General features: G+C 39.4%; 4 protein-coding genes across 6 annotated transcripts; 2 read left to right on the top strand and 2 right to left on the bottom strand.

Annotated features, from left to right (window-relative positions):
• The first annotated feature begins 13,914 nt into the window (after window positions 1-13,914).
• LOC131400723 (holocytochrome c-type synthase) lies at window positions 13,915-27,651 on the top strand. 3 transcript variants are annotated; one of them, XM_058535431.1, is made up of 8 exons: window positions 13,915-14,053; window positions 14,614-14,757; window positions 17,453-17,604; window positions 19,941-20,089; window positions 21,278-21,397; window positions 24,042-24,128; window positions 24,751-24,904; window positions 26,566-27,651. In XM_058535431.1, the coding sequence occupies exons 2-8, from the start codon at window positions 14,646-14,648 to the stop codon at window positions 26,581-26,583; spliced, it is 792 nt and encodes a 263-aa protein (XP_058391414.1). In that variant the 5' UTR covers window positions 13,915-14,053; window positions 14,614-14,645; the 3' UTR covers window positions 26,584-27,651. The 3 variants fall into 3 exon arrangements, with proteins under 3 accessions (XP_058391414.1, XP_058391413.1, XP_058391412.1); XM_058535430.1 differs by lacking the exon at window positions 26,566-27,651 and having other exon boundaries at window positions 13,916-14,111; window positions 24,751-26,290; XM_058535429.1 differs by lacking the exon at window positions 26,566-27,651 and having other exon boundaries at window positions 13,916-14,053; window positions 24,751-26,290.
• Window positions 27,652-38,893: 11,242 nt separating this feature from the next.
• ARHGAP6 (Rho GTPase activating protein 6) lies at window positions 38,894-288,360 on the bottom strand. Its single transcript, XM_058535432.1, has 13 exons — window positions 288,172-288,360; window positions 124,235-124,394; window positions 102,480-102,551; window positions 95,182-95,438; window positions 93,006-93,201; window positions 89,061-89,116; window positions 86,382-86,532; window positions 85,195-85,343; window positions 78,451-78,630; window positions 58,206-58,303; window positions 46,160-46,428; window positions 43,163-43,243; window positions 38,894-41,048 (listed from the first exon to the last, which is right to left on the bottom strand). The coding sequence occupies exons 1-13, from the start codon at window positions 288,214-288,216 to the stop codon at window positions 40,351-40,353; spliced, it is 2,412 nt and encodes an 803-aa protein (XP_058391415.1). The 5' UTR covers window positions 288,217-288,360; the 3' UTR covers window positions 38,894-40,350.
• On the top strand, window positions 165,775-169,911 carry AMELX (amelogenin X-linked). The gene is made up of 5 exons (XM_058535156.1): window positions 165,775-165,828; window positions 167,739-167,786; window positions 169,050-169,091; window positions 169,155-169,199; window positions 169,471-169,911. The coding sequence occupies exons 1-5, from the start codon at window positions 165,775-165,777 to the stop codon at window positions 169,909-169,911; spliced, it is 630 nt and encodes a 209-aa protein (XP_058391139.1).
• A 172,321-nt stretch (window positions 288,361-460,681) lies between the features above and the next one.
• LOC131400727 (rho GTPase-activating protein 6-like) lies at window positions 460,682-507,475 on the bottom strand. Its single transcript, XM_058535434.1, has 2 exons — window positions 505,732-507,475; window positions 460,682-462,573 (listed from the first exon to the last, which is right to left on the bottom strand). Exons 1-2 carry the CDS (start codon window positions 506,308-506,310, stop codon window positions 462,538-462,540), a joined length of 615 nt encoding a protein of 204 aa, XP_058391417.1. The 5' UTR covers window positions 506,311-507,475; the 3' UTR covers window positions 460,682-462,537.
• Between the last annotated feature and the right edge of the window lie 69,241 nt (window positions 507,476-576,716).

Below are 576,716 nucleotides of genomic sequence, written 5' to 3' on the forward strand. Positions count from 1 at the left end.
TCCCACATAAAGTGGAGGAAGATCAGCATGGATGTTAGCTCAGGGTCAGTCTTCCTCAGCAAAAGGAGAAGGATTGGCATGGATGTTAGCTCAGGGCTGATCTTCCTCACACACACAAAAAAAGTCTCCAGACATTGCCAAATGCCTCCTGGATGGGGATAGCAAAATCCTCCCCCTCAGTTGAGAATCACTGCTATAGAGGGAAGCAAGGTCCTGCCTGCCTCCTATCAAACCTTATATATGATGGATTCCCAAACAGAGAAAGAGGCTGGGCATCACCTTGTCGGCATTCATCAGAGCACAGCCTTCAGTTTTCAGAATTGGCTCCATAGCAGGCCTGTCAGTGCCCACCCAGCCCCACTTGGCAGGTATCAAGGAGAGTCCAGTCTTAAATAAGTTCAGCTATAAATTGGAGAAACTTTTTCAAAGAGTGATGTTCTGTGTACATCTGGAGACATGGAACTAGGGTTCAGATAAGTCGGGAGTGATCCACAATAAAAGATAGTTATCTAAAATCAGTGAATTAAAATTAATTCATTTTTTAAAGGTTTATATGAAGAGATCCTGGACTCTCATAAAAAAAAACCCACAAAAGCTTGGGACTTACTGATTAGCAATAATATATACTCTGAAGTTATTACTATGGTATTGAAAATGCTAAACAGAATGATAACCTCTAGTAATCTAATTTTACTGGCAACAAATCCCTTTGAAGAAACGTAGCATTTATTTCAAAGAGTGAGAGGCAGCCCTCGCCCTTGATACAGACATGATATAGACATGGTCCCTCTAAGTACAGATGTGGTGAGTCCTGGTGAATCCTAGCAGGCCCCGTGGAACACTGAGCTATGAGGGAGCCCCTTGGCTGTGTCTTAGGAACTTGCTTTCATGTGTTCAGGCCATAGCAAAGACTGCGATGTTCATGGGAGCCAAGTGAAGGTCCCCAGGCACAACTGGAGAGTGGTGAAGAGAAAATTGAGAAAAACAAATTCTCAAATAACTCTTCTTTTCAAAACCCATCTATGGCTTCACATTTCACTTAGATTAAAATGCAAACTCCTCCCCGTGGCCAAGGAGGCCCAGTGCAATCCAGCCCCCACATCCAGTCCTACCCTTCTGCCCCACACTCACTCTTCTGTGCCCCTCACCCACTCTGTGTGGGCCACACTGGCCTCCCCTGTTCATTCCAATTGTGGAACGCCTTCCTTTGCTGTTCCCATTGTCTGGACCATGTTCTGATCTTTATGTTCTGGGTCCTTCTCATCATACAGGTCTCAGCTAAAATGTCACCTCCTTAGAGAGGTCTTTCTGACGACCACATCTGAGGCAGGATCCAGAGCTCTCAATCTGTGCTGTGCACACGGATCTCCTGTTACAATACAGACTTGGACTCAGTGGTTGGGGAGTGAGGTTGGGGCTGCCATTCAGCATTTCTAGCTCCCAGGAGATGCAAACCTGCTGCCTTTGAGTAGCAGCACACCCTTCAATCTCTGTCACACCACCTGTTTCATTTTCTTCATGGTGTTTCTCATACTTTGAAATTATTTACCTGTTTGTGTATTGGATTGGTCATTGATTGGTTGATCTATTTGTTTACTAGAAGGGAAATTCCATAGGAACAGGGACTTTGCCCAGCGTATTAACCTTTGTATTCCCAGCACTTAACACAGGAAAGACCTGGCAAATCACAGATGCTCCATAAGTACTGCTGAATGAATGATGTAGTCCAAGATTCATTGACTCCTTTATCCCTTCAGTGCCTGCTTACTGACTGCTTCAATGACTGCTCATTTGTAAGTCAGGAACTAGACTGTAAGTAATAGAGCAGTGCTAGCTACTCAAATGCCATTCAGGAACTGCTAGTTACTGGTCCAAGATGAGATAACAAGGTTGTATGGAATATAAATCTGCCGTCCCTAAGCACGATTTTTTTTGAGATGACATGTTTTTCACAGCAACATATTCTTGACAGAGGAAGCAATGCCTTGCTTTCCTTCTGGTCCAAGTTCCTCATCTCATGGTAGACTGCTTAACAGTCTGTGAACTGGGCCCCACTGGGGTGACACATTTTGAGTAGCACTAATATAGGGGGTAGACAGCTTAATAAGATATATTTCTAACTTCAAATAGGGAGGTAAGAGAAATATACTTTTAAATAAATAATTACAATTTTTTTGGTCAAGTGCTATAATAGAGTATTGTGTGAGAGACAAGGAATTAGCCCCTTGTGCTCCCCTTTAGCTATGCCCTCCCAGGCTACCTGCACTCCATTATAACCATGAACTTTCCCACTCTTGCCCTGCTGGAGCCATTCCTCTGCCACCTCCATCACATCCCTGCACTTTTCCATGCCCATGACCCTCCCTACATGGCCATGCCCCTCCTCTCTGCCTAGCCATACACCACTCATCTGGCTCACGCTCCTCTTGGCCTACCCTTGCTTTCCTCCTTGGCCACACCTGTACCCCACGCAAAGCTAGCTGTGCTTTGCCGCTGAGACCCTACCTTCTGTGTCACATCCTCATTCGCAGGTCATATCCTCTTCCCACACTCTGGCTATGCCCCTCCTGAATGGGATGCAATCTTTGTGCTCCCTTCACCTAGGGGCCTGGTCCTGGGAAACCTTGGAGATGCGGGATGGGCCCCAGGTCTTTGAAGAAATTGTGAAAGGGATCTAAGAAATTTTGAGAGAGAACAGAGAATAGTAGAAGAGATGGGGAATTGTGGGGGAGATGAGAGAATTATGGGAGAGAAGGGAGAATTGTGGGAGAGACAGGGAATTGTGAAAGAGAATGGAGTATTCTAAGAGAAATGAGAAGTGTGATAGAGTAGGGAACTGGAAGAGAGACTAGGGGATTGTGAAAGAGAACATAATATTGTAAGAAAGTGGAAAATTGTGAGAAAGCAGAGAATTGTGAGTGAGAATAAAAAATTATGGGAGAGACAGTAAATTATGGGAAAGAAAGGAAATCATAGGAGATACAGGGAATTATGGGAGAAACAAGAGAATTATTGGATAGATGGGGAATTGTGGGAAAGAAGGAGAATTATGGAAGAAACAGAAAATTGTGGGAGAATCAGAGAATTGTGGGAAAGAATAGAGAACTGTGGGTGTGATGGAGAATTGTGGGAGAAAATAAAGAATTGTAAGAGACATGGAAAATTGTGAGAAAGAATATAGAATTATGGAAGTGACAGGAAATTGTGAGGGTAAAATAAAGAATTGTGGGAGACATGGGGAATTCTGGGAAAGAACAGAAAATAGTAGGAGAAACAAGGAATTGTGGACAAGAAAAAGAATTGTAGGTGAGATAGAGGATTCTGCAGAAATAAATAATTGTGGGAGACAAGGAAAATTGTAGGAAAGAACAGAGAATTATAGAAGACACAGGGAATAGTGGGAGAGAACAAAGAATCGTGGGGATGAGAGAGGATTGTGTGAGAAACAGAAAATTGTGAAAGATCAAGTATTGTGAGAGAATGAAAATTTATGAGAGAAAATGGGGAATTGGGAAGAAAAAAGAATTATAAGAGAAACAGGGAATTATTGGAACTAAGAAAAAATTGTGAGAGAGATGGAAAACTGTGGGAGAAAAGAGAATTATGGGAAAAAACAGAGAGTTGTGGGAGAGTTGGAGAATTCTGGGACAGAATAGAGAATTTTGGGAAAAAAAACTGAATTGTGGAAGACAAGGGGAATTCTTGGAAGGAAAAAAGAATTGTGTGAGATTAGGAATTAAGGGAAAATCAGGGAAATGTAGAAGAGATGGAGAATTGTGGGAGAGAATAGAGAATTGTGGGGAAAAAACAGAATTGTGGGAGATAAAGGGAATTCTGGGAGTGACAGGGGAATTGTGAGAGGCACTGGAAAATTGTAGGAGAAAGGAGAATTGTGATGGGGAAAAAATGGAATTGTGGGAGAGATGGAGAATTGTGGGAGAGAATATGGAATTGTGGGAAAAACAGAATTGTGGGAGAGAATGGAGAATTGTGGGGGAAAACAGGAATTGTGGGAGACAAGGGGAATTCTGGGAAAGAACAAAGAATTGTGGTAGAGATTAGGAATTATGGGGAAAACAGAGAATTGTGGGAGAGAGAAAGAATTGTGGGAGAGAATAGAGAATTGTGGGAAAAACAGAGAATTATGGGAAAGACAGAGAACTGTGGGAGAGAATAGAGAATTGTGGGCCCAAACAGGGAATTCTGGGAGAGATGGAGAATTTTGGGAAAGAATAGAGAATTGTAGGACAGATGGAGAATTGTAGGAGAGAACAGATAATTGTGGGAGAGATTAGGAATTATGGGGAAAAACCAGAGAATTGTAGGAGACATGGAGAATTGTGGGAGAGAATAGAGAACTATGGGTAAAAAACAGAACTGTGGGAGGCTAGGGGAATTCTGTGAGTGACAATGGAACTGTGGGAGGCACTGGAAAACTGTAAGAGAAAGGAAAATTGTGAGAGGAAAATAACAACAGAATTGTGGGTGAGATCAAGAACTGTGGGAGAGAATAGAGAATTGTGAGGATAAAACAGAGAACTGTGAGAGAGAACAGAGAATTGTGGAAAAGAACAGAGAATTGTGAGAGAGACCAGGAATTATGGGAAAAAACTGGGGGTTGTGGGAAAAATAGAGAATTGTGGGAGACATGGAGAACTGTGGGAGAGAATAGAGAATTGTGGGGGAAAATTGTGAGAGAGAATAGAGAATTGTGGGAAAAAAACAGAATTGTGGGAGACAAGGGGAATTCTGAAAAAGGACAAAGACTTGTGGTAGTGATTAGGAATTACTGGTAAAACAGGGAATTGTGGGAGAGATGGAGAGTAGCTGGAGAGAAGAGAGAATTGTGGGAAAAAAAACAGGGAATTGTGGGAGAGAGGGAGAATTTGGGGAAAGAACAGAGAATTGTGGGAGAGAACAGATAGTTGTGGGAAAGATTAGGAATTATGGGGGGAAAACAGAGAATTATAGGAGAGATGGAGAATTGTGGGAGAGAATAGAGAACTGTGGGGCAAAAACCTGAATTATGGGAGGCAAAGGGAATTCCAGGAAGGAACAAAGAATTGTGATAGAGATTAGGAATTATTGGGAAAACAGGGAATTGTGGGAGAGATGGAGAATTGTGGGAGAAAATAGAAAATTGTGGGAAAAAACAGAATTGCAGCAGAGATGGAGAATTGTGGGGAAAAAACAGGGAATTCTGAGAGAGATAAGAATTATGGGATAAAAGGAAAATATGAGAGAGATGGAGAATTGTGGGTGAAAACAGAAAATCGTGGGAAAAAATAGAATTGTGGGAGAGATGGAGAATGGTTGGAGAGAATAGAGAATTGCTGGTAAAAACAGGGAATTGTTGGAGAGATGGAGATTGTGGGAGAAAATAGAGAATTGTGGGAGAGATTAGGAATTATGGGAAAAAACAGGGAATTGTAGGCGAGATGGAGAATTGTGGGAGAGAATAGAGAACTGTGGGTAAAAACAGGGAATGTGGGAGAGCAGGAGAATTGTGGGAGAGACTAGAGAAATGTGGGGAAAAAAAGAATTGTGAGAGGCAAGGGGAATTCTGGAAGTGACAGGGGAATTGCGGGAGGCATTGGAAAATTGTAGAAGAAAGGAGAATTGTTAGAGAGAAAACGGATTTGTGGGAGAGATGGAGAATTGTGGGAAATATTAGAAATTATGGGAAAAAAACAAAGAATTGTAGGAGAGTTGGAGAATCATGGAAGAGAAGAGAGAATTGTGGGAGAGATTAGGAATTATGGGAAAAAAAACAGGGAATTGTAGGGGAGATGGAGAATTGTGGGAGAGAATAGAGAATTGTGGGGGAAAAACCCCAAATTGCACGAGGTAAAGGGAATTCTGGGAGTCACAGGGGAATTGTGGGAGGCACTAGAAAATTGTAGGACAAAAGAGGATTGTGAGAGGAAAAAAGTAGGGATTTGCGGAGAGATGGAGAAGTATGTGAGAGAATAGAGAATTGTGGGGAAAAAACAGAATTGTAGGAGACAAGGGGAATTCTGGGAAAGAACAAAGATTTGTGGGAGACATTAGGAATTATGGGAAAAACATGTAAATGTGGGAGAGGGAGAATTGTGGGAGAAAATTGTGGGAATAAACAATTGTGGGAGAGATAGTGAATAGTGGGAGAGAACAGAGAACTGTGGGGAAAAAACAGAATAATAAGAGACAAGAGAATTGTGGGAAGCAACAAAGAATTGTGGGAGAGATTAGGAATTATGGGGAAAACGGAATTGTGGGAGAGATAAAGAATTTTGGGAGAGAAAAGAGAATTGTGGGAAAAAACAGGGAATTGCAGGAGACGGAGAATTGTGGAAGAGAACAGAGAACTGTGGGGAAAAACAGGGAATGTGAGAGAGAACAGAGAATTGTGCGAAAAATGGAATTCTGGGAGAGATGGAGAATTGTGGGAGAGAATAGAGAATTATGCAAAAACATGGTATCTGGAAGAGAATAGAGAACTGTGGGAGAGAATAGAGAATTGTGGGAAAAACAGAGAATGTGGGAGAGAATAGAGAATTGAGGGAAAAGCAGGGAATGTGGGAGAGAATAGAGAACTGTGGGAAAAACAGAGAATGTGGGAGAGAATAGAGGATTGTGGGGAAAACATGGAATTGTGGGAGAGATGGAGAATTGTGGGAGAGAAGAGAGAATTCTGGGAAAAAAACAGGAAATGTGGGGCCAGCCCGGTGGCACAAGCAGTTGGGTGCACACGTTCCACTGTGGCGGCCCGGGGTTCGCCGGTTCGGATCCCGGGCACGCACCGACGCACCACTTGTCAAGCCATGCTGTGGCGGCGTCCCATATAAAGTGGAGGAAGATGTGCATGGATGTTGGCCCAGGGCCAGTCTTCCTCAGCAAAAACAGAGGAGGATTGGCAGATGTGGGCTCAGGGCTGATCTTCCTCACACACACACACACACAAAAACAACAGGGAATGTGGTAGACAATAGAGAACTATGGGAAAAAAAACGGAATTGTGGGAGGCAAGGGGAATTCTGGGCATGACAGGAATTGTGGGAGGTACTGGAAAATTGTAGGAGAAAGGAGAATTGTGACAGGAAAAAAACCAGGGGTTTGTGGGAGAGATGAAGAATTGTGGGAGAGAATAGAGAACTGTGGGAAAGAACAAAGAATTGTGCATGAGAGAGGGAACTGTGGGAAAGAACAAAGAATTGTGGGAGAAATCAGAGAATTATGGGAGAGATTAGGAATTATGGGAAAAAACAGGGAATTGTGGGGAAAAAGAGAATTGCAGGAGAGATGGAGAATTATGGGAGAGAACAGAGAATTGTGGGGAAAAAACAGAATTGTGGGAGACAAGGGGAATTATGGGAGGGAACAAAGAATTGTGGGAGAGATTAAGAATTATGGGGAAAACAGGGAATTGTGGGAGACATGGAGAACTGTGGGAGAGAATAGAGAATTGTGGGGAAAACAGAATTATGGGAGACAAAGGCAATTCTGGTAAAGAATAAGACATGTGGGAGACATGGAAAATTGTGGGGAAAAGCAGAATTGTCAGAGACAAGGGGAATTCTGGGAAAAAAGCTGGAGAATTGTGAGAAAAACAGAGAATTGTGTGTGAGACAAGGAATTATGTGAAAGAACAGGGAATTGTGGGAGCGACAGAAAAAATAGAGGATTGTGAGAGAGAACAGAGAATCATGGGAAAGAAGAGAGTATTACTGGGGAGGAGAGAATTGTGGGAGATAATAGGGTTTTGTGCAAGAGAATTAAGAATTGTGAGAAAGACAGGGAACTATGGGAGAAAAAGAGAATTGTCGGAGGCATGTGGGATTGTGGGAGTGAATAAAGAATTGTGAGAAAAACAGAATTGTGGGAGAGATGGAGAATTGTGGGTGAAAAACAGAGAATTGGGGGAGAGATGGAGAATTGTGGGAGAGAATAGAGAATTGTGGGAGAGAAAAGAGAATTGTGGGAGAGATTGAGAATTGTGGGAGTGAATAGAGCATTGTGGGGAGAAAACAGAATTGTGGGAGACAGAGAATTCTGGGAAAGAACAGAGAATTGTTGGAGAGAAGGAGAATTGTGGGAGAGAAGAGAGAATTGTGGGAAAGAACAGAATCTTGTGTGAGACAGGGAATTGTGGGAAATCAGTTTCATTTCTATACACTAATAACAAGCTATCAGTAAGAGAAAGTAAGAAAACAATCCCATTTACAATTGCATGAAAAAGAATAAAATACCTATGAATAAATTTAACCAAGGAGGTCAAAGATCTATGCACTAAACTATAAAACATTGGTGAAAGAAATTGAAGAAGACACAAATATATGGAAAGATATCCCATGCTCATGGATTGGAAGAATTAATTTTGTTAAAATTTCCATACTACTTAAAGTGATATACAGATTCAATGTAATCTCTATCAAAATTCCAGTGGCATTTTTCACAGAAATAGAAAAAATAATCCTAAAATTTGAACGGAACCACTAAGCAAAGTGGTCTCGAGAAAAAAGAACAAAATAGAGAGCCCAGAAATAAACCCATGTATATATGGTCAATTAATTTATGACAAAGGAGCCAAGAATATAGAATGAGGAAAGGATAGTCTCTTCAATAAGTAGAGTTGGAAAAATTGGACAGCCACATGCAAAAGAATGAAACTGGGCCACTATCTTATACCATACACAAAAACTAACTCAAAATGAATTAAAGACTTGAATGTAAGACCTGAAACCATAAAACTCCTAGAAGAATACATAGGCGGTAAGCTCCTTGACTTAGGTCTTGGAGATGAACTTTTGGATTTGACAACAAAAGCAAAGGCAACAAAAGCAAAAATAAACAAGTGGGACTACATCAGACTAAAAAGCTTCCGCACAGCAAAGGAAACCATCAAGAAAAAGGCAGAGGAACTAAATAAAATTTTCTCTAAAGAAGACATATGGGGCTGGCCCGGTGGTGCAAGTGGTTAAGGTGGCACAAGTGGTTAACTGCGCACACTCCGCTGAGGTGGCCCGGGGTTCACCGGTTCGGATCCCTGGCATGCACCGATGCACCGCTTGTTAAGCCATGCTGTGGCAGCATCCCATATAAAGTAGAGGAAGATGGGCATGGATGTTAGCCCAGGGCCAGTCTTCCTCAGCAAAAAAAAAATAATAAAAAAAGAACAGGATTGGCAGATTTTAGCTCAGGGCCGATCTTCCCCATAAAAAAAAAAGAAGAAGACATACGGATGGCCAACAGGTACATGAAAAGGTACTCAACATCACTAACCATCAGTGAAATGCAAATCAACCCAAATGAGATATCACTGCACACCTGTTAGAATAGCTATTACCAAAAAGATAAGAAATAACAAGTGTTGGTGAGGATGTGGAGAAAAGTGAACCCTTGTGCACTGTTGGTGGGAAGTAAATTGGTGCAGCCACTATGGAAAACAGTATGGAGTTTCCTCAAAAAATTAGAAATAGAACTACCATATGACCCAGAAATTCCACTTCTGGGTATTTATCTGAAAGAAATGAAAACACTAACTCAAAAAGATATATGCACCCCCATGTTCACTGCAGCATTATTTACAATAGCCAAGAGCAAACTAAGTGTCCATCAATGGAGGAATGGATAAAGAAAATGTGGCATATATACAATGGAATATTATTCAGCCATAAAAAAGAAGGAAATCCTGCCATTTGCCACAACATGGATGGAACATGAGGACTTTTTGATAAGCAAAATAAGTCAGACAGAGAAAGACAAATACCGTGTGATCTCACTTACATGTAGAATCTTAAAAAAAAAAAAGATCTCAGAAAACAGATTGTTGGTGGTTGCCAGAAGCAGGTTGGGGGGCAGTGAAATGGATAAAGGTGGTCAAAACGTACAAATTTCGAGTTATAAAATCAATAAGTCCTAGGGATATAAGGCACAGCAAGCTGACTACAGTTAATAATACTGTATTATATATTTGAAAGTTGCTAAGAGAGTAGATCTTAAAAGTTCTGATCACGAGAAAAAAAAATTGTAACTATGTGTGGTGATGGATGTTAACTAGACTTATTGTGGTGACCACTTCCCAACATATACATATATGGAATCACTATGTTGTACACTTGAAACTTATATAATGTTATATGTCAATTATATCTGAATTAAAAAAAACAATTAAAACAACCCCCCGCCAAAATTGTGGGAAAGACAAGGAATCATGGGAGAAACAGAACTGTGGGAAAGAACAGAGAATTGTGAGACAGGGAATTGCGGAAGAGAATAAAGAATTGTGGGAGACATGGGGAATTCTGGGAAAGAACAGAGAATTGTGGGAAAAAACAGAATTGCAGGAGAGACAGAGAATTATGGGAGAGGCAGGGAATTATGCGAAAGAACAGAGAATTGTGGGAGAGAGGGAATTGTGGGAGAAACTGGGGAATTGTGAAGGAGAGTGGCATATTACAAGAGAACAGAAAATTTTGAGAGAAAATGGAGAACAGTGGGAGAGATGGGGAATTATAGGAGAAACAAAGAATTATGGGAAAGAAAGGAGAATTGTGCAAGAGACAGGGAATTGTGGGAGCTCTGAGAAATACAAAAGTAGCACTTTCGTAAACATAAGCAACTGTAGGTTTTGGAAAGGAGACGCATTTTACCAGGACCAGTCACAAATTCAGTTTGTAACTCCAAAAGAGCTTCATTTTTCCTCTCTGCTAAACCCTTTGGTCTGACAGCAGCAGTTCATATCACATTACCAGGGACTGGCAAACCCACATGCCTTGTATCTGCACATGTATACACACATGCACATACACACACATACACACTCACACAAACACACACATGCATATACATGCATACACACATACATACAAATACATACACACATGTCTTGGAAATTTCAAATATGATAGCAGAAATAAACCTAATAAAATGGTTGGGAAATTTTTAAAATTTCCTAAAAAATAAAACAAAATGAAAAAGTGATAGAAAATAAGAGAAAAATATAAGAAAATTAGCGTGCCAGTCTAGGAATCCAACATATGAGTAACAGAAGTTCCTTAAAAGAGAGAATGAAGAAGAAGGGAGGGGAGCACCTTATCAAGAAAATTAATAAAACAAGAAAATATCCCCCACGTGAAGGATATGGGTTTCCAGAATGAATGGTCCCATCAAGTGCCAAGCCAATGAAAGCAAAGTGGTGTATATCAAGGCACATCTTTTCAGGCCACTGGAAGAAAGAGAAGATGTTAAAAATATTTAGGAAGAAAAAAAAAGAAATGGCATTTGACTTCTCAACAGTAACAATGAAAACTAGAAGACAATGAAGCAACTGCTTAACAATTCTGAGAGAAATGTTTCTAAACCTAGAATTTTATATCCAAACTACCAATCAAGTGGGTGGGTAAAATACAGACATTTTCTGATTTTCAAGATCTCAAAAACTGATGTGCTCCAAAAACAATGCAAAGAAGAATACATGGTACCCAGGAACCAGAGACCCAGCACAGGACAGGAAAGGCTAAAAGGAAGCCCCAGGAAGACAACAGGCAGAAGTCATTTCCAAACAGTCTAGAATTGGGTGGTGGCAGAGGTGCTTATCTAAGAGTGACATCTCCAGGGGAAAAAAATGAAACATATAGAGTAGTTGATATCTTTGAATGAATTGAGAGATTTACAACGCTGACAGGAAATTTAGGAATAATCATTAAAAACTAGATAGATAAAGGGAAAAAAGGCAAGTATTAAACTCTAGTGAAAAAGTTGTACAGGAAACAAATTCATCATCAGTCATTACAAATATGTTCATAGTCATAATAATGTAAATACTAAACCATGATTTATCCAAAATTGTATATAACTATTGGCATAGGGGAGGGATGTGTGTGTTTGTGTGTGCGTGTTTGTGTTAGCATGTTGCTTGGAATGTGGAGTGACAAACTAGAAGAAACAGTTAAAGAGCAGTAAATCTTTGCCCTCAGAGAGTGGACATAGGGGTGAAGGTTTCCCACCACAATCTTCTAACCCACCTACACCTCTTCTTTTAACACTCTGCTTCAGTAGCTTCTTCTCTAGAAAGTATTCTTGTTACTTACTCTTTCCTTTCTATCCACTTCCTGCACATCACCCTCACAATAGTCACTTCTTATTTTTGCCCAGAAATCGTTCGCCCATACATATATTGAGTTGTTTGCATGCCTGTCTCTCCCATTACCAAAAGTTCTTGCCCTTTCTTGTGCCATATGCCCCTTTGCAGTCTGGTGAAGTCTATGAATATCTTCTCAGATTAATATTTTTACATGCATACAAAAGAAACCAATTGTTTTGAAATATAGTTATCAACATATTAAAAATGTTTTGATTGTTAAATGCCGGGTTCCCCAGGAAATATACACTGATGTAATATCGTTTTTTTTTTAATGCTGTCTTGATCCAGTTTTGAGGCCCTGGCTAGAGGTGGGTCAGTTCCTTTTCTTGAGCAGCTGAGTTTACACCACCCAACCACCTTCCTTATTGGGCTTTTATACTCTGAGCCACTATACACCTGCCCTAATTGCCCTAGAGCCAAGTATCAGACAACTGGGGACAGCCCCTTTGCTCCAGAGCCTGCTAAAATTATTCAAATTAGCCAATCTTAAACATGCTTACCCTGCCTCACCCATTCCTTCCTATGGAAGCCATAACAAAGGCTCTTGCCCACAGTTTCCCCCCTCTCTCTGCCTCGTGACTGACCTTAGTGCTTCCTTGTGCGGTGCCCCATGGTGTGACATGTACTCCCTCTCTTGGGATCTGTGAATATAATATATTATCTTTTCCATGGCAGTTTTTTCCTGATCTGTTGGCCTTATCAAACCTAAACAATAATTAAACTTATTAAAACCGCTGAGACTCCAAGATTTGTGCATAGGCGTGCCCTCATGAACAGCTGTGAGAGAGTGATGGAAGAAGGACTGGGCAAAGCGAGACGTTGAACCGTGATGCAGTCACAATGAAAGCCTCAGCTGATCCTGCGAGCAGCTCTGAAGCTGGGAAGAAGGCCCTTCTGAGTTGTCCCCCTTGAGGCTAGGGGCCTGGGCTTTTGTACCCTTGCAGAGAGCACTCATGGTCTGCAGCCCTTCCCCAGCGAGAGAATGTGATTTTGCCTGAGGCAGTTCTTTTAGGCAGAGCGCAATTCCTGGAGAGAGCCTCAGCCCAGAGCTGTCAGCTGTCAACACTCCCAGCACCCTGGAGAGGGACTGCTCCGTCCTGAAGGGGCATCTGGGCATACTTCACAGATCCACTACAGCGATATAGAAAGACTATGCTTCTTATTACCACTTTAAGTAACAAGATAAAATTATCTTAATTTCAAAGTAGTGATGAATAGGATTTTGAGACAGAAACAACAATCATATGTGACATAATTTCTCTGTGATTTCTATTAGTGCCACATATAACAAACACTACTAAGATTTGTTGCCTTCATTCGTAATGGAAGAAAATACGAAATTTCTGTTAGAAGCAAGTGAAAAAAGACCTTCAAGTCCACACACTCAGTTAAGAAGGTCTTGGGAGCCGGAACCTTGTTTTGTTCCGAGTTGGCCACGGTTCTGGACACCTACTGGTGTTTCTTGAGTCATTACTACAATTAAAACTGACAGAATACAATTTTCAAGATAGAAATTTTAAAACTAACTCCTCCAAAGCAACCCCTCTGGGGCTTAAAGCATTTCCAGTCGAGAGCCTCACTTCGGGGGAAGTCTCCCGCCCCGCCTAAACTCTCCCAGCCCGCTCTGGCCCAGAGGGGCGGGGCCAGAGAGCGGCCCTCGTGCTTATAGGTCGAGGCGGGAGAGGGCGGGGCCCACTCCTTCGTGTTGACGGAAGCCTTTCCTCTTCAGCCTGCGCCCAGCCGCCCGCGCGCCCGGAAGTCCCGCCTTCGGAAGAGGAAGTAGCGGCGCGTGTGAACGCCGGTGGTGACCGCGGCGATAGCGGTGACCGAGCGGGGGGAAGGTGGCGGCGGCGGTTAGCTGCCGCTTCGGGCCGAGTTGACTGTTAGAGGCGGGACCGGCCGCCCGGAGCAGCCCGGGGCAGGAGTCAGGTGCGGAGGGGCGGGCTGGCTGAGGTCGGCGGCGTCTGGGATCCCAGGGCTGGAGCAGGTGGGACACGCGGGGACCTTGTGAGGAAGACTCTGTCCGCGCCCTGCCCTCTTCCGTCTTTTCCTTCCTTCCTCGATTCCCTTTTCTGCACTGCACTCTTCCCAGACTTCCAGCCCCCCGCTAAGCCCTGGGGCCAGGGGTCTAGTCTGGACTCAGTGGGCCTCCCCTCTCCCATCCAGATCACCACCTGGAACCCCCTGCCCCCCCGGCCTACAACTTCTCGCTGTAACATGGTTTCTCAGGGACCTCCTCACCTCACCCCCCAAATCCACACACTCTTAGAAAGGTGCACCCAAAGAGTGGTGTAGATTTCACACTAGTGTTTCCCAAAGAGGTAATATATTAAAGCTAACCCTCCCAGTGGATACCCTACTGGGTGGATTTTCTTAAGGATGACAAGGAGGAAGAACAAGGGTTGGCCAGATTAAGAATAGCAAGGGAGTAGTCAGATCCCAGTCTTCAGCATTAATCTGTCTCTTTGCTTTGGCATGTGTGAATTTAGAATTGTCTGGATTCAGCTCTGGGATTCCAATCATGGGTTTGTCTGCCTCTACCCCTGCTGTTGCGGTTCAGACCTCAAATGCTTCAGATCATCAGACAGCATCTCCACCTTCAGGATGTCCAATGCATGAAGGGAAAATGAAAGGTAATCAACCTTTTGTCTAGAAAATAAAAACAAAAGAGAGGTCTCAAAAGGATTTTAAGGAAGAGGCAGTATAGCATGCTAGTGAGGCTCCTAGGCCTGGGAGTGAGGCAACCTGGGTTTGGTCCTTATGTTGCTACTTACAAGATATGTGACTGTAGACAAGTTACTTCTCTAAGTCCTTACCCATCATATGTAAGATGAGGATATAATAATATTATTTCATAGGGTTATTGTGACGATTAATTGAGATAATGCATGAGAGTGTAGTGATTGCTCCATACATCAGCTCTCATCTCCCAAAGTTTGCCTGTGTCTACGTCAGTGGTTCTCAACCTGGGGTGCGATCCCCCTCTCCCCAGGGGACATTTGGCAATGTCTGGAGACATTTGTGCTTGTCACAACTGAGAGGAGAGGGTGCATGTAGTGAGTAGAAGGCAGGAGTTCTGCTAACCATCCTACAGTGCAGAGTGCAGCCCATAAACAAAGAATCATCTGGCCCCAAATGTCAAGAGTGCCCAGGTTGAGAAATCGTGGTCTAGATCTAACTGTATTTATCAAGACCACTTTACTCCTAGGTCCATTGCAGTTCTCATCTATGTAAAAATAAGTCATCACCTGATGGACTTGCTGTTCGTTCTTTAGGTGCAAAGGTGAGAATGGGAAAGCTGTTTTTCATTTTTAATTTGTCCATATCTGCTTTACATAGTTTATATGGCCTGAATCAGCCTGATATGTGACTTCTTGTTTCAAGATGTGAGAGGAGGAACCAACGCAGCATGCTTACTGAGTGCTAATGCTTCCTTGCGTTGTAGTAGTTCTTCCCCTTGGTCGGTCAGCAGGGATTTACTCGCTGCCCACTCTGTGCCAAGCACTGGTAGGTTTTGTTTTCGCACTGAGAGAACAGTAATGTATAAAACAGACAAAAATCCTTTGCCTAGGGAGTTTACATTCTCATCCTCGTTATCCTGTGTGGTAGGTTTTCTCATTATTTTATAAAGAAACTTACAAGTCACACAGCTCGTAAGTGGCAAAGCCAGCAAAAACTGTGACCTTGGACAAGGACAGATCTGGTGCTCTTCCAGGATTTCTCTGTACAGGAAGAATTGAGACAGATTCAGAGGAAGCAGGTGTGCTCCTGCTCTGAGGGGCCCCGGGGAGATACAGAGCCCTGTCTATGGTTTGATTTCATTTACTGTGTGTCCAGAAGAGCTGTCAGTCAGATTTATTTGCCTTAAAGAACATGGATATTTGTAGGAGTTTGAAGGGGCTAGTGGTTATGTAATATGAAAAATGTAAACAGTATTTTCTTTCTAACACCCAGCTGGGATCAGTGACCCAGAAAAGACTGGCACTTTGAATGGTAGAGAGGAGAGGAGGTATAGCAAGTCTCCCTTCACCACCAAAGCGGACAGCGGGTCCTAGGGAATGAGGGTCTGGAAGGAGAAGCAGAAGAAGGGAAATGAAAGTGGACTTGTCTTTTTCACATAGGGCATCCAACATTCAGTGTATTCCCGGTGTTACTGCTGCTGCCTGAGATGAGGCTTCCATTACACAAGCAGCTGTCTTCCTGGGCCGTAGCTCTCCTAACACCTGCCCCCTCTCCTAAGTCTTAGACCAGCTTCTCAGTCCCCACATTTGCTTCCATCAGCATCCTGGATCCTTGGGCACTGACTGCCCTTCTTGCTGCTGCTCTCATAGTTTCAGGCCTTCCCTTCTAAGTGGCATCTGGATCCTACATGGATTGTGCAACATTTTCTTTTCTTTTTTTGTGAGGAAGATTAGCCCTGAGCTAACATCCGATGCCAATCTTCTTCTTCTTGCTGGGGAAGATTGGCCCTGGGCTAACATCCATGCCCATCTTCCTCTACTTTATATGGGATGCCACCACAGCATCACTTGATAAGCGGTGCGTCGGTGCACGCCCAGGATCCGAACCTGCGAACCCTGGGCCACGAAAGCGGAGTACGCGAACTTAACCCCTGCGCCACTGGGCCAGGCCCGGAACATTTTCTTTAATGTCTGCCTTTTCTTGTTAAACTCTTGCTGTCTACTGATGGGGAAGAGAACCTTAGCCAAGTGCTAGTTTTCTGTACTTTGTTTTAGTCCTGGAGCAAAGCACAAGCAGAGTGGCGCTCTGACTTTACTCCAGTAGCCTTTTGGAAAGCTCCTCTGCTCATTTTCATCTCCCATCCCCAGTACCTGAAAGTAGCCTTCAGTAACGAGAGCCTGACTTCCTGTGCCCTAGTTGGGGATGGGGCTTGTCTAGAACTTGGGGAGAGAAAGTCAGGGAGACCAGGTGAAGTGTGGCCCGGCCCCACTTAGGTTCCTCGTAACAGCTCACAGCTTGAGTCTAGGCAGGTACCTTCTAGCCTTTTATTAAAACCATGGCATGGACAGTATGTTCTCTTGCAAATGTCGAGTGTTTTTGGTTTATTTTTGCTAGGGGCATGACACAATAAGAGAATAGGCACCTGTTTCTCTTTCAAAGGGAAAGTAAATGTATAGAATCTTCTCTTGGTCTTTAGGATATTAGAATGTTAGCTAGCTTAGCTCTTGGCAGCTTTAGACAGTAGAAACCTGGCTTTGCCTGTGGTGGTAATCACTGGTCAGAAATTCAGCTCTTTAGGGCCCTGACTGAGAGAACCAGATGTCCTGCCTTTGTGGTGTCACTGTTTTTATGCTTGATTTATTTCAGGCTGTCCAGTGAGTGCAGAGCCATCTGACCCAAGCCGTGAGAGTAAAACTAACTCTGTGCCTGCCCACCAAGATCGCGCCTACGAGTACGTCCGGTGTCCCATCACCGGTGCCGTGGCTGAGAATAAGGAGAACCTAGATCCTTCTAATCTGGTAATCTGCGCTCGGCCCCTCTTCTTGGAACTTTTTATGCGGAGATGCTTTTACGGCTTCACAAGACAGACTACAGACTGCTAGTATTGATTCTTCTGTCCTCTTAAGAAGTCTGATATTCCATCTACAGTGAAAATCTAGAATGCGTTACTAAGTGTAGTTTCAGAGAGCGCCTGAGAAGGAAAGTGGTGATCACGAAGTGCTCCAGACCAGGTTGACCGGGAAGCAGCCAGGCCAAAGGGATATTTCCTCTTGGGATAGTGACTAGGTGGTAGGCGGGAGATTCCATTAGGAGTGCCGCTAGAGTGAGTAAAGGTGTTTCTGGTCTTGGGAAACCTCGTAGGCACACTGCAAGATTGAGGTGCTTCTTCAGGCACAGCTGGGTGCCAGCCTGCACGTGAGTCACTGGGGTGGTGCGGCATCACAGGGCAGCCAGCAATGGAATGCCATCAAGAAAGCACAGACAAGACAAGCGTGGCTTCACTGTATTTGTGATAGTCAGCCAACGTAGGGAATTGAGTTTTGCTGTTTGGAATCACACTTGAATGGAGGGACAGACTCAGGCCTGGACTTGAGAAGGCCACCGGGTTATCAAAAGTATCTAGAAAGCTTGGCAAACCAGGCAACATTTGAGGGAACTAGACATATTTAGTCTGGAAAAGAAAGGGTGTGTGAGCTGTATATATATAAGAATATATATTTTAACATATATATAACAAAACCATAGACTGGGTGGCTTGTAAACAACAGACGTTTATTTCTAACACTTCTGGAGGCTGGGAAATCCAAGATCAAGGTGCTGGCAGGTTCAGTGAATTTAGGGCAGACATAAACATTCAGTCTATGGCATTCAGTACAGATGCTGTCAAGCTATAAGGAAATTGCTGTGTTGAGGAAGAAAGTGGATGAGGTCAGGGTTTCTCGGCCTCAGCACTATTGGTATCTGGGGCTGGATGATTCCTTGTTGTGGGGCTGTGCTGTGCACTGTGGGATGTTGAGCAGCATCCCTGGTCTCCACCCACTGGATGCCAGGGGCACCCTCTTTTCTCAGTCGTGACAACCAAAAATGTCTCCAGACATTTCTGAAAGGCCCGTGGTACACTATTGGTCTAGATCATCCCACCCTAGTGCTCCTACACTCTTTTGGAGTCCTACACTCTTACCCCATGGGATTGTTACGGGTAGTGAGAATATTAATAACAGCAAACTTTTCTTTTGCTCACATCTGTAGCCCTCGTGCTAAGCACATGTTCTCTCTTGTAATCCTCATAACAACTCTATGCAGCCAGCAGTGTTAGTGTCCCCATTTTAGAGCTGAAGATAGAGAGAGAGGAGGCAGTTTGCCCCACATCACTGAGCTAGGAAGTGGCAGAGCCCAAACTGAATCCCCATCCGTCTGCTACCTGTGTTCGTAAACACACGGTGCTGATAATGCAGGTGAAATGCTTGATACGGTGTCTAGCACACCTGGCTCTTCTGGATGCCGTCATTCTAACCAGGGGCCATGTTGTGACTGAGACTTAATGTGCATCTTCTAGAAAAGCCTTCATACTTTCAACACAAGAAGAAGTTCTAAGCCAGTGCTTCTCAGCCTGGGGTGATTTTGCCCCTGGGGGGACATTGGTTGTCATAGCTGGGCAGGAGGGGTGCTAGTGGGTGGAGGCCAGGGATGTTGCTAAATATCTTACAATGCTCAGAAGAGACCCCCATAACTAAAAGTTGTCCTGCCCCAAATGTCAGTAGTGCCAAGGGCAAGAAACCCTGATCCAGGCTAAGTGTCTGCATAATGGTATTGCTGCCCCTTGTGTCTGGGAGAAAGGATTCTTCTCCTCCTTCTAGTCTGCCACTGTGGGCACGTCCATACTCATCTATAACGGATTCAGCCCAAAGGCTGAAAGCATAAGCAAGATCTTAAAAGTAAAGAATATTTAAAAAGTAAGTGTTGGTGTACGTATATTTTATGAGACTTTTCCTTAGAAGAGTGAACAGTCATTTTTGAAAAGCCCATCATAGAAAGGTTTTTAGAAATGCCTGCAAATCATGATGTTAGTTTTTATTTCTTAATCCTTGAGGAGAAAGAGATCGAAAATTTAACCACAGCATGTATCTACCATTTATGAGAACTTAAACTGTTGGAAAAACAACTTCAGTACTCTGACTCTTCAAAACAGCCAAATTATGTGAGAAGTCTGAAATTTTGATGTCATTGGTTTAATTAGGGAACCTGTGCCTTATGCGTGATATGTTGCTTTCTAGGAAGTGGTTAATTGTATTGCTTGGTTCTACTTTTTATCAGATTTCCAACATTTAAAAAAAGTTCTGCTTATTTTATTTAGATGCCACCACCTAATCAGACACCAGCCCCTGATCAGCCATTTCCACTATCTACTGTGAGAGAGGAGTCGTCCATTCCAAGAGCAGATTCAGAGAAAAAGTGGGTTTATCCTTCTGAACAGATGTTCTGGAATGCGATGTTAAGGAAAGGGTAAGTGAGTGAGCATGTTACTGAGAATATAAATATGCTTGTCAAATTCATCTAAGAATTGAATGTTAAAGATGTTTTTATCCCCCAAATGTACAGTAAGTTTTTATAAGTTAATTAGTTTATAAAACTGATTTTTCAGGCTTATCAGAATATAAGTGCAAGGCCAGTATATTAGTCAGGATTCTCCAGAGAAACAAAACTAACAGGTTATGTATGTCTTTACATAAAGAAATTTGTTATAAGGAATTGGCTCACATGATTATGGTGGCTGAGAAGTCTCATGATCCATAGTCAGCAAGCTGGAGACGCAGGAGAGCTGACATGTAGTTCTCGTCTGAAAGCCAGCAGGCTGGAGACCCAGGAAGAGCTGATGTTTTGGTTCGAGTCCAAAGGCAGGAAACAAACCAATGGCCCAGCTCAAAGGCAGTCTAGCAGAGAAGTTCTCTCTTGCAGGAGGCTCAGCCTTTTTGTTCTGTTCAGGCCTTCAGCGTGTTAGATGAGGCCTACCCACATTAGGGAGGGCATTCTGCTTTACTCAGTCTACCCATTTAAATGTTAATCTTATCCAAAACACCCTCACAGACACACCCAGAATAATGCTTAACCAAATGCCTGGGCACCCCATGGCTCACTCAAGTTGACACACAAAATTAACCCATTATAGCCAGTAGTAGTTAAAAAAAAAAAAAGAAACACTATTATATAAAAAGAAAAAGTTAAGGAATCATTAATCAGTGGTACTAACTGAAAAAATATCACCTTAAAAGTAGTTGGTTCCTGGGCCAGCGGTTGAGTGTGCACGCTCCGCTACTGGCGGCCTGGGTTCAGGTCCCGGACGCGCACCGACGCACCGCTTCTCCGGCCATGCTGAGGCCGCGTCCCACATACAGCAACTAGAAGGATGTGCAACTATGACATACAACTATCTACTGGGGCTTTGGGGAAGGAGAAAAAGGAGGAGGATTGGCAGTAGATGTTAGCTCAGAGCTGGTCTTCCTCAGCAAAAAGAGGAGGATTAGCATGGATGTTAGCTCAGGGCTGATCGCCCTCACAAAAAAAAAAAAAATAGATGGTTCCTTGATATTTGTGTAAGTCTGTTTTTTGGCGACTCACTGAAATGAATACATAGATTAACTTTATGGCATCATCAGTAATATTTGTCAAATTTTATGCAATGTTCTTTCCTAGGTGGAAGTGGAAGGAAGAGGATATTAGTCAGAAAGATATGTATAACATCATTAGAATTCACAATCAGAATAATGAGCAGGCTTGGAAGGAGATTTTGAAGTGGGAAGCCCTTCATGCTGCGTAAGTATGTTTGGGATCTTAAAAAACATCCTTCCATCACCTTTCTTATTTCATATCTACTTTCTAGTGTTTTGACATTTTATTCAAACAATGTACTATTCTAATAAACCATTTGAGGTAGCAGGCCTGTTCCAGTGACCATTGTGTGACAGACCGCCCCCACTTAGCGGTGTACAACAGCAACCGTTTAATTATGCTCATGGGTTCGGTGGGTCCCGAGTGCAGAAAGGATAGAGCAAGGATAGCTTATCTCCACTCCCCAATGTCTGGGGCCTCAGCCATACTCAGTAGTCAGGAATGGCTTGACAGCCATGGGCTGAAATCCTCTGAAGGCTGGATCATTTACTTGTCTGGCAATTGGTGCTGGCTGTCAGCCAGGACATCTACCCACAGCTTCTAAATGTGGCTGCTTTGGCTTCCTCCCACCATGGTGGCCAGATTCCCAGATTTAGAGTTTGAAAAAGCTCCAGGGAAGCTGCATCTCCTCTGATGACCTAGCCTTGGAAGTCCCATAGTGTTATAAGTCTGCTCAGATTCAAGTGGAGGGGCCATAGACCCCACCTCTCAACGGGAGGAGTGCCACAGTCCATTGAAGGCACAGCACATGGGATGGGAGATACTAAAATGCCCTCTGCCCCAAGGGAGCTGGGGAAAAACAGTTCTGTTCGCTCAACAGCATTTATTGATTCCCCATTAGGGCTAAACTTGGCACATGGGCCTTTTTCTCAGGGAGAACAGGTAAATGCAGTCTTGTGTTTGTTAGTGTTGATGGGCCATCAGTCTGTTCAGAGCAGTGGTCCCCACACTTGAGCTGCATCAGCATCACCTGGAGGGTTTGTTAAAACACCGAGTGCTGGGCCCCACCCCTGGGGTTTCTGATTCAGTAGGTCTGGGGTGAGGCCCAGATATGGCATTTCTAGAACAGTGCTGATGCTGCTGGTTTGAAGCCTCCACTTTGAGAAGGGTAGGGGGCGGGGCATGTCTGCACAAAGAGCCAGATTGTATTATCATTGGTGGCTTACATTTTAAATTCATGGCAGAGTGTGATTGATTAATTTCTTTTTTTTTTTTGTGAGGAAGACTAGCCCAGAGCTAACATCCGATGCCAGTCCTCCTCTTTTTGCTGAGGAAGATTGGCCATGGGCTAATATCTGTGCCCATCTTCCTCTACTTTATATGGGACGCCGCCACAGCATGGCTTGACAAGCGGTGCATTGGTGCACGCCTGGAATCCGAACTGGCGAACCCCAGGCCGCTGAAGCAGAGCACACGCACTTAACCTCTGCGCCACTGGGCTGGCACCTGATTGATTTATTTCTTGACTAAAATCCACCTAATGATGTTTTAAGGTGTTCTGTTTGTTTTAATATGTAGACTCTGAAGTTCATTAGTCACTCCCTGGGTGTCACTGGCTGGGCACCAGGCCTGGGATGGGTGCATGTGTGGGGCAAATGACGCTGCAACCATGTTTCCCCTCTCAGTAACCCATAACTGGCAGCAGTCATCCTCCTGGTTTGCTAATGAGGGGACCCACAAGCATCTGCAGTGACTTATGCTGCAAGTGTGCTATAAAGCCACCTGCTAATTACTTGTAGCGTGATTATGGAGCAGAGAAGAGAGAAAAGGAAATTTCAGTTGGTTGGTTTCAACTCCCTTCTAGTCATTTTCCAGAGTTCCATCAAAATTAAGTCGGTCTTTTAAAGACACATGCTATGGCCTCCAGGAGAAAGTCTGCTTGGGTTGAGTTTACTTCTTTGCCTGTGACCCTCTTAAGAAGAGATGCTAATGAGCAGTTCCCAAGGGGAGAAGTAAAGCAACTCAGATAGTCCTCCCATACGGGTCCATTACCCTTGGGTTGTTTAGAGAGACCCATCAAGGCTGAAGCCTGTCTTACCAATGAGAGCAGCTGCCAAGATAGGTGGCCTCCTGTATGTACCACCTCCCCCTCCATCGGGGACACAGCTGTGTTCCTCATGTGTAGGCCGACTAAGCTTCACAAGTGCAGGGCTCAGAGGGTCTTGTGTGTGATGCTGCTGGACCCCCAGTGCCAGGAAGCCGGCTGGCTGGCACCTGGGAAGTCCTCACCAAGGGTCTGCGGAGAGAGGAAGTGGATTTTCTAGCCAGGACCTTGCCACCTGTCAGCTTGTGTGTCGTTACTTTAAGAGCTGGTCCAACACTAATTACATTAGTTTCTAGGGATTCATCCAGCATTTTTCTTTAGAAAGGCTGTTCATTGGTTTCAAATGAAAGAAGAGTATAGGATTTTCTTATATTCATTTGAAAAATCGTAGCTGCTGTATGCAAAAGAAGCATGGTACCCAATACTTCACATTTCTTTTTTTCCTGGGAATTTGCCTGTCTCCTCGCACCCAGTAGAAAGGCCCTATTTCCTGACTCCTGCAAAGAGCAGTGCAGATATTCAGAAGGAAGGGGGAGGAGTGGAATGTACCTGATCCAGAAATAAAGAACAGCAGTTTTAATGAATAAGGATATTTCTTGGAATGTTTTCGAAGTTGCCTTTCTCTGTAAATATGATATTATGTAAAATGCATACAGAAAATGTATATTGTTGAGAAACTGCAAATCATATTTTTCAAAGGAAAGAAAATATTTTAATGGAGTTTTCTCATTTGGGGATTTCTAGGGAGTGTCCTTGTGGTCCCTCACTGATCCGATTCGGAGGTAAAGCAAAAGAGTATTCACCGAGGGCAAAAATTCGCTCCTGGATGGGGTGAGTGTCGGGGCAGAAATGTCCTTTTACATTTCTCAGGTCAGGGTCTGCTTTCTCTTGGCACCGAAACCAAACAGTCTAAGAACTGCAGTGCCGTCTTCCAGAACTAATCAGTGTTCACCTTTAGATTCCTTCCTCTCCCTGAAGTTGGCCTGTCGGTGGGCAGATTTATTAGGTTCCATGGGTTGCATCCTAGCTAATTAGCATGGGATTGAATTGAGTTGTCTCTGTGTTCTTGGATCTGTCCTCTTATTTCTCCCGTGATTGATCTCTTTGGTCTGTGCACTTAGCCTTCCTCCTCTGTCTTCCAGCATGGTCCGATTCTTAACTCACACCTGGATTTCCACAGTATCTCAGCCCACCTCCCTGGCCTGGGTCCCTCTCCTGTTCCCTTGTTCCTTTGTAGACAGACAAGCTATCTCATCTGATTTGGGCTCATCACGGTTCTTCACCACCTTCCTCCAGCTCTGGAGATGAATTTTCAGTCTCACCTCCCCAGTTCAATGTTTGACTCTGAGAGCAGGCATTTCCATGCGCTGCTTCTCCAACTTTCTCACTGCTGAAACCAGAGATGAACACACCGCAAACGTTTTTAACACTCACTAGCATGTTTTCATTCCAGGTATGAGTTGCCTTTTGACAGGCATGATTGGATCGTCAACCGTTGCGGGACAGAAGTCAGATATGTTATCGACTACTACGATGGCGGTGAAGTTAACCGGGACTACCAGTTCACCATTCTGGACGTCCGGCCCGCTTTGGATTCACTTTCAGCGGTATGGGACAGAATGAAGGTTGCCTGGTGGCGCTGGACTTCATAATTACTGCTTTGTTGGAGATGGGAAAATATAAACTATTTTTTTTCTGAGTGATGCATTAAACTGTTTTCCCCAAACTGAATTGCACTCATGATGTAATGGGAACATCAAGTGGGTAATGACACCGTATACTTCACTTAGCGAAGGATCCCATGCACCATGTTCTTTTGAATTCCGTTTTTACCTTGCAGTTTATAGCACATCATTTTAATTTTCCTTCCTACTTAGCCCAAGTGGGCAGCAGTCCCTTAGTTTTTTCTTTAACTGCAGTATTGCCTGTGGATTTAATCTAGAAAAGTCTGAACGACCTCTGAAAAAGAACTTTTCTTACAATGTGAAGAGAGCTGCTTTTTTCTTACTGTTTTCTCATGAATACTTGAGATGTAGACCTGAAAGCCCACGTGATGCTCAGGAGCTTTTACCTGGCCAAACATTTTAACTAAAACTGTTCATTACAAATAAGTAGTTATGCTTTTTAAAAAGTTACCCACATTTCATTGTCCCTGCGATATAGTAGTGACCCCTGAAGAAGAGGCGCAGGTATACACTGGACATGCACTCAGCAAAACTAAGGCATGTCTTGGCTCTCCAAATTCTCATTTAGACGAATTTTTCAGACTGGACCTTGTTATAGAATAGTTTCAACTCCCCCATGATTTGATGATGCTCGTGCATTGGAATATATGTTTTAACTTTTAAAATATTATTTTAATTCCCATTGTTCTCTTATGTAACTCTGCTCCCAATAAGCAGGTCTCATTGTCCCTGGTGTTTGACAGGTTATCTCACCTTTGAGTCCCATTCCTTCTCCTGCCTGAAGCCTTTCCTGCAGTCAGCCTAATCTGAAGGTCTGGCTCAAGTCACGGTGCTAGGGACCGTCTCTCTCTAAAACATGATTATATTTTGTTGAGTGTTAGAATTCACAAGAAGAGTATTTTTCCCAGTGTAGAATGTTTGCATCCACTCACTGCCTCAGTGCAGATTTTTTTTTAAGGGGGCTCTAGGTTTGCCATTGAAATTCTTTTCAATCCATAAACTGGTTGTTTTACTTACAGCAGCATGTTACAAATGACTGTTGGTTTTTTTTTTTTTTTTAAGCATTGATAATATTAACACCTTTAATTTATCCTGAATACTATAGTGTTAAGTTAGTAGATGGAATTGGCAGTCTGGAGTGATTAATCTGGTATGCATTTCTTTGTTGTGTCATTTTAGTTTTGAACTGAACTATCTGAACTGTTGTTCAGTTTTGTGTGGCATTTTAAAAATTCAGTAACCTTAAACTCGTCTACCTTTCAAAATATTTGTATATTTTAAAATAAAATAAAGCTGATGGTGAATAGGTTTTGAAAATCTAAGAGTAACTTTATATTTAACAATCGTTTCTTCAGACTAATCTTTACAGAAGTAATGCTATCCTCTCCCAGTTAACAGTGGCCATTTTCTCATCTGTTAATCACATATTTTTAAACTACTGAGGGAAATAATTACTGTTGGCATTTTTTTGTCCTAAGTGCTCTTGAATAAGTGTAGAAGGATAAGATATTATTATGAGAAACAAAGTGTTGTAACTGGAAACTGAAAATTAAGCCATAGGCAGAGATTCACCCCTTCTATAGAGCTGTACTATTTCTTGAGAAAAACAACCTCTGAAGTAAACTGTCAAGCGAACCTGATGACAAGATCACCCTTCCACCACTCCTGGACAAGACTAGCCTACTGGATATCAGAGATGTTTTGTGTCTGGATTATACTTGATCATATACAGGGATCAATACTTCTCTGCTCTTATAGGAGATTTCATTTATAAATTGAAATTCACTTTGGATATTCTCTGGGGTCTTACACTAAGCCTTTTGTCTATGGAAATAGCACTGTTCAGAATCAGAAGAAACTACTGTACATTAGGCTAAGTATTAGCAAACAAAATGGGAGTTCCAACTGAGATTGTATATTAAAATATAGTATGCCTAGTAGTTCCTTAGCTAACATCTATTCATTAAATGTTTATGTACACTCTGCATCATACTTGGAATACAGAAATGGAAAAGGTGTAGCCTCTACTTGCAGGTACTTGCAGTCTGATGGAGGACAGTCTATAAATGAAATGGTAAGTTCTAGAATTCCAGTTTAAAGACAGCCTAGTGGTAGTCTAGGGGGTGTAAGTTCACTTAAGTATTTTTGAATATATGTTGAGTATATAGTTACCAACTTCTTTACTGAGTCACCAATATGGTTTACCCTCTACCAGAGTAATTCCTCCCTAGCTAAAGTGGAGCAATGCCCATTTCATGCCTTACCTCTGCGGTGACTATGAGACTTGGATCATTTATGTCTCCATGGGCTTGAGGCCCTGTGTGGTGATCAAGAATGCATGTCCTCGAAAAGATATCTGCACTCCCGTGTTCATTGCAGCATCATTTACAGTAGCCAAGACATGGAGACAACCCAGGTGTTCACTGACAGATGAATGGATAAAGAGAATGTGCTGTCTATACACAATGGAATATTATTCAGCTGTAAAAAACAAATCTTACCATTTTCAACAACATGGATGGACCTTGAGGGCATTATGCTAAGTGAAATAAGTTAGAGAAAGACAAATACCACATGATCTCACTTATATGTGGACTCTAAAAACAAAAAACCAAGGTCATAGATACAGACAACAGATTGGTAGTTGCCCGGGGGGTGGGGGGGGGAGAGCAAATGCGTGAAGGGGGTCAAAAGGTACAAATCTCCAGTTATAAAACAAGGAAGACACAGGGATGTAATGTACAGCATGGTGACTATAGTTAATAATACTGTATTACGTATGTGAAAGTCGCTAAGAGTAGATCTTAGAAGTTATCACAAGAAAGAAAAAAAATTTTGTAACTTTAAGGTAATGGATGTTAACTAGATTTACTGTGGTGATCATTTCACAATATATACATTGAATCATTACATTGTACACCTGAAACTAATATAATGTTGTATGTCAATTATACCTCAATAAAAAAAAAAAAAACGTATCCCGGAGGCAGATGGCTGATTAGAATAGTGGCTCACCACTTGCTGTGTGATTAATATCTCTGGGCCTCAGCTTTCTCGGTCATAAAAAGAATAATAGAACCAATTGTTTTAGTCTGTTTGGGCTGCTATTACAAAATACCATCGATTGGGTGGCTTATAAACAACAGACATTTATTTCTCCCAGTTCTGGATGCTGGGAAGTCCAAGGTCAAGGTGCAGGCAGATTCGGTGCCTGGTGAGGGCCTGCTTCCTGGTTCACAGATGGCCATCTCCTGGCGTCCTCACATGACGGAAGGGCGAGGGAGCTCTCTGGAGTCCCTTTTATAAGGGCATTAACCCCATTCAGGAGGGCTCCACCCTCACGACCTAATCACCTCCCCAAAGGCCCACCTGGTAATACTATCACCTTGGGAGTTACATTTCAGCCTATGAATTTGGGGGGACACCGACATTCAGACCATAGCTCTGACCTACCAGAGTTGTTTTGAGGGTACTATAAGATGACACCTGAAAGCACTTAGAGCCCGCAGGGAGGAGATGCTCAATGAGTGTCAGCCATCACCTCTTCATCAACAAGGAAAGGGAGATTCGAGGGCAAGGATGGGAATAAAAGAAGTACTGGGACTTAATACACAGCCTACCATGCTCTGACCTCCTCCTCCCGAGAGGACTCTGTCTAGAGGGGGAAGAGCAGGGTCTGCTCCTGATTTGGGTTAATTGTAAGGATTGGCAGGCACTTGGGTGGTTGCTCTAAGCAGGGTCATGTTATCTAAACTCACTAAAGAGAAAAGGTAGCAGTCTTTGACCTTTTAAAAAATTAACATGGCATGGTGACGTTTGGTTTACTTAATATGCAAGTCCCACTTGACAAAAATAAAGATTATAATTAGGCACTTGTGCTTCCTAATCTAAAATGTGGCTCATTGTGTCCTCAAGATCACAAAGGTATCCTCCTTCATAAAAACTTAATATGTATCCAGATTCAAAATGGCTATTACAAGGTTATGTTTACTGCAAATCAAAGAGCACCAAAAATTATTTCAAAAGTGATGTATTCCTCCTAACTTAAGGTGAAATTTTCAAAATTGCATAATTTCTTAGACATACAGTGTATTAAAGCAAAGTATATCAGTTATCCATTCCCCTCCCATAACAGAAATAATACATTTGTTACTGTGGTGGAGGTGAAGCCACCGTACCTTCAATAAAATTCCACGCCACTTGTGTAAGTGGTAATGCGTCTACTTCATGCTTGTGTACTCTAGTCCCTTGTTTTGAAGAGTAAGCCGACAGCACTTTCTACTAGGTATTTAACATCACACAGCAAGTATTCTAATGTTTTTGTGGAATCGTTCCAGGTGCTGGAGCGAACGTTCAAGTTTCTAAGGCGAGTTTCTTCCTGGGGAGCCTATATCTACTTGGGGGATGAGGCATGGACACATGGGTGCTATCTTACATTTATAATTAGCTTTTATTTAATGCTTTAACATACAAGGTCATGTATGATGGGGGCCACAGAAACGATAAATATTGAGTGGTGTAATGTAGGAATTGCGAGAAGAGGGAAGACTTCACAGTAACGGTTGAGTGGAGTCCTGAAGGATGATAAAAGGTTATTATTTTGGAGCTCTGTGCAGAATCATCATTTAAACACTTTGCTATTCCTTCTACATTTAGAATGAGTTAAGTGGCTAGTTCCTGTGGCCCTTCAAATGGCTGAGTATGAAATGTTATCAGGATGCTTTGGCTGCAAGTAACAGAATCCCTTCTGGGACTTACCGCCACAACTGCAAGGCTGGGTCTGCACCTGGCCAATTCCACCTCTCTGGACATGGTTTCCTTCCATGCTCAATTTCAGCTTCATTCTAATTAGGGCTGATTCCTTTCATCATCATCAGATGGCTCCTAGTTGCTGTCTGAGATTGACGATCCTTGTTTACAGCCAGTAGATATGAGGCGGGGTGGGAGGGGGCAAGTCTCCCACAACCATGGAAAAGAAGGCTTCTCTTCAATCTAATTGGGCCAATTTAACACTAGGCCTGTGTGCAGCTGCTCCGCCCCTTTACATTCCCAGGAGAGTGCTTCATGTTTAGATTAACCCAGACGAATCATTTGCAGTAAACTGCAGTGCCCACTAGAGGAGTATTTCACTATTAATTTAAAAATCCCATCCTTGGTCGTCATTTCGTTTAGGTATTTTTCCTTCATTTGAGCCCCTTTCTTAGGCCAGGGTTTGAAATCTGGAGATGGCGGCTAATGTAAGGGCAGGAGGCAGGACTGGAGTCTTCACTTCTGCGCTGATTCTCTGCATTAGCTAGGGGATTTTGGACAATCACTTTAGGGCTGTAAGCCTCACTTTCCTCAGATTATTTCAAAGGTTCCTTTCAGACCAGAATTCTAGGTCTTATGTGGCCTATTCCTCTCATGTCCAGATGGACTGGGTCATGCTATGTTTTAGGCTGAGAATTTTTAATCTAAGGGAAAATAATGTGGTTTAAAAGTGTACTCCAAACTAGCTTTTACATAAAGAACATCAGTAGATGCACTCAAAAGACCTACACTTCAGCTAATTCCTAGTTAACCAGTGCTTTCCGTTCCTTCCATAAAATGTGTTGGCTTAGAAACAACCCAAATGTCCATCAACTGATGAATGGATAAACAAATTGTAGTATATCCATACGATGGAATATTATTCAGTCATAAAAAGGAATGAAGTACTAACACATGCTACAACATAGATGAGTCTTGAAAACATTACGCTAAGTGAAAGAAGCCAAACACAAAGGGCCACGTATTGTATGATTCCATTTATAACAATGTCCGTAATAGGCAAATCTATTGAGGCAAAAAGTAGATCAGTGGTTGCCACTGCTGGGGTGAGGGGGGAATGGGGTGTGACTGCTAATGGGTGTTGGGGTTTCTTTCAGGGGTGATGAAAATGTTCTAAAATTGATGGTTGCACAACTCTATGACTATACTAGCAACCACTGAATGGTACACTTGAAATAAATGAATTGTATGGTATGTAACTATAGCTCAATAAAGCTATTTAAAAAAAAATGTGCTGGCTGATCCCTACAGCTAACAGATCCCCACTCTGCTCCTATTAATTGAGTAGTCAGTTTACCAAGAGCCATAACTTTTATTTTAATTAAGCAAAACAAAAGACAATGCAATGTAAATTCATAAACATAAATGCCAAGTCTATACATACTAATGAATAAGAAGGCTGTAAAAGAGAATCACTAAAATATTACCATGAACCTGGAAAAGGTTGGGAAAATCTTATAAAAATCCAGAATAATTCTTTGTTCGCTGCTTTGCAATGGATTCTTAAATTTGCTGTAAAGAAACTGGAAGAGGAATGGTAGATGATGGCTATGGATGAGGTCAACGTAAGAAGGATGAAGTGGCCCTGCTGACCCTCCTGTACCCAGAGAAAGAAACAGCCTTGGCTCCATGTTGAAAGACTAGCAAACGATGTATGTTTATGTGCTTTCAGTGAAAATGTAACACCTAACCAAATTATGATTTCCTGTTTCATCTGACTTAAAAAAAAAAATGATTCCACATTGTTTAGGCAAAGTAGTGCATTAGAGCAGCACTTTTCCCCCTCCACCTCTCTTTTTCGTGCTTTCTCTAGCTTGATGCTTCTCAAATTTTTGTGTAGATCAGAATCCCCTGGAGGATTGTTGGGTCCCACCCCCCACCCCCAGAGTTCCTGGTTCAGTAGGCTCATGGGGCAGGAATTTGCATTCCTCTCGGGAGCTCCCTGGAGATGCTGTTGCTGCTGCTCCAGGGACTGTGATTTGAGCTTCACTTTCCTCTCTCATCCTTTAAATCCTTTGTACTTCTACCTGCCCCCATCTCTGCGGTGCATTTACAATCGCCACATATTTACATAGCCATGAGTCAAATCCAAGTAGGAAATGTGAAAGCGAATCAAATGTAAATGCCACGTTTCCAATTTTGCTTATTCCCGTTTCTTCCCTAAAGTCCTCCTGCTCCCCTCAGTTCTGAATGTTGCATAATCTCACTTTTGTTTTGTTTTTAATAATGAAAACCTTTCCTTTGAAAGTTCATCTTCTCACATGACTTCTGTAGGTGATGACAATGGGGTGAAGACAATGGCTCCCCAACTGGGTCACAGAAAACCTCCCTTAATTCTGTGTCTTCTACATGAATCGTGGTCTCAAAAGGAAAATGCTTTCATGGGGGCCACTCACTTGAGCTGCAGAGGTGTTCTGGGTTGTCTCTGCTGCTTGAGCTTTGCTCGCCATATTAGTCTGCTAGGGCATAACAAAGTGCCACAAACTGAGTGGTTTAAACAATAGAAATTGATTCCTCTACAGTTCTGGAAGCTACAAGTAAGATCAAAGTGTAGAGCCATGCCCTAGGGAAGGTGCTAAAGGCGCTAGGGAAGAATCTGCTCCAGGCCTCTCTCCTAGCTTCTGGTAGTTCCTTGGCTCGTGGGAGCAGAACTCCACTCTTCACATGGTGATTTCCCTGGATGCATGTCTGTCTCTGAATCCAAATTTCCCTTTTCATTAGGACACCAGTCATACTGGATTAGGGCCCACCCTAGTGACCTCATTTTGACTTGATCATTTGCAAAGACCCTATTTCCAAATAAGCTCACATTCACAGGTACTGGGGGTTAGGACTTGAACATCTTTTTAGCGGACACGATTCAACCCATAACATTCACATTTGCAGAATGGTCGTGAAAAGCCTCACCTAGGGCCAAGCCAGCTAGTCCCTCTGGCATCTGAGCTCTGTCACTGCTGATTGCTCCACTGTTTTTGTTTGCACACTTTGCTCAGCAGTGACGTTGCAAACCACCACTGGCTTGGTCTCTAGCAAGTCTTTGCCCTCCTGCCAAACTCAGATGTGCTCATGGCCGCAATGGCATCGTCTCCTCCACAGATGGGAGAGCAACTGACGGACGCCTCTTGGTGGGAGGTGAGAGGGAGGGCAAGACACCGTGCTCATCCCCTGCAAAGCATCAGGAAGGAAAAAGAGCCAGGTAGCTCATTTGCCCTCATGCCCCTCTTGTGACTGACTTTCTCAAGCAGATCCTGGACCCAGACGCTTGATCTTGGACCAAGTAAAATGATAGAACTTTAAGAAGGCTCTGAACACTGACTTGCCATGTTTCTTTCCTGTAGGAAGAAGCATGTTTCTAATTCCTTCTCTAATTCATTTTACCCTTGTAGAGACCCACTCGGAACCCCAGAGTTGGCCTAAAGACTATTTTAAGCTGAAGACATTTGAGATTCAACAGATGCCAAAAAAAAAAAAAAAAAAAAAAAAAAAGCCTTCTCAGAGCTTCCCTTATCTGACTAAAAGCAACTTCTGGGAAATGAAGCTACCATAAATCCCCTCTCTGGGGGAGTTTTATGGTCCTGAAGGAGAGGGAAAAACCACTCATACCTGTAGACAAACATTATCACAAACTTTCTTATCTCCCGTCTCTTCTCCTAAAAACCCATTTGTCTTTCTTAAATAAACCTATTTGTTTTTCTCATAGAAGCTGTTTCTCCCCCCTCCCTTTTCTCCACTAAGGTAGAATTATAAACCTTTAACTTCAACCCTTTAGGAAGCCAGCTACTTCTTTTGTTGGCTCCCGTTATGCATATGAAATACATCCTTTTCTCCTATTAAGCTGTCTTTTGTCAGTTTAACTCACAGGGCTCAGGTAATAAACTTAAGAGGGTAGGAGGAAAGTTTTTTCCTCCCCTACACCCTCTAAGCAAATGCAGGCATCTTGTTTGTATGGAAACAAGAAATAGCTTTGCCCCACTAGTGGACAACGGAATCTTCCGTCCTCCTTTCCATTCATTTGCCCAATATTACATTTTAATCTTGGAACTAGGCAAGAGGACAAACACGTTAAAAGGTAACACCAGAGAAGTGGTGACTTGGAAGTAAGAAGACTAAAAATATGGCAGAAATAGAAATACAGAAAGGAAGAAGAAGAGTATGGGAAGAAAGTGGATGGATGGGTGGGTAGATGGGTGGATAAAGGGAGGGAAGGAGGGATTCATCTATTCATTCATTTCTTCAACAATTTACAGATTGCCTACCATGTACCAGCCACTGGGATGTTTGCTGCATTTGTGTGTGGCACTTGGCAGCATCTGCTGCCATTCTCACAGTGCAGGACATAGGAATGACCATTTTATTAGCTGAGGGGTCTTCAAAGGCAGATCTGGACTTGTCTTTATAACCCTGGAGCCCAGCACTGGAGCCCCTGCCAGATATTCATTGGATAGATGATTGGATGAACCCATCAACCAATCTGCTGATCTAATGGAGTCAGCACAATGGCTGTTGTGGCTGTTTGAAGCAAGGGACAATCTGAAGACAATGCCAGACTATAATTAAGCGCAAGTAATCATAATTAATTGCTATGTAAATGATATAATTATTAATTATATTTCACTTAGGAAAGTTCAATTACTAAATCATGCCCATTTTCCCCCATGTTTTGCTATCCAAAACTCCCCAGAAATCAAACTTACTTTGGGCCTTTATTAATTTTAGCTTCCACTTCTCTTACTTCAATGGGAAGTAGGCAGGGGGCCTGGGGCCCTCAAGCGCTCCCGTGCAGCTGCGGTCATCACGGAGCCAGGAGCTCCTCCCCTGGGGAAGACTCAGCTGAGCACCCCTTTCCTTCATGAGAGAGACCCAGGGCTCCAAGAAGCACAGAGCTTTGTTCACTCTGCTCCAAATTATCCAGATGGCAGGTTGGCACAGTTGGATGGCCTGCCACCAAATCCTGGTTCTGCCACCTTGTAGCTGTACGACCTTGGGCTACTCATTTGTTGTCCCTCTGAGTCATTTGTGCCCTCTGGAAAATGAGGATAGGCATGGTTCTTGTCTACTGCTTGGAGGGGTTAAATGAGTTAATGAGTAAAACACTTAGCCTGGAGCAGATGTTGTTAATAAATGTAAGTTAATAATAGTATCTGCACTTTGCAGCAGAGCATCCCAATTTGTTTTTTCTAAAATGATCTCACATGGAACACCAATTACATTGCCAGTTGTTGAGTATTTATTGTACGGCTGACGCTACTCCAGGTACTTTCTTATTTAACTCTCAGAACAATCCTGGGAGTTAGATGTTATTATGTCCCGACTACTCTGAGAAAATGAAGAGTCAGTGAGTTAAACTAACTGGCCTGAGGTCCTCCAGCTAATGAACGATAAAGCCAGGAGTCAAACCCTGTTCTCTCAGACCTGGAAGCCCAGACTTTGAAATGTCATTGTTTTTTTCAATCATTAGGTATTTATTGAGTACCAACCAGGGAGCATGGAGATACACATTTATCTTCCAGTTTTACTATTAAAGTTTCACTCTTAAGAATGGAAAGGGAACGCATCACAAGTCACCCACCCTCTCTGTCCCCTGCAGTACAGAGCTGGGCGATGCATCTTTGTGGGGCATGGCTGGTTAGGAGACAGGGTCTCTGTGCTTGCCATCAGCTTCTCCTCAGACTGTCTCACCCTTTCTTTAAAAACGTTTTTATTTGGAAAATATACCCCATCTCTACATTTGCTAGTAGGTTGGCGGACTTGTATTTTTTCTCCACTGCATGGTAAACTGCTTGATCATATTTATATGCATACATTCAGCTAACATTTATCGAATGCCAATTTTACGCTGGGTCTTTGCCCAGTCCTGAGGACATAGTCCCTGCCTTTGGGGACACAGTGGGAGTGACCTCGAGATAAAACATACAGTAGTACCCATAATGCACAGCTATGCTTGCTAACATGGCCACGTGTGCCAAGTGCCTGAATAAGTTTTGATTCAGTGTGTTTGTGGGAGGGGAAGACTCAAGCTAATTTTACAAGAAAAATAGCATTCGACTGAATAGGAAAAGCAGGAAAGAGCATTCAAGCCCCTTGGAACAGAAGTGTGAAAGTATGTCGTGTATGTGGGAATGGGGAGTTTTCTGTATGGGGCCAGAGCGTGGGGTACCGTGTTAGGGAGAGAAGAGAGGTAGAAGGTAGACTGAGACTGGATTGTGGATTTTGATGTTATCATAAAGGAGTATGGACTTTGTCCTCTAGGCCAGAGGAAGAGGAAGGCATCAGCAGTTTTTAAGCAGGGATGTGACAAGTCCCTGCATAATGTGACAAGATGCGTGTTCCTGAACTATAAGTGGTGGTGGTGTGGAGGAGTGGGGAAGAAGGAGATGGAAGGCTGCTGCAGTGGCCCAAGACGGAGAGGGTAAGGGCCTGAACTAAGTCGGTTGAGGGTGGACACACAGGGGACACGTGTGAGAGTCAACAGACTGGGATCCCTGGGAGGCTGTGGGTGAGCCACCCTGGAGGAAGAGGTGGGTGGGGGCTGGAGACAACGGGGCTCCACATAGGAGTCGAGGCATACAGTTGGTCCTCCAGGGCTGCTGAGACACTGTGGGTCATTCAGTGACAATGTCAAACAGGCCATTGGGGACCAAATGGGAAATCAAGGCTGGAGATTAGGGCCAGACTAAGCAAATAGATGCTCATTTCAATTGGAATGTCAGATAAACAACAAATCCCTTTTTAATATAATGATGTCCTGTGCAATACCTGGGACAAGTAATCTTTTTTTAGCATATCTCAGATATTGCACAGGACATACTTATACTCAAACATGATCAGTCGTTTATCTGACAATTGAACTGAGTGTCCTGTATCTTACCTGGTGACCCTACTTGAGAGGTGCCAAGGTAGAGTGCTCAGTATCCCTGTCCCGCCTCTCCCCTCACTGCCAGCTAACAGCATGGCTTGTGCCCCAGGACATGCGGCTTTTACTACTAAACTTGGGATGTCCCAGGCAAACTGGGACAAGTTGGTCAGTCTAGGCTGCACAGATGTTGACTGAATTGAATTTAGAGACTCTTCTGACCCTTCTGTGACCTTCTGGGGGCCTTCAGTTGGGGCTGGTGCTGCATGCACCTTGGTGAATTGCAGGCCACGCCAGGAAAGGGGTCCACACTCCAGACACCACCATCTGCGGTTCAACATCTCCACGATGCCATCCACCACCTTGATTGTTCTGGAGAATTCCAACCTTTATTGGAACTTTCCTTTGGTTTGTATTTTTTTCTCTTAAAGAACATTTGCTGCTGATTTAGCTCTGTTTTAAAATTCTGTCCAGTCTAGATGTCCTGTTTTAATCTCTGTGTGACTTTTCTTGAGTCATTTCCTTTCTTCTCAGTTCAGTAGTTCACCTCCTGGAGTTTGCTTATCAGACAACATACACCACAGGCCCGGACTTTGTTCTGACATCTCCTTATATTTAATCCCAATGCTGTTTCTCTGCCAAGCAGATGTGTATTAAAATGTGCATAAGAAAATAAGCGAGCTGGGCTTATTTAGAAATTTCCTAAATTTGCACAAACTCCATTGGTATGAGATTTTTTTTCTATAAAAAACCACAACAAACGTATGTTAATAGCTACTTAGATGGATCAAGACAAATTCATATTTGGCCATTTCTGCCATCATCGTTCTGGCCCCATTGCCAGAGACACAGAAACAATGATTGAGTATTCATGGATGTGGAGACATCTGCAGCACATGGTACCTTTTTTCTTGCTTGTAGGAACCCTTTGCTCACAGGAACGAGTGACTTGAACAGCCTGTTAAATGGTTTTGTCCAACTTAAAAGAGTTTGAGTTTTATTTTTTTCTTGTCAGGTATTCTATCATTTACAAGGTGTTAGAAATGACTTCAATTTCCACTCAGGTCTTTGGGTGTCGTGTGTGTGTTTTAAAACAGCTTATTTTCAATGTGATAAAGGCATTTAAGAAACAAGCTTTCACTCACTAAGCTAAAGATATGGCTACCAAGCTTAAACCATACAAAGAGAAAGGGAGAGTGAATATTGTTTATTACATACACATACGTGTGTGCGCGCACACACACACACACACACACACACATGATTTAATTATTTAAAAAATATTCTGAGGGGCTGGCCTGGTGGTATAGTGGTTAAGTTCATGTGCTCTGCTTCGGTGGCCCTGGGTTCGCAGGTTCAGATCCCTGGCGCAGACCTATGCACTGTTTACCAAGCCATGCTGTGGCGGCGTCCCATATAAAGTAGAGGAAGATGGGCACAGATGTTAGCCCAGGGCCAATCTTCCTTGGCAAAAAGAGGAGGATTGGCAACAGATGTTAGCTCAGGACTGATCTTCCTCACAAAAAAAAAAATATTCTGAGCCCTGTTTTCTGGACTGGCTATTCTAGATCTGACTATTAAAGGATGGACATACTTTTCATTATCTTTTGTGACACACACATCAACCTCAGGGCCATTCGGTCTGGAAGTTTTAAAAAAATAGAACTGTTACAGCAAGAACCTGGCGGGAAGGGGGTCCCATATATCAGGCAGTGCAGTCCAGAAAGGAGGGAAAGAACTGGCCAGACCTGGGTCAAATTCAAAGCCAAGAAAACACAGGGTCAGCAGGAGTAGGAAGAGAGCAGGTGGCATGGAAAAGCAACCTGCGATCCACAATCAAGTAGTATTTGCTCTGGGTCTTGTTGACAACTTGTGGCTGCGTGTGGGCAGCCAGGAAGATCTGGAGGCCTGCAGGCAAATCCTTCCTGAGTCCCAGCCAGTGGCTGAAGTGCTGGACCCAGTGTCAGAGCCTGAAGATACCCCAATCATTCCCCCAAGAAGAAACATCAGACACTAATTCTAGACTTTATTATTTCAGCCCTGAAGCAAATTAAGCATCTAAGGCCTATAGGCCAGATGTAACTTACAGGGATTGTGTTGGGCAACACCTGTCCAGCAAGTTGGAACCTGAGTTCCGTCCTGTAGAAAACCACTTCTTCATCGACGACTGAGTTTCAATTGAGTGACAGTCTTCACTTGCAACAAATAATTATTGTAAATTTCTAAATGCATCAGTGTCACTAGGGTTATGTCCCCAAGCCATCTGATACTTTTTCCTAGCTCTTTAGCTATGCATGTACAGTATTGCCATTATTTATTACACCTGGACTTGTGGATCATGAAGTGTATGTCTGGAATTGGGTGTGAGTTCATTCATTAGATTTAATGCCAGGGAACAATGCCTTTGCTTAATTTTTTATTCATCATGGCACAAGATAGAACTTTAAGAAACACCACTGAAAATGTCATCGCCAACATGAAAATTAAGAGTAGCATGTTTTATAAAAAAATTCTTTTTCTATAATACACATTCCCTTATGAAGTGAAAAAAATCTCATAAAATACTGAAGCGAATTGCCACCTGCTGGTCAAAAATGGTTTTGCAGTTGTTGAAAAACTACTGAAGTACGGTAGGAGCATCTTACAATACACAAAAAATTACCAAAGAAGACATTTCCTCACCCTTTGGCATGATGTAAATACAAAGCTGTGGCTTTTTTCCAAATATGATTTACTTTACAAAGAATTGTGTATAATTTGGTTAATACTGATTATGGGGCAAAAGGAAAAACCATGTTCTGTAATTTGAATACTCTATTTAGATTTTTAAACACTTTATAGTTGGATTCCAGTTTGTAGTTTTGAAAAATACATAGAAATTATACATTATAAATATATATTATATATGGTCTATATAAAATTGAATTTGACCTAAAATGGGAAGGACAACTTCTTAATTATTCTTTCTTTTTTAGGCACGGCCTTTCTCTTGTTCGATTAACTGAATCCTTTCTAAACAGATTCTAAAAATATATTCCATAATGTATCAAATTTAATATTTTCCTTAAAACACATTCAATATGAAAAAGCATTCAGTGACTATATTTTTTTGTATCCCACTACTATATAAAAATATGGCTTCTCATATTCTGTTTTATTTTGTTTTGTTAGTGTTTTTCTTAGGCATTGAAGGAAGGGCTGTCCCCAGTTAAAAAGCTATGGCAAAAAGCACAGAAACCCGCTTGTGCATATTCTAGAACATTCTATAGAATCTCATTGCTTAGTATAAGTGAAGTGATTAAAAAAATTGTTCCTTCTGTTTTCTGTGAATATATCATATATGATTATCATACATAATCTGTTACAGAATACACAATAGTCAAAACTGAAGACATATAAATACAATTAAGCTATACCAAAGCAAGAGTTTTATCTTATACAGAGCCAATGTGAGTACTTTTTAGATCGGATATTGCCATCCGTTTATGTTTTTTTTTTTCTAAGGCTGGCTACACAATAGAACATTATAAATGGCAAAGGTACTAGTTAGTGCTCTATATTTTTAAGTGAACTGAGTTTCTCTTGTGTTATTTTTTAAAAGTGTAAAATAAAAAATAAGTAAGTGTCCAATTGTTCAACAACAACTTTTTTCCCTACTGAGTGGAAGAAGGCTGTTTGGGATGTGAGGGCTCGAGCTCGGGTGGGCTCATACCAGTGTTTCCGGGAGGGCATCGGGGTTGTCGGTCGATAAGAGCTCCCAGATTTGCCACCGCTCTCTCTGCCAGTCGAGCCAGTTGGGTTCACCCAAGGTCTTACTGTTTTGATCGCTGGTGGGACTGGAGTAGGCGCTGCTCAGTTTTTGCTGGGCGGCCTGATGTTCTTGCTCGGCTATTTGGCTTCCCTCTTCCAAAGCTGTTCCAGAGCCTTCTTCTGGCCTCTGAGGCCTCCACAATGGTGGCTCTGTGGGCTGGTGAGCCGATGCTAAAGCTTGCTTCCCTGGACCAGGATAAGGAGGAGGAGGCCTCTTGTCATGCCTCGCACTCTCTCGAGGTCTCTGGTGCAAAGGCTTGGCTCGGCTCTGAGGCCAGGCCACATCCAGCTGGCTCTCGGTGAGGTCTTCGGCACTGCTCAGAGTCAAATACTGCTCTGACCTTGGCGTGGCCAGCTTGGCTCTCCTGCTGCCACCCTGGATGTGGGGCGTGCTGCAGACGCGGGACACAGGAGGGTGGGCCCTGTGCTCCACGATGGTGGCTGTGGTCTGAGTCCTCCGAATGACCTGTGTACCACTGTCCAGTTCTGTGGGGCTCCCTTGCCACCGAGGCCGATCTGGGGACAGGTTCCCTTGAGAAAGGGAGCATGGTCCCGGTCGTAGGGAGCTGCTTTCAAAAATGTCTCCATAGGAACCTGGGAGCCAGAGAGAAGGGCAAGAAATGGAATTAGTTTGTAGAATCCCTGTTGATGTCTTGTTATTTCCTTCCCACTGCCAACTTCAAAAATTGAAAAGACACAGGATATTCTCAGCTGCCGCTGCCTAAAGAAAAAAACTCCTTACTAAAAGAAATGACAAACACTTTTTGATTATTGGCACAATTCACATAGCAGCTCCAAATACAGATGCCTAGACTCTGATAGGTTAGCTGTCAAACTAGATTAAATAGTCCTTGTCACTAATTTCTGTCTCAGGAAAGGCCCCTTCTACATGGCTATAAAAACTTTCCTGAATCTAGAAGGTGAAGGAAGCATTCCCTTCTTGTCCAGTACAGTTTACAATCCAGAGGAGATACAAATTATAATGTTTCATGTTTATACCATGTCAATAAAAGCTGTAGGAATAAATGAATTGACTCTAAAATGGCCCATTTGATGGCAGAAGATAATGAAGACAGCAGTCACTGTGTATATTCTACCACCACCATTGTGCAAAGGACTGGCTCGTGGTTCACCAAATCTTCCCCTTCCCTTTCTGGATGACACTTCCCTGCCTCCCTTCAGTTAGGAGAGCCACATCAATGAGGTCCGGGCAATGAATGTGGAGAGATGTGATGTGAGCCATTTCTAGGCCTGGTCTGACAAAAACAAATGCATCCCTAGTCTTCTTTGCTCTCTCCCTTTGCTCAACCTCCAGCCTGAGAGGGAGAAACCCTGGAAGACTCCGAGTGCTCTGAGGATGGGGGAGCCCCCACCTAGATGGAACCTGGGCCTCTGAATGACCATGTGAAACAGAGCGCTCTCACCCTTCCTTACCCTGCACGATCCGCAGGGGATTGTGATGTGAGGGAGAAATCAACCTGTGATAGGTTAAGCTGCTGACTTTGAGGGGGTGTTTGTTACAGCAGTTAGCCTTCCCTAACTGATACAACTTTCTTCAGGAAAGTGAAGGGAGAGTGAAACAGTGCATTTCATAAGCAAATGAAGAGTTCTTGGGGTCTATCTCCCCAGACTGCTACTTTCCTATGGGTCTGCCCTGTCCTCTCACTTCTTAAAAAGTAGGCAGGGAAAGAGAATAAGATCATTTTGGAGGGGGGATGTGAGCATTTACATAGAGACAGATCAGACTTGAAACAGCAGAAGGAAAATGGAGCAGAACATCTTGGAATAGTTTATCCTTGGGAGAAAAGGCAGTAAAGCATTTCATAGGATACAATGAGACGTGGTTAGATAATGGATCAGTACTGAAGTCAGCTGGATTAGAGGCCATTAATTAAAAATGCGCTGATGCACCATGCTTTAAAAAATAATATGGGAGGTATTACAAAACAATGAGAAAGGGACTATATATATGTGTGTGTATATATATATATATATATATATATACACACACACACACACATACACACACACATATATATATATACATATACATCTGGAACAATGAAACAAAATAATTTACATACTTCATGCTATATATCAACATATATTCCAGATGGATTAAAGAATTAAGGGTTTAAACAATGAAATACTATGGAAGAGAAAAGCGTTATAGATGACTGAATATCTGATACTTAAGTAAAGATTAATTTTGTGAAAGAATTCAGAAAAAGAGATAGTGATAGACTTAATTACATAAAACAAAAAATAAAAACTTCAGATGTCCAAAGCGGGGCAAAATGCAAGGGATAATATCAGCGGCAAACAATATGGACAAAGGGTTGACATCTTTACTATAGAAAGAGTTTATAAGAATCAATTTAAAACATTAGCATGCATAAATAGCCAATGACATAAACGATAATTCAATGGGTGAAATTCAGCTAATTAATAGAAAAACTGAAAAATAATGGTGAGAAAGAAATGCAAATGAAAATAATAAATACAACTTTGTTTTTTAAATTAGCAAAAATGCAAACCCAGTGATTTGCAGGACCAATGAGATAAAGCAACATGGACAGTACAGTGAAATGCTGTATTTTCCAGTAATATTTGACAAGCATGCAACATGATGATAGCAAGGCAAAAATTAAAGTAAATTAGTTTAAAAAGTAAATGCAATAAACAGTGTTTTAAAAATAATACTTTACCTGTCATTCCTGGGTCTTTGGGTCCACTTTTTAATGTTGAATGCCAAGTTCCCCAGATATTGAAAGGCTCCTCTGACATATCTAGGAAAGAGGGTACAAAAAGGTAGGTAACTCACAATAAATATTGAAGGGCAAGAATCAATAAAGAAATATTTTATAACATCTCTTCTATGCAAAGTACTATATTTCAGACTATGGTGAATACAAGACAGACTATGATGCAGAGCTGCCGTTCAGGAGACTTATTCCATTTGGGATTTGCAAAAAGGCTCTTTCTATATCTGGTTGTGGTAGACAGAATAAGCGCCCTCCAAAGATGTCTATGTCATAATCCCCAGAACCTGTTAAGATGTTACATTCAAAAGGGACTTTGCAGAGGTGATTAAGTTATTGATTTTGAGATGAGGAGACTGAGTGGGCCTGAGGTAACCATAAGGATCCTTATAAGAGGGAGTCAGGAGAGAAGATGCTACATTGCTAGCTTTGAAGATGGACGAAGGAGTCATGAGCCAAAGAATGCGGGCAGCCTCTAGAAGCTGGACAAGGCAAGGAAACAGACTATTTCCTAGAGTCTCCAGAAGGGAACGCAGCCCTGTGGACCCATTTTAGACTTCTGACATCCAGAACCGTAAGATAATAAATTTGCGAGTTGTTTTAAACCACTAAGTTTGCGGTCATTTGTTATAGCAGTGATAGGAAACGAATACAATGGTTATGGGTGACGACAGCCCTTCTAGGCTCCAAGGACATTAACATAGAGCGAGAGGAGCACTAGTTATAGTTTCTGTACTATCCTCAGGAATACTCGGCTATTGACATCAGCAGATTCATTCCTGCATGTATTCATTCATACATCCCCTTAGTCTATCTGTAAATATTTACAAGGTAAGCATTTTCACCATCTCATTTAATCCTCCTTATAATCCTGTGATGTGATTATAATGCCTATTTCTAGAAGCAAATGTCTACTGGGTGCTTCCCTGTGCTCAGCAGTTTCTATGCATTCTCTCATTGAATCCCAAGGAGATGCACCTGAGTCCATACAGATGCGGCAAGTAGTGAAAACAGCAGGTAAGAAATGCCACAGGGTTACGTAGCAAATATTATCGAGCACTTACATGCCAAGTCCTGGGTTAAGGACTTTACACGGATTAGCTAACTAAACCCTATGAATTAATACTGCTATCTTCCTTAGTTTTCACAGGAGGAGGAAATGGGGCTCTGAAAATTTCAATCACTTGCTTAATATCCTGCAGGTCCAAAGCGGCAGAGCAGGTTATCAACTCTAAATCTAGCGTTCTTGTCATTGGATTCTAACAGTTTGCTTCTAGTTCCTTCAGGGTTAGTTCCAGGGAGAAAGTTACAGGTTAGACACGGTTGCTCAACCTTGGTACTACTGACTTTTGGGGCTGGATCATTCTCTCTGGTGAGGCTGTTCTGTGCACTGTGGGGTGTTGAGCAGCGTCCCTGGTGTCCACCCACTAGATGCCAGTAGCACCCCTCTCAAGTTGTGACAACCAAAAATGCCTCTAGACATTGTCACACGTCCCCTGAGGGGCAAAATTAAGACCCACAGTGTTAAAGTTTGCTAAGATATTGAAGGGATGGAAAGAAATAATGTGTGCCTTAGTCTATCTGCTAATAAATGAAAGCTACTATGTGTCTTAGCCTACCTGCTAAAAACTGGGAAGCAAAGACACTGACCCTGGGAGGAGAGAATTAAGCTTTCCTGCTGTGAACTTGTCTAATAATATCTCTTTGAATCTGTATTTAGAAATCCAAATACGCCATGCCTTTCATAATAGCAAAATTGTCTTCAGATTGCTTTTTTGTTGTTGTTGCAGAGAATATTAAATATAGAAAATTTGTCACTAATTTAAAAGAGAAAAAATTAGAGATCATTTATATATATATCAGAAAGGGAATAGTTAAAAATCTATGATATATCAATTTAATGGGAATATATCATGGCCATGAAAAACGTTAGCAAAATGAAAAATGCTTAATGATATGATTTTAAGTAAAATAAGCTTAGTCCAAAAGTAGCTATACTATGAAAACAAATATATAAAATTATGTATGCATATGGACAAGGACTAGGAAAAATCAAATTTCACATTTTAAAAATAAATTTTATGCCTGGTGGGAACATAGATTACTGTTTTCATTGTAAATTTTTAAAGTTATTTTTTGACACGAATATTTGTAAAATAAAAATAAAGAGACATGATTTAAAAACACCAAAAAAAAGAGAGAGCCTTTTTATAGCAGCTCTTTGGATTAAATTATAAATTGAAGATAAAATAGCAAGAATTTGTACTATGTCTTCCAATTATTACTTAGTGTCTTGCTAAGTCCTGGCTCTGAGGAATTACTCTGTGGAGGGAAAGAACAGAACAAAACATTGGGTGGTCAAATAAATTTGGGAAAAACTGAAAATCACACCCTCATTCCTATTGTAGAAATTCATGGTGCCCATTAGCACTTCAAAGAGTTGGAGAAATTGTACAGTAGAGAAACCATTAGCTTGGTTAACCCAGCATTTCCGAAGTGTATTTGACCACGAAGCCCTTATTTTGCCTAAAAATCTTAATCTCCCATGGAGGCCTCTTTGGAACATGATATCTCATGTAGATTCAGCTTATTAAGTAACAGCAATAATTGGGAGACTAGCAAATGTGCACCCAAATTCACTGACCAGGATACATAAAATTCCTCAGATGCTGGAGGGAAAAGAGTCAGCTGGGAGTACCAGTGGCTTTCTGAGCATGAGAGTGTTTCCTAGACGCCTGGCTCTGCAGGGACCCTCCAAGACAATAACTGGGCTCACCACACCTTCCTCTTCCTAGAGTAGGTGTTTAGCAGGTACTCCGCAAATGTTCAACGAATTACAGAAACATAAAACAAGGAAGGGATGGAGCGAAGGTCCAAAGCGCCTACTCCGTGCCACACTCAATCAGAGTCACTGATTTGGCCAGCGCTGGCCAGGCGCCTTACCTTTCCCAAGCCTTGGTCCAGGAGAACTCTCCCTTGACTTTGACGATGGCAAGCGGCCCACCAGCACATACTGCTCTGGCCCTTTGTAAACCTTCTCCGAGCCCCCCGAGGCCGCTTCCTCTTGCATAGCCAGCAGGGAGCGCTCAGACAGCACTGGGGAGTTGTTGTCATAAGGGGAGAGGTCTCCACTGGAGGCCTTGTTGGAGTCTGTGGATGAGTGCCTTCCTCCCACGGAAAAGGAAACTTCCGACCGCAGCATGTCAGGGCTTCTGGTACAAGGAGACAATTACAGGTGCGTGAGTGTGTTAATAATTAGTGACCAGATTCAAACAACACAACCGTTACACAAATGACAGGAGGAGAATGCCTGGACACAGAGGCTGAAACAAAAAGACCTTTTGAGCAATGTTCCAAGACTTCTACATCAACAAGGTGAAAGCGTTTCCATGAAAGACCAGCAGAGGGCAGCAAAACCCAACAGATGTTACAGGCAATGTCAAGGCGAAGGGAGGGAGGGAAGATGCAACCGAGATGGATCCCTGTATTTTCCAATGTGCTTCGCTGAAATGCCTGTTGATTTAATCCCTGTTTCCATCTTAAAATTAAAGTCTCATGCTCACTCTCTGTTAAGTAAGGAAAAACTAGTAGATAACCCTTTAACTTTCCTCAATATCCTGAATTAAAAATAATTCAGATAAAACTATGATTGAAATTTTACATGAAGTTCATTATGGCTTTATGAACAACTTTTCTTCTCCCGCCCAAATACTTAGTGTAAGTAAATCTATCTTTCCTGTGACAACGACGACGACGATGATGATGATGATGCTACTGGTGGGAATAATTGTTTCATGTAGAAAATGCCTGAAAAGATAAATATATGACCATCACTAGAGTCCATTGTATTTAAATACACCTAAAATGGTTCTACAAGGCACTAGTGCTTTTACAAATTGATATAAAACATACTAATTAGCACATCCATTACGTTTTACATGTGCATGAATTGTCACAGCAACAGAAATAACAGCGAAAAAATGAGTGGAACAGGAAAACGAGACAGTCAGGAACATGAAAGCAGTGTTCGAAGTCTTACCTGGGAACATCTGTATTTTCTACCTTCCTCAAAACAGTGGCCCTGACAACATCTTAAAGGGAAATGATGACAGATTGATTAAAATTTCCAGAACCTGGGGGCCGGCCCCGTGGCTTAGCGGTTAAGTGCGTGCGCTCCGCTACGGGCAGCCCGGGTTCGGATGCCGGGTGCGCACCAATGCACCGCTTGTCCGGCCATGCTGAGGCCGCGTCCCACATACAGCAACCACAAGGATGTGCAACTATGACATACAACTATCTACTGGGGCCGTGGGGAGAAAAAGGGGAAAAAAAGGAGGAGGATTGGCAATAGATGTTAGCTCAGAGCCAGTCTTCCTCAGCGAAAAGAGGAGGATTGGCACGGATGTTAGCTCAGGGCTGATCTTCCTCACAAAAAACCATACAAAACAAAACAAAAGTTCCAGAACCTGCTTCTGTTGCCCCCTACTTCACTTCTCTTTGCTTTCTTTTGGTTTAATTTTTCAAAACAAATCCTTTGTGACCTTAAAGAAGATAAACACACGCCTGAGCGATCCTTTCTTAACCAAATGGTTTTGTGCATGCAACACCGACGAATTGCGCTCTCAGGGGATCCAGCTCTGTCTGGGGTTTCCAGCAGGGGTCAGTGTCCGCGTGGAAAAGCAGCTCAGCGTCTGTGACATGCCTCCTTGTCACTGAGGCAGCCAGGGGCTCCAGCACTGTTTGCTGAAGGAATTTCTTACCCACATGGAATAAATAAGTCCTTTCCTTGCCTTCTCTTTAAACCGATGACAGATAATCTTATGGGAAAGAGTCAGAGGACAACCACGAGGATGATTTTCCAGAAACTTTAGGCCTCCAATGAATGAAGGAAAAATAAAAGGAACTTACGACTTCGACTGGAAAGTGGAGAAAAAACTATTTAATCTCCGTATCTAACTAAAGGTGGAAAAGTCTCACTAATTCTAGTGAAGGGAACATAAAACAAAACAAATGGACAGACGTCTGTCTTCACGGGTTTGACTCTGGTTGAGGAAACTTTACTACGAAAAGGAGAAAAATGGAATATGTAGAACTGGTAGCTACACTGAGCTCAGGTCAGAATCAGGGTTCTATGTTGTGACCAGGGCTAGAAAGTATGTTGCTGGGCTAATCTCAATTGTTTTCTCTGTTTAGTTGACATTTTTCCCAGTCATTAATGAAAATGCCTTATGTTTGCTTAGCAAGAATAAGTCATGGTGTTATGCCAGTAATAGTGGGTACATAAAGCCTTATTTTATGGACGTTTTAAAGAAAGTCAAGTCAGTTCATTAGCCAAAACAAAATAACTATCAGGGCTACGAATGCTTTTCTGCCCCCTCCCATTGGGAGGAAAGTTTTGGAAAGGTTGTATTTTAGCTCATGGAGACTCCAATTGTTCTGTCTCATGTCTTGTTCATCTGTCTTAAAAAACACATAGAAGAGAATACATTCAACAAAATATTATAAGTTGTAGATTCAGCCAACAGTTACGTGCACAAAGAAAGATACCCTATGGAAGAAATTTCTCTTAAGTCTCAGTACTAGGGAAATTTGGGTTTCTACCACGGAAGTAGGTTGTTTTCACTCCACGGAACCATGCATCACATAATAAATAATGTATCTCTCTTTGCAATGACTTCTAAAACGCTCCAAGGAATTGGGGCTCCATTCAAGTTGGTGTATCAGAGCTTGTGGTATGCCTTTGTGTGTTTCACACCCCAACTTCATCTTATCTTATCACTCTTTCCATTGTTTTCCTTTCTGTAGTCTCTCAAATTATTTACTACAATATGGTTCCACTTTACATATTCTTGCAAGCTGCTTCAATAAATTGCTTTTAGACTGATGTACAGATAGGGAAATTACACCCACATTAATTGTTGGGTGTATTGAAAAGGCAGTGTGCTTTGTGAGAACATTTAGCTTGGTTAAAACAAAACAAAGTAAAACAAAGAACAATAATAACAATAGCATATGTACCCGAAGCTGCCACATGGTTTTTCCCTCTATTTTCATGGCTATGATTGGATCTGACCAAGTAGAAGTGAGACAGGAGGAGGCGGAGGGCCATTGTCCCTTTCTTGTTCTTTGGGCTGACTCTGCAAAGTCTCACTCAGTGGTACTGACACGGCAGCATCCACATCACCTGGGAACTTGTTGGAAATGCAAATTCTGAAGCTCCATTCTAGACCTACTGACAGGACTGGCTATAACATGCAGGGCCCAGAGCAGAATGAACATGTGGCACCCGAAGTTAAAAAATTATTAAGAACTTCAAGATAGTGCGAGCAGATCATTAAGCCAAACACAGGATTTTTCTGAGTGTGGGGTCCTGTGTGACTGCACAAGCTGCAGCCTGTGAAGCTGGCTTTGCCAGCTAATTGAAAGGAAATCTCTGGACGTGGGGCTAACAAACTGTGTTTTAAAAAGCCCTCCAGGTAATTTTGATGCATAGGGAATTTTGAGAACCTCCGATACCAAGCCCACTTTCCCTCCCCCAATCCATAGATGTGATAGTGGGCCAAGGATCTGCTGAGTCAAATCAGGAGGGAAAGCACAGATAGTGGCCCAAACCTCAGCACTAGCAGGCAGTGGGGGGTAAAGGTGGTGGCCTTGACCTTGATGTGGCCGAGGCCACAGCTGAGTGAAGGAGGGAGAGTGTGCCCATCCCAGCCAGCTCCAGCCAGCAGGATACAGACAACTGAATTCAGTCTGGTTACAGATCAGAACATGTTAAGGTGAGAGAGGGGCAGGAGAGGCCAACCTGTCTTTCTCTGCTCTTCTGGTTCATTCTCCTAAGTCAAGCCACCAAAGTGACCACAGCTGGGGCCCCAATCAGGGGAGACACTGGGGGAGGTGGCTAAAGCTAACTCCTGGAGGTAGAGGTGGATGAGGTGTCTCACAGTTGACATAGGCCATGAACCTCCTCAGGGTGCCTGGGGTCACAGCCAGGGACATGGCAGATGGGGCTGTGCAATGACACGCGTTGCCTTCTTTTCCCAGCCACCCAGCATATCTTGGTGATGGAAGGGGATACAGCTTGACTACACACGGCAAGCAGCTTGTGAGATACACTTATGTGAAATAACCCCTCGGCCTGTGAGAAGAATAAAAATTGATGTTTATACAGAGTTCATTATGTGGCAGGCACTGTGCTAAGCTACTGCTAACAACTTTCCTTGTTCCTGATCACAGTCTAGAGATGAGTGAAAGAAACGAGGAGACGACTGAATAACATGTCTTTCTAACAGTAGAGGCAGCAGGGGTTAAGACCCTTCTAAAACTTATTTGATAAATAGTATTCAAAGTTATTGAAAATCAATAGTAAAACGGTATATTTTATATTTAGAGTTGATGGCCCTTTAAATGTTTAAAGTATTTCCTATCTATCATTTTATTTTCTCAGCAGAGGTCAGTAAGGTGTTGGCCAAATTTGCCTAAGAACCCATGTCCAAGAATTGTCTTTCCATAAGAGCCCACCACTAATAAACATAACAAAATTATTTTATTCACTCCTCAGGACTCTCACTACAACATTGGGAGTTCAGAGTTTTAAAAAATTTAGTGTCATTCCATTGCTTTATCATTAAATCTATTGGAAGCAAATCCAGAACCCTCACTTGGGTATCTCTGAAAAATGAGACAAGCGGTTACCAATGTCATCTCTGAGATTTGTCTCTGAGATGATTCAAATCTATAAAGACAATTTTAAGTTCAGTGCTCCAAGTAAAGGTAATAAATTTATGTATATAAATTCATATATTTATGTATATAAAATATTCATTCTAACCAGTGATTCACTAGACGAGAAATAGTTTAAAAGCACAATAGGGGACTCTCTCTCTCTGTCTTGGAATTTAATGGATTGAGGTTGGGAATATTGGGTGGATAGGTAGCCAGTTGACATGGGTTTGCCTCCATGAATGGAAGGTTTCCCTGTGAGACTTGAAAACGCCAGGACCATCCACAGCATGCATGGCCAGTTTCAGCTAACCAAATAAGCATGAGATGGACATGGAGAGCGAATCACTTTCTCACCCTTAGCTGGTCCCTCCAGGTCAGGGTGTAAACACGCTGGCAGGGTACTGTGGGCAGGCCTGCACTGCAGCCGGAAACACAGAACTTGTTCTGTGGATAAATGGAAAACTCCGGTTCAATCACCGGATGTGGCCAGCCCAGCCTCTCGCTGAGCTACTCCAGTGAGAAACATCCTTGGAGATTTCAAACTTGCGTTGGCTTCATCCTTGTTCAATTGGCTCAATTGTTCAACTGATAAACCTCAGTCTGTTGGAACTCAAAGCACATAACCATCTCAGATGATATTAATTGATCTGGGAAAAGAATCCACTGCCACAGCAGATCTGTATTTATGGAGGATTTTCACATTAATCATGCTCAGTTCTGCCAAGCATCCATTATGAAGAATCCTAGGAAGAAAGGCACCTCACTCCAAAGAGACACAGACATGGATCCAAACTCCCCACCAGGTGATGAATCCAGCACCCTGGACATTAGAACTTGTCCAGGGCTTTTGTGAAATTTTTCTCCTCATTTTTAGCTCTTATTAATTCCCTCCTAATAGCCCTGGCATATGGAGGCATATGACAGATGAAGAGAAAACAATGTTAACTTTATTAATTTTATTTACAGTATGCATGATAAAACACCTTCAAATGAACATTTTGCAAGTTTATAAATAAGTTGTGAATCACAGTAAAGATGTTGGAAGAAAGAGGTGATGTGATAAATTCTCCCTCCATCTTGAATTGCCTTTCCATAGAAGGCACAGTTACACTTTTTGGAATTTTTCATTATGGAATTCTCTATTCCACATACGTTTTTCCTAAAATCGTCTGGCTGAAAAGGCTTTCTTGAATGGAGCGTGTGTGTCTTTGTGTGTGCATGTGTGTGAGGTTAATGCTTGATAACTTCAAAGGAACTGGGACAGAATGACAGCTGAGGCCACCAGCTACGGCCAGTCAATTGGATTCCTTCCTGTTACGCTATACTGGTAAAGTGGGATTTCTTGTCTCTGAAAATTTCCTGAGAACTTTTCTGATTTTACAAATCCTAATAAAAGGAAAACAGAAATTATAGTTCATCTTGTAACACTTCATGGTTTTGTGGAAGAAGACATTTTTTATGACAATCTTTGAAAGATTAAAATAAATTACATGATAATTTGTGATTAGAAGAAATTCTCTACAGGATTTAAATGTGATGCTTTTAAATTATAAGAAGGCTAAATGCTCCAGCATCATGAAGGAGGAAGACCTTATTCAACAGGAAAGCAATTACTTTCCAGTTCTGAAATTTTACCTTTGAGACGACTATGGGTCTTCATCCATGATCCTCATTGGCTGGCCATCAGTTTTGCTATTTTGGGGGGCAATTTCAGTAAAAACTTTGTGAAGGCCATTAGCAGAATTAAATACAATGAAATTTAAAAGTGTATGCCTATGGATTTGGTTTATCCATATCGGCCTTCTTCCCAAATGCAGTTAAATTTGTTGTATACTGATTTTGTTCCCAGAATATAGTAGGGAAAAATGCTCTACTTAGCCTTGTATGCTGTATAGGTATACCATATAGGTATGCGTGGTTTTATGTAATTTTTTAATGGTTCGTTTTTTCCCCAGAACGTTAAAGCAGTTGAAAAATTGAAGAGTAGGTGCATTAGAACTTACAACATTATATTAAGTTTAAATGCTTTATTTATGCCCAAACAGAATTTTATTATTATTTTAGTTCAGGTTAACTCAATTAAAAATTATTTACGACTGTCACTTGGTCCAGAGAAATTGTCAAACATAGCAATTCTCTCGGTTGAAAATGAGATAAACAAAGAAGCACATTTTCAAAATGTTATTGATGAGTTTGCTTCCATTTAAGCCAGGGGCACATATTTTCCCTTTTGTTTCAGTCTCTAGTATGGCTTGGCGCGGCATTAGTCTTTTAAAAGATTTTTGACGTTCTGTTCATCACAGATTTTTGGCGTAAATTTTGATTTATAAAAATATTACATTTCAATATTGTTCATTTTGATGACGGAGCTTTTTTTAAAATTTTGCACCTAGATGAGCACCTCATTCTCCTTGCCCTAGCCCCAGCCCCGCTATGACACCTCTGTACCTTGTCATCTTGATTAACCTTCCATTCTCATCCCCTATTTCCTTACACCCCTAAATCAAAGGAGGGGGATCTATCTTAAGTATCTCTGAAGAAAAGCATATAATTCTAATAAATATAGCAGACAAGCAATTAAAAACCTCGAAGTCTTGCATTGTTACTAATGTCTCTTCTAATCTCCCTTTGGCATTCCATTTTGGTTGAAGCCAAAAATGTAAGTAGACAAGCCCAGGAAAAAATAATGAACCCTCCTTTCACTCCCCTAATTCCATTGTTGCATAAAGAAGAGAAAAACTCAAACCAAAACATCAAATTCCCAAATATCACTAAATGTTTGATCTTTCAAAACAGAAATTATAATAAATATGTTCCTATTCTTGGTTCTACACTCTTCTGAAAATTTACTTTTCCACTCCAAATAAAATCTTTTGCAGTTTCCACGTGGAGGGCAGAAATCAAAAGCTTTATTTAGATATGTGAACTGACGGTAAAGAACAGAAGCTTCAGGAAAAAACCCAAAGGGTCAGAAGAGAATAATGAGGGAGATCATGCGTCACCGCACTGAAGGTATTCATTTTAGAAGCTACTGATGCTTCCCACTCTGTCGTCTTCCTGCTAATCCTTTGAATTCTTACCTTTTATAGCCTAACTCTCAACCTTTTAGCTGAGTTTTCACTCAATAAAGTCTTCAAAACAAGAATTCTGTCCATTCCCATTGTGCCACAGCTCGTCCAGGCCCTCTCCCTCATTCTCTGCAAACATGCAATCACCTCCAGTCCCTCCCCAAATCTGCCTGGCCTAGTGCGAGCAGGCTGTGTTCCCACTTCAGTGCCTTTTCACTCTCACCCCTCTCTCTGTTCCAGAACCAACATCGTCATCCTGATGCCAATTAGATCAGGCACGTACAGGTGGGCTTTGCCTTTAGACACTGGCACAACTCAACATGAATGGGTTCTCTCTTGTGCCATATTGCCTTCATAGATTGCTATCTCGTGGATAGCAAGATAGAATCTGGTGATGCCCAAGTCTTTGGTAAGTAGTTGTAAATAAACAAAATGGTGAAATTCGAAGTAATGTGACAATAATCATTAACACTTATTAAAAACCAGATACTATTCTAATAACACAACAACTCTATAAAGTAGGTGCTACTTTTTATCTTTAGTTTACAGATGAGAAAACTGAGACAGAGAGAGATGAATTTATTTACCAAAGACCACACAGCTACTAGCAGTGGAACCGGAAGTTGAACTCAGATGATCTAGCTCTGGATTTGAGGCTCGTAACCAGCACATTATGCTATACAGGTGTGTGCTATTGATGGATAACTGACATACCAATGTAGCCAGCACCATCTGGCATTTGGGGTACCGTAATTTGTCACCTCTTTAATCTATCATTAATGTAATCTATCATCACTGTAATTCATTGCCACTACTTCCTGATTTAAGCACCACCCCTAGCCTGCCATTTAAGGGCTTATCCTCTCTGTGCTGGTCAGCCTCTTTTTTGTGTCCACAGCTAGCCAACATATTTACTGTTATTTACAGGCCCTGGTTCAAGCTCCCCAAACATCCAAGCCTGGTGACACCTCTCCAGTCTTCAAGTTCACTGCAAATCCTTGCTCTTCTTAGAAGCCATCCCTGAGACTACATGCAAGTCACATCTCTTTCACTTCTCCAAATCCCAAGTGGATTTATGGTTTGGAGTATTGGTTCCCTTCCTTTGTCAACACAAAAAGCCCTTTTTAATGTCAAAAATCACCTACCTAGAATCTCCATGTGATAGTAAATATGTAGTATCTAATGTGGAGGATCTAAGCCAGAGGTTCTTACCCTTGGCTGCTCAGTGGAATCTCATGGGGGAGCTTTTAAAATCCCAATGTCCAGACGGTACCCTAGAACAATTGAATCAGAATTTCTAGGGATGGCATCCAGACATAGTGGTTCTTCAAGCTCCCTAGGTGATTAGAATGGGCAGGCAAGTCTGACAAGCAATGGCCCAGCACATATCATTTTGCACTCTGTGACATACTTAATAACATGCCTCCTATTGTTTTTACCCTTGCAGGCTTCCTTCAACAAGTCTACAAGCTGTTAAAGTCAAAAATATGCCTTGAATAACACTGCAATGAATAACAACAATAAACAAACACATAGGGACAGAGATTGGATTGGTGGTTACCAGAGGGGAAGGGGGGAGGGAGGAGGGTGAAAGGGATAATTCGGTACATGTGTGTGGTGATGGGTTGTAATTAGTATTTTGGTGGTGAACATGATGTAATCTATGCAGAAATAGAAGTACAATGATGTACACCTGAAATTTTTACAATGTTATAAACCAATGTTACTGCAATAAACAAAAAATTAAAAAAAAATATGCCTTTATATTTTAAGCTTTCACTACTCAGTGCGCATCATGGACCAGCAGCATCACAGCATCATTCGGGAGCTTGTTAGAAATGTGGATTCTCAGACTTCCTCTCCCAGACCTACTGATTCAGAAAGAGCATTTTAACAAGATTTCCTGGTAATCCATATGCACAGTATAGTTTGAGAAGCGCACATTTAAGGCATGGAGAGACTACCTACAGCTTGAGAGGTAGGATTCTCAAGCCTCAAAAGGCCATTAAAACTAAATATTTATTTATGTAAGTATTTTTCTTCAGGACATCATTATCATTCTTCTGGGCTGATCCTTGGCCTGTACCTAAAGGAAAAAAAACAAACATTCCCATCTCCTCCTTACTAAGAAAATCTTCTCCAAATGTATTCTATTTGATAATGCTGATAGTCTCTGACATCCACAGAGCTCCTGTGAGCTCCCCTCCCTTTCCTTGAAGCCCTGACACTCACCTAAGGTCTTGGTCTAGGGTCAGCTTGCCTAGACCTTACAGTTCTTATTCTTATAGGGATAGGGAACAGAAGAGGCTTGACAACTGTACTTCTTGGGATGGGCTTAATATGCCTGCTTCCTCCTTTTCCTAAGAGTAGAGAAAGGAAGGCTCACTTCTTGGTATTTACATGCAAAGATCGTACTTGAAAACCACATAAAAATAACTTCCACCAACCATTCTTCAAAGTACAATATTTATATATTTAAAAATGCCCTATAAAAGCAGAAATTCAGTAACTCAAAATCAGTGGTTTTTTAGGTGTGTGTTTTCTAGCTCTCCCACAGAGTACCCATGAAATGTTGTAAATGCAGTTTAATGAGGGATTCACAAATAGACATGCAGCCATGTCTGTTTTCTTGCGCAGAGGAGAGAAATATGTGAGTTTCTTAAAATTCTGGTTATACAAGATCTACTGTGAAAAAAAGCCATTTGTTAGTTTAAATTAGAACTTACACCTTGATGACAGTTAGAAATCTAGGAAAAATTTAAGCGAGCCTAATTCTCTAATATGAAAAGCAAAACTGTGAAATGTCAGCCCATTTACACAATTTGAATATATTTTTATTCACTCGTGGCTCTTGGGGCTTGAATCCGGGCAGAACAACTTACTTGAACCAGAATTGGGCCTCATAACTATTGGCACAGAGATGGATTTTAAAAAGTGCATTTGAAAGGATGATCTAATTAAAAAATCTTCCCTGCTCTGCAAGAAATAGAGTGAAGCTGAATTTAGCAGTGCTGTTAATGCAATGACCCAGGAAAGAAGGGGTCTGAACAATGCAAAATTTCTTTTCACCAAATTTCTCTGAAGAATATAATTTTTTAATGTCTAAAATAGTTTTAAATGAAAATTAATACATCAAATTCAACATCAGTATAAAGGAACAATTTAACCGGTGTCAGTGTTTCTAAAATACCATTGAATAAGACATACCACTATTTTATATACGACTAAGAGAAAATGCTATGAATTAAATTAGGACATGCCATTGATTATGAGATTAATCTTAATTTCAGAGATGATAAAACATGGGGTAAAATGTGCCTTAGAATTGTTGAAATTCAGTAGATTAAATGCACAACATAAGTGATACTTTCATGAGAGGATAACAACTTTTCCTGTCACAAATTTAAGGTCTGGGGTCATGGTGGCAACATCGCTCCTGGTTAATGATGCACTATTATTCCCTTAACTGGCTTTGCCAAATGCTCAGCAGCGCCATACACTCTGCCTCTGCAGCAAATGGTTGAGATTAATCATAAAATCTGACTAACGCAAGAATTCATTGCTCCTCCCTTGGGGGCAAAAATGGTGGCAAACCATAGCCTACAGCATAGCTTGCATTTTACTCATTACAAACATGGGTGCATGTGGAGACCAGGGTGCATTTTTATCAAAAGGATGCTAGCTACAAAGAGTGGGAGAATCAAGAGGGTGCACACCTCTATTTTCAAATGGGCACCTAGGCCTTGGCTGAGGTCTGTCTTGTGGTTTGTTAATGTGTTGCTCGCGCTGGTAAATTACACACATACAATGCATCCAGGCACAGCCTTAGCGGCCCCTAGTAAAGTTATGAAGATTCTAGAGCGAGAATCACTGATAGGCATCATGATCAGTCCCTTGAGCTTCTTCTCAGTGATTTAGTGCTTTTTTCCCCCAGTAAACACAGTCAAAAAGACATCAAGGGGCTATAAAAAGACAAAAATAAAACAGAAAAATCCCCTAAAGCAGTTTCTAATTCAATAAGTGGATTGGTAAGACGGAAGTATTTTCTGGTTAAGTGGACGGATCAGATTTGCCAGAAAGTTGCGAAAATTCCACTTCAAGTCACCCTGCATGGAGTTATATAAACCTTTGTAATTATTTAGAAATGGAAATAGAAATCCCCAGGGTGGCCCTAGCGGATGGAACAACCGGGTACTCACGATGATTGGGAGGCCTTTCTTCTGAGTAAATAGTCCACCACGTCTGGATCAGTCTCCAACAGGCTGATCAGCACTTCATTCTGGAGATCCGGGGGAACCTAGAGGGGCCAAATGGTGAGGCGTAAATAAAAACCATTCCAGAAAGAGGCAAACCAAGGTCATTGGCAACTTTACAATAGCATAAAGTAGAGCCTTAAACGTCATAAGAGAAGAGAGTGATTCGTTGGTTAAAACCAAACCTACACTAACCCATACAGCCAGTGTAATTCTTAGGGCAAATTGGATGATTACCAAATAGTCATATTCAATTCAAATTGTCACTCCTCTTAGGACTGGAGATACAGCCTGATCACTTGGATACCTCTGTTGTTCAGACAAGATTTTTCTTGGCTTTGAACAAGCAAAATATCGTGGTTAAGAGGAATGGTGTTCATAATTTATTGTCCAAACAGGGACACTTTCTAGAGTTCATATTTATAATTATGCCAAGGCAACAGGCATAAATTATGGCTGTCTTGGGCAGTTCTGGAACATATGATCAGTTTATTAAGAGGACAGGCCCTTGAGCCAGACTACTTGTGCTTGGGTCCTGGTTCCAATTACCAGCTATGGGTCTCAGTTTCATCATCTGTTAAATGGAGATAATAATAGTACTCACCACAAAGTGTTGCTGTGGTGATTAAATGACTTGTTATATATTGAGAACTCAGAACAGTACTTGGTAGATAGTAAATACTCAAAAAAAAAGTGCTGACTACTACATTTGCACATGTCATTTTATCTTTCAGTGCCTGCCTTCACTCCTTTCTTGCATCCTGGTCCATCAACAATTAAAAGTTTCTCGCTTATAATTTGACGAGGCATTTACTAGAGTTCTATAGATGAGCATCATGTTTCTCTAAGCCTAATCCACAATGCATTAGAAGATGATCTTACAATCCTAAATCACTCATGTGGAAATGTTCAATGAGAAAAGACTGAACTCAGCACCAACGGTTTTCTACTCTGTAGGTGTTGGTAGCTCAACCAAAGGAAATTCAAACTACTGAGAGAATAAATTTTCAGTCTGACTCTCTCACACGTGGGCTCAGAGACAAGACTCTTAAAAACTGCTGGGACAAGTTTTTTGAGAATAAGTGGTTGGTGGAAGAATTTGCCTCCTGCCTCTTGCAGAACTTAATTCTTCTTGAGCTCTGAGAAGCTGGAAACAATTTTATTAATAAAAACAGGGATGAGAAAGCAATGAAATGCTTTCCTTCTCTCGTAAATCTGTTCCTCCTACTTCATCCTGAATCTTCATTAATGACGTTGCCAAACCCTAGTCACACAAACTCAAGATCTGGGTTGCATTCAAGCTTCTTTGTGTCCTTTCCTCTCCCTGTTCAGAGCCAGGAGGTCTACTTGATTTCATCTCCGTGATGCCTGTTATTTCTTTCCTTTATCTTCCATTCCCATTGCAATGATTCAAGTTCGAGCCCTCAGTACCCCTCTGTAGTGGTCATCTGGTGGCCATTACCAGCTCCATTTCCCTCTTATAACAGTCATATCCCAAGTTCCCTCTGGAGAACCAACTACTCCCCAACTCAGCTCAAGGGTGAAGTGTAACCTAGTTTAAGCCAATGATCATTCCATTGCCAGACTACCATGGTTGCCTGAGCAATGGGCGTATGACTCCATTAGAGGCAATGAAAAGCTGTGAGAAGTTCCCTGAGACTCCTGAGAGAGAGGATACAGGGCCTGTAGCCATATGGGACCTGAGGATTGTGCTGACACTTGAAGAAACAATACCAGGAAATGGAGAGAAAGAAAGAGTCTCTTGACATCATTTGAGTCCTAGGTAAAGCTGTGCCTGAAGCCATCCAGTATTTGCTTTTGGATTGTTCAGCTATGTGATTCCTCAAATTCCTTAAGCTAGTTTGAAGTTTTGGTGGAAAAGAAAGGTACATCCTTGATGGGTCTTTGATGCAACAGTTTGCTAACTTGTGTACTATCTATTTCCTTCAACATGTGCATCAAATTTCTTCTCTGCCTGGTTGTCAGAATGCTCTGATCAAGATACTCGCTTGCTCAAAACCCTTTTTTGTCCCTATAGCTGAAGCCCTCCACTTGCTTTGCTGGCCTCAATCTGTATTTCCCACTTTCTCCTTACACACCTTCCACTTCAGCACCACTGCACTTCTCACTCTGGCCTTTTCCCACCTCATTCCTTTAATTCATTACATAAATATTTGGTGAATGCTGACTGAGCGCCAGGCACTGGATGCTGGGATTCATCTACAAACCAAACAAACAAGAATCCTTGTCTCCTTGAAGCTGACAGTGAATATGGCAAGACTGGCATTAACCAAATAAAGAAAACCTAGCATGGATCACATGGAGAAAAACAAAGCAAAGAAGCGTGATGGAGAATGCTGGGGGGTGGGAGTGTGATTTAAATAGGATAATCAGGTCACAGAGAAACTGATATTTTAGCAGAGAACTGAAGTTGATAAAGGAATTGGAGAAAATCATTCCCAGTAGAAGGAAGAAAAAGTCAATAAGATCTTAAGTCAGAAGCAGCAAGGAGGCCAGTGAGGTTGGGACGGAGTGAGGGGAAGGAGGCGAGTGGTAGGAAGTGGGTCAGGTAGCCAAGGCCAGATGTTGTGGAGTCTTATGGGTCACAATAAGGACTTCTGCTCTCAATCTAAGTGGGTGGGGAGCCACTGGAGGTTTTGAGCAGAGGATTAACATGAATTGTCATCACTCTGGCTGCTGAGTTGACAGCAGATTCCAGGGAAGCAAGGGGTGAAACAGGGAGTGCAGATAGGGGCTGCCGATATATCCAGAAGAGAGATGATGGAGTGCTGTAGGAGGATGGTGAGCTGACGGGAAATATTTGGATCCCGGAGACAGTGAAGGTAGCGATGATAGCATTAGCTAATTTGTTAGATGAAGGGAGAAAGAGAGAGGGAGAGGGAGTAGGAGAGGGAGAATACAAAAGAATGACTGCAATGTTTGGGGCCTAGACACCTGGAAGGATGGGGTTGCCGTTGACTGGTATAGAGAAGCTGCAGGAGGAGGAGGCTGGGGATCAAGATTAGGGGTATGGCTTTGATATGATAAGGGTGAGAGAGGCCTGTGAGACATGCAAATAAAGGAGAGATCTAGTAGGTGATTGGGAATAAGGACCTGGGGTTCGGGGGGAGGCTCGGGCTGGACACAGAAATTTGGAAGACACATGTAGATGACATTTAAAGCTCTTTTTTTTTGGTGAGGAAGATCAGCCCTGAGCTAACATCTGATGCCAATCTTCCTTTTTTTGTTGAGGAAGATTAGCCCTGAGCTAACATCCGTGCCCGTCTTCCTCCACTTTATATGGGAAGCCGCCACAGCATGGCTCGGCAAGCGGTGCATTGGACCGCGTCTGGGATCCGAACCAGTGAACCCTGGGCCGCCACAGCTCTGTGACCAAATGTGATGGCCTGAGAATGAGAATGGAAGAAGAGAAGTGGCGGGACTTTTAGGTCAAGGCTGACAGATTCTGTTCTCTTACTTTATTGAATAAATTAAACAAATAAAAAGACTGCTAATTTTTACTGTGATTTTTTCAAACAATGTGACCCAACAGATATGCACTGTTATATCAGTTTGTGAAAAAGTAATACCTAAAGGGTGAAAATGAGAAGAGAAAGAACTCATTTTTATAAAATGAACAGCAAAGCAAAAAATAATATAGGCCAAAAAATGTATATCCTGAACTTTTAAAAAAAGAAACTTCCATGAGCAAATTAGAAAAAATATTTATATTTTCATCCAGTTAGTTTAATTTAAAATTTTCTATGCTTAGACATGTAATAAAAAATTTTGCTCCAAGCACCAATCCATTCCCACTGAAGAATAAACAACTAGAGTGCATGTCCTTCAGAGTGGTATAAGCATCACAATATTAATTCTTTGAGAGTATATGGCGTGTCTAATGATAAATTATTAACTTGGATACATTATTAGAATAGGTTACAGAAAGTATCATTATTTAAAAAAGAACTTTCCATAACATTTTGTTAAACTATTCTGCAATTCAGAGTTTTTACTCATTCAACTAGGCTTGATTCCCAACCACTTATAATTATTGAGGTTTATTTTATGTAGCACATGTGACTTTCACTGGGTAACAAATGCAAATAGAAAGGGTCAATACTATAAATCTATCTATAGTTTCTTTTTAAAAGACCCATGATCCCATTTTGGCTTGGAGACGCTATTTACAAATAGGTAAAAAGATATAGTTAAAAAACGTGGATCTGTGCATTGCAGGAAGGGTAGATAATATTTTCCTATGTATTATGTAAGACTATAGTGTACACTGACTATCTGTACACAATCTGTTATTTTAATTAATTTATTTATATCCCTTCTTGTTACAAAATGATTTAAAGCAGCTTCAAAAATTCATATGATAAACCCACGTTTGTTTGTTTTTTAATAAAAGAATGGTTCAGAAAATTGGGGCCAGTGGGAAAATGAGGGTAGAGAACTTGAAATGATGCCTGGAACTGACTTTTAATATTCATACATCATCATCCAGTGCTCTTTTCCCAATAATTCCTCTAATCTTTATCTATATTTGCACATTTCATTTCCTATTATTTAACAAAAATTTAAAACTACTGGTTCAGTTCAATTGGATGAGCATTCATTTTCTATTAATTTAGATACTTAATAGAGAAACAAAAGTCAAGGGAATGAGGTGATAGAAAACAGGAGCTTACAGTAAGTAAGAAATATCCATCAGACCATTCCCATATGCATTCCTTTTCAGGAATTAGGATGCTGTCAAAAGAATATCTGACTAAGAGCTGATAGCTCCTGAGGTCCAATTTTGGCTCTGCTGCTTATAATTACAGTCACGTGTGCTTAATGACGGGAACACTTTCTGAGAAGTGTGTTTTTAGGTGATTTTGTCATGCGAACACCATAGAGTGTACTTAGACAAACCTAGATAGTACATAGCCTACTACACACCTAGGCTGTATGGTACTAATCTTATGGGACCAACGTTGTACATGTGTACCGTCGTATATGCAGTCCATCATTGACGAAAATGTCGTTATGTGGTGCATGACTGTAATGTAAACTCGGACATATCAACCATCTTCTTCAGGGTTCTGTTCCTGCATCTGAAAATCCAGGCATATCCTCTCTGTCCCATTTTCCTTTACGGAAGTGTTAAGGGGATCAAAAGGGCTAACAGATTTGAAAGTACCTTACCAACTGCAAAGGGGTTTAGAACAAAAGATTTTATTAGAAATAGACAAAAAAATTAATATATTAAATACTTAAAAAATAAAAGCAGGTAACATGGAGATGGCCAACATTTGTTTCGCAATTTTTTTCTTGACTAACAGTCATCCATCTCTGCCTCTTATCCTGTATTCTTGCAGAGAAGCATCACTCTCTTCTCTTTTGCTTAATTCTTTTGGTGGGGAACTAAGTGATGGGATTTGCTCTCGATATGCTTCTGCTCCTGACCTCCCCCTGAATTTCTAGAGTTGCAGTTTGTGACCTCTCAGCACCTCAACTGCAATGGTCTTGAAGCCAGACTCTGTGTAGCTTCTCCCTTCTGGTTCCTTCTCTTCTGCCAGACCTCAAGTCTTTGGGTTGGTTGCATCACTGAAAGGTAAATTTCCTGAAGGCAGGAATTATCTGACTTGTCTACTCAGAACTGATACAGGCTTCTCAGGTTGCAGTTCTCTGTCAGCTAGCCTCCTTTGCAGCTAGGGCAAAATCATGTGTGCTAATCCTGGCCAAGGTACCCCAAGGGGGTTCTTGTAGGAGCTTCTGGAAAAGGTTCTTCTCCATGTTAAGAAGAGATGCACAAGAGGAAACATCTCCCTTCATCACTGGATGTGATGATGGCTGCAAGAGATGCTGGAAATGACTGCAGTATCTGCAGCTGAAGATGGCAGAGCAGAGAGAGCAAAAGTATGAGTGAGCTGCTAAAACTGTGCCCCCCTAGGCTTCTTATTATGTGAGATAAGAAATCCTGATGTTAGTAGCCACCTGAAATTGATTTTTCTCCTCCTTGCAGTCAAATGCTTCCTAAATTATGCCTCTTTTCCTCCTCTTTGCCTCTCTACTCTTTTCTCTCCTGAAACTCCTCGCTGCACATCCATCACCCTTCACCCACTTACTCACTCAGTATTGTCCTCTTCCACAACACAAGCTAGGTGGTGTTTTCTACCCAATGGATGCTCAATAAATGTTGTTGGAATGGCTACAAATAATAATCAAAAATAACCCAAGATTATTGCTCTTCATGGTGTACACTGGTTCTGTTACCTTTGTCTAGATGCTTCTCTCTGCTTATAAGTAGTACCAATGTCACGCTCTAGCAAAATCTCCTTGTCATTAATTTCTATAGTTGGAAAATAAATTTCCTTTCCCAACTGAGGATCATCAAAAATTTTCTAACAGGTTCTTAAACTATTGTTCCTGTCAATAAAAAACTCTAAAAATGAAAAATATGACTCAATAATCAACAATTTTTTTCTTTTTTCTTCTGGGATTTTGTATATAGCAAAATGGAAACTAAGGAGCAGGATCATGAAAAGCACATTACTCTTTCAAATCAATAAATTCTGCACGTTTGAATGAAGAAACAAAACACAGACCAAAAGGCTTCTTCGCTTACAATTTATTGTTTCACATTAAAATCTCCACTGGGTTTTAGTCAACTATTTAGTAACTTTAGATATTTTCTAAAGGTACCATTTATGGTTGTGTTTATCTAGAGACTCAACTCCTTAGATTTTCATGCGTTCCTTCAAAGCATAATGCTATTTCAAAAATCAAAAGAACTTTGGACTCTCCTGCTTCAGAGAAAAAATGTAAACACTGCACATATGAAGGAATAAAACTGTCACAATTAAAATCCATGCTATCAAATTAAAAATGAAACCATGAATGATTGCCTAGGGTGGAACTGCTATGATGTACTTTATTCCATAAACCACAGAAAGGGAAAAAATGATTCGAGTTTTCTCCATTTACTAAGTCACTATAACAAACCATTAAGGGCATCTCTAAGAGCCATTCCCAGGATCCAGCCCTACTGTACTTGCCACTGGGTGCTCCACACCAATCCACCACTTTGCACTGGACCAAGAAGGATGCTTTGGCATTTAAAAGTCTACTATTCCATAGCAAAAGTAAATAGCACTGGAAGTCATGATGACATTTTTTTAGTTAACAAATACACTGAAAGAAATCACTTTGGTTGTTTATGGGAGAAAAAGCTCAAACATGGGCAGGCCCAGCCTAGAACTTTTGTGTGGCTCTGTTGTGGAGGATGGCTTAATATTATATAAGGGGGTCTGGGTGCATTGGAGGGTCAGAATGCACTAAATTCAACAAATTTTTCTCAAGTGCCTGATACATGCCAGGCAGTGTTTTTGGCAACTGGGGCACATTAATGAACAAATCAGTCGAAGAGCCCAGGACTCATGGAGCTGTGTTGGGGAGGACTCAAGGGAGGAAGATGAAGAAGAATTAGCAGTCTTTGCTCCATGGCAATAGGTTAAAGGAAGTGGAAACAGCTCAGATGTAATACGCTTCTGCTCCCCGCCACCTGCGTGTGCTGCCAACAGTACATGCATTCTGACATTGAAGACAGGGACAACGTGGGCAGGCTCCAACAGGAACACCTACTGGCTCTTGCAGCCATCTGCTGGCCTGAACATCAAGTGGGTCAGTGTTATGATTAGTCCAGAGGGATTAATACTGTTGAAAGTCTCCTTTGCTCTCCATTTCCAAACTGGCTAAAATATTCTCTTTCTTCCCCCGCAAATGGACTCCATATCTGAGACGCCACATTAAAACACCTTGTCTTGGGTGTGGGGAGGAATCATGCTATAGAAGTAATTCAATTAGTTGCTGCAACACTTGGGCAAATGATATTGGCTTAGTCCTCATGAAATGGTGGTGAAATGTAGATAAGCCAATGATGTACGTGATGACTAGCCCAACTCCTGGCACATAAAACAGTGGTTATTTAAAAAACAGTGGTTATTTAAAAAACAGTGGTTATATAAAAACGGTAATGGAAATCATATATGATTATCTGGAAACGTTGGTAGGGGGTGGTTTCTTGTTTGATGACCTGGATTACTGCTTGACTCCTTTTGATTTGGCATGCAAAAGAAGTTTTAAGCAAATGCAATATGCGCTGGGGGATGAAGAGAACACAGAGCAAAGCTTGGCTTCCGAGCTTGGAATCCTCATCTCAGCCTCTGACCCTTGCTCCCAGTAGTTCTCATTTGAAATTTCCCACGTGCGCTGTGCTGGTCCCCAGCTCAGGCTGACGAACCAGCGGGGTGGGAACGCCAGTGCGTTCCCACGTCTCCATTGCACTCCGGACCTTTCATCAGCCTACGAGGGTGGTGCCTTCTCTTCTTTCTCTCTCTCCAAAAAAGAAGCCCTAGTAGCAATCATATAGTATCAGCCCTTAGAATGAGCTGACAGTTTTCTCCACTGTGCTCTGAAGCTCTTATTAATTCCAAGAGCAACGATGAGTTTTCTCTGGGATTCCCAACATCAATTACAGAAGCAACAGCTTTCAGAATAATTAATGTGTAAATGATTTAGTTGGTGAATGCTTTCTGCCTTATAATGATACCAGTGACCATTTCTAGATATGATCCTCCTTTTTTATTTCCAGTGTTCTTGGAGAGTATCATTTTATGTTACCCAGTTTTTAAATTGTTGTTGATATCAGAAATGGAGGGTCATGATTTAAAGGTAAGGGAATATAAGGGGTATGGGCACTAAACCAAAAACAAACAACAAAAATAAATTTTTTTCTAGCAATATATTGTTGCTGTATTTATTCAACAAATAATTATTGAGCACTCATTTTCTGTAAAGTACTTTTTGTAAAGGTGCTGTGGATGTCAGTGAACAAAACAAACGAAAATCCTTGGCTTCATTAAGTTTGCATTCTATTAGGTGTCAATAAGCATGATAAATAAGTAAATTATATAGTGAGTTAAAAGGGGATAAAGTGCTATAGAAAAAAGAAAAAGTGCAGAGTAAGGAACTAGGAGTATATATGTGCGGGAGCAGGTCACACTGTTACACAGAGTGGTCAGGGTGGGCTTCGTTGCAAAGGCGACGCTTGAAAGTGCTTTGATAGGGCAGACATCTTATCAGTTTAATATAATAAAACTGATGAGTTTATTAGCAGTGATCTTTTTTTTTGAGTGCCTAGTATATGTCAATTCTTTCCCCAAGTACCTTAAAATGTCATTTCTAATTCTCAAAATAATCCTATAAAGTAGGTAACTTCATGTCATTTTTTTACAACAGGAAAATGAAGGCTTAGGGAAGTTAAATATGGGGCCAAGACCACAGAACAAGTATACACCGCTGAACAGAGATTTGAATTCTGGTAGCTCATTCCAAAGCTCATGGTCTTTTCACCATCTTGGCTGTTTCCCAAGATGTGGTTTCCCAAAGTGTGGTTAGGAAACTACCAGAATGCCCTGGAGGTGTTCATTAGAAAGTGCAGATTCCTGGGCCCCATCCCAGTGCTACTCAATCTGATTCTCTGGAGTACGGCCCAGGAATCTGAATGTCTGACGAGTTTCCTTGCTACTCTGCTGCACACTCAAGTTTGAGAACCACTATTACAATTTGCTGCCTTGGCCTTTCCATAGAGTGATCATGATGGCTGTTATCATGACCTGTTTCCAGCTCTAGGATTTCCAACCTAGTGCCCGAAAAGCAAACACCTGGTGCAAAAGATGGTCCTAGCCAGACTCTTGAACTGTGTGTCAGCCTCTGAATCTAGGCACTTCTTATTATGGGACAAAGCTAGGTTCCTTTCTGTCCTTTCCCATTAACTCAGATACTAGCCACTTGGGAAAGGCAGTCTCAACATCAGGAAATGAAGGACATTATTAACATGCAGAATAAACTTTCGCTCCCTGCCAGGCCTCTGTGGGCTTTTATATTCCTTCCATCCAGGTTTTGTGGAACTGCTGCCTCTAGGGTGCATTCTGCCTTCAAGGACAAACTCACAGCCACCTTTTCTAACAAGTCTTCCTTTCTAACACCGATGGGAAGCAATGCCTCCCTTTCTGAGCTCATAAACCCTTCCAAGGACTGTGAAACTGCACAATTGCTAACTACCTTTCCCCATCAGGTCCTGTCTCGCTTCATTCTTCCTTGTTTGGAATTATTGTACTAATTCTGAAAGCTTCTTAAAAATACAAAACAAAACAGCTATATACATGATTCAATTTTTGCCCACCCACACAGACCAGCTTTGCCAACCAGCCACCAGCTTTGCTATAACCAACTAGATTCTAAAATACCAAATATGCCAAGAGAATCTACAAAGTGATGAGATTAATTTTTCTCTGTGCCTTATGGAAATAAAAGTGGTGAAGTCAGTGCTAGACATAGAACCACACAGAGTTTAGAACTAGAAGGATCTTGGTTATCACCCGTTCTAACCTAGTCCTTTGATAACTAAACAAATAGAAATCTAAGAAAGTGAAGTCACACAGCTAATGTGTAGCAAAGATAGGACTATAACAAAGTTTTCTGATTCCTCACTGTCCTTTTTCTCAATCTATAACTCCTATAATCTGTCCAAGGAGATCAAGAATGCCTACGTTAATGGTTAACTTACTCTAAGAAAGTATCCTTAATTCCAACATGCCTAAAGCTTTTCACATGTATAAGGAGTAAAGATTAGTAATATGGAAATCATATGTCACAGAACTACAACTGAGTCGTCCATTGATTCAACCAATATTTCTTGTGTTTTGACCATGTGTCAGGCACAGGGGTATTGCAGTAAAGAAAGTAGATGGAAATGGACAAAAATTCATCCTGTCAAGGAGCTTACATTCTAGTGGGGAAACACAACAAACAAGAGAAATTAGTAAAACCCTGTATTAATAGTGGTGAGTGTCAAGGAGAAAAAGCAGGGAAAAGGAATAGGTAGTGGGGCTGTGTGTGTGGTGGTGGTGATAGGGGGTGGATTCTAGACAAGGTGGCCAGGAAAGGCCTCGTTGACAAGTAAAGACCACAGGCAGAGAACACAAATATGAGCTACTGCCCAAGAGAATCTAGACATCGATCTCTACAGAGAATGGCAAACAAAGATCAGATTTGGAAAATGTCGGAAAAGGTGGAAAACTGATGTTCTTCTGCTGTTTCTAGTAGTCCAGGTGGCCGGAAATGGGAAGGAGAGCAATGGCACAATTAAGATGATGACAACTGTACTTTCAAGGGGGCCAGGATGAGTTTTGTTAGTATCTGAGGTGAAAAGAAATGCCTGATGGTTTCTGGTTTCACATGAAGAACTTTGCTTAGAATACAGGATTTAGAGAGCAGAATTAAGATTGACGAGAGGTATTATTGTGTTAAAAAAAAACTCCAGAGAGCATGAATTAATGCCAAGACTACTTGGCAAGATGATATGTGACTTAAAACTTGATAAAAATGCTGAAAAGTTCAGACATTTGATTCATCCAAATATGTAATTAATTACAAGGATTTTGGCCAAAGTGTGAAATTTATGTAGAGTCAATGACTCCACATTTTTTGAGAGCTTACTGTGTGCAACACAGGGACAGTGCTTCAGAGACTCAAAGAGGAGCAAGACACTGTTCTATCTCAGTGAACTTTCCACTGTGGTAAACTCATTTTCTCTTCCTCCTGGGCATCCAGCAAGAACACATTTCCCAGCCTCCCTTGCAGCTAAGTATGGCTTGTGGCTGAGCTCTGGCCAATGGGATTTGAGTGGACATGATGGATGTCCCTTCTAGGTTTGGCCCATAAAATCCTAGAGGACTGCAGAGTCTCAAGATGCAAGGAGCTGGGGTCCCTAAATCACCACCTTGAAGGCTGTTTGCCAAACATCTGGTTAAACTTTATGTCAGCAAGATATTTACGTCTGTTATGCTGAAATACTGATATTTGAGCCAGCTCGTGTTGTCCAACCAATATAATTATTAATTAACATTTGCATAGAATTTTACAGTTTGAAGAATGCTTTCACATATCAAATGATTCTGGGAACCACCCTGGGAAATAGGTCATATTTTTATTTTTCCCATTTTACAGAAGCTGAAATTGATGCTTATGGAGTATTGAATTACTTGGTCGTGATCACATAGGTAAGACACAGAGGGCAAAGATTCTAAACTACTGGCTCTCAAATTTACAAAAAATAATTGGTGTAAGACAAGTATGGAAATAAATCTAATGCAAGGCATTTGATAAAGGTAGATAAAATATTAAGCAGATTCAAAAGAAGGAACTAGCACACTTAGTTGAAGAAGCCACAAAAGGCTCTAGTGGAATAGGTAAGATTTATGGTGAGTGTTTGCTAACTGACAAGAGAAATGGGAGCATAAACATGGAGAAAGTTCCTGCAAATTCTGACATGCAATATAAGTAGTGAACAGAAATAGAAGAAAGTTGGCATTTGTTCTAATGTTTCAAGGGAAGTTGGAGCAAGCAATGCAGTTTTCTGAAGGAAAACAGGAACTGGTAATTCAATACAAATCAAAAAAATGTTTATTGAGTGTGTGCCAGATGGAGGGCCTTCCAAAAGTGTACAGAGGATACAGAGAGGAGATAACAAGGGCACCGCCCATGTTTTAAATGCGTTTATAATCTACTAGGGGAAATAGTCATAAATGACTGCAACACAATGTTGAGTAAGATAAACATCAATGAGAACAGTAATGGGGTTCAAGGGACAAGAGAAGTGACATGGGAAAGTGACATGAGAAGGACACGGGAAAGATAGGTGAAGCTTCCTGGAGAAGGTAAAATGTCAAGGTTGACTTTGGAGGAGGTGTCATTGCTGAGGATGGTTGTGAATACATGAATTCACGAGGACCACATATAATTCCAAAAAGAAGGGTTTTATCAATATTTTGAGAAGGACACTGCTATATGAACAACTAAATGACTCCAAAATGTGACCATTGTTTAGGGAACAACAAAATGAAATTTATAATTTGGATATGTTTGTTTAAATATGGAATCACAGGGAGAGATGTCAAGATGGTGGCGTAAGCAGACTCTGAACTCACCTCCTCCCACAGACACAGCCAATTTACAACTACTCGTGGAAAAATTACCCCTGAGACAGAACTTAAAACTTGATAAGAAGAACTCCTGCAACAACAGACAATCCTAACTGAGGTGGAAGAGGCAGAAACTCCCTTCTGGAGAGAAAAAACGCCGCCTTCACAAGCCACAGCGCCTCACGGCCGCCCAGGAGCAGCCCAAAGGTATGCAGCCCTCCCTGGAGGCGCGGGGCTCTGAGCCGGGGAGCACCCCCGCTGTGGGCATTTTGTGCACCCAGCACAATCGAGACAAGTGGCATAATATCTGACTTTGCCTGCTACTAAAACATTGGGGAGTACCCCCAGAAAAGCTGGTTCACAAAGATATTAAAACCAGCTCTTAAAGGGCCCAGACGCAAACTGACCCGTTTCAGAAAGCAACCTAAAAATCACCAGAAAGAAAGGTGCACAGTGCTGTGGTGAAAAGAGACTCACCTAATAGGCCCTGAGTGCATCTCAGTGAGAGGTGAAACCTCTCCAGGGACTGGGACATTGGCGGTGGCCATTGTTGTGGCCTGGTGTGGGTGTGCTGACATAGACGCCATTGGAGTTCTCCCTGAGGACTGCTAGCCCAGGGTCTGCCCCACCCGCAAGAGCACCGGTTTAATCCAGCTCAGCCAGGGCAGGCAGCCCACCCTAGAGACTGGCCCCACCCAACAACAAGCCCTCAGGCAACTTGTGGGCCTGCATAGATTGGTGACTGGATTCTCTGCAGCCTGGCAACTGAGCCCACTTCAGTGGGGCAGGGCCTGCACAAGGAGCGGGTGGAGAGTGTGGGGTGGTGGTGGAGTGTGTGGGCCTCTCGCCGTGGAGAGATTGGGTCCGCTTCGGGAGGTCGGGGCGCGCACATGGGGCAGGACTGTGTTGACTATGTGTGTGGACCTGTGGGCGGCAGGGCTTGTCAGCTGCAGAAGACTTGTGCTTCTCAAAGACACACATAGGGGGTTTGCCCCACCTTCCAAAGCTTGAAACAATTGGGGGCTCCAGTGCCTGAGGCCAGCCCCACCTAGCTGCAATCCTCAGAGAGCTGACAAGAGACCTAAAGGCTGGAGGCTTATAGCAATTGTAAGCCCCTGAGCCTAACAACCTGCCACGCTGGGGGCCTACTCACTTAAAAGAAATACTGCAGCACAAATGTGGTATTAGAACTTGCAGCCAATTGTGCTGGGGCTCCCCACACCTGATAAAAAGACTGAAGGGCCCACAACAACTACAAGCAGCTGAGCATTACAACAGCTGGCCAGGAGCATAACTCGGCCTCCCTGGCCGCCTACAGGGAGAGCAAACAGGCCACAACAGAAGGACACATGTAGCCCACATAGGGGTCATCCCTGGAACATTGAGAACGGAGGGAAGCACACTGCACGCCTCCTAATGAATCACTCAAATAAGGTCACCTATCCAAGAGCAGGAGACGTAGCTGACCTACCTAATACGTAGTCACAAGCACAGGGAAAGAGGCAAAACGGGCAGGCAAAGGAATACATTCCAAGTAAGGGAATAGGACAAAACCCCAGAAAAGGAACTAAGTGAAACAGAAATGAGCAACCTACCCGACAGAGAGTTCAAACAAAGAGCGTTAAGGATGCTCACTTATCTGGGGAGAAGAATAGATGAACTCAGTGAGAATGTCAACAAAGAAATGGAAGATATAAAAAAGAACCAATCAGAAATGAAGAATACAATACTGGAAATGAAAAAGTCACTAGAGGGACTCAAAAGCAGAGTAGAGGATACAGAAGAACGGATCTGTGATCTGGAGGAAAGACTAGAAGAAATTACCCAAGCTGAACAGGTAAAAGAGAAAAGAATTAAAAAGAATGAGGACAGTCTAAGGGACCTCTGGGACAACATCAAGCACACTAACATCCATGTTATAGGTGTCCCGGAAGGAGAAGAGCGAGACAAAGGGGCAGAGAATCTATTGTAAGAAATAATAGATGAAAACTTCCCTAATCTAAGGAAGGAAGCAGACATCCAGGTACAGGAAGCACAGAGAGCCCCAAACAAGATAAACCCAAAGAGGCCCACACCAAGACACATCATAATCAAAATGTCCAGAATTAAAGATAAATAGAGAATCCTAAAAGCCGCAAGAGAAAGTCAAGTTACATACAAAGGAAACCCCATAAGGCTATCAGCTGACTTCTCAGCAGAAATCTTACCGGCTAGAAGAGAGTGGCATGATATGTTTAAAGTGCTAAAAGGAAAAATCTTACAGCCAAGAATACTCTACCCAGCAAGGTTATCATTCAAAATGGAAGGAGAGATCAAAAATTTCCCAGGCAAGCAAAAATTGAAGGAGTTTGTCACCAAGAAACCAGTGCTACAAGAAATGTTAAAGGGACTGATTTAAGCGGAAAAGAGAAGACCACTAATAAGAAAAATTATCTATTTCCATGGTAAGAGGGTAATGGATAGAAATGCAGAAAAAAGGGGTTAGATATGGTATCAAAAACATAAAAGGAGGGAGGAGAGGAGTTAAAGAGTAGAGCTTTCAGACAGAGGTCAAACTAAAGGGATCATCAATTCTGTATAGAAGAAGAGAGGAACAGAGAAGGACCACTAAAACACTGAGAAAAAAAAAAGTTAAAAAATGGCAGTAAGTACATACTTATCAATAGCTACTTTAAATGTCAATGGACTAAATGCTCCAATTAAAAGGCATAGGGTGGCTGATTGGATAAAAAAACAAGACCCATATATATGCTGCATACAAGAGACACACTTCAGACCTAAAGCCACTCACAAACTGAAAGTGAAGGGATGGAAAAAGATACTCCACGCAAATGGCAAGGAAAAGAAAGCTGGGGTAGCAGTACTCATATCACACAAAATAGACTTTAAAACAAAAACTGTAAAAAGAGACAAAGAAGGGCATTACATAATGATGAAGGGAACAATCCAACAAGAGGTTATAACACTTGTAAATATCTACGCCCCCAATGTAGGTGCACCTAAATATATAAAGCAATTATTAACAGACATAAAAACAGAAATAGACAGTAACACAATAATAGTAGGGGACTTTAACACTCCACTTACACCAATGGATAGATCATCCAAACAGAAGATCAATAAGGAAACATTGGCCTTAAACGACGCACTAGAACAGATGGACCTAGTAGATATATACAGAGCATTCAATACAAAAACCGAAGAATACACGTTCTTTTCAAATGCACATGGAACATTCTCCAGAATTGATCACATATTAGGCCACAAAACAAGTCTCCATAAATTTAAGAAGATTGAAATAATACCAAGTATCTTTTCTGACCACAACGTTATGAAACTAGAAATAAACTATAGGAAGAAAATCAGAAAAGCCACAAATACGCAGAGATTAAACAAAATGCTACTGAACAACGAGTGGTTCAACGAAGAAATCAAAAAATACCTGGAGACAAATGCAAATGAAAATACGACATGCCAGAATTTATTGGATACAGCAAAAGCGGTTCTAAGAGGGAAGTTTATAGCAATACACGCCTATCTCAACAAACAAGAAAAATCTCAAATAAACAATCTAATAATGCACCTAAAGGTACTGGAAAAAGAAGAACAAACAAAGCCCAAAATCAGCAGAAGAAGGGAAATAATAAAAATCAGAGCAGAAATAAATGAAATAGAGACCAAAAAAAAACCAATAGAAAAAATTAATAAAACCAAGAGCTGGTTCTTTGAAAAGATAAACAAAATTGACAAACCTTTAGCTAGACTCACCAAGAAAAAAAGAGAGAAGGCACGAATAAGTAAAATCAGAAATGAAAGAGGAGAAGTTACAACAGACACCTCAGAAATACAAAAGATTATAAGAGAATACTATGAAAAGCTATATGCCAACTAATTCGACAATCTGGAAGAAATGGATAAATTCTGAGAATCATACAACCTTCCAAAACTGGATCAAGAAGAAGTAGAGAATTTGAATAGACCAATCACCAGTAAGGAGATCGAATCAGTAATCAAAACCCTCCCCAAAAATAAAAGTCCAGGACCAGATGGCTTCCCTGGTGAATTCTACCACACATTCAAAGAAGACTTAATACCTATCCTTCTCACACTCTTACAAAAAATTGAGGAGGGTGGGAAGCTCCCTAACTCATTCTATGAAGCCGACATTACCCTGATACCAAAACCAGACAAGGACAACACAAAAAAAGAAAATTACAGGCCAATATCACTGATGAATATCAATGCAAAAATCCTCAACAAAATACTAGCAAATCGCGTACAACAATACGTTAAAAAGATTATACACCATGATCAAGTGGGATTTATTCCAGGTATGCAGGGATGGTTTAACATTCGCAAATCAACCAACATAATACACCACATTAATAAAATGAAGAATAAAAATCACATGATCATCTCAATAGATGCAGAGAAAGCATTTGACAAGATACAGCATCCATTTATGATAAAAACTCTGAATAAAATGGGTATAGAAGGAAAGTACCTCAACATAATAAAGGCCATATATGAGAAACCCACAGCTAATATCATCCTCAATGGTGAAAAACTGAAACCTATCCCTCTAAGAACAGGAACCAGACAAGGATGCCCACTCGCACCACTCCTATTTAACATAGTACTGGAAGTCCTAGCCAGAGCAATCAGGCAAGAAAAAGAAATAAAAGGGATCCAAATTGGAAAGGAAGAAGTGAAACTGTCACTATTTGCAGATGACATGATTTTATATATAGAAAACCCTAAAGAATCCACCAGAAAACTTTTAGAAGTAATAAACGAATATGGTAAAGTTGCAGGATACAAAATCAACATACAAAACTCAGTTGCCTTTCTATACACTAACAAGGAAGTAGCAGAAAGAGAAATTAAGAATACCATCCCATTTACAATTGCAACAAAAAGAATAAAATACCTAGGAATAAACTTAACCAAAGAGGTGAAAGAGCTGTACACGGAAAACTATAAAACATCGCTGAAAGAAATTGAATAAGACACAAAGAAATGGAAAGATATTCCGTGCTCTTGGATTGGAAGAATTAACATAGTTAAGATGTCCATACTTCCTAAAGCAATCTATAGATTCAATGCAATCCCTATCAAAGTTCCAACAACATTTTTCACAGAAATAGAACAAAGTATCCTAAAATTTATATGGAACAACAAAAGACCCCGAATAGCTAAAGGAATCCTGAGAAAAAAGAACAAAGCTGGAGGTATCACACTCCCTGATTTCAAAATATACTACAAAGCTATAGTAACCAAAACATCATGGTACTGGCACAAAAACAGACACACAGATCAAGGGAATAGAATCGAAAGCCCAGAAATAAACCCACACATCTATGGACAGCTAATCTTTGACAAAGGAGCCAAGAACATACAATGGAGAAAAGAAAGTCTCTTCAACAAATGGTGTTGGGAAAACTGGATAGCCACATTCAAAAAAATGAAAGTGGACCCTTACCTTACACCATACACAAAAATTAACTCCAAATGGATTAAAGACTTGAATGTAAGACCTGAAACTATGAAACTTCTAGAAGAAAACATAGGCAGTATGCTCTTTGACATTGGTCTTAGCAACATATTTTCAAGCACCATGTCTGACCGGGCAAGAGAAACAATAGAGAAAATAAACAAATGGGGCTACATCAAACTAAAAAGCTTCTGCACAGCAAAGGAAACCATCAACAAAATGAAAAGACAATCTAACAATTGGGAGAAGATATTTGCAAACCATACATCTGATAAGGGCTTAATCTCCAAAGTATATAAGGAACTCATTCATCTCAACAACAAAAAAAACTAACAACCCGATTAAAAAATGGGCAAAAGACCTGAACAGACATTTCTCCAAAGAAGATATACAGATGGCCAACAGACACGTGAAAAGATGGTCAAAATCATTAACTATCAGGGAAATGCAAATCAAAACTACAATGAGATATCACCTCACGCCCATCAGAATGGCTATAATTAACAAGACAGGAAGCAACATGTGTTGGAGAGGATGTGGAGAGAAGGGAACTCTCATACACTGCTGGTGGGAGTGCAAACTGGTGCAGCCACTATGGAAAACAGTATGGAGATTCCTCAAAAAATAAAGGATAGAACTACCATATGATTCAGCTATTCCACTGCTGGGTATTTATCCAAAGAACTTGAAAACACCAATGCGTAAAGATACAAGCACCCCTGTGTTCATTGCAGCGTTATTCACAATAGCCAAGACTTGGAAGCAACCTAAGTGCCCATCAAGGGACGAATGGATAAAGAAGCCGTGGTATATATACACAATGGAATACTACTCAGCCATAAGAAACGATGAAATCCAGCCATTTGTGACAACATGGATGGACATTGAAGGTAGTATGCAAAGTGAAATAAGTCAGAGGGAGAAGGTCAAATACCGTATGATTTCCTTCATTAAGTAGTAGATAATAACAACAATAAACAAACACATAGAGATAGAGATTAGATTGATGGTTACCAGAGGGGAAGGGGGGAGGGAGGAGGGCGAAAGGGATAATTAGGCACATGTGTGTGGTGATGGGTTGTAAATAGTATTTGGGTGGTGAACATGATGTAATCTATGCAGAAATAGAAGTATAATGATGTACACCTGAAATTTATACAATGTTATAAACCAATGTTACTGCAATAAACAAAAAACTTAAAACAAAACAAAATAAATATGGAATCCAAAACTTATAGTGATATCACAGGTATGTAAATTTCTATTCCTATTGAAACCGCCTGGCTTCCAATGAGTTCAGTCAACGACCAGCACTGTAGACCAGAAGGCGCTGTGCGTGAGTTTCATTATGCCACCAAGAACAATCCATAGGCAGTTTACTGAGATGTTCTGTCAAAAAAGGGCCACCCGGTGGCGCAAGTGGTTAAGTGCGCACGCTCCGCTGCAGCGGCTCAGGGTTCGCCGGTTCGGATCGCGGGCGGGCACCGACGCACCGTTTGGCAAGCCATGCTGTGGCGGCATCCCATATAAAGTGGAGGAAGATGGGCATGGATGTTAGCCCAGGGCCTGTCTTCCTCAGCAAAAAAATGAGGAGGATTGGCAGATGCTAGCACAGGGCCAACCCTCCTCACAAAAAAAAAAAAATAAAATAAGGGCCACCTACCATGAACAGGGCTTCATAATTTTCAATCATTTTCTGCACCACAGCGATGATGGCTGTGCTCTCCTCAGCCCTGGCCGAACTCTGGACTGAGAATTCTTTGTCTGACGACTTCTGCTTGTGCAGCAGGTTGGGTCCAAATATGGTGGCCAAGTTTAGCGATGTCATTTTGTTCCCAGTGACCTACAGGAGCAGAGAATACAAGGATTGTTGTTACTTTTGCTTTTCAAAATGGTGGGTGGTTCAATAATCAATGGAACCTTTTTCCTTTCCTTGTTTTTTTTGAAAGGACTACATCGTCTCTGGCAGAACCCATGAGGAGCACCATCATTTTTCTTTTACTTCATTTCTTGGATTGAAGTTCATAGCTCAGTGGTCATGTCAATAGCATACGGAGTAAAATTTTACAACTCTAAGTTATTTATTGTGAAACTGGTACTATACAAAATTTCTATCCTGTTTGCTCTTAAAAAATATTGATGTCCATCCATCTATTCATTCATCCACCCATCCATCCATCTATCCCTTCATCCATCAATCTATTATCTCTCCATTAATTCATCCACTCAGCACCTATCATAGGCTAGGCATTTTTCATGGATTCTAATTATTTAAAAAATTTTCCAACAATGATCATAACAGAGTCCTTATTTTAAAGGGTTCACATTCTAGAGGGCAAATAAACTTATCAATTACAAGTAGTGAGTACAAAGTATGAAGCTATCAACTCCAGAGGACCCAAGGACACTCCAAAGAGGTGGCAACATTTACACAAAACCTTGAAGGAAGAATAGAGTTTGTATGCTGAAAAGCAGAGGAGCTGGGATGGGGGCAATTTCACAGTGGTGAGAACACCATACGCAAAGACAGAAACATGTAAAATACATCAAGGCACCCTGGGAAACTCAGTGTGGCAGAGGGTTCTGTAGGAAAGGCAGACAAGGGCCGGGCGACAGTCATTGCCACATGTTCCCCTGTGGGGCAAAATTGCCTCTGGTTGAGAACCACTGGTGTAGGCGAATTTTTATTTCTCATGTTGATATTAATTGAAAATCTAGGAACTTCTGGCTAAGTATGGGAACTGTGGCTGCTTGGTGGGGATCCTTTGCATGTGAAAATCTGCACAGCCTTTGGAGGCACCTGGGTGTGCAGCATAGAATTCAAGAGTCCTGATTCACAGCTGACACAAAGCCTCCTGTGTCCCACTCTTGTCCCGTGGAGCCCTGAGCCCTGAGCTGGTGGCTACCCCGCCCTGCAATCCCAGCATGGCACATCAGGGGCGTTATTTTTAGAAGGTGAGCTGTTTTCAGCTTTGCTGCCAAGTGAAATGATTTCATGTGGTGAACACTGGGAATTTTCAAGAAAGTGCCCTTTATGAACAACTGTTTAATTCTTTGTTTTATTTCATCGATATAAAACTTGACAAGTTTTCATTTCTCTTCCTGGAAATTCATGGTTAAGGATAAAATCAAATATGTACCATTTTCAAATTTATCCCTTTAGAACTCAGAGGCATTTGGAGTGCTTCCCCTTCCCCTCTTAAAGTAATATTAGGGTTTTCTCTTTTTTTAAACATTAACAAATAGAAGATTTTGTTTTCCTTTAAAAGAATGTTTAGTACAAGGACTCTTTCCCCTCTCTCCTTCTCCTGTTGCTATTCTGGGAATGCAATACAATCTGTCTGTAAAATTGCACACAGATTCCAGCTGCAGACCACGCTGCTATGGTTTGTTAACGCTTTTTTTGTTTTTGTTTGACTGTTTTTTAAATTGGAAAGGAGACTTGTGCGCAGAAGCTTCCACCCTCGCTCCTGTGTTTCAGCATATATATAGCTATGTCTAGGTAATCTAATGTGCACCTGGGGCTGGTTCATTATTTAATTATTAGCCAGTCAATTCGAGGAAAATTTTTATCTTGACTAAATAAGCATCCTACATCATTTATAAACCTAGCATGCATAGCTCACATTTATTAAAGGTTTAGCATGTACAGTCTCTGGGGTGGGGGCTTTCCAAAGGCTGTTTCAATTCTTTCTCACTATAAGCTCACGAAGCAGCTGCTGCTGTTGTCCTTTTTCACAGACAGGGAAGTGATGCCCAGAGCCCCTCCCACCGTTCACTCCTGCGTGGCAGACTCTGTCACAGCATGGGGAAATGGGGAAACTAGCTTCAAAGCCAGGTCAGGACCAGGGTGCGGAGAACAAGGCACTGGTCCTGCTACAGTTCCAAAGCTAACCTTCCATTTTCTAGAGGCATGTACCTCCTAAAAGATCAGGAATCCCGGCTCTACGTTGGTGGTTTGTAACTTCTTTTTTGCCTCATAGACTGTTTGAAGAACTAAAAGCCTACTATGGACGCCCTCACCAAAAAGTGTATATTCACAACACATTTTCCATGCAATGCCAGAGGGTTCTTGGAAAACCTGAAAAACCACTGCTCAAGAGGTTTCAATTATGTTCCTGCAATATTCTTTCTAGAAGAAATGAAATCTTTCTTACATTTGGGAATTTCTCTTTTCCCCTAAGGAGCAAAGCAAATAGCAAACTAAATGAAATGGAATAAAACAAAACAAACACAAGATAGCAAAACAACACAATCCGATAAAATACCACTATTTTTTCCCAAGAAAAGCACTGATTGACTAGTCAACAATTTTTCTCACGCCCTTCTTTTAGACATCTTTAAGATCCCATTAGTTAGTGATGTGTTGAATTTTGAGTACTTGTTAGAAAGGAAATATTATGTTCATTTTATAGAGGAGGAAGCTCAGAACTCTTCCCACCCCAACTCTGTTTTCCTTCCTCTTCCTCTATTTTATAAAACAAGGTCATGTAGCAAGGTGCTGGCAGAGCCTGTGTGAGCCTCCAAGCTTTTGGATGCTCTGGTTCAGTTTTCTTCCATGTTGCAATCCATAACAACTACCCAACAAACAATAACACATCTAACACCAACTAACAAATAGGTAAGAGAAAAAGTTGAAAACTGCTTTGTTTCTCACCATATTTTACAAATTGATTTTTGCCTCACTCTCGTCTGCTCATCTGTGTTCTCTACCTGCTCACAACAAACCAACTAGAAAAATAATAAACAAAGAACCTAGCTCTCATTTCTTTCCCACCACTCTTAACTTCTACCAGGAGGGTTTTGTTTTTTTGTTTTTCTGTTTTTAGCTAACTCCCATTCCTATGCCATGCTTATGTGGCCCGTTTACTCAATCCCTACACACCCTTTATTCAATTCCTACACACTCTGATGTGTAGTTTAAATTCAGTCTCCTCCATGAAGCCATCCCTAACTTTTCTGGCCCATGTTCAGCACTTCTTCTCTGAAGTTCTGCAGTGGGTCCTCACCTCTTCCAATTCCTAGATGCCACAGCATCCCAGAAACAGTAATTAGAAAATTCCTGAACAATGCTCATTGGTTTAGAGGAACTTGGGGTAAGTGCTCAGGACATATGTGATTCAAATACCAAGGCCATTCTTACATGGGAACGTTTATAATGTGAATTGCTATTTTCCGTATTGTTTTTCATGCAAAAGCTTCCTAACTTACTCTCTCCTTGTCTCTAACCAATCTACAACATGGATTATATCACTTTAGTGGAATCCTTCCAAAGATTCAGGACTTAAAAGAATTAACCACCTACCCCCTTGCAAAGACATTCAGTACTCTATGAGCATAGCCCAGTTTCCCCTCATACCCTACCAGTACTTCCTCATTCCATAGCCTTTATTCCAATCCAGGGTGGTGTGTGGGCTACTTGCTTTCCTGTAACTTCTAACCATTTCACAGAAGCAACGCTTTCCTCATATTTCCCCTGCTGCTTTAATTTTTGGTTACTAGTCATTCATTTTTATTCAAGGTTTAGGTTAAGAGTATCTAGAAACCCTTGCGATCTCTTGTTTTCCTGTACAACTTTGCTGTTACCAGGGTATTTTCACATTCCTTATAGTAAACTAGTCTTGTCAACCACTATGCAGTGCCAGATGAAGAACATTTATTCCAAAAGTTCAGATAAGGAAACTCAGGGTTAGGAAGGTTAATAGAATTCTCCAATAGATTTCTCATGGTCAGCGAGAGCACTACCAAGTGCTCTCAATCAGGGGTGATTTTGCCCCCATCCCCAATCCCCCACAGGATACTTGGCAAAGTCTAGAGAAACTTTTGATTATCACAACTGGGGTGAGGGGGACCTGCTACTAGCATCAAGTGAGTAGAGGTCAGGGATGCTTCTAAGCGTCCCACAACGCACAGGGCAGCCCCCATAACAAAGAATTACCTGGTCCCAAATGTCAATTGTATAGAGGCTGGGAAACCCTGAGCTAGACCCCCAGTTCAGGTTTTTTTCTACTTCTTATTCTATCAAAACTGTTTCTGTTCTTAGTAAGTTGGACTGGTTTGGGTTTGAGGCACAGCTAGGACTTTACTAGTCACAGGACCGACCCAACCACTACCCAATATGCCAACTTTGTGTGAATTTAAAAAGGATCCCATTCCTTAAGATATTTTACTGACATCTGCTGGGATATTGTCCTAATAACTCTGCAAATCTACAATGACTATGGGGTACACAGCGCCTCTCCCAGAGTTATGAAATGCACAAATGTGCAACTTGCACAACCACAAGTGGATGCTCCCCGTGGGACACTGGGCAAGTTACTTAACCCCTCTAGCCCTTAGTTTCCACCTCTGAAACATGGGGGCAATGATATCTCTCTTGTGTAAAGAAAGATTAACTATAATATATAAAGCCCCTAGCACACAGCCAGCACATGGTAGGAGACACACACATGGTAGCTAGTATTTCAGCATGCTAACCTTCATTTGTACCTATTCAAGAATAGTTTCTTCTCTTTGGCATAGGCAGTGGAGTCCTGTTTGGCATTCGGATGGAAAGAGTATCTGACAATTATTCTAAAAAAGCAAGAGTGAGTTAGTTCAGTTGGACTTTTCGTTTTCCTCAATGCTTTCTTTTCTTTTTTTTTGAGGAAGATTGGCCTTACGCTAACATCTGTTGCCAATCTTCCTTTTTTTTCTCCCCACAGCCCAGGCACATTGTTGTACATCATAGTTGCAGAGTTGTAGCTCTTCTATATGGGACATCACCTCAGCATGGTTTTGATGAGCGGTGAGTATGTCCGCGCCCAGGATCCGAACCGGCGAACCCTGGGCCGCAGAAGCGGAACGTGCAAACCTAAAGGCTATGCCACTGGGCTGGCCCCTTCCTCAATGCTTTCTTAATCACCTAAAACCTGACTTTTCCCTTCTCACATAGTACTTAAGAAATGTCAGAGAAGCAACTGACATACCTAGGAACACAGAGGGCTCTGCCTTTACCCAATGATTAGGCAGATGATTCTACAGCTTCTGTTATATCTATAGTTGATAAAGGATGACACCCAGATGGGTAATATAACTACTTAACAATTATGAGAATTATAGCACATCTATTGAAGAGCTGTGTCTGCTGAAATAAGGTGTCAGTGCCATATTATGAAACCTGAAACCAGCAGAGGTTTCACTAATTATAACTACTGTGAAGATAAATGGCTAATGCAGGAAAGTTCCATTCTCATACCAATAGAGGGGATGAGGATAAGAAATGTAGAACTGCCTTTCTGGACTAAAATGAAAAAAATTATATATGACCATGACTTTTGGGAAAGAAATTTGACAAACACAGAATTGAATCCATAACACAGCTGAGTTCTGCTTAACAAGGATTTAAAAGACAAGTTTCTGTGGTTAAGTAAGTTTGAAATGCCTTTGGCCCCTTCTTGTTGATTTACAATGCATGTTAGCATATTATAGGGTCTGAGATCTCCTGGAGAATCCAAGGTCAAGGAGAAGTATGACTGCATGGTATCATAAAGGGAAACAGTCTCTTGTTAAGGTGAAGATTAAATAGGTTGCTTGCTAAAAGGTCACCTAAAATTGAGGCCAGCGTCACCTTTGTCCAAGGGTGAAACTGAAACACACCTTGAAGTATATGAGTGTGACCGAAGAGAACCAGAGCCCAAGACCTTAGATGGGGGGTTCACACTAGGGCCTGAGTGGGGACCAGGTCCTATAAAAACATCCCAAAAGGGTCCATGGGACTGTGCAGAACCTGTCTTCAGCAGTCGACATCATGTGGCAATGGTCAGCAGATCAGACCTTCTAGTTCCCTCTACACCTGGTTTGGAAGCAGCACTGACTCTCCATTGCATTGAGCCAGTCCCTATTTTGGGCGGAGGGTTTAAAGAGAGAAAGGATCTCTCAAAAGGAAGATACTAGATTTCTAGCTACAGGGAACATGGGAGCTCCGGGGAGAAACTGGAAGAATAGAGAGGTGACATCATGTTCAGGCTCCAAGTTAAAGAAGCAGGTCAAATTAATCACAAGGACAGCAATCTCCCCCATCTCTATCACTCCATTTTTTCATGATTGTAAGCTTCTCTGTAGCTCGCTGTTTGTCTTCTTCGCACAAATGGAAATTCAAAGTCTCGAGTAAAGCATCATCATGGAAAATGACAGCCTCATTTGGAAGTATTCTTGAAACACGGGAGGTTAATGGCCTATGTGCACTTAGGAACTGTCCCTCCAGAGAAAACCCTGCATCAGTTCTTCTTCCTACATAGACAGAGAGGTTGGGAAAGGGGAGGTGTCATTTCCTCCAGGGGAAATGTTTAACCAAATTGATGGCTTGCCCTTTGAAAACAGGAGGAAAGAAGAGTCACAGCTTCTATGGCTGCAGAGGAGTGCCTACCTCTTGTCCATCTTTGCTGATGTTGTCATCGGCGTGCCTGGCCACGATGGAGAGGAACTGTAGCAGGCGGTGGAGCGTGTCGCAGTTGCAGGGAGGTAGAAGGTAGATGAGGAGCTGCAAGGTGCCCAGCTGTTCCTCTGGCTCCAACACTAAGCAAGGCAAAAAGGGGCACTCTGTGTAAGTAAAAGAGAAAACTCACACCATTCAGCCTCGGAGGAGAGGCCCCTCTCAGCTGTCTTCAGAAAGGGATCATCAAGGGAAGTCACATTTCATTCCTTCACCCACTCTCTCATTGGTTTAGCAATTTAGCAGCAGGTTCTCTGAAGGATATAAAGATAAACTAGACCTGGGGAAATGTGGCAGCTAGAGAAAGCATTATAATCCAGGCTAGAAAGGTAACTTAATTCCCCTTCCTTTCTTCTCCCTCCTTGCCCTGGTGTAACTTGTCACGTACTTTATGGATTGCAGTCTTTCATTGTTGGTAAATATTTACTCACAATGACTGAGAATTGGTGAACATTCTAAAATTTGAGTTTATGACAGATTTGAGGCCCTTTTCTGTTGAGTAATACATAAGGGATAGACTTTTTTTTGGCAATAACCAAGACACAGCACAATGACAATGCCTTCTCTCTCTTTTGTGATCCTGTTTTAATTGTAGCATTGGAGGAAGAAATATATGGAGGTGGATACAGCTCTGCCCTATTCCTCCCCACCTCACCCTCTTTTTGTCTGCCATGGGATCTGAAGCAGCCACACTGAAAGTCCCGGCAACGGGCTATGCCGTCCTGCTTCCCTGAAATGTTGCCTGCCTCCTTTGCACTCTGGGCTCCTGTGGCTACCTCCTTCCTCACACCAGAAATGCAAACTCATTTTTAGGCACAGACTCAATGTGAACTCTTGCTGTTACTCCAAAGCATCAATTTATAGCACTTTCTACTGTCCTACGGTCATTTGAAAGCATCCCAAATTCTTCTTGGCTACTTCCATTTGTTTTATTGCAACTTCCTTCTTGCTAATTCTCCCAAGGGTAAATCTCAGAAAATTCCACAAATAGCTTACTTATTAGAGACCAATAAATAAGGACAAAAAAAGTTATCAGGAAATGCATGCACAAGGTTCTGATGAGTGAGTTGGACATCCCAGTAATCCAGGGACACTTTCCTTCAAATGGCCGTATTACTCACAGAGAGTATTGATGAAAGCTGTGTACAGCTCCCTGGTGAGAAGGGGGTCTGGCATGTCCCTCAGGAACTCTTTCAACAAGGCAGCCACATCATGAACACTGTGCTCTTCCTCCAGAGAGACATCAACTCCACGGTCAAATTCCTCACGTAACTGGAAAAATAAAGATTCAAGTGGCAGTCAGGTAACACCATACCTTAACACTTAGTGCCCAGCAAAAGAAGTGCTGTGACACGCAGCATCTGGTATTAAATTTGCACAGACCCCAAGAAGGAGAAGCAAACAACATGTCACCTTGATCTACACAGTCTATGCAACCCAGCCATGAATATGTACATATATATATATGAAATGTGTTATTAAATAAAAGTATCTGTGGGTTTACCACTAATGATACAAGCAGAAGGGCTCAATAATGACATCCAAAAGGTTGGGAGGAAGATCTAAGGGGTTAGGTCAACTGTAAATGTGGGCGGGAGGAATTAATCTATTATACAGCAGTTTTGCAAGTCAGCAATCCTACCATGTTGGAATTTTGACATTTTACAGAAATACTCGACAAGAAAGCAAAGAGATTTTTCCACAAACAATGAAATCAAAAAACCCTGATAAACCATTTGTGACTAAAGCTTCAAAGATGACAATAAGTAAATAAAATCTGCCTTAGATTTATCAAAGTAGCCTTATGAACAATTCCCAGCAAGATTCTCTGCCTTAATAGTTATACTGAGTCTATTAGCATTTATAACAGCATGAAAACACAATAGCAAGAAGGGAGTCATAACTCTACACCCTTCTTTCATCTTTGACAGCTTAACTTCTCTTATATGTTGTTCTCTGCTGTAAAAATAATTATGAGTTCATGAATCTACTCTATGCAATAAACTTCGATAAGAGTTCATTTGTTCAATCATTCATTCATTCAACAAAGATGTACTGCACACTTCCTGTGTACCAGGCCTTGTTATAGGCCATCGAAGTACGGTGGTGAATAAACAGGAAAGTCCTTACTCTCCCCCAGCTCTCAGGCTGATAGAGAGACAGGTGATAAACTGGTAATCCCACAAATGATTAATTAGCTCTTAATATCATGACAATCGTTCTGAAGAAAAAGTGTTGGGTGCTAATAGATGAAATAACAAGATAAAATGGTGAGTGAGAGCTTATTTCATACTGGAAATCTAAGTCTAAATAATCACTGATTATATTGTTATTGGATAATCCTTAAATAAATCTCCATGCAAAGATATTCCCTTTGGTGGATCCAGATACAACCAAGGAATAATTTCTGACACTCGCCACCTCTCTACCTGATGAGAATGCCCATTACTCTCCTGAATTAATTGCTCATTGATTCCAGGCAACTCGTCATTAGCGTGCATCAGGCAGCCAGAACGAAGAAGGCTTCTGTCAGCACCACTTCTACTTGTGATCATTCAAATACACCATGTTTCTTTTCTGAGCACACACACATGCAGAAAGAATGGATTGTGGAAAGAGCTTGGTATAAGTTGTGTGACCTTGAATTTAACATTGATCTTGAATTTAACACTGGTTAAATTGTGTGATCTTGAATTAAGTTTCTTAATCTGTCTCAGCCTCAAATGAAGTGGGTGAAAGCTGGTGGGTGGATTCAATGAGATAATGTTTGTGAAAATATTCTGCAATTCTGCACAGGTGAGAGGCCTAAGAAATGTTACTATGCTATCTTCCTTCCTGAAAGTTCTGTTGTGAAATGTTGAATGTTGTTCAATAGTCTCTTGTGTGACTATTTTATTAAAAATAAAAACCAACCAACCAAACAAACAGAAAACATACTTCTTCTGAAAGCCCCTTTTATCTTGACAAAAAAGATATATGAGAAGGCATTTATTTCAGTTAGTTTCAATAATGTGAACAAATATCATTTCTTCAGCTTCATCCAACTAAAAATTATTTTCCTTTGGCTTCACTTTTGAGTTGCTGAGTTCCTTACTTCTTTCTGTTGGAACCAACAGAGGGAAAATAACATTTTAATTTTCTTTTAGCCAACAAATAAATTCTTTTCTCAAAGGATGGTTTGCCTTTTATGAAGCCATCACAAACACGGATACCCGCCTGGTCATAGGAACCTATTCCTGAAGGTCTAATATCAAACTTCTGTTGCAAGAATGTGGCACAGTGCTGAAGGAAACCAAGGGGTACAGTCCCTACGTGAAAAATGAATTGAGGATCAATGGTTCTCTGGACACTTAATGAGAATTATTTATTTTTGAGAAAGTAAAGCTATAAGCATAGCACCTTTTATGAAGAGAATGTTAATGGCATTATTCATATTGCATTTTAGTAAAAATGGATGCTATACAATTGTTTTCTATTTATTATCACTTACTGAATAGGTACTTCCTGAATCCCCTGCTTTTACAGTTTCAATAAGGTATTTATAAATGAGTTTTGTTTGGCTGTACGTGCCATGGACACATCCAGACGTTTTGCTTTCAAGTGTTTGATTCTAACTCTATCACAACCTTTCTGAGCTTCTGAGTTGTTGCCTTTTACCTCTTGGGGCTCATTTATACTATAATTGGTGGGAGGGTACAGAAAGATATTCAGAAATGAATTTGCATGAGCTTGAACTTTGCACAAGGTAATTCAACTGAAAGTCAAGTGAAATGTACAATATAATCTCACTTTTCACTTACTTGTCTCACTCTCTTTTTTGAGCTTCCAACTCGGAATATCCCCACTGTCTGGAGGCCTGCAAATAAGTAAACAAAATCAACAGTCCTGTTTTATGGCTTGAAACTCTGTATAAAATCAAAATAGAAATACAATAGAATGCCAGCACTGTGCTGCAACATGCAGAGCAATAGTAACGACAGCGTGCACTAATGCTTATTTAGCCCACACTATATTCTCCAGCTACCCAAAGGTCAGCCCTATAAGCACCAGGATCATTTTATGTTAAACATTTCTGATGAAAAATTTTTCATGTGGTATTATGTATTTCCACACCTTCTCCGTATGAAAAAGATAGTGTAACATTTTCTTCATTATTCAGAATAATTACTTAAACATGAATTTTATATGAATTTTTAGCTCTTTATCGATTTTATTATTAGGTAATATTGATAATAAATGAATGAATTATTTTATTGTTATAGTACATAACTGATTATCACTTTTATATAGGAAATATATATCTTTTTGCATATTTATTTTATGGTCTCACGACATTATGTATTAAGTATAAGACTTTTTTAGTTGATTTTCCAGGGTTGGTTTTATAGTTAGAAAAGATACCACCCATAAATAAACATCCAATTTATCAGCTCTGTATTTTACAAATGTTGTCCTGAATTTCCAGAATAATCTGAGAGATCCAAGCTGATTTGCGTAAGCACATATTGGTGCTTTACTCTTGGGTGGGATTTTGCTTTGCATCTATTTTCAAAAGACTTCTGTACTCTCCTTGTTGCTGCTATCAATTTGCCTCATAACTGAGTCCACCCCCAGCCTAATTTATTGCTTCTTCCTCTCTGGGAACTTGAAAACAGGATAACCAAACTATTTAGAATAAAATCCAGAACTATATTTCTTCATCTGCAAAATGAGCATAATAAGTATCCACCTCAATAGTTATGAATGATTCAATTTACTAATGCATATAAAATACTTAGAATCATATCTGGCATCTACTATTATGCAGAGAGAAACAGCCCTGACTGAACTGAATGGATCTTCTTTGCGCAAAATAGAAAAATTTAACATAATGGTAGGTCTTAGCAATTTTAATTTTGGTTGCATTTATTTTCTTATTTTCCGATGGTTTCCGAATAGTTGAAATTTCTACATAAGTGAGATATCACATAAGGGCATATTCTACACTATTCATTTGGCTGAATTCCTCTAGACTGTTCAGAAATGCCCATTTCTATGACATTATTTCTTCAATTATAGTACTTTTCCACTCGGTAAAAATGACTATGATTTAAAAAATAACTAGTTAGTGACTGATTGCTGTAATTCTTATGTATCTCAATTGATTATAATCTCTTTTATGTTTTTAAAATATTTATTTATTTATTTTTAGGTAGAGCAAATGACAGCCTTCAGACAGCCAATGCTGTTCTCTGACATAAGCCTTACAGTGATTTTCCTTAAAAAAAAGGTACAGTCCAGGCATTCAGTAACCTTGACTTAAGACAGTCACTGATAAAAACAGATGTACACCAAAAAAGACATAGATCTGGCAAAGAAACATGACTTTGCTGTGTCTTGTCCCAGAAATCGACATGATCACCTTTCTCTCCCTTTCATCAGAAACTGAGATGGCAACTAGATCTGGGGCGCCTGAATCTCAGGCTTAGGGAATTCGAGTAATGAGGGCAGGCATAATAAGCAGGAGGCCCCACTTTAACATCAGCCTAAATCCCAGAAATATAATCGAGTCTGACTCTTTGTTATATTGTCTTTTTTTTTTTTTTTGAAATGTGTGCTTCTGGGAAATTAAGGATGCTTAAGGAATTTTGACCTAATAGTAAAGAAAGCATTTGGGTGAAATATAAGTAGGGAAAGGTAGTGTACCAGATTGTAGATGGAGTCAAGATAATTGTCCAAGACCAATTCTGGAGAGAATGAAAAGCTCTCTGACAGATGTTTATAAGGCTAAAGTGAATCACTCCCTGCTACCCATTTCAAAAACCGGCAGATAAAATCTTGTGCAAGATTCGTTTTTGAAGTTTGCTCCTTTTTCATTGGTTTAAAGTGACCAAGATTAATATCTGTCTTAATTTGAACATGTCTCTTATTTTTCAAGAGCCATTTGGTCTAAACACCATGGAAAACCAGAACAGAATCAGGGCCTTGAAAGATCACCTGGTCATCATCTTTCCTTTAGGCCCTAAACTGCATTTTAACTATTCCGAAAAGAAAGTGAACTGCACTGTTTTTTAGTAAGCACAAAGGAAATGCTATTTTACACATTGTAATTCATGAAAATTTATTTTCAAAAAGAAAATAGAAAGAAAAACCAAGTTTTCTTTTTTGTTCACAAAAACAGTTACTCAACCCGGCACTGGAATTTTGCGTGATTGGAGTAGAATTTTATCATTTAGAATTCTTTAAAATGCTTACAGTTCACTCTCTACATTCTTTATAGGAAAAAATTATAATTATAAAAGTATGTGTCTTTTTTTCTACCTCATAGTGATATTTAGGCTGAATTTACATATTCACAGTACTGAACTCTAGTTACTAAGCTATTTTTAAAAATAATTCTGTTCAAGTAATACTTAGTGAACGTCTATGTTGTGTTGATCATGGTACTAAGTGTTGGAAATTCAAAATGACTAACACACTTTCCTTGACCTCCAGTTTACTTTCTAAGGAGGAGAGGCAGATAAATAAACACACACACACATATTAAAATTTTGTATAAACAAACTTTCAATACATATTAATTTTATTAAGTCATCCAAATGCTGTCTAGTGACATCCATATATAATTAATTGATTAAGAGATTTAGATATTTCCTTAATAATTTTTCTATGAAGTCTCACTTTTATTAGAAAGAAATAGATGAGAATTTTAACAGTAGTTATGTCTACACGATAGCCTCAGAATTTTCTTTGCTTGTCTGTTTCTTTTTTTTCTTTATTACAACGAGCATATTATTTTTATAGTAAAGAAGCAATTAATAAACTTTTCTAATGCCCATCAAATACATGCTAACATTACAGCAAACAAATTCAGATTATGGAAATGGCAGTTTGATGTGCCAAAAGTCTAAATTTCAGAAAAATTTTAAAAAACTGTACATCATTTTTAAGTCAACATGTTAACTGGAACTGAGTTGCCAAAAGAATCATCATGAAGAAATTTTAAGTGGATGTCTTTCCACAAAAATGCAGGTAGCAATATAAAAACCTGTTGTCAAAAACTACGTATTTTCGATTCACTTAAGGAATGGTTTTCAAATCTTTTTTTAAAAGAAGTTGGACTATTATTTTTTAAAGGAAGCCTTGTGAGTAACCTCAATGTATAAAAAAGATAAAAGTGGCCCTGCTCAAGGGGCCGGCCTGGTGGAATAGCGGTTAAGTTTGTGCGTTCTACTTCGGCAGCCTGGGGTTCCCTGGTTCCGATCCTGGGTGTGGACCTACTCACTGCTCATCAAGCCATGCTGAGGCAGTGTCCCACATAGAAGAACCAGAAGGACCTACAACTAGGATGCACAACTATATACTAGAGCTTTGGGGGGGGGGAAGAAAAAGACAAAGATTGGCCACAGATGTTAGCACAGGGCCCATCTTCTTCTTCAAAAAAAAATGGCTCTGCTCTGTTTGAAGGGGGTCCTGGGGACAGACCCAGCCTGACAGATCTTGCCATCGCCTAAATCATTTGGCCTCCAGGGTGCCTTCTGAGGACTCTCAGGGGCTGGGCAGTCTGAATACCATCAAGTTGATTACCCCCCACCCCCCAGGAATCTGTTAAGCAAACACCCATACCTGTAAACTTTCTTCACAAAGGAAATTTTGGCCCAGACCCTGATCAATGAACACAGAATTGAAATTGGTTGCTTAAATGAATGAGGATTGAATAAATAAAAGTCTTTAGTACTTACTCACTGTCAGTCAAGTCTGCTTACCATGTTTTTCTAGATGTTGACAGCAGCTGTCCACCAGTCTGGGGACTTGTCTGTAAATAGGATTCAGACTGAGTTTCTTATCTCTGGCTTTTTCTTTTTTATTTTGAGCCTCGGCAGGCAAGGAGAGTTGTAAAGCTTCCAGCAGTCGAGACTGATTGTCATCAAGATCTGTGATAGAATCCACTGACATTGCACCCTGCAAATTACACACAGCCATCAGCCAAGTGTGCAAGGGAGAAAATAAAAACAGCTTCCCCCACATGCTAGCCAATAAATACTTTTGCCCATGAATATTTATGACACTTGAAATAATACTGCTTGATTTAATTGTGCTGTTTATATATTAAAAGAAAAGAAACCACTTTTTGTAAAAGTAAGGAAACCTCCACAACATAGGGTAAGGTAATGGCAATTACAATTTCAACAAGAGACAACATTTTCCAAATGGAAGACAAGAGATGGCAAACGTATCATTAAAATATTTTGACCCAACCACTTCATTTCTTGAAACAAGAAAAAATCACATACTCAATGAATGAGGTAAAGTCAGAGAAGTCTTGTGAATAAAAAAAACCTCAACTATGACTCTAAGAAGTAGATGTTTAAAGTAGGAGGATTCCATAAAACAGTCTTAATTTGCTTTCCTCCAGAAGTGGCACAAAGCACTTTACTAGGGAAGTGGTCCCAGGAGACACTTGTAGAGTGGGGAAATGAGAAAGGGAAGTGAAGGCAGCCAATTAAGGGAGCATCACCAACCCCATGAGCACCAGGCACAGCTGGAGCCCAATTGCCCTGGGACCTCTGGGAGCCAATGTAGATCATGCACCCCAGAGGTATCCCTGCTAAGGAGCGAGGCAGCTGGGGTATTTATACCGCAAGTCTCAAGAGTCATTGATTAAGGGCAGCTTCTGGTAGGGGCAGGGAGGTGACATTAATGTCTTGGTACTTGCAGCCTGTCATCTGCATGGGTGGGTGCCTCTGGCCATTAGAGAAAACAAAGAGACGAAGTGCTGACAGGTGGAAGGAGGGCTGGCATGCTAGGAATGGTAAAGGCTGAGGGGAAGGGAGCAGGGCATCAACCACGTCTGTATAGCTACCTATCCTTTGATGAAGCGTAGAGGAAGAAGTTGGCTGCTGGTGTCCTAGCAAGGCCTGGACAGAGGAGAGGGCATTTGGGAGGCCCATTGCCAGGGCTCTAGACTTCCAGAAAGCTCAAATGTGGAGTTTTGGTTTTATTGCCATATAGGTTTATACACACAGTCTGAGAGACAATGACGGGATTGGAAGAACAATTCCATCACGCAAATTCAAATATTCCATAATGTTGTCACTTCTTCATTTTTAAACATAGCTGAAGCCTTGAAAAACAGCAGTGGCTCAGGTACCCTTCTATCTTGGAGAGGTCCTGAATGCTGGAGGCTGATTGAGAAATGTGGATTTTAAGTGGGAAGTGTCTGCGGTTTTAACTAGGGCAGTAGTCAACGGCTGGAGGTGGCAAAGATTTAGGGCCTCCAGGTGAGAGGAAAAGGAGAGATTTCCCAGTGACCTGGGAAATTTTAGACATGCTTATCAACTGACTCAGCCAATTGCCAATCAATTTCCGTGAAAACTCAGCTTTCCTGGATTGAAATGTGAAATTTGAAACATCAAATAATAGGTACCATATTGTTACAGTATTGATTTGAAAGGGGATATATACAGGTTTCTATGGTTATGTTTGAGAAAAAAATTCTATTGATAAGAAAAAAATCTCATTGTTTATAAGATTGGCAGCAAATTCACTAGGCCAGGCATGGTTTTCAGACTGAAGACGAGAGATTAACAAAAGTACCTGGCCTTGCCTCAAGCCTCACAGTCTCATGCGAAAGTCTAGTAATATAACAGAAGATTACACTAGAGCAGGATCAATGGTGATGTTGTAGAATGTTCAGGATATCACGGGGCACATGGGTATCCAAGGAGGGGCACGCAACAGCTTTGAGAGAAGTCAGGGGAAGGCTTCCAGGGTGTGCCAGGTGCCACATGGCCAGTGCAAATTCCCCGTGAATGAAGCTGTTGACAGATACCTGGACACAAAATACATTTCCAGTTTTCACAGAGCAAAGACTCACAGAATAACCTTATAACTCTTCAGTTGCCCTAGCATTGGTTTCAGAGAAAATACTGGCCAACTCACCCTCCTCCTGGCCCGAGGAGCTGGTTCCGGGGTGTTTGGCGATGTTGACTCATTTGGTGTTTCCGAGGTGGAGCTGAGAGATGAGTTACTGCTTGAGAGTTCTTTATTTTGTCTTTTATTTCCAAATGGGAGGAGGGAAGCCACAAAATCGGACGCGTCCTTCTGCTCATCCCTCTGTGAGTCTTGCTTGAGTTTATAGGCCCGGTCATTTGCAATGACTTGGGATAAGGGCATTCCAAATGCCTGCGGGATGAATTCTGGAATCGAAAAACAAACATTCACTGAAGGACTGGACCAGTGAAGACTCTCACTCATGTTTCAGATTTAAGGGCAGACATATTCAAATGACTGCCTGCTGAAGAATTGACTGATCAATCAAAATACAGAGATGAATTTGTGTGTTTATCAGAGTGGTCCAAGTTTCTATTTCAATAAAGAAAGCTAATATGTATAAAGAACACAGGTTTTAGAAACCTAGGCCTTTAGTTTTTCTCCATATATCTCAAGTATGTTTTAAAGGAAATAACTTTATAGAGAAATGGGACATTTTTGATAAAACATACGTAATACTTTATCCTCATGGGTACACAGTTTTACAAACTGTTAGTTTTTGATTATACGTCTCAAGAGGCCCTGAAGCTTACAAGGTATGAGAAGACTCTGAATTATCCATTCATTTGACACGCACTTATTGAACACTTACTACCTGCCGTGTCAAGCTACGCAATTGGGAGTACAAAGCTTAAAAAAGGCCTAGTCCTTGCTCTTGAAGGGTTCAGAGTGTTGGGTGGGGTGGGGGAGTGGAGAGTCAGATATATAAATAATTATAATAATGTCTATCACGTACTATAATAGAGAGATGCATGAAGTGAAGATTGAAACTTAGGTAAGTGGATATACTTTGAGGTTCGCAGTAAAAGAGCCAGCATATGAAATGATAACCTGAGAGGCAGAGGACAGCTTGGGAAGAAGTTTGCTCTTTTTCCTTTGTGTTTCTTGTCCTCACATGCTGCCTCCAGTTGCGAGGTTGGGGCTGTCACTCTCATGTTCTATACTCAAGCCATTCTGCTGGCCACATGCAGAAGTGGAGTCTCACCAGGAAATATCCAGTGAAGCGCCCAGGATACAATTTGTTAAATCCTCTAGTAAGGACAAGTTTGGGGAAGGAGCATAATGCAGAAACATACGGCATTTTTTTTTTTGTGAGGAAGATCAGCCCTGAGCTAACATCCATGCTAATCCTCCTCTTTTTTGCTGAGGAAGACCAGCTCTGAGTTAACATCTATTGCCAATCCTCCTCCTTTTTTTTTCCCCCAAAGCCCCAGTAGATAGTTGCATGTCATAGTTGCACATCCTTCTAGTTGCTGTATGTGGGACGCGGCCTCAGCATGGCCGGAGAAGCGGTGCGTCAGTGCGCGCCCAGGATCCGGACTCGGGCCGCCAGTAGCGGAGCGTGCGCACTTAGCTGCTAAGCCACGGGGCCGGCCCAAATCTACGGCTTTATTTGGAGATGTACATACAGTTGCTTTCTGAATCTCTGTAGTAAATCTATTTGTATACACATACAATGTAAGCATGCTGATCTTTAGGGCCAGGAATTTTATTGGCAAATATTTTAGATTCATGTTGAAAAGCATTAATAATTAAATTAAATGCATTATTTCTTTTAGACTCAAAATTAGGTCTCCTAGCAGCAGAAAACTGGAGTCCAGCCTCTTACTTGTTTTTATAACCCCTGTGAATAAAATCAGAATTATCAAAGGAAAAAAATTCTAAGGTTGTTTGTTCTTTGAAAGAAAAAGCTAACGTTAAATCAGGTGGAAAGAGGCTTTAAAAGGTTTTCCTACCTGATCCATGGCAACATTTTTAACATCACTAGGCTAATGGCCAAGTCTACATTAAAAGCGGAAATGGCGGTTGAAAAGTCTGCACCTCAGGTTCTATCAAAACACGCAATTCGTTTTGAAGTGAAAAATAAAATCTTCAGAATTTTGGGATTTTCAGAGGATGCTTATCATTCTCTATCAACAAACTAGGTGGCATAGGATATTGCAAAAAAATAATTTAGGCATTTGTTTTGAGTGATCAATGTGGACAGTGTAGAAAGGTCCAGTACTCACTACTGACAAAAGGCCATTTCCACTACTAGCAGAATTAGAAACCAAAGGGGACACCACAAGACCATCTGCCGTGTACCTCAGGATTTCTTGTGTGAATAAGCTCTGTCTTGCCTACAGGAAAAATCAAATAGTCTTGCTTCAAAAATGTTGAGGAAAGTCTAGAAACATGTGGATGGCAAGGCTGAGAGCTACACAGAATATACCAAAACTCTTGGGGTATAATAGCAAAAAAGACATTGATAAATGTATCAAGGGACACGTGTCTGCTCATGTAGGCATACGCATAGCAGGGATCTAATATGAGATGGGGACTACAGATTCCTCTCCTTGCTGGCTTTCCATATAAGGAAAACCAACCAGACTCATTTAGATTTCTAATATCCTGGAAAAAAAGGAAGAAAAATGGCGTCCTTTGGACTCTATCATTTTTAATATCTAGAAGTCTATCACTCTACTTGTAAATTGGAATAATTGACTACAAATTAAACAGGTGGAATACATAAAATCATTCTCCTGAAATTTTTATTTCTCTTTTATTTCCATTCAATAGATGTAGCCCCCTATAATAGATTTTTATTTCTCTCTAATAGGCTTTCTTTCCTGGCTGAGTTTATTTATTCTTTCAGTAGTAGATTTTTGATGTAGTCTCTTTAGTTTCTTGTTGCTTTCTCTTGAGGACTCTCACAAGCTTCAGAAAGGAGACTCCTCTATGCTCTAAACTTTTATTGCAGTGTCTAGTCTCTGTAAAATTCTAGGCAGGATTCCTCGAATATTATTCCTTCCCAACATATGGTTATTGTGAAATTGAGGACTCATCACAAGTCTATTGAGCAAAACACTCTTTTATGTGTAAATAAAGTGTTGGGCTCATATGCTTATCTGTGGGTTCAAAGCTCTTTTTCTAGGGAAAAAGGAACCTAGAGACTCTTTGTGTTGATAGTGGCTAATAAAGTTGATAATAGGCTTTTAAAACCATAAGGACATTACCCAACACTCACTTGTTCTGGGGCCAGGAACAGTGTGTATCTATCACGTTTTAATCTAGAGTATGTGCTCACTAGGAAGATTGGTTTCCCTGCTGTCCTCATTCGTAACGACTGCCTACTCTCCCTACCTATGAACTGTGGGTTCGGGAGGTGGGACACCATCCTCTTTGCCCCCTACTGCAACTTCCAGGTCTTCACCCTCGCATAGTGTGGCAGAAACCTGCTACAACAAGGTGCCCATTGTCTCCTGCTCGTTGTTGTCTTCTATTGTTGTTGACTTTGACTTACAGTCAGACGCCCAGTCTACCACCATCCTGGGTGACTTGGATATCTACCTAAATGACCCATCCGATTCTCTGTCCTCACATCTTCTCCTCTCCTCTTCTCTTACTTTTTCCTGCATGCCACCTTTCTCACCCACTCCCTCGGTCCCATTTTGGACTTTGTCCTCACCAGAAGTGATTCCACCTCTGGAATCAGGCTTCCTCCCTCCACTCTCATCTTACCCCTACCCCAAGTTCATGTTTTACACTGCAGTGTGGCAATCTGTTTAAAGACACCATTAAGTCGCCCCCTCCTTAATACACATTGATGGTGTTTCAATGCTCTTAGCATGAGAACCAAAAGTTGTGCTGTGGCCCACACAGTCCTGTGTGAGCTAGCTCCTCTCTACTCTTCCCTGGAATCACACTCCCCCTGCTTCTCTCTTCTCCAGTAATAGCACTCAATGACAGCATCCAATACATTTTCTTTGAAAATTTCTATGCAGTGATAACAGATACTTGATTTTTCTACTGCTATTTAATATAAAGATCCAAAAATAAAGTTGTATCAACTATTCCTATATAGTGCTACTTCACAACTCACATACAGTAGCACACTTAGAAAGTGAGGAACAATAAAACATGGCATAATATGATTTCAGTATAAAGAAAGGTGCCAGACCTGAACTATCTCCAGATTTTCTGTCGATAAATACATGGTATTTGTAGTCTGAAAATATCCTGGGGGGAGAGGACCTATCTCAGAGTTATGCCACAGTAAAAGCTATTCCCCTTGTACTCTGATTAAGAACCACATTAACTGGAACAAAGTAGTTATTTTTAAACCTTTTCTCTCAAAAGTGATTTCTTTTTGACACAAGAAAGAAATTTTCTGAAGTTCTGAAAGTTTAAAAAATACTATTTGGTTGCCAAGTAATTTAACTAAGAGAAATTAAGGACTTGGAACTATTCTGTATGAAGATATGTTTTCTGAACTAGCATCAATCTTGAATTAGTTTCCATATGGAAATCAAAAGTCATATGGGCACTGCTTAAGTGTCAGGAGGGACACAGGAGTGTCACATAATCTGCTGTATATTATGTCAAGGCAATTAAATACAATACAGGACATGATTCATTCTGATTGAATCAATTAATATAGTGGCATATCAAACATTTAATGAATCATTCTTTATTGGGAGAGCAATATGATTCTAAAAAGCTGCTTCTGTTTATTTTTAGATGACCTAACCCAAGAGGTCATTTAGAGTTTCCTGTTTTCTTTCTTTTACTCTTGGATTCAAATGATTATCATTTTTCACATGTGCAGCTATTATGAACCCAAATGCTAATATTCCACTGGAAGGAAATAATGTGAACTAGTTACAACTGTGTGAGACCTGCACGCTGCCCCTCACACCCTGGTTCCCAGAACATCCATGCAATGGATGTGCTGACATGGACAGGACTTTATGTTCAGAAAAGATGCCATATAATTAAGCTTCACTTAAGCCTAGGACATCTTCTTTTTAAACATCAAAGCTACTTTAAAAAAAAACAAACTTTTTGTCGTGAAGCCTGATATTTCTGTCCTTAGTTGGATGGGCAATGTGAATTTTCTTTGGAACCACCAGGACCCGCCTTCCTTTCCCAGCCAGATGCCCGTGCAGCCTTATAGAACACTGTCAAGTTTTCACTGAGCCTATGTAATATAGAAATATGATTTGGTCTGAAAAATGTATAATGGGGGCCGGCCGTGGCTTAGCGGTTAAGTGCGCGCACTCCACTGCTGGCGGCCCGGGTTCGGATCCCGGGCGCGCACAGATGCACCGCTTCTCCGGCCTCGGCCGCGTCCCACATACAGCAACTAGAAGGATGTGCAGCTATGATATACAACTATCTACTGGGGCTTTGGGGGGAAAAATAAATAAATAAAAATCTTTAAAAAAATGTATAATGGCCCAGTGCATATTGGTCGATTCCTTCCTCTGGCCCTTCCTTCCCTGCTCATTCACATTCTTGCTTTCTGCTGTTTTGTAATATAAACAAGCACACATACATCTCCTTCCATTGAGGGAACTCAAATATCTCCTGTAAAAGTGCTCTTTCTTCTTATTCTAGGCCGAATGGACACTTCTGAAGAATCATCTAAAGTTTACATGATGAGTATTCAAATCCCAGTATCAATATAATCATTCTAGAATAAACCAACTTTAAAAGATAACTTATTACCAATATCAGTCTGAGTGATCCCTTTAATGCGCTCTATAAACACCGAGAATTACTTTAATCTAGTGAGGTAAAGGTGCTCTATGGCAGGAATAGAATGAGCAAAAATTCTAGTTTAAAAGAGCTACCCCGGCTACTAATACTCATTAAAAAAAAGGGCAAGATCATATGAACCATTTAAATAAAATGCAATTTATCAGACAAGGAATAGGTTGCTGGAGAAGAGTTAACACCTTTGTTTGCCTTCACTATTCCAGCAGCAGATTCTGCTGTGATAGGACATGACCTGGTGAATATACTGGTTAATACAGACTGGAGCTCTCATCTTCAAGGTTGTACAATAGTAGCTTATAAAATTTACTCATGCCCAGCACTGCTGCAGAGCAATGGAATCAGATTTCTGGGGTGGGGGCCTGGGCATTGGTTTTTAAAGGTTCCACAAACGATTTTATTGTACAGTTAGGAGTAGGGATCATTGATATTTTCACCTCCTTTTCTCCAGTTTGAGGTAAACATTTGAAATGTTTGGAGATATTTTGGTTGTGGGCGGTGCTATTGGCATCTAGTGGTAGAGGCCAGGGATGTTGTTAAACATTTCACACAATGTACAGGACAGCCTCCACAACAGAGAATAATCCAGGCTAAAATGCCATAGTTCCAAGGTTGAGAAATCATGCTCTAAGGGAGTAAAACATTGGTTTTCCATTCTTTAGAATTCTTTATTTCCTTTTAGTCCAAAGAACCAAATGTCATGACCCTTTAGGCACAATTGAAGATACAGGTGTAGAGTCTGGGATCTGTGGTGTGGACTAGGTCTTGTCCAATACTGATCACAATGCATTTACTTTTATACCTTCAGTTTCATTGCCTTCCATTACTTTTCAAGCAGAAATTCAATCATTATACAAAAGACCTCCCAGGTGAGACATATAGCTCTCCTCACTCAACACTCATTCACTATGTCACATAAAATGAAAATACACTCATATGACCACGCCATTCAACAGTAATTTCATATGGGACCATAGAAACAAGACACAAAAAGTTGCACTGTGCTAATGGGGCCCAGGTGCCCATTATGCGGACTCAATGAATATTAGTTAAAAATGATCACAAATACCTCTGAAAGAGTGGCTAAAGTGTCAGTTCCCTAAATAGACATAGAAGGGGACACAAAACAGTATGAAGAGTGTCAACAATTCCTAAAACATATAGGGCAAAAATAAGCATGCTCTGATCTAACGTAAAAATGCTGAGAGTGGCCCATTTTCAGTAATCCATGAGGATGAGACTGTTTCTTTCCAGTAGTCATGGTAGGCGAATCCAAACTCTTTCTCATTCAACTAGCTCTGCCTAACTAGCTGGATTTGCCACACAGCTGGTTAGTATTAGCGATACTACCCATGGCTACTCAACCCAAGTTCTCCTTATGCATTGCTGATTGGCCAGCATCATAATTGGAACCATAAACTTGGCCAAAGTCACACTTTTCTCAAACCAATTGAATTCATCAATTCAGTGCAGGGCCACACAAACCCAAAAGAGTAGACCAAAACAGTCCTTAATGACATTCCATCATAGAAATGCAGTTTACGTAATAGAGTCGAACCGTGTCAATCTATGCAATTCAAAAACCCCAACAAATTCAACCATTATGCTCCATGGAAGATGCATTCGCTCTAGTTCATTCGGTTTTTTACCTCTGTCTTTGTTTTTCTCCTTCCCTAGTGAATCCAGTTTCTTTCTCAAAGATTTCTTTCTCTTTTGTCCATCTGTAAATATTAAAAGAATGAAAAGTTGTAAAAACAAGCACACAAGTGATATTTTACATTATCAATAACTACATTTGAGCAAAATCATGACTTCTCACTTACTTCACTCATAATTTGGCATTTTACACAGAGTAATGGCTCTGAAAACACATGAAAATCCCTGTCTTGGATTGCACACACAACCAGAATCTTGGTGTACACTGTTAAATTTTGTTTCAGTCATGGAAAGTACAGAAAACTTACCTCTTTTGGAAGTAGTTTAGTTTTGACACATATGTATGTTTGCTTTTACTATTATGTGAGTCTCTTCCTATTCTACATGTTTATGCAAACCAATGTCCATCTTGAATCAAATCTCCATGAGAAGAGAGTTAACAATACATATGGCTGTGATGTTCATGAGCTAGCAGAGTGTAACTGGACAAGGAAATGAATTTGGGGGTCCACAGAACTCAGATCTAATTATTGCTGCACCATTTACTAACTGTGTGACTTTGGACAAGTCTCAGTGTCCTCATCTATAAAATGGGAATTTCATGGGGTGGTTGTGAGAATTAAATAAAATGATGTATATAAAGTGCTTAATGGGGAGTCTGACACAAGTCCATAAATTCAGACCTATTTTCTTTTGGGGAGTTGCATAGTATTCCATAGTATAGCTATACCATAATTTAATTAACCATGTCCTTATTGATGGACACTTGGGTTGTTTCTAATTTTTCACTGTAATAAGTAAGGCATATATCCTTTTAACATCTTGTACTTGCAACAAATGTACCTAATACGTCTGGTTAACTCAACAAATAATAAAGATACCATTCATATCAATAGGCAGCTGCAATTGAATTGCTGGGATATCTTCATAAAATATTGGCAGTCATTGTTGCAAGAATGGGTTTCAGGATTATGCAGCTGTCAACTTAACATGCAGGAGGTGCAAATCAGGAATTCACACTGTGATCAAATAGGGGAACTGCAGCCCATGACACAAGGAAACTTATGTGTAAAAGGGGGATTAAGAATTGTTTTTTTTATAGGATACACTAAAAAGTGTAGTAAAGAAAGAGACTCAGACCAATAAAATTTAAAAGCAAGACTGATATCAGGAAAAAACAGACTAAGCATTCTTAAACAGAAATGAGCATTCCTGGGATCCTCAAGGGGTTGCAGATGTTCCCAACTCCTCCTCTCTGAATTTTTGGAGGCAAAAGAAATCACAATATAATGAACAGGCACATTCAATCCCTGCTCCCTTTCAAAAAGCAAAGAAATATTTCAAAAATTATTCTCCTCTTATAAAATGGAAATAGTTCATAAGAGTCTTCACTCTTGGGGCCGGCTCGGTGGCACAAGCGGTTAAGTGCGCGCACTCCGCTGTGGCGGCCTGGGGTTCGCCAGTTCGGATCCCGGGCGCGCACGACGCACCGCTTGTCAAGCCATGCAGTGGCGGCATCCCATATAAAGTGGAGGAAGATGGGCATGGATGTTAGCCCAGGGCCAGTCTTCCTCAGCAAAAAAAAAAGAGGAGGATTGGCAGATGTTAGCTCAGGGCCGATCTTCCTCACAAAACAAAAAAAAAAGAGTCTTCACTTGCAGTCATGAGATTTGTATAAGGGAAAATTATGTGAATCAGTTGTAAGGTGGCAAAGAGCCATCAATCTATTTCATCGTGTGTATGCTCTTATCTTCAGTGTCTAAAAGACAACCTAACTATAGGGCCTACCGTGACTTATTATATACATACAGACAATAAACATACTAACTGTACAAGATTCTAATCTGTTCTCCAAATAGGACTGACAGGTCTTTTACTTTGTAACACTTTTGTTCATCATTAGTTCATATCACCAAATATATTTGACTGTAACAAGAGTATATTTCTTTAAAAAATCCTATAATTCCTGCATTTTAAATAGTTAACCTAGAAGAGTAACTAAACCATATATTAAAGCATAAGCGATTTATTTTTCATAACTAATGGGGTGATCCTAAAATTCAAACAAGTTGTCAAAGAACCAGAATGCATATTGGATAGCGGATATTTTCTTAAGATAGAATGATTATTTTAAACTTCTTTTTAATTAGGGGATGTATCAAATATGCATATGTGTATAAATATAAATGTATAGCTTAAATAATAATGAGGAGACCAGCTCCTACATAACCAGCAGCCAAGTTCAGATGCAGACTATTGCTAGTACCCAAGGAGCCCGTGTATGCCTCGCTCCCCCTCACCCCAGGTAATCACTGGTCTGACTTGTACAATAATCAATTATCTGCTTTTCTTCATAGTTTTACCATCTATGTATGCATTTATAAAGAATATAGGTTTGTTTTTCCTGCTTTTGAATTCACATAAATGGAGTCACACTGTAGGTATTCTTTCTTGCCTCATTTACTTCATTCATTAACACCTCCTAAAATTTATCCTGTTGAGGCAGGTAGTTGTAGGTCACTCATTTTGATTTCTCTACAGTGTTTTCTTGAATGAATATACCACAGTTAATTTATCCATTGAACTGTTAATGGAAATTTGAATTGCTTCTAGTTTGGGACTATTAGGAACAATGTTTTTGAAAAATTTTGCTCGTGTCTTCTTACGTACATGTATCAGGATTTCTCTAAGACAGCGGTTCTGAAAGTGTGCTTCTAGGAGCAGTAGCATCATTATTGCCTGGGAACTTGTTAGACACGCAAATTCCATCGCAGATGTACTGAATCAGGAACTCTGGGGTGGGGCCCAGCAGTGTGTGTTTTAATAAGCCCTCCAGGGGATTCTGGCTCACACTAGAGTCTGAGCCCCACTGTTCTAGGGCATATATGTAGAAGCTGCACAGCCGGGTCAGCATGGATGCAATCTTAGGCTTTAGTAGGTAATATTGAACTGTTTTCCAAGTAGTTTTGCTAATTTATGTTCCCACCGGTATGAGAGTTTACAGAGTCCCAGAAGAATAATATGTACTTCAAACTCCAAAACTCCAAACAATATCTTGAAGCAACCTTATAGGAAAAAATGTGATCTTTGTAAATACTGGCCTACAAAAACACGCTTAGCTATTTACAACAAATATTATCTTTTTCACTTAATTAGACAGAGGTGAATGTTATTAATAGGCAACTGGACGAAAAGATGGATGATATGCAATAATGTGACATGATGCGTTGTTTTAGCATGCCATTTTCTCATTTAAAATCCTCAGGAAAATGACCAGAACTGCACAGTGAAACTGCTCACTCTTTCTCCTCTCTCTTGCACTCAATCAGTGGTTTGCGGATTGAGTCTTCAGTTTTTGAAGAGTGTCTTTTGTTCCCATAGAGCACAGAAAGTCTGCTCAAGAGACTGCTATATTATGCACTTACAACCACACAGAACAGTTTATGTTCAACCAGTTCTTTGGATGGCAATAAGTGTGATAAAGACCATTCCATCTTTTAAAAAAATTTAAGCTTCCTAACTAACAATACTGCACAGAAATATTTTTATAGTGCAAATGGTGATAAGCACATGCTTACTAACTTCTCCCAGAGTGTGCACTGTCTTACAGACAACAGTGACCTGTAGAGAGAATTTGGGTCCCATATCCTGATCAAAGCCATCTTGGAACAAACACTTGGGGAGAGGACTCCATGTGTCCTCCTTTTACCTCATTAATATGCCAGTAGGAGACCATGACCCACATGGGAGACCCCACAGACATACATGACACAATAGCACATGGCAAGCCTTCATAGCCTAGTGATCCAAAAGCAAGGGAATCATGAGTATGGAGTGTGAGGCCAATACCAAACAAGGTCTTCAGGAGGGTTGAGAACAAGAAAACATGAGATTGCTCCTTTAGGACATGCTTTTCACGGATTCATTGCTGTCAGGTGATGTTCCATTTTAAGGCCTGTTTCTCTAGCTAGACTAGAAGCTTTCTGAGGGCAGAAGCATGTCTCCTAGGCTTTCGTCTCCCTCCAAGTGAATAACAGAGGGTGGGGCATGTCATGAGGACTTGTCAGCACTGTCCGTGGCCAGAAGTCAGATGGAGGTTTTGGGTTGGTTCTGACAGAACCCAGAACCAATGAAGTACACAACTCCTAATTTGAAGGTGATCAGATTCAGAGAATGCAGGTTATAAAACAGTATTTTCCGTATTAAATTGATTCTAGAGATAATAATATAAATATCATCCAAGGAAAGACTCATTTTTGGTGATAGATGAAAGAGTAAGGGCTACTTTTTGGGAATGGATATTGCCTGAAAGGGGGCATGAAGGAGCTCCCGGGGTGCTGGAATGTTGCTCTGGTTGGTGGTTACGTGATATATACATATTAAAAATCCATTGAGTTATACTTGTGCACATTCATATTTATGAACATTACTATTTATATGTCATTCCTCAATGAAAATAACAAAAGACTTCATCATTTTTACAGAATGACACCAACATACAAATTACATTAGCTGAATGGGGCTGAAAACTCAGCCAGAAAGTCCTGCATAAGAAAGTTCCTGCATGTTTAACTTTTCCAAATATCTGAATACCTATGATCTCACCCGACCACTACGACTCCCCTGTGACACAGGCAGACAGCAGGAATAAATAGCTAGTGTTTATTGAGCATGTACTATAAGCTAAGAGCTTAGTATCCATGACCTTGTTACATCCTCACAGCGGCTCCCTGAAGCCCACACTATTATTTTTTCCTATTTTACAGATGCGGAAACTGAGGTTAGGAGACGTTAAGTAACTTGTTCAAGGGCAGAAGTTGGGAATCCGTAAATTCAGAACTTGCACCCAGGACTACCCAATGTCAAAGCCAGCGCTCTTAACCTCTACCTGTGCTGCAGTGCGGAAAATATAGCACCTATTTGAGAGATGTGACATTAAAGGCCATGTATATGGACTAACACGCCCAAGGTAATACAGCGTTAGAGAGGAAAGAGAAAGAGAAACTAACAATTTTTAAGCTCTAAGTATTCATCAGGATTGTCATGAGTCATTTTTGTATATATGATATTATCTAATACACATCAACATACAATCCACTGAGGTAGCTTTTTGATTTACTCATCCACAGTTGAGGGAACTGAAAACCAGAGAACTAAAGCAAACTGTCCAAAAAAATCACAGGACTGGTAGGTGGTGGAGCTGGGATTCAAACCCAAATTTCAGCTCTTTCCAAAAACACGGCTCTGTCTTGAGAGGGGTGGCTAGGAGCAGAACCCAGATCTCTGTGACGAGAAGCTGAAAATCCTTTCTTTAAGGTAGCTTTGCCTCTGCATCACGAGAGATGGCTCTGGAGGTGTTCATTTGTGAGGGTCGTTTAGACTCTGTCCACCCAGAAGCCTGGGTGATGGACAAGAAGACACTAAGGCTCATGCCTTAGAAAGGCAGTCACAGAGAATGGGTGTAGACAGCTTAAATTCATAGGTACACCTGGATATGGGACAGGGCATCAACATTTAACCCTTTAAATCCATTCCCTTGCAGAGGTCCGTAAAGATTACATTACTGGAAAGGAAAAGAAATCGCCTGTGCTGAGATATGAAACGAAGACAAATAGAAGTTACCAAATGTAACCCTGGTGACAAAACTCCCTGGTGATACTGCTACAGACACAGGCAAAGAACTCAACCAGTGGGTGCAAAACAACCATATCCGGCCCCTGCTATGTGGGTGGTGTTTAACTCACAGTGATTTCTAAAAACTTCAGTTCTAATGCAAAATCTTGGTAAGCTCACATACATACCTGCATTTCTAACCTCTGGAGAAAGTAGAAGAGCTGGCAGCACTGGGTCCCACATTCCTCACGCTCGCCCCAGGCCAGCACAGACGCCTCACCCGGGGGTACTGCACACCTGGCAAGCCTTGGAGTTTGCAACTCCATCTTAGCCTAAAAGGAAGGTACTAGCTTGTTTCAAATCTTCAAAAAATTCCTGCTGAGAAAAGTTTGAAGGAATGCTTTTTGGCACCAGCTTCTCTGCTTTTCCCAACCACAGCTGCCTCACTATTTACTTGGACCAGAAAAATAGACTTTCAAAGAACGCAAACCAAAGGAATTCATAGGCAGTGAGGGCAACTCAGTTAAAAAGCAAAGCAAAAGTGAAATAAAAGACACTTGGGTGGCAGAATGGGAAGTGGTCCTTTAGAAACCACATATAATCTATGCCAGGGTTTTGCAGCCTCGGCACTAGTGACATTTGGGACCTGATAACTGTTGTGAGGAACTGACCTGTACACGGTAGGATATTTAGCAGCATCCCTGGTCTCAATTTACTAGATGCCAGAGCACCCACCCATTCCCTGTTGTGACAACCAATAATGTCTTTGGACATCGCCACATGTCCCGCAGGGGCAAAACCACTCTGGTTGAAAACCGCCGATCTATGCATAACTCCACCTAGAGGGCAGCTATGGGCTCAAACCATGTGACACCCATTCACATTTTCCCACTTGTCACAATGCTAAATTTATACCCAATCTCAGTTTCTGTTTTAAACGGAACAATATAAAAATGTTTACAAACTGTTGAGCCTTTATATATCAGGTTGAATTTTGGGCACAGTAACATTTTCCTTCAATTTATAAAGAAATGTGAGTCTGCCTATACCTATCTTTCTACCAAATTCCTAACTATAGGTAGGGGAATAAAGCAAGTTCCTTGAGTAAATAGCCTTCTATTTCTTCGTATAAAGTTGTTTTTTTTTCTCCTTTAGAGGGGCCAGATCAGGTGTGGAACAGCGTCTGATGATGAAGAGTTGTATGAATAAATGTATGAATGGAGTGTGTTTAGCATTCAGGAAAGACTCAGGGGACACCGTAGTTCTTTTTTTTTTTTTTAGAGGACTAAACATGGTGGATGAAGAGACTTACTGGTCATCCTTCCATTGGCCAGAGAAAGGATTCAGGAGGAAATTATAGGAAGACAGTTTCGTTAGCAAATGGAACTGTTCAGCAATGGAATGAGTGGCCTCAAAAAAAAAAAGCACCATTCACTGTGGCTTCCATCTTGGTTGCTCTCTCTGCCATGCATCCCTCACTCTGGAGGAAGCCATGTCATGAGAAACCCTACGCAAAGAGCTATGTGGTGAGGAACTGGAGTCTTCAGCCAGCAGCCATGTGAGTGAGCCTGGACACTGATCCTCTAGCTCCAATCAAGCCTTCAGATGACTTCAGCCCCTGCCGAGCTTGATGGAAACCACATGAACCAGAACATGAACCAGAACAACCAGGCTAAGATATTCCCAGAAACTGTGTGAGATAAGAAATGTTTGTGATTTCAAAAAAAGAAAACAAGTGTTGCCTAGATAAATGCATGTGGTATTCTGGGTGGGACCCTGGAACAGAAAAAAGATATTAGTGGGGAAACTGGTGTAATCTGAACAAAGTCTGTAGTTTGATTGATAGTAATGTACCATTGTTGGTTTCTTAGTTGTGATAAGTATACCAAGGTTATATAAGATGCTATCATTAGGGGAAACTAGGTGAGGGGCATAAGGCAACTCTGTATTATCTTTACAACATGTTTGTAAATCTAAAATTATTCCAAAATAAAAAAAATTATTTTTCAAAAAGCCCTTTCGCCCAGGCACTGGATGTATTCAAGCGAAGGCTGAAAACTCATTTGTTAAGCATGTGAGAAAGTGGAGACTTGCAGTGCTCACTGGAGTACTTCTGAAACACACAGACTTGGGAGCTCAACTCTATGGCAAGAAGGTGACTCACAAGCCAGAGTTTCTGACCTGGTTTAAACCATTGAAATAATCTTCCTATTCACATCTCCCTGATCTGAAAGAAAACATGTGTCTAGGCCAATATAAAGCATCCATTATGTCTGCCATTCTGGTGTAGCATGTTTTCTGGAAAGGGAGTGGACAGATGAAAGACTTGACCAGATTTATTTTTATGGCCCTGGTGATGTTTTCATAGGTGGCTGATTAGATTGTCTTAAGATACCTCTTATTTCTTGGGTTCTCTAAATCCCTTTTCTGCTTAAGTTATCCAGACTTGGTACTTATCATTTGCATCCAAGAACACTGATAAGTACAGAAATCTGCTTATTTTTCAAGTTCCTATGCCTATCCTGATAAAACAAAATGTTTTTTTTTATTGAGATCACATTGGTTTATAACATTGTGTAAATTTCATCTGTACATATTTCAATTTCTGTACAGACTGCATCGTGTTCACCATCAAAAGTCTAGTTTCCATCCGTCACCATACATATGTGCCCCTTTACCCCTTTTGCCCTCCCTCTACTCACTTCCCCTCTGGTAAACACCAGTCTGTTCTCTGTATCTAAGTGTGTGCTTGTTTGTTTATCTTCTACATATGAGTCAAGTCATATGGTGATTGTCTTTCTCTGACTTATTTCGCTTAGCACAATTCCCTCAAGGTCCGTTCATGTTAAATTATATATATGAATGTGGATTAGATGAGATATATTCTGTGGATGTTTTTTAAAAATAATTACTAAAACTATATTTTATCCTTTACTACAACTAAAATCCATCCTCTAGTCTCATCTGCTTCTCCTTTTTGAGGGCTCTCAAGCTACAGACCTCCCAAAAATAAGGCAAGAAAGAGACTAAACCAGATATTTTATTTCCAGTTTGGAACAGGAGGTTTGTCAAAGAAGTAATAATGTTATTAATGGCCCTGGCACTTGAGGGCCATTAATTGTGCCCTTGCTCCATGTCTAGTGTTTTGCAATGATTAAAGTTAATTTGGCCTGGTAAGTCACCGTTGGAAAACATATAGGGACTGATGAGAGCTGGGCAACCAAAACCCCAGTCAAAATCATATCCCAGGAAAGGTCGGGATGGATACTGGAGCTAGTTACTGCCATCACCATCCTCAGTGGAATGAATTCAAAATTGTTCCTGCTACTTTGAGTTGCTTACTCCATATTCAAAGTTCAACCCAAGAAATGGAAGGGAGAGCAGCCCTGACAGAAAAGGGGGAAGTAGTTACTATGAAAATGGCCACCTCTGCTTTGTGGCAGCAAGCCCAGGACAGGGGAACCAATGGGACCAGTGCAATAGCCTGATCTAAGAGTTGAACCAGGATTAACCCCAGAGATTTAGGAGAAGAACCAAAGCAGGGATCTCTTCTCCATTCTAAAACAAGTATTCTCTATCCAGGGATGCTGTGCCACAGACCGTGATGAATCTCCTTGGCTTGGGAATATTATTTACACTATAATAGTTATCTGTTTAAATGGTATCTTCCTCCTAGAATGTGGGCTCATCTCCCATACATTGATCTACTCATTGCTCCATCCATCCCTCCATCCAACATTGATTAAGCACATGTTGTAGATGAGACAGAGGTAGGTGTTATGAACCCAGATGAATGGACATTATTTTGACCTTTTAGAAACTCAGAGTTTAGTGCTAAAGACAGATACATGGAATTCATTAAAGCAAAATGAAGAAAGGCTTCAATGGAGACATTTATGAGGTGGTAGGTCAGAAGCAAGAAGGCCATCCCCAACTCTGTTTGGGAAGGCCAATGTTTGAGTTCAGTCTTAAAGGATGAAGTTACCCTTACTTTCCTCAGGGGCCTTTGAATCTTGGTGGGGGTTTCCCCCAGTAAATCTCATGGTGACTGCTTAGTCTAGGATATCTTTTCTTATCCTAAGCCTCTTAGTGTTTTATTCCTAGTTATCCAACCCTTTATCAAGCAAGCATTCTATTGGTGAAAAAAGATGAGAAAATTGCAAATTGCAAGGAGTGGATTGATAGTTTCCTTAGTGAGAACTAGGGCTCAAGAGAGGGACAAATAAGAATTCTGGAAGAAAAGAACCTACATGGAAAAAGTGAAAAACAATGTATTCAAGCCCAAATTGGCTCTACCATTCAGTCAACTTTGGATCTCACTACTATATATATATTTTTTCATGTTATTCTCAATAAATCTTCCATGCGACAGACTGTTGGTTATTTAATCAAATATATAGGTTAGAATTTCCATTTATATATCACCTTATCCTCAGCAATTCTTCCACAAATTTAATCTAACCTTGATTAAAATAGAAGGCAGGTAGAAGCAGGGTGATTGAGTCATTTTTCTCGGTGTAAATCCCAATGAATTAAACATCATTTCTTTATCCTGCTAGCACCTTGTGATTTTTCAAAATGTTTCCAAAGTGTCTGTTTCTTGGGGAAGGAAATATTTATGATATTCTTAAGCAATACAGATGCGTCTCCTTAGAACTGAGGCTCCTCAAAGTACTTGTGAAATGTACTAATCCCCACAGTTTACGTGTTGAAGTGGTGGTGAAATTATCAAAGCTGTGGTCAGAAAATAAGAACATTCTGTGAGTCTCTCACTGTTGTAAAGGAGTCAGCTCTTGGAGGTCATCATGATTCCAGCTAAATTAAACACTAAGAAACCTTTTGCATTTTATGTAAATTATTTTGGCAAGGTAATTAGTTCTGAATTTTTTCCTCAAGAGGAAAAAAAAAAAAAACCTTGTAGATTCTTGAACCTCAAAGCAAGTGTTTTTCTATTACAGAAAATCATTGAGATATTTGATTTGTTGAGCATGTCTTGTTATTCTATCAAAACGTGAGGTAGGGAAGCTGATTGCATGGCTTGGATGCCATGGGTTTAAAAGCTCAACTATGGTTTTTCCTTAACCAGGCGTTCTTTGTAATCACTGCTTGCTGTAATAACTGGTCATGATCAAATTATGCCCTAGAAGGATCTTTTACTTGCTGTCGCTTTTTCCACATTCAAGTGCTATGAATAATAATAATTAAAAAAAAGTTACAAGCTCATGTTCCAAAGGGGCAGCCCTGCTGTTATCTTTTCCTAAGCTAGGAGCTAGTCTGTCCTTCCAGGTTTCTGAATTTGCATCTCTTACCCCACATTCCTTAAATCGAAAACAATATTTTTAACTTAGTCTAAGCAGGCATTGTATTTGCAGAGACAAAAATCTCCAAATATCAGAGCAAGAAAAATGGCTTTTGGCAAGTCATTTCCTTAAGCTATATTTCTTCCCTGGAGCATAAAGGAAAGAAAGCAGGAGAACAAAAAGACAGAAATCACTTATCCCAAAGAAATGCCCTGATTGTTAACTCCAGGAAATTGAACTCCAAATTATGAGTTTCATCACTACTCGTTTTAAAGCCACAGCTTGTGGTTCAAGTTGAAAAGGTAGAGTCAGACAAGGGTGTCTACACATGGTGTGCTTTTTGACCTGTGTAAGGGGCTAATGCTATCTACTCTCTTTTGACAGATATTGTTTTATAATGAACAAGTAAGAAGGGAATCAAATATCTTTAAATCATAGACTGTAAGCCTTGGGAACACCTCAAAATTTCTGCCGGTTGCTCCCATTAAAACAGCTGTCACAGATTCAGTAACTGAACAGAAGATGCAATTAGATGAAAACTATTAGGCTCATCATGCTTTCCTTTTCCATTCTTGTTTTTTTGATTATTCTTTGAGCGATTTGAAACAATTCTTATAATATAGAAATACTATATAAATAAATGTGCTATGATTGAATTTTTGATCCATTCCATTCAATTTCTCAAATATTTCCCAAGCAGCAGGTATATGAAAGCACTGTGCTAGACACTAAAGTAAATAAATATAAGAATAGTTTCTTCCCTGTTGCTTGTTTGCAGTGACAGAAGATGACTCTGCTATTATGTACACCAAGAGTTTCTAATCGAAATCCATCTTTATCCTATCACACCCTCTCCCAATTTTTTCTTTCCCTATTTTGTTAGGTGCTCACTCTCCATGTGGTCATGCATCCTGGGATGAATCCTCACCCCAGGCTCAGGAAAGGAATCTTAGGTCAGGCCAGTTCTGGTGATTACTTTCTGCTTGCCAGTACTGATTTGGACACTGGCAGGTGTTGCAATTCTAGGGATTGAGAAGGGAGGGAAGTATACTAGCAGGAAGCAGGGAAAATACTTCTTTATTATTAAAAAGATACTTGCTGAAAAGTCACTGCTCGTTTCTGCCTCTTCATGCTGCCATAGAAGCAGTGATGCTGGTGGCTGCTGCAGTCATTTTGTGACAACGAGGGAAGCCAGCCAAAGAACAAAGAGACCCACTGATTATGGCATAGAAGAAAGATGGAAGGCCACTGAATTAATGAGTCCTGGAACTAGCTTATCTGTGGGCCCCTTGTGAAGTAATATAATCAATTTCTGTATTATTTAGGCCACTTTTGGTTTGGTTTCCATAATTTGCAGCCAAAGAATCTTAACAGTGGATAATCCAAAACTTTGTTGTGGGATGTGTTTTTCTACTTATATTTGCACCAGCTGTGTCATGTAATGCCAGGTATCCCTAAGAAAGACATCCCTAGAGATTCTGAATTTGCGCATGTTGGGTGGGATCTAAGATAAGGAGGGTAAGAAGAGGGAGATCAGAATACAAAAACTATAAATCTGTAAATAAGTAATGTCCTCAAAGATAAATATTGCTAAATTCTCAGTTACCAAACCAGATAGTAATAATAAAGCTTATAATCAACCCAAAGTGGAGATTGACTTATTATTAACATCACATTTAATGCATAACTTACATTCCCGTAAACTGCATGGTGGCGTCAGTTGTTTAAGTAACTCATAAAAATATTAATGTTTCTTTCTAGTTTAGTGCCACCAAGGGAATTTATTACCCACTTTGAAAAAATATTTGGTCACACATAATATAAACACTAAAATATATGAGAGTAGCGAAGGTCTGATCATTAAAAAACACTCAATTATTGTGAAATAAAACTAAGATAGTTAAGAAATTGAAAGGAATAAGATGGTATAGTTGATCAACTGCATGGATAATAACTATAAATTACTATATCAAATTAATGTTAATTTCTCAAATCAGAGGCCAGCAAGCTTTTTCTATAAAGGTTCAGATAGTAAATATTTTCAGCTCTGTAGGCCATATGGTCTCTGTCAAAACCACTCCACTCTGCTGTTGTAGCACTAAAGCAACCTTAGACAATACAGAAATAAATGAGTGTGGTTGTGTTTTAATAAAACTTTATTTAAAGAAAACAGGCAGTGGGCTGAATTTGGCATTCGGGCTGTAGTTTGACCACTCCTATCTTATGTGAAGACCTCTTAAACTTCTTTTCCAAAGCTTTCCATTTGTAAAAATTTTATAAACACCCACTAATTGAATTTTTAAATAATCTTGAGGGATTGATTTCAAATTATCTAGAAAGCCAGATTGGTTTTAAAAAAAACCACTTGGTATTTAATTCCAATTAATACTTATTTGCCCTTGTTTCACCTAGGGGGAAACAAAGAAAAAAGCAAAAAGGGAAGCTTCTATTCGTATTTCAAGGTTGGGACATTCTTTGTAATTATCAAGTTTACTTTTGGGCCATGATCCCAACAGACAGAATAGTTTGAAATCTTTGAAAGGTGCCAGAATTTTTCAGAAACTGCAGTGACAAAAGTTTTGTTCAAGATGCCAAAGCCTTGTGCAATAATAGTTGCTGCTCCAACAAAGATATATAAATACGTGTAAATGTGACCAGTAGGGACAAGACCTTGGATAGAAAACTGTATTGTCTGAGAACATAAAGAAAGCCATTTGTGAATACAAAGGCACAAAGTATATGGCTTAAAAAACCACATACTATCGTACTGGCCTGCCTGCTCAGCACCAGAACGGAATCATACAGCGGCACACACTTGAGAACTTGACATGGTAGAAGCCCTCGGGAAGAGAGGAGATCATCTGAGAAGAAAATTACAAAAGACCCTGCAGGGAAACCTCTGTTCTTCCTGGCTTTTACTGGAATAGGTAGATGAGGCAGTTTCTTTCTACAAGGGTCACCAAAGGTAATGTGGATAGATGATATCCACTGCTCTGTCTTTTAATATAATTAATGTATTTGTGTTTTCTCTATCGACTGACTAGGAACTCCTTGAGGATATGGACTACTTTTGACATGATATTGTGGGCTCCATTAGAGGCTTCTACCTCTTTAGAACCTAAAGCCCCGCATATCTACCTCCTCCAGGCTCTACGCCCAGCTTGGTATTAAGAGAGAGAGCAGTGAAGCAGCACAGGAAGCCCCCTGGGTGGCACTAAACAGTTGGGCTCTAGATAGAGAATGCTGAGGCCAAGGGTCTAGCCTAGGTTCATTTCTGTGGTCCTACAGAAAAAATGCCCCATCCACCTTACCAAGGCCCTAAGAGGCATAGCAAAGAACAACTTAACTCAAAGTTTTCCATACTGACATTTTTGTTCTTTTCTTCTTGATTGCCTTTTCTCCATTTCACCTGTCTTCCAAGACTGAGTTATTCAAACTGTGGGTCATAACCTATTAATGAATCATGAAAATTTAATGGGTCATGACAAATGTATTTTAAAAATGATATAGAATCAAATAGAAGATGATAGGAGAGAAGGTTATAGAGAATATCAAAGTATATCTCTGATAAAGATAAGGACCATTTGGCTCATGTGTTTCCTGGGCTGAGATGCAAAATGTATTTCTCACTGTGGATGGGGGACAAAAAATTTGAAACCTACTGCTCTAAGACAAATAAACTTAAATCTGTGATGCATTCTCAGAATAGGCTGCAAACAAAATGGATTTCTTCTTTTATATGAAATAGTATTGTAAATGGCTTTGATAATGACATCAGTAGGTAACAGGGGCCTCAGGAGTTTTGTTTTGTTTTTGTTTTTTTTCCAACAAAGGAGTAGATTCTGTGGTTGAAGATTACTCTGGTGGTTTTAGGTGTAGTGGGCAGAATGGGAGAGAAGCCCTGAATTGAGGAAAGCAAGTGAGTGTCTATGGTTATAGTTACGGTGAGACGTGATGATGGAGTGACCTAGGATTGAGGGCAGATACAAGACAAAGTGATATGGTGATGATGATGATGATGCTGATGCTGATGATGATAATGATGATGATGGTGATGGATAACTTTTATTGAGAGTATAAAATGTCAGGAGATGTTTTAAGCTCATCATGGTTATTACTTCAATTAAACCGCACATCAACCTTATGAGACCATTAATCAAAGTTGGAAACTGGGCATAGGATGAAGCAGTAGAGAAGCATTGATGTTGTTCCAAAATCATTACTGGGGATACTGAGGAAAAAAAGAGAAAGGTGATTGATGCTCTTTAGAGAGATAGGGAAGAGTGAAGGAAGGAACTTAATTTTAAAGGCGAATATGCATGTATGCACACACACATTCATTCACTTCTCAAAGATTTGCTGAGAGTCAGTGGAGTATTGGGCAGTATACCTGGTGTTCCAGATTCACAAACAAATAAGAAATAGCCTTACCCCATGCGAAATCAGGATCCTTTGGGAAGATCACAGAAAAGGTAATTGTGGACACATAGAAGATACAACCAGCTCTGCAGCGCACACAATGGAGACGTTTGTTGAGGGCCTCTAAGCCCAGTGGTCATGCACTATTCTTTGATCACCCTGTTTGGTGGTGTTTGCTTCCTATCAGCATTTCCACCCACAGTGGAATTTGTGGATTTTATCCCAGGTTTCAACTTCATTTTTACTTACACAAAAGGCTTCGACAAACAGTTTGAGCACATCACCTGTTTGACTGGCCACTGCCAGCAAGAATAACATAGAAATAGGAAAGTTATATTTTATGTTCCGGGTTGTTACCTAAACACCCAAGCTCAATTTCCTTGCCTACCAGGTTGTCCTTATTTTTGAAATCAACATTTAAATCACAAACCAAAGATAGCTGCAGTGTTAGCCTACCAAGAATATCATTTTCTTGATTTCCTTGAATTGTTTACTTGGGTTTTACATTGCCTGAGGGACAATGGCGAGGGACCACTTCATAAGGAAGCCATATAATTGAGCGATTTTGAGGTGTCAGGGTACTCTTTTATTAGACTATTGTCCACATTTCCTTAAACCATCAGCTATTCCTCATTCCATGATACTGTTTTCAAAATACATAAGCAAAGCCTTTCTCAATTGTGATATCAGAAATTAACTGAAGAGAAAAAAAAGAGCACTAAAGAAAACATGAATATGAATTTCTCTCTTGTGGAACCATTTGGCTTTAAATGCTTAGTGTACAGTAATGGAGTTAAGCCATATTGCCTACACTAACCTGCTTTACTGATTGTGGCAGAAATCAGTCACTTTCCTTCATTTTACCTTAGACCAGAGGTCAGCAAATTTTTCCTATAAAGGGCCAGATAGTAAACATTTGAGGCTCCGTGAGACATACAGGCTGTCACAATTACTCAACTCTGCCACTGTCACGTGAAAACAGCCATAGAAAATATGTAAATAAATGAACTTGGCTGTGTCCCAACAAGACTTTATTTACAAAAACAGATGGTGAGCTGGGTTTGGCCAGCGGGCCAGTTCTCTAACCTCTGCCTTCAACTATTTGTATTAAAATGCTATCAAAATAATATTAATTGAGCCTAACACACTACCTGATATATAAATATACTCTGTTGATGTGTTTTGAATAAATGAAAAGTTCATGCAGGCCATTAAGTGTTGTTTAATTTCTCGACCATGCTCTCCGCATTTGTTTCCTGGTTCTGCTGTTAAGGATTGGGCCATTTACAGACTAGAAAATTTGATCCAAGAGCCTATGCCAAGAGCAGCCTTGGACCAGGCAGAAACATTCCATGGTTGCCCCATGAAGCAATCTCAGGCTCACAGGGAAAATTCTACTGATAAATATGGTCTCTTCCACCGAAAGTTCTCCTGATTTCTACCACTAAAGATTTCTCTAGGCTCTCTATAGCATCTTTTCAAAATAGCTTAAGTTTAGAAGGACATTGAGGGTATTATGCAAAGTGAAATAAGTCAGAGGGAGAAGATCAAATACCGTAGGATCTCACTCATTAAGTAGTAGATAATAACAACAACAAACAAACACATAGAGACAGAGATTGGATTGGTGGTTACCAGAGGGGATGGGGGGAGGGAGGAGGGAGTAAGGGATAATTCGGCACATGTGTGTGGTGGTGGGTTGTAATTAGTATTTGGGTGGTGAACATGATGTAATCTATGCAGAAATAGAAGTATAATGATATACACCTGAAATTTATACAATGTTATAAACCAATGTTACTGCAACAAACAAAAAAAAGGGGTAAGAAATTCAGGTTATCAGTCATCTTATAACATTTATGTAAATCTTATTAATTTTTAGTTTGTGTGTCTCCTGGCTGAATGGATATAGAGGGGGGATGCAAGAAGCCACACAGATGATTCTTTTCTTTTTTAATGTAATGAAATGTGTCACTTTCTTTCTTTATGTTTTCTGGGTAGTGCCTTCCCCAATGTAAAAATATATAAATATACAGTTATTTTGTTTTGGTGCATTTATACTTTCATTTTTTTATCTTCAAACCTTTCTTCCATATCAATTTATTCTGATGTAAGAAGGTCAGAATCCAGCTTTTTCTCCTCAATGATTGTCTCATTGTTACAAATACAATCATAATCCATCATTTCCTCCCTGACAAGAAATGTAATATTTATCATGTCACAAGTTCTCATATTTATTTTAGTTCATATCTGAACTCTACTGTCTCCCACTGATCTGCCTATTGTGAAGCAGTACAATCCTCTTTTAATTGCTTTAGTTTTATGATATTTTAATACACGGATAGGGATAATTTCCATGCGACCTCTTTTTCAGATTTTCCCCTGCCTACTCTCACATAATTATTTGCCCAGATGATGTTTAGATCATTTTAGTGATATTACAAAAAACAAATTCTGTTGGTATGTTTTTTGGAATTACATTCAGTTTACAGATCATTATGTCTTTTGTATTTATTCCTAACTTCCCTTCTTATCCAATTTAGATTCCATTGTCTGGGATTATAATCATTCCCTTGGATACTGTATTAGTATATTAGGAATACAATACAATACAATACAATAGTTTCCTATTGCTGTTGTAACAAATGACCATAAACTTAGTGGCTTAAACAACTCAAATTTATTATCTGACATTTCTGGAGGTCAGAAGTCTGAAATGGGTCTCACTGAGCTAAAATCAAGGTGTCAGCAGGGTTGCATTCCTTTCTAGAGGCTACAGCAGAATCTGCTTCCTTGCCTTTTCCAGCTTCTAGAGGCTGCCTGCATTCCTTGGCTCGTGGCCCCTTCCTCTATCTTCAAAGCCTGCAACACTACATCTCTCTGACCATTCCTCCATAGTCATAGCTCTCTCTGACTACAGCTGGGAAAGTTTCTCTGCTTTTAAGTACCCATGTGATTAGTTTGGGCTCTCCCAGATAATCCAGGATAATCTCACTATCTCAAGGACCTTAATTGATCACATCTGCAAAGTTCCTTTTGCCATGTAACATATTCACAAGTTCCAGGGACTAGGAGACAGCCATCTTTGCCGGGGGAGGGGGTATTATTCTGCCTACCACAGATGTATTCTCAACTGCCATGTCTCTCTCTACCTTCATTGAACTCAACTAGAAAATCTTAACTCCAGTGAGAGGAGATTTGGATTAACCAGGGCTGGGGAATTTAAAGTGCAAAATGGTGTGTTTTGCTGCCACGATGTTTATTTCGCAACTTAAATTCCCAGCTACTAACCTCAAATGAACTCTTTCGGCTGCCCTGCAATCCTGCAACAATCCTTGTCTATCAGCTCCCCTTTCTTCCACTCCTCTCCTCTCTCCTCAAACCTCCAGGACCTCCTTCCCATCTTTGCTCCTAGCAGATGCAATTGTTTCCTATTTTGCTGAGGGTGGAGAGGCAATCCGGAGTGCAATTCCACATGCTCTCCCACCATCTTCTAAATTGCCTGCATCTGTACCCATATAAGCCATGTCCACCTATTACTACAGTTCAAGAGTTCATGCTCTTGACTTGTGCTCTGGGGCCCACTCCTGCAGTCTGCTCTAGAAAATTGCCCCAATAATTTCCCAACCCCCCGATCCTCAATTCTTCCCACTCTATGGTGAATCCCAGCAGCTGATGAATATGTTATACCCTTCATCTGAGTCCTGAAGGCACCAGTTTCACAGAGGGAGAGGGTTCATAAATAAATCCCGACAATCATCCTAAAGTGACAAAGAACAGAAATGTGAGCTTGAGTATGTTTCCATTTTTTTATATCCACTATCTCATTATGTTTGGTATCATTTCTTTAGGTTCTAGGCCTTGGCCACTATATTTTTTTTCCCGAGTAAATTATTCATACAAACAGGGTGAATCTGACCCTGTTTAGAACCTCCACTTGGGGGTTTGTATGGAACCAAGTGACCACCCTCAGACCAAGGCTGCCACCATAGCACTCAGCACTGGCCATGCATTTGAAGGATCTCAGTAAATATTCGATGTCTATAATCATCTGCTGAAAACAATAGTTTCAGAACTCTTGGGTGATGCCTGTTTTTTTCCACCCAACCACACAATTCCTTCTCTCTTCCATAAGTAAAAAACTTATTGGTAAATCATTAGTTCCCATTTTGATAGAAAATATCAAAATAACTCCCTGTAGCCCAAATGTCTTTGAACATTTTGATAGAGCAAATCTTTCCCTGAATGTGCTAGGAGCCACATGGTCTCAGAAATAAGCAATAGAGACAGAGCTTCTAGCAGACAGGTTTTATAAAATTGTCTGTTTGGTAAAGGTTACTTATTTAGTGGACTCTTTAAAAAGCAGGAACAAAGAGAAACATCAAATTAACTGGATTTAAAAACAAAGCTACAAAGAATATTTGTTCCTTGTTATCTTATCTGATGTACATTCAATCCAGGTTTCACATAACTTTTTAGAGTCATCATTCCCTTCACTACAAATTGGGTTTGCCAACAACATTTCTCCTTTTTTTAGAAACTGAAAGAACATCTGTGCTTGTGAAAGAGAGACAGGACTCTCGGGCCCCACCTGGCCCACCTTGTGAGTTAACAGGGAGAGGAGAGCAGGCCTCATCTCCTCTCTACAACCAAACCAAGACAAGGTGAGACAGGACAAGTCTGTCCTAGAGAGAAGCAGCAACTGGCCTGACACTGATTAGTACTCATTTTTCACCAGTTGCCAAAGGGATTTTCTTCTTACTTGAGCTGAGAGTCTCTATGTGTTAGGTTCACATGAAAACGTAGAACGGGGTAAGGATTTCCTCCTGGGAGGAGCTGGCTCTGGTTGTGGCGGCAAGCAGTGTGTGACGAGGAAGCCAAAGTAGCAAGGCGTATGTTAGTGAAATGTGCCTGTCCCGTCAGCCCTTTGTCTTTATCTACCTCTCTCTTCTCCTGAACTCTTTCATGGCCTCCAGTGGAGCACCATATTCCAGCTTTAAAAAAAAGAGTGGCCCTAAGAGTCACCATCCAATGAAAAACTCTGCGTGGTCAGTGTTTTTGTGCTACTCTTTCTAGTCAACAAAACTGAGTCTCCTATCGCGGAGACGAACTGCCCAAGATCACATGTGGCGGGAGTGATGGGACAAGTCCTCAAATCCTGGTCTTCAGACTCCCAAGCCAGTGCCCTTTCCATTAGCCACAGCTGAGCCATGAATACAGCACTGCCAGCACTGTTGTCGACCGAATGTGAGTACATGTTCGAGTGCATATCAAGGTTGTTCAGCTTCTGCACTTGGGGCCTGACAATGCTTGTGGTGGGGACTGTCCTGTGTATTGTACGATGTTTACCAGCAACCCTGGCTTCCACTCACTAGATGGCAGTTGCATCCTTCCCCCAAGCTGTGACAACCAGAAGTGTAGCCAGACATTGCCAGATTTGACCTGGGGATGGAGGGCAAAACCATCCCTGGTTGAGAACCACATATCTATGTGTATACGTGTATATATATGATATGAATTATTTTATGAATAAATATTCATGAAGCATCCTCTCAACCCCCTAATAAAAGCCAACAAAGCGGAAGTTCTGCAGACACTAAAATCCTCCGAGGCAATCTTCTAGCTTTGAGATGCCTGCTCTCCCTCTCCTGCTTTCCTTCAAGTTTCAGGTACACCAGCCAAGGTCGCTTTTTATGGCGGGTTTACTCTATTTGTATAACTTCATAGCTTTTCATTCCATCTCAAATTACCTTTCTACTACACACTAACACAAATTATAAAGCGTCCTTATAGAAGACAGTAAACATTCAGAAACAGACTTTTACAGATTAAAGGATTTCAAATACATGCTTCTCCTCTTTACCAGAATCAGGATCTGTGTTTGTAAAAACATCAGACAACCAGGTCCGCACTGGTTCCAGTGTCATAGTGGTGACCCCAACATAGACTCGCCAGGTGAAAGACAAGATAAAAATGAGTTAACATTGGTATAATCCCTGAGTCTGGGTTTACATAAAGTCAAATGACAAGTTTAACACATTGTTAAAACATTCTTTTCAACAGGTTATTTTGAAATCATGTTGAGATAGACAGTTTTTCTTCTACGCTTTAAATTGATCTTTCTGAAACTTTTTAAATTGGTTGTTTTGAACATGTAGACTATTGAGATATACACGGCTTTCCTTTTTAATGCCCCAAGTTGATCTTGCCTTTAAATAAACATATTAGTTGACATGTCAGTTGTCCCGCCTGAACATGTCTTTCAAAATGGACACTAATGCCAGCCAACGACCAAGAAGCTCTAGTTTCCTTCCTGTGTTAATGTTAGGTGTGAGATGAGTTTGCAGCTTGCTGCTTTGGGCAGAGCAGATGTTGGACTTGGAGGTTGCCTGATGGAATAGCAAACAGGGCCTTACCTTTGGGAATGGTGATCTGACAGCTCAGGTCACAGTCCTGCTGCAACTGATAAAAAGCCACTTCCTGCAGCCGGGCTCGCTCCAGCTCTGAGAGACTCTGGATGGGGACAGACCTCAGCCGCACGCTGCGGCCCGACATGCTGTTCCAGGTGAAATCACCCTGCAGACCAAGGGAAAAACATCAAGAGTCACACAGTTCATCTACGTCTCACAAACCTCTTCCTCTCTCTTATTTATAAAGTCAAACAAATTTCATCTTTATGTTCCCAAATTGGCTCTTAATCCTTAAAATCAAATCCACTCTTAGTTAACCATGGATTTTTCTCAGTCAGTTGCAAACATCAATATTTCGAGTATCTGCTGGGTCACCTGATCCCACATAACGATGCACACGTAGGGCAAAGAGCAGTATGTGGAGAGATGCTTCAAGGGTCCTACTTCCTTTCTTTTATGGGAACACATGGGAACTTTTTGGTTTTGTATCTCAGTAGCAGGAAAAACTGCTGCTAATTGCCATCATGCACACTAGATATAGGAGGGTGAACATGTATTGATAGCCTACTGTATACCAGCTGTGCCAAGGGCTTTTAAGTTATTCCCTCCAACAACCTTATGAAGTGGTTACCATTTTTGACCCAGTCTTATATAATATTTAATAATATAATAACATTATATAATAATATAATCTAGTATATTTATAATATATAACAATATATTATTATATAGTATATACTCATGATACATTATATTAATATTATAGTAAAGTATAATATATGTAAATATAATATAATATAGATGAAATTGAGGCTTAGGGAAGTTAGGTAATTTTCCTCAAATCATAAAACTTACAAGATTTGGAACCAACCAGGACTCAAGGTAAAAAACTTATGCCCTTACACTCTATGCTAAATTATAGTAACTGAGTTTCTATTTACAGCACTCTAATGGGCTTTTTTGATCACAATAAGCACAGAGATATGATTAATAAGAACTAGATATATTTATAGAGACATCTGATGCTAAAATATTCCACATCAAAGAATCGAAGCAAAGAGTCCCACAATCCTGAGTTCATTTGCGTGCATGCATACACACTTCTAACGTCCACTGAGCCTGAATGGCTCTACCTTCGATGCAGACAGTGAGAAAGTGATGGACTACGAAACAACACGTCACAATCCTCTGAAACTCAATGTCCCCTTACTGAGGAGGACTTCCTGTGAATCACAGATATCAGCCAGGGCACAACAGCTTTGAAAAGGTACCTACGGTTTCCTCAACAATTAAGAAATGTTCCAGGAGGAAGGAACAGTGCTGGCTCCCACAGGCACTGCCAAAGATTTGTTGTGGGTGTATGGAACACTTAAGGAATTCCATAAGACTTCACCATTCTCATCACTAACTTTAAAGAATAGAGGTAGAAAGATTGGCCCCAGCAACTATTAAGACACCTTTGTTCCCTACTGGTAGCAAATCCCTGCCTAGAAGGTTCATTCCAAAGAGTGAATGGCACTATGTTAATTCTTTGATATTTTTCCTCTTTATCTGGGATTCCACTTATTCATTCATTCATTCATTCATTTAACAAATGAAGATATTATAGTCTAGTACGGGCAGAAAATGAACAAGGTAAGTAAAGGGTACAGTGTGTTAAATAACGATAACTTCTAGGGAGGGAAAAAAAGAGGGGAGGGTCTGGCAATGTGAATAAAGGACGAGGATTTACACCTTTAGGTACAGAGGCAGGAAAGACCCCACAGAGAAGGCCACATTTGAGCAGGATTTAAGGGAAGTGAGGGCTTTCTCTTTGTCTGTCTTCACACGCATGAATTTGCATCCTGCAGATAGTGGTGAAGACTAACAGGAGCCCAGGAGGGGCTCAGGGAGCGTGATATGGGAATGGGTCTGGGCAGGGGAGTGAGTGAGCAAATCTAAGCAAAGTGGGCAGGCTGCAAGTCACATTTGGTGAACTGAAGAAAATTCTTCCAGGTCTAGCATATTTTGAATTTTTTTCTTTCTTTCTTTTTTTGGTATAACTGGACTAAGCACAAGTTTAGACAGTTAGGAGTTGGGGACTCAGGCCTTGGGTGTACCCATCACTCACACCCTTTAAGCTTAGGGTACCGCAAGGTACTATATCAGTGAATTGCTTTTTTTCCCCCCAAATGGAAAGTTTCAGATGACTTGGTGACTTTTAAATATGATGTGTAGGCATCTGAGGGAGCCAACTGTAATTTGAAGTGTCAAAATGGAATTGCATACCTAGTCTTCAAAAGCATTTAAAAATGTGACCTCCAATGGGCTCAATTATCTATAGCAGGGGTTGGCTATCTTTTTCTGTAAAAGGCCAGATAGTAAATATTTCAGGCTTTACGGGCCATGTGGTTTCTGTCAAAACTACTCAAATCTGCCTTTGTGGTGTGAAAGCAGCCATAGACAATTCGTAAATGAATGAATGTGGCTGCGTTCCAATAAAACTTCATTTACAAAAACAGGTGGAAGGCTGGATTTGGCCAGTGGGTAGTTTGCCAACCTCTGAGCTATAGCCTATAACTGAAATAAATCAATCCCTAGAAGATACATTTTATTTTTATTTACTATGTCCTCCTGGTTAATTAATTCAAACAAAATTTAATGAGCACCTATTACATACTAAGAATAGTACTAGGCTTGGGATTACTAAAATGACAACACGGTCCTTGTCCTTAAGGAGTTAAACTTTGGTAGGAAGAACACATGCAATCCATCAAATACAGAGATCGTGATACTAGAAGTAAATACCAAATGCAATGGGGTGCCTAGGAGAAAAGGCTTTGACATCTGTCTAGGGGATGAAGGAAAGCTTTTTATAAAAGGCAGTGTTTCAATGGAGACTTGAAAGTTGAATAAGAGGGGTAAGGATTTGCCCAATAGAAATGGAACATTGGAAAAAGCAGTGGGTGCCAAAGCAAACGAATTTGAGCGAACAGGCTTGTTTTGGTAAATTACAAGACTGGAAGGAGGGAAATAGCAGGAGGCAAAGCCATGCAGAAGTCAGGGCCAGATCCTGGAGGCTTTCTCTGCAGGCATTGCAAAGTAGATTGGATTTTACTCAGTAGGTGACAGCCAGCCATTAAGGAGTCTTGAGTAACAGAGGAACATGATCAGATTTGCATATGGAAAAGATGACCGGAAACAAATTTCTAAAGGAATTGAGGGAGGTAGCAGCCAAAGATGTAGAGATCAGAAAAGATGCTGGGCTGGGTATGATGCTGATTCAAATTTGAACAGACAGGGAGACACTTAGAATCACATAGATACCTGGTGACAAACTGGATGCAGTGGGGGGTGGGAAGGAGTAATCTAGGAGGACTCTTATGTTTCCAGCTTGGGCAACTGGGAGGATGGTACACTAATCACCAAGACGAGGAATAGCAGAAGGGAATTAGGTTTGGTGGGGGAAGAAAGAAGATGTTCAAGTTTTGACATTTTGAAAGTGATATTTTATCTTTAAAAGATAAATAAATAAAACACATTCCCAAATCTGGCAAAATAGAACCTGGCCAGTTTACATCTTTCTTGAGCCTTCATTTTCTTTTCCCAACTAAAACAGTTCCAATGCAATCAAGTAATACATAGTTTTTGAAATTGTTCACAAATGACTACACTTAGCATAATAAAAAGCGAAGTATGATGCTTTAAATTTCTCTTAGTTCATTGTATATCATGGCTTGTGATTCTTACCTTCTTAGATTTTTTAACTTCTTTGGTAAATTTGGAATTATTAGCCAAAAGAGAGAAAAAGCTTGGTTTATTTGTAATGACTTGAATTTATGGAGTTCTTTTCTCCTAAGACTTTAGTTCTTGTAGCTGCTGATGGCCCAATAGAAAGCTACAGCTGAAGCCCAAAAAGAGAAGAGATTGTGGCGTTTTCTTAAAAGCAGGGCAGCTGCATTGGTCAGGCCTTGGAATAGTCATTTCAAAAAGGAGGTAATATTGGTTTCAGAGCCAATTGTTTCTTAAACCCATCCTTAGCACGTGGCCGAAAAAGAATTTTCCTAGGAAAGAAGATTATCAAATAATAAACAAAGAGGGACTTCAAAGGTATCTCCAAAGGTAGCTATTATCAAGTGGGAAGCATCTTTAATAATAACAATATCATTCAGTTACATTTTTGATTATGGGTAATGGACCAAGTTGTTTCATAATCCATCTTTTTACCACAATTTGAATAATGGAAGCCTAAAGAGTTCATACGGACCCGGAAAAGTCTGTATGGGCTACTCTAGTTCATCAGCCGCCTATCACCTCCACTCCTCCACCCTCCACCATCTCATTGTCTTTTTCTACCTGCCAATCAGCAGTAATGAATACATCAAATAATCTGCATCTCCTCTATGTCCCAATTCTCTCATTGCTCTCAATCTATATTTCCACCAGTGTGAATTTTAATATGATCTTTTTGGATTAAGTACCTGCACTTTCAACAGGTTTTTTAAAGTTGGAAATATATTAGGTCCATCAGCGGGAAATTATAAAATTAACACAATTAACACATAGGCTAAAACCCTGTTCATTCATAATATCTTGAGGTAAAGTCAGGAGGTATAAGTGACTACTCTAAATGACATATAACAGTGTTCTCCATTTTTATTTTTACTCTTAATTCAATATAGACATTTGGAGAATCGAGACGTCTAATTTCAGAGCCAAGCACACATAGAGTCAAGCAAATGTCACAACATAATGGCTGGGAAACACTGCAAACATTACGTCTTAAAACTACTGTTGTGTTGCTTTTAAGACGTGATAATTTAGTGTTGGCTAACAATTAGTTACTTGGTGGAATCCATCCACCTTCCTCATTTCAATCCACATCATTTTTTAAAATTAATTTGTTTCAAGAGCCGTTCCTCAAAACATTCACCCAATGTCAATCGAAATTATCACAAGGTTTGAATCAGAGTGTTAGCAATTAGGTACCTAGAAGTCTAAAATAAGCCTGTTTCTCTCCTGCCTCATCGCCTCTCTGTTTGGGTTACCGCATCTAAGGATGGAGTCCCCAGATGTGGCTCCCATGAGAACTACACGGACCAGTGTTGGGGAAGTCACTAAGCAAATCCCTGAAGTTTCCACATCTCCTCAGTTGCCTCTTCCTAAAGTTCCCAGGGGTCGTATTGTTTATGTGCTTAAAATACATAACATGTGCCTTTATATTATGAAAATTGTCAAGTATATGCAAAGAAAGATATTAGACTAATGAACCTCCAGAGGTTCTGATTCAATTGTCTGGCATGCAGTAGGGCATCCATATTTTTTGGTTTCCTGATTGATTATCCCATGCAGCCAGGATTGAGAACCACTGAGCCTAAGAGTTGATCAGATTCACGTTTGAGTTTGCACCCCATCATTCAGTTTGGTTATAGTAAGTCTGCTGTTCCCAAAAATCCAAGAAATTCTCTACCACCAAAGAAAGATGCAAATCCAACACAAGAAACAAGGGGCTATTTCTATGATAGTCGTAATGGTGATGACGTTACTTTTTGAAACAAAACGTGAGCTTTGAGATACCCAGGAGTAAGCATGTCCTGCTTTCTTTTATTGAACAAATGTAGTGATGCCATAATCCTTATTCATTCACTCAACAACAACAAAAAATGACTTGAACCTGACACTCAGAATCTAAAGCCTATATTCTTAGCCACTACAATATCTTGGCTGGTAGTTACAAGCTTTAGAGATGCCCTTGAGCCTGCATTTTGTTCTGCGGAGGTAAAGAGAATTACAGTGTGGAGTTACTGGATAGAAGGTGTGTTAGATGGAATAATACCTCCTGCCCCAAAGACAGCCATGTCCTAATCTCCAGAACCTGTGAATATGTTACCTTACCTGGCAAAAGGAACTTTGTAGATGTGATTAAGTTAAGGGATCCTGAGATGCAGAGATTATTCTGCATCATCCAGATGAGTCCAACCTAATCACAAGAGTCCTTACAAGAGGGAGGAGGGGTGGCAGAGTCAGATAAGGAAATGTGACAACAGAAGCAGAGATCAGAGAGAGAGAGAGATTTGAAGATGCTAGGCTGCTAGCTTTAAAGATGGAAGGAGCCATGAGCCAAGAAATGCAGGCAGCTTCTAAAAGCTGGAAAAGGCAGGGCACAGATTCTCCCCCAGAGGCTCTAGAAGGAATGCAGCCTTTGATTTTAGCCCAATGAGACCCATGTCAGACTTCTGACCTCCAGAACTCTAAGATATTAAATTCGTGATGTTTTGAGTTTGTGGTAATTTGTTGCATCAGTAGGAAACTAATACGGAAGGAGTAGGAGGGAGCATTAGAAGAGGAGCGTGGTGGACTGAAAGGGATTGAATTCAGATGAAGGTATGCTCCCAGACACTTAAAAAAGTAGGTCTTGACCTCCCATGAGATTCTTATTTCCCTACTTCCCAGTGCTAACGTGCTGCTTCATACTACAGGTACCACTACCATGATTTGAGCTGGAGAGGTTCCAAGATTAAATTCTGAAAGCACTTTTCTCACAAAATAGAATTATAGAAAGTTATATATGGTAAATATTTTAGGTTCGTGGGTCATACGATCTCTGTCGCAACTACTCAGCTCTGCCAATGCAGCACAAAAGCAGCCATAAACCATATACAAACAAAAATTCCAATAAAACTTTACTCGTGGACACTAAAATTCAAATCTCATATAATTTTCATGTCACAAAATATTATTCTTGTTTTGATTTTTTTCCAACCATTTAAAAATGTAAAAACCATTCTTAGCTTGCAGGTCATAAAAAAACAGGCAGGAGTATGAGTGTCATGGGTTATGACACCCATCAGCCTCTTACAAGCAGGAAGACATGAACACAAAAGTCAATGTTGCCCTGTGACCCTCATGACATGGGCCACAAAGCAATAAACAAGCATCCAGAAGAGCGCCAAAGCCCACCAGCACAGTCCAGAATGTGTTTCTGGCTGTTCCTCAACTCTCAAATGCACATTCAAGGCCAGCATTTTTCTTTGGTGACTGTTTATATCATAAATGAATGACTCACTTTAGGGATCTCTGGATCCAGTCTCTTGAGTGGTTGTCATAGGATATTTTTTTTTAAGATTCAAGGTGGATGATTTCAAATTTGTTTCAATTTCATAAATGTAAGTGAAGTTGAAACTGACCCAATGGTTCTGGATAGACTAAAGGCCTTGACAGTTGTAAAAATATCGTTTTCTTCCGAGGTGCTATGGGACAGCACTAATAAAGGGTAACAATATGTTACAAAAGGATATAGCACAGCAGTTCTTGGGGGTGATTTTGCCCCCTCAGAGGACATTTGGCAACGTCTGGAAACATTTTTGGCTGTCATGACTCTGGGGGAGGGTTTGCTACTGGTATCCAGTGGGTAGAGGTCAGGGATCTGCTCAACATCCTACAATACACAAGACAGCCCCCACAATAAAGAACTATCTGGCCGAAAATGTCCATAGTGCAGAAGTTTAGAAACTCTGGCATAGCACAAGTTAGGTCTGCTCTTAGGCTCAACTTACATAGAATTTCCATAAAATTATGGTGCTAGGAGATATTAACAATCATTTATGAGTTTTTTTTATCATCAAAGGCATACGCTATACGTTCTTACGTATATTATGAATTATTATGTATATTACATATGTATTATTCTGTATATTATGTAAATAAACAGAATCATAGAAGTTATTTAAAACTAGCACTAAAAAGCACAAACAACACATACCAATTCAAAAGAGGCAAACAAGAAAAAAGTCTCAATACAACACAATCTTGACTAACTGGAGTACAACTCACCAAAAGCATCAACTAAAGAGATTCCCTTCCCACCAGAAGTATACGACTCCACATTTAGAAAAAAGAAGCAAAGGACAAATTGAAAAACCAACAATCTAATATCTGTGATTTATTCAGAAAGGTCATTCTTTTGAGCTAAATTGTATCTTTACAAACAGATTTGATTTTCCCATGAAATAAAATTGATTAAAATAATTTTGGTTTTGGTCTCTACCACATTGTTTTCTTATGTCCTTGAGACTAGTCTCTAATTGCAGCATATCCTTAACCTCATCCAACTGGAAACTTCCCAAGGCCAAGGGAGTCAGCAAGGAGTGATGCAGGGCTGCTCAAAATATGGCCTGCAGACCCAGGGCAGTGGAATTACCTGGGCAGATGGTTCTTGTTAAACATGTAGGCTTCCGGGCTCTAAGGCAGGTTTAGAGAATTAGGGTCATAAGGAGTGGGGCCCAAGCACCTTCATCATAAACCAGCATCCCCAGATGATTCTTATTTTTGCACGATACAGGTTGAGACCCACTGGTATGGTGGTGAAGACTTGGGTTCAAATCGATTAAGCTCTTTGGCAAGATGGAGAACATCTCTGAGCCTCAGTTTCCTCATCAATAAGATGGAGCAAAGAATAAGACTTCACTCTCAGGTTTGTAGTGATCATAGGAGACAATGCAAGTGAATTTCTTGCAGAGTACTTATTAGCTCCCAGTTAGCCCTGAATACATGATAATTAAAGTTATAATTAATATTAACCATCATTACTCTAAATTCACATCCCCCTTTTAAACCTGGTAGTTTTAGTGATACCAAAAACTCTTAAGAAATGTGTGTGGAATAAGTGGTTCCGCTATGTGTAAGATGCCTTTTCTAGTTGTTTACAAGCCAGTCAGCTGGACTGCGGTTCCATATGGGTAAGAAGCAGAAGAAAAGACCGGATTAGTAAGTTAAGGCCTGAAAAATAGCATGCCATTTAGATAAACTGTGCCAGGGGCTGAATTTATTTTAACTGTCTTCTACTGTGGCCAGCTGTCATTATTATTAATAATTAGTACAGCCAAGGTTCCCAGATAATCATAATGTGTTGCTGAAGCATGGCATAAGTTTAAATACCCGGCTCACAACCAACATTTCTGAAAAGGGCTGCCCAGTTCTTTGTAACTCCAAAATAAACACATCACCAATGACAAGGAACTCCCTTCTTCATGAGCTTCCAGGCAAAGCCGAGGGTATTTGCGTAGTTGTCACACCCCTGTTTGGACTCTTAAAAGAGGTTATTCCTTTATGAACACAACAGGATAACATTTGCTAATTCTTCTTTTGATTCTTCAGCCACTCCTCCCTCAACAGATCTTTAAGATTTAACACTTCTACTACATTGTACATAATTTTTATGTTTCATTTATCGATTCTTGTCTGGTTTTTTTAATCAGGAAGTTTAGAAAATTCTGAACAGTTGGTGGGTATGGTCATCTATTTTTACCTTTTGCCTTGGTATATTAGCTGTTAATTGTTACACGAGGAGTGTCAAAATATGTCACAATAGTAAGATGGAAAAGCGTGCCTCACTCATTCAACAAATACTTAATGAGCACCTTCTCTAGGCCAGGCACTCTTCTAGGTCCTGGGGATTCACCTGTGAACAAAACAAAAAGCCCAGACTTCATGGAGCTTCCAGGCTAGTGGAGGAAACTGATAAGGAGCAAACATAATAAATGAGTAAATTACATAGCAAGTTACAAGGTGATAAGCCCTAGAGAAAAAGAGAAGGTAGAGCAGGGTGAGGGGAATCAGGAGTGCCGGGAGGGTTTCAGGACAATCTTACTGAGAACATGATATCTGAGCCAACCCTTATGGAGGTGAGGTAATGAGCCAGGCAGATTTCAAGAGATGAGCATCCCAAGGCAGAGATGAGTTGACACAAGGGCAGCTTGGGGTAGTGGCTAAAAGCAAGGGCTGGCAAGCTAGGCTGCCTTGGCTTGAGTCCCAGTTCTGCCACTCTCCAGCTATGTGGCTTTTAGCAAGCTCTTTTCCCTCCCGATGCTGTGCTTTCCTAATCTATGAAATGGGGATGACGACCAGACAGAGTTTGGCAAACTACTGCCCATGAGCCAAATCTTGCCTGAAGATTGTTTTTGTAAACAAAATTTTGTTGGAACACAGCCAGACTCATTCATTTAGGTGTCGTCTATGGCTGCCTTCATGCTACAACGACAGAGTTGAGTAGTTTTAACAGAGACTGTGTGGCCTGCAAAGCTGAATATATTTACTATCTGGCCCTTTACAGCAAAGTTTGCTGACCCCTGGAATAGACTAAAAGTAAAGGCACTTCTATGATTAGGATTTGTCCTTGGGATTAACATTTTCCTCCTCTCCTAAGATTTTGTTTCTCTGGGCAACATCCCAAAGAACCCGTAAAGAGCATGGTACAAGTTAGGAATATTGGAAAGTATGTAAAAGCTAGGGTGAAATAAAAATGGTTATCTGCAAATGGCCTGTTCATCTGGATTATTGACAAACCAAAGAAGTAGAAATGAACATTGTCAAACCCAGTGGTGTGCTAACACCATTCAAAAAAACAAACGTCACTCACATTTTGTTTCCAGTGGAAAGAACCTTTCCAATGGCTGGCATAGAGGGGATACAGCCACACATTAGAAGTCCCCAAAGGCAAAACATTAGAACAGAAGGCCAATTTCATTTCTGTGTATCCCTAGCTCAATTGTGGACTTGTCTACGAGCCACCAATTTAATTCTGAGTTTTAAGCAAAACAGCCTGCACGGATCTCAGGGGTGTGGAAAACGGAAAACACTTGCAAGAATTAGAAACTTCTCAATGACAGGGCCAGCAGCTGATGGTTTTGCTTGCCTTTCTATAATTAAATTTGGTTCACTCAAATTAGAACGACAGACCTCCAGAGATGGGTTGATTGGACCTTGAAGATACTGCTAAAATTTATAGATGGTCCACTCTCTGCTGGTTACTGTCCTAAGCCCTTTATTTATATTAACTCATTTAATTCTTACAACAACTCTAAGGACTATGTAACCATTAATTTCCTTATATTTCAGATGAGGAAACCTAGGCATGGGTCTTAAGTAACTTGTCAAGATCACACACCTACTAAGCTGCAGGCTCCGGAATCTAGACCCATAACCACTATATATATTTCACCACTTCTCAAGATAAATCAGTCCAAACCCCTACCTTTGCAGAGGAGCAAATCAAGGTCCAAAGAAGTTAGGTAACTCCTGCGGTAGCAGAGTGGAATCTGGGACGTAAGGGTCACATTTTGCCTCTCTCTTTCTACCACCAAGTCTTTTCATTATGAGACACACCCTTATAATAAGGTGAGCCAAACAGTGTTTAAAAATCCAGAAGCTTAAGGCTTTCCTCTTTTGTAAAACAGAGCACATGAGATTTATTATTAGTTTTATCTAATATCCGAGTTATTCTCCAAAGCCCATATTTATCATAGCCACAAGCAACCAAAATGTTGCACCGAGTTCACGACGTCCAGAGGGGAAGAACAGCCACTGTACTCCTTCAGACGTCACAATGTCCTGTGTCGAATCTTTTGCAGAAATTAACCCAATTATGCTGTTGCATTTCAGCACAGCACACTCCTTCCTGCTCCAGTTTGCTCATTTCAAGCTGCTCCAATATTATCAATCAATCTAAAAATAATGTTCTCATAAATCTCTATTGGCATAGACAGTATTTAGCTGTCACACATCTCAGGCACTGATCAATCCACTTTTCTTCCCAAATCACAAGATCGATGCGGAAGAATCACAACATTTTATCACAATAATCTTCTGGAAAAGAAGTATAAGTATAGATATTTATATCGCTTACCCATGAGTTATATGCGGCCACGTCTTTGCTGTCCTCTCTAATTTAACTGAACTAAGCTTGGAGTAGGAACTTGAGTCTGTTTAAAAAATTTTTTTTGTTTGGTGAAAAATTCATCCTGAAACGGCAGATTACATCGAGCGTCTGAGAAATGGCCCAGCTGGCATAGCTGTGACTCCCACGATACCTCGTGTTGCCAGAGACCTCCGCTACCGTGAATCTTGGGACCAAAAAAATGCAATCTTTTCATCGGATCATTGACAAGTTCCTGTCCCTTCAGAACGGAGGCAGGCTGTGTCACTGAGTGAGTGTGTGAGTGTGTGTATGTGTGTGTGTGTGTGAAAGAGAGAGTGTTGAGGGGGAGGGATAAAAAGAATGCAGAGAAATTGAAACTGGATTTCCTGCTTTTTATTTTAATCAGACTATTTTGAAGAGATATTCTGGAGCTAGGAAAGGGTTCCTCTAAAAAAAAAAATCCCCTTTTCCACAGGGATCTACAAATGGTAATTGGATTGTAACTATGCAAACTGTCCTTATTAGGAATCAACCAAAGAATGTTGGAAGCCTCGGGTAAAACCCCTGAGAGCACGATAAAGCACATAGGGTGCTTTCTTTGTTTAGGACAAATTCTCAATTCTTAAATTATATTTTAAAACCACTGACTTCTTTACTTTTCCAACACTAGTAAAAAGCATGAAAAAAAGGTTTCATTCTCTTTTATACTGAAGCACAACACATGCTCTGAATTTTATGCTCTTTGTGGAACAATAGTCCTTGAGAAGTTGTTCATTTCCTGCACAGAGGGTGTGGAGGTCAGAGTGGATGTAACCATGTGGCCATGTTTAAGAGGGTGCAGGTGGGGGTGGGGGATGGAGGGAGAGAGATCCAGGAAGAGCAGAGAGAAAAGGGAAGATTAAAAACATATCCCGATCACTAATTACCTTGATATCCACGTATTCCACGTGGCACTGAACCAAAAACAGCTCAAAACGACATCTTTGTTTTCCAGTCGATATGAAGTTATAGTTCTCTCGTGGTCTCAAGTGAATTCCAACAAAAGAATCACTGTGATTATAACTGACAAACTGAGAAATGATTTCATGGAAGATCTTACTGACTCAAAATTCAGGGACTCGGTACATTTTTTACTAGGATTCTGTGAGGTTAATCATCACTTGATGTAAGCCACACACAGCTTCTGTTGCCGCTGGTATTTATTTAGCAAGAGGAAGGAATTTAAAAACAATAAAAAGTCAGATGGTTTTCTTTACTAGAACAATTACACTTAAAGAGAAATTCAGAGGAAAAATCTACCTGTTACTGCGTATACCTCCACCTCCACTACCCCAAAAATTCAGATATTGAAAATACTCATCAATTGTTCCAGCAGATAGTCAATATGGTTCCTGTAATCTGGATACTCATTAATGGAATTTAGACCCTCACTTAAAGTTATTTAATATAATATTTTACATGAAATTGATAAGTATGCAATTTGTTATTGTTAGCCAAATATCTTTTAGTTTATGAATAGATGAAAGCAACATGTAGTTCTCATTGAGTGCTTACTAAGTGTCAGATGTTGTTCTAAGCATTCTATGGGCATTGATTCATTTAACTGCTAAAAGAATTCTAAAAAGTAGGTTACATTATTATCCTCATATTACAGATGAGGAAACAGAAGCTCAGAGCAGTTAAGTAACTTGCCCAAAGATTCACAGCTTGTAAGTAACGCAGCTGTGATCCCAACCACTATGAGGCTTACAGATTACTGGAAGACAAAGCCACAGTCCACAGTGAGCACTAGTCAGAGCCATGTCTTACGTGTCCAAGGAGAAATAGACATAGTGATTTAACATGAACAGTTACCTAAGACTGGAGTGGCCTGTTAATTAATTATTTACACTGTCAGGTCAATGAATATTTCATAAGAAGGTGACTATTTCTTTAAGTGAATAATCTCAAATAATCTCAAGAGACAATGTCTTGTGAAATTCCTAGTTTGTTTTAAGAGTGAAACCAAGTCAGTCTTCAAGAGGAAATGCAGAAATAATGGCGAAGTTGTGTATCTTTGGAATTCTTTGGAAAAATGCATTCAAGCCAGAAAAACAAAGGGTGGAGATAAAGACCCTTCTTTAAGATTTAAATATCATCTCTTTAAGTGGAACCAATAAGAGGCCAAAAGTCACCCAAACAGCCTTAGAAATAAATATCAGGAAGCAATTAATAGGTCCAATCTGTGGAAGAGTTTTGCTAACCAGAAAATATGCTGTGAACATGACAGTCATCTTTTACCCATTTAACTCTTCATTAGCCAAGGATACCAAGCAACAATTTACAGCCTCAGAATCTATGCCATTAAGCATTCACTCTACCTTCTTCTTGGCTCTTATTCTGGATTATTTCTGTCTATACCATTGGGGACATTCTGCACATTCAGAGCAAAAATATTATAGAACCATCTGTCAAACTTTTGGGGTGAATGCATTTCTGATTCAGCACTCTTTTGCTTAAAACCCTTTGATTTCTCCTCTTTAGCTCTCAAAGTCCAAATTCCTTAGCATGGCATCCATTGTCATGTGTGTTGATTTAAACAGAATAAAATCAAATAAGTCACTCATTATGGCTAAGATGACATGTGAAGTCTCTGCAGAGCAGCTCATTTATTCATATATGGGCAGATTCACTGCTCACCCTAGGAATGGATTTCGGAACAAGATTATCTAAAAGATACAGGGATGGATGCTGAAGTAATGTTACCTCCAACTGGAGAACTCAATCCCAAATCAGATATTTACAAATCAGCAGGAAATAAAGCAAGCCTTAAGGATAGATGAATATCATATTTAGGAGATGGAAAACTCTATACTGAAAATTCTTAGGCAAAACAGAATAGGCAACAATGACAAAAAATACCAAAGTGAATTCCTTTCCACTTTCTCATTTCAATGCTACATTGACAACATTTTGTTACATCAATTGCACCTAACATTTTGCAGAAGTCTCCTTTCAATGAGATTCTTCTCCCTGATTTCAAAATGAACTACAAAGCTATAGTAACCAAAACAGCATGGCACAGGCACAAAAAAAAGACACACAGATCAATGGAACAGAATCGAGAACCCAGAAATAAACCCACACATCTATGGACAGCTAATTTGTGACAAGGGAGCCAAGAACATACAATGGAGAAAGGAAAGTCTCTTCAATAAATGGTGTTGGGAAAACTGGACAGCCACATGCAAAAGAATGAAAGTAGACCATTATCTTACACCATACACAAAAATTAACTAAAAATGAATTAAAGATTTGAATGTAAGACCTGAAACCATGAAACTTCTAGAAGAAAACATAGGCAGTACACTCTTCGACATTAGTCTTAGCAGCATATTTTCAAGCACCGTGTCTGACTGAGCAAGGGAAACAATAGAAAAAATAAACAACTGGGACTACATCAAACTAAAATGTTTCTGCACAGCAAAGGAAACCATCAACAAAACGAAAAGACAACCTAACAGTTGGGAGAAGATATTTGCAAACCATATATCTGATAAGGGGTTAATATCCAAAAAATATGAAGAACTTTTACACCTCAACAACAAAAAAATGAACAACCCAATTAAAAAATGGGCAAAAGATCTGAACAGACATTTCTCCAAAGGAGATGAGATATGCAGATGGCCAACAGGCACATGAAAAGATGTTCAACATCATTAACTATCAGGGAAACGCAAATCGAAACTACAATGAGATATCACCTCACTCCTGTCAGAATGGCTATAATTAACAAGACAGGAAACAACAAGTGTTGGAGAGGATGTGGAGAGAAGGGAACTCTCATACACTGCTGGTGAGAGTGCAAACTGTTGCAGCCACTATGGAAAACAGTATGGAGATTCTTCAAAAAATTAGGAATAGAACTACCACACGATCCAGCTTATTCCACTGCTGGGTATTTATACAAAGAACATGAAAACACGAATGGGTAAAGATACATGCACCCCTATGTTCATTGCAGCATTATTCACAATAGCCAAGACTTGGAAGCAACCTAGGTGTCCATCAAGGGACGAATAGATAAAGATGTGGTATATATACACAATGGAATACTACTCAGCCATAAGAAACGATGAAGTCCAGCCATTTGTGACAACATGGACCTTGATGGTATTATGCTAAGCGAAATAAGTCAGAGGGAGAAAGTCTCATACCATATGATCTCACTCATAAGTAGAAGATAAAAACAACAACAAACAATCACATAGAGACAGAGATTGGATTAGTGGTTACCAGAGGGGAAGGGGGAAGGGAGGAGGGCGAAAGGGATAATTTGGCACATGCGTGTGGTGATGGATTGTCTTTGGGTGGTGAACATGATGTAATCTACACAGAAATTGAAATATAATGATGTACCCCTTAAATTTATATAATGTTATAAACCAATGTTACTGCAATAAAAAAAGAAAACGAGATTCTTCTCTAATAGGAAAGGAAAATAACTTCCTAAAAATGACATTAGACTTAATAAACTTATTACCTTAATGAATTTTGAGTATCACCAAATATATAAACATCAATCACCTGTAATCCATCCCCAAAATGTGAGCTGTTGACTATAAGCCTCAGTTTCAGTTTATGATAATTTATCTTATTAAACTCTTTCAATAGGTAGTTCAAAATCAGCATGAATAATCATACTACTTCAACCTAAGTGGGGAAAGGCAATTTATACATTTTCAATCGAAGGCTGGTAGTTAACTCATATAAACCTTTACTTGTAGTGCAAATGAGCAGGCAAGCTCTTTTAAACAAAAACGTATGCATCTACATTACTAGACTGCAGAAAAAGTCTAGCTTTAATAACATCCTGGGAATATCTGCTTCAAAAGCGAAATTAGTTCAGATGCAAGAGGTGATAAATTTTGGAACAAATTCTATAATGACCAGCAGTTCTCTAACCTGGTTGCACATTCGAGTCACTTGATGTATACCTCAATTTTAAAAGAAGGAAAAAGAAAAAAAGAGAATTACTTGGTGCAGTTTTCAAAAATACTCATGCCCACGCCCTCCTCCAGACCAGCGAGGTCTGCTAGACCTTTCGATGATGATAGAAATTTTTGTTACCTGTACTGTCTGACATGGTGGCCACCAGCCACCCATCGCTAATGAGCACTTCATATATGGCTAGTGAAACAGAATCATTGACTTTTTAATTTTATAGTCACAGTGGCTAGTGGCTGCTGTATTGGACAGGACAGGTATAGATAAAATCAGTTAGACTCTTTAGGGTTGGGGCTCAGGCACTGGTAGGTTTACAAAGCTCTCCAGAGGATTCTAATGTGCAATCCAGGATGAGAACCATTGTAATGGCCTGGCATTAAAGAAACCATCAGGTGTGGCAAATTCCTTGCCCTTTTTTCATAAGGTATTACTTTTCTCCAAATTCCACTAAGCATTTGCCATACATGCACCTTTGCCTCTTTTCCTCCTGCCTCCACTCCTCCTTTCTTGCACCCCTCCACACTCCCATGCGATAGGTGTGCTATCTATATATTCCTTCGTTCACTGACTGCCAGATTTCTCCGACATCAAGGGCAGATTCATATCCTCTTCCCTTCTCTTTCACTGGCAGCAGAAATAAAACCTAATAATGCTACTGATTAAGACTTAAATCCCCAAACTTGTGCACTCATAATTTAAAATTGTTTTTCACTTGTGCAGGCTTGATCCAGATGCCACTTTCTACGATTTCTGCCATGGATGTGATGGGGCATATTTCTAATGGTAGCACAGTTCAGCAGCTAGGGTCTTTGGGACAGTGTAATAAGCAGGTCTCATCTGCTCATTTGCAGCTGTTTCCTTCAAATTGGATGTGATGTTACAGCACAGTGGTTGCAGGGAGGGCTCTGTGGTTCTACCGACTGGCTTTGAATTCCAGCTCAGTCCACAACTAGCCATGTGAGTATCTAACCATTCTAGGCTTCAATTACCTGCTCTGTAAAGTGGAGATAAAAATAGTCCTGTGGGGAGGATGGAGCAATGCATGTAATACGCATGATGAATGAGACACATGCTACACACACACTCTCCTAGACCCAGATTTTGATTTCCCCCTACACACACACACACAGTTTTGTGGTGAGTAAACCAAATAGCAGGGCAAACTTTTCAGGAGGAAGTCATGGAATTCATAAAAGTGTGTTTCAAGCACATGATCAATTAACGTGGTAATACGAAGGCCACTTGGAAAATGGTTACAGGGAAAATTAAATAATATGCTAATGTGATTTTTTAAAAATATTGAACTTATTTATTTTAATGAGTCTTCATTTTTATTGACTTCCATACCACCAGTTGACATTAATATGACAGTCAAGTATGCGCCAATAAAGGCGGATAAACATCACTTTATTTGTAAAAATGGTAAGATTCAGAATTCCAGAGTTCAGTGATAGTGATATGAAGAGCCCACCGCACAATTTTCAGGCACATTATCACTTTGTCAACCTTTTAGTAATCTCAACTGTTGTAGCCTAACAACATGTTCCAATGTTGTTTTCACTCACAGGCACTATTGATTTATGTTCACGTTTTCTACACTGAGTTTTGCTGCCTTCTTCTTTGTTAAATATCTGTCTATGGGTAGAAAAATTTTTAATGTAAGAAAATATAAAATTATAACCCATTAGCATCATGAGAGTTTGTAGTCAACACAAATGTTCATGGTAAGGATTGCGCCTCAGTGACTCACAGCACAGATAAGATAAGCTGGGAGCTATGCTCCACCCTAGGGGATTTAGATATGTGAGGAATAGCTAACATTTCTTGGGGATGTAAATATGTACTCATTATTATTCCTAGCCCTAATTATGTACTCTCTGCTTTAATCATTAAGTAATTTTATGAGGTAAGGTCTACTAATATGTACCCATTTCACAGATGAAGAAACAAGCAGCTGGAAGTTAAGTTGCTTGTCCAAGGAAACAGATTGCAAGTGACAGAGCTGGGCTTCAAACCCCAGAGTTTGAGGTCTTAACCACTACCCTTACACTACCTCCCTGGGAGTTCCATACCTTTCTCTCAAGGTATGGCAAGGTATGATTCAAGAAAGTCCATCAGAATGATTGTAAGTGTGAGGTAGCTCTAGGCTCACCTCAAATCCCCTCTCCTAGTTTTCCTACAAAGTAAAATTCTGAAGTTTGTAAATGATCTATTATCAATAATAAATTACTTCTAACACATCGATTGAGGCATGACTTGACCTTAAGGTGGCAACTGTTGATCTAGAGCAGGAGTGGACAAACTACAGCCCAGCCACATCTAGTCACTACCCCCAACCTGTTTTTGTAAACTAGAGCCCAGCCAGGCTCATTCATTTCCATCTTGTCCAGGGCTGCATCCTGATACAACGGCAGGGTTGAGTGGTTGCAATAGAGATGTATGAGTCGCAACTCCTATAATGTTTACGATCTGGCCCTTCACAGAAAAAGTTTGCTGATTCCATTCTGGATCCACTGAAAAGAAATCACCAGACATCTAGCACAGGAAATGACTCAGTTTCATGGAGTGTTTCACTATTTCAAATAGCAAAGGAACCACATCTTTTTACAACTATCATTATTACAACATGCATGTATTTTTGAGTAGATGGATCTATAGAGATCACTCAATAGCTTATTTTCCTTTATGTTTCTTTTAAAGACCCAAATGACCTAGACAATTGAGATGTGTAGAGAATCAATTGTGATGTCTCATTGAGGAAGGGAAGAAGAGGACTGGGAATGTTTAAATGTCAGTTATTTTCCCAGAAAACTCTACTTCATACAATAACTCCCTCCTATGTAACCATCACACTTACTTTCCCATCCCTCACATTTCAGCTATTTTCTTGACTCTTATTTAATCGTTGAAAATCTATTTGATTCTCTCCATTTGTGCCTTTCCTCCCTGGCTAGACTGTATATTCTGGAAGGATAGACACAGCACTTAGAAGAAATAGCACTTGCATTTTGTGCTTTTGCCTATTTGTTGGTTGAAAGAAAGCTTTTGGGAAAGTAAACTTCTGCATCTACACAGAAAACCATTTGTGTCTATTAGCATGGCAACAACACGACCAGTGGGTAATATTTATATTTAGGACATTTGTTCTAAAGTAGCTAAAATCACTTCCAGTAAAAATGAAAAATTCTCACTTCCTGGCTTTTACTATCAAGTGTCAAAACATGTAAAAGGGGCAATTGAACAGAGAGAAACGAATTTGCGGAATGACACAAAATGCCAGGTATGACATAAAAACAAACCATCTGCACTTACAGGCACAGATCTGATTTTTTAGTTGCCATTTTTCAGACTTTTTTTTTTTCCAGAAATGTTTCCTCCTCAATATACTACTTTTAAAATGATAAATTAAAAAGCGTTTCACAGAGCTGGCTAAATACTTTTGCTTTGATATAAGGAAAATAATGCTTCCTTTGAGCAATAAAACAGAAACTGAAGTTTTTAAAAATAAATTATAGTAAAATATTACAGGGGCTTGGAGAGTTATAACTAATGGGTGCATTTTTTAATAAACTATTTTTTTAGAGCAGTTGCAGTTTCACAGGAAACTTGGGTAGAGGGTACAGAGATCTCCCATATACCCCCTGCTCCCACTCATGCATAGCCTCTCCCATTATCAACATCCTCCATCAGAGTGGTACATTTGTTATAATTGATAAATCTACGTTGACACATCATAATCACCGTAAGTCCATAGTTTACATTAGGGTTCATACTTGGTGTTGTATGTTCTGCTGGTCTGGACACATGTTAGTGACATGTATTCACAATTATAGTATCATACAGAGTAGTTTCATCGCCCTAAAAATGATCTGTGCTCCACGTATTCATCCCTCTCTCCTCCCTAACCCCTGGCAACCACTGATCTTTTTATTGTCTCCATAGTTTTGCTTTTTCCAGAACGTCATGTAATTGGAATCATACAGTACATACAGTGGACACAGCCTTTTCAGACTGGATTCTTTTCACTTAGTAATATGCATTTAAGTGTCCTCCATGTCTTTTCACAGCTTGATAGCTAATTTCTTTTTAGCACTGAATAATATTCTATTGTCTGGATGTACCACAGTTTGTTTACCCATTCACCTACTGAAGGACATCTTCGTTGCTTCCAAGTTTTGGTAATTATGAATAAACACCCATGTGTAGGTTTTTGTGTGGACATAAAGGAGTTTTCAACTCCTTTGGGTAAATACCAAGCAATGTGATTGTTGGATCATGTGGTAAGAGTATATTTAGTCTTGTAGAAACTGCCTTCCAAAGTGGATGTGCCATTTTGCATTCTCACCAGTAATGTATAAGAGTTCCTGTTGCTCCACATCCTCACCAGCACTTGGTGTCGTCAGTGTTCTGGATTTGGGCCATTGGCCTCTTATTGTTTTCATTTGCATTTCCCTGATCACATATTATGTGGAGCATCTTTTCATGTGCTTATTTGCCATCTGTGTATCTTCCTTAGTGAGGTGTCTGTTAAAGTATTTGGCCCATATTTTATCAGGTTGTTTGTTTTCTTATTGTTGAGTTTTAAGAGTTCTTTGTACATTTTGTACAACAGTCCTTTATCACATATGTCTTTTGCAAATACTTTCTCTCAGTCCGTGACTTGTCTTCTCATTCTCTTGACATTGTCTTTCACTGAGCATATGTTTTTAATTTTAATGAAGTCCAGCTTATCAATTATTTCTTTCACGGCTCACGCCTTTGGTGTTGTATCTAGAAAGTCATCACCATACCCAAGGTCATCTGGGTTTTCTCCTGTGTTATCTTCTAGAGTTTTATAGTTTTGCATATCACATTTAGGTATGTGATCCATGTTGATTTAATTTTTGTGAAGGGTGTAAAGTCTATGTCTAGCTTCATTTTATTTTTGTATGTGGATGGATGTCCAGTTGTTCCAGCACCATTTGTTGAAAAGAATATCTTTGTTCCATTGTATTGCCTTTGCTCCTTTGTCAAAGATCAGTTGATTATATTTACATGGGTCTATTTCTGAGCTCTCTATTCTGTTCCATTGATCCATTTGTCTATTCTCTTACCAATACCACGCTGTCTTGATGACTGTCATTTTATACTAAGTCTTGAAGTCTGGTAGTGTCAATCCTCTAACTTTATTCTTCTCCTTCAATATTGTGTTGACTATTCTAGGTCTTTTGCCTCCTCATACAAACTTTAGAATCAGTTTGCTGATATACACACAATAACTTGCTGGAATTTTGATTGAGATTGCCTTGAATCTGTAGGTCTAGTTGAGAAGAACTGACAACTCGACAATACTGAGTCTTCCTCTCCATGAGCATGGGCTATCTCTCCATTTATTTAGTTCTTCTTTGTTTTTATTCACCAGAGTTTTGTAGTTTTCCTCATATATATGTTTTACATATTTTGTAAGATTTATACCTAAGTATTTCATTTTTGGGGGGTGCTAATGTAAATGCTATTGTGTTTTTAATTTCAAATTCTACTTGTTTATTGTTAATTTCAATTCCTCCGGTATATAGGAAAGTGATTGACTTTTGTATATTAACCTTGTATCGTACAACCTTGCTATAATCACTTATTATCTCCAGGAGGTTTTTTTGTCGATTATTTCAGATTTTCTACATAGACAATCACATCATCTGTGAACCTGGTAGAGATCCAGGAGGTAAAACTCACAAACGTGTGGGGGCCTCCTGATGACTGGGTCTCCCTGGAGATTTTAACTTTCCGAGTTGTCCACACTGAGCTTCCAGCAATTCATCAATTACAGTTCAGGTTTCCCTACCCTAGCACTGGCTCCCTTGGAGACTGCTGCTCTGATAAGTTGTGATTTGTTGTGATTCTCTGTATTTGGCTGTTGGTCTCTCCAATTTTTGGAGGCAGCAGTTTGCCCTGTGACCTAACTTCTCTTATGGATCTAAGAGGAGTTGTTGAGTTTTTAGTTTGTTCAGACTTGTACTAACTTGTTAGGTGGAGTGGTGACTTCCAAGCTTCTTACATGCCGGCTTGGATACCCAAAATTCGGATGCAATTTTTTTTTTAGATAAAATTTACATACCATAAACTTTACCATTTTAAAGTGTATGATTCAGTGGTTTTTTTGGTTAGTCACAAATATATGCAACAATTACCATTATCTAATTCCAGAATACTTCCATCACCCCAAAAAGAAACTGTATATCCACTAGCAGTCACTCTCCATTCCCCTCTCACCCCAGGCCCTGACCATCACTAATCTACTCTATGTTTCTATGGATTTGCTTATGTTTGACTTTTAGTATAAGTGGAATTATACAATATGTGGCCTTTTGTTTCCAGTTTCTTTCTCTTAACATGTTTTCGGGGTTCATCCATGTTGTAGCATGCATCGGTACTTCATTCCATTTTATGGCCGAATAATATTCATTGTATAGATACACTAAATTTTGCTTAACCATTCATCACTTTATGAACATTTGGGTTGTTTCTACTTTTTGGCCATTATGAATAAAGCTGCTGGGAATATTCATGTACAAGTTTTCATGTGGACATATTTTTTCAATTCTCTTGGGTATCTCCCTAGGAGTGGAATTGCTGAATCATATGATAACTCTATAAATAGCCAAACAAAAACAACAACAAAAACTTAAACAACATGAGTCCAAACACCAAGATTTAAAAATATTTTTTTAGTGCAAAACTCATTTTCCACCTCATTCCTTTCATGTGAAATAAAATATCAACAACTATGAGCAAAACCATACAGTGTTTCCACTTTTCCTAGATTGGCCATTGGAGCTTTTACCAAGCAGTGAGAAGGAACACAACCCTTCAGTTTCTTTTCTTTTCACAAGCTGATGATCATGAGTGGCTTAAAAAATTTAAAAGTTTGTAGTGTTCATTTTTTTTAGAAATTGAGCCAGGTAATGATTATACCAAAAAAGAGCAAATAAACTCTTTTAATACCTTTATATTAATATTTTAATTCCAAAGAGTAACTGTTGATATTCAGCCTGGCACTTTTACGTGTTAAAATAAAGTACCGTTCAGAACCTAGTTCTTTTCAAGGAGATATTCTTGTCTGTATCAGGAGAGAAGCTAAAAATAAAATGCTGCACAGAACAGTTCAATAGCCTTGTTTTAATTAGTCTTGTGTTCTTTGGTTTTATTGCTCTTTAAGTGAGAACAAGCTAGAAGAACTTAATACCTCTTGCAAGATAGTCATTCCATACTGCAAGAGTTGATAGGGTCAGGAGCAAATAAACAAGAAAGATAATCACCTGAGCTTCTTTCTGGCTCTACAGAACACTACCTCACTTCCTCCAGTGTTGAGACATGGAGAAACCACTGGGAAAGATAGTGTGGTTGGCAGAATAATGGGCCCCCAAAGATGTTCATACTCTAATCCCTTGAACCTGGAAATACATTGGTTTGCATGGCAAAAGAAATTTTTCTGATGTAATTAAGTTAACGATTTTGAGATGAGGAGAGTCTCCTAGATTATCCAGGTGGGCCCAATGTAAACATGGGTCCTTAAAATAGGAGAACCTTTTCCAGCAAAGTTCAGAGTGAGAGGGTGATGTGACTACAGAAAAGTGGTCAGAGAGTTGCAACATTTCTAGCTTTAAAGATGGAGATAGGGTGCCATGAGCCAAGGAATGTGGCTGGCTTCCAAAAGCTAGAAAAGGCAAAGAAACAGATTGTCCCCTAGAGCCTCCAGAAGGAATGCAGCCCTGTTGACACCTTGATTTTAGTCCAGTGATACCTGTGTCAGATTTCTAATCTACAGAGCTGTAAAATAATAAGTGTGTATTGTTTTAAGCCACTAAGTTTGTGGTAATTTGTCACAGCGGTGATAGAAAATGAATACAGAAGGAATCAGGAAATTTCTATGCCTACAAAGGACTCATAAATTACTAATGCAGGATTTCCCAAACTTTTCTATGATCAAATAAGTTTGAGAAAGTTATACATCTTAGACCCATCTTAAAGAATCACAATAAAAAATAACTAAGGAAAAATTGAGAAGTCCTGCAGAGGGAAAATTGTAACTCACAGTACTTTCTAAAAGACATTTTCTATAATCTCACCTGCTTTTCTTTTTTCTTTTTGAAAACATCTCTTCACATCCCTCAAATTCCTTAGAACATAGTTGGGAAATGCTGAACTAATTCCACCTGCTCAGTTGAGAACCTGAGACCCAAAGAGAAGAAGTGACTCACCAAGATGGCACTTTGGCAATACAAAGACACAATCCTGGCCTCACACTCCTCATCTGGAACCCTGTCCAGGATGCCACTCTGTCCCACTGACAAGAAGACACTGTTTCCTGGCACCTGAGTTTACCTAAGTTAGACCTCTGGTGGGAGAAGAGGATATCAGGCAAGAATCAACCCAAGAAAGCTCATAACAGATAAAATTCTCTACTCAATAATAACAAAAACAATATGGCTGCTTTAGTACTGAACATATTTTATCATTTAAAATAAAAGTGTTCAACAAACTATTGAAAATTTACTAATTTCATATTAACAAACACAATAGAATATTTCCCTATAGTGATTTAGCATGTTCCTGAAAACACCTAATTCTGCTGCCAAAGTCCATTTTCCACAAACTCTGGTTTCCATAAATGCTAATTTGAGAAGGAACAGAGATACAACCAAATGCTGTTGTGTTCCTTCCTAGCACTTAAAGAATGCTTTTTCCACATTTCCAACTGCCTGTTCCAAGAGCTGTGAACCCACTGTCCTTTGATGCTTCTCAGATACACATTATCCACATCCTTTTCCAGAAAGTGAATACTTTTTTTCACCACCTCAGCTTTTAAATAATAATAATGAATAAAAATATTATGACTAATAAAGCTAACAACTTTGGATACTTATTTTGTGCCAAAGACTGTGCTGCATGCTTCACATGAGGAATCTCATTTAATCTTTACAACAACTGATTAAGGTAAGTATTACTATTAACATCTGTATTTTACAGATGAGCCAACTGAGGCACAGAGAGTTTAGCCACTTTGCTCAAGGTCACACAACAAGAAGTGGGGGAGCCAGAATCTTAACATACTCTGATTTAGAGCCAGGGTCTTCTGTAAGCAGTAGCCCAGTGATCCTCAATTAGGGGTGACTCTACTTCCTCGAGGACATTTCGCAGTGCCCGGAGGCATTTTTGGTTGTCACAACTGAGGGGTGGAGTGCTACTGGCATCTAGTGGGTAGAGACCAGGGATGCTGCTAAACATCCCACAGTGCACAGGACAGCCTCCACAACAAAGAATGATCCTGCCCTAAATGTCAAGAGCTCCAAAGTTAGGAAACACTGCCCTGGCCTAATGCCTCCCAGTGACAGAGCATTTGATACGTGATTCACTTTTCCAGCTTAGAAACATCTATCTCCACCTGGGAAATGAGGTTATCTCAACACGGGGTGGAGGGCACTTAGAGCCATGAGGTCCATCGTATCCTCTCGTAGCATCAATTTACTCCATAGTTTCAGCTGGCAGTTTCACACTAACCTGGGACACTAGGTCATTTTAATTTTTGTCCTTCAGTGGACACATGAGAGAGGCACTAGCCCACTAGGGAGTATCTGAAAAGGGCCAGAAAGAAGATTTTGGTTTTCATTAGCCTTACCTTGTACTCCAGAAGACACAACATCAGCATCTGTATCACAGATAATGGCAAGAGCAAAGCGATGCAGCCACAATGGGTTGCTAGGGGGGCAGGGTGAGCTTAAAAGTCAAAATATTTTTGGAGAACAGTTCTGTCATATATACTCAAAATGTAATTGTGGATACCATTTGACCCAGCAATTCTATTTCTAAGAATTCATTTTATAGAAATATTTACAAAATGTGCAAGATAAATTCACAAAACATATTCACTTCAACACCATCTCCGATAGCAAAAAAAACGTCAACAATAAAAACAATAGAAATGTATGCATATATTCACGAAAAGATGTGTGCTGGAATGTTCATAGCAACATTATTTGCAACTGCCTAAAACTGTAAACTACCCAAACGTCCATCAAAGTAGAGTGGATAAATTGTGGTACATTCACACAATGGAATACTACGTAGCAATGAGAATGAGTAAACAAACTCCAACACCTACAACAATATGGATGAATCCCATAGACATCACATTAAGCAAAAGAAGTCTGACACAAAAGAGAATATAATGTATGAAACCACTAATGCAAAGTATAAAAATAGGCAAAACCAATCTGTGCTATGAAAAGACAAATTAGGAGTTACTCTTGGGGAGAAGTGACTGGAAGGGAGTCCAAGGGGACCTCTGGGATGCTGGTCATGTTGTTTCTTCATCTGGTCTGTTCACTCTGGAAACTCATTAAGTTGTAAGCTTATGATATGTGCACTTTTCTACATTATATATATATATAAATTTTCAAGATTATATATATGATACATATTCTACTTTATATACACACATATATAAATAATATATATATACACATCAACAACCTAAGTGTCCATCAGTGGGTGACTGGAATAAACTATGGGATGGGATATCTACTCAATGGAATTCTGAGCAGCCATTAAGAAAAATGAAGTGGATCTCTCTGTATAAACTTGGAAAGATGTCCACTATATGTAAAGTTAAACAAGGAAGTTGCAGAAGAGCATGATAATATGTCTATTATAATTTTTACAGGAAATATATGTTAGTGTAAGCACAGAAAGAGCAGAAATTATATTCTCAAATGGTTAATAGTAGCTATCACTTGAGGATAGGATTCTCAGGGACTTTGACATTCTGCCTAACGCATTTCTATGTTGTTTGAATTTATTTACAAACACGCATCATGTTTGTAATCAGAAAAAAAGACATATATAAAATTAAGATGGACAAAACGTGCCTTAGGTTTGAGATCGTTATTATTTCCTCATTCACGAAGATGAGGGCTTTTACGGAGGAAATGATGATGGAATAAGCCTAGTGTCTTGCCTGCAGGGTTACTAATTGAACCCAGTGGTAGAGGTCATGTTGGTTTGTTGCTGGCAATCTTAACAATTGATTCAAATTAGCACTTGCTTGCTGGGCTACTCCACATTCAAATCTAGTTGTGGTATGGCCACCGCAAACAGGATTCTTGGCCACACATAGAATATGTCTACAAAACGGCAAAACAACTGGATTTGTTTGATTAAATGAACAAAACCATATATTCAGAGGAAGGAAAAATCAAAACAGCTACACCCAAAGTAACCCACTCAGATGGGTGGTTCATGAAATGCACCCATTCATTGAATCAACATTTTAGCAGCCTCATGCAGACTCTGTGAGAGATTCAGTTTGAAATGAAATACCCGTGGATAAACCAAGAGACTGTGAAAAACACTTTTTTGCCCATCATCAGTAAACGTTTTCTGAGGGCTCACTGTGGGTCTGCCATCATGCCAAAACTCTGTGGGTCCGATACTACTATTTCATAATCAATTGCAAATGTCATTGTGTTGAGTGTTCTTAATTCCACCCATGGCACTGAATGGAAATTCACTTAAAAGAAAAAAGACCCACTGATTTGAGAAAAGTTGATAAAACTACAACTTTTCATATACAGTAATGGTCTAAGAGACCTATATAACAATTAATTCATAAGGTGGAATAGATTGTGTCCCATGGATCTCAACCCTGGCTGCACATTATATTCAACTGAAACAGAATTTCTGGAGGTGACACCTGGCCATTGATATTTTTAAAAGCTCGCCAGGTGATTCAAAAATACAATAAGAGTTGGAACCATTGCTCAGACCAATTAAATCAGAAGCTAGGTGGAATGGGACCCAGACATGAGTATTATTTAAGTGCTACACAAGTGGTTCTAAAGTATAGTTTGCACTGAGACTAATTTCTTCTAAATTTATATTATAAAAGAAGTCAGAGGTGGCCCTTCAAGAAGCCTTTTGTAAAGAGACCCAGTATTACTTGGTCTCAGCTTGCACAGTTTTGCTAAAAAAAATGATCACAAGGTGATATTCTACCATGTTATGGTTTCAGATATTTCAGCTAATATATATATATATATGTGTGTGTGTATATAAGCTCCTAGTTTGTTAAGTGCTCACTGTGGTTAAACACTGCTTCACGTGCTTGATTTAGATCATTTCATTTGATCCCCACAACAATTCTGTAAAGAACTGAGTTGGAACAGGTCTTTACAGATGAACCACCACACAGATAGTTTTTTTCCAGAAATTTTGCCCTCACCCGATTTTATAGTTGATCTCTTAGACCTAGCCTCCTCCAGATGCTCTATCCATTCTGTGTTCTAACTGACAGAATGGGAGAATAACTTCAGCGAAAAACCTTATAAATATACACACTTAAAATCTTGAAAACATCTTTGGAACATGTCTTTTTTAATAAATTTAAGTCAGCATGAGTTTAAGGCACTCAGTAATATCTCTGATATAAACAAAAGCTAAAAGCAACATTCTGTAATTACTATGGTCCATGAGAAATAAGAAAATTTATGTTTTGTATTTACAGAGAAGCCACTATGTAATGGCAACCTACTTGTAAACACAATCCGAGTTTCCTAACTTTAGTCTGATAGCACTGCCATACACAGGGTATCAAGTCCTAGACGGTCAAGGTTACATACAGTAAGGCAGTTTGAGAAAACACTTCCTTAAAATTGAGAGCAGGAAACATGCCAGTTATTACCTCAATAATTTTAAGATTCCCACTCTGAGCAGGGCAGATCTTGAGAACTAGAATGGACCATAGACACGATTTCCTTCAGCCTATTCGTTTATAAATGGGTTACCAGGGAGAAGGAGGGCCTCCTCCACTCACGCATTTCTGAACAGAAAAGAGGTCACGCTTATAAACTGACTTTCTGAAATTTACGCATTTCTAAAGCCCACGTGCTTCCTCTCTTTCTCCCATTCCCTAGACAAGTTAGATTAGTAGGATATGATTAAACTGTGATTGCCCACTTGTTTTCGTTAGCCACGGTATAAATCAAATCTCATGCTTCTTTTTGCTGCTCAAGGGGTGTTTATAGTCTGTAGAATAATTTTAAAGCTGAGTTAAGCAAAACTCTTTGAGAACCATTAATACACTTTTACAGTTGTAGCAGAGAACATGCCAAATCCAAATTTACATACTTTTTGAATTATTGGCACCATGGTTCCAATCCTTTATAATGAAGGTAAAGATCACTGGAATAGACCATTTTATTTTTTAAATAACAATTTCAATCTTTTTTAAATAATCTGGAAAATGGGTGCTTTTTCCCCCACAGACGCTTTTTGAACAATAATTTCACCTAAATAACTATTGTGCTTCTTTCGCCTATTCGTCTCTTCACTATTTTCTATAAGGAATCACAGAATTTTAGAACTCAGGGTTCAACATTTGGACCTTCAGGGACCCTGAAACAGTGGTCTTTCCACAACAGCAGCCTGGGTCCAGGCACCCACCCTACTTCCTACACCTCCACACTTAGCTCAATTCTTAGGTAACTGTAGATCTGTGGTTCTCAACTGGGAGTAATTTCGTCCCTCCTTCCCTTCAGGGAACATGTGGCCACATCTGGAGACATTTTTGGTTATCACAACTCAGGGAGGAGGTGCTACTGGTATCTAGAGGGTAGAGGCCAGGGATGCAGCTAAACATCCTACAGTGCACAGGGCAGCCCCCACGACACATAATTATCCAGCCCAAAATGCCAAGAGTGCTAAGGTGAAGTCCTGCTGTAGAGGTTTTCAGAGATCCATTTTCCAACCACATATTGTATGATTCCATTTATATGGACATGTCCAGAACAGGAAAATCCATAGAGACAGAAAGTAGAAAGCTTCCTGATGAACTCTTGTTTGAAACCCAAGAAAGGAAGGACGGTGAGAGCAAATGCTCAGTGCTTCACCACTGCCAATTGTACATGACTCACGTTCCTTGCCCTGGAATTCAGGGTCTCTCTCTTCCCACCAGCCGTCTGCATTGCGATTTTTCTATCTAAAACCTCCGCTCCTGCCTAGCTGGTCTCCTTATGCGCACCCAAACATGCTCTGCATTTTCCCATTTCTGTTTTTCCAATGACAAAGCCCTATGATGGAACTGTCTCTATGTCTATCCAAATCCTTTGCATCTCCAAAGCACGGACATCACTCCACCTTTTCCCAAAGCCTCTGATTCATGATGAATGACAGCAGTTATTTTAGGTAAGGAATTCTACATTTAATTGCTAAGAGCACGGAAGCACTACAAGATGTCACCTCTTGGATCTCATCTCGTACTACACCCTTGACCTCATACCACACCAGCAGCACTGGCTTCCTACCAGTTCTCCAACATACCGAGCCACCTTCATGTTGGTGCCTTTGTGCTGACCCTTACCCTAAAGATGCTCAGGTGAATGCCTCATCTCCTTCAAGGGTTTGTTTAAAATTGACCACTCTGTTGAAACTTGCAACTCAGCACTTCTAATCCCTCCTAGCCAGCTCTACTCTTTCCTTTTCCTTAGCCCTTCTCACCTTCTAACATATTTGTTTATTATTCTATTGTTCATAGTTGCTCTCTGCGAGATTGTGAGCAGGGATCTTTGTCTTTTACTCACTGATGTAGTCCATGAACTTAGAACACGCCTAGCATGCGGAAGGTAATCAATAATTAATTAAACACGTAAAATGCTAGAACATTGGTTGACACTTAATAAATGTTAGCTTCATCATCATAGTCATCATCATCATCAACTGTATCATCATGGGGCAACTCTTGTGCTATTATTCCACACCGTTGCACTGTGTTTAACATTTCATGTTTCTGTATTTTATATAGTGTATAAAGACTGCAAGCTTCTTGAGGGTAGAGACCAATGACATGTACAAATTTTTGATATGTCTTTTTTTTAGATTGAGATATAATTCACATATCATAAAATTCGCCACTTTAAAGTATACAATTGAGTGGCTTTTAGCATAGTCACAAGGTTGTGCAACTATCATCACTACCTAATTCCAGAACATTTCCATCACTCCCCCCAAAACTCTGAACCCATTAGCAGTCACTACTCATTCCTCTCTCCCCTAGCCCCTGGCAACCATGAATCTACTTTCTGTCCCAATAGATTTGCCTATTCTGGGCATTTCCTAGAAATAGAATCATATAATATATGGTCTTTTGTGTTTGGCTTCACTCACTTAGCATAATGTTTTTAAGGTTCATCCATGTTGTAGCATGTGTCACTACTTCATTCTTTTTTATGGCTGAATGATATTGCACTGTATGGATATCATGCTCTATAGTTATACATGTCCTCTGCCTTGGATATTACAGATATTCAATAAATATTTTATCCTTATGAGTTAAAAATTCTGGAGATGTATGGAACACTATTGAGAATAGACTTAGCACATGACTATGATTCTTCTAAAATACTATGATGATGAAGATGATGCACTAGGTAAGATAAAAAAATGGAGATTTTATGATTCTAAAGCTATGTTAGCATTATACTGGGGAAATTGTCATCTACAGTTAGGACAAACTTGCACTTACACCACAGAATTCTGTGACAGGCTATTGCATCTGTTTAATTTCATTTCAAGTAAATATTCCCTATAATAAAATGTATGTGAGTAGAATTAAATTAACTTCTGGTCTTCCTCCTGATTTATTTAATTCCTCAGAATTATATCAGTTTCAGATCTAGTTAATACTTTAAGCATACATACCATTCATGATGTGATTTTTTTAATAGAGGTGTGGAAATAATTCTCAACTGCTATCACCGAATTTTATATAATTTAGGGATGTGATGAAGAGGATACTAGCTGGAAAGCTGCTCAGGGCTCTGTCCACGTTCAAGGGGCTGTTAGCTAAAACAATAACTGGAATGGATACCAGGAATGACAACACAGCCAGAATTGGTGACACTGCTGGTACATAGGTCCTACCACATATTTCTTTTTCCCTGTAGAGTTAGCAGATCATATGAAAACAGTATTCTGACATTTTACATTTATGTCTTTGTGGGCAGTTCCTTAAGAGATGAAGATGAAAGGTATGCTACTAAAGTGTAACAACATAAGACTTTTCTGTCCAAGAACAATAGAAGAAACTGCATAACAAATATGTGAGAATGATAATTTCCAACCTTTTGGGTGGTGAACTATTTCCTTTGTTTCTCTAAATTTGCTCTCTTTCCTCCTAGAGCAGTTACTAAAGTTGTCACTCTTAATATTGGAAATCATGTCTAAGAAGAGTCAAATGTACACTGAATGACATTACTAGCTTCCCTTACTGATGTTTCCCCATTTTCCAGGCGGTAAGGTAAGTGCACAAAAGAGTCAAGAACATTGGCTAAGATCAGGCAACATGAATCGGTGGCCCAACCACAATTCTGACCTAGGCTTCCTGCCAAAAACAAGTTCTCTCTGCCATAGCATATTGCTTTTGTTTTGAAACTACCAATCTGTGTATGTGTACGTCGGCCCCACTAGGAAAGTGCAACTTACTTTGGTGTATTTTGCCCAATAAGCAGAAATCAAAATGCTTGCTTTTACATTACTCTGTTATCTCCGTTAACACAGATGTAACATTTTCACTCTCGGCAGTTACCAGTTAATTATAACCCAAACAACACACTACCCATCTGCATATAATTTCCCTTATTGAAAATTGCTCCACCAGATATTTAGCAAGTGCTTACAGACCTTTCAAATTACAAGCTGTATGAACTCTTTCTGTGAATGCTTATATCATTAAAATATTTTCTAGTAGTGATCTAAAAGGAACCCTATCGCTTTAAAAAAATAGCACTTTTTTTTTTGCCTTTGATTTTATGTTCAGCCTTTTTTCTCCCCTGAGAAAGAACATTAAATAAACCCAGGGCCTATGGGAGATCTAGCATTACCACTTACTCACCACTCTTGCTGAACATGAATGAGAAATATTATGCCTCAAACTTCTTGTATCTCCCCTGCATTTGTTCCATTCATGGATTATTTAAAAGAAATAAGATGAAATTTTGGCTTCCCAGAGACTTTCAGGAATGAGACCTTTAGATAACTACTGTCAATATTTTGGTGAATATCTCCCCAAATGAAGAGAAAGGGAGAGGGAGGGAGGGAGGGAGGGAAGAGAAGAAGGAAGAGGAGGAGAATTATTTTAGAGAAAGCAGACTGTAAAAATCTATTTTTTCCACTTAACTATGTGCCACAAACATCTTTCTATGTCAACAAATACAGATTGAGACCCTCATTTTGAATGTTATATGTGCCATAGTCAATTTGAACCAGCTCCCTATTGGTAGACATTTTCTTTTAAATGTTAATTCATAAACAACTCTATCTACTTTATATGGTCCTTGGAAACAGCAGGGACTGGCTATAATTTAGTCTTTCCCTTATGACTCAATGTGTGCATATCAGTTAACGCACAATTACCGCACAAGTAGGAAGTACAGGCCTTCAGGCTGAAAGACTGAAGTGGTCCTATACACAATTAATATGCCCCTTCCTAACCCAGCCAAAGAACTATTAGAATACTCTAGATGGCCCGCTTTTACCATATCGCCCCCAAGGCCTTTTGGTGTCACTTCTCTCCCTCTCCTCACTCTTCACCCCTTTCTCACTCATCCACAAACACAGACAAAGGCACAGAGTGTGTTAGCTTCCTGAGAGTGAGAAGGATGATTTATTCTGATACCCACTCCAAGCCTTCTCTGCCACAACTCAAAGTGGAGAATTCTTCTAGTGGCTGTGAGCAGTTTGAGAACTGGACCACTGCCCTATTTGTCTTTGTACTCCAAGGACAATGACTGTGTTAGGCACATACTAAGTGCTCTGTAATGGCTGTTGAAGTCATATCACAATTTTGGCCTATGAGGGATAAATTCAGGGCCTGTGCTCCTAGGACCATCTCCCTTTACTGCATAGCTGTTTTATTTCCTATTGCTTCATTAATACGTTTCCTCTTTTTTTTTTCAAGACACTTGTGGCATGCTGAGCCTGTCACCACCTTTGATCACCACCTCGAATACCATCACAATGCATTTCCCTCTTCTCATATGTGCTTTTCCTCTTTCTGGTTCCTTATCTGTTACTGCTTTCCTTATGCTTCTTCTCCCAAGTCTACTCACTTATTAAATGTTGTTAGCCAGTAGAAGATCCCTCTTTTTATCCATAGATTCAAACAACCAGCCATAAAACATAGTTAATTCCAGCGTATTCTGGAATAGCTACTGATGGCTTGCAATCAATAAAGTATGTGAATGTGGGTGACAGAGGGTTTCTTTGTTGTTATTCTTTTCAAATTACTCCTTGGGCTGAAGTGATTCTAGAAGCCTAATAATAATAATAATAAAGTTTTATTACATTAAGCGAATAAACTAAGTCACAAATAAAAAATCAAGTATCTATCATAGTATATTTGCTTGTAGTATACTATGATTTAAACCAACAGGTCAGAGCCAAATGTAATAAGGATGTTAGGATAATGGATTATAAATCTTTTACAGCATCTCCCTTTTTTTAGGTCCTTATCAGAGGCCATTTTCACAGAAGTCCATAGGAGCAGTTAAAAGCAATGCTAAGTTCTCTGTCTTAGCTGTTTAAAAGGCCCATCTAAATCACTGGAGGATTTCTTTGTCTATGGAGAATCCACATAGATCAAGGGCATTTTTTATATTTTCATAATGTCATAGATAACTTCTCTACATTTTCATCAATTAATTGATTCATTTATCTAGCACCTACTTTGTAAAAGAGACTTTTCTAGGTACCAAAGAGCACCCAGGGAAGTATAAGACACAGTACCTGACTTCCAATGGTTGCAAAGGGACGTCTGTGTGTTTCTCAGAATCAATTAGTGGTGGTATACCTAAGTTCTGAAGAGGGTACAACTTCACTCCAGCAAAAAACCAGAATGATATTTTCTTATAAGTAAATGTCTACAGAAGAAACATTTAAAAGCTGACTTTAGCTCCAGTTACTTAAGAATGCTCACTCTTGAAATTATTCCAGAATATTGGACAATCCTGGACCTGCTTTAAAAGAAGATGCAAGAGCTGAGCTCCCATAGATGATAAGAAAGGCTTCTGGAACTTAAAACATCTGACAACCAAAAATCACCCATATGCCTCAACCAATGCTGAAAACCAGGAACTTAAGCAAAGGGGGAAAAACCCCAAACAAAACAAAACATCCTCCCAGCAGTCAAAAACCAATGCTACAAGACTGAAAATTTTTTTTTTGTGAGGAACATCAGCCCTGAGCTAACATCTGCCAATCCTTCTCTTTTTGCTGAGGAAGACTGGCCCTGGGATAACATCCGTGCCCATCTTCCTCCACTTTATATGGGACGCCGCCACAGCATGGCCTGACAAGCGGTGCGTCGGTGCGCACCCGGGATCCTAACCGGCGAACCCCGGGCCGCAGCGGGGGAACGTGCACACTTAACTGCTTGCGCCACTGGGTCCGCCCCCAAGACTGAAATTTTTGAGCTTTTCTCACAAGTGAGCCTCCCAGGCCTCCTCTGCTTAGATCATCCCCTTACTTTCAGTAGACACATATTCCTAACAAGCTTGGGCAAATGAGTGTCCAGCACACTGTAAATTAGAAGCAGCAAATTAGAAGGGAAGAAGTTGCTAGCATAAGCAACATGGGAAAAGTAAAATGTGATGGGCTACAAGTCAAGAAAAAGAATAAGTACTACAAAAAATGGGTAAAAGAACTTTTTTAAAGTGTAAAGCACCACACAAAAATTATATATATATAAATATATGTATAATTTGTTGTTGAGTGCCTACTCTCTGTCTGAGGCTGGGCATTGCAGGCAGTGAAGACACTTAAGACGTGCTTCTTCTCAGAGCTCACAACTGCTTCAGCTCTTGACTACCATGACCTCTCTTGATTAAAAGTATTCAAGTGGGATGAAACGAGGTGTGATGGAGGTGGGTCAGACTCTTCCTGCCTAGGTTTAACACATGCTTTCCTCATCTCTGACCAATGGCAGGCAGGAACCATCTGATTCTTGATTTGTCCCAAAAAGAGTAGACGACTTCCCAGCCTGAGGTCCTTCCACATGAATTGCATGTTTTGCAGCCTCCTTGATCCTACAGGCCTCAGGAGGGACTTAGAGCAGCGATTTCTGGACCAGAAGGTGCCCCAAATGTGCTATTTTTATGACCCTTTGTTGGACCCTCCTCCTTCCCACTAAGGAAGAATAGGAACCTATGATTCATAAGGAAGTTTATTCACTCATCGTTTTGGAGAAAAGCTTTTAGAAACAGTAATAAATTCATGCATGTATTTGTCCCCTATAGTGACACAATGGTCTCAGGTTCATAGATATTCAACATATATATTTGGAACAAATGCATAAGTGACTGAAGACACATCCTAGGGCCATACTGGTGCAGCTGTTCCACAGATATTGCCATAGGAGAAAATATTTTATGCTTATGATCCATTTTTAAAAAGTGATTTTTTTTAAAAAAGAGAAGAAAATATTTGACGTCAAAGAGCAAGAAAAACAAGAACACAAATACTTTGGAAATTTATAGCCTCTGCATAACAAAATAAATAGTTAATCTAGTAAATTCTGTTTTCTTTTATAAAGTCAACTTATTCATAAATGAAATAATTGCCTATAGGAAAAAATGTTCAATTGAAATTTTGTTTTTTTCCCCAAAAGATTGAGTAACTTTCAAACTACATATGTGGGACCTAAATTAGTGGAAGAGATTTCAAGCAGAGAGATCCATATTTTGATACCCTATGACTCAGGATATGCAGTGGGAGAAAATAAATAGAAAGAACCACATCGTTTCTCTTATATTGGTCATCGAAGCCTGAACAACTGTGTGTGGAGAATTAGCAATAACTAATCTAGTGGACCAGAGAAATTAATGCCACAATAAAGGAGCATTCTGTTGATCCTTGTGACCAAATATATGACTCTCTCATTCTTAAAAGGAGAGACAAAGTAATGAGATAAATTTTCTAAAACTACAAGACCACTAGTAGTTCACCAATGACTTAATCATTAGAGATTAACCACAATTTTGTAGGAAAAATATATCCTGAATCTTTTTTTTTTTTTTTGGTGAGGAAGATCAGCCCTGAGCTAACGTCCATGCCAATCCTCCTCTTTTTGCTGAGGAAGACCCGCCCTGAGCTAACATCTACTGCCAGTCCTCCTCCTTTTTTTTCCCCTTTTTCTCCCCAAAGCCCCAGTAGATAGTTGTATGTCATAGTTGCACATCCTTCTAGTTGCTGTATGTGGGACGCCGCCTCAGCATGGCCGGACAAGCGGTGCATCGGTGCGCGCCTGGGATCCGAACCCAGGCCGCCAGTAGCGGAGCACGCGCACTTAACTGCTAAGCCACGGGGCTGGCCCCCCTATCCTGAATCTTCTTAGGCACTCCAGTGTATATAATTAAATAAAATGGGGGAAAAGATTGAAAAAGAATATAATGTGGTCTACATTTTCCTTCCTCTCCCTCCTACTCTCCCTTACCACCTTGCTGCGCACATCCCCACCCACTCCTCCTCCAAGTAAGCTGATGCCAATTCTCCTAAAATCTATTTTGCAACTTCCTTAAAAGGGAATCCTTCTTGCTTCCGATATACAATTCATCAATAAATATATTCATAAATAAATTCAAACCCTGGACACAATTTGCTTTTAGAGGCATATTCTATGTTCACTTTCATTCCTACGTTTTGCCTGTTATAACCTTTCACTTTATTCTTTGCAATCTCTCTCTCTTTCTCTGACGGAAAGATGTACCTTTCTTCGTGATGGTTATTTATTTCCTACTGATTTATCCCAAAAGATCTTCTTAGAATCTTATTTATTATGATTTTTTAAATATTTACTGTATGCCAAGTAATGGGGTTGGAGAGGGTGATAAATAACTTTCCATTTCCTCCAGAGATGTCTCGTATTTAGTTTTCACACTAATCCTCTTAGGTAGGTTCAATTATTATCCCTATTTTACTGATGAGGAAACTGAGCCTTAGATAGGCTAAATATCTTGTCAATGGGCCCTCTACCCTTGGTGAAGCTGGGGTCAGGACCCATATAAGTCTAAGCTCTAACTCTTAATAATACTACATTGCCTTTCATGGATATTTTCTCCTTGAATTTAATTCAGCCAATGTGGAGCATCTATATAAAAATATATGTACATGTACAAACTTCAAAAGTATTACTTATGTAGTCAAAGAGATCCTGCTGTACCACCAATAGTATCTGGGTATGTATTCAGTATTTCCTTTATTGATCTAATATTGGTAGACAGCTCATCAGCTACCTCATCACTAGTTACAGATTCGATTTTTAATTGATTAGATTCTAGAATAAAAGAAAAACTCCATATGCTTTACTAAGGTAGAAGAGTAAAAGACTTATGCATTTAAACAGCTAGATCAGAGGTCTTCTTAGAGAAGGGCTTTGGTTGTTGTTATTTAGGCAAAAGAGAAGCTGCTGAGAACATGGGGACAATGCAACTAAAGGACAGTTAAGAGGCTCTGAAAAAGAAAGAGAGAGGAATTTGGATTTGCTTATAAGAGAAAGTAGGATTGGGCCAGAAGGATGTGGGCAAGGAAGGGCCATCATACCGAGAGAGGCTGAGTTGCAGTGTGGGGTGGGGGAGCCAGGGCAATATCCCCTGTGATACATATTTGTTTGCAAGGATCAACATACATTTCTACGTGTGCAGTCTGGTGTGTGATATGTTCCTTCCCCTGTCCTTCAGATCTTCAGCAAAAATTTTGCTACTTTGATAACCTTGAATTCACAGTTGCTTGGATGGCAGATGGGTTGCAGGATGGAACCAAAGAGAAGGAACTTTGTCCCCTCTTTTGATGGACACCAGAATGGTGATAAAGGAATAGCCACAGGGAACAGAGAAAATACCTACAATGGAAGTAGAAAATAGAGCAGTGGTGACCTTGAAATTATAATCCTTCAGAGAAATATTGGGAAGAGCTTTGGGGTTTTACCAGAATGGGGGTTTGAATCAATTTATCCTGATCAGAAAGGGCTGGGGAACCCTAGGGGATGTCTTGATTACACTAGAGAAACTCAACCATCTAACTTTTTTTTTTTTTTGTAAAGAACAATGTTATGTTTGCTAGAACCAGGGAACAGACAATGACATAGCTGCTTCTTAAAAGTAAATTTGAATATATCAGCATGGGCAGTCAACTTACTTGCTGACTTAAAAACAGCCTGATGAAATTTTTTGCCTGTTAAACCCATTATTGTCCTTAATGAAAGAGTCTATATGCACTAATCACAACATACAGCCTTATGTTTGATCACAGCTTCTAAAAATTCATGATACAGGGATTTTGAGTTATACTCAACACATTTTTCCTTGAGAAACCTGATTGGTTGTTCTTGATGCCATGAATGATATAAATTGAGCTCTTAGTTGGAAAAAATCTAAAGGATCAAGCATCCCTGAGTTTCAGACAGAAACTTACTCTGAATACATATATTCAAAGGTATGTGGATTTTATTCATAATTTGGTATCTTTTTAATTGTGCTTATTTCTCTGCATTTCATGTTCAAAGGATGCAAATGTATTCTGTATTTCTAATACTTTATGCTGTCAATATTGAGTTACTTCTTCAGTTTGTCCATAATTAAATTAGACTCTGACTGCTTAAATAAATTCCTTTACTTTCTAATGCAGCAGAGTATTCTTCTATATTTCTTTAAATTTTAGTTCCAGACTCCCAAAGCACTTTTCAGGGCCAATTTTAACAGCAAAATATTTATTGTAATTACTTATCAATTAAAATAAAATAATTCTTTCTCAGGCTGTGATCCACTGCTTTGAAAAACATTTTATTTAATTACATCAAATAGAACCATCAACTAAATGTTTTCTCTCATTAATCCAGCCTTTAAAAAAATAGATTTAGGAGGTAGAAAATGTCAGTGTACTTTTCATAGCCAGCATTACTACACATGATATTCACTTCCTATGCAAAATTTAAGGTCTTTCTTCTGATGGTTTTCAAAGTTAGTCAATAATTTGCACCACAAAGCAATGTGTGTATTTGAGGATGATATGTTTTGCTTCACGTCCCAAGGGTCTTATTTGTGGAATAATTATAGTGCAGTGTCAAATAAAAAGAAGATACCATTGACTAAATATAGATCTTTTAAGTAGAAGTCATTCAAAATTCATGGAATAATACCAAAATATTAGCACTGTCCTCTCCTTTCTGTTCAAGCACATCTTTTGCTCCACCTCTAGAGCTCAGAGATGTTACCTGAGGATCTTGCCTGAAGTTCTACCACTCAGAACACCTGGAACTAAACTCCACTCCTTCCTTACTCTATTTTGGCAAATTACTTAATGTCTTTTCTTAAATGGTTAGTCTTTGTTTTTAACAGTAGCAATGCCCAGGTGGACTGTACAAAAGAACATTTCTGTGCCTCCTGGTTCTAAAAGTATAAAACACTGTGCACCTTGATGATCTCCTCAACTTTTAGAGCCAACTCTGTTCTTTTATTCATGAATTATAAGCTGCGTTTAGCCTCTATGTGTCTACAGGCTGTACAGGTATAGGAAAATGGCATTCAAAAATCATGTAATGATGGATTATTCACGGCCCTACAACGTGTTCATCCGTCAACCTAAATGAAAAGCATCTTTATCACTATTGTGACTCCAGAAACAACAAAATGGGCTGAGAACTGGAAATCACATATGAATGAAGTAACCTCACAAAGAATGGTCCCACCCATTTTACTAGCAACAAACTAATGTGGATTATGTGGGTTTTATGGTGCATTAATTATGTCCATATTTGAGAATAGATACGAAAAGTGGATGTTGACTTATATTTTAGGGCCATCAAGAGATGGGGACCTGGATTTTGTTTGCCAGCCTCCTGGGAGCAGCCTTTGCTATGCCCGTGAGTATAAATCAATGTCCAATTTCACAAGCTTGGAAATAAAAATCTGCCCCATGGTTAGTAAACTTTAGTGTTTAAGACAGTACAAGATCAGATGTCTTCAAACATCTCTGTTTGAAGAGCTTGTTATAAAAAAATAGATTCTCAGATGCCTTCACCAAAGATTCTGATTCAGTACAGCTGGGATGGGGCCTAGGACTCTGCATTTTAACAAGCACCCCAGGAGATTCTGTTGAAACAATTAGCTTGTAAATATCATTGCCCATCTCTAGATGGAGCAAACTTTTAGAAGGAACCCTTGAAAGACCTCCAGAGAAAGTACTTAATCAGCCTTAGGCAAATACTACAAAAATGCCCGTTTTCTCTAAAACTCTATTTCTCACAAGTGTCCAAATCTCTTTCTGCCCTTCAAACTCCACTGCTGTTGCCCTTTAGAGGGTAAGATTTTTGTGTTATGAATTCCCTTCTTGAACAATCTCCTGTTATCACAGGCCTCATCCCTTTGGGTGCATCTGCTAAGCACATGACTTCCATGTGGTTGTCCAGAATTCTACCTATGCCCAATATCTGTGGATATATTTTACACTCAAATATACCAAGGACCAGGAAGTATGACCCATTCTCTCTAGACAGAGGTACCTAAGGTCAGAGAGCTTAGATCACATGCAGGCAAAGCAGGATCCATCTGCTTTACAGTGGCATAAGGAACAGTTGATACAACCAGAAGCCAGCAAAGCTTGCATACTTGCCTCCTCTCTTCCTCTCTCACCCACAAGACCAAGATTCTCTGCTCTGCCTTCCTAAAATCCTGCATTGTGGCAATCCCTAGTCCCCTAGGTCCCTGCATTACAAATTCAGCCCTTTCTCCACTCCTCAATTCAACACCCCTACTCTCTGAGGGCTTATATCAAGAAGGTATAGAAAAGGCAGTTACCTGACTAAAATAATTCACACTCAGATGACGGCAAATAAACTCTTTTATGAAAAATGAGCATTTAAAAAGAATAGAGCCTTAATTAGCTCGATATCTGAGGGAGATGTTTTGCATGATTCTCTCTCCTCCCTCTCCCCCCGCTCCAGGGCCAACCAGAATTCCACAATGTAGGCATCAGTCACTTGGCCTCCACTTTTGAAAGGACAGACGGTCCTGGTTTAGATAACTATCTGGGTTTTTTTTATTTTGAACTTTTCAATTTTTCTGCCGTAAAAACATTGACAGAATATCAAAAAGAATTGGCCTAAACTTCATAAATCAACTCTTTCATTTTCCACGGGATTACGTTTCCACTGCATCCATCTTGTTCTCACATTCATCAATAATTCACATGTAGTTGTTTGTTTCATTGTTGTTTTATTTACTTTGCATGACAATTATGAGGAGTCTCTTTGATACTTAAGCACTTATCCACCTCATGATCTGTAAAGGAAGGTTTGTGAGACAATTCTCTTCTTGTTGGTATTTCATAAGTGTTTAAGAGAAACATAATTCTCTTCCCAACATGGAGTGAATTTCATCAAGAAGTAAAATGGTGAGTGGGATAGAGTTGGATTAATTAGCAACATGGATGGAGGGGTGTCTGAAGATCACTGGAGGATAAACGTGTGCTGGTTTCTACTTCCAGGTCTCCCACCATAAGACTACAACTCCTGGGAAAGTCATTTAGTTGTTCTGGACCTCTTTAAAATAAGAGAGCTCCTCTCCTACACAGCGTACATGTTCAAACTAAAAGTAGATCTCAAATATATTTGCACTATATGGATTTTTTAAAGTAGCTTCAGTCTCTCTTAATGTGAACAATTGCATATTGACTTAATCTCTTCCTCTCTCTCTCTCTCTCTCTCTCTCTCTCTCTCCCTCCCTCTCACTCTCCCTCTTTCTTTTTCTTCTCCTTTCCCCCTCCCTATAAAAGCTACCACCTCATCCTGGGCACCCTGGTTATATCAACTTCAGCTATGAGGTAATTTTTCTCTTTACTAATTTTGACCATTGTTTGAGTTAACACTGCCCTGGGCTCTGTAAAGAATAGTGTGTTGATTCTTCATTCAAGATGTTTTTCAGTCCCACTTTTTCAGTTCCCACTACCTGCTTCCTGGTGTAAGCCCTGAGGGGTCGCCTCAAGCCTGCATTGCCCCAGCACACTCCTACCTGGCCTCTCTGACTCAGTCTCTCCTCCTTACATGGCTATAAAATTACCCATCATGAACTACCACTCAGGGGGGCTGCATGGTAGGGCAGAAAGCGAACTCTGGCTGAACAGCTCTGTTCTATCCCAGCCCGTAAAATGTGGGGATCAGGTAAGATGTTATTTAAGATGCTTTCCAGCTAGAAAACACTTGCTTCTAAGATGTTCACAATCTATGTGTCTCCCTCATTTGTATTTACTGAAAGATTAGTGAAGAAGTGGTCTATGAGACATTCTGCAGAGCAATGGAAAGCACGAGATTTCTGTAAACCGGGTTTCAGGCTCTCCTCAACCCCATACTAACCATGTGACCTTGGGCAAATCATTTTCTCTCTAGAACTTTGGTTTCCTCATCTGGAGAAGGGAAATAATTATAACACCCACACTTCAAAATATTGTTTGGGGAGCAAAATAGTTAAGGAATATAAAAGATACTTGCTCAAGTATTACTTGAGCAAGGTTAGTAATTGTTTGTTGTATTGATTTCAAATGCTGTACTGAAGCAGTCCCCGGACCTGAGGTTAACCAAGTATATACTGTTATGTAAGGAATGAAAAGGAATGAAACTATTACTTCTTTCATAGATTCAGATGACAGTCTGTGAGTCTGTTTACTCATACAAACAGAGGAAAAATTTAAATAAGAATTTGAGGCAAGATTTTCTGTTAAACCTTAAAAGGTTGACATATTTCACCAGAAAACCTATGTTTCTAGGATGAGGGACAGTGTTTCTGCCTCCTTTATTTTGTCATTGTGACATCAAATCAAAAAAGGATATAATTAATGTTATGTCACAATAATTTTTCTGTTTTGTTTTGCTCTTGCAAAGAGCAGAAGCTGTGGAATTAAACAGAATGACTACTTTTGTAACTTCAGTCAAGTTCATGAACCTCTTTATGACCTTGTCTGTAAAAGTGAGGGTGATGATACTTGCCTCAGAGTATGTGAGAAAACTTGAAAAATGTGTGTGATCAATGTAACATAGTGCCTGACTACACAGAAAGCACCTGATAAATGTCTACCTTCTTTCTTCCATAGAACTCACATGATCAGGTTATCAATATTGATGGGACTGCATTAGCGAGTCTATATTTCATGTAACTAAATTAAAACAAATGTATTCTAATGTCTCTTTCTCTTAAGGTGCTTACCCCTGTGAAGTGGTACCAGAGCATGATAAGGCCCCCGGTATGTAGCATTTTATTCTTTATTCCCTTAAAATATTAATCATGCATTTCAATTCCCTTTTAAGTAAAATAACATATATATATGCCACATACAGACATTAATAGGAAATGTAGTTTGTAAAAGGTCATATCTGTGTACACAGTTAGAAATTCTTGCACAGGAAAAAATGAATAAATATTCATATTGTCATAATAACAAAGAAAACATTGCTACTTCTCCAGTTGGAAGTCAATGGAGCCAATGGTAAACCTGACTCTTTGTTTCTCACCAGTACACTTCCTATGGTTACGAACCCATGGGTGGATGGCTGCACCACCAAATCGTCCCCGTGGTGTCCCAGCAGAACCCCTCAAATCACGCCCTGCAGCCTCATCACCACATCCCCATGGTGTCAGCTCAGCAGCCCGTGGTCCCCCAGCAACCAATGATGCCAGTTCCTGGCCATCACTCCATGGTTCCAACCCAACACCACCAGCCAAACTTCCCTCCGCCTGCCCAGCAGCCCTTCCAGCCCCAGCCCGTCCAGCCGCAGCCTCACCAGCCCATCCAGCCTCAGCCTCCTGTGCACCCCATCCACCCCCTGCCGCCACAGCCACCTCTGCCTCCGATATTCCCCTTGCAGCCCCTGCCCCCTATGCTTCCTGACCTGCCTCTGGAAGCTTGGCCAGCAACAGACAAGACCAAGCGGGAGGAAGTGGTGAGTATACCTTGAAGTCACTACAACACCCGCGAAAATGGTAAGGCAAAATTGGCCCTCAGAGTTCTAAGTTGTTAAACAATCCGGGTCTAGAGTTTCAGTAGCTACAGGTCAATGACTCTATTAGTACAAGCATGTATTGTAACTTTTTACTATAAATGAGTTTATCTACATGGCTTAGTAATTAAGACCATAGCTTTTATGGTGGGTTTAAATTGTACAATTATTTTGAATTCCTACCAGAATATATATTATTGAAACTCACTAATTTTAAGGACAACAGTATAAGGGAATATCAGTTCTTGTCTTTCAAGGGTTTGACTAGCAAGAATAGGCTAGAATTGCACTGAAGATATAAAAGGGTAACTTTTGAGAGTGAGAGGACGCAAATATTTGAACAGGCTACAGAAAGTAAGTGGAAAATCCCTTTAAGGACCTAAAGGAAGATTACCTGTCTAAAGTAGTTTTTAACCTAACTTGGAAGAAGCTAAGCTAGACAGACTATTACATTCCTTTTCAGTGCTGGGATTCTATAGATTAAGCCTTTAGCAAGAAGTTTTCACAATTAAGCATAAAATTTTCTTCCATTATGGAAAGCTCTTCCAAATGAGTGGGAAATAGTCAATAAAATAAATGACCCTTATCCATATCCATAAACCCTTACTTCTGTGTATATGAGATTATGTAATTCTACTATAGGTATGTATCCAAATGTAATTCCAAGTTATAAACACCATTGATGATTTTCTACTGAGAAGTAGTAAGGGGTGACGTGGAAATGGCCTGGCTGGGGATCCAGGATACCTGGGTTCCAGTTCTGGCTTTGCTCCCAAAGAGGAGATGGTATTCTACAAGTTACTTAAAATTTATGGATGTTTTCCCTTCTTTAAAATGAGAGAAAGTGACTAAATCAGATAATTTTCAAGCTTCTGTCCAAGTACAAATACCATAGTTTCCCAATAAAAATGATAATATGCACAATATATAGCCTCACAATTATGAGCATATTTGTAGAGAATATGGGAGAGAATTTTTGAAATTTGATTGTATCCCAAATACCCTGGTGCCCAGAGTTGATTATTCTAGCCGAAGGTACATGTTCCCTCTTTGTATAGAAAATGCATTTTTTTGTCTCTTTATTAATAATTAAGGCCATGAACTGTATAACGTGTTCCCAGCTTGCCAGAGCTATTTATGGAAAGGCGACTTCAGGCAGGTAGTTTGAACTCTTTAATCCTGTGCAAAATTAGAGAATAAATATTGATAACTTCTTAGAGGTGTTTTATGGAAAATAAAATAAAGTGATGAACTCAGAGCCTGGCATGTAAGATGTATTCAATAAAAGGTAGCAATTGTTATTTTGTTATTAATGATAGTTTTAAGTGTCCTGAAGGCAGGAGTCTCCGTCGTGGATACTTCATGTCTAATGACAATGAGATAACAAAGAAACTTTGAAAATTATAGAGTCCAACTTAAATGGTTGTACGTTGTTTTGGCAAAACTGAAGACATATGTATTATTGTAAATGGCACTCACTAGGAATATTTGTAAATTCTTTTAATTGTTCCTTTTGCTATTTTTTTCAGGATTAAAAGATCAGAAAATGAGAAGAGAACTGAAGCAGATACTCTAGTTGCTTTCAGAATGACACAAGAACACAATGATTTGTGCCTACCATCACTTTACTTAGTAAATTCTGTAACTAAAAATAAGTACCGTTAGCAAACAATAAAATGTTTTTAAAAATCATTCACCTCTTTGTGTTGAATTAAACTTAAAATTTCACGTCACTTGAAAGAATATATTATAAATGGTTATTCTTGAATAAGATAGGAACTGCTCATTACACCTACAAATTGAACATTCTGCAGGCAAATGAGGACTATATTTCTTTTTAGAAAAATTTTAATTATACTATCTCAAATCTTTAAAAAACGGAAGTTTATACAATAGTTATAATAGTTGGTAAAGTGAAAAATTATGAATGTGTACAGTCACTGAACTTGAACCAGATGAAGGGAAGTTTATATGAAGAATTCTTTACATTGAAAAAGATAAGCTCTTGAGAAATGTTTACATTACAAAACAAATTAAGACTTGGAACACTGGCTTTATATTTCACACCACATTAGTAATCAAAATCTGGTCTTTTAATCTCATTCTACTGAAAATGATTTTTTAATGAAATTATGTGATATGTATAATAAGGTACTGAATTTTAGATTGTTGAGGTAATTAGTTTTCCTAAGAAAACTTTTATTAAATGGAGCTTCAAATAGAGAATCACAGTGATTTTATATGCAAGTCATTTCTTTCACTTCATAATCTTTAAGATGATAAATTTTACCGAATAATCTTCGAAATGTTAACAGATGCATAAAATGGACTCGATACAAGTTTTCTTTCCCACTCATATTTATATTTGAATCCTTTTTTCCTCCTACACCCACACAGAATTGTAAACAGTCTTTTTAGGGTTTATATTACACAGCACCCGCAGTAACTTTATTCTAGTACCTTTATGATTAGATTAATCATTTTCTGGAATGAATAAACATAACTTTACTGGGAGGATGTTGATATTCAAACAAATAACTTGATTTTAAAGACTTTAAATTCAATAAAAAAGTAAGAAAGTTTTAATCAATTGACATGGCCCAATTCTAATCAATTTAGTAAATATTTATTAATCACGCTCTAGGGCAAGGCACTATTCCATGTCCTGGTAAAAATAGTAAGTCCCCATCCTTAAGAAATCTAGAATCTATCAAAGGTATAAAATAAGCTCACAAATAATGATAAGAGAAGGCCTCATTGTATCAACACTGTGACAGATGTATAGTCAAAATGCCCTGACAAATATGGCAGACATCATTAGCTAGCTGTCCAACAGCTTTCCTCACCACTCATTCCTTGTTGGCAGAGCTGGAGTTAATCTCAGCATCTGGCTTTCCATGAGCTTAGGAGAGATGAGCCCCCTCCCCTGTCCCAGGGAATGTTCAGTCCTCCATGCCAATTATGGTGTCGATTACCATAACACACCACATCCATACCAAATATGGCCTCTACTCCCCTTGCCAGTGATTGGTTTAGGGATGGGTTGTGGTGGAACCTGAACAATGAATGAGACTAAAAGGGAAGTCTACTAGGAGACGAGGAGCTTTTGGGGGAGAAGATTACCCTCTAATTAAAAAAATATATACATATATATGCATGCTAGGAAAAAGTGCTGTTCTGTCCTCTTGTTTGAGGATCTATTTGTTTCAGGATGTGATGCCTGGAGCTGTGTCTACCATCTTGTGATCAGGAGGGGCAATTGAAAAGATGGAAAGCCCCTAGGTCCTTGGTGGCATCATTGTGCCCCTGAATTAACCAACCCTGGGAACATCTACCTCTAGATGGATGACACACTCTATTTCTATGCTAGTGCTTTTCACTTGGGGTCATAACTGATAAGTGGGTCATGACATCAACATCAGGACCCCCATCATTTATGTCATGCCAGCAAATTGTCTCTCCAACAATGTAAAGCTTATATGGCTAGGACTAAGGAGAATTATTTTGTCAAATCAGTAAAAAAGCAAAAGTAGATTATTTACAAAGCTGTGCTATGTCTTTGAAATTAAGCTAAAGAGGCAGATGAAGTTGAGTAAACCACCTCAATGAAACTCTCATCTCATCACAACCACTCCCATGTCACTAGTAAATTTGAAATCTTCTCTGTTCTCATTCACTCTTTGTTGGTGAGGGCTTCAACATGCATAATTTTTCCTGAGGTGCAAATACATGTCTAGGAATTACCCTAAGAGTGTCATGAAAATGCATGGAAAGATATGTGCAAAGATGTTGATTACAGCATTATATACCAGTGAGAATTCGGACCTCACTTAAATTTTCTTATATCTATTTGAAGGAGTACTGTGATAAAAAAGTATGCTATAGAAGAAAATTTATTAGTGGATAAAATGTGATAAACTAAAATTTAAGACCAAGACTGTATATTAAAGATGAATATTACACACGACCATAACATGTAAATAATTTAAACACATACACATAAATGTGCATAGAAAAAAACCAGGAGTCGCAGCTGTTTGTACAATGATCCAACTTTTTCACAATAAACATTAATTACTTCTGTAATCAGAAACAAATTTGATTTTTTAAAAGTTTGTTCTCCCTTTCTTCTACTTCAACCCAGACACACCTCCTTCCTTCAGTTCTGGTTGACGTGAGCTTTGGATCTTAGTGGGTCCCCTTCAGGTAAATTCTAAGTAGAAATCAGTTCACAAGTACTTGATTTTTCAGAGAAGTATTTTGACCGAGGGGAAAGGGAAAAGAGCTATAGGCTTTAGGAGGAGCAAAAATTAGCAATACAATAAAACAACAAAGAAGAGATGAACATTATTTCTAAAAACGGTAGAAGTGCCCTTCTCTCCCTCAGGTTGAACCACACACACCAAAATGGTTTCCCCTCTAGTTTTCTTGTAAAACAGACGAATCCAGAGTTGAACTAAATTAATTTTTCTGCTTGTAATAGAAACTATTTTAGTTCCAAAGGAAAGGCCATTTATTTTTAGACCTCTACCAGCCACATCCACACTGGAGGTAGAAAGAAGGCCTTGACCTAGGGCTTCATTGGGAATAGGCCAAAGTTTAAGCTGATGGAAAGATAAAAGAAAGAAACACAAGCTTTTGTCAATCTATGAGAGTGGTTAACTGCCTGTAAACATCAGAAAATATTTACATTCTTCTCTATTTTGTGGTTCAAACCAACAGCACAACATAAGACAAGTGGGTTCACACACACACACACATACACACACATGCACACATGCCCACTGAGTTTATCTGTAGTAAAAGAACACACGTGGAGACATATACCAATTTTAATCAATTGATGTGGGCCAATTTAATCAATTGGCAAAAGGACACATGTGAAGACATTGAGCAACTTGAAATTTGAAGTAAAACTTCTCTCCATTCTAATCATTTAGAGACTATATGGCTATCCTTATCAGTTATCATCACCAAGACACGTTACACTTCTTCCAATATAAAATTCTATCAAGAAAAAAAGGCAAAGTTGATCATTTTATTTACAAGCAATGTCAAGTTGACCACCTCCTCTCCAAACTTCACACAAAATGAAAACACTGACTTTCCCCCTAAATATGAAGTTTTCCCCTTAGTAGTAAACAATTGCTGAAAATACCAAGATTGAGTTTAAGGCCAAGACTTAAAAAAGAATATAAAATAGCAAACAATTGTATTAATTAAAAAAAAACACACAGATCCAATTGTGAACAGCTTAACATGGGAATCACAAGATAAAAAAGATTTCAACCAATTTCCCACCTTTCCAGAACATACTGGCCTCTAGTTGTGTTCCATATTGCTTTAATAAAAGAGTCATCAGCCTATGTTTGTTGTGAAATTCTTGTTAATTGGAGTTTTTACTTATTGTTTTGTGATTTGGCTTATAATTCCTTTTGCCCCCTTTTGGTCTAGAGCCTTATCAGCTGGGGTCATTGGCTGACGTTTAGTTACTTAAAAATACTTCCCTGCTAGGAAGAATTCATCCTGCCCTCATCTGAAACACCTGACCCTTCTAGACAATAAATAATACTTGAGGAATAAGATTGGGCTGGGAGTAATGAGGAGTGAAGAGGTTGAGGGGAGAAGAAAGGAATGGTCATTTCGGTCCCAAAATATTTGCTTTGATAAATCACACCTGAATAATCTACCAAAAAATCAAGATCGATAAAGCCCTCTTACAAATAACATTGCCCTACGGTCAACAAAAAAATAGCCCACGAGGTCCAGCATTTATTTTCTTTTTATTAATCAAAAAAAAATTTTATTAATAATGTTAAATATCTTCCTCAGAATAGCCAAATCTTGTTTTCCTCTTTAAAGAATTCTCCATGCTTCAAATTTGTCTGTGGAATGTGGAGGCTTTGGGGTCAGTTAGGTGTCCACACAAGGGCAAAGATGGCTTCCCAGTGTGCTGGTGGGGTTTGCAGGTTCTGCAACCAGATTGTCTGGATTCATAATCATGACCTTTGCCTATCTGCTATGGAAACTCGGACAAGTTTCTTAGCCTCTCTGTGCCTTAGTTTTCTCATCTATAAAATGGACTAATATCCATCTCTGTGTCCTTTCATGTCAACAAGCCCTAACTCAATAAACGTTGGCTAAAATCCTTATATTCAAAAAGGGAGCTGTCTCCTGGCTCTGTAGACCCCCAAATGGAACACTACACCACTGGAAGCAGGGATGATGTAGAATTTGGACATAACATGGAAGTTTTCTATGCCAAAGTCTCCAAAGTCAAACACATCTGTCATTTGTCAATGTGCCATCTCTGACTTATAGCCACCTGAACACTTTCCTTACTGATTGCTTCCATGCACGATCCCTGCATTCTCCTATCTGACATTCCCAGAGGCTGTTCTTCACCATCCCCAAGGTCATCCTAAGGGTAATATGAGAGTAAATCCACCAGGAAGGTGTCATGGGCTGCACAAGGCTCATTGGAGGCCAGAGCATTAGACCTCCTCCTTCCGAATGTCTTCCTTTCACTTTCTTTGTAAGGCCTGGTCCCCATGTATACTAACTTCCAACTCTGACCCTTCCCTTGTCACTCTGGCATTGGTCACAGCTCAGCTAATTCCACTTTAGCGATTTCTTTACCAAATTCTTTTTCTCTAGAGCAGTAGTTCTCGATTGGGGCAGTTGTGCCCCTAGGAGACATTTGGCAATGTCTGGAGTCACAATGGTGGGCAGGGATGGGGGTTGGAGTGGTACTATTGGTATCTAGTGGGGAGAGAACAGGAATTTTACTAATCATCCTACAATGCACAAGACAAACCCCACAAGAAAGAATGATCCAGCCTTGAATGTCAACACTGATGAAGTTGAGAAACCTTACTCTAGAAAACAACGCCAACATTCAATCATGTTGTGTGCTCAGAACTTAACATACAGAAAGAATGAGACTCTGAACAAACGTAGAATCTGTGTGCATTTTTAAAACATAATGGAGAGAGAAAAACCAAGAGCTCAAATCTTAAAGTTGGTAAACTTGATATAGGACTTCAGACAACGGGTTTTTCACTTCTTGCATGAACTGTATCCGAAAAATCTCAACAGTTTGGAGAGTGACCAGGATGTGAAAGAAAATTTGCAAGATGAAGAGATGGATGCCCCAGGATTAAGTCAGCTGATGTCTCTAAATCAAAACCATTCTGCAGAAATTAGAATAGTTATTTGCTTCTTCAGAAGTTACTTAAAAGTGAGTGTGTTCTTTGTTTCTTGGGAGGTTTTTTAAAAGTGGTTGTGTTACCTGAGTAATAAAGAGGAGAAAAATAACCAAACCATTAGCTATTAGTGTAACTATTGAATGAGAGCTCACTTAGTTTGTCAGGGAAGAGTCCTGTTTTGGAATTCGCTTGAATTTAGCAGAAAAATGAGAAACGAGTAGTTTTGTCCATAGAGTGGGCAGGGATTTAAGAAGCCTTAATTCTCACGATTTTCAGAACCAGCATTCTCCAAAAGTATTATTTGATGAATATAATAAGGTTTTTGTTACAAAATCATTACCAAATAACCTCTGACAACCATGGAGAATATAAAGCAGTGTGGTATAAGTAAAGGAGACCCACTTTGATTGAGCTCAGACCTTGGGAAACACACCATATTTGACAGATCCAGGACACAGAACATCATATCTATACAAACTCCAAACTCAAGATACTCCTCCAAATGAGATTAACCCCCTTCCCCTGGCCCCCATACACCACACATCAGGAGAACGGCCATAAATGAGCATCAGCTCAATGCCTCCTTGTCTAGGAACCTTCTCTTGCTGGTCTACATGGGCTGGAGTGCTCAGGCCTCGAGGTTTCCCAGGGTATGTTGGGCATGCCTCTATTGCAAACAATGACTTGTTTCTACCTTGGTCTCCCCACTAGCTGGCAAGCTCCTTAAGGCAGATTTAGAAAAATACCTGGAAACTGGTCAGTGTGCTTAATCTGCTCAAGGAACCATCATTAGCATTAAAATGCCACCGTACTGTCATATAAAAGTAATGATAACAACATCGAACATTTACTGGGCTTCTATTATATTGTAGGCATTGGTCTAAGCACATGATATATGTTAGCTCATTTAATTCTCACAACCTTATAGAGGAAACGTTGTCTCTATCCCCAATTTACAGTTGAGAAGTTGTCTAAACTTATAACTTTAGAAAGAAATGAGGCACTTCTTAAAACACACACACCCTGTCCCGTTTTTGATGAGCGCCCTTTCAAAGGTAAACTAATTTGTCATCTGCTTCTAGGATCCTAACGAAAACAACCTATATCTATTTCCAACAGCAAATATGAATTCAACTCAGTCAGAGTCATGAAGATCGTCTCCTTTTGTCACTTAATTTTTCCTGCCCATTTGACCTCCCAAGGATTCCCTAAGAAGCTAATTATAAAGAAAGTTAAAGAATCCCCAACCCAGTAACTCCTCTGCAGTTGTGGTAAACCACCACAGATGGGGAGGAAACCTCTGCACATACAGGCAAGTATCACCACACCAGGGCAGCATTGCCATGGCAACCAGGAGAACCCATCCATCCCAGCTATGGGTGCAAACCTGAGCATGAACGGCCCTCACTCCTTCTTTGGTTCCAAAAGATGGATTGAAAGCAAACAAACACAAGTCCTGTCCTCATAAGAACTACAAGGTGCTGACTTTCTCTCATTGATATGTTCATAGAAAGCTACAGTGGGAACTAATGATGTCTTGTTAGAAAATCCAGACCTTGGTCCTCCATTATCTTCCTTCCCAGGTGATGGAACACATACTCAACACGTACGGAAAGGCCATTTCAAGAGACAGTCTGAAGTTCATTGAGAATGACTGGAATAGGAAGGCTACTGATATATTCCTAGCATGACACTGAATAAGAACTAATTTGCTGGCATACTTTCTCTATCTGGCATTTGATGTCCAGATTAAAATATATGAAAACTTTCAAATATTTTAATAGCTTCCTGCATTGCAGCTTCCACAAATGTTAGCTATCAAAGTGGCAGTCCAAACTGGCTCCTTCCACAGGGTCCTGACTAGAGAAGGAAATGTTTGCAAATTTGCACAGCTGCATGCAATAACAAATTCAGGCTCAGAGGATTTACAAAATCCCATTTTTGCTCTGTGATGAGGAACTTGGGCTCAACCTAGTTTCCACAAATGATTTTTTCTTAATCTGAAAATAGGCACAACAGAGCAACTTCAAAATCTATTTCTTTTTAAAGACAGTAGTGGATTTGTACACTACTTATTGAACATTACTTTAACATGTAATTCCTATCAGCAGGATTTACAAAGACAGTTGGACAACAAAAGGGGATTTACTGCCTTTGTGGCTTATTTTCCCACAGGTAGAAAAAAATGTTCCTGATGAACGGTAATAGGTATCCAGGAACCTGCAACCACTGCTACCTGAGTTGATTTATTTTATAGTTGCTATTACTGAAAATAATCAGAATCACAATATTAAACCTTTGTCCTCCTTCAAAATAGAATCATTCAACATATTGTAAATGATGGTGATTTAAGAGCAGTAAATTTTCTCCAAAAGCAACTTGGTTTTTAACAATTAAATAATTCATATATATCTAAATTACTTTATACTTATAGTGGCATGCACACACGATAGAGAGAGGAAGAAATCTGCGAATGAATTGAAATGGCATAGTCACATAGTTTAAGGTCACAGATTGCCAATCTGTAGGAAAGCTTGTGATTCCATCTTATTGGTGTCAAAAAAAATTCACCATAATGTTTTAAAAAAATTCAACTAATGTTTAATATGGTACTGTCTGTTCCTTTAGGAAGGATTCAAAGAAACTCTTGTAGCTATATGAAGCCAGCAAGTATCTAAGCTCTGTGAACACTTTGGTAATATTCTAAATTAATAATAAGATAGATTCTGAGATTCTTTCTATGAAATAATAAAAAGTTGGAATCATAAAAAATAAGGTTTATACAAGAGGCTGCAAGCAGCAAAACCAACGCTTTCTGATTTTCTGAACCAATCATCTGTCTTTGCTGCATGGAGCGTCCACAAGCAAAGAGTCAGACCACATTTTGTGGTTTTACCTCAGTACCTGTACCGCTTGTAGATGTCATAGAATCTTGATCCTTCATCATATTGAGGGGAAGGGCAATGTTTGTCCTTGTCCCTAATGTCCATCATTATACAGTACCCAATGATCGAGACCCAAAGAGAGGCTCAAAAGCAATGATGTTTAGTCTCAGTTCTGTCACAGACTAGCCAGGTGACCCTGCCATAACTTGATCCACTCTCACCCTCAGTTTCTTTATCTGTCACAGAAAAACATTGCATTAGAAGACCACTAAGACCTATGCAACAGTAACATTATAAGCCAATATGCATGGTTAAAGTCAAATTGTGTCAATTTAAAAATCCTGAGAAAATAGCCAAAAGGAAAGGTGCAGAAGAAATGACAGGTCCTTACTAAATTTGCTCTAAGCTTTCAATAAAAATATGAGTGTCTTGGCAGCGATATATAACATTCCAGTCGGCCTGACTTGATTGCTCTGAACCTTCTCCTGAAGTAACAGGCAGAGACCTATCTTAATTGTCATTTGAACCATCTGAACTTTGAAGTTGAAAGAGACTCGAGTGCTGGAACCAGCTGAGTGAATCCCTTCAAAGCTATTGCTTCTCTCACTCTTTCCTGCTTGTGTCCACCATCCCCCGATGCTGCTCCAGGATTATTGCCCCACAAAGTCTTTCACATGTTACTGGCTTGAGTCTTGCCTTGCTTCAAGCAGGAGGCACAAAACACAGAGCCTGAATTCACACACTGTATCTTCTTACCTCTCCAGGGTCCTTACACCTCAGCAGTAGCAGCAGCTCCAGGCAGAACTGACCCCCCATCCGCCCCACGCAGAGCCCTCGTCCAGTGTGGGAACGGAGAAGGAGGCTGGAGACAGGGATGCTGCTCAAAGAGCTAGAGGAGCCAGGCAGGCAGGCTCTCCGGCTGGAATGTGCTGCGAGAGGCCCTGGGAGGGAAAAGGCTTCGGGTCACTGTGATCCTCTGAGTCAGACACCCTGGGGAGCGAGCTCTCAGCTCTGAAAGGCCTCCCTCAGCACACAAGGGTGAGAGGCACCAAGCACTTACTAGGGGGAATAGTCCGAAAGTTAAGGTAAATGGGTATGCCAGTTCACAGTAAATAGTAGAGATGCAATATGAATGCTGGAGGGAATAAATCATTTAAATTAAATGCTAACTCACATATCTGATAAGGGACTTGTATCCAGAACGTATAAAGAACTCTTACAACTCAAATAAAAAGACAACCCGATTTATAAATGGGCAAAGGTTCTGAATAGAAATTTATCTGGAGAAAATATACAAATGGCCAGTAAGCATAAGAAAAGATGCTTGACATCATTAGCCATCAGGGAAACGAAAATGAAAACCACAATGAGATGTCACGTCACACCCACTAGGAGAGGTAAAAAGAAATGTTGGCGAAGATGTGGAGAAATTGGAACTCACATACACTGATGGTGAAACGTTTTGGAAAACAGTTTGGCAGTTTCTCAAAATGTTAAACATAGAGTTACCATATGATCCCACAATTCCACTCCTAGGTGTATACCCCAAACAATTAAAACCAGGTGTTGAAACAAGTGCATGTACATACATGTTCATAGCATCACTATTCACAGTAGCCAAAAGGTGGAAACAACCCAAGTGTCAGTCAATTGATGAATGGATAAACAAAATGTGGCATATCCATACAACGGAATATTATTCCACAGTAAAAAGGAATGAAGTCCTGACACATGCTACAACATGGATGAACCTCGAAAACGTCATGCTAAGTGAAAGAAGCCAGTCACAAAAGGCCACGTATTGTATGATTCCAGTTATATGAAATGTCCAGAATAGGCAAATCCATAGAGTGGTAAAAGATTAGTGGTTGCCAGGGGCTGAGGGGGCTGGGAGGATTGAGGGCAGTAATGACTAAGGGGTGCAGGGGTTTTTTTGGGTGATGAAACTGTCTAAAGTTGATTGTGGTGATTGTACAATTCTGCGATGCCGTTACATTACACGCTTTAAAAGAGTGAACTGTATGGTATGTGAATTCTATCTCAGTAAAGCTATGTTAAAAATGAAAGGCTGACTCTTATCCCCTTGTCCCAACCCTTCCCCAATTACACTGGGCTCTTCTGAGGTCACCAATCATCTGTAGATTCACCTATGTGGCTTGGCAGGGGCCATGGCGAGAGAGGGCTGCCATCGAGCGTGGAGCTACAAATGCCGGCCTCTGGCACATTGGGACTCTTGTCCTTAGCGTCATTTCTAGGCCACTGATGACAAGAATTCTGCTCCAGTTTCATGGTTCAGGCTCTTCCATGATTCCTTGATTCCTTTCCCAGCATGCCATGGTTCCCATTGGTGAGAGTATTTTTGAACTTGCAGTTGCTCTTGTATCCCATGCGGCCACCCTCTCCAAATAGACTATATGTGACTTAAGCACAGCGGGCCCTCACAGCTCAGCGCTCATTTCTCATTGCTGAAATCCAGTAGTTCATTTTTACCCTCAACCTTTTTTGAAGGGAAAGGATCTATTTTTTTGAGCATTTTTCAAGTAAGGGTATTGCCTCTAGGAGCTATTGTGCATTTTTACTATTACAAGTAAAAATGAAATTAGCAGATGATGTTAATGAAGGAAGCAATTCAATGAAGAGAATACCACAGTGGTTAATGGATTTAAAAATATTCCAACATTCTTATATGATTTTATAATCCACTAAGAGAACTACATTCAAGCTATTGACACATTTTAATTATTAGTATTCATTATTATTATTATTTGTTTGTTCCCAAATCCTTTATCTTTCCAAACTATTCTTGAGCACGATGCACCAATGCCCATAAAAATTTTCTTAATGATAACTAGTTCCATCTTGCCCCACGCTCAAAATTTTGTTGGAATCAGTACATTCTGCTATTAGTACTAAAGTCTTAAGAGAAAGATTTGCTAGTGGCACCGATTAGCTACAATGCATAGTGTCGAATTTATCACATTTTGGACCAACGTGTAATTTTTCCCTATTCTGGATTGGTCTCAAAATTTTTCAATCTTTAAAAGTCCGTAAAATTATTCATCTTCAAAAGTTGGCACCATTGCCCTTTGAAGGATGTTGGTGGAACTATGAAGGAGTAGGCTTTCCCATCTGAGGATAAGCAAGGCTGCAAATGAATGCTCCATAAAGACCTTGTCCATGTTCATTCTGTGCTGGAATGTCCATACAGGCTTTTTCTCCAGCAACTTGAATGCTGTGGGTAATAGATGTCAAATAATAAAACTCAGAGGCACACGCTATGTTACTTTTTAAGGGAAAAAAGTGGGGGGAAATCAAAGGGTTTAACAATTTTATTCACTGGCTTACATTCAGCGACTCTGAAAATTTGGCCACTGCTCAGGTTTGTGAATTTCTACGGAAAACGAACTGTGTTTGGCAAGCTTGACTAAATATGAGGCTGATAAAAAAATGTTTCATGCTTTCTCAAGACCTTATGCCACTAACTGTGTGGGATTGGAAAAACTGTTCAAATGTCAATTTAAACACTGTAAATAAATGATTTTCTGTACCCCCATGAATTAATATAATTCTGTTGATTTCAGACCAAGACTTGAACTAAAGTTGCTTTGAGTTTTAATTAGGAAATGTTTCACAAAGAACATGAACTTCAGAGTAGGCAAGTTGAGTTCAGTAGAGCTCTGTTTCAGAGTCAGAAATGTAAATGTAATACTTTATTTTACACTATGGGGAATTGACTGAAAATTCAATTGACATGAAGGTTGTTAGGAAGCAGGTCTTAAACTCAAAAAAGGGATTAGGCCAAAAGAAATAAAACATTATTGTAACAGCCCAAATCATTATATAAAAGAACACTGTGGTGAATTCCATTGCAAAGTTCATGACTCGTGAATATTATCTCCAAACCAGTCATCTCTGAGTTTTATAGAGTTGGCTATCCAATTGCCTTCTTGACCCTTCCATCTGGTATCTCAGGGTCATCTCAAACTTCACTTATCCAATGCTCAACTCTTGACTTTCCCTTCTGGCAAATGTCTTTGTACCTAAGCCTCCCGCATCTTAAGAGGTGTTTAGAAAGCATTTATCTCAGTGCTTGGCATGCAGACCTGAAATAAATGTTGATGATGATGATATTGATGATGATTGACGATGATGAAGATGATGATGGTTTTTATGCACCCACTGAGTTGATCCAGAAACCAAATAGTTTTTCTTTATTCTTCTCTTCACTTCATGTCCCACATTTAATCCATTTCCAGGTTGTGTCAACTCTGCCTCCAAAATAAATCAGGAATCTGACCCCTCCTCTCCAACTCCATTTTCATCATTCCACCTCCAGCCTCCATCATATGTCTCCTGAAAACATTTAACAAGCTAACCATGTCCACTCCTGTCCTTTCCTGATTAATTGTCCATGGGGGAAACCAGAATGATCTTCTTAAATACAAATCTTCATTACTAAGATGTATATAGTGCTTATCATGCATTTATTAAATATGCTAAACAAACTTATGAGGTAGGTACTATAATTACTTCCATTTTACAGGTGAAGAATTGAGCAGAGAGAGGTTGGAACATGTCCAAGATCACTCTGCTTCTAAGAGGCAAAACCAGAATTCATGCTCGAGCAGTCTGGCTCCAGAGCTGAGTGTTACAACCGTTACACAAAGTACCATGCCATACCCAAGCTTTAAAAAATAACACATAAGCAAAGACTGTCAATTTACTTCCTTTGCACTTAGAATAAAATCCATCTGCATAGGACTTCCCTGTGCCAAAGAGTCTGGGCCTCCTTCCTCAGCCTCCCCTCTCATGCCTCTCTCTTCCCTCCTGTTCTGACACTCATGGGCAAGGTAAGCTTGGTCATGTGTCCAGCTTTCTGCCTGTGCCGTTCCTGGTGTCTGAACTGCTCTTCCCAGATATTTTCACAGGGCTGGCTCCTCCTTCTTCATTCTTTAATCCCACTCCCTCAGAAAAGCCTTCCCAGTCTGAAGTCAGTGTTCCCTGGCTTCTCCATCTCAAAACCCTGTTGGTTTTCTTCTCAGCACCCATCTCAACTTGTAATTGTTTTCATACGTTTGTCCATTTGTCTATTGACTATCTCTCCCACTGGTCTGGAAGATTCACAATGATAAACTTTGTTTTCCACTGTATTTCTATCATCTAGCATCATGCCTTGCACATAGCAGGTGTTGAGAAAATTTGATAAATGATTGGATGAAAACAAGAATGCTTTGGTGACATGAAACATCCACCTAGACCTTTGGTACTCCGAGTGTGATTGCAGGATCAGAATCAGGATCACCTGGGAATGCTTTTTATCAAAAGTAGAGTACCAGGACTTTGTGTTATTTTACTTATTTTGAGGCCTATCACATAGTTTTCTAAAGAGTTTTTACAATTTTGATTTTGACATGATTTGGCAATTAGTAATTCATAGAATTCTTGTTTGGCTGAGATTTTTAAGTAATCATAGTGCATTTTCAGGAATACTTGCTAAGGGAGAAAAATGTACATTATAAACTGCTTTCACATGTGATAAGATTGTTAAAAATACTAACAATGAAATATATACGTACTATGTTGTTAGATATATAGGTAAGCATTTACATAATTACCTTGGGAACCAGTAATTTCGTTTTCAGCTTGCAGACTTTTCCATGGGCTCCTGGGAAGCTTGTGGTTCCTGGGTCCTGTAATCAGATAATGGTGTATAATGGACGAAATGGACCGGCTGGAATCCAGTCCTGAATCAACCACAATAGGACTTATGGGGCCCAGGAATCTGCATTTTAAGAAAATTTCCAGGAAATTCTTATGCAAACAAAATTTGAAAGCTATTTTTTCTCTTTATCTAGACTTATGTATATTGCTTTAGAAAAATATACAATGGAGATCCAGTGTCCACTCTCGAAATTTGTGGTTTAATTCTGAGAAATCCAATATAATGTTTCACATAAAGGAAAAACATACACTATTAATTGATGTTAAGCTCAGCGAGTATCCAGAAATGCAGATTATCAATAACCTTTTTGGTAAAATAAATCATCTTTGATAAATATCTTTTGTTAGCCTGCATCTACACACAGGAAGAAAGGGACAGGCATTTCTCACCTTGGAGGGGAAGGATGAACCACTGGGCCAAATGGAAAGAATAGCAAGGTAAGTGCTATAACTTGACTATGTTTTAGGGTATAAGTGGATAATGTTAAGAAATTTAAAATTGAAGGCAGGAAGAGGCTTCCTGGCTTGCTCAAAAGACAAAAGTGGCTGCTTTTTCTCTTTTACGGAAAGACACTTAAGTTCAAGAATATGACAGAAGAGCTTAAGTTAAAAACAAAAACAAAACAACAAGAAAACATGCAGCTATGTTTTTTTTTTCAAATAAATAAATGCGGTAATAAACCATGCCCCTGTGCCAAAAGCAAAGGGAAGCTTTGGTGAGTATCTCACCATGGCTTGCTTTGTCTCCATCCCATCCGTACATTTTCCTCAGTCTTCCTTGACACCTCCAGGACATTCAGTATTAGTGACTAATAGATGCTGGAGATGCTCTCTTCCCTGGCCTGCTGTGACATTCCTCTCTTCACGTGCCTCTTCCCTACTCAAAACTCTTCCATTGTTCTTCAATCAAGACCTTTCAGCAGGAGACCCCAAGCTTTGCATGACCTGACCCCAATGCATTCCTCCAAACCTTTCTCTTGCCCTTCTTCCCAGCAAACTTTGCACACCAGCTCAACAGAGCTGCTCACTCCCATACTTTTCAGATTCTCTGTCCTTGCTTTTGTTATTCTTCTTCTCCAGAGTTCCCTTTATCCCCTTATTTCATGTGAAATATCCCACCTGTTATTACATCTTGCTTGTATTCACTGTGCCCTGGTTCCATCCCCTTTTGCCTACTCAAGAACACCACTCCAGCCACCTTCTTGTGGATCATCAATGTTCTCCTCTCAACTGGATGAGTCCCATCAGCATTAAAACATACTGTTATAACTCCCACCGTACAAAAGTTCTTGATCACACTTCCCTTTTTAGACACCACCTCATTTCTCTCCTCTTTATAGAAAAAAATTCTTCATAGAAGTGTTTATATACCCCGCCTTCCATTTCCTCTCATCCCAGTCTTTCTTGAACCCACTTCAATCAGGCTTTTGTCCCCACCATCCATCAACACTGCTCTTATTAAGGTTACCAACAATCTTTACATTTCTAGATCCTCTGATTAATCCTCAATCTTCATCTTACTTGACCCACCAGCAGGGTAACTCCCTAACTTATCCAAACCAGAACTCTTTTAAGAGTCAAAGGAGGTGCTAGTGATAAGTGTACTAATTGATATTTATGTATTACCTCGGGCTGTACTTGGCAAACAGACTTACTGTCATCTACTCATCGGAAGCATCACACCTACTTATCAGAGCCCATTGCCCCCACCCTTTAAAACACTTTCTTCACCTGGCTTTTCAGATGCACACTCTCCTAGGCCATTGATTCTCAGTCTCCTATACTGTTTCCTCCTCACTGCCTGAATACAACGTAATGTTGGAACTCCTCATGGCTCTGTCTTTGGATCTTTTTTATTTTTCATCTGCAATCACTCCATTGGTGATTTCAATAAATCTTCTTTTTTTTTTAATTTTTATTTATTTATTTTTCCCCCAAAGCCCCAGTAGATAGTTGTATGTCATAGCTGCACATCCTTCTAGTTGCTGTATGTGGGACACGGCCTCAGCATGGCCGGAGAAGCGGTGCGTTGGTGCACGCCCGGGATCCGAACCCGGGCTGCCAGCATCAGAGCGCACGCACTTAACCGCTAAGCCACGGGGCCGGCCCGATTTCAATAAATCTTATAGCTTTAAATGACGTCTATCACTGATAGCTCTCTAATTTATATCTCCAACTAGGATCTTCTTTCCTGAATTCTCTGAGGTCTTCAACTTCCTCCCAACCTGCTCCTGTACGGTCTTCTCCATCTAAGTCAATGGCAAGTTCATCCTCCCAGTGACTCAAGCCAAAACCTGGACTCCCTATCATCTTTGACTCCATATCGTACTCCACAGCCAACCCATTGGTAAATCCTGTTGACTCTACCTTCAAAACATGCCTGAATCTGATCTCGTCTCATCATTTACTCTGTTCCACCCTGGTCCAAGCTAACGTCACCTCTCACCTGGATTAATAATAAAATTGCTAAATGACTCAGTATAGAAACTGGTTCTGCAAACCTATCCCTAAAATAGTCATTTCTGCTCATTGAACATAATTTTCCTTGAGAAAATCTTTGGATTGTCGATGAGTCACTTCCAGTCATATCTTCTTCTAGAAAGGTATTAATGCAGATGACCCAGAAAAAAAATACAGGTGCACAAGAGCTTTCCCAAATCCCATAGTGAGGACATGAATTGGCATGGAGAGTGTATTTATTCTTTAGCGGTTCACAGGATTCGTAATGATGCCTGAATTACCCTTTCTTACTCATTACAAAAGAGTACCATTAAATGGTGTGCATTTATTGTTCACGTGGACAGTCCCATGCATTTTGGGGCTGAGTGAGTTGATCTTGGTTATACCACCCTTCCTGTCCATGATGGATCCTGGAACCCAGACCTAAAGCCATCAGCCTTCCCTAATGCTGGAGGCACATGAGGGAAAGGTGGCTGGAGGCAAAATGTTTCCTTGAACATAAGCAAGAGACACAGGGTAAAAAAAAAAATACACATTTCTTCCTGTATGCCAGGGTTTCTCAACCACAGCACTATTGACATTTTGAGTTGGATCATTCTCTGTTGTGGGGGCTGTCCTGTGCATTGTGGGGTGTTTGTTTAGCAATAACTCTGGCCTCCAGCCACTATATGCCAGTAGCATCTCTTCAGTTGTGGCAATAAAAAATGTCTCCAGACATTGTCATATGTCCCCTGGGTCGGGGGGGATTACTCCAAGTTGGGAACCACTGGCTAAACATTGTCCGATTTATCCCCAAACTGCCATATGCTATCTCAATATCAGCTTAGAGATGCTTAGAGGAACATCAAGGGAAGAGAATTGCAGGAAAAAGATCCACAGTCACTGGATGAAACCCACCATACCTGGGGATTTTTGGTGACGTGAGCCTCTACAATTCCTAATCATTTAAGCTGGTTTAAGTGGGTTTTGCTGTTATTATCAGCCAGGGGCATCAAAGTGAACTGGGGTCCCCTATCACAGTTTACAGCACATTGCTTTATTCCAGGGCATCCTACAGCTTAGAGAAATGACACAGGTCCCATTTTGGGGCAAGAGTCCATGGGTTCAGTTTTATGTGTAGAACAGAAATAAAATGGCTCATTTTCCCGTTTGTTAATTGCCGCTTATCCACATGTCATGGAATTGTAGAATTTTAGGGCAGGAAGGGATTTTAGGGAAGGAGAATTAAGCTAAAACCAACGTCTACGTTTATCTTCAAAGGAAGGCTTTCAAAAGAGGATTAAGCCACGTGCCTCCAAATATCAGGAAAAGAGCCATTATCCACTTCAAAACACTTCCTGAGTATGACAAGTCACCATACATCTTGCGTAAGAAGCAGAGGGAGACATTTTCTTATGGCCTTGTACACTTAAATATTACCTTCTCCCTAAATAGGAATTCTACATGGTTTTAATGACTAAATCAATTATCTATTTACAGTGGACTTCTTGTCATTTCAGTTGGTGGAGTTGTCATTTAATTTTACCATCTAGCAGTATTTTTTTTAACGTGAAAACTGATGAACAAATAGAGTTGGCATAATTCGTGGACTGTTAAATTCAGGGTATAGTAGGGAGTGGGAGAAGATAAAAAATTGTAATCCATTTCTTTTATTATTTTTATTGTTATATATATATATTAATTGATATTATCTCTGCTTATTACAAAAGCAATGCAAGCTTAAAACTAAGAAAATCAGAAATTCAGAAATAAGCAAAATGAGTAACATTAAAATACTCTATAATCCAAGAATCAATCACTGATTTTGTCTTAGTGAATATTCTCCCAAATATTTTTCTTGCATATTGAGATTTTCTTCCCAAATATTACCATATTATTTTGAAATCTGTATTAATGTATTTTAAAAGTCCCTTTTATCAGATATTTAAGTTGTTTCTAATTCATCTCCATTGCAAACGATGCTTCATATGAGCGGTTGAAATAAGTTATACATGGTCAAAAACAAAAATGTAAGGAGAAGACACAAACACAAAAATAAATCTGAAAAATGGAGCAATGCTTAGGATATCATTGGCTTCAGAATCCTACTCCTATTAACTTGTAGATCCAATCACAGAAAGCAGCCTCGAAGAGGGCAAAGGGGAAGGAAGAGCAAACCAGTCTTGCAGCGAAGGAAACTACCCCGGCAATAGCCATGATAGGGCAAACACTAAATGAACCTAATGGAGAAACGTTCAACAAATGAACCCCAAGCAGATTTTCTCAATTTATTGCCCAGAAAAAGAACAGGTTTTACCCAATCACACAATTAGTAAAAAGAAATAATTGGCTCCTGTACAAAAATCCTGTGATGGCTATTCCAAATGTCTCTATTTACATATATATCTACATATCTGTATTTATATCTATGTCTATATTTGTATTCATATCTATTTGTATTTATACCTAGACCTATGCCTGTATCTATATATGTCCTCGTAACTCTACCTGTATATCCATCCATCCAACCATCCATCCATCCATCCATCTATCTATATATGATGGATTCTTAAAATGGATTCTTAAGTGGTTCTTAACCTTGAATGTGCATCGGAATCCCCTGGAAGACTTGTTAAAACACAGATTCCTCTACCCCATCCCCAGAATTTCTGATGCAGCATGTCTCCAACAAAATCTAAGAATCTGCATTTACAGTAAGTTCTCAGGTGGTGCAGATGCTACTGGTGTGGAGACTCCACTCAGAAATGCTGCCTACACTTCTACCTCTATCGTTATCTCTTTATCTCTATCTCATTACCAATCTATATTTTGGTGAACATATGATTACCCCCACATACTTTAACTTTCTTTATCATAAATTGTAAATATAAACCATGGTGTTATATACTATACAAAACAGATATTATGGTGCTTTCAAATACTCTCCACTTAATAATAAAAATTATAAGATATAAAAATTATTACCATGTATCTTCTTCCTCCCAGGAGAATAGTTTAATTGTGGTAAATTTCTTGCTTTTACTTAGTTTTCACTGCCTTTGGCTTTTAACTTGATGTATTTACATCTTAACGATTCGGATTTATTTTCCAAACAGTGAGATGAAACAGGGACGACTCAAAGGCAGCTTCATTTTGAAATTGGCCAGGCTTTTGTAAACAAGCTCTTGACTGAGCAATTTATAATTCTCTAAACAGTTGGGGGAAAATATCACACAGAAAAGCAGATGTTATTCTCCTAACTCTTTTTTTCAGGTCTACAATCATTGTCTATAATACTGAACCAATCACATTACTTCAAGTAAATTTTGGCTTTGCTGGATGTCAACCATGTTAGCCATACTCAAGATGTGGTTCAAAGAACAAAGCTTCTCAGAGACAGCTCTGTGGCCTGCTTCCTCATGTTAGCTTGACAGCACTCAATTTAGGGGTTGTGTTGGCTCAAGTTTGCAGCATGCAATGGGAACACAGTTCCCCAGATGCCAACCTTAACCTAAATAAAAGCTAGGCCTGCATCTCCTCAGGGTCAAGTTAAAGAATACGGGTTGTGCTGTCCCAGACCTCAGCGGGTACCAATTAGGGGGAGACAAGACATGCACGCAAGGAAATGTAATAGGTAATTTTCATGGGTAGACAGTTGCAGGATCAAGAAAAAGAGAAGTCACTTTGCACTGGTGCAGTTGGGAAAAACTTCATACTCCATTTGTTCAAATCCTTTAGAAATAAAGGTTATCTCTCCAGAAAGCGAAATGCAGACATTGAAAAGGGAGGCAAATTTTTACAGATGAAATCAAAGCAAAGACTGTCTGGAGCGAGGAGTTAATGTGTGACAAGGGAGAGAATAATCCCAAGCATGATGAATTTGACTACTGAAATGATCATAAATTATGGCCACCTGCAACCTATCGCGAATGTCTTCTACGGTCGGAGAACAGGATAGATGGAAGAACAGGAAAAAAACTTGCTCCCCAATGGAGAAAAGGAAGATGTGTGCTTTGGTCAGTTCAGAGAAAATCTTTCTTTCCCCCTTAATATATATCTATATATAGATAGAGGTGTGCGCACAGACACACATACACACCCTCTCAGACTTCACGGGATAATTTCAATTTATATGTAAGATCCTCTTGTTCCCATTAAGCATTCAAAATGCCCCAATTGTAAATATTTCAGCAAATAGCCACTGAATGAATGATATAGTCAGCAAACATTGAAATAAATCTGTCAGTAAAAAAAAAATACATCACAAAAAGAGAGAATTCATAGTCTATAGTAATGCAAAAATCTGCATTTTAACATTTACAGCTGTATATGTGTGTAAGTGATATTTTTTGGTGTAAAAGACACGTGTGATATAAAAAGATAATTTATCCCAAATTGTGCTATGAAGAGAATTTATTGGAAGCATTGCAATAGGAGAAATGGTAAATGTTTCTAAGAGTTTTCGATGCAGCAATTGACCTATAGCTCCAATTTGTTTAAAAATTTGTTGGATTAGGCACAAATTTAATTGCAAAATGGTATTTTAAAGTAAAAATTAGTATAAAAGATAGAAAAAGTTAACATTTTCCAAAATGAATATCTTTTCTAAAGAAATGTAATATTTTATACATAAAGAATAATGAGATAAATGCTACTCACAAGTAACTTTTCAATAAAATGAATGAATAAATAAAAGAATACATTTTAAAAATGTTCTCAGAGCTTAGCTCAAGAACCTCAACAGATATAACACACACACACTCTTATTTTCAAATTAAATGTAATCCCATTAATAACAAACTTGTGCCAAAAGAAGTTATAACTGCCCATCACACCCAAAATGCAATTTACCTACAGCCATTATAGAATTTCCATATTGTTCAAGTTCAGATTTTAAAAGCACAAATAAAACACAAGTAGTTATTCCAAACAAGTGTGCATCAGAAATTCAAAAACATTTGTCACAGGAATGGATTAAAACTTTTTACTCCCATCATTAATATAAACTTACCATAAATATCAAAACTGTCTGTATCTTAATGAGAAATCTTTATGAAGGAATTGCAGTTAAAACGACAGCTCTGGAAAATGAGATAAGGGACCAATTAAGAGATTATTTTTTCTTTGTACTGTGATGGGACATACATCAGTAAGATGGTTGGCGCCACCACTGAAACACTGATGCCAACTTTAGAGTTGCGAAATGTCCCAAGTCTGAGGAACATCTAAAGAAACTGTTGGAGAATAAAGAAAATATTTTAGTGAATCATCTATAGTACAGATTTTCTCAACCTTGGTATTCTAGACATTTGGGCCAGATGATTCTTTATCACAGGGGGCTGTCCTGCACATTGAAGGATGTTGAGCAGCATCTCTGGCCTCCACCCACTAGATGCCAATAGCAAACCACCCTCCCGGAATTGTGACAACAAAAATATCTCCAGACATTGGCAAAAGTGTCCTAGGTGGCAAAATTCCCCCAGTGAAAAGCACTGATAACACACATTTACATAAACTTGTTTGATCAATTGATGTAGTAAATATTATAAAACTGTCCAAAATTTTCTATTCATGCATAACTCATTTTGTGAATTTTGCCAAAGTGTTCTATACAAATTTTCATATTTAACCACAACAGATTGACGAATCTGGAGTGACTGCTTCTTAGGTATAAACATTTTAAAAATTCACTAAAATACTTCTGATGATCTTATGAAAACTTTCAAGGATTCTCATGCAGAATTTGTGATTTGGGGCTTAAATCAAAATGTTATCACTATTTTGCATAATGATCTCTCCAAGATGGAAGCACAGATTGTGTTAGCATTGGAAACTGCATGAGAATGATGTTGCTTATGTTATACTTTAGATGAAGGCAAACAATCTATTTCCCCAGTTTAAATAGAATCTCAGAGCAATATTGCTGAGGATGATATACTCTGAAATTCTAAAGATTTTGATATTAGTTATCAGATATATCTTATATAAATAGTGATAGTTTGTATCAATTACTCAGGAATCAGCTGGGAAAAAATCTTCCCTGGGGAGATTATTATAGAAATACTCAATTACAATAACCATTTAAGTGACATTTTTGCCCTTTAAAATCTGTCTTAGTAGAACTTTCTAGGAAAATGAACAAAGAGAGAGTATATGCAGGTCAAAGGTTGTTGACTCTACATACAGTTTTTTAACCTGAAAAATTAATATTCCAAATAAGGAAAATAGGAAAATTTTCTTGGCTAAGTTTATTTAAAATATGTGACTACGTTGTTTAATGATAATAAATCTGGAGATCAAAATGCTTATCAATAACTTTCAAAATTATAACATATTCACTGACAATATAGAGGAATTACTTGAATTTGACAAGAAATGTTGGAAAATTTTAAGAATAATTATTGAGCAGGTCAAGCGAGTACAATATGCCTACTTCAATAATAAAGGACAAAATATGAAAGCTATTATTTTTTCTAAATTGTTCATTTCTTTTCACAATTTTCTCATGAAGATGACTCATTTACCACTAAATGTAATCATATTATCATATCACCAAAAGACGTTTCTTATAATTAAATGCACAAGTCAGAAAAAAAATACCTTTGTTAGTTTTACATATAAATTATTGGTTCAGAAAATATTATCCCTATGTTATTCACACTCCCACATAGATAAACATCTCAAACCTAAATTTTGACTTCTGTAATTATTTGACATTTGTTATTGAAAATATAATGATCTAAAATGTACCTCATTTGAAAGATGAAAACATCCTAGATCAAACTTCTTTTAAAAAAATAGTTATATTTCTGTTGCTAGATGAGTGGCTCTCAACTGGGGTGACTTTGCACCTCACAGAACATTTGGGGATAGCTGGAGACATTTTGGGGTGTCACAACTTGGGGGAGGGAACTACTGGCATCTAGTGGGTAGAGACCAAGGATGCTGCTCAACATCCTACAATGCACAGGACAGCCCTTTATAAAGAAGAATGATCTGGTCCCAAATGTCAATAGTGCTGAGGTTAGGAAACCTTGCTCTATCTAAGAGTATTTCCTGATTTAACCTGTGCAACAAAGCAGGAAGCACTCAATTCAAAATTGTGACCAGAATCCCTTTTTGCAGAGCATGTGATATTTTACCAAAGAGATTTTTCTTCTTCCATGGAAGGTGGAATTTTAACTATCCCTTCTTGCTATTATTGGCATCTTACAGAGCAGGAAACAAAAGCGAAGACTGAGGGGACAGTAGAAGCAGCCCCAAATGAGCAATCGCTGTACTGCTGTTCTCTAATTGAATATATCTTATTTGAGCAGCGAGTATGTACTTTGATACCGAGTCAAAGCAACGCCTTCACTGTAAAACAGGAATCACTTGACATGCTGAGAAAACCACATCATAAAAATCAATACAGCTAAAGCTTAAGCAACGAGTTTGAATAACTGTCTTTTTAACTCTGACATCAGCCATAGTGATATTCTGTATTGCTTGGGAGTCACTACTAAAATCAAACTTTTAACAGCCCGAAGTAAACATCTTCATTCTCCACGACACTAAGTGATGGCAGAGTAATATGATTGCTTACTGCTGCAAATACCTCATTGTGAACTAAACACGTGTTAAACTTTGGCTAAAATTTCTCTTCAGTGGCTATTATCTTTTCCAAATAAAACCAGTTTTTACTAATTCATTAAATAATGCCATGGTAGACTCCTTAATCAAATCATGGGATAGACTTGACACAAATAATTCTTTGATTACACAATAAATGTACATTCAGTAAAAAAAAAAACACCCAATGTTCCTAAATATAAATTACTTTATAATTTTACATTAGGGACTAGCACTGTGTAAATTACTCATGCTTGACCCCACCCAAAGGAAAGAAAAATAGAAAACTTCATGCTAGGAAGGAAAAAAGTTTCCTGTGTATTTACTTTTCCTCAGTGTCTATGATATTCTTTAGGTTATGAGTCATCAACATTTCAAGAGACAGGTGTCAAGTTTCTGAATGGGTTAGGAGTGCGAAGCTGGGGTAAGCAAAGGGCATCTGGCATTCGTTCCTGCTAAGAAAGAAAGAAAATCTTGCTCACACATTCCATTGCAAAGACTTGAAAGGAAAAAAAAGTTCCTCTTGAATTTCAAATTGTCCAGGGCAAAATATATCAGTCATTTACCATTTAGTGTGAATTACTTTAATCAGATTCTTTTGTTCTAAGGCCAAATTGAGTTCAGCCCTTTAAAGACTGGGAGAGATTTGATGTTGCTGGATGTTTTGCAATGTACCAAATAATTCTGGAATGTAAACACCTCTGGGAATGTTTACTGGGAAGGGCACACCAAGTGAGTACCATAATCCAGAGGGGCACTATTGGTGAGTATAGAGGCATTGGATACCAACAGAAAAGCAAGAAACATCATTCTACCAAAACACAGATATTGTGGGTTCATTTAGCGACTACTTACCAAGCCCTCTACTAGGTGCCAGGAATGGGGGTGCTGAGGTAAAAAGATATGAGTAGTTGAGTCTGAGCCTAACTTCACAATGGTACTTAGGAATTTTGAGTCAAACACAACCTGCTTTTGAATGAAATCTTATGCTAAAGAGGAAAATAAACTGTGTTTATCAAAACAAAAGGACTGGATCTTCATTTACAACTGGCTTGGTGATCAGAGAAGTTACCCCAAATCTTTGATTAATCTACTCCATTAGTGGAAGGTACTTTACAGGGATGGCCAAAAGCATCGACACAGCCATTGCTGGTTTAGTCGGCACCCGGCCTGCTTCTCTGGACATGCATTAACGTGGCACCCTTCAAACAACATTCAGTGATAGTTTATAGTGAACCCCTTACACTACAAGAAAATCACTTTTGTTTTTGTAAATCCTGTTGTTTGGGTATTAGATTGGTGAAAACGTTCTCATTTTACTGAAGGAAGAATAAAAAGGTGTCTAAAATCATTTCTGAACTTTGTACATTCATCCCCAAACACCTTAGTATTATTATTCTGTGCGGTAGTATAGCTATGGTACAGGAACGTGTCCTACTGACTTAGTGGACCAGCATAGGACAGGACAGTGTGGGGAACAGTACAAAATCTTTTTAGTACAACTTATCTCCAAGTCTAGAGTTATTTTAGTGCCCTGAAGTTGCCAAAAGGCACCTGAACATTTGGTGTGCAAAAATTCTAATTTCAGTTTAGTTTTCAACACATTCATTCAAGGAATATTAACTCACAGCTAGATTGTTCTTCAGATCAAATGACTGAATGTTCTAATCAAATTCTCTCAGGGCTACAAAATAACTAATTCTGTGAAAGACAATCGATTTGATAATCATAGAGGTATTATGGTGACTCATTAAAACAGGCAAGTGTTAGAAATGAGGTTTTCCTCTAAATGGCAGCTCTCGCATCTTTGTAATTCAACTAATCCCATTACACCTACACAAGAACAGTTCCAAACTTTAATAATGAACTTTGCGAAGGGTGGAAAAACTGGGGATGTTGTCACCAGGGTTATGAGATTATTACGGAAAGTTCCTAGAGCTGATGCTAGGGGAGTGATTCACTTATTCTCTCCATGATGGTAAAGATTTTATGGATCAACATTGGAGTAGTCATTTGTCAATATTTCACAAGTCTGGTTTGGGTATTCAATAATCTAACATTCTTATTATCATCATCACTGCTTAGCCAGGGCAACACAGAAGAATGACAAATTGGAAAATTTGAAGTTATTTTTCCCTCGCCTACCTGAAATTAAGTAACGAATTTGTGTTTAACGAATTGACTAATTTAGTAATTCAATGGTCCAACTAGCTAACCCTTATTTCTGTTATCTATCTCATCTCCTTCCAACAAGTTGTTTGAGAATTGCATCTGTGTGCGCATTCACAAGCAGATTCTGGCCATCATTTTATAATCACCACCACAACTACCACAATAACAACAACAAAAGCTAACAATTATTCAGCAGTTACTATGAGCTAGCTACTGTGCTATGCATATCCCAGGGTGCTCCACCGTGCTGGTTAAAAATCCTAAGGGAGCCCAACAAATTTATGAAGGGTGAACGAGATACACATAGGTCTTAGAATTCCAGAAAGCACAGCAACTACCATCTTGGCATCTCTGAATGGGATGGTCTTATGTTGAAAAACAAATAAGCATGATCCTTCATGCATTCCACAAATATTAAGTGAGGGCCTCCTGTGTGCCAGGCACTGAGGTCTATGCTCTAGATATGTTCACTCATTTAATCATTACAACTACACCATCGTTCTCATTTTACAGGCAGAAAAGTAGACAAACTTGCCCACAGACCCACAGCTAGTAAATGGCAGAGTCAAAATGAAGAGAACAGATTTAGGTAACTATTTGAGTTACTTGGTGAATGGTGTCACCATCCATCTCAACACCTAAGCTGGAAACTTGGAGATCCGCCCACTCCTGTTCTCCCTTATTACCTCCACAGAACTGGCCAATTCTCCTAAGTGGCTTCTCAGACTTCTGCCTTATTCCTCTCCATTCCCACATCCTTGCCTTGGCCCAGGTCCACACAGGCTTTTCTTGTTTGTTTTTTATTGAGGTGAAATTCACATAATATAAAATTAGCCATTTTAAAGTGTACTATTCAGTGGCATTTAGTACATTCACGATGTTGTGCAACCACCACCTCTATCTAGTTCCAAAATAGTTTTACCATCCCAAAAGGAAAGCCAGTACCCATTAGGTAATCTCTCTCTGTTCTCCCTCCCTCCAACCACTAACGTATTTTCTGGCTCTACGGATTTACCTATTCTAAATGTTTCCTAGAAATGGAATCATACAATATGTGACCTAATGTTTTCGGGGTTTATGCATGTTGTGGCATGAATCAGTGCTTCATTAATTTTTATGGCCAAACAATATTGCATTGTGTGGATATACCACATTTTGTTTATCCATTCATCTGTTGATGGACATTTGGGTTGCTTTCACTTTCTGGCTATTGTGAATAGAGCTGCAGTGAACATTCATGTACAAGTATTGTTTTGAATACCTGTTTTCAATTCTTTTGAAGCATATACTTAGGAGTAGAATTGCTTTTTTTGAGTATAAATCTAGGAGTGGGATTGCTGGGTTACGTGGTAACTCTATGTTTAACTTTTTGCTGAACCTCTCACAGGCTCTTGCATGGACTCATGCGATAGGATGGTCTCCCTACCTGAAGCCTCTCCTTCTCCAATCCTTCCTGTTCACTGCTAACAAAAACAAAAGTCTATTGATGCCATTCCACTGCTTATAAACCTTCAATAGTTCTCCAAAATGTAAAAGGACAACCAGAAACTCCTCAGGGCTTTGGGCAGCCCGCATGGGCTGATCCCAACATGCTGGTCTCAACCTACCCCATTTTCCTTAGACTTTCCCTTCATCCCCTTTCTTCTTTCCCTCTCGCCACTGCCCTAGTCTCCAATCCTAGAGCATACACTTTCTTTCAGCAATGTGTCCCTAATAGACAGCTAGCTAAAATTCCCCATCCCATATTAACACTCTGCCTCTCCTGGAGATCCATTCAAAAGCCATCTCTTCTAGGCCAACTTTGATGATGCTCTCTTCCTTTCCCCAGCTAGAGACAATCATTGCTTTATCTGATCTCCTCTAGACATGTTATCTGGGCCATTGTCAGGACATTTGCCCCCGAAGGCCTTTCATCCTGAAGACTTGTGTACAAGTCTCATCTCCTGCATAGCATGTAAATTCCAGGATGGCCAAAATCTTATTGTGTTTGCATTGCCCATCATAATGCTTTGATCACGGCTGGCATTTAAAGAAAATTTGATGAAGGACCGAACGAAGGAATAAAGGAAGGAAGCCAAATGAAGGAATGATAGACTCAGTACATCAAATGTAAGCATCTCCTTTGCTTTATCAATTAACTTCATCATTCATGCCTGTCTGAGGACTCTAATCAAATAGGCATTAATGGCTTGATCATAGAGACTGTTGTCTAGAGGTGAATCCCGAAAGGAAACCATACTTGACTGGCTGTGTGACTTTGGGCAAGTTTACTTAGCCTTTCTGTGCCTTAGTTTCCTCATCTTCAAAATGCAAATAAGCTAGGTTGGCTTTGAGTATTAAAATGAACTCATATTTATGAAGCTCTTAGAATAGTTCCTGGCATGGGTCAGAATTTTAGAAGAGTTTATTAAATAAAATAAGTAAAAGAAATGAGCCAACTACTCATGCTCTAAATGAGTAAAACTGTGATTAAGACAGGCAGAATGAACACAAGGCTCTGTGAGCTGCAAAGTAAAGTTATTTAGTCAGGCCCACTAACCAAACTTTCCATGTGAGTTCAAATGCTACATATGTTATTGATTTACTATATGTTATTCTTCTACTTTATTAGTTTTGGAGGTCTGAGGCCATCATAGAGAAGCACTTTTGGTCTAATCCTGGTATTCCACCTCACCCAATGCTGTCATGGGTAAGAAAACTGATAACTATTTGTTGATTAAACTTTTTTGGGCAAGTGAAACTGATTACAGAGAAATCATAGCCATAACTGGCTATGGCTTAGTTTAAAACTAACTGTGAATCTATATATAAACAACTAACAAAAGTGAGCATATTGCTAAGTCAATAAGAGTAAAGTACCTAAGTAGAAGAATATTTCCAAGTGATATGTTTACTTCTCATTCTAATCTATTCACTTCAGTTCCTTTAAAGTTTTAAAGTTTCTCACAAGAATAGCTAAAGCATTCTCGCAGGAACTAGACCTGTTGCTCGCACTCAGTGACCCTCTTTCTGCTACCACTAGTTTCATTACCAAGCTCCTCTTGGATCTATCTCCTAGAAATATGCCTTCTCTGGGTAAACTCAAATTATCTAGTTCTTTTTTTCTGTACTTCCCGTTACAGAGCCTCCCCACGACATCTGGTCTACTCCTATATTTTGAGTGCTGATGAATCTGAGAGATGTATGTGTATATTCACCCTCATTTGCAAATTTTTATGATGCAAACAAACAAAGCAAACTAAAATGTTCTAAAGGGTACATGCATCCCCTCATCCACAATGCAGAAAGCCCATCCACTGATATACATGTGGCTTGGCTTGCTGGTGATATTGGAGGTCTCCTCCATCCCGATACCCAGTGGAGTGACTACAGCAACAAGCCTCTCTTCCAACATTAATATCCAGGGTTTGACCCAATTTCAACAGTTTTGAGAAAATGTATTTTTTTAATTAAATTTTTTGTTTTGAGATAATTGTAGATTCACATTGAGCTGTAAGAAATAATACAGAGAAATCTCCTATACCCTTCATCTGGCCTCCCCCAGTGGTAACATCTTGCATAACTGTAGTACAATGTCACAACCAGGAAACTGACATTGATATAGTCCAATGACTTTATTCAGATATCACCAGTTTTGCATGCACTCATCTGTGTGTGTATTTAATTGTATGCAATTTTATCACATGTGTAGATTTATGTGACTATCACAACAGTTAAGACACAGAACATTCCATCACTACAAGAATCCCTCATGCTACCCCTTAATAGCTACTCTCACCTCCCTTTCAACCCACCACCTTCTTTTTTTTTTTGTGAGGAAGATCAGCCCTGAGCTAACTTCCATGCCAATCCTCTTCTTTTTGCTGAGGAAAACCGGCTCTGAGCTAACATCTATTGCCAATCCTCCTCCTTTTTTTCCCTTTTTCTCCCCAAAGCCCCAGTAGATAGTTGTATATCATAGTTGCACATCCTTCTAGTTGCTGTATGTGGGACACCACCTCAGCATGGCAGGACAAGTGGTGCATCGGTGTGCGCCCGGGATCCGAACCTGGGCTGCCAGTAGCGGAGCACGCACACTTAACCGCTAAGCCACGGGGCCAGCCTCCCCCACCACATTTTTAAATCTGGCAACCACTAATCTGTTTTCCACTTCTATAATTTTGTCATTTCAAAAATGTCATATAAATGGAATCATACAGCACGTAGCCTTTTTCGACAGGTTTGATTCACGCAGCATAATACCTTTGAGATCCATCCAAGTTGTTGAGGGTATCAATAGTTCATTTCTTTTTATTACCAAGTTGTATTCTATGGTATGACCATACCACAGTTTAACTAGAAATGCGTTTTTTGATTCAGTGCAATTTTATTAACTGCACCAATGCTACAGAATGTAATGTGACTTGATGGGGAATTACATAAACGACCTTGTTTTCTATTACAAGACCTCCACAATGAAGTGAAAAATGAAGTCAATTTTTTATATACTTTAAAGCTTGCACAGGTGTTCCAGTCAGCTAAATATTTCAGCCTAGACTATTTTACCTCTGAATTACCCAAATAATTATCTCAAAAAAATTGTTTAATTTAGCACACAGAGAATTGTGAAGTAAGTGGTGGTAACTTAAAGTAATTAGCAATCATAATTATCGAGATTTAGTCTTCTAGCCATTCTCTTCTTTGGAATTTACAGGGAGCCTATGAATGTTCAAACACACTGTATTTTTGGCAAAGGACCCTCATGCTTTGTCTGCATTTTACTGCTTCCTTTGCACCTGGAAGCAGCTATTTTAGGACTGTCTAGACAATCACCCCAGCTTTAAAGGTCTTTTCCTTTCTTTTCACATAATCACTGAGCATAGAAGGTAATAAATAGATCATGCTGGCACTCTCTCATCCAAGATACTATTCAAATAGAGTCAAGAACAAGAATGCCTTTGCTCTGGCTCACAAAATTGAGAGGCTTTAATATATGGTCCCAGACTTCTACCAACTGGTCAAGAAGGTTTCTGACCATCTATACCTCTGCACATGTAAAATCAGGATCTTGGTTGAACTGTATGAAACGATTAATATTTGACCATGTTGGACCTATAAAAATGGTGATTTCAAATGATTCAACTCAAGAGATTTGGGAAGGAATCTGGGGGTGGTTTGGTTCCATTTCCCTTCTACAGTTCCCAGGCAACACTCACCCAGATCCTAGCGATGACCCAGAATGCACAGTTTCTGCAGGCCACTCTTGCCACTGGAGCGGAATAATGGAACTAAGTATAATCCCTGGACATACTCCACACACTTGTCCTAGGCAATCCTCTGAGTCAGTTAAATAAGATCCCAGGGAGATGTGCACAGAGTAAGTCTACTTCACTTCTCATACTCCTTTCTTTCAAGAGGTGATGGCTTTCCAGTTCTCTACAGGACTCCTAGATCCCACTGTCTCCAGGCTCCTTAATGGGTCCTGAGAATGCTTCCTGATCTCCGACCCTCCAGGGAATTTTCCTACTGGTACTCTCTGATGATCACATTATTTATTTCTGGAGGAAAAAAATGTACCAGGATGGAAATATATATATAATGACACCTAACAATAATTGGTTAGTTTTATTTGCATCCTTATGTTTACTATTAGTGTATTTATTTTACAATAAAATAAGATACTCACACATGTTATTTTTCTGCTAACACTATACCATTTCCACTGTCACTTTCAAGTGCTTTCTCCACCCTTACCTCTGTTTATCCAATTTTCTCCACTGCTGATATGTGTACCCGAATTAGCTTGGGGGTCTGAAGTCAAAAGCATTTCTCTTGAATACAAACTGGAGCACCAGAAACAAGACCAGCCCAAGAAGGTTGAGCCAAGGGTCCAGGAATTTCACTTGGATGCCACTCACTGTGGAGAACTTTGCCTGTGCCAGGCACTGGGCTAAATGCAGTGGTGGTGGTGGGGATACAAAGTCAATGAATACTCAGTCTGTACTGAAGCAGATTATAGCTCTGTAGAGGAAGAAAATTATAACACCAAGTGGAGCAAACACAGCATAGAACCAAGTCAGAAGATGTGGATTCCAATTCTAGGGGCCATGACCTACCAGCAGTGTTACTGGGGCAAGTTGCTTGACCTGCCCTATTTCCTCCCTTTAAAATCAGTTAATAATAATAATTTTGATCTTACTTTTGTTTACACTTGATATTTAAAAAGATAATTAATGAGAATTTTATATGATGTGTAAAGTGTGACTGGTAAACTTAAAACACTCTACAAACGCAAGCCATTACTTTTAGTGAGTATTCATTGTATGCATATACTACCCCATTTCATCCTCAGCAATCTGAATCTTAGATGAATTATTACTTTCCTCCTCGTAGATGGGCAAGTTGGGCTTAAAGAAGTCAATTAACCTCACCACTGCCATAAGACTCTTCCTGCAGGACAATAATGAAGTCTCAAGCTTAAGGCAAATTTCTCCAGAGTCATCAGCAATTTTTCACTTTCCAATTGCTAATATTGTCTCACTTTCCAATTTTTCACTTTCCAGGCACTCTTTAATACAACTCAATCTGTTTTCTACTTCTGCTATTCAGATAAAACTGGTTTGGTCAAGACCACCGATGATGCCACGTTGTAAAGTTCAAGGGGGCCTGTTCCATCTTAATTCTACTTGACCCCTCAGCAGCGTTAGACCTAGCTGACCACTCACCCAGCCATCTTGAATCCGTTTCTTCTCCCAGCTTTTGCTATATGCACCGCTTTCCTCACTCTTTCTTCACTAGCCACTTCATCTAGCTTCTTTCCTGCTGCTCCTCCTCTTTTCCAGCACTCCTCACAGATCTGTTCTAGGCTAACATCTCTGAAACCAAACCTTCTCAAGATGTGCCCAGGATCTGTGAACCTCCTGAAACAGACTCACCAGAAACAAGCTCTACAAGGGAAGGAAACTTTTCACATTAATTGCCAAATTCCCAGCACCTGGAAGAATCCCAGGCATACCTCGGTGCTCAATAAATACTTGTTGAAGACATGAGTTGCCTGACGTGCTTGTGAAAACACATGCTTCTGGGATGCACTCCTGGACTTCTAAATTGGAATCACAGTATATCTGATACCTGAGAATCAAAATCTCCGGTCTTCTATCACATGACGTTTCATCCATGCTCTTTCTTCAACCCAATACCCTCTTGCACTTCCTTATCCTCCAGTGTTCTGGGAAGATTTTCCCGAGCTCCACTTATACTCAGACTAAATCTCTAAGTCTCCCTATTGTTCCCTTTCACAGAAGCCTTTCCTTTGTAGAACTTATTGTCACTCTACTTTTACATATACATGTGTGACTACTTAATGAAGTGCTATCTCTCCTGCCAGCCTGCCTCCGATCATGTAGGTTTCTCTTTACCATCATATCCCCATTTCCTCATCTAAACCTTGCTCATAGTGGGCCCTCAATAAATACCAGTGAATAAATTATATTTATGATATGGATTCTATTATATGAATGCTAATATATTGAGTATAAAACAATAAGTATATGTAAAATATAGTAAATTATATATTAATGATATAATAAATAATTAATAGTTAAACAATGACACAAATTTTTCCCTCCAGCTCCAAGCTCTCCTCTGAATTCTAAAGGCATATATCCTTCTAGGGGCTTCACATCTCCACATAAATATCTAATGGGTTTCTCTATTTCAAACTGTCCAAAACCCAAACTTTTTATGTTTCCCTCCCATCTTGTTTCTCTCAATATTTTCTTCATGTCAGTGAATAGCATCACTGACTGAGTTGCTCAAGCAAGAACTTGAGCATTTGTTTCCTTCTTTTCCTTCACCAGCCTCCTATCGCATATCCAATCAAACATCTAGTCCTGTTTCTTCTACCTCTAAAATATATTTAAAATCCATCCTTTCTCCATCTCTACAGCTGCTGCCCAAGCCCAATCCTCCATCAACAGTCAACTGGATGATTGCCACGGCCCAGTGACCACCCTGCGTCCATTCTTGCTCTCCAACAATCAACTTTCTACACAAAACTACATCAAGCAAATCATCCCCAAGTAAAGACTCACCCTAATTCAATGGCTTCCTGCTGCAATGGGATGAAGTACGCACACCTTAGCTAGGCCATGCCTATCTGTCCACAGCACCTCAAGCCTTTGTTCCCTTCCCTCACTAGACTCCTGGTCCCTGTTTTGCACGTGCTGTTCCTTCTGCCTGGAATGATTGCCCCATGTGTCCCCACCCCTTGCCCATTGTCTCCCTCTTGTCCTTTGGTCCTCACATTAAATGCCACCTTCTCAGAGCAACATTTTCTAACACTCTATATAAAATTACATTCTGTCTTCTGATATCTGCTGTCATAGGAATCTGTTTTCTACACAGCATTTACCACACTTTGGAATTACTGATTTACTATTATTTATTCTCTTGTTTCTGCAGGGAAAGTTTCATATCAGTCTTATTCACCATTTCATCTCCAGCACCTCAAACAGAGCCCAGCACACAGTACTCTCAACAAATGGTTGTTGCATGAATGACTGGAGAGAAGAAAAATAGTCAAAACAGAACATCGCCAACAGAGGAGTGGTTGCCAGGGCCTGGGAGTGCAGGGAAGGATTGACCATAAAGGGGAAGCATGAGGGAATCTGCGGGGGAGTGACAGAATTCTTCTGTATCTGAATTGTAGTGGTGGTTACACAACTTTACGTATTTGTAAAAACTTATAGAACTGTACCCTCCAAAAAGATGAATTTTACTGTATGTAATTTAAAAAATCAATTAATAAAATTATTATGTTTCCAAAACCCAAGTCAACCCAGAACAAATCTAAGAATCCAAACTTCACAGGTTTGGGCTCTTTTGGGGGGGGGGTTGCTCAATTAACTTCCCATGTTCATGGTCAAGTACTGACTCAAACCACACTTCCCCATTTCTCATTTACCAGTTTAAAGAAAGGAAACCGGAAACGAAAGAAAGATGTGGAGGATAAACAATACAAGAAAAGACACAGTGGTAAAATCATATTTAAAATAATCATGTGATAAAATGTCAGCATTTATTTGTGACATTTGGCTTTGTTTGTATTGGCTCACTCAAGCCACATATACACCCACGGCTAACCTCTGCTTTGTGCAGTTGATAATGACTAAACTTCACAATACGCTGGCAAAATCCATCCTTTCCCTGGAGGGCTGTTACACACAGGGAATTAGAGTTTTACAGCTGAACAGTGTTCTTTCTCAAAATATATCATGATCAACTTTCATTAGAACAAAGCTATATGGGCTGATAAATTGTTGTCTTTTGCCAAATTATTACTTATCATTGTATACTCACCCAACATACGCCACTGAGAAACCCCATTCTATCCAGGGAAAGCAGGATGCAGAGATATTAATAGATTCTTTAGACACAAGTTGCATTCTCTAAAGTAAGCACATGACATATGAATTTCATCTTGTGACCTTCCCCCTACAACTTCACTATTGACTTTTATCCATTAGAACATGTTGATGGATATACCATTTCAAAATGAAATATTTGGATATATGACTCTGATTTGGGGAAAGGGAAATGGTGAGCTAATTTCCTCTTTTATCAAGCTGAATCACTGAGCTCGCTCTGTTGCTATGCACGCATAAGTCAATGCCATAGCAACTTCCTGGTTTGCTCTTAAACACACAACAGCAGAACGACGCTAGTAGGTACATTTTTCTTCAATTCTTAGATTTTATTTGTTCTCTTAGCAGTTTTATTTTTATATTATATTTTACAGTACAGGGTTATTTAGTCATCCTTTTGGAGTCTTACCATTGCTGACTGCCATATATATTATTAATATCAGTACAACAGAAGTGTATACTTCTTGGAAAATTCTCCCATAGTTTCCCTTCATTCTTCTCAATCCCTTGCTCACAATGAAAAGTTTGCAGTTTGCACAGTATAGACTGGATCCTCTTTAGGATTATCTTTATGAGGATCCTAAATTTAAATGGGACTGAAACATATGATTTGAAATGCATGAAATATAGCAATGCGCAGATTTTTCATATACCTATTTAAGTAAATTAAGTGAAAGCATAATTATCAGTTGGCATGTACTAGGAATTGTGCCAGGTTCTAGTAAGAAATAAGAAAATCTTCGCTATCAAGGGATTCAGAAAACATCTAAGAGGCAGAGATGAGAGTGTATTCTGGTTTCTATGAGCTCTTGCTGTAGAAAGTAAGGATGGGTACTCTCAAATTCTACCACTTTGGAGCTTAGATATTTCACCTACAAAATATGCTGTGATATCTAACTTTAGCCTAGTTTAGGAAAACCACAAAACACACCATCTAAATCACTGCCATCTGTAAAGTGTTGTTGGCTGATGGACTAGAAGAGTAATTGACTTGTTTTCTGAAACACTCGAAATAGGTTTCCAATTCCATACTTTTAAGATTATTTAGCTGCCTGTGCCAATATTCCAATTAGTTAAGGAACTAAGATGTGTTATTGTATAGATAGGCAATAAATTTCACTAAAATTTTAGAAATCCATCCACCCTGCCACGATCATATGTTAATGTGTCCAAAGCTAGGAAAATTTAGTGCAAGTCATTTTTCATTTAAGCATCTACTTATAATTTGAAGAATGCACATCAGGTACCTTAGAAAATAACTCTCTCGTTGACCAGATGCATTTTAAAATGCCTCAGTGAACTGGCACCTTTTCATTTCTGATCAGGTGGAGAGTTGTGCATTCTTAACACTAGACCTGTTCTTTACACGAAGCTTACTGTAGCTAACTGCTGCTGTTCTTAGAAGTGGGACCAAAAGGTTCCATTCCATAGGTCTGCCTTGACTGTAATTGTAGAACTAGAAGACCCTTGTACTTCTTGATGAATCATATTTTTATGTTATTTGTATACTATGATGAAGTAATTTTTGCAATTTTAGGAATATTAAATTGTAACGTTAATGGATAGCCCTGAGGTTAATATTCCTTTGAAAAGCTAACATAGAAATGCACTTTACACCAGTAATTCTCAAAGTGTGGCCCCAGAACCAGAAGCCTCAGTCCCAGATAGAAGCTTATTAGAAATGCAAGTGCTTGAACCCCACACCAGACCTACAGAATCAGACCCTCTGGGGGTGGGACCCAGCAGTGCGAGTTTTAACAAGCCCTCCAGGGGATTTCAGTGCACGCTCAAGTTTGAGAACCACTGCTTTATATAATACACATTTCTTATTTGGAATCATACATATATATACCTAAATTGAGAAACAGCTCTTTTCTTCTTTTTGATGCTGTGTTGTTTTTTGTTGGTTTGTGTGTTGTGTGTTACCTTTGGTATTCTGACAAAAGCAGGATTTCTGCCTATCCTAGTGTGGTTGTGACACAAGATCACCCAGTTCTGGATAAACTAAAAAGTCATTGTAAATATTTTAGCTTCGAAGAACAATCTACTTAAAATACAAGTTATTAGCAGCAATAATAAGATGATGACTAATTTGAATAACCTGGCAACTTGGGACTAAAGAAAGAACAATGGCTTAGAGTCAGAGGGACTTTAGTCCACCACTTACAGGTTAAATGGGGGTTTCTCAATCTCAGCACTATTGGCATTTGGGGCCAGATAATTCTCTGTTAGGAGGCTCACTGTAGGATATTTTAGCAGCATCCCTGGTCTCTACCCACTAGATGCCAGTAGCACCCCCTCCCCAGTTGTGACAATCACAAATGTCCCATTGTCAAATGTCTCCTGGAGGGGCAAATATCCCCCAGTTGAGAACCACAGGGTTAAAGGATTTGGACCAGTTCTACTGGTCCACTGGGGATTCTCAATCTTGGCTATACAGTATAATCAATTAAAAATACTGATGCCCATGGTCCATCCCAGCCTGGTTGTATCAAATCTCTGTGGGTAGGCTCAGGGATCCACAAGTACTTTTTCAAAGCTCACCAGGTGGTGCTAAGGCACAGCCAAGACCTACAAGCATTGTACTGACATTGTTGTGCCTTAATTCCCTTACCTAGGAGATGGGTGCAATAGTATCTGTTCTAACCACCACATAGGATGTCCCAAGGTTTGAATGAGAGAATGTTTGTTAAAGCACTTGTTCCGTAAAGCATTAACTATGTTAAGGGCAGCAGAGAAAAATAACGCATTTGAAAAAGTTGCCATGGAAACGAAAAGCTGTATCCAGCACTTTATTTTGAATTAGAATGATTTAGATTCACTGTCTCTTAGACACATACCTCATTTACAATAGAGAAGAGATGTGGGGAATTCACAATCTCTCTTGGGAGCAAACTTGTAGCATTATTTAGTCCTGGATAGATAGAAAACTATATCAAATCAGATCAAATTGCTCATACTGTGCACCAATGATAATGTGCACACCTAAAATCAAATCACTAATATTTCTACTCTCTTGGTTCTCAAGAACTCAGTTTAATAAGTAGAAAAGCATGTAGATTCATCTGAAAACAAATTGCCTCTTTAAAAATTGTGGAAAAATCGTATACATTAAAAGTCTGGTATAGGCTTCAATTGTGTCCATATGTATTATTTCTTCTAAAAAAAAGATAAAAATATCTGAAGCAAACAATAGCAAATGTTAACAGTTATTAAATCTGGGTGACAAATACATAGATTTTTGTTTAATTTTTCTATACTTTTCTTTACGTTTGAAATATTTGATTAAAACTAAAAGAGGATGTTAAAACCAGTTTGTGCAAAGCACCAGAGAATACTGTAACGGAAAATAAAGAAAACATGTTTAGGTGACCGAGGAGACCCCATAGGGCTGGAGAGGCCGTCCAGCTAGAGGCAAAGGGGCTCCATCTGGCAGTGCCTGGCTGTTTACGTGGCTGAATATGCAGGTAGGGGACGTTAGGCTTTTCACATTCAAGATCAATTTTGAACTTGCCCAGCACGTGAGGAAATCTTATTAGTGTCTTTTTGTCAAATGCTCTAGCAGCTTTTAAACTAAGCAACCTATTATGAAATATCTGCTTCTACTCTCCTGCACTCCTCTCTAATATCTCTAGAAACTAATATGGTAGCAACTGTGACATTTGACACAAAAGGCAGTGAGAGTACAGCCTTTTAGGCACATCTTTTAAAAGAACCAATTTGCTTGAAGCACTACATTCACAAGTGGGCTGTGATCAGATAAGTAAGCAGAATAATTTTTCTCCTGGAGTAGGAGTTGGCAAACTGCAGCCCACGGGCCAAATCCAGTCTGCTGTCTGTTTCTGTAAATACGGTAGTAATTTAACACAGCCTAGTCTGTTCCTTTACATATTGTCTCTGGATGCTTTCAGCTACAACATCAGAGTTAAGTAGTTGCGACAAAATCTGTATGGCCCCAAAAGCCTAAAATATTTACCATCTGGCTGTTCATAAAAACATTCCTAACTCCTGTCCTAGAGTGTTAACATATAAAATTTTCCCATAGAAACTTAATAACAAGTGATTGGACAAAATAAAATGTTTTTCAATGACTTTTTGTATTGTAGTCATGTGATAATATACATTCATACTATATTTTTCTTTTAATCTCAATAAACAAATTATAAAGATTCAAACATTAATTACCACATTTTCTCTTTAAAAAACCTGATGTAGTCTACAAAGGAAACCTAAAAGAAGATGTATTGATGATTAATAATCTAACACATTGTTAAAATATCACCGTTTGACAGTCTCTCAAACAGGCCCTTTTCAAGAGCAAAACTATTTTAATTGTATAGCTATTTGCAGTTGAATAACTGCATTACATGTAAAAAAATACTTATGGAAATTTATTGACTAAGAAATTTTCCCTTTTTAAAGAAATATAGAAGTCATAGTTGTATGCTAGAGAGACATATAAAAGTGGTCATTTCTTTCGTCCTTTAAAAATAATTACCTTTGTATAATGTAAAGATGATATTTATGTTTCAACATAAGTAATAGCCTATTTTCACTTCATTTCACTTGCCTGGACTTTCCAATGTTTTGGGAAATTTTAAGAAAAGGAGATACTTTTATAGCTACATAAAGTTGTATCATTCCCAGCAACCTCATAAATTGAAAATGAGACCTTATTGATATCCTTGCCTTTGTTTCTCCTCAAAATTACCGCAAAATAGGAAAATAGTAAGTAATAAAGCAAAGAGAGTGCAGAGCTATGGTTGCCAAGGCAACCATAATCATATTTCTTTTGAACTTCAGTGGAGCATCCACTGCAGTTCAATCCAAGTTCACATTTCCTTAGGAAGCTTATATAAATTCAAAGTCCTTATTATGACAGCAATATCACTCTGATCAAGCAGGGATGTAGAACAGAAACCGAAATGCCCATGGCATTCGCATTATGGAAGAAAGATGGGAAAATGACACTTGCTAGTGTACGCGATGGCCAAGAGAACCTTTCCCTCCACTCCACTCCATTCAACATGCATTTGTGGTACTATGCAGGCTACTGCCATGAATGAAAATGGGAGTCCCACCCATAGATAATAAAATAGACACAGATTAAATGAGTTACAATCCCCTTGTAGATCCTCATGGCCTTAGGGAACTATAACAAACTACAGAATAGCTGGTATACACATTCCACAGATTACCATTTGTGGACCTTTTTCTTAAAGGTGAATATTTATGATCATCAGTTTGTCTTCATAGTGAAGAGACAAAAACTTTTTCCATACAATTTTGAGGAAGCTATTACTAGTTATTTGTATCTCATTTGATGCTGCGGTCAGAACCGAAGAGAATGTTGTTTACTCCAGGAGATGCTCAATATCTTGGAGGCTGAGCAGCCAAAGTTTGCCTCAATGGACTCTAAACAATCTTTGCTCATATTTTCCAACTCAGACACTCTCCAATTTGGAAGTTTGTAAAGATGGCTGATATTTGAAAGTCTGAAGGCATTTTCCCATAGAAACAATATACACAGTGGTTTTGGTTCCTAGGCCAGCTAATGTGGTCTCATTTAACCCATAACACACTTGAAGTGCAGAGTAGGAAATCTAAATACAAATGGGAACACCATTCTCATTCTTCTCAGACCCTGGAAAAGAAAGGAGATTCTCCATCATAGTATAGGGGAATGAGCCCTGGGTTGGGGTCAGAGATCTCTGTATGTGCCTCTAGGCCAGAGACTATCTCCTGTGAGTCCTGCTGAATCTCCTTAATCTATCTCAGTAGCCTGGCCCACTGTAGGAACTCAGTAGATAACTTGTTGGATAAATGGAATAATGAGCACCTTGCCATGAGATTCTGGACTAGTTATTTCAATATTTCTGAGATTTGGTCCCCTCCCCTCTAAATCAGATGTTTGGGAAGAGTAGACCAGGTTCTTGTCTTGTTCTCTATTCATATCCCCCTTAGATTCGTGGGCAACCCATTTTATTCCTGTTTTTTTGTACTATAGGGATAACAATGATTTATACAAGGAATAAATGGGAAGAGGTATCACGAGGATGGAGACAGAGTTCAGATAAGCATTTTACCACTGGTGGGGATTGGAGTATTATGGTTTTGGAAAGAAATTTGCTGAAAAAATAGACACCTACTGGCATTTTTCACTGAATCGATAATGTGATAACAAAACTCCCCAGGTTCACCCTCTTGGTGAAGTCCTTTTTGACTAACACCCACCCCATCTTTCTGGGGTCTCCTTTCCCTGATTTTTTTCTTTATTTTCTGTTTCTAGGACACTTACCACCATCTCACTTACTTTATTTTCTGCTACTTATTGGTTATCCCCTGATACACTAGAACCAAAGTACCACCAGGGTAGGGATGTGTGTCTGTTTTATTCAGAGCTGTATCTCCGAAGCCTAGAACAGTGTCTGCTCATAGTAGGCATTCAATACATATTTATTGAATGAATGAATGAATCACTGGATGAGAGAAAGGAGTGTACTCTTCTTTAGATCTAAATAAAGGAGTTAGACATTTTAAAGTATGTATTTTCCAAAGGAGAAAAGGAAGCATTAATTGAAGACAAATTTTGGAATATCATTAAATCTAATAGGAGTGCGATAATCATTTTTGTCAGAAAAACTAAGGTAAGGATACCCAATACCCCAGACTACTACCCATCAAATTCAATAACCAGAGTGGTTGCTTAGATGGAGATGCACTTGATATATTACCTATAAACATGTATAAAGAAGGGATGCTGCTTAGATTTTAGACTATATTGAGGCCTGGGAGCCAGGCTGGTACAATAGAAACATAAAACCTTCAGAATCAGTGGGTGTGCATTTGAATTCTTGCTCTGCCTCTTAACACCTATTGACCTCAAGCAGTTAGAGAACCTCCCATGTTTCAGTTTTCTCATATATAAAACTGGAATATGACCCATTGCCTTGCAATGTTGTTGTGAGGGCAAAATGAAAAGATGTAAGTAAACCCAGGAAATAGAGGACTTTCAACAGGTGATGAACACTCTCACTGTTGCTTACCATCACCCTCCCAGCTTTGCCCTCACTAGCAGTAGCCTTGGCAAGTCACTTAGCCCCTCTCGTCACCAGTTCCCTTCCCTACAAAATGAATAATTGTGTTACAGTGACTCCAAATAGATCTGCCACTCTGAAAATCCTGTGCACTCAGTTTTACCTCCTCAAACATGTAATTACAGGGCTGGGTGAAATAATGAGATATTTTAGAGATAATCTAGACTTACCTACAGAGGCTTATTAAGTATTGTGGACTGTCTGTATTATAATTCTATACTCATAACCCTAAAATATAATTTTTCCTTCAAAAATATTCTGGAAGAAAAGTTTTCCATGTCTCAGCAATTCAAACTCCAAAGAACTTTTCAGTGTTTGGAAGGGGCTGAAGGAGCCCAATATTTTAAAGATGAATGTAATTTGGTGCTGAAATCTTCCTTATGCGTTTATGACTGTGTTCCAAAATAGAACGCTAGAAAAGAGAAGTGTGGTTCAGAAATATCAAGAGACCTCCTAAGAATCCAGCAGGGTTTCACATACATTTTAGGTGATTTACACTTTATGTTTGTTATTCATTTACAACTTCCCACATTTATACTGCCCCAAACAGGATGAATTTAACGACTTGCGAATCATGAAAAAAGGAAGAAAATCAAGTTACTAAACAAATTATTTTCCCTTTGGGTCCTATGTATCCCGTAAGATAACTTTGATGCAGCACTTACATCACAGAGATATTTACTTAGGATTAGCAGAGAACAATTTACTGGTTGCCATCTAGTCTTTAAAAATCCTTTTAAAAAACATATATTTAAAGAACTCCCTGGGCAGAAAAATCTTTTAATTCTAATACTTCTGTCCAAAAAAAAGGTCTGAAATATTTCCAAATATATTAGTGAAAAAGAGCTTCCTTGAGTACAAATAAAATTTTTAATTTCTTAAAGCATATCTTGGTTTGAACAACACACCTTCGGGTCATATTCAAATTACACACACACACACACACACACACACACACACTGCACCACCCCCTTCTCCCATTTCCTCCTATAACCAGAAAATGGAATGTTTTACTGTAACCATGCACACCCTTTCCATTTGCATAAAAATAGTGGCTTTCACCAATTAAAGAAGCACAAGAACATAATCAGGGATGAAATTAGTCAAAATCAATAAAACGTTTTTAAAATAAAAATAAATCTTAAATTCTAATAGAATTTTACCTGGATAAACAGCTAGTATGTTAAAATAAACATCTATATCACATAATTACATACAGGTGACCTAGAAACACCCAACTTACAAATATCCTGTACCTGGGAACAGCCAGCCCAAGTGAGCTGAACCAGGACCAGGGCAGGCTCTGCCCAGACTTGAGGCAGGAGAAGTATTCCTCTAGGATTCACCTTGATCTCTTCCTGCTGGACAGTGGTGTTGGTAGTGATTAGAGTAGAAGGGGAAAGTGGGAAGCCATGGTTCTCATGCCACCGCAGTACTCCTTTCCCACTATGCTCACCAAGGAATCCATTTCCCATAAATGTGACAAAGAGTGCCTCGGTTCCCAGGCCGGTCCATCAGAAGTCCGCTGGACCCACAGTACAGCTGGAACCGTGCTATTAATACTAGGCTGACTTCCCACTTGGAAGCCAACTCCAGCCCTGACAGTGCTCGTCAGTTCTGTTATGGTTAAATGGATTTGTGGGCGGTCCTGGGAACCTGCCAGTTAGAACATCCTTTCTGTGGGAAAATTCCTGCTAAGGCCCAAACAACTTACTGACAAACACAGTTGTAGACCACACGTTGGGAGACCCTTAGGCATTGACAAATCAATCCTCACCTTTCCCTTCTCGAAATGCTTGGGTGATTATTACCCTTGCACAGATAAACATACGGCAGGTTCAACACTCAGCACACAACTTGCTCCAGGGTAACTAATGGGTATGTTTTGCTGTCATCATTAATACAACAACAGATCTACCCCTCTCCTGACACACACACATATGCACACGAATATAGACACATTACACACACGTACACACACACACACACACTCCACCATACCATGCTCCATGCAAATATGTTTTCATCTATACAGAAATGTCTTTGTCTTTTCTTGGGGAAAGGATGAACCATGATCCAGGCTTGAGCTGTGTACTTGAACTGTTGTTCTCTTGTTCTGGGGATTGATTTGTACTTGTTCATCCACATTTTCAACTGGCCTTCCCAAGGCCAAAAGGACAACTGTAGGACAAGCAGCCAAAGCATGGAGATGCTCAGCCATGGAACAGAAAGTGAAAGAGTTGTAATCAAGATCAGACCTAGGACCTCAGTAACACCATATTTGAATCAACTGAAGGACTCACTATTATATAATAGTCCTCTCGAATTCGTGGAACTTATGTGTGCAAAGGATACTGTTCTCACCAATGGCAAAGAGATAGTTTGGTACAAATTGATGAATTACAAATTCAGATGGTTTCTACACACACACACAGAGCTAACAATGCAACAGAGGAGATGTTGGATGATTATATCAGCAGAGTGTAATCTGCTAGGAGATGAAGAATAGTCACTGCCTAGGATCCTTAAAAATGCACACTGTTAACCAGTTCAAATGCAACAATGGTCATGCCGAAGCAGGTACATCTGGTATACCTTCAGTTTATTCAGCTCAAGGAAGCCAAGGCCTCTGTTATTTTCTTAAAGACAGCACAGGAACCACTGGAGACCAGTGTAATAGTATATGAAAGAGCAGAGAGTCTCTCAAATCTGATGTCTTCTTAAGTCAGTTGACCAGAGTCTTTAATGAAAGGGCCAAGCTCAGTGTAGTGAGTCCATGGAGAGGCCAGAAGAGAAATTTCAGCATGCCTGAATGACCTCCCTTAACTCTCCAGTTCAGAACCATAACAACACTTCAGCTTTGGTCTTCTACATTTCTCACTTAATCAGCCCCAAGGACAAAATATTGCAGCATCTGTGGGGACTCTGAAATGAAGTAAGCAGACTTGGGTTTATTTCTTAAAATAAGCACCTGAGAATGATCTTGTAGTTGGCATATATCAATACACATATACACATACTCTATACTATGTTATCCAGATTGATGTATATATACTGTGTATATGTAGATATATACATACTATTTTTTTAGACAATATGAATGTTAGCTGACCTTTAAAAATGCCTTCAAAGTCTATTATCAAGTTCAAGCATACTTACTACCACATTCATCTGTGAGTAGCTAATTAGAAATTACTGCCTCTTGGGGCCTACCCGGTGGCATAGCAGTTAAGTTCGCGAGTTCTGCTTCGGCAGCCCAGGGTCCGCCAGTTCAGATCCTGGGCGCGGACCTACTCACTGCTCATCAAGCCGTGCTGAGGCGGTGTCCCACATAGAAGAGCTACAACTCTACAACTCTGACACACAAGTATGTACTGGGTCTTTGGGGAGAAAAAAGAAAAAGAGGAAGATTGGCAACAGATGTTAGCGCAGGGCCAATCTTCCTTAAAAAAAAAAGAAAGAAATTACTGCCTCAGTAACTAATATGTTTCTAAACCGAAGGTAAGCTGCATATTTGTGTTGGTTGTGAAAAGCATCATCCTTTGCACTATTGTATAAGTTTCAACAAAAATCTGTCCTCCAGAGTAGTCTCAGTTCTTTGGACCGTTCAGTCTGATCAATACACGGAGGTAAGCCCTGGAAAAAAGGCATTTGGAAAGAAGGCAAGAAAAAAATTTCCCCATTCACGTTAGGTTAACCTGCATGGTGCTGTGTAGATGGAAGAAGGTATTAATTCCACATAGCGCTCTCTCCCAGACAAAAGTATTTTAAAATAAAAACAGTGAAAAAAAAGTTTAATTTCAAGTCACCCTGAGAACTAAACTCCTTCATTTCAGGGAATTTACCAATCTTTAGTGCTTAGAAGTCTTTAGTGTTGATATAATGTTGGAGTGTCCTTGTTTGACCAGAAGCAATCTGTCTCAGGCAACAGCAACGCTTACACTCTACTGAAAAAAAAGTGGGTGTAAATCTGGGCTAAATGTCCCAAAGGCCACATCTATTTCTTGGTAGTTGAGCAAACCCAGTTTAGGATAAGGAGTTTGAATATGTGGCAAGTGGCCCAAATGAATTTTTGCCTGACCCCTCACTCCTTGTTTCAATTCCCTCTTCCCTACTTGTTCTGCTTCCTCTCAACACTTTCTGGTCACTCTCCTTAACCCCATCATGGGAGAGGGTGTGCCCATAAAGTGGGTGCAGCCATTTTCTAGAAAAGTCACTGCCCAGGTTTGAAATGATCCAACAATCTTTTGTGACTGCATCACGCAAACTTTTCATGCAAAGAGATGCTTAGAATATCTGAAAGGACAGAAACCCTAAATTTTTTATTGTTGTTGTCAAGCTAACAAAAAAAGTTGGGTTTTGGTGCCTGCTGTCTAATAAATGTTTATATATGTGGGAGAATTCAGTCTTTCATTAAATCTGATAGTGAAATGGTGAAGCAGTAGTTAACCATTACCACCCTGCACTTCTTAGTGGTTTCCAGCATCTACCAAAGAGAACCTAACAGTTGTAAATGTCCAAACTGGCCAGGGTCAGTGCAACCTCTAGGCCACAAGATTGTTGTGATGATTAAATGAGATGATAATTGTAAAGCATTTAAGACAGAGCCTGGCACCTGGAAAGAGCTATATATATGTTCATCACCCCCACCATTATCGTCATCATCACTATCATTTAAAACCATCATCACCATCATTGTCACCACCACCACTACCATCACCATCATCATGACCACCACCATCATCACCATTTATTGTGAAATGAGGACTATTAATTATAGAATTTTAGTTAGGAGAGGAATGTGATCTATGATAGAGTAAACTCAAAGATAAACACAGTAATATACAGTTCTTCTATATAGAAGGATTCCCTGGTAGTTCCCTAGCTTCAATATATTTTCCCCACAGACCATCTACCCACCTTTCTTCCATTACCATGGAACCTGACCCCAAAAGGTTTAGATAAATGACTGATTTCAGTGAAGTACTGGACAAATTTTTTTGGAACCTTTGTGGACCGGACAGTAAAATATAGCAGAAATTGTTGTACATTCAGGTGGACTTAAGAACTATGAATATCAGGTACTAATTAACAAAGAGGGCAAAACTACAATGGCAGGCACTTGACCCCATCTTGCTCAACACCTCCATCAAAAACTGACATAAAGGTATAGGTCATGTTTATCAAATTTGCAGGTGACACTAAGCTAGGAAGAATAGATAATATAACAGGAGAGAGAATTAGGGTTTTTAAATATAGTTTAGATTTACATATAATAATTTAATTAGATCAAAAGTTTAGAAAGAGACTAAACTAAAAAGATTTAAAAAATTAGAGAGAAGTTTGCGTTTAAATTATAACAAAATTAATTGGAGATAGGCGACTTGAGGAAGAGGCAGAGCTCTTAGATTGTCCACTAAACTCAAATGAAGTCTGACAAAAGCGCTAAACCAGGTAATGGAAAGTTGGGCTGCATGAAAAGAACTTTAGAATTTAACTTGAGAAAAGTGATAACGCAGGGGGCTCCACCCGGGGCCAGAGCACACGTGGAGCACCAAATTCTGTTCCAGAGGCCCCATCTTTGGGAAAGACATCAATGCATCCAGCAAGCTCTGCAGAAGGCAGTGTGGATGGGGAGGAGAAGGTTCTGGAAACATTGTCATTTAACAAACCTTTGACGTCCATGAAAGTAATTGAAGCTGTTTAGTCTGGAGTTGTGGAGACTGTGGGGTAACAGAAACGCTGACTTCAAATATTTGAATGGCCATCAGGTGGATTCAGTAATAGATCTGGTCTATCTTTTAAGAAAGATTTAAAATGACTGAATGGGAATTCCAGGGAGTAGGCCTGGGCCTCTCCTAAGGAGACTCCTTAAAGAAAACATTTACCCAAGGATAAATGACTTAAGGGGAAGGGGACTCAACACTCAGAGACTCATGCAAATAACCATTTGATCATCCATCCCCAATGTGGTGAAAAGGACTCTTGCTTTGGGCGAGAGGCCAAACATATGACCTTTTAGGTCCCACCACTGTCATTCAATTCTCCTACATTAGATTTAGGTGAGAGATATGAAGAAGAGGAAGAGGTTCGTTAAGGGAGAAGCGGATACTTAAAAAGGAGAGACAAGAAGTTTACTGATGGCTTGGGGTGGCTGAGGAGTACAGCAGGTGGTGTAGTCTCCACGATAAATGGATTCATGCTAATTAATTAATAAAGGCCTGAACCAAACTTTAGAATTTTGCTTAAAGGCTGGTCCTATTCTGAAGACAATGGAGTGGAAGACAGTTTTCCCAGTGCGCTATGCGCTAATCCATGCCCTCGGAAGAGTGGAATGATGTCTTATGCTTTTTCATGTTCCCCACAACTCCATAAGTACTAGGCATGCGGAAGGTGCTCACCAACCACTTGCTGCTCCATTAACTTCCTACTTTTTCTCCAGGGGATTCAGGTTAAAGAATGAGGAATGATGTAGTCAACAGTGGAAATTCTAGTTTGGCAAAGTGGCTATTCGCTTGACCGCTTTCACTAGGGTATATGACCCTAACCTAATTGGAATTATTTTGATGTCAGAGTGATAAAAACATGGTTTTTGCTGTTTTGTGGCAAAATATTAGAGTAGTATGTCAATATGGGTTTTTTTCTTTAATCTTTTGATTACTGTTAATTTTTTTGTCTTTTAAAAAATATTATTATACTTTTCTTATGTCTGGTGGGACATCAATGAATTTTGTTAGCCTGTGCTTCAATACTATAATGATTTAATATAATTATTTGATATAATATTGTAAGAAATATAGCATATATTTTAATAGAATATCTGTACCTTTTAATATCTAACAAAACTTTCTAGAAGATTTACATCCACCTAATTACTATATAAATAATACCAAAGCAAATTGAGAATTTATCACATAATTAAATAACACAAAATATCCACATTGCCTTGACTCAGAAACAAGGAAAATGATACTACAGGGTTAGACCAAGTTTAGAACATTACTGTATAGGGCATAGTTGCTAGAGGGAGTACATTTGAAAGTATCCCCTTTACCTCTTTGTTGCTATGTTGGTTACACACTTAGTACTAACTGAGCCTGTGCCTCTCAGTAATTCATTTTCACCTTCTATTGCTGGGGAATTTCATCATAGCTGTGTTACCTGCCCGTAGATGATAGTTCAGGTCAACTCAGAAAGCCTACAGCTTTGCTCCTGTAGTCTCTGAGTATTTCATTGTGGATTTTAATGTTGTGCTTATGAACCAACCCCAAATTGCATTGAATTGGGAAGTCATTTTCTTTTGGTTACCTTTTGTAATTAATCTCAAAATGACAGATACATGCCCAATGCATCATTCTTTACAGACATTGGTTCATCATTGGACTTAATCACTTCCAGAGCAATGGGGATGGATGAAATCCAAGGGGCTCTGATTCACAGGATTCCTGGCTTTTCTCCCATTCAGTTGGTGGGAAATTCTTCCTCTTTTTTAGTTAGATGAGGGAGGGAGTTAGAGAAACCTGCATCCTACACTCTCATGATTTGGCTCATGTCTTTATTAGTCTCTAAATTTGATATGTTTTTTGGTCAGTTGATCAGACTTCTAATTCTGTCCATGGCATTCAAATAGCTGTAGTATTTTTTTCTCTTTTCTCCCTCCAAAGTTTCAGCACTTTTCAGATATGGGGGTCTCTCTGGCTAGCCTCACAGATTCTGCCTGAGTGACACACAACATCTCTCCCTTGTGCTAACAAGTCACTTAGAGCCCAGGGATTCTCTTGGGTATCCTACAATTTGTGGCCAGCAGTGTGCTAGGGACACAGTGATTTTCTTAATAAATATTTTCCATGTAGATAGAGGAGGTAGAAATACCAACCAGGTTTGCTTTTTCACAAACTTGGATCTTAACTCTATCTTTTTTTAAAAATTGAGATATAATTCACATACTACAAAATTCTCCATTTTAAAGTGTGCAATTCAGTGCATTTTAGTATGTTCATAGAGTTGTGCAACCACCACCACAATCAATTTTAGAACATTTTCATCACCCCAAAAAGAAAGCCACACCGAATAACAGCTATTCTCCACTCTGTCCTCCCCCAGTCCCTGGCAACCACGAATTTGCTTTCTGTCACTATGGATTGCCTATTCTGGGCATTTCATATAAATGCAATCATACAGCATGGGCCTCTGTGTCTGAATTCTTTACTTAGCATAATGTTTTCAAGGTTCATCCATGTTGTAGTATTTATCAGTCCTTTTTATAGCTGACTAATATTCTATTGTATGTATATATCACATTGGCTTATCTATTCATCAGTTAATGTACATTTGGATTGTTGCCACTTTTTGGCTATCATAAATAATGCTGCTCTGAACATTCATGTATATGTTTCTGTGTGGACAAGGGTTTTCATTTCTCTTAGAAAGACATCTAGGGGGGCGGCCCTGTGGCTTAGTGGTTAAGTGCACGTGATCCGCTGCTGGCGGCCCGGGGTCGGATCCTGGGAGCGCACTGACACACCGCTTCTCCGGCCATGCTGAGGCTGCGTCCCACATACAGCAACTAGAAGGATGTACAGTTATGACATACAACTATCTAGTGGGGCTTTGGGGGGGGGAAGTTAAAAAAAAAGACATCTAGGAGTGGAATTTCTAGGTCATATGATAACTGTATTCCTAACTATATCTTAATTGTTTTCCTCAGGTAGTGATGAGTTATCTCAAGTCTTCTGTAAATTCTATAATTTAGCGACTCTATTGACTTTTCATAATAGAAAGATCAGTTTGGGATATTTCATTCTATTTTGTCATCATGTATTCATGTCTATAAACAGTTTAATGCAAAGTCCTGCAGAAAGTCAAAATTAAATCCTGAGTTTATTTATCTTCTTAAAAATAAACTCATCTTAATTTAGAAGAATTCTATATATAAAAGAATGGGTAAATTCTGCATTGATTAATAATAATATTTTATTATATTAGTACTTGCTATAGCATTTCCTTAAAAGAGCAAACACTTCAGGGACTAGGTATTATAAATCATTTCTTCCTTACACGAATGTCAAGTCCTCTGACAGCTGATGGCATCAATCTATAGAGAAGCATTACCTGCTCACCCCAAAGTCCGGTAGTGTCAAATCCATCTTTCATGAGACAAATGGACCCACTTGAATTAGTGATGTCAGAAAAAACTTTTTATATGCAACTTTTTTTTATACTCAGGAACACATAATCACTCAGAATAACAGAAAAAGAAACTTCATTAGATAATGAGAAGAAATTATTTATAATTAACAAATTAATTCTGTAAATGGCCCTTAAAGGAAGATTAAAGGCAACCAAAAAGTCTTGCTAATAAGTATTTTCAATATAACCTCCCAATCTGATTTAACCTATAATAAAAGGCTTGTTTAAAATGTGTATCAGTACCAAACTTCCTAACACCATATTCCAATGCAATCAAAATTCTTAATCATCTTAGCATAAGTAAGTATTATTAAACACTGTAATTGTATATTGCATTGCTTCACACTTAAAAAAAAATATTCCTTCTCTTGTCATCTAAGAAGATGCTTCTTCAGGAATCTTGTAGACTTCAGATTTGCCTTCTTTCTCCTGCGTCCTTCAGCCTTAGTGAAATCATTTTGCAAATCCACTGGGATCGAAGGCCATTAGCAACTCATAAGTCAGTCACATAGATAAAATCTGCCTTTGAATCTTATACAAATACTGTCCACAAACAAAATATTTTTTCCACTTTTTCAATTGACTAAGAGAAATATATTTGTAAATTATAACAAAGGCACTATTTCTCTCTGATACTTCACTTTGAAGGTCCTCTTAAAACAAGAAGAAAAAAATAAAACCATTAAAATAAAGTTGAGGTACAGGATTTTCCAACAGTGTCATTCCTACTAGTTTTGCTTTTTTGAGATGGCTACTGAGTTCCACAAATTGTTAATGAGGCCACCACCCTTGAAATCCAAGTGCTATGCCCTATCCCGAAATGGAGTTGCAATGTTAAGGGAAGTGAAACTTCCAGGGTCAGCACCAGGATGGTGTTGACAAGGAAACCCATGTGCTTGGTGAAGTGCTGGTCGTTTTTCAAATTGGCCTCAAACTTTAAAAAGCCCACAAACACATATTTGGGTTGCCTTCCTCCCACCACTCAAAACAATCCCACTTCACCTCAATTCCGCCTCCACCCCCCGTCCACTTCATACACTAGGGAAATACATGCTATTTCAATATTTAGCTCAAGCAAACAACATTAGCAAGGCAAATTTTCCTCGCATTACTACCCATGGCCAAGTATATAACTCTGAGGTGGTTTGCTCTGTCTGCTATTTTTCCTCGTGCATGTAACATTTACCTATATGTATATAATTCTCACCAATGCAGAGGTAACTACTAACCATTTGTACCTTGGTAAGAGGAAATTAAAGAAGCAATAGATGTTTAACAGTTGGGGTGTCATCTCCCAGCTATATCTGAATTTCCTTCATAATATCAATGACAAATTGTCAACTAAACTCAGCTTGTAAAGATGAGTCCACTGAACTTGCTTTTATGCAACCTGAGTTGGAATTTCTTTTCCATCAATAATTAGCCATGTAACCTTGGGAAAGTTACTTAACTTTGTTAGCAGCCTCTGCTAGTTGCCTACCCAACAGTCATTTCTCCTTCCCTCCTCCTTCCAAACAGAGGTCTGATGTTTGGCTATTCAACCTTTCCCCATGTGACGAAGGGTAGATGACCCATCCCTGGCTCCAACAATAGATCCTCATTATTTTTAGTCAGTTGTGGTTATACCCTTCCACTTTCCAGGTCTTAATAAGGGAAATGGATATCAGACTAATTTTGGTTGCATAACGATTACAAAAAGAGCAAGAAATAAAAATAATGGTGGCTTTAAATAAAATGCAAGTATAGTTCCCTGTTGGGGAAAAAAATTCGGATGTTAGGCAACTTGGAGCACTGCAATGGCATCAGGGATGAAGCTCCTACTAGGTTACTTGTCAGTCATTTTGCTGTGCTGTCTCAGGTCTGACATGGCTGCTTGAGCTCTGGACAACGCATCTGTACTTCAGCCAACAGGAAGCCCTGATTGGTGGAGTCTTAGTCAAATGGCCACAATTAGCTATATGGGAGGCAGTGAAAGGTAGGCAGGGGGAAGGCAGGGAGAAGGGGTGGCAACCAGCAGTCATTGCCACAGCCTGCAACTCAATTCCAGCCAAGGAGATATGAAGAAGCTTCCAGGAAAGAGTCTCCTGCTAAGAAGGAGAAAGAAATAGATGGCCTGTACTTCTTCCTCTGGTCATTGTCATATCTCAATGTGATGCCCGGAACTGATGCAGCCATCTTGCTACCAGCCTGAGAGTAAAGCCAACACACAGAGCAGGACAGAGCCTGCAGGGAGAAAGACCTGCTACCCTAACATTCTGTACCTGAATCCTACACTGCTCTGGATTTCTTACTGTGTTAGACTACAATTTCGTTGCTACTTAATTTTGTTGGAGGGGGAGCGTTCTGTTACTTGCAGCTGAATGCCTTCTAATTCATTTGACCTGTCCAACAGGCTTTCCAAATTCGAGGACAGTTATTTTTCCCTCTTGCTCTGTGTTTTCACAAGCTAAAAATTCTAGCAACATAAAAGACCAACCAATTATTGTTTTAATCACTATTATCAAAATATACCTTGGTTACTGCTTGTTTTATTTAAAAATGAATGCAGAAAACCACATTGCATTCAATTACTCAGGTATTCAAATATTTCCTAAAAAGCATAACAGTTTTTAAATCTTGGCTTCACCATTTCTGGCACTGTGATCTAGAGCAAGTAATTTAGTCTGTAAGAGCCACAGTTTCCTTATGTGTAAAAAAGGGGGAAAATACCATCTCTTTTTAGGAGTGTGTGAAGACCAGAAATATACGTAAATGACATAATGTGAGGTATATAGTAGGTGCTCATTAATTGGCAACTATTATATCATAGGCAGCCACTGAGGACACAAAGATGAAATGAGTAGATTTGATTCAAAGTTGCATTCATTCCTTCCCTCTTTCCTTCCTTCATTTATATATACGTGCATAAATATATATTCCACCTAGTTCCAGAAGGCACTGAAAGCAGCCAGAAGGCAAATATAAAAATTATAACAATGTTTTAAGTTATAGAATAAAGTGTATATACCAAAGAACTATGGGTAGTCAAAGACAGAGCAGAAATCAGGAGGCAGCAGATGACACAAATGAGCAGAAACCCTGAGGGAAAGAGAAGGAAAGTCGAAGGTATTTGAGACTAGAGATAAGAAATGGGTAAAGAAGAGAGGGGAGGATCGAGGGAGGGAGGGATGTAGGGAGGGAAAGAGAGAGAGACTGAAATAGTGAGTGAAGTTGACTCTACAGCCTGGGAAATGTCCAGCATTGCTAAAGACTCATATTTTGCACTGTGTTGAGTTCCCTCTGAGTCCTGCCTGGAGTGGTGTCCCAGTTCTCCCAAGGGTTAAGAGGTTTTTCTCCTCTTACATTCCTTCCCTTGTAACTTTACAATGAATTTCTACTACCTGAAATAACCAAGCATGTCTCTACTCCTTGCAACATGAAAGATGCTAAAACAAAGTAAATGATAGCTAAAACCATGGAATTGACAACAGGGTGAAAAGAATGTGTGTATAGTGATAAGGGAAGAGGCCTAAGATGGAAACGTGCTTAAGGAGCAAATGAAGAAAAAGATGCCGGTAAAGGAGACCAAGTGGTGGTCATAAAATAACTTTCCTATGTAGTATGCCCTTGGCCTTGCAAAAGAACTCAGAAAGATAGGAGGAGAAATAAACAGAAATAAAGGAATTACGGAAAACGGAGGAAAAGAGGTTGCCAGGGAGAAACAGAGCTGGATTCAAAAGCCACCAGAGGTTAAATGCAATACCTTATACTAATTATCCTGATTTTGGCAGTGAGGTCTTCTGTAACCTTGGAAAAAGGAGATTCAAGAGAGTGATGGAGTAGAAGCCAGCTGGCAGAGGGTTGCGGAGTGAATAGAGATGAGTATGTGAAGTAGCTTTGAGTGTTAACTATCCCTACAAGAGGTTTATTTGTAAAAGATAGAAGAGATGGCTTTCAGGAGAGGTTTGCTCAAGGAAGGGTTTTGACATAAGAAGATAATTGAGTGTGTAGAGAAGTTGAAACTAGAGGAGAGTGAGATGATACTATTTGGAGTGGACCCTGAAGAAGCATGATTGCACAGGACTTGGATAGGAAGACAGATACCTTTACCTCTGAGATGGGAGGAAATGGAGCCTGTGCTGTTCTTATTTGAATTCATCTGTGATAGATCTTTTACCCCAAGGACAAATTGACTCAGTACTTTCATATAGAAGTAGCTATAACAAGGAATATTTTAGCTTTAAATTAGCTTGTTTTAAATTCAAAAAGTATTATGTGTAAACAATATGGCTATCTATAATTTGCTAATTATTGTTATTTGCTTTCAGTTGTAAGCCCATTTCACAAGAGCACTGATGGGACTAAGTTTCTGGAAGTGATGAATCTTGTAGTTGTGGCTGGCCAATGAATCACCCAGGAAATTTGAGAGACCAGGATGTTGTTACCTCCCGATCTTGGGGCTTCCAGGCTTCCGGCCTATCAGGCAGGCACATCTGCTTCTCCAAATGAAGGAAACAAAACCAGAATAGAAGAGACAGTTGGCAAAGCCACAAGGTCAATCCTTGCCCTCTCCTTCCTGGTTTCCTGCAGTGACCTGGGACTATCTACGTGAGCTGCCTTGGAGCAATTCTGCACTCTGAAAAAAGAACTAAAATAGGAACAACGAATACTGCTTTCCTCTTTCAGCATGTCTGAAATGCCACCTGATTCATTTACTCATCCCACAAATTTTAACTGACTTCCTATTATGTGTTAGACTTTGTTCTAGGTGCTGGTAAGAGTGGTGGTCATAAAATAACTTTCCTATGTAGTATGTCCTTGGCCTTGCAAAAGGACTAATTATTAATAAGGATTCTTACCGTTTATCTAAACGGATGCATCTGTAAATCTCACTAAGCATATTGCATTACTGTTTACAAAAGATGAGGTTACCGTTTATTTTTCAGCATGGAAGATGCACACGTTGTACTTTTCATTTACGAGATACAGCTCAGGGTAGACAAACCCTTAGGATAAATATTCCATTTTAAAACCCACAAAAGCTGATGAACTCCAAAGCTTACATGTGTTCAAATTTTCTTCATGGCCCATTTGGCCCAGAGTTCCATATCTGTCAGAAGATCCAGGTGACATATTAGAGAGGGCAAGTTTATTTTGTTATAGTCTAAAATAGCATTCTTATCCCTCCTCCGATACTAACTTCCCAACTTGCCTTAGTTATTACATTTGGATTCACCTTCCATGAATTTATCTAAACTTGTTTTCAAATTTCTAAATTAAAAAATGTTAGACTATATCACTTCTTAATATACATGATTAAAAATAGAACAAAGATGCTTTTAGTTTATGACACTCATGAGGTTAACTCTTATTCTATAATCATGTTTCCTACTATTGCTGCTGTCAAGCTTAAAGGGTATTATCTAGTCCTGTTAAGTTCTGTTATATTATGTCTACCTCTGTATCGCCATAGCCTGTAAAATACCAGACAAAGAAGGAAAGGGCTTAAAAATACTTGTGTAATAAAACAATTTAATAAACAAGTAATTGTCACTCTTTTTAATTTGTAGGCTTTAAACTTCCCATCTCTCTGCCTTCTTTTTTTTTTTACAGAACTAGAGAATTTTTTTTTACTAGACTAGAGAATCCTAATATTTTTGTGGATTCTCACCAAACAAGACTTATGTGCTACAATCGAGGTGAACATATGTCCCAGTTTGCTTAGTGCAGTTCCAGTTTATGCCTAACATCTCAGTGTCATTATTACTAGTGACCCTTTCCCTTTCAAAAGTGCCCTTACTTGAATAACCTGGATCCACTAGTCTCCTGGGCTCCGTTGAGCTCCTCTACAGTGTTCTACACATGGATTTCAGGAGTGGGTGGAACCTTTCTTGTACCCTGCAGTAGTTTCTGTTTGTTTCCCAGTCACCTTCCAGATGGTAAAGTGTTTCTACGGGCCGTCAGACTATTGGTTAGGAGTTGTCTTGGAAAAGTCTAGGCCTCCCTCTTCAAATTTTAATGCGCATGTGTATCACGTGGTGCTGTTGTGAAAATTTGGATTCTATTCAGCAGGTCTGGAATGGGAAGAGAGATTTTGCATTTTTAACTGGCTCTCAGGTGATACTGATACTGCTGGTCTGAGGGCCACACTTTGAGTAGCAAGGGTCTGCAAGTGTTCTCATTTAGCCACAACTCAGAGACCAGCCATTATGATATAGTATCGCTTAGTGCCTATGAGCATGCACGTTAGATGCCACAGCATTGAGGTCAAATCCTGCCTCTATCACTTACTGCCTGTGTCACCTTAAATAAGGTATTTGATCTCTCTAAGACTCAATTTTCTTATATATGAGGTAGAAAGAATAATATCTATCTCAGGGGGGTGCTGGGAGGATTAAATGAGATAATAAATATAAAACAATACTGTCCTAACCCATTGTAAATGTTCAAAAATGATGGTAGTTGAAATTGTCATCGTCATAATCATCAAAGTGCAGTTTGCATTCTTCCCCCTTCCACTCTACCCAGCACTTCTCTGCCACTTTCCGCATTTTATTCAAAGTTTAACATCAGAGGGTACTTGTTTAGAAAAGCATCAGGAGGTAATGAGCAGAAGCATATTTTGAACAGTGCCTTAAAAATGGACACTTGAGTATGCTAAATTATCAAGTTGTCAGTACATGCAGGAGTTACAATCAGGGTTTGGACAGATCCACAGGAAAGGCAGGAACAAACATTTGGCTGGAAGTTGGTGATTAACTCCAGTTCATAGATGTTAAATTGTCACTTGGGCGGATTCAGTTCTCTGGGCTGTGGCTGCCTTCCCGAGTTTGCATGTGTCAATAGTGGCAGCCAGGAACAATTCAACTGTATATATTATTCTAAAACCCAGTATTACCAGCAGAAGCAACAGAGCAAATATTAGAAAAACTAGGTTTTGTTTTAAACTTCGTCTCCTCTTTTTCCTAATTGGGTATCAGGAGGAAAAATTCCAAGTATTTCAGTTTCACTTTCTTTGCTTTAGCCTTTCAAAAGTCACATGACCAGAACCTTTGTTTTAATTATCATAAAGTGATAGGATTGAAATAGCATTTTGTAAACAATAACTTGCTATTTAAATCTATGGAGTCACAATCATTGTTGTGGTCATCAAAATTATTATCCTCTTCCTCATCTTTTAGGTCCTCTCCAGCTATAAACATTTCTCTTTCCTCTGATGTCAGTCCTAACGTAGGACCAGTTCTCTCTCTCTGAGTAGAGTCAACAATGGAAGTGGAAAAGAGAGATCAGAAACTTGGATAATTTTCTCACTAGAAAATTAATCTCTATTCATTGCAAAACTAGACGTTGAGTTTGAAGTCACAATGTGCTGTATTCTCACCTCCTACAATTCAAAGCTCACTGGAGACTATAATTTTCCATAAATTCATTTATTGACTTATTTATTTAACATCTGACTTGAGCACAGTACCTACGGCATGAAGAATGTAAGAAAATGGTCTTCCCACTGAGAGCTCACAGAACTACAAGGGCATGTTTCCTGAGGCCCATCACTATCCACAGGCTACTCGTGCTCCATCCTGAAATAACTATCTTGGCACCTGGATAGCAGGTCACTTTCAAAGTACATCTCCAATAGAAAATATGTTCATAACAAACATTGGCCTAACTATGACAATGACTGAAAAAGAGGGCCTGCTTATTGAGAAAATAAGTAGAATTAATTTATATTTTTTCCACTAGGGTTGCGCTTGGCACTGACAGATCTCATTTGGTGCATAAATATCAAAAACTCCTTAAGAAGGTCTCCGTGCAGACAGGGAGAGAAATCTCCAGTGCATTTCCATTATCTGACTGGAGGGATGGCTGTTTCCTAGAGAATGGGCAGCCAGGATACAGGCAGGATCAAAATTAACATGATCACTCAAGTGTTTATCACCAAATTGGTTCTACAGGCACACAGCTATTTATCCTCTAAGCCAGTGGTTGGCAAACTATGACCCATGAACCAAATTCAGCCCATTGTCTGTTATTGTAAACAAAGTTTTATTGGAACCAGCTATGCACATTCATTTATGTATTGTCTATGGCTGTTTTTGTGCTAAACGGCAGAATTGTAATGAGACCATATGGTCAGCAAAACCTAAAATATTTACTATCCGGACCTAACTAACTAAAATACTATATACTTTACAGAAAAAAAATTAAGCTCGCCTTGACAAATAATTGATTTAGTTTGAAGAATTCATAAACATCTTTAATAATTTAATTATAATCCCTAATAGAGACATTAAAAAGCTAGCATGAAGAAGTTTTTACTAAAAATTTCTTTACCAATATCCTTTTGGTATATAGTTAATCAATAACAAATGAATCAAGTATTATTTGTGAGAAAGATAATGCCTATTTTACATATTGGAATTCAAGTGGGAAGACAGGTAATAACATAGATATTCAATATCTTTGTTTTCTGCAAGTAAATCTTAAAGTAAATACTAGTATTTGAGGTTACGCTCATATCCTAACTACATAATAATTTGGAATAGACAAGTTCATCCAAGACTCCTCTGTGAGTAACATAGGAAATGCCCCTGTAAAGGTATAGTATTATCTTAATTTAGATTTAATATACCTCATTATATATTTTTAAACAATGCAGCTGTGTAATTATTTGAAGCCCTAGAGCCAATAAGGAAAAATTATATTTAAATGGAGAAGAGGGTTATCCTTGTGTCTAGCTTTAGTTAATTCTATGATGTGAACACTTACATTTGATAAAACAAAAGGAGAAACAAACCCATCTGTCATGAATAATTTGCAACTTACGTCCGAGCTACTTTTGAAATATAGTCCTTCTCTCTCCTTTCAATGGCCCTCAACTATCTCCTATAGCTTTATTTTCACAGTATCTAAATGTGTCATTATAATCAGATGGCAAATTCAACAAAATTATACTTTTTCTAGGTAAATGAAGTACACAATTAAAATCTATGTTTACTACCAGTTTTTTACTACTTGACACCAATGTAAAACTAGACATTATTTTTCTTACCACAAATACTTTTTGATTAATGAATCAGTGATTAACTATATACTAAGTAGATAGTGATAAAGACTGATTTTATTTTTAAAAAATCTCCACGATTACTTTAGAGTATTGATCTCATATTCCTCATTTCAGGTGCATCTTAAATAATAGTTAAGAAATTATAAATAGCATAATTGGAACAATGGTTTACAATTCTAATTATGATGAATTAGGCTACGGAAAGACTTTGGAAATTCAAAAGTCAAACAATTAATGTTGCTTTATACCTTTCTTCCTTATCAGGTGCAAAAAATTAAGAAATGCTTACTATATGGAAATGTTGAAATAAAAATCATTCATACAAATTCCTAAACATGAAACTAAAGGTTCCAGTAATTCCGAATTTTTATATGAATGTTTTCTAATTTTTCCACATCTCTATATATATTTTCAATTATTTTATTGAGGTTGCATTGGTTTATAACATTGTATAAATTTCAGGTGTACATTATTATATTTCAGCTTCTGTATAGACTGCATCATGTTCACCACCAAAAGTCTAGTTCCACCTATCACCATACATATGTGCCTCTTTATCCCTTTCGCCCTCCTCCCACCCCCTTTCCCTCTGGTAACCACCTGTCTGTTCTCCTTATCTGTGTGTTTGTTTGCTTATCTTCCACATATGAGTGAAATCATACAGTATTTGTCTTTCTCTGACTTATTTCGCTTAGCATAATACCCTCAATGGATGAATGGATAAAGAAGATGTGGTATATCCATATAATGGAATACTACTCAGCCATAAAAAAGACGTCTATATATTTTTTATAATTAGGATGCTAAATCTCTGCCCATCAGTATCAGCCTTTTAAAAAGCTTGTGGTAGCTAACCCTCAATCCCAGGATACATGGATGTTAGTAGGTGAGAAACCAGCTCAACAAATTCCTGCTTGGCAAGTCAAATAAAAAGTAAAATAAGAGATTGTGTTTTCTCTACTGTGGGAGAAAAAAAAATCACCAGCCCTCCCAAATTTATAATAAAGACACTGTTAGGGGCCGGCCTGGTGGCATAGTGGTTAAATTCAGTGTGCTCTGTTTTGGTGGCTTGGTTCACGGGTTTGGTTCCCCAGCATGGACCTACACCACCACTCTGTGGTGGTGACCCACATACAAAATAGAGGGAGACTGGCACAGATGTTAGCTCAGGGCCAATCTTCCTTACCAAAAAAAAAAAGACACTGTTAAAAAAAAGAAATAAAAGCAAATGATAGCAATGTTTGCCCAGATTTCTAAAGCACAAGGGCTAACATTTGACCCAAGAACTTCCTAACTTTTAAAAATGATGGGGCCAGCCCAGTGGCGTAGTGGTTAAGTTCATGTGCTCTGCCTTGGCGGCCCGGAGTTCGCAGGTTCAGGTCCTGGATTTGGATCTACGCACCACTTATCAAGCCGTGCTGTGGCAGGTGCCCCACATATAAAATAGAGGAAGATGGGTACAGATGTTAGCTCAGGGCCAATCTTCCTCAGCAAAAAAGAGGAAGATTGGCAACAGATGTTAGCTCAGGGCTAATCTTCCTCACCAGAAAAAAAAATTAAATCTTTGACACTGTGGATTTGGAAAATAGACTGCTTTTCAAGCTTATAAATAACAAAAAAAAATTGTGCCTTCACTTTGAAAAGCTATTTAAATTCCAAAAAAAGTGACATTCTGAAAGGCATACTTTGAGGATGAAATTTAAACAAAGGGCATAGACCCAGCTTAACCAGTTCTTCTCAGCTGGGCTTCACTGGAATGGGATGATTGAACAGTTGCCAACTCCTCAGTAACATGGGCACAGGTGTTGCTAGTGAGGTAAATTTGATTTGTGATTTGTTTCCTTTGGAGTGGGACTCTGATGAAAAATAAAACATAGTGTTCATAACTAAACTTTTCTTTCCTCTGGGAAATGCAGCTAAGATTAAGTTGATCGGCATTCTACAGAAATAGCAGCACCCACCCTTCTGATTGATATTCCAATATAGAAGCAATTTCTTGTTATTAATTGAGACCAAGCAATTATCTGCCTTTCAGCTGTATAACATAACATAACAGAAGCGAGACCAGTAACCCACGTAAATTATCCAAAGATGCAAGCACAAGCCTGAGGAGACGTCTCTACAGCTTGCAAAGGAGTGGGGTTTCACAAGGGGCTCTTCCTCCGTCACAGAATCCACAGTGTAGGCACCCTCTCCGTGGAGTGAGCCCACTCCAGGCATGGAGTGAGCCCAAGATGGAGCAGCTTTAAAATCAAAACTGGATTCAGGAGAACCGTAGCTTACTTGGCCAGGCCCTTGCGAGCCACCACTCAGATCTTAGGGAGCCCCATCTCTAGGGTAGAGATTCAGTTTTTCTGGCCCTGGGGGCATTTCAAACAACAGGGGCTTGGCAGCTATAAAGGAAAACCTCTAAGGAAAATTATTGACCAGGACAGAGCAGATATAAAATATTTCCAGCATCACAAAAATTTCTATTGGACAATGCTGTATATCTAGATGCTGTAAAAATTTAAGGTGTCAGCTTTTTAAAATTTCTTTTTCAAAATTTATCTGCAATGATTTCTTCTCTCAATTACCCAGAAATGAGCAATCTAATACCATTTTTGGAGTGAGGGTTTCAACGGATAATCATATGTTTTCTCAGTCAAATTGGAAAACCAAATAAATTTGAAGGAGTATGTCTTCTCTGGAATGTGCTAATTTCTAGTTACTCATGGCTATGTGTAAGAATTTAAACTAAAACCTGTTCTTCACATTAACAGACAAAAAGGGCTTTGTCTGACTATCTAAATTGACTTCCCACACAGGAACCTAAGCGATAGCAAGCCGTTACAATGGTTGACTCATCCTTTAAATATCAGCTCCCCCATTATGTCATATCTCTGATTAAATATCAGCTTCTGAGAAAGCTTCACTTATCATCCTGCCAAATAGACTCCATCATTCTGTCCTCTTATCTTATTACCACCTTGTATATTAGATATTTATTGATTTGTTGTCAATCTCCCTATTCTACAGTGTAATCTCTATAAGAAGTTTTTAACTATTTTATTCACTGATGTATCCATAATGCCTAGAACAGTACTTCTGTTTTGTTCACTTTGTATATGTTCAATAAATACTTGTAGAATGGATTTATGAATAGAACCTCCTGAAAATGGATACAAAATTTTGTGCATGTGCATTTCTCTGGAGAGAAAATACATAATTTAGATCTTATTTTGTATGGATTAGGTCTGTGGTCTAAAAAGACTAAGAACCTAAGTTATACATGTATAATACCATTTCACTATCAGTAACATTATTATCAGCAATGTCCATGAATGAAAATTCTGCAACTGATAAAATGCTCACTTTACTAGAACCCATACAAAGTAAACAAACATAAATTGAGAAAGCAATGACATGGAATATTTATATTTTAAAGGCTTGTTGTTCTTGTTGTAAATGTAGTAAAATTTACACTGAAAAGAATTTAATCCATACTAAATAATTTAGATTACCCCAAATTCTACTCTGACCCTTCTTATAGAACATACATATATATTAAAATACATGTAATCAATGAATATGCATATTTCGTCTTCAAGGTTTCCCTAAGGATTTTAGCAGGAGCTCTGGAGGGTCAAGTTTAGGTGCAGAACTTGGGGCATCCTAAGGCAGAGCTGTACCAGCCTAGGTTGTGATTCTCGACACCAATGGCTTCTCTCTGCTATGTTTGCTTCCCCAACTCCTCTGTTTGCTAAAATATAAACTGCACAGTCAGGGCTGAAAGACCCACAAAAGTGAAACAACGTGTGTGCATGGAGATAAGAATTCTGGATGAGAGCAAGGGTTAGGAGGGGAAGTTGAAGAAGGACAGAAAAAGAGATTGGGTCAATGCTGTGTAAAAATAGACACTAAGTGGGCTCGAAGGAAAGCGATAAGAAAATTAAATTAGAGAGAAAAGAACAGGAAGATAAAACAAGTTCAAAACAGCCACAAATAGCTAAATGAATAAGAAATCCAAACAAAATGGTAAGGGGGGAAGAATTGTAATAATGAAGGAAAAAAGTATGTAGCAAGGAAAAAGAGAACGTAAAATAGGAATAAATAGTGATGTATCATGAAAAGATAAAACAAAAAAGGATATAAATACAGAAAGGAGAAAATAAAGAGATTATCATGCGCACACACTCACAAACACAGTGGAGTGTGGTGGGGAGAGCAATACCAGAAACTTACCTATTGACTAATATGGTGCAGTGGGCACAATAACAGCCCCACAAAGAGGTCCCCACACTAACCCCTGGAAGCTGTGAAAATGTTACCCTACATGGTAAAAGGGACTTTGTAGATGAGATTAAGCACATGGACCTTGAGATGGAGAGAGGATCCTGGATCATCCAGGTGTGCCCAATCTAATCCCAATGTGTCTTAAAAATCGAGAGCCTTTCGCAGCTGGGGTCTGTCAGAGAGAAAGATGCGACGATGGAAGAAAGGCACAAAGGCACAGAGATGCAATATTGCTACTTTGCCGACTTTGAACCCCAAATTCATGTTATCTTCTCCCATTCTTTGTCTTGCCTAGTCTTCAACCTTAATCCTTGCCTCACATGAAGTTCCATCCCCAGCACTAAAATCGCGTTAAGACCATCTTCATTTAAAAGTGAAAAGAAGGAAACAAATTTACGAATACCAGACATCTTAAAAAACAAAAAGCTGATTGGAGAATTAAAAGTTTGTTGAAGTATGCTTTATTTTTGCTGAGGAAGTTTTACCCTGAGCTAACATCTGTTGCCAATCTTCCTCTCTTTTGTATGTGAGCTGCCCTCACAGCGTGGCCACTGATAGATGAGTGGTGTAGGTCCACGCCTGGGAACCAAACCCGGGCCAATGAAGCGGAGCATGCTGAACTTAACCACTAGGTCACTGGGGCTGGCCCTGAAGTATCCCTTTTGTTTTTAAGGTTCCTGAAAATGAGCATAAAAAGGAATCAAAGACCCCCTTGTTATCTCAGCTTTGTCACTTACTAGATGGTGTGATCTTGGTAAACTTTAAGTCTCTCTCTTCTATAAACTGATGCTAATAATGCTTACTTGCCCTCCTCACCTCACAAGGCAGAAATAATTAATATGACTGTTACATGATAGAGTCTATAAACTCTACAGCCATGTACAAAAGTAAAATCTTGCTTCTGATCAGTGGGTCTAGATCATTCATTGTCCTATTGTCTTAAATTATAATATTCAGAGACACTGTACATTTACTATAGATCAATAAGCATTGCTAACATTTTAGCATTCTTTTTTCCTGCCTTCCAGACTCTACACAAATAATTTGCCAATCTCTAGTGAATTCCTTGAGGATAGAGGGGAAAATGTGTCCTTGAAAAAAAAGTTAGTAATTCTTTTGAGTAAAACAAGAAAACATCCATCTATCTTTCTAATAAATTTGGGTTTCCATGGATTATCTTTCTTAAAACATGTCCCATCTTAGTACAAGTGACCTAAAACAATGGCACCTGTCCCAGTGCTGATGATAAATTCCATTTTACATGTTGCAGAACCTTTGAACATGTAAGACACTAAAAACCTCGTGGGGAAGTCCTGTTTTATTGCCATGCTACTCCTTACCTAATGTGTTGGTTTCACACTGGAGTGATGACCTAAGCAGACAAGAGCTCTTGAGAAAATTCCTTGTTTTTCCTTACTCTGTCACTTGGGTTCTGTAGCACTGTCTCTTGGTCACTGTTGTGTTTGGCATAGGGAAAGATAAAGTATCCTGGAAACTGGAGCCTACCAAAACCTTTCAAAGATGACAAGGAGGAATCTGCAAACAAATTAGGTTCTTGAAGAGCATAAAATTCTATGAATTCTCACCAGAAATAAAAATATGTGCCATGAGATTTAACAAATAAAATCCTTTAACAACAAATAGCAATATTTATTCCTTCGGGCCCTTGAAAAAATCATGACAGAAATGCCTCTGCTTATTTGTTTGTCTGTTGTTTAGCGGCTGGAACTATCCGGAAGATAATCTTAAATCTGGAAGTAACCCCAAAGCTTTCCCATGAACTTTCCTCTCAAGATAGGGAAGCTCTGAGATCCCCCTCTGGCCAGAGTTGATGGGCTTCATGTTGTGTTTCTAACTAAAGTTACTTAATGAGCATGGTTATCTGGTTTCCTGTAGCAGCCTTAAATTTTGCTCTCAGAGCCAAGCAGAGGAGTCTGTGAGATGGGTTGGAGGACAGTGATGGATAAGGGGCAAGAAGAAAACCAGCTAGAGTAGCTGGACTGTCCAGAGCCATTTGGGACGAGGCAAACATTCCTACACACTTGGGCTCTCTGACGTCCTCCTGAATCTGGATCCCAGTAGAAGGCGATCAGGGAATTTGTCTACCACGCAGGACGATTTTCATGCAGCCAACCTTGTGTAGAATACTTTAGAAGAATATTCATTTTTTTATAACCATAATATAGACGGTGAAGGAAAAAAATAGCCAAGTTAGAAAATTGCTTAGATTTTACAAAAAGTTTAACCTTGTGAAGTCAAAGGAGTCAATCAATATAACGACTCTAAATTAGGGAATATTGTTCTTTTCAAATTTTAAAAATACGTTATTTTTTAGGTTCCAGCGTGTTGTTTAAGGAATGAGGCAGAGAATGGTGTAGCATTATAGCACAAACTACCGGAACACATGTGCTTTGTCTGACATTTTTTTTTTTAATTTTTTTTTGATTGCAGTAACATTGGTTTATAACATTGTAAAAATTTCAGGTGTACATCATTGTACTTCTATTTCTGCATAGATTACATCATGTTCACCACCAAAATACTAATTACAACCCATCACCTCACACATGTACCGAATTAATCCCTTTTACCCTCCTCCCTCCCCCCTTCCCCTCTGGTAACCACCAATCCAATCTCTGTCTCTATGTGTTTGTTTATTGTTGTTATTATCTACTACTTGATGAAGGAAATCATACGGTATTTGACCTTCTCCCTCTGACTTATTTCACTTTGCATAATACCCTCAATGTCCATCCATGTTGTCACAAATGGCTGGATTTCATCGTTTCTTATGGCTGAGTAGTATCCCATTGTGTATATATACCACATCTTCTTTATCCATTTGTCCCTTGATGGGCACTTAGGTTGCTTCCAAGTCTTGGCTATTGTGAATAACACTGCAATGAACACAGGGGTGCATGTATCTTTACGCATTGGTGTTTTCATGTTCTTTGGATAAATACCCAACAGTGGAACAGCTGGATCATATGGTAGTTCTATCCTTGATTTTTTGAGGAATCTCCATACTGTTTTCCATAGTGACATTTTTATTCTATACAATGCATCCTTGCCTACAATGTATCCCCCACAAAATCACATAAAATACCAAGTGATAAGCAATTCTTGAAGAGAGACCCAGATCAAAATAATTATTCCACTGGCTCTCTAAAACACAATTCATGATTCAAAAAATGCACATATAGAGTGGAAGATTTATTTGGGGGTTGTCAGTAAATCAGAAACTCAATTTAATTTGCAGCTTAGCTCTCTGCGGCTCTTATCCTCTTCAAAAGGTGTTTTACTAAATTTAATTGTAAGTTTAATTTTAGATAATCAAACCCCAAACCAAACCAGTGTATGGGTTGACATTTTTAAAAATATGGACTGAGTTTCCAAGACTTCCCTCCTTAGGCAGAGAAAACAAGAAAAAAAGAGCCCCCTAGATTTTTAGCTGGGCGTGGTTTCTGGATTTGCAATTGCACTGATTTCCCCATGAGTCACACTGTTCCTAGTATAAGCCAGACTTTCCCCTTTTGGATGCCTGAAGAGAAACTTCTATTTGACAATGGAACACTGGAAAGTGATGAGGAAACCATACAATTGTGTCCAGCTTAATAAGACAGAATGGCCTGGTGTTTTAGAGCAGAGCTTCTCCCACTTGGTGTGCAAGAAGTACCTAAAGGGCTTGTTAAAATACATATTCCTGGGCCCCATCCCCAGAGTTTCCAGTTCACTAGGTCTGGAATGGGCCATGATTCTGCATTTCTAACAAGCTTCCAAGTGATGCAGATGCTGCTGGTCCATGGACCACACTTTGAGTATCACCGGTTTAAAACAAGTTTTCTCTGCCTCAGCACTACTGACATTTGGAGCCAAATAATTATTTGTTGTGGAGCCTGTTGTGTGCATTGTAGGATGTTTAACAGCATCCCTGGTCTCTGCCTGCTAGATGCCAGTAGCACCTCCCCAGGTGTGACAACTAAAAATGTTTCCAGATATTGCCAAATGTCCTCAAAGGACCAAATTGTCCTCAGTGAGAACCACTGGCTTAGAGGATGGGTTCTGAATAAAAAAGATGTGAGTTGGAGTCTGGCTGAACCATTTAATTACCCATGTGACTCACAGTAGCAGTGTCCAAATCATTAAATCAAGAGTGTGATTGTGCCTTCCCCATAGAGCTGTAAGGACTCATTAAAGGAGGGTGTATCTGATCATGTAACATTGGGGTCTGGCCCAAAAGCAGGGCTCAATAAGGGGTAGTGAGTGTTTTCTTAAAAGTACAGTCTTTGCATGAGCCAACATCCTCCAAACTCCGGTTGTCACAGAAGGGTAAGTTTCTATCTACTGAGTTAGAGAAATTAGAGTGTTCAGCGGCAATAACAATAAAATAAGCCCAAAATCTATTTCTATGGTTGTGAGGCTTAAAACCTAGTTCCGTGACTAATATGCTGAACATATTGTTGTGATCTTGAAATCATCTTGATTTACGACACAAATGTGTTTCTCAAGTTGTCTCTAAGGAAAATGTTATGCCAGTTTGTCAAATCCCTTTCATCTCAATGACCTTAGAAGATAAAATCAGTTGTTGTCCAAAGCACAAAAGCAACCAAAGGGATTGAGATAAAAATTTCATAAGAAACTGGCTAAATGGGTAAGGCAACATTTACATATCCCATATCCTATCAATACTCTCCTATAAGGAACATTATTGTTAGTTTTTCTCTTTCGCCACCAGGAGGAGTACCGAACTTTCTCACACAGTTGCAAGCATTTGTCAGATGTGCATTACGGAGGCTGGTGAACCAGAGTTGAATGCAGCTTTTAGTTACTTCCTAACAGGATAAAAATATCTCCTGGCATAAATTCAGCAGAGAAGGCTGTACAAACCACTGCTGTATATAAGATTCTTTTAAGCTTTTCTATTCCAAATACTGCGACAACAGCTTTTTTTGATCCTGGGAGGCAAGAGATGACAAAGTTGACTGTCTCTTGTTGCTCTTTCTTTTTTCAAATTGCAGAGAAAGTTCTGCAATTTAAAGATGAGAAAAGTGCATGGCCAGTGACCAAAAAATTATTATGGGGAAGAGGGTAGAAAGAGACGAGTTGAAAGGATGTAGAGAGAAATGGCCATGTGGCTCCCTTTAGCATCCCCGAACCAAGTATTAAAGTATTAAAAGACAATGCCATTCACATCCCTACCCAGTTCTTTCTTTTTTTATCTATTCCATCAGCAAGTAGTGGACACATGTTATCAATGTCTTGGTAATTCTTTGAGTGAAATTCTTAAGACCTTTATTTTTATAGTATATTTTAATATCCTGGTAATTGGCATGGCTTTTCAATTAATAATGAAGTCTTCTAAGATATAACAACAAACTTTTAAGTAGAGGAACAAAAATGGTTTTCAGATAGTCCCTATGTCCATAGAATAATTTGAAATTGCTTTGAGTGTCTCTGCCTGCTAAAGGTAAAATAGTAAGACTGTGATGACAGTGATAATGATGATAGTGATGATGATGGTCACAGTGTTGGTTGTGGTAGTGATGGTGGTAAGAAGAAGAAGAAGATGATGATACTGGTGATGAAGAAGATGATACTGGTGATGAAAGTGATGGAGATTTTAGCTAAATTTCATGAAAGCCTACCACCATAGGACAGATACTAGGCCAAGAAGTTTATGTTAGTAGCTAATTAAAACCTCTCCCTGACTCTAGGAGGAAAGTATGGAGCTTTCTTCATTTGCTTATTTTAAAGTTAGGGCATCCAGATCATTCTTAAAATCCTTTCAATGCCCCCAAACACAAAGATAAATAAGGAAGCAGCCAGATATAAAGTTTATTGTTAATTAAATATTAAATTAATGATTATTATATAGAGAATGCTTTTATGTTCAGATAAAATCCCATAGAGCTGTATTTGTGAAGGCTGGCTCCTCGTCTGATGATTTATTGGCCCATTTTCACCGATGTCCATATAAAATAAGGAAAGAGTACACACACTACACGATTCTGCCATATACACAGAATTTGTTGTTACTACAGACCATTCTTTATAATTTTATCTACAGTTGCAACATTTTTACAACGAGCATGTGTTACATGTATAACCAAAACCAATACAGCTCTGTCATCTTAGAACAAACAAAAGATGTAGCTTCCAAGGATATTCTCAGAATAATTACTTGCATTTATGAATCCAAAACATGGATGTGCATATTTATTAAAATATTTCCTAAGTCACTAAAGAATCACTGAGTTTTCACCCAAACAAGTCAAAGTACAAATGAAACCAATAAAAAAATACAAATGAAAATGCACCTATAATAAAAGTCAAAAATAATAAGGCCAAATAAGCGTTTACTTACATCAAATTTCACTTGGATTTATCTGTTAGAAATGTACCTAAATGGAGAAGTGGGTGTGGCATCTGTAGTCATATTATTAGCAACAATAATTATTATTTTCTGTATGGATATGTAAACTCTACATTATTTATTAGATATTCTATTTCCTCTTGGCTAAAATCACTTTGAGGCTTAAGCCAAAGATACCCCTAAGTAAAAGGCATCAGTCAGATTAGCATTTACCAGAACATTCCAAAACCAATAAGGCATGTATTTTTAAGAGCCTTTTTTGCTGGCTATCTTTAGGTCAGCAAAGGAAGGAGTTCTAAAGGACCAGGACTGGGAGTTCCACAAATAAACAGCTTGCTTCATGGTTCCTTGTGGAGAAAAGTCTGGAAACTCTCAAGGGGATTTTATTGCTGATCTAAAGTGACTTGACAAAACTCAGGATCTCAAATGAGGGAAATCCTTTGGATAGTGAGGGTTTGCCTGCTGTCTTCTCAGAGTGAATTCTAAAATTAAGACTTATTATAAGATCAAGTCAAGAAGACTGCTAAAGGGTCTTCCTGGATATGTTACCTCTCTCTTCCTTCACCTTCCCTACGAAACCCAGGGTGAGTGTAAAACTCACTAAAAATAGCATCTATGTTATCAATAGATCCTTAGTCTGTGGTCCCTGCCATTAGTGGCTATACTGTTCTGATCTGAAGTTTCTGATCCATATCCTGAATCTGTAACCTCAGATACAAATTATCAGCCAATATGATGATGGAGGGAGTGGTTCTGCTTATACATCTCCACCTCTTTTAAAATGGTAACAAAATAGCTACCTCCTTTCATTTCGGAGGAAAGCTAGCTTTCCATTTTGTGTATAAAACTCAGTTGGTTATGGCTTATGAAGAAATAGGCTAAAGAGTGATGAAACTTCAGGAAATATGAGGACTGGAGAAGACAGAAATTATCAAACTATAAAAGGAAATAGTGTTTGGGCCTGGAAAAGAGAACAGGGTGTTTCCCCTGGCCTCTGACCATAAACTAGAAAATACACGAAGCCTATTCACATATTTTTCCTGACTCAAACACAGTTGAAATTTGAAAAGAGAGTAAGTAAAGGAGGGAAAATGCTCGAAAACAGTGCAAAGAACATAGTAATATCAGTTTGTAGAAAAAAGATAGATAAAATAAGGATAAAAAATCATAGGATGGCCAATGAGATACACAAAAACCATATGAGAGAATTAAGGATTTCAATTGCAGATAAGGTCATGAGTCCAAGATTTACCTGCTATCAGCACTTATGTAGAACAACTTGATGTGCACCCCTATAGCCAAGATTTTGTCTCTCAAACTTTCCTCACTAAAAAGAACCAGGGATTCTTGGAGAGTAATCAAATCCATGTCTTGCAGCAGGACAAACTCAGGATGAATCTGGTACTCTTTGTTGTCACTGGAAGCATGAATACTTTCAAGGATGGTGCTAAACGGACAAATGGGCCAGCTTAAAGGAGTTCTCATTGACGAAGGTATGACAATTTAACCACCAAAAAGAAAAAAAATAATTCTGTGACAATCCAGAGGACACAATGATACCCCAAAACAACAAATAACAGGATATGCTCAAGAAAGGTGTACATTATTTCCTCCAGGAATATTTACTAGAAATGCTGCACATTGATGAACCCAAATACACGTTTGTCAAATTCAAGATTTGCTGAATTCTATTAGGTCATAATGAACAGTAAAATGTTGCACTAGGTATTTCAAATTGGGTAGAGAGTGCAGGACAGTGGTTCTCAACCCTGGCTACATGTGAAAATCACTTGGGGAGATTTTTTAAAAATATCAATGCCTGGGCACTATCCCAAGACCAACTAAACCAGAATCTCTGGAGGTGGGACTTGGGTCCTAGCATGCTTGAAAAGTTTCCCAGACCATTCTAGACAGAGTTGAGAACCACTGATCCAGAATATAGGGTGACCAGACATCTTGGGGACTTACCAGGTTTTAGCACTGAAAGTCCTATGTCCCAGAAAACCCCTCAGTCCTGGGCAAACAAGGATGATTGGCCACCCTCTCCAATCAGGTGATAAAAAGTTGTTACAGAAATTTTCAATGTAAATCAGATAAGAAAATACTGTAAAAGTATTGGATATAGGTGATCATGATTTGCCAGATTTCAGGAAAGGGTTGAGGCTTAGAAAATACTACTAGTATATAAATAACTGTAGCATAACAAAGGCCCACTGAAGTTGAAGCATCAGGTTGACAAATCCTAGTTCTTGGTTTCTTGGTCCAAAATCTCTAACGAAAAACCCTGAATTTGTAACTTTTAAGCCACATTTTCAACCAATAACTGTATCCACAATCTCTGTTTTCCTCATTTGGGTCCGTATAGTAATACTAACTCTAAGAGTAAGGCTAATGCTAACGCTGGTGTTGGTACTAGTATTAATAATAATGGTAGTGCTAGTATGAGCACTAACATGAATACTAATGTTATTGCTGTTACTAGTACTAACACTAATACAGGCACTAGTATTGGTGTTAACACTAATACTAATGTCTAGTCTAATGCTAAGCAGTAATACTACTAGCAATGTTGCTAATAGTACTACTATTAATACTAATACTAGTACTGACCTTGCACTAATATCAACATACTAATGTTAGTAAGAATACTAGTGTTCATACTAATACTAATGCAAATACTAATGCTAGTGCTGGTGCTAGTATTAATGCTAATGTGAGTACTAATATTAGCATTTTACTATTAGTAATAATACTAATGCTAATGCTGGTGCTGGTCCTTATGCGAGCACTAATACTAGTACTGATATTAGCATTAATGCTTGTGTTAGTATTAATTTTAACTTTAATATTAATTCCAATGCTACTGCTAATGTTGGCACTATTACCAATAACATAGGCACTAGTACTAATACAAATACTAATAAAATATATGGAGCTAATAAGAAAATTAATGAAACTTTCATATTAACACTATTGAGCTGGGTATGATAACTTCTGGAATCAACATGTTAGGATATGCAAATTTTATTTGTTCTTAGAGGTCTTTGAATTGTTTGGGAGAATCTGATATATTAAACTTATAATTTTAATTAAAATACTTGGGATTTAATAATTTAAGTTTGCAATCACTGTTCAAATATTTGGGGAAATCTGATGTATTAAATCTGGAAATTTAGATTTCATAAGGAATATTTAGATGCTCAGTGAAACTTCAAAGGTTAGATTTGAAAATCTGACTGGCTGGTATTTAAAGGATCAACAGAATAGTGGGTTTTTTTTAACATTAATGCAAACATGTTAAGATTTACAAATAAAATCAGATTTGTGAGTTGAGCTTAGAGGCTTAAAAGAGGTGTTTTTAAAAGTATAACTTGATATGGATATACTGAGTATTACACAAAGCAGGAGTCAATGTTAACATGTATTCTTGTACACGTGCATACATAAACAAAAACTCAGGTTTTAAAAAACACAAATGGTATGATGTTTCTAGAACAGGTGTGGTGTTGTGGTCTCAGAGGGGACAAGAAAGCAAAGACAACTCCTGGAAAATTAGAAGGGGGAAAAGGACAGGCAATGAATCCATCCTTAAATTTGAATGAAAAGACCAAAGGGGCCCATACAATCACTGTGTTTTTGGAGCCTCCACTGCAAAATCACAGAGATGAATCCAAGGGGTCTTTTTGCAGTGATTCAGATACAGTACTAGATTTGAGAACATGTGACATAAGTTTTAGCAATAAGGCAATTTGTGATTCATTTTGGAAGAACTATCTGAAGAAACAAGAAAAACGCTGCTGGTGGGGCTTAGCAGAAATACTCTTAAGCAAGCCAAGGATAAAGATTATTTAGATGTTATTTATAAGTGTGAAGTCTTCTAGAGACAATGGGATTTAAGGAGAGGCTGGCTACACAGTTATAAGGCAGGTGAGCCCATCTTGTGGGAAGGGGAGAGGTGAATCTAGACGTGACGAGATGCCTGAGGCCTGGGATGGTTTACCTGGCCCAAAGCCACCAGCCATAATAGAAACCTGGGAGCCCTGCAGACATGAGGTGTCACATTTAAATGCTCAGGTTGGGCAAACAGGAACATAAGAGCATACATTTTAAATAACTAATGCACAAACAAAACACACTGGTCTCAAGATAAAAATAACAGGCAGGTGAGGATCAAAAAAGCAAAGAGATCAGCACCAAGTGAAACATACTCTCCAGCATCTTGAAACACACTTACGAATTCGCAAAATGTGAGCAGGTCATCTAAGGCTGGAAAAATGAATAAGAGGGAGCACAAAGAAAAGAAAGAAAATTAAGCTATAAATAGCAGTAAGGAGAAAAAGCAGAGGCAAGTGATGATGGGAAACATAAATGGGAATTGGGGATAACGATCTGCTGGCAGAAGAAGAAATACCCGTTTAAAAACAATAACGGTTTTTCAGGTGGAATGAGGTTAACAGATGAAACAGAGGCAGCAGTCAAAGGAAGGTCATGGATTAAGTGGACTAGATTGAGCCAGCAGTTTCCTTGCAAGTCCAGGTCTGAGCAAAGAAAAAACACTTGGAAAAAAATGATTTGGTTAAAAAAAATAATAATACAGGATAGGCAAAAGAGTTTGAGCAGCATTTTGCAGATAGGAAGAAAGCAGGCTACAGGTAAATGTAAGGAAGTGACCAATGAAGGATAAAGGCAGTGAAGCCACATCTACTTACATCAGTGTGTGTCAACCCTGGCTGCACTCTAGACTCAGCTGGGCAGCTTGAAAAAATACCTATGCCCCACCCTCGACAACTGAGTTGGAATCTCTGGGAGTTGAGGGCTGAGCATGAAATTTCCACAGCTCCCACGTCATTCCAGTGTACAGGCAGGGTTGAGACCCACTGCTTTGCATGTACAGAGTGAAAGCATGAGGTCCCGTGTCTCTAGATTATCAGACCAAAACAGCCACTTGCACCTGAAGCACTCCAATGATTGTAGCCAAAGTCATTTCCTTATTTGAACCTGGCAGATAGATGACTTGATTTTCCACTTGACTTAAGGAGCTTGAAAATTCAGAAAGAAGAAAGTTTTCTCAACTAATTATTTTAAATATTTGTAACCATCTCTAAATAGAAATCCAATGTACCAATGCTCTTCACACTGACAATGCACCCAGCCGCAAAATATAAACTAGTGACACTGAGAAACAAGGTGTCTTATTTAGATCATAACATATCTACAGATTCTTTTTCTGCTTTCTTCTCTGCCCTACAACAGTGGTTCTCAACTGGGGGCAATTTTGTCCCCTCAGGCGACATCTGGCAATGTCTCAGACATTTTGATTGTCATAACTGGGAACGTGCTACTGGCATCTAGTGAGTAGAGTCCAGGGAGGCTGCTAAACAGCCTACAATGCACAGGACAGCCCCCACCACAACAAAGAATGAGCTGGCCCAAAATGGCAATGGTGCTGAGGCTGAGACACCCTGCTGTAAACAATACGGTTAACATTTCTACAAATAATAACTAATATTCACCGCCTTCCAATCTCAATGCAAATAAAACAAGTTTCAACATGCACAAATTGTATGCCAAATTAAAGAAAAATAAAAAGGTCTCACGTAGAAAATTAAACCACTAATATAATTATATTATATTTGATTGTTGGAGTTGAGTTTATATTCAGATGAACTGAGAGTCTTTTAAATAAAGACTTCTAAAGAGCACGCCTTACCATCAATATTTACCAAACGATGCCTGAAATAAAATATCCATGTTGAATATACATGTAAACTCCCCAAATCATACATTTGTAAAAAAATAAAGGTTTTTAAAACTATACAGTTATACTGATTTCCTCTTAGTAAATTTACTCATTTTATGAAAATCAAAACGAAAGTGAGATATTGAGATGTTTTTCAGGATTGCAAAGCAAGCAGACAGTGAGAAATAATATAACCCCCAAACATGAGAAAGTGGGTGTGGTTAGAGCTGGAGTATGAGTCTTTTTTTTTTTTTTTTTTTGGTGAGGAAGATTTACTCTGAGCTAACATCTGTTGCCAATCTTCCTCTTTTTTTGCTTGAGGAAGATTAGCCCTGAGCTACCATCTGTGCCAATCTTCCTCTATTTTGCATGTAGGTCACTGCCACAGCATGGCTTGACGTGTGCTGTAGGTCCATGCCCGGGATCCCAACCCTCAACTCGGGGCCACTGAAGTAGAGTGCACTGGACTTAACAGCTATGCCACAGGGCTGGCCCCTGAAGATTGAGTCTTATCTGGCTTAAAGACAAAGAAAACTGATTAATCATTCATCTCCAGTCCCTGATCAGTGATAACAGTAATGTTAAATGGGAACTAGAAGAGTATTTTACAATTACAAGACTATTTACAAATTATTAAGATTATTTATTATAAGTCAGAAAACATTGAAAATGACTGGGAGTACTAAAAGAGGCAATATAAATAATTTATGAAACTAAGTGCTTGATAGTTATCAGTTATTGAGGGCCTGTGAGTGGGAATGACCAAGCCAGTGGTTGTCAAACTTGGCTGTATGGTCTATTTTGATCAATTGGAGATTGGGCACTTTTTCTTTTTTTTTAATGATGCCCATGCTCCTCCCTAGACCAAATAAATCAGAATTTCCAGGGATAGGGCCTGGCCTTTGGTAAGGTATTGTACAGCATATCTCAAACTTTCATGTGTATGTAGATTACCTGGGGATCTTACTAAAATGTAGATTCTGATTGAGTGGGTCTGGGTGTGCCTGAAAGTTTGCAATTCTTCATACCACCAGTGCTGGTCTAAGGGCCACACTTTGATTGGTGAAGTGTCAAATGCTTCCTGGATGATTCTAATATGCAACCAGCATTGAGAACCATCAATGGTTGAGTCCATAGCTTTGGGTTGGGTGTTATGTGGGCATAGAAATGAAATAGAAAGTACAAAGAAGCATTCCTCAAATAAGGAATTACTTCATCCTAAATCAGAGCTTTCACTGTCATGCAATCCACATATCTTTGTCTTAACTTTCAAAAGCAAAAGAAAGAGTCAGATTTTTCTAAAGGAAACAAGATCCAATGTGAACCAAAACAATCCCGGTTACTCTTTTGGAAGGGCAGTCCATTCCATGTTGATCTTATATCAATGCAGGCAACATGCCCCACCCTTAGCATTTGCTGTTCCTTCTTCTGGAATACTCTGATTTCAGCAAAGTTCTGCACAGCTGACTCCTTCTCATCATTCAGGTCTCCTCTCAAGATACCACTCCCAATCCCATGCCATCACTTTCATTTCCTTATCCTGATTTTTGATCCAGGTATTGATTAATGATCAATTAATCAACAACAGTAAGTTATTAGTGAGCTCAGAAACCCACAACCATTCCAAGCCCTGCTGAAACATGCATGCATCCTAACTATTGGTCAGTAGAGGGGTGTCGGGGGAGAGAAATTCTAAGGTAATAAAAAGTAATATATGATCTTAAAAATCAGGGGTTGGTCCCATGGCACAGTGGTTAAGTTCAGCATGCTCTGCTTTGGCAGCCTGGGTTCATGGGTTCAGATCCTGAGCGCAGACCTACACCACTTGTTGGCCATGCTGTAGTGGCGACCCACATTAAAAAATGGAGGAAGATTGGCACAGATGTTAGCTCAGGGATAATCTCCCTCAAGGAAAAAAAGATGAAGATTGGCAACAGATGTTAGCTCAGAGCAAATCTTCTCCACCAAAAAAAAAAAAAATCATACTGGCTTGTGTTTTTTGGGAGTCTTTATACTTATAGAATAATCTCTTATTGATTATCTCATTTGATGCCTAGGGAAAACTCATGAAATAGGGTGGGAATTATCCCCATTCTTAAGATGGGAAAACTGAGTTTTGAGATGCCACAGAGCACAAAAGTAACAAAAAATAGGAATACAAGGCAGACCTCTGGATTCCAAGTCTAAAGTCTCTCAACTTCACTTAGCTGCCTTCTTTATTTTTTCAACATGCTCTTAAGAACCAAGGATGCAATCCTAAGAATATACACACATTTGAACTTAATATTCAGAGAATAAATTTAACCCACCACCATCTAGAATGAGAAAGGGCCACAAGCCCAGTCCCTTTGGTGAATTCGTCTCACCCTTTCACCCTGCTTTTTCCCTGCGATTGTAGATGGGGACCCTTTCCATTGCCTGAGTGGAAAGCACTAGGAATTTTTTGAAAAAGACACTGCCAAATCCAGGAAAAAGTCCGTTTACTTGTATTATTCATGATTTATAAAGCAATCATTAGTTTTTTTATTTAAAGGAAATGGAAATTTTAATTTTTATTTATTCCAAAGATTGTAAAAGTTGAATAACAGTAATCTAAGAGATCCTATGATAATGACTACAAATCTATCAGAGAACACTTTAAGTTTCTGAAATCTTGACTTTTCCTATTTAAAAAAGTAATTCATGCTTATTTAAAAGAAACAAGGAAACAAGCAAGAACAAAAAACATCATAAATTTACTGCAGAAAGAGGAAATCCCCTGTAGTTCCACCCCCTAAAGAAAGCCATTGTAAGTAATAATGGTATTAATAATATTATAGCTTTATAAGATGAATAAGTTCTGAGGATCTAATGTACAGTATGGTGACTGTAGTTAACAATACTGTGTTGTATACTTGAAAGTTGCTAAGAGAGTAGATCTTAAATGTTCTCACCACACACACACACACACACACACACACACACACACACACACACAAAGGTAACTCTGTGAGGTGATGGATGTATTAACTCAGCTTATTGTGGTCATCATTTCACAATATACACATGTATCAAATCATCATGTTGTATACCTTAAACTTACACAATGTTATATGTCAAATATATCTCAATAAAGCAGGAAAAAATAAAAACACATGTAAAAATAATAGAGCTAATATTTATTGAGTGTAAAACAATGGTCACATACTGTGCTATTGATTCTTTTTTATTTTTCAATGTATTTACTAAAATATATGCATATACACTATAGGTTATTAATAAAACTTTGATCATATTATATGATCTGTTCTATCCTGCTGTAATACCTTACCAAATGGTGGTAGATAACTTTACATGACAGATAGAATCATCACCCTCATCATCATAGCAGCTAACATTTAGTAAACATTTATTGTGCCGAGTACTGGGTCTAATGCGTTACATGACTTGTTGCATTTAATTCTCACAACTATTCTCTGAGGTAGGGTCTAGTATTATTTCACAGTCTAGTTTAGGAAATTGAATCTTGGAGAGATTGAGTAGCTTATTTAAGGCACAGCTTTGAGCAGTAGAGCTAGGATTTCAACCAAGGGCTGTCTGAGTCCAGAGCCTGAATTCTAACCCATGGTATTTTTACTTTACTTGTTTTTATGCTGTGAAAAAATGTATTGTTAATATTGATGAAAATTAACTCAAAAAAGCTTCTTTATAACTGCTAGAATATCTTTGCAATTGAGTGATAATTTCAGAAAGTATTTTTGGTAATAACTAAATTCAAATATCGAGTTCACATAGACCTTCAGAAATAGTATATAAACTTTCTCCAGGAGGTGAGGTGAATGGTTGTTCTGGAAGGTGCCAAAATGGTATTAGAGTAGATGCTGAAAATGGGGATCCTTTAGAATTCATCGGGGCGACCTTTCCATTCTAAATGGAAATTTGAGGTAAAATGAATGATGAGGTAAAATCAAGTAGATGAGTATTATTTCTCCTGCACAAACCTCACACATCCTATGAATCTTTGCCTAAAACTGTGCATTTATGCCACACCATGGATGAACCTCAAAAACATGATGCTGAGTGAATGAAGTGAGTCACAGAGGTCGCATATTGTATGATTCTGTTTATATGAAATGTTCATAAAATGCAAATTTGGGGGGATAGAAAGTAGATTAGTGGTTGCTAGGGGCTGGGGACACGAACAGGGAGTGACTGCAAATGAGCGCAAGCAATCACACTGAGGTGACTGACATGTTCTAAAACAGATTGTGGGGATGTCTACACAACTATGTAAGTTCATTAAAAATCATTGAATTGTACACTTAAACTGGGTGAATTTTATGATATGTAACTAATATGCCAATAAAATTATTTTAAAAGTATGCATTAATAAGAGTATCAAAAAGTACTTACTTGCAAATAAAGGATTGAAATCAATCTTATATGCTCAAACTTAAAACCAATTAGTGACATTATAGCATATCTTTTTCCTTTATGGGCCACCCTCTTAGAAAAATCAAAATGTAATAAATGAGAGCAAACATCATTTTTTTACCACTCACTCAGGATTCACAGTGATCTGACCAAGCATCCATCTGTGGTTAATATAGAAATATCCCACTGATCTAGACACCAGACTTCTAAGAAATTCAACTTTCTAAAATCAGAAGCAAAAATGACATCTGATCAACTATCAGCATTGCTTACATAAATTATGAGGCCCTGAGCAAAATGAAAATGCCAGACCTCTTGTTCTTAACGTATTCAGAATTTCAAGACGGTGACAGCAGAGCATTAAACTATGCATGAGGCCTTTCTGAGCATCGGGCCCTGAGTGACTGCACAAGTCTAATGCCCATAAAGCCAGTCCTGGCAACCAAACTAGTTGTCACAAAAGCTCTGGGCCAAGGCTATGCACGTGATTCAAGAACTTCATTCTTTATTTATTCAAGAGCTCCTCAAACTCTCATTTGTTTTTCTTCTATATGCACACCTAGCAGACTTAGCTCTCTAAATCAGAGACTGTGGCAGTCAGAGTCAACAAATGAGAAGTGAGCGAAGGCTTTCAGAAGGAAGAAGCCTCCTTCTGATGGTAAACATGAAGAAGGAGACACTAAAAAGCAGACACAGGTATATGAATTATTATTATATAATGAGGCCAAGAAGGAATAACCTTTTCCATTACACCCTGTGTTTGCAAAGAGGGTGACATATAATATATTTTAAAGAATATCTATCAAAAAAGTAAGGACAGAATGCAGCAATAGTGTGCTGGTGAAATGCTTAATAACTGACTCTCTGGGGGAAAGCCCTGATTTGCAGCCTTTGTCCATTTTCATGATGTAAATACTCTCATTAAGGCAGATTTCAAGGTACCCAGGTGGGGAAACGGAACACAAAGTTGGAAAGAGATGCACACAATTGGTTCTCTATCCAGTGCAAGCCAGCTCCAGCACACGGCCGAAATGGGGAAAACACGAGGTGCTACAGGCAGTGAAAATACAAGACAGGCCCCAGACTCAGGAAGAGAAATAAAATTCAGTTATGTTTCCTAATAAAACATTTTTCCAAGGGTTACCAAAGAGAGAAGGTAACTGTTGCTATTTGTTAAAATGGGATTTTAATTCCAGTGGCAAAATCATCATGGATAATCAAAAACTTACTACATAACTATTTCCCTTGTCATTTTTCTTCCAAAACAATTATCTCTGAATGATTTCACAGTTAAAGATTGTATGCCTAAAGAGCAACTAATTGTGAAAAGAACTGAAAACTATGCCAGTGATACGGTTTTAAAAAATAGTAATATTTGTTTTTAAAAAGGAGGGCATAGCCAAGTAAAAATATTTCCTTTTTTCTGTTCTAATGATTTAGCCTATGAATCACCCTGTAGGAGTACTATCATACCAGAGACATGGGACTTTTACTCTTTAGAGCAAAAGCATAAGACTTCACTATCAGTTTTAGTTGCTTCCAACAGAAATGAGGGTAAGTGGGATGTTGAAATGTAAACATTTCAAATCACCATAGGCTATGTTGAGAACCACTAACTCATACCACAGCTCCCACTTCAGGAGGACTTTAAAACCTCTTAAAAGTCAAACAGTCAACCAAATTCTGGCTCTGGACATGACACAATACAAGACATTTCCCAGATGGTGTCTAAGGTAGCAGCCATCTTGCTCACCCAGCATGCCCTGCATTTCCCTAACTTCTCTTCAATTGTCCTTCTTTTACAAAGAGGCAACAGAAGAGACCTGGGGTGATTGCCGCTCTTATAGCAGCTGCTCCGTCCTCCGAAGTGGGCAGGGGTTAAAGTTATCTTTTTCTATTACCTGATAAAACTGTAATCAATCCGCTTATTTTTTCAAAAGTACTTATTGAGTGCTTATTATATCCTGGCACTGTTCTGGGACTCCTAATTTTGTTATTCTTGTTAGGTACTGGTTCAAATTCTGAAACAGTCCTTGGAAGGCAAGGTAATAGACTGTGCACATAGCAGCCCGTTTAAAAATATGTTCTGGAATGAATGCCAAGATGAGAAACACTGATTTATATTAAAGAAGCCTATACAACTGTGATTGTTCTCATTACATCTATTTAATGTAAGCACTATTTTTTAAAAATATCTCACAGCCTATATGGAAATAATTAGTTTTAATCCAGTGTCTTCTCAGACTTTACAACTTTCTGTTATGAGCACATGCAATGTCCTCCTTAATTTGAGATCCTCTAGGCATGGAATAATAGAAGGTTTGATAACACTCATTATTTTGGCCCATTAAAATGCACACACACACATGCATGCACAGATACCTTAAATGATTAAACATGGGGGAGATACTGCCAGTAGGAGTTGCTAGTAAATGGGGCCCATCTTTGGGAAGCCACTGCCAAGTAGATGAGTACAGGTTTGCCATTCTTGGGAGTAGCTGATATTACAAGCAATTGCCATGAGATGTCCCTGTGTGTAAGAACCATGACAAGAAACTCCTTTTTGTGGAAGCTGCTTCTAGAGCAGAGAAGTTAGTGTCAGGCTGCCAAGCTGTGGATGTGTCAGAGGTCTTTGGACCTCTCTTTCATAATCCATCCTCAGTGTACAGAGATAGATGGACACTGTTGATCTTTCAATATACTCCTCACCAAGAAGAAAGAATAATAACTTCCAAGAATACTAGTAGCACTGCAGTTCCTGAAAGTCTGAGAAGGGAGGAGCAGGGATAGAAAGTCCACGTTATTATCTAGGCCATGGAGGCACATGGGAAAGGGTAGCCTGCAAGGGGCTAAGCATCTATGTGTGTGTGTAATATATGCGTATGTGTATAAAATAGAGCATTAATATATGTAATATGAAAAATGTAATATAATATGCATGATCTATAATGTATAAAATATGGTATGGATAACGCATTATATAGACCACAGAAAATATAGGTTACAACATATAATATATTTTATCTCCCACACTTAATTTCATTGCCTTCCTAGGCTGTATGAAAAATCCTGCAGCCAACTGTCCTCTGAAACCTGGAATGACGTCAGGCCAACAGAATCCCCACGTTGGAATCAACTCAATGATTACATTCTTTGAGAGACAGACTAGACTAGGTACTCTGCTGCCAAATTGCATGGAATTACACTACTTGGGTGACCTCAGGCAAGTTACTGAAACCCTCAGTTTCCTCATCTGTAAAATGGGGTAATAATTGTACATGTTATCTAGGCTTGTTATGAAGAGTGAAGAAGTTAGTATTTGCAAAAATCCTAAACCAGTGCTCAGTAAATAGTAAGTGCTGTGTAAGTGCTTATTAAATATTGAACCTATGGGAGAATCTTATCGTTCTTCTATCTTCACTGAGTCAATAAGAATTTCACTCATCTATATCTACTATGAACACACAATTCACTCTTAGTTTCTTAGTTTCTCTTTACCATAAACAAATCTCTTTTCAGAGAACAAACAAATCACAGAAGAATTTTTAAGTCATTGTTAAAATTGATGTGATTTAAAAACTGGAATAAAAGTGCCATTCTTTTTTCTTGAATGCATCAAGTGATCAATAACTTTTTCCTAAATACAAGAAATTCCTTTATGCATCTGCTTTGGCATAGCTGACATTGACATTTTTATATCAGGTAATTAAGAACTCAGATGAAAACAATTTGATACTCTTGTTAAATCACTAAAAGGCACAATATAAGATGCATTTTAATGATCATATTCTTATATTTGGATAATTGTACCTTCATATGGCATAAAAAGTCTTTAATTTCAACAGTTTGTAGTTTGATTCTTTTCATTCTTGACTTTGTTTAGGGATTCCAAATATCTTAATTTCTCTTGACCACTGACTGGTAGCTGAAAAAAGAAAAACACAAAACCAGACTGACTGCAGGTGAAAGCAACATATGGACAATTTATTTTTGAGTCCAGAGGAATTAAAATTTTAGGTTCCTTCTCTCTTCTTAGCCTAGAGTCTCAAGCAGCTTTTATACTTACAAGTCAATTAACATTCTTGATGATTCACTGTTTCAAAATAACTCACATTGTACTTCCAAAGTTACTGCTAGAAATATTGCTGGCATTTAGTTCTTTAAGCATATTTGCTAAGTGGTACTGAAACACAAAAGCCCAAGAGAAAAATCAGTGCTTCTACATTTGGACTAAAAAGAGGACACACACAGAGATCTGTTCTTTCTCTAAAATAGAATGTATTAAATAGTAGGCTTGAGTGGTGTTTGTAAGTATGACATCGTGGGAGGAAGACAATCAATATGAATTCTGGGAAGCAAAGTCTGTTCCTTGAATAGGCAGTCATTACTGCACCTGTCACCCATAAATGGGCTTATGTGATGGTCTATGCCTCCTCCACTAAACAGAGCTTTTTCATATTCATAGCCTTAGCACTTAGTAGTTCCTGGCACACAGTAGGCAATCAAGAAACATTTGTTAAAATAAAGACTGAACAAATGGATCACAGTCTTAAGTAGCTTGCAGTCGAATTTGGGAAGTTAGATTAACATATGTGAGATAATTCATCCTGAAGACAAATAATGACATCAACAGATTTGTGCAGATCAAAATGTCGAAGAGAATGTGGAGAAATCAGAGCCCTTATACACTGCTGGTAAGAATGTAAAATGGTGCAGCCACTTTGGAAAACAGTCTGGCAGTTCCTCAAATGGATAAACATACAGTTACTATATGACACAGCAATTCCACTCCTAGCTATATTTCATTTCAAGAAAAATGAAAACATATGTCTACACAAAACCTTGCATATGAATGTTCATAACAGTATACAAAATAGCCAAAAAGTGGAAACAACCCAAATGTCCATCAACTGATGAATGGATAAACAAAACGTGGCATATCCCTACAATGGAAGGGTATTTGGCCATAAAATGAATGAAGTTTTGATACATGATACAACATGGATGAACCTTGAAAACATCATGTGAAGTGAAAAAAGCCAAATACAAAAAGCCACATATTGTATGATTCCATTTATATGAAATATCCAGAAAAGGCAAATATATAGAGGCAGAAATTAGATTAGTGGTTGTCACGGGTGGGGTTGGGGGTGTTGAAGGGAAATGACAGGGAATTGACTGTTAGTGGATACAGCATTTCTTTTTGAGGTGATAAAAAATGATCTGAAACCTGTGGTGATGGATGCACAACTCTGTAAATGTACTAAAACCCACTGAAATGTACACTTTAACATGATGAATTAATGGTAGGCGACTTCTATCTCAATTTTTTAAAAAAGATGCCAAAGAGGCACGGGTACAGGACTTCCGTGAAGTGAAAAATATTAATAAAGTTTGGAAGACCTTCAGAGACTTCCAGAAAGACGTGAGAATTGAGCTAGGTCTTCAGGAATGCATTGGATTTAGGTGTGAGGAGGGAAGGCATTTTGGGCGAGAGGAAGAAGATGATAAAGTGAGGCTGGTCACTGTTCCAATCATGAAAAGAAAGGCCAACATATGTTGCAATAGTATCATCAATGAACTCATGCCCTCCCATGTCCTCCCATGCCTGCCTCTGCTTCAGGTGGAATTCACAACTAAAGAACAGGCAGCCGAAAAGAAAATCATCTAAGCTTCTGTTTTCACTCCTGTGGCTTACCATTTTCCCTTTAACACACTAACTTTTAGATTTCTACTCTAGCAGGTTATATCGAAAGAAATCCCAGACTTCTTATCATTTCAACCAGGAATGCTTCAATATTAGACTCTTAATATTTAACATTAACCTCGCTTGACCTTTCACTGTATAATGATACTTGTCCTATGACTGTGCAGTATTCTATTTCTTTCCTGATATTTGAGGGACTGAATTTCAAGAAGGTGGATGTCTTTGTATCTAGGGGGACAGCAGTGGCAGCTTCTAGTCATGTAAATAGATCTGGAAACCCCTAGTGTTGTTTGTTTTGATAGGTTTTCGATAGTTTACTATTAGAGATTAGAAGTCATGCCTCCGCTTGGAATCAGCCCCATTCAGGAGACTGTATCATGGTGTTGCAATAGCAGAATTCTATTTACAAATAACATTCTCAGCACATTCATCAACATTCCAAAATTGTTGCTTGGCTTTGATGGCGGGATCTGAGAACAGGCTGGTCATGAGGACCACAAACTTTGGGAAGAATTCTTGCTGAAATACAGCTCTGTGGGGCAAAAGAGAGAAAGCATGGGATTCTTGGGATCAGAAGGACATCCAAGGGTGGCTAATCCAGCCTCCTACCCAATAAACAAATTACCTCTGACAACCCTTATATGTAGGTATCACCTTTGCCTTAACACTCACAGCTTTATGTCTAGCCAGCTCATTGACTGGACAGTTTTTACCTAGATGGTCCTAATAGCCTGGCCAAAACCTTAAATGAAGAGAGACAACACAAATTCTAGAAAAACACATAATGTCTATAACAGGTTCCTCAATCTCACACTACTGACATTTTTTGTTTGTTAGTGCCGTCAAGTGGATCCTGACTCCTAGTGCCCCTTGTGTACAGAAGAGCAGAACCCTGCTCGGTCTTTTTGTGCCATCTTCCCACCTTCCAGCACTCTATAATGCAATGCTGCACTGCTGTTCACACGATTTTCAGGGCCAATTTTTTCAGAAGTGGGTGGCCAGGTCCTTCTTCCTAGTCTGTCTTAGCCTGGAAGCTCTGCTGAAACCTGCCCACCATGGGTGACCCTGCTGGTATTTGAAATACCAGTGGGATAGCTTTCAGCATCACAGCAACACTCAGCTGCCACAGTGTGACAACCAACAGACGGGCGGTGTTGTTCCCGGACCAGGAAATGAACCCGGGCCTGGTGGTGAAAGCGCTGCATCTTAACCACTAGACCAACAGGGCTTGCTTCGCGTTGACATTTTCGGCTGGATAATTCTTTGTGGTGGGGTCTGTTCTATGCATTGTAGATATTTAGCGGTATCACTGGTTTCTACCCACTAGATGCCAGTAGCACACCACCTCCACCTCACTTGTGAAAGCCAAAAATGTCTCCAGCCATTGCCAAATGTCCCCTGGGGGGTAAAACTGCCTGGGTAAGAACCAATGGTCTAGAGTGTAAATGCTGCCGGGGGAGCAGATTTACCAGAGCACATCCATTAGGCATGCATTACTAATAACTAATTATTCTGCCGCTTTACATTTTTCTGTGTGTGAGGAAGATTGTCCCTGAGCTAACATCTGTTGCCAATCCTCTTCTTTTTGCTTGAGGAAAATTGTTGCTGAGCTAACATCTCTGCCAATCTTCCTCTACTTTATACGTGGGACGCCACCACAGCATTGCTTGATAAACCTTGCGTAGGTCCATGCCCAGGATCCAAACTTGTGAACCCCAGTCTGCTTAAGTGGAGTTTGTGAACTTAACAACTACACAACTGGGCCAGCCCTGACACTTTACATTTTTTAGTGGTTTTTCAGGGTATTTCTTTATAAGCTGGCATACTATGCAAAGCTGATGCCCTCTCAGACCACAACCGGAAACTGTTTCTATAAAAAACTGCCCTGGCTGCAAAAAGGCAAAGCAATGAACATTTAAACCTACAAATGGTGGAATTATCATCATGCTTTCTGTTCCATCCTCACACATGAATATTGACACTATGGGTGGTCACTATGAATAAGATGACAATAAACAGGTAACAACTCCCACTGATAGATGGGTGATATTTCAAAAATTAATTTTTTAATCAGTTCTTGAGAAACTCATTGAACATTTTCTCTTAAAACCATAGGATAAACAATTACCAGTGTTCTAAGCTTGACCTGAAAAATCAACCTAACCCACATTTCAGCTGAAATTTATTACACATGCATTGAAGAACCACAGAAAGCAATAATGTTACTTGATTACATAAAACAGTAGAACGATACTGAATAAGACTCGTGTTTATCTTGAAACCTGATGCCTCAGGAAAAATTTTACAAGAGAGAGATGAGGAAAGAGATATAAGACTAAGGTGATACAGTTCCTAAAGGGACTTTTTGGCAATTCCAAGGGCTTAAAAGATCATGGGAATTGGTCTTAAGATGGTGTTTCACTAGCAGTTTACCTTTGATTATAACCTAAGACATATTTTTGTTTCCATATAAAACAGAAAGAGCAATAGTCAAACAACATACATTTTTAAAATAACTCCCCAACATTTGGAAGAAGGAGGAGAAGGAAAAGTGAGATTGTTACACATGATAATGAATTGCTTGAAGTAGAATGGAGTGAGCCAGAGAAAGCGGAGGGTCGAGGAGGTAGTAAGGCATTAGTTGTGTGAGATATTTGCCCTCAATGGCCATCAACTGGTGTTGTCCCCACTGGCCATTTGGAGTGTACGATTTTGTACAACAGGACTGGGGGTAGAATGGGGTAGGACAAATCCAGGATTTCTTAACTTTTGCATTATTGACATTTAGAACCTGACAATTCTTCGTGGTAGTGGCTGTCCTGTGTATTGTAGGATGTTGAGAAGCATCCCTGGGCTCTACCCACTAGATGCCATTAGCACCCTTCCCCCAGTTGTGACAATCAAAAATGTCTTCAGACATCGCCACATGTCCCTGGGGAAGGGGAGGGCAAAATTGCTCCCGGTTGAAGACCACAGGGCTAGAGGCATTACAGTCTAAGACTTATGGGAAGGGAGCTGTGACCTAATAGTCATTCATATGTATAGGATGTTAGGATACTCAAAACTTGACAATAATGTACCCCTCATCACCCAACAGTAAGTTCTTTGACATTACCCAAGCTCAGTAAATATTTGTTGACTTGAAAAAAAAATGATTGGACATATTTCCTGTTTTGAAATAAGAAAAATTAGGTTAAAAAGCTGGTACATTATATATATGATATTGAAAGATATCTGACAATATGTTAACATTTAAAACTGAGTAATTACCATTTATTCAGGGTTTACTTTGTCCCGATCACTGTCCAAGTGCTTTACGTACATCATCCTAGTCAACTCAAACTCCAGCCCTGCTAGATAGTTTTGCTGACCCAATTATGAGATGATAATACTGAGGCTCACAAAGAACCTGCTCAAAGTCATCCAGTTAGTAATTCTGGAGTCAGGATTTGAAACCATGCCTGATTCCAAATACAAATTCAAAGGATGACATTGTCCAGAAATTTAGGGTCTGATTCACAAGCTCTTGGCCACATGATTATACTGTACATAAGTGTCTTAAATTTGTCTCATTTTAAAGAAGAATTATGAATAGTAACAAATGAGAACAGCTCAAATACGCATATAATTTTTCCATCCACTTTGGTTTCATCTTCTTTGAATATTTTCCAGACATTAAGGACTGTTGGTGAGTCATGCTTTGAGCCCATGACTAATTTAAGCAAAGCTTTATATAGCAGATTAATAAACAAAATAGAAGAGTGCTCTTTTCATTTTGCATGAGAAAATGCATCATAACAATTTGGGCTTTATCACGTAGAAGTCACCTCTCCTCTAGGATGGCTTTGTCCATAACTGTGCTTGTATCGAGAGGTCTAGTAATCGCCGGCTTTCTCTGTGACTATCTGCTCCAAGATGCTACCCTGGCAACACTGAGCCATGCTTGCCGTGTAACAAACTCTGAAACTGGAAGCAAAAAGAGTCTTGCGCCTAAATGCTGGATCTAAATGTTTCACACATGAACGATGTTTGAAATATCTATTCCACTTTTGCCTGCCACTTCCCTTCTTCCCAGGGCCCTATTACATAAACGCTTAGGAGTTCTGGGGAATAATTGGGCGTCAATTGTGGCAGGGTGTGGGAGGATGCCTAGGTTACCTCCAGTATTACACACGCTATTTAGGAGGTGGGCAATTCCTATTTATATAACCCCCAATGAAGATACACCCCAGCAATTTGAGAGGGGGTATTGCCAAAACAAGTAGGTAATTTCACTTGAACACCTTGTACTAAGGGCAAATCTGATCACTGCCTTCATCTTCTTAGAAAGGAACAGGTATCACTGCAAACAACAGTTTGTGTTGGCTGCTCAGCGTGGGAAAGTCAAGGGGCTGAAAACATTCAAAGCCAAGTAGAACACCAGCAGAGAACAGCAGCTGAATTTTACCATGCAACAAGAAAACATGGCTCCATACCCGCTCCACCTACGGAGATATGAGATACTGACTATTTCAGTGGAAGAAGAGAAATGCAGTCCTGGGGTGCCCAGAGCTGGGGTACAGGCATGGGGGAGAGTGGAGAATACCACTAATTGACATGAAAACTTCCCCAGTAGAGAACTGAATCAAATCTGTCATCTTTTGACTCCTAATTCAGTCCTCTAAGCCTGGTGTCAAATACGGTAGATACTAGCCATTGTGGCTACTGAGTGCTTGAAATGTGGCCAGTCGGAATTAAGATGCAGTATAAGTGCAAAATACATGCCATATTTCAAAGACTTGGAATGAAAATATATATTAATATACCTCCTTACTAATTTTTCTATTGACTACATATCAAAATGATAGTATTTCAGATATATTAGGCAAAATAAAATATGTTACTGTTTCTTTCTACTTTTCTTTTACTTATTCAAATGTGGCTATTAGAAAATTTAAAATTACCTATGTGGTTTGGATTACATTTCTATTGGACAGTGCTGGTCTGAAGGCTGAATGTTACTTTAAGGCATGATTTATGTTGAGCTCAAAGATGTTTTCATGGGAAAGTGTTGCTTGACTGAGCTTGGCTCTCTATCACAAAATGTTAACTTCAAACATACTTGAAAACCGAAATTTCATTCACTGCCTTCTTGGCAAAATATGTTAGATAAACAAATCTGCTGTTTTGAGACATGAAAAGGGATGGTTAACAATGTAAGCAAATTTTCTTCCTTTGTAGACGTACTTAAACCATGTTAAAGCAGAGATGAAATAGGCTCTAACATTGAAACGCCCATAATTAGGTGCTAATGTTGAATATCCTGCAATGCTTCAAAAAGATACATCGATGGAGAAAGGCCAAGACTGTACAAGGCAGGAAAGAAGAAAATGTTGAATATATGAATGCAAATATGCTACAGATATCTGAGTTCCACTACTCTCTGCCTTCCTGGTACTACTGGCTTTTCAGCATCTCCTCTCCTTTTTCACCACCACCGCCCGACTGATTCATGCCTGGGTCAGAGGCACAAGCCATCTTCCTCATGTCTCTGATGAGCCTCTCCACCCTTTGCATCTCCCATTGCTAATCTGTCCTATACCTTACCATTGTAAACCATCCTAACCTTTGGCTCCAGGACCTGGCATAGTAGGAAGGAGACTTCAGGTTGGAAACAAGGTCATCCTTGCATCAAAGCCTTAAAATCTGACTCCACATGACCCACCCAAGCAAGATTCAAAAGATGAGTGTGAGACCCATTCATAGTCAAGACTTCCAGTCTATTCAAATCAATCTTCAATCTTTTTAATGCAACATATAAATTAAAATATAAAAATAATCCTTTCACTTTGTATTTGTTTAATTCATCTAAAAACTATTTCATGGAATTAGAACTCAATGAAAGTAACAGCGCCTGCCAACAAGAATCAAATTTTCTTCTCATTTCATAAGTTTCATGTCCCTTAAAGCCTCATCTTAAGAAATTTTGTATTTGTGGGTGGTTATAGATTTTCTTAATCTAGAGCTCAAAGAAAACGTGGTCAAAGGATACTGCTGTGGGTAACCTCAGGAAGGAAAAATGTCTCCAAAAATATTTTAAAAAGAGCAGGTCACAGTTCTTAAGGCCCAGTACAGTAAATCCTCAGTGACATTGGATCATCTAGGAATGAGTCATTCTAGATAAGCACACATCCTGGAGAGCCCAGAGTTTATGCTCTAACCATCTTATTGTAAGATCTTTTATTTTTTTAATGGAGACATTTCCTTGTCTTTTTAAACCATTGAACCAGTTAGTCTTATAGGCATAATTATAGGTGAAAATGTAGATCAAATACAGAGCTGAATGAGTCTGTCATAGTATTAGCACATGAAGTGAATGTGTCTCCAGCCATCCACACCGACAATCCATTACGACTGATAGTGTCTTTTCAAAGTGGTGCTCGATGTGGCTTATGGGCCAAGGGTGCAGGCTGCCTCTCCTGCAAATGTTAGTGCAGGTCTTGGTTCTACCTCTTCATTACCCTCACTCTTTTCCATTGTCAACAGTATGGGCAAATTGCTATCCCACTGTTGATTTTCACCTCTACCACCAAGCGGCCATGGGTGCCCGCCCTGGAGTCCCAGGTGACCAGAATGCTGCTACCACGTGATCTCCACCACCCTACTCCTCTCTGCTTTTCCCTTCTTTGTCTAGAATTGCTTCTACATACTTTCCAGTTCTCAAGATGAGCTTTTTATGCACCTATATCCAATAGTTTGGCACATCTGTTTCCTTCTACAAGAAAAATCCATGAAGGATGACATCACTGAGTAAAAGCACATGCTGTCTGGATCCCAACTCTACTTCTCAGGAGAATTTCTTTTTTCTTTTTTTTTTTTTTTAAATCATTAGTCATTTCTGCAGTCTGGTATCCTGAAAACTAAGGGTTCACTAAATGATTTTATATATTCACAGGAAAAACAAAACAACTAATTTTTGAATCTGAATGGCTAAGGTCTGTCATGGAAATTGGAAATCCTTGGTTCCTAGTCTAAATACTGAACTGCTGTATAATCAATTTCTAGTCAAATAATCGATTTCTGCTTCAGCTTTATTAATGATTATAATTAAGTCAATAGCAAAAGAGTAAAGGGTATCATTTCTACTTGGGAAGATGAAAAATAGCTTAACATGAAGGAGTCTGAATATGGTCTTTGGAATCAGCTAACATGAGTCCAAAACCCAACTCCACCATTAATATCTTTGTGACCGTGGGAAAGTTGCTTAGCCTCTGCAAGTCTCGGTTCCCTCATCTATAAAATGAGATAAACCCCATTACAGAGTTTTTCTAAGGATTAGAAAGTATACACATAAGGCATCAAGTATAATGTTTGATAAAGAGTGGATGATGGGGGGAAACTTCTTTTTCCGATTCCTGATCCTCTGGCAACAGAAGACTAAACCAGGCCTTAGCTGGGAAAAGCAATCCTTGAACAACTGACGGCATGCAAGAAGGTATTTTCAAAGATATTGATCTTTCTTCCTTTTTCGAGGTTCATGGTACTGTTTGGCCTAGGGCAATCTGACTGAGCTTGCTATAAACACACACACACACGCAATGTAAACACACACACACACACACACACACACACACACACACGCACCTCCCCTATTACACCCCCCCACCTACTACAACTACCACACCAGTTAAATAGATTATGCTACATTTGCCTACAAAGGTCTACATAAAATGTATCCTGCTTTCCTGTGGTTGGCAGTCATAGTTGCTACCAGCATGTTGGCCCTGATTAATGCGTGGGATATGTGGGTTTGGGGCATTAAAATATATTCAAGTCTTCAGTGAAAGGCCAGACTATGCTCACGTAAACAGTCCTCGCTCATTCTGTTTCCCACGGCACAAAATAAACTGGCTGCGACACATATTGTAAGTAAACTGAAAAGTTTCTCAAGTACATATACGGCAAAGCAACACATAGATAGATAACTGGGGAACTTTTCTTTTGTAAGTGAATGTACCTAGACAATTACCTTACAGTGGAATACACCATTCAATTCTACCATTATTTTTTTTATAACCACTTTATTGAGATATAATTCACATACTATACTATTCATGCATTTAAGGTGCTCAATTCAATGGTTTTTAGTATATTCAGAGTTTTGTAACCATCACCAGAACCAATTTTAGAACATTTTTATCACCTCGAAAACAAACTCCATTCCTATTAGGAGTCACTCCCTATTTTCCCCCACCTCCAGCCTTAGGGAACCACCAATCTACTTTCTGTATCTATGGATTTGCCTATTCTGAACATTTCATATAAATAGAATCATACAATATGTGACCTTTTGTATCTGTAACTTCTTTCACTTAGCATAATAATTTCAAGGTTTATTCATGCTGCAGCATGTATCAGTACCTCATTCATTTTATTGCTGAATAATATTCCATTGCATGGCTATACCACATTTTATTTACTCATTCCTCAGTTAATGGACATTTGGATTGTTTCTACTTTTTGGCTGTTATGAATAATGCTGATATGAACATTCATGTACAAGTTTGTATATGGACACATATTTCATTTCTCTTGGGTATATACCTAGAAGTTGAATTGCTGAGTCATATGATAACTCTATGTTTAACTTTTTAAAGAACTGCCAGACTGTTTTCCAAAGTGGCTGCACCATTTTACATTCCCACTAGCAGTGTATGAGGGTTCCAACTTTCCAATCTTGCCCAAACTTGTTATTATCTGTCTTTTTGATTATTACCATCCTAGAGGGTGTAAAGTGGTATTTCCCTGTGGTTTTGATCTGCATTTCTCTGATGGCTAATGATTTTGAACGTCTTCATGTCCTTATTGGTCAACCGTACATATGTTACTTTTGCTTATTGGCCATTTGGAGGTGAATGCGGTAGAGGTACATGACGGAATTCAACAGAATCATGGAGGAATCAGATACAGACATGATATTCTATAGCTCTTTTTTTTTTCTTTTAATTTCTACTAGCACAATGAATGTCCTAAGGAATTTGTGAGTAACTTTAATCTTGAGACTGGAATTTGTGAGCTAACCATAAATCACTTAACCAAAATACGATGAAATGCTATTCAACAAAACATTGGAGGAAGTGTTGGAGGTAGACTAATAACTAAAGAAAACAAGTGACTTCAATACTATAACTTTTTTTTAAAAAACTATGAAAATAGAACTATAAGTCATCTGTCCACTGGTCAAAGGTGTTATCACTGGCTCTTGTGTAAAAGATTAAGACCCCCCAGCCTGTAACCTGTCAAGCGGAGACTCCTGAAGTGATGTGTGTAAGTGTGTGGGGCTGGGTGGAATGGGATGGTTAATAACAAAAATCGCAACCAACTTCTCAATGCACACTATGTAACAAGCATTGTTGTGAACAGTGTGGCAAGCATTGTATAAGTTTCACCTACAATATCTGTTATCCTTGCCACAATTCTGCAAGATTTTTTATTATTGCTCTTGGCAGCGGTTTGCTTGTTTGTTACAGAGAAGGGCAACAAAGTCTTTTCCATGTCCACAGTTGCCTCCTGCTGAGGTTAGCAGCCATTGGGGGCTCTTTAAGCATAAAACTCCACCCAGGTACTATAGACCCACACTTAGCCATAACTGATTGGCCCAGGGGTGGTGACTGATCCAACAGTCATCCAATCAGTAGGGGCCTATGAGGAGGCATGGTGACAGAGTTTTCCTAGCAAGGATGCCACTGCCCAAACTGAACCAATGGGATTCTCTCTGTTGCTAGTTAGCTGAGAGACGTAGTGATTGCTGTTCTGTGAGTGCCAGAGTAGAAGGAGCCAGGAATAGACAGAGCAGATTTTAAAGTAGTAGGATCCAACAGTAGTAATCCATGAATTCTTCCTACCAGGGTTGACAAGATATCTGGGGCTGGAGATCCTGTGGGTATCCTGGCAATAAAGGACCTCCTATCCTGAGTGCCCAAAATGCTGTAACACAATTTCATCATGTTTTTTTTTATAGATGAGGAAATTGATCATCATCACACACACACAAAACCCCCAATCCTCATACTGCTTAAAATCTTTCAATAGCTTCCTCTTGCTCCTAGGTTACAATCTAATATTCTTACTCTGCGACATACAAGACCTTGCAATTCTTCCTGTCCACCCCCACCTATTTCTCCAAATGCCTCTATGCCACTCTCCCCCTCACTCCCTCTGGAATTTCTTCATTCAGTTACTCGAACCTGCTATGCCTCTTGTTCCTCAGGGTCTTTGCACAAACTATTCCTTCTTTTTGGAGTGCTTTCTCCCTTTCTTCCCCAACTTAATGCCTCTTCGGCCTGGATGTCTTGGCCTAAACATCACTTTTCCAGGCATAACAGATACAACAAGGGCCACAGCCAGGTCAATCTGGTTCTACAGCCCTCAGGGAAGTAGGAGCGGGGCAGTCTCGGAATTGCGCCCCATGATTCACTGGATATCTACGTCAAGTGTTTCCTCAGGAGCACAAGCAGGGACCTGTAGCCACACACCCTCTGGCCTTCTTAGAGTCTTGCCACCAAGCCCCAAGGCTAGAGAGCTGTTAAGCTGGAGGATCCCTGCCATGTCCTCCTAGGAGAATTGCAAAGGTAGTGCAGGGCCTCCATACTCAGAGAGACACATAATCCTAGACAAGGAGAGGACGAGGGAGCCTTTTGTGTGCACGTTGCTGTTTGTAATGGATACTGCTGGAATGTGCAGACTGCAGTGAACAATTTTTTTAGAAAAGTATACTGTTATTTAAATACATAGGTGGTCTTGTGATTTTAAAAAGAGCACTACAGAAAATAGTGCTGTACAGCAAATAATTACCTTCTAATGTGCCCTTGTTTAAAACTAAAAATTATAACAAAACTGAGATAGCACTTCATACCAACCAGGATGGCTATGATCCAAAAGACAGATAATAACAAGTGTTGGTGAGGACATGGAGAAACTGGAACCTTCATACACTGCTTACTGTAAAATGGTACAGTCGCTTTGGAAAGCATTCAGGCAGTTCCTCAAATGGTTAAACATAGAGTTACCATAATGACCCATACATTCCACTCCTAGGTATATACCCAAGAGAAATGAAAACATATATTCATAGAAAACTTATACATGAATGTCCATAGCAGCATTACTCATAATAGCAAAAAAGTTGAAACAACCCAAATGTCCATCAGTTCATAAATGGATAAACAAAATATGTTTCCATATAATGAAATATCATACAGCAATAAAAAGTAATGAAGTACTGATACATCCTACAACATGGATGAACCTTGAACACATTATGTTAAGTGAAAGGAGACAGTCACAAATGACCACATACTGTATGATTCCACCTACATGAAATGTCCAGAATAAGCAAATCCATAGAGACAGACAGCAAATTGGTGTTAGGGGCTGGAGGGTGGTGGAAGTAAATGGAGTGTGTCTGCTAATGGGTATGAGATTTCCTTTTGGGGGGTTACAAATATTCTAAAATTAGCTATTGGTGATGGTAGCGCAATTTTGTGAACATACTAAAAACCAATGAATTGTACACTTTAAATGTGTGAATTGTATTTAAATGTGTGAACTGTATTTAAATATGTGAATTATATCTCAATAGAGGTGTTAAACAAATGATGCTCTACCTCAGGTTTACAGAGGAAGGTGTCCCTACAGAACATTGTGTGTCCATGGTAGACCATTTAGCATGCAGGTCCCTCGAGTTAATGAATACATCTTCAGCTATCACAAGACAGTCTTACTAATTGCTATGAAACTAAAAGCCCATATGAATGGAACCACAGGATCTGAATGACCTTGACCACAAGTGCAAGAGAATGATGAAAAGAAGTTAGAAAAAAAAAAAGGAAGAAAGAAAAGAAGTTAGATACTTCCATTGTGCTAGAAAATAAAACAAAGGGAAATAAAAAATGGGTGAAAAGCTGTTTTCAATAGAATCTCTTTAAACAAAGGGAATAATTTCAACAGCCCCAAGCAAACTTCAGTGTCACACAGTCAAACCCAAAATGTCCCAAATAAGTTGAAGAGGACAAGACTACGGCCATGTGGCTGTGACTTCATTATATGGAATGCAGGCATTGGGTCTGTGTCACGAGAAGGTATTTTATGTATATTTATGAAGTTAACTTTATCATAGTATAATTTATATATCATAAAATTCACCCATTTTAAATGATTTTTAGTAAATTTACCAAATTGTGCAATTACAATTATAACCCAGTTTTAAAACATTTTCATCAAATTATGCAGATAATCCTGATGGTTGCTCAGATGCCTTTTTTGCTTGTGATTTGAGAAAGCTGAATTTCTTAGAAGTCTGTTGTCTAGTTCAGTGGGATGTTTCTGTGTTAACCACAAATGTATGCTTGGTCAGATTACTGTGAATCCTGACTAAGTATTAAAAAATGGTGTTTTCTCTTATTTATTACATTTTATTTTTCTAAGAGGGTGGCCTAGAAGGGAAAAAGATATACTATAATGTTACCAATGTTTTTCAAGCTTAGTTGTATAAGATTGATTTCAAGCCTTCATTTGCAAATGAATACTTTTTGATTCTCTTGTTAATGCATACTCTTTAAAAACAACTTTATTGAAATGTAATTTACATACCATAAAATTCACCTGTAAATTTACTGAGTTGTGCAGCCACCATCATAATCCAGTTTTGAACATTTCCGTCACCCTAATAACACCTCTGGTGCCCATTAGCAGTCACTCCCCTGTCCCATCCCCAGCCCCAAGTAACCACTAACCCACTTTCTGTTTCTATAGATTTGCGGAAGGAATTATATTTTTACACACATATACAAAATATAGATCAAAAATATATCTCTCCTTTAACAAAATCCTACTTCTACACCAAGATTTTGATGTCTATGATGTTTAAAATTTCTAAGTAACAAATAAATTAAAGGTTGCAAACAAACCTCTGAAAAACAGTCCTACAAACAACGTTTCTCCACCGTAAAATATTATTTTAAAGCTTGTGACAACAAACCAATAGACAGCATTTTTCCATCATGCAATATTTTCCTCATTAAAGTCAAAAGGATCCATTGTACCCTCTTCCAGTACCCTTACCCCCCCAAAAAACCAGACTTTAACAGGTTAAAACAGTTTATAGCACACATTCTTCGTTTTATTTGCAGACAAAACCCTGGAAAGGTTTAGTGTCCTCCAAATTTGGATCACGGGCTGAATCAAGCAAACAAAACTTCCCCAAATGACATCCTGTTCCACAGCTTTTTAAGGGCTACGGTAAAGTTTCCAGACATTCAACTCTCTTTAAAGATATTCTGGAAATTCATTAGACTAGTCAAAAACCACCAGCTTTCTGAGAAAACTGGTAATATTGTGAGTATTTCTCAGTTAACTATAGATCTGTCATTTTAAGGAATAATCATTAATTGAGATCTTTTAATTTAATTAATAAGGGGAGATTATATATCTTCTACAAAATAATCCTTTGTCTCTTAACAACCAACGGAGAAAATTCTTATCATGGTAAGTTGGAAGTTGCCTCCACCATATATACATACACCATAGTTCTCAAGAAAATATTGTTCCCAAATTGCTTTTCTCTAGTAAAGAATTGACCATTGATCAACATGACAAATATATGAAATTGAGTCATTTCCGCTTAACTCTCCAGCCTAGCACAACTGTGAAAGTAGATAAATCATGTTTCATTTTGGGTTTGCACCACCCAATTACTGCCATAAAACACAACACTCTTATTCAGGCCAGTCCACGGACTTCTGATAGCAGCCTTCACAGGCCACAGGTTGCCAGTTTCTGAGTCTAGTACGCTGGCTCTCACAAGGGTGCTGACCTGGTTTCTATTTTCAACTGGAATTTCCTCCTCTGGGGTCATTTGATCCCCACCCTTAGGGGTATTTTCCTGGTTCTCTGTTCAGTGCCCCACCTTGCCCCTGGCTTTGGAACTAAAGAAAATTCTAGGCTCATCTTCCTGCAGAGTCCAATGAGAAGAAGACTCATGAACATTATGCTTCATATCTGATGGGAACCAGGTTGTGTGAGCCTCCCAAGCTCCTCTTAGGAGACACCAAGGTGACATTTACTCAGGAAGCTGCTGAGATCTAAGACAAGACCTGCAGGAAATGATAGCAGGAGGCCATGTTGTAGGGCCAAAGCTGCAAAGACATCTCCATTCAAAGGGTCAAAAGAATGTGGAAGCGTCAGCCAAAAGAAACATCACAAAGCATAAGACGGGGCCACATCCCTTGGCAAAACATGGGCTGCACTGGCAGGCCCAAGAGCTCTCTCACCGCCCAGCTCTTGTGGCTAAGCGCTCAGCGAGCTATACAGAGTTTAAAGAATGGAGCAGTGGTGTTTTTAGGGTCAGCCCTTGGAGGCCCTTTACATTCTTTCCTCTGAGGGAGTTCTGGATACACTAACGTAAAAATCTCAAATGCAAAACAATACGAACCAGCATTTTAAACCAGAGTAAATGACCTTTTTCAGACTTTAATTCTCCACTTTGAACTGGTAAGAATAGCAATGCTCATGAAAATTATTCTGCCTAGAACATTTACAAAATAAGCTATGAAAAAAATACTATTTTTAACTTAATTCCAAAGGGTTTTCTGGTGACTTAGAGACTTAGACAAGGCAGATAGGTTTCAGACACTATGTCCTATATGTGGATGAACCTTACTTTTCATTCAAGAGGAAGCCTAAGGGTAAAAGTTAGATTTTATCCTTTTCTGAAATTTTCCTTTACTGCTGGATACATATCCAGCTCTCCACACATACTGGTGAATAAATGAATGTTCAATGATATTTTGCCCTTATCTGAATGTACCCAGAACTCCTCTCCACTCTAACGATGTGTGTCCCCTTTCTTTTGCCCTCATTCTTATACAATAGTAGACCTATCTATAGCATCTGTGGTAATTTGAGACATAGCTTTAGACCAGAGATCCGCAAACTTTTTTGGTAAATGGCCAGATAGCGAATATTTTAGGTTTGCATGCCATACAGCCTGTTGCAACTACTCAACTCTGCTGTTCTAGCATAAAAGCAGCCATAGCCAATATGTAAATGAATGGGTGTGGCTGTTTCCAATAAAATTTGGTTTACAGACATGAAAATTTGTATTGCATATAATTTTCACATGTCATGAAATAGTCTTTTGATTTTTTTTCACTGTTTAAAAATATAATACTTATTCTTAGCTCTCAGCTGTAAAAAAGCAGGCAGTGGTCCGGATTTGACCTGTGGGCCATAGTTTGCTGACCCCTGATTTAGACAAGTGAGTGACTGAAATATGGCAGGTGCTCTACATGAATGAGCACCCACAGAGAAAATTGGAAAAGAAAAAACAACAGGATTTGGCAACTGTGCAATCAGTTGATATAATGGAAGAAGACAAGGCAAAGGTTTTAAAAATCAGAGAGGAGATTTTGTGTGTGTGCATTATTTTTAATTTAGCTTATCCATTTACATGTCAAAATTGATCAAACTAACCAGCTAATTTCCAAACGTTGGCTCTAATTTGTTTGAATTAAAAGATTAATATATTTTTCTTTCAATTGTAAATGACCTCATCCAGAATGTCTTCTAGGTTTTAAAACAGGAGCTAAATTCACAAATCTTTTTAAAGTGATGCTACTAAATCAAAGCAGATAAAAAAATCCCCTGGGAGGTGATTCTGAATGTTTTCCTTTTGATAGATTGAGGAACCAGAGCTGCTAAGCACAAGAAAACAGAGGAAGACCATGACAATTCTGTTTGACCATTAATATTATTCAGTCTATTTCTATGAAATTCCTTTGATATCTATTCAGTCTATATCCAATCAATGTGGATTTGTGGGAACTGGTATCAGTGGCACGGCCCTATCTTCCTGCCTTTGTTGTTTAATTAGTTCATAAGAAAATATATATTGACATCCATGACAGAAAGAACTCATTGACCAAATAGGAAAAAAAATTGAGGTAAATAGATTTGCACCTTCTTAAAAACATCAGTATTTTCAGGAGAATTTTATTACATACTGTGGCAAAGTGAATGATTTGCCTCATTTCTTCACCCCTCACTGCACTCACACCTTGCCACAGCCCCATCCTGGAGGGAGTCTATTTCTCCACCCACTTATGTTAGGCTTGGACATGTGACTTGCCTTGGCCAATGGCAGGTGGGTACAGATGAGAGTGTGCCAGAGTCCCGCCTATGCATTAAGAACGCTTAGTCGATTCTACTTGTTATATTGTGTTTCTGCACTTCTCCAGGTAGATGCTGTCCCACCAACCCAGGCCCCAGAATAAACACATGTGGAGCAGAACTGACCAAGGAACGAAGCCCTGCAGGACTAGCAGCTTGATCTCAGGTCAAACAGCTGAGCTCTGCCCAGATAAGCCAACCCCAGCTGATCCATAGATCCACGAGAATAAGTGATGGTTGTGTTAAGCCACTGAATTTCAAAGTAGTTTGTTACGCAGCATACGTGTGGCAATAACTAACCAATATAAACACAATTCTACATTTTAGACAACACAGCTATAAAGTACAGCACCACTGTGTGTGTGTGCATGTCAGGAGTTCTACATTTCATTCCTTTTCAGTGATATCCAAAATGAAAAAGTGTCATCCAGGGTAGAAATCTCACGGAAGGCCCAATGGTTCTTCAAATCCAGGTTCTTCTTAGGCTCCCTACAATGGACATTATGAAGTACCTACACAGTAATGATGGCATTACCTGCCTATCTAATTAAAAGAAATAGGTTGGTCTAAGAATGTCTAGGTTTTAAATAACATTCTCCCTTTCTAATAAAGATAAGGGCAAATCATACAGTAAAACTGTACAACAGTTGAAGTATCCAGTAAGAGTGTGCCTATGTTTGCAGAATCAAACAGCATCAGCACTTTCTACACCTTTTTTTAAATAGTGGGAACCAAATAAATGCAGGAAGTCTTTATAACTGTGTCCCGATGATAAGGTTTCACTCTGTAACCATCCTGAATAAAAACAGCTATTAAGGTTTTTTTGAACCAGTTAATCTTGATAAGGTTCAAACTTTTCCCCAAGAGAGGTCTATGAACTGCCACTGCCTTTGAAATGAATGAATAAAAATGCATGTGTACCATGAATGTCAGGGTTTACATAACCCTTGTGCTGCCCAGAGTACATCTGGTTCGTGGCTACCACAAATACATGTGGGGCTTGTGTTTATCCTTGTTCATAAATACTTTTGGAGGGCAGAGTGCCAGCTCTCATGTACCTTTTCCAGGCTGCTGCAAGTTTAACTACATGGTTGTCATTCCTGAAATGGATGTTCCATTAGAACAGCCATGCAAAGAGGGAGCATGGAGCATTCATGCAGGAGCTAAACTCTGTGGTGTTTCCATCAAAAGCACTTTGCTAGAGAAAACACAGTTGGAATTATAAAATTACCACAACACTCAGCTAAAAATATCAAACAGGATGTTCTTTATTTGTGGTTGTATATGCTACTAACAACAAGAACACCAAAATCCTCTCTGATCCCATTATCAATTCACCTTACTCTCTCCTGTTATGTTTCTGGATGATTTTGGCATAAATGATCAATGGAGACAGGAATGTTCCCATTGTGCCGGAAGGATAGAGGGAGTAATTTAAAAGGTGTCATTTTACAGAGAACAGGTCAGCGGCTGCCCGGATTAGAGATGGAGGTAGGAGGTAGCGTGGGTGTGATTACAAAGGGGTAGCATGAGGAAGTTCTTTTGTGGTGATGGAACAGTTCTGTATCTTGAATGTAGCGGCGGATATGCCAATCTATACACATGACAAAATTGCATGAAACTACACACACACACACACACACACACACACACAGCCTTTCTCTCATTCACTCACTCAAATGTACACAAAGGAGTGCATGTAAAAACCTGGTGAACTAGGAACCAGGTCTGTAGTCAGGTTAATAGTATTGTACCAATGTCAATTTCCTGGTTTTGATATTGTACTATAGTTAAAGATGCTATCACTGAGGGAAGCTGGGTAAAGGGTACATGGGTCTCTCTACTGTTTTTGCAATTTCCTATGAGTCTACAATTATTACAAAATGAAAAGTTTTTAAAAGCATCATCTCAAAGGTGTCATCTCAAGCCAATGCCATTTTAACAGTCAGCCATTGTGCAGTGGTTCAAGCATTGAGACTCAGCAGTCAAACAGACAAAGATTTGAGTCCTAGTACCACTGCTTATTAGCTATGTGACCCTGAAACAAACCTAAACTCAATGCTTTGGTTCCCTCGTCTTTTAAACGGGGATGATAATAGGGTCTACCTCATAGGGTTCTCTTAGGACCTTGAGGGTATTATGCAAAGCGAAATAAGTCAGAGGGAGAAAGTCAAATATCGTATGATCTCACTCATAAATAGAAGATAAAAAGAACAACAAACAAACACATAGAGACAGAGATTGGATTGGTGGTTACCAGAGGGCAAGAGGGAGAGAGGAGGGTGAAAGCGGTGACAGGGCACATGTGTGCGGTGATGGATGGTAATTAGTCTTTGGGTGGTGAACATGATGTAATCTACACAGAAATCGAAATATTAATGATGTACATCGAAATTTATATAATGTTATAAAACAATGTTACCTGAATAAAAATAAAAATTAAAAAAGTTAAAAAAAAGATTAAATGAGATAATATATCTAGAATGTCCAGGGCTCATGGAAAGCATTCAATAGACATTGGCCATTATTATTCTTACTGTAAGTCAACCTAAATGCTTCTAAGAGCTCTAAATCATTGACTAATTTTGCTGACATTCAAGGACATACTAAGCATCAGGCACATGCTACGTGTGGCCAAGGATATGGAGTCCAGATAAAGTCCTTGGTTCTGGCCTTGCTCCTTTGGATTTTTCAGTTCTGTAGTGAATATGGTCTTTAAAGAAGCAACTACAAGCAAGATGAATATCATGAAAGTGGGCGAACAGGGGCCTCAAGGAGGAACTAACAAGAACGAGAGGCACTTTCTGCAGTCAAGGTTGAAATGAGAATTTCCTCTCTGCTAAGGTAACTGGAGTACAGCGTGGCTAAACTGCAGTCCTCAGCCACAACCATTCCTTAACCAGAGACAAATGAGAATCACTTTTCATTCAAGAACGGGTTAACCCATTTGTGCTGATGTGTAACTTTAAGGGTTAAAGCTCTTTACCCATCAACCAGAAAAAGAGCTAAACCAGTTCTTCCTTTTTCATTGTTTGAAAAATAAATTACATCAGACTATCCTAATGGGCTTAGAGGAAAAAAAATCTATTATAGTTTGAATTTATATTAATAAATATAGACTAAAGCATTTCTGAATTAAGTATGGAGCTTCTCAATATTAAATTAATTACAGTATATATGTAAAATACATCACTATCACAATAATATATCATTGATATATATCTGTATATATATAATAAGTGAAGAGTAAGTACTTTAATAGGCTTGTAATGTGAATATTCTTAAAGACTTAGACATCACATATAGAGTAGGCATAACACGTTACTAGTTTAAATGTGGTAATTAACCCACAGAGGAGAGGAAAGAGATATTCTAAGCAATTTGGGAGTCCTCTATATAATTAGGAATTTAGGGTCTTTATTAATGAAGGAAACCCCAAATAAGACCGAATGTGCATGTGATGATATTTTCTGCTGTTTGCCAACTCCCTCCCACCCCCCACGCCACACAAAACAAAAACTTCTGCCCTTCTCTGTGCTGGCCTGAGCCCTGTGAGACTGATCTCAGTGGAATGCATCTCAATGCAACCAATGGATTGGTTGGGTTTGGTACTAGAAGGAGACGGGAGAGCAGGAAGACCAAGAGGTCGGGGTATTTATCGTCCCACAACACTCCTGCTTCTCTATATTTTGCCCTTGCTGCAGTCCTCTCTGAGTACACTACCAGGGTCCCTTACAGCCGAGGTTGGAAATCCCTAGTTTCTGGTAACACTGATCCCTCCCTGTGCCCCCGTAGTAACAGCTTCCCCACGTTGCTAATTGCTGTGTGCTTCACCACCCCTTGTTGTTTCCCTTAAACCTGTTGAGATATTGGTGATAGTTCATTCCTTAAGTCAAGCCTTTTTGAGTGTGCCATCTGTCTCCCGCTGGGATCCTGATGGATACAGTGCCCTTCTCTGTGAGTCAGTAGCTAAGGTGGGAGAATGCCTCATTTTTTGAGATCAAAGTTAAGACTGTTTTACATTTTGCTTAGAGCATCAAAATGACATCATAATGGGACTATTAAAGGTCATGTGCATAAATACTTAAAAAAATAATACTACGTGTTACCATTTTCAAATTCTCCCAGCAAACTCGACATTCCATTTTCTTGCTAAACGATTATTATTCTGTGGATCTAATAAAAACAGTGCTTCCAAGTAAGAAATCGAGAGCAATATCAGGGAGTTCTGTCCACACGGAGCGGCACCCACCCTGGCACCGGGGACCTCAGCAAATGCAGAGCCAGGGTGTTCCAGACGCGAGAGGTTTCTAGCCTCTTTATTTCACTTGGACTGACTTATACATTTCTTTACCAGATATTTCAGTCAGCTGTAGAAAGGGGTCATTCAAAAAATATTTTTAAAGTTTATTCATCTGAACGTCTTTTGCTGTTTCCATGGCAACATTTCCCCAAAGCCACAACTCCAAATTCTTCTGAAAACTTCATCTCAGAAATCTAAATTAGCTGACACTCCAAAGGCTCAAATTTTACTATAAAAAATTTTTTAAAGTTAGAAGAGTTCTAAGGATGTGTCAAATAGCCAAAGAAAAGGGGGAAAAATCTTGACTGGTTTTCATTTCAAAGGGTCATGACATCTTTCAAGGAAAGGGCCCTTAGTAACAATAATTATATTTGAATGAACAGACTAGTCTTATACTTTATGTATAACTTATCCGAACTGACATGTATCCTATATTCACATCCAAGTAGTCACCGTAAGGATAGAAAAAACAGTACCATATAATGATTGGTGGGAGTTCTTCTTGTTTTCCTTGACCTATCTTGAAGTTTTTAAGTACTCAGAATGTATTTAAGAATAAAATAAATCAGAAAACTTGATCTTTTGAAAATAAAGTTAGAACCAGGCAATCTGAGAAGGTACATTAAAAGATATTAAATTAGTTCTATTTGTTTGCAAATGTTGGTGATCTTAGTCCAAAATTTTGCAAGCATCTAAGATTTTTAAATCTATTTACTCTTCATCATTTTGGAGTTTACAATCTAAAACAGGCCATGCTAATGAACATTCTGTGATGTGGCCTAGATTTAAGAGAGGTCCCCGCAATCCTTGTCAATGGCAGACTAGACAGACCGCCAACACACCTGCCACCCTGGGCTGCCTGGGAGAATTTTAACCCTGATGGAATTGAGAAAGAAGAGCTGGGAGGAGCGGTCTCCTTCCTCCTTTCTTTTGCTTTTCTTTTGGCGCCTTTTGCATTTTCCCCAGAGCAGACCAGTCCACAACCTATGCTCAGTGAGTGGTTGCTGGACAGAAGTGGGCCCTAGCTTCTCACTCACGTAGTCACAGATCCAATGTCCACACACAAAGGCTTTCTGAGAATCCCTCAAATCCTAGTTCAGAGATTATGACTCCTAATTTTAGATCTAGGACTAACAGATTTAATAAACTTGTATTCCAGCTAAATGAGAAGAGAAGTAGTGAATTAGACAAGGCTATTAGGCATTAGTACATCAAGAAATCAGCTAACGTCTGATAAAGGAGAGAAAACAGGAAACGCTTAAGAAATAAGGCCCAAAATTACAAAGGGCATCAGAGTTGAGGAGTGAAGAAGCAAAGAGCCCAAGGCACTGAGGCTTCTAGAAGGGCCACTATCGCCCTTCCCAGAATAATCCTGGCACAGTGTGAAACATGCTGTTCATAATGGTGACTCACATCTGGAAAAGGTAACTCACATTCTGTCAACTCCATCTCTTAAACAGCAGGGAAATATGTATAATGCATTTTAGAGAGCACCATACAAAATTATTCTCAAAAACAGCAGAGATTTTGATGTCTACAGAAATACACTTAAGTGAAGGTTTCTCAATCTTGGCACTATTGCCATTTGGGCTGGACTACTCTTTGTTGGGCTGTGCTGTGCATTGTAGGATGCTGAGCAGCATCTCAGGTCTCTACCTACTAGATGCCAGTAGCACCCCTTGCCAGTTGTGACAACCAACAATGCCTCCAGACATTGCCCATGTCCCCTGATTGAGAACCACTGGCTTAGATTACCTAGAAAATGGATGCTGAGGGACATATTGCCAGACCATGCTATGTACAGGAAGCATTCCTATGCCTCTTGTATCCTTGGAGGGTTCAGTTGAAATGAACACTAGATTAAAAAACAAAAGACCTCTCTGAAAACTTGTAGTACATTAACTCAGAGTCATATGAAGCACTCTCCAGATTCACTTTTCCATGAAATCCTAGATTTTGTAGGAGTTTCTTGAATGGTAAGTAGTTTACCACGTAAATCAGTTGATTTCCAAACATGGCTGATATCAGAATCACCTCCAAAGTTTTTTCAAAGTATCAATTCCAAGTCCAGGCCTTGTACATTCTCATTTAGTAGGAATTGGGTGAAACCTTGAAGCCAATATGTTTTGCAGTCATCAATTGATGATGATTTACCTGGTGTAAACTAGGTAGAAACACCAAGGCAGCCAGATTCATCTACTCATAGATATTTATTGGGTACCTACCCTGTGCCAGGCCCACTCTAGGCAGTGGGGATAGGGTGGGAAAAGAATGATTGGGTCCCTGCCCTGAATAAGCCTACACACTAGTAGGGAGAGACAGACAAACAATGAGTGTATAATATAATACCAAGTAGTGATGCAAACAACGAAGGCAGCAGCTAGTGCCATCAATGGTAATTGAGTGGAGTCAGAAGCACTTTGGAGAGAGCAGTCATGGAAGGTGACATATTTTTCTGCAACTTGTAGGATAAGAAAAAAGCCAGCTGCACAAAGAACATCCCAGGCAGAGGAACAGCAAGGACAAAGGCCTCGGGCAGGAAAGAGCTGGTCACCTTTGAGGAACAGAAAGGACACTAATGTGGCCAGGCAGTGGTAAGCTGAGAGAGGGTGTTACGAAGCAGGGAGGATCATGTAGGAGGACTTGGAAAGCCAAGGTCATGGATGAAGATATTAGTCTAAGTGTAATGGTAACCAACTGTAAACCTTTAAGCACTGAAATGTTATGACTTCATTTTCTTTTTAAGAGATCTCATTGGCCACAGGATTGGAATATAGGGCTATCCTATTGCCTTAGTGAGGACAATGGATGCTGAGGGTTTGGATTTAGGTGACAGCAGTGGAGATGGAAAGAAGAGGATGGATTTGGGAAGTGCTGTGAAATAGACCTGGCAGGGCTGGCTCAGAGATTCAATGTGGAGGTTTCAGGAAAGGGTGGAATCCAGGGTGACCCTTAGGTGTTCTGGCTTGGTCAACTCACCAAGTGGCCAACTGTTTACTGAGACAGGAGGGACTGAGAGTGATACAGGTAAGGGGCAAGTAAGGAATCAAAAATCCAGTGAAGACTGTATGACTGGACAATAACATCACAACCAAGTTGAAACTCAAGTGCATTAGGTCCAGGGTTATCACAATGTGGGGAACAGGAAAAGTATATAATACAAGTTTATTACCAGAAAGGACTAGGCAAAGGATAGTACCTGTTTTCCTACGATTGGCAGATATCTCTGCTATGCAACACCCAACAGGAATCTGATTATTTATCAATTAATGGTGGTGCTTAAGAAGCATTTTGCAGGATGGGAAATGTGGCTTCTTAAGATGATGGGAGCTCCAGACCAAAGAGGCCAAATCCAGGAAAAGCTCTGAGTGCAGCAGAAAAGAAAGCATGTTGCAGGGAGGTGGGGTGGGGGGGTTGGGGAAGTTATCCACAATTAATAGAGGTGTTAATTAAGGGGACTCAATAATCTCCCATTTCTTTGTAACTTGCAAAATTTTTGCTTTTGTGAGGAGATAAATGACAAGCAAACAGAGTGTTATACAAGTGAATTCCAGGCCATGCCACAGGTCAGTACAAGTTCTGCTGAATTTCCTAAGATGTCTACACTGGCAGTACTGATGGGGGATGATAACTGATTCATATCAGCTTGGCCCTGCAACAGTGCCCAGTTCTGGGCGTTTTCAGAATTACCAAAGAATATCCTGTAATCAACACCACTGAGTTAAGTGAACTTAATGACTTCAAAGTCTTTGGAAATCAAATGTTCATAGAGAGCAAATTTGGAAACCTCCATGTTAAGACCTTAACCATTTTGAGTGACGAGAGGCTCCCTGTCAGAGTAAGCAGCTTAGCCCTTCCAGTAGGTTCCTTAGGGAGGGGTTAAGTAGAGCGAGGGAACAGTCAGCATTTAATGACGAGGCTGTGGTCAAGAGCACAGATGGTGGGGTGACTGCACCAGACAGGAAGTGAGGTCAGCAACGGAGGAGCTCAGAAGTAGACTGGTCCAAGGGACGAGAATGGCTGCATCTTTGGCAGCTGGACTCCACGGGGCCCAGCGCCAAATCAGAGTCTAAGCCCCCTGCTTTTGACCACACCTCAGGGAACAGAACACACATCACCCACCCATAGATTTATCTTAGCCAGAAGCATCACGAAATCTTCTTATTCTTTCTCTTTCATGGAAGGGGGGTGAAAACAAGTGTGTGCCTCTAGGGAGTTGCTTGCAATAATAGTATTCATAAGCTGTTCCAAAGTGCCTCTGATAATTTGTTCTAAAACTAAGGTTCAGTGCAGTAATTCTACTGAAGGAGTCGCCATACTTAATTGCATGGGTTGACATGAAATTAGACATATGTTACACGATCTTGGCAGACAATCAAGGTTTGTAATATTTTGTTTGTGGTTAATGGAAGGAAGCATACAAGGACTGTTGGGGAAGGCAGATTAACACGATTTTTAACCCAGGCCGAGTGACCCAACTTTTGGGGGTCACCAAAAGCAGGAGAACATTGTTAAAGTCATGATAATTGAAATTGGGGTATCTCATTACTCTTACCACAGCACCTGTGCTGAGTTTGCAGCTCTGTCTCAACCTCTTTGTCAGCCTCTCTCTGAAGTTCTCTGTGTTCACTGAATAGTATATATAATACTCATAATATTTCCCATACCTTCTCTTTTCTGATCTTCTTATTATACAATAATTGTTACATCTTCTTAAAAGCATGAGTGAAAATCAGACCAGTGGGTCTCAAGCGGGGGTGATCTTGCCCCCCAGGGGACATTTGGCAACGTCTGGAGACATTTTTGGTTGTCACAACTGGGAGGTGGGTGCTATGCTAACGGCATCTAGTGGGTAGAGGCCAAGGATGCTGCTAAACATCCTACAGTGCATAGGACAGCCCCCTCTACAAAGAACTATCCTGCCCAAAATGTTCATTTTGCTGAGGCTGAGAAACCCTGAGAAAGACATAAAGATATGGCATTTAACCTAATGGATATTTAAAAATTTGGTTTTTATTTATACCAGTCCAACTAAATAGCTATTTGGCCATGCAATTCAACAATATGGATGGTCACATTAAGTCACTGAAGGTACAATTTTGATTGCTGGTTTACTACAGTGACAAAAGGAGAAGGAGGAAGGATAATTTGGTTCATCTATCTCAATTGTCCAAACGAGTCAGACGAGCTCTGTGGGATCAGGGCACCTGGATAAAGCTCTCAGTTCTATCACCAGCTACACCTGTGCCACCTTGAACTCCACCGCCCTAAGCTTGTATTTCTTCAGCCACGAAATAGAAAACCTAACCCACCAACTGTATTTGAGGCTGAAATTTACACAGACTGTGTCCAAATACTTTGCAACTTATATAAGACAATAATAAGGAAATATTATTATGATCTGCAGTTTCTCTAGGAGTGCTGCCAGGAAATCATTGATTCATGACCCTTGTACTCGAGCACCTCTATAGCCCATCCAAACAAAGTCTGGCTGGGTTGATGTCCTAAGTATCTCTCAAATATGCCGACTGCTCTCAAACTCCAGCCCAGCTGCCATCCTAATGTAGGTCATCTTCTCTCATCTCTCCATGGCCCAAATGCTAGGATGTACTCTGGCTCCTCCTCACCCTGGACTCCATCCTGGGACCAGAGCAGGCTTTTCAAAATGCAAATCTGATCAAGTCACCAAAAGGCGCCAAAGACGACACCCAGCTGGAAGGACGGAGTCACCATAAACTGAATGTGGGAAAACCGTGGGAGGAAAGGTTGAGGGGAGAACATTAGCTGCTAACACACATTTTTGTTATGATGATAAAACAAGAAAGTTGTGCTATACTTTGGAAAAGTGTAACTGATTATGTAAATGCAGGATGCTCTTATCTAAAGTATTTGTATTTCTCTCTGACCATTTAAAAAGATGAGTGAAGCGTTCACAGCAACTCTTAACATTTTCACTATTTAATTGTCTCTTTGGAAAACTGACTAAATAGCTGGCACACAATAGGCACTCAATAAATATTTGATGAATGGACAAAATGCAAACCACTGATTTCTTCTACACAGTCTCATCTTGGACAACTGAAAAAAGCACTGAAGGAACAACATTAAATGCTTGCCCCCTAGATTGTATTTCAGAGGAGGCGAGAGGTACTAAGGACACATGGAGGGTAATTCTTTTCCAGGAAGACACTAACAAAAAAAAGCCTCCAAGACCCTAAGACAATATGCAGTAGGGCAAAAACATGTTGAGCAAAATAAGTGGAATATTTGTGCTAAAATGCAAAACAAACTTTTGGAATTACCTAAACCAGTATGGGGGAAGCAGACGAAGAGCGTACGCTAGAATAGATAGTAATCTATAGAGGGTTATGTTAATATGAAAAGCAATAGATCACACTTAATAAAGAACATTCTTTCAACTTGTGACTGATGCAGAGCTGCTGAATGCTGTTGCTGTATCATTCTAAAAGTATACATAGGCAACTTCAGAGGACCCAGGTGACTTCTTCCAACCTGAAAGCCAACAAACTTCCTCTAGAATCTTCCTTTTTATAGTCTTAGATCAGAAAATATGTATGTGGTGATCCGTGCTAGAATAAACGGCTATTTCATCAGCAAATCTTCAGAGCACAAGAGGAGACATTAGCATCAGTGTGACTCTAAGTTTATGCTTGCAGGAGAATGAGACAGCTGAACGAAAATTATTTTTAAGTTGTTTTGTGATGCGTTGGATGTATTTGCATAATTGAGGCAATAATAATTCGTGGAGTGAATAGATTTTTTTTAAATTAAGGAGCCAGTTATCACCTTTCCTCCCACACCTTGTAAATGGCATAGAGACTTCAGATTACAAATCAAAGGGCACCAGCATACAGTTTAAAATCTGGAAAAGGTGGTGGGGTGAGATGCCGATTGGTCATAATGAGCACAGACTCTTCAGCGCAAAGAAACCTCTGCTGAAAACGGGTCACCCTTAATACCACTTTAAAAGGCAAATTACTGAGCCACTAGCGTCTCCAGAAAATGAACAAGCATTAGTAACTCACTAGTGTCTCACTTGGCATTTCAAGGCAAGTAACTCTGGCAAAAAGAGAGAAAGAGCCGTCATAGGTTCCTAGAATGTTCGCCCGAGAAGGGATCTTAACAATTTTCTAATTCAGGCCCTCTCTATTCCAGCCCTGCAAAGTGAAATGGCAGAGGTTCGTCCTGAGCTCAATGGCCCCCAGCTGATCCAGGACCCATCCGGCAGCACCAAGAACCAGCTGAGGCAGCCCCGGGACCTCTGTCTACCTCAACTCCTTTCTTGAAAAATATTTTTTTTTCCTGTGGAGAGTGCATATTGGAGGACACGAATTCCAGGCAGATAACTGTCTTTGCCTTATTATAAATATTGATGATCCTTGTCTTAACTTTCTGCCTGCTTTTCTCCAATTTTTAAGGTTGGCATTCAGCATGTCCAATCTCACCGATGAAAATCATGTCAATTCAGTAAAGTAGCAGATGACAGAACAACTGCAAAGCCCCATCCAAAACGACACATCTCACAATTGGAAAATACATGTCCAAAGACAGGGGTAAGCTAACACTGCCACCTGCCCCTCCCTGGAGGCAGCATTCAGAATCTTCAGAAGTATTATTTATTCCTCAGAAACATCTTTCTTTTCTCTCTCTCAAAAATAAACTCAATCTACAATCTGGATTTGGTCAGTTGGTCATTAACCTTGAAATCTTGACTCCTTCTTTAAAGGAGGCAAACCCCATGAGCTGTTTGCTGTGTCCTGCGGGATTCCAGGGCCGAACGCAGTGCCTGGCACCTAGTAGGTCCCCAATACATATTTGTGGAATATTTGAGTCCCCAGGGAGAAGAGAGGCCACCAATAGAAGATCCCCTGGCATCCTCTTGTAATTAATCAGATAATGTGCAACATTCTGTCCCGCTACAAATTCAGAGGGAAATGCGCACCCTCTTTCAAGGAGCAAACCGGATGCACCCCAACACGCCCTGCAGCATTTCTCTGGCGAGTCCACTAGCCACACTCTGGGATCACGAAGCGGTCCTGCCTCTCGTCCAGTTCTATTCCCGTTCTTGCAGCATATCTGACCGAAGACTAAATGGGTGAACCGGGGCCCAGCCCTAGGAGCCCCATTTCTCAGCCATGGCCAGCGAGACGGCAGCAGGGTCCAGCCCCGGGCGCTAAACGCAGTGACTACCGCGCGGGGCAAAGGAAATCGGGCTCCTGCGGTGGGGGCTCCCCTTCAGAGGGGTAGCCGAGTTTCCGAGCAGGTGACACTCGGGGGTGACGCACCATCCACCCCCCCCTCCACCGAGGACCTCTGGGGAGCCACGGATCCCATCAAACCCGCGCCGTCCCCTCGCAGGCCGGCCAAGTGGCGCCCCCTGTTGCCTCTGCACGTGCAGGGACACTTACCGCGTAGTGCAGCTGCGGTTTCTCGCGGTACACCGGGTCCCCCATGTCGCCACCGAGGAGTGGCGGGCCCCCGGTCACAGCCTGGGGTCGCGGCGCCTCTCAGGGGTCCCCCTATTTCACCGCCATCCCGGGGCAGCCCCCGGACGCTAGCCCTGCTCCCTGCGCCCCGAGCGCGGTGCACAGCGCCCCGGCCACCAGCGTCCCGCTGCGCAGCTGGCGGGGACCGGGAGGAGGAGGCGGCGGCGAAGGGGAAGGAGGAGGAGGAGGAGGAGGGAACGGCCGAGTCAGATGCGATGGGCGGGCATTTAATTCCTTCCGCTCCTGGCGGGCCCCTGTCGCGGCCGCCACCGCCAGCTGTTGGGAGCTGCAGCGACTGAGCGCGTCCACGACAGGTGTCAGGGCAGCCGCCGCTCCTACCTCCTGCCACCCCCGCCGAGTGGGACCCCGGTGGGACTCGGACCGCCAGGGCTGGGGCTGCCAAAGCCTTCAACACCTGCGAGAGGGCGAGCTTGGGTTTCCAAGAGAGCGACTTTCACTAACTTTGAAGAGGGTGTGGGCCTGTCGCTGGAAGGCGATTCGGAACCAGCTTCGGGGAGGGCGGAGTTTCGGTGTTTGGAAAGCCCTCCTTTGGAGGAGTCTCAGCGGCAGGAACCCTATAGGAGAGGGCAGGCCTGAGAGGAGCCAAGTAATGCCGCCTAGGGGAACAGCTGAGGGGAGAGAGACCTGGCCGCGCCACTTTGGGAAAACAGAGTCCCAGAGGGCTTGCGGGACCTGGGCATGTCTGGGGAACCCCGCTGGAAGGAGGAGTCCTGGAAAATCTTCTGGAACGTGAGGACTGGCATTAGTGCCAGGCTGGATCTGAGTTGGTGGGCGAGGGGAGGGGTGGAGTGCTCAAAGCTCTGCTTTCTGTGTCTTACTTAGCTCTTAGGAGCAAATTGGAAAATGACACAGCAAGGATTTGGAAATAGAAGAAACACACTATTTGCAAATGCTGCCAGGTAAACCAAATCACTTTTGGCACACGCTGGAGGTTCCCCACAGCACCTAAAACTGGCCTCTGCTCTGTAGTCCCCTCATGGAAGCCGGCACTATAAAACACCTGTGAAGAAGAGTACCAAGTTCCCTCCAGAGGCCTGGCATGCTGTGATTTATGTGCAGCCTCCCGCAAGCTGAGTCTAGACAAAGACAGGGTCTGAGGCCAGAGTGGGGACTCCAAACCCAGTGAAATCAACCAAGCCAAGCCCAAGAGGGGTGGCCATCAAGTGGAAGATGGATTTGTGGGTGGCTTGTGTCAATTCTTCACAGTCCTATTTTACTGGACTCCCTGAGTGGTTCTCCACCTGCTATGTGGGGGTGGGGGTGAGGGGGTAGTAAAATAGGATGTGGCCCCTGTGTTTGAGCCCTTACAATTTGGTTGGACCAACCACCCACTGGCATGTAATATTTTTACACAATTGGCATAATAATAGTAAACAGCAGTGGGAATGTGAAGCCAGTGGTGCAGGTATCCTGAAAAATCTACTACTAGATAATCCTGACAGTTCATCTGCCAGGAAAACTGTAAGATTACATCTACTAAAACTGATCATATGCCTACCCTCTGACTCGGCATTTCCACTCTTAGATATATAGAAAAATGGGTGCCAATGGCCTCCTCATGTACAAGAATGTTCATAACACCTTCAGGCAGAATTGCCAAAATGAAAACAATCCAAATGCCCATCAACTGGTGCATGACAAACTGATCATAGTTCCACACAATGGAATACTACTCAGCAATGAAAGGAAAATGCTGCTGATGCACACAGCAACATGGATTTCTCTCACAAATGTTATGCTGAGAGAAAGAAATCAGACACAAGAGAGGACATACTCTAAGATTCCATTTATTTATTCTGGAATTGAAATTCAAATGTTGAACTGAAACAGGCAAATGTGATCTATGGTAATAGAAGCCAGAATAGTGATTACGAAGATGGGGAGGTGATATTGACTGGGAAGGGGCTACAATGGAGCCTTCTGGGGTGCTGGAAATGTTCTGTATCTTGATCTGTATGACAGCTACCCGAGTATACACATATGTAAAAATTCATTGAGTGGTACAGTTCAGATTTGTGCAATTTACACCCTTCACTATGTCTATTTTATACAGCAATAACATAAAAATAAAAATAAATTTAAAATCAATCCCCTGCCCCAACTTCCAGCCAGAATGCTTCCTGTCTTAAGAGAAAGTCAGTTTCACCATTTGCCCAAGTCTCTTTCTCCCTGCAGCCTGCCCTGCCCAGGTCTCCTTTCCCTCTGCTATGTGGGAGAACAGAGCATGCCCATTGACCTTGGAGGCCCTCCCTGCTCCCCAACATGTCCAGGCAAAGCTGGAAAAATGACACACTAAAGTCCCCTCTTCACTTTCACTCTGCTCTGCTGCTGAAAGCAACCTTTAGAGCTATGTCATCAAAGACCCTTAGAATGAAGCAGAGAACTAGCACGAGCTTCACCACACCACACCCTTCAGAGAATGCAGCCGGGGTAGCCAAAGGATGGCATGCGTACACAAATGCCTCAATTGAGGGGCCTTTGCTTCACTGTGGTCTATTTAGAAAGATGAACTCTCCAGCCTTAGGAATTCTTCCTCTATCATACCTGCCATTAAACCTCCGAAGCTAAAAATCCCTTTCCCTACAAAATGTTTCATTATTAATATATACAGTTGTCCCTCTGTATCTGTGGGGATTGGTTCCAGGACCCCAGCAGATAACCAAAATCCGAGGATGCTCAAGTCTCTTACATAAAATAGTGTAGTATTTGCAATATAAGCTATATACATACTCCCATATACTTTAAATCATCTCTAGATTACTTATAATACCTAATACAATGTAAATGCTATGTAAATCGTTGTTATACTGTATTGTTCAGAGAATAATATCAAGAAAAAAAGTCTGTATTGAAGGCCTTTTGATCAGCAGTTGGTTGAATCCACAGAACCCATGGATACAAAGGACCAACTATATAAACAATACAAGGTGGGTCCCTGGATTTAAAAAACCTTAGCCATAGTCTTTTGATCATTACCCCTGAGTAAGTCACGTCCATGTTAAAATTGGGTCATCTTAGATTTTGTTCGTATTCTGCCTTTGGAAAATGTATTAAGTCACTAAACAGCATTATGGTAAGCCAAAAATAATCCATCATTCCCAAACTGTGTACTTACATTTTAGGAATGACTTCTGCCTGCTAGCATATTCCTTGATAAATTGTCATTGCTAAGTCAGAGTTAAATTTTCAAGTGCAATAGGGTTGTATTTCTGTGTTTGAAAGCTTTGGGGAGATAGGACAAAGCATTTAAGAAAAGAAATTATCAGTCCATGCTACAAGACTCTCAAATTCACCTCAGAGTGAATCATACACCTCTTCAGTTCTCAGTCCATTTGTTCAAAGCTCGAGAAGGGATCTAGAATATTGTGCAGAATTCTAAGAGGTCTCTTAAATCTTAAACAAGTTAAATTCTACACATTATTTCTGTTTGAATATATTTCAAGGTATATTTTAAACACTCATAAAATTTTCTTATTTGCACATCTCTACTTCCAAGTATCCTTCCTATGTTATTTATTTATTCACTTGGTCACTTATTCAATAAACATTTTTAAGTGCATACAATTCACAGATATTGCTCTAGGTCATTTAAACTATATATTAACACGGCAGGTGGTTTTAAAATTCAGGCTAGGTCTTTTGGTTGCAATGGAGGGAGATAAAAAGAGAGCACATATAACCTTACTTCAGAGAAGGCGGAAGTTCATCTCATTCACTGGTTAGGTTAAGAGCCTGCTTGGCTAATGTTCTCTTTGGTTAGTAATTTTTTAAAAACAAATTTCTCTGACGTTTATAATTTCCCCCAGAGAGCACTCAAAAATAGTCTCTAAGAGTTCCTCTGCCAGCATCAATTTTAAGAGAAAACGTGTCACGCTAACAGTAGCATTTCCACGTCTTCCTGCCCCCAAACATTACAGCATTTCCAGGATTGAAGGCTGCCCTTGCTGCCAGAACATTCAAATTAAAATCCTCGTTGGCATTTACTCTGCCTACCTATAGATCGAGTTAACAGTTCCCACATTTAGTGCCAACCCAAGAGGGATCACTTTTTTCAGGAAAACTTTACCTAAATCCATGGAAGCAAATTCAACTTCAGGGTTTAGGAGGAGCTGAGGGCCTGTGTGAGCACTAAAACCCACTTAGCATCAGAGGATGAAGCCCTTCTAGGAAGCCCAGCTCTGTCGTTGTTAACAGAGTGACTATGAGACCCTCTTGGGTGGGGAACTCTTTCCCCCAAACCTAGTGCCTACACTCTTCCATCCTAGTGTCCTGTCAACCCACCTCCTAGAGCATTTTTTAATTTTAAAATAGAAAAATTGATAACACGTAATGTTCAGCTTAACAAATTATTGCAAAACATACACCCAATCTAACCATCTCTGAGGTCAAGGAATAGAATATTGCTAGTGTTCCTTGGCTGCATTATAACACCTTCTCCCACTCCCAGTGGCAGACACTGGCCTATCTTTCATGTACTTCACTTCTTTGCTTCCCTTTTCTAGCAGGGTTTCTCAATCCCAGCACTGTTGACATTTGAGGACCGATAATTCTTTTTCCCTTCAGCTTTACTGAGATATAATTGACATATATCATTGTGTAAGTTTAAAGTGTACAACGTGATGATTTGATATACATATATATGGTGAAATGATGACCACAATAAGGTTAGTTAACATATCCATCACCTCACATAATTACCTTAATGTGTTAGTATGTGGTGAGAACATTTAAGATCTACTCTCTTAGCAACTTTCAAGTATACAATATAGTATTGTTAACTATAGTCACCATGCTGTACATTAAATCCCCCAGAACTTATTCATCTCATAACTGGAAGTTTGTACCCTTTGACCAATATTTCCCCATTTCCTCCACCCTCCAGCCCCTGGTATTCTCTATTTCTATGAGTTCAGCTTTTTAAAATTCCACATATAAGTAAGATCATACAGTATTTGTCTTTCTCTGTCTGATTTGTTTAACTTAGCATTAATGTCCTCAAGGTTCATCCATGTTGTCTCAAATGGTAGGATTTCTTTTTTTAAGGCTGAATAATATTCCACTGTATATGTGTACTCCATATCTTCTTTATCCATTCCTCTGTAGATGGACACTTAGGCTGTTTCCATATCTTGGCTATTATGAATAATTCTGCAATGAACACGGGAGAGCAGATATCTCTGGGAGATCCTGATTTCAATTCTTTTGGATACATACCCAGAAGTGGGATTGCTGGATCATATGGTAGTTCTATTTTTAATTTTAATTTTTTTGGGGAACCTCCACACCGTTTTCCACAGTGGCTGTACCAATTTACCTTCCCACCAATGGTGTACAATTGTTCCCTTTTCACCACATCCTCACCAACACGTTATCTCTTGTCTTTTTGATAATGGCCATTCTAACAGGAGTGAGGTGATATCTTTTTTTTTTTTTTCGTGTTTCATTTTTGTTTTTATTTCCTGCATCTGCATCTGCTACCACTAGAATCTATTATTGCTCTCTGGGGCTTGTGCCCCTGACAGCAATTATTTGTACATGTAAAAGGTGATATCTTATTGTGGTTGTGATTTGCATTTCCCTGATGGTTAGTGGCACTGAGCACCTTTTCACGTGCCTGTTGGCCATATATATGTCTTCTTTGGAAAAATGTCTATTCAGGTCCTTTGCCCATTTTTAAATTGGATTATTTGTTTTTTTGCTGTTGAGTTGTATGAGTTCCTTATATATTTTGGATATTAGCCCCTTATCAGATATAGGGTTTGTAAATATTTTTCTCTCATTCTGCAGCTTGCCTTTCTATCTTGTTGATTGTTTCTTTTGCTCTGCAGAAGCTTTTTAGTTTCATGCAGTCCAACTTGTTTACATTTGCTTTTGTCACTTGTGTGGTTTTGGTGTCATACCATAATTCTTTGTTGCAGAGGCTACCCTATGCATCATAGAATATTTAACTGCATCCTTGACATCTACCCACTAGATGCAAGTATTATCCCCCTCCCCTAATTGTGACAACCAAAAATATCTCCAGACCTTGACAAATGTCCCCTGGAGGGGTGGGGAGGAGGAAGATCACCCCTGTTTGAGAACCACTGCTTTTTAGGAAGTTAAGCATCCATAAATCTTAGAGCTCAATGTTGCGTGTTTTCTAAGTTTATATAAATGGATTCATAAATATGTTTTTATTACATCTGGCTTCTTTCACTCAACATAATGTTTTTAAGGTTCTTCCATGTTGTCGTATGTAGCTGTAGTTTGTTCAGTCCCATTGCTGTCTAGTATTCCATTGTATGTGTTTACCACTCTTTATCTTTTCAACTGCTGATGGACATTTGTGTCCTTTCCAGTTTTGGACTACTGAAATCCACACTGCTTGAATATCATTATACATATCTCCTTGTGCACATGTGCGTGCATTTTACAGGGTGCAAACCTGGAAACAGAATTGCTGGGTCATAGGCATGGATATCTTCAACTTTACTGGACAGTGCCCAACAGTTTTCCAAACTGATTGTACCAATTAGAATCTTTATTTACACTACAGTATAAATAGACTGAACATAGTTTATATAAAGACTGAACATAGTTTAGAGCTGTCTCTATTCTAGGTTTTCTCATGGGGCTACAAAGATAAAATTCAGCAAATCAAACTCCAGGATTAGGAAGGAGAGATGGAGAAGCAGCTTAAGGTCCTCTTTGTCCAAAATCACGTGTCTCCCGTAAGTGAAGAAGAACCTAACAGCCCTGCTAGGCTCTTGGCATTGCAAATGCCATTGCTGACTCCACCCACATGTATGAGTAGGAGCAGTGGACACACTGCTTATGCTTTTGAGGGAGGACATTTTATTAGGCAGAAGATCAGCATACTGGGGGGAAAAAATCTCAGAAACCCAACTGTAAACATAAGTGCCACTTAAGGAATTACCATTTTGCTCCACAGCCATAATTTTTCCCTTCCTCTTAACCCTAACAGGGATATGGAGATGAGAGGGATCCAAGGAAAAATGAAGGGTCCCATTCCTTTCTCCAGATAAGTTAGAATGAAGCAACTCCCAGCATGAAGACAGACCTGGTCTGAAGACCAGTGAATGAGGAATTCCTGGGGGTCCCAAGAACGGTGCCTAGAGCTGGACAGAGAAGAGAGACAAGAATGCCCTAGCTTCACTTAGTACTATTGACCTCAGCCTTGATCCCTACTACAAAGAATATCAAGAAGTTATACATCAACTGGAACTGAGAATGTGATGATCGGTGAATGCCAGGAAAGAAGGCAAGAGAGGGAGGGAGGGTAAGGAAAAACTGACCATTACAATGGGTTCAGTTTGGTATCATCTGTTTCTCCTGTTCTTGCCATTCTGATATGTTCACTGAAGAATTGCCACTCAGTGCCTTGGAGCCAGGGAGAGTACTCTTAAAAAGTAGCCACAGAGAGATATTTCTAAAATAAATTTTCTATTCAAAGGTCATTAGACAAAAAGTAGAGGGTGAAATCCCTCTAGTTATGACTTCCCAAAAAACAGTTTAAGAATCAGAAATTACTTTTCATTATATCCATAATCTAATGTTAGTCTATTGCTTCCATCTGACCAATTACAACTTCCTTTCCTCTGCATGGTGTTTTAAGCATTTACAGCCAGTGAAATGCTCTTGACAACACCAATGCTGCAGATACTAGAATTATCATTTGAAATGATAACAATTCCACTAATTATTGAGCATCTACGTCACTGGCCCTTTGTTCAAGTAGATGCTAGCAAACAGCAGATCTGGATCTTCAGACTAATAGTGCAAGGAAAGTATGATTATCTCCATTTTATCCATGAGGGTAATTAACTTGCTTTGCACATCTGGTAAATAGTGGAGTCGAGATGTAAATGGAAGTTGGGTCCAAATCTCTTTGCAGGTTGTTCCAGTAAGATTTAAAGTAGAGACTCTTTTCTATAAGTCAGATTCATTCGTTAGATTGCTATGGTGCCTTCTTACAAAAGGGGGGTCAGACACTGCCAGTGCTCCATCCATATATCCTAGGCCAGTGGTTCTCAATGGGGACAATTTTCCCCCAAGGAGACACTTGGCAACGTCTAGAGACATTTTTGGTTGTCATAACTGGAGTTGCCACTTGTATCTAGTGGGTGGAAGCCAGGGATGTTGCTAAACATCCTACAATGCACAGCTTAGCACCTCTCACAACAAAGAACTATCCTCCCCAAAATATCAAGAGTGCTGAAGTTGAGAAACCCTTCACAGATGTAAGAGATTCATCCTTTAATAATTTCCACTTAGTAGTACATCTCACACCAACAACAAATTTTCTTTCAGTGGAGTGGGTCTTGCACCACCCAAGAAAACAAGGAGGAATTTCCCCAGAGCAGAAGAGCAGGTCTGAGTTTTGGGACTTACACGCAAGTAGGTCTCCACCCGATACGTCAAAAGATTAACAGGGGCTGGCCCCCTGGCTTAGCGGTTAAGTGCGAGCGCTCCACTACTGGCGGCCCGGGTTCGGATCCCAGGCGCACACCGACCCACCGCTTGTCCGGCCACGCGGAGGCGGCGTCCCACAGGCAGCAACTAGAAGGATGTGCAACTATGACATACAACTATCTACTGGGGCCTTGGGGAGAAAAAGGGAAAAAAAGGAGGACGATTGGCAATAGATGTTAGCTCAGGGCCAGTCTTCCTCAGCAAAAAGAGGAGGATTGGCATGGATATTAGCTCAGGGCTGATCTGCCTCAAAAAAAAAAAAAAAAGGCTAACAGATAGGGTAAAAATTGGCCATTTGTGTGATCAAAACTGGAAGCTATGGAGTCCTTTGGAATACTTCACTAGTCACCCAATGAAACCACTGTTATAACCTCAAAAACCTGTGGTTTAGGAGGCTCAGCAGTGTTATGAATGATGACACCTGGCATTACTTTGGTGCCTGGAGCTTGCAAGGCAATTTCACATGTAATGGTCTCCCCTTCCCCAATTAATATACTTCGTGATTATGATTTTCATTTTTTATAGGGAGCAGAACATATAAGGCAAATATTAAGAATTTGTTGTCAGGAGTGTAATAAAATGAGGAGAATGAAACAGAGTGTCCTTCTCTTGCCAAGTCTCTTAAGCTGTCTGTTTCCTATTAATCCATCAAATAGAGAGGATGGGCCAGAGAGTTCCAGACCTTCAAGGAATGCTTGATACATAAAGGTTGAGCACCAACAGTTTAGCAGTGCTTCTTTGCCTTGCTGTCCAATGAGAGCCAACCGAAGAAAACTGCTCCAAGTCTAATTTCTTGATTCTTTTTCTTTGGGACCATGCTTTAGGAAAGTGATTCTCAACCAGGGGCAATTTTGTCCCTCAGGGCATATTTGGTAATATTTGGGGTATTTTTTATTGTGACAAGGGAGGGGGGTCGGGTAGTGCTATTGGTATTTAGTGGGTAGAGGCCAGGCATGTTGCTAAACAACAAGCCAATCCCCCCCAACAGACACATACAGAGCAAAGAATGATCTGGCCCCAAATGTCAATAGTGCCAAGGTTGAGAAACTCTACTTTACATATAAAACTGTTCTGGTCAAAATAATTCTAATACATTAGAAACTAAGCATCAGACTAGGACTTTTCCATTATTTCAACTTTGGTTGTCATCTTTCTTCACGTTCATACACACAGCATATATGGAAAGATATTACCTGGAAAAATTATAAGATTTCTTCTCCCTTTTGGCAGAAAATAGGACAAGAGGAAAAGGGGCCAGAAAGAAATGGCTAATCAGTGTCTGAATGTGTGATCTTCAGGACCACATGCATCAGAATCACCTGGGGTGGGATTTGAAAAATATATGTTGTGAGGACCTCCCCCAAAACACACTGGATCAGAATCTCTTGGAGCACCACCTCAGGACTGACATTTTTAGCAAGACCCCTTGATATCATCTACAACACAATGAGAGAACCACTGATGTGGTGGTAGTAAGATGCAGAAACTGATGCTTAGAAAGGCCGAGTGACTTGTCCAAGGTTATGCAGCTAGCATGAGACAATGTCAGAATCCATACCAAGCTCTGGATTTAACGTTAAAAGAAGGTGGAAAATATCTCTAAGTTTATAACTAACAAACAGCAATCAGATCCATTTGTAGTTATTGAAGAAGACATGAATATAACATTTGGCCCAATTTAGCACAATCCAGAGCCTGCTAAGTGATTTGCTACATTTTCCTGTGATTTTGTCAAGTTTTCTCCCCATTGTCTTCATGACTAAGAGGAAAAAGAATGTTCACAACACTTCTTTCAAAGCTCTTAGTATAACTGATCTCCATTAAATTTTATTTTTCAAAACCAGGGAATTCCTTTTCTTACATGAACATGTCAAGAAATGACAAATGTGTATAAATTACACAATTTATTAGTCCTTTTAGATTTTCCAAAGGGAAAATCCCTTCAAAGTCTATTGAAAAATTTTCCCATCTAGAGAATAATTGTCTCTCATCTTGGCAAAATAAAGTTATCAGCCACTAGTTCCCTATTGTTGATGGGAAAGTCTGAGATTTGGAAAAAAATAAAGCTGTTTTGTACATCATAACAGACAATGTGACAGCTTCAACGCTATCAGTTGCATTTCTGTAAGTCCCATTTTTACAGTGGAATGATGGAAAGAACAAAGAAAATTCAGTCTGTGCAAGTTGAAGGACATGAAGACAATGATGAATGATATGAGGGGATGTAATGCATAAGGAAGGAAAGCCTTGTCAGTTTTCTCTAGAAGGTTGGACAAGGACCAAGAGTGGAAGTTATGAAGACTCAGATTTTGGCTCAACATAAGAAAGAACTTTCTATATTTGACCTGGCAATTCCACTCCTAGGTATATAATGAAAGGAAATGAAAACATACGTCCACACAAAAACTTGTACACAAATGTTAATAGCAGCATTATTTATGATAGCCAAAAGGTGGAAACAACTCAAATGTCCATCAATTGATGAATGGATAAACAAAATTTGATCTATCCAGACAATGGAAAATTATTTGGCCTTAAAAAGGAATGAAGTGCTGTTATATGATAAAACATGGATGAACTTGAAAATATTATGCTACATGAAAGAAGCCAGACACACAAGACCACATATTATATGATTCCATTTATACTAAGTGTTCAGAATAGGCAAATCCACAGAGACCAAAAGTAGATCTGTGGTCATCTAGGGCTGGGGAGATGAGGGGCTGGGGAGTTGAGGAGGTGATAGTTAAAGGGTACAGTCTTTCTTTTCGGGGTGATGAAAATGTTCTAAAATTGATTGTGGAGAAGGTTGTACAGCTCTGAGTATATTAAAAACATTGAATTTTTCACTTTAAATGGATGAATTGTATGAAATGTGAATTTTATCTCCATAAAGCTGTTAAGAAAGAAGGGAGGGAGGGAGGGAAGAAGAAAGAGAGGGAGGAAGGGAGTAAAAGGAAGGAAGGAAGGAAGGAGGGAAAGAAAGAAAGAGAACAAGAGAGAGAAAGAAGGTCTTGATAATAAATTGAGTGGTGCAAGAGAAGGAAGGTAGCTATCCTGGGAGGTGGTGATTTCTTCTTCCCAGCAATATTTAAGCGGAGCCTGGATGGCCATCAGCTGGAGAGGCTATACTATGTGGGCAGCTTCGCTGTAGGACCTGCAACTCTGAAATGTCATAGTCAATGTTTTATCCCTTTCCTGACATGAGTAGCTCAAGGCTAAAGACTGGCTTCTATGAATTCATTCAGTCCATTCTTTTATTCATTCTTTCAATGCTAACTGAAGGCAAGGCCTTGTGCTATTTCCCTCTCTTAATAATATAGTTGCTTCTTGCCTTCCTCAGAAACAGACACTAAGATAAGGATTCATGTGCAAGTTATTTATTAAGGACATGTTCCCGGGAGAAACTGGTAAGGGGTAAGCATAACAGGGTAGGAAAAGGGAGGAAGCCAAGTAATGGTGTGATTTCTGGCAAAGGCCCAGTCTCAGCCTGATCCTGAGGGGGAGTTCTGGAGTGCAAATTCCATCTCAGAGTTGTCCCACCTCAAGCCAAAGGAGTTGAGCTTTAATATTCTCTCACCCACTAGTCACGGACTATGGGATGCCCCAGGGTGACGTAAACTCCCAGGCACTTCCTGCTCTTTGTGAGTACAGGGAAACTGCTTGAGAACCCCAAGGGAAGTTCGCTGAAGAAGTTCACAGATGTTGGTCATTAGAAGCAAACCACACAGAGGCTAGGGGGTGGGGTAGGCACACAGAACTGGTAAAAGATCTGAGATATTCTGGGCAGAGCACCAACAGCGAGAGTCCACCACACTTTTTGGTTGAAAACGACTTGTTAATCTCTAAAGGCTATTTATGACACTGCTCCTATGTCCAGAGGTCCTGAACAGGATAGAAGCTTGCAGCCCCCAGATGTATTTCCAGCAAGGTGAAGTATGAGCTGATCTTCCAGGACTTTCCACTCCAGCTCATTCCTTTCCTTGCTGACAAATGCTGTATCTGGCGTCTTTGCCCACATTAGACCTATTTCATTCCATATACTGAAAATCTTCCGAAGTGGTCAATCTGCCACAAGCACCACAGGGAATTTCTCAGCAGCTTCAGCATCCCCAGTTGTCATTTAGCCACTTGCTTTAAGGTTGGGTAGATTCCAAAAGCTGCAAACCCACGGAACCATCCATGACTGGGTTACTTTACTTAGCACATTTGTTTTCTTCCCCTGGATTATCACAAATAGGTCTAAGATGCTGATCCCCAGCCACGCAGTTCAATTTTCTGTTTCATCAATCATTTTATGACATCATTTGTTGATTGCCATCTTTTTTTGTGGGGATTAAATCAGTGTGTGTGTGTGTGTGTGTGTGTTTGTGTGTAGCAGTTAGAACAGTACCAGGCATATATAAGCCCTATATCAATGTTTGCTATTATCACAGGGTACAGAACTTCTCTCAGGTTGCATGATCAGGTCTTTGTCCTCAAAACTGTTCTTCCTGCCAAAGGACTTGCAGCAATTTTTCTGACCTATTTCAATTTTTAAAAATTGATTCTCTCTTGCCTTCCTTTCTGCTAATTCTCACTAGCACTTTCTTCTCCCACTTCCTCTGAGGTTATCATACAAGATGGGGTTAATGGCAAAACTCCTCAGCACCGAGCAGAAATAGAGTAAATATTAGGTAGACTAAAAAACAAGGATTGGGGGAAAGACAGAAACAAAAAGAGCTCCCAGAACCTCTTAACATATTTTGGTGGTGAGGAGAGAACCAGAGGGCTTTACTCCGGAGTATGGTTTTGTTTGTATCTATGAAAGTGCACAAGTTGAAATTCCATAAATAGAGGAGCTTCTGTACCACTTTCTATTGCTAATATTTTCTTTTCTTCTGATGTCTGTTCCCAGCATTTCAGTTCATGGTGAGCGCTTAATAAATGCCTGAGGACTGATGTTAGAAAGTGTTACAGGAGCACAAAGCATTATAGCAGGAACATAAAGCATTTTAGAAAAATCGAGGTAAATACCAAAGGCGAAAAATCATCATTCAATTAATTTGTAAAAACCTGAAAAAGAAAGCATGTTGCACTTCGACATTATTTTGTTTTGTTTGTTCTAAAAGAACAAACAAGGGGAGATGTTTGTCTCAGATTTGGTATAGGAGTTGGTAAGAATGGTTTTTACATTTCCAAACAGTTGAAAGAAAAATCAAAAGAAGAATAATATTTCGTGACATGTGCAAATGATATGAAATTCAAATTTCAGCAGCCATAAATAAAGTCTTATTGGAGCACAGTCGCACCCATTCATGTACATATTTGTCTATGGCTGCTTTCTACGGCCTAACATATCTGGTCTTTTACAGAAAATGTTTGCTGACCACTGATTTAGAAAACTAAAATAGCACCTTATCTCATTTGATTTTTTTTTCTACTTTTGGTTTTTATCTTCTCCCTCCTGGAGTTTTACAAGTCCAAAGAAAAAATATATCTTCCATATATTTGTTTCTATTAACATCTCAATTATGTTGTTTCATTTATAGCCTTGAGGCAGACAGACAACTTGCCGAAGATAAACCAACCTGTTTAGGTCAAGCAGACTTCCAAATGGGTTCTGCTGCTTCACGTATCTGAGCTTTTAAAGACAAATTTATGTTATTTCTAGAAGTCTCAGGTAAATGTATGTGAAATTCATTTGGTCTGTAGAAGGCACTTCCACCCCCATTTCTTCTAGAACAATCTAAATCATAAACATAAATCATTATTGTGTTTGTATTTACTATTCTCAAATCATTTGTCAAAGTATTTCCCTCTCAATGATTGATTGGTGTTTTCTAATTCTCAGTGAAAGAAAAGCTTTCCTTGTGCCCTCACCTTGCAAGTGTAATCCTGCTTTCAGACACATGCTGTTGCTTGGTATCCCTCACTCCAAACCTGAACTGGGTTTGTACCCATCTGCACTGGATTCAATTACACACCACACCACGCCATGTGCTCTGAGACCAGAAAAGCAGAAGATTCTAAAACATCCACGTCTATATTTGGCCCTTTGAGTCCGACAATTCTGTCTTGTCTTAAAAACTCTGGGCCACTCAGAGGAAGTGAACTCAAATTGTTATTTATCTTTACGGCATAAATTTTTCAACAGGCTGTCACTTCTAGATCATGCCATACTGTATAGACAAATATATGTGTATATAAAACTTTCAGATTAGTCAAGATTCTGGAAGGTATTCAGAAATCCAATGCATTTTCTACAACTAGCACAATGCATATAACATCCTTTTCACATTCTGAACATTCCAAAATGCAGCCATCCACTTTCTTGGCTTCTTGCCAGGGGAGATGCTCTTTGAAATTCTAGGTAACACATTGAATGTAAGTCCTTTATTTTCAAGGGGAAAATTCCCTCCAACTGTAACGCCCCTCTTCCCCCATCACATCCATCATCTCCCGCCCCCCACCCCTTCCATTTCTCCTTTGCCTGTATAACTCCCACTAGCCTCTCTGGATTTCCTGGACCTTACAGACCCACCCTACCACCCTCCAATAGGAGACTCTGCTACCCTTCTGGTCATACCTCTGTTAGGGTGTCATCTTGTCTGTTTCCTCCTGAAACACTGTTCTCCTTAAAAACAGGGGCTGTCATAGTCATCTTTTACCCCTAGAGCCTGGTCCCGTGCCTACTATAGAGAAACGTGGAGAAATATTAGTTGAACGCTGTTATTAAATACGATTCCAGGAGATGAGAACAATCAGCATTTGGTGGTTACAGCACCAGCAAGCCTAGAAAGAACCTGGACTGGAATCAATTACAATGGCAGTGATTGCTGCCTGTAGTAACCTGGTGATTTATCCAACAGAATGGTTTCCTTGGGCTCAGTCTTGAATCCCATGCCTGGATATTGAATGTTGCAGATGGCTCACAATTATCATCAGGACACTGTGATGTAGTATTGAAAAGCAAAATCTTGGGCAGGCCCCGCGGCTTAGCGGTTAAGTGTGCGCGCTCCGCTGCTGGAGGCCCGGGTTCGGATCCCGGGCGCGCACCGACACACCATTTTTCCGGCCATGCTGAGGCCGCGTCCCACATACAGCAACTAAAAGGATGTGCAACTATGACATACAACTATCTACTGGGGCTTTGGGGGAAAAAAGGAGGAGGACTGGCAATAGATGTTATCTCAGAGCTGGTCTTCCTCTACAAAAAAAGAGGAGGATTAGCATGGGTGTTAGCTTAGGGCTGATCTTCCTCACACACACAAAAAAGGAAAATCTTTTAAAATCATAATTCTTGCCCTTAGGAAAGAATAAACCACTTTTCCAGAAAAAGGAAAGTCCACAGGGATACTATCCAATCTCAGGGCTGCCATTTTAGGTTATAGAATAAATATATTCAGGGGCCTCCCACAAGGGAATTCAGCATGACCAAGAGGTAAATGTGACTCACACAACAGGGGAGCTATCCAAGGGCACAGCAGTCTGCACAGGGTTGAGGAAGCAGGGCTCTCTACATTGGTTTCTCATGAAACAAACAGAATTCACTTGAAATCCTGTGAAAAAAACTGAGCTTTGATAACTATGAGGCCGATATTTGCACATTCACCCCTATTCAATTCTGTTATAAGACACTGAGACCTAACCCCTTGATGGTTCAACAGTGAGGGGCCACCAAGGGGCAGAATAATTTCCCTCTCCTAAGACGAGGCTCTCTAAGTGCTTTGGCCCACAAAGTAAGAAGCCCACTCAACTTCTGACCACAAGAACTTGGCAATGGCACTCTTGTTCCAACGCCCCCAGTCCCCCAACTCCACTCTCCTCCTGGGACTGATAAGAAGAAACAGGAAGAAACAGAAAAGTTATTTCCCTAATGAGGAGTCCCCCCAGAAGCAGCAGTAACCCAAACACTGGGGCCCAAGCAGCTGGGGGGCTGTCACTTCACCTTCTACTGCCAGATCTTAATTTCCACAAAAATGTGAGTCATGCAATTTCTGTGGTTTTTGCCAAACTGATACTTGGATCTTTTTTTTTTTTTTCAAAAAATTGTCCTTCCAGGTACTAAACCAGACCTGGGATGTTGCATCAAGATAATCTAAATCTTCTGAGATTCTTATAAACAGTGAGCTCCAGGTCCTGCTCATAATCTGCCAGTTGTTTTTCCTTTCCTTTGGAGGGTGGTGAGTTAAAAAAATCTCACGAATGTCTACACATATGTATTCAAATATATATATATACACACACACACACGCATACATTTGTAGTCTCAATTCTCAGAAAGATACATAAAAATGACGTTATATCTTTAAATTAAAGATTTCAGATAATTATGAAATATGAAAAGTACACCTTATGTATGTGTCAGAACTTTTGGATTGAATATCTAGATTTATTTACATTTATTCAATTATTTAAATCTAGTTTATAATACTACCTTTTTTAAAGTATGGTCATCAATTAATGCTCGGGTTATTACATCCCTTTTATTAATTCTTAGCATTTAATATTTTTCTTTCTTTCATAACTCCCCACTTGCATCCATGAGTGGGAACAAATTTAACTCAATGTATCAGCCTCAAATTTGAGTGATTCTTTAAAAAGATCTAGCTATTTCTTCTGACCTTCTCCTTTGAAACCTGACTCAATTTCTGGCTTTAGAGGAATAATACTTTAATCCTTTTTAAAATCTAAAATTGATGTTTTGGAAAAGTGCACACATCTTAACCAGCCTCCCACACAAGACTGGGTAGCTAGCCAAAATTCAAGAGTGCAATTGAGGCAGACAACACACAGCACAGAAACAGCTCCCTCAGTCTCCAGCGCCTCTTTACAACTTCACAAATTTGAGACTAAAAGAAATTTAAAAACACACAAACAAACAAAAAACGCTCCTTCCAAACTGCCTTTTTAGGATCCATAAATTCCACATTCAGCTGACCTTGCAGCCTTCACTTTCTCCTTTGGCCAGAAAGCCCAGGGGCACAGGGTCTGCTCAGTGGGTTAATCCACTGCAGCTTAGATACAACCTTCTTATCCTCACTGTGGGCTTCTTAGAGCTGAGACCACCTAAATAGCCACACTGTCAGGGTGGATGTAGTCTATCACAAAAAACTGGGAACAGAAAATGTATTCCATTTCTTACCAAGACTAGAATGCAAACAGGGGGTCAGGACTGTTGTGTAGCCTAGTATGGTTGTCTTATGAGGAACACATCATCATAGGCAACATTTTAATAGAAAACTGGCTGACAGCAGCACTCCTAGGTTTCCATCACTAAAGAGATGCATGTTCTTTTTCCTTTTGGGGAGGGGGGTGTTCCTTATTGAAATATAATATACAAGCCGAACAGTACTGAATCCGTAAGTGCACAACTCAGTGCATTTTGTCAAAGTGAACACCCCTGTATAATGACTACCTAGAATAAGAAAAACCCCCTCCCAATCTTTACCCCCTAAAAGCAACCGCTATCCTGATTACCAACACCATAGATTTGTTTGCTTGTTTCTGAACTTTAGATCAATACAATCCTACAGTGGACAGTCATTTTTTTATCTGGATTCTTTCATCACTATTGCATGTTATACCATGTAGTGGTACTTCATATTCATTGTTGAGAAGTATTCCATTATATGACTAAAACATGATTGTTTTCCTTTTCTACTGTTGAGAGACATTTTACCAGCTTGGGGTCATTAATGAATAGTGCCCATATGAACATTTTAGTACATGACTTTTGGTGAACATAGGTAGACATTTCTGTTGGGTATACACCTGGGAGTAGAACTGCTCAATTATAGGGAGTACCTATGTTCTGCTTTAGTAGATACTGCCCAACAGTTTTCCAAAGTATTTGTACCAACCTACACTGCCACAAACAATATATGAGAATTCCAGTTGTCCCATATTAATGCAATGCTTAGTATTGTCATTTCTCTCTCTCTTTCTTAATTATAGCTGCTCTGATGGGCAAGTAGTGGTAGTGTGCTGTGGTTTTAATTAACATTTCCCTGGAGACTAATAAGTTGGAGCACTTTTCGTATGTATATTGGCCTTTGGATAGTCCTTTCTCAAAGTGTCTGCTCAGTCTTTTGTCCATTTTTTCCAATGAGTTATCTGTCTAGAATGAGGTTGGCAACATTTTCATGTAAAGGGCCAGATGGAAAGTATTTTTGGCTTTGCAGGCCATACAGGCTCTGTTACAACTACTCAATTCTGCTGTGATAATGCAAAAGCAGTCACAGACCATACATAAATGAGTGGGCATGGCTGAATCGCAATGAAACTTTACTTACCAAAACAGTCAGTGGGCTGAACCTAGCCCACAGGCCATGGTTTTTACCTCTGGTTTAGAAGATCTATGTGGTTTTGATTTTCAAATATTAGCAAAAGTTGAGTTGTATGCCAGAGTATGCTAATTGTCTATCCAATATCCATTCTTCTATCATTTCTTGGTACCATAACACTGGAGGAGGTGTCATAATACCCGGCTGAAAAAGTTAAAGATATCAGAGACTGAGTGTTGGGTGGAGACCTTCTAGGAAATTATTAAATGGATCTTAAACTACACTTAAAAGAACTAGGAAAAGAAGAACAAACAAAACCCAAAGTCAGTAGAAGAAGGGAAATAATAAAAATCAGAGCAGAAATAAATGAAATAGAGACTAAAAAAAAAAAAACAATAGAAAAGATCAATGAAACTAAGAGCTGGTTCTTTGAGAAGATAAACAAAATTGACAAATCCTTAGCTAGACTCACTAAGAAAAAAAGAGAGAAGACTCAGATAAATAAAATCAGAAATGAAAGGGGAGAAATTACAATGGATACCACAGAAACACAAAGGATTATAAGAGAATACTATGAAAACCATATGCCAACAAATTGGATAACCTAGAAGAAACAGATAAATTCTTAGAAGCATACAACCTCCCAAAACTGAATCAAGAAGAAATAGAGAATCTGAATAGACCAATCATAAGTAAAGAGATTGAAACAGTAATCAAAAACCTCCCCAAAAACAAAAATCCAGGACCAGATGGCTTCTCTGGTGAAGTCTACCAAACATTCAAAGAATATTTAATACCTATCCTTCCCTAACTATTCTGAAATATTGAAGAGTATAGGACGCTTCCTAACTCATTCTACAAGGCCAACATTACCCTAATACCAAAACCAGACACGGACAACACAAAAAAGGAAAATTACAGGTTAATATTGCTGGTGAACATAGATGCAAAAATCCTCAACAAAATATTAGCAAATCGAATACAACAATACATTAAAAGGATCATACACCATGATCAAGTGGGGTCTATTCCACAGGTTCAGGGATGGTTCAACATTGGCAAATCAATCAATGTGATACACCACCTCGTTAACAAAATGAGGAATAAAAATCACATGATCATCACAATAGATGCAGAGAAAGCATTTGACAAGATCCAACATCCATTTATGATAAAAACCTCAATAAAATGGGCATAGAAGGAAAGTACCTCAACATAATAAAGGCCCTATATGACAAACCCACAGGCAAAATCATACTTAATGGTGAAAACCTGAAAGTTATTCCTCTGAGAACAGGAATAAGACAAGGGTCCCCACTCTCACCACTCTTATTCAACATAGCACTGGAAGTTTTAGCTAGAGCAATTAGGCAAGAAAAAGAAATAAAAGGTATCCAAATTGGAAAGGAAGAAGTAAAACTCTCACTGTTGACAGATGACATGATTCTATATATAGAAAACCCTAAAGAATCCACCAGAAAACTATTAGAAATAAGCAACAACCACATCAAAGTTGCCAGGTACAAAATCAACATACAAAAACCAGTTGCATTTCTGTATACTAACAATGAACTGGCAGAAAGAGAAGTCAAGAATACAATCCCATTTATAAATGCAACAAAAAGTATAAAATACCTAGGAATAAATTTAACCAAGAAGGTGAAAGATTATACACTGAAAACTATAAGACATTATTGAAAGAAATTGAAGAAGATATAATGAAATGGAAAGATATTCTGTGCTCATGGATTGGAAGAAGAAACATGGCTAAAATGTCCGTATTACTTAAAGTAATCTACAGATTCAATACAATCCCAATCAGAGTCACAATGACATTCTTCATGGAAATAGAACAAAGAATCCTAAAATTTATAAGGAACAATACAAGACCTTGAATAGCCAAAGCAATCCTGAGAAAAAAGAACAAAGCTGGAGGCATCAGAATCCCTGACTTCAAAATGTACTACAAAGCTATAGTAATCAAAACGAAATGGTACTGGCAGAAAAACAGACATACAGATCCATGGAGCAGCACTGAAAGCCCAGAAATAAAACCACACATCTATGGACAGCTAATCTTTGACAAGGGAGCCAAGAACATACAATGGAGAAAGGAAAGTCTCTTCAATAAATGGTGTTGGGAAAACTGGACAGCCACATGCAAAAGAATGAAGGTAGACCATTATCTTACTCCATACACAAAAATTAACTCAAAATAGATTAAAGACTTGAAGGTAAGATCTGAAACCATAAAACTCCTAGAAGAAAATATAGGCAGTATACTCTTCAACATGGGCCTTGGCAGTATCTTTTCGAATACCATGTCTACTCAGGCAAGGGAAACAAAAGAAAAAATAAACAAATGGGACTACATCAGACTAAAAAGCTTCTGCAAGGCAAAGGAAACCATCAACAAAATGAAAATACAACCCACTAACTGGGAGAAAATATTTTCAAATCATGTATCTGATAAGGGGTTTATTTCCAAAATATATAAAGAACTCATACAACTCAACCACAAAAAAACAAACAACCTGATCAAAAAATGGGCAGAGGATATAAACAGACATTTTTCCAAAGAAGATATACAGATGGCCAACAGGCACATGAAAAGATGTTCAACATCACTAATTATTAGGGAAATGCAAATCAAAACTACAATGAGATATCACCTCACACCTGTCAGAATTGATATAATTAACAAGACAAGAAATAACAAGTGTTAGAGAGGATATGGAGAAAACAGAACTCTCATACACTGCTGGTGGGAGTGCAAACTGCTGCAGCCACTATGGAAAACAGCATGGAGATTTCTCAAAAAACTAAAAATAGAAATACCATATGATCCAGCTATCCCACTACTGAGTATTTATCCAAAGAACAAGAGATCAACAATTCAAAGAGATTTATGCATTCCTGTGTTCATTGCAGCATTATTCACAATAGCCAAGACATGGAAGCAACCCAAGTGCCTATCAACGGATGAGTGGATAAAGAAGATGTGGTGTATATATACAATGGCATACTAGTAAGCCATAAAAAAAGACAAAATCATGTCATTTGTGACAACATGGATGGACCTGGAGGGTATTATGTTAAGCGAAATAAGCCAGACAGAGAAAGACAAACACTGTATGATTTCACTCATATGTGGATGATAAACAAACATACAGATAAGGAAAACAGATTACTGGTTACTAGAGGGGAAGCGGGTAAGGGTACGGCGAAAGGGGTAAAGGGGCACATATGTATGGTGACAGATAAAAATTAGACTATTGGCCGTGAACATGATACAGTCTATACAGAGACTGAAATATAGTGATGTACACCTGAAATGTACACAATGATATAAGCCAATATGAACTCAATAAAATAATTAAATAAAAATAAAATAAAATATATACAAAGCCAAAAAAAAAAAGCCGTCTCAGCAAGGATGACCCTTTGACCTCCCCTTCCTCATTCTTTCTGTCTGAGACGTGTGCATGATGGCCTGATATATAGTAGCCATCTTGTGACCATGAGACAGCCTAGACTATGAAAGCTGGCACTAAGAATGGCAAAACAGGTAGAATGTGAGACACTTATGACATTGTTGAACTGCTATGCTAGCCCAATCCTTTCATTTGTTTTATATGTGAGAAAAATTGCCTTCTACCTTGTTTAAGACACTCTTATTTCAGTTTTACAGGCAGCCAAGTGTAATCATTAATGGATAAAGGAAAACTCTCATCCTGTTTTATTATATTTTTATTCCTCCTAACTCCTTACCGAATTTTAGCCTTAAGTTTTATTGTTTAGCTATATCATCCATCATCACTGAGCACTTAGTACATGCTCTTTTATCTTTTTGTGCTTTCTCTCTCTCTGTTTCTGTCCTGTTTCCTTCCTTTGGTCATACACTTTTCGATGGAGAAGAAACATCCCATATTTCTCTGCATCCACAGTACTTAAAAGTAAGTTCATCATGTGTAGCCAGTGCTACAAAAAATAGTGCTTTGTGATGATAATGTTGATGTTAAAGATGCTGAAGAATATCCTTCTTTAGGCAAAATGATAGCTATTTTAGGTCAGAAAGACAGTTAAAGAAAGGCAACTTTGGGGTCTGTAGGCAAAAGGCAGAGCTGGGCAGCCTCTTAATAGACATACCGTTCTATGATACTAATACTCTAAATTTAGGCAACTCAAAATTACACTCTTGGGTGTTGTTTAGTCTTCTGGCACACTAATATGAGAATGATTTCTTATACTTCGAGTGCATTTAAGCTGAGGTTCATGTGATCGTAGAATGCTCTCTTACAAGGCAGGGTAGAGGGGCCCACAATTACTGGTTACTGTCCCTTGCAGTTGTGTAGAGCCAAACTCACACTCTCCTAAAACACCGTATCCTAAGACAGTATTCTATATAATTTGAAAGTATGAAATATACTTTCCAAAGCATGATCCAATTCAATGATTTTAAAACAGCCACTTCCGTCATATTCTTCATAGTCGATGTCTGTTAGTTTACAAGGGCTGATTATTTTGGGCTAAAGACCATTTTTGGAGTTGATTGTTTCAATGGAAGGCTACTAAACTGAGAACCACAGGAAAATACAACATTTCCCAACTTGTATTTTACATCCAAGATGGAAAAGCAACAAGACCCAGGAAATACTTGAAAAATCTACTGAAATCCAATTGAAGATAAAGACACAACCTTCATCAAAGTGTTAGAGACAACATCCATTACAATTTTATGCCAGATGTACCAGGGAGAAAACATCACAACACGAAGGTAAAGAGATTGGGACAAGGAATTGTTAGTTGGTGAATCCATCTGGTCTCCTTTTTCTTCTTTCAGGGATCCACAATTTTGGCCCTCCAGACCTAGAGGGTTTTATCTGAGTTAACGGGAAGATAAAGGCTCTAGGAGGCTGACAGAAGAAGAAAAGTATGGGGAAGAAGGGAAACTGTATGTCCAACATCTCAAATAGATTCCATGAATTTGTATCACTTTAAAAATCAAATCTCAGCTGGTACTGAGCTGCAGATAACCAAATTAATGCTGACCTTTTGAATGGAGTGGCCTCACCTAATTATCTTGCCCTCATTATGGGCCGAAAATCTTGTCTTCATATTTTCAAGTGGGAGGCTGATTCTGATTACAGATTAGAGTGCCTATTACTACCTGGAGATTTTTTGCGTGCTTTTTAAAGTAAAGGTACATGCCAGGAACCACACAATCCAAACGTCCACTCAAGGCTTTAACAAGCAGTCTGTTCTACATGTGACAGGATTTATTGAGGGAGAAAAAAAATTATTTTCCTTATTCTTAAGACCAAAGGAATGATTGCTTTTAAAACCACCTCTGATTTCTTTAATTCTCTTCTATTGTAGCCTTGTCTTTTCCCAACTCTTTCTCTTCTGTCTGAAGTATTGCAAAGCACTTTTCCAAGCAGGAAGCCTAATCCCAGTCATAGTGTAATTGTAAAAGCCAATATAAAAGCCATTATAAACTCAGTAGCTACTCCTTCTTACTTAGAATTTTAAACTCTGTTTCTGTTGGGAGAAGAACATTCTTTTAAAACCACTGTTCTTTTCCCTATGGTCTGAGCTTACTTTACTTATTTGGTCAAAAACTGAAGTTGTTAGGAGTTAAGGCTCAAGACTTGAGTATGCAGTCCATATGGGCATGAAATGGTTAAACTTCCAGGCTCCTAAAACAGGACAGGAAGGAGTCAAAGGCCTCTGCAGAGGAAAAAAGCCTTTTGAGATTCTAGGAGCCCTTGAAACTCTGCCCCATACTCCAAAGCCAAAAAGCCCACATTGCAAGGGGGCTGGGTAATTTTCACCCCTATTGGGACACTCTTTAGGGTGGTGCTACTTAATAATTACAACCAGGCAACAGACAAAAACCTGATTGTCCTAGACAAATCTAGATGTGTAGACACCCTACACGCGTAGCAAAGCTGGGGTCAAATGTGCAGAGAGAAGCCCAGAGTGGTGTGGGGATGTAGCCAATGCTTTTTAAAACATCAGCTAAATGATACCAAATCCAGGGCTGTGCAATATCAAATTAGAGCAGTGGTATTCAACTAGGGTGATTCTGCCTCCCAGGAGACATTGGGTAATGTTTGGAGACATTTTGTTTGTCACAGTCAGGAGAGGGTAGGGTGGGAGAGTTGGAGGGGTGCTACTGACATCTAGTGGGTGGAGGCCAGGGATGCTCCTAAACATTCTACATTGCCAGGACAGCCCCCACAACAAAGGATGATCCGGCCCCAAATATCAAGAGTGCTGAGGCTAAGAAACCCTGAATTAGAGCAAGCAGAAGCTACGGCAATACCTAGGATAGGTCATACCCATTCCAAAGCACACTGGATTTAGAATTTAAGAACACATGCACTACCTGCTATGCTTAATGAATGGTGCGGAAGGGAGATCCAGTCACAAGTTGGGCAGACTTAACTTTCCATCACATCACATTCAGGGTTCACCAGTTGCTTCATGCAGAGGGATTAAAAGTTCGTGTTAGACTCTTGTTACCGTATACAGTCGTCCCTCGGTATACTCGGTTCCTCATCTGAGGATTCAGCCAACAGCAGATGAAAAGGCCTACGATGGCTGCATCTGTACTGAGCATGTAGAGACTTTTTCTCTTGTCATTATTCTGTAAACAATACAGTATAACAACTATTTACATAGTATTTACATTGTATTAGGTATTATAAGTAATCTAGAGATGATTTAAAGTATACGGAAAGACGTACATAGGTTATATGCAATCATTACACCATTTTATGTAAGGGACTTGAGCATCCCTTATATAAAATTTTGGTATCCATGGGGGTCTTGGAACCAATCCTCTGTGGATACGGAGGGATGACTGTATGTTCAAGCAACATTTCTAAATAAATTGTAAATCTAATTTATTCCATCCAGAGGTTAATCATTCTTAATGAATTCTTTATGTTTTTGCTCTACAATCTGGAATAAAATAATCCCTTCAGATATTATTCCCTGAAGTTGTCCCAACTGACCACTCTGACAAGAATTTCTGTGACCAGAGTGAGAAAAGCAGATCATGCTTTCTGGGATCTCCTTTCAGAATGAGGCCTAAATAAGGTCCATTCCATCTGGGTGTGTTCCATGTGAAAAATTCAGTAATTATGCTTTAAAAAAAAAAAAGGTAACCAGAGATGCTATTTGGTACCCATTTTCCAATGGGAATAGGACCAACATGGATGTAAGGAGTTTTTTTTTTCTCCTTAATTGCTTTTCACTTCTTCTTTTGATGTCCTCCTCAGATAAATTCTCCATGTGACTCACACTGAAAAGAAAAAATTAAGAAATTTTCTTTCAGCCAGAAGAGTCTTTGGCAGAAAGTTGACATTCCATTCCTTCCCTGTCCTATCAACGTACACACATTTAACTCCAAAGAATGACTGATCAAAACAGCCCCTCTGGGCTCTGATTGAAACATCAAACCACCTCAGAGAGTGGCAACCTTAGGAGCAAATACTGAATAAGCTCTAGTAGTAAGTATTTAAATACTTTAAGGGGACAATGAAACCACATAACTCTGATTGACACTTTAACGAATATTTATTTGTGAAGAAGTATCCTCCCACTTCTGTCTGTCTTCTAAATCACAAGAGCAACATTGATTCTTGACATCTTATCAGAGATATTTTTGGTCAAGCCATATTTTACTATTAAAAAAAGGTGCTTATTAATGAAGAGTCTCTAAAACCTCGGAACAGATTTGCAGTCCAATGTTAATTTTCCTAGAAGACTGAGTTTCCATGAGGAAATATTTTAGAACACAGGCATCAGTACAGTGAACGCTATCATACAGTTTCACTTGTGTCAATGGATGACATGATTGAAGAGAAATGACACTGCAGTGTCAGACACTCGCATTTCTTCAAGACCAGGAAGGACATGCTTGAGTGTTCAAGGAACCAAGTTAAGACGATAAACCTGATGATTGTCTATATCAGTCTATCATGACCTATTAGGTTTCCATAAACACATCTGTAGTTAGAACCTTCCATGTGTCACCATCATTTATAAGTTATTTCAATTCTATGGAGTCATAACAAACTATGGTATAAATGTTAAAAAAAAGCCAAAATTGAAAAGTCAAACCAATTAAAACACGAACTTCAGGAGACTTTCCCACAAAATTACACGACGTACCAGAGTCTTTTATTAGTTTATACCAGGAGCCAGCAAACTACAGCCCGTGGGCCAAATCCATCCCATTGCTTGTTTTTGTAAATAAAGTTTTATTGGAACATAGCCAAAATTCATTCATGTATTGTCTATGTCTGCTTTTGGCCTACAAAGGTAAGGGCAAGTAGTTGTGACAGAGACCTTCTGGCCTGCAAAGCCGAAAATATTTACTCTCTAGTCCTTTATAGAAGTAGTTTGCCAGCCTCGGCCTTAGATCCTTGGCCTCTTCTAAGTAGACACTTTTACAGAGAGGTATTTGCGTATATAATTAATAATCTTCAAAAAAGAATGTTATCTATAGATTTAGCAACAAACTACGCAAACAATCACAAGTCAAGAATACATAGTTCTAGCAAGAAAGGTGTTTTTAAAGGATGCTGACTCCTCAAAGCATTAGCTTAAAGCAATGCAATTTGCATAAATAATTTCTGACGGACATAAGGAGTTTGGCTGATATGTACATTTCCCAATGCAAGGGTGAGAGTTTTTGATTTGTTGTGGTGGGTGTTTTCAAATAATGGAGATAGAATATAGCTGTGCTAAAACACTCCAAGGTCAACGTGAGATAGCCCTTATGTTAAGGAAATTGGCAATAACCAAGATAGACTTCCAGAAGAAAGGAGTACAAGAGAAGTGAACACATATTTCTTCACTCTTATGCCTTCCATCTCAATTGCAATGGCTTTCGCTTCCAAGCAAATCCACTCTTTCTCATGCATCAACCCTAATTGCACTACTTTGCAATCGTAAACTTAAATATTCCAGTCTTTAAGCACTACCTCCCATCCTTCCCCTTCTCTTGATTTTCTTCCATATAATTAGCCCCCTCTCAACCTTGCTTATCTATCCTGGATTTTCAGGGTTGGCTGCAGAAATTCTTCTTTCCCTTCCTTTGTCTTCTTGATGTGATTCAGCAAAGTCCACTCCTGATCAACTTGACTACATCCCCTCCCTCAAATTGGATATTAAGTACATTGGGAAAAAATTGCACAAATGTGCAGACTGTATTATGCTAAGTGAGATAAGTCAGACAAAGACAAATACCATTTGACCTCACTTATATGTGGAATCTAAAATAAAAGTCATAGAAAAAGAGAATAGATTGGTGGTTGCCAGAGGCAGGGATGGGAGGTGGGTTAAATGGGTGAAGGGAGTCAAAAGGTAAAAACTTCCAGTTATAAAATAAAGAAGTCATAGGGATGTAATTTGCAGCATGGTGACTATAATTAATAATACTGTACTGTATATTTGAAAGTTGCTAAGAGAGTAAATCTTAAAACTTGTAATTACGTGTGGTGACAGGCGTTGCCTAGACTTATTGTAGTGATCATTTCGCAATATATACAAATATCGAATCACTATGTTGTACACCTGAAACTAATATAATGTTGTATGTCAATTACACGTCAATTAAAAAAATGCGCAGATTGGACACCAATCCACTGTTCTTATCTCAGAGGGGCCCAGAGCACTACCTGGCCATCAGTTCCTCATGTTCCCCCCTTCTCTAGTCCCTTCAGCTTTTAGCCTACAGTTCACTCCCCTTCTCAAGCCCTTATTCAAACTTGCACCACTTGAAGTTACCCCTTCTCTCACTGAGAAACTACAGCTATTACTGTGAACTCTTCCTCCTTCCCTTAAAATATACATATACTGATGTTTGGGTCTGATATAATTTGTCTGGGGCCCAGCCTGGGCATCAGCATTCTTAAAGGCTTCCCAGGTGACACAATTAGGTTTGGGAATCACTGACCTAGACTTTAATTCCTCCAAAATGAACATGTTCATCCTAGCCCTCTCCTGAGCTCCAGGTGATCTACCAAAAGGCACCCTGGACACCCCCGAATGGACATTCCACAGGCTTCTTGAATTTACCATGTGAAATATCAAACATTATCCACACTCCTCTCCCACCATAAAGTGTCTGTTTCACTGAAAAGCCTGTTTTACTCAATTTTCAAAGCCAGGAGCCAGTGACGCCTCCAGAATTTTATACACAGCACTTTGGTTTGTGGTGGGAGGCTGGGAGCAAGCTGTTTTCACTTGGTTTCTATGCTTATCTGGAGTGGTTGGGACCAGGATGCTTGTGAAAATTCTGAGAAGCCAGACCTTCCTCTAGCCTTTTCTTGCCACTGCCAATCGAGATGCTACCTCCTCCAACCCAACAAGGCACAAGGCCAGTTGGCCCTACATCAGAGATCTCCCTTGAACCCATTACCTCCTTTATTTTATCACCACCAATAAATAGTCTCTTCCTTGGTCTCTCTGGCTTCAGCCTCTCTCCCTCACCTTCCCAGATCCCAATCCGTACATGCCCCTCTCTACTTGCAGAATTGTCTTTCTAAAATTCCAGATAGATTAGTCACATCCCATTAGCAATGGGATACAAACATCTGGGCAGTCCTTGTGCATTGCTTGTGAGTTCTTGGAAGATACCACACTATTCTGTTTCCATGCCTGCATCCCATTCTCACAAGGCTTTTATGGCTGAGCTCTAAAGTCACACCTCTTCCGTGAAGCCTCCTCTGACACCCACAGGCCAATGCACCTCTCCCTCCTTGGGCTACCTCTGCCCCTGTACGTGCCTTCTCTTGGATTAAAATTCATCATTTATTTTCTGCATATGCCTTCCTCCCATGACTGAGTTCTCCTGAAAGCAGGGGTCACATCTTCCTGATTTCTAGAACTGCATCCTTGAGCCCAGGGCCTTGCACACTACAGGAGATGTGCTAATAAAGCCTTAGTGAATTGATACAACCAAGCCCAAGGATTCAGAAGGATTCCAGGATGATCTGTATCTGACTGACATCAGTGACCACAAACGCTTTGGGCAGATATGTGAGTAGATGCTCATGGATTGACACGTCTGGAAAGTCCTGGCTTGGAATAAATGACAGGCTGTAAACTTCCACAGTACTGCTGGGAAGCACGTGAAGACACTTACACAGGTGTGATATTATTTCCCTGTGACAGGTGAGGTATTCACCCTGACAGCAATGGCTGATGAGTGAGCACATTCCAGAGCTGTGTGCACTCACAGTTGTCATCAGAACGGTCCCCAGATAAGGCAGTTTGTTCTTCTTCCTTTAAGGAGGGTTTTCCAGAATAATAATAAGTAGACCAACATATAGTTAATATTTGCACAGAGCTTGATAAGTGATTTACACTTGAAAACTCCTTTCTAGAGCAAAGAACAAGTTTGTGTGTGTGTGTATGTGTGTGTGTGTGTGTGTGTTCTCTTTTGCTATGTCCTGTGTGTTTGATCCCAGGCTGATGAGAAGGGTGATGAGAAAAATTGCCTGGAAAACAGCTCGATGCTCTTGCAGCCGTTTCAACATATGGTGTTCAAACAAAGTACAACAAACGTGTCATTTCCATGTGCTCTGCTACCTACGTGAAATTCTAAACAAGTAATACAGTGTGAGGCAAAAGGAAATTTATTTCTGGAATTGAGCACCTGAGCCTCTCAGGCTTCTGAGTCATACGAGCTTTGAGATGAATCCTTGACTGTGAGGCTCTCACGAGGCTGCCGTTAGTAACCCACGTTCTTCCAAGGTGGAGCATCTCTGACAATCCCCTGAGAAGTCACAGAAAACTCACCCTGAAGAAATCCGTCTCATGTCATCAGATTCATACACTGACCCTGTTCTTACTTCCTGAATGCTAGCCATTCCAAAACCATGAAATTCTTGTTCTAAATCAGGGTTTCTCAGCCTTGGCACTATGGGTGTTTACGGTCAGACAGCTCTATGTGGTGGAAGCCTGTCCTGTGCATTGCAGGATGTTTAACAGCATCCCTGGCTTCTACCCACTAGATGCCATTAGCAGCCCCCCCCCCGAAGTTGTGACAACTAAAAATGTCTCTAGACATTGCTAAATGTCTCTGGGGGGGGCGGGTGTGAGCAAAATCGCCCATCCTCCAGTTGAGAACCACGGGTCCAAATGATGGCATCTTGCTGGGGAATCATCAAGGGAGCTGTTAGTATAGACCCCAGGTGAGAGACTCAAACATGCCCACTCACGGATCCAGCTGTGAAGCATAGCTCAACCAGCAATAATTAGCCCCCTTGCACCCTGCATGCATCAAAAGTTTCCTAAAGCCAGTGTCACGTGGAGCCTCCGGAAAGAGTTATTAACAATAGTTGCCTCTTCCAAAAGTTCATTCCGATACCTTTAGTAGTTACAGGAATATAATTTAGCTGTTAAATGCAGGGACAAACACCAAGATATCGCCTTTATTTCTTTCTCAATTTTTTTTTCATAATTACTGAAAGAGAAAATGTTATCACTATGGCCTATGCTGGAACCAAAAAGCAGGAGAACCACTTGTAGCAAGACAGCCAAGGTGCATCTATTTCCTGTAACCCTCTGAGTTCCCAGTGTAGACTCCCAGTGCCATCTGACTGGATTTTCTACGTGCTTTAACAGAGGAATCACTACACTCACGCATTATAATTCAAGAAATAAAATCTCAGTTATAAGCGATGATGAGCTTTCAAATATGTGGTTCCTCTAGCTGAAAAGGGCCTTTATATTTGGAGAATATTCCAAGGGGAAACGCCAACCCTGGAGGCTCTTTGGAGACACCTGTCTTCACTTCCGAATGAAGGCAGAATCTGGGAACACAAGTAAATATCCTGAAGAGCAAACTTCTGGTGACTCACAACCTCACTAGTTTGTACTCTCAGCTCTGTTTTTCTTGGTACCTCTGTCCACCGTGCCTTCTGCACCCTGCACAGGTGTCACCTTCCTGATTCCCCAGGCTAAGATGACGCCCATTCTCCATGACCCCACAGCTCCTGTTCATAATTTGCCCCGTTGTGGCAACATTCTTTTACATGTCTGAATTCACTGCTAGACCTGAAACTCCTTGAAGGTAGAGACAATGTCTTCCTTGGTGTTTTATAAGGGTTTACTAAATGTCTGCTGAATTGAGAGGACCCTTTTATGTTTGACACTTAAGAAAAGATGAAAATCGAAGGATAACAAAAGAAACTCATACCAGAATTTAGAAAAACAAAAAAAAAGGCACAATTATGAACCAACATCACCTCAGACTTCTGGCAGGAGATTTAGGGTTAGTACAGAAGAAATCTGGAATTCTAAATTTTCCATTGATGGGTTTAGAGTGCCTACACCATTCATTGGTTCATCCATTCATTCAAGGGATATCTGCTGAATGTCTACTGTGTGCTAGGCACCAGGCAGGTGAGAATAATAATGTTTTATGCTTTCGTAAGATTTTATAGTGTATGTAACAGTTTCATCCACATAATCTAACCAGAGGAATATCCAGAAACTCATTGTGTGGCTGTGTTTCCTAAGATCATACAAAGTGAGAGATTCACCTCTCCTGACTGATGCTATGCTTACTGTTCTTTTTACGACCATTTCCATTCAGAATAACACCTCTAAAGAACTTCATGCTTCTCAGTAAGCAAATAATTAAAATCTCCCAACCTTTAAAATTTTAACTTTCAATTCACATAAGAACCATGCTAGTTAATCAGAGTTTCACTCTAAGAAGATTTGTCATAGAAACAGGCATTTGTACATAAGAATCTCTCTCTGTGGCAAAGTCCCCTGGGGTTTGTCCAAAGGCAGGAATCTCACATAGTTATTAAGATAAATAGCAAAGGGAAGCCAAGTAGAAGCTAAATGAATTCTACAATTTTTCTTAGCCTTGCAAAGTTGTTAAAGCCAAGTTTTCCAAAACTACTCCTTACTAGTATACTATGAAAGGTTGACCTAGAGACACCTTTACATGGGCATTTATAAAAGCCCCTATTCAAAACAAGGTAATGCTAGTGTGGGTTTTGAAAATCCGGAAATAATTACATACATTTGAGTCACTCAGAACTCAGAAACAGGCAAGCTACAATTTCATTTGGCATGCATTAAATTTATTTGCTGCTGTTGGGGCTGGCCACATGGCTTAGCGGTTAAGTGCGCGTGCTCTGCTACTGGCGGCCTGGGTTCGAATACCGGGCGCGCACCGACGCACCGCTTGTCCGGCCATGCTGAGGCCGCGTCCCACATACAGCAACTAGAAGGATGTGCAACTATGCTGTACAACTATCTACTGGGGCTTTGGGGAGAAAAAGGGGGAAAAAAGAAAGGAGGAGGATTGGTAATAGATATTAGCTCAGGGCCGGTCTTCCTCAGCAAAAAGAGGAAGATTGGCATGGATGTTAGCTCAGGGCTGATCTTCCTACAAAAAAAAAAAAATTATTTACTTCAATTTTATGTGGAATAGGATACTTTTTTTTTTTTTTTTTTACAAATTTTTAAAAATGTTCTTAGATATTTCCCTCCCCAGTAGGCTAAAGATCTTCTGGCTTGTCTAGCTTCAGTATGTGCCTGCCCCGGCTTCCAAGGGAGACTCAGTCTCAGAAAAGTGGTTCTTGGACTTTTGAGCACTTGAAAGTGGCACGGAACTGATTATAGTGCTTCAGAGTGGTAGATGGGATGGGAAAAAAGACACTAAGTGGTATTTCTGGGTATTGAATATTTGGTTGTTTCCAAGAAGTTCAAGTAAATTACTTGAGTTATTTTAAAATTACTTCTGGTTGTACCAAAAGTATTCTTTTGACTCTTCCAAAACTAAGCCTCAGATGAGTTACATGGCATATCCCCAGCCCTCTGAAGGTATATTATTGCTCAGCAAGGCTCATAAAAGCCTGTCAATCCACATTTTTGCTTCAGTATATTCAAATGAAGAGTAAGGAAAATAGCATGTAAAACATACATGTCACCTCTCGTTTTTGGTAATTATACCATTTTACTATGCTTTCATAATATATCTTCCTGAGCTATCGCCCGTGGTTTTGCACCTCAGGAGTAGTTCAGTGTCTTTCCTTGGCTTTGTCTCATGCTGTCCCAGACACCAGAAAAAGGGTCAGTCTTAGAGGCGAGCTGTTTCTTGAAGGCTCATTTCTGAAATGAGTGGGCTCTCATGGAACCTTACAAGATGAAGCTCCTTTTTGATAAAATCACACTTGTGAAACTTAAGCTTTAAAATACTTTCTTTGAAGAATTCAGAGTACAGAAAGAGAGAAAGGATGCCTAATTTGCAGCCACTGAAGTAAAACTAAGGGTATCTTTTTTAAAGAAAGTAACTGCTTGAATAAGAGGGATTCATTGTTTCTTAAGGAGAGTTTCCAACAATCTGGCATTTGAATTCACTGGAGCATTTCCTATAGTGAGTTTCCATATGGGGCTGCACTGGCAAGGATCAAGGAGTGTGGTTTTCAGGTCTTGGAGTTGATTAGGCTTATGCTGTGTTCCGTTTACTGATCATACAGCTGGTCCAGCACTGCCTTATGTGAGTCACAGCTGCAAGTCCTGCTTACAAATTCTCAATTTCCACTTCCATGTGAAACAGATGGTTCGACTGGGGAACTTAAGAAGTCCTTGGTCCACACTGGGCACTTCAGAAAGCATTTGGCATGGGAGGAACTTCATGACACAGGCCACATACTATGCAAAATATTTGTTATTCAGTACATACACCTCAATCCACTTTGGCCTCATGATTGGAATTACTGAAGACTATGGACCAATATTGTACTACATTGGAATAGAAGCTATTTGGCTTTATAACCAAAACACATTTTTTCAAGCACAACTTGGGGAGATGCCAGATCTTTATTATAAACATGGAAACCAACACTTAATCTTTCATGAGTTTTCCTGGACCCCATTTCCTTATTATTCAATGGGCAGATTCTAATATATCTACTTGACACTGGAGAGGAAACATATTCTCCAAGGCAGTGGAAGAAATTCCTTTATTTACCAAATGGAAATTCCTCCATTTGCGTTCCAGGCCTCTTTGGAAAATAACCACAGGAAGAAATGGGATATACTCTTAGAGAATCCAAACGCTAAAGTACTTTTGCAGATTCTGCAGAGTGAAGACAAAAGAAGAAATTGTGACCTTCCACTTGGAATAATGGTTAGGATGATATAAACATGGCTAGACTTGCTGGTGACATCTTTGTCAGTCTCTAAAGCATTGTGAGAGGTAGAACAGTTAGTGATATCAGTTCCGACCACTTGCGAGGTGACCAGATGAAACTGTAGCAGCCTGATCTTGCCATGGTTGTGTAAAAGCAGCCAAGGACTTCATTCCCTCAGTAGCATTGGTACAAAACTGAAACCTTAAAGTTTATAAACATAGCAATGATATTAAAGGTTGCAAACTGGACAAGAAGAAAAGAAGTTTGTAAGTCCCTCTGGTCAATAAATCAAGACTTGGCCAATTCATAATACTTCGATATTCACAGGGTAACTGCAATTATTTTCCTCTTTTTCATCTACTTCTCTCTGATTGTAATTTCTATCTCATTTTCATGGTGAGTGATTTCAGGAGGCATCATATTGTGTTGAAATGAGAGGACAGGAGACTAGATTCTTCCACTTCAGGCACTTGGTACCTATGGCAGGTCACTTAAAATCTTTGGATCTATTTCCTCATTTCTAAGATGGGGACAATAATATTTGCTCTGGGAGAATAAGATGGCATAATACATGTGAAAGTATTTGAAAATTCTAGCCTGTTGTCATAATCTGCAGATGATATAACTGCCTGCATAGGTAACTCAAGAGAATCTACAGATAAATTATTAGAATTAACAGAGGGGTTCAGCAAGGTGGCTGCAATAATTTCACTACACAAAAACAAATTGCACTTTGATCAATTTTCAGCCAGCACTTACAAACTGTAATATTGAAAACTGCACCGTTTATAATTGCAAAATAATATATAATGTACTCAGGAAAAAACTATCAAATATGCAAGACTTTTATGTAGAAAATTATACATTTTTAATTATTGAAAGTAACTAAAGAAGTCTAAAGTAAGTGGAGAGAAATCCCACATTCATAAATATGAAGACAAAATATCAGTGAAGACGTCAGTTTTCCCAAATTTTTTTATAGATTTGATACAATTCCAATCAGAATCCCAACTGACTATGTTTTATGGAAGTTGATAAGAAAAGGCTCAATAATGACCAATATTTTCTTTAAGGAAAAAAAACAGGTAGAGAGACCTGCCCTACCAAATATCTTTAAGAGAATGTGGCAAGGGTGACAGAATAGACAAAGAAAACTTTGAAACAGAACAGAGTTTAGGTACAGACTCACATATTTGTGAAATTTTGATATATGACAGACCTGGCATCTTGGAATAAAGAACTTCAATTACTCAATTTGGCCAGTGGCAGGGGTTAGGGGTGGGGCAAGCCCACCGATGTCTCCTAGGACCCAGCAGAAGATGACCATTCTTTGCATATCACAGAACATGAGAGCACTCCTTTAAAATGGGAACAACATAAAACTTTGTTACAAAAATCAATCCTGGTAATTTTCTAATATGTTCAACATAATTCACAAAAAGGAATAATTATGATGTTCACTAATTAGTGACTCTATTATATCCAAAAATAGAAAAGGTGTCTTGCCTTGAAAAAATGAAATACATAATGAGTATTCAATAGGCAATATATTGTTACATGTTCATAGATTTTCCCCAATATTATTATTTTTTCTTGTTGTTATCCTTAAAAGGGGCTAGTACAACTTAGAGGAACACAATGCTTAGCTCTAAGGCTCAATCAAACATAGAGAATGAAATAGAGATTAAGTACTATCAGGTTAATACTGCTATCAATAGAGAAAAGCACAGCATGTGGTAGGCACAGTTAGAACCCTGTCCATATCCCCTAGATCCACCTTAGAGATCCTCAAGAACTTTGAAAGGTCTGAGATTTTACCCTACTTGCAAGCTAACAAGTCTTTCTGCCACAGTTTCATGAGTGCTGGCAGAAGACATGAGTATCTGAGTCAGAGACAAAGAATAGTTGATTACTCACAGCAATAGTAGTAGCCAGAATATCAGCATTTGCTCCAGTTCTTCTGAGGCCCAATTCCCACAAGGTGACCTAAAGAGAATCAGCTGACACCTGCACACATAATGGATTGCATTACAGGAAACGAACTCTGAACTTAGGGAACTTAAATTTTTGTAATGGGCAGTAAGCCTGCCTAAACTTTGTCCCAGAGGGAGACATTATCTTTATTGTACTGGACAGCAAGCAAACCTGCCCTTCCCTCTAGAGGAAGACATGACTTCTATTTCTCAAGAATGTTCACTATAAAAATTTGTTTGAAAAGATATTCCAAAGCAAAGGTATCTTGCCCCTGCTCACAAGATGTATGAAATGTGAGAGACACATAGACACATAGAGATTAATCTTTCAACAGAGGTCACCTGCAGACAGTTCCCTACATTCAGATGGCTTCCTGTGTCTGCCTCAGGACAATCTCTGGCCATGGCCGTATGCTGGATCAGCTGCACAGGCAGACTGGAAGTGCAGAGGGGCTGAGGGCCCAGGAAAGATTCCAGATGATAACATAATACCTCTGCTCCATCACCCCACACTGAGACATTCCTGAGGTGTGTTCTACACAGTCTTTCAGCAGAATTGAGTCCCAGGTTCCCATAGCAGTAATCAGCTCATTAACACATTATTTATTGGCTTTCCTCATTTCCCTGTATCACCTCGCTACCTCCTCACTGTGCTCCTGGGATCACCTCCCAAATAAACTACCTGTACTCAATTCCTGGTCTCAGAGTCTGGTTTTGGAAAACCCATACCAAGACAGAAAGAGCAAAGAAATAAACACATGCTGAATTTTCAGTGTCCATAACTGACATCTTTACTTTGCGATGTGCAGGCAGGGCCTCAAAAACGAAAAGAAGTCATACTTTAAACATCTTGGTATGAAAACAAATTCTTTCCTCTAATAGGATGGTTCCTGATTCACAGAGTTGCCATGATGACTCGAATCTTGATTCTCCTGAGGTCCCAGTTGTAGTAAAGCAAGATAATCCTAAGCTTGACGGAGTCCAACCTTCTGCAATGGATTTGTTGAAGACTTTGGCAAGGCTGCAGGCCAGGGAATGAGTTCATCCTTCAGAAATATGCCTCTGCTTCTTGCCACTTCAGTATTTTGAAATGTGGCAGTGCAGGGATAAGTAACTGGCTTGGCATAAGCCAGTGTATCTAAAACCCAATTGTATAAACATACAAATTGCTTGTGGGTTCCTAGAGCTGGGCAATAATGCCTGGCTCATCACGTCTGCCCTAGGGCTCCTCCATATAGCACACTATGGCTAAAACAGTACTTTTGGAGTTGTACCAACTAAATTGTGTATCTTTTGGCAAGCGGCTACGTCTCTCTAGTATTTGCTTTCATCTATTAAATGGAGGTGATAACATCTACATCTCATGGTTTTGTTGTGAGGATTATATGCAATAATATATATAAAGCTCATATCACAGGTGCCCATTTATTTCATCCAGTAATTATTTATTGAGTGTTGTTTATGTCGTAGGCATTGTTCTAGGAGGCTGGGATACATCAGCAAACAAAATAGACAAAGATTCCTGTCTTAGTGGAGCTTATATTCTAGCAAGGAAAGATAGACAATGAATAGGAAATATAATACACAAGTAAATTATTTAGGATGTTAGATAGTGGTAAATTCTAGGGAAAAATTAAAAGTACAGCAGAGTAGGGGAAGCATCAGGAGGAGGGAGTGGGGTAGGGCAGCATACCGTATCAGATAAGGTGATCAGGGTTCTCAATGAGAGGTTGAGATTAGAGAAAATACTAGGAGAGGAGGAAATTGAGGCATTGATATTTGGAGAAAGAGTGCTCTAGGCAGAGGCATAAATATACTTCAATGTACATTAAATTTCTTCCACTAGCCATCTTTATAGTGGCTTAATTGAATTAAACAATATTGACAATAACAATAAAAGAAACATGGTAAACATTTACTTAGTACTCATTGTGTGCCAAGTACTATTTAGGCTTCTCATATATTAACTAAATTGATTCTCATAGCAATGCTTTGATATAGGTAGTATCTTTGAGAGAGGTACTATCCTATTTTAAGATAATAAAACTGAGGCAGAGAGAAATTAGTAAATTGTTCAAGGTCACACAGCAAGTAAGCGGAGGAGGGAAGAATCAAACAAAGCATTCTGACTCAAGTAGTGTGCACTCAACCACGACACCATACTGCCTTCCTTTCATTAAAAGCATAGTTAAAGCAGTGCTGGACAGGTTGCCTGGGGTGGGAAGTGAGTGTGTGGAGAGAGGTCTGGACTGCAAAGGGGCATGAGGAGACTTTTGGGGGTAATGAAAATGTTTTGTTATTCTTTTGTGGTGATCATTTCACAACAATCATCAAAATTTATTGAACTGTATGCTTGAAATGGGTACAGTTTATTAGACATAAATTATTCCTCAATAAAATTGGCTTTAAAAAAGGGTGCAGGAAAAATTAGTTTTGCATATCTTGAAGTCACCAATTCCATTTACCCAAGTTACCCTGCAGAATATTTCTCTTTATTTAACGATGTTTCTAATGCGTGGGCTAAGTGTGATTTATGTGATTTCTCTTAACTCCTTTATTTTTCCTTGAGGTATGACTTATATGGACTATTAAATTTGAGTCTCTCCACAGACTCTACGGCTGGGTTCTACATTTAATGAGTTTGTAGCCCATGAATTTGACTGACCAAAATAAAGTATAACAGTTTCTCTTTGTTCACTGCTTGTGGTAGGCACAATTCTAAGATGGCCTGCAGTATTCTTACCCACTGGTAAATGCACCCTGTATAACCTGTTCCCCTTGAGTGTGAGCAGGGCCTGGGAATATGATGGGCAATATAAAGTAACCCTTGATGAGGTTACCCCATCTGGCAAAGATGATGGGATGTCACCCCCATAATTACATTACATTATATAAGACTCCACAGTAGCTAACTGGAGAAAGACTCTCCCTTGCTGGTGTTGAAGAAGTGAGCTGCCATGTTGAGAGAAGGCCTGCGAGAGGACCACATGACAACGAATTTTGGGGTGCCTCTAGGAACTGAGAGCAGCCCCTGGATAATAGCCAGCAAGAAAGAGGAACCTTAGTTCTGCAATGACAAGGAACTAGATTCTGCCAACATGAGCATGGAAGAGGATCCCGAGCTCATGATGATACCTTCTTTGCAGCCTTGTGTGATCCTGTGTGGAGGATCCAGTTAGGTGTACTTGGACTCCTGACCCACAGAAACTGTGAGATAAACAATGGGTGCTATTTTAAGCCACTACATTTGTGGTACTTTGTTATCCAGCCACAGAAATTGAATACACTGCTTCTTAAAAAGATTCATTCATTCATTTAACATTTATTGAGCCCCTGCTGTGTGTACAACCCCAGAACAGCTCCCTCAGGCTGGAAATTTCCACCATACTTCCCTTGGTTTATCCCAATTATATTTAAGTACTTCCCTCTGTGTTCCTTGTGCAGCTTATCATGGGACTTAGAGCATGGTCCTAGGAGCCAACTACCTGGGTTCAAATCTCAGTTCTGCTTACTAGTTGTGTGCCCTTAGGTAAATTATTACCTTCTTGTGTCTCAGTTTCCTCATTTGTAATAGGGGATAATAATAGTTTCTACTCCATTCAAATGGGTCATATTAGTCAGAGTAGGTTGGGTTATGCTGGGGTAACAAAGTAACCATGGAACCTCCGTGGCTTAAAGCAATGAACACATACTTTTCCCTCATGCTAGGTGTTCAACTTGTGTTTTCAGTGGCCTCTGCTTCTCATAGTTACTCAAGGACTCCAGCTGGTGGCAGGTCCTCCAAATTGAGATGCCACCATCTTAACATATGGCCTAGAGAGAGCTGGAGGGTCATTTACTACCTTGGCCATGAAGTAACACGTTACGTTCGCTCACAGTCCATGTTTTAAACGCAGTCACATAGCCCACCTAATTTCAGTTGGTCAGGAAGAGACTTGAACAAAGAAGGAGGCTGTCATGTAGAAATCTTTCCAGGTAGAGAAAAGAGCCAGGATACAGACTCTGAGGAAGGAATGACTGACGTATTCAAGGAGTAAGAAGCCCACTGTGACAGCTGTGTGGTGACAAAGGACAAGAGTTGTAGAAGAAATCATTGGAGAGGCAGGGGACGGGTGAGATCATGCAGGGTCTTGCCATGATCCACATGGCAGTGGCTCATTCATCAGAAACAAATCTCTATCTCTGAGAGCTTCTGTCTACTGTCGTATCTGAAATAGCATCCCCCTTTCACCAGTCAGCCCCATTCCTTAGCCTGCTTTAATTTCCTCCATTGTACTTACGTGTAATTGTATCATGTATTTATTATTGCTCCCCTACAGTCTCCTCTACTGGAGAGTAAAATCCATAAGGGCAGAGATTTCTGTCCTGTTCACTGTATCCTCAACATCTAGTACAGTACCTTCACCTAGTAGACTTAATAAATGCTCATTGAATGACTAACAGAATGAATGAATGTGGAGTTTGGCTTTCCTTCTACACACCAACTTGGATGAGTTCAGCTAAGGAATGCATTGTCTGCCTCAAAGGCCATTCCAAGATAAACTTTCCATTTAGATCCTGTAGGATTCAATCACTGGAGAGAACGTTAGCTCTTCATAGGAGCTGATGGCAGGAAATACATCCGTATCTTACTTCGGAAAAACACGGTGCTTCCAGCCCAAATAAAGGAACAGGCCAGCATAGGAGCGAGTGTCACTTGGTTCTTTCCATCAGTGGTCCCTAATCATACCTAGTATAAAGGGTCTCTGAGGACAACAGCAGTCCTGGAAGCCACATCCATCCTCAGGCAGGCTTGCTCTCAGCAACGAGTAGATCCAACTCCCTTGACTATTCAGAAATCCAAACTTTCTTCCCCTGGAGTCTCAAACTAAGAGTTGTCTGAATAAATCCAGACTGCCTAAGATCAGCTGAGTTTAAATTCACTTTCCTAGAGTAGAAATATATGTATTTTTCATTATTAAATATCTTTGTTTGAAAGCCTTGGGTACTTTTTTTCAAGTGGGTTTTATTTTTACTTTTTTATTGCGATATAATTGACATATAACATTATATTAGTTTCAGACATGCAACATAATGTTGTAATATTTGTATATATTGCAAAATGATCACCACAATAAGTCTAGTTAACATCCATCACCACATACAGTTACAATTTTTTTCTTCTGATGAGAATTTTAAGAGCTATTCTCTTAGCAACTTTTAAATATGCAATACAGTATTATTTTTTTTTCAAAGTTTACAAACACCTTTATTAAGGCATAATTGATGTACAAAAACTGCACATACCTAAAGTGTACAATTTGACTAGTTTTGACATATAAAACCATATTCAAGATCATGCCATCTAGATAGTATTCATAACGTCTTCGAATATTTTTAACGTCTGTGTGATCTGAAGTAACTCGCCAGAAGTGAAAATGCAATACAGTATTATTTAACTATAATCACCATGCTGTACATTACATCCTTAAATATTGTATATGGGCCAGACAATCAATAATTTATCTAAATTTGTTCTCATGGTAATATTGACTATAGGTATTACCATCACTATATCATAGACAAGGAAACAGAGATCCAGTGAGGTAAAGCCATTTACCCCAAGATCATCCAATTACTAAGGAGAGAAAAAGAACTTGAACTTGTGTTTTCAGATTTGCATATCAGTGCTCATCCTATATTCCATGACTAGAGGTAATAAACTGTGGTATGACTTCCAGATTAAATCTTTCTGCTCTTAAATTACTCACTTTGTTATAAATACTTGTTTAAATATCTCTGTTTCACCCAGCAATACCACACACTCCCAAAGATTGGTAGACAAATGTTCATAGAAGTGTTATTCATAACAGCCAAAAAACAGAAACAATCCAAATGTCCATCAACTGGTGAATGGATAAACAAAGTATGGTGTATCCATACAATAGAATTCTATTCAGCAATAAAAAGGAATGAAGTACTAATACATGTTACAACATGATGAACCTCAAAATTTATGGAAAGCGGAAGAAGGACCCAGACAAAAAAGATCATGTGTTGTATGATTACATTTATATAAAATATCCAGAATAGGCAAACCTTTAGATACAAAGTATATTAGTGGTTGCCAGAGTCTGGGGCGGAAAAAGGGGAGTGACTACTAATGAGAACGAGGGATGTTACTGGGATGACGTAAATGTTCTAAAATTGAATTGTGATGATGGTTGCATAATTCTGTAAATTTACTAAAAATTGTTGAATTGTACACTTAAAATGAGTGGATTTTTTGCTATGTAAGTTATACCTCAATAAAGCTGTTAAAAAAAGAGTAAGAAAAAGCAACAGAGAGACAGAGAGATGTCTGTGTTGCCTCTTAGACTATTAACTATCTGAATGCAAAAAGCCATCTGTATTTTTCACTTCTATACCCCAAGTGCCTAGCACATTTGCTGGGCACAGGTTGGAAACTCAAAGAAGCTTTGCTTACTGAATGACTAAATGAATGAGCTGGTGGGGTTGACAGATTTGTCTCACTGAATTTTCTTCCCCCATCTCTCCAAGGTACAGATTTCTTCTTAATCATCACAACCAGGCTTTGGAAACAAATCTCAGGATGATGAAAAAAACAAATTTTCTTGTGTACAGGACAGCTCAGCAGACCGTCATCAAGGAAATCACATTCCTATCTTGGAGGCTAAGGATGGAGCTGAAAGATGTGACTGGAGTTTAGACTTCCTACAGGCAGTAAGGCTTCCCCACTGCAGGCTCTGACGGCCGAGAACCAGGGGCCCCTGTCGAGGAGAAACAGATCATGTCTGACCAGGAACTGGCCAGATAGGATGCCCTACAGAATGCCCATAACCCAAGGCTAGGAGGGAGGCTGGATGAGGGACAATAGCATCTCTGGAAGTCAAAATATTTTCTTTTACCCAGTTGCCAACTTGCAGGGAAGGAAATTAAAGCAAAGCTGCTTTCCTAATTTAGGGCAAGGATATTTTCCATATTTTTTTAGAAAACTTTTATTTATGAGACACGAAAGGAACCAGGGGCATACAGAAAGCAACAGTGTCTACTGGCCTTTTAGCCCATGGTGGGCTGCACATTTCCTTCTTGTACTTTCTAAAATGATTTAAAAAAAGAAAGTTCAACGTGTAAAATCACACACATATGATTCTCTCTGAGATTTAAGGCCAAGAGATGTGACCTGAGCTGAGTCACATCTGAGTCAAAGGGAACTGCCCCATCTCTCTTCCACCCACAGCAGTGCCCTCTCCATAAAAAAATTCTCGAACTGTATTTGTCCCAGATTAACATCAGACCTTGAGATGTGGGAAAATGACCTTTTGCTTTATTTGTACGGTGTAGTAATGGCATCCTTGTGTTTCCTCCTTCTCAACCCTCTGAAAACACTTTCCGAATTTATTTCAGCTCTGGTCAAGGAAGAACACAATAGGAATACAGCAGTAATTTTGTCATTTTAATGACTCAATCAAGAAAGAAAACATCACCACCGTGCTGTGTTTGAAAATTCGTTCCAAACGGATTGATTGAATTTTTATGCAATTTAGGATGACATTCTGATCTCCCAAGTCTTAGAAAGCAGCAATTTCTTCACCCAAATCAACCATAAAGGCTATACCAGGATGGGATTCAAATTTACAATTTTGTGTGGCAAAGACTCTACAATGCATTTTCTCCCAACTTTCTAACTAAAATCCTATGGTGACACAACAGAAGATAAAAACACACAGCACCAGCAAGAGCTGGACCTATGCTAGTGCTTTGCTGGACTCTCGTAGGTATTTCTACTAACCGCATGGTTGATTGAAATGTTTTTTTAACGTAGGAGTTAGGCCCTTGAAAGTATGTGAGAATATTCTTCCATTTCTCCCTTCCTGTCTGCCGTACTCTTGAGAAATTCACGATCTCTCCCAGCATAAAATCTGGGCAGCCAACTTTCTACTGTCTGATCGCAGCATTTTATGTGCCTCTCCTTGGTGGCATTGGTGGATTTCTCTCTTCCTGCATTCAGTTCAGGACTGCAACACCCACAAGACATCTGAGCAAAGTGGAAGGTGATGTTGGGGGAGTGGGGAGACAGGTAGGAGTTACCTAGCATGCAAACGTGTTTGCCTTGAAATCCACAATAGGTGCTCTGGAAAAGATGTGGGCGGGGGGTATGGAGAGGGATGAAGGAGGGAAAGAGCTCCAGGAGAGAGGGCATGAGAAAGCACAGTCATCATTTAAATATTGATTCCACACTACTTTCCACTCAATGAATGTGCGCCTCCAGGAGTGCACATAACTTAGAAAATGTCACTGCTCCAAAGTCAGAACCACTGACTTCATTCTGTCAGGGTCTGTCTCTGCTTGCCTCCCACAGAGGGAGCAGCTCACCAAGCTGAGCTGTATTTAGTGTTCAGAGTCACCCATTTTTAAATACAACATGGCCTTCATTTGGAAGCCAACTAATTCAGACAGTGCTCAACCAAACACCTTGAGATAAGCTCCATTGTCAGAAAATAAACTAGCATCCATCTGGGTCAGGCAGAGCAGGACTAGTTGTAGGTAGACTAGACATCTGACTTTGGGCTAGGACCTGAACCCATCAAATGCTGACCAGTGGTTGATCTGAGAAAGGATGTGACCACGGATGCACCTATGTGGGCAGAGTGTGAGCTCAGGGGATTCAGTTGAAAGACGTCATTATTAATTTCTGTAGAAGGGATTGTTGGTTATTCACTCTCCCTTGCTTCCTTAGTTACAGAATCCCACTGTCCTGTGGGGAGGACAATGTGTCCAGCCAAAATATTTTCATTTTCCAGCCTCTCTTGTCCCTGGGCGTTGCAAAGTCACTAGGAGCTGGCCAGTGAAACATGAGCAACAATGTGAGTGGATTTATGGGAAGGCTCCTAGCTAGGCCATTCATTCATTCATTTATTCATCCTTCATTCATTTATTCATGCATTCATGCAGAAAACATCTATTGACCACTTACTGTGATCCAGTCACAGGGCAAGGAGCTGGGAAAGAAGACTGATACATGGCCCTTGCCCCATAGTCTAGTGCGGAAAGGCAAATCAAAGTAAACAGGCAATGATGGTACGATATGATGAGGGTCACCTACCATGGGGGTGAGTATGGGGTGTTGTGCAGACAAAGAAAAAGGGCATTGACCCAGGCAGGAGTCAGAGCAGGTTCAGTTGAGTTGGTGACAGAGGTGAAAGAGCACTAACCAGTTGAAGCAGGGGGCACACTCCCAGCTGGAGGAGTGGCATATTTAATGGCCTTTGGTGTACTTCACGGAGTTCACTGTTTTCACTGGGTCCTTAATTCTTCAGCCCCTAAGATCACTAGATCAGCATAGGAATTAGAAGTTCTGCAATTGAGAGACTCCCTGAAGGAATAACCTTTTGGAACAAATGGTCAAGTTCAATTAATGAATAATAGAAAAGAACAAGGAATCAACCTTTTTTTTTTAATCATCTACCCATGTTGTTGCACATATATGCACCTTGTTGCTTCTAACTACTGCACCATGTTTCATAGTGTGCGTCTACTACATTTAACTTATTCATTGCCCCAGTGATTCACACTTGATGGCCTAAAACTCCCCACTGCCACAAAATGCTGTGATGAACATCTCCTGCATTGCCCTTTATGGACCTGTGTAAGAATTTCTCTGGGATGTATACACTCAGGAGTAGAAGTGCTGGGTCAGAGAGTAAGGTACTTTAATGTGACATATTACAAGACCGGCTTCCAGAATGGCTGCACCAGTTTATACGCTGATATTGCATGAAGAGTCCCAGATCTCCATGTCCTCACCAACACTTGACATTTTTCAGCTTTTTAACTTTTGCCAATATGTTGAATTCAAAGTGACATCTCGTTGTTGTTTTAATTTGCATTTCTCTAGTAACAAATGAGCTTGAAGATTTCTTCATATAATCATCAACATCACCATCATCATCATCATCATCATCATCATCATCATCATCATCTCTCTCTCTCTTTTTTTTTTTTTAATTTTCTCCTCTGGGAATTAATTATTCATATCTTTGCCTGATTTTTCTCTTGGGCTTCCTGATCCTAGCATTGCTGCTAAAACCTGAGTTGAGGTAAAGTGCTCCTACAGACTATTAGTGACCTGTGAGTCACTGTAAGGAAGTGAGGGGCAGTATAGCAGAGTGATAAGGACATGACCTTTGTAGCCAGACTGCCTTCGTTCAAATCCCACCTCCACTCCTTATAGCTGAGTGACTTTGGACAAGTTACTTAACCCCTGTATGCCTCAGTTTTCCTATGTGTAACCTACCTCATAGGACTTTTGTGAAGATTAAATGTTAGTATATATAAAATGTTTAAAACAGTGCCTGGAATGCAGGAAGTATATACAAATGTTAGCTATTATTATTAGACTACTGTCTGCCTCCTACTTAGCCATGCTCTGTACCCCTTAGAAAACAGATACTTCTACCAGCAGGCAGTAGGAACAAGACAGAGAGAAAACAGCTCTCAGCCTAGGATCAGAGCTCACCATTCCTCCTCACATGTATAACTCTTGCCAAGGTCTTGGGCTCTGGACCTGTGTTCTCCTACCTAGCTAGGCTCTTTAAAGAGCCTTCACAGAAACCCACCAATACTGCCATTTCCTACCCTGCCTGTGATGGGGCCCCATGATGCTACCACAGAAGCAGTCATCTTAGACCATGAAGTGCCGTTGAGAAGAAAGACATGTGTGGGAAGATGGAGGAGGGAGATTGAAGGAAACTGGGTCCCAGGTAAACGTGGAGCTAACATCCCAGCCTCCTTTAAATAAGCTATCATTATTTTGAGTTTTCTGATACATGCAGCTAAATCTCATCCTCATTTGTACATTGTTTAAATGTAAAATGAATTCCACCTTGAGATATACAAAGCATGTCCTCTCTGTGGTCGAAGACAGACCACGGTGGAACTCCCCCCCAAAGAGGAATATTTACCAAGTTATGGCTTTACCTCCAGGTAATCAGTGATTATGTTTCTTGCTGAACTTTTCTTGTTCAGCATTTTAAGCTCATGTGATTAACTTTACTGAGGGTCTAAAGCACGTAGACATAAAAACTGAAACTAAATCCCAGATAAACAAGTAGTACACATAACAATATATTAAAAGGCAAAGAGACAGGTGTCCTAACACCCAAACAATTATTCATAAACTATAATCAGAAGGAAAAAGGCACAGGATGTTCCTACCTGTTTATAAAAACTAACAAATCTCAGCCAAAACCTCCTTCTTTTCCTTATCTCCAGTAACTGCCGAGTAAATTCAACTGCAAAGTTAAAGAATTTGCCTATCCCTTCTTTCAAAAGTCTATTCCTCTTTGTACACACTGTTCATTTTCTTCAATATTTCATCAGATGTTCTTTATACCTACCTTTAAATAAATTGCCTCTTTTTACTTAACTACAATGTGCCTCACGTACAATGCAAAACCGACGTTTAAGAACAATTTACTTTCCGCTTCTTTACACCAAATCAAACAATTGGCCCAAAAAGAATATGTCATTCTGCAGATGCTAAAAACAAGCATGGCAGGTGAGCTGGCTTTCCCACCTTCACCCAGTGTATTCATGGCAAAGTCAAAACTGGCTCCAAACTTAGAACAATCCTGCAATTCCACCACTTTCGTTGCTCACCTGCCATCTTCTTTCAGCTTTCTCAATCCTTGTTGCCGATCCACCACACATCACTCGTTACTCACAGATCATTAGGTTTCTGATCCTTATAACTACCCATGTCATTACATATTTTATAAAATCAGGCAGTCTTACTGTTTTCCCTTTTTCTGCAGAACTTGGTTCTCTTCTTATCTATTTAAATATAAGAATAATGACCCCCAGTTATTGAGCCAGTTATTATTGTGTTTATATGGGCTTTCCATGCAAATATAATTTGCCCTCTCAATAATTGTATGAGGTAAGAACTATAGGAGATCATAAAATGGTCTCAGAGAAGTTAACTTGCTAAAGTTCCCAAGACACTCTCACTTTATGCTCCGACCTTCTTCTGTCTAGAGTAGCGCTGTCCAATAGAAACGTGATGCAAGCCACATAGGTAATTTTAAATGTTTTATTAGTCAGACTAAAGAAGTAAAAAGACAGGTGGAATTGACTATAACTGGACATTTTATCTAACCCAAATATCCAAACAGTAACATTTTAACATGCAATCAAAGTAAAAATAATTATTAATATGATATTTTACTTTGTTATAGCATATCTCAATTTAGACAATAAATTTTCATTAGAAATACTTGACCTGGATTTAGATTTCATAAAATATACAGTTGTAAAAGTAGATTCACATACCCAAGTTGTACCAAACATATTTAAAAGTTTTTTGGACACTGAGCATAGTATCAGTTTTTTTCAGTAAAGTCTAAATTTAACTTCATTATAATTACATAAAATTAAAATCCATTTGTCAGTTGCACTAGCCACATGTCAAGGGCTCTGCAGCCACATGGGGTCAGCGGCTGGTATGTTGGATATCACAGCTCTAAATCTAGGAATGTGTCCTTACAGACAACTCAACTACACATCTGAGCTCAAGCAGTGAGTATGTCTCCTCCATGAGAAAAGTTCATCACCACCCATCCTTCAAGACCCAGCTCAGATCTTCCTCCTACACTGAGACTTTACTAATCCATTCAAAAGGTATCCAAAGATCCACTCCTCCTCTGAACTTGCAGAGCACTTTCTGTGGGCCTCCTGAACAGCCACCATCATATTTCTCTTTGTATAAAAGACATTTCCTTTTATTCCTGTCTCTTATGCTGCCATCTTTGGCCTACCTCAAAACTGTGTAAAAAGCAGATCCTCAAAAGTATTTTTTTGCCTGAATCACCCAAAATAATTTGTGAAGGAAGTATTGAAAAGAGACAAGTCTAAACCTTTGAAATGAACTTGTTTACTCTCCACAAACAAAACCAGAAGAAGAGGAAAACAATTTTAGTAAAATATTATAATCTCTTTGGTGTCCTTATATAAGTTGAGAAAGAACATGGAGAAAAGAAATATTAGTGTACCTTGTTTTTTTATAAGTTTTATGACAGACACATTGGTCTCACAAACCAAGGGGCATTTTCAAAGTACATATTTACATATGTTTCTTACAGTAAGGTAGAATAAATATACAGGCAACCTTCCATGGAAAACAACTAGGAATTTTGGATAACATATTTTAAAACTATCCAAGATATGCTTGAGTAGACAAGAAAGTAAGAAACACTTAGGTCTCAAAATAATCAGAGAGGACATTGCAGCCCTACAGTCAGTGTTAGCCTGGAAGATATTTGTTGAACCCAGTGAATCTAAATTCTAGTTTTCCAGGCCTCATAGGACTCAGGGGATGAAATGCAAATTCCAGGGTCTGCCCAAGGTGGCACGTTGAATAAGACATTCCTTCCTACAAAGCTGGAACTCCAATAGGATATATCCCTGTGGTAAAAGGGAACACCCCCCCTCCAATCATAAGCAGGAAAATTTCCTACCTCAAACCTGGCCAGTGGAAAGAACTCTAATGTACATCAACAGTAGAATGGGCAGATTGTGGTACATACATAGAAGAAAATGTGGCAGAGCAACAGGAAACAATAGACTACAGATGAATGCAACATTGTGGATGAACTCACAAATATAATGATAAGCAAAAGAACCAGACACAAGAGAGTACATACCATATGATTCCATTTATATAAAGTACAAAAATGGGGAAAGCTAATCTATGGTGCTAGAAGTCAGAGTATTAGCCACCCTTGGAGAGGGTGGATTGGAGACCATGACTATTTATCAACCTTCAGCAGCACTGTAGTTTGAAATTTGAGGGCATGATGTCCATTGTAGTGTTTGTTCATATATATGGGTGTGGGTATTTATATATAACATATATTAATTATAAGTATATATAATTTATATTCTAAATGTATTTATATATTTAGTTATATATACAATTATATATATTTAGCTATATAATTATATACATTTAATTATAAATATATATATTTAATTTATACTCATATCCTCTCCATAGAATGCTGATATGGTCTCCTAAGCAGTCTCTTGCCTCAAATCTCTTGCAGAATTCTAGCAACTCTAATCCAGTAAAACACAGCCCAAAACTCTGAGTGAGTGACCTCTTTGCATCCTAGGAACTAAGGTCCAAGGGTGGAGGATGTAAAGCATCAGGTCTGCACACCAGTTGCACACAGCACAGACACACAGGGAAGGGAATGAGGGTAGAACAAAGGCTCTCCCACTGTCATTCTCAGTGGTCATCTGCCCATTTGCTTGCATTGGGAGTCAGTTCCCAGAAGCCAGTGGGGCACCACTGTGAGCAAAAGAGACAGGAGAGAGAGACACGGGTGTATCTCTCCTAACTGATGGGATTTTGTTCCATAGAGGAGCCAGTGTCTATGTTGTAGAAACAGGAGAAAACAGCCCCAGATCCAGGATACCTTCTTTGACATGAGAAATAGGACACGAGTGAAGAAGGGAGGGTGTGTCTCAACGGAGGTGTGTAGATCGATCTGGATGTGCAGCTATCTGGCTAGCTCAGTTAAATCAATAGCACAAGTTGACATTGTGCCCTCAAATTTCAAAATACAATGCTGCTAAAGGCTGATAAATAAACAGTGAGGCTAAAACAATTTACACTTGTGTATTTCCCAGATACTTTCAAAACCCCAGTTTACCAAGAGCTTTCATAGTTCATTTCCTCATGGGTACTTTTGTGATTTCATCAGAAATGACTGGCTGATGGGTTCCCTTGTGAAAGTGCCCCATTTGGACAAGTTAAATGAGTAAATCTGGTTAAAAAAAATATATTCACCAAGAGCCTCTGGGTATAAGGTACGATTTCCAAGAGCCCAAGCATTCTTGGCTACTTGTAAGTATTATTGGAAGGCACTCAAAACAAACACTCCATTTGCCTGATCTTCAGCAAAGAAAATATCAGCCTGTGTGAGCTAACGTGGATGTTATTTTAGAATTAGCTTCGCTGCCATTTCAGGGTAGCTAATACCATTGTCCTCACCTCAAAGCCTTTTAAACTGAGATTTAGAAGGTGGGCAAGCTACAAAGCTTGTAACTTTGAGCGTTGTTCTAGAAAAACTCCCATAAGAGTAGATTGGGCCTGGTCATGCAGAAGACTTTCCCTTAACTTACTAGGTATTTGGATCATGGAGGAAGTTGAAATATTGGTAAGAACAGCAAGGGCTGGCTTCATGGGTGTACAACCTGGGCAGTCACCAGGGCTTTGCACTGCAAAGGGTCCCACAATTAGTTTAATACTCTGCTGTCACCATCTAGAAATTCTTAACAACTCTTCAACAAGGGGGTATACATTTTCATTTTGCACTGGGCCTCTCAAATTAGGTGACAATCCTGGAAACAGCAAGGTGGCTTTACTTCTACTGCCTCTCTAGACATCTTTCTTTCTTGTTGTTTGCATATAAAATATTCCTTATTTATATTAAATTAAAAATTTACTTTTTAGTGACTAGGTCTCTTTGAAAGGTTTGGCTCACCAGGAGGATGAACAAGAGAATCAAACAACAGTAATGTGAAAAGATACCATCAGAAGGAATGGAAACTGGGTGCCGGATATACAGGGATTCTCTGTAAAATCCTTGCAACTTTTCTATAAATCTAAACTTATTCCAAAATAAAAAGGCCAGCTCATCATAAACTTACGAAGTAAAATAAGTATTTTTAAAAAGACAATTGTAAAATAATAAAAAACAAAAACAAAACGCAAGCTTCTCACATCTGAAAATTAAAAATAAAAAGAAACAACAATGTTCTTCTAAACAATTACTGGATCAAAGAAAAGTTAAAAATAGAAATTATAAACTTGACAATATAACACTAATGTTATTTTTAGAACTATTAAAGGATTTAATTCAAATGTTTAGATATAGCAAAACTATGTTTAAATATCAATAGTTTACTTTTAAACCAACAACAGCAAAAATGAAAATCCTCTTTGCAATTGCCACAAAAACTATAAAAGAGCTATGAATCAATTTAGTAAGAAATTTGCATTAACAATATACATGTATGTGAATGGACTATAAAATTTTGCTAAAAGATACTAAAGAAGACTTGAATAAATGAAGAACCATACTCTATTTCTGGATGAAAAGACTTAATTTTGTACAGCTATCAGTCTTCTCCAAATTAATACATAAAAATAAATTATTTTAGTAATCTGGAAAAAAATTAGGTAAAGAAAAATCTCTCTATCCCCTCCAGGGGGAGGGACAGGAAAGTACACTGGGGGGAACGGCAAGGTCACAGTCTGACCCCTGAGACCCAGGGACACAGATCCTGCCCAAGACTGGGGCTTAACCAGGTCAACAGTGGCCTAATTCACTTAGAAATATGTTTAGTGAGTGTCTCTTGTGTGAGTGTGCTCTAAGAAGGTGTTACAGTTTACAGCAGGAAGAATATTCTCTGTCCTTGTCTCCGTGAAGTGTGCATTTGAGCAGAAAAGAGAATTTTGCCATGGCTACAGAGGTAAGGCAAAGGGAGTGCAAAGCTGAGATGGCAATTGCAAGCCAAGGTGGCTAGGAGAAGAACTTTTTCTTTTTTGAACATGGAAAAGGAGAAAGGACATGGAAGCAAAGGTTTAGGGTGAGAGGCATGTGACAGCAGTATGAGCTACTGTGAACTGATGGCTTGTTACTCACCAAGTTTGATGTTCAATGTCTTAGAAGCATTTTTCTCATTCAGTCAGCACAATAACTCTAATAAATTAGGCAATTTTATGATTCCTATTTCACAGATGAGGCAACCAAAGCTTGGAGCAGTTAAGCAATGTTCCCAGGCTCAAAAAGCTAGTAAAAGGTAAATCCAGGGCTTGAAGCCATTCATTCATTCATTCATTTATCCCTCAATGATTTTTTGAGCACTAATCATTGTTGGGGGAACCAGAGATACGGCAGTGAGTAAAACACAAGACAGAATAGGTCTTTGCTTTCTTGGAATATACATTTGAAGAGGAAGTTAAGTATAGAGGGAGAATAGGAAAGCAACAAATAAATCAGAGTTTCTCAACCTTGGCACTATAGACATTTGGGGCCAGATAAATCTTTGTTTTGAGGGCTGTCCTGTGCATTCTAGGATGTTTACCAACATCCCTGGCCTCCACCCACTGGATGCGGTAGCACTCCACCCCTACTCCCAAATTGTGACAACTCAAAACATCTCCAGACATTGCCAAACGTACCTACGAGGCAAAATCACTCCAGGTTGAGAACCACTGAAACAAACAAACTTAATAATTTCAGGTAGTGATAAGTGATAAATAAAATAAAATAAATTGGATTATGGATAGAGAGTGAAGGAGAGGCACCACTTTAGACTGAAGGATCATAGAAAGTTATTCCAAGGAGAAGAGGCCAAGAAGCAGACATTGATAAGTGGGGGCAAAGAGTTCCAGGCAGTGGGAACCGCAGGCGCAAAGGTTGTGAGATGGTAAGGAGCTTGGTATGCTAAAAGAACATAAAGAATGCAGAGTAGCTGGAGTGTAATGACATAGGACGGATGGGCAAGGGCCAGATCATATAGTGACTTGTGGTTTATGTTTTAAAAAGATAATTTAGTTGCTCTGTGGAGAGCGGTTTTGGGTGGCAAGAGAAGATAGAGGAATTGGTTGTCTAGGAGAGAGATGATGGGGGCTGGAATAGGGTTTTAATGGAGGAAATGGGGAGACACTGGACAGATCTGGCACATGGAGCTATGGAGCTGAGAGGTCTGGCTGACAGACTGGGTGTAGATAAGTTCCCTTCCACTTTGGGTGTCTGCCGAGATGAGCCCCATTTTCCATATTCCTGGAAATCTACCCCTGCTTCCGGCTGGGCCAGACTTGCCACATTTCTGTTTGCTTGGGCTCAATCTCTGGTTCTTCAATGCTCTCTGTACCTTCATCTTCAAGATGGTCGCCCCTGATCTCTGCCCAGCTCAGCTCCATGTCCAGGGGCCTCATCATCCCTTAGCCTCCCTGCCGTTCCCTCACATCCGCTTTCCCTCCAAACGTTGCCAGCATTCTAACTCTCTCGGGAGCTAAAGTTGAACATTCTGTTTCTATGAATATAGAAACCCACTAACTATCTCCATTACGAGTTCCAGAGAAGGACTTAGGAAGTTTCTCAGAGTCACTTTATGAACAAAAGACACGGTAGACGTGGGGTCAGAAATGCAAGAAAGAGGAATGGCTTTCAGCTTAACAGTACAATATAGCAGCCAAGGAGGAATATTTAGACAGTGATTTTTCTAGTGTATATGCTTACAGTGGGTTGAATTGTGTCCTCCCAAAAAATATGGTCCAATACTAGCCCCTGGTACCTGTAAATGTAACTGTATTTGGAAATAGGGTCTTTGTAGATGTAATTAGTTAACATAATTACATTGGATTAGAGTGGGCCCTAAATCCAATGACTGGTGTCCTTAGGAAAAGAGGAGAGGAAACATACAGACACACATAGGGAAGAAGGCCATGTGAAAATGGAGGCAAAGATTGGAATGATGCAGCTACAAAGCAAGGAAGAGCAAGGATTGCTGGGAGCCACCAGAAGCTAGGAAGAGGCAAGGAAGAATTCGCCCCTAGAGCCTTCAGAGGGAGCATGGCTCTGCTGACACTTTGATTTTGGACTTCTGACCTCCAGAATTGAGAATAATAAATTTCTGTTGTTTCAAACAACGCAGTTTGTGGTTCGTTTTGGCAGCCCTAGGAAACCAATACAATGCTCATTTGGACAATTTGACCCAAAACGTACATTTCATCTATGTGAATTTTTTTGCTGAAAAGCTGTAACGCAGAGTATTTGAAAGATGAAGCTTAGCAAGACGAACTCCACCGTTTGACCTTCTGAGTTCGGCTGGTATTATACACATGTACACTGATTAAACCACCTTCTTGATACTCCCTTTAGCTGCACGACTGCTGCTCTAGACACCAGCTCCTGGGACCCAGGGCTCTCGTGCTGGGTTCTTTGCACAGTGAAGGTCAATGTGCACCCTCAGGGCCCTGAAGCCTAAGTGCTGGGTGGGCGGGAGTTCATTAAAGGTTGACCAAGCCTTTGCATGTTCTAATTACTCTTTCCCACAAGCCATAAGCTTGACATAGGCCAGAACCACTTCAAAAAGACCTAGGTAGAGTCTTCTAGAAGAGTCACCCTCGCACCACACCTGAATCAACCTTGGCAAAATGCCAGGGAGTACACCACGGTTTTATCCCCAACTCCATCTACAGCTTCACCTACTGGTGCTCCTTTGCATCTGCATACCTCCTTCCCAAGATCAGATAAGTCTTTCTTGTTTACATCTACTTCTATCTCCATCCACTGGGAATTTAAATGGAGATATAAATCTTCCAGAATTATAAATGACCCAAGGCACTATAGCTCCGATGATAGAACACTAGGTAGTAAGAGAAATGTTTTGTATGGTGGCACTTCTCTGTCATGCTTTCAATTCATAGGCAGGGGACTAACTGCCCCTTTTCTTAGCCATACAGAAGAATAAAGACATGAAATCAAAGGAACAAACTAGAAGATAAAAACAACAACAACAACAAACAGAGACATAGATACAGAGATTAGATTGGTGGTTACCAGAGGGGAAAGGGGGAGGGAGGAGGGCAAAAGCGGTGACAGGGCACATGTGTGTGGTGATGGATGGTAATTAGTCTTTGGTTGGTGAACGTGATGTAGTCTACACAGAAATCGAAATATAATGATGTACACCTGAAATTTATATAATATTATAAACCAATGTTACCACAACAAAAAAATGTATAAAAGCAGTAAACAGATGGCAATTTAGAAACATTTTATAGCATGATATGAAAGTTCTCAGTGTAACACATTCACTTCCAGTTATCATTTACCTCAATGCTTCCCCTTCCCTCACACGTTCTATTCTTCGAAAGTCAAAATTTTAAATAAATTTTTTTCCTGGAATACATGTACATTGCAAGAACTTTAGAAACACAGGTAAGCACAAAATCCTGGGGTAAAAATGTAGGCATTTATGTGTGTGCACACAGATTAAAAGGCAATCAATTTATAAGCTCAGTTTTAGAATTTGTCTTGCACTTAAAAATGTATATGAACACCATCTACAACATTATGATCAATGGTTAAACAGTGTTCCATAATACTGGTATATGGTAATTTAAACAATTCACTGTTATAGACTGTTTCTAGTCTTTCCTTGCCCTTATAAAAAAGGCTGAGATAACACATCCTTGAAGGTAAATTTTGGCACACATCCAGGATTATTTCCACAGAATAAATTTGTGGATGTGGACCTATATGGATGGGGTCTCAGGAATTATTATTTTTAGGGCTTGTGATTCCTACTGCAGAATTTCTCCCCTACGCACACCAAAAGACTGCATGCATTTGTACCTCCAGCAATATAACTGAGTGTTTCTTTCCCTACCCAATCCTCAACACTACTAATTATACATTTTTCAACTTTTTCAAATTCACTCATGAAAATTGGTAACAAGGCATTTGAATGTTATATTAATTAAAGAAACTATACATATATACAAATCAATTTTAAAAATAATCATAGATCAAATTTTAAAAGCTAATACTTAAAAGCTTCTAGAAGAAAACATAACAGAATATCTTTCTGACATTGGGGTAGGCAAACATTTCCTAGGACATAAAATTTGACATATTTGACTTCATCAAATTAAAAAAAAACTTCTGCTCATTAAAAACACCATTGCTGAAGTGAAAAAGGCAAGCCACAGACTAGGGAAATGTTTACAAAACATATATCTAACGAAGGACTTGTATTCACATATATATTTTTTAAACTCCTATAAATGAATAATGAAAAAAACAATCAAATAATGAATGGGGAAAAAAGATATGAACAGCAATTCTCAAAATAAAATACTCAAATGGTCAATAAACATGTGAAAAGGTGTTCAACAAGGAAACTCATAGTAAAGGCCTAGTGAAATTCAATAAGAGGTCCTAGACAGTACTACAAGATAAGCAAAAATAAATAAATAAATAAAGGGCAAACACACTGGAAACAAAGAAGAAAGACTAAATTTATTTCCAGAAAACATAATCGTGTATTAATTACATAGGAAGAAAATCCAGAAATCTACCCAAAAATACTACTAGAACTGTAAGTGGATTTAGCAAAATCTGAAGTTGCAAAGTCAATATACAAAATCAATTGTATTTCTATTGGCTGTCAGTGAAGAATTGGAAAATGAAATAGGAAAACAACACAGTTTAGAATTTAATCAAAATACATAAGGCATTCAGAGATAAATGTAACAAAATATACGCACAACCTAAAAACTGAAAATTTAAAAATATTACTGAGCAAAGAAATAAGACATGAATAAATCAATCTATAAGTTCAGTGCAATCCCAATCAAAATTCTAGCATCATTTCTTGCAGAAATTGACAAACTTAGTCTAAAATTTTATAGAAATGCAAAGAGCCCAGATTATCCAAGACATTTTGAACAAGAAGAACAAAATTAGAGGGCTGATATTACCTGATTTAAAGATTTACTATAAAGCTACAGCAATCAAGACAGGGTGATACTGCATAAAGACAGACATATAAAACAATGAATCAGAATAGAGAATCCCCAAATAGACACACACATAATATAGTCAATTGATTGTCAACAAAAGGTCAAAAAGTAATTCAATGGGCAAGAATAAAATTTCAATAGATGATGTTGGAACAATGTTTTTTTAAAAAATGAAACTGTCCCACTTCATCCCATATATATACCAAAATAGAATAGAATTTATACATAGAATACACAAATTAAAATAGAATATACATATATACATATATAGAGAGAGATCAAAATAGAATTATAGACCTAAATGTAAATGTTAGAACTATAAAACGTTTTGAAGGAAATATGCAATCTTGTGGTAGACAGATTTCTTAGAATATAAAAAGTAATAAGCATAGATAAAAATATTAAAAATTGGACTCCATCAAAATTATAAACCCCTGTTCTTTGAAAGATATTATTAAGAAACAAAAACCAAGACATAGATTAGGAGAAAATATCCATAATACTTACGTGTGACAAACGACTTATTCACAGAATATATAGAGTTCTTACAACTCAAAAATAAGATGACAAACTATCCAATTTTAACAAATTGGCAAAATATTTGGAAGCTTTACAAAGGAAGATATATGAATGACTGACAAGCACATAATAAGATATTTATCTTCATTAGTCATCAGGGAAATACAAATTAAACCACAATGAGGTACCACTATAAGCCTACTAGAATTGAAACATATTGTATGATTACAGAATGAATAACAAGTATTAGCAAGAATGTAGAATAACTGGAGCTCTTATACCTTGCTGATGGGAGTATAAAATGTGACAACCCTTTAGGGAACTGTATGGTAATTTCTTATAAAACTAAACATACACTTATCATATGATCTGGCCATTTTACTTCTCAATATTTACCCAAGAGAAATGAAAACACATGCCCCCAAAAGAATTGTACACAGTGCTTATAGTAGCTATATTCATAATAGCCAAAAACTGGAAACAACTCAAATGTTCATCAACAGATGAATAGATAAAACATTGTGATATGTCCATACAATGGAATATGACTCAACAATAAAAAGAAACAAACTACTGATATACACAAGAACATGCATGAATCTCAAAAATAAAATATTTGAGCAAAAGAAGCTAGACAGAAAAAGTGCACATACCATATGATTCCCATTATAAGAAATTCTAGAACGAGCAAAGCTAAGCTATAGGGTCAGAAAGTAGATCAGTGGTTGCCTGATATAAGGGAGATGGCACTGACTGGAAAGGGACTTGAAGAGACTCTTTGTGATGTCGGAAATATTTGATATCTTGATTGTTGGGGTGGTTACATGGGTGTGTGTGTGTGTGTGTGTGTTTATGTCAATGTGTGTGTGTATATACCCACGTATATATACACATGTACATCAAATCTCATCAACTTGTACAGTTAAAATGTATATTTTATTGAATGCTAATCATACTCCAATAAAATTGATTTTAAGAAAAAAACATAATGAAACACAATTATGTACCCACAAGTAAGACTAAAACTACAAAGACGAGTAAGACCAAATAATCAAGAGGATATAAAGCAATTGGAACTCTTGTACATTGATGGAAAACCTTTTTTGCAGTTCAAGTTAAACAAACAGCTTTCCTATGACCCAGCAATTCCACTCCTAGCTTTATACCCAAGAGAAATTAATACATATGTCCACGAAAAGATTTGTACAAGAACGTTCATAGAAGCTTTATTTGCAACAGCCAAAGACTGGAAAGTACCCAAATATCCATCAACAGGAGAATAGATAAATTGTGGTATGTTCGTACAATGGAAAACTACTCAGTAATAAAGGAACAAACTAACAATGCTCACAAGAACATGGAAAAATCTCAAAATCATGCATTAAATGAAAGGCACATTAGAATACATAGTATGATTCCATTTATATGGCTTGCAAACACAGGCAACACTAATCTACGTGGATGGATATCAGAATGGTGGTTGCGTCTGGGCAGGGGAGCTAACTGGAAGAAAGCATGAGGAAACTTTCTGGGGGGGATGGAGCTGTTTTATATCTTAAATCGGGCAGTGGGTGTGTGTGTTTCTCAAAATTTATCAAGCTGTACATTTTAAAATTGGTGCATTTTACTGCATATAAATTATACCTTGACAAAGCATGAAAAGACAAAAATAAAATTCAAAGCCAGGAAGATTTGGGGGGTGGAGAGTTCTTCAGAGCTTGTGTTCATTTGTGCTTACTTTCTCATTTTCTTAGAGATTCCAAAGATGCTACTTATCAAGAATATTCTTCACAGAAAAGCAAAAGTGCTCTGAGAGCAAAGTGACACAGAGCTCTAGTCCTCTGAGGGCCCAAAGAAACGAAAACAGGGGCCTGCTGAGATGTGGAAGCCCAAAATCTTTGAACTCATAGAAGAAGGAATTCTAAATTGGGAACCCAAACATTTTCTGTTTCCTAGCAGACACAGTCATGCATGCAAAAGCTTCAGGCAGGCAACGAGGCTATTAAAACAGCAATCTTGTCGTCACAGATGTCTTAAAATGCATTCAGAATCAACTCAGTGCCCACTTTAAACAAATGTGGCTTTCTCCCAGAGTTACTCATAACAACCCGTGCACTCTGCGGTCACAGTTAATCTGACTTGCAGGGTCCTGAGCTTGAGGGCCATGTGTGTCAGAAGGTTTCTCATATGCCTTTGGACAAACAGTGCTTGCCACACAAGAAGCAATGCATTACCCATGGCGTTTTATTGTTGCTCTCATGAAATATGAAGCTGCGTGACTGCACAATCAACAAGGGTCCTTCCAAACAAGGGCAACATCGCAGTCCAGCTCATCGCACCACAGCTCCAAAGATTCAAACAAAGAGATTTAATATTACAGACACCTAGCTGCACACTCATTTCAGAGGGTAGCATCCCTCTGATCAATAGATCATAGTATAAATTCAGTTGCTTAGGAGGCATCTGCAGATGTGTAATTCTGATTACATGCTGGTACTGTATGGCAGATGTAATCCAGAAATTCTCAAATTTAGAAGAACTCTGTTCAAGGCCGGCTTCATGGGTGTAAAACCTGTGCACAGGGCTCCATGCTCAGAAGGGCTCTGAACTTGGTTGAATGCTCAGCTGTCACCATCTTGAAATTCTAATAATGTTTTCAAAAGGAGCAGCAAATTTTTATTTTGCACTGAGCCTAGTGCAATTTAACGCCAAATAGCTCATAGACCTAAATGTAAGAGCTAAAGCTATAAAACTCTTAGAAGAAAACAGAGGAGTAAATCTTCATAACTTTGGGTTAGGCAAAGCCTTCTTAGATACAACACCAACAAACGAAAAAGCACAAGCAACAGAAGAAAAAATAGATAAATTGGACTTCAACAAAATTTAAAACTTTTGTGCTTCAAAGGACACCATCAAGAAAGTGAAAAGATAACCTGAAGAAAGGGATAAAAATATTTATACATCATATATCTGATAAAGAATTTGTGTCTAAAATATAAAGAATTCTTGCAATGCTATAATAAAAAGACAGATACCCAATTTAAAAACGTACAAAGGATCTAATAGACATTTGTCCAAAGAAGATATACAAATGCTCAATAAGCACATGAAAAGGTTCTAGCATTAGCCATCAGGGAAACGCAAATCAAAACCACAATGAGATACCACATCACCCCCACTAGGAGGGCTATAATCAAAAAGACAGATGATAACATGTGTCAGCAAGAAGGTGGGCAAATTGGAGCCCTCATACACTGCTAATGGGAATGTAAAGTGGTGCAGTCACTTTGGAAAATGGTTTGGTAGTTCCTCAAAATGTTGAACGTAGAGTTATCCTATGATTCAGCAATTCCACTCCTAGGTATATACCCAAGAGAAATAAAAACATATATCCACACAAAAACTTGTACATGAAAGTCCATAGCAGCATTATTGATAATGGCCCAAAAGTGAAAACAACACAAATGTCCATCAACTGATAAATATATAAGTAAATTGTGGTATACACAATGGAATATTATTCAGTAGTAAAAATAATGAAGTACTGATATATGCTACAACATGGATGAACCTTGGAAACATGCTAAATGAAAGAATCCAGAAACAAAAAAATCACATATTGCATGATTTATAAGATATATCCATTTATACGATATATTCAGAATAGGCAAGTCCATAGATACAGAAAGTAGATTAGTAGTTACCCAGGCCTGGAAGAAGGGGTGGGGGAATGTGGAGTAATGGCTAACGGGTATGGGATTTCTTTTTGGTGTGATAAAAATGTTCTCATTAATTGTGGTGATGGTTGTATAATTTTGTGAACATACTATGTCATTTAATTGTACCCTTTAAATGGGTGAATTTTATGGTGTGTTAATTCCATCTCAATAAAACTGTGTTTTTAAAAAGTAATGTTTAAGTAATCAAAGTTTTAGCATGTTAGTTGTTTTTTTTCTTCCAATCCTTTTCAGTTGAATGAACCAAGATACCCAGAAAGGACCCAGCAATACATACACTATAACTCAAGCCCAAATTCCCTCGGCCACTAAATGAACAGACATGCGAGTTATCTGAGTCTCTTGGATGGCATTGGATTCCCATGATGCTGCCTCCTGCGTCTTTGCCCTCAGCTGTACGTACCTCCCTTAGCCACCAAAAGCTCACTACTGTCCTTCCTAACACAGAGTTAGCACATCTAAGGGAGATGATAAGCAACATTTTTTTCTTATTTTTTGATTTGCTTTATTCAAACAACACAAAATTCAGCTGCTCTTTTAGGCCATGATAGTATTAACAACGAAAATCTTTTAGAGAAATTATCCAAAGAATGTACAACATATCAAAGGTTAACTGCATCCGGTCTTTAAAAATACAAACTACTAGGATGTCCCCTGGAGTGTTATTATTTACAGAGGATTTTTTCCTCTGCCTCTAATATTTTCACGGCTGTGCTGACTGGAGGCTTTCAGAACAGGGGCTACTATGGAATGCTAAAGAATTCTTTCCCCAGGATCCTCCACAGCTCTATTACTCTATTCCATTGTCATGAGCTTCTCTTAGGGACAGTAATCATTTTTTCTCAGACATATGCACATCCACGCACAACTGCATCAGGCCTTAAAAGTCCAAGTCCATTATGATGAGTTTGGAGAAGGACACGACAACTGAAGAAGGAAGGGACAGGGGACTATAGAAGGTAGAAGCAATGCTTAAAGTGTTACGATGGAAACAGTCTAAGTGGCAGGGCTGTGGTGAGTGGAGTAGAAACTAATCAACCTGCAGAGCAGGGATTCAGTGGTGGAAGGATAAGCTGAGTGCACCCGAAGTCAGTAATACCGAGCATTTCTGTAGTGGAGTCCCTGGAGAAAGAATTCATTCCAAGTACAGCTGTCAGATAAAATACAGGACACCAAGTTAAATCTGAAGTTCAGATAAAGAAAACATACTTTTGTAGTATAGGCATATCCCAAATATTGCACGGGATATATGTATAAAAAATTATTTGTTTTCTGAAATTCAAATTTATTTGCTAAATCTGGCCAATTCCAAGGAAATTCCAAGGGAAGAAAGCCTCAGCTCAGCCAGGTAAGTATGACTGGGGAGAGGAGATTCTGAATACAGCCACAGTACACTTCCCCTAGTACAGGAGAGACAAGACACAAATATCAAACTAGCTGACTAAATAATAAAGAATGGAAGAGTTGTTGCACTGACAAATTCCCATGATGTTTCTAGAGTTCCACCACTTGGACGACATTTTCCCCAGTACAGCAGATGAAAACCTGGAAGCCAGAGTTCCAGGAAGCCAGTGTTCTAATCTGGTGGTTCTCAACTGGTGGCAATTTTGACAAGGTTTGGGGGACATCTGTCACAATGGGGGGTGGTATTGATATCAAGTGGGTAGAGGTCAGCAATGCTGCTGGACAGCCCCCCACAGGACAGCCTCCCCACAATGAAGAATGATCTGGACCCAAGTGTCAATAGTGTTTGGGGTTGAGAAACCCTACCCTCAGCTAAAAACAGTCAGAGGAGGCTGAATCAAGAAGAGAGGAGCCGCATTAGAAATATCCCTGACAGCTGGGGTACCCCTGCAGCAGCTGGATTGAAAGATGAGAATCGGGCTGACTCCACACAGTATCTGCACAGCCAACATTTCTGTTCTCGTGTAAGATCCCCTCCTGGAGGCACCTTAATGAGTTGGGGGAATGTGCAGACGGCTGATGAGGGGTGTCCTGAGATGCTGACCTCTCAGCACTCGCCTTTCTGTTGAGGCCACCCTCTCGTGCCCATATTGCCCCAGTTTGCATGGCGACCACTGAACAATGCCCACCCACTCCCCGGCTTTGGAGTGCAGACTTGATGCACGTCTGGACTCTCACGCATTCTGTGGCAGATGCCCTCGGGGCTCTGCTCATACCCCCTCCAATCCCTTCCCCAGTGTTGTGCTCAGTAGCTCTAAAGTGTCCTTACTCCAAACAGCCAGTCTTGTGTCTCCTGGTTGAAGGACTTGGCCTGTACATGTGGAGAACATGAAGTGCCTGGAAATTTACATTCCCTCTCCACAGGGTTGAAGGGGCAGCACTGATGGGGACAGCAGTGCTGAGTGGGATCTGCACTTTTCCCAGTGCTCCTCTGTGGGGTTGAGCTTAAGTTACTCTCTGGAGAGGACTTTATGGAACCTTGAAACCTTGTGGGGCCTCCTTCTCTTATTCATCTCACTTCCCTTACCACTTTTTCCTGGGAGTATTTCCTGATCAATCCCTTTCATATTAATCCTTGTTTCAGAATCTGTGCCTGGGGAATGCAGCCAAAGGCAGAACTCATCCACTGTCCTTAACAGAGCTAACGGATGGACATGTGACCCAAAGAGCTGTGGTAGACATTAGCCATTACCTTACCAACAACCATCCGCGCTTATGCCCTCTCCTGCCCTTCCCACAGAACGTGAGAGGTCTTCAGGTGGCAGGCCAAGAACCCTTGTTATCAGGGCAAGCTGTCCCTTCCCTTAGCCTCAGAGGCTGAGTCATGACTGTTCCAAGCCACTCAGGGCAACCCCATTGTTCTGTGTCAGTGATTTGTCTCAGAGTGGACACGTGACCCACTTCTGGCCAATAGGATATAAAGAGAAGTCTGCTGAGGTTTTATAGAGTAGAGATCTACTCCCAAAAATAAGAGTGCTGTGGAAAGAAAAACCTCTTGACTACCCTTCCTTCCTCCCTATGACACTGACATGAAGAAGTGATGCTCAGAGCAGCAACAATCATCTGCAACTATGAGCATAAACACAAGAGATTCACAATATGCTGCCCAGTCCTGATTTCATGACTCATCAAATCAACCCAAGAGCCCCCTACCTTCAGACCTGTGAGATAATCAAATATTTTCCTTTCACTTAAGCCATTGCTGATTACTCTTTTGCTTACCAATGAAAATATCCCAAGATGAAGCCCAATTATTGCTCTCCCATGAAATTTGTTGAGAAACTGGATGCTGTAATAGAGAGGGTTCCACTTTCTTTGAGACTATAGGCTGCAAGGATGGATGTTTCTGTTGGCCAGTGATTATCTTCCACGACTATAGAAAGAAAGACATCTGCATTGGTAGAAAACAAACCCACCAGGGAAGGAAAAAGAGCTGAGAGACTGTGCCTATAGTAAAGTTAATTCTTGTAGTGACACTGGCTCCAACTCCAGTATCTGTAAAATGAGAATAATAATTCCTACCATATTGCTATAGTATATATGCCATATATATATACACCATATATATATACCATATATATACCATACAGGACTGCTATGAGAATGATTTGAACTAACACTTGTAGAGTATCTAGTTCTACTTCTCTTAAATTTAAAAACCTTGGATAACAAGGTGTTCCAGCCTTATCTGCAAAGAAGCTTAATGCTGTTATTTGATAGTGTTTGGGTTGCCTTCTAGAAGTCGGTGTGCGTGAGCTTGAAAACTGGCTTCTGAATAAGACTTTGGCATCTCATCCAACTTTGCCTTGGTTTGTGCATCTCTATGCTCAGAAATGGCAAAAGTGGGGGGGGGGGAAGGGAAGAGGATGGTGAGAGGAAGAAGAGGGAGGAGGAGGAGCAGGAAGAAGAGGAAAGGAAGGAAGGACCAAAGTGGGTAAAAAAAGGAAAAAAAAAGATATACTTTATTGGAATTGCAAAAAGCTTCATGGATCTTTCATTCATTGAGGATCTGTTGAGACCCACTCCATTAAAAACAAAAGCTAAAATTTTGCCAACTGCTCCCTGTCATAGAAACTCTCTTTAGCATTTCATTTTCAATATTACATTTAACACACACACAAAAAAAGAAAAACTATTAAGTAGGGGCTTTTACTATTCCTATTTTACATTTGAGAAAATAGAAGCTCAGAAAAGTTATATAAATTGCCCAAAGTCACTGGGTGGGTAAGCAAGAATTCAGCTCAGGTGTGCCTAAGACCATAGTGGTGCTCTTAGCCATTCTTACACCAAATGCCACTGAAGGCCAGTTACTAAAAATGAAAAGATACATAATACAGCACTCAGTGTCATGAGCTATCCAGTGTAATTACCTCAATGCTGTACACTTGAGATCCTTAACATAAATAAAATAAAACAAAATGAAATGCAACATCGCTCTGTCTGGAAGTTCACAGCCTATTGTGGAGACAGAATGTAAATACATCATTTTAATGCATGAGAGTTGTTCTAATAAACTCGCTGGAGAGCCATTGGAAATTTCATACAGAAAAAGTTTTTCATTACAGGATGAGTGAGGATTTATCAGGGAAAGGTCTTAGAAGAGAAGGGTGAGGGAAGAAATAAGTCTTCCAAAAGGCACGCAAGGCACAAGGTATTTTGAGAGAGGTGAGCAGTTGAACGCATTAGAAGTAAAATTGTAGGAAATGCCATTTAACTTCCAAAAAATATTCTGAGCCTATGTAATGTTAGTCTCCCTTCTCAGCCCCTGAGGCAGTTCTTAGTCATGAAATAAACATGATTTTTAAATTCCTAGCCACCTTTTCTTTTTTCCACATGCATAAGTAAAATAAACTTTGGAACTGCACAGCATTTTATAGTATTTTTATGTGACTTTTTTAGGGAATCGGTTATAATAAATGCTAAATGAAAAATATAATTTTATAAATTGCAATGCCTGTTCACACACATTGCTCATTTTCCTTGTGATGACTTGGGGTGGGGGCAGTGAGCACAGCAGCTACATCAGCCCAATTCATAGGTTCAAGAGGAAGGGATTTTCCCATAAGAACTTAGCTAGCTAGTGAAAGGATGAGAATACCATCTCCCGACCCCTGGATGAATCTAGATGTGTTACTGCTCCTTCTCTCCAACTAATTATTCAAACATCAATCCCAGAAGTGGTCCTCAATTATTTCTTTCTATGTGAAGAAGTAGCTTTACTGAGTAGATTCTTGTTTGGTAACATTTTGATTCTGAGACAGAAACAGCAGTTGAATTTGATCTCCATACATTTAAATCACCATTAGGCATGCTATTAAGCCTGCACAGGGGATGGGAGCAGGAGAAATCTGAGAGGCATGAAATGTGAGCCCAACACAAACACATGAGCCACCTCCAAATAAGGAAAAATTATGTTCTGGCCATTCTCTTGCAAGGGAAAAAAGTCTGGGTTATAGTGACCTGAAAATAAACTTGCCCAGACATCATGCTAGGTCAGGTAGGAAACCCAAAACAATCACTGGGCTACCATGGATGAATTCTACATCAAAAGCCAAATGAGTTTAAGTGATAAAAGAAAAGAAATTTTTAAGGGTATTAGGATTTATTTTTGGAGAGTGAACAAACTTTAGGTTTCCATGTATCCATTATTCATTCATTCACTCACTTACTCATTCAATGAATTAATCTTTGAGTGCCTATTACAGGGCAGGCACTCATCTGAGTCTGGATAAGATACCAGTGAAGATACCAGGTTCAGAGTGGGAAACAGACAACGAAAAAGTAAATCACTAATAATTTCATGTGAGAAGTGCATGAATAGCTTCCTTCCCTTCTTCCTCCCTTCCTTTCTAAATAATCCAGTCCAAGAGCCATGCGGTGAGCTGTGCACGGTAGGTATCTGCGAAGGGTGGGGTAGGGGTGGTGACCCAGCAGAGTGTATCAGAGTACAAGTAGGGTGAGCAGGGCATTTGCTCAAGGTGGCCTGCTGCTAGAGGTTAGAACCCGAATGGCACGAGGAAGGGGTGCGGGGGCAATGAGGCTGGCCTGGTATAGGCTTGTGGAGCCTGAAAGTGATGAATAGTGTATCCATGTGCCACGTGGTTTTCAATATATAAAAATAGATATACAAGTAAATATATATGGAGATGTTAGTAGGTGTGTGTATATATATATATAAATAGATACATACATATATTCCCCTGGATTTCGCCACTGAAGAAGTCTAGGAGTTATGACACTCAATTGCAGTGAGTATACTTTGTGTCAAGATCTTGGTTTCTAAATACCATTTTATACTGAACAGAACCAGTGGTTGATTTGAGTGCAGGAGCAGCAAAAGTACAAGCTGATCCTGGAACATCTTGTTGGGCCAGAAAGCAAGGAAGTGCTCAAAGAATGGTGCGGACAAAACGGAAGGACACACAAAGCATCTTGAAGGAGCTCCCACTGTAGGTTTGCCAGATTCAGCCAATAAAAATAGAGAACGCCCAGTTAAATTTGAATTTCAGATAAACAGTGAATAATTTAAGTATGTCCATGCAAAATTAACTATATCTATGTGATGTTTCAGACATACTTATACTAAAAAATTATTCATTGTTTATCTGAAATTCAAATTTAGCTGATTGTCCTGTATCTTATCTGGCAACCCTATCCCACTGTTAAATGTGGAACTCTTTGAGCATTGAAATAAATGAGAGTAATGGATTATAACCCACTGAACAAAATAGGAATCCATAAGTCCATAGTGATATAAATAAACAAATAGGAAGAGAAGAAAGCTTTTCCCTATGGTGGAATGGCAAATTATATTTGTAGAAGGAGTGATGGAAATAGAAAGTTATCATCTGGCAATTATCAGTAATAATTTAGCTAAGAAATATCAATGAATGCTGAAACTAATGGGTAAAAGTTTGATGAGGAATGGGATATTTATACCTCCTAAAATGTGATATTTCTGACAAAAATGAATAACCTGAGCCTAATAATGAGGAATCATCAAACACAAATTTAGGGACATTCTACAAATCAACTGTCCTGTATTTTTAAAAAATATCAAGGTCCTGCAAGTCAAAAAAAGACTTAGGAATTGTTCTAGATTGAAAGAGACTAAAGAGACATGACAACTAAATCCAACTCTGGATCCTTTTGATACAAAGAAGATTATTGGGATGGTTGGTAAAACTTGCATAAGGCCTAGAGACTAAATGGAAATAATGTATCAATGTTAATTTCCTGATTTTTTTTTTTTTTTTTTTTTTTTTGTGAGGAGATCAGCCCTGAGCTAACATCCGCCAATCCTCCTCTTTTTTTTTTGCTGAGGAAGACGGCCCTGGGCTAACATCGGTGCCTATCTTCCTCCACTTTATATGGGATGCCGCCACAGCATGGCTTACCAAGCAGTGCGTCGGTGCGCGCCCGGGATCCGAACCAGCGAACCCCGGGCCGCCGCAGCGGAGCGCGCGCACTTAACCGCTTGCGCCACCGGGCCGGCCCCTTAATTTCCTGATTTTGATGGTTGATTGTGGTCACTGCTAGTAGGAATTACACACTAAAGTACAAGGAGTGATGGGGCATCATGGTGGCAACTTACTCTCAAATGGTTTAGGGAAAATGTTCTTCGTACTATCATTGCAAACTTTTAGTAAGTTTGAATTTATTTAAAGTAATTTTTTAAAAAATCTCACCACTGTTAAAAATAACATAAAATGAAGCAAAGCTTTATTTTTTTTAAATAGTAAAGTAGTTTGTCACACAGACCTATAACAGTGTACACTTTCTATACCTCTTTGTCCAGCTCAACCTGGTGCTAAGCATTTTATCAGATGCAAAATATACGGCACAGTTCTTGAGTGCAATGATCTTATGATCTACAGACGATCTAGGGCTTATATAGGGCAAGAGAAAACTATTAATGTTGGACAATTTATGAGAAGTGCTAAGTGAGTCGCACACCCAATACAGGCAAAATTGGGTAAAGTATTTGAGCTAGTGTTTGCTGTCAGCCTGCTCAAGAAAGATGGGTTTCTACTGACGAGAACAGGTAAAGAGAAAGAAAAGGTAAAGAGAGGAAGCACAGGTAAAGAAAGACAAATTAATTTGGAGCCAGACAGGGAAGAATCTTAGATGCTCAGACAATAGCCATCCACCAAAGGCTTCAAAAGAGAGAAGCTCTAATTAGCTGCTGGGTCCCAATTAGGAGATGACTGTGTCAATCCAGGTGTATGAAAATGGGAGTCAACTAGGATGAGTAATGGCAGAAGGAACAGATTGGAAAGGAGGCCACCAGAATTTTAAATCAAAAAGAAACAAGTTTGGTCTTCTTTATTCTAGAGCACAGATCTGCAAATGTTTTCTACAAAGAGCCAGACAGTAAATATTTTCAGCTTTGTAGGTCAGACAGTCTCTGTAGCAACTACTCAACTCTGCCATTGTAGTGCTAGAGCAACTATAGACCATACTTAAACAAACAGGCATAGCTGTGCTCCAATAAAACTTTATTTAAAGTAACAGCCATGTGTATCACATTTGCACCACAGGCCTATAGTTTGCTGATCCCTGGTTAAGAGAAGTCCAAGATAACTCTCTGGTTTTGACTTTGGGTGACTTGAAGAATGATCACACTGCTGAAGCAAGTAGAAGAGTCAGAGGAGGAGGTATTCAACATAACAGCATCAGCTTCATTTTACCCATGTCGGTTTGAACACTAAAAGGAGGACTAAATGGAGTCAAGAGATCAGTGACTTGACCAGAGAGAAGAGAAGATCATGGAGACAGGCAGAGGGATGCGTTTTGTGGAGGTATTGGAAATGCAAGGTAAAAGGTGATCAGGAAGCAGGTGAGAGCTCAGATCATGTGTGGACCAGACAGGTGGGGGGTTGAAACCAGGCACCAGACGGGCACCAGAGGGGCACTGGAGATGAAATGGAAAGAAGGCAGTGAAGTGAGTTAAACCATAAAAGCGGTGTGGCAGACACACCCTCAGATGATCCCTAATGAGTCACATACTTACATAATCCACTCCTCTTGAATGTGGGCAGAACCTGGGTCTTACTTTGAACCAACTGAATGTGTCAAAGGTGATGGGATTCTACTCCCATGATTATGTTCCACTATATAAGACTCCATCTTAACAGACTGGAGCAACAGACTCTCCTTTGCTGACTTTGAAGAAGTAAGCTGCCATGTTAGGAGGCCTGTGAGAGAGCTTGTGAAAGGGCCATGTGGCAAGGAATGTGGGTGGACTCCAGAAGCTGACCGTGGCCCCTGTCCAACCACCAGCAAGAAAACAGAGACCTCGGTCCTACAACCACAAGGAACTGAATTCTGCCAACAACCACATGGGTTGGAAGAGGATTCTGAGGCCCAGAAAGGAATGCAGCTCAGCCGGCACCTTGATTGCAGCCTTATGACACCCTGAGCAGTGGACTCAGTTAAGCCGTGCCTGGACTCCTGACCCAGGGAAACTGTGAGCTAATAAACGTGTGTTATTTTAAGTCTCTAAGTTTGTGGTAATCTGTTATGCAGCAATAGGAATCTAATACAGATGATTTGGAACAAGGTGTCCCACATGGTGGTGTCATTTCAGATGCAACTGGTGGCCAGGTCAGTTTCTGTTTGCCAGTTTATAGCTATTCACAGTCTTTGGAGGACCCAAGCCTAGAAATATATCAGGTATTAGTAGCTTTTTACATTTTCTTCTTGCATTTCAAATAATTGGTGGGAGGTGGAAGGAAACCATACCAAAATTGTTTTACTTAAGTTTGAATTTGACTTTATTGTGGACAATAAGACTCATTCATAGTATATCAACCTTAAGGTATCAGACAAGAACCCTATCAATTTTTCAAAAAGAAGAATATTTAACGTTGAAATTGTAATGCCAAAGAACAGCGAAGGGCGGGAATGAAGCAGTCAAGGTCAGAATTGAAATGGACACTGTGTTATTCTTCAGCCATTCTCTCCTCTTCTGAGGTATGTCAACAGTGTAAAAGCAAGCCAGCAACAGACTTCAGAGGAATTTAGACTTGTCTCCAGTTCTTGGAAAATAGAATACAATGTTCTGTGTATCATCTTAATTACCCTTGTTACTTAACAATGCAATAATAAACAGAACAAGTGAACAATTCTTTAACATATGATTTTGGAGAATTACCAACCAAACATTCTATATCAGAATGCAATTTCTATACTAGAATAGAATGGCTGAAAAAAGGAAATCCTAGCCAGTCACGCAAATAGCACTAACATATATTGGCCAAGTCCTATATGCGCTGAGCATTCAATCAACAGTTAAACAGACTGAAGGGCTCAAAAGAGCAACTACATGGGGAAGAAATTATACATTTGCCTCATGAGAGTCAAGAATACATAATCCACGCATTCAAGTTAATATAGTTCTTTTAAAAAGAGGCATCTTTATATGTATTAACATGGACAATGTTCAAGGTAAAAGTATAGTTTTTGTGGTCCTATTTATTTTGAGAGACAGAGACAGAGAGAAGAGAGAGACTGACTACAAAACGATTAGGTAGCTATCCACCAAATTTGTTCTCCACTTCTTGCATATAATAGAATTGTAGCTAGGCATATGGCTGCACAGCTACACTTCGATTCCTGGTCCCCTTTGCAGTTAGGTATGACCATGCAACCAAGTTCTTGCCCAAGCCTGTCCTTTAAGTCAGGGCATGTGCCTTCTTCATGCTGTGTTTCACTCTTTCTCACTAGATGGAATGGTGATCACCAGAGTGACCAGTAGGACCACGTGATGAAGATGGCAAAGCCATAGTCATCCTGGGTCCCCAAATGACAGAACGCCTGGAGCAGAGCTGCCCACCAACCTGGACTACACATGTCAGGCCTTGATGTGAAGGAAAAATAAATCTCGTTATTCCTTAAGCCACTGAATTATGGGGGTCTCATTGCAGCTTAGTCAACCCAAAATTATATGTACATTATAATATAAAAAGTATATCACTCAATATATGCGTCTGTATATTCATTGAAAATATTTGCAAAGATATTCAACAAACTGTTAACAGTAGTTATTTATCAGGGAATTGACATGGTGATGAGGGACGGGAATTATTGGGTGGATTAAAAGTTAATACATGTAAATCCCCTGGTCTAGAACCTATCCCAAAAGCTCAGACTCAGTCAGGGGAACTAGGTTAGCCTTTTGGATGCTCCTGACCAACTCTCTGAATCTATAGAGAGGGAGACAGGGTCACAGGGCAATGAGAGGCAAAAGTAGCCCTTTGTCCAGCAGGAGTGGTGGCAAGTGTCTATAGATGCAGCTTCCTTACCTGACTATTCGTTGATGTGATCATGTTTGTCCTGTCAACTACTAATGGCTTGGGATATGAAGAAGAGAGTCAGATTCCTGAGGGTCTTGGCAGAGAGTTAAGCTGTGGGGTCCAGATGTAATAGCAAGAAGAATTGCTCAATAGAGATAAATGAGACAAAGATGTGGGCAAATATGGAAAAACCTGGGCTCTACATTCAAACATAACAATATTTAATAGAAATTCACATCAAACTGACAAAAAAGGGCCGTATGAGACTTCCCATACAAAACTAGATTCCATTTCTTAAATTAAATCAGGATTTCTCAACTGTGGCAGTATGGACCCTTTGGGTCAGATCATTTTTTGTTGCAGGGATGGTGGCATCATGCACATTGTAGAATGTTTATTAGCATCATTGGGATCTATTTGCTAGATGCCAGTAGCACACTCTCCCTCCCCATTGTGACAACCAAAAATGTCTCCAGTCATTGCCAGATGTCCTCTGGAGGACAAATCCTCCCCTCTCACCCAGGTTGAGATCCATGGCATTAAGTGAACTAATAGAAATCACTGCTTTCCCTCTAATGTGTTTTCTTTTAAAATCCCACAAAATGGTCAGATCATTTGGGACATAACTGAGCACTGGCTCAGTCAGTTAATACGCCTGGACATGCTTTAAAAATCTGTGGCTGACACAATGCTGAGCATTACACTAATTAAGGGAGATTACAGAAGCAGGATTCAGAAGTCATGGCAAATGGGCCTAATAAATACGACTCTATTCAAAAGGGATAAATAGAGCTTATTCACTTGAGTCCAGACCACCAACAGCAAATTATAGGATGGAAAGAGACATGATTTAGCTTCTGCAAGTGTAAAAAGAAGTTCTGCGAGAGCAACTGCAATGTGACTACCAAAAGGAGTGGTACTTTTGGAGTCATTTTATACAAACTCTTTGCGGTCAGATAGGTTGGCTAGTCAGGTCGGCTGGTTGTAGGTTCACCCGTAGGAGATGGTCACCAGGCTTTGAGGGACTCCAAGGAGGTCTGGAAGCCTCATACCCAATTATGATTAATTTATTTAGGAACCATTGGAATAAAAATAATCATAACAATAATAGGGAACTTTGGGCAGCTTCAGAACCTATATTTGTACTTATTTGTACAATAATGTTTGAGCTAAGTAAAAACTCAATGACCTCACAGAACACTATGTGAATAAATGTCTCAAGTAAGGAGAACAGATAAAGGAGGCAGAGAATTCAGCCATCATGTGATCTAGGAGAGTACAGACAAGTACGCCTGAAAGAGCCTGTCCCTCAGTAATTGGTGCCTGTGGTAGATGCTTATTGCCTCCTCAAGAGCAAGTCCCCAACTCCTGCCTCCAGCTTGCTTTTCCTTGCTGGCAGAGACTTGCCTCCTACTAAGGGCAAAAATGCCAGATACTCATACTTACTTTCTCAGACACCTTTGCAACGTAAATATGGGCACATGACCTACTGCTGACAAATGAGCCCTGAGGGGAAGTCTGACACCGGACTTCTGGGAAAGTCTTTCTTTAAAAATAACAAAGGTGTAAATGCCCTCTTCTATCCACTGAGTGTGTCCTGAGAGGCCCATGTGGCAAGGAATTGAGGGTGGCCTCTGGCCGACTGCCAGTAAGAAACTGAGGACCTCAGTCAAACACCCCTTGAGGAACTGAACTCTCCCAACAACCAGGGTGAACTTATAAATGGATCCTCCTCCAGTTGAGCCTTCAGATAAGACCCCAGCTTAGACCGCCATCTTGATTGCAGTCTCATAAAAGACTCTGAAGTAGAGGAATCAGCTAAGCTGTGTCTGGACTCCTGACCCACAGAAACTGTGAGATAATAAATATGTATTGTTTTAAGCTAGTAAGTTAGTGGTAATTTGTTATATAGTAATAGATAACTAATACGATGCCTGTGTGAGATAAAAAATATCCTTATTGTTTAAGCAACTTTCAGTCATGTGTTCTGTTACATGCAGCCTGGCTGATACACTGGGAGATTTCTTGTGCAGATCCTGTCTTTTTCTACTTGTAGTATTTCATAGCATAATAATAAGCTACTTCTTATTATAAGATTTATTATGTTATATCTGCTCTTATAAGATCCAAAAAAAGCTACTGTGCTAACTTTATATGCAAATGAGATTCACAGAATTATCATGTGCTCTTCATTAGCATTGACATTTGAGAGTGATTCATTTTGGTTAAATGCATTCTGATTATCTTGAACTAGTAAAAAAATTATTATATTTATTAATATCATTTTTACAGCATTCTTATGCAAACAGGCATCTTCTACATTTGTGTGTTGAAATCAAAGCACAGAATTGGATCCAAGTCCAGTGGGGGTGTCAAGACCTGTCTGTATCCTCCATGCCTTGAGATCTTAGGCTACTCATTTCACCTCCCTGAACTTCAATTTCATCCTAACCGTAGTGGGTAACACTCACCTCAGTGAGTAAATGGTAAAAAGTAAACCAAAGCTTGATTACATTGAAGCATTTGGGAGCGAGGAGAAATTTTTTTAAGTAAAATATATTGTCCCGGTTCTCAAAGACTATTTTGTTGTTATTAAAATACAATTATACACACATAGAAAAGGTGACCTCAATTATTTCTGGCCATGTTTTGAAGCCATTTGGTAAAAGAGTATTTTCTGGAAGCATTTTAAAAGGAACATACTTAGCTGCATTTGGTCAGGGTCTCTAGTAACTTCTGATAAAGATTTTAAGAAGCAGGGGAAACCATCAACTGAATTATATCTAGGAAAGCACTTGTCCCTTTCCCCGTCCCAGTAACTAAAATAACATCCTGGAATGAGATATTTCTGTTGTAGTAATATTTTCTGGCTGTGTCTACAGGATGCCAAAACAAGTGAAAACTAAAACATCCTGGCAAAACAGGTACTTGGCACTTTAAGAATTGGTTGTTTTATTGACTTAATCTTTTCTCCCCCTAACGCGTTGAGTCAAGCTGACTTTTCTGTGTAGACATAACCTTGGTGTTTATAGTTGAATTTGGGGTCATTCATCTCTAGTCAGTCACGCATTTGATCTGAAAATATTTGTGAAGTTTACATTTATGAAAATGTTTTCTTAACTTCATCAAGCAGAGTTTTTCTTCCTTCTTAACACATCATAGGACTCTCTTTTTCTATTAATTCGTTTATCTTCAGAATAGTAGTCCTGTGCTTCTCCACTCTTTCTTTCTTAAACAAAATGGCATCTCCTCATTCTTCTTCTCAATGTCCCTTCAGGGGCCTCCAACACTAACAGATTCTCTGAATTTTTTTCCAGTAATTCCTCTCCAGAGAGCAAAGGTTTCTCTGACTTTTGGGTGTCTATAAAATGACCTGTTTTCTCACATCTCTTTGCTACCCTGGGCTCCAGGTTCCCTGACTGGTTCCCAGTGTTAATTGTTCTCGTTTTTGATCCATCTCATTCTTACTGCCTGAAGGGACTCTGATCCCAGCCTCTCCCAGGCACTGCTGGATGCAAGTGGGAAGAGGAAGGAGCCGCATGGAGGTCTGCCCCTGGACAAAGGCCATCTTTACATTCTGAAGCAACTGGCTTTGCCAAGCGTGACTTCAGTTGGAAACAATCTAGAAGCGGGAAGACTTACTGAGCTATGTTTTGCAGTTTTATGTGTGTGCGCACCAGCTTTCTTCTCAAAGACTGATTCAGACCTAGGTCAGTGTGGGTTGTTTTGTTATTTGTTTAATTTTATCTTTGGAAGACCAACACTATTTTCCAACAAAGTATAGGAGGATATCCGAAGAAGGGAGAAAATTGCCTTCTCATATGTAAAAACTTCCCTGTATGTGATTTTATAAAACCAAAAAACTTGAAAGGGCATTAAGAGTCACCTGGCCTACCTTTTCTTCTTTTTATTGAGATAATAAATATTTATTGGGTCCTTTCTTTCTTTGGAAGGTGCTTCCCAAGACGCTCCATCATCATTGTTGCTGTCTATCTGCCTCACCTGTGGGGGCTCCCTCTCTGTGTCTGTGAGCCCCACCACAACACAACTAACTAGCCTACTATGCTGTACTCCCCGAGAATAAAATATCCTTTTCCCAAGAACATTTTTAAAACTTTTCAATAAATCCCACAGTTTAAGATTCAGAAGCAAAGAGAAGCATTTTTTTCAAAATGAAATAATTAGTATACCATTTAGAAAAATCATATAAAATAATCAAGTCTTTTTTGGTGTGCAGGGCAATTACAGAGCCTTATGTTGGGCTCAACACTTAACCACAATGACAACTATCTCCTGTAAACCTAAATTCTAATGTATACAAAGATGTCAACAGGAAAATGCACATGAATACTGTAACATGATACATGATACCTAACAGGATGCTCACAAGAATAGCTAACATGAAGCAGCACACAATGCAAGTGTTGGCAAAGTAGTGAAACTCTTGGAAATCTAACGTAGAAGTCAGAAAACTTTTTCTATAAAGGGCCAGATAGTAAATAATTTTTAAAATTATTTTATTGAGGTCATATTGGCTTACAACATTGTGTAAATTTCAGGAGTACATCACTATATTTCAGTTTCTGTATAGACTACTTCATGTTCACCACCAACAGTCCAGTTTTTATCTATTACCATACATATGTGCCCCTTTACCCCTTTCACTCTTCCCCCACCCCCTTCTTTGGTAACCACTACTCTGTTCTCCTTGGCCCGTGCAGTCTCTTTCACAACTACTCAACTCTGCCCTTGCCACATGAAAACAGACAGACAATACATAAAAAATGACTGAGGCTGTGTTCCAATAAAACTTTACTTACAAAAAACAGGCCTTCAGGCTATAGTTTGCAGATTCCTGCTCTAATATTTTGTCAGTGATAATGTAAATTTGTACAAGCAGGTTGGAAAATTACGTCTGAACAAATATATACATGCACTAAGCCTCAGCAATTGTGTTTCTAGGTATATACACATGGCAGTACATAAATGTGTTCACTAAAAAACATATGCAAGAATATACATAAAAGCACAACTTGTAATAGTCAAAAATGAAATAAGTCAAATGTTCATCAATAGTAGAAGAGATAAAGAAATTGTGGTATATTCATACAACAGAATACTACACAGCAATGAAAATGAATGAATTATAACTGCATGTGACAACTTGGATGAATCTCACAAAAATAATGTTAAAGCCAGACACAAAATAATATACAACATGTGATTACATTTATTTAAAGTGCAAAACTAATCTATGGGCTTAGAAGTTGGGACAGTGGTTACCTTTGGTGGATGGGGGCAGATAATGCCTGGAAGAGGGAGTGTGAGGGGTTTCCAGGGTTCTATTCCTGGTGATGCTGTATTTCCTGATTGGGTGCTGGTTACATGGGTGGGTCCACTTTGTGAAAATGAAGCCAGGTGTGCATTATGATTTATATACTTTTCTGAATGCATTTTATACATCAATAAAATGTTCATAAATAAAACTTGTGAAGACTTCTTCAGTAACCCACACAGTTCAAATTTCACTTCCTCACTGAACCTTTCCCTGCAGCCCTGACAGAATTAATCAATTCTTCCTCTGAGTTCCCATGGCACACTGCACATTCCTCTACTATGTGTACTAATTCATGATTATTTATATATCTTCTTGCAGGGCTAGACTCTGCTGCTTAAGGACAGGGAACACATTTTAATCAAGTTTGTGTGCCCAAAGACTAGTACGTTGGATGATCCAAAATAGACCAGAAATAAATGCTACTGAAAGAGCTCAAGCAAGCACTTAGGGTGCTCATCAGACAATTCCACCATGAAGTGATTACTCCTTAGCCCTTTCCAAAAACTCATTGAAGTCATTTGACAATCCAGAGAGAGAGTCCCAGAGTCTGATGGAAATATCAACCATCTCTCTCTCTCGGATCTTCAGAGACTCTACCTCTTATTTGTTAGGTCACAAACAAGGACAATACCCAGATCATATTTGTTCAGCTCCTCAAAGAAATGTCTTTAATTTTACAAGATCTAATATTACACCCTCTGTTACTTTTTGGTAAAGGGTTGAGACCAGAAACATCCATTTGCGCACATACACACACACATATCTGTGTCTTTTCCAAAACCACAGTTAAAAACGTGTCTATTTTATTACATAATGTCCCATATATAAAGTCCTGGAAGATATATTTCTCTTTGAATTCAGGGCAGGAATAAAAAACAAAAAAAACAAAAAAAAAACGTGGTCTTTGCTGATAAACTTCTATGTTAAAGATTGCTTTTGGGAACCCAAGAACTATGTTTCTTCTTTTTTTTTTTCATTTGTCAGAAAATTCTAAACTCAATCAAATGTTCAACTCTAATGATTAGTCACTTCAGGACCAGGGTGACATCTATGCTTCTGCTCCTTTTATTTTGTTTCAGTTCTACTTTTATTTGTAATTGCTCTTTTTTATTATGTTTAATTTGTCAAGCCTCCTTGGAAAGTAGGTGGAGTATGAATCTTAAATCAGGGTTTCTCAATCTTAGTACCATTTACATTTTGGGCTAGATAATTAGTTGATGTGGGGCTGTCCTGTGCATTGTAGAATGTTAAGCAGCATCCCTGACCTCTATCCGCTACATGACAATAACACCCCCATCCAAGTTGTGATAACCAAAAATGTCTCCAGACATTGCCAAATGCCCCTGTTGAGCAAAATCACTGCCAGTGAAGAACCACTGTCTTAAATATATAAATAAATATTCTAGAACTCTTTTAAGTCCTTATTTCTAAACTTGCTCACCAAGTTGCTATTAAACAAGATGCAATACAAAGTATTGACTAAAACACAACCACATCTTTCACCCCCATTAAGTGCTATACAAGTAGGTTTTTAGCCAAAAGAGGAAAACACATACACACCCATTGGCTTACTTAGCCAGGAGACACGAGGTTGAAGAGATATTAAGTAAAGGCCAGTGAATGGAGGATGGTGGTTCGTGCCTTTCCTGAAGGTAAACACGTAGGGAAAAAAATGAATGGAAGTGGTTAACAGCCACAGACAATGTTATAAAGATATTTCAGATGCCTCATTGGGAAAGTCCTAACGGGAAGAGTACACCCAAAAGTTAGTGGGTGCTCCTTTTTATACTTCTCCCTAGCCCAGGTAAATTAGAACATCTGGAGGAAGGTTGGATTTTTTTTTTTTTCAAAGGAGAAAACGGCTGAGAGGTCTGGATGGCTTTTATTCAACAAACATGGAAGCTTCCCTGAAATTTTCCCCCAAAGAGCAACCTATGAGGGAAGGAATAATGACAAGCCTTTCAATAAGAACACCACCCACCAGTGTAGTTCATTCCACTTCCACCCCCAAGCTCCCATTTAGCTAAGTGGGTTAGGTTGCATTACCCTCATTTTATACTTGGGTAAGTCAAACATGTATATGGCACAGAGTCATGAACTTGAGAATGCACAAGAGTTTGAGTGGGGATTGCATTAATTCTATACAACCTAAAAAACCCCAATCCAATGCCTCTTCCTCCCATAGTTCTCCCCTGATTTCCTCCAACCCTCAGTCAGAAGTATCCAGTTCCTCTCTTTAGCCCGTGTCTTTCCCTCTTTTATTAGTGTTGTCTGTGTGTGAGCTTTTTCTCCCTACTCTAGCACAGCGTAATCATCTCTGTTTTCTCCACTGTTTTTACCAAGCACAGAGCCTTGTAAGACTCAAAAATATTTGTTTAATTGAGCCTAATCTATTAATATACTTCTGAATCCCTGCTGGTCATTCAGTAGTAAAAGCTGAGCAATAAAGTCCCATCCTAAAGGGGAGAGGATTTCCTGAGAATATCTGGAGATTTGTGACTCAGTGACCCTCTACAAAGGAACACGAATGTTTATGCCCAGGGAGAGGGAACTGACGACTGCCCTTTGCAGGATGAATTCCTCGCCTACACTCTCCAAGAAGTGACCTTAGGGTGGCACATGGGATGTACATGGCTGCACAGCTTTTAAGCAGTTACTAGAGGGCACACTCAAGTGTGAAGGATTCTACATCTCACTGTATACATCTTTAAAACTAGGGATATCTGTTCAGTTGACAGTGACACATCTCTTCGGCATCTACTATTTTTACAGCATGGAAATTTGCATTTGTGTCTCTAAAGTACACAGCAAAATTATTTCCAATATGTACCTTCACTTACATGAAATCTCAATCCTTCAGAGCGCCCACAAGTCAGGGATTTTAATCACCATTTTGTAGGTGAGAAACTGAGGCTCACAAATGTTGAGGACCTTCCTTAAGTCACTAACACACTTAACAACAGAGCAGGCCATCTGATTCTCAGTATAGGGCAGTGGGTCTCCACTAGGAGTGACTGTGTCCTTCAGGGGACATGTGGCAATGTCTGGAGGCAGTTTTGAGGAGGGAGTATGAGGAGGGAGTGCTACTGGCATCTACTTGATATAGGGCAGTGATGCTGTGGAATCTCCAACAGAAATCTCCTACACAAGGCAGCCCTGCAACAAGGACTTATCTGACCCTGACTGTCAATAGCATTGGTGTTGAGCAACCTTGGTCTAGATCTCTCTCTCTCTCTCTCTCATACACACACACACACACACACACACACACACCTGGGACACAATGCATTATACCATTGGAACCACAGCCTATAGAATCACCTAGAAGACCCACAAATCCAGAGTAAGTCTTGAGGCTACATGGCCCCTAAGCCAACGCTGGCCACCATATGAAGCAGGGAGTATGGAGTGAACAGGAGTGTTAACCAATAATTCTCTAAAAGGTCCTCGGGTCGAATTCTTTCACTCTATGATAGTGGTCACCACTGTCTCAGTCTTCAAATCTTTGAATACACAGAGTCAGGTTAGGAATATTTCTCTACCAAGAGGAGCTATAAATGTGTCATTAGACAAATCTCAATGATTTAAAAATTAGTTTCCTCCGTGCTCAATGCCAAGCACTGAAATCATCTTGGAACAATACTTCAAGCTTCTAAGAACCAACATCTCTTTACATTTTCTCTCATTTTTCACTTTTCTTCCCTCCTAAAATATTTCAGATCATTTATTATTTGCCTCTCATTTAAATAAGAACCTTTATTTTAAACCATAACCGATGAGACCTAACAGCATTGCCCAACGTGCTTTTAGAATCACAAAAGACCTTTATTTTCTAGTCCTGGAATAAACCACTATACAGATCTAGGCCAACTGTTTCTAGACAGATGCAGAAGCAAGCCCCTGGGAGGGGAGATGACTTGCTAGCTCAAGGGCATCCGGTGGCAAAGCTAGAGCTGAGACTCAGACATCTATGCTAGCCACTCTTTCCCTCTCCCTTGCCTCTCTCGTGGTCTCACCATTCCTGTCTTTGTGGGAGAAATAGCAAGGTTTTCCCAGAATCTCCCTATCCCATATACAAGCTACCATACAAACTCCAAATGTCCCTCCCCTCCACTTTTTTTCTAATTATGTTTGTATGGATGAATGCACTTCATGGCTCACTATGCTTACTTTTATTCTATTTGTCAAACACTGAGATCATGCTCATTGTGTGTCAGACACTGTTCTAGGTGCTTTACAAATATTAATTCATTTAATTTTCATAACAACCTTATGAGGTAGATGTGACTATTTCCCTCTTTTTGCAAACCAGGCACAGTGAGTGTGAGCAACTTGCTAACATCAGATAGCCAGTGGGAAAGAAAGCAGGGATCTGACTACCATGGGCCCTGGCTCTCGAATTTCCCCTCTCAACCACCAGACTGCCTCTCTTGAAGGTTTTACTACGAAACATATCACAAAGAGTGTTACCATAGTTGCGGCTGTAAATATTATCTAGATCAAAGAGGAAAGTATACTTTCTGCTGGGTTTGTTCTGAGTGTAACATACCCAGTATTACATTCATGAACGTATTCATAAATACCTTCATGCATTTAATTATGAGAATGATAGTTAGGGGGATTGTCACCTGTCCTCTGTGCATGCTCATGGAGAAAATGAGAGTAAGCTCTCTAATGTCTCTTCTTATAAGGACACTAATCCTATCAGATCAGGTCCTACCCTTATGACCTCTAACCTTAATTAGTTCCTTACTCCAAACGTAGCCAGACTAGGAGTTAGGGCTTCAACATATGAATTTGGAGGATACACATACATTCAGTCCAAAAGAAGCTCCTCAAAGACTCATGTCGTCTTAACCAGCTAAAGCAAATAAAATTTGAGATTTTGGTACCTAGTTACCAGGAAGAGTTGGGGGTAGAAAAGAAGGGGAGAGCCTGGGGGCTCAAGAATAATGTTTTCTGGTCAATTATATACCCTATATCCAGATAATAAAAATAACTTTTTGAAATTTTATCTCTAATTCCATACAGAATTCCAGTTTTGTGCTTTCTGTGGCACCTCAGAATCATGTAATTTCCAAGTTGGTAGTGACTTCAATTTCACATGCAAACACTGAGGTCCTGCAAAGCTAAGTGGCCCTCCGAGCCTGGCAGGTAGACTGTGCACATTCTCAGTCCTCCCTGATGTTTTGCTATAGGGGGAGATGATGGTTCATCGATTCACTATTTTTTTAAATTCAGGGTGCATGCTAGAAAAAAAGGTGGTGTTGTTTTGAGAAATGTTCTATTCAGGAATTCGAAGTCATAAGTATAAAATCCAGAAGGTTATCAGAAAAGAAATCCAGAAAATGAGAAAGGTTAAAAAAACATAAGACACTTTGTCCTGTGTTAAAAGTTGCATCAACAAATGGTGAAGTGGAAGGAATGTGGCTAAAGGCAAAAAAAGCTATGTGAAACCGTCCTCGGTCAATGACGTGGGTACAGCCATTGTAGGAAAAGGTCCAGTGGTTTCATAGGCTCCACTTCCAGGAATAAACTCCTCTCACCTCCCGTGTGTGGAACAAGAGGATCTCTTGGGTAACAGGGAACCTTCAGACGCTAAGTAAAGGCTATTCACAGACAGCAGTTGATGCTTCGAAATTCTCTCACAGAAAATATTTGGTTGACCTTTAGTGTATCAGATTAGGCCGTGGAATGTCCAGTCAAAGACATGTAATGTGTACTTTCCAGTAAAAGAGATATCGAATGAGGGCAAAATTATAAATGGCATTTTCTTGCAAATGACTAAGAGTAATAGTCATAGGAAGTTGTTCTCTCCAGAGAGAATCTAAGATGGATTATTTCTTCTCCTCTTTTCTGTCTTGAAGACAGTTGGAAGAAAAATAAGATAGAGATCATTACATTTTTCAGTAAATGAAAGGGAAAGTGAGTGTAATAGATTGCATTAATGGTCCCAATTCTTCACAGTTCCCCGAATTCAGACTGTATTGAGTTCCTCTCACTAAAGATTATATTTTCCTGCCTGTTGATTTTGAATTCCACCATGTGACTTGCTCTGGCCAGTGGAATGTTAGCCTGCATGATGCGACTAATGTGCTTGGGTGACTGGGCTTGCTCTCTTGTGCCTGTACCATGGCCATGAAAAGAGGCTCCCCTAGGAGTTGCTGCCACTCAGCCTGAGCCCCGGAATGAACACACACATGATGACGTTATCCTCCACGTGGTGAGAAATCAAGATTGGCTGGATCCAGAGCCTGAAGTAAAGTCACCCTGGCCTATGCTTATATCAGCCCACACCACTCCCCAAACCCCCACACCAACCTGAAGACTAGCAAATGATAATGATGGTCCTTTTGAGCCAGGGGGCCACAAACTATGGCCTGCAGACCAAATCCAGCTGCCACCTAACTTACCCACCAGCCAACTATTAATGGATTTTATATTTTTAAAGGGTAGAAAAAACATCAAAAGAAGATTTTGTGACACATAAAAATTATACAAAACTCAAATCTCAGTATCCATAAATAAAGTTTTTTTTTTTAATAATTTTATTTTTTTTATTTTTTCCCCCAAAGCCCCAGCAGATAGTTGTATGTCATAGCTGCACATCCTTCTAGTTGCTGTATGTGGGACGCGGCCTCAGCATGGCCAGAGAAGTGGTGCATCAGTGCACGCCCGGGGTTCTGAACCCGGGCCGCCAGCAGCGGAGCGCGCGCACTTAACAGCTAAGCCACTGGGCCGGCCCCATAAATAAAGTTTGATTGGAACACAGCCACTCTCACTCATTTATCCAATGGCTGAGTTGGATACTTGTGATAGAGACCATATGGCCCACAAAGCTGAAAATATTTACTACCTGGCCCTTTCCAGAAAAAGTTTTTCGACCCTGCTTGAAGCCACTGAGTCTTAAAGTGGTTTGCTATGCAGCAATATGTAAGTGATTTTTCGCCGACAATAAACTAGTAAATAATTAGTAGTAATTGTCGCAGGAAATGAACACATTTAAAATAACACAAAAATGGCAGAACTAGAAGATCTACTGGAATTGGCTACACAAGCCTTATATTGCCTCATATTATCATGGACTCTTAAGTAAATTGATTATTTTTCTTGTACTTCTGTGGATTAATTCATGTCCAAACGCAGTGACTAAAACAGAGAAAGAAGACTATGCAATGCTTGCAACTCCAGAAGAAATTGGCACCTGCCTCCTTACATTGTTTTAGACTTGACACTGGGCAATACTGCACCCAGAGAAGAGATCGAAATAGGTGGATGAGTGTTCCTTCCTTAACCACTGGGAAGGGAGGAACCAGGCCTTGTATGTCCTCTGCATTACTCTCAGTGCCTCGCACGTTTCAAAGCAAACAGTGAGTATTTGATAAATGTGTGCTGTTTGGAGACATATCTTTGAAGACAACGTGGTTTTATGGAGAGTGCATGGGATTGAGAGTCAAGAGGCCTGGCTTCTATGCCTGATCCTGCAACTAAGTGGTGGGAGTCACTGGACCCAATATTATTTCGGCCCATTGCAGAACATCCTAACCAGCCCATCCTGCTGGCGGGTTACAGAAGTGTGGAGGTGGGAACCCCTCAGGCCAGCTAGATGGGACCTGGGAAAGCCAGAGCCCCCAAGGCTAGTCTGCCCAACCACAAGTACCCTTCTCCTTTTACCCTAGTGTGCCACAAAATTACAATTATTTTCTCTATATACCATAACATGAAAATGGTTAGGACACACTTGGGGCAAGTTGAGCCAGGACTTAACATATAAGGAAACTAGTTTAGGTTAGTCTAACAGCTATTTATTTTGAAAATGTAGGGAATACATTAGGCCTTTTAAATAAATTATTCACTAATCAAGGGTAATAAATATGGTCTTCAAATTATTCTAAGAATCTCATTAATTACCCGGGAGATCAGGATGCTCAGAAGTGAACAAATCAAGCTTAGTGTTCTCTCTCTCCACGCTATGTAGTAACCTCCTTCCAGACTGTGATGGATTGATTTTATTTGATGGTGCCAATTAATAGACTCTCCATATCCACACCCTTTGAAACGTGACTTTGCAACTACTCCCATAAAGAGTTGGGTTTATTTCCCCACCCTGAATATGAGCTTGTCCTGCACATTGCTTTGGCTAATAGGTGGTAGCAGAAGTGATGGGACTTTAGTTTTAAGCCTAGACCTTAAGAGGCCTTGAATGCTTCCACTCTCTCTCATGGATCTTTGCCCACACCATGAGAAAAATCCAAGAGAGTCTAATGGAAGATCAGAAATCATACAGAAAGGAGCCCAGTTTTCTCACCATGACCACCCTAGACCAACCAACTTCCAAACATAGGAGAGAGGCAGCCAAGATCAGCAGAGCCACCTCCAGGACCCACAGGTAACTGTGTATGCATGAGACACCCCAGGCAAGACCAGAATGACCACTCAGATGACTCTTAGGTATGTGACCAATAATAAATGTTTATTGTTTGAAGCCATTGAGGTGTGGGGTGGTTTCTTATGCATCAATAGCTGATATACAGATACATTAGCATCAAGTTTCTCTCCATTCTAATGAAAGGGAAAATTATTCTTTTCCTCATTTCTAATATTCAAATATACATTGAGCCATGCAATCAACAAAACATTATTAATCATCTATTCTGTGTCAGGTTCTGAACTGGGCTCCAGGGATATAGAAGTGAAATCCATTCAACTGATAACTGCCCCCAAAACTACATCTCCAATGCTGCACTCTTATCTAATACTTTAGGGCTTAGCTCTATTAGAATATTTTGCCATTACTGAAAAGTCATCATGCTCTAAATCTTAAATCATTTTCTCCTCCAGGAACCCCCAGGAAAAACAAACCAACAGCAACAAGGCTTTATTTCCATCTTCTTTATTTCTATATATCCATTCATGAATGCACGATATGTGGACCATGAACTGTGCCCCAGCGAATTGAGACTTCAAAGAGGAAGAAGACTCAAGACTACCTTCAAGGAGACCCGGTTCTTCTTCTTGGGCACAGAGCTAAACCACAATTCCCAGCAGCCTTGCATTTAGGTGGGGCCATATGATGAGTTCTTACCAAAGGGATGCGAGTGGAAATGATGGGTCATTTCTGGTCCAAGGCACATAACAGAAAGTGCAACTTCTCTATGAGCACACTCTCCTTCCCCTTCCATGGTTACCTTGGTGTCTACATATTAAAGATAGTGGCTTTACACAATGGAAGGTGCCTGGATCCTTGAGTGAATACTTTGTATGAGCAAGATAGATATTTGTTGAGTTAAGTCGCTGAGATTTGGGGTTATTTCTTACAGCAATTAGACTATATCAGAGTTTCCAACCTCAGTACTACTGACATTTTGGGCTAGAAAGTTCACTGTTGTGAGGAACTGTCCTGTGCATCATAGGATGTTTAGCAGCATCCCTGGTCTCTACCATCAGAAACCAGTAGAACCACCCCTTCCACCAGTTGTGACAACCAACAATGTCTCCAGACATTACAAATGTCCCCTGGGGGGGCAAATTGCCTCCATTTGAGACCCACTGTCCTATACTGCCTAATATACCCCATTTCTGATCTATTTGGTGTGCACAGGCTTCTCTCCGCCAGTATACCAAACAGTACTCCATTCTTATCACTGGAAATCTAAAGTCCTCTGTGCTGCAATGAACATGGGAGTACAGATATCTCTTTGAGATATCTGTTTCTTTTCCTTTGGCTATATACCCAGAACTGGAATTGCTGGATCATATGGTAGTTCTATTTTTAATTTATTGAGAAACCTTCACACTGTTTTCCACCAGAGTTCTTGACAATTACTACCCAACACATCAACTGAGTCTCTGTAATATTGCCCTCTTCTCCTTTGTGGATGCATTGCATACATTCACACATTTCCATCTCCGTGTATTTGTTCCTACTATCTACTCCCATGAGACTTTCAATCACACCTTCACTGATTTCTCCCCTCTGTCAATTCCCATAGCCACCTAGGCATCTAACATGGGGTAAACAATGGGTTTCATCTCACAGGCAAACTATAACTGACAGTGGCTGCTTGGAGTATGGCATGGAAAAGGCGAGGCTATTATACAGGCTCAGCAGCAGCATGTTGTGATCAATTAGTAATGTCTGCCATGGACCTGAAATAAAATTGTGGTATCCAAGCCATCCTAGATAGATTGTCTCACATTGCTCTCTGTAAGAGTCCTATTATAACTTTCTAAAAAGCAGGACCAATGTTTCACACAGGAAGAAAAACTCTCTCAGACAGGCAGACACTCAGACCTTATAGGTCACTAAGTGTACAGAGAACTTTTTGAAATCATCCTAAACCTCTTACTAATACATTAATCAAGAAGAAAAAGTTGTATCCTGATGCAGTCATGCCCTAGGCTCTGTGTTAATCACACTGTCATGTAAGGAAGCTTTATTTTGATTTCCTCAAATTATCAGTTTGAGTAGCAGCCATATATTATATACTTATTAGGGCATAAAAATATACCTCCTCCTTTTTTGATAACCAAAGCTTCCTCTCAATAATCTTGGCCAAATTTATGAACTTGTGTAAAAACCTCAGGCCATGGAAATTTATACCTTTTAAAATATTTTTTGAACATCAATTCCTTCTAAATGTTTCACTTTTATTTTTCTTTTAAAACATATTTTGTGCTAAAAGAACCAAATGTGCCATTGTCGTGGGCACAAAATCATCTTGTTTATTAAAAAGTGATTCACACAAATTAGTAATGGAAGAAATCTGTCCCCTTCCAGAAACAGTAAACAGTTTATTTGCCCAAAACATTCTCTAAAATTTGGTTGAGCTTTATCTCAAAACTTCATGTGATTCGTGTAATTTTACTGGTATTTCTAAAACAAGAAATGAAAACTAAATTATTGAGATGGAGTGAAAAGACCTCATCAGCCTCTGCACTGCCAGACCACCCCCAAACGTGAAATCTTCAATGGAAACGAAGAATTTTCCTGTTGAAGTTGATTGTCTATGAGTAGACATAGACCATCCAAGTTTCCTGTCAATCTTATGTGGCTATTTATAATCCTATTTCTGGGGAACTCTGAACTATCTTGCACTCACATTCTCATTTGCAAAAATGGCTATTGAGCACTTCCTATGTCTCAGAGCTAGTACACTGGTTGACATGCTATCCTGTGGATACTACATCTCTTACATCTGCTGCACCCTGGCCCAGCATCTCTTGAATTCTAAGAGCCTCTACTTCCAAGCCTCTACTTCTCTGTGTTGGGAATTCTAAGATTGGCCTATTTCTCCCAATGACAAAAGTATAACTAGCAAGTGGAGGGTGTATAGAAAGGCAAATTTGGGTTCAATAGAAGGAATAACAACCAGAGTACTCAAGGAGAAAATGGGAATGGTAGTACAATGAGTAGAGTCCAGGTTTTAGTATCAGACAGCCTGGGTTCATAATTGGGCTCTGACACTTACTAGTTGTACATTTTGGAGACATAATTTAACCTCTCATGCCTCCGTTTCCTGAAATGTAAAACGAAGATAATAACAGGATGTACCCCTTTAGGCAACTGGGAGAATTAAATGAGTTAACACATGCAAAATGCACACAAATTCATAAAACATATGAGTATTCAACAACTAAGGGTATTATCATCACTCTCATTTTTATAATAAAGGAAGTGATGCAGTTACCCATTAGGGCAGAGAGTGCTAACTAGTCAGCAATACTCCTTCCTCTTCTTTCTGGGTAAATGATTAGTCCATACTTCCCAATCTGCCTTGCAGGTAAGAGTGGCCATTGACTGATATCTAGCCAATGGAATATGAGAAGAAGAGCTGTGTGTTATCGCCAGATTTGGCCCATTTAAGCCTCCCACACATGCTCCTCCATACCATTTCCCTGTTCCAGCCTGCCAGAATGGAGGGACCCTGGTGTGGCCTTGGAAACAATATGCTCAAAATGATAAGAGCACCATCAGGTGGTATCCTTGCATGTAGAAGGGCTGAATCTATCCCCCCCAACTCCCACAACTCCATCCTAGTCTAGCTCGAAGCACCCTGGACTGCTATAGAAGCAAAAAAATAAATTTCTATTGTTTTGAGCCATTAGATGCTTTGGTCTGTTTGTTACCTTATTCTAGCCCAGGATTTCTCAACCTTGGCACCAATGACATTTGGAGCTGGATAATTCTTTGTTGTGGGGAAGCATCCCTACCTAATAGGTGCCATTAGCACTCCTCCTCCCTAGTTGTGGCAACCAAAAACGTCTCCAGATATTGTCAAATGTGCCCTGGGGAGCAAAAATCACCCTGGCTAATAACCACTCTTCTAGCCTATCCTAACCATATACCCATCTTCAGAGGTATTCAAGATGCTGCATGTATGGCCTCTTTCCACGGGTGGTTGAGCAGGAAAGCTTGACATGTTGAATTCTGTCCACAATCTAGGATCCCTTTCAATTCTGCAATTTACACTGGGACTTTTATTGGTGGAAAAGATTGTACACATTTATTAGTGGATGGATTCTTAGAGATAATTCGGTCCCTAAGGAAAATAGAACCTGGAGATGTTATAGGACTTCCCAAGGTCATGCAGAAATCAGGGCTCCCAACTCCCAGTTTAATTTTGCTTTTACTACCCCATACTGCCTGACATGAAACTGAGTGGATACATTGTTCTGTTTCATTATTACACAGCTTTCTCACCAAATAAAATCATCTAATTTATATTTCATAGTTTAGTTCAAGGAAAATGCCCAAAAAAAGATACTAGGAAGGAGGCACAGAAGGACACTAGTTATTCGCCATGTAATGTATATAAAAATCTGTCAATTCTTCATTTACAGTGACTAAAATTTACAGAGGAAAATAATATACACAAGAATAATTAATTGATGTCAGGTTCAGTTTACACATGTTGTTAGTAACTACATGGGCCCCTCTGTCGAGAACTGATATTAACCAGGCTCACCAACCTACTAACTCTCAAAAGGCTAGACTCATTCTCAAGGCACTGAGTATCAGAAAAAGAACTGAGAGCTAATCTTTTCTAGTATTGGTACCGATGGCAGAGTTTGAAAATATAAGAAACCTTCTTAATCCATATCTTAACCTTGGGTTCTCCCAGAAGCAGATAGTGAGATGAGAACTTACATGCAAGTAGTTTAATTGGGAGGAGGTCCTCAGTAGCATTTGGAGGGGAGGGGAGAAGTGAGACAGGGAAGGAAAGGTGGCCAACTCAGAGTGGGTTAATGAGCAGATGACTACTGTGGCCAACTTGGTGGGGCTCAATCCTGCTGGGCCCCCCTGGGAGACTGTGTAGGGCTTGACTCAGTCTTCCCACCCAGGACGCAAAGAAGCTGGTCATATTAAGGGTTGCTTCCTGGGTGGAACTCCCTGCCATTTCCAGATTGGCTTGCTATTGGCTGAACACAAGAAGTAGGGGTGGGGGTGGCAGAGAAAGCCTTATAGTAAAGTTTCAGGTGTTTGCAGTATAAAGCCTTCAGGTGGATGTGGGCAGGGCACCAGAAGCACCTCCTATGGTCCAGAATTAAATCATTGACCCTTCACTCCCCTGCCCCTTGAATTTCTCCCCAACTCCAGTAGTCTCTTTTCCTTTTATCTCATTTCTGCATTCAGGTAAAGGACGTTCATTCATTTTGGGTCTATCTCTAAGACTTAATTGCTCTAATTTAGAGATTCCCAACCAGTAGGACACAACACTTGGAGGTGGGAGTGGCGAGAGCCTCAAATTTATATAACGGAATCCTCAAATCTCTTTTCAGACCAACTAGCATTTGTAGAACAAATAATTTATTCCAAGATTTATATTTTACTGTTTTTGTATGTTGTTTGATGCTACTGTGAAAAATCATATATGAATTCATTTTAAAGTTCAACTTAATTTGCTAATTTCTGTCATTATGTGTTTTTTTAGACAACAAAACCTAAAACTACCAATTTAGCAATTTGAACTTTGAGAGATTAAAATGAGGGAGCGGAAGGATCCCCATAATTGAAAAGTTCAGAAACCATTGATTTAATAGTTGGAGAACACTAAAGGAGAATTAGTCCAACGATACTTTGCTAATATGAAGAGGGTAGGGTGTTTCTTTTAGTCCATCTGCTTCCAAAGTATTATTAAATGCCACTTAGACTGCACTGAAATGTTAAAGAGTCCAGGCTGCAAAATTAAACATGAGCTTGAATCCTAACTCTATGACTCGGTAGCTGTTTGACCCTAGACAAGCGACTTAACTTCTCCATGCCTGAGTTTCCACACCTGTAAAATAAGGTTTCTAATGATATGTCTTTCTTCGGTGAGCGTTGTGAAATTTCAATGAGATATATGTATAAAACTCAGAACCTTGTAGATAGTAAGTATGCAATGCATGATAATTATATTAGCTTAACCACTCTTCTCCTGCGTCTTTTTATCTGTTTCCACATCGTTTTATCAATGATACCAGGCAAATTTGAATGTCAGAAAATGAAGTAATATTTTTCAGTATAAGTATGTCCCAAATATTGCATAGTTCTAGGAGGGCTGGGGGCAATATGCTCTTTAGAAGCCCTGAAATTCACAACCTTATTGTCTGTTGTGGTCTTTTCAAAGCATTGCACAGGACATACTTATACTAAATACCAAATATTGCATGGGATATACTTATACTAAAAAATTTGCTGTTTTACTGAAATTTAAGTTTAACTGGGTGTCCAGTAATTTTATTTGCTAAATCTGGCAACCTTACATTACATGAATATGCCTGATCACAGGGGAACAAAAGTCTTAAGGATTTGTGAATACAAGTTTCAGTTCAGTTTTATAGTCTCTATTAAAATTTTTAAGAAGCCTATGTGTGTGGTGATGGGTTGTAATTAGTATTTTGGTGGTGAACATGATGTAATCTATGCATAAATAGAAGTATAATGATGTACACCTGAAATTTTTACAATGTTATAAACCAATGTTACAGCAATAAACAAAAAATTAAAAAAAAAAAAAGATGCATGGCTGGATTTATTTCAGGAGGCTTAGTCTAAAGATTCATGTTCTTGTATGAATAATCACTGCACTGCCAGGACCCTGAATTAGGAATCCCTGTTTGAGAAGAAATGGCCTATTGAGCTATTTGTTCTTGTAATAGACAGTGTTTATGGTGCCTTTCTGTGACACGTTTCTATAAAATATCTGCTAATTTTTCAACAGAGAGTGAGATGACACACTGCTAGTGAAATCCAGCTTATCTAGGGCACATCTTCCCATTCCATTTAGGCACACGTCTGAGTTAGCCCAGGCATGACGTAGGCTCCGCTGATCCTCATATTTCACTGCCTGCGTTTTACCAGCAGTGTTGCCTAGCATGGTCCACAGGGTTCCCAAATACAGGAAACTATATCACAGGTTGCTTGTCCTTTTAATCTATAGAATGTTATTAATGCAGATTCTTTGGATGCTTTGAAAAGACCACAATGGACAATGAGGTTGTGAATTCTAGGGCTTCTAAAAAACAAACTGCCCTAGCCAACCTAGAGCTGAACGGGTTACAGCAAGATCTTCAGATCTTGGACACTAATGGCTGTGTTTCTGGGTCAAGTATGCCAGGTTTCCTGAAGCAAAAGGTTCTATTAAGCTTTTGAGTTCTCCACCAGGTCTCTAAGGCATGCCTAAACAAACAAATAAAGTAACCTGAAACTCTTAGCCTTTCCTGCACCCATGTATGAGGTTAATGGTTTAAATTCTCAAAACATTACTAAAACCAACCCGGTAATGAAAAAGAATGAATGTTCAAATCAGCATAACTGTCAGTGGAGTGGTTGGCATTCTAGACTTCCTGTAGGAAAATATTATCCCTAAAAGAAGTCTGGCTGACATAGACCAACAAACACCTGTGATTCTGATAGCACCCTTCCTCCCACCATATCTACTTTTACTTTCCTCCATCCCTTGCTCTAAATGATATCTTTCAAGTCTTTAGCATAATGTCTGGAACATAGTAAGTGCTTGATAAATGTCAGCTCTCAGCACTATTAAGAGGTACTGCCACCTGCCTGAAGTTTGAGGCTAGTGGACTCCAAGCTGAATTTTCCATGTCCCTCGTAGTTCAGACTTTGTGGCACTAAAGGCAGTTCACAAACGACACTCTAGAGCAATGTTCGTCAAATGACCTGTACTGGAAGATCAGAGTTTTGCTTTGTTTTGTTTTTTTAATCCATTACAGACTCATACTTTTGTAAAATCTAATAGAAATAAAGTAAATTACTAAAAAATAGGGGAAAAGGCATAAAAAATACAAGCCCAATTTTTAAAATTAGATTCAATAGATATAAAATTATGCTGTCAAATTTCTATGAAAGTTTCTAAATGTGTACTCTCACTTGAGTTGTATATCTCATTGCAGACCTGCAAGGACTGTCCAATGATCAGCAATGGTCCAGGGACCACACTTTGAGTAGCATGGATCTAATGGTCATTACATACGCATTTCACTACTGAAAATACAGGCTCTCACACTAAAAGAATATTATTGTTTTAACCAATGAGTTGACATTTGGTACTTATATTGATAAGAGAAGAGTAACTCTAATAAGCCAAAGTAATGTGTTGGGTTTGAAATTTTATCTAATAATATTTTCCATGGTAGATTTAATTTCTAACTATATGTAGTATTTAGGCTAATGTTAAAATCTGTACTTTCCTGAGCACACAGACTGTCAACAGGTGGAGGTGTCTGCTTAGGGAATACGATTTACTTTTGTTAAAAATGTACTGTGAATACTACTACTACTACACACACACACACACACACACACACACACACAGAGAGAGAGAGAGAGAGAGAGAGAGAGAGAGAGAATAATACTCCTGAAAGAAGGAGAAAAATCCTAGAAAAGCTAAAAAGTATATGGAGTTACAACTTCAGAAAGCCACTCCTCACGTGTGTGGTGATGGGTTGTAATTAGTATTTGGGTGGTGAACATGATGTAATCTATGCATAAATAGAAGTATAATGATGTACACCTGAAATTTATATAATGTTATAAACCAATGTTACTGCAATAAACAAAAAATTAAAAAAAAAAAAAAAAGAAAGCCACTGCTTTACCTGGATATGGCACTCTCGAGTTTACAAGCCAATTTCATTACCATGCTGTGTTACTGCTTGGAATACCTTTCCCATCCCCATCTACCAAGTAAAATTCTGCTTATCTTACAAGATCCAGATCAAGAGTTACTTCTCAAGTGCTTTCTCAGTATTCATTCATTCATTCATCATCCATTCATTCATCCATCCAACAAAGGCATATTGCCAGGCACTGTTCTATCTAGGTGCTGGAGATACAACAGTGAACAAGCCATAGTTCCTATCTTCTTGGAGCTTTTGTTTTAGTGAGGAAAAAGGAGAGAAAAACAAATTAACAAATATATTCATAATATAGTGTCTGGTAAGTGAAAAGTTTTATGAAGAAACTAAAACACAGACTCAATTTGCTTCCCTCATCAGAACACAGAAAGTGGCTTGAGAGACTATTTTCCCAATTTCCCCAAAGATGATGCATAGCTGTTATGTTCTAGATACACAGGAGAGAAGTTAATTCATTACATACAATGGATGCCTTAGGGAACGAGGTCTTAATTTTCAGACTAACAGAGAGTGAAATAGAGAGTAACCGAGATGCCATTTTAGATAATGTGCTCAGGGTGACCTCTCTAAGGATTTTACAGGTGAACAGAGATCTAAAAAACAACCCCTACGGCCGGCCCCGTGGCTTAGCGGCTAAGTGCACGCGCTCCGCTACTGGCAGCCCGGGTTCGGATCCCGGGCGCGCACCAATGCACCGCTTCTCCGGCCATGCTGAGGCCACGTCCCACATACAGCAACTAGAAGGATGTGCAACTATGACATACAACTATGTATGCTTTGGGGGGGCTTTGGGGGAAAAAGGGAGGAGGATTGGCAATAGATGTTAGCTCAGAGCCGGTCTTCCTCAGCAAAAAGAGGAGGATTAGCATGGATGTTAGCTCAGGGCTGATCTTCCTCAAAAAAAAAATAAATAAATAAAAAAAACACCCTAAGAGCAAGCCATGTAGATAACTAAGGAAGGAGCATTCCAGGCGAGGGATAGCAAATACAAATCCCAAAAGAAATAGGGAACCCGTTGACTATGAAGAACAGCTGGGAGGCCTGTGTGATTGGAAGGGAGTGAGTGAAGGGCAGAGGAATGGAAGATGAGGACAAAGGTCAGGGTTATGAAGTAGAGGGGTGCTTATACCAAGCCTCACCGGCCTAGCACTTTGTTTGCAGTTCAGTTATAGCACCACCATCCTATTTCTATTCAGTTAACAATGCGTTGTTTGAAGACAGAGTCCGTGTGATGCTCATCTTTGTATTTCAGCAGCCAGCACTGCAACATATTAAGGCTTAAATCTGTTGATTGAATAAGTGAATAGATGAATGAATGAACACGGGGCTTTCACAAACATTACTTCATCAATTATTTGCCAACCTTTGAGGAGGCAGGTCTGGTTTTATTACATGTATTTTACAGATAAAGAAATCTTCTAGGATGTTCATCAACTTGCTTGTAGACACAGAATTGCTAAGATCTGGGGCAAAGACATTCCAAATTCAGATTTTGTTTGTTTGACTCCTAGTTTAGTGCCCTTAGTACACATCAAGCTTCTGATTATGGTCAATAGAATGGACAGTAGATGTAAGTTTAAAAAAAACTCTGTGTATCACAATATTTTCTGAAAATGGTAGATGCAAACATGAAAATTTAGTTTGCTAGGGGGCCGGCCCATTGGCACAAGCGGTTAAGCGTGCGCGGTCCGCTGCGGAGGCCCAGGGTTCACCAGTTCAGATCCCGGGCGTGCACCAATGCACGGCTTGTCAGGCCATGCTGTGGCGGCGTCCCATGTAAAGTAGAGGAAGATGGGCACGGATGTTAGCCCAGAGCAAGTCTTCCTCAGCAAAAAAAGGGGTAGGATTTTCAACGAGTGTTAGCTCAGGGCTGGTCCTCAGCACAAAAAAAAAAAAAAAAAATTTTAGTTTGTTAGGTTATTTTCAGTCTGGGGACTTGCTGCCCTCTCCTGGCAATGTGAAAAATAACATGAAATAAACATCAGCATTCGACATCCCACCCTACTCCGCACCACTCCCTGTCACTCAGTTTCCTTTCTTTTCTGGATATACTTTTCATTCATATTTGTCAAGTTTGCTTAATGACAGGGGTTACTTTTTTGTGCTATAAGATGTATTTTAAACCTGAATTGCGTCAGATATTTAATTCCCATTTGTTTTCCATTTGCTGCTTTAAAATTTGTTATAATCCAAAATTATTTGAAAAAGTGAACAGATGAATGAATATCTTGTTTTCATTTCATTCTATCTTTAGATGGAACACATCTTACAGTAATTTTTCCCTTAAGTTATGAACCTACAATGCACAAGACCTCATATGCCTATAAAAGTTGTATCACTACGATCATGTGTGACTTCATTAATTTCATGTGCTGAGAGTATGACATCTGCTTTGGTATTATACTTTTGGTTCGAAATTATTTCTAATTTCCATGAATATCATTAGGCATTGGTAAATATACTTAGATAAACATCAAGAGAAAATCATTCTCCAAAAATATATGACAAACTCTGAATGTTGTTAGGATTTTAACAACCTACTGTTTTCTAGTACTTCTGAAGATGCCTATATTTCAACTAAAAACATCCTAATGTTCCCCCAAAGGCTGAGTTAATTATTATAGAAACAAGAAAATGACAATGAAATAGTAAAATTCATTCTTGAAAAAGATCTAAGTACTGGAGATTATGGTAACCAATAAAAATGTGCAAATATGAGAAGTATTTAAATGCTCACTCTATGGGATAATAATGCTACAATACAAAATAGTTTTTGTTTTTCAAATGTACCAAAGTAAACATCATCAGAAAAAAGCAGGTCATTGCATTAATTCTGTCTGACCATTTCAGTGGTATTAAGTTGGGCTGGGCTTTTAAAACTCTGTAAGGCAGCATGCAGAAGGCAAAGAAAAGATTGGTTTTTCTCTGGCAAGAAAACACAGCGACAGCTATCCAGTTTTTGAGCTTCAGTTCACACTTCCTTTTTATCCCTATTTTGTCCAAAATCCAGACAGCTGCATTGGATCCCAGCCATTAAAGCCAAGTATATGTAAGATTACTGAGATGAAAAAACCTGGTCTTGCCCTTATTAGCACAGTATTCTAACTCTTACTACTCAAAGTGGAGTACCCAGGCCAGCAACATCAGCATGACTGGTATTAAAGATGCAGAAGTTCAGGCCCCCCACAGTGCTGTTAAGATAACCCAGGTGATTGTACACACAAACCCAGGTGATTGTACACACATCCACGTTTAAGAAGCACTGCTCCTACCAGATGCTCTGAAAGCACTGACCTGCACTCAGCTACTGCACGGAGGTGAGCAGGGGTTAGAGAAGGATTTGGTGAACACATGGCAGGGTTGCCACAATCCCTAATAGAATTCCTGCTGTTTCCTTAAAAATACAATTTCTTTCTTTCATTCATGCATTCTTTATTAGTTAATGCCATTCCTTAGCCATGTTCCTTCGGTATTTATAATAACATAAACATGTTCCTGAACATATCTACTTTAGGACTTTTAGCTTTTAAATTCAATACATATAAAGGGATTATGAAGAACGTGGCTAAGAAATGGCATCAACTGGTAAAGAATAAATGAATGAATGAAATTGTATTCTTAAAGCCACGGGGTGAACTATATTAAAAATTGTGCAGAACACTGCTCTGTGTTCACCAAAACCTATTCTCTCTCCTTCCTGGCTATGGTCATGTGACGGGGTTCTGGCCAATGGTGTAAGCAGAAGTGATGGTGCACCACTTCCAGGCTGGCCCAGAAGCCTCCCGTGCAAGATCTTTTCTCTGGCTAGAAGTAAAGGATTCCTAGGCCCTAGGGCAGGGGTCAGCAAACTACAGCCTGCCCCCTGGTTTCGTACTGCCCATTAGCTAAGAATGGTTTTTACATCTTTATGGTTGAAAAAAAAAAAGGAAGAATATTTCATGAAAATTTGATGAAATTCAAATCTCAGTGGCCACAAAACAAGTTTTATTGGCACACAGCCACACTCATTCATTTACATGTGGTCTATGGCTGCTTTCACACTGCAACAACAGAGTTGGGTAGCTGCAACAGAGACCTTACAGTCCACAAAGCCTAAAATATTTACAATCTGGCCCTTTACAGCAAAAGTTTGCTGATTCCTGCTCTCCTTTAGGGCTGAGCTAGAAGATGGGAGGAGCCTGGGCCCCTCAGTCGCTACAAGCAAGGCTTCCCACCAAATATCCTCATTGGACTATTGCTTAAGAGAGAAAGAAACTTTCATTTTGTTATTCCACTCGGATTTCAGGGTTCATCCTTTTCAGGACATGGGGATACCAAAGTAATACAAAGATTTTCTTTGATGCCTAGGGCAGAGGACAGGGACAAACAGATGAATGAGACTGTATCAAGTAAACTGAATAAAGAATGTGAGAATGTATATTTTTAAGGAGATACCATTTTGTGCTTTATATTTACAGTGCTTAAGTCATGCTAGGGCTACCAGGGTGAAGGGAACAAATGTTCAGTAACGTATTCTAAAATATATTGTGTAATATAACACCTCATTCCCACTAGGTGGCATCTAAGAGCCTTTACACTTTCCAAATGAATCCATTTCAGGATCACAACAAAGTTTTCAACTTAATTGATAGCTGGTATCTAGTGAAGGCCACTGTGTATTCATTATTATTGCTGGAGATACAGAAAAAGATATAAATCAGAGCCCCTCCCTTCAAAGTATTGATCTTTTATAGATTAAAGTAAAACAAATTTGTAGATGTAAAGTAAAAAATGTTTGAAGTAAAACATAAAACGTCTTATCTAACCCCCAAATTAAAGTCTTATTCCAATAAACTTGTTGCTGGTTTGATAATTATTTAAATCTTATAAATGCGTTTTTATCCAAATGGTCTTGGGTCCCACTCTACACAAGCAAAATACTGCCCCCCACATCTGTTTACAGAGCAGAGAGACGTCACTAACCCTGTCCTCAAGATACATTTCTATTAATGACAATCACTAATGTAACACTGCGCAGTTACTTTTTGATTCTTACCACACTTAGCCCAAAATACACTGTGCAGCCTTAAGAAAAATGTATTGAATCCGAATCATAGTTTGTAGGCTATGACATAGAGTGTAGACTGTATCCTAAGGGTAATGAAAGAAATATTGAAAGGTTTGTTTTTTGGAAAGATCACTGTGGCATGGAGAAAATAATTGGAGGACTGAGTGGTCAACACTACAAACCAAATAGGTGGCCTAGACTAGGGTAGTTCTTTCAATGGAAAGGAAGAAATGGAGTCAGGAGACTTGAACTTTATCTAAGCAGTTACAGTCCTTGTCTCTGTGGCGGATAAAGCTCATGCGCTGGAGTTAAATGGCTGAGATTCAAATCTGCCTCCCCACTTCCTAAAAGCAATAGCCCAGCCAAGCTCCTTGAGTCCTATGAACTGCAGGCAATTTAATCAGTAAAATGGAGATACTTCCCACCTCATTAGTGCTCTGATGGGGATTAAATAAAATAACATCAATAGAAGGTGCTTGATGTACTGCCTGGCAATTCACAGATGAGCAGCAAAGGATGTTATTATGAGTCCCACTGTCTCCACTCTAAAGAAAACCCTTACACCCTCACACCTATATTGATACTGTAACCTCCCGTTGGGTCTCCCAGCACCCTATAGCAATGGTGTAGGGTGGGATTTCTCAGCCTCGGCACTAACGACATTTGGGGTTGGATCATTCTTTGCTGTAGAGGGGCTATCCGGTGCATCTTGGAGTTGTTATGATTTAGTGACATAATTTGAGCAAAAATACTTTTGCATTGTCTAAATTAGGGTCTCTCAAATTCAGCACTATTGGCATTCAGACGTGGATAATTCTTTGTTGTAGGGAGGCTGTCCTGCGCATTGTAGGATGTTTAGCAGCATCCCTGGCCTCTACCCACTAGATGTCAACAACATCCTCTCCCCTCTACTTGCGACAACCAAAAATGTCTCCAGACATTGCCAGATGTTCCCTGAAGGCAAGAATCACCTCCAATTGAGAACCGCTAATATAGAACACGGTGTGGAACAGTCCTGCCCAATAGAAATACAATGTGAACCACAATTGAGAGCCGCTATGTAATTTAACATTTTCTAGTAGCCATATTAAAAACGTAAAAAACAGATGAAATTAGTTTTTAAACTATATTCCCCTTAACCCATATAGCCAAGATATTATTATTTCAACACATAATCTACATAAAAATTATCAATGATGTATTTTACATTTTTTTCATATTAGTCTTTGAAATCCAGTGTGCCTACTTAAAACCCTTACAGCACATCTCCATTTGGACTCACCACTTTTCAACTGCTCGATAGCCATGTGTGGTTAGGGGCTACTGTATTGGACAGTGCAGGTACAGAATCTTACAGTGTGCACTTTCATCTTCTGATATCCTCTTATTTTATTTCCCCCTATTGCCCCTTCACCCCGCTCACTCTTATTAGTTTTATATTTTTAACCACATACTAGAGATGTTCCTATAAGTATGACATGGCTCCTTTTTTATTGCAATGAAGAGTGGTAGAAATAAATTATAAACAAGTGACCCCATCTTTAGTTCTTCCGTCATCTGGCCACTGCTACCTTCATTGACCTAAAACACAACTTTAATTTTGCCACTCTCCTTCCCATGTACCACTTATGTGCTCCCCATTCCCCATTGCCCATACAATTCTTTATCTCTTCATCATGTCCCTCTGCTCACTGACCAACACTTGCTTTCTAGAATCATTTCCACTTACATGCAGACTCAAGGCAGCCATACTGTGTCCTTGAGAAAATTGCTTACATCTTCTATGGAATGGCTCAGCAAACGTTAATGTGATGTTCTGCAAACAATGTGGACTCAACCAGTATCTGCCGATGAGCACTGGGTCATTAGGTGAGGTTACCTGGTTTACTTATGCTCAAAATAATAAGCGTTCTTGCTGAAATCAGCAGGCCTGGGGTCTTTTCTCCTCACTGGTCAACAGCTTTGATACACTATAAAAGGAAGCTTTTAGGGCATCTGCCCTTCTTCAGGTCACCATATTGCTTCTCCACATTCCACAGCCACCCATCTTCTCTCATCTCCATGCGCATCTGTGTTGAAGCAGACACTGATTCTGGGGCTGAATTCCAGATGTTCATTAACAGAGATCTGGTTTACATCTGACAGCAAGTATGGTGCAAAGATGTCCCCGATTAACATCCTAGAGAGGATGAATCTGTGATATGTTCAAGTCAAACAACAGCAAAAACATTCAATTCCCCATTTTTACTCTGCAGATCTCCTTTGGGCTGGAATTTAAAACTGTATTGCTATGGCTCTTGCAAACCAGCTTCATATTTTTGTTAAAGTATGTGTCCTCCTGACTATCAAGCTGATGAAATTTGTTCATTTATTCATTATGCAAGGATTTTGTCAGCATCCTTTTGAGGTTCTGCTTCAGCTGGTTTTCCTTTGCTTAGTCAACCTCAATAATCCCACAACATAACATACAACAAGGCTGGTGGGCTAGAGGCTGATGAGTGAGTCAAGCCAACTAATCAGCTTATAAGGTGGAGCAGACACAATTGGTGCCTCCTCACATCCTCTCAGCATTCACTGTTTCAGTACATATCTATGGCATCCTACTGTACACATATGCAGCTCTCTGCCTAAGGGCTTTCTCTTGGCCAGAGACGTGCGGGAGGGCAGAAGTGCCAGGGAGCTCATGCTCCGGGATGTAACCCTGAGCCAATGGTACACGGGAGTTGGAGGATAAATACCCCAGCTTCCTTACCCTTGGGTGGGATAACTCTGAGACATGTTCTACATTGGCTCCCAGGTTCCCTAATGGGATTGTAGCCCATTGGCTAAAGTGGAAATTTGTTTGATAGTACACTCTTTATGGGATTCCTTCCTTCTCTGTCTCATCTGCTTCTTCTCTACTTTATTCATATTTCCCAAGTAACCTTCTTGAACTTGAATCCTAGACTCAGATCCTACTTCTTGGAGAACCCCACCCAAATCATGCTAACTTTCATTAAGAGATAAATATTTTGTTTCTTGTGAACAATGACCATCAAGAGGTATGATAAAACCTTAATGAAAGCTGAAAAGTAATTTAGCATATGGTGTGAAAACATGCACGAGAAAACATATTTTGGGGCTGAAATGTGACTGGGAGAAAGCCAAGATCCTGTACAATTATTTTAATATTTGTTTCTGATATTTTAATTTTGTCCTGTTCAATATCTACCAAGGATAAAAGGTATGTTTGAACTCTCTCAAATAATAGCATAATAGGTTTTTGCATAAAAGAATATTACCAGTTAGAAACTTTTCAATGGAAAAGCCTCCAAATTTCTAGACCTAAATACTTCAGTAAAATCCAGTGACTTGTTTTTATCTTAAGCTGGTAGAATGTGCTATCACAATCACAAATATTTCAGGCATGAATTCTCTTCATACACAACGCTGACTCGGAGCTGTCCCCCAATACTTGTTCTCCTCTTTTGCCACAGTAATAGAGAATCCAATTTTAGCTGGCATCTACGCAGCCAGAATAAATATTATGTTACCCAGCCTCCTTTACTGTCAGGAATGGCCACGTGACTAAATTCTGGACAATGGGATATAAGCAGAAATGTACTGTTGCAACAATAGAGAATTGCCTTAAGAGACAGTTCTTCTCAACTGTGGTGATTTGCCACCCAGGGGACATTTGGAAATGTCTTGAGACATTTTTGGTTGTCACAACTGGAGGTTGCCACTGACATCAAATAAGCAGAGACCAGGGATGCTGCTAAACAACGCACAATGCACAGGACAGCCCCACGACAAAGAATGATCCTACCCAAAATTTCAATAGCACTGAGATGGCAAAACTCTGAATTAGAGATTAGATTTGAAACCAGAACTCAGAAACAACTGCTTCTGGGTCTTTCAAGCTCTTAACAAAATCAAAATGCCTTTTGCTTCCCAGATATCTAAAAAGAGATGATGCTGGCTCATGCTATTAGCCATGGTATTTAAAGGATTCTGAGTCCTGAATTTTTGTTTACCCTGATTCATGTTCTCTGTCATTCACTAAAGCAGTGGTTCTCAGGACCCCTTTAGACTCTTACAAATTATTGAGGGCTTGCATTTATGTGGTTTTATGTATTGCTATTTATTGAATTAGCAATTAAAACTGAGACAGTTTTAGAACATAAGCACACATTCCATGAGCTGTCAGCATGATGACATCATCACACACCATGTGATCTCGGGAAAATTCTACTGTACACTCCTGAGAGAATGAGAGTGAAAACACACAAATACTGTCTTCATATTATTATGAAATTAAGTTTGACCTCAAGGAACTCCTGAGACTCAGAAATCTCCAAGGTTCCTCAGACCATACTTTGAGAACCATAGGACTAAAGAACCCAATTTGTTGTTACTTGCAGTGAAGTTGGCTCTGACTCCTGGCGACCCTATGAATGAGCGATGTCCACAATGTCCTGTCCTCAACCGCCCCCTCAGCTCCTGTAGACTCACGCCTATGGCTTCCTTTATGAAGTCAATCCATCTCTTTTCCTGCTGCCTTTTACTTTCCCCAGCATTATTGTCTTTTCCAAAGAATCCTGCTTTCTCATGATGTGTCCAAAGTAGGACAGCCTCACTTTTGTCATTTCGCCTCCACTGATGGTTCAGGCTTAATTTGCTCTAAGACACGTTGTTCGTCTTTCTGGTAGTCCAGGGTCTCTATAGAGCTCTCCTCCAACGCCATATTTCAAAGGAATCCATTTTGTCTCTGTCAGCCTTCTTCACTCTGCAGCTTTCAAACCTGTACATAGTAATTGGGAATACAAGGGTGTGGATAATCTTGGCCTTGGTCTCTAATGACACTTCCTTATACTTGATGATCTTTAATAATTCTTTCATTGCCGCCCTTCCAAGTCTCAGTCTTCTCGACTTCTTGGCTGTAGTCTCCATTTAAATTGATGATTGAATCAAAGTAAACAAAATCTTTAACAATTTCAATGTCTTCATTGTCTACGTTAAAGCTGTGTAGTTCTTCTGTGGTCATGATTTTTGTCTTCTTGATGTTCAAATGCAGACCTGCTTTGGCACTTTCTTCTTTCACATTCGTCAGAAGTCGTTTCCAGTCATTGCTGCTTTCCGCCAGTAAGATGGTATGATCTGCATATCTTAGATTGCTGATATTTCTTCCATCAATTTTCACTCCTCCTCCATCTGAGTCTAGCCCAGTTTTTTGTATGATATGTTCTGCCTACAGATGAAACAAATAGGGAGATAGAATGCACCCTTGTCTGACACCTTTGCCTATAGGAATCCATTCTGTCTCTCCATATTCTGTCCTGACAGTGGCCTCTTGTCCACAGCACAGGTTACACGTCGGGACAGTCAAGTACTGAGGCATGCCCATTTCTTTCAGAGCAGCCCACAGCTTTTCATGATCCAGGCTGTCAAAAGCTTTACTGTAGTCTATAAAACATAGACCAACCTTCTGAAATTCTTTGGAGCACTCCAGTAGAACAATTAGGTCTTGAGTGCCTCCCTCTTTTTGAAATCCAGCTTGGACCTCAGGCATTTATTGCTCCATATAAGATAAGAGCCTTTGCTGCAGCACCTCAAGCATCACTTTACTTGAATGGGAAATTAGAGCAATGGCCCTAGTGTTACTGCCCTCCTTGGCATCTCCCTTCTTGGGAGTGGAATATATAGCAAGTGTTTCCGGTCTGAAGGTCATTGTTTTATTTTCCATATTTGTTGGCATATTCTTGTTAGGATTTTGATAGATGCAGTCTCTGTGTCTTGAAATAATTCTATCTATATCCCATTTACCCCTGGTGACTTATTTCTTCCCGGTATTTTCAGGGCAGCTTTCACTTCACTTTCTAGTGAATTATATTTCTCTTTGCTTTTCCTAGCCCTTTGAAGTTGAGCACCTCCCAATAAAATTTATTTCTAGAAGAGCAACACAAGCTGTACCACCCAAAAATCAATTGCCCAGAGAGGAGAACTAGAATGACTTTCTTCTTTATGAAGATTTCAGGAGAACTCAATACTTTTGTAACTTCTTTCTCTACTTGAAAAAGAATTAACTCCTAGACTGTGTACAATTATAACCAATTACCGAATTTCTCGTAGAGAGAGCTATGTATAGTCTCACCGCTAAGGCATCAGTATACGGAAACCAGTTGGCTTTTCAGAAAATATTTCTATCTTTAAAATATCAAAGTGCTGGGGGCCAGCCCAGTGGTGTAGCATTTAAGTTCACATGTTCTGCTTCTGCGGCCAGGGTTTGCCAGTTCGGATCCTGGGCGCAGACATACTCACTACTCATCAAGTCATGCTGGGGCGGTGTCCCACATAGAAGAGCTACAACTCTACAACTATAATGCACAACTATGTGCTGGGGCTTTGGGGAGACAAAAGAAAAAGAGAAAGATTGGCATCACATGTCAGCACAGGGCCAATCTTCCTCAAAAATAAATAAATAAATAAATAAATAAAATATTAAAGTTCTTCATTTTTATTTTTTTGTGTGTGAGGAAGATCGGCCCTATGCTAACATCTGCCAATCCTCCTCTTTTTTTTTTTTTTTTGCTGAGCAAGACTGGCCCTGGGCTAACATCTGTGCCCATCTTCCTCCACTTTATATGGGACGCTGCCACAGCGTGGCTTGCCAAGCGGTGCGTCAGTGCGCGCCCAGGATCTGAACCAGTGAACCCTGTGCCGCCGCAGTGGAGCACGCACACTTAACCGCTTGCACCACCGGGCCAGCCCCCAGTCCTTCATTTTTAAGCAGTCATTTTCTCCATTTCTTAATATTCTGGACCCTTGATTTTTAGCATAGATACCTGGAAGCTAATCCAGTTGATCCACGTAAATAAAGATCATGATTTCTCAAACGTGGCACTATTGACATTTGAAGCCAGATAATTCTTTGTTGTGGGGGCTATCCTACGCATTTTAGGATATTTAGTAATACTCCTGGCCTCCACTCACCAGATGCCAGTAGTACTTCCCTAGGCGTGACAACCAAAAATGTCTCCAGACATTGCAAAATCATCCTCAGTGGAGAACCACTGATACAGTCTACCAATTTACCATTCAGCCGTGTGAGAAATGGGTCATTGAGACAATTAACTTACCGTCAAAACCAAATTTAGAAGACTTGGGAATATGGCTCTCTATTTTCTTGGCAGGATCCACATCAGAGCCTTGTTTCATTACTATAAATTCAACTTAAAACTATTCCATTAATTCCAAGACAGTTAACTTCTCTGTGATTATGCAGAGCTGACTACCCTGCTGAACAGATGACCCCTTAGACATCCACATGGACCTAATCCCAGACACATGGGCATGACATTTTCTTCCCATCCTCTCAGGAAATGTTTCCCAGAGACCCAGACCACAACTCCCACTTCTGAACTACCCTAACCAATCTAGCATTAGGGAATATTCTCATTCAATAAATGTCAGTGGAGTGCCTAATCACTGCCTAGCACTGTTTTAGGCGCTGAGGATGCAAAAAGGAATGTGACTTTATCCTCGCTCTGGAGAAAAACACAGACTTCCAATCACAATGCACGTATCTTCATGCTTTCCCCACACTCTGTTCCCAGCCATCTAGCCTTTGAGTCTATAAGCAGATCTTTTAAACCTGTGTAGGATGAAAATAAACAAACTTAATGGAGATAACTAGCCAGGGTAGACCAGTTAGCTCTAAGCTTACTAGGTGTCTAGAGGCAAAAAAATCAACAAGTGCAATATTTAAAAGAATTAAATTAGAAAAATTACCATGAGGATCAATACTATAGTTTTAGAGAGCAGCTGGTAAAAAGAGGAAAGGGCACTCTGCCACAAGAGACCTCAAGTTTCCTCCCACTCTTTCACTCACTTCTAGAATCTTTTTTTCAACAATAATGGTAAATGGTCATCTTTTGGGGGAGGGGAGGAGGTTCCACAAGCCAGATTACCCATCTAAAGATAACTGTCTTTCCTCAGCCAAATGACTAGTACAGCTTGAGAGAGTCTTAGATCCCACTTTGAAGCCTCTAAAGGTGACCAGCTCCCACCCAGCAGCCACCAGTGCCTTTCATTGTTGGAAATGGCTAATAGACACCAAGATGACCCTGAGAGAATACATAGAAAATTCTATAAAAGATTGTTTCTTTAAACGAGGCACAGTGCCCCTTCAAATAAAGAAGGGACAAAGCAATGGTATGGTGTTGGAAGCAGTTCATAAGCAGTACTGTTAAAGCAAAGTGATGTTTCTATGGGCTGCGATTTAGGAACAGTATGCAAGTCATCTGTTACACAAATCAAGCCAGTGGGGAGCCAAACAGCTGCTGTGAACCAGCCATGGAGTAAGAACTGCATTCTGTGGCACAGTGTGGCACAGCTGTGAGTGGCTTGGAAACAGTATCCAGCTGTACTCCTCTCCTGAGTGCCTATATGGAGCTCCATGGGCACACAACGTTTTTTTTTTGTTTGTTTTTTTTACACAACGGTTTTAAAATGTAGGTTTTATTATTATTCATGTATGGCGAGGCCAACAGATCAGGAGACAATTGTCATTGAAAAGACAGTTTGTTACTCAAAGTTCCCAAGAGGAGGGGGCATACCATGCCACACAGGGCCACATGGGGAAATACTAGGGTTGGTCAGGAGGCAGAGCAAGGGAAAGACATGGGCAAGAGCCTTTATTGTGGTTTCCATGGGAAGGAATGGCAGAGGCAGGGTAAGCAGGCTTAGAATTGGCTAGTGTGAATAATTTCAGCAGGCTCAGGGATGTAGGGCTGTCACTGGTGTTTGGTGCCTGCCCTGGGGTGATTGGGGCAGGGGAATAGTGGCCTGGAGTGTGACAGCCCAGCAAAGGAGGTAGTTGGGGCATCAGATTTAGATTGGCTAGTTTGCATATGGAAGGAACGCTTGCAGGTGGGTTGTTTACTATCTCTAGGAATTGGCTAACCCTGGGAGTGGCATTTCCCTCCAGAGTCAGCAAGAATCCAGATGTCAAATCATCAGAAATAAAGAAAATAAAAAGGCATGGTTAATAGCACTTCACCATGTCATCACAGGATTAACAATTTAGAGGTCTCCCCCACAAAACTACAGGCTTCTTACTTATCTTTATTGTCCAGGACTCAGCACATCTTGTAGCTGCTCAATAAATCTGACTCCTGGTGCCACCACTTACTAGCTTCATGACCTTTGGCATGTTACTTAACCTCGCTGCGCCTCAGTTTCCTTATCAGTGGAATGAGGATAATAATAATAAATAATAATAACACCAACCATGTATGATTGATATGAGTATTGAATAGGTTAATATTATTAAAATTCATTGTAAATACTATATAAGTGCTTTTCAAAATGTCAATTGAACTGAAACGAAAGCATATCAACTTTCTACACTGGAATGGGAATGATGAGCTTTTTGTGAATGACTTCTATCTTTAAGGTTGTGTTTGTGTTTTTTCCCACTTAGATTTAGACTGTATTTGTTGTTTGAAGCTGTAAATGATAGTTGGGCAAATCACTACATGATTTTTTTTCTCCCCCAAAGGGAGAAGACAGCTCTGCTCAAATAAATCCTATTCCTGACAGCTCATTCCCTAGGAGCCAGTCTTCATGCCAATAGAATCAGAGTGGGGAGACTGGGGGAGAAGGGAGGGGAGAGCTGGAGGAAACCTTCTATGATTCATGGACAGATCACGCCCATGCCCCCACATCCAATCCCCTAGTTCAAACAATCTGTCCAACTTCAAGTCTGAGTTTGGGATTTGGCCTTCAGAAAGGTGTGATGGAAGGGCATGAGAGCTGATTCCATTTCCAGAAAATAGGTTTGCTTGCTCCCCTCCCCTGTCACTTCCACCCCAAGTATACACAATCTGTCATATCTTGGAGCTGAAGTTAAGGTTGAAGTGGAAAGACTCTCTTTGAGGTTGAAGAGTCTGTGAGTCTAAGACGCAAAGTTAGAAAACCTCTAGGCTTGCTGGAGGGCAACCCCAAGGATCAGCTGGCACATATGTGTCTTTGTAGCAACCACCTTATTTACCATAAGTCAACACACAGACACATTAGGATATGGGGTGGGAAGGGTCCCTTTTGGGTAGGAAAGAAAATATGTATTTAGGGGTAACCAAAAAGAATAGCTTTTACTGGGGGTTCAAATGAGAGATGAAGCAATGACCTGAGAAACGGAACTGGTAGAGTTTACACAGGGATGATTCATTTCAGATACTAACAGAACTTCAGGAGGTCAGAAAACATAAACAGGAGACCCTCACGGCTCCTGCAGGGGCTTGTAAATGCTCCTGCTCTATGCAGCTTCTCAGTTCAAACATCCTTAGTGACTTGATTCATTTCAAGTTTCCTTCTCTTCAGAGACTTGGAATGTCTAACCATTACTTTGCTTTATCAAAAAGGGGGTATTTGTAGAGCAGTGGTTCTCAATGAGAAGCAATTTTGCTCCACAGAGGGCATCTGTAATGCTTGGAGACATTTTTGATTGTCACAACTGCGTGGGGAGGGGTGCTACCGCCATCTAGCGAGTGGAGATCAGAGATGCTGCTAAACACTCTACAGTGCACCAGAGAGCCTCCACAATAAAGAATTATCCAGCTCTGAATGTCAATAGTGCTGAATTTGAGACCCTAGTTTAGAAGTATTTTGCTCAAATCATCTCACTAAATCCTAACAGCTCCAAGAGGTAAGTATTGCCCTCTCCTCTTTGTTGTTTACATGACGATGGGAACCTGCCAATGTCAAAAGTGAGTGACAAAGCTGAGTCTAGACCCAAGACTGCCTAACTCCAAAGCCTGTACTCATAAACAGTATGCTATATATATGGCCCAGAAATCCTGTAAATAATTACATGTGTGTATGAGGAATTACATGTGTGCGTGTAGGAAGAGAGGAGAGTTTTAAATTCGAGTGCTAAATTTTTTAAATTTGCTTAATTTTTGAAATCTTTGTTGAAGTCAGGATCCTCTAAGGAACAGATCAATGCAGTCAAGGCCATATGTTCATAAATGGATTATCAATTTTCAAAGAATAAGAATACAAGGAAATTGCCTTAACGCTAAAACCATATCAAGTGTAATTCAATCTTCGATGATTTAGAAGGTACCTTCAGCCCTAAGGCTCCCAACAACCCTTTCCTTGTATATAGGCTGGTTTAAATACTTTTAGGCATTTGGGATTATTTTGAAGCATACAAAGTGAAAGATACAACATGTGAAAGGTGCACTGTCCATGCAAAGGATAATGCTCAGTAAGAGATAAGGAGATATAATGAATGAAATGATAAAAAGATGAAGGTATGACTACAGGAGCTACATCAACAGCAGGTGCCTAAAAGTCTAATTAATGTTTACTTAGGAGAACATAAAATCTTTGAATGCTTAAAATCCACATGCGGGGAAAGTTCTACTAGCCAGAATTTAGTCAGAAGTCACAGATCTACTATATATGGGGCAAAGTGACAAATGTTTAAACTATGCCAAAAACCGGAGTGGCCATAAGAATATGACCGAGGTTCTAACAAATCCTAGAGGCTGGGTTATGCCTGGCATTTTCAAATTGACTTCACAACCATTTTATTTTTGAGGTTGAAAAATCTGGCACCCAGAACAAACATCTTTTTAAGTCTTCATTATATTTGTTGATGCCCTGTTTGGAATGTGGTTCAGTTCATCATCTACCATGTTATTTGTTTCAAGCAAGGATCACTACCAGTATCGTCAGTTCTCTGGTAGAACTTAATTTCACACTGACATCTCGGTCATTTGAATAGTGTGATTTCTGTCTTATGAATAAATTGATTCTCTATCAGCCTTCCTGACCCCAGCATGTTCCTATGCAGTGGTAAGAAGATCAAACATTTCAGCAAATAGAGGAAATGATAAATATTTTATGCTAGACTTACACAGTGCAAGTTTTCCAATAGGGCTGAAGCTATTTGGCAGAAATTAAAACATTATCTCAAACAAACAAACAAGCAAAATCTTTGAAGAAATGATCTCATCACCCTGAAACTCCCTACAAAAAATATGTAAATAGATCATGATTACGTTTAATGTTCAGCTGGAGATCCAACACAGTGTGGACTAGATAACCTCTCAGGTTTAACTCATCTCAGACACTAGCAAGCTATTTGACCTGGTGCAAATACTTTTCCTTCTCTGATGCCTCACCTATAAAATGAAGGAGGAGGGGAGTGTCCTACATGAAACCGGAAGTGATTCTTGGCAGCTACAAAAGGCCCAGGATTCTATTATATAATTCTCGGGAATAAGAAAAATCCTATTTGGCAAACCAATATTTAATTCTCCAAACAATAATGCCTTTCAACAACGTTGACTTCAAGTAGATATTGTGCTTCTTATTTGTAAACATTAGATTAAATAAGACCTCTGTTAATTTCAATAACCCTTAAATTTAAAATACAAAAATTCAGGTAGCTATACAGTTTATTTCCTTCAAAGTTTTGCATAGTAAGAGTTAATTCTCTCGGATAAAGCTATTGAACATTTTTTTTTTTTTTACAGACTTGGGTTTCAAAAGGGCTCATCAAGTATGACTTCCAGATTACAAAACAGACAGTACGCAAGCCAACATTTAGAAGCTTGAGCATGGGAGTCAAGTGGACACCCTGGCTCTATCCCTCATTTCTAGCTGAGATTTGGAGAAAATTATACCCTAAACCTTAGTCTCAACATCTCTTGAATATTAGTTCAGAAAGTTGCTCCAAAGACTGCATGAGCTGATGTTGGCTCAAGGTAACACCTCAAAATGCAGTCATGAAATGTTAATAATTTTATTATTCACAGAGTATCTTACCATAGACAGCATGTTTCCTACCAGTTTAAGAAAATGAAGTGGAAAAAAATAATAACGGATCACGTTTTTGTGAAAGGATGTAAGAATTCCCAATTTAGGAAAGTAAACATGGGCGACACCCATCTGGAAACGCAAGAATGGAGCCACTGTGATTTGCCCTGCAGCCGACCTTGTGTTTTTATTTCTTTTGAAGTCCTGTCTTCAAAATAATAAAGAAAAATACGAAAAATGAACCTTCTCCTACTGGGAGAATTAAGAAATGAACTATGATCTGAGGGTTATTTTATTGTCTTTTGTGGAACTCCTGATTTATATATTGTTTTTGCTTTTTATGCTGGGACATTATCTTATTTATATGTATATCCCTAACTCCTGGCACTTATTAGGTTTGCAATAAAAGATTACTAACTGTACGTAAATGTCTTTCCCCATCCAATAAGCCCTTTTAAATCATCATAGTGGGAAGAATTTAATTATGATAGCAAGAATCTTTAAAATACGTATATTTAAAATATTATAAAATATAAAAGTGTGAGGATTAGGGAAGTATTAAGCCTAAATTCACATCTGTTCTTTCCCAAGTTCCATCAAAGTGTTGTTTGATGTTCAGAGGGTTAGAAAGCAAAGGGCAATGATGCACATTTGGAAACCACTTCTGATTAATACTATTACGCTGAGGTAATTTTCTTCTTCCATGGCCATTTTTTTTCTTTGAAGGACCATGTGTTGTTGTTCATTTTTTACACTTGCTCTTCCAGTCTCCATGGACTGTCCCAGGTGGCTGCCTGCTTATTTGTTAATCACTTCCCAACAGCTTCCAAACTCCTCTAACAAAAATCGAAGAAACTAGAACCTCCTCCACCCCCTCTCTTTTCCAGGTCTACATCCAATGTTCCTCTCCATCCCAAACCCCAAGAAAAAATTTGATATGGAGATGACCATCCAGTAAAATGTAATGCATATCAATCAAGTTCTGGTTCTATTTCTCTAATAAAACAGTTCCAGGAAACATGACATGTCTTGGTAAATGAAAAAGGGGGAAAGGACAACCTACTAAGTGGGACACAGTAATATGTGGGCTTCTTTAGTTAGTAAAAGGGGGCTGAACTCAAGAATAAACACCCAAGACATTTTTTGAAGAGCAAGGGTTACAAGAAAATCTGAGACATATCGGCCTCACGTTCTTTAGAGTCATTTGGGTAGCAGAATCTTCGGCCTGTCCAGAAAACCTAAAAATAACCTATGGCTCTACATGATGGCATCTAGGTAGTGACTTTCCAATAGAACACGTCACAACAGTTCTGCTGCAGTGTAAAAATGGATGTTTGAATTCCCAAGTGAAGAATGTGCCTAGACTCTTGATGGTCTCCCCATTGTGGCAAGCCTGTCTTCCATGGCATCAGAAAGAATTGCAAAGGGATTACAGAAAAATAAAAAACAAAATACTCCGTTTCTTACGGACCACCACTTCTCAAACTTTAGTGTGCATAGGCATCACCTCGGAATCTTGCTGATCCTGCAGGTCTGGGTTAGGGCCTGAGGTTCTGCATTTCTAATGATCTCCTAGGTGGTGTTGATGCTGCTGGTCCATGGCCTACACTTGGAGGAAGAGAACAGAGTATTTCTAAGTGGGGGTTGTTCTCCACTCCCTTCTCTTTGAGTAACCAAATGGCCCAATGAGCTTACAGGAGTAGAAATTGAGACACTAAAAAGTCCAGGTGAGCAGGCATCAGAGTGAACCTCCAACAGTCTTTCTTCTTGTGCTCCTCTTTTGATCAGGGAGAGAGCTCCTCAGCACCATTCTCTTATGTCTTATTGGCCAGAACCAGGTCACAGAGCCATATTTAAGCACAAAGGAGGCTGGAAAAGATGGTATCTGGTGTTCCCAGACACTTTCCTTGGGGGCAGACTCTGCCATTAGGAAGAAGGGAGAAGGGAATGACTGTTGGTCAGGCAGCCATCTGCACACTGCTGGGCTCCACTCCAATTGAAAAGACACAGCCCTTGAAGTTACATTTTAGAGATGCACCTGTCCAATTTCACAGATTGTTATGCAAAGAAAGGTGGAGAACCACTGATCCAAGCAGTCCTCCTAAAACTGCCCACAAAGCAATACCTTATATTTGGTCCCGATGTTCCCAAGTGAAGGGAAAGGAGTAAAAAATGGGTCTCTGGGAACTCAAGCTGATTTGAGGGTTAGAGCAATGGGTTGACCACTTTTGAGGGCCTCAAGGATTCTGGACTCACTTAGCACTGGTTTTCACTCTGGGCTACATGTAACAGTCACCTGGGGAGCTGTATAAAAATACTGATGCCTGGGTGCCACCCCCAGAGATTTTACTTTAATTTGCCTGGGATACAGCTTGGGCAGTGGAATTTTTAAAAGCTCCCAGATGAATCTAATATGCAGCCAAGGTTGAGAGCCACTGCCCTAGAGCTGTGGTTCTCAGTCTGTAATGTGCACACAAATCACCTGGGGAACTTGTTAAAATGCAGATTCTGATTCAGCAGGCCTGGTGCAGGGCCTGAGTTCCTGAATTTCTCAGAAGCTTATGGGGATGCTGATGCTGTTGGTCCACAGACCCCACTTTGTCTGGTATGGCCTTAGAGCAGTGGTACTCAAAGTGGGGTCCATGGATCACTGCAGCCTGAAAACTACTTACTACCATTCCACAAAAAGTAGAGAATTTGAGAGTACTCATTTAGAAACCTTTATTTGGTATTGCTGAGACACCCAAGAGCCTAATTTTGTATTTTGCAAAAGTAAAACAGATTGGAACAAAACACCTGGTCCTTGCACAGAAAATCTTTAAAGCACCGACCTAGAGGATAAGCCCCTCCACCAACATGCAAACTGGAGGGCAGAAACAACATCTTATTAACCATTGAATGCCCAGTACCTGGCCATAAAGAGCAATTAGGAAATGCTGGTCAAATGAATGAATGAATGGATCAATCAATCAATCAAATGTTGGCCATCTGTTTGTGGTTAAGGATAGGTTTGAAAAGGAGATAAGCCCGAGCTTATGTGGACTTCAATATGCAGAGAATAAGGCTAGAAATTTGGGAGCACATTGAAATTTAATTTGGTTTCAAACATTTGCTGAGAGCTTCTACACTATACTTTGGAGACATAAAGATGGCAAAATGTGGTCCTGGATCTCAGAAAGCTCAATTTATCACCCTGCTACTCAACATGTGGACCAGCAGTACCAGTGGTTGTCAGAAATGCAGAATCTCAGCTGGCCCTAAACCTGCTGAATCAGAGTCTGCATTTAAACAAGGCAATTACTATACACATTAAAATTGGAGACCTGTTGCTCTAGATAGGTGGTTCTCAACATTGGCTGAATATTAGAATGACTTAGGGAGCGTTTAAAAATCCTGATGCATAGATCACACCCCAGATCAATTAAATCAGAACCTCTGGGAATGGGATCCAGGCATCAGTAGTTTGTAAAACTCCCCAGGTGGTTTCAGTGTGCAGCCAGGGCTGAGAACCACTGGTTTGGAGCTCTAGTAGGTATATGAAGGTGAAATGTCAGACTAAGGAATTTGCTTTCATTGCATGGACAATGGAGGGAGGAGCCTTGATAGATTTTGAACAGTGAATTGCATTTTCAGAATTATACATTAGAAAGATAATTCAAATCATTGCACCTTAATTGAATCAGATGAGGTAGAAACTAGCGATGGGAAAAGTCATCTAGGAGGCTATTACAATACTTCTCTTGAGATGACAATATATTCTTTTGTCAAATTCCCCACTTTGTGGAGAAACTAAGGTGGCCTATTCTGTGTACTGCTGGGTGGACTTGTTGGCAGTGGTGGCCGATGTCAAAGGCTGGCTAGAGGGATCCATCCAACAACTTGATTTGAATCAGGCAGAGCCAGTAAAGCATGTCTAAGACAAATTCTTTAGGGGAGGGTGAGCAGAGAATTCCAGAGAACGAATACAAATGCCCAAAAGCAGGAGAGAGAAGCAAGATTCAGGAGCTGGAGGAGTGGTTAGAACAAGGCAGAAGGGACTTAGAGAAAAGTCACAGACAACATCAGGGTACCTTGATTTTGCCATAATGGGCAGGCAGGTTTGTGAAATGGAATGTGGGCCTGAAGGAAAGGCACAAGGTCAAGATGGAAACTATGAACTAACCTGAAAGACTGTTAATCATCAAAATTTCAATTACGTATATTCTACTGGAGGGATCAGAACTGGCATCTCACAATGTCATTTACAGGCTAATTCTTGGTAAATCAGGAAATTCCATCTGTTAGAGCCTTTCATCCTAATCAGGTGAAGTTTTACTGTATCTAGGGAGTCAAAGTTAAAGATGTGATAAAGAAGAAAATGAGTTCCTTTTACTAACTCCAGAGTTTCAAGTTTCAAAAGATGTGTTAATGGGTTGTATTAAGACATGTTGGAGTCCTTACCCCCAGGACCTCAGAATGTGACCTTATTTGGAGATAGGGTCTTTATAGAGTTAATCAAGTTAAAGTGAGGTCATTAGGGTGGGTCCTAATCCAATATGACTGGTGTCCTTATAAAAAGGGGAAATTTGGACACAAAGACAAACGTACACAGGGAGAACACCATATGAAGATGAAGGCAGAGATTCGGTTGATGCATCTACAAGCCAAAAGATACCAAAGATCGCCAGCAAACCACAAGAAACTAGGAAAGAGGCATGGAACAGATTCTCTCTCACAGCCCCCTGAAAGAATCAGTCCTGCTGACACCTTGATCTCAGACCTCTAACCTCCAGAACTGTGAGACAATAAATTTCTGTTGTTTTAGCCACCCAGTTTGTGTGACTTTGTTACAGCAGCTTTGGCAAACTAATACAATGAGCTATAAGAGAAGATAATATAGATAGAATCAAAACCAGGGGAAGTTTATTTGTTGTAAAATTAAGATGATGCTACTAATGAAAATGATAACTATTTGTTGAGAATATGTTTTGTGAGGAAGGATGTGAGAAGGTATTTTTAAAAATCTTTATTTGCAACGAATCAGGCTTAAGTGGGTAGAAAAATCCAATCTTGAACAAACAAACAAAATACTTGTTTGGAACTTTTTTAAAGAAGAGCTATGACAGAATGAGATCCTCAAGAACTACAGAAAACAGTCCTTTCTGATTAGAAATGCAGAGCATTTTTACCCTTGAGGCAATTTACCATTAGGTTTACTAAAGCAGATAATAGATTCCAAAAAGCCAAGGGGGAGGGAATAGAGGGAGTTGGGAAAGGAGGAAGGAGCCAAATGGATGAATAAGGGAAGGAAGAAGAACAGAGAATATCAACATGTATTGCACAACCAGTTCTTGAAAAATGTGTCAGCAAGTACCAGGCCAGCTTCAGTTGGCAAGTAACTGGCCAAGCTCCTTTGGGTAAGGGAGGCAGTGATACTGAGTTCAGTGTAAATATCAACATGGGTTTAACTATTTCAGAAAGACATTTTTAGGGCATAGAGTTTGTGAAAATCTGCTATATTCAAAAGCTACTAAAAACGCTAAAAACCATGGCAAAAATCTAAATATAGAGGCCTAAATGTAATCAGCTAGAAGTTCCTTTTAAGCATCATCCTATTCAATCTTTTGAAGTTAGGAATTTGGGGGAGTTTTTAGACAACTGCATTTCATCAAAAATAGAAAAAATATTGTCTGACTTTTATAACCTTCTTGGTAGTTGGTCTTTGGTGTGGTGTTATAATAATACAAAATTAAGCCCAAGTCCACCACATTTATTTGAGAGTGGAGGTACAAATGCTTTTGTATAATCTCTCCTCCCATAGATATCTACAATGAAAAAAGAAATGTATGATGAAATGTCAAAAATACAGGAAGAAAAACAAGGAGATTGGAAAATGGCAAAGCAGAGCAAGGAAGAAGGGCAATCCTCGAGGGCTGGGCCTTTTAGACACTCTATGGATGAATAAGTATCCACTGGAGCGACTACTCTAAGAATGAGTGTGCTAGGCTCCATTTGGGACAACAAAAGTTTCTGTTGGGATCTCTGTCCTGAAGGGGCTCATACAACCGAGAAGGTGATAAGAAGGACAAACCTACAAAGATATCTAGAAAGATATCTACAAGCCAATTTATGAAGTGTCCTCTGATGGTATAAACAATTCATTAATTCATTCATCAATACTTACAGACCTGTGCCTGTGTACCATACACTGTTGTAGGTTCTGGGGAAATGGATTTAAAGAAACAAAGCAGTTGCCCTCATGTAGTTCAGATTCAGTAGAGACAGAGTGGGAGAGGAAAAGCAGGCAATAAATAAATAAATAATGCATAATATGTAAACGTTACCAAGAAAAATAAAGCCAGACATCTTAGTCATGGGCTACTATAACAAACACCACAGACTGGGGGGATGAAACAATGGACATTTATTTCTCACAGTTCTGGAGGCTGAGAAGTCTAAGATCAAGATGCCGGCAGATTTGGTGTCTGGTGAGAGCTCCCTTCCTGGTGTGCAGACAGCTGTCTTCTCGCTGTATTTTCAAATGGTGGAGAGAGAGATCATCTCTCTCATGTTCCTTCTGATAAGGGCACTAATTCCATTCATGAGGGCCCTACCTTCATGACCTAATTACCCACTGAAAGGCCCCACCTCCAAATAGCACATCAGGGATTAGGGCTTCAACATATGAATGGGGGCACATCCAGTCCATAGCACCAGATAAAGGGACATGGGAAGGAGGTAAGGGTAATGTTTTTTTATACATGGTGGCCAGAGGAGACCTCTCTGAGGAGGGGACACTTGAGCAGAGATTTGAGAAAGTAAAGGAGTAAGCCACACTGATATTTAGGAGAAAAGCATTCCAAGCAGAGTGAAAAGTATGTGCAGAGACCCTAAAATGGGAATGTGTATGGATATTTGAAGAAAAGCAAAGAAGCCAGTGTGTCTAGGAAGTGATAAGAGTAGAGGTCAGAGTGATATCAGGGGAGGAACAGAGTGCATAGGTCAAGGCAAGAAATACCAATGTTATGTTGATGAAATACAAGTCCACTGGAGGGTGTTGAACAAAAGGGGTGGCATACTCTGTGTTACCTTTTAAGAGGGAAACTGACTCTTCATTCCATCCTTCAACAAACTTTTTGAAATCTCTGCTCTGTGCCAAATACTAGGCATACGAGAATAAGTAAGAAACAGTCCCTGCCCCATTATTACTGTTATTACATATCCTTATCATCAAGATCACCAGCAGTGGGAGCACTATCAATGCCATTATCATCATCATCATTACCAACATCACTATCATCACCACCATGATCATCACCATCATCACCATCATCCTCAAAATGCTGTTACTTACTACACAACCAGTGCTCAGTACACTTTCCTGAGTAATGGGCCAAGATCCAATACCTTTTCTTTCCGAGAGAGCTGGGTGCATGGGGTGAGAGTTACAGGTACATCTGACCTCCATGTAGCTCCCATGGCTTGCAAGGTGATTTGAGTTGTGACGAAGACCCAGGAGGCCAGGCCACATGCCAGTGCAAATGGGGCAACCTGTGCCATGCCACAGCAAGGCTGCTATCTGACTAGCCAACACTCAATTGGGTGACTTCTTGCAACTGACCGATTCTTTGTAGATAACAGAGTTTTTCAAAAATATCAAAATTCCCCGCCCCTACACTTACAGTTTCTTATTTTGGGTCTCCCATGAAGATAGGGCTCTTTGAGGACAAAAGCAAAGGAGTTCCTCCAGGACAGGAGATCAGTTACTATTAGGATAACAAAACTATAGCTAATTATGCTATGGTATGATTCTAGGGTTGCCCTTACTTTCAGGAGTTTAATTTCAGAACCTAAAGTTCTTCTGCAAGAAATAGAAATGACTCTGTTTTCAGAGTCTTCAGTGCTTCTAGAATAGCCTGTTTATTGCTTCCTATATTATACTATATTTCTGTGACTATCACCCTACTAGGTCCTAAAATTCCCAAAGATAGAGACCATGTCTTATGCACATCTGTACTCCAATAACTTGCTCAGGGTCTGGCACATAGTAAGTGCTCATTAAATCTTTGCCAGAATAAGTTGTTTTCCTGCTTCTCCCCCCACAACAACAATCACATTTTGTACCCTAGGACATTGCTATTCAACAGTACAAAGACACTGAGATAAAAAGGAAACATAAAGTTATTTCAAACCAAGCTTTGTCCAGTAATGGAGGAGAACGAAAATGAGGAGGAGGTGGAGGAGGAGATGGTGTTTGATGTTTTGCTCCTTCCAAGAAGTTAATACTTGTTATTCAGTTGACAGTTTCCTCTATAAATCCTATCACCCATGTAAAAGTCCTTTCTGGAAGCAGATCAAAAGTTTTGAAATTACGCTGTCAGAAACAGTATGACAGCTATGAATAGAATGCAGTATGAATGCTAGATTACTTATGATGAGAAAGATAGCAGCCCCAAGCCTGCAATAGAAGTAAAACTCTAAGCTTGCAGGGGTCGCAAATGGCACCAAAAGACTGCAAGTTTTATACCCATAGCCACAACAATCTCTTGAATTTTAACAGTTTCTTCTTTATTTTTACTGAAATGCAAAAAGCATATGAAAAAAGGCACAAACAAATAAAAAATTCCACGAAAGAAATGAATAGAAATATCACAGGAGCCAAAGCATGAACAACATCATTTCAGGAAGAGTCCTTTAAAAATAGAAGGGACACTGTCTTTTTCCAAAGATGAGCCTTGTGATTCATCCCAGTGTTAATTATCATGGCAAAACCTGTGAGCACAAGGAACTTCATCCAAAATCCATCCCCCTGGTAGGTACCATCAAGTCATCCTTAATTAGAAAAATGTCAAAGGTGCCACAAAATAAACTGGGAATTTGAGATCAAATCACAAGAAGGGAGCTTTTTAACCTTCAACTTGCTAATCAAACCCAGGCTTGCTTTTGAGCAAATCATAACTCCAAAGTCATACTTAAGGTTAATATGGCCTCCAATGACTTGTACGGGTGAGAAATGACCCAGACTGGGAACAGATTCTCTAAATCATTCTAGACAGAAATGGCTTGTTGACCCACCACAATGCACATTCAAATCACCAAGTTAAAGAAAGCTGGAATGGAACCATCAGCAGAAAATATTGGGATGGAGCTACTATTCCCAAGCCCATACACTCCACGTTATTTGCTGCCAAGATTAAAATCCAAGCAATCTGCCTGGGGAATGATGAAGCTTGACCATTAGGACACTTTAGAGGGGGCCGCAGCACGACCTCGAGGCATTATTTATTATTGGTTTTTGCTTATTTTCCCCCCAAAGGCTGTGGTTTATCCACAACATCTGGGCTTCATCGTTGACTGGAAAGCTTATGAGAGCCCTCGTGCCGAGTGAGGCAATGGAAACAGAAAATGATGTCGGAGGATTGTCAACAGGCCTTTGGACATTGCCAAATGGCATGTTCTTTTCCAAGGAACATTCAGGATGTGAATAAAAATCAAATAACACTTCTTCTTGGCAAAAGAATGGGCTTAATTTGCTTTTGTTTTCTTTTCTCTTGCTTTTAACTTGAACTGGGCTGCAGAGGGTTATGAAGACGTTATCAATTCTAGTTGCTCTCCTAAGATAAAGAGATTTAGCTAGAGTTTGAAAAGGAGAATTATTACTTCCAGGAAGATGCCCCCCACCCATGGAGATTTCTAGAGTGGAGTCATGTAAACTCCCTCTGTCTCCAGATTAACTGCTTTGGGATTTACTGGGACCTGTCATTCTGCCTCTGGCAACTTGTCTGCTCTGGCCATACCTACTTTCCAGCTGAAGTGACAGATTCTCACCCTCCCTTCCTCTGAAGAGGTCAGAGATGGCAACAGCTCCTCCAGAACATCAGAGTCCTTCATGTTCCAGCAATTTCAAGGTCATGGTCCCCTGATGGCCAGTGGTGGTACGGAAAGGGGAGGCAATGCTTTCACCTTACTCTTGCATCATTCGTGCCCTTGGTCCTTTATGATGAAGCCCCTTGCTTACTCTGTTCCCTCCTCTTCCATTACTTCAGGCTATTTAAAGCAGTTTAAGGCCTCAGCACCTTTGTATACACTAAGTGTACCCTCTGCCTGCCCAGAATGCCTTCTTCTTCCTTCTTTGTCCAACTCCTACTCAACCTTCAAAACTTAGCTCGTGCTTTACCTTCCTGCATTTGGAAGACTTCGCTGTCCTCCAGGATAATACGGGGGGCTCCTCCTCCATAGCAGTCCCTTCACACTTCTGTCACTCGCTATAACCACTGATGTATTTATCTGTGTCAAGCATTAGGCCCCAAGATTTTGAGAATAGGAAATCAATCTTATTTACCTTCATATTCCCAGGCTTGAACATAACAGGTGTTCAACAATTGTCTGCTCAGCAAACTAGGAGTTCACTGTGCTGAAAAGACAAATCGGCCAAACAACCGTGCCTGTTCTTTAAAAGCTAAGAAATAGGCCTATTTCAAAGTCTCAGTCCTTAAAAGCAGGAATAGACCCCCACAACTTCAGAGCAGAGAGCATCAAATTCTCAAAGTTGGGGAAAAAACAGTACATTTAAAAGAGGGGTTGGCAAACTTTTTCTATAAAGGGCCAGATAGAAAATATTTCTGGCTACAGTCTCTGTTTCAACTACTCAGGTCTGCTGTTGTAATGTGAGGAAGCCACAGACAATACATAAACAAATGGGTGTGGTTGTGTTCCAATAAAACTTTATTTCCAAAAACAAGCAGCAGGTTAGATTTGGCCTGCAGGACTTAGTCTGCTGATCCTTGATCTACAACTTCAAATAATTCAAAAGTATCGAATTTAGTATCTAACAAAAAGAGAAGTACTGTCACGTGATACCTAGGACCCCTGACAAGAGTTAGAAAGAGGAAAATGCCATGAAGGACATTATGGGCATGATACTCATTTTCAAGAAGATAACGCTCATCATCTGAAACCAAATGGCTTTAATAACCATGAACTATGTCACTGGACCCAGTTCTATGGATGATTCCAATTTGCCGGTGAGACTGAGGGCCCAGAGGGCAGGAAGTAAAATTTCAGAAAGTAATAGTGCTAGGAGGAGTCAGATCAATCCTTCCTCCACTATATAATTTTCTCATTCCTGATTCTGCACTTAAAAAAGAAGTCAGGGCCGGCCCCGTGGCTTAGCGGTTAAGTGCGCACGCGCTCAGCTACTGGCGGCCCAGGTTCGGATCCCCGGTGCACACCCACGCACCACTTCTCCGGCCATGCTGAGGCCGCGTCCCACATACAGCAACTAGAAGGATGTGCAACTACGACATACAACTATCTACTGGGGCTTTGGGGAAAAAAAAAAAAAAGGAGGAGGATTGGCAATAGATGTTAGCTCAGAGCCAGTCTTCCTCAGCAAAAAGAGAAGGATTAGCATGGATCAGCTCAGGGCTGATCTTCCTCACAAAAAAAAAAAAAAAGAAGTCAAATTATTACCTTAAAAACATTTTTTTAAAAAAACCAAAAGGTAGCATGCTCTTAAAGTCATGCATTTGCCATTTAACTCTTTTTTGATACCAATATGTCCTGTTCAACTCTTTCATTGTTTAGCATTTTCCCTATTTCTAATAACAAATTTCCAGACAACTCATCAATCAATCAACAAATATATATTAAACACTTGCTGCAGCCCAGTCATGGTGTTAGGTTCTATGGCAGTGCTTCTCAAAACTGTCTGATCATCCAGAGCAGGGGCCAAATCTGGCCTGCTGTCTCTTTTTGTAAATAAAATTTCATTGGAACACAGCCATAACCATTCATTTACATATAGTCTATGGCTGCTCCTGTGATACAAGGGCACAGTTGAGTGGTTGTGACAGAGACTGCATGGCCTGCAAAGCCTAAAATATTTACTATTTGGCCCTTACATAAAATGTTTGTCAACTCTTGATCCAAAGCAAAGGACCCAAAACAATATAAATGTCCATCAGTAGAGGACAGGTTAAATAAAATAAAGGACCACTGCAGAGGTATGAAACTATCCCCAAGGTACATTAAGTGTAAGAAATTGTATACAAATAGTGTACTACAATTTGTATGTGTGTGTATAGAGAGAAACACGCATGCTTACAAATGTATATGATATCACAGGAACAATGGAAATACATGCAAGAAATTGGAAGGTGATGGATGGTAACTAGAATTATTGTGGTGATCATTTCATAATATATACGAATATCAAATCATTTTGTTGTACACCTGAAACTAATATAATACTATATGCCAATCATAACTCAATTTAAAATTTTTTTTCAGTTAAAAAAAAGAAACTGGTATCAGTTGTAGTCCCTGGATAAGTAAAATGTTATACTTTAAAAGGCACATACTGTTTTGGATCATCTGAAGTTTTTTGACCATGTGTACATACGATCTGTTCAAAATTAAGTATATAAAAATGAAATAATCTTTAAAAAACGATACATTAAATAAAATTCAGGCTGGCTATTACCCCAAAAGATTAAAGTTATATTTGGCCAACTCAAATTTCCTTCCAGCTCTGGACAAAAGTGGACTAGCCATTTCAACTTTCCCTATCGAACTCCATTTTTCATGTCAAAGAAGGGAAGCTGCAGGAAGTCCTAGCCTTCTTGGTATCAGGAAGCTTTGATGGTCCCACATGAACAGCAGGGGTGCAACATCCATACGTCCATGCATGGCCAGTGTCGTGAAGCAAACTCAGACGAAGGCCAGCAGCAGTACCCACTGGAAGAGGGAAGCACTGGAAGAGGACTAGCGCTGAAGCTGCTGGAGCGGGGGACTCAGCATGTCTTCGGAGAGGCTGGAGGCAGCGCTGACTGTCTATGGGCAACATGAAATGCGCTGCTCGACCCGGAGGACCAGAGAAGGGAACAGGATCTCTGAGGGAGGGCAAGGAAGCAAGGGCAACAGGGGTAATGTATCATCCCGGGACTGGCCTTGAGTGAACAATAACGACAACAACAATATGGATACCAGCCACGCTGGGGGAATCAATGTAAAGGTGTGCGTGTAATTCTTTTTAAGAATATGCCAGAAGTTATGTAAAATGAAAATTGTCTTTCAAAACAGTGGAACTAACACAGGACTCTGGGGAACTGCCCTCAGATCTCCAAATCTTTGGATTCGAAACAAATCTTGGAGCCTGAAACACGAAGTCTAGCAGCTTCTAACGAAAATGGCATGATCATTCAATTATACATTCTTAAAATGCTACACATTTTTTAAAAGCCTATTATGATATAATTGATAATAAAGAAAACACAAAGCTTAGAGCCAATGATTTCACACATAAGATTATTAGTTGGAGTTGTTTCTTTTCAAAATAAAAATAACTTTATTATTATTTGAATATTAGGAAAATAAAAACAACATGGAAAACTATTTAAAAAATAAAGTTTTAAAAACCATCTAAAGTTCCAAATTCAGGGATTATTTCATAAATCACTTTCTGATTCCCACAAAAAAAAAATAATTTCTTTATGTACCTAGCTAAAATTTTCAAAAGAGTATAGCATGTACTACCTTAGGTGATTTCAAAGTGAAATCTCTTTTTGCCACTCCAGTACCAACAGTGACCTTCCCCCTGGCTCCCACCTTGGAAATGCAATGTCACTCAAGGTTCGCTGGCTATTTTGGGAATAAGCAAATCTAATTACTCAAGACTTGTGCAAGCTCACGCCATCCAGAAAAAGTTAATGCCTTTATGTTAATTTGATTTAGTTTCTATTTTTGGAACTTTATTACTTTGAACACATGCCAGCTTTCATATTTCTAATTTAATTGCCTAATTGTGAAATTTCTATGCCATGTGTATTTGACTGACTAATTTCTGCTTTGGGGAGAAAACCCACACAAATAAAAGTTATTTGAAGAAACATAATGACCATTGTGCACCTGGGATAAATGCACCCTTATGCCTACAGATTAACATCATTTTTTTAAAGGTATTGAGCTAAAAAGAGAGAAGGAAGAGAGAAGAAAATACTCTTTTATTAGAAAACTCATGAGAAAACAAAAAAGATATTAAATAAATATATTATTTGAAAGAAGTAACTTCAATATTGAAATTCCTTGAATAAATTAATTATCAACAGTAATCAAGTGAGCCAAGAGTTGGAATACTCACCTATTAAAATAATCATAAGAGAACCCAATTTAATAATAATGATGTTCAAGTATATTAAGAACATGGGCCATAGAGCAGGCAGTATGGAAATGTGTCTTGAAGAAAATTCAGTATTATTGTTCTGCCCAGCTAATTTTCAATTTTATGAAATCCCACAAGATATATATATTGAGAAGCTCATTCACGGAGAAGAGTAAGCATCTCTCTTTCTTACATGCATGCACACATATATAAGTACACACCCACTGATTAATCAGAAAACCTGCCCATGAGTCAGAACAATAGCGCATTTATACAAAGATTGTAAACATACTTTGTGTATATTCATCATTTGTAATAATTAGGAACTTAATCACAGCTACCAGTTCCTGATTTCATATCACAACTTAAGTGTAGAAGGAATTGGCATAAATTCACGTATATGTTTACACATTAAATTAAGGTGAAGTTAAATTCTGGAACAAATACTGGTATTGTTGGTTTCTACTACAACTGAAACATAATACCCTTTGATAAGTTATTATTGATTAGCTTCGAATGATTTCTTGCAGGCCTTATTTTCTATAACATGTCTCTTAGCATTCTTAGTTTTGACTTGTCATCTTTGTGCTAGTCTAGAAGTGTAAAACATCATGTATTAAAGATCACAAAGAGTCACAGGTCCCAAACCTACTCTCTTATAAGACATTTTTCTGACATATTATCTTATCATTGTCAACAGAAAAATCATATGAAGTCTAGAAAGTGCCTTTACTCCAAGAAAAAAAAAATGATAGATAGCAAGAAGAGACAATAAACTGGTACTTAGTGCAACTAAGGGACATTTCCAATATACACATATAGAGGAAAGAATGCAGCTTCCAATTAATTAACTGTATCTACTTTGGAAAATAATCTTAAAATTTAATATTTTCATTATTAAGTTATTATGCCTTTCTGTTTGTTTGCTAATCATTATCAAAGAAACAAGATTTCAATATTATATATATCTCTGTGAAGTACTTTCCAACCAGAATTTTTAAAAATTTTCAGAATAATATTGATTACAATTACAATACAAATTTCCTATAAGAAATACATTAGAAGTATTAGTTATCAAGGTATTAAAAAATTTGAACTTAATATTTTATTTGGATTAAATCAAGAGTCCCTAGGTGTTTAAGCAGAGTAACTTTTATTTGGCTTATCCAAAAGAACAATTTGTTTTACAGAGTTCTGGTTTAATAATGTGTTCTTAAGAAAAAAATACATCGGGGCCGGCCCGGTGGTGCAAGCAGTTGGGTGCTTGTGCTCTGCTTCGGCGGCCTGGGGTTCACCGGTTTGGATCCTGGGCACGCACTGATGCACCGCTTGGCAATCCCTGCTGTGGCGGCGTCCCATATAAAGTGGAGGAAGATGGGCATGGATGTTAGCCTAGGGCCAGTCTTTCTCAACAAAAAAAAGAGGAGGATTGGCGGATGTTAGCTCAGGGCTGAGCTCCTCACAAAAAAAAAATAATACATCATAGTTTGATATTTACTATTAATTAATCTAAATAGAATAAAATTCCTTCACAAAATCTAACGAATACACAAAGACTATTTTACATTGTGATGAAAAGAAAACTGACTACTAGAATTCTATGAGGAATAAGTCAGACTTTATGACTTATAACATGCGCTAGCATTTTTAAACAGCATGAGTTCCATTTCATGAATGCTTCAGCCTTCCAGTCTTGTACTCAGGCCAAAAGCACAGCTTTTGGAAGCAAATGTTGTGAATCAGATGACAAGTAGAATATGCCCCAAAACACAGCCCCACTGTAGGACTAGTTTGACGGAGCAGGTGTCCAGGGATGACCCTCTGCCAATTCCCATTGCCTCCTAGAGACTTTTTCCAAGGCTTGTCTCTAGAGGAGCAGACTTATCCAAGGCTCTGACCTTGGCATACAGGAGTAGAACAGACACTCAACCAGCTGATTCAAGTACACAATATATTTTACCAGAAAGTAAGGAAATCTCAGAGTACAACTATTGTACGCATACTAAGGACATGGGTATAGAGTTGCCTAATTTTCCTGGTAGCTCTGTTTGAAGCATAAGTCCCTGTCTCTTCCTATTTCACATCAACAACTATTACAGAGTCCTCATTTTGAGGCCCATCATGTCCCCACTTGCTATTTCTCCCTTATTTCTATTGGTCTATCCCAGATCATATATGTTTTTCTTAGTACCTTTGATTTTGGAAGAATAACATGCTCTTCTTTGAGTGCCCCAGGCTTATAAATTAGCTTCAGGAAATTTCTAGAAATAGGATATGGCCTGAACTATCAGTAAGCTACTCAGTACCATGTTCTTTCTTTTATGCTGTTCCCTGTATCCCAGGAACTAGAAGTCCGGGTGCTACATTTTCCAGACTCACTGCCATCACAGTTCAGAGTGAGGTAGCACAAATGAGACACACAAGGCAGAAGAGAAGCCAAAGTCCAGTATGGTGGTGGCAGGCAGGTATGTGGGCTTTGGCAGATGGCCAGTTGGAGATGTTGCCAGATGCTTCCCGTTACAGCAGGTAGCTGAGATCATCAATGATGCTTTCTTAATATTACTATCTTCCTAATTTCTAGAATGCTAGTTACAGTCCTTTTCAAGTCTTTAATAAGCCTCTAACTCTTGTATTAAATCACTTTCTTCTCAAAATATCTAAGGGTTTTCTGTTTTCCCAACCGAATCCTGGTTAGTGCAGAATGGCTTAGTCCTAACTGAGGTTCATTGTTGGTGGAAGGGCTAAAGGAAGTTAACTGGGTGCCATAGGAGTAATTCGGGTACCAAGAGTGGACAACAGACAAAGGTTCAAGAAATCAGACCGAGCTCAACACCAGGGATGGCAACTGCCAGCGGGGACTCTGACTCAGAGCTGGATATCAGATGCAGCAGTCTAGTTACTGGAAGGAACAGTGTCTACTAACTTTGGACCTGACCTCAAAATCCAACGTTGGTATTTGAAATAGTGATGCACTTCCTCTTCACCCCAGGTACAAATTTAGTGCAAGTAAGATAAAGACTGTGTGTGAACCAACACAGTGGTGCCCGTGGTCTCCTGACTGGTGATGCAAGAAAGAGGGACAGTAGCTTTAATGGTGCTGAGAAGCCACTAGAGACTGACGGCAATAGTGAAGGAGATTTCTCACAAAGTGAGAAAAGCACCTGGGAATGCTGCTTTAATCTCTGACTCACTAGTGTTAATTTTATCAAAGAGCGCTAGCGTAGAGTGCTTGCTTCTCTCCCTTACATGAGAATATGGCCAATTAAAAATCTAAAAGAAGGGGCTGGCCCCGTGGCTTAGCGGTTAAGTGTGCGCACTCTGCTACTGGCGGCCCGGGTTCAGATCCCGGGTGCACACCAATGCACTGCTTCTCCGGCCATGCTGAGGCCGTGTCCCACATGCAGCAACTAGAAGGATGTGCAACTATGACATACAACTATCTACTGGGGCCTTGGGGAGAAAAAAAAGGAGGAGGATTGGCAATAGATGTTAGCTCAGAGCAGGTCTTCCTCAGCAAAAAGAGGAGGATTAGCATGGATGTTAGCTCGGGGCTGATCTTCCTCACTAAAAAAAAAAAAAATCTAAAAGAAGACAGGATGTAAGGCCACTGCTGAGGTCATCCCCAAGCTCCGCATCCTACATCCCACATCCTACAGCTTTGCTAATATATGTCACGCTGCTTTTGGAGGTTACCTTCTCCTTTGTTGCCTCCGAAAAATGCTGATCACATTAATGAAAATTCTATGTTAATTCATGACTGGATAAAAATGCTAAACAGAAACTTGCTTAAACTCTCTGGAACTTGGATTCCTCTTTCATTAAACTGTGATGATAATCCTATTATTCAGGGTTTTTGTGAAGACTAAATGAAACATTATATATAAGAGCTTTAGAATGTAAATTATTACCAGTAAAAATTCATTGCAATCATATCTATACAAAAACGTCTATGAAATACCTCTGTGAGCATTATGCAAAGCCATGCACTAAACAAAGGAAGTTAAAGCCTTTAGAGCAGAAACGATTGCAAAGCATAACAAAAGCCAAAATTAAAAACAAAACAAAACTGTTTTGTTTCTTTAAAAATAATATCACCAGCCAAAACTGTTTGACTTTCAAAGTCATGGCTTAGAGCATGCTCAAACAATTTCTAAAATGTGGAAACATTTGTGGAACTTGTGGGAAAACACAACTTCCAAAAGCTTTACTCAGAACAAACCCACGAGAAATAACAATGTCCACATCATCACAGACATACACGTCAGTCCACACCCGTCCCCAGTGCAGTCTGGCCCACCCAGAACGTAGGCCTTAGAGCACTTGGTGACAACAGTGATCGACAGAATTTCATGGACAAATCTCTATGAATTAGCTCAAGATTTTTCTAAACATAGTGAATTGCCATGTTTGTAACATGTAGTCTCAGTTTGGGTTCACCTGCAAGTGGACCCTGAGACAAGGATTTAAGTGTAAACAGTTTATTTGAGAGGTAAGTCAGAGAAGGGAAAGAAATCTATAGAGGTGTATTATCAAACAAGTTTACTTCTGTGGGCACTGGAGCTCAGTCTCACTGGGGAACACTGGGAAACAGTATACAACATGCCTCAGAGGTGCCCCAGTTGAGAGTCTAGGAAGCCAGAGCCACTATCCATCAAATCCCCACCCATCAGTGACTGAGGGCTGCTTTGAGAGCCATAAGCACACCAGCACTCCCCAAGGTCAGAAAAAAAAAAAAGCCCTTGGGCGCAGAGTTTCAGGTGTTCCCATTAAGCACCCTATCAGGTGTAGAGTGAATGCTGAGGGGGCAACAAAGAACTAACCATCCCCAAATGTTACTAGTGTCACAGTGGAGAACCCCTGTTTTAGATGATGAAAAAACTAAAAGGTTAACACGGAAAGCAAAAGAGGCACATTACTTTGGAAAGGATGTACCAGGTGACTAGGTGTTGGGGGAAAGGAGCAGAGTTAGATGGATTGCAAAAGGTTCTGTTAATTAGTAATTCCTCTCCTCTCCTTATGTTTTAGTAAGACATGGAATCCATGTAAGGTGATCAAAACCAAAGCGCTGACTCCAGCACCAATTATAACATTATTGTACCACTGAGCATTTCTATTGCTGACTTCTACAGATGTTGGGGTGGATGTCTGCACCATGGTGGCCTCTTCCAACCACACCCTCCATGCTAATTGAGGTCTGGGTGGCCTCACATTTTCTTTAGCATATGCTGCTTATAAACAATCTTGGAGGTTCCTCCTGATATCTCTGTCCTTCATACTTCTTCATTCAAATTTCTGTTTAAACCACCAGGGGTCTCAAGCTTCCTCCCAAAGAGGACTCAATAGGCACTTCTGTTGGCTGCCACAAAGTCTTCATTCCATGACATTTATTTTTCTCACATTTACAAAGTTGGCTTAACAGAAGCCTAGGAATGTGGTGAAAATGCAGAAAGAGAAAAGCTCTGAACTAAAACGCGGAGCAAAAAACTAAAAATAAGTTTCTTATTTACAGCAAGTTCAAGTCTGGATTAAAAGTAAAATGAAACATATGTTAGAGACCTTACAATAATGAGTCTTGCATCAAGAGGGAAAAGAAGGGTAAGTTGAGAGGAGGGCTCTGAAAGTGACACTAAGTCTCATGAGTTATGACATGAAATTTACATGCATTTAAGTTATTGGCAGAATCAAAACCACGTGGACAAACTCTACATTACACGAATGGCAGAGAAAGCATCTCCTCCTCTTTTTCTAAGTCTCCAAGAAATAAAAAAATTACCAAGTCTTACATTTACCAATTCACAGCTGAGGCTTCAGCAGCAAATGCAAGTTAAAAATGAGATCATAGGCATAATAATTTTTCTGCTTATTTCATAAATGAACATGATTTATTTTATATGTTGTTGATATGAAATTATAAATATTTGATAATATGTTTAATACATAGTTACTGTCTGGACTGATGGTGATGACAAAATGACAATGATAGTGATGGTAACAGTTAACAAGTAAGTGCTTACAGTGTTCCAGGAACTATGACAAACATTATATGTGTCATTGTTTCAGTCTCTCAATGCAACTGTAAAATACTATTATTATTTCCATTTTGCAGTGCAGAAACTGAGGCTTGGGGTTTCAGAGTGAGTAAGTGGTAGCTCTTGGAATCTATCCAGATCTGTCTACGTAGCCCACATTCCTATCATCTCTCTGGTGGTGGCATTTTGGGAAGAGCCACTATTACTTTGACGCACAATTTTAAAGTATTAAATCTATAATTTTAAATATAAGAATTATTTAAATTATATGCCTCTAGGTTAGGAATTGGGGTCAGATTTTCCTTCTAGGACATTCTCTTTGGGTATTGCCCACCACTCATTTCCATAGAGGGGAAATGAGGGGCAGCCTGGTAGATGGAAAAGGCATAGACTTTAATGCTAGATATCCTTGCTTCCCAACACTCTAGCTGTGTGAATTCAGGCAACTCAGTTCCTGTGGCAGGCAGAATACCAAAGACAGCCCCCCAAGATTCCCAAATCATGGTTAATCAATTAAACACTAATCTAGGTACAGATACAAACGGATTTTGTAGATGCAATTAAAGTTGCAAGTCACTTAACCTTAAGATACAGAGAATATTTGGGTGGCCTGCTCTAATCACTTGACCCCTTTAAAAGGCAGAAGTCAGAGAGACTGGAAGCATGAGAAGGATTTGACACATCATTTCTGGCTTTGACGACCGAGGGACCATGAGCCAAGGAAGCTGATGACCTCTCAAAGCTGAAAAAGACGCCCAGCCAACAACCAGCAAGGCAACAGAGACCTCAGTCCTACAACCACAAGGAACTGAGTTCTGCCAACAACCTGAACGAGCCCCGAAGTGATTCTCCCCCAAGAGCCTCCAGTACAGAACACAGTCACTAAGTTTGTAGTAATTTGTCACATAGTAATAGAAAACTAACATGGTTACCCTCTCTGAGTTTGTTTTCTCAATAATCAAATAGAAGAAACCATACATACCTTGCAGAGTTACCAGGAGGATTAAAATGAGAATCTACATAATGTGTCTAGAGAGTATCTGACATGGAGTAGGCAGTCAGTAAATGTCACTAATGGCTCCAGAAATCAAGGCTGAGGGGCAACTGCACTTTAACACAGACGAGACATAAAATTAACATAAAACAACAAACTAAATATAAACTACGGTAAAGTAGAAATTAAATCAAAATGAACATGCACTCTACAAAGCTTATAGAGGAAGCTACTAACTTATAAGTTCCAAGAACTGATTTTTAGCCAGTGGTTTGGAATTGGGTAGGCATTTTCCCATAAGAACAATGTTAAGATCCGGTGATTAGGGCTCAAATCCACTAAACCCTATTAACTTATTATGTGCCTAACTGTCTTCAGGAGAACCCAACCATAACGGGTAACCAGGTTTCTCTGAGGAAAACAATCCTTCTCATTTATACCACAGGTTTTACTCTAAAAGGAATTTACATCTATTTTACATTTTTAACCCACATAGCAACATTTTGAGGTAAGCACCAAGAGGCAGAGATGGCAAGCTGATGACTAAGGATTTGTGCTAAGCCAGGGGTCCACATCCTCCCTTGCCCCTTGCAGCTAGGATGGGGCCGTATGATCGAGTTCTGATTAATGGAACACAGGCAGGCGTGATGCACGTCACCTCCAGGTCAGGCTCATGCCATTCTCTCATGCCATTCTATGGAGCATACATCGTGAACGTGGAAGTACCACAAGATGGAAAAAGCCCGAGTCCTTGAATGCCCGCACTGAAGTCTGTCCTTCAAACACCTTGTTCAATTCTAATGCCAACAAAAGGTAAACTTTTATTGTGTTAAACCACAGAAGTGTTCAGATTGTTTGTTCCAGCAATTAGCTTTTTGTTGCAGCAATTAGCCTACTGTAGTAGAGATATTTGAACTTTAAAAAGAGGTGCTGTCATAACCAAGACCTAATATATGTAGAAATGGCTTAGCCATCAGCTAATAGGCAGAGACTAAATAGATATCAGGGATTGGAAAGATGGGTGACGTGTTTCACAGCAGCAAAACACTTGCTAAAACCTTCACCTGTGACGATGTGGAAGGCTGACCCAGCACCTTTAGAATTAAAGTGTTAGCACATGTTGGCTACTCTTGACTTAATTTAGAGTAAGAGATTGCAAGATAAAGGGGGGACCTGGGAGAGAATTTCAATTCTGCCAGCAGAAGTAAAAGGAACAGAGATTCCAGAATTCGAACCTAAAAGGTTGGAGAAGCTTACTCTTCTAGATGCCCAACAATAGAAAATAGAGAAAGGCTTGGAACGTTAGTGTGTGCTGGCCTCCATTGGCCAACTGACTTTAGAGCCTCCCATCATGGTCTTTATTTAACAGGTGTAGTTCAGAACAGTTAAATTTTTGGCTGAGATCACGTGACCTTATGAAGCGACAGATCCAGAATTCGAACTCATATCTTACGAATCTGACTTCAACTTTCTTTCAGTATATTTCACAGCCAAAACGCTGCAGTAAATTAGAATTTTTTTGATGTGTTGCTGGTTCAGGAGCTAAACAACAGTGAATTTCCTTGGGAACAAAACAAACTTTGCATGCTTTTTATGGGAACTAGAAGGTGAAATCAGTGCTTCAGTTTCCCTAAATGGGGTCCTTGCATTGTTTTCACTTAGAACTCCTTGTTCTCCTTTTTTTCCACTGACAAAATGAGATTGACCTCTTTTAGGGCAATACTATCATTTTATTAACAATTAGATTTGAGAATTTGCTATTTTTGTTGGCAGTGACCATGGCATATATTTGTATACGCTATTTCTCTGATCAATGTTCACAGTGGATACTTAACAAATACTTATCGTTATGTGACTACTGAGAGAAAAAACACTGAATAGTACAAGGCACATTCTAGAATTATTTTGGGCTTATTTCCACTGTTAGATTGTAAGCTCCATGCAGGGAACAGCTGAGTTCATTTCATCTTTGTGACTAGCCTTAGAGCAACATCAAGCATATAGAAGTACACAATAACTAATTGCTTATTGAACAATTGAAAAGCATTGATATTTTAAGTGAGATAGAAATGAGCATACAATGTCGGAGTGGGAAGTTCTTAATTTGGATTCCCCCAGAAGCAGATGCTGAAGCAAAGATTCATGGGCAAATAGTTTATTTAGGAAGGGTATTAGTTTCCTGTTGCTGCTGTGACAAATCATCACAAATTTAGTGGTTCAAAACAGCACAAATTTATTATCTTACAGTCCTGGAGGTCAGAAGTCCAAAATGGGTCTTACTGAGCTAAAATCAAGGTGTTGGCAGGGCTGCATTCCTTTTGGAGGCTATAGGGGAGAATCCATTTCCTTGCCATTTTCAGCTTCTAGAAGCTGCCTGCATTTCTTGGTTTGTGGCCCCTTTTTCCATCTTCTAAGCCAGCAGTGTAGCATCTTCAAATCTCTCTGTGACTCTGCTTCTCTCATCAAATCTCCTTTTCTGAATCTGATTGCTCTGCCTCCCTTGTTCACCTATAAGGACCCTAGTAATTATATTGGGCCCACCTGAATAGTCCAGGCTAATCTCTCCATTTCAACATCCTCAATTTAATCCACATGTGCAAAGTTCCTTTTGCCATGTAAGGTAGCATATTCACAGGTTCTGGGATTAGGACATGGACATCTCTCAGGAACCATTATTCTGCCTACCATAGGAAGTGACACCAGAAAACACTGGCAGGAGAGTGAAGAAGTGAGACAGGGAAGGGAAAGAAGTCAATAAAATGTGAGTTAACAAAGCAGCCATTACCGAGGGCAACTGGGGCTCAGTCCTGCAGGGATACTGTGTAAGACAGGCCAGATATGCTTCCGAGTTATCCCAGAAAGGGAGTGATTGCCTACCAATTGCTCATCCATCACCATTTGAGGGCTGCTTCCCTGGTCATTAACCCTGTGACACTTCCGGCTTCCCTTTTGATGGCAGTGTGCTCCCATGACCAGAAATAAAGCACCAGGAAGAGAGCTGCAGATGTTCTTTTCAGGCATTTGCCATCAGGAGGAAGCGACTTCTAGAATCGTCTTATCTGACCATATCCCTATTCAGAAGAGCAGAGGCCCAGAACGGTAGAGGGATTACGCATGGACACATGACCAAAGAAGACCACTGATGGTGGCTTCCATTTAGTATCTCGGGCTATTATGTGTCAGGCACTGTATCAACGGCTTGACATGTGCTTCCACATTTAATCTTCATAGTAACGCTTTGACGTGAGTATTAATATCGTCCTTACAAACTTGGCCAAGATCACACACCTGAGAGTAGGCTTAGATGTAATAAGTGGCTGTTTGGTGGAACAGAGGTCTATGGAGCATAGGCTGGCAAACTACAGCTCATAGGCCATATCTGGCCTGCCACCTATTTTAGTACAGCTTATGAGCTAAGAACTGAATGCAGTATTATAGTTGTGGTCTTGACCAGCCTAAAATACAGCAGGCCTCTCATTTCTTTAATTCTAGATGCTATACTTCCATTACTGCAATCCAAGAAAACTTTAATTTTTTTTTTTTGGAAATTGCCTCAACAAGTTGCCTTCTATTGCCAGCTTATTCTCATTTAAAAGACATAAGCATAGTTTTATTTTAAGTTGTATTCCCTCTATCCAGGATTTATACAGGTGGTTTTTCTGCATTTACCTTTAAGAATTTTTATTTATCCTTGTTACAATTCATTTTGTTAGATTCAGCCCGTTGATCAAGGGAACCCAAATCTTTAGCTCTCAATCACTCTTCTCAGCTGTATAGCTACCTATAAGGCACCTTGATTTGAATGGCTCCCCAGCTCTTAAAACTCAACACAGTCGAAACGGAACTCATGCTCTTTCTGCCCACATCTGCATTTCCTCCTTTATGGTTCCCAGCCTACGATTGTCTGAAGAACCATATCATGATCGTCATCTCAAGGGAGCACTATGTCCTAATGTCTGATACACTCTCTAGCATGTATGAGTGTACTCAATAAATTTCAAAGGAAAAAGGAAAGAAGGGAGGGAGAGGTAGGGAGAGGGAGGAAGAGAAGGAAAACAGGGCATTTTTACAGTTTTTAAAGAATAATTAAAGGAGTGGAGGTTCAGTATGAAAAAGATGTAAAGGCAGCACTGCTGTGCTCTGGACAGATGGGACTCCAGGGTCCCAGTAGCCAGGCATGGGCACCTTGTACCCCAATCTCCAATCTCCTAAGGCTGGCCAGTGAATAACAATGTGGAGATTCCACCAACTAAATAATGGGATATTATTTCACAAATGGAGGGTTACCACTCCAACTCTGGCTGTGCATGGGGAGGATCTCTTTTGCTTTCATGGTCAAAGATGCCACTTCTATTCAAGGGGACTTTCCCTAGAGAAACATTTGACCAATAATGGGCCCACTTGGAAAAAGTAAACAATTTCAAGGACAGACTATGAAACATCCTACTTACCTTCTGAACTAAGAAATAAAGAGGTTACAAATTCTTAGCCTCACAGTATTACCTGTATAGTAATACTACAGCATTATTGTAGTATAACATTATAAATTAAAACTTTATTATTTAAGCTAAATTTAAAAATTATAGTCACATTACTTCAGAGTAAATATTTTCCAATTACAAGAATGGGTGTACAATAAATATTAATTATTAAAAGCTCCCAGAAATAAGATCTTAATTAAGTAACTCTATAAATGAACCCATCTCCCATAGTCCCTCTCAGCTTAGGATATGGCAAATTCCCTAAGGGCCTCTTATCTGGGGGTAGAGATCTTTGGCCTGCCTAACTTCCCCAAACCTACAATCCAGAAAATTCCCAGTGCTTCCAGCTGCCTAAAAGGTATCTCTAAATGAATTATTATGATTCTTCACAGCTTGCAGGTTTAGCTGTATTTTCAGAGAGAAATTTCAAATTCCAAAGGAGATGACTTCATCTGGGTAAATATTTTACTGTAAAAGGTACGAGACTCAGGACTTGTGAAAGTCTCATTCAAAACTGCGTCAGGAGACAAAATCTCCCCAGAGGAGGGGCAGAGGAGAAGATGTTGACAGGTCCATTATGAGCTCTAACCATGTATGTGCATCCCCAGACAAATCATTTCTGGCCTCATATTTTCCATTTTAATGTCTCAACAACAGAACAGAAAGCACCTCCAAATTATACCACCAGCCACTGCAACTAGCCTTAACTACTGCTATGACTCAAACACCAGAAACATCCCCTCGGAAGTGAAACAATACATCCTGTAGGGTAGGTGAGGAATCTGTAAGGGTGATGGCTACCAAAAAAAGCAACTCATTTGAACCAACCCCTGGTGTTCACAATTAATCTCATTAAATTGCATTTTTCATTTCCGGCTTCTTTTCTGAACTTGTGTTTCCTACAGCCCTTTCACACTGTGGAGGAAATTAAGCCCCTGGAAATAACATAATTTTGTTTTATACTCGAGTGGGGTCTATGGACAGCAGCACTACCTGGAAGCTACTGGGAAATGCAGATTCCCAGGCCTCACACGGGACCTAGTGAAGCAGAATCTGCATTTTAACCAGGGCTCCAGGGTGCCTATGTGCACGGACATGTGAGCAGCACTGATCTACCAGAGAGTAAGAACTCGATAAAAATGATAAGTGTTGCAACTCAATAATTGAAAAGACAAGTCAATTAAAAAATGGGATCTGAATAGACATTTTCCCAAAGATTTACAAATGGCCAATAAGCACATAAAAAGATGCTCGACATCATTAGTCATCATTAGGGAAATACAAGTCAAAACGACAATGAGATACCACTTCACACCTATTAGGATGGCTAGAATCAAAAGATAGATAATAAGTGTTGGTGAGGATGTGGAGAAACTGGAACCTTCATACACTGCTGGTGAGAAGGTAAAACGGCACAGCCATAATGGAAAACAGTCTGACAGTTCCTCCTATGGAATATGAACCAACGATTCCACTCCTAAGTACATACCCAAGAGAAATGAAAACACACATCCACACAAAAACTTTTACATGAAAATTCATTGCAGCATTTTTCCTAAAATCCAAAAGGTAAAAACAACCCAAATGTCCACCAGTGGATGAACTGATAAACCAAATGCGCTATATCCATACAATGGAATATTATTCAGCCACAAGAAGCAATGAAGTACTGATACACACTACAACATGGATGAACCTTGAAAACATTAAACTACATGAAAGAAGCCAGCCACGAAAGATGAAATATTGTATCATTCAATTTATATGAAATGTCTAGAATAGGCAAAACTAGAAAGACAAAAAGTAGATTAGTGGTTGCTTAGGGATAGCTAGGTGGATAGGGTATGTGTGAAGGGAGGTGAGAGCTAAAAGGTATGAGGTTTCTTTTTGAAGTGATTAAAATGTTCTAAAATTGGTGATGTTGCACACATCTGTGAATATTGTAAATATGCTAAAAACCACTGAATGTTAAAAAAAAAAAGCAGTGAACTCCCCTGCTGTCAAACTTTCACGTGTGACATGCTGCCTAGCTGGAGATATGATGACCTGCAGACTAGAACAAAGAGAACTGATAACAAATGCTTTGTGCTAAATGACACATCACTGATTGAGCACTTCCTATGTGCAGGGCCCTATGTTGGTCCTGCACAGGAATTTTCCCTTGAAATTCTCCCCACAGCCTTGAGAGTTAATATCACCATTTTACAGATGAGAAAACTGAGGCATTGGAAACATACCCAAGGTCAGCTGGCTGGTGAGCACTGGTGAAGGTCAGATTTGAACCCAGGGAGTCTGGGAGCAGAGCCTGCACACAATATCTCTCTGTCTCTGAAGTCCCCCTATAAGATACTTTGGCTGATTGTTAACTGTCCTGGGCAACATGTAGAAGAACTCCAGCGGGAGCGATGAGAGGTGGGAGTCACCCCCGTCACTCATAACTCATATTCTCCAACTCCTAGTGCTGGTTGACTACAGGTGGCCAATGTTCAATGATTTTTCTCTTTGTATCAATAAACAGATTGTATTATTCTGATAATCAGCCTCAAACTCATCCTTCTGAATGTTCCAAAATATTTTGGAAAAATCAGCCAGCCCTTTTTTATTGGAAAAACACTTAGTCAAACAAAACTGCCTATTTTCAGAAATGCCTTGAATGAGTAAAGGACTAGTCAAATTCCACATGGGATATGTTTCCATGAGTCATATATAAGAAAAAACAATTCATGTGTGATCATAAGACACTGGTATCTGCAACAAAACTCCTGCCAAATTAACAACTCTGACTTGATTACTGAAAATCACAGCTAACATATACATAATACTTACTATGCCCTAAACACTTTTTAAGTGCTTTATATTTACTTATTTAATATTCACAATGACCCATAAGCTACTTTAAATAGTCCCATTTTTAAAATGATGAAACTGAGGAATTAAGGTTTTCACAGCCAGTTAATGGCAGAGCTGGGATATGAAACCAGACAGTTCATTCTCTGAACAGCTCCACCTTGCTAACTGCTCTTGAAGATTGATGGAAGAAAAAGCTATATCCTCTGCAACTAGACATTACTGGGCAAAGATTAATGTGACACATTGAAATCAAGGAAATTTCATGATTGTAATAATTTCCACAAACTCAGAAAAGAGTTTTGTCAGTAAGCGATGCTTTTTGCAACTTGGGTGAACATGAACAGGTTGTTTAAACACACAAAATAAACCATACAGGCTACTCAATGTTAGACACCAGATGAATTACCAAGAAAAATATGGTCTACACAGCCAAGAAGTCATTCCTCTTTTACGATCAAATCCTATTGCTCATGTCTGCATGGAATGGAATTATTCAGAAAACAAAGTGAAGAGTATAGCCAACTAGGCTATTTGTATTTCCTGGTATAATTTCAACCAACTTCACGGTTCATTAGATATTTTGATATACTCAGCCAGTAAGTATTTTTTAATGGAGAATGATTACAAAGCTAAGTAAATAAAAAACTCCATAATAATAAATCATGATCAAGTAGGCTTTATCCCAGGAATTCAAGGAGGTTCAACATTAGGACAGCTATTAATGGAATTCTCTATGTATTTATATTAAAGGAGGAGGAAAATAACATCGTCATCTCAACAGATGCTAAAACATATTTTACAAAATTTCAAAGGCTGTCCAGATTAAAAGAAAAATATAACTATTAATAAATCAAAATAGAAAGAAACTGCTTTATCTTGGTCACGAGTATCTACCAGAAATTGATAGAAATCATCCTTGTTTAGAAGTGGTCCCATTATACTCAAGGAGCGAGGCAAATATGTCCACATTCAATATCATACCAGAGGTCTTCATCAATAAATAAGATGAGAAAATAAAAAGGAGCCTTAAATATGGAAAGGACTAGGCCAAATGGTTATTATTGGCAGATAAATGATTTCATATCTACAAATTCAACCCTGTTAATTTCAAGTTTATTAGAACTAATACAAAAGCAATAAGGTCACTGGATATAAGACCGACATACAAATTAATAGATTTCCTATATGCCATCAATAAGCAAATTGAAAACATAATGGAAAAATAGATATCGTATAGATAAGCAAAACAACTAAGAAACAAACAAAAATAAATCTGTAAAGTACTGAGGAATAAAATTAACAAGAAATGCTCCAGATCTATATAAGAATTTTACAAAAATGAAAACCTGTTAATTGTGGGGATTTCTTTGATGAATAATTATCAGCAAATGGGAGTATGTCAGCCACTAAAACCCCACAAGAGAGAGATGTCAAATTATTCACTTTGGCTGCCTGGATCTAATTTGCCAAGTAATTGATATTTTGCCAATGTGGCCAGCTTCAGAGCCAAAAGCAGATCCCATCCCTTGGGCATTTATCCTCATCCTCTTGAGTGCCGATCAGCCTCTTAGAGAGTAGAAGGCCCCAGTGATGCCTTCCTGGCCAGCATTCTGTTGTACCTTACACAGTGCCCTGAGGAGGAGGGTCTGCCCACAGGCTGTTGTGTGTTCTAGTATTGTGAATTACCCTACTGTTTCAAGAGTATAAATAAACTCATTTATTGAGCAAGAGCCCACCTGAGTCTCTTGTATATTCAGACCATTTTGCTTTCAAAACTGCTTTACAGTGCTGATCCTTTGTGTGTATAGCTCCAAAATGTTATGATTGTAATGACTATAGATGTAATGTAAAGGCATAAAACTACACAAATTTTAAAGCAATGTGTTTGGTAATCCACATGAAGAATATATGTACGTCAAAGAGAAGAGGATTCTAGGTGAGAATTTGGGAGATAATTATAGGCATAGAGGGTAATCTGAAAGAAGACTCTAAGTCAAGATTGATTAAAGGGTTCCAAGAGCTATAGCCAGCAATATAGAATAGTACGATTGGCATAGAAGGATGGGAGATAGAAATGCAGGTATAAGCATAAGTAATTGCATGGTTCTGAGCCATCAGTTCTCAATAATATAAAACAGGAAACAAATATGAGATGTTTGCTCTCTTCAAGAAAAGACTGAGCCATGACTATCCCACAGGGTCTGCTACGAATAACTGTGGGAAGAGATCTGCTAGGAATAACTATGGCAGGGAATATATGCTGTTGAGGGACTAGAAAAGTGAGTCTTTCAGCAGAAATGGATTTCCTGAAAATATTAATTCCTTAATATGCTGCAAGATGGAGAACACCGTAAAAATCTATGGGCCTCAGGATTCTCCACTCCCACCAAAAGAGCAAAAGAAGAAGAGTTAACTTTATTTAACAGAATAAATCCTTACAGTACCATGATTTCAGTGGCATGATGTTTTCCATATATTTAACCCTTCTCCCTGATTTCCAAAGTGATATGTGTTCACTGTAGAAAGAATTAACATTTTCGTTGTTAAAAATAGAAGTGTGATTTTTACAAATATGTTTTGCCATTTATAGAATTGACTTTCAGATGTTCAGAGCTTGAGGTTTCCCAAGTCCCAAGCTCCTGCCTTTCATCTCTATCACCAGACATTCTTAAAGGAATTTGAGAGGGCCTCACTTCTGGGATGATCCAACACTTCAAAGATAATGAGCTTGGTTCACTAGTTTAGGAAAATTTTTTAAGCTCTCTGGGCCACTATTGCCTGATCCACAAATGTAGATAATCATCATTTCCCATGATTATTGAGTTTGAGAGAGTGAAGCTGCTCTGAAAAATGGTTTTCCAGTTCCTCAAAAGCATAAACATAGAGTTACCATATGACCCAGCAATTCCACTCATAGGTATATACCCAAGGAAAGTGAAAACATAAGTCCATACAAAAACTTGTATACAAAAGTTCATAGCAGCATTGTTCATAATGGCCAAAAAGGTGGAAACAGCCCAACTGTCTGTCAAATGATGCATGGATAAACAAAATGTGGTATATCCATACAATAGAGGATTATTCAGCAACAAAAGGAAACGAAGTACTGACACATGCTACAACATGGATGAATCTTGAAAACATTATACTAAATTAATGAAGTCAGTCACAAAAGACCACATATTGTATAATTCCATTTATATGAAATGTCCAGAATAGGCAAATCCATAGAGACGGAAAGTAGATTAGTGGTTTCCTAAGGCTGAGGAGGATGAGAGAAATTAGGAGTGACTGCTAAAAAACACAGGATTTCTTTTTGAGGTGATGAAAATGTTCCAAAATTAGAGTGATGATAGTTATACAACTCTGCGAGTGTACTAAAAAAACCCCAGAATTTTACACCTTAAAAGGGTGAGTTTTTGGTATGGTAATTATAACTCAATAAAGATGTTAAAAAATAATCCGGTTTTCTGTTGTTTATCTGTAATCCTACTGTCAATATCTGTGTGTAGGATAATAAGATATATTCCTCTGCTGCACGAGAACTTCTACTGGTTTGTTCTACTACACTTTTAAATAATAAAGAACTTTTGTAACCATTTTTTATAACCAGCTTCTCATACATGGATATCAAGCAGAAGACTGCATAGAAAGAGACATGCTATGTTTCTAGGAGTCTGTGAGTAGATCAAACTATAAAAAGCCTGGGAAAATACACTCGCTTGGAAAGCCTGCCTCTGAGAAGTACTTCAGCAAGCTCTTCTTGTTTTCTATAAAAACAAGGAGCTTTTCTAAGTGAAGGAAAGAAGGTGTTTAGTTACTATCTGCTGAAATGCTGAGTCCGAACAAAATTATCTAATGAGGAACCTGATAGGCTGGTTTGGAAGAGAAAGGTTGATACATGAGAGTGACAAAATCCAGACCAGCTCACTCATGTGGTGATGTCTCATTAAGAGACTTGCAGAAGAAAATTTACCTCATTGCAAAAACTTTTGCCCTCACTTCTCAAGTCCCCCTCGATCTCTGTGAACTGTTAACTTATCACTAGCTTATGAGAACCCGGTACATCAGCCTGAAACTCAGTGACGAAACACACTCAAAATGCTCTCATTAAAATCTAAAAAAGTAATTAGTCAGCTGCTGTTGATAAGAAAAAAAAGACAAGACTAATTAGGCATGATTTTAAGAATCAGCCTTACTTTTGAAAAAACAGAGGAGTTGAGAAAGAAAAGAGAATGAGAAGGCAGGATGAAGATACATAGGATAAGAGAAGACACAAATTATACTGGCTTTGTGTGTTCTGAGGTTTCTATGGCCCTGAATGGGGATATGATATTTTAAAAATATATTGCAATGATAATAAAGAGGTTTTAAAAATCCATTCAGATTTGAGAAAAATTTAGATCACAATTCCACAAAGATAGAGTCTCCCAGAGATCAATTACTATAATTCTTTGCAAGGATGTAGAGAAACTGGAACCCTCATACACTGATAGATTGTGAAATGGTCTAGTTTCTTTGCAAAACATTTGTTGCAGTTCCTCAAAAACTTAAACATGGAGTTACCACATGACCCAGCAATTCCACTCCTAGGTATATACCCAAGAGAATTGAAAATATAAGGACAAAGACTTGCACATGAATTTTCATAACAGCCTTCTTCATGATAGTCCAAAAAATGGAATCATCCCAAACGTCCACCAACTGATGAGTGGATAAACAAAAGGTGGTATATCCATACAATGGAATGTTATTCAGCAATAAAAAGGAATGAAGAACTGATACATGCTGCAACATGGCTGAACCTCAAAAACATTATGCTAAATTAAGGCAGATACAAGAGATTACAAGGTATTTTATGATAACATTTATATGAAACATCCATAATGGGCAAATCCATAGAGAGAGAAAGTAGATTAGTGGTTGCCAGGGGCTGGGATGGAGGTAAATGAAGATTAATGTCATTTAAATCGGTATGACGGGTCTTCTTGGGGTAATGAAAATGTTCTAAGATTGATTTGTGGTGATAGATGGACAACTTAGCAAATGTATTAAAAACTCATTGAAATGTATACTAAAAAGACTGACTTATATGATACGCAAGAAATGCCTCAATAAAAATTTTTTAATTCATAGAAAAAGACAACAGTGGGTGTCTTGGGGTGAGAGAATGGTGAGTGATTTCATTCTGGTTCCTTTTTTACACTTTACAATGATTTGCAAATTTTCTATAGGAACAAATTCTTATACTAGGTTCCCCCAGAGCAGACCTGAGATGAAGAATTGCATGAAAATGATTCATAAAAAGTGTTTCCAGGGTGAACCAGAAGCAAAGTGGGAAAGAGAAACCAAGAAAGTAAGGATGCCAAGCAAAGACGTGGTATCAGGAAAAGATCCAAGGAAGGTTAACTATGGTTCAATCCATAGGGGTGGGGGGAGTTGGGGAGAGAGTGTGGGTCCCACATCAGTCATCTGATCAGGAATCTGGAATATTTATAACACCACACACACACACACATACACACACAACACCACAATACCAATAAGTCATTGGCTCTCCCCACCACACCCCACCCCCTGCCAGGAGGAGTAAATTCTCAGGAACTTGTGGTTCTTTGTGTGCCAGCTAAGTGGTGGGACCCACAGCCTAGGGTTGGGCCTCCAAAAAAGAGATACAGGTACTGGCCGTTGGGAGTGAAAGCATCCAGGAGCCGGTGTGCACAATAAATGGAACAAGGATGCCAGAGAATATAGCTGAAACCCTGGCAGCATCTGCAACAGCATGTTTTAATTATATAGGCAGAAAAAAAGCAAAAAATGTTTTAGGAAAAAAATCCTTATTATTCATGATATATAATATATACAAAAATATAGTATATTAATGATATAATCCACATGTACATAATAATAAAGGTTTGAAATAATAATAAGGGTTTCTGAAACATTCTATAATATTCATAGAAAAGCCCAAAAAGATGTGGTTGCCGCTTTCTTTGAAGAAGGGAGAATTAAGGGCCAAAATGGCACAAAAGCAGGGAGTCATCAACTCAAGGGAAACTTTCATGGAGGGGGCTGCAATATAAGAGAAGCATGGCTTTGAAGAGCCTCTCGTAAATTTCTGTTTAGGTAGAAGATGGTCCTCACTGCCAATCAGCATTCTGTTAGAGCACATTTGCACCTTTAATTCTTGTCAGCCCCTGGAAGTGATGTCTGTAAGTACAAAGTTTGACATGCAAAACAACTTTACTGTATGGGATCTAAGGAGGTATATTTAATATATCTCATTAGCTAATTGTTGTCTAAAAATTTATTTCCTTAGGATTTGCACTGAATGACCAGTCAGTTGATAAGATCTGGCAATTCTGTAGCTACCTTGAACTAATCTGGAAACGCAAAAATGCCTGAAGAAAACATCAATAAAAATTCCCACATCCATGTTTTATTCACATTATTTCTCAGGAACATCATGACCACTGGAGTGTTTATTTGTCCTCTAACCCTCTAAAGTTGATTGCTCCTGCAAAACCTCCTGTTCCCAATAATTATTTCAGGAGGAATAGAAATGTGACCTTTGGATCTTACAGAGTGACCTGTAGAATTATCTGAAGCTGGACGGGAAAAAAAATCTGTGAGAAGCAGCCAACTGAAAAAGCTACACACAACATGATTCCAACTATAGGACATTCTGGAAAAGGCAAAACTATGGATATGGAGCCAGAAAAAGGATCAGTGGTTGCCAGGGGTTAAGGATGGGGCAGGCATGAATAGGCAAATCACAGAGCATTTGTAGGGCAGTGAACCTACTCTGTACAATACTATAATGGTGGAAATATGTCATTATACATTATACATTTGTCAAATGTGAATGTTCATCACCAAGAATGAATCCTTATGAAAACTATGGACGCTGGGTGATTATTTTGTGTCAATATAGATTCATCGATTATAACAAATGTACCACTCTGGTAGGATTTTGATACTGGAGGAGGCTGTGCATATGCATGTGGAGCCAGGGGGTATATGGGAAATCTCTGTACCTTCTCCTCAATTTTGTTGTGAACCTAAAACCACTATAAAAATAAAGTCTATTTAAAAAAAAAGCAGTGAGTGGAAAAAATGGTCCTCTCAACTCTCAGTAGACATTAATTCACTATCACCATTTACCTGGAGCCATGGCCAGGGCCAGCTAGGTAATTTGCAAGGCCCTGAAATGAAAATCCAGGGCCCCTGTTCAACAATTACTAAGATGTCCAAGATGGTGACAACAGAGCATTAAGCCAAGTGTGGGCCCCTCTAAACACCAGGCCATGTGTGACTGCATAGGTCACATGCCAATGAAGTGGCTCTGGCCTTAGCATATTGTTGCCACTCCGCTGCTTAAAACACTTAGGAGGTGATGTCAGCATCAAGGTGGAGTGAGTTGTCCCCATAGTCTCTCCCCTCTAAGTTATAATCAAACAGACATTCATTAATCAACAGAGGATTCCCTACAAAGCAGAATAGGGCATCTGAGAGATCCACGCAGCAATACATCTGAAGGTAAGGGTAGTGGATCCCTGGGAAGCAGTGAAAGGAGGTGAGCAGATCCCCTGCCCAGTGGCAGCGATCTAGGTCATGGGTACTCACACAGCAGCCACACGCAACTGTAAGAGGAAGCAGGGGGCAAGCAGGCCTGTGGCATGAACGCTTTCACATTCAGAGCTGCAGCATAGCCTGCAGAAATGCTCCACACCGAATGGCATGGCTCAGCCACCATGTGGGCACCCCTACCAAGCGCAGCAGCCCAAGTGAACTGCCTATGAGTGCAGAGCAGGTCTGTGCATGTGAAAGAAAGTGGCCCTCCCCTCCCACCTAGTGCACCAGCTTGGCCAGTCCCTGGCAAAGGCAGCCGTTCCACACTAGAGTGCCTGCATGTGCATGTGTGACTCGCCAAGCAGCTGCAGCCAGCAGAAAAATGCAGATGAACCCTATTGGCACAACTTCCAGCAGACACTGTGGGCTCAGAAAACACAGCTCCTGCCCGCCTCCCACCCCCAGAGGCAACAGGTGGGATCTGCAACCTGATACTACTACAAATGTCTCAGCAAAGGATTGGTTCATCAAACACCATGAAAAACTACAATAATACTTCATAGCAGAAGAAAATGACAAGTCTCCAGAAAGCAATCCTGAAGTCACAGACATTTACAATCCAAATGACAGAAAATTCAAAATAATTGTCATAAAGAAACTCAATGAGTTACAAGAAAACTCAGAAAGACAGTTCAATGAACTAGGAATAAAATTAATGAGCAGAAGGAATTCTTCACCAAAGAGATTGAAACTCCAAAAAAGAAACAAAAACAAACAAACAGAATTCCTGGAGATGAAGAACACAATGAATGAGGTAAAAAACAACCTTAAAAACCTAGAAACCTGAAAAAAGAGAGCTGATGTTATAGAGAACAGAATTAGTGATTTAGAGGACAGAAATATAGAAATGCTTCAGGTGGAGGAGGAGAGAAAACTAAGACAAAGAAAATGAAGAAATTCTTGGAGAAATATCCAACTCAATTAGGAAATGCAACATAAGGATTATAGGTATTCCAGAGGGAGAAGAGAGGGAGAAAGAAACAGAGACCTGGTTCAAAGAAATAATAGCTCAGAACTTCCCAAACCTGGGGAAGGAACTGGACTTACAAGTAAATGAAGCCAATAGAACTCCTAATTACATCAATGCAAAAAGACCTTCTCCAAGGCATATAATAGTAAAACTGGCAAAAGTCAATGACAAAGGAAAAATATTAAGGGCAGCAAGGCAGTAGAGAATAATCTACAAAGGAACCCCTATCAGGCTTTCAGTGGATTTCTCAGCAGAAATCTTACAGGCTAGGAGAGATTGGAATGATATATTAAAAATACTGAAAGACAGAAACTTTCAGCCAAGAATACTCTATCCAGTGAAACTATCCTTCAGATAGATTGCAGAAATAAAAGCTTTCCAAGATAAACAAAAACTGAGGGAGTTCATCACCACTAAACCTCCCTTACAAGAAATGATCAAGGATGCCCTCATACCGGAAACAAAAAGGCAAAGGTTTACAAAGATTTGAGCAAGGAGATAAATAGAGAGACAAAATCAGAAAACTGCAGCTCTCTATCAGAACAGGTTAGCAAACACTTAATTATCACATTAAAGATAAAAGGCAGGAAAGCAATAAAAATAACTATAAACACTTCAATTTAGTCACAAATTCACAACACAAAACAGAATAAGTTGTGAAAACAATAACTTAGAAGGGGAAGGAGAAGAGATGGAACCTGCTTATGCTAATGGAGATAAGAGGCTCTCAGAAAATGGACTAGCTCCTCTACAAGATCTTTTATACAAACCTCATGGTAACCACTAAACAAAAAATCAGAGCAGAGACACAAATCATAAATAAAGAGAAAACCATCACAGAAAACCACCAAACTGAAATGGCAGTCAGAAATACAAGTGAGGAGAAAGAAGGGAAATATAGGACAACCAGAAAACAAGAGATAAGATGGCAGTATTAAGCCCTCATATATCAATAATGACTCTAAATGTAAATGGAAATGGATTTAATTCTCCAATTAAAAGACAGAGTGGCAGGATGGATTAACAAAACAAGACCCAACAATATGCTGCCTCTAGAAAACACATCTCAGCTCTAAAGACAAACACAGGCTGACAGTGAAGGGATGGAAGACGCTACTCCAAGCAAATGGCAAGCAAAGGAAAACAGGTGTTGCCCTACTTATATCAGACAAAGTAGACTTCAAGATAAAAAAGGCAATGAGAGACAAAGAGGGGCAGTATATAATGATAAAAGGGACATTCCACCAAGAGGACATAAAAATTATGAATATATATGCACCTTACACAGGAGTACCAAAGTATATAAAGCAACTATTAACAGACCTAAAGGGAGAAATTAACAGCAACACAATAATAGTAGGGGACTTACAACACCCCACTCATATCAATGGATAGATCATCTAGAAAGAAAGTCAACAAGGAAATGGTGGACTTACATGAAAAACTAGACCAGTTGGACTTAATAGATATATATATAGAACATTCCATCCAAAAACAGCAGGATACACATTCTTCTCAAGTGCTTATGGAACATTCTCAAAGATAGACCATATGTTGGGAAACAAGGCAAGCCTCAATAAATTATGGAAGACTGAAATCATATCAAACAACTTTTCCAGCCACAATGCTATGAAACTAGGAATCAACTACAAGAACAAAGCTGGGAAAGTCACAAATATGTGGAGACTAAACAACAGGATACTGAGCAACCACTGCATCAATGAAAAAATAAATGGAGAAATAAAAAAATACCTAGAGAGCCAGCCCTTATGGCCTAGTGGTTAAAATTCGTCACACTCTGCTTCAGCAGTCTGAGTTCATTTCCCAGGAACCATACCACTTGTCTGTCAGTAGTCATGCTGTGGCAGTGGCTCACATAGAAGAACCAGAAAAGCTTATAACTATACACAACTACGTACTGGGGATATGATGGGAAAAAAGAAGAAAAAGGGGGAGGTTGGCAACAGATGCTAGTTTACGGTGAATCTCCCCCTGCAAAAAAAAAAAAAATACCTGGAGACAAATGAAAATGAAAATACATCATTCCAACTCTTATGGGATGCAGCAAAAGCAGTCATGAGAGGGAAATTCACAGCAATACAGGCCCACCTCAAGAAACAAGAAAAATCTCAAATGAGTAATCTTAAACTACACCTAATAGAACTAGAAAAAGAAGAACAAACAAATCCCAAAGTCAGCAGAAGGAGCAAAATAATAAAAATTAGAGCAGAAATAAATGAAATAGAGACCAAAAAACAGTAGAAAGGATCAATGAAACTGAGAGCTGGTTCCTTGAGAAGATAAACAAAATGGACAAAACCTTAGCCAGCCTCTCTAATGAAAAAGGAGAAAAGCCTCAAATAAACAAAATTAGAAATGAAAGAGGAGGGCTGGCATCATGGCGTAGCGGTTAAGTGTGCGCACTCTGCTGCTGGCAGCCTGGGTTCAGATCCCGGGTGTGCACCGAAGCCCCGCTTGTTAGGGCATGCTGTGGTGCCATCCCACATAAAGTGGAGGAAGATGGGCACAGCTGTTAGCTCAGGGCCAGTCTTTCTCAGCAAAAAGAGGAGGATTGGCATGGATGTTAGCTCAGGGCTGATCTCCCTCACAAAAAAACACAGAAATGAAAGAGGAGAAATTACAATGGATACCACAAAAATACAAAGGATTATAAGATAATAATATGAAAAACTATATACCAACAAATTGGATAACCTAGAATAAATGGATAAATTCTTAGACTCATACAACCTCCCAAAACTGAAGCAAGAAGAAATAGAGAATCTGAACAGACTCAAACTATTCCAAAATATTGAGGAGGATGGGATGGTTCCTAATTCATTCTATGAGGGCAGCATTACCTTGATACCAAAACCAGACAAGGACAACACAAAAAAAAAGAAAATTACAGGCCAATATCGCTGATGAACATAGACGCAAAAATCCTCAACAAAATACTGGCAAACAGAATACAGCAATACTTTAAATGGATCATACGCCATGATCAAGTGAGATTTATACCAGGGATGCAGGGATGGTTCAACATCCACAAATCAATCAATGTGATACACCACATTAACAACATGAGGAATAAAAATCACATGATCATCTCAATAGATGCAGAGAAAGCATTTGACAAGATACAACATGGATTCATGATAAAAACTCTCAATAAACCCACAGCCAACATCATACTCAACAGTGAAAAACTGAAAGCCATCCCTCTGAAAACAGGAACAGGAAAAGGATGGCCACTATTGGCACTCCTATTTAACATAGCACTGGAGGTTTTGGCCAGAGCAATTAGGCAAGAAAAAGAAATAAAAGGTACCCAAATTGGAAAGGAAGAAGTGAAATTCTTGCTGTTTGCAGATGACATGAGCCTATATATAGAAAACCCTAAAGAATCCACCAGAAAACTATTAGAAATAATCAAACAACTACAGCAAAGTTTCAAGACACAAAATCAACTTACAGAAATCAATTGCATTTCTATACACTAATAACAAATTAGCAGAAAGAGAACTCAAGAATAAAATTCCATTTACAATCACAACAAAAAGAATAAAATATCCAGGAATAAATTTAACCAAGGACATGAAAGACCTATACACTGAAAACTATAAGACATTATTGGAAAATTGAAGATGACATAAAGAAATGGAAAGATATTCCATGCTCACAGATCGGAAGAATAAACATTGTTAAAATCTCCTTATTACCTAAAGCAATCTACAGATTCAATGCAATCCCAATTGGAATCCCAATGACATTCTTCACAGAAACAGAACAGATAATCCTAAAATTTATATGGAATGACAAAAGACTCTGAAGAGCTAAAGCAATCCTGAGAAAAAAGCACAAAGCTGGAGGCATCGCAATCCCTGACTTCAAAATAGACTACAAAGCTATAGTAATCAAAACAACACAGTACTGGCATAAAAACAGACACACTCATCAATGGAACAGAGTTGAAAGCCCAGAAATAAAACCACACATCTATGGACAGCTAATTTTCGACAATGGAGCCAAGAACATACAATGGAGAAAGGAAAGCCTCTTCAATAAATGGTGTTGGAAAAACTGCAAAAGCCACATGCAAAAGAATAAAAGTAGACCATTATCTTATGCCATACACAAAAATTAACTTAAAATGGATTAAAGACTTGAAGGTAAAATCTGAAACCATAAAACTCCTAGAAGAAAACATAGGCAGTATACTCTTTGACGTTCCTCTTAGCAGTATCTTTTCAGATACCACATCTACTCAGGCAAGGGAAACAAAAGCAAAAATAAACAAATGGGACTACATCAGAATAAAAAGCTTCTGCAAGGCAAAGGAAATCATCAGCAAAATGAAAAGACAACCCACCAACTGGGAGAAAATATTTGCAAATCATATATCTGACAAAAGGTTAATATCCATAATATATAAAGAACTCATACAACTCAACAACAAAAAGACAACCGGATCAACAAAGGGGCAGAGGATATGAACAGACATTTTTCCAAAGAAGATGTATAGATGGCCACCAGGCAAGTGAAAAGATGTTCAACATAGCTAATTATTAGGGAAATGCACATCAAAACCACAAGATATCACCTTATACCTGTCAGATGGCCATAACTAACAAGACAAAAATAACAAATGTTGGAGAGAATGTGGAGAAAAGGGAAGCCTCATACACTGCTAGTGGGAATGCAAACTGGTGCAGCCACTATGGAAAATAGTATGGAGATTTCTCAAAAAATTAAAAATAGAGATACCATACGATCCAGCTATCCCACTAATGAGTATTTCTCCAAAGAACTTGAAATCAACAATTCAAAGAGATTTATGCATCCATATGTTCATTGCAGCATTATTCACAATAGCCAAGATGTGGAAGCAACCCAAATGCCCAACAACTGATGAATGGATAAAGAAGATGTGGTATATATATACAACAGAATACTACTCAGCCATAAAAAAAGACAAAATTGTCCCATTTGCAATAATATGGATGGATCTTGAGGGTATTATGTTAAGTGAAATAAGCCAGACAGAGAAAGACAAACTCCACATGATTTCACTCATCTGTGGAAGATAAACACATAGATAAAGAGAACAGATTAGTTGTTACCAGAGGGGAAGAGCATTGGGGGGTTGGCGAAAAGGGTAAAGGGGCACATATATATGGTGACGGATAAAAATTAGACTATTGGTGGTGAGCACGATGCAGTCTATACAGAAACTGACAAATAATAATGTACACCTGAAATTACACAATGTTATAAACTATTATGACCTCAATAAAATAATTTAAAAAAAAACCACTTGGGAGCCCCCTGTAAGCAATGAGGAAGTCCGAAATCCTTAATTAGTTTCACATGCCCTTTGGGATCATCGCACCACTCTTCAGCGTCATTTATCACAGCTCCACCCTACTTCCTATGTTCTAGTCACCTAGAGCTTCCTTTAGTTTCTTGAATTTTTCCATGCTCTTAGCCTCAGGGTTTTTGCATGGATTTCCCTTACCTGGACTACAATTCCCTCAGTTTTTCATCACTCTAACTGCTACTGATTCTGTAGGTCTCAGTTAAGCAGAGAAGTGATAGCAGGTAAATTAATGTTTATATTACATATTAAATAATATTTTAAAAGTTAAGACTTTAAAAATACTACTTTAAACACAATTTAGGAAAGAAAAATATCTTTTTACATAAGAAATAACCTTCTAATTTTTTGTATACGTATATCTATATTTTTACAAAGCAGTTTTACATAAAATAAGACAGACTGGTAGTTTTCAACATAGCTTGTCATATTGCCAATTGTTGAAAAAGAACAAATTTCTGAATACTTGCTTTTGTTTACAAAGTAAAAAACAAAGTCTGCAATGATGCTGTCTCTGCATGAATACAATTTCCTGCCGATTTCTCCATTCTCTTAAAAATGAAGGATCAAAATATGGCTTAGACTACTCCTCCAAAACATCATTTTTGTTACATCACAATTTTGGTCAAACTTGTCCAAAATTAGCACTCAAGCACTTAGCGAACAAGGTCTGGTCCTCCCAGGCTTGGAATTTGGAGGGTGTTCAAATTGGGCCCCTTCTTATTTTCTGGCCTCCTGACCTACACTTATCTTCAAGCCGGGGCAATCTAGTTCTTGTGACACTCTTTAAGGTTTCACACCATGGCATCATCTTTGATCACACTATTTGTCTGGATTGTGAGTGTCTTGATATATTTTTTCTGCCCACGTGATCCAAGCATTTTCTGTTAAAGCTAATTGTTTGTGCTTTCTATAAAATGACTCATGCTATGAACCTGTATTCTGATATGTAGCTAGAGTGATCGACCCGTCCCAGTTTGACCACTGAAAATCCTGTATCTCAGAACCCCCCTCCTCCCGCAATTCCCCAAGACCCAGGCAAACAGGGATGGTTGGTCATCCTGTAAACTTTGATGTAAATTATGAGCTTATCTGTGTTTTTCACAGACTTAACACAGGGCTTTGAGCACAATGTTTACTCAGATATATTTTTGATTAATTTCAATTGCATGCATTTGTGTCACTGTGTTTTTAAGCAGCCATTTTCACAAGTGATTTTCTGTGAATTCATCATAAGATCCAAGTACTGTTATAATTAGACAAAATGGTCTGTCATTCCTGGCAACTTAGACATAAAGAGAAAAAGCAAGTTCAAAGCCAAAATGTTAACAGCTTTTAAAAATATGGTAGAGTTAGGAAAATCCTTGTTAACTGAGTCTACAACTTATCTGTGAACACCAAGAAATACCTGAGTAGGATTGAAGTTTATAGCCAATTAATATAGCTGATTAACATCTGTTTTTCCACCATCTTTATTCTTGGTGTTAATGATAGGGTATTGAATCTGCCCTGTTTTCCTTGTCAAATATATTACATTAAAAATTACTTTGAATCCCCATGGGGGAGGAAAATATCATTCTGTAAGCTGTAAGGAATTATGGAGTTTATCATTGTTAATATAAAAAGCAAAGCCAAAATCAACATTTTTAATCAAAAACTGACATCAGGTCAGGGCTTGAACTTGGCTCTTGAGAAAAGCAAGCAATCAAGACTAAGCAATAATGTTCCAGGCGGAGGGAAGGGTGTGTGTAAAGACTTATAAGTGAGAGACCACAAAGCGTATTCAAGGAGCTGAAAGAGTTTATTTTGTTTGAGATAGAATTTGAGAAGAGGATAGTGATAGACTAGTGATGAAGAAGTAGAGAGGTGGATTCAGATCCCAGAGGGTCTTACAAACAAGGTCATGGAGTTTGGACTTAATTCGAAGAGCAATGGAAAGACATCAAAGCACCTCAATAGAGAAGTGGATGTCAGATTTTCATTTTCTGACAGACCACTCAAATAACAAAAGGAGACAGTGCATTGTGGATGGGTCAAGTTGGAGGCAAAGAGTCCAGTCCTGAGGCTGTCACGGGCTGTGGTGTGATCGAATACGGGGCAGAGGGGATGGAGAGACGGAGACTGGAGAGATGTTTAAGAAGTAGAAGACATGCCACTTGATAACTGATTGGATGTGGAGTGGGAACATGCCAGAGAGAATGGCTGAAATTGACAATCAAGAGTCCAGCTTCAGCAATCAGCAAACCTGGTACCCTTCACAGGTATGGGAACTCTGGAAGAGGGTCAAGTGGGCTTGCATGAGACAATGAATTCAGTTGCTTTATGTACTGACTCCTAAATTGACAAAAACTTATAAGGAACACTAGTTTACAGTGCCATGTTTATAACCCAAATGATATTTCCATTTAAGAAACACAGCCCAACAATCAAATACAGTTTCAAAACAAATGTTTCCACTTGTGCAAAATAAAGAATGCAGGAAGTAAATAGAACAGAGGTGTCAATTTGTAATAAGTCTAGGCTTTCAGTGATAAAATGCCCTGTGTTCCACCTTACACCTGTTAGAATGGCTATAATTACTACGACAAAAAACAACAAGTGTTGGAGAGGACGTAGAGAGAAGGGAACCCTCATATACTGCTGGTGGGAATGCAAACTGGTGCAGCCACTATGGAAAACAGCACGGAGATTTCTCAAAAATTTAAAAATAGAAATACATACAACTCAGCTGTCCCACTACTGGGTCTTTATCCAAAGAACATAAAATCAACAATTCAAAGAGATTTATGCACCCCTATGTTCATTGCAGCATTATTCACAATAGCCAAGACGTGGAAGCAACCCAAATGCCCATCGACCAATGAATGGATAAAGAAGATGTGGTATATCTATACAATGGAATACTACTCAGCCACAAAAAAAGACAAAATTGTCCCATTTGCAACAACATGGATGGACCTTGAGGATATTATGTTAAGCAAAATAAGTCAGACAGAGAAAGAGAAACACCATATGATTTCACTCATATGTGGTAGATAAACAAATACATGGACAAAGAGAACAGATTAGTGGTTACCAGAGGGGAAGGGGGTTTGGGAGTAAGCATAAAGGGTAAAGGGGCACATATATATGGTGACTGACAAATAATAATGTACAACTGAAATTTCACAATCTTATAAACTATTATGACCTCAATAAAATAAAATAAAAATGCCCTGTGTTCTAAGGCAGCTTTTTTTTTTTCTGTAAACTTTCTCATAGGTGGATGGCTCTGCAGTGATAGCCAAGATACTATGCACCACCCTCAAAAGCCGTTTGACCAGAACATAGGCCAGTGTGCTTCCCATGCATGAATTCCTGAGAATCCAAGGGAAGTCAAAGGAAAATGGTATCCAGAAGGAAAGTTGTAAGTTTGACTACATAAGAATCCCGGAGCGTATCTGGATGATAACACACCAGCTCAGTGAGATTGCCAAAGAACCAGATGCTCTCAATGTTTAACATGGGGGAAAAGACAGTCTTGCATTCTATTTCAAGATTCTAGGCCCAGAAACAAACAATAAAAACCTCAATACTGCAGCAATATAACAAAATCATGTACAAAATTTAATCTTGTAGAGCAGATATTGTTGATGCTCCACCCTTGACCTTCACCTCTGCCTGCTGAAGGCTATCTACCAGGAACACTGTAAATCTCTGCCTCAGGGATTTTTCTGGCTGAAGGAGCAAGACTTCTTCACACAGGGCAAGCTAGAAATACTAGAAAGTTAATGCCCCTGGAAGCAGCCTTTACAAATGACAGATGGGCTGTTGGTGGGCAAATATATCAATCTCCTGGGCCCCCAGTTGGGACAACTATGAGGGGTGGTCTACACTGTCTCCCAAAGTCTTCTGGCAGGATTGAGCCCAGTTACGGGTAGTGGGCAAGCATTTGAGTGCGTGTAGTTTATTTTGGAGGTGTTCCCCAGAAACTAGTAGAGGAGTGTAAAGTGAGTTAGGGAAGGGAAGGTATCCAGTAGTGCAGATTATCATGTGGGCAACTGGGCTTTGATCCTGCTGGGGACCTGTGGGAAACAGTGTAGAACATGCTGCAGAGTTATCCCAACAAATCTAAGGAAGCTGGCATATTTATGTACCAATGCCTATTGGTCATGGGCTAAGGGTTGATCTTGGCAGATGTGGACTGCTTGGCCCTTCCAGTCTGCACCATGCAGAGGCCAGGCAGACTGCAGCGTCCAGAGAGGCAGAGAGCATATGCTGGTAAGTAGAAGTCAATGGGGCAGGAATGGAGAATGCTAAGGAGCACTGACAGCATCTGCTACAGAGAGGCACCAACCCCGCAGAAGGCTGCCAGCAAATAGTTCCCAGTGACTGATTGAGGTAAGTCCTGAAAGACAAGTAGGAGCTAGTAGGGTTTGGGAGAGAGCTGTGGGAGAGAGCAGGAGCAGTAGGCGGGAAGAGAGTCAGTCTGAAGGAGGCCCATTAAGCGGGAGGCTGTTGCACCTATCCAAAAAAAGAATTGGTACAGGCTTGATGCCAGGGAGAGCAAGTAGAGCTGGAATCAAGAGGATGTGATGAATAACGTGAGGGTAAAGAATCCTGAAAAGAAGGTGATTCTTAGTTGTCTCAAGAGACCAGATCACTGCACCATTCTTTATGCCAGGGATAGAGAGGGACAGACCATTTATGCCCCAGAGAGAACATTACGATTTAATTTTTTTAACATGCTGAGTTTGAGGCCTATGGGGAATCCAAGTAGAGATATGCTGTGGACATTACTGGTCAGGAACTCAAAAGCAATCTGTGCTGAAGGTAGAGATATGATATCATCAGAATATATGAAATAAAATTAATTCCACAAAAATTTTTTAAAATATCTACTATGTGCCAGGCACCATGTTAGTCTCTAAAGATATGTAGTGGTGAATAGGAAGGAAGAAGTCCCTTCCCTCCTGGAGCTATCAGTACAGCAGTTTCTGCCCACCATAGATGTTGGCAGAAACCACAGTGGCTGATAAGATGTCCAGGGAGAGTGTGAACATTGAGAACAGAAGAATTCTGAGCCATTCCAACATCTGAGGGACAATCAGCAGAAGGAAAGCATTTGAAAGAAACTGAGAACAAATGGCCAGTGGAGTAGAAAGAACACAAGGAAGATCAAGACTGAAAAGAACCTACACCAACCATGTGGTTTTGCTGGTCAGTCGTGATGCATGTGTTGAGGTGGGCGTGGGGTGCTGAGCACAAGCGTAAATGCAGTGAGTTCAAGAGTTGATTAAAAATCAAAAAAGAACTAGATATATTTATATCATAAATGTGGACATCATAAATATTCACTACCACTAGATATTTTGCTATAACACTAAAATGTAATCGATACTTTAAAAAAGCCTAATCTTGGATCCTTCATAAATATTTCTAACTTGTTCCTCAGATTATGACATATCTCAATAAGAAAAGCAATACCTCACATTAGTAAAGTGCTTTAAAGTTTATCAAACAAAATATATGTCTGGATATCTGCCAGGATTCTTGGTTGTAAGCAACAGAAATATGACTCTAACTTAAAAAGAAAAGGAGTATGTTGCAATATATTGGAAGAATATCAGTGTGTTCTGGGGAGTCAAGCTTGAAAATGCATAGGAATGAAGAGAGGCTAAGTAACAAAAATGTCTATCCTGGATACCTGACACTGCCACAGTGCCTGTGCAGTGTCACTGTCACAGGACCCAGTGGCCACTCCACCCTGCCACTCATCTCCAGGCCTCTTTGTCTCTACATCACTTACTCAAGGGAACAAGCTCAGGCAGAGGAATCTGATTGGCTAAGTCTGGGTCATGCACCCTTGCTCTGCCCACTGTGGGATGGAAGGACTGTCTTACCCTTTAGCCTCCTGCAGAGGAAGGTGGGACTCTGCTTTGCATCACAACTCACATAATGGGTAGTGCCCAAATCTAGGAAAGGGTTGCTGATGTGGCACAGCTCACTGTCCACAGTCTTCAGCTTAGCTTATTTGTCAGCTCCATGCTCAATCTCTACACTTATCATCTTCTTTGGGCTTTACTAAACTTCTATGTGGTGAGTCATCATTGCCCTCATTTAATGTTGGAGGAGACTGAGAATCAGAGAAATTATGTGCAAGCATTAGTATCAGGATTCAGATCTGAGTCTTCCAACTTCAAGTTGTAAAAATTCCCACTGGGTAGGGTTAGCTCAATTCGCCTGAGTATTTATGGACTCATACCTTGCCCAGAAAACCAGGATGTCTGTAAGAACAAAGAGCAATGGGTATTAAAAATTCCCAAAGACTGAGAACCACTGAACTGGCCCACCTGACTTTATGATTATTCTCAAGTCATAGAGATTGTCATTATGCACATTCATCATAGACTTGACTGGGGCTGTGTGCTCAAGAAATGACCAAGAATATGATCTTGGTTCTGAAATATGGAGTGGAGTTCCTGCCCTGGAATGTAACACCAAAGTTGTCCATCTCATCCCACCGGTAGTGGCTCTCAAGTGGCATTTACACTCTGAGCAGAAATTGTGAAATTCCTAAATCAGTTCTCAGGTAATTTAATCCACTGAGAGTATAATTTTTATACTGGGAAATAGCAAATGCTGTTCAGATGAAGAGGATCTATATATGTGAACATTCCAGTCCTGTTTTTTTCATTGACCAAGCTTCAATATGAAAGTCTTTTTGTTTCCCACACAAAACAACATGGGAAACAATGCTCTGAAATGTGGCTTACCCTCAGCCAATTGCTGCTTTGGTTTACAAATACATGGGTGTGTGTATGCCATGTTTATAGACCTTGTTTTTGTATACGTGTGTGTGTCGGGGGGATGCTTTAAATACATAAAACTTGAAACATCAAAGAGCCAGTGGTTTCTGTGACTCTAATACTAGATATTGATTGATTGATTAACAGGACATTTTTTTGGCCTTATTCACATAGTGGGGAAAGAGGGATTACATATCTGAATATAGTTTACCAAGAAAAATAACATAATTTATACTTAAAGATGAAAACTGGATTGTGGGTAGAGGACTTAGGTTTATGCATAAAGAACAAAATCTTCTTATAGGTGTACTTTTCTAGTCTGTATACATACTGTCTTAGTCTGTTCAGGCTGCTGTAACAAACATACCATAAACTTGGTGGCTTATAAACAACTAACATGTATTTCTCACAGTTCTGGAGACTGGGAAGTCCAAGATCAAAGCTCCAGCAGATTCAGTGTCTGGTGAAGGCTCACCTCCTGGTTCATAGATGGCCGTCATTTTGCTGTAACCAGGGATCTCGCTGAGGTCTCCTTTACAAGGACACTAATCTCATTCATCTGCCCTCATGACCTAATCACCTCTCAAAGGCCTTGTTTCCTAATATGACCACCTTGGGCTTTAGGGTTTCAACATATGAATTTGGGGGTGACATAAACATTTAGTCCATTGCACATATCCTATATCATATTCCTCTGATTTAACAAGATGAAAGAGTATAATAAATCAAAATGGAAATGAGAAATATTCACAATTTTTTTGTGGATGAAGCCATTACAAATACTAACCAAGATCGTTGAGTTGCTGCTATGTGTCCGGCAGTGATCAGCCTCATCCAATCCCCATGACGATCTTACAAGATGGGCTCCTATCCAGGAAAGTAGCACTGAGGTTGTCTAGCCCGTCCCATTGGTAGTGGCTCTCAAGTGGCCTTTAAACCCTGAGCAGAAGTTGTGAAATTCTTAAATCAGTTCTCAAACAATTTAATTCATTGATAGAAAAAATTTTTATTCTGGAAAATAGCAAATGTAATTCAGATTAAGAGGAATCTATACCAATGAACATTCAATGTGAATACTGTCCTCTTTTGACTAAGACTTACAGGTTGAGGACACTTGTTTAAGATTACAATGTCTCACTTTCTTTATTTTATAATATCTCCCCATTCCCTAATTTGAGATTAAAATCAAGAAAAAAATGTTTTTCCTATAATGCTTTTCCAACTTCATACTTTGGATCAGCCACTCTGGCTGACAATCCAAATTATTTCATGTTAAAAGAACACAAACCAGTTGGGATTAGTGTAATTATGAGAAGTCTGAGGGTATTCAGCTACCATTCTTGACACCTGACACCCCTTGCACCCTCCTCCACACAAATGGACAGTGGAGGAGCCTGGTATCAAGTAAGGACCCTTAAATCCAGGGGTGCTGTCCAGCCCCTAGATGGGGTTGACAGGCCTATAGAGTTCTAGGGTGAGCAGGAACCCTGAAGTGGCTCTTACATCAACAGCTGCCATGGACATGAACCTCAAGCTCCAGAAACCTTTCCACTATCAACCCTTTGAGACCAGCCCCAGCACTCTAATTCAAAGTCTAAGATAGCATGTTGGCCCTTCAAATGAATGACTCATTTCTATGACCCCTGCCCAGGCACATAGCTTAGCCAGGCTACCTCCTCACCAGTAACATTCAGTCCCTGGTGACCCATTCTGGTCAGGCTTCAGATTGTGAATCCCCAAGCATTTACCTCTAGCTTCTCCACTTTTCGCTCATGCCAATATCTCTTTGTGTCAATTTATGACTAATGGCTGCCTGCAAGACTAGACCGCAAGCTCCATGATAAAAGGGACCTTGACTGCTTTGCTTACCTTTGTATTCCACAATGCCTAGCACATACTAGGGGCTTATTCTATGCTCACTGAATGAATCGCATGACCTGAAATATTCCTTATCTTCCTTGACTTGCTCAGGTGTCACTTCCTGCATGAAACTTTCTCAGACTATGCCAAACAAAATGACTTTCTCCTTTATCCCTTTTTTATGCCACATGCACCACCACCAAACTACATGAAAGCACAACTGGGAGGAACAGGGTTTTTTGGGCTCAGAGGATGGACCAAGGAAAGGAGAACATAAAGTTCAGAAGAAGATAAAGATGAAACAAGAGAAAGATGGTAACCTTGATTAAAGTGATTTAAGCTGAAGAATGTGAAACATGGATCAAAAAACAAATGTGTATTTTGATATATATTATATTTATTATATGTATTACTAAATGATATGTATTAGTCATTTATAGCTGCAATAATATTAGATGACAAACAACACCAAAACTCTGTAGCTCACAAAAATAAGCATTATTTTCTCACTCACACATCTTAGGTGGCTCTGTTTCAGGCTGCAGTCAGCTGAGTTTGGCTCTAGGCATCAGGTTGGGTCCAGATCTGTTCTATGAAGCCAGACTGAAAGGGTAATGGCTACCTGGAGCATGTTCTAACCACTGCAATATTAGGATACCAGAAGCCAAGCCTAACCATGTAAGCATATGTAAGAACTTTACTTGCATCATATCCGCTAACCTTCCACTAGCTGATGCAAGTCATGTGGCAAAGCCCAAGACCGATGGGGTGTGAAAATATACTCTATTCACTCTAGTACACTGCAAGATCATACTGCATGAAGAGAGTGAAGACTTGAGAACATAAGCTAACACACTGTACAAAGAGCCCATTACTATGACCCAAAAGAACAAAACACTCGAGCACTCAAAACGCATTTTGATGAGGAACAGTTTTGTGGAGAACGTAAATGTGAATGACTTACTCACCGAGTTCACCATTAGCAGGAAACTGCTGCTTAAATCACAAAACAGCTCCAAGTTTCATGTGTGAGTTAGGAGGATGGGTTCTACAGACATCTAGAAATTCCCAGTGTTTACATAAAATCTACACACTCCATACTAGATGCAGCTGTTATTTATTGTGTAACTGGGCTCAAATGTAGCCTATTTGGAGCCTCCTCCAAGTTCTCTATCCTCACCAAAGAGCAGCATTTGTCATAGTCTTAGGATTAAGTTCTCTAGAGAAAGACTCTGCACAAGGGAGTTGCATGCAGAGGGTTTATTAGAGAATCCTCCAGGGAAATAAACCTGTGAGGAGGGAAAGATCAGGCAAAGGAAGGAGTCGATCTGCAATGCAGTTTCAATGGAGGCCTCAGCTGACCAGACAAGGAGCTCTGGATCTGGGGTGGCCCTTCAGAGGCAAGGAGGCCAGGCCTTTGTATTCCCAAATCAGCCAGTCAATGGCTATGGATTGCCCTCTCACAGGGAGTGTAACCGTGGGAGAGTCAGTTCTGTGGGGCTGAGGACAATTCCAGTGAGGGGCGCAGCTGTGAGCCTTCACCAGGTGCCATTCCCAGCAGGTGGACTTGAGTGGATTGTCCCTGAAAAGGGGCCTGGACAGAACACCAAAGTATCCGCTACAGTTGGTATCCACTGATCTGCTTGGGAACCTATGCTAAGTAACTGGGGGAGGAGAGAAGAGTTGGTGGTTGTACATGAGGGACAGGAGAAGGGGGGAGGAGAATCAGGGAATATTCTCCATTTGGTCCCTAGGATTGGATTTGAGTTCTGTGGTTAAGGCCCTTAGATTTCCACGAGAGACTCCACACCCAAGCTTCAGGTCAAAATGACTAAGGCGAACCCAGAGCTGGGGAGCTGTCCATTCTTCCCCGCTTCTGCATGGAAGCCAGCAGCACGCTTGGAGAGTACAGGATATGGCCGTTGTCTGTACTGATCTGGGTAATGGGTAGAATGGTAAACTGAAAGAAGTTTGGAGAAGATAGCATGATCTACATGACAGTCGAGAGCAACTCCATCCCAGGGAGAAAAGAACAGATCCAGAAAGGAAGTGCAGGGCAGTACTGTGAAAGAGACAAGATCCTGAGTAGGTTGAGTAGGGAGAGGATAAGGAAGAGAGGGGAGGGAAGAGAGGAGAGTGGGGAGGAGAGACAGAAATTATGTAAAGACAGTTACCATGCTGTGAGGAGTAGGATTTAAGGATTTAGATCATTGAAGATTTTCTGTGTGTCATGGTATTTAATTTCACTTTAATTCTTTAAATTGCAACAAATTCTTTAAAGTGTAACTTAATTCTTTGACTAGAACAAAGATTTAAGTTGCTTTTCTACTTTTGGAGGTTGTTGCATTTGTGTTTATTTGAATGTGACACGCAGTGGATGTCCTTGTGATGGTTCTCAGAGGGTTGTCTTGTATTTCATGAAGCTCCTTGCTATCTTATCGACTTCTGAGAACTTCAAGAAAGGGCTATAGCTTCCACTTATTCATAGTGTGTGCATGATTTATCATCTCTTTAAGGGTAAGGGTTGTCCATGCAGATCCAAAGTGCTTAGCAGTCCTTGAAGATCACAGGATCAATGAATGAAACCTGAAAGAATGAATGGATGGATCCTAATGGGGTCACACATTAATTAAAGTGAAAATGAAATCAATGGCCAGGATCTCCCTTAGGCCTAATCCAGGAAACATTAGGGGAAACATTTTCCCTAATTATTAGGAGTATCTTAGTAGTGTGAAAGACACCATTTCTCAAATTGCTTTTAGATCTCTTGAGGCTCAGTTTTACTTTTTAAAATCTTAAAAACTCCATCTGGACCCCGTAGGAAGTTTAGTCATTCTTAAGTTTAGGTGCCACTTTCACTTTCAAATGAAACCTGTCTATCAGTAATTTAATAGCTTAAATATGTTAGGAAGACACTTAGCAAAACATAAATGTTGCTCAAAATGTAATGATTAAAAATGCCACGTTGCAAAATCACCTCATTCAATGCTTAATCTTCTCCAATCAGTTCCTTATTTCCTTTGTTCTTCTTATTTCCCGTAACAAGATGATCAAATACTTCTCCCTCAGTAAGTATTAATTTGATTAAGTGGGATTTTGTTCTTACAGTTGCTAATTCATGAACTATATTTGTAATTCCTACATGTTTTGTTTATTACATTTAAAACACTGGAAGCATCTTCATTATGGTCTTTAAATGCTTAGCTGTCACTTACGGACAGCGAAGACTGCAATCGGTATAAATGTGTTCCTGGCAGACTATGCTTTTCCGCCCCTTTGCATTTTGCCAACTTACAATTCTCACCTCTTCTTGCATTCCATGCTGCCTTATAAAGAATGTGTTTCTCTTATAGTTTCCACCATCTCAAGTGATAATATCCACAGAAGTCTAAACAGATGGTGGACAGTGACTATGCACAATTTATGCAGCTCATTCATAGGTAGCATTTTCTGTCCAGAGTTCCCTGAGAAAGCTAGATCTGGAAATGAGTGGCTATAAAAGGAAGATCGCTGGTGGTGATTATAGCACAACGGTTGGTTCCACACTCCTTGTTTAAACAAAAGCAAGCTAAGAATATATTCCCACCACTATTTAGTGTTCAGAGAGAGGTCAAGTATGTTTGAGTCGCCCAGAGGAAAAATTCATAAAGCTAACAGAATTAGAATTATAGATAAAGTAACTGATAATTTGAGGTTATATTCAGGGTCTAAAAATCTCCATCTTCCTTTGTAAATATATATTTTAAAAATAGCTATGAAGGAATGTAATCTAGTTCTTATTGCTGGCTGCTTGGTTACTGTTAAATTAGGCCATGTATAAAAGTATAGCTTGTCACAGTGACCTTATATTCTACTTCAAATTTATGTTTAATTGTAGCCAAAAAGCTGGGCCAACAAATAACTTGTAATCTCCTGGCTTCTTTCAACAAAGTTTTGAGTGAACCAGCGCAAAAGCTGAACAGCACAACTGACATTACAGGCTACAATGAAAAATAAGGGAAAATAATCACATTTTAATTCTTCTTAGGGTATTTGCTTCAAAAACACGAATATAATAATTAAATCAGCAATCTGTGTGAAATTATATCTTGGGGATAAAACAGAGTATAATTTAAAGACATTTTCCCCTCCTTACTGGAAATAAACAGATAAGCCTGGTTTTCATTAATCTTCCATTTACTACCATTTCATAAATAAATTTCAATTTTATGAAGTGATATTTCACAGCTCAACTCTAGAGAAAGTAATGGACTATCACGCCAAAGTGGCAGGATTATGTGAGCACAGTGACTGAAATGACACTCTTCCTACAAATACAAGTAAATTTAAGTAACAGAACAGTATTACTAATGAGAAAATGATGGTTCTGGTACACTTAAGTGTTCAAAATATGAAGAGATGTTATTTTTTTCTTTTCTGTGAATTGAATTGTGGAATGTATTAAATATGAGAACATGACTATGGTACATTGCACATTGATGGGCTAGTAAACTTTGGCCACCAAAACTGCCGCCGCCATCATCAACATTATCATCAACATCACCACCATCATAACCACCAAGGAGAAACAGGGGCTCCTAGGAGAATGGATATAGGCTTTGGAGCTGGACAAGTCTGGCTGTGAGACACCATGATTTCCTGCCCTTTCAGATGTCCTTTGCCCACCTAGGGCGTGGTTGAACATCTATGTGGCATCATGAATGGCAGATTCCATCACAATTAAGAAAGAAACTCCTGACCTGTAATAGTAGTCTTGGCAGTGGCTGGAAGACAAAATGCCCTGTGACCAGATAGACCCGGGTTGCAAACCTGGCTCCATTGTTTATGGCCAGTGAGCCTGGGGTAAGTTCCCCAACTTCTCTTGAACCTTAGTTTTGCATTGACAAACTTGTTATCTTAATTTGAGCTGTAGCAAAAGAAGACCCTGAAGAAGGATGGGAATGCAGGTAGTTTATATGGGAGGTGATCTCAAGAAGCCCAAGGGAGGGAGTGGGGAGAGTAAGGTGAAGACATAAACGCCAATGAAAGGTGCATCAACGAGTGGGTTCCTGATATGGACAGATGGGGTTCAATCTTGTCGGAGATGCTCTGAGAAACCACAAGGAAGACATTTCAGAATCACCCACTACAAAGGGGGAAGCTGTAGCATTTTTCTACTTACTTCCATCCGCCAATTGAGGGCTTCCCTGTGGAGTTCAATCCCCCTCGGCACTTCCAGGTTGCCTCTACATGCAACACAGCAAGCTCCTGGGATGCTAGAGGAGGCCCTCGGGCAGATTTTAAGAAGGAGGAGAAGAAAGAGAGGGAGAGATGACAAAGATGACAGTTGCAGGTCCTTGCAGTGGGAACCTACCAGCATGCCAAAAACTGTAGCTGCAGGTAATATCAGGTGGTTAGAGAAGATATGGGGAAGGGCACAACAGCATCTGCTACTCTCAGGACAATATTAGTTATCTTGCCAAGACATTGTAAGGATCAGAGACAGGAACGTAAAGTGCTTGGTCCATAACAGAGACTCAGCAAATGGGAGCAATGTTGGCAAAGATGCCCTACAAGAGGATGATGGGCACTACCAAACTGAAGAACATGCCAGTAACCTGGTCTGGCCAATCCAGTGCTCCTCCTCGCCTCCAGGTGGGTGCCTCCAGGTGTGTGCAGGTGAGCTGCTCTGCATAGGCTGCTCGCACTGTTGATAAATTGCTGGTGCAATTTTAGAGGAGGTTTTTGTTGAGTTTGCAGAGCAATAACATAGACTCAGCCCGTGTCACTGAGTTACCACGTTCAAGTGCACTTGATGCCTTCCATGGACCTGAGGCACTTTTGCCTTCATAGGCCCCTTCTTCCAAAAAAAAATATATAAAATATATTTTATGACCACATTGGTATAAAGATGAATATATTAATATTATATATTAAAACATTTTGTTGGACCTAAAAGTGCATTTTTTCTTCTGAGTTTAAAAGAAATTAAAACATTTTGTGGGCCCCTGAAGTACTGTGGGCCCCAGGCACTGTGCCTGCTGTGCCTAATGGATTAGTTGACTGACATATATTATTTCATTTAATTCTTTTCTTTTTTTTTTTGATGAGGAAGATCAGCCCTGAGCTAACATCGGATGCCAATCCTCCCCTTTCTGCTAAGGAAGACTGGCCCTGGGCTAACATCCGTGCCCATTTTCTTCTACTTTATATGGGACGCTGCCACAGCATGGCTTGACAAGCGGTGCACCGGTGTGCGCCTGGGATCTGAACCTGCGAACCCTGGGCCGCCAAAGTGGAGCGTGCGCACTTAACTGCTGTGCCACTGGGCCAGCCCTATTTCGTTTAATTCTTACAAGGACCATGCAAAGACGATTTCTTATCCCCCTTTCTCAGATGAGGAACTAAGGTTAAGAAAGGTTAAATGGGGGGCTGGCCCCGTGGCTTAGCGGTTAAGTGCACGTGTTCCACTACTGGCAGCCCGGGTTCGGATCCCGGGCATGCACCAACACACTGCTTGTTCGGCCATGCTGAGGTGGCATCCCACATACAGCAACTAGAAGGATGTGCAACTATGACATACAACTATCTACTGGGGCTTTGGGGAGAAAAAGGGGAAAAAAAAGGGAGGAGGATCGGCAATAGATGTTAGCTCAGGGCCGGTCTTCCTCAGCAAAAAGAGGAGGATTGGCATGGATGTTAGCTCAGGGCTGATCTTCCTCACAAAAAAAAAAAAGAGAGAGAAGAAAGGTTAAATGGCCCATCCAAATTCACACAGCCAATGGCAGAGCCCAAGATACTTATGCACATTCTGAATTCCTCCAGCAGACATGGAACAAGGGCCCACCCTAATGATTCTTGCCACCTTTGCCAAAATCCGAAACATTGCAAATATCTGTAAACATATGCACACAGAAACTTACATACACACACACACAGAAATATGCCTTTAATTTTTTAACAGCTTTATTGAGGTATAATTCACATACGATATAATTCACCCATTTAAACTATATAATTCAGTGGTTTCTAGTATATTCAGAGTTGTGCCACCATCACCACACTCAATTTTAGAACATTTCATCAACCCAGAAAGAGACCCCATACCCATTAGCAGTCACACGTCATTCCCCCCAATCCACCTCTCCCCAGCCCCTGGGAACCACTAATCTACTTTCCATCTCTATGGATTTGCATATTCTGGACATTTCATAGAAAGGCAACCATATTATGCAACATGTAGTCTTTTGTGACTGGCTTCTTTCACTTAGCATAATGTTTTCAAGGTTCATTCATGTTGTAGCATCTATTACTACTTCATTGATTTTTATTGCCACAGAATATTCCATTTCATGGATGTACCACATTTTATTTACCCATTTATCAGTCAGTGGATATTTGGGTTGCTTCCGTTATTTGGCGATTATGAATAATGCTATGAAGATTTGTGTACAAGTTTTTTGCATTTTAACTCTAAATATGTATTATTTTCCATCCGATTGTTTTCATATAATCCATCACAGCCTAAGGAAGATCCCTAGAGCCAGGGCCCTAAAACACAACTTTTCAAGCAAATAAAGGGCACAATTAATAAGAACCCATAAAAGAAGATACTTTATAAGGGAATAGAAGACCTTTACAAGGGAACAAAATTGCACCTTTAAGAGAAACAGCAAAAAGCCAGGGCATAATGTACCTGCTGAAATAGAGTGTAAATACATTTCTGAACATAACAATTGGAAAAAGTTATCCAGCAATCTTTACTCCTCACATAGTACATGATGAGCAATAAATAGGATTATTCTCCTTAGGGTGAAAGATGTAGTTGCTAAAGCTTATCTTTCCAAAGGAATCATTTAGGACCTAGCGAGGATCTAATCATTTATATGTACTTGCCTAACACTCACCCAGAAACTAAGGAAAAACCTTGCAACAAAACCTTCCAAAAAGAAGTGCACAATGACTTTCCTCAATTCAAACCAACAAGCCTTAAATTCTCTCTTTACAACATCTCATTTCACTCCCTGCCCCCCAATTTCCACCTAAGACTCATTCCACACCACTGAGTGCTTATGGGCACTAAATAACATGCAACAACTGAGCGCCTGTATGTGCCAAACATGGTGCCAAGCCCGAGGGACAGAAAAATACTAAAAACAGACAAGGCCCATACCCTCAAAGAACTTACTCCCTTTTGAGAAAGAAGAAGGCTTATCAATCAGTATACAAATAAGTAATCAAAAACATTTCACATATAGAGATATACACACTCTTTTGGTTGCAAGTAATAAAAATTCACTCTAAACTAGCTTAATCCTCCAAATACAATCATTGAAAAGATACTGTAGTGTCTCAATCTCACAGAACTAGAAGGGCCACATGTACAGCTTGCCTTGGGAGGAAGTAAAAATCATCATAATTCCACGCGACTGTTCATTTGCACATGGCTGAACATAACTGCTTGCCAAAATGCAAGCTTTATGGGAACAGTAACTTCTCTCTTATTCAACACTGTGCACTCAACTTTTAGCTTCTGGCACATTGTAGACACCCAAACTGACTAAGGTCTCCCAATCCCAATTCTAAATTCCAGAAGAGAAAACTAGATTGGCCATCTTGGGTCATGTGTCCACTTGTGATCCAATTAGCTATCACTACACATACTACAAATGTTTGTTGGGACCCATCCCCTGAGATGAGGGGAAAGAAGAGTTCTCACAGAGGACAGTTCTACCATAACTCCATATCCATAGAGATGCAATTTTATTGTTGTTCTTCCAGTAAGCAGTGTTATCATCCAGCTAATCCTTCAGCACTCTTTTTTCCCCAATCTGTTGAGATATAACTGACAGATAACATTGTGTACGTTTAAGGTGCATAATGTGTTGATTTGATACACTCATATATCTCAAAATGATTACCACCATAGCGTTAGCTAACACCTCCATCACGTCACATAGTTACCATTTCTTTTTTGTGAGAACATTTAAGATCTACTCACTTAGCAACTTTCAAGTATATAACACAGTATTATTAACTATAATCACCATACTGTACATTAGATCCCCAGAACTTATTCATCTTATAACTGGAAATTTGCACTCTTTGAACAACATCTCCCCATTTCCCCACCCACAGCTCCTGGTAACCACCATTCTACTCTGTTTCTAATCCTTCTGCATTCTCCCTTACTCCCCTTTGGATCCATGGTAAATATTTATAAGAATTCTGGTTTAAGAATGAAGAATGAAGTCTGCAACTGAAAATTAAACTCAACTCAAGTTATTACTCGTTGATTATGTACCAACCAACTAAGCCATACACTTAAAATAAAGAAAGAACATTGTTTAAACACTAAAGTTTCCATTATTCAAAATGCCCATAATTTCCTGAAATTGAATGGTTTATCTCAGGTGGGAAAATCAGTGATCACTGCCAGTGGCAGACACTTTCAGGAGCCAACAATTCGTTGTTATTTTCTCTGGGGCCTACCGTCTGCTTGCCTACCCACCCCACTCCCACTCCAAGGATTGGCCTCCAGCAGCCATGCTTATTTGGTTACAGCTGACAAACTGGAGCATTTATCTGACCTAAGCAAGGCCAATCATATTCTTGCATCTGGGAATTGGGACTGCAAGGCTGAAGGGGTGTTATCAGGTTCTGTGGGGAATAGGCCCCATTTGATATAACCTCTGAGAGCAGGATGCCTTTTGGCCACCGTGGGAACCAAGAATCTGAGAAGGAAGGTAAACAGGGAAAGAAGAATAAAGCAGACGCACAGCGATGAGAGAATTCAAAAGAATACATGTATAATTCTAATTTTAGGTTCCAGCCTTTTCCTGAGATCTGGCTATATCCCTGCTCTTGGGATCCACAGATACCCCCACATATTTTTACAAAATGTCTTTTAGCTAGTTCAGTCAGCTTAAGCTACTAGCAACCAAAATCCTGACTAACACATGAAGTTATTGGAAGCCCTGACAGAGCTTCTTACAGTAGATGATAAAGGACAAATTTAAAGGTTCCTCATATTTCTTAATTGGTATTTCACTATCTATAATTAAACTATAAGGCTTTTGAGTGTCAGTCCCATCATACTTCTGACACTATAGTTTGTGGCCAGGTTGCCATTCTTTGGAAAAGAGGAAAGAAAATCACACTTTTATGAAGGGTCTATGGTTGGAGGTGTTTGATGGCTCTGGACTAAATCCCGCCTGCCATCGACCTCCATTCCCCACTCCCAGGTTTCTGCAAGAGCTCCATACACAAAGAAAAATAGCAAAAGAGAAAATAAAGTTCTACTTTATTTTTAGCTGAGCCTGTTTCTAATAACCTCAGATGAAGGTAGGAGCGCTTGGCAAGAAACAGGAAGGGTTTTGGTCTCCAGGCCATCATGGCGCCTCACCCAGGGTCCTTGCACCATGGGTACACATGGTCCATTTGAAGAAAGGCAACTTTTCTGGTAGCACTCACTTCCCTATATGTCAAATTAAGCAAAGAGGCCCTTCTCCGTGGCCCACATAGCCAACTTCATTCCAACCCCTACCTCAAGGACCTGCTGGGCAGACACACCACACACGAGCAGGATCATAGCTCCTACACTTCTCAGAATCTCCAATTCCAGTCTTTCCCCTCAAGGGTCAAGAAAGCGACTGTTTTCAGGGCAGCCCCTGAAACACAAAATTATTGTTAAGGCCTTTATAAGTCAAGGGAACCAAGGACAAGAACACTATTCATGAATGCCAGAGTTAGTGCACTCATTCTCAATGGGGCGATTTGGCCACCAAGGGGGTGGAAATTGATTCTTGGGGGAGGAAAAGAAAACTCACTCTTTTTTTATGTATAAAGTACAGATATACATACACTACATTAATAGATAAACAGTATATCTGTGTTATTGAAATTTCACGGAGGAGGAGGTGGCAATTAGGGAAAAAATGTCTAAAAAAGGCTCCTTAGAAAAAAATGTTGAGAGACATTGGAGCCTGTAGTGGATTCCATGGTGCGGTTTCCAGGCTCCCCCACCGCTGGGGAACCCACTCCCAGCTTTGTGCACACTGGCTGGTAAGAACTCCCAGTTGACTCCTTCAGCCAAGAATTGTCCTTTGCAGAACAGGACACACCTTTCCCAGGGAGGCTATGCCTCCACTTTCTCCTTTTCTATTTCTTTCCTCCCTGCTATGCTCCACTTCTGTGATTGTTGAGCTACTCCACGAACTTTTTCATTCTGCATCCTCTCAGACCTTCCCCCGATCCACTGTTTGTTTTGCAAACTGAACCTTCTCTTTACATTCTGCTGACTCTTTTCAAAGCACCATTTCCATCTGAATACTGTTCATTAGTCTCACTGCCTTTTCTCCTACTACTCTTGTAAGCACTCCGAGGGACAGAACCCTGCCTCATTCTCTTTTCTACTCCCAGGATCTAGCACTGTTCTTGGCAGGAACAGGTGTTCAATAACTGTTAGATCGATCAAAGTAACTTACTGAACATCTTTGCAAATTCTTTGGGCAGGTTGCACCCTACGAGAACTGAGAAGGCCGCAAAGCAGCTCCTAGTTATTTCAAAGTTGGTCCATTCACTAAAAAGACCCCGTTCTACTTATTTTTGCACTGCCACAAGTACCAACAGCCAAGAGAACAAAATACCTAAAACATCTTGCCCAAGCTATAATCCAATTGTCATAAACAGAACATATTTTAAATAAGTCAAATATTATGAAAAAATTTATCAGTACTGAAATAGTCGTACTTAAATTAGAGTGCTAAACATAAATAAAATGTAGACAATGCTGACTTCCTCTTGCAGATCATATATAGTTTACGGAGTTGTTTTATCTACACTGTCTCTTTTGAGGCTCAGGCAGCCCAGACAATATTTTACCCACTTTAAAAAGGATGAAAGTATTTTAACAAGTTCAAGTGGCTCCCTCCAGGTTGCAGAGTAATGTGTAGAGAATGGAGTTCAAACCCAAGCCTTCTATGTCTAGTCCAGTGGTTCTCAATCAGGGGCAATTTTTCCCCCTAGGGGATATTTGGCAATTTCTGGAAACATTTTTTGGTTGTCACAACTGGGGGAGAGGTGCTACTGGCATCGAGTGGGAGAGACCAGGAATGTTGTTAAACATCCTACTATGTATAGGACAGCCCTCCATCCAAAGAATTACCTGGCCCAGAATGTCAATAGTGCTGAGGTTGAGAAACCCTGGTCCGTTCCAATGTGTTAGACATCATATCACATTCCTTTGAGCAGACATTCTGGCTCTTAAATGGGTAGGGAACTATAAAACCTTTGGCCACAGAGCTGTGCTTTCCAATACAAGAGTCATGAGCCACATGCAGGTATTGAGCACACGAAATGTGTCTAGTCTATATAGAGATAACTCTGGGTTTTGAAGACAGTGTGAAATAAAGCATATAAATTATCTCAATATTTTTATATTGATTGCACGTTGACATGATAATATTTATACATGTTAATATATTTAAATAAATATATATAATTAAAATTAATTTCACTTGTTCCTTTTTACTTCTTAAAACGTGGCTAAGAGAAAATTTAAAATTTGATATGTGGCTTGCATTATATTTCTTTGAACATTGGTGCTATAGAGATTGCTGCTATAAAAAAAAATATCTAGTTGCAACAGTCTACGTTGTATCTATTATGCAAAGTAGCATGAGAACAAGTTATTTCAAAATAGTCTTCCGATTTGTGATAGGTAAAATAATGTCCCCCCCCAAAGATGTCCACCTCTTCTTACCAGGAACCAATGAATATGCTACTTTACATGGCAAAAGGGACTTTGCAGATGTGATTAAGTTCAAGACCTTGAGATGGGGAGATGATTCCGGATTATCTGGGTGAGCTGAATGTAATCACAAGGGTCCTTATAAAGGAAATAGGGAGGCAGGAGGGTCAGAGAAGGAGATGTGATGACAGGGGCAATGTCCAAGAGAAACTGGAAGATGCTACGCCGCTGACTTTGAAAATGGAGAAAGGGGCCACAAGCCAAGGATGCAGGCAGTGTCTAGAAGTTGGAATAGGCAATGGAACGAATTCTCCCCTAGAGCTTCCAGAAGGAACACAGCATTGCTGGCACCTTAGTTTTAGCCCATTGACACCCATTTCAGACATCTGACCTCCAAAACTGTAAGATAATAAATTTGTGCTATCTTAAGCCACTAAGCTTGTGGTAATTTGTACAGCAGCCAGAGGAAACTAATACAGCATTATGCACACACACAGATGGATTATGTTGCACATCAGCTTTCCTTCAAAATAGAAGATTCTACCAAAATATATGACTCCATTTCAGAAAGCAGAAATCTATACGACTATGATTAAGCACACTCACTGATAGCTGATATATTTTGGGGGTCTATACCATCTCCACATTTATAATACAATGCATTTTCTTTTTTTTCCTCCCCAAAGCCCCAGTACATGGTTGTATATCCCAGTTGTAAGTCCTTCTAGTTCTTCCATGTGAGCCACTGCACCAGCATGGCAACTGACAGACAGGTGCTGTGGTTCCATGACCAGGATACAAACCCGGGCCACCGAACTTTAACTACTGGGCCATCAGGGCTGGCGCGACAATACATTTTCTAAAACTACTTTATCCAGTGAATAAATTGTAGTGGGTCCATGCATGGTTAATTGATTTGCACAACATACATGGTACCACAAGTGGAAATCACTAAAGAAAAAAAGAGGAAGCTAAGAAATAAAAAATTGACTGTCCTATATAGCATACTTTCTTTATATGCAATACCATGTCCCACAGATAAATAAATGGATGATCATTACCCAACCTACGCTATTGAGATTCCAACACAAAAGCAAATTGCTGTGAGTGAATGACAATTATATATCCAAGGAAGAAGACATTTATTTTTTATTTATTTATTTTTTTGTGTGAGGAAGGTCAGCCCTGAGCTAACATCCATGCTAATCCTCCTCTTTTTGCCGAGGAAGACTGGCTATGAGCTAACATCTATTGCCAATCCTCCTCCATTTTTTTCCCCAAAGCCCCAGTAGATAGTTGTATGTCATAGTTGCACATCCTTCTAGTTGCTGTATGTGGGACACGGCCTCAGCATGGCCAGAGAAGTGGTGTGTCGGTGCGCACCCAGGATCCAAAGCCGGGCCGCCAGTAGCAGAGCGTGCGCACTTAACCGCTCAGCCATGGGGCTGGCCCCGAAGGAAGAAGACATTTTATCCAAACGCCCAAGTGGAAGTACAAGTATAGTTACTGTAAGTCCCTCTACTTTTCTATAATATTTAAACTCATGTGATTACCAGGCAAATGAAGATTTTTAAAATACAGACCATCCCTATTCACAATCTTCTGTGTTTGAGGGCATAGCTGGATAGTTAATCCTTTGGATAATATCACTTTTCAAGGAAGGTGGGCTTTAGTAAAATTTTTTTTAAAAATAGGAGGGATTAATAATACACTAATCTCCTTAGTAACTGAAGCTAATTTATGAGAACTATAAACTTTAATCTATTTCCAACTTTAAAAGCAGAGAACATAAGTCAACCAGAAAAGTATTTATGGCTAGCTACCAAAATGAAAATTGATTCTCTTTTGGACAGAAGTAGCAAGAGCTCTGGATTAGGGAGAAGACATAAGATCTAGTCCGTGTTCCAGAACCAAGATACTATGCAGCTTTAAGCAAGTTTCTTGGGCTCTCAAATCTTGATTTTTCTCCTCTACAATATTAAAATGTTGGGCCAGTTGTATATCTCTAAGGTTCTTTACAGCTCAAAAAAATCTATGGTTAAACATTAATGCAGGATTGTTTTATTAATTTCATTTTTTGTTAATGTCTAAAAGCATAATTTATAAAGACATTTAAATCCTAGTTTGTGTCCATGACAATGCAAGCCTGGTGACCCAGTGAAAAAGAGCAGCATGATTTGTCCTATAGTTTATTCAGTGTTTAGAGTTTTGATGTCTTCGCTTGGCTTGTAGTGAAAATGTTGACATGGATTACTGCCCTCTAATAAAAATAAATTTCATTATGTTTGGCCAGAAATCTGTGTGCGACAAAGAGTAAGGTCCAAACAACACATCAGCACATCAGCTTCGGCAGCTTTGCCTCCTCCCTCCCTCCTAGCAGTCCCCTCCCCCCCTCCTATCCCTGTCTAACATCATTAATCAAAACCAAGGCTTAACTATAAATAGGTGCTGGAATTGACTTAACTAACTTTAACATGGAAGGAAAGGGCTGGGGTAGGTTCCAACTTGGCTATATTTCGCATCATTCCTGAAGATTTTCCAGCAAGGTCTAAACCTCCTGCTGCCCTCTTCTCCCTCACAGTCTTCACTGTCCTTCTGCATTATAACTACAAACAGCACTTTCTTTTACTCTACTTCTTACTTTGTAGGACAATCTCCTCATTGTCTTAATTTGCAACATGCAATGCCTGTGCTCTATCCCAAAGAGACAATACAAAAAGTCATAGAGAGATGTCTGTATAAGCCACTCAAAAATGTCTAGAGGCTTTAGTTAGTCTGATCAATACTTCAAATACAGAATTTGGCTAAAAATAAAGCAGGTTTATGGAGGCTTTTGTTGTAAATTTAAAAAAAGACAAAACAAAATCATAATCCAGTTGGGGCAGGAAGGTAATAAGAAAACATCTAAAGGAACTGAACTATGAAGAGAAAAATACTCAAAAAAAAAAAACCCATATTTTTCTGTAAAACTTTTCTTCTATGACTTCTGAGTAAGAAAGAGTTTCAAGTTCATGCTGTATAGTGTCCCCTCTGCTCCAAACACACAGTTGTGGTAAGTGAAATATAAAAAGAGAACACAAAAAAAACAACAGCAAAATACAAACTAAGATATATATTTTCAGGAACCAGTAGCAGTGGGTGTAAAGTCATAGTCTTCTAGGTGCTGGGCCCTTAAGTGGGCAGTGGATCGGGACATTTCTTTCCAGTGGGAGATTAAAAGTCCTCTACTTAACAGAAAGGACTGAACCCAGGCTCTAGGGTTAAAGCTGGACAGGATTTGGAACTCTTTGCTTGCTAAAGTTAAAATGAACTATCGCCAATTGATTCCAGGATTTACAGGTTATACCATTAGCTATCAAGGGAGAGGATATGACTTTATTCCCCAGGGAACATTTGGCAATGTCTGGAAATATTTGGGGCTGTAATAACTGGAGAGAAGGAAGTGCTACTGGTGTCTTGTGAGTAGAGGACAAGGATGCTGATAAACATCCTGTAATGCATAAGACATTCCTCACAACAAAGAATCATCTGATCCAAAATGTCAACAGTTTCCCTATTGAGAAATCCTGGGTTATACGAAGCTGAAGACCTATGGAAGCAGGAGGCATCAACACAACCTGTCTAGACCAAGATCTAAACCAAGCTGCTACTAGCTTGGAGACTGGTTCTGCATTATTTCTAATTTAACTATGGGACAGGAGCTCCAAACTATCATACAGGGTGTAGTTCTATCCTGGGGGCCCAGGTAGAAGTCAACTGAAAAATGCCAGGCACAAAGAGATGCCCATAAAAAAAAGACAGTAAAGAGAATGAAAGTGCCAGAAAAAATGATCAAGAGAGAGCTAGAAAAACACAAACAAAAAATTTCACTCAAAATTAGCCTACAAACCACGTAAAGAAATATAACACTGAAAAAGACAGCCAATAATATAAATATTTAGAATATGAGTTCACTCCAGTGAAATTAATTTTATCAAATCACTTGACAAAAACTTTAAAAGAAGCACATCTAAAATGTTCTGGAAAATAAAAGATGAAATCACATCTACAAAAATAGCTGAAATTATGACACAAAATCAGGCAGAGGAGAGAAATGGACAGGTAAACGTAAAAGAAAATAAATTAAAAATTTGAAAAAAATTTAGTTTTTAAAATTAAAAATTTAAAGGACAGCATAATCCTCAGACTTGAAATAGCTAAAAAGCAAATTATTAAATAAGATTTGGTACCAAGAAATTTGCCCAGAAGCCAGGAGAAACAGAAAAAGAAATTAAAAATTGTGAAAGAGGCCTGGCCCCATGGCATAGTGTTAAGTTCAGTGTGCTCCACTTTGGCGGCCTAGGGTTTGCGAGTTTGGATTCCAGGCATGGACCTACACCACTCGTCAGCCATGCTGGGGTGGTGACCCACATACAAAATAGAGGAAGATTGGCACAGATGTTAGCTCAGGGCTAATCTTCCTCAAACACAAAAAGAGGAAGATTGGCAACAGATGTTAGCTTAGAGTGAAGCATCCTCAGGAAAAAAAAATTGTGAAATAGCATTTAAGAAGCAGGAGGGATGGTGTGAGAATCTCCAACTTTAGAGGCCTATTAGAGATTTAGAACTTCTTATTAGAGATTCAAAAAAAACTGTGGAACAACTGAAGAGCAATATTTGTATATAAATATCCAAAAGTTTCCTTTCAATTACCGAAGAAAAATGAGAATCCTCAGTTGAAACTGCTCTATGAGTATTCAGCAGCATAAATACAAATAAATCCTAAACCTTGACATATTTTAGTAAAACTGAAAAATGTCAATCTTAAAAGCCAGCAGAGACAAATGGTAGTTTAACCTAAGAAGAAGTGACTATCAGACTCATGGCAGATTTCTGATCAGTAACGAAAGTTGGTAGAAGAACCTGGAGCAATACCTTTAAAATGATGAGGAAAAATAACTGTCACTATAGAATTTTATTCCCAGATAAACTATCATGCAACATTTATAGCAAAATAATAATATTACAAAACATAAAACACTAAGAGTGTTTAACACGCATAGGCACTCACTAAAAGAACTATTAAAGGATCTATTTCAGCAAAAAGAAATGTAAATTCAGAGGAAAGGCATGGGATAAAGGAAACAAAGCATTTCCTTGCTTTCTTATCAATGAAAAACAAGTGACATTGCTATGGTGGTTAAGCTGTACCACTCTCAAAAATGCCAAATGCCCTTGAGTCCAATAATCTTAATATTTTACCTCACTCTCCCTACTTTAAAATATTGTTTTTAATTTCACTAAAGGAGAAAATCCTATTTTCAAGTACAGAGACAAAAGACATTTTTGGCAAGAACAAGCAGGTAGAAACTTAAAATGAGCAGAAAAAATCAATTATAGACAGAAACAATATACCAAAGAAACAAAAATAGTTACCAAAGAAATAGTTACCAAATATGGAGGGAAAAAGGTGAAGGGAATATAACCATCAAAAAATTGATAATGGGGAGAACTGTTGTATCCTGGACTCTGTCACAAAATTGAGATGACTTCATTCACTTAATCTACAAAGTAAAAGATTGAGGGAAACCAACATCCTTGATCCTTGATCAAAGGTGTTGTTAATCTAAAAGATTATTAAGGTATGTTTTTGCTCTATTATTTAGCAAAAATTATATATCAGTCACAAGTATAAAATCTTAGCCTTGAGATATATATGAATTAAAGTTTTAGCTGTTCCCAGAAAATATTTTGCATTTTCTCCATGGCTTTATGCCAAGTTTTTCAAAGTAGATATTCAATAAAGACAATGGAACCAAAACATAGCATTTGTCAACAGCTCAGATAAAGTCTTAATATTGATAAGCCAGAGAAACATGTTCTATGTTACCTTTAACATTTGTTGATAAAATTGCAAAGGAGTCATTGAACCCTGAACTACACAATTTCTAATAACTCCTGAAGTTTTTTACTAATCGTATGCCAAATATCTGAACAGTGCCTGGCCTATGATATATTCTCAATACATTTTCATGAATAAATAAAATAAAATTACATGAAAAAAATAGAATATAAGAGAAAATCAGAAATTGATGGTATAGAAAACAAGCTACAATAAAAGATATGTAAAACCAAAAGCTAGTTTTTTACTAAAAAATAAATAAATGGAAAACCTTAAGTAAGCTATACCAAGAGAAAATATACCTATAACACAATATTAATAACATAAAAAGTACAAATACAGTAAAGATTTTAAATCATAAAAATAATATGAAAGTAATGCAATAAATTTTAAAAATGGGCAAAATGGGTAATTTAAAGAAACATATTAATTATGAAAATTGCTCAAGAAAAAACAGAAAACCAGAACAAATAAATAATCATTAAAGAAATTTAATTGGCAACTAGAAGTGTGCCCTTGAAAATGACAAGATGGTTTTATAGTTTGTTATAATTAACTATAGTATAGTTAACTATAGTATATAGTTTGTTCAAACAACTTCAGAAAATGGAAAAAATTACACAGTTCTCTAAATGCAGCTAGAATGGTCTTTGTACCAATTTGATAAGGACTCTATGAAAAATTAAAATTGGAGACCTACCTGACAATGAACATTTGCCAGAGTCTGAAAGAAAATATAGCAGAATTTTTTATAATCTATCACGTATATCAATAATGCAAGGATGGTTCAAGGTTAAAAAAATCTGGGCCGGCCCCATGGCTTAGCGGTTAAGTGCGCGCGCTCTGCTGCTGGTGGCCCGGGTTCGGATCCCGGGCTCGCACCGAGGCACCACTTCTCCAGCCACGCTGAGGCCGAGTCCCACATACAGCAACTAGAAGGATGTGCAGCTATGACATACAACTATCTACTGGGGCTTTGCGGGGGGAAAAAATAAGTAAATAAAATTTAAAAAAAAAAAAGTCTAAAAACGTAGTATACCACATTAGTATATTAAAGATGAAAAGCCATATCTGCATATTACTGTATTCATAAATTCCATAAAATTCATCACTCATTCATTATTTTAAAAATTCTTAGCAAATATGAATTAAAGGAGACCCCTCTTAACTTGACATACATTAAAAAAAACTTAAGACAAAATGCTAGATCACCCCTTTCACTCTAACATTTCTGAAGGTCATAATCAATGTAAACAAAACAAAACAAAAATAAAAGAGTTAAGAGGTATAAGAATTAGAAAGGAAGAGATAAAATAGCCCATATTGGTGAAGATACGATGAACTTCCATAGAAAATCTGAAGAATTTATAGACAAACTATTAGAATGAATAAGAGAATTCAGCAGGGTTGCTGAATCAAGATCAACACACAATAATCAACAGCCTTGCCACATACCAGTAATAACCAAATCAGGAAGAAAATACATCATACAAAATATCAATGATAACTATAAAATTCCTAGGAATACATGTAATATAATTAGTACAAGATATGTGGAGAAAATTTTAAAAATATTGCTAAGAACATAAAACATTACTTTAGTAAATGGAGAGGTATACCATTTCATGATAGGAAGACTCAATATCATACATAAGCCAATTTTCCTAAATTAATGTATAAATTCAAAGCAATTCCAAAAAAAAATCCCAGCATGATTGCTCAGGAACTTAATAAGTTTATCAAAAAATTTATATGAAAGAAGGGTCCAAGAATAGCCAAGAAAATTTTGAAGAATATCCTGTTCATCAATAGGAAAAGAGATAAAGGAATTGATAAAATTGAATACTATGTAACAGTTAGCATGAGTAATTGGAACTTTGATGAGCAAAGAAAACATGTTGTAGAATGATACCTATAAAATAATACCACTTATAGAGATTTTTTAAAACATGCAAAAATGCTGAGTTACTCATAAATACATAAGTATATAGGTCACAGTAAACTGTCTTTATTATCATGTTTCTCCCAGTTGTAATGAATAATAACACAGTAGTATCAACAATGTAATTAAGTCAAAGTGATTAGGAACACAAACCTGGCTTCAAGTGTTGGCTCTGCCCTTACTGGTTTTGTGATTTGGAGCCTATTATCTAACCTCTGGGCCTCAGTTTCCTCTCTATAAAGGGAGGATTAACAGAATTTATATAAGATTAAGGGGAGGACAAAATGTAATTACAGATCTAATTCACTCAGTACCTGGTCTGATAAGTAATAATCCTTCATTAAATGATGATTGTTACTGTAGAAACCATTTCTCCTGTGGAGTTCAGAGACTGTGGCACCTGCAAACTCCAAGCATTTGGGTAGCACGCGCCATTCAGAAGAAAGCTACGGTTTCCGCAAAATTCAAATTCTAAAAGTTACTTTTCCATTCAACTCATTGTCTTTTGTTTCTACTTTTAGACTCTTAGGTAAACTTTCATTAACAATGTAGTAAAAAAAAGTGTACTGAGTGTCACTGTAAATGTGAGAAAAAAATGAAACAAAGATGAGCCATATTCTTTGCAATAAATCACTTCACTATCCAACTCTTTATTAAGCCACAACTTTGAAAAGGACTGGCTTGTGTAATATTTGAGATTTTAGAGGAAAACAAAATGTACTACGTGGATCCAACTATCACCTAAAATGTTTGACATAGGGAAAAATATTTATGATTTTGCTGTCGTGGTTAAGCTTCTGAAGTAGAAATCACAAAATGATTTCACAGACAATTATTTAAAAGCTACAGAGAAAATTACATTACTGTTACATTGGAAAAGCAACTATCCCTCAACATCATCTTCTGATTCAGTCAAGATATATGTGAATCTGTAAAAAGGGAACTTCATGATTATCTGCTGTTGAGGATTTAAAGGATTTCTGATTGAAAACCTCACCAGTCTTTTTTATAAAAGCTTCCTTTTCAAATAGCTATATTCTTTGTATATTTTGCATCTGTGCAAACAGCAGCAAGACTATGTTCCCTTCTGTGGTACTCTACAGCAAGTTGCTTATCAGAGCATAAAGAAATTCTGACCCCACACAATTTTAGGTACCACTGTGAACTGTAATAATGATAACCACTTCCTCCAAAGCTCCCCTGAAAATGCCACCAAAAATCTGCAACATCAAAGCAAGTGGGCAACGAACAGATCTAATTCCTAATAAGGAGCCTTTTCAACAGAATGGATGTAAGGATAGTCTGGAAAAACTAATAATTGTTTTCTCCCCGTTTAAGTATTTCAGATGTGTATAAATATTTCCTGCTTTTCTATCAGCAGAAAATAATGATGTGTACTAATCATTCCATAGCTCCCAATCATGGCTAATTTTGGTTACTTGTCCACAGTAAGTGTTTAATTATTAGTATTGTCGTGTGATCATCTCAGATGCTTCGGATACTACAGTGTGTGTGTGTGCACGTGTGCACATGAGTGCACAAGTTGGAGAGCAGGTCTTGCAGGTCTTATATCTTTATATGTCTATACAAAATTACTTAATTCATCCCAAGAGAGAGCTAGGAAAGGAGGGGTCTTGCCTACTTTCCTCCATCTCCACCTCTTTCTTCTGCCATCACCGTTAGTGACTTGAGCATCAATGCAGTCCATAACCTCCTAGTTTTTCAATTTCCTCAGATCCAGAGAACTCTGTATTTATTCCAATGTTTTCATTCATGAGGATGGTCACCTCACCTTGGATATTTGCCATCATTTGGAAGTGCTTGACCTACAAATGTTCTCTGACTATAAACTATTCTTCCATTTAACATATGTCTTTCATCTTTCTAAACCTGCTCTTTATTGTCATTTTTAACTCATTCAACAAGCACATTTATGACAAGCACTGCACTTGGAGCTGGGAGTACAATAATGAACAGGACCAACACAGTCTCTGACCCAATAAAGCAATTATGAATATGGATATTATATATATACTATATGTCTTCATTAGGATATTGAATTCTGAAAAAAAAATTTGCTACAAGTCACTCCCAACTCCCAAAGGCAGCATTCCGTTATTAAAGCACATACTCCCACAAATTGAAAGGCAAAGTCATTCTTTCTGTGACCAGGAATAAGCTGGTCCCAAAGGCACCGTGTGGCAGCAGGATGGCTGAGCTGAGGTTCCCCTTCACCACCCTTAAGAGTTCCCTGCCAAATCTGACCTCATGTTTCAACCACAAACACACAGCTAATAATAGCTTCTGCTCTTAACTTACAAAATACAATTCTTAAAGGCAATTTTTGAGAACCAGCCAAACGTCTGAAAGGAAAATTTACAGAGCCTAACCAGTAACTACTACCAAAACAAAACTTCTCCCAACAGCCACACGGTAATTCCAAGTTTCACCAGCAAAGTCCTTTGAAAAGATCTGAGGCTCCCCCAACCAGTGTGTGTGTCTGTTCACCCCAGAGGTCAAGTCTATTAATTGCCCTCTGCTAGCTTCTGTTCTTTCAAAACAAGTAACAGATGAAAATCTTTTGGGAAAGGATCAAGAAAAATGTGTAACCAAATATTTTATTTACATATGTAAATAGATATAGATATATAGTTGTTAGTAGAATTTGGTGTGTGTTAGGTAGCTCTGAGGGAAATATTTATGAAAAGTGTTATACTTAGTTTAAAAAAAGCTAATGTCTGGTATATTTTTTAACCTTCAATTAAAAAATCAAATTATAACATCTTCATTCCCCATTCAGACTATTTATAAAATTAAAACATCCAAGACGTCCAATTCAAGTGACTTCTGAAAGGGCAGATTGTGAACCATGCAGACACCAAACTCCACATGTGATGAGGATGCCTGGGCCCTAGAGATCTGTGGCCAAATAAAATTCATCCTGTATGTGGCTCTGGCAGGTGAAAAAGGACTGTAACCTCTATGAGGGCAGGCACCATGTCTTTTCTGTTCACAACTGTATTAGTTTACATCTAATGCCTAGTGCAGTTAGCATGATGATTGGCATGAACTAGGTACTCAATAAACATTTGATGTTTGAATTAATGGTGAATGAGAGGGAGGATGGAGGCATGGATGGATGCAATGGATGGACGGATATAAAGGCGGACGAATGCATAGATATTGTTCTTTATTTGGGCGAGTGGAGGAGTTAGGGGTAGGGAATAGTCAATGAGTTAGGGAAAGGTTTCTGACCCATGTTAATGACACTCTTCCTTTGGCAATAAGACAAAATACTCTGAGCAAAGCTTTGAAGTTAGGTGAATTAAGGTGTAGATCTTGGAGCGACCTTTGATTACCTATGCAATGTTAGGCAACTAACATCGTCTTTTTGGGCCCATTTCTTTATCACTAAAACTGAAAAGTAAAATTTACTTGGGTTGTTGAGAGGATGAAATGAAATAACAATGAAAGAGCCCATTGGACTGCCTGGCACTGTGTTTTAAAAAAATTCTGGGAAGAGATAAATTGAAGCGAGTTGATGATCACCTCTGTGCTAAAGGACATGTCAGTCACATACAGGGAACAGAGATACCATTTCAGATAATTCAGGCCCCTGGGAATCTACAATCACTTCTTATACGCATAGATAAAAGATCTTTCACTATATCTGTGTTTTCTCATATGTTTTTAGGTAAAATGCTCATCAAGATAAACTGAAGATAATCATCTTTTTCCTAAAAAGGTAAAATGAACTTTATTTTCACCATTGCATGATTCCCCATGTTGTGTGTGTTCCACTGTCGTTTTAAAAGATCACAAAGTATAGGCAAAGGGAGGCACAAAAGTCTAGAGCAGGGGTCGGCAAACATTTTCTGTAAAGGATCAAATAGTAACTATTTTAGGCTTTGAGGGCCATACAGTTTCTGTCACTACTCAACTCTGGTGTTATAGCGTAAAAGCAGCCAGGACAATACATAAATACACAGGTCTGTCTGTGTTCCAATAAAAATGTATTTATGGACACTGAAATTTGAATTTCATGTAATTTTCACGTGTCACAAAATATCTTTCTGGGCCATAAAAAAAAAAATGCGTGAAAGGCTGAATTTGGCCCATGGACCATAGTTTATTGACTTCTGGTTTAGAGCAAGCAATTACTTTAATACTCAACTGGAGTTCTTTAATGAATCAGGAGTATTTGCCTTAAATATGATGTTAATGTTCTCTTGATCCAATGTTAAAGGTTAAATTTTTTTAATATTTTACCTAGAAATGAAGCACTGTTATCAAGTTACTGTATTAGTGAAGTTTGGGAATACTTAAAACTTGCAGATGTTTGCTGCTGGACACAGATTAGCTAACATCTACGTTTTCTAGTAAAGACATCAAGTTAAGAAACTAAAAGTAAGAGAAAACAATTTTCTGGTTTCTGCTGAATCAATTATTGAAGTGTGTTTTAGGGTGATGACAATTGGAAAGGCATATTTCATTTCCTAATATAATAAATAATACATAATGATTTCCTATCCTGCTGTTAGAGTCTTTGGGATTACTATTTCTGTGACTTAATTAAAACCTGCCTTTGGGGGCAGAGAACTGAAATGCCCCTACCATAGATTAACTGTTACCATTTGGAAAGCTCCAATTTGATTGATTCGAACATTAACCCTCTAAGTTATAGACTTGGAATTATTTGTCTTCCTTTTTATTTTCCCTTAGAAAGCTGCATTTTTATTTATTTATTTTTATTTTTTTGTGTGTGAGGGAGGTCAGCCCTGAGCTAACATCCATGCTAATCCTCCTCTTTTTGCTGAGGAAGACCGGCTCTGAGCTAACATCTATTGCCAATTCTCCTCCTTTTTTTTTTTCCCCAAAGCCCCAGTAGATAGTTGTACGTCATAGTTGCACATCCTTCTAGTTGCTGTGTTTGGGACGCGGCTCCAGCATGGCCGGAGAAGTGGTGCGTCAGTGCGTGCCCGGGATCCCAACCCGGGCCACCAATGGTGGAGCGTGCGCACTTAACCGCTAAGCCACGGGGCCGGCCCAGAAAGCTGCATTTTTAATTGACAAATCTAGCTCCCACAGATTCTGCATAAATGATCACAGTGTAAAGAACTTAATATAATGTCTGTACTTCTGTTTGATACTTTAAGACTCAGCGGGAACTGCTGCTCAACTGTCAAATTAAAAACTCTTCCAGTTTTCACAAATACATAGAAGCAATATTAAAGTGGATACAATTCATTCTCTTGATATATTGTTGCTATGGACTGAATGTTTGTGTCCCCCAAAATTCATATGTTGAAGCCCTAACCCCAGTGTAATGGTTTTTGGAGGCTAGGCCTTGGGGAGGTAATTAGGTTTAGATGAGGTCATGAGGGTGGGGAACCCGTAATGGGATTAGTGTCCTTATAAGAAGAGGAAAAGACCAGAGCTCTCTCTTTGTCCACCATGTGAAGACATAGTGAGAAGGTGGCCATCTGCAAGCCAAGAAGAGAATTCTCACCAGGAACCAAATCTGCCCAAACCTTGATCTTGGACTTCCCAGCGTCCAGAACTGTGAGAACTAAGTGTCTGTTGGTTAAGCTACCCAGTCCATGGTATTTTGTTGTAGCAGCCCTAGCTGACTAAGAAAATTGCATTGCTATATGTAGTTTCAAACATACTTTCTCTAGCTGTGCTGCCCTCAGCAAGTTGCTCTTTGCCTATTTTCAGTAAAATGAGGGTTACAGTGATACCTGACTTGGAGTTGTCATGAGGATCAATAAGTTAATATTTACAAAGCACATAAGGAGCACTTGATAAATGTTCACTTACAAACATCCTCACATTTATATATTTACTTGCACATCTAGTGGTTTAAGCCATATACATAGCTAATTATTTTTATTTAAATGTTTAGTAAGCTTTAACCAACTAATAATAGTCATGTGAAAATATAATGAGGGAAATGAAAATTAGAATAACAAAGAGATATTATGTCTCAAGTTTGCTAATTTTTTTTAACTGTTCAGTGTTGGCAAGTGAAACACTCAGAGGCATGTTAAATGGCCTAATCTCTCTGGAAAGTAATTTTGCAATATTCCTAAATCCTTAAAATTATTCATACCCTTTGAATCATTGATTCCTCTTTTATCAATGAATCATAGCGAAATAACAAGATGTGTAGTTGAAGATGGGTGTATAAAGATATTCACCATAGCATTATTTATAGTAGCAAGTAATTAGAAATAATCTAAATACCCAACAATATAAGAATCATTAAAATATGCCATATCCTTACTATGTGATTCTTTGAAGCCATAAAAAAATTACAATTTCAATAATTTTTAATGACATGGGAGTTATTTATAAGAGAATGTTACATAAAAACACTATAAAACTATAATTGAGACATTCTCTAATTGTATTAGTTATCTATTGCTATATAACAAATTACCTCAAAACTAAGCAGCTTAAACAATGCACGTTTATTATCTCACAGGTCTTGTGGGTCAGGAATCCAGGCACAGCTTAGCTGAGTCCTCTACTCAAAGTCTCACAAGCCTGTGATCAAGGTGTCCACTGAGGGTGGGGTCTCATCTGGAGGCTTGACTAGGGAAGAATATGCTTCCAAGCTCATTTATGTTGTTGTTGGCAGGATTCAGTTCACTGAAGGCTATTGGACTAAGGGCTTTATTTCTGGCTATAGGCCAGAGGCCTGCTCAGTTCCTTGCCATGTGGGCCTCTCTAACATGCCAGCTTGCTTCGAGAGAGTCTGCTAGCAAGTCAAAATTCACAATCTTTTGTGCCCTAATCATGGAAGCGACATCCCTTCAAAGTTGCCGTAGTCTACTGATCACAGTAAGCTACTCACAGGGAAGGAATTACACGAGGCTGTGAATACCTGAAGGCAGGTATCATTAGGGACCATCTTAGAGACTGCCTACCACATATAGACGCGTTTATGCACTGATATATAAACACACAGAAAAAGTACTACAAGGAAATATGCCAAAATATTCCAAGTAATTATCTCTAAAATAAAGGATTATGGGTGATTTTCAGTTTTGTCCCTGCACTTTTCTATATTCTATGAGGTTTTTTTTACAATTAGCATATGTTACTTTTATAATTAGAAAAATATGTGTTTTATCTATTTAATAAATACTTAGTAAAATTTAATTATAATTTCACTCAGAATGCTACAATTAAGTTATTCTCAAATGATCCTTGCTGTGAAAAAATACTCCTATAAAGGTCTGGTTGTAGCTAAAACATTTAAATATAGGTGGATACTTTCTAACATCTGGTAACTAAATGAGTACTTGGCTCATGATTAACTATATTTGGCTTAATTTTTAACCCTTTCTACTATATGAGGTTACAAACCCAGGAGAAATATTTTTAAATAACCAGTTTTCTGGCACCGGTACCCATGCTTTTAGTCACAATCATAGAGATGAAGGTTACTATGAAGGCAAGTCAACTACGCAACAAGAATTTCCTCTCTCTTCACTTTGGGCATTGCAATATGCTCAGTGCTTCAGGGAGACATGGTACTTGTATTCAAGAAGGTTACATTCCACTTGGTAAGAGAGAACAAATACACATCAAATGACAGCACATAATTCCTTCCTTAAGGTGTGTAAAACATCCTAATTTCCAACATGCTTGCACCACTGATGCCTTAATAATTCAGATAAAGGAAGGCTGAAATACTCCAAAGATCCTTCTTGGAGGAGACTTGATCCAGGCTTTCCAAAGTGGGTAGTACTTAAATACACGTGGGAGGGAGAAGAACAAGACATTCTAGGTGAGATTTGACCAGTAAAATCTCACATTATGCTTGTTACTCTGGTGTAATTATTAATAGCGCCCCTTTTCACATCCCAAAGTGCTCCAATTTTGACAATAAATTATATGAACACCCTGAGTAAAAATGCTCTAAGTAGAGGGCATTCATGTTCACTAAGTTGAGTCAATCTGCTCAATAGATAATAATTCTTACCAGCAAGAGCAGGAGAACATTTGCTCATTTGAATTATTTGTTCATTTATTCAACATGAATTTAACTTAAAAGAGTAATTTGTTTTAACTTTTTTACTGTCAGTGCAGAAAAAAATAAATTTTTTTCCTTTTTTCTTCCTCTTTCCTTCATGGTAACAGGCATATCTAGAGTTTGTAGTGTGAACAAAGTTCCCCAATCACTTGGGGGAGAGGATTATGTAGATTTTCTAGGTTTCTCCAGGACAGAGATTGAGATGAGATTCTTTTTTCCCCAGCTTTCTCCTTAGAACTAGAATTTAAGGCTCACAGAATTAAATGACTTGCTTGTCTGAAATCAACTGAGATTTGGGGAAGGGGCTGTCGTCTCCGTGGTCATCAGATCAAACCTCAGCTGGGCATCATCATTTCTCAGCACAATGTGAAACTGGAAGTACTAAACCATATGAAATGGCTGGCATCAGAAAAAAGCCACAATCATTCAGCATTCTTGCCATCACAAGAAAATCACAACTTGTTACAGAGAGTTCACTGGTAACTGTGGCATATGACATCCAAATTTTGGTCAGGCCGAATTTAACAATAACTTCAGTCAACCAAATATGTTACAGAAAATTTCAAGCCATGATCAATTTGATTAAAATATCTGCAAAATTTCACTTTGTGCAAAGTGAAATTAAAAGGCTCTGTAATATCAGAGTTGAACTACCTTCTGATAAAAATATTGCTTCGCGGTAGTGCCTTATTAAACTTATAAGCAGTAAATTTAAGCAGAAAAAACTTGACCCAAAGGGGAAAAATAATCTATTAACCAATATTTAATTAACAGTTAGCAAGATAGATATTTTTTTGAAGAAGAGGAGCCATTTTTAGAAAGTTCTTATTGCACAGCATTCATTACTTAGCACATCATGGGTTTTATCATTGTCTGACTGTGCTGGCAGCAGACCTCAAACGCAAGAGTTGAAATGGTCAAGTTGATGTTTAGAACAGGCAATTCCATTAAAATCTGGCAAAAGGCAACATTGATAATATTTGACACAGAACCCTACCATTATCCAAGATTCTACTGGGACCACATCAATTAATTTCAACAATTCTTGAACTTAAAAAAAAAATTTATTCTGAATTTTGCTTTTACTTTCATTAGATGTGGATTATTCCTCTAATAATATATGGAAACAAAAATTATTAGGCTAATTATTTGAACTCCTATTGGAAAGAAAAGCTTATTACACTAATAGAAAACAAAGACAAAACTAACTTTTGGTAATAAGCAGAGTTTTAACTCAAGTGTCTCTCTGTGAAAAGCTCAAAAAGTCACTTTACTGGGTTTAAATAAGTTTCTGTTTCCCGAGTTCTTCCCAAACCTAATTAAATTTTTCTGTCATTGCTTTTACCCTTTCCTCTGAAGTGTTCACTGTAATAAACGCAAATTTTAATAATGTTTTTGTTGGCATTTTAAAATCTTCTTAATTACCAGTGACTGGGTGGCTTAAATTAAAATAATTCTTTTGAGACTCTCTGAAATTAGTCCTTGAGTAGTTTCATTGATGTTCAGGTAATAAATAGTGATGAATTCCTCCTTACAGAGAAAGAAAAATGAGAAAGGATATTCAATAATACAAATAGGTTGTTTTCCTGTCAAAATAATATGGTCAGAGCTAAAACAATGACAATTTTCAGAGAAATCCTATTTTTGAATCCCATAAGGAAGCAAACCAGAGGAATACGCAGATAGAGACAGCTAATAGTACAAGTTTGCCATACAGTGGTGGGACACTTTTTGAAAGCAAAATACAAACAAGTATCATCAGAAGAAACAAAAGTGGGAAGAAGAGGCTGTTCTTAGACATTTCATATCTAGGACTGTCTACTCCAATGAAAACAAATTCTGAATAATGTTTACAGTTGGACTGAAGAAAATGGTAAAGTCAAAAAAGAGCAAGCATAACACTGAAAGATGTAGACAGAAGCAATACAAATTGAAAGGTCTGAGGTAAATCTGCCAGAACTAAGTCTTTGAAAGTTGTTTGCAAGTTGGCATACATTAAAAAATGAAGCTTGAAATAATGTTCAGGCTCTGTGTGCAAATAACCAAATTTCAGGCAATTAGATGAGTTTTCTACATGACCACACTTAGACTGAACTGTTTAGATATTTTTAGTGATTATTGTCATCAAAAATTCATTCTAGACCCTCCATTAAAATCTCCACTTGTTTTCAGTTGCAGCAGTAATTCTTCCTGGTATCTGCCCAAAGAACAAGGAGTCAGCTCACATATGGAGAAAACAAGGCCAAATTACTACTCCCCCCCTATTAAATTTAAGTTTTAATTCCCAACCCCAAAGAAGAAAATATTAACTTATGGCAGATCAAAGAAAAATCATATGTAGCCCCACACTAACTAGTAATACAAAGACTTAAATTTTTAAATTTAAAAATTTCTTAGCTAGTAAGAAAGAGAGGTTAAAGTACAAATTTTATATACTAGAATGAATAAGATCTAATAGATAATGAACACTATTTTTAGACAAATGCTAGGCTGCAGAGGAATGCCACACTTATAAATGGGAAAGTTTATAATTTAGCTAATCTGAAAATTAAAGGTTTCAAGAAGCACAAATTGACAGTCTCCTCTGAAGGGATTTCTGACTGCCAATAATCAGGAATGGAAACCAGAGTCTCAGAATGTGGAAGGGTAAAAGAATGACAAGGCAGCAGGAGTGGAAAGGAGCAGAAACATAAGGCTGAAACAAAAATGGGACATTGGGGTAGATTATAAAAAGAGTACAAATTATTTTTAAAATATTCCTTCTGGATTAGACAACTGTACGATGCTGTGGTCTAGTAATAGATTTTCATGAGATTTTCTCTTTGTCATGTAATTTAGAGTGTGTGCGTGTGCGTGTGCGTGCTCGTGGGGGGAGATACTGAGAGAGATCATCACCAGCCTGCTTCACCACCAACTCCCAAGCCGCATGTCCCTGGCCTTAACCACTGAGTTTTAAAAGTAGATGAGAACCATACTTAACATTTTTAAATCTTCCTTTTAAGTTTAAACCAATTTTTATTATATTTTAAGTGATTTTTAGTAAGCAAGAAGGTCATCCTACAGCTATGATTTTATGCCAAAAAAAATACATTTGGATGACTGCTGATGTTAACAGAAGAATGAATCCTGTCTCCACTACCTTATTCAACGTGTCCTCTTACAGTAATATTTTTTGATAAGCTTCTGATTTCATAGTTTTAAAATCTAATAAAATGTAAAGGAGACATAAGGGCAATGCCCTGGGAAAGCAAACATAACTATTCCACTCTTTAATTCATCCTCACTGCTCTCTCATCAGGCTAAAGTTGTTGATTTCACATTCATTGCTCAAGAAAATATAAACTTGGCATCTGTATTATTTTCTAGGCTTGTGTTTGTATTTTCCTTCCCATCTGAAAATAACAAAAACCCCAAAATACTAATCTTTTCATTGAATTGAAAAGGAAAATTCTCTTACACTGGAATTGAGTGTTCATTCTAACTCTGCTTTTGCTTGCTTCCTGAAGTCCTAGCGTTGTTAAAATTGAATACATAAATGCAAACCTAGTGAAGAATAGTCTTGCCCTTGCCTTAAAGAACCTTCTATTGTAAACTATGCAATGGGGCAAACAGGGACACATTAAGAAAATAAGAGGTTTGCTCAGATGCTTAAAAACTAGCTTTCTGGTTTTGCTGCTTTATCCTATAACTGGGACTCTAGTCATAATCTCACACATACAGTGACTGCTTCTTCCTTGGAGCTGTCATTTAGGCTGCTTCTCTCTCAGAGCTATTGTTCATATTTCTTCCTCAACCTCAAATGCCTGGAAGGGTCTCCACCGCTCTCAATTTAGATGGAATTATCAGGCATCCCAATACAGTTTTACCCCAATTTAATACTTCTCTGTTATTCTCTCATGGTTCCTGTGTACTATCCAACTAGAATGGTAAGCTGTATGAAGGCTAAGGCAGTTTTACATCACAAGATTTTGGACAGTGACAGGGGCATGGATGTTTGACAAATACTTGCTGGTAGATGGACTGATGGATCAATGCTTTTCCTGGCTGGTAAGTGGGAGAAGGTACAGGGAGAAGACTTGTTCTTGGCACAAGCAGTCACCTAATTATCTGATTCACAAAGGATTACAGCATAAGAATCACATTCTGCCTTGAGAGAAGCACAGGCCAAACATGGCCTCTTGCTTTGACATTCACCACATCCTTCAAATTGGCGGCTCCCCTGAATTAACAGTGACAACAAGGACTTGCCGAAACTATACTGACAGGGAGAGGGGAGAGTAAAATCTATTGTTTCACACGAAAGAAGGAGACATTTGTGGTTCCAAGAAGATTGCCCAGATGGGAGAAAACTTCTTCCAAAGCCATTTATCTTGTTCTTCAGCAACAGCAGCACATAGCCTGGGACTTGGCATACCGACCATTATGGGAAGTAGCTCAAAGCCTCGACATTTAAGGAGGAGAACCTTTCAGTTGTGATAAGCTGAGCAGTTGCTTTCAGCCTGAAGAAGGTCACATCACATGTGACATCTTGGTAAAGTAACAGATGAAGCAATAAATTCGGTCATACAGACATCGAAAAACTTCAGAGAAAAATTAAAATTAAAAAAGCATGCATTTAAATTATGTGAATAAACTGATATGTACATTATAAATATTTCCACAACTTGTCTTTGGAGCATTTCAGCAAAACATACACTCTGCATGCTTGAATAGACTCCACAGTTTAAAACAGGCAATATTCTCCTTGTTCAAATGCTCTTAGGCTGAAGAATTTTAACAGCCCGCAGGGAGGAAAGCCTAGAAACTGCTTAAGCAAATTCTAAGCATGCCCACATGGTTTCTGCTCAGCTGCAGGTAATTATCAATCATATCATTCTGGCAAAAGCTTGACAACATCACTTGCTTTCTCATCTTTCTTTCTCATTATGCTTTTCTCCCTATAGAAAAATACCATTTAAAAAAAATAACAAACGTTCAGACTTTTTCTACATTGCTTGACAGACCAAAGAATAGTTTATAACTTTACCCTTTCTTTTACTCATTTTCAGGCCATAGGCACGGAGCTATTTCATCTGTTCCAATTCACCATGTATGCATGGTAATATCAAGGATATGCAACATACCATATATTCAATATCAAATATAAGATTTCATTTTTTATATATGTAGTACATGCAGGAAACAAGCTGCAGAATTTACATAATCACTTCAAAATACTCACCTAAAGATGCCGAGCACCTATTCCAACACTGGGGCTATTGCTTAAAATCATCTGCAAAGCTACCTTTTGGAAACTCTCCTCAGATGTTTACTCATAACATGCCTTATAGTCACACCTTGGTTAAGCCAAAAAATTATATTCCCAGTAAAACCAACTATCATATTTACCAAATGAGCCTAAGTGATGAATTCATTTAAACCTTAGTGTACCCAGAAATTCCACTCCTAGGTATACACCCAAGAGAACTGAAAACATATGTCCACGTAAAGACCTGTACAAGAGAGTTCATAGCAGCATTATTCACAATAGCCAAAAAGTGTAAATAACCCAAATGTCCATCAACTCGTGAATGGATAAACAAGATGTCTCTATCCATACAATGGAATATTATTCAGCAACAAAGAAGAAATGAAGTCCTGATACATGCTACAATGTGGATGAACCTTGAAAAAATTAAGCTAAGTGAAAGAAGCCACATAAAAAAATGCTACATATTGTATGATTCCATTTATATGAAATGTCCAGAATAGGCAAATCCATACAGACAGAAAGAGAAAGCAGTTTAGTCGTTGCCAAAGGCTAGGGTCAAGGAGGAATGAGGAATGACTACTTAATGGGTACAGGGTTTCTTCTTGGGGTAAAGAAAATGTTCTAAAATTGATGGTTGCACAATTCTGTACCTATACTAAAAACCATTGAATTCTACACTGTAAATGAGTGAATTGCATAGTATGTGAATTAAATATCAATAAAGCTTTTTTAAAAAAATTAAAGAGAATAATGGCTATAACTGAAATCTAACTAATAAACGGGTCCTCCTGTAGCACTTCCCTACTTTTGTTTTTGTGAAAAGAACATTTGAGATTTTCCAGAAAGCACTGGGGAAGAAAAGTGGTTTTGTTAGCCATTACCCCATCCACAGATCCACCATCCAGCTGTCCACCCAACAACAGTTAAACAGAACAGTCCACAGCACATAGTTCCTTCTCCTGCATGATTCCAATCTCCCAAATTTAAGAGCTAACACTAGAATGTCTCCTCTTCTACATTCTTTCTTCTTGGCAGACAGCTATTGTGAAAAATAAGTATAAAAACTCTGAAGGTTTGGTTCAAAAGCAGATGTTCCCATCCAAAAATAATGTATTTAACATTTTACACCAAAAAAAAAATTCTTAACAAGTTTACCCTCCAGAGCGCTACTATTTACAATTCTTGCTATTTAGGAAGAAATGATAGTACCTTCCTCACAGGCAGAAGTAACCACTCCCTCTTCTATGATCCCAACACACTTTGTTAATTTTTTTACAACTATTGTTTAACTTATGCAAGTATTACCTGTTTATTTCAGAAGAATTGAAAATACAAAAATGCAAAAAGAGGATTTAAATTCATCCAGAGATATTACAATTGAAAATTTTAATGTATTTCCTTCTGGATTCTCTTTTATACACACTCACTTCAAAATTCCAAGTCACTTACATATAAAATAGATTGATTACTGAATTAGATCCTTGCAATGTGGCAGAAACTTCCATTAACAGGTGGAGTCCTTGCCCCCATCCTTTGAATCTGGGCTGGACTTGTGACTTGAACAATAGAAGACAGCAGAAGTGATGGTGTACAGTTTCCAGGCTATGCCTCAAGAGGCTTTGGAGCATCTTCTCCCTCTCTTACAACCCTGCATCCACCACGAGTACAAGCCTGAGCTAGCCTGCTAGAGAATGAGAGACCACATGGAGCCGAGATGAATTATCCTTTACCAACATGCTGTTTGACCACATATACATGAGCAAGCCCATTAGAGATGAGCCAAGTTCTGCCCACATCAACAGAACTACTCTACCAACCTATAGAACCATGTGCAAAAATAATTATTCATTGTTTATGAAGCCAAGTTTTGTGGTTGTTTATTACACAGTTTTATTGTGGCCATAGATAACTGATGCAGGATAACTCTTGTCTAAGCTTTTAGAAGCTGACTCCAGCTAATCAGAAAGGGAGTTGAGAAGATTATTGGGCAGCTAACAGGATCATGAAGAGGTTCAGAACCAAGTTTCTCAGAAAATTTTCCAAAACCACATCATAGAGCTGACCTGGTGATTAAACTGCATCTGGCCCTCTTCAAGCTCCAGATGCTGTAATTTATGTTGCTTCCAAAACCTCAACTTTGCTGTAACCACACTGTCACCAGACACATGCCACTCTCATCAGAAACTCAACCTTTCTGACATTGCTGCCCCCAGGAGCTAGAAGCTTCTGCCTCTACTGTTGCTAGAAAATGGATGCCTTCCTTATGCTCTTACCCAGAGAAACCTAGGAAGCATTTTCTCTTATGCAAATTAAGTCTACTTGATTATCAAATGGGCAAAGGACTTGAACAGACACTTCACCAAAGAGGATATAAGGAGGTCCAATAAACACATGAAAAGATGTTCACCATCATTAGCTGTTAGGGAAATGCAAATCAAAACCACCATGAGATACCACAACACCCCTGTTAGAATGGATAAAGCAGAAACCACTAATACCAAGTGGTGGTAAGGATACAGAACAACTAAAACTCTCACACATTGCTGGTGAGAATGCAAAATGGTACAGCCACTCTGAAAGATGGTTTGACAGTTTCTCATCAAGTGAAACATACACTCACCATGCTATCCAGCAATCTCACTCCTGGAATTTATCCTGGAGAAATGAAAATCCATGTTCACACAAAAACCTCTACACAGATGTTTATAGCAGCTCTATTCATAATCGCCCCAAATTGGAAGCCGCCTAAATGTCATTTAACAGGTCAAAAGATAAACCATGGGACATCCACACCATGGAATTTACTACTCAGCAATAAAAAGGAACAAATTATTGATAAGGAGTGATGACTATAGGTAGAGTTTGTATGACAGATGATATTTTGTCTTGATGGCAACAGGGACTTCATAACAGGAATTAAATGATGATATTAGTGCTAAGGTAGAGGAAAGCATGGATTAAAATGAAGAAAACTCATCATCCAGGAAACTAGTTAGAAAGCCTAGTATGAGAGATGAGGGTCAGTGCCAGTATGGACAGAGAGAAAAGAATAAACATGAATGTTGTGTAGAAAAAGGAACAAGATTTCCCCCACATGGAGGCCATACGAATATAGAATATAAAAGATAAGGAAAAATCAAAAATATTTTCAAGGTTCCAAGGCTGTGAAAATGGTTATCATGGAAGAAAACAGCAAAGTTTAGAGAAACAGCTGGTTGTGGTTTGTTTATTCATTTATTTACTTTTACTTTTAGGGATACAGGATCATTAATCATTTTGAACATTTAGAGTTTGAAGTGATGGTGGAACCTACAAAGAGAACCATCATGTAGGCAAATGGAAATATGGGACTAGGATTCAACTGATGAGGGAAAAACAATTTGCACGTCTAAAGGATAGAAGTGATAGTTGAAACTAAGACATTACATTAGCCAAGTGAACAAAATTGTTGAGAAAATCCATTTCTTCCATTTGACTAAAATTATTTTTGACAAACATGAATATCTGATTACATCTACAAATTTCTACCATGAAAGCACATTACAAACATCTATTTTAGTACCACTTAGTTTTAAAAGAAAGCTTATGTTAGATTTACCTTATAAAAGATATTTAATTAGTGAATATCATAGGAAATAATGACATCAACTTTTGTCAACCAAGAGAAATATTTAAGCTAAAATCAAGCTCAAAGGTAACAGTATATTCAAGTAATGCAGCATAAACCAGGCATATTTTGCTTCTCTTCACAAAGCACCTCCCAAATCCATACTTTGTTCTCTAGAGGTATTAACATAATTGCCGAGGATGCTAGCCAATGGTATTTTTTCCAATGGTATTTATTATAAAACAGTCTTGGCAAGTGAAAGAAAACAGCACACACTGCTAATATTTTGGTAGAATTATGTGTTTATTCTAGCACTGTTAACAAGAGAGAAGTAAGCATCAAACTAGCACAAAAGAATGCTGCTGATGTAAATGAATATTTACTCAAAGCCTAGCTCTTCCTCCCCACTCTGATAGGGCAATGACAAACAGCAGTTTGATCTTGAATTTCTCCCAGCCTCACAGACCAACAAATGCACTGCCCAAAGAAATGATTGTTGATGGCTCAGGGTGGCAATAAGGAGAGACACAGCAGTACCCTATGAGAGAGCTTCTCATGTGATGGAGAAGAAGGGTGGGCAAATCCAAATTAGAGAGAGAGAGAATATGCTTGAAGGGCCAATCAACTCAACTGGTGGCTGGTGAGGTCACTTTCTAAGGTAGCTTTCTTCAGTCCCTTAGCCATAGTCTATACCCTCAATATTGCACCTGCCCAACAAGCATATGACCATGCTACCATGCAGACAGGACAGGAGGATGTGGCTGATTGGGTGAAAAGTATCACCATTAATAGACACATAATATTTTACTAATGTAGATAAACAGTGACACTTGGTATTCAAACAATGTTGAGTGTATTCTTCCCATCACCTCATTCTTTTTTTTTTTAATTTTTTGTTTATTGCAGTAACATTGGTTTATAACATTGTATAAATTTCAGGTGTACATCATTATACTTCTATTTCTGCATCACCTCATTCTAATCATGAGAAAACATCAGACAAACCAAAATTGAGGAACATTCTATAAAGTGGAAAGGTCATGAAAGACAAAGACTTATTAGATGAGACTAAGAAGCCATGCTAACTAAATGCAATGTGGGATCCTGGAACTGGAAAAGGACGTTAGTGGAAAAACTGGTGCCTCTAAGTAAGCTCTGTATTTCAGTTAAGAGTACTGTAGTTAAAGGTATCACCAAGATTACCTTGGTAACAAAACTGTTACCAAGGTTTATTCCTTAGTTTTCATAAATATACCATAACTTGTTTAAGATATTAACAATAAGGGAAGCTAGGTGAAGGATATATGGGAACCCTCCGTACTATCTATGCTACTCTTCTGTAAATCCAAAATTATTTCAAAATAAAAAAAGTTAAAAAGTTATTGTGTATTTATTGTTTGTCCTGTTCTTTGGATCTTAATGGCTGGTTGGGTACGAGATTAACTCATATGCAAAACAATTCCAGAATTCATGACCCACCTTCCAATCACATCAGATAACTTTTAGTTTCTGGACTATGCCCTGCTTACTAATACTCCCATGCTTTTGCTCATTCTATTTCTTCTACTTGCCTTTCTCCCCAACCTTGTTCCCTAGACATACTACTTGTTTTAAGAGTGACCTCAAATGTCATCTCCCCTGGCTTCCCCAGAGTTTGACTTTCCCTCTTATCCATTCTTAGAGTCCCTTCCACAAACCTCTGTTTTAGCTCACACGATAAGGTACTGAATCTAGGCTATATGGAGTGATGGTTGCAAGCAAGAGATCTAAAACTAGGCTATCTGGATTCAAATCCCAGCCCAATCTCTTACCAGCTGTGTAACCTTGAGCAAATTACTTAATTCTCTGTGCCTAAGTTTCTTGTCTAGAACATGGGGCTAACAATCACAACTCATGGAGTCATGAGAACTAAATGAATTCATGCAAATAAAGTAACTCTAAGAGTGTTTGAGTCAGGAAAGCACTCAATAATTATTAGCTATTGTTATAGTTATTACACGTCTCTCTAGGCTGAGGACCTTTGGAAAAAGAACCATATATATTTACTTTCCTGAGTGGAATTCTCCAAGCTGGATTCAGATCCTCCCCTTTGCCATTTACTGGCTTTGGACTTCCTTGGATTATTGTGAGGATTTAATGATTCAATGCCTTTTAAAGCATTTAGTAGGATAACTAGCTCACATCAAGCATTCAATAAATATTATTCTTATCTTGCTAAATCCAGAGTTTTACACTTAAGATATGCTGAATTGTTTGATGAATGAACGAGTGAGTGAATTAATCAGTAAGAATGTTGGATAATACTTCAGTAGCTGATATAGATTAACATTATCGAGTAATGATAGCAAAAAATAAATTTCTTCATTTGCAACCTTATGCCTCTAAACTTTAGAATGCCAGCCCTAATTAAAGATACCTGTTTATGTTGCTCTATGTTTTGTTAACAGCCAGTCATTTGGAAGGATCTCTATGGAGTAGATAAAAAAATTCTAAGAACAAGTAGCTTTGCACAATGATGCTCTTATAGCCAGTGGAGGTGACCTGAGCCGCAGTTATTGACAATTGAAGAATATGTGAAAATTCCCTAAGGGCAATAGATAAGTCAATATAATCCTCTCATCTAATAAACAACTACTATAGGGCTGGATGAATAGTCTTAATTAAATTCTTTGCCTCAACTCTGAATATAATTTAAAAAGGGAGGAGGGGCTTATTTTGCTATTTACTCATAGGTATACCAATTTGACATTTGGCAGGAAACAAACTACATTCTTTTTGATACAATTTAAAATATAACACACAAATCTTAAAAGCTAAAATGTAAAGGAAAAAATACACTCTATCATAGTTCCTCAACTACTATATATTTTCCTTAAAGTTTAAAAAGCCTAAATTTACATCTTATAATTGTCATTTACATTTACCATAATATTGTTGCCTTTTCCCCCCTGAAAGCATCATAAAATCTATGCGCACCTGTCTATAACAGCATTTCAGAATGAAGTACATCCAGTAATAAACAATAGACTCCTCTGCATGATCCCTCATAGCTCATGGGTCCTAAGTGCACACAGCAATTGATTTCACAACCTCCTACAGTGAAACAATTATATTCCCTTTAAAGATGAAGAAACCGAAATTCATACCTCATAAGTAGTGGCCCTGGGATTTGACCCCAGGTTTAGGCATCTCCCAGCCTATGGTCATATTGTCCTTCAGTTATGCTTTTAGTTAGTTAAGATTGTGGGTGACACTCTAAATGCTGCTCTCCATGAGCCTGCACTAAAAATCTTGAGTTCAGCTGAGACTCTGCTGGGAAGTTCTGTGCAAGCTCACACTGACCTTGTGCTGCCAGTGATCCATCTCTCGTGAACACTCAGTCATGTGCAAGAAGTTACAAGGCAGTTAAAAACCCTGGAAGGAATCTCAACCAATGGAAAATGGAAACGAATGAAAACATTTTCCAGCTCCCCATCTTTTAGCTTGTGACAGAGCAAAGGTCACAAATTCTTTGTTGCTTCTCCCATCAAGAGGTGGAATCTTTTTCCCTTGCTCTTGAATCTGGGCTGGCCCTGAGACTCACTTTTACCCAATACTACGAGATCACCATGCAGTGAGGAAGCCCAAGATAGCCACTGGAGAGAGAGGGGCCACATGGAGAAACACTGAAGACATCTTGAACTTTCCAGGCATCCCAGACACCAGCTGAAAGCAGCCAAGTGAGCGAGCCCAGCTGATGCCATGTGGAGCAGAACTGTCCAGCTGAGCCCTGATCTAATTCCTGACTCACAAAATCATGCCACTAAGTTTCATTGGGGGGGGGAGGGTTGTTATGCAGCAATAGATGATGGAAACACAGACAGATCATCCTAAGAGGCATTCTATAAGTTTTCCAGTGGTCCTGGTGGAACCTTGGTCGTCCCTTTGTCCACAGCTGCGAGTTCCATGACACAACCTTATAATGGCATTTCATGCCCCCTTATTCTTCACTCCTGCTTCTTGGGGTCACCTCCCAAATAAACTGCACTCACTCAGGTCCTGCCTTTGGAGGAACTCAAACTAAGACACAGATTTTGCCCCTCCTACATTTTTTTTCACGGAGTTTTAAAAGCTTATGGTTTCATAAAGATAATTTATCCACATTGCTCCAATTATATATGGTAATAACCAACCATTCATTTTTATTTCTAAAGCAAGACGTTATTATGAAGTTAAAAGTTGGATGTATAGATATATAGACAGAGAAAGAAAGTACACTAATAGACTGTGATCTAAAACTCTGCAAGAAGTCTTTCCAAATAAAATTGAAAAATTCACCTTTCTGCACTGAAAAAATATTGCATATAAACATTTAACTAATGACTTGGAGGGAATCTTTGCAGGTATACTGAGTTAATTTTCTTCTTGACTATACAACTTCCTTATTCAATGAACTTTTTAAAAATTTACTTTTTTAGAATGGTTTTAGATTTGAATGAATATTTACATAAGTTACACCTACCACATCTTTATACAAATTAGAAATGATATCTTATGAGGAGAATAAAATACATAGCAAGATTTTAAACATTTCCTGTAAAAGAGATATTTCTAGATGAGGAAAGGAAAACTGGACAATCATGACCCATTGACTCTCCTGCATCTAGCTCCTCCCAGAGACAGCCAAAACCCCAAGGTTTCTCTCTCCCCTTCTCCATCTACATTTGGGTCTCAGAGTACCAGCTTGCCAAATTGTTTCTCAATCCCTGAGATATGAAGTTATCGGCAATGCAAACTGAGAATTGACCAGATGCTTACTCACATTTAAGCTCCTGTAGGTGGTATTAATTCACCTACTTCCATGAGCCATTCAGGTACACAGAAATGAAAACATGTTATTTTCCTTAGTCCATGGGTCACCCAACTCAGTTCACTTCCAATTTCTCCAAAGACATGGATATTCTAGGCTCAGCCTTCTCCTCTTGCGTCCATCAGCACATCGCTTGATGGGTTGTTTCTCAAGTTGCTTTTAATTCTAATGGCTCCTGAAGATCTTTGGCTATTTAATAGCTCTGGTGTGATACGGCCAGGCAATTTTTCAAGATTGTAAGTAGTCTTCAAAGTCTCTGTCTATTCTGAAAAACAATCTTTTTAATAGCTTCTTTGCACTTGCTTCCAAAGCATAATAATCAGGACACAGAATTTCCACGGTAACCTATCTCAGAAAATCCCCTGCTGGCTGTTGACTCCTCCATTGAATCTGCCAGAGCCGTTACTACCTCCCTTGTTGCATCTTCAGGACAGCGTTTAATATACACTAGGCCTGGGCCTACTACATAACTCTGCTCCACTACACTTACATTTCTGATTTATTGAAAAGATGATGTAGCAACAATATTGGTATATTTTCTAAAAGTCATTCTTTTTTTAACATTAAAATTCACATGCCATAAAATTCACCCTTTTAAAGTGTACAAGTCAGCGATTTTTAGTATATTCACCAGGTTGTGCAACCATCACCCCTATCTAGTTCCAGAACATTTTCATCATCCCAAAAAGCAACTTAGTATCCATTAGCAGTCACTCCCCATTCCTCCTACTGCCAGCTTCTGGCAACCACTAATCTCCTTTTTGTCTCTATGGATTTGCCTATTCTGAACATCTCATATTTTTTTTTGAACATTTCATATTAATAGAGTCATACAATATGTGGCCCTTTGTGACTAGCTTCTTTCACTTAGCATATTTTCAAGGTTCATCTATGTTGTAGCATCTATCAGTACTTCATTCCTTTTTATTGCTGAATAATTTTGTATTGTATGGATACACCACATTTTGTTTACCCTTCATCTGTTGATGGGCATTTTGTTGTTTCCACCATTTTGGCTATTATGAATAATGCTGCTATAAACATTCATGTACAAGTTATTGTGTGGAAATATTTTCACTTCTCTTAGGTATATACCTAACAGAGGAATTGCTGGGTCATATGGTAACTCTATGTTTAACTTTTTGAGAAACTGCCAAACTGTTTTTCAAAGCTGCTGCATGATTTTACATTCCCACCAGCAGTGTATAAGAGTTTCCGTTTCTCCATATCCTCGCCAACACTTGTTACTATCTTTTTTATTACAGCCATCCTAGTGGATATGAAGTGGTATCTTGTGGTTTTGATTTGCGTTTTCCTAACAGCTAATGAAACATCATCCTTTGCCAGCTAACACAATAACTAATTTCATTTTCTCATATATTATATTCCACTTGTTTTGCCAGATTATAACATAGTTGCAATTATAGTCTCACTCTCTTTATCATGAGCAATGGCTCAGAGAGGATGCAGTAAACTTTAGAACAAGATGTCATGCTCCAAAGATATATCTCTGGGATTTGGAGAACCGCTGTCAGAACACAGGCTCCCTCAGTCATTGGCTGGATTCTGATATGAAACATACTTTCCCTTATGCGGCACCAGATTGGAAGAATCGGAATCTCACTATGGGAAAATGAGCTCACATTTCTGCAAATCCTGAATGTGTCATGACGCGTATCATAGTCAAAGCATATTTATTTGAAGGTGGCATCTGGTTGAGCCATAAAGTAGAAATGGAGTTTTCTCAGATAGATATGAGACCAGGTGATCAGAAGCAGAGTAAGAAAGAGATTTTAAAAAATCTCTGCAGGGAACCTTTACATTAAATCATAAAATCTGTATCATGAAGCTCAAGGCCCAACCAGACTTATTCTTTGCCATCTTCCCACTCCTATACTCTGTTCCAGTTGGATTTTTCTACATTCTTGAAGCATACTATGTTCCCTCTTAACTACAGCCCATTGATTCTAGCTGGAATGCTGTCTCTCTTCTTTTTGTTTGGCAAAAGCCTCCTTATCCACAGGTTTCATTTGAGACATCCAGACCTCCTTAGTCCTTGTATAAGTTTCCTATGGCTACTGTAATAAATTACCACAAGGGTCATGGCTTAAAACAATATATATTTATTCTCTTATAGTTCTGAAGGTCAGAAGTCTCATTGGGCTAGGATCAAGATGTCAGCAGAGCTGCGTTCCTTCTGGAGGCTCTAGGGGAGAATCCGTTCCCTTGCCTTTTCCAGCTTCTAGAGGCTGCCCCATTCTTTGGCTTGTGACTCCCTCCATTTTCAAAGCCAGCAGTGGAGCATCTTCAAAATCAATCTCTCTCTCTCTCTCACTGATTCTGTCCTTATATCTTCTTCTCTAACTCTGACCCTCCTGCATCCCTCTTATAAGGACTCCTGTGATTACATTGGCTCACCCAGATAATCCATGCTAATCTCACCATCTCAAGATCCTTAACTTAATCATATCTGTAGAGTCCCTTTTGCCATGTAACGTGGCATATCCACGGGTTCTGGGGATTAGGACATGAACATATTTTGGAGGCCGTTATTCTCTCTACCGCAATCCTCCTGTCATAATGCCACAGCATTCTGAAAAAGTGCAGGGAGTTATTTATTTGAAAGTATTGCTTTCATAAAACGGTAAGCACCTTGTGGGGCCGTGCCTGTTTGTTCTGCATACATCCTCGGCATCAAGTGCATAGCCAGCACTCAACAAATATTTGATGACTGTCTGGCTGAGTGGCCAGTTCGGCTTTGTTGGAAGGGGAGGAGGTAGGTTAAGATTATATTATAAAAGACTTTGAAATGGCTGGCTAAGCAGTTTGGATTTCATTCTGTACACACTGAGTCCCAGAAAAGGTTTTTGCTTAGGGGGTTAACATGATTACAATTCTGTTTGGAGTGGAAGACCCATAAGCCAGATGGGAAGAGGGGAGAAACTGAAGGCAGGGTGACCAGCAGGAGGCCACAACAAATGAGGTCCCAAATTAGGCAGTGGCAATGAGAAGGAACAGCTGGAGAGAGATGTAAGAACTTGGATACATTCCACTTCAAATCCTTTCTAGAATGGAGCAAATGAGAAGTAAACACAACAGGATTTGATAACTTATTGGAGAAGACAGGAGAAAGAAAAGAGGGGAGAACTGGAGACATCTCCGGCCTGGTAAAACCAAGCAGATGGAATAAGAGTGTCACCAACCAAAATAAGGAGCACAGAAAATGAAACGTGCTCAGAGGAAAGGGGGGCTGATCTGTTCTGTTTCAGATATGTAGAATATGAAGAGTCCAGTGGGCACCATGAGCAGATGTCTAGCAGGAAATCAGAAATAGATGTCAAGAGCTCATGCACAAAATAGCAGCCAGACACTGAGTTAGGAGTGTCCCCGAGAGGGATGATGGCTGAAGTCACAAAAGTGAATGAGATCATCAAGGGAGAATGATTTGAGGGACAAAATGCAGAACCGTAGGGATGGGTGGACACAGGAAAGCACAGAGACAGAAGAGCAGCAAGAGACATTAGAGACAGAGACGCGGACAGTGAGGAGGCAATTGAGACTCCTCTGTGTGTGGTGGGGAAAGGAGGAACAGAGTCCAAAGAGTGCTGTCAGTTCTGCCCAGAAGCCTAATCAAAGCAGGTCTAAGAAGAGTCTTAGGATTTTGGCACCTTTGAGAGAATTGTTTCATTAAGTAATGGGGATAGAAAAGAGATTTCCAAGGTTTAAGGTGCTCGTGGTCACTTACTTATTCCAGAAGTTTGGCAGTTTACATTGAGAGTCAAGGATTTCAGGGTGGTTCTGCCCTCACCTTGTTGTCTGAGTTTGAGCTTAATACTTTCAGTCCCTCTCTTTAACTGTAAAATAAGGAGGCTGCAGCTAGATGCTACCAAGGTCCTTTCTGAGTCTAAAATTTGCTCTTTCCAGCCCTGAAAATTTTGGTGAAAGCTTAATTCCAAGGCATCTGAGAAGAAGTTGTCTTCACATTATTCTCTATTTAAGTTAAAAGTTATCTTAGAAACGAATTCTAGCAGACAGATACTCCAAGAAAGAGCATATGAAAACTAAATAACTATTTTCCAAATTTATAAATTCTTATGGCATTATGCTGATTTCAGACATAATTTCTTATAAAATGCCTTTTGTCAATTTCCCATTTGAAGCTATCTTACTCTAATTACTTCCTCTTTGGTGACATGGTGATGAGCCTCTATTTTTAATCACAATATTCCTTTCTGCCCACGTTTTAAATTTTAATTCCAGTTTCCGTCATTATATATTTACCATTCAATTCTTCCCTACACATATATTTAGACACCCCATATTCTTTTCCTATCCTCAATACCTTTTGAAAAGGCATTTTTTTTTCCAATTCAGAGCTTGATTGACATATACCAGGAAAGAAGAAGAAAATGACAAAGAGTGAAGCCAGAAGAATGAAAGAAAATGGTACTGGAAAGCAAAACCTAGAATTCAGTTTCTTGCATAAAGTAGCACATTATACAGGGTTTCTCAACCTTGGTGCTATTGAAATTTCAAGGTGGTCTGTCCTGTGCACTGTAGGATGATTAGCAGCATCCCTGGCCTCTACCCACCAGACGCCAGTACCGCACTCTCTGCCCCAGCTCTGGCAATCAAAAATACTGCCAGGTATTGCCAAATGCTCCCAAGGTAGAAACTCACCTCTGGTTGAGAATCACTGGTTTACAGAGACCAACTTATTAGTAGTAGTTCAATAGTGCAAGAAAACAATTTGCTAAAATGGAAAAGTAAGAAATACAGAAGTATTATGCTTATATGCCAACTCCCATTTGTTTGTTGGATGCTTGGCATGGTTTCCCCATGCCCACCTCCCCTGAGTATCTGTCCTCCTGCTTGCTTCACTCTATTAATGAACGCCCCACCCCCAGACAACAGAGTGATCTCTCTAAAACACATATTTGATCATGTTACATCCTCATGTTTAAAAGTCACCAATTTCCCCCATTTTCTACCACAGGGTTTCTCAACCTGGGTACTCTTAACTTTAAGAGCCAGATAATTTTTTGTTGGAGGAGCTGTCCTGTACATTGTAGAGTATTTAGCAGTATCCCTGGCTTCTCCCCCACTAAATGCCAGTAGCACCTCCCCTGTAGTAGGCAGAATAATGTTCCACCACAGATATCCACATCCTAATTTCTGGAACCTGTGAATGTGTTCAGTTACATGGCAAAGGGGAATTAAAGTTGCAGATGGAATTAAAGGTTGCTAATCAATTGACCCTAAAATAATGAGATTATCTTGGATTATCCAGATGAGCCCAGTGTAATCACAAGGGTCTTCAAGTGAGTCTGAGGGAGAAATGACTATGGAAGAAGGTCAGAGAGATGCAACATGGCTGGCTTTGCAGATGGAAGAAGAGAGCCACTATAAAAGCAAAGGAAACAGATCCCAGAGCCTTCAGAAGGAACGTAGCCCTGCCAGCACTCTGACTTTAGCCCAGTGAGACCTATTTCAGACTTCTGACCTCCATAACTGTAAGATAATAAATTTGTGTTGCTCTAAGCCACTAAGTTTGGGGTAATTTGTTATGGCAGAAATAGGAAACTAATACATCACCACCCCCAGTTGTGACAACCAAAACTGTCTTTAGACATTGCTAAATGTCCCCTGGGGCAAAGCTGCCTCCAGGTTGAGAACCACTGCTCTACAAAATGTAGAGTCCAAACTCCTGAGACGTGCACAGTGGGGCTCTTCGTAATTAATGGTACCCAGCCTGTTGAATATTACTATCCAACACACAGTGAAATACAGCCTATGCTCCAGACACACTGAACTTCTAACTTCAAAAACACTCTACATCCTTTCACCTCTCTGAATATTCGATGCCAAGAGGTGCCTTGGAGGGTGGGCAGTGTTCTTTGGCCCTCCTGCCATTTTTATCCATGCCCATAGTTAGTTACTATCCCCCAAATATGTACCTAATTTCTGGTTTCATTAGGTCATTACATAAAAAACCATGTGGTTGTGACATATATTAAACCACAGATATTCTAACCTTCTTCTCCAAACAAGCTTCTCCACTTTTAAGCCCTTCTAAGTCCTCTTCATTGGCAACTCTAGTGTCACCAATACCTCCGTGCCTTCGCATGTCCACTCCTTTCTCTTTCGTCAACGAATCACTACCCTTCTTCTTCTTATAAATGGCAGTCATCCTTGAAGATCAAGTTCAAGTGTTCTCTGCACAGTGAAGCCTTCCAAGGCTCCCCAAAGCATAGTGGATCATCACCTCCACCCTGGTCCCTTATTGTGCTGATCCTTCTGCACTGTGCCTATTGGTTGACTCATCCATCCTCCTTATCAGACTGTTGGCTCTTTAAGGGCTGACACCATATTTTAGCCTCTCTGCATTGCTGGTACCTAGAGAAATGCTTGTACTCAAGAAGTGCTTGTGAAATGAACAAAGAAAAGAATAGAAGTCATGGATAGAGAGAAATCCTTTTAATTATGGGTGCCCGAGGCTGTAAAACTCCAGCTATGAGCATAATCCTAGCTCTGATCCATGAAAATTAGGAGAAACCCAGGGTTGGAGAGAGACCTTACCCCCTTGGCTGCTAAGAACAAAGTTGAGAAGCATGTATCAGTTGTGTCACCATGCACCATTTATCCCTTTGTCTTCTCCCTTTTTCTGCTCAATAGATATTCTACCCAGCATATCCATGAATCGGATTTTGCTAAAGTAATCCTGAGACACGGAGTAAGGAAACATTAATAGAGTCATAGTTGACATTGTCTAACACTCCTGGTTTTAGGCTATAAAATGGCCATTTGTGAGCTTTGAGTGAGCACAAGGCATAGAGCTACAGGCATTTATGAGAGTCCTGGGAGCAGGAGCTGTTGTACAAACAGTTTAGTTTAAAACCAGAGAATCTGCTGAGAGAACTAAGCAAAAATGGATGTGATCCATCACTGTTTAAACCTGAATGAGAGTGAATTCTCAGCTTTGCCTACGGATTCAATGGAAGAGAAACAGAAAAGTTGAACAAACCATAAGAGGTTCATGGAGTCTGCAGGCATGACTCAAGAGGGCTCTGCATGGTTTTGGAATTGGATGAAGGCCCCAGGGAAACTTTATTCCAGCTGAAAGTACTTCCGTGGGCACTCACTAGATGGCCAGCATGCGGTGCTACATTCAACTCACCGGTGCAGTGGTTCTCAACTGGGGCAATTTTGACCCCTAGAGGACATTTGGCAGCGCCTGTGGACATTTTTCATTGTCACACTGGTGAGGAGGGATGCTATTGGCATCTAGTTAGTAGAGGCTCAGGATGCTGCTAAACATCCTACAATGAACAGGACAGCCCACACCACAAAGAATCATTCAGCCACAACTGTCAATAGTGCAGAGGCTGAGAAACCCTGAGCCAGAGCAACCAGGAAAAGCACAGGAACCAAATCTATATGAACCAAATTTCCCTTCCAGGGACCGTAAGTAACCTTGCAAGGTTTGCTGGACTTTTGACATCATTAGCAAAAATTCTCTTTTAGGACAAAGGACCCAGATTGCTTGCAATTGAGAAGGACAAGCAGTGCTCAATGGATGAATTGCCTTGGTTTTTGAGAGGGTTCCAGGGCGTTAAAGCTTTGAAAGATACTCCATGTCATTAAATTCCAGACCCAGGGGTTGCGTTAGGATATCTGGACCTCTACTAAACAAAACCAGCCCTGGACCTTCACGGCAGCATTCCATCCAATCACTCCATGTCTGCCTCAAGAATAGAGGGATCTCATACACACACACACACACATGCACACACACACACACACACACACACGTGAGCATTTTATGAGAAAATATTGTTCTTTTGCTAGATGGCTATGTACTTAGTTTTAACCATTGCAAAGAGGTGAAAGTCACAGCAGATGAGCTTGCATACTGCCCAAATACTCCATAGAACAGTTAGAAGACACCCAGTATTACCGCAGTTCAGATACTTGTCTACTGATTATGAGATTTTAATGGATAAGAAGATAATTTCTAACCAGTCGTGATCATCTATAGTATAATTTCTAACCTGTCATGATCATCTACAGTAGAATGCCTTTTGGTAATTACAGCAATGAATAGCATCTGTATACTATATTCCAAGTATGTGCAGTTGCTAAGAAAAGCAGGGACATTCTTAATGATGCAATAGGGTTTAAATGTGAATGTCAGTGGCTGTCTAGTCCAAGAACTTGGCTTGCTTTTGAATTTCTCTCTCTTATTCTCAGCTCCTACAGATTAATCTGATAATGTGTGCTTCTGATATAGAGCAGGAATCCAGCCCCTTCTAGAGACCAAGAGAAATTCAACGTTTAGATTTTTGATCCTCTTTCTAATGCTGAGTTCCCTAGTTTGGAGAGAATCTCTTACTCTCTGACTTCACTTTGCTTTCTACTGCCTATCTTCCTCAAGAAAATGAGCAAAACAGTCAGCAATGTTTGTTAGTTTTTCTAATCCATACTCCCCACCCAACAGCAGCAGTTACTTTGACACAGTAACTAATATTTTATCAATACGTGATGTTAATATTTCTGATAAATACTGCTGATTATTCTAAGGTGGTCTATTAAAAGTTGAAATCTCATAGTTATCTCATGTTTACAGAGCCAGGTATGATCCTGGATGCTATATTCAAACTGTTTTTCTTGGTTGTGTTTCCTTTATTTAGTCTAAATCTCCAGCAATTACATGGTATTTCATTTCATTTCTGTAATTCTAACTGTACTTTAAAATATTTAATTACAACTAATGGAATCTCCCTTCCGTAATGGAAACAGATCTAAGGCAAATCAATCTATAGAGTTTGTGGACTGAAAGAGATAGAAGTTGTTCATTTTTAAAACAACTACTATTTATTCTCTAAAAGTATGCTGCTTTCCAAATACCCATCAACTACAGTTTCCGAATAGCTCTGTGCTCCATTCTTCTTAACCAGAGAGCAAATATTTTAAAGGTACCAAATAGCTCCCTCTGAGTTCCCTATTTATTAATGATTCCCGGTTCATGTATATTTCACTATTGGTTGTCCTTAGTGGGATATTTCCATGAGCTTTCATAGCCTTAAGCAGAGATTATTTTCTCCTAGATTTAACCAGTACTCAGTCCCATAGATTTCTGAAATTAGAACTTTTGAGAGAAGAAAAGATCAAAACTAGAGAATTCTAGTAATTACTCACCCCCACCCCCCAGCCACCCAAAAACGCAGACCTACACACACTATCAACAACACCCTCCAGAATAATGTTCCTGAATTCTCTGTAGAACAACCAGGTGGCAGACATATTTGAAAATATATTTCATCCAATTCTTACAAACAGCTTAGAAATAGATCATTTGAGTTCCGGAAAATATCAACATTGGGTGAAGGGATAAGATGACCCTCTGAAATCGCCTGCAGTACAAACAGGAAAGCAGAACACCATCTCTTCCTCCAGCTCCCACCACTGCTCCAAAGTGGAGCCAAGAAGTGCTAACAAGACACACGCGGGTGGCCACTAGGGACGTCCCATTTCCAGGCACCATTTAACCAGCCAAAGAGGAAGAGCCACACCATAGAAACCTCTCAACGGGTCCCTGGCTCTGTAAATGTGATGGAATTAAAGAACTGCCCAGGTGTCCAGCCTTGGGCCATGAGAACGCGCAGCATCAGACCCTACCTCGGACTTCCACACGACGTAAGGGTGGCCGTGGCTGTTGGGTGGGGACTGGAACTTTCTCTGCTGGAGCCACCTCCTGGGAGAAGCGAAGATGCCGTTGGGGCCTCCCCCGGAGGAGCAGAGGATGGCGCTGCGGCCACCGCCCGGCCCAGACAGGACCCAAGGCAAGTCCCAGGCCATGCTCTTCTTGAGGCCGCTGCGACCCAGGGGGACCTCATAGTCAAAGTGGAAGCTGCCAGACGGCGACTTTTCCTGCGGGGTACTGGGCGTGGAGAAGGATGAGCAGAGGGGTCTAGGGGGCGGGAGTCGGTTGGCCCGGGGGGGTGGGCCCCGGGGAGAGGACGCTGATCGGGGACTGAGACCCTCGGCGGGAGGCAGCGGGGAGCAGACGCGGCCCGCAGTGGCCCCCCGCGAGCCACCCTCCGCGCCCGCCTCGCCCCCGCAGCCGCCGATCAGGGCTGGGTCCAGGCTGCGGGTCTGGCGCAGCTTCCTCTTGGAAAAGCCCTTGGCAGAGGCCGCGCCGCCCGAGGCCGGTGAAGAGCAGGAGAAGACACTGTGGAGCAGGCTCTGCGCGGACATCTCGTCGAGGCTGTGCCCGAGGGCCAACCTCCTCCCGCTCTCGGAACGCTGGCGACTTGGGGCCCGGAAAGAAAGGGGGCTCGGGCGAGGCTGCCAGGCGGGGCCAGCCCGAGGCTCGCCGAGGGCGGTGGAGGGCAGTGCCCGGCTCACGCGCCACCAGCGCGCTCCAAGTACCCTCGCGGGGGCAGAAGCAGGAGATCCATCACCAGCCTTCTAGGAAAAGGGATCGGGGGGCCTACTGTGGCCGCTAGAACCTTCCCTCGGAGCCCAAGTCGCGAAGGGGGTAAGGAAGAGAAGGAAGGTCAGGCGTTCGCTCAGTTCCCAGCTCTAACCCGCCAGCGCCACTCCCCCTTCCCAGCCGAGGCAGGAGATGCCGCGCTCCTGCTCACTGGCTCTGGACAGCCTCGAAGTCTCCAGCAAGCTCCTCCTCGCGCCCTGAGGACGGTCCCGAGGGCTGGGGAGGAGGCCTCCTGGGCGTGCGCCCAGGGCGCGTCCGTCGCGCTCCCCGCGCCGCGAGAGGGACTTCCTCCGGCGCTGGAGCTGGGCGCCCGAGCTGCGCCCCGGCTGCACCGTCGCCGTATCCGGGCCCTTGAAGCTGCGTGTCTGGCCTCCACTTGGCTGCTGCGCCCACTCCTCCGACTGGCTAGGCGCAAGGGTGTCTCCAAGCTCCAGGTTCCCGTGCGGTGCCAGTCTTGCTACAAAGTAGGGACACGGAGAGCGCTGCACCCAGGGCCTTCCAAGGGCTGAGTGGCTACGGTGGGAGAGAATTCCTGGCTACGCTCAGGGACCTAAGGAGAGAGCCCAGGGGCGGATGCCCATGCCCCACCGGAGAGGGGCTCTTGATATTAGCAGCCCTGCCTTGGGCCCAGGGCAGGCGCGGAGATGTCCCCGCACGCTCTCGCTAGAGGCAGCGGGAAGGGGGCGGCCGGGACGGGTAGGGCGGGAGGGAAGCCAGGTCTAGAGGTGGGGCGGAGCCAGGAGCAGGAGAAAGCAGAACGTGGAGTTTTCCAGGCTCCAAACCTGGGAGCGGAGCAGAGAGAGCGCTGCTCGCCACTGATACCGGGTCTCCTGGGGAGAAAGCCATGAGGACGGAAGTGCGGACCTTCTCCCCCGTCTCTCCTCCCCCAGATCAAGGGGGGCGCCAGCTCCACTCACGTTTCTGGAAAGGAAAGGAAGTGTCAGATTGCACCCCACCCACTGGTGTCAGATGGGCAGCCCGGGACGGTTGCTCTGAAGTTGGAGTTAAATCTCCTGCCTCCCCCCAACCACCACCTCCCGCTGTTTTTGTTTTAAAAAAGGAAGGATAGAGATCCAGTTCAAATACAGTGGCTGCCGATGAATGGGCTGGAGATCTCGGGACCTACTAAGAAAAGTAGGGGGGAGGGGTCCTCGCCGTGTAAGGGTCGTGTGTAAATGTACTCGAGGAGGAGGGGTGAGTGAGGCCAGGCAGGGGGCAGGCGCCGGGCGCAGCGTCAGCCCAGAGGCTGCGAAGATTGGCGCTCACAAAGCGATCGGTCTCCGGGTTCGGCTCTGGGACGCCTCTGGGCGCAGCGCGCCGCGGCCACATTTTTGGGAAGCTGGAAAACACTGGCGATGTCAATGTTCCCTGCTTGGAAACGAGTCTGGGAGCAGCTTCTCCGGCTACTGTCCTACCCCTGGAATCCATAAAGCTCAAAGCCTCGCCGGCGCGGAGTGCTTTTTGACGTAACATTTAAGTTTTGCAACGCATCTTACAACCGTCTCAGCAGGGGAGCAAAGAGAATGTTGGAAATGCCTGCGTACTTGAACTGTGTTCGTGTGTCCTCTTTTACCACTTCAGGGTGAAGAGAATTTTATATGAATGTAAAAGTGACTTTCCTTTACCGTTTCTTTTATTAAAGAAAAAAACTTACAATGAACTTATAAAATCAAGTGTTTGACACAAACATTCGCCTTGTGTATATATCAGAATTGTCCAACTTTGATTTTGGAAGACTTCTTTTATTCTCTATAAAATTTTCAGGAGAAAATTAATTTTTTTGTCTTTTTAAAAAGTGTGCTCTGTGTTCCTAGATATTCGACTATCTAGGTGGAGGCACGTCATGAATTCTAATCAACAGAAAAATTCGATGCCTCTACAAAGGGCTTCATTCGGACCCCAGGATCTATGATGTACACGTTTTTGTAAATGCAGTGGGGCAGACTGCACCCAGGGAGTTCCTTCGGGTAACTTGATGACCTATCTGCTGCCTGAAAACAGAATGAGATACAAATTTCCCATCACCCTCACCGCTGTCATTCTCTTCTCACCCTGAAACTTAAGTTTCAGTGGCTGGCCATTAGGTGTGCCGTGGAGAGGCACAGCGTTTAAAATCACTTTCTTCCCTGCTTCACTACACATGCCAAATTACATTTGGGGGACTGTTGGCATTTCCTTTCTTCCCTCCTCAAACAAGTCACATTAGAAGTAAAAGAGGGCGGGTCTTGCCTGCCCTTTCCTTAGTTAACAATACCTTGTAACTTGTCACTAGCAATGAAAACACTTAATGCCTACCATTTGGATACCATTGCATGGAATTGGTTATGCTTCACTGGATTTTGGCATTTGGAGTAGATGGTTAACAAAGTCACACTTCACAGGAACACTTATAACTCAAGGTGGTCCAGCAAATGTAATTCATGATTCATATCCGTTTTATTTCTCTAAGCCTATATGATGACCATGGGGTTGAAAATGCAACCCTGTCACGATTATGTAGTGCTAATAAGAATGTCCTCCAGGCACGAAGTCATACGTTCTTGGTCATGGATGCTGGAAAGCCAATGAGCAAAGGGACTCTTCTATTGGCACTTGGGGCTTGGAGCAGACACATTCAGTTAATTCATCATCTTGTTTTCCAGTGGGTCCTGACCCTCCATTAGCCTGGAGCTTGCCTCACTTTGGGGAACAATGAATAAATTGTTTTAAATATTCAAAAATTAAGCACAGGTTCCTTTTTTAAAACCCTGTGTAAGTAGGTATTCTTTTAAAACACAGGGGGAAAAATGTAATGGCTCGTCTGGAATGAAAGACTTATAAGAAAATTATTTGGATTTTTTAATGATATTTTAAAAACTCTTTTGATTTCCGACCTGACTGCTATTAAGTTTATTTTGCAGTCATTGGTGGCTTATGGTTTATTCATTCATTCCTAGTTAGGGCATCCTATTTTACTCTTGTTTGTTATATAATCCCTTTGCTTATATAGACCCAACTCACACCGGCCTTTCTGATTGACTGCCATTTTATGCCAAACTTGATGAAGGAAGATCTGGGTTTCATTTACCAGTTTCAAAAACGGCTGGTTTTGTTACATTGGTCCCTAGAATCTTTCTCACAATTCATCAGCCTGCTTCAGAAGCAATATAAATGGTAGTCTAGAAATAAATGGTTTTGAATATATATACTTTAAAAAGCAAGTCTCTAAGACTTTGCTCCTTTATTTGGGCAATTGCTATTGAAAAGTAGTGTTCATATTTGTTTTTTTTTCCCCTCAGAGCCAAAGTTAATCAAAGCCTTAGGATACATTTTAATAAAGGACAGCACAGTCTGTTCACTATTCCATTCCCCATTATAATTATCATAGAAATTTAGGATAAAAAATATATCTATTCCATTTGGTCATGGCACGAGAATATTCTAATGAAAGCTCTAGAGTACTTTGTCTGACATCAAGGTATCCTCTTATCAAGGATCCTAGAAAACTCATCAGTTTTCTTTCCATTCCCTTGAAACACTGTTCTACAAACACATACATCTTACTACTAAAGAATATATTCTGTTAAACCTAAATTTCCCTTTTCTTAACGTTACCCCTTGAAGTTTTTCTTATCTCCAGCCAAAATTCCTCTTTCCCCTTGGTGTTTAGATCCTTGAGCTATTTGTAGATTTTATCATGCTCCTTGGGTCTGACTTTGTGGTTTGGCTACACTATAAATTTCACATTTTGCTTTAAACCCTCATTGTAGATGATCTCCTCTGGATTCCCTCCAGTTGCTTATTTCTTTTCAGTCCTGAGGTCCGATATTCCAGGTTAGGGCATCCTATTTTGCCTTTGTTTGTTATATAATCCCATTGCATCTATAGTCCCAAATCACATTGAACTTCCTGATTGGCTGCCATATAGTATTTTAGACTTCTATCTGATTGGCTCCCAACTCTTAGCATCACTGATTTTTGTTTCATGCCCATGTCTCTCCAACTGATTGTGATCCCTCTGATATCATTTCTACATTCTTAGTGGTATCTGGGTTAAACAGTTCACAGCATCTCACTCTCCCATAAAAGAAGACAAGGGTTCTGCCTCCAAGTTCCTAAAACATGAAAAGGGAGACATGATTTTTATCTTTGTGTTGTGGAATATATGAGAAATGTGTGGAGAACTTTTATGGGATTTAAGAACGATGATTACATTAAATAGCCAGACTGTCCCATGCCTAAACTACTTCTCGACTGTAAGCTAGGAATTTTTTGCAGCTGAACTAAGAATGTTTCCTTAGATTCCCATTCTAGGATCTCCCTGAATGAATATAATTGCTGAGGCACTTAAACTACAACTGATGGATGTCAGTGGAGGTAAGTCTAGAGTCACAGGATAATTCCAGATGGGTAAGATTAGCAAAAACTCACTTTCTTAAACACCAACCCAGCGTTGAGGAACAGTGATCATTTTCCAAAGATGGAAATGTTGTCATAGGTGTTCTCTGGAAGGTGAATATAACAATTTGCAAGACATAGAGTATTTGAGAGCTTGAGTCCTAACTGGTACCATGATGTGAGAAGACTAAGATATAAGTTCCACTGTCCACCTTAGAGAAAATTTAATATTACAATACTAAAAGAGATATTCAGAAAAAAAATCTTTATGCCAACACTAAAAGGAAAAAGTGTTGAACATGTCTATACCATTTGCTAACTTGAATTTAGTGTTGTACTCAAGACCGTCTACTCAAACAGCTTGGTCCTGACCCTTTAATCATAACAATATAATAACAACTAACAATTGTGGGAACTTCAACAGTTCTATGGCAGACACTGGGCTGAAATCATGCACACGCTATCGAAATCAATAGTCACACATACACAAAGCTAGAATATTTCACTCCCAATTTTATAGATGAAGAAAACTAAGACCTAGAACAGTCCCACAGGTCACTCCTTGGTTGAGTGGCAAAGCTAGTATTCAGATCCGTGTGATCTAACCTCAACCTCTAACTCCTGCAGAACTAGAATTGCAGATTAAGAAGCCATTCCATTTGGAGGAGCTTTGGGACCCTTTCTGGATGGATTTCAACTTGTTCATTTCTTATCTAGTTGTGTGACCTTGGGCACATCGTTTCACAGCTCTCATTCTCACTTGCCCATCTGCAAAATCATGTCCACTTCAGAAGGCTGTCGAGATGCGTAAAGGACCTAAGGTGTATAGCATGCTTAGCATAGAACATTCTGGAGAGAATAAACACAGTGATGGGAGTTAATACTATAACATACAAAATCTATAATTTTTAAATTATTTTATGAGTCCAGATATATTGAATGACCATCCCTAATGAGAGTTCACTTGGTCTTACATCCAAAAGACCTATTCAAACCTTTTTAATTTGCTAATGAATCGTTTGTTTAAAATTATTTGAAAAAGACCCATGGTTGACCCAGTGAATAGTTATAGTACGGATTTTCACCATTCTCCACCAGTTTTAGTGAGGTGTTGTCAACACCAACTAAATAAAACCAACACAGTCTTTCAAGGCAGGGAACTTTTTTGAGTTAAATGAAAGACAATTTGGGATTCTTTATATTCAGACCAGAGTGTAGGAAATTTTTTGCCTTCTATTACACTTGTATACCAACGGGCCAGTTTTTTTGCTCAATATTTTGGATCAATTTCACATTGCCCAGAGTTGGAACCATGAATCCTCTCTTTAAAACAGGCACCAAATTGACGTTTTCATATCCATCTAGTTAATATCAAGATCTGTGACAATTTCTTCTGACATTACATTCAGAAATCTAAATGACTATTCTTATTCATCTTTCTCACTTTTTCCCCAATTTGTGTGTCTAATTTCACCATTCCTCACCAATCATGACCTTAAAAAAAATCAAAATCAATGAAGAGAAAAAAATTCCTGTTTCTGTGTCAGCATCCACATTGAACACAAAAAAGTCACTTGTAACACTGTCCATTCTCTCATTTTCTGTGTGAATATTAGCAACACAGTCTCTGTTTTCTAGTGTTTTATCTTTTCTCCTAGACTTTAAAAAGCGGTTTTGCATAGGCACATTGTTCTACTCTTTCACTTACATGTTTATTTCTCAAGTGTTTCTAAATATCAAGCCTTCTGTTTTCAGGGTACCAGTTAGTGAGGCAGGTGAAAAGCAAAGTTGTATAAAAATCTCAAGCCAAGTTGCAGTATGGATGTGCTTAGGAGAGTCCCAGGGGCTATACCTGCAGCCAGCATTTAAAAGAATCTTCCAACATCAAATCCTAAATGCGTGACCATTGGCACTTTTGTTTCTGGGTTTGAAACTTGATCTCAAGAGATTTTTAATAATAATACAAGCTGGCTGACAACCAAATTCAATTTCAGTTTATAAACATTTTGAACATGCATTTTGTGCCAGCGGCATTCCTTCTTTGTTAGTTTTACTTTCTTCTGTCTTTGTGGGTGAAGGTGCATTTGGCGTCTCTAAGTTAATTTTATCTGAACCTGGTATATGGTTGAGCTGTACTTAGTTACTTAGTTTTTAACATCTTCCCATAGCTTATGTTTTAAAACTACTTTTGAGGATGAAGAATTACATAATAATGTAAACAATTATTAATACTTTGTTAATTACTCTAAAATTTTCATAATCTAAACATTTTTCAATATTCCTAATTTTTAAAAGTAACTAAATAATGTAGAATCTTTTCCTCTGAAATTTTCATTTTTTCCCCCAGAATCTTCACTTCTCTATATTGAATGGAAACAGGAGAACCTATTTGCCCAACGTGTCTTCTAGTGACAAGATAGGATGGGGTGCGGAAGGAAGAGGGGAAAAGAAAGACAACTGGTACTGTGCCTGGGATATATATCCTTTTTTCTCATCTACTTTATTGAGGAACAACCTACATATGATAAACTGTACCAGTGAGTTTTGACAGCTGCGTATACCTGTGAAACCATCACCACAATCAAGATTCAGAACATTCCCATTACCTCCTGAACGTGCTTTTATTCATGCCCCACGCATGTTGACAACTACATTCTGCACTGTGTAATGCTTGAATTGTGCCTTCAGTCAATATAGAAAGGGAGGAAGGGAGGACTAGACAGAGATCAGAGCTTTTTACTTCTGGTAGTGGGTTGAATTGTGTCCCCCAAAAAGATATGTCCAAGTCCTAATCTCCCGTACCAGTGAATGTGACCTTGTTTGGAAATAGGTTCCTTGCAGATGTGATCAAGTTACAATTAGGTCAGACTGGATAAGGATGGGTCCTAAATTCAATGACTGGTGTCTTTATAAAAGAAAGGAGAGGGCAACTTGGATACAGACACACACACATACGCAGAGAAGAAAACCATGTGAAGACGGAGGCAGAGATTGGAATGTCTACAAGCCAAGGAACACCAAGGATTGCCTGCAAACACCAGAAACTAGAAGAGAGGCATGAAACGGATTCTCCCTTAGAACCTCCAGAAGGACCCGACCCTCCTGACACCTTGATCTCGGACTTCTGGCCACCTTAACTGAGAGAGAATAAATTTCTGTTGTTTTAAGCCACCCAGTTTGTGGTCATTAGTTATACTTCTTAAGCATAGCATGTCACAGCTTGGTTCTCCTTGTTTCTAACAATTTAATAAAACCCAGAGCCAAGGGTTTCATTGAACAAAAAGCAATCTCAAAGAATTTTGAAATAAGGCAAGAGAATGGCTAATGAATGCTTGTCAACGCTTTATTTTAAAAGAAAGGAGAACAATCGATCGGACATCCCGCCTAGGTGCTAAGCACGGTGACATCATTGTCATGGCAGCAGCTGAGCTGCAGCTGGGTCTCACTTGGAGTTCACTTTTCCCCCTGGGAAACTTCTGCCCCTCCATGCATTTGTTTCTCCAAAGGTGTTTAGCGCTTGGTTTTGTAATTGATTAGCAACACACAGAACAGTATCATTGGCTCAAGCCAGAAAGTGACAGTCAAATTCAGAGAGCTGTGAAACTTTCATGTACCTTTTTTGGTGTTTAATTCACTCTGCATTAAAGGGGCTGAGCGCACACCTGATGTGCAAATGAGTTCAAGTGCCAGAACAGGTCCCAGAGGAATGACTTTAAAAGGACAGAAGAGAGCTGATCAGACTCCTCAACAGGCGTGGAGAACCAAAGCCTGGTAAGATTTTCTCTAGAGAGAACCTCTGGGGAGCCAGTTGAAAAAGCAGAGCTGCTCAAGCTCGTAGCTACATGCCCTTCGTTTGCCTCCTGTACGATTCATTGGGAATTCCTTGGGTATTTTTCACAGTTGACTGCTTTGTGGCGTGACACAGATTAGAGACATACCAAAGAACTCCCACCTCCCTTTAAAGATATAGGAACGAAAATAAGACACTCACAAGACTCATAAGCAGGTGGTGGATCAGGGAGCTAAACTTAAGGAGTTTTCCCCCTTTTTAAATAGAATGGCTTCATAAAGCAGTGTCATGGAGTTGGCAAATGCAAACTGTCAGAAGTTGTTGAAGGTTCACAGAGCAGTGGGGAAAACCCAGGAATGAGAATCATAGATCTAACTTTTAGTACAGACTAAGCTACTAACTAGCCAAGTCAGCTAAACTTTTGCAAAATAAATTCCTACTCACCTTCCAGGGATTGGCTTAAACGTCACTCTTCTGAGAAGCTCTCCCTGACTTCTCCTCTTACATTGGCTAAATTAGGTCCATGTTATATGCTCTCTTACTCTCAGATCTTTCCTCCATCATAGCACTTATCAAAATGGAAATTATATGGTATTCATTAGTGCAATTATGTATGTTCAAGCTCTAACATCCCCAAGATCACAAGTGTCATGAAGCAAGAGCCGTCACTGATTGGTTTCCTGTTGCATTCCTAGTGCTGGAAGAACTCATATCACATAAGAATAAGGGCTCAATCAATAAGCATAAATCGACCTCCCAGTCCATCTCCTCATCTGAATTTGGCTTTTCAGGTCCCTGATGGCTCTCACCTTCTGTGTCTCAGAAAACTTGGAATTATCCTCAGGCATCAGTGGGAAGTATCTTTGTTGATTTGACTTTTTGTGGAAGAACTAAAATAAGCAATAATGATATAGTCATCTGCTTATCAAAACTGTTGCTATTTCATTAAATGTGTGGCCTTTGAGTTGGACATCACCAAGTTTGAGTCCTAGGGGGGTATGTTTGTGTGTGCGTGTGTGCGTGTGTGTGTGTGTGTTTGTGAGAGAGAGAGAAAGAGACAGACAGACAGACAGACCAATCTTGGGTAAAGTTATTCTTCAAATTCTTCAATTCTTTAATCCTCTGATACACGGAGTTAATAGCTATAAGATATAAAGCACTAGTACATTTTCTGATATAGAGCAAATACATGATAACTGTTACCTATTATTAATAAAATTTGTTAGCATGAATTATAGAAATAAGTCACATAGTATGGCTTGTCTAGGCTTGTCTATCTGTGCGTACCATCATAAAATTAAATATCTAATAACAATAACAGTAATATTAATAATAGCCAACACTTAATATTCATCAAGTGCTTTGTCAAGTGCCTTACATGGTTTATCTGATTTAATCCTCAAAACTTGATGAGGTGGTTATTATCTTCATTGTCCAAATGAGGAAACTGAGTCATTAAAAGGTTAAAAACTTGCCTGAGTGAGCTAGTAAATGGTAGAGCAGGATTTGCCCAAGTTAGGAGGTCAATGGTGGAGCCAGTAAGCTAATCCCAACACACAATACTAACTCAGTTTTTAAAACATTTTCTATGGAAAATGTGTGACAAATAGAAAAGTCATGCTAATCTCCCCCATTCACACGATCTAGACCACATAGCCACTATTGGGGGTGTCTGGGTATGGGAGTCAAGTGTGGAGGAAGGGAGGAAGGAGGGCTTAACATTTCCCAAGCAGCTATTCTGTGCCAAGAACTTTACATAGATTATTTCTACACAATATTGCTGTGCTGAATATTCTTGTTCCCATTTTATAAATCAGTGATTCACACCCACATCTGTCCAATGTCAAAACCCATCTACTTCCCACTATACTTTATGATAGTCAAATCTGGCTAACAAAGCAAAAAGATCATGGTCATCATAAAACATGAACAGGAATGTCATACCCCTAACTTGAAATTGCTCTTCGTATTTTCTGAGTGCAGATGGGAATTAGACAGCCATAGCTCTGTGTTTCTCGTGCATATTTTCATGTATTATAAGAGTTTTAGACTTCTTTCCTCCAGGAGAAATCTTCAAAAAATTTTTTTCTGTTATCACTATCTAGTGCTTTAAACATGTTCTTTTCAGCATTTTTCATTTACCGCATATTCCTCTTAGGTTGTGAAGCCCCAAACTAGGTACAGTGCTCTTATAAGGGACGTTTATTCAAGCTGTGTTTAGTTTGATTCATGCGTGCTGAATAAGAAGTTGAGTAGAACGCTTTTACTTGCCTTTTATGATTTTCTTGATATCCTTAGGGCGGTGGTAAGTACCTCAAATTCTTGTTATCTGTAAAGTGAAGGAAGGTGAATCCTGACAAATGGGGTTCTAAGGTTATGAGAAGTTACTGTTACTAAATTCCCTTTTATTGTTTAGAACAGCTCCTTTTGCCTAAATGAGTTCTCATCAGTGGAAAGTCAGCATACTTGAGCCAGATGATCCTTGGGGCATTTCCAAATTGCATGCTGGAGCAAACTGTGTCTTCCTAAATGGAGATTGATTTGATAAAGCAATGGCTAAGAAAGGATGTATTTGACTTAAGCATGTGACACAATGTGCACCATTAAGATATCAAAAAAAATATATGTTTAAACTGCTTGAGTGTCTCATTTGAGGAAATAATCAACTTTGATTTGATTGCACAAATCTTTTATTCAAAAGTCCTGAATTTATGGGCTGGCCCCGTGGCTTAGCGGTTAAGTGCGTGCGTTTCGCTGCTGGCGGCATGGGTTCGGATCCCGGGCGCGCACCGACGCACAGCTTCTCCGGCCATGCTGAGGCCACGTCCCACATACAGCAACTAGAAGGATGTACAGCTATGACATACAACTATCTACTGGGGCTTTGGGAGAAAAAAAAAAAGTCCTGAATTATGAAAAAAAAACAAAACATAATATCCTTTGTTGATAGCAAGCACTTACATCTCAGCAACTGCCAGGGTAATCTTTTATGTATTCAGGGCATCCTCGAATCTATGCCTCTCTTTGACCTAGTTGTTAGCATCTCCACCAACAATGAGACTCATACAAGTAGGAGAAGTGCAGCATCTAGTCCATTTACTTAAGAAATGGAGAAATCTGTGACACAGAAATGGCAAGTGACATGTCCTTCATATGAGAGACTGTGTTCCATTCATTTTTTTGTCCCCAGAGTATTCCACAATGCCTGATACAAGATAGGCACTCATTAAAATGAAAAAATGAATGAGTGAATGAATGAGAGATTACTGGAGCTAGAATTCTTGCTATCTGACACACCGAGGTCACCCTCTGTAACATTATTCTAAATTGCACCTGTGACATTAATTCACTCAGCTCGACTTATTTTCTTAAACATCTTTCTTGAGACACAATTCACATAAAATAAAATTATCCGATTTTCAGCTCAGTTTATTTTAACTCAATTTAGCCAAACAGTGCTGAGTTATATATATTTATTTCAAGTCTGCTTCCAGATTTGTTGGGAGACAGGATGAATATGCACAGTTAAAACTAGTTTTGGACTCCATCTCTTGACTTATTTGTTAAAGTATCCCTTTAACCAATAGAGAAATTAGTATATTTTCCAAAATATATATTGCCTGTAACTAACAGGTTTTTTTGTATATTTTTAACTTAGTGGAGAAATCACTATAATGATGAGAAGATTGCTTTTTTGAGTCAGAATCTTGCTAGAAAAAAGAGCTTCCAAAGGAGAGTCATGGGATTTTCAGATGATTGACCAGGTCCAGAGACTAAGACTTCTAAGGAGAAGCCAGATGGATTTACTATTACCGATTTCCAGTAAGATAAAGTATTTGTTTTCACAGGTTGCTTTAGTGTCCTGGTTTGACGTTTAGTGTTGTTTTAAAAGGCAAATTAAAAACACTGGAAATGAGAGGGCCAGATAAAACATAATCTCAAACTACCCTCGAGGGACAGAGTAATTGATAAATGTGACCTGAAGTCACCTTCTGCAGCCCTTGACAGCCCACAGCCCCAAGAACTATTTGGCTGGTGCCTATCTTTTTTGGAAAAGATTTAATCCATGGCCAACCAGTTTCTTTTTCTTAGAGAAGCCCAAATTATTAGTCAATGCACAACATTATCAACTTTTTAAAGGACGGCATTGAACTCAATGAGACTTTCATTTGATAAGATTGCAAGTCAAATGAAAGTAACCTGCTGGTGAGAAAGACTTTTTCCCTTCCTTTTTCTTTTCTTTTCTTTTTTTTGTCAGCTTTTATGTTCTGTTGCCAAAGGAAGTGAAACGTCTCGCAATATGTAGCCTCTTTTGTGTGGCAACCACAGGACACCTTGGAAATATTGATTTTCACACAAGACCTTCTTACAGAAAGAAGCTTCGGCACAGATCACTTGACTAACCTGACTCAAATTAGATAGTTTTCAGTAGGTAGGTTTGAACTTCCAAATTCTAGTCAAAACATCTCTTGAGATATTTCACCCCAAAAGGGTGATCATGGCTTTATACCCCTAGTCAGACAGTCAACAAATATTTATTGAGAAACCACTTATGCACCAGGAATTCTCCTCTGTGCTGAATATAGCAGTAAATAGGAAAGAAACTATCCCTGCCTTCAAAGAAGTTACCAAATTGTGAAGGGAGGCACATAACAAATACACAAACAAATTAATATATAATTTCAAGAACTAATATGTGCTATATAAAGAGTGGAAAAAGGGAACTGGTGAGCTGCTTTAGCTACAGTGATGAAAAAAGACCTTTCTGTAGGAGTGGGAGCCAACTTGGTTTCTATTTGCCTGTAGAAAACTCAGACTAAGACAATAATCCAAAAGGCAAATTGTGGTGACCCTAAATATCCTGAACAACAAAGGCAAATGTAAAGAGTGAGCCTTAATAACTCTGAAGCTTTCCCAAAGGCTTGGTTCACTGTCCGTATGAGAGAAGCAAAGGCTGGCTTCTCTTAAGAGACCTGTTACAGATTTTAAATAATCACTTGCCTTGGGGTTAACCCAGTGGCTCTTACCTTTAGAAGGCCAGATGTTCCAATTCAACCCACAGATCTATAATCTCTCTGAAAAGACAGTACCTCTGTGATGAAAAAAAAAATTCTTTGTAAAAATACTTCACTTACACTGGAAATATAGTCTCCAGAACTAAATTTAGTTTTGGCACGTATGGCATTGGCTGACTTCCCTGCATTGCATTTGCCTTTAAGGGCATGTTCACTTTCTAGTTCTCATGCGTTCAGACACCGCTGTCAGTTGGGTTCACAGCCTTGCAGGGGCAGTGTTTCAGTGACCTCCCATGTTTTCATTAATTCTTAAAAAACCTTACACAAGCATTTCTATTCATATTACATTTTGCAAACCTTTGCCCTTGTCCTTTTCTTCTTTGATAAAATCCTAAATCTGGTGCTTAGACTAATTTGACCCCAAAATATATCATCTTTTAAATAAATACAAGACTTGACAAAATCCAGAAACCGGTGCTGAAATGGAAATCAGGATCCTCTCCAGTTTTCTGAGGCCAGGTCAATAGAGCTACAATTATCCCAACAACTCAAGAGGAAAATAAAACACTCTATTGTGGGGAAGGAAAATAAACAAACATTCAAGAGGAGTATCTATTTTAGAGGGAATCCATGACAGAGATCTTGATGAGTGTTACCTGAATTCTTCACCTGCCTGTATCTTTTGAAGTATTTCCTGGAGTCTATTTCACCTTGGGCTATGAAGATCAGCCCCAATGTCGCAATTTCTTGGTCACAAATATCCAAAAGAATTCAAATGATCAGCAGTAAATGAACTAATTAAACATAACTCCAAGATTCAAGGAACTACTTCTGACTCCAACAAAACATGTTACTTTGGTCAAATCTCTAAACAACTGCAGCCCTTTTAGCCTGCTAGTCTGATGGTGAGGATGGTGATAAACGTCCACTAACACGTGAGGTACCTTTGTGCACTCACTCGTCCACAATGAGTGAGCACTATGTAAATATCAAATGCCAGTGTTGAAGTAGTAGAATCAGTTTTTAAAAGAAAATAAACGTGTGTCTTACACAGCAAAGTTTAAACATATAACTTTCATTACTTGTTAGGTTTTGAAGGAAAATTTGGAGAACACAATTTCTAAGCCGTTTGCCTCATTATTTCCACAGAAACCACAGGGGGAATTAAATAGAAGAGTTGAGCAGTTATACGAATAACTCACATGGAAAAATAGCAGCTTTTTAATGAATTTCCTGAGTATTACAGCACTGTAGAGATGATGGAAGAATGCTTTTTAAAAGTGGGGCTGAACCAAGCATGATTAATTAATTAAGATGCTGGCTCTTGGAACGTAGAAAGTTTAAGCGTATCAGTGGATTCATCCTACAGCCAGGTTCTTTAGTCCAATTATCTATGAGACTCAGAGATAAATTCATAGTTCCCGGAATGATAATTGTTTAGAATAAAGACTGAGAACTGAGAGGAGGGTGGGTGGGGGGAAGAAATTCCATCAACTCAGATTGTTTCCTCGCTACCCAACAGGGCTTTTAGCAATAAAAACACAAACACGAGAAGGGAGGGAAACGAAAAGGGTGGTGGGTCAAAAATTACAGGCTGACAGGTTGCAAAGGGGGCTGCACCCTCTCAGGAGGGTTGTGAAGGGATGCAATGAGAGATGATAAATGAGAAAGTTCTCTTGTTCCCCTGTTACAAGCATCACTGGCTGTCAAATACTGCAATACTAGACAGTTTGCATTGTTTTCTTCTTCAAGGGCCACCATCCAGCAAATCACACAAATAGGAAAGGCATATCCATGAGGCAATAAAGAATGAAAAGCATGGATCCTGGAACCGGAGCTGGATTTGAATTCCGGCTCTGCTCTCTACCAGCTCTGTGCCTCCATTTCCTCCGCTGAAAAATGGGACAATAGCCATCTTTTCTCCTAGGCTCTTATGAGAATTCAGTGAGTTAATACCCGTAAAATGCTTAGAACCGTGCCTGACACTCAATGAGTGTTTTTTAAATTAATAAGTACAATTACACCTAGCACTCTGTATTCTGTGTTTTGGTAGGCTTGTCAGCTGATAGAAACCAGTATTTTGATTGCTCATAACTCATACTTCAATTTCCTTCTTTCCAAGTGTTTTTGTTTATAAAGAGCAACTTGTTATAATATTTCCACTTATTTTTACAATCCTGGAAAAATTCTCTAATAGAAATTTTCACCAAATTTTTTTTTTTCTGAAATGAAACTAGTCTTTAGAGAGTTGATTAATTCCGTGACGGCCAGCCAATATTTTTTTCCTGCATAGCATGTACACACAACGCCTTATAGGTACTGAGGATTTTTCCCCCTCTGTGAACTGCCTTGACTTTCTTTCACACTGGGGCTTTCAAAGAATCCTTTTGTGATTTTATGGAAACTCTTCTAGTGAATGGTGCTGCTTTTGAAGTTGAATACATTCTTGCTGTGGAAAATATAAGTAACATTTGGCATGGAGATGAGCAGGAAAATTCTGAGAAGTAAACCAAAATATTTATATATTGGTCCACAAAAGATGTGCACCAGTGATCTTAGGATATATAGGAAAATGAGCTTTGCCCTTGATGCTAAGACCTACATCCATTTGCAACAACAACATAAAAGATACCATAGCTTTCCCTTTGTTACTGGGTTGCCACAAAAATGTGAGTTGGGTGAACTGAGTGTGTTCTTAGCACTATCTTTAGCTTCTAGTCTGGTGGTCTTTGTTGGAGCCAGACTTCTCTTATTAACTCAAAATTGTTTTGGCAAAGTGTAAAATAGCTATTTTATTATTCTTCGTATTTTGGAAAAGATAGTTTTAAGTTAATACTACTCTTTGAATTTATTCTGTTTCTTACACTACTTTGCTTCTATCTAGTTGCCCGGCATTCTTGCACCATCAATTTGAATATTCTGTAAATGATTTACATTTGATGAATTTTATTTCCTCAAACATATTTTAATGCCAATTTTTTTCCCCAAAGAAAGTACTTTGAATGGAATAATACTAAGTTTCAGCAAAGGAACTGAACAAAATAATCGTTTCATGACAGTAATTTCTTACAGATTTAATTCTAGGCTACTAGGTTAATTTAGAGGAAAAAGTAAGAATAGAGTTCTCTTCTAAATAATAATCTATAATATGTCCCATTTATTATTCTGAATATATATATACACATATATGTATAGAAACATACATGTATACATGTAGACATACATATATATATACACACATATAGACATAGATGTTATAAATATGCCTACCTAGCTTTCTTCCACATATAACGGTTTATAAGCTGAAGTAAATTCTCTTCAGTGAATGATGTCAGGGAACTTGAACACAAGCACTTTAAAAGTTCACCCTCAGCTCTCAACAAGAGAGATAAATACCGGGTGATCACTTCCAAAGGCTATAAGACACTGAAGCAGGTTTCAAATAAAATTGTTCATTTAACTACCATTTCCCCATTAAGCAGGTCATGCTTTAGTATATTATGCTACCAAAAATATAAAGTCTGCTCAGAAAACTGGTATAAAGAGTGTCGAAGAAAGCAAGCTAAAATGTATCCACTAGTCAAAGGCCCTTCCTCCCAAGTGTACTTTTCTCCAGGCAATTATATTCGTATCTCCTGCCCATGGCCAAGAAAGAATCTGATGCATGCGACCTAAGAAGCAAGTCACACAGGCCCTTGACACCACGCTCCCCAGGAATGCTCTTCCAAGGACACGACGAACAGCTTTCCTTGGCTCACAGGAGCTCACACTCGTGCAGATCAACACTAACCTGCTCCTTACACAGCTGGCCATTCTCTCCAACTTTTTGTTTGTAGATTTCATTCCAATAGTCCTGTCTTAGTCAGTTTGGGCTGCTATAACAAAGTACCATAGACTGGGTGGCTTATAAACAACAGAAATTTATTTCTCACAGTTCTAGAGGCTGGAAATCCAAGATAATGATGCCAGCATGGTCGGGTTCTGGTGAGAGCCCTCTTCTGGGTTACAGATGGCTGTCTTCTCATTGTATCCTCACATGGCAGAAAGAGGGTGAGGGAGTATTCTGGGGTCTCTTTTATAAGGGCACTAATGTTGTTCATGAAGTTCTTCCTAATACGATCACATTGGGGGCTAAGACTTCCACGTATGAATTTGAGAGGAACAAAAACATTCAGTCCACTGTAATTCCAAACTGCATGTTCAGAGTGCAAGTGGGTTGATTTGGACCTTGAATTTTGACTGGCCGTGTTCCATTGTTTCTATTTTCACAGGGCCCTTTGAACATCCATCAGTGCATATAACGAGAGTTGCATTCTAGTGAATTTAACTACTAATGGGAATTACAGATGTTAAATAAAACTATATTTTCTTTCTACCGTTGGCTAGAAAAGTACAAGCAATACTTTTCCTCTATAATTAATTTTTTTTAACTTCAGAAAATAAAAATAGTATATATTTTGCCCATCTCACTTCTGGCACAGTGAGGAAAGACATAAGCTTCATAATAAAAGTTATTTTGAGAGCAATCTCAAGTCCACAATTGGAAAAAAAGCAGTAGCCTCAATGGACTGGAGGTGAAGTAAGGGGTCAGCCTAGAGAAGGTGCTTAGGAATTCCAGGATTGTCACAGAGGAATGCAATTCATTTAAAATGGAACTGAGGGGGGAGGTATGTTCTTTATTCTAGAACTTATAAGGCCCTGGTCAGCACAGGGACACATGCTTCCCCTGGCAAAAGGAGAACTAAATCCCCTCCAGCTATGAAGTGAATAACATAAACCATTTTGAGGTTTTAAAAAAATGCAGTATTTCCTTTTTTGTGGTTGCACAAAAAATTCGAACTGATTGAACCTTTGGGGGTGTTAACTAGGCTCATTCTCCCATTTAAGTGAAATAAAAGCATCGAAGAGGGAATGAGAAGGAAAACACCAAGAGACCACATTTGACACTAGTGTACAACTCTGAAAACCATTCACAAGACTTATCATGTGAGTACTCAAAGCAGCCAAACAACCGGGTTAGTTTAGAAGAACAATTTTAGAACCACAAGTTATTTTGGACCCAATATAACCCAACTTCCCTCAGTCATTGAGGAAACTGGGGCCACACAAAGTCACTCCAAGCTGGGTTTAGAGTCTTCTTATCTAGGATTCTGGTCTAAATTGTTTGGTTTTCTTACACCTGGAGTGCCCAAGTCTTCTGACCTGCTGGGTTCCCTTGAGTATCCAAATAAAGTAACTTGAGTCTAGGGTGTCTTCCACTTTACCACCCCCCGATGCTGCTCCAGTACTTTTAAGGATTTCTGGCTGTATCTACGTTGTATCGGTGGACACCTGTTACTCCTCACCTGAACTCCTGATCCCCACCATATTCAGTTACATCTCCAGGCTTCTTGCTACCTTTGTCTTCAAGCTACTTTGCCCTAGGTTGGATGCACAGAGTATCCTCTTCTTCATTGCCAAGATGCAACTCAACGAAATGTTGTGTAGCAAAGTCTACCAAAGATTGAAAAAAGTGGAGAAGAATTGCCACATAGTCCCAGAAATCACTTAAAAGTGGGCGTCAACACTCTTCTGGCTTTCCTCAGCTATAGCTGTTATGGAGAAATCTCTTATTGAATTTCTTTCCCTAGGCCTCAGCCTCTTTGCTCTGCCCCAGTTCTAAGACCTCAAATCTATTTCTCCCAAAGCACAAAGCAGGTAGCTCCATCTTCCTCAAACTCCTGATCTGTGACTAGGTCCCGGGACGGAGATTTGCAGAGCTCAAAGGCCCATTAAGTGTCTTCCTAAACCAAAGAGAAGTTATTTTCTCAAGTTCTATCTCCTAGCATACACTCATGACTACAATTTTAAAGCACAACACCATTCTTTCTTAGGTCATGGCCACATTAAAATAAAAATCAGACCTATCGAAACTATCAATCCAGAGGCCTTCTACTCAACTTTCAGAGCCATTTGTGGTTTACAAATTAATTTTGCTCCCTGGCTACCTCTCTAACCCATCCCCTCCTCCGCATCACCACTGCCCTTGCCAGGGACCAGGCCCTCACCATCTCACCCTTGACTCTCACCATTACCTCCTAACCTTATCTCCCTGACACCAGCCCCTTCCTCTTCCAATTGCATTCACCTGGCCACCAAAGTTTTGTTTCAAAAATTCAAACTTCATCAAGACACTCTCCCAGTTAAGCACCATGATGACCATCACCAGCTCTTGGAAGCATGTGTGGTCTTAACCAGTCACAGTCTACCCCTAACTTAGCATTCCATTCTCCTAAAGACACTGCCTGGCTGCTATTAAAACACATCTTCTCTTTTCACACCTTGGTATCTTAAAGAGGCCTTTTTCTCTTTGTGGAATGTGACCTATAACCTCCTTAAAAATGTCTAACACTTACACCTACTTCAAGAATCAAGGTCCAGCGTGAGCATCACTTCTATGAAGTCTCCCTTTTGGTTCCCATAACCTTCAGTACATGCCTTCATTACTGCATTTTCCACATTATGTTATTAATGGACGTGTTTCCAACTAGATTGTAAAATAAAAAGGAAGGTTGACTTTAATTCATCTCGGTTTCCTACTACTGCGCACGATACTTAACTCTGAGTAGTTGCTCGAGGAATATTCCTTTAATTGAATTGAATAGACTTAGTTTTGGTGAGCCATATCAAGAAATAAAACAAGATATTTAAGGTACTGTGTTAAGCATTTTAAATTAATTTCAGGGGCCGGCCCATGGCTTAGCGGTTAAGTGTGCGCGTTCCGCTACTGGCGGCCCGGCTTCGGATGCCGGGCACGCACTGATGCACCGCTTCTCCGGCCCTGCTGAGGCCGCGCCCCACATACAGCAACTAGAAGGATGTGCAACTCTGACGTACAATTGTCTACTGCGGATTTGGGGGAAAAAAAAAAAGGAGGAGGATTGGCAATAGATGTTAGCTCAGAGCTGGTCTTCCTCAGCGAAAAGAGGAGGATTAGCATGGATGTTAGCTCAGGGCTGATCTTCCTCACAAAAAAATAAATAAATAAATTTCAACTTACATTTCTTTAAAATAAGTGGAGAGAAAACCCTGACTTATTTCATTCAAAACCAACAATGATAATGTTTCCTGGATAATGTTGATGAAATTGGCTCTTTTTATGAAGAAAAGTAATTTGTATCAACATCTCAAACCACTGTGCAAAAGTGACCTCAATGAATTAAAAATCCAAAAATGAAAGTCGCCCATGGAAAACAAAGCAGTGATCAGAAGCAATGAATTGAAAGTACACAAAAATGCATAGATCTTAAAAACACAGAGTTAAGTAAAATCATAAGAAACAGAATCAGATCTAGAATACAACAGCATTTATGTAAATAAAAATCATAAATATAAAAATACAAAACAACAGTGAATATTTTTCCAAAATATGTTCTTATCCAAAGACACATATTAACCATGTTAGGGTATATGCCTCAGGTAGGGTACAGAATGAAGAAGAAAATTAACAAAATAAACAGGAAAGAGACATTGCGTGGACTGAAGATAATAGTGGGCTATGAAAGAGAATTTTTCAAGGGTACAGTCATACGTAAAGACATATATTGAACCTGTTTGGGTGGTGTAGTGTGAGAGGAAAATAAAAGGGAAAAATAACATTTTTTAAATGGGTAATGTAGGGGATAGTATATTATGCACTGAGGAATATAAGTAACTCAGTTGTGGATCTAAGGTCTAAATAATGAAATTAAAAGCTTAAACAAATGCAAGAGAATATTCAAAGTCTGGTCTCATAAATCAGTGGGTGTTCAGGGCAGTGGAGCGTCTGTCTTCATGGTATGATGTAGTGTTCTGATATCTGAAGATCAGCTGGTGGCTCCTTTCTGAAGGCAGTGACGTAGAACAGGCCACGGGCGGACAGAAGGTTCGAGTTCCTGCTCTATCTGGGACTTCCTGGGTGATCCCAACAGGCCACTCCACTCCCCTGGGCCTGCTTCCTTATCAGAATGTCACAGATAACAATACCAATACTGTGCCTCACCACAGATGGCTGTGAGAAAGCAAGCAGAAGGGACCACACCTTAAAAATGATTTCTTTCCCTCCGTATATTTAATACATTAAACAAGCAGAGGGAACTCTAGCTCCCAGGTGGACAGTGGTGCATGCCACCCATTGTCGGAAGGCTACAGCCTCTGTATTAGAATCAGGGAGGGAAGGAGAGTGCTAAGGAAGAGAAATGGCCCATCCATTGAACCCACCAAACTGTTGTCTCTTAGCTTTTTGTCTTTGGATCTGTTGAAGTTCACTTAGCCACCCGTGTGTCTTTGGGGAATCATCCAGATTCTGGGGATCTATGGTCAATATAACCCAGACCCTCTCCATTGCTGGATACCCTTGGCCCCCATTTCATCTCTGGAGAATGGGGCCAGATGGAGGTCATGTGATAATAGCCTGAGACCTACATTTCAAAGGGCTGAGAAGATGGTCCTCTTATAGAAGGGTTGCCCTCAAAATTTCCTTCCTGTTTTGATTGAAGACAAATTGTTAACTGTTTTTGTGGGTCCAAATGGAAGGTTCACCCGTTTTGCTCGTCTGCCAATACAAACAGGGAAAATCCTCATTCTTTTATATGAAACAGCGCATCTGGATTTATTAAATATTATTGCTATTTTGACACAATTTACAGTATGTCATACAATTTAGACTGACGGCAAATATTTATAAAATGTGAAAAATTAATTTTTAAAAGAACTCCAAAGTACTTTTATTCAGACAAAAAGGACAATATTTTTTTTTAACCATTAGCAGTTTGACCTGCTGTGTTAAAAACGTGAACTCTTCCAGAAGTATACTGAAGAAGACTTACACTGAAGTCTTTTCATGAGCTATTATTGATAATGCCCTTAATCATTAGCTTTCTCTCTAGGAATTTGGCACGGTTTTCATGCCATATCTTATACAGCTGTATAACATGCCATGGGGGCAGGTGAGTGACCAATGGAAAAAGTCTTGAAGGAAAGAGAGCATTGACTGTTGAAGTTACTCATGAGATTTATATTCTAAGAGCTGGGCCTAGAACTCAAGCCTCTGACTTGATCTTAGAAACCTGGGTTTCTTTATGATACCAATTATTCTGTCTATGCAGGAACAAAAAAATGTATATTTTTCTTGATGCAAAAATTCCTGACTTTGGGCTAAAAATGAAAAAGTGGTACCCTCTGTATTGGCAGATGGAGGGACAACTTGCAAAGGCCTTGTTCATATTTTGTTATTGAGTATGCATGCTGTGACGCAGCTCTACATTGTTCACATGAAGATAAAGCAAGCAAGGAGGAGGGGGCTAGCAAGAGAAGAAAACTTTATCTTTGACCTATTGAGCAGCATTTTGAAACCTGAGTCATGGTTTGGGGTTGTCCTGTGGGAAAGGACCAGGAAGTGATAAACAAAATAAACGATGGAATCCAAAGGGAAAAGCACTGCTCTGTGAGCTACTGGCTGCATAAAGAGGAAGACGGGATACAAATGTTTATCCTCCCAATGTGCATACAGTACTTGGACAAATCAGTTTCTAGACTGAATGTACAGTCGTGTGATGTTCTGCTCATTCTTTCTGTGCACAAGCCTCATGATGCCATAAACTCAAAGTGATTAATAAACCTGCTACTTTCCATTCAATTTACACAGTCATGTTCTGACAGCAGAAAAGATTTTTATACTGTAAAGCACCAGGAAAGAACAGTAGTGACATAAACTGAACTAGATAAATCTGATGGCTCTAGTACCACTGACGCTATTCCTTGCCTAACGTCAGTATGAGGAAAACAAAACCCCCGGTTCTCAGCTAATTCAATTCAACACATCAACAAGATGTTACCCTAATCTGGGAAGACAAGCACAGGAAAAAGTTTATAATAAAGAATAGAGGGACTAATCATCTTATTGGAAATGAAGAATCTTTTATGATTATTATAGGTGTGCACAATTTCTTTAACTATCATTCAGATACTAAAGCTTAAATAATAAATTAAAGATAATAGTGTATACCCCAGTCTATTGCTATCATTTTTTAGTGGATCATCAAGAAATAGACTGTACACGGGCCAGCCCAGTGGTGTAGTGGTTAAATTTGCAGGCTCTTCTTCGGCGGCCTGGGGTTCGCAGGTTCGGATCCCAGGAGCGGACCAACACACCACTTGTGAAGCCATGCTGTGGCAGCGTCCCATATAAAGTAGAGGAAGATGGGCACGGATGTTAGCCCAGGGCCAACTTCCTCAGCAAAAAGAGGAGGCTTGGCAATCGATGTTAGCTCAGAGCTAATCTTCCTCAAAAAAAAAAAAAAAAAGAAAAGAAAATAGACTGTACAGAGTAGGAACCATATGTTTTCTTTAACATATTATATTAAAGATATTAAACATTGATAAAATAGCTGCCATTTATTGAGCACCTATGAAGTATTAAGTAAGTGGGTTTATTAATCTGTTTCCTTAATCCAACAATCATTAAATGAGCAATTATCATGAGTAAGGTAATTCAATTTTCTTTTTAAAAATCTGCCAGCTGAGTGAGTTCCCCAATATAACCACCTATAAAGGCGGTGCATATTATGTGGTTATTACTTAAAATACGTGGAAACCCTTTATACAAAGGGCCTCCAATGTCTGTTTAGAATAAAATAACACTTGTTTCTTTACTTTAAAGCTACATATTATTTTGGTTCAAAATATATACGTTTCACCTTAACTCATCTTTCTTATCAGAGTTGATCCAAGTGACTTTTATCTGAGTCAAAAAATTAAATACATTCTCAAAGCATTCACCACCACTGTGCTAAGCACGATTTCAAAAGAGGGGTTGTCCCAATGCTCTGGGCAAAGACATCATCACTGCGCAGTTTAATGCCTCCCAAGTCTTTGTCATGGGAATACTTGTACTTCTTTTACAGGAGTAAATTCTGATGAGAATGCATAAAAAAGATCAGTCACAGTGATTTGCGGGATAGTTAAGGAGCTATAACTCTCTATCTGCCCTCCTCATTCTCCTCTGAGGTCCCTGTCTCCTTTTTCACTGAGAAAATCTGACTTCCTCCTTTTTTTCTCTACTAAATCTATGCCGCGTACTCTTCCTTCCAACCTCTCCTGCGGAAGAGCTGTCCACACTCTAATCTAGTGGTTCTCATGAGCTTTTAAATCTCTGTGGCATCTATAATTAGCTCTTTTTATATTTCTAATAATGGGGTTTTTTTTTGCCTTCTCTGTTTTACAAGTTTTGTCAGTTGCTTGTCACTACTGTTAGTCTTTTAAAATAAATAACTTGGCTTTTATTTTAATCTACTCTATTATATCTTTCTTTTAATTTATGTTATCTTTATTATTCTAATCTTTCTACATTCTAATCCTTCTACATTCTTCGAGCCTATTCTGTGTTTTTTTCCTAACTTCTTAATTTGGAGGTTTCATTTATTTTTAGTCTTCTTTTCTAATATAAGCATCTAAGTCTATAAACTTCCAATTAAACATCACTTTCCCTGCATCCCCCAAATTTTATGTGTAGTACTTTTAATATCTTTAAATTATAAGTATTTTCAAATTTCTGATATGATTTCTCCTTTGAACTGTATACATATTTTAATGTTTCTTAATTTCCAAAAGTCTAGGGTATGTTTTGTTTCCTGTTGTTTTGTTTGTTCTTGATTTCTAATGTAGTTGTGATCAGAAAAGACGAGATGCATGATAATGGTTTTTTTGACATTTGTTGAGATTATTTTATGTTCCACTATGTAGTTAGATTATGTAAGTTCCATGTGTGCTTGAAAAGAATGTGTACTGTCCACTTGTTTTGTATAGTCTCTCTCTCTCTCTCTCTCTATATATATATATATATTTGTATGTATGTATATGAACAAGCTTGTTTGTGATATCTTCCATATTGTTATGGTTTTCTTCATCTATGAATTACTAAGAAAGAAAGGTGAAAATGATCCCTATGATTTTAAGTTTCCTATTTCTCCTTATAATCCCATCAAAATCTGTTTTATAGATTTTGAAGCTATGTTATTAGATAATATAAGTTTTAAATTGTCAAAATTTCTGATGCGTTACACCTTTTATTAATATTTATTGGCCCTCGGTAATAAATTCTGTCTTAAAGTCTCTTTTGCCTGATATTACCATGGATATACCAACTTTCTTTTGATTAATATTTGTCTGGTATAATCTTTCCAATCATCTTACTTTCAACATTTCTGTGCTCTTTTATTTTAGATGTTTCTTATAACTTAGAAAAAGATTTTTTAAAAAAATTCCGGCTATTTATCACTGCTTTTTAAATGGAGAATTAGTTACAGTTATTGTGATTACAAACTCTTTGTGTTCATTTTTCCGTCTTATTGTATGCTTTACCTTTATCCCAATTTTTCTTTTCTTTTCTCTTTTTTCCCTTTTCTCTATTCTTGCTATCCTTTGGATTAAGTTTCCTGTCTATTTTATTTTTCCTCTCTCTTTCCCCTGCCCTAGAGACCTGCACACTGGCCACTGCTTCTGTTCCTTGAGTTTTCCCTCAATAAACAGAGCTCCAATAGGCCTGGGGTGTGTCCGCTTGGACAGTTGCTCATGTTTGCATAATAGCAATTCTAGGTAGTTGGAAAAATATTTGACTTTATTTTCATTCAGATGGTTAAATAGGCGCAATCTAATCTCTCTTTGGAGTATAATTCAACTGCCATGAATAGTATCAGCTGGTATATTCTCTAGACTTCTCAGTAGATGAAGCCTACTCTATCTTCATAGCTTACTAACCTGATGAAGCAAAAGTATTTGCTAATTATACTGCTGGGCAAATGTCAGTTGCCTTCTTGGGGTACAGAAGTGTAAGTCCCTACCCTTGCTCTTGGCAAATGGAAACTCCATTTGGGAAGAGAAGCATTCCATGCTGAAAACAATAGCAAACAAGAGATAGGTCTATGATTAAGGGCTAAGCTGAGTAGTAGAAGGCTGTATTGTAGACGTTCAGAAATAGGAATTGTGAGCTGGAGTGGGTGGAAATGGCTTCTTGCGGGAAGTAGACGCTGAGTCCAATGAGTAGCACTTGAATAGCACATTTATCTATTGCAAAATGTACCATTCTTTATTAGCTATTTACCTGTCTATCATTGCTTACTCTGAAGTGCTTCTCAGAATATGGATCACCTGGGAGTCTTGTTAAAGGGAAGATTCTGGTTCACTAGGACTGAGGTGGGACCTGAGATTCTGCATTTCTATAAGGTGATGGTGATGTTGACACTGCTGGTCCAAAGACCACACTTTGAGTAGCAAGATGATGGATTATTAGTTCTCTGAGGCAGAGACCATGTTTCATTCACCTTCACATCCCCAAAACCTAGCACACTGCCTGGCACATAGTAGGCTCAATAAATGCTGAATGAACTCATACATGAATGAGGATTAAGAAGAAGGAGCGTCATTCCAGTGAAGGATTATTTAGAAGGGCAATAGGAAAGGGCAATGTTGATGCAGGAAAGACCAAGTGTTAGTTTGACAGGTGTAGAGAATTGGGTCAATTAGGAGTAAATTTTGACACTCCCTGCAAACCAAGCCTAGAATTTTATTTTTGAAAAGTCTTAAAATGTGGAATTAGTAAGGACTTTGGACAGAGGACAAAGGTGATGAGAAGATTTTAAAGATGAATTTTTCATTAAACCATAAAACTGAGAAATTTCTTCTACTAATAACTACCATAATTGCACATCAAATACTAATCATGTTACTCAGTTACAGGATTTCTATAAGATGGGTGCTCACCAACTCACACATTTTTATACACAACCAAGTTTTTACCACCAAGGCTGGACTAAACACGCTCTCTTACTTTTGGAGTCTCCATTCTATATTATATAAAACATATTAAAACAAACCCACATCCCACAGGAAGCATAATTTATTGCTGTAAAAAAAAGTTAAGTATTTTATAATTACGTTTTATGATATTTGGCTACAAGTAACTCTTGATTTATGAAGTGGTTATAATTTCTCAGCAGTCATCATGCATACACCCGAACGCTCACAAAGTGAGAAAATATAACTTACAGATGGTTTTCAATGTAATGAAATGTTTCTGGATACTAAATTTATTAATTATTGAAGTTCACATAATGTTAGGCTTTGTGGATGTTTAATTAAATGTTTATTCATTTCTATTTTATAGTTCTCACTTTGTATTTTTGAGCCCATAAATTTGATTTCGTCTTCAATATTTTTTAAATCCCCGAAAAGCCCCAAAGCCTTAATCATATGCTCATAGGATATAATGACTAAATTGGCTCTACCTCTATCCCCTGCCTGCTTTAATCCTGCATCAAGAATATGATCAATCATTTTTATGATCAATCAAAACAATTGGCAACACTGATCCCTGTATTGTAGAAGAAGAAACCAGCCTATGTGATATTGCTATAATGGTGAATGTGCCAGTTTTGCTCCAAAACATCAAGTAGAAATTTGCTTCTCATTTCTGCAGTATTGGTACACCCACTTTCTTTGGAAATGATCTTTGCTGCCCAAGTTTTCTCTGCTGTAAGACTTCTTAAGTTTAGACACTAATTGACATGAATTTTTAAAAAGATGTTACTTAAAGTGTGAAGCAAAAGAAGTTATCCTTGAGCCGAATCTAGTCTATGGAATTCATCGGCTCTTAATTATCTGCACTATGGCAAAGTTTGCTAAAGGTTGAGACTTCCAAATGATGAAAAAGTAGAGAATTGTACAATTACGTTTGCTTTTAGATGTTATTTTAGTCTTTATATCAGATGTCCTGTGGACTTGCAATACTTGAAAATAATGGAATCATCCTATTAGGATCTCACGGTCTTTGCTACTATGCTTCCCTTCAAAGCACCTTTCTGATATTCCAATATCAGAAAAGTAAGCAACAACAGAAAGCAAGGTGAGTGTTCTCTGGAAGGTACAGAGAAGGAAAGAAGAACGTTTTTGAGGGCCTACTGCATGCTTGACACCTTACCTACATCCTCTCATTTAACCCTGCGAACAATCCTATATGGTCAACATTGGCAATAGTGTTTGGAAATAGTCTGCGTTAAGCCAGCTGACGAAGGTGGCAGACGCAGGTTTTAAACCCAAAGCTGTATCTAAAGCCAAAGCCATGTCTTTGCACGTCATCTCTGGAAATGGATTTTTTTTTTTTTGGTTCATGCCATCCTAAGACACAGACATAATTATGTTGACTTAAAATTTTAGTTTATAGCATCTACTAGACTATTTAAAAATCCCATGTATATTGACTGACTGATTCATTAAGCAAAGTTGGTAAAAATGTCAATATAGCCTTGAATAATTGAAATCTGATTTTACTGATATTTAACATTAAAGTTAATTTAATATAGATATGAATTTTCTCTCTCCCATTTCCAAAGAATTTGCTCAACTTTCTTACAAAGTAAATCTGCTTGTCTTCTTCATAAGAACCATTTTTCATGCAATTTTATTACACATCCACTAATTTATTTGACACTAGTTAAATATATTACTGTAACATGTATGACTTCTTAAAATAGGACCTAGAGTTATTTTGACTAAAATAATTCCCCCTCAGAAGCCCCATTTGCAGAGTCTATTTCAGACATGCCTTTTGAACTTAGTTTTGATCTGTGTTTAGTGTGTATCACTAGTCTTCTATTTATAGCCAGGGGATTAACATTCCCATGTTCCCTTTGCCCTATTATTCCCAACATCTAATTCCTTCACCAAGACCTAATTAAATGTAAATTAAAGTATTTGAGAGTCCAAATTACTTAACTGAAGTAATGTGGTCAGTGCTCAGTAAGAATTTGAACATTTTCTTGAAGAATTGAAAGCTGACTTTACCCACAATTATATTTTGTGTAATATTGAAGATCATATTAGTCTTGCGTGATATAATAATTGTAAAAAGCAATTGACCCATTGGAGCAGCTAAGTAAATCTTCAAATGGTTACTGTCTTAGTGCTTCTAGGCTACTGTAACAGAATACCATAGACTGGGGAGCTTACAAACAGCAGAAATTTATTTCTCACATTTCTGGAACCTGGGAAGTCCAAGATCAAGCTGCCGGCACATTCTGTGTCTGGGGAGGGCTCTCTTCCTGGTCTACGAATGGCCATTTTCTTGTCGTGTTCTCACATGGTGGAAGGGAAAAGCAAGCTTTCTGGGGTCTCTTTTATAGGGGCACTAATCTCATTCATAAGGGCTCTTCCCTCATGACCTAATCACCTCTCAAAGGCCCCACCTCCAAATACCATCACATTCGGGATTAGGTTTCAACTTATGAATTTTGGAGGGACACATTCAGTCTACAGCAGTTACTAAGTATCTTTTAAGTATATATTTAGAGGTTAGGTATCAGAGGAAAGCTATATAGAAGTTATTTAACAAAGGTAGGATGAACCTAGATGGAGCAGATCCTGCTAGTTGCTTACTCAATACCCACTTTCTCCTTCTTCCCAGAAGACTCATTTTCCCAGTCTGTCTTGGAGTGAGGGTTGGCCATGTGACACCAAGATGATATGTGTAACACAAGCCAAAGCTTTCTCAGCGTTCTGAAAAAGCTTCTGCTCTTGTGATTAAAGGAAACAGCTGGCACAGGCCTTCTCTATTCTTACTTCCTTGAATGGGAATATGAAGTGTGAAATTGCAGTATCCGTTTTGTGGCCATTCACCAACAAGAACGAGGGAAAAGCAAGAGAATCACAGCCATGCTAGACTTGAATCATGGAGTCACAGAACGAATGCTAGCAGCCATCTGCCACCTCTAGATTGCTTGATGTGTGAGAACAAATTCCTGAAAAGACACTCTTAGTTGTTGTGTTACATGCAGCTGAATGCATTCCTAACACTACACTTGTGAACTTTCCTTCTAAGACTTTGCCACTCAAAGTGTGGTCCATGAACCAGCAGCCTCAGTGTCACCTGGGAGCTTGTTAGAAATGCAGAATCTCAGGCTCACCTCAGACTCTCTGAATCCAAATCAGCATTTTAACAATATTCCCCAAGTGATTTGTATGCACATTAAAGTTAGAAAACCATGGTTCTAAGACATTATGGAAACAGAAAAAATATACTCTGTGTACACACATAGAATAACAGTAATTTTTCCAAACAAGGAATTGTAAAGAAAAAAGGGGAATAGAGGGTTTAGTTTCCAATATTTGTCTGTGTATTTGTCTGGATATCACCTTTTATGTTCCAGGTTTCAGATATATACACACATATATATATATGCACACATACATACACACTACAGTTTATATTCATTGTATTATACAAACCTCAGATATGGTAAGCATTTAGTCATTGATCAATGGGGTATAGATGAGAAAGTGAGGCTTAAAAAAGTGAAATGATCTCCAGAGCCATCAAGACAGAGCTGTTTTTTGAACCTAGGTCTTCTTGACTTCAAAGCCCACCTCTTTCTGCTATAATACACTGACTTTCTGGCTACAGGTTGAAAAGAGGTGGAAAATGAATAAAAACTTTTGAAGGGAGGGAAGATGTGCTTTAATGGTGAGAGACCAATAGAATGAACAGCTAGGGTCTGCATCTCTGGGCAGAATTTAGGAGATTAGGGAGATCAAAGGCTCCTGAAGGAAAAGAGAACAAGATGGGGAAATATGGGGGAGAAGGGAGTTTACATTGTGAATGGCAAGTTACAGGCACACACTTAATTCAGATGAAAAACTAAAGCTGTTAAGGATAAAGAAGCAACCAACATTATGAAATTGACTTGCTTCAGAAATCCTCAGCCAGAATTCTAAACTCGTGCAGTTATTTTCTGGCATGACATCCAGGAGATCACTTCTTATCTGAAACACTCATTTTTGCTCATATTCATAGGCAGTTCTGCTGACTATGCTGTTGGCTTAGAATTGCACATCTGGTCAGGGGGCCTCATTGGGCAAATCTGAACTGCCTAAAATGGTGTTGATTCACATAACCTGTGAAAACACAGACTGAAATCAACAAGCATTAGGACATTTATTTTTCCTTAGGAACCGTAATGTTCAGTGGAAATGACTGTGAGGGAACGTGCACAGTCACTGACATTGTATGGATCAAAGGGAGGCCCTTTTTCCAAAAAGCCTTGGCTCCTTCAGCAACAATCACGAACAAAACCCAAAAAAGAAACTTCCTGTTGACCTACACTGGGAAGGTGATAACTTGTCGTGACTTCTCACTTTTGAACTGGGATCAAAATCTCTATCATTAGAGATCCTCTTAATCAACTTAGAAAACAAAGGTGAATAATTATCCCCAGAAAAGTTCCACTCAATAAATGCTTTATAAAACTCAGAAGAGGAGAGGAGGCCAGGAGACTCCTCTTTCCCATTGGTGTCTTGAGTGTTTACTAAGCCAAGAGAAATGGAACTTCCTAAGACATTGTTTTGATAGTGTTATGTCCTTGCTTTAAAAATATATATATATATGGTCCAAATGTGTCCCTAGCCCTAAGTTTCGCCCTTCTCATCATCCTGTTTTATTATTTTCAACATGGTTGTCATTATCTAAAATGATCTTGTTAATTTGTTTTCTGGTTTATGTTCTGTCTTCCCCCTTCTACAATGAAGGCTCCAGGGCAGCAGGGACTCTGGGTATCTTAGTCATCGCTGCATGATCTGCTCCTGGGATTGGCCTGGCACTCCAGAACAACGTGGTGAATGAATGAATCGTGTCCAGTATAGAGAAAATCACCTCCAAACTTGTCCCTATTTTCGCATTTGAGATCTTACATGGGCTGACTCCAACCTTTAGTTTCCCAGACTTGCTATTTCTCTCCTTTCATGTTTAACCCTAGCCACACTTGCCCTGTCATTGGTCCGCAAAAAGGAAGACTTCCTCCCCACAAAGGTTTCTTACTGAGTGTCCCCATGCCTGCTGACCTTCCTTACCCTCTGCCCATTCAAATTCTGTTCATGGCCTATTGATGTCTTTCCTTCTTTGTGAAGCCACCCAAACTACTCTGGTCCATACACACCTTGCTCTTCTCCACACCCACATGGTATCTATTCATTCTGTGTAGGGGACAATCATGTATATTCTGCCTGCATTCTCCTTCTCCTCTCATTAGTATACATAATACTAGCAATTTAATATGTTAATATGTAAGTTTTCATATGTTTCTATTTTATTTTAGTACATGTATACTAAGCAACCATATTTTTTTCACCTGGTTTCTCAAATAGCAAGTTGCACAGGGCTTTTCACATAACAGATTTTTTAAAAAGATATAAATTGGAGGATTGGTGTCAAGATGGTGACGTAGGCAGACTCTGAACTCACCTCCTCCCATACACACAACAGACTTACAACTACTCTTGGAACAATTACCCCTGAGAGAGAACTGAAAACTGGATAAGAGGAACTCCTGCAACATGTGACAGTCCTGACTGAGGTGGAAGAGACAGAAATTCCCTTCTGGAGAGAAAAAAAGCCACAGCACTTCACAGCCGCCTGGGAGCAGTCCTAAGGTACAGAATCTTCCCTGGAGGAGTGGGGGATGTGAGTCAGGGGACGTTGTAGCTATAAGCATTTTTTGGACCCAGCACAACCGAGACAAGTGTCATAATATCTGTCTTTGCTGGCTACTAACAACAATGGAGAATACCCCTAGAAAATCTATCGGACATAAGAAAAAAAAAAAGCCAACTCTTAAAGGGCCCATGCACAAATTCACCCATTTCACAAAGCAACCTAAAATCACCAGAGAGAAAGGTGCGCAGTCCTTTGGTGAAAACAGACTGACCTGATAGGCCCTGGTTGCATCTTGGTGAGAGGTGAGGCCTCTCCAGGGACTGAGACATTGGCGGCAGCCCTTGTTGTGACCTGGTGCAGGTGTACTGACACAGTCATTGGCAGACACCATTAGTGTTCTCCCCCTGGCCTCTCTGCCCAAGGTCTGTCCCATCTACTACAGCACCAATTTAATCCAGTTCAACCAGGGCAAGCAGCCCACACTAGGGACTGGCCCCTCCCAACAAGAAGCCCTTGGGCAACTTGTGGGGCTGCATAGGCTAGGTGCCTAGATTCTCTGCAGCCAGGCAAGTGGGTCCACCTCTATGGGGCAGGGCATGCGCCAGGAGCAGGTGGAGTGTGTGGGGACATTGGTGGAGTGCGTGGGGCCTCTGCCAGGGGGAAACTGGGTCTGCTTCAGGGGGTTGGGGCATGCGCAAGGGGAAGGACTGTGTCAACAGTGTGTGTGGCCCTGTGGGAATGTCAGCTACAGAAGACTTGTGCTTCTCAAATGGCCACATAGGGGATCGGCCCCACCTTCCAAAGCCTGAAACAATTGGGTTCTTCCCCTGCCTGGGGCCAGCCCCACCCAGCTGCAATCCTGAGAGAGCTGACAAGAACCTTATGGGCGAAAGGCCTACAGTAATTGTAAGCCCCTGAGCCTAACAACCAGCCACTCTGGGGGCCTACTCAAGTAATAGAAAAACTGCAATAGGAATGTGCTATTAGACCTTGCAACCAACTATCCTGAGGCTTCCCACACCAGATAAAGAGACAGAAGGGTCTATAACAGCCACACACAGCTGAGCATTACAACCAGCCAGCCAGGGGGATAGCTTAGCCTCCCTGGGCATCTACAGCAAGAGCAACCCTGCCACAACAGAAAGACACATGTAGCCCACACAGGGATCACTCCTGGAACATCTGGAACTGGTGACTAGAGGGAAGCACACTGCTGGGCCTCATAAAGCATCTCTTACATAAGGTCATCTCTCCGAGATCAGGAGACGTAGATGACCTACCTAATACATAGACACAAGCACAGAGAAAGAGGCAAAATGAGGGGGCAAAGGAATACGTTCCAAGTAAGGGAACAAGACAAAACCCCAGAAAAAGAACTAAATGAAACAGAAATGAGCAATCTACCCCACAAAGAGTTCCAACAAAGAGTCATAAGGATGCTCACTGATCTTGGGAGAAGAACAGATGAACTCAGTAAGAATGTCAACAAAGAAATGGAAAATATAAAAAAGAACAAATCAGAAATGAAGAATACAATACTGGAAATGAAAAATTCACTAGAGGGACTTAAAAGCAGAGTAGAGGATACAGAAGAATGAATCAGCAAGCTGGGCTAAAGACTAGAGGAAGTCACCCAAGCTGAACAGATAAAAGAAAAAAGAATTAAAAAGAGTGAGGACAGGCTAAGGGACCTCTGGGACAACATCAAGCACAGTAACATCCAAGTTATAGCTGTCCCAGAAGGAGAAGAATGAGACAAAGGGGCAGAGAATCTATTTGAAGAAATAATAGCTGAAAACTTTCCTAAACTAAGGAAGGAAACAGACATACAGGCACAGGAAGCACAGAGAGTACCAAAAAAGGTAAACCTAAAGAGGCCCACACCAAAACCCCGAATAGCCAAAGGAATCCTGAGAAAAAAGAACAAAGCTGGAGGTATCATACTCCCTGATTTCAAAATATACTACACAGCTATAGTAACAAAAACAGCATGGTACTGGCACAAAAATAGACACAGAGATCATTGGAACAGAATCGAGAGCCCAGAAATAAACTCACACATCTATGGATAGCTAACTTTTGACAAGGGAGCCAAGAACATACAATGGAGAAAGGCAATAAATGGTGTTAGGAAAACTGGTCAGCCACACGCAAAAAAATGAAAGGAGATCATTATCTTACACCATACACAAAAATTAATTCAAAATGGATTAAAGACTTGAAAGTAAGACCTGACACCATGAAACTTCTAGAAGAAAACATAGGCAGTACGCTCTTTGACAGATTTTCAAGCACCATGTCTGACCGGGCAAGGGAAACAATAGAAAATATAAACAAATGGGACTACATCAAACTAAAAAGCTTCTGCACAACAAAACGAAGAGACAACCTAACAATTGGGAGAAGATATTTGCAAACCATATATCTGGTAAGGGGTTAGTATCCAAAATATATGAATAACTCATACATCTCAACAACAAAAAAACTAACAACCCAATTAAAAAATGGGCAAAAGACCTGAACAGACATTTCTCCAAAGAAGATATACAGATGGCTAACAGGCACCTGAAAAGATGTTCAACATCATTAACTATCAGGGAAATGTAAATCAAAACTACAATGAGATATCACTTCACGCCCGTCAGAATGGCTATAATAAACAAAACAGGAAACAACAAGTGTTGGAGAGGATGTGGAGAGAAGAGAACCCTCATACACTGCTAGTGGGAGTGCAAACTGGTGCAGCCACTATGGAAAACAGTATGGAGATTTCTCAAAAAATTAAGACTAGAACTGCCATACGATCCAGGTATTCCACTGCTGGGTATTTATGCAAAGAACATAAAACACAAATGGATAAAGATACATATACCTCTGTGTTCATTGCAGCATTATTCACAATAGCCAAGACTTGGAAGCCAGCTAGGTGCCCATCAAGGCATGAATGGATCAAGAAGATGTGGTATATATACACAATGGAATACTATTCAGCCATAAGAAGTGATAAAATCCAGCCATTTGTGACAACATGGATAGACCTTGAGAGTATTATGCTAAGTGAAATAAGTCAGAGGGAGAAAGTCAAATACCGTATGATCTCACCATAAGTAGAAGGTAAAAACAACAACAATCACATAGAGACAGAGATTGGATTGGTGGTTACCAGAGGGGAAGGGGAGAGAGAGGAGGGCAAAAGGGATGATAAGGCACATGTGTGTGCTGATGGATTATAATTAGTCTTTGGCTGGTGAACATGATGTAATCTATAAAGAAATTGAAATATAACGATATACACCTGAAGTTTGCATAATGTTTTAAACCAACGTTGCCACAATAAAAAAAAAGATATAAATTGAATAACAGATTGAATTAGCTAATTAACATTTAGAAGGTACAGTTCTAAGGGCCTAAAGAAGTTCTTTGTGATATGGGAAATGTCAAGAGAGCAATAAAAGAGGAATTATTTGACTGGTGTTACCCTGTAGACCAGGGACAGAAAATAAATTTCCTTTCAAAGGCCATATTGAAAAACAGTTTTCAAAAAGCAACTTCCCATGCCATTTTGCCAGAAGTAGCAAAATCAATTGCATTTAAAAATCATGCTTGATTTTAAGTGGTACTATTTTGGTGACTATCAGATAGATTTAAAAAGTCACACATGCCATGTTTGGTCCTCAAGACTTCCCAATGTTTGACACACGGAAAACCACTAACAGACACTCAATGGAATTGTGAAAAATTCACCTATGATCATCTCACCCACTAGCTCAGTGGGAAATGTATTTTATTATAGATAGTAGGTCTCAAAAACCAATGTTAGATTGGTCCAATCATTAATAGCCACCTAACAAATATCTGAACCGATTGTTCTTTCCGGCATATCATCTAATTTAATGATTGCCCCCCCCTTTCCTTATTTCCTACACAGCAGGATACAATTTCTAAATGTATAAACAATACAGACAGTGATTTTTATCAAGATGAATAGGAAAAGAATCTCACATGCTGACTTGTAACCTCTTAGCTTATTTTCAAAGGTTGATGTATATCTCAGGTTCACTGCAATGTATGAACGCATGCAAAACTGTTCACTCTGTTTTAATAATCATGGACTTTAAATCCTGGATTAACTAGGATTCCTTTGAGTATGACTTAAAAATTAAATTTACTATCAGAAAAAGCTTTTTATTGTTTTCTTATATTAAATATAAAAGTAAAAAATTAGCTTCTTTTGCATAATTTGCAATTAAATCTGATGTTTTTGTCACAATCTCTGATAGCATGTTGCCTGATTTCAAATTTTGACATAAACCAAGGATAACTCTGAGTAAAAATTCAAAAAATAAATTTTCTATCACAAAAGGCTTTTAGTTGTTTTACCATTTAAATGTAAAATTACAGAATTAGCCGCATTATATGATTTGAACTTTTAACAAACTTTAAAAAGAAATATATTTTCATTTAATATATTGAAAAATAGGGGCCAGCCTGGTGGCATAGCAGTTAAGTGGGCGTGCTCCACTGTGGCAGCCCAGGGTTCAGATCCTGGGCGTGCACCAATGCACCGCTTGACAAGCCATGCTGTAGCGGCGTCCCATATAAAGTAGAGGAAGATGGGCACGGATGTCAGCCCAGGGCCAGTCTTCCTCAGCAAAAAGAGGAGGATTGGCAGATGTTAGCTCAGGGCTGATCTTCCTCACACACAAAAAAATATATATATTGAAAAATAATTGCTCTATGGACACTGATTTTTTTCTTTCCTGTAACTAATAAGTGTTTTGATTCCAAATGAGTTTTCTATAGTATATTTTCTATAAATGACTATTTTGGAACCTATAAATAAGAAGTTTCTTTTCTCTGTTCATTCTGTGGGTCAAAATATTTGAAACCATACGTCTGTGTGAGCTATATATGTGTGTTCTTTATCCACCATCATTTTGAAATTCCATTTAGCTGTGTCCTCTTATTTAAAAAATCAGATGAAGCAGAGGACTGATTAAATAAATCCTCTTGCTTCCACTAACAGAATACTGTGCAGTCGTAAATCCAAGGTTCAGAAAGTTCTCTTTGTTCCAATGTGGGAAGATGCCCAGGTTACGTTGTTGAGTGAAAAATGCAAGGCATACATTACTGTATATAGAACAATACCTTTTGTGAAGAAAAGGTGGGAAGTAAGAATAAATATTTATAAGAGTAAAACTTCTCAAGGAATAGAGTTTCATGTATTTTGCCTTTTGAATCAAGTAAATCTATGAGCTATTCAAAAATAACAATAAAATCTATTAAAAATCGTGTGAAACAGGTTTCTGATTTGGTTAACAGAGCATAAGATGACAATTAAAACTCAAGATAAAGCTACTATTCAAATTTCTTTAAGTGTACAATTCAGTGGTTTTTAGTATATTTACAAATTGTGCAGCCATCATACTAATTCCAGAACATTTTCATCGCCCCGAAAAGAAACCCTGTGCATTAGCAGTCATTCCCCATTCCCTAATCCCCTAGTCCGCTATTAATTTTTTTTAACTATAAAACATTCAAGCACAACATGAATTCCAAGCAAAACTCAAAGCTGGTTTTTAGATAACACTTGTTATAGTAGCACTTGTGACCAATATCTGCAATATGATTTCTAATAGATTTCAGTCTACTATTGAGCTCTGTATCTCCATCATCATCGCCATCTCCCTCTCCCCCACTCCTCATTATGATTGTGATTATTATTATTTTGAGGCCAATTTGGGTCCTGTAGGAGCACAATGCTCACATTCACACAGTGTTGCCAGACTTACCCACCCCCACTACGTTCTTCTCATCTTGTCTTCTGCTATAGGCATACTTGGGAATTTGCACATTCATTATAATAAATACCTAAAACTTTGCTGTTTATTCAGTTTGGGGTTTACATTTTAATTAGAATGTCAAAGTGTATTTCAAAAAAAAGGGAGAAAAAGGAAAAAGAATGCCTCCTATTCCTGACATGTCAATATTTTCATGTGTCATGAATTATCCATATCTACTATAGAAATTCAAATGTTATAAATAAAACCAAAGTTAAAAAATTTTTCTCTCTAAAATAGAAGTGTGAGAATGGCAATTGAAGGTTAGCCTAATTAAAGAAATCATTCAACAAATATTTATTGAGTGCCTGACATGTGCAAGGCATGGTGAGAAAGTGATGGGAAGAGGGTCACCGGGGAACAAGAGAGAAGGTGAAATCGCCCCCACCCACCATGTCTATATTCCGCATTTTGTCAAGGATTTTTTATTCAGTTGTCATTTCCCACTTCTCCCAGCTTCTGGGTGTTCACTAAGCTTTTTTATTATAACGCTAGACTGCTTGGCCTCTCCTTTTCTTCACCTCCACAGTCAGCACTTTGGTTCATGGTCTTACCTTCTCCCACCTGGATAAAGAGAGGGCTCCTCACTTGGGTCTCACACAGCCTCAAATTCCCTTCTCCTCCAATCCACCCTCTTGATGGCTACCAGAAGCATTTTTCTAAAGCACAGATCGTCATGTCAATTCCCTCATTAAAGTCATCCAGTGACATCTCCTTGGTTGCAGGATAAATTCTACTCCTTAGCTTGGCATATAAGGCCTCCAAACCTAGCCATAGCCCACGTCTCTAGCATGAACAATCGCATATACTGCCACCCCCAATTCCAGGGCTGCTCACACAACTAATGCCCCTCATAGCATTCCCCCAGACAGGTCATACATTTCTCCACACCCGAATGTCCAATCTCTTCTTTACATTGTTCCCTATGTCAATAGTTCCTCCCCACCCCTGTCCACTTAGAACACTTCCACTAACCTCCTAAGATCCAACTTAAATGATACTTTATCTCAGAAGCCTTCTTTGGTGGAAACATACCACCATCACAGATGCAACCCTTTTAGAAGGATTCAAGACTCTCATAAGATTTATTAAGTACCTCCTTCCAAAGTCTTGATGTTCAGGAGCAGAGTTGGGTTATACCCTGAGGATAATGAGTTTTCATTTTATGTCTGGTTGCTCTAGATAATGGGGAAGAGTGGTTGGGCACCCAGTGATGTAAGCTAAAATAATCATGGCTGCCCATCCTTTATGAACGTGAGGGAGTGTCTGATAAGTCTGAAAGGGAACTGGAAAATGTCACCAAAAACTATCCAATGGTTTGGACTGTCCAAAGGAAGACTGTCCAAAGGTTTTCATTGGTGACACAGAATGTAATTCCATATATGTGCCATTATTTTGTTTGCCTAAAGAAACCAGGTATAAAATAGCAGACCATAAATAACAATACCTGTAGCTTCATCTGTTTTCTGGTAGTTTTTTTTAAATAAAGTTCAAGCAGGGTTGAAAATTACATTTTTCATACTTCATATTTCAGATGAGGATAAACATCTATACTGGGGTAATCTTTTGTAAAACATTTAACTTTTCAATGAGGGTCCAGTCAGGAAAAGGAAAATCACATCAGGTATTTTAACAGAAAGAATTTAATATAAGGAATTGGTTGAACAGGTATGGGAGTACTGAAGGGACATAAAGGACCCACTGAGGTAAGACGGACATAGTAATTGCAAGAAGTAGCTGAGGGAACAAAGGGAAGAGTTTGGGGTTATCAGAGCCTAGGAGATCAGAGGAGGAGCTGCATAGCACTGGGACCCAGGCCTCTGAAGAGGGGGCACTGGTTGGCTGGTGCTGGTATCTCTGAGGCAGTGCAATGAGGCTGGTTCTGAGAATACGAAAAAAATAGCTGGAAACTTAAAACAACAGCCACTGCCAGGCAAAGAGCCATTGCCAGGGTGATACTGACAGGAACAAAAAGCAAACAGTAAATAGCAAACCCCTCCAGCCTCGTAGTCTCCCTGTAGCCCCCAACTCTTTGGTCCAACCATAATAGGGAGCCAAGTGGCAAAAGAGAAATGAAATTTACAGACTCTCAGCCCCAACATCCCGGAGAAGAGTGTAGAAGACTGAGCTTAGGCTGAGAGCTTAATGGTTGGCACGTTTCCTAACTTAGTAATGTTTAGGTCCATGTTTAAGTATAAGAAAAATTCCCATGTAGGAACAAATGTATGCAAATTTAAATGCTAACAATCTATCAGCTTTTACAATTATAAGTTACATAGTTTCTGTGTTAATGTCTTGGATTCATGATTTCAGGGCTCCTGTCAATTCTCAGTAAAAGATGCCTTAAAAATTCTAAATCCAACTTGGAAATAGGATCATTGTCAATGAGATGTGTATCTAACTGAACACACATTTCAAAGTTAGCATCCCCGGCCTCTACCCACAAGCTGTCAGTAGTGCTCCTACCCGAAGTTGCAACATCCAAAAAATGTCTCCAGACATGGCCAAATGTCCCCTGGGGGACAAAATCACCCTGATTGAGAACCATTGGTCTACCACCACATGGGCACAATATCGATTAAATGTTTTTGATAATGATAAAGAGAAGTGAGAAATAGGCTTCTTATTTTTACCAACCGTAAGTGAAATTGTCTCTCTGCTAACTCGATGTGAAATTTGTATCTGGTTTTCAAAATCCTGTTGGCTTCACTTTGGAAAAAATAGTTTCTCATCTTTGGGGAGACCATTCCCATATTTGGGCCAGAGTCATTTCACCAATGCTTGTAACCGAACAGAGAAGATTCCTGAATCTGAGTGTGTTGTTGCATTCCCAAGGACAAAGCTCAAAATACTGAGTTATGTTTTTTAACCGCTCCATACTATTTATCTTAGGCTTTTGTGGTCAGAAGCCAGAGTTCTAAGATGTCTGAGTCTTGAAAGCTCTCAAACTGGAATTAAAAAAAAAAAAAGGTAGGTGAAAGTAGAAAATAATTTTTCTCAACCATCAGTTTTTAGATTCATTAGTCAAGGAACCATTAAAAACAAATACTAAAAACGGAATAATTTTGTCTCTATTTAGACAAATACCTAAGAATATTTGAAATAATTGTAGCTAATATTTGAAATGTTTGTTTCTCTCTTTTTCATATGCTTTCAAGAAAAAACCCAACAGAAATAAATACAGCACAAAGAAAATGAAGGCTTCCAAAGCACATTTGGTTACATGAACTAATAACTAATTTTGTTTAAATTTTCCTAATTATGGAAAGAGGGTCATTTATCCCCCCAGAGCTATTCCATACAATTAATATTCCATACAATTAATGAAGCCAATGTTAACAGGCATAAATAGCTCAATCAAAAGCATGTCTCTCTATTCATTAATGTTATTAAAATAGTTTCTGTCCAAGGAGATTTGGTCTCTCCATCTTCTTTTTCCTTCCTTCCTCTCTTTGTAATGCATAGTACATGCTCAATGTGGAAAATGGACAAAATAACCAAAATAAAGAAGAAACTAATCTCAAAATCCAGACAATATTTTAGTGTATTTCATTCGTTATAGCATTTTTTTCTCTCCACTATTTTTGTCAATGTATTTGTTTATCAAAAGAGCATAGCTATGAATTGGGATCATACTTTCTTTAAGTTTTATAGCTGAATTTTTTATTTAACATTATATCATGCACATTTTCTCATAGGGATAAATATTCTTCAAAAAGATAAAGTATTCTCAACTTGTTCATGTTGGAGTAATATACTTAATTGTGTTTGCTTTTTTCCTGAAAGTATTAGCACTCGTGGAATTAAGCTTCTTTTGTGATTTATTCAGTGTCTATATGATTTTTAAATCAAGTTCTAAATTTACTGTAAAAAAAAGTCTCTAATAAAAAGTTTCCTAGATTCTCATCTTTATTTTCTGCATCAAAAGCAAAGCTGAGATTTGGGAATTTGTAAATCATTTCTTCCTATGTATCACTGTTGTAAATCACTCCTGCTTACGCAAAGCAGTTATCACAGTGCTTGGCACATAATCAGATTTCAATGAAAGTTAGTCAGTACTGTTCTTAGAATTCTCACGATTATTCTACTTGAAATTTTAGCTTTGAGAATGAAGCAAACTCCATAAAAGGAGTACCTAAGTACGATTATTTTCACGTATGTTACTCTAGGTCAGGGATTCTCAACCTCAGCATGACTGAAATTTGAAACTGGATAATTCTTTGTTGGGGGATTGACCTGTACATTGTAGGAAATTTAGCAGCATCTCTGGTCTCCACCTACGAAATGCCAGTGGCACTCTCCCACACACAGTTGTCACAATCAAACATGTCCCCAGACATTGCCAACTCCCCTCTGGGAGGCAGAATCACCCCAGGTGGAGAAGCTTTGCTCTAGGTAAATCCTCCTGAACCATAAAAATATCCCTTTATAGAGACCTTCTGCCATCTCCAAGCCTTCAGCATGAGTGTTTTATTCTAAAATCTCTATACAGGGTGAGTTTGCCTTTTTTCCTGAGAAACCACTTAAGCTTCCTCATGTTTTTCTTGAGATACTAAAACGTGTATGGTGCCAGAACTAGTCACCAGATACGTCTGAGTCAATAGAATTGAACAAAGAGGCACATAATGAAGATATCTGGCTGAAAGTCTGTGCATACGGAAATTAAAACATCGTTCCATTCTTATCTAAAAACCAGGACAGGACAACACGATGTCAGAACAACGAATGAAAAGAAAATACCCGTGAAGAACACACTGCCTCTTCCATATCCTTAATCTTCTCCTTATTTGTGCAGTATAAAGACAACAAGTTACTTCACCATTAATAGCAATGTAAAAGTAAGCAAAAAATTAGTTTTAAATTTAAATTACTAATAGAACTAATATATCTGGAATACATAAGGAAGTTTTACTTTGGAAGAAACATAGTATATAGTATCTATCCCTATAGCTTGTCCAAATTTGGGATAATTTGCATTTTTTTGCTTTCTTTCCATCATTAGCTTAAAATCATATTGGAATTTAAATCATATTTAATCGAATATCAACTTCCATGAGAATATAATGAAAGGGAAAACAATCATGCCTGTCGAGCACATTAGTTAGAGTGATGCTAACTGCTGTAACAAATAAACCACTCAAATTTAATGGCTAAACTAAATAGGACAGAAGTTTAGTTCTCACTCCCATAATAGACCAATTTGGATATTTCCCGTTGCTGGGCAGGCAGTTTTCCTCCATGGAGATCTGCCATTCCCCAAGGCCTCAGGTCCTCTGTCTTAGGAAAAGAGAATAGGAAAGGTACCAGTGTCTTTGAAGACGCAGTCTGAACTGACACACTCAATTTGATCCACATTTCATTGGTGAGAACTAGTGGCATGGTCACATCGGAAGCAAGAGCAGCTGGAAAACAGTGCCAGGCTGGGCAGCTGCCTTGCAGTGGCCACACCTCATGATGGAAGGGAAGCGCAATAGTTGGTGGACAGCTAGCATCCTGCCATAATGAATAAACTTCTTTAACTCAAAGCAGTTTGGAAAAAAAAAGACATAGTAATTGTTACAGGTTGAATTTTGTCCCCCCAAAAGATATGATAAAGTTCTAACCCCCAATACCTCAGAACATAATCTTATTTGGAAATAGAGTGATTGCAGATATAATTAGTTAAGATGAGTTCATACTGGAGTAGGGTAGACCATCAATTCAATATGACTGATGTACTTATAAAAAAGAGGAGAGGGCCGGCCCGTGGCTTAGCGGTTAAGTGCGCGCGCTCCGCTACTGGCAGCCCGGGTTCAGATCCCAGGCACGCACTGATGCACCACTTCTCTGGCCATGCTGAGGCCGCGTCCCACATACAGCAACTTCTAGGATGTGAAACTATGACATACAACTATCTACTGGGGCTTTGGAGGAAAAACATAAATAAATAAAATTTTAAAAAGGGGAGAGACATACAGGAAGAAGATAGTATGTGACGACAGAGGCAGAGATTGGAGTGATGTGTCTACAAGCCAAGGAACACGAAGGATTGTTGGCAAACACCAGAAGCTAGAAGAGGCATGGAAGGACTCTCCCCTAGAAGCTTCAGAGGGAGAATGGCCCTGATGGCACCTTGATTTCAGACTTCTGGCCTCCAGGACTGTGAAACAATTAATTTCTGTTGCTTTAAGCCACCCAGTTAGTGGTATTTTGTTACGGCCACCCTTGGAAACAATACAGCAATCAAATACCAACATGTAATATAAAACAGTCATGTGAACACTCCCTGGGCCTGTATATTCTGTCTACCTTTGAGTCTTAAGTGTCTCTGCTTTATATTTGCTGAAGGAAGCATGGCTGATGGTGGAGGAAAGGGGAGGGGAGCTGGTTGGAGAAACAGAGCTGTTTGGTCATGATTTCATCAGCCTTCATCCAAACTCCCTCAGAGAGGCTGTTAGATCTCAGTGCACATCTTTCTCCATCTCTGTTCCTTGAACATCTTGAAAATGAACTTCTTGAAATGTATTTAGCCTCTTGGGATTCTAAAAAGGCCTCCTTTGCAAAGGGAGGAGTTATTATAAGAGGCAATAAACACCATTGGGACAGGAACTGTTCATGTGTGCAGATTCCCAAGGTGCTTTCAGGACCCGCTTCTCTGTCTCCCCATGACTCCTATGGCATCTCCCTCATGGCACCTCTGCTTCCTTCTGTCTGCTCCGTTTTTCTCTATGTCCTGACCAGCCAATGCTCACTGTATTTTCTCATCCAGACTTCACCTGGAGCTAGTCTCATCAGCTTAGCTAGTTCCTCCTGCCTTATTAGGCAAAGCCTTTACACCAGCTCATCTCAGGGGACTCCCCATCCTGTGGAGATTCGGCCCTTTGTTCTTGGGCCAGCTTGGCTCCAACTGGATGGCCACTCCTGTACTAAGAACAGACCATCACCAATTCCCCATCAGGATGCTGTGTATAGGGTGTGGCCAGCTAGGAGGGGACGCTGCACTTTGCTGGTTAGTACATCTGACATGTCCAACACAAACCCAATATATGCTGCTAGTCTTTCCTGTATCTTAATTACTTATTCCTCATGCATGTCATTTTATCTTTTGAGGTGGTGTGGTTGCTCAACATGAGCAAAGGCATCAAAAGCAGAGCCCGGAACTTTCATGGGCTAGTTTGGAGGCTATGTGGTGGGAGCAATAATGGCTCCTACCATAATAGCTAACTCTTATAGAGAACTTTCTAAGACACAGACAGGCAGGCAGTCTTCTAAGCACTTCACATATATTAGCTCATTTAGTGTTCACAACAACCCTCCAAGGTGGACACGATTAATATCTCCGTTTTATAGTTAAGGAAACTGAAGTAAAGAGGGATCAAGTAACTTTGCCACACATGTGCATTAATAAATGAATAAGAAGGTATATGCAAGGGAAAAAATTATGAAAGGCCTGGAAAAACCAAAGACATCTGAACTGAATTTGGTAAGACACAGACACTGAGGTTTTTGAGGCCAGAATTATCAACAGAGTCAGATGGAACAGAGACTTTTGATGCTAGAGGAAGGGGGCTCAGCCAGGAAGCTCCTGCAGAAATCCAGGTTCAGGGGAGAGGTTCTGAACTGAGTGACGGCAAAGGCAGTTGAGATAAGGAGTAGGTAGTCGGAATCTCAGTCCTGTAGGACTTCCAGGGTAATAAGAGCAGCTGTTAATACCCAGTATTCAATAAGAAAAGGGGAAGTGCTAGGAGAATAATATGGATTGAATTGTATCCCCCCCAAAATTCATATGTTGAAGCCCTAATCCCCATTGTGGTGGTATTTGGAGATGGGGACTTTAGGAGATAATTGGGTTCAGATGAGCTCATGAGGGTGGGGCTCTCATGATGGTATTAGAGCCCTCATAAGAAGAGACTCCAGAAAGCATACTTTCCCTATCTCTGCCTGTGTCTCTCTGTCTCTCTGTCTCTCTACATTTGAGTACACAGCCAGAAGGTGGCTGTCTGCAAGCCAAGAAGAAGGTCCTCACTAGAACCCGACCATGCTGGCACTTGATCTTGGACTTCCAGTCTCCAGAACTATGAGATAAATTTCTGTGATTTAAGCCACCCAGTCTATGGTATTTCATTATGGCAGCCCAATCTGACTAAGACAGATGAATAGAGAATAAGGGATGACTTATGAAGGATAAGGCTTATGCAGTTGTGGGAGCTGCAGAGCAGTCCACGCAGATCAGCCATCTGGAAAGAATGTTCAATGCTGTTGGTGAAGCCAACGCGCTTCACAAGAGTGCCAGTTATCCGCACACTCGGCCCAGGCTTTGGGGAAGCTGAGAGGGGCATTGGCAGGAACTGAAGGAGCTATGGTCTGAGTGCTGCCCCCACGCCAGCTGTTTGGTGATCATGTGCTTGGGTTGCCCCAGTGCCTGGAGTCCTGCAGAAACCTTCAGAGTGTACAAGATGTGACTCCCGCTTCAATTCCCATTTCCAAATTGCACGCAAAACATCTTGCATGGCCAAGGCTACCCAGAACCAAATGAGGAAGGGAATGCTGGGAAGCCTGGTTCTAGCTATGTTAACACAATACAAAGCCAGCACAGCAGTGGATGACAAAGAGGGGAGTGAAGATTACTCCAAGTTTTTATGTGTGATTGACTAGAAAAATGGTGCTGATCCTAGGACAATAGGATTTGGAGGAAGAAGATGGTGAGTTTAGTTTTGCTGACTTTAGTTCTTGGCATGTATGTGGAAACAGCCAGCAGGCAACTGAAGATTTAAAGAGAGGACGAGCTTAGAAATAAAGACATAGGAATTATCAACCAAGAAGTGAGCAGTGAAGTCATGCAGACTTCTCTATTCCCTATGGTCTTGAAGAAAACGATGTGAAAAGAAAGAGTCTGGAGACAAGAAAAAAATTGGATTTTGTTCCTTTTAAAATCAAACTTTATTTTTTCTTTTAATGACCATTTGTTGAGCACCTGTATGAGTTCCTCACAGTGGTTCTAAGATAGAAAATCTAGGGTCTTGCAAACAAAAATCATTTTAAAATGTCTCAGACCAGGTGGTTAAAGAGTTTGTCCATGTTTTGGAAGCTGCTTTGAATATTACACTTGGAAAAGAAAGGAGAAGGCACTTTAGAGGGTCAATATATGTGAGATGTACAAATTTCTGCATTTACTCTTTACTTTATAACAAGAGGTTGCATAGTTTTTGGAAAGGATGTATTGTTTTGAATCAGTGAATTGAGAGAACAGACCCACTAGAAGATCGCAAGAGAAAAATGCCTACCAGGAAGTTTCTTTCCTGCCTGTCACATCCCGAAGAGTTAAAGGAGCTTCCACATTCGGGCTGCTGGCTTAGCCTCGCTGGCTCCTACCTAGGCCAGTCCTAACTTAGTCTGGCATCATGTAGTTCAGGATGGCTCTTGCTGTCTCTTCACACAGAGGTTGTCAGTCCCTCTAGCATCTCCCCAAGTTATGTCCCAGCCATAGTTCCCCTTTGGGAGCCCTGTCTAAGGACCCTTCCATTTGGATGGGGCCTTGACAATCCTTTCAGTCCCTCTCTCTGGGCTCTGAAACATGAAAGGACATGTTCTCCACTCCTGCCCACAGTTTGGATTCCTGCCCACAAAGTGGACCCTAAGGTCCTTGTTCCCCATGGGACCTTGTAATTTGGATGATCAGCCACCCTTCTAGTCAGGCCTTCTTAGAGATAAGAAATATCTTTAAATCTGTGGTCCTCGGACCACCTGCATCAGAGTCAAATATAGTGCTGGTAAAAAATGCAGGATCTGGGGGCCGGCCCGGTGGTGCAAGCGGTTACGTGCGCGCGCTCCGTTGCGGCAGCCTGGGTTTGCCAGTTCGGATCTCAAGCGTGCACCAACGCACCGCTTGTCAAGCCATGCTGTGGCAGCGTCCCATATAAAGTAGAGGAAGATGGGCGTGGATGTTAGCCCAGGGCCAGTCTTCTTCAGCAAAAAGAGGAGGATTGGCGGATGTTAGCTCGGGGCCTATCTTCCTCACCAAAAAAAAAAAAAAAAATGCAGGGTCTTCAAATTGCTGAGGCTTACTTACTAACAGTGTGGCTTGGGGGTAAAAATACCTTTTAGCAAGTATTGTAGGTGATTCTTTGTTCATTACAGTCTGCAACCATTGCCTTAGATCAAGCATAGATTACTTATTCCTGGGGTGCTCCCATCTCCCCAAAAGCTAAGATTTAGGCCTCAACCTGTTTCCCCACAGAGGCTATTCTGAGTTTGGCACGATTTAGTTGATATCTAAATTCAGACTGTTCACAAAGTGTTCACTTTAAATAATGCATAAGGTATCTCTGTAAGTAAACGTTGACAAACCTTTGAACCACCTGGTGGTCATAGTAGGGAATGGCATGTTTTCCTGGGAGGAAATGATAAGCAACTTTGTAAAACGGTGGGAATTTTAAATATTTCCTTGGTATCTTAAGGGATTGGCAATCACAGTCTTTCCTTTTTGTCTTTGTGCTCTGAGTTTTTCTTTATTTTAGCAGAGAATTTTGACATACAGCTGTGGAGTGTACTTTCACTTTCAAACAGGAATGATTTCAATTCGTTGATCTAGCCCAGCAAACCCTTTCTATAAAGGGCCAGATAATACATATTTTAGGTTTTGTGGGCCGTATGGTGTCTGCTACAATTATCAACTCTGTCGTTGCAGGATGAAAGCAGCCACAGACAATATGTACACAAAGGGGTGTGGTGAGTTCCAATAAAACTTTGTTTATGGACACTGAAATTGAATTTCATGGCATTCTCACATGTCATGAAATAGTATTCGTATTTTTTTCACAGTTAAAAATATCACAACCATTCTTAGCTCAGAGGCCTTGCAAAAACAGGCAGCAGGCAGGATATGGCCTGCAGGCCATAGTTTGCTGACTCCTGGTCTAGCCCACAAACTGCCCTATTGATTACCTTCCTTCAAGATGATTGTGAAGGATACCTACTGCATATTCGCACTGGGGTTCTTTTGTTTGTGTCTCCACATATTAAAGAAATGTGGGGCTGTGAGATTAACGTTCCATCTGGTCTAGAAACTTTGAACCCTGTAGAGCCCTGACAACGACAACCATGAAAAGCAAATAATAGGCTGAGTAAAGGATCCATATAGCTCATTTCTTCTAAAGATGAGCTCACAGACAAAATTTACAAAGCACGTGAGGAAATAAAATGCCATGAGAAATAACAAGGATAGACAGATAGTAGACGAATCTGATTTCATCATTAAAATAAAGGATTCAGAAAATGAGTTGAAGAGTAGGGTAGACATGGCTGAATAAAGAACTGTGAATTAGAAAAGAGATCTACAGAGAAGACCAAATCATAGTGCAGAGGGTTAAAGATATGCAAATTGCTAAATAGGAGCTAAGAAACCAGACAGATGAAATGGTGAGCTCCTACATATAATTAAAAGGAGTTACAGCTGGAAAGATGGAAAGAAGGAGAGAGAAGCAATAATTGAAGGGATAAATGCTGAGATATTTCCGGGAAATATTCTTGCAGGCATGTATAAATTTTAGTATACTGAGGGGCTTGAAAATGTGGACTTTGGAACCAAACAGATTTTGGGTTGATTGTGGTACCATAATTTGCAATCTGAGATCTTAAGCAAACAGCTTAAGCCTTGACTTTCTCATCTGTCAATCTACTTTCCACAGGAAGATTGTGATAACTAATGTAGGGGAGACTTACCACAGGGGCCAGCTCTCGTTAGCCATTACGATTACTGTAACTGGGAAGCACATAAAAGATCTCAGCTAAAGGGTGGAATTGATTTTGGAACTAAGGTGGACCTTGGATTTCCTCACTTCAATTCTTGAAGTGTTGTTCTTCTCTCCCACAATGTTCCTGCATAAATCATTTTTATTTGTCTTAATTTCTCTCTTTCTTTTGGGGGAGAGTGTTTTGTTTTCTTTTTACTTTCCCTGTCATCTCACACTGAGTCCCTATCATGGCCAAATTCCCTGGTGAGAACTGTCACAGTATCATTATTGAGGTATTCCATTTGGATCCCCCAGTGCCACTTGCACATCTGGTGGTTCATTTGTACACAGAGGTCTTTTTATTTGTTATCCTCTTGTCTTGAAGTTAGAGCCCCCTGGGACCTTTAAGAAATGAGAAGTCCATGTCACTTAGGCATCCCTGGGACAGAAATAAAAAATAAATAGATTTCATTGAACACTAAGTGGTTTCTGACTCTTAAGTGACTTTCCTATTTTATTTATTTTCTTTTTATGGAGCTTGAGGTAATACTACTCTATCTTGTTCTCATAGATTTCATCAGGAAAGGATGCTTGACTCACAGGGAGGAACTGGCTGCCCTCGCCTTGCCATTGTCCCTGGATTAGCACCTCTACTTTGATTCTTTATGTCCACCCCTACCCCACCCCCAATGTCTTCTATAAATCGAGATTTTTCTTTTGCAAAAAAAAAAAAAAAATCAGCTAAAGCTTTGCAGAATAATTAGGAAAAAATTCGTGCCATAATATCCCAATTTTAGCTGCTAATGGGGACATCAGTTTGGGTAAAATTGAAACCAGTAAAAATCTTTGTTCATTATTGAGAATCAAACTAACAATTAACGGCTTTGGTACACTTGGACGACAATTCTCCTTGGCTTCACTGCTTTGGTACTTCACCTCATACAGAGTTAAAACTGGAGAATACCTGAAAATCATACCATCTTTGTACCTTGCTTTGCATATCAACCAAGTAGAAGCCCAGAGAGATAAACTGAGCAGCCCCTCCCACATCCTCCTCTCTGCAATTCTGCTGCTTTTCCTCTGTTCCTGTCTTCTCGGAAGACAGCATATTTAGTTTCATTAGTCAAGGGTATGATTTGGGATGACAAAATATTGATTTAGTCTCTCCGTCCCCCTTTGACAGCTGTGGACTTTGGGATCCACTGAAATGAGGTGGATTATAATAGCAAGTGCATTCACTTCCTACGGCTGGTGTAAAATATTACCAGAAACTCAGTGGCTTAAAACAACACAAATTTATTATCTTACAATTGTGGATGTTGGAAGTCCAAAATGAGTCAGCAGGACTCTCTTCCTTCTGGCAGCTCTAGGGAATAATTTGTTTCTTTGCCTTTTCCATGTTCTAGAGGCCGCTTGAGCTCCTTGGTTCATGGCCCTGGCTTACTCTGATTGGCTCCCCTCCTCACATCTCCTTCTCTGCCTCTGACCCTCCTGCCTCCATCTTAGAAAAACCCTTGTGATACCGTTGGGCCCACCCAGATAATCCAAAATAATCTCCCCATCTCAAGAGCCTAAACTTAATCATACCTGCCACTTATGATTTGTCATGCAGGGTACCATATTCAAAGGTTCTGAGGATTAGGATGCAGACATATTTGGGGGGGCATTATTCTACCTAGCACAGAAGTATTGGCTATTCTTGTTACTGGTGACATGTCTTCCATTAATGTCTTGGTGTATAAGTAAAACATTTTATTGCCATCTAAGTTGTTCAAGTGTATGTCTTCTCAACACCATTATTGTTGTAGTTTCCTTAAGGATAGAGACTCTTCCTTAGGTGCCTTTTGTCCCCTCCAAGGTCAGAACTTCACACATGGTAGTTTCTTGGTAATACTGATGCACCCAATTTGATTTTGTATAAGAGTACGCTACATTAGAGGATTATCCAGGTGTAGGTCCCTGATATTATCCTCTATAGAACATATGCATCAACTTCAAAAAAATGTATATGGGTTAGTGCTAACAGCATATTTACAAAATGACTATTGTAAGTAAAGAACAAGGCATAAAATAAATATTTAATCTTCCTTATTAAGCTGCTTTAAATCTGTAATTCGCCTTTCTTCATTCTCGTGTGTTTTCTCTATTCTTCTACATTTCCTTTGACTGATTGGCTCTAAGTCATGAGTCAATCCCTCACATGGGGAAAGTTAGTTGTTGTCTTCACACAGTGAAACTTATGTTTTATGATCATGATGATGTATGACCAAAATGTAATATGACAGTGAACATATGCAAACTGAGCAGATTCTATATGTGGAGTTTCCACATTATCAACGTTACTCATTACCCCCTTAAATAGTCTGAAGTAAATGGAAAAAATGGGGTCTTAGAGGTGATCAAAAATGGCTCCAAAGCTTGTACATATGCAAAATGGATTTCTGAACAGACCACTGGTATTTGGAGAGCCATGAGGAACTGTCTTTCTACTTAGGACATCCTAATATCTTACCTCTACTATTTTGATAAAATTACATGCAGCATTTTGCAAGACAGACTAACACTGAGATAGATTCTTGACTGCTCAGTGTTAAGGGTTGGTAGAAACTCACACTGACCATCTATCTCCTTTGAGAACCACTTTTTGTATATCAAATATATGTAAGATGTCCTCCCCTTTGTGTACGGAGGTGCCTTTACTGACCCCTAACACCAAGGGGTCGGTTGAGGATAAGTAGTGGTACTGATTCACCATTGTCTTCTTGCTCCTTCCCATTTGTAAACAAAGATACGGATTTCTCAGTGATGAGCTGGGATCCACAGGTAAGGAATAAAGGGAAGTGTACCTGACCCTACCTGGTATCAAATATGGACCTTTAAATTCACTAACACCCTAACAAATGGTAAAATAGAATATGAACAAAGGGATGAAAATAATGCTCAGGTTCATCTGTTAAGGTGTATAGTGTGTGTTTGTGTGTTCACAATGTTTATGAATAACCCAACCAAGAATGATGACAATGGTGCTGAAACTCAAGACAAGACCATCTGTGTGAATATCTATGCATATGAAAGGGCTTAGTTGTAGATTTCTTTTCAAGTTGCTTCAAGGGTCCTCAGCTCTGGCATGACATTATTCAAAATAATTCACCACTTTCCTGATGAACCCTTTCATTTTAAGATATCAGACAATGTTCCTGGGCTGTAAGTTACAATCTCCTAAGTGGAATTAGTCAGAGGTCAGTAAGCGCCATTTTGATAGTCAAGGACCAATCACAGGTATGTTTTACTTTCCATTGATTTAAATTAGAGGGGATTTTGAATGATTCAGGGCCCTGCCTTCTTACAAATGAGTCTGAATTTAGAGGAAAATGCAGATTAAGGCAGCTTTTTCTGCTCTTTATTCCCAGCCAGCCTTCTTTTCTCCCACTTCTCTTCAACTCCCTAGCTGTGTTCCATTCTGGTTCATCTTCTATGTTAAATAGAGTTAGCTGAGTAAGTTGCTTAAGGAGGAACCTTGAACAGAATGTGTCACAGTCGGCGGCTAAACTTCTGAAGAAGGTGGCTATGATTATGAAATTACAAGAGGTAGGGTGGACAACAGGGCCTGAGGTCCTCTCCAGAACCCCTGAAACCATACTATGTACACCATATGGTGGCTGCCTTCTCCACTAGTCCTAGAATGCAGTTATTGAAAGCTGGACTGTTTTATTTTTAATGTACTTCTAGGAAAATCCAGTTAGAAGAATTACTTTCTTCTCTGACATATTTCAGAAAGTAAAGGAAAATAAGCAATTTCATACATTTTTTAAAGTTTTGGAATTATTTCTTTTTTCCAGCTACTTCCCTCATTCTCTCATTGGACCTTCTTTTTTCTCTAAAAGAAAATGACTGTAAGACTGACTAGCTGGCATATACAGACTCAAACATCTGGGTGCCAGACTGGAACAGATGTTTTTTATGGATTCTATACTGTAGCAAACTCCAGACCAATTCATTTGAAGTGAATTGAGCAGAAGACCTACAAGGAGAAGGGGTTGAGGGGGACACGAAAGTTCAAAGCAGAGGTTAAGTGTCTTTGTCCTCTGTTCTTGCCTGTTCTCTCTTTCTCCTCAAATTTATGTTGTTCTTCTGCCTCTCCTCCTTGCTCCTGTTTCTAGTTTTAGATCACCACATTATAGTTTAGTAATAATGAATATTTATTCCACAAATGATACTTATTTTTTCAGACAAATGCTTTGTATAGAACATTCTTATCTTATGAATTTTTCCCTCCTGTGCACACTGAAGGGTACAGAGGTTTAGAACAGGGTTTCTCAACCTTGGCACTGCTGACATTTGGGGCTGCAAAACTCTGTTAGGGGGCTGTCCTGTGCACTGTAGGATGTTTAGCAGCATCCTAGGCCTTTTCTCATTAGATGCCAGTCACTCCTCCCCACAAGATGTGGCAACCAAAAATGTCTCCAGATATCACCAAATGTCCCCTGGGGTGCAAAATTTTCCCCAGTTGAGAACCACTGATTTAAAGGAATACGTATTTCTTATTTCCCCAGGTTACAATAAATACAATTAATTAAAAATATAAATTTTCTACTAAAAGACTTATGCTGCAGCTGGATATTTTTATTCTTAAATAGAACTGGTTTCGTATCATTTCAAGTGTCCTTAACAGTCTTTCTAGTCTAACTAATATATAGCCCTTATAATATTAAGAGATTGTCATATACAGTTCGTGTCACCAGCAAGTTAGACGGTCCCATGTGGTAGAGCCACAGCCCTAATCACTATTTCTCCTGTATGCTCATGCTTGCACACCAACCTATGTCATAGTCAAAATGACAACATCTGGACTTCCTCCTCTGTTTTTTGAATGTAACTTCTTCTTCTATCTATTTTCATTCTGTCTCGTTCTAAACTTTTGTTTTGTTCTCTAGCCAGTTTCTCCTTTTCCCAGGGTTCCATCAAGAATCCCCGCTGTCTTGGGTTTAAGCAGCCCATTAGATGGAACAGTATCAAAGGCTTCTGAAAATTGAGATTATCCATGTTGCATGCATTGCTGTTTTCCAATGTGTCTGTAAGCTGCTCCAAAGTATACAAAAGAGCCAGTGAAGTTAGATAGATAACATTTTTCTACGTAAAACCTCCTCACTCTGTCTTCTTGAGGCCAAAACATCCATCTGAAAGGGAGAAAGATGCTTGCCGAATATGTTTTGAATGTAGTCCAAATATTTGGGTGCTTGGCATCATGTTGACAGCCATCTGGAAGGCTGATAAAATTTTTCTTCTAGATACTTTGGTGGTATGTAGCCAGAGCTTCTGAGTCTTCTTGGAATACTAGTGGCTGTAGCTGGTTCAGAGTTAACTAACATTTATTAAGCCCTTACCATATATCGCACATACGATAACTATTTGATCCTGATGAGCATCCCATAAGGCATGTGTTTTTGTTCTTATTTTACAAATATGAGAAATGAGTCTCAAAGATTGAGGTCACAAAATAAGTGGCAGACTCAAATTTGAACTTGGGTGTTCTGACTTCTACTCCAGTCTCTCTCCTCTACAACACAGAGGAAGAGCACAGAGTCCTGTGCCCAACATATGAGTTGTAATTCTCATTTACTCTCCGTCGCCACTACTCAAAATGTGACCCTTGGACTGACAATGTCAGCAACATCTATGAGCTTGTTCGAAATGCAGAATCAGGGGGTCCACCGCAGATCTACCTACTGAATCAGAATCTGCATTTCAACAAGATCCCCAGCTGATTTCTATGTACATTAAATTTTGAGAAGTACTGCTCTTCACCTCTATGAATATGGAAAGACAATCACCTGGTTGGTCACTATGCTGTGTCCCTTTGCAACACCAGGTTGACCAGCTACTCAGCCTCTTCCTATTGCCCTTGCCTACCTTCCTCCACTGTGGTACTCTTACATCCTCCTGGACATGGCATTCTGCTTCACATTCTAGGCCAGAAAAGACCAAGAGCTTTCAACTCCTTTGCCAACACCAATGAATCTGCAGTGGTTTCCTAGAGCTTTGCGTTGAGCAGGATTCTGAGGCTCTATCTGGCTTAGGCTGGCAAGAGTCTGATGTTCACCATGGGTGTGGGAAGTGGAAGAGGAGAGCATGCATGGATTTGCCATTCTTGTTCCAGACATTCCTTTCCCTCTTCTCACTATCCATACTTATGCATTTATTACCTCAGCGCCTCAACACAGTTCTAAGCAACTGCATAGAAAATATGATGAGCCAATTTTAGCTAAAAATTGATCAGTGATAATAAATTATTTATAATTCTCAAGTAACTATGTGCACTTTGATAGGGCCCTTTAATTTTTTTATATAAAAATTTTTATATAAAAGCATAATTAATGGCAGGATTGGGACTTATTGTGCTTTTCATCATCTTTCAATTCAATAACCTTAGGATCACAAGAAGCGCCTCAGCCTCCCCATCTTCTTGTAAATGGGCAGCATTAGTGAGGAAGGGTACCTTGTGAGAGAATGTAAAGGACCAGTTCACATCCATTAATGCCAACAAGGAGAAAGAAACAGGACCTGTTTAATGGGAACAGAATGAAAGGTTGTGTGGGACAACCGACCAAGCTACAGAGACTGGCCCCACCAAGAGCAGTTCAGAGACTCAGGCCCAGCCGAAAAGAACACTAGTATGTCACAGGAGACTGAATGACCATAATTACAGGTCACATTCGCATAGACTGCTACCTTGCCCAAAATACTTTCTCATTTTCTCTGATTGATCCTCTGAGTTCTTTTGCTAAACCTTACTTTATAATCAATACCTTTTTAGACTTTCTATAAATGTTTTACTAGGGCTAGAGTCAGGATAACTGAATGTAATGCTTTTAAGCTACATTTTCATGAAAGGAACAAAAAGATTCATTGAGAACTCTGATTCTACTCTAGGAAGTGAATGAACAAATAGTATGCAAATAGTAATAGACACAGGGGCCACAATGATTATAAAAGCCCAAGTAGTGTTTATACACCCCTTCTGTATTAGTCAGGGTTCTCCAGAGAAACAGAACCAATGGGGGAGACATATTTTATAAATTTATGTAATATATAAAAGATATATCTCATATACAATAAATCTCATTCTAGATAGATAGATTAGATCTATGAGATTTATTACAAGGGTCATGTGATTATGGAGACTGAGAAGACCTATGATCTTCCATCTGCAAGCTGGAGACCCAGGAAATCTAGTGGTATAAATTCCAGTCTGAGTCCAAAGGCCTGGGAAGCAAGAGTACCTATGGTGTAAGTCCCAGTCCAAGGGCAGGAAAAGACTGATACCACAGCTCAAGCAATCAGGTGGGAAGAGAAAATTCAACCTTCCTTCACCTTTTTGTTCCATTCAGACCCTCAACTGATTGGATGATGCACACCCATATTGGGGAGGGCAACCTGCTTTACTCAGTCCACCAATTCAAATACTACTCTCTTCCAGAAACACCCTCAAAGACACACCCAGAAATAATCTTTAACCAGGTACATGGGTATCCTGTGTCACAGTCAAGTTGTCACATAAAATTAACCATCACAAGCCCACTCCTTGTAACCTTGACGCTCACATGCGTCTCCTTAAACCATACTTAATCTCCAAATATAATAAGGTCATAATTCCACCTAATGTGATACGTCTATCCTGTGTACAACCAAAAACGTACTAACCCCTCCCCACAAAGAGGAGGTAAAGTCTTTGAGTGATGTTTACTCTTCTCCTTGATATCCCATAACTTAAATACTATGATGTAAAACTAACAATATTTAAATACTATGATGTAGAGTCAATATATCATATATGTCATATGAAAATGGAATGAGAGAGAAAAGAAAACAAAGATATTTGTTCAGTGTATGTGTGTGTTTGTGTGTGTGTGTGTGTGTACTTGTGGGCATGCACAACTACAAGGAACTGTGCTAGGACCAGAGGAACAAAGATGAATAACAGGAACAAAAATTTTTTCTCTCTGGAAATTCATGATCTACTGTGATTCTGCTCCAGATTCTTCTTTCCACATCTTAATATCTAATGTTTCTCTTTCCCTTGCTAATCCACATCCAGGCTGATCATGCAGGTCCATGTAAATACATTTGCTTCCTTTTATCTGGGTTGATTTATGAATATTCTCAGTTCTCAGTTTTTTGGTCTTTAGTTCATCAACATTCGGCTTTTGAAGTACAGACGTTTTCTTTGCAAATTTATTTTTAATTACATGACGACTACATTTTCATTTATAAGATGGTCGACAATATGGCTCCATTCAGTCACCTTTGATATTCCTGCCACCTGTGCCCAGAGTCTGAGGCTCTTCCACAGAGGTGATGACTGCCCTCAGTCATTCTGGACTCTTCAACATCCTTTAGCAAGGTCTGTTCTTATTTGCATATCACCAAACACGAAAATACACCTGGCTTAGCTAATGTCTGTGAATGCCTTCTACAAAATGTTTTCCCTGACTCTGATTAGAGAATGACAGGACTCTCTGGCTTGAAAGAGCAGGGGATTGGGGGGTAAAGGGAGATATCTTCAAAACTAAGTGTTGCCTGAAGGTTCATTTCTATAGCCTTTAAAGAGTTTTCATTTTCACCTCTGCAGATTCCCCTGAGCAGCTAAAGGCTGGAAGTACAAGCTGACCCTGGTTGCAGAGTTCTGCCTTGCTGGAGTCTGGCTGTCTGACCATATTGTCACAGCCGCACTATTTTAGTGCGGCTTTGGAAGGGAGATATTCAGATGGCATGGTGCTGAGCTACACCAGGTGCCCAGTTTCAGGAGTTGGGTGATGTCAGTCTGTTCAGGCTGTTATAACAAGATAACCACAGACAGGGGGGTTTATAAACGACAGAAATTTATTTCTCACAGTTCTGGGAGCTGGAAGTCCAAGATCAGGGTGTCAGCACTGTCAGGTTCTGGTGAGAGCCCTCTTTTTGGTTGCAGACTGCCGAATTCTCCCTCTGTCATCTCATGGTGGAAGGGATGAGGGAGCTCTCTGGAGTGTCTTTTATAAGGGCACTAATCCCATTCATGAAGGCTCTGCCCTCATGACCTAATCACCCCCAAAGGCCCCACCTCCTAATACCACCACCTTGGGCCTTAGGTTTTCAACATGTGAATTTTGGGAGGACACAAATATTCAGACAATAGCAGAAGGCCAGATTCAAACCTGCCTTGGCCAGTTTGAATTCTTCTCTACCTTTCTCTCCCCTGCCCCCAAGTTAAACTCGGTTCCAGTTCTCTAACACCCTATGCTTCCTTACATTTGGGCATGCCTCGCTGCCATTTTCCCTTTTGCCTGAGAATGTTTGTTTACATTTTTTCCCTACTTGAGAAGGACATCACTAGAACTTTCAAATGTTCACAGAAAGGTGGTATGTCAAAAGATGCTGAGAGTCTAAAAGATGAAGAATGTTAAGATTGCTAGATGGGAACCAAGAGCCAAGGTTCTATTGGCAGCTTGTCCCTTCCGTCTCTTTCAATAATGCTCCAGTCGCTTGCAATAAGATGCAGTTTTAAGGTAATAGGAGAGGGCTGGTCTGTAAGTACACTGTGTGTGTGTGTTTTTTCTTTTGATTTTTTTACTTTATAAAACTCTATATAAATGTATTCCATTAAGATAGACTTGGATATTGTGTGTCTGGACCCATGATACCGGCAGTCATGAGACCAGTAAATTTGTTAAATTCCTGGAGCTACGTTGTTGCTGCCTTCTCTATGGTATATCATGTATTAATTTCCTATTGCTATTATAACAAATTGCCAAAAACTTAGTAGCTTAAAATAAAACAAATGTATTCTCCTTGAGTTCTGAAGGTCAAAAGTCCTAAATAAGTCTTAATGGGCTAAAATCAAAGCCCCTATGGCGAGGCTGATTCCTTCTGGAGGCTCCAGGGGAGAAGCCATTTCCTTGCCTTTTCCATCTTCTAGATGCCGTGTGTTATTCCTCGGTTCCTGGCCCCTCCCTCCATCTTCATAGTGCATCACTCCAACCTCTGCTTCTGTCGTTCCATCTCCTTCTTTGACCTTCTTGTCTCTTTTTTTCCAGCAATTTTATTGAGATCATGATGGTTTACAACATTGTGTAATTTCAGGTGTACATTATTATTTATCAGTTTCTGCATAGACTTCATCGTGCTCACCCCCAGTAGTCTAATTATTGTTCGTCACCATACGTATGTGTCCCTTTACCCCTTTCACCCACCCCCTACCCCCTTCCCCTCTGGTAACCAATAATCTGTTCTTTTTATCGATGGATTTGTTATGTTCCACATATGAGTGAAATCATGCAGTATTTGTCTTTGTCTGGCTTATTTCACTTAACATCATACTGTCAAGGTTCATCCATGTTGTTGCAAATAGGATGATTTTTTTTTTTTATGGCTGAGTAGTATTCCATTGTATATCTATATATACCACGTCTTCTTTATCCATTCATCTATGGAAGGGCACTTGGGTTGCCTTCACATCTTGGCTATTGTGAATAATGCTGCAATGAACATAGGGGTGCATAAATCTCTTTGGATCATTGATTTCAAGTTCTTTGGATAAATACCCAGTAGTGGGATTGCTGGATCATATGGTATTTCTATTTTTAATTCTTTGAGAAATCTCCATACTGTTTTACATAGTGGCTGCACCAGTTTGCATTCCCACCAGCAGTGTATGAGGGTTCCCTTTTCTCCACAACCTCTCCAACATTTGATGTTTTTTGTCTTGGTAATTATAGCCATTGGACCAGTGTAAGGTGATATCTCATTGTAGTTTTGATTTGCATTTCCCTGATGATTAGTGATGTTGAACATCTTTTCATCTGCCTATTGGCCATCTGTATATCTTCTTTGGAGAAATGTCCGTTCAGATCTTTTGCCCATTTTTAAAATTGGGTTGTTAGTTTTTTTGTTGTTGAGTTGTATGAGTTCTTTATATATTTTGGATATTAACCCCTTATCAGATATATGGTTTGCAAATATCTTCTCCCAATTGTTAGGTTGTCTTTTCATTTTGTAAACATAAGACAAATATCTCCAACCCATGAAAGAAAACACTAACAAATTCAACCACACAGGAATACATGTGTGTGTATTGCGTGTGGAATCAAAAGACAAATGACAAAATGGGGGAAATGTTTGCAATTCATATCAAAGACAAAGGGCTAATTTTCTTAACATTAAACACATTCTTAAGTTGATAAGAAAAAGGCCAATAATTCAATAGATGTGAAGAATAGTTCACAGATATTAATATAAAATCATTTTATTTAATATCTGAAAAGATGCTCACTTTCATTCATAATAAAAGAAACGTCATTTTCAAATATTAATTTGAAAAATTAATTGAAAATTAATTTGAAAATTTGAAAAACTTTCAAATATTAATTTGAAAAATATCAAGAATACTGAGCACAGACTTGGTGAAGGTACAGGGAGAATATCATACATATACTGCTACTGGGAATGCAACATGTACAACCTCTAGCCCAGTCCTCATCAAACTGAAAAGTGCACACTAATCATTTAGGGATCCTGTGAAAATACAGATTCTGATTCAGTGGGTTGTGGGTAAGGCCCGAGATTTTGCATTTCTAAACAGCTCCCAGATGAGGCCAACACTGCTGGTCCACAGACCACATTCTGTCTTATAAGCTCTAGTACTTTGGCAATGCTTAATAAAATTTTCAACGCACATATCTTTCAAACCAACAATACAATTTCTAGGAATTTATCCTACTTCTATTCTTGTATATATGGGAAATGGTGTGTGCACAAAGATATTCCTTGGGAGAATGGGTGTAATAGCAAAAGATAGTAAGCAACATAAATGTCCGTCATCATAAGTGCACTAGCACAGAACTTTCTCACCCTCTTCTTTATTCCTACTTTGTACCCACAGGGGTTTAGAAGACTAAAACCTATATTTACCACGCTCTCATGCAGCTAGGATTTGTGACATAATTTAGATTTCATCAACGAGCTATATGTGTATGAAATTTAAAATAAAAATGAGACATCTTCCTGATGCTTTGGAGTCTGAAAAGAAAAGTGAGGTGGACATGAGCATTTGCAGCAGCTGGACTCTACATTCCAGGGTCTACTCACTAGCTCCGTGAGTAAGAGTGTCAGTTGTGGTGGCAGTAGTGACAGCATCAGTAGCAGCTTCCTAACTTTGTAATCACAGCAATTATGGTGTGACCTTTAAACCTTTAGATCCTGAATTCAGCTCCCGACTTGCTTCCAATGAGTTTTCAAGCACCTAATTTTCTGTAGTAAATCACTTTCTACTTGAAATACCTAGAGGACTTTTTTTTTGTTTTCTTCATGTAACTCTGACTAAAACAGTATTTGGCACCAAGATGGAGAACTGGAATTAGATATCTAACCTGTTTGGTTTTCATGGCAGTGATAACTTCATCACCATACTGGCTTATATTATGCCACCATTTAAATAACCATAACCAACTGGAATACTATTCAAAGGCAAAAGGAACATAGAATGCTAAATGAAGAAAGAAATTTGTAAGCACCAAGTACAACCTCATGATTAGTTGTCAAATGGAGGAATACAATAGCTACATATATTTTTTCCTTGCCATTTTATGTATATACCTTTATATATTAACCAAATTCTTTTCTTCCTCCTCCTTTCTACTATTATTTTATACTAAGATGTATAAATAGTGGTTATTTTTATCACTTAGTCCTCAGTTTATAGGATATAAAAGTTCAATTGTGACTAACTTTAAAAGAGTATTAAAATCACCTAGAGATGAATGCTGCAACTGATAGAATTGGCTCTCTCTTTTATGAGGAAAGAGTGAATATATTTTCACTTGCATAAGGTATAATTACATTATATAAGGCATGACCATATTGTTGTTGCTTTTTAAGGACAGGTGGAAGACTGGGTATTTATGCTGCATAGCCTAAGGGGTCGACGGAGCTGGCCAATCAGCCCTAGGTATTCATTTCCACTCCTCTATTTTATTTAGGTTCTGCCATGAGTTGCTCTAATACAAGAAAGTGAGTCCAAGCTAGAAAATGTGCAAGCTGGAAGTGAAACCAGGGCCATCTCTCTGACATTGTTCAGGCTGCAAACAGACAGGCATGTGTATGCGTGGCTGCTGGCCTTCATCTTCCAGGGTCTATTCTCCAGTTTCATGGGTATGAGACAGCAGTGGCACTTGTGTCTATGGCAACGGCAGCTTCTAAAACACCAGATCACAGCTATGGTTGTGTAACTTTGAAATCAGCAGTCCAGTGGCAACTACATGACTTTCACTCTCTCGTCCCTTTTAGTTACTTCATTGTCACCTAAATCCCTTTATTAAACATTTTTATGCCAGAAATAGAGTGAATTTCTACTTCCTGCATTAAACTCTGACTGATACAAGAGGGCTGGTTAAATAAACTATGATATATCCATATGTAGGCATACTCTACATCCACCAAAAAAATGACGCAGCTCTGTATGTTCATATATGGAACAAGCTACATGATGTATTATTAAACAATTGCCTTAGTCCATTCAGGCTGCTATAACAAAATACCATAAACTAGGTAACTGAAAAACAACATAAATTTGTTTCTCACAGTTCTCGAGGCTGGAAGTCTGAGATCAGGACACCAGTACGGTCGGGTGAAGGCCCTCTTCCGAGTTAGAGACTTCTTATTGTAACCTCACACGGTAGAAGGGGCGAAGGATCTCTGTGGGATCTCTTTCAGAAAGGCACGAATCCCATTCATGAGGGCTCTGCCCTTGTAACCTAATCATCTCCCAAAGGACTCACGTCCTAATACCATCACCTTGGACATTAGGTTTTCAACATATGAATTTGGGGGGCACACAAACATTCAACCTATAGCAGCAATAAAAGTATGACACAACAATATTGCATATAGTATTATACAGCGTCTTGTGTACACCTGTATATGCATAGAATGACTGCAAAGACACATAGGAAATCCATAACAGAGGTTCCTCTAAAAAGAGAAACTAGGTGGCTGGGAGTAGAAAGTGAAGTAGACTCTTCACTCGTCACCCTTTGTGCCTTGGGAATTTTGTACCAACTAAGCATATTACTTATACCAAAAAAAATTTATGGAAGAAAGAAATGAAAAATAACTTCTGGCGCAGGGTGAGAAGAAAAGAAGGCCTAGAAGAAAACCCTAAGCAATATCAACAGACAAAGGAAGAGAAGCAGACAAAGAAAACTGAGAAAGAGTGCCACAGGCCTTGGAGGAAGAATGGGAAAGAATGGTGAAAGAGAAGCAAAGGGAATAGAGCATCTTAGAAAGGCAAGAGTCATCAACTGGGTCAAATGCTGTGACGGGGACAATAAGAGCAAGACTGAAAACTGAATTGTCACTTGTTGCAGCAACAAGGTCATCGGAGGTCTTGGTGAAAGAAATTTTAATGCAACGCACACTCCATCCATCTGAGGAATACAAAGAGGTTATTAGATTGAAAGAAGAGATACAAGTATAAATTTTTCCAAGATGGTATTGCTTTTTTAAATGCTCAGAGTCAATTCAAATGGACTCTAAAGATTCAAATAATTTTGCAGACCCTTACATACTGTTAATAAATACATACTAATAAAGTGCTGTGATTGAAACGCCTATATATTGCTTGCTAAATGAAATTAAGTCACTTAGGCAGAGCAGTCATTCAGTGAAATTTAGAACTAAATTTATGCTAACTTCCTAGGAAATAGCTTGGTTACCCAGGAGGATCTGGCCTTTTATCTCTAAATTATAATCCTAGTCCTTTACTACTGTCTATAAAGTTTTTACTGGGTTGATGATTGCTAGTAATATGGAGGGTAATATACACGGCTACCTTCGGTTTGTATATGGAAAATGAGATTCAAAGGATTAAAGTATTCTCAAGGCTAAGGAAAGGGTTATTAGGAGGAAACAGTGATGTCATGGGTTTTAGATTTATTTTATTTTGATTTCTTCCACTAAATTCGTGTTAAAGCCCACCATCTCCATTTGTCTTCCAGAATAATTAGATAACTGAGAGTAATTTATCAGCCACAAATCTTGCCCCCTGGAACTTAAAATCTAGTATAAACAACATTAATATGGATATTCAGTGATGCAGATAGCATAAAGTTTAAATTATATGTAAGTTGAAGAAATATATATATAATGTAATAATATGTATATCTATACATATATATTTCATTCCATAAGCTTTATCATCCTCACTTATGAAAGAACTTAAAAATCCAACCACTATACATTTTGTTGTTTTCGTGCTCCTTTTGGAAGGCCTATTGTTCTCAAATCTGTAAGACACCTATCTGCAAAATAACCAGTCCTCATTTTAAAATCGCCTGGAAAATGTTATTAAGCTAATAAAAGTGAATTAGTATTTAGGTCTACTTGAAATGACACAGTTTAAACAATGAGTAAAGAATGCATGACTTGTCCCAAGTGCTATTCTACAACATCAGTTTATTATAATCCTAAAAATTGTTTTTTAAACATGGTTGGATGAAAATTTTAAAAGATTTCCAAAAAAGGGAAGTTTGATAGCACAAATCTATTTGGTCAGAGACACTGTCTTTATAGGGAATCTAGGCACTTTCTGTTTATAAAATGAATCCAGTATTATTTGTATTTTTTCCTTTGGGATATAAACAAGGAAAATGGTAGAAAAGATTCAATACAGTAAACTGTAAAGTTATCACATTTAATCTACCAATCTTAGTGAGAAGACTCAAAGATGTTTATAAGATAGGTGACTTAGATCAGCTACAATCCAATATAAGGATTTAGGAAACACAGCGAGCTGATGTGACATCATTGACCACATTTTTCCGTTGTCAACTGTGGTCAAAAAGGCCACTCTGGGCATTAAGTAACTCCTGAAGCTCCTTCTGATGTCTAGACTGCAGGCAAAGCAGGCTTGTTCACATCTTCTAAATCTTTGCACATGCTTTTCCTGTTTAGCTCCACAACCAACGTTTCCTCTCTAGTTCCTTTTTCTCTTTCAGCGCAGTATCTCCTCCAGAAAACCCTTCTGTGACCTTCGGACATGAAATTGCTTGTCCCTCTATGTGTTCCTCTAGCACTCTGTACTTCCTTTATCGTTAACATTTGTTTCTTCACTGAGTTTGTAAATTCATCTATCTATCCAACTAGTCTCTAGTTGCATGAGGCCAGGAATGTGCTTTTGTGCTGTCATCTCCTCAGTCTCTCCTCCAGTATCTAGTGCCTATTAAATACTTTTTGGTGAATTAATGATCAACATGACCACACTGCATAATTCTCTTTCCTACTTTCATTGTTTCTCAGTCACTGTGTTTCTCCTCCTAAGGTAACACATCTCTTTCAAAATGCAGAATCTACATTACAGATTCTTTGCAACATCAACTTTTCTCCTTGGTGTAAAAGTACTGCTGGGTAGAAAAGGTGCAGGTCTCTTTAGGACTCTCAAGTTCTGAACCACACCCAACATGAACTTTTATGTGTTCACTTCAGTATTAGATCAGGAAAGTTTTCATGAGTCCTGTTTTACACATTTTTTGTGAGTTTGCCTGCCCATAAATTCCTGCAGAAAAGGAAAGTCTTAAAACTAGCATTCATGTCTACTTTTGGGGTTTGCATTTGATAAAGCTCATAAGGGATCTAAGGAGAGAATAAAGTGGTAGTTGATGATGATGATGACAACGACAATTATATGTGCCAGGCACTGTTCTAAGTACTTTACAGTATATTATCATTTAATCTTCCCAGCAATCCTCCGAGTTAGATATGAATATCTTACTCAATCGACAGATGAGGAAACTGAGACATATGTACATGCACACACGGTATATGGAATATGGAACAAAAAGACCTGGGTTGGAATACAGACTCCACCACCTGCTGTCTCCATGTGCCTCTTAGAACAGAACCTGACATATAAGGGCTTTCTGAGTGCTGACAATGCTATGTTTCTTGACCTCAGTTTTGGTTAAATAAGCATTCACTTCACAATAATTTGTTAAGCTATATGTTTAGGTTGTATGCAGTTTTTCTGTGAATGTAATATTTTACAATTAAAAAAATGTTGAAAGAGAAAAAGAAGGGAGGGAGGGGAGGAGGAGAGGAAAAAAAGAGCAACAGGGAAGGGGCAGGAAAGGAAGAGCCTGACATAAAGTAAGCATTATATAACTGTCAGCTATTATTGTCTGAAAACAATTCCCTATGCTTTTGGATGCATTTCTGAACCTAAGAGCAAGATACTGATCAGTAAGATATCTTGTGTGAAGTGTCATCGGCACACGTGTATAACTAGCTCTTTTTTTGAGGGAGGTTTACTTTTATCGAAAACAGCCCAGTGTTTCACTTCTTTTTTTTTTAATTTTATTTATTTATTTTTTCCCCCAAAGCCCCAGTAGATAGTTGTACGTCATAGATGCACATCCTTCTAGTTGCTGTACGTGGGACGCGGTCGCAGCATGGTCGGAGAAGCGGTGCGTCGGTGCGCGCCCAGGATCCGAACCCGGGCCGCCAGCAGCGGAGCACGCGCACTTAACTGCTAAGCCACGGGGCCGGCCCTGTTTCACTTCTTATTCCTGTTAAAACTATTATGAAATATTGCAGACAGAAAGTTAGAGAGAATAACATAAATACCTGCACACTTACCACACAGCTTTATCAATTCTTTATATTGTGTCCCATTTGTTTCAGTTATTTTTAAGTAAAAAAATAGTTATACAATTATGCAACTGGAACACCCCCTCCCCAATATGTGCCCTTTCCCTCATCCTGTATCTCTCCTTTCTTGGAGTCAACTGTCATTATGAATTTATTGTTCATTGTTTCCATGCATTTTTATACAAATACCATATATAATATGCACTATTGTTTTGCTTGTTTTTAGAATTGTTTTCCTCATTATTATGGTTTTGATATAATGGCTCTATGTTGTTTATTTCATTTGCTGTATAGAATTCTATTGTACACACATATAATAAATATTTTATCCATTCTCCATTTATCATATATTTATATCATTTTCATAATTTTTATAATACGCAATATTAGAAAGAACATTCCTATGCTTGTCTCCTATTACATAATGTCAAGAATTTTTCTAGATATCTCCCTAAAAATGACATTGTTGAATCAAAGGACAGTGTGTCTTCAACTTTACCATCTATGGCCAAATTGTTCTCCAGAGCAGTTTTTCCCATTTGCACTCCCACTAGCAGCATATAAGAATTTGCATCTTTTAGTATCTTTACCAGAACTTGGTAATATCTAGCCTTTACGTTTTTGCCAATTTGAGAATGTGAAATTAATATTGTTGTTTGAAGATACATTTTCCTAAACACTAACAAGGTTATACATATTTTCAAATGCTTCTTCCATTATAATTTTCTCCCATGATAACTGCCTATTTATTGCTTTGCCTATTTTTCTTTTAGGTCGTTAATCTTTTACTTATTGATTCCTAAGCATTCTCTAAAAATTCTTCTCTGACTTCTTAGTTTTCCTCTCTGGTAAGAAAATTCTTTAGGTAAATTTTTAAATTGATATATAACATACAGACAGAAAAGTACACAAATTATAAGGGCACAGCTCAGTAAATTTTCACAAAGGTAACCAGTGGCCACATCACAAAATAGAACACTACTAGCACCCAGAATATCCTCTTTTGTCCCCCTCCCAAGAATAAACACTAGCCCAACTCATAACACTATACATTATTTTGTATGTATATTTTGTATATATATATAATTGTTATATATATAACACTATGCATTATTTTGTATATATATATTTTGTATTAACACAAATAGAATTACCCACTATGTGCTGCCTACTGTGTAGCTTCTTTCATTCAATAATATTCTTGAGAGATTCATCTATGTTGTTTGTTCTCTTGGATATATTATATTCTATTGCACTACTATATTACAATTTACGTATCCAGTCTACAGTTGATGGATATTTGGATAGCTGACAGTCTAGGGGCTATTACAAAGAGTGCTACTATGAACATTCTTGTCCATGTCTTTTGGTAAACCTGTGTAAGCGTATAGCTAGGAATACAATAGCTGGGTCATAGGGTGTTATATGTTCAACTTTAGTAAAGCCTTCCAAACACTTTTCAAAAGTAGTTGTTTCAATTTACACTCCCACCTGCAAGATATAAAAGTTACAGTTGCTCCACAGCCTGGCCAAAACTGGTATTATCTGTCTTTTCCATTTAAGGCATTCTGGTGGGCATGTAGTGAGACCTTCGTAATTTGCATCTCTCTGCTAAAGTTCATCACTTTTCAAATATCCTCTCCCACACTGTGACTTGCTGTTTCACTATTTTATGCTGCCCTTTGATGAATAGAAGTTCTTAATTGTAATGTAGCATATTTTTATTCTTTTAAATTAGTGCTTTTTTTGTTAAAAAATATTATTTTGCTACCTCCAAGGTCATGAAGTCATTTTCTTATGCTTTCTTCTAAATATTTTGTTGTTTTTACCCTTCACATATACCTCTACAATCCATCTGAGATTGATTTTTGCATATGGTTAGGTTAGGGGGTCAAGAGATCTTTTTCACATGGACATGCAACTGACTTAGCATCATTTATTAAAAAGACCATCCTTGCCCTACCGCGCTGAAGCAACTCCTTTCTCATAATTCAAGTGATATGTGTGGGTCTATTTCTGGGGTTTCTACTCTGTTCAATATGTTTCTTTGTCTATTCTCATGTTAATACCACAGCATCTTAAATACTCTAGCTTTTTAATAAGTCACAATATGTGATGATACCTTATAAGTCCTCTAGGTTTGTTCTTGTTTTTCAAATTCTTCTTGACTATTTCTGGCCCTTTTCAGTTCCATACAAATTTTAGAATCTGCTTGTCAATTTTTTAAAAACTGCTAGGATTGCACTGTACTTATGAATCTATAA

The sequence above is a fragment of the Diceros bicornis genome, chromosome X (assembly GCF_020826845.1).
Source record: "Diceros bicornis minor isolate mBicDic1 chromosome X, mDicBic1.mat.cur, whole genome shotgun sequence".
Lineage (NCBI taxonomy): Eukaryota > Metazoa > Chordata > Mammalia > Perissodactyla > Rhinocerotidae > Diceros > Diceros bicornis.

What these genes read in the sequence shown, in the direction of transcription:
- LOC131400723 (XM_058535430.1), top strand. Translation starts at nt 14,646, where the DNA reads ATGGGTTTGTCTGCCTCTACCCCTGCTGTTGCGGTTCAGACCTCAAAT. An exon ending in GCATGAAGGGAAAATGAAAG is followed by an intron (nt 14,758 to 17,452) that starts GTAATCAACCTT and finishes GATTTATTTCAG; the next exon opens with GCTGTCCAGTGAGTGCAGAG. An exon ending in AATGCGATGTTAAGGAAAGG is followed by an intron (nt 20,090 to 21,277) that starts GTAAGTGAGTGA and finishes GTTCTTTCCTAG; the next exon opens with GTGGAAGTGGAAGGAAGAGG.
- AMELX (XM_058535156.1), top strand. Translation starts at nt 165,775, where the DNA reads ATGGGGACCTGGATTTTGTTTGCCAGCCTCCTGGGAGCAGCCTTTGCT. An exon ending in ATATCAACTTCAGCTATGAG is followed by an intron (nt 167,787 to 169,049) that starts GTAATTTTTCTC and finishes TTTCTTCCATAG; the next exon opens with AACTCACATGATCAGGTTAT. An exon ending in AGAGCATGATAAGGCCCCCG is followed by an intron (nt 169,200 to 169,470) that starts GTATGTAGCATT and finishes GTTTCTCACCAG; the next exon opens with TACACTTCCTATGGTTACGA.
- ARHGAP6 (XM_058535432.1), bottom strand. Translation starts at nt 288,216, where the DNA reads ATGGGGGACCCGGTGTACCGCGAGAAACCGCAGCTGCACTACGCG. An exon ending in GGAGAAAAACAAAGACAGAG is followed by an intron (nt 95,439 to 102,479) that starts GTAAAAAACCGA and finishes TTTCGATTCCAG; the next exon opens with AATTCATCCCGCAGGCATTT. An exon ending in ATTATGAAGCCCTGTTCATG is followed by an intron (nt 58,304 to 78,450) that starts GTAGGTGGCCCT and finishes TGGCCCCTCTAG; the next exon opens with GTTCCCCCGGATCTCCAGAA.
- LOC131400727 (XM_058535434.1), bottom strand. Translation starts at nt 506,310, where the DNA reads ATGTCCGCGCAGAGCCTGCTCCACAGTGTCTTCTCCTGCTCTTCACCG. An exon ending in ACGTCGTGTGGAAGTCCGAG is followed by an intron (nt 462,574 to 505,731) that starts GTAGGGTCTGAT and finishes GTTATCTGTCAG; the next exon opens with TTATATCTCAACAGATTGGG.